Source organism: Ovis aries, chromosome 3 (genome assembly GCF_016772045.2).
Source record: "Ovis aries strain OAR_USU_Benz2616 breed Rambouillet chromosome 3, ARS-UI_Ramb_v3.0, whole genome shotgun sequence".
NCBI classification, from domain to species: domain Eukaryota; kingdom Metazoa; phylum Chordata; class Mammalia; order Artiodactyla; family Bovidae; genus Ovis; species Ovis aries.
The window spans coordinates 185,301,531-185,779,805 of record NC_056056.1 but is presented as its reverse complement, the minus strand read 5'-3'; the positions used below and the strand labels follow the sequence as shown (position 1 = coordinate 185,779,805).

General features: G+C 39.4%; 2 protein-coding genes and 1 long non-coding RNA gene across 7 annotated transcripts; 1 reads left to right on the top strand and 2 right to left on the bottom strand.

Moving 5' to 3' along the window:
• Window positions 1-18,499: 18,499 nt before the first annotated feature.
• Window positions 18,500-108,324, bottom strand: OVCH1 (ovochymase 1). The gene is made up of 27 exons (XM_042247329.2): window positions 108,139-108,324; window positions 107,210-107,328; window positions 106,825-106,922; window positions 105,912-106,084; window positions 103,141-103,236; window positions 102,386-102,537; window positions 100,697-100,883; window positions 89,404-89,478; window positions 87,807-87,987; window positions 81,734-81,806; window positions 80,893-81,088; window positions 73,873-74,027; window positions 67,206-67,362; window positions 66,805-66,906; window positions 61,218-61,442; window positions 55,688-55,813; window positions 53,938-54,073; window positions 53,049-53,188; window positions 42,499-42,624; window positions 38,500-38,547; window positions 37,277-37,501; window positions 28,928-29,101; window positions 26,471-26,738; window positions 24,979-25,139; window positions 21,298-21,396; window positions 19,502-19,635; window positions 18,500-18,851 (listed from the first exon to the last, which is right to left on the bottom strand). The coding sequence occupies exons 1-27, from the start codon at window positions 108,236-108,238 to the stop codon at window positions 18,630-18,632; spliced, it is 3,948 nt and encodes a 1,315-aa protein (XP_042103263.1). The 5' UTR covers window positions 108,239-108,324; the 3' UTR covers window positions 18,500-18,629.
• Window positions 108,325-111,328: 3,004 nt separating this feature from the next.
• Window positions 111,329-449,360, bottom strand: TMTC1 (transmembrane O-mannosyltransferase targeting cadherins 1). 4 transcript variants are annotated; one of them, XM_004006752.5, is made up of 20 exons: window positions 448,905-449,360; window positions 423,056-423,233; window positions 412,942-413,015; window positions 409,044-409,220; window positions 402,819-403,010; window positions 309,400-309,481; window positions 305,267-305,370; window positions 278,751-278,940; window positions 242,890-243,011; window positions 224,885-225,052; window positions 214,544-214,657; window positions 198,882-199,025; window positions 168,106-168,214; window positions 139,946-140,048; window positions 137,505-137,640; window positions 136,757-136,901; window positions 128,111-128,248; window positions 126,683-126,805; window positions 124,251-124,328; window positions 111,329-117,588 (listed from the first exon to the last, which is right to left on the bottom strand). In XM_004006752.5, the coding sequence occupies exons 1-20, from the start codon at window positions 449,204-449,206 to the stop codon at window positions 117,448-117,450; spliced, it is 2,820 nt and encodes a 939-aa protein (XP_004006801.1). In that variant the 5' UTR covers window positions 449,207-449,360; the 3' UTR covers window positions 111,329-117,447. The 4 variants fall into 4 exon arrangements, with proteins under 4 accessions (XP_004006801.1, XP_027823595.1, XP_042103261.1 ...); XM_027967794.2 differs by lacking the exon at window positions 214,544-214,657; XM_042247327.1 differs by lacking the exon at window positions 409,044-409,220.
• Window positions 449,361-450,733: 1,373 nt separating this feature from the next.
• On the top strand, window positions 450,734-466,004 carry LOC105614817 (uncharacterized). Of its 2 annotated transcripts, XR_009599980.1 has the most exons (3): window positions 450,734-453,389; window positions 454,679-458,348; window positions 463,382-466,004. It is a non-coding gene; the product is annotated as an uncharacterized LOC105614817 (long non-coding RNA). The 2 variants fall into 2 exon arrangements; XR_009599979.1 differs by having other exon boundaries at window positions 454,679-466,004.
• The last annotated feature ends 12,271 nt before the right edge of the window (window positions 466,005-478,275 follow it).

Here is a 478,275-nt window from a genome sequence, read left to right as displayed (position 1 = left end):
GTAGAAAGTGTCAACTCACTCCAGTATTCTTCGCTGGAAAATTCCACGGATAGAGCAGCCTGGCAGGCTATATAGTCCATAGGGTCGCAAAGAGTAGGACTCCACTGAACGAGGGAGCGGGGCATGCACACCCGCATAGGCACGCATACAAAAAGTTGGAGACCACAAAACGAATCTCACGCAGGAATTAACATTTACAGCCCTAAATGTATCACTCCTCCAAAAATCTCGTCACGTTTTGTGCAGTCTTTCTTTACCTCTTTTATTTTCTTCTGTCAAGAACGTTTAAACTTTCCTTTTAAGACCAGGTAACAATTATTTATTAAATGTTTGTCTGTGGGTTGGCCAAAAAGTTCGTTCTGATATTTCCGTAATATCTTATGGGAAAATGCAAACGAACTTTTTGGCCAACAATTAGTAAACTCCATAAGAAAGTACATCCGGTCTACAAAGATTCTGATGTACCTATCTATAGGGCAGCAAAGGAGATGCAGACATAGAGAACAGACTTTTGAACACAGTAGGGGAGAAAGAGGGTTGGATGATTTGAGAGAGTGGCATTGAAACAGGTGTATTACCATATGTAAAGCGGGAATTTACTGTATGACACAGGGAACCCAAAGCTGGTGCTGTGACATCCTAGGAGGTGGGATGCGGAGGAAGGTGAGAGGGAGAGTTAAGAGGCAAGGGAACATATGTATACCCATGGTTGATTCATGTTGATGTGTGGCAGAAGCCATCACAATATTGTAATTATCCTCCAATTAAAAATTAAATTTAAAAAAGGACATCTGTCTCTGTCAATCTTATATCACCAGTACATTTCTATGCACTCAAATATTTATTGAGAAAGAAAATTAATGCTTCATTCAGCTTTTCCAAACACTTCCTATCATAACAGGCAACAGAAGGGACTTTGAAAAGAAAGGGTTCAAGAGCAAGCCCATGTGTTACCGGATTTTCCAAACACTGAGATTTCAATTTTAAGATTTATTGACCAAAAATTCTCACAAAAAGATAATAATGACTAATTCTTAGGGGGTATACAGCACTTTTTCCCCCCTGTAAGCAATATTTATATGTTTTACTGTCTGTATCTCATTTAACCCTCACAATATTATTCACTTACTAGATATGGAAATAGAGATAAGTGGCAGTGAAGTAATTTACCCAAAGTCAGATAGCTAGGAGATGCAGAAAAATCTTGACCACAGAACTAAACTGCCTTTCAAAGGAGAAATCATTCTATTTAATTAACACTTACTGAAATATAAAATTTTACTAAATTTAAAATATCCTAGCAAATAAGGGCAAAGAATTTCCACTGATGGAATTTCACTTCCAGACTTTCATCTCAGGATTATCCCCAAAACTTTAAACCACCCCTAAATTGATTTAAAGCTTAAATTGATATTTAAGAAGAAACACAGTGGGGTGGTTAAGATCACAGACACTGAGCCAGGATTTCTTGGGCTAAAATTCCAGTTAAATCACTTACTAGGCTGTGACCTTAGGCATATTATTTTATCTCTTTGGTCCTCTTTTGTTTATCTATAAAACGGCACAATAATGTATCAAAGATTGTTACAAGGACTAAGTTTAGTTCAGTTCAGTCGCTCAGTCAGGTCCGACTCTTTGTGACCCCATGAATCGCAGCAGGCCAGGCCTCCCTGTCCATCACCAACTCCCAGAGTTCACTCAGACTCGCGTCCATTGAGTCAGTAATGCCATCCAGCCATCTCATCCTTGGTCATCCCATTCTTCTGCCCCCAATCCCTCCCAGCATCAAAGTCTTTTCCAATGAGTCAACTCTTCGCATGAGGTGGTCAAAGTACTGGAATTTCAGCTTTAGCATCATTCCTTCCAAAGAAATCCCAGGGTTGATCTTCAGAATGGACTGGTTGGATCTCCTTGCAGTCCAAGGGACTCTCAAGAGTCTTCTCCAACACCACACTTCAAAAGCATCAATTCTTCGGTGTTCAGCCTTCTTCACAGTCCAACTCTCACATCCATACATGACCACTGGAAAAACCATAGCCTTGACTAGACGAAACTTAGTCAGCAAAGTAATATCTCTGCTTTTGAATATGCTATCTAGGTTGGTCATAACTTTTCTTCCAAGGAGTAAGCATCTTTTTATTTCATGGCTGCAATCACCATCTGCAGTGATTTTGGAGCCCCCAAAAATAAAGTCTGGCACTGTTTCCACTGTTTCTCCATCTATTTCCCATGGAATGATGGGACCGGATGCCATGATGTTCGTTTTCTGAATGTTGAGCTTTAAGCCAAGTTTTTCACTCTCCTCTTTCACTTTCATCAAGAGGCTTTTTAGTTCCTCTTCACTTTCTGCCATAAGGGTGGTGTCATCTGCATATCTGAGGTTATTGATACTTCTCCTAGCAATCTTGATTCCAGCTTGTGTTTCTTCCAGCCCAGCATTTCTCATGATGTACTATGCATATAAATTAAATAAGCAGGGTGACAATATACAGCCTTGACATACTCCTTTTCCTATTTGGAACCAGTCTGTTGTTCCATGTCCAGTTCTAACTGTTGCTTCCTGGCCTGCATACAGATTTCTCAAGAGGCAGGTCAGGTGGTCTAGTATTCCCATCACTTTCAGAATTTTCCACAGTTTCTTGTGATCCTCACAGTCAAAGGCTTTGGCATAGTCAATAAAGCAGAAATAGATGTTTTTCTGGAACTCTCTTGCTTTTTCCATGATCCAGCGGATGTTGGCAATTTGATCTCTGGTTCCTCTGCCTTTTCTCAAACCAGCTTGAACATCAGGAAGTTCACAGTTCAAGTATTGCTGAAGCCTAGCTTCGAGAATTTTGAGCATTACTTTACTAGTGTGAGAGATGAGTGCAATTGTGTGGTAGTTTGAGCATTCTTTGGCATTGCCTTTCTTTGAGATTGGAATGAAATCTGACCTTTTCCAGTCCTGTGGCCATTGCTGAGTTTTCCAAATTTGCTGGCATATTGAGTGCAGCACTTTCACAGCATCATCTTTCAGGATCTGAAATAGCTCTACTGCAATTCCATCACCTCCACTAGCTTTGTTTGTAGTGATGCTTTCTAAGGCCCACTTGACTTCACATTCCACGATGACTGGTTCTAGATGAGTGATTACACCATCATGATTATCCGGGTCGTGAAGATCCTTTTGTACAATTCTTCTGTGTATTCTTGCCATCTCTTCTTAATATCTTCTGCTTCTGTTAGGTCCATACCATTTCTGTCCTTTATCGAGCCCATCTTTGCATGGAATGTTCCCTTGGTATCTCTAATTTTCTTGAAGAGATCTCTAGTCTTTCCCGTTCTGTTGTTTTCCTCTATTTCTTTGCATTCATCGCTGAAGAAGGCTTTCTTATCTCTTCTTGCTATTCTTTGGAACTCTGCATTCAGATGCTTGTATCTTTCCTTTTTTCCTTTGCTTTTCGCTTCTCTTCTTTTCACAGCTATTTGTAAGGCCTCCCCAGACAGCCATTTTGCTTTTTTGCATTTCTTTTCCATGGGGATGGTCTTGATCCCTGTCTCCTGTACAATGTCACGAACCTCATTCCATTGTTCATCAGGCACTCTATCTATCAGATCTAGGCTCTGAAATCTATTTCTCACTTCCACTGTATAATCATAAGGGATTTGACTTAGGTCATACCTGAATGGTCTAGCGGTTTCCCTGCTTTCTTCAATTTAAGCCTGAATTTGGTAATAAGGAGTTCATGATCTGAGCCACAGTCAGCTCCTGGTCTTGTTTTTGTTGACTGTATGGAGCTTCTCCATCTTTGGCTGCAGAGAATTTAATCAATCTGATTTCGGTGTTGACCATCTGGTGATGTCCATGTGTAGTCTTCTCTTGTGTTGTTGGAAGAGGGTGTTTGCTATGACCAGTGCATTTTCTTGGCAAAATCTATTAGTCTTTGCCCTGCTTCATTCCGTATTCCAAGGCCCAATTTGCCTGTTTACTCCAGGTGTCTCTTGACTTCCTACTTTTTCATTCCAGTCCCCTATAATGAAAAGGACATCGTTTTGGGGTGTTAGTTCTAAAAGGTCTTGTAGGTCTTCATAGAACCTTTCAACTTCAGCTTCTTCAGCATTACTGGTTGGGGCATAGACTTGGATTACTGTGATATTGAATGGTTTGCCTTGGAAATGAACAGAGATCATTCTGTCATTTTTCAGATTGCATCCCAGTACTGCATTTCAGACTCTTCTGTTGACCATGATGGCTACTCCACTTCTTCTGAGGGATTCCTGCCCTCAGTAGTAGATATAATGGTCATCTGAGTTAAATTCACCCATTCCAGTCCATTTTAGTTTGCTGATTCCTAGAATGTCAAGGTTCACTCTTGCCATCTCTGTTTGACCACTTCCAATTTGCCTTGATTCACGGACCTGACATTCCAGGTTCCGATGCAATATTGCTCTTTATGGCATTGGACCTTGCTTCTATCACCAGTCACATCCACAGCTGGGTATTGTTTTCACTTTGGCTCCATCCCTTCATTCTTTCTGGAATTATTTCTCCAGTGACCTCCAGTAGCATATTGGGCACCTACTGACCTGGGGAGTTCCTCTTTCAGTATCCCATCATTTTGCCTTATCATACTGTTCAATGAGTTAATATATATCTAAAGTGTTTCTTTTTAAATTTTATTTATTTTAATTGGAGGCTAATTACTTTATAATATTGTGGTGGTTTTTGCCATACATTGACGTGAGTCAGCCATGGGTATACATGCGTCCCTCATCCTGAAATCCCTCCCACCACCCTTCCCCTCCCATCCCTCTGGGTTGTCCCAGTGCACTGGCTTTGAATGCCCTGTTTCATGCATTGAACTTGGACTGGTCATCTATTTCACATATGATAATATGCATGATTCAGTGCTATTCTTGCAAATCATCCCACCCTCTTTCTCCCACAGAGTCCTGAAGTCTGTTCTTTATATCTGTGTCTCTGTTACTGTTACCCTCGTGTAGAGGGTCATTGTTACCATCTTTCTAAATGCCATATATATGTGTTAATATACTGTATTGGTGTTTTTCTTTCTGACTTACTTCACTCTGTATAATAGATTCCAGTTTCATTCACCTCATTAGAACTGATTTAAATGTGTTCTTTTCAATAACTGAGTAGTTTGTGACATTGTAGAAGAGGTAGTGATCAAGACCATCCCCAAGAAAAAGAGATGAAAAAATGCAAAATGATTGACTGACGAGGCCTTACAAATAGCTGTGAAAAGAAGAAAAGCTAAAGGCAAAGGAGAAAAGGAAAGATATACCTATTTGAATGCAGAGTTCAAAGAATAGCCAGGAGAGATAAGAAAGCCTTCCTCAGTGATCAATGCAAAGACATAAAGGAAAACAATGAAAAAGAGAATGAGAAAGACTAGAGATCTCCTCAAGAAAATTAGAGATACCAAGGGAACATTTCATGCAAAGATGATCACAATAAAGGATAGAAACCTAACAGAAACAGAAGATATTAAGAGGTGGCAAGAATACACAGAAAAACTATACAAAAATAATCATGACCCAGATAACCATGATGGTGTGATCACTCACCTAGAGCCAGACATCCTGAAATGCAAAGTCAAGTAGGCCTTAGGAAGCATCACTATGAACAAAGTCAGTGTAGGTAATGGAATTCCAGCTGAGCTATTTCAAATCCTAAAAGATGATGCTGTGAAAGTGCTGTACTCAATATACCCACAAATCTGGAAAACTCAGCAGTGGCCACAGGACTGGAAAAGGTCAGTTTTCATTCCAATCCCAAAGAAAGGCAATGCCAAAGAACGTTCACACTACTGCACAATTGCACTCATCTCACAGGCTAGCAAAGTAATGCTCAAAATTCTCCAAGACAGGCAGGCTTCAACAGTACATGAACGATGAACTTCCAGATGTTCAAGCTGGATTTAGAAAGGGCAGAGGAACCAGAGATCAAATTGCCAACATCTACTGGATCATCAAAAAAGCAAGGGAGTTCCAGAAAAACATCTATTTCTGCTTTATTGACCACACCAAAGCCTTTGACTGTGTAGATCACAACAAACTGTGGAAAATTCTGAAAGAGATGGGAATACAGACCACCTGACCTGCCTCCTGAGAAATATGTATGCAGGTCAAGAAGTGACATTTAGAACTGGACATGGAACAACAGATTGGTTCCAAATAGGAAAAGGAGTACGTCAAGGCTGTACATTGTCACCCTGCTTATTTAACTTATATGCAGAGTACATCATGAGAAATGCAGGCTGGAAGAAGCACAAGCTGGAATCAAGATTGCCAGGAGAAATACCAATAACCTCAGATACGCAGATGACACGACCCTTATGGCAGAAAGTGAAGAAGGACTAAAGAGCCTCTTGATGAAAGTGAAAGAGGAGAGTGAAAACATTGGCTTAAAACTCAACATTCAGAAAACTAAGATCATAGCATCTGGTCCCATCATTTCATGGGAAATAGATGGGGAACCAGTGGAAACAGTGAAAGCACTGCAAATGGTGACTGCAGCCATGAAATTAAAAGAAGCTTGCTCCTTGTAAGAAAAGCTGTGACCACCCTAGACAGCATATTAGAAAGCAGAGACATTACTTTGTCAACAAAGGTCCATCTAGTCAACGCTATGGTTTTTCCAGTAGTCATTATGGATGTGAGATTTGGACTATAAAGAAAGCTGACTGCTGAAGAATTGATGCTTTTGAACTGTGGTTTTAGAGAAGACTCTTAAGAGTCCCATGGACTGCAAGGAGTCAAACCAGTAAATCCTAAAGGACATAATCCCTGAATATTCATTGGAAGGACTGATGCTGAAGCTGAAACTCCAATACTTTGGCCACCTGATGCGATGAACTGACTTATTTGAAAAGACCCTGATGCAGGGAAAGATTGAAGGCGTGAGGGGAAGGGGATGACAGAGGATGAGAAGGTTGGATGGCATCACTGACTTGATGGAGATTAGTTTGAGTAAGCTCCAGGAGTTGGTGATGGACAGGGAAGCCTGTTGTGCTGCAGTCCACGGGGTTGCTAAAGTCGGACATTACTGAGAAACTGTACTGAACTGAATACTCCATTGTGTATATGCACCACAACTTTCTTATCCATTCATCTGCCGATGGACATCTTGGTTGCTTCCATGTCCTGGCTATTGTAAACAGTGCTGCAGTGAACATTGGGGTACACGTGTCTCTTTCAATTCTGGTTTCCTCGGTTTCCTTGTGTGTGCCCAGCAGTGGGATTGCTGGGTCATATGACACTTCTATTTCCAGGTTTTAAAGGAATCTCCATACTGTTCTCCATAGTGGCTGTACTAGTTGCATTCCCACCAACAGTGTAAGACGGTTCCTGTTTCTCCACACCCTCTCCAGCATATATTGTTTGTAGATTTTTTGATAGTAGCCATTCTGACCAGCATGAGATGGTACCTCAGTTTGGTTTTGATTTGCATTTCTCTGATAATAAGTGATGTTGAGCAGCTTTTCATGTGTTTGTTAGCCATCTGTATGTTTTCTTTGGAGAAATGTCTGTTTAGTTCTTTGGCCCATTTTTTAACTGGGTTGTTTATTTTTCTGGTATTGAGCTGCATGAGCTGCTTGTATATTTTTGAGATTAATTCTTGGTCAGTTTCTTCATTTGCTATTATTTTCTCCCATTCTGAAGGCTGTCTTTTTACCTTGCTTAAAGTATTTCTTTATCTAGCTGCAAAGATACCATCAGCCCTTCCTTCTTTGTGGGTCTGATTGTTTGAGCTTTGTGTGGCTGGAAACTGGTTGTTGTTCATTTGGTTACACCTGATCCTTGGTCTCTAGAATAGTCTACTTTCGAGGTAACAACTACTCCATAAGAATCAGATGTCACAATAAAACAAAACTGACTAATTTGATCTTGCTTATTTAAAAAAAGCTCATGATCTTCCAAGCTTCTCAGTGAAGACTAAATTTCCTTCTGAAGATTGAAACCTTACTTAACTTGGAAGGGGCGAGTACTTAATGCTATGGTGGTGTTATATCTGGAAAACAATTTGCTTCCAAAAATAAAAATGTCCATTGGGTAATGATTAATCAAATCCATTTCACCTGCTTTCGAGATCATTTTTTAGACTTGCTTGTCCTCCAAGCAGTACATAGCCTAAACATTGTCTACCTGTTATTTTTAAGAAGTTGAGGTCCTCTGTGTCTAGTTCAAGCCCAGTTGTTAAGTCTGGATGGGACTACCAACTGAGCATGTGAGAGTGTCTGTCTGGTGACCTTTTCAAGGCACAGTGGTCTATAGCTTAGTTATGCCTTCACAGAATGACCTCACATTTATCCACCCTCTGCCACTCAGATATTTTTCCATTTTCTGATATCATTATATAATATTGGTGGTGAGATAAAATGGCCAAATAATTTCCATCCCATATACAAGATATGTCCCTGCTTTTTTATTCCATAAATACCCAAAGCCCCTTGCCTTCAGGAAGCCAGATTTGAGATTTGTCTTCTAATTCCCTTGCTTGGGTGAAAAAAACCCTGCCTTTGCAGCAAACTTCAGCATCTCAGCCTTTGGGCTTGCTGTACATTAGGTTAAAGGAACCTGGTTTGGTAATGTTGCCTGCAGAAGAGAACCAGGAGATAGGTATTAAACTGGGGATTAACAGCCAGTGCTAACCAATCTGTATTTTGTACAAATGATCTAAAGGTGTTTTCATGCTGTTTTTTGTTGTTGTTGTTGTTTGTTTGTTTTAGTTCTCTATAGTTTGCATAAAAGTTTTTAGCAAGTGAGTAACAAAATTAAGGTAATTTAATACTTTTTGCTATATGAGTGCCCTAGAAACACCTCAGATTCAATATATCCCAAGTGGATTTTATAATTTACCCCCAAATCTATTTCTTCTCCACTGTACCTAGGAAAGTCAATGACACCACTAACCTCAGATTTAGTCTCTAGCAACCAATCCCAATGATCAATTTCTTTCATTAAAGCTACTTTCAGTTACATGCTACACACAAGACTGTGATTTTTATGTATGTGTCAAACTATCATAATTACAGAGGAAAAAAATGGGATAACATGACAGAAAAAAAATCAACTTTCAACAGCACAGCAGAATATATTTTTCCACTTTCTGATATTATATAATATTGGTGTTGATCTAAAATGGTCAAATAATTTCCATCCCATACACAAGATTCGTCCCTAGAGGTGATTTTCATATCATGTAAACAGAAGCAGCCAAATATATAAAAAAATATATGGTCAGAATTCAGATGCTTTGACTAAAAATTATGAATACATATTGTATATCTTACTATTCAACAGGACTAACATGCCAAATACTCTTATGTATTAAATTTGTTTTTGTAAGTAAAGGATAGTTGAGCCAAAAATAGTGAGGTCCCTTTCCTCCCTGTCTGGATCGTAGAAGAAGCCAGTCAGACCTGTTCCCACCTGCCCTCCACTTTCTCATGAACCAGGTTTTGAATGAGTAAACTTGATCAGAAGTTGATTTTTCCTCTAATGGAGGAAGCAGTTAGGTTGGGGGAAACTCACTGAAGAGTTGAATCCTGGACACAGATTGAGGCTGCTACTTTGGTATCACATCCATCTAACCCATCTATAAAGGCGGTGATCTATAACTTATTGGTCTCTTTTGGCACTTTCATCATAATACAGATGGGGATTGCTAAACCTGAGGTAGGAGAAGCTATTAACATCATGTCTATTTTAATCCAAGTCCAAGCTGAAGGAACACGTAGGGAACCCATTAGAGTATTCCATTTGGAGGCAAAAGATAGGAAAAACAAGGTTGGGAAATTAGTACTATCTTTTTTTTTTTTTTTTTTGGTCTGTACACCAAGTCTAGGTTCGGTGGCTCAGACGGTAAAGCTTCTGCCTACAATGCAGGAGACCTGGGTTCAATCCCTGGGCTGGAAAGATCTCTTGGAGAAGGAAATGGCAACCCACTCCAGTATTCTTGCCTGGAAAATCCCATGGGTGGAGGAACCTGGTAGGCTACAGTACATGGGGTTGCAAAGGGTCGGACAACAACTGAGCGACTTCACTCACTCACTCATACACCAAGCAAAAAGGCTTGATTCAGTTAAACTATGATTTGCCAAGGATGAATTTTTTTAAATCATTTTAAAGTTTTAAAGGTGCTAGCAACAGCCATAAAGAACAGTGAAGCTTCCCCTTTGCTTCCCCCTCCCCCCGACCTTGCATCATCTGTTGGGGAAACGCAGCTATTTTGTCATCAGCAGAGTCACAAAGCCCAGTGGGAAGGCCCACATGGCAAAGCACTTTCGTACTTTAAATATTTCTGATGAGTCTCAAGTCATTCAAATTCTTGACCAAAGTACGAGACCTCTTTTTATCTGGAATCTTGTATCATTTTCTTATCTCCAGTGCTCTTAAGCCTCACAAAGACATCTGTGATCTTGGTCCATCCTCACACTGCTGCTGGGCATCCAATGCCTTCTTTCCACCTGGCAACACATACTCTTAAGTCTAGGAAGTTTTCTTGACTTGTTGTCTTGATTAATTTCTCCCTTCCATTTTCTCTATTTTCTCATTCTGAAACTCCTATTTATTGTTATGATACGCCCTGGACTATTAAAAATGATAACTAAAGGAAATAGGAAATCAAAAGCAGTGGAATAAAGAATTACAGCTTTTTCTTTATACAACCACAGTATCATTTTTAATTGACACTATTTCTTCTGTAGTTATTCCTAGAAAAGGTGATAAAAGTGAAATTAAAAGCAATGTATAATAATTAGGGATGTGGGAGAGATTTCTGGTTGCATGTAAATACTCATCTCTCCTTCTTCAGTACCAGAATCCTGGACAATTAAACCCAAGTGAAGAATGAAATTCTCATGGCAGGTAGACATGTAAGTAAAGTCACTGAGTAGGGCTTTTATGAAAGCCATTTGTTCCCTTTTCTCCTTGCCCTTCCTCATTTCCCTTTTTGGAATGTGAGTGTGATGACCTGAGTCCAGCTATTTTATGGCTTGACAATTGAATTGGTACACTGAGGATGGTGGAGGAGGAAGACAGGAAAAGTTTCAGGCCTTCTAATCCTTTGGACAGACTATCAGCTGTCTGACTTCATTTAGGTAAGAGAATAAAAATACTAATTCCTAAAACTACTATAGTAAAGTCTTTTTAACAAGCAGCTGTAAAGTAATTCCTGGTGGAGTCAAGGAAATTTATACTATTTTTAAGCTCTCTGAAAACTGAACCACCCTTATTACATGTAAGTCTTCTTATCTCTATCCATTTGATTTTCCTTCTCATGTTCAAGTGTGTGATTGAAGCCAGCCCAATTCCAATATCTGCACGCTCCTAATCTTATCTCCCCAGTCCAAACTCCACACCTTTGCCTGCATTATCTTCTGAAAACACCCATCAGTCACGTGATATAGTAATTAAGGTCTGTAATCAGAAAAACCTATATATTCATCTTTCTCTGAAACCAGGTGTCTGATATAAAACAAGTCAGTCTCCCTAGCTTCAATGTCTTCATTGATAAAATGGGAAAGAGAATGCCTTTTTGATACAATTGTGCTCAGAATTAAATTAATATATATAAAATATACAGAACAAGGAAATTTACTAAGATAGCCTCATGGGATTGTCATTCCCAAATTAAATCCTTAAGGAATTTATGAAGAGAATTATTGAAAAAAAGGGGGACATAAGAAAGAACTGAATAATTATATACATTGTTGAACAGCAAGGCTTAATTAAATCAATCTTTTTCCAAATAACATATAACATAGTCTTTTTCTCCTACATGTAATGGTTTATTGCTGAATTTCGATTACAGTCAAACATGAGAATTTAATTAGATTTTACCCCTCCTGATTAAAGTGTCATTGAAGTAAAAATTCTGAAACTATTCCCAAAAGAAAGCTTTGCTGCTGCTGCTAAGTCGCTTCAGTCATGTCCGACTCTGTGCGACCCCGTAGAGGCTCCCCCGTCCCTGGGATTCTCCAGGCAAGAACACTGGAGTGGGTTGCCATTTCCTTCTCCAATGCATGAAAGTGGAAAGTGAAAGTGAAGTCGTTCAGTCGTGTCCGACTCTTAGCGACCCCATGGACTGCGGCCCACCAGGCTCTGTCTATAGGATTTTCCAGGCAAGAGTGCTGGAGCTTTATAAGTGTACAATTTACTGATTTTATTAAATGTATGGGGTTGTGCAGTCATCACCATAATCTAATTTTAGAACATTTCCATCACCCTGATTTTATTTCTTGCATTTACCCAAAATTTTGAAAAGTGAAAGTGCAAGTTGCTCAGTTGTGTCCAACTCTTTGCGACCCCACGGTCTTTACAGTCCATGGAATTCTCCAGGCCAGAATACTGGAGTGGGTAGCCTTTCCCTTCTCCAGGGATTTTCCCAACTCAGGGATCCAACCCAGGTCTCCCGCATTGCAGGTGGATTCTTTACCAGCTGAGACACAAGGGAAACCCAAGAATACTGGAGTGGGTAGCCTATCCCTTCTTCGGGGGATCTTCCCAACCCAGGAATCTAACTGGGGTCTCCTACATTGCAGGCAGATTCTTTACCAACTGAGCTATTATGGAACCCCATCCATAATGTTAGGGAACTACTGTTCTGCTTTCCATCTATAAATTTGTCTACATTCCATGTAAGTGTAACTGTAACATGTAGTCTGTTGCAACTGGCTTTTTTGTTTGTTTAGCATAAAGATTCTGAGGTTCATTCATTTTTGGACAACTTTTTAACTGTTCTCTTATGTTCAAATATTTTTTAAAAGACCCAAGGTCAGATTGTTGGGGAAGGGAATCCTCTTTAAAAGCTTTATTTTTAAAAAATGCACAAAACAGTAACTAATATAAATTGAAAGTTTACTAGCTGACTGACACTCTTTTAAGTAGATACATTTATAAATTCCTTTAACTACAAGATATCTCTATGAATAGTTTTTTATTGCCTTCATTCTGTAGGTGAGAAAGTAAAAGTATAATGAATAAAAAGTAAAAGTCATAATGCTAGTTAATGATGAAGATGGGATTTGAACCCAAGAAGTCTGGTTTCAGAACCAACACTTGTCCCTTTCCCCAGAGGTTCAGTTCAGTCGCTCAGTCATGTTCAACTCTTTGCAACCCCATATATCTCAGCACGCCAGGCCTCCTTGTCCATCACCAACTCCTGGAGTTCACTCAAACTCACGTCCATTGAGTCAGTGATGCTATCCAGCCATCTCATCCTCTGTCGTCTCCTTCTCCTCCTGCCCCCAGTCCCTCCCAGCATCAGAGTCTTTTCCAATGAGTCAACTCTTCACATGCGGTGGCCAAAGTACTGGAGCTTCAGCTTTAGCATCATTCCCTCCAAAGAACACCCAGGGCTGATCTTCTTTAGAATGGACTGGTTGGATCTCCTTGCAGTCCAAGGGACTCTCAAGAGTCTTCTCCAACACCACAGTTCAAAAGCATCAATTCTTCATTGCTCAGCTTTCTTCACCGTCCAACTCTCACATCCATACATGACTACTGGAAAAACCATAGCCTTGACTAGATGGACCTTTCTTGGCAAAGTAATGTCTCTGCTTTTGAATATGCTATCTAGGTTGGTTATAACTTTTCTTCCAAGGAGTAAGCGTCTTTTAATTTCATGGCTGCAGTCACCATCTGCAGTGATTTTGGAGCCCCAAAAATAAAGTCTGACACTGTTTCCACTGTTTCTCCATCTATTTCCCATGAAGTGATGGGACCGGATGCCATGATCTTCGTTTTCTGAATGTTGAGCTTTAAGCCAACTTTTTCACTCTCCTTTCACTTTCATCAAAAGGCTTTTTAGTTCCTCTTCACTTTCTGCCATAAGGGTGGTGTCATCTGCAATATCTGAGGTTATTGATATTTCTCCTGGCAATCTTGATTCCAGCTTGTGCTTCTTCCAGTCCAGCATTTCTCATGATGTACTCTGCATAGAAGTTAAATAAGCAGAGTGACAATATGCAGCCTTGACGTACTCCTTTTCCTGTTTGGATCCAGTCTGTTGTTCTATGTCCAGTTCTAACTGTTGCTTCCTGACCTGCATATAGGTTTCTCAAGAGGCAGGTCAGGTGGTCTGGTATTCCATATGATATTCAAATATTTTCATGAGAATAGCTTTAATGGTTAAATGATCTAAATGGAAAACTCAGGTAATATCTAACACAGAAGATAATACAAATTTTAAACCCTTTTCCACTGGAAGAGAATGGATGGCAGAAAGTGTAACTGCCAGTGTTACCCAAGCAAAGTTAACAAACAGTGACATCAAGTGATATCAGGGAACACAAGACACAGTGACAATCTGTGCTTTCCAGGTAAAGGGCATTGCCGGAAATGCAAGACTTTAGTGCTCTGCATGTGTGGAACTCTAATTACCCAGAGAGAAGAACAGGTTCTCTGTTGAACAGCAACTGTTATTTGAAAGCCTTTTAAGTATATGTATATTCTGTAGTATTTAATATACACAGAAATATATGTAAGTTATGGAGCAAGATCATAAACATCTGTAAAACCACCAGCCAACTTAACTAGAAAATTATTAAAACCACTTATGTGTGGTTCCTCTGTCTTATCCCACCATCCTCCCACTGCTCTGAATGGTGGATTCTTTTCCCTGGCATTTTTTTTCAACCATATATGAAGCTAAACAGTTTAATTTTGCCTGTTACTGACCCTTCTATGGCTCCTACTCTTCTGAAATTTGCTTTTTAAACTCATCATTGCTTTTAATATTCATCCAAAGAGCCTCTGGACTGTCCTATGTTTTTTACTGCTATGTGAGGATACTACCTTTTGATTATCCCTGCTTCTGTATTGCGTATGTGGAGTGCCAGCTTTTGCTGATGTTCATGTTTCCATAAAGTTCCCTGTTCATGCTCAGTTGTCATGACTGCATCACTTTCCCAGGACACTGTTAAACCTAACTGCATGTTAGAGTCAATGTAAGAAACTAAAAAAAAAAAAAAAAAAAAAAAAATTACACCACCCCCACCCATATCCCAGATGTTTTCATTTAATTGCCACCATGCAACCATCTAGGGCATTTCCTTGGGGGTAGAACTGCTAACTCAGAGGACGTTGGCATTTTTAATATTACCCATGTTATCTGAGTTGCACCCCACCCCTGACCAGTGAGGAGAGTTCCCTTCACTCCACTTTCTCATCTGTTTTAATCATCACACCATGCATTTTGCCAGTTTAGAGAATGTAAGATGGCACTTTTTCTTGCTTTTGCTTTCTGTTCTATTGATTGATTTCATCTCTGTAGCAATATCACCCTGTTGGCTCAGCTGGTAAAGAATCCGCCTGTAGTGTGGGAGACCTGGGTTCAATCCCTGGGTTGGGAAGATACCCTGGAGAAGGGAAAGGCTACTGACGCCAATATTCTGGCCTGGAGAATTCTGTTTTAAATACTATAGCTTTAACTGCCTCTGTTGTAATTTTCCACTTTATTCTGCCTCTTTAAGAACATATCAGATATTTTGGCCCTGACAGTGGTTTGTGTTGCCACTAACTGAAACTTTGGTTAAAATTTACTCTTATTTTATAAATATCTATAAGGAATAGAAGAATGAAACTGGTTATGCTTCTGATAATAAAGTTGAGACCAAGATGAAATCAGGTAAGTGCCCAAAGCCTTTTACATCACATTAATTCCTCAGTTAATCTTTGATAAGAATTAGACACTTACTGGGTCTAAGTTGTTGACTGTTAAATTGACAAAGAATATGTATGAATAACTGGGACTATGTTATTGAACTATGTTATTACTACTTCCCTGGTAGCTCAGATGGCAAAGTATCTGCCTGCAATGCGGGAGACCTGGGTCTGATCCCTGGGTCGGGAAGATCCCCTGGAGAAGGAAATGGCAACCCACTTCAGTACCCTTGCCTGGAAAATTCCATGGACAGGGGACCTGGTGGACTATAGTGTGTGGGATCACAAAAGAGTTAGACACAACTGAGCAACTTCACTTCAATTACTGAAAATTTTGTGAAAAAGATAAGGTGGTGAGTTAGAGGAAATTAAGTAATGCAGTTTATGGCTGAAGGATTAACAACAACAACAACAAAAATGTTCCAAGAGTCCATATGATAGGAGAGACTCAGAGTATGTGGAGTTGTTCATAGGAAAATAGCTTGACTCAGATTTAACATCAGATACCAGTGTATAAAACTTTAAGACATGAAGCAAAAATCAAGTCAACTAATATTAGAGCTTTAAAACTCAGTTCATATATTACTCTTCCTGCAAAACCTCCATCCATCTTTGCAGAAAGTGTTGATTATTTCCTCCTAGGATGGCAGCTCCATGGCATACAGAATCATAATTAACTTTGTATATCATTCTTCTCCCCTAGAATGAGATTCTAAAGATAAGGGAAATTTCCTCTTTCAAGGTGCCCCTCTTTGCCATACAGCAGGTGTTCATGGAGGACATTTTTAAATAAACACATGAGCAAAAACTTAGGTTATTAGGTCTCTATTTTTTAAAATTTGGCTACATAACTTTTACAGACTATATTAATGTACACAGTTGATTGCAGTTTAATACACATAGAGCTTGACCTTGAAATTAAAGAATAAAAAAGAGTTTGGGGGAAGAAGAAACAGTTGAAGTAAGAAGTAAAGCTTATATCCCTCCTGAGTGAAATTGGCTTTCAACTTGGAACAGGGAAAGTAAAACAGTCTAACAGTGAAATAGTCTAATACCTTTCTATTCAACAGGGAAAAGATTAAATACAGAACAATTTAAAAATTACTGCCAACTGAAGCTGAAAAGAGATCACCAAATAGTCTCTGACCCTTGCAGAAAAGTCAGGCAGCTTCCCCAAGCAGTACATGGAATGCTAACCCGACATCTTTTGCTGCCAGAGCCCTCAAGCATCACCAACAGATCACCGTCCCAGGAGATCAGAGATTGTCCAAGCATCCAAATTAACCACCTGCAGATCACACTGTGAAGAAAAATGCTTTAGACAGGCCTGATGTTTTAATACAGTCCATCTTTAACTCCCCTTAATGTCATCTAACTGAAAAGATGAGAGCAATTTAATGAGACAAAGTAAAAATAGTACAAAACAAATTAACATAAGAATGAGAGAATCTTCATTATAAATCTCGTCTTTCAATTTACTGAGTTCCTATAGAACAGTATAATTTAAATCAATGAATGCAATTTAGGCCAAAATTCATAAAAGATGTTTTTAGTAAATACTAGGAAATTTAAAAAGACTTTCCCTTTGTAGCATTTGCAAAAGAGCGGAGAGACAGAAAGAGACCTAGAGAGGGAATGGGAAGAATAGGGTAAGAGAAAGGGAGATCAGAAAAAGAAAAAAAAAAATTATCTTTTGGTTATTTCTTTATGGATTGTTCTTTGATTTGTTTATATCGTGCTTACTTAAAAAGTTAAACTATCCCCCCTTTTTGAATGCTGTAATTTTGGAAACAAAGTGATAAATATTGGTGGGAAATAAGAAAAAAAAGTTGCTTCAAGCTCTTTCTCATTCTACATTATCTATCTTTGTGATGGGCTCTGGCATTAAGTCTCTGGTCTCAAGGGCCTTCCTTAATTTTTGGCTAAGCTTTGAAAGATGAGGGTAATGGTACTGGTCAGCTGAAATTCAGATCAGTGTTTTGAAAACAATGGAAATATCTTAATTTGTACCTAAAAAGTTAAAACTCAAGCGATAAGCCTGATAAATCATTTCTTAAATGTCAATTGCTCATTGAAATTGTGAAACTTACTGGGACCATTCCTATATTTGTACTTATCTGTGCGAATAAAATTAAGAATTACAAGGAAGGATTAGCGTTTCTCTTCATATCTTTCAATGTTAACCAAGTTAGAAAAAATAGTAAAAGTATACATGTACGCTCAGTCATGTCCGACTCTCTGTGGCCTCATGGACTGTAGCATGTGAGGCTCCTCTGCCCATTGAATTTTCCAGACAAGAATACTGGTGTGGGTTGCCATTCCATTCTCCAGGGGATCCTCCAGACTCAAATCAAACCCACGACTCTTGAGTCTCCTGCATTGGCAGGCAGATTGTTTACCATTAGCACCACCTGCTGTTCTGTGCTGAATAGCTTCAGTCATGTCCTGCTCTTTGCAACCCTATGGACCCTAGCCCATAGTTAGGACCATATGGACCTGCAGTCAGCTCCTTTGGACCATATGAACTGTAGTCAACCATATGGACCGTTGTAAGGCTCCTGTGTTCATGGGATTCTTCAGGCAAGAATACTGGAGTAGGTTGCCATGTCCTCTTCCGGGGATCTTCCAGACCCAGGGATTGAACCCACATCTCTTTGTCTCCTCTTTATATCTCCTGCATTGGCAAGCAGGTTCTTAACCATTAGCACCACCTGGGAAACCCCAAAAGTATATATGGTGGTATTCAAATGTGACATATACATAGTGCATAGATATGAATTTACTGGCATTTAAGATTATAAGTTCCCAGGAGGCACAAACCAACATTAACTATCTGTGACCAATGTTTAATATTGAATGTATTTATACACCAAATCCAAGCTCCTCCATGACAAAAGTTGGGAGAAGTGACATTGAGTTTTTTTTAGCAATGACAAGAGACATATTTTCCAGATATGTGGTTATGTATTTCCTTTCCCACTTGTGATCACAGTCCCATCAGGTCGCCCTTCCAATGATCCTGCTTCTCCTCCAGTGATGGATGTGATCCAGTCTGTGTAGGCAGAAATTCTGGTGAAGACTGTTGGTGCGGCAGGATGGCAGTTACTGCTGCCCCAGCTCACAATACCAATGAGCTTGTACTGTCCACCCTCGCCACACTGCAGTGGTCCTCCAGAATCTCCCTGCAACCAGCAAAAAGAGAAGTTCATTCTCCTGACTGCATGATTCACGGGGGACGCTAACCCCCAACTGCAGGGGATGATCAGACAAGAGTGTAAGACTCTCCCATCACAACAGCTTAAGGAACCAGGGCCATTGAGCTCGTTGGCTGATGTTACAGATCTCTGATTCAGATTGGAATTTATATTTTTAAAGCACTGCTGAAAGAAACATAAATTCATTTTATGCTGGCCATAGACTGCCATGCAGGAATGTGTCTAATAAATATACATGAGCAAATGATGGCTTTGAGTTATACAAAAGCATTTTTATATTTTCAGTGCTACTGGAAACAGGTAGTTTGAGCTACCTAATTCAGCTATGACATCAAACCATAAGAAATCATCATTTTTTTGCAGGTCAAAAATAGCTGAAAATGATCAGTTTCACATAGTTCAACCTAGCAATGGAACAAGTAATTCCTTTTGAAAACGGAATCTATGCAAATATCAAATTAGCAATCGCAGTACATCAACTTAGCAATGGACTTATTCCTCTCATTTTTCCCTTTAAAACTGCCATACGTTTGTACCTCTTTCTGGTCAGCAAACAAACATTCAGGAGACAATACTGAAATGAACCTCCTGCCCTCGTGAATACAGGCCTTAATTACCATACAGGACGATGATCCGGAAGCCCCTCCACATATATTAGTGTTTTTAATTTCCAGTCCCCAGTAGCTTCGACAAGATATACTACTGATCAGAGGTACCTTTGCCTGCTGCACTGTTTTAGGAAATTCATCTTCTAGTAGAAAAGAAATAAAAATACATAAGCAAATGCTATTAAAGGATAAAACAAAATTAGCCTTACATATACACAGACTCGAAGGGGTAAATCCTACTCATTCTCCCCTCTCAGCACTTCAATGATGCCATTAGGTAACTTGTAAAAAACTAATTATTCCACAGTGGTTTATATAACAGAAACAACAAAAAACATTTTATGTGCATCCTTTTGTCATTAGTATAGTCCTCAAAAGATATAAAACTGATACCACCTTATGAAAACAAAGACAAAATTTACACCCAAATCAGTTTTTGATAAAGCAAACAACATAATTCATTTTTGACATATGAAGTCTATACTTTATTTCATTGGTTTGCCATCTTTTCATTCTTTTGATTCGACTTCTGCTGAGCAGGACATTCTGTTTAAGTGCTGACACTGACTGGAAGCTGAAAACTAACATTACATTCTAACTAACTCTTTACTTTGTTGGATATTTGTAACTAGTTAATTCATTTGGAAAATAGAGTGTAGGTGAGACCAGAGACATGGGTTTGATTTTTTTAAGGACTAGAATATTTTTACATAATCTTTCCACCGATTTACCTTTAAAATAAAATTGAAGTAGAGTTGATTTACAACATTATGATAGCTTCTGGTGTACAGGAAAGTGATTCAGACATATACATACATTATATATATAATTATATTATATATTATATATAATTCTTATATATAATACATATAATTCTTATATAATATATATTCTTATATATATGAATATATATAATACATATAATATATAATTATTATATAATATATAATTATATAATATAATATATAATTCTTATGTAATATATATAATATATAATATATAATTCTTATGTAATATATAATATATAATTCTTATATATATAAGAATATGAAAAAGAACATATATAATGTATGTATATAATGTATATATATATGTTCTTTTTCATATTCTTTTCTGTTATGATTTATTACAGGATGTTGAATTTGGTTCCCTGTGCTACACAATAAGACCTTGTTGTTTATCCATCTTATATATAATAGCTCGCATCTTCTAGTCTCAAACTCCCAATCCAACGCTCCCCTGCCCCTCCTCTTCCTTGGCAACCAAAAGTCTGTTCTCTATGTCTGAGTCTGTTTTTGTCTCATAGTAAGTTCATTTGTGTTACATTTTAGATTCTACATATAAGTAATATCATATCCACACACTTACCTATTATATCACACTATCATTTCAGAAAAATGCCTGACAGCTTTAAGAACAGGCACAGACATCTTGAAGTATGGGTTTTTACAATAGCAATATCTACACTATTGTGAAAACAAACTGTGTGTGTGTATGTCTGTGTGTGCACTCACGGCGCAACTGGGGAGTAAATACACACAAATATTTACGGGTAATAACATCACTAGATAGTTACCAGCACAGGTTTTTACAAGCATCAATGAACTAGAATCAATGAACTTGTGTTAATGAATATGATGGACTAAAACTCAAGCAGTCACCTTTAGATCTATTATGAAAAAAAGTTTTTCTACGATCATTCCTATGAAAAATACAGAAACATTGAAAATGAATAAACAGTATACTCAGACTTCACATATAATTGTTTGGATTCTAATGTTAGAAGAGGTAATAAATATACTTACGATGAGGTTCCGTTATTCCCCATCCAGCAGTCAAACATTTGGAAAGTAAATTTATTTTATCATCTTTCCCTGGCAAACAGATTGTAGATACAAACTCTCCTAATAAAAAGGATGAGAAAGAAAAAGACAAATATAAATTAGTCTATAAGATTCATATTAACATTGTCTATATTGTTTGCTCTTCAGTGATAGCTCTAGAAATGTCTACTTTGACCTGACACTATCCTCTGTAACCCTATAGTTTAATACATAAAGTCTTCCAGGAGCTTTCATCTATTAGTTACTCAGAGGGGAGCATCCCAATCAATGTACATGATGCCATTTTGCTCCAAGTATTTCCATATCCTCCTAGGAAAACAGAAACACACATCCTGCACTGAGATGTGGGGCTTCTCATCCATAACCATTTTTAAAAATGCATTTGTTGTTTTAATCTGTGTGCCTTGAGCACATCACCATGCTGAATCTGAGATGACAATGCAGAAGGATAAAACTGTCTTCCTTTTTCAACTATATTACATGAAGAATGGGGAAGAATACATTTGTAGCAATTTAAACTCTTGAAGTATTTTTACAGCAAATATCTATCTTCACAGTTGCATTATAAAATATATTGATATGTTACACATTCACTTTTTTTTCTTATCACCAAAATTTGTATATATATAAATACTGTGGATTTCTGTCTCTGTGTGTATATATGCTACACACACACACACACACACACACACACACACACACACACACACACTGAATGCAGTGCTCTTGTGTTTGTTTTCCCTTTCCCCAGGCTGTTTCACTTCATTTTTGTCTGGGCTTTTACATACTTCAGTGCTTCAGCATACCTGCTATCATAGGCCATTAATTTCAATGATATGTTCTTTATTTTTACTGCTATCTCTTAACAAAATTACATAAAACTCTTTGTAACTTGTCCATTCTTTTCCTACTCGTCTCTACACATGTAGAAAATCTTATGTTATACTGCCTTCATAGATGATTATTGCTCTATCACAATCTCCTTCCAAATTTCCTTGAGCTAAAACATTTTCCCTCTACCAACATATTTTTCCCATCAATAGTTTTTTTCTTATTCTGATACTCTTCATTGACTAAATTATGATTATATTATTTATATCATTGCATACAGATCTACTACATCATTCTTTTAACAGCACACCATATTCAGATAATGAATGTACTGCAATTTATTAAATCCCATTGGCAATTTATTTAGACTCTAATTTTTTCCTTTATAAACTGCATCAAGTTTTCCAGATCACATATCTGTGCATCGGTGCCAGCATTCCTGGATAGTGAGTTACTAGCCACAAGGCCTGCACTTCAAAAATTGTCAGATATTGCCAAATTGCAGGATGGGGGTGGAGAGATGTATTGACTTGTACTCTACATAAAGCTGTGTTTATAATGGAAAAATATGTCAAGAATCTGGAAAACAGTTATGCCCCAAATCCAGCATTTCTACATCTAAAAAATTTATTTTAAGGCAATAGACCTAGAAAAATGTACATATAAAGACAGTCAATCCAGCATTATTTAAGTAAAAAAAGGAAACAACCTTTATATGAATGTTCATGGAAGCTTTATTTGTAACACCTAAAAGCTAGAAATCATCAAGATGTTCTTCAACAAATGAATGGTTAAATAGGTATGAGTGGTTAAACATTCATACCATGAACACTGAAGTGAAGTGAAGTGGCTCAGTCGTGTCCGACTCTTTGCGACCCCATGGACTGTAGCCTATCAGGCTCCTCCGTCCATGGGATTTTCCAGGCAAGAGTGCTGGAGTGGATTGCCATTTCCTTCTCCAGGGGATCTTCCCGACCCAGGAATCGAACCCGGGTCTCTCGCATTGCAGGCAGACGCTTTACCGTCTGAGCCAGAACATTACTCAGCTATTAAAAGCAATGCACTGTTGATACACGCAACAACATGAATGAAGTTCCAGGGTGTTAATGCTAAGTGAAAAAAATCAATCACAAAAGTTTACATACTATACGATTCCATTTATATAATGTCCTTGAACTGACAAAATTATAGAAACAGAGAGAACAGATCCATGACTGACAGAAATCTGGGTGGGGAGGGTAGGGTAGGGAGGAAGGAGATGAGTGTAGCTATAAAGAGGCAATAGTATCGATCTTCATGGAGATAGAAATGTTTTGTATCTCAATTGTATAAATGTCAAATGCTGCAAGTTGTTACCACTGGTGAAAACCAAGGTTAAAAAGTACTTTGGTGTCTCTGTATTATTTCTTATAATTGCATGTGAATCTACAATTCTCTCAGCATTGACAGTTTAACTAAAAATAAATTTTAAAAGCAGGGTAGAGAGAAAAAATAAGTCATAGTCAAGGTTAAGAAGCACTGCTCTGAATGCTGTCACTGACTCAGTTATAAAAGCATAAAAAGCAAATAATTTGGGGTTTGTAAAATGGATGCACTGAAATGAGGAGAGAGTTGGAGCAGAGCAGGAAAAGTGTCCAGAGCCCTGTGATTTCATGAAAAAGCTTGGATGTGTGGGTGGGGACTATCCATGGATCTTAGTTACATTTCCCCCAATACATCTTCCACCTAAGAAGGTAGGTGGGTTAACTGCCATTCCCTGTCTACAAATGATAAAGCTGAGGTTCACAGAAGTTACATAAACTGCCCAAGACCGCATGACTACTTCGTGACCATGTGAGGATTAACAATTTCACATTTTTGCTTAGCTTCAGCTTAAGTAAAAATTTTTAAAAAGCAATATCTTACTAAGTTATAAGTGAAGTGAAGTGAAGTCGCTCAGTCGTGTCCGACTCTTTGCGACCCCATGGACTGTAGCCTACCAGGCTCCTCAGTCCATGGGATTTTCCAGGCAAGAAACCTGGAGCGGGTTGCCATTTCCTTCTCCAGGGGATCTTCCTGACCCAGGGATCGAACCCAGCTCTCTCGCATTGTAGGCAGATGCTTTACCGTCTGAGCTACAGACCTGGGTTCACTAAGTTCTATAGGAACAGAAAATTGAACATCTCATAGTTCAAACTGACGTTCTCTTAGTGTTTGAATTAACCTCTGAGAACATAGTCTCAAAATATATATATATAGGACAAAGGTAAAAACGTACTTCTTTCTTTTTTTTTTTTTTTTTAGGTCACACTGTGTAGCATGTAGGATCTTTGTTCCCCAGCTAGGGATCAACCTGTGCTCAAACACTGAGAACATAGTCTTAATCACCGGACTGCTAGGAAAGTCCCTAAAACATATTTCTTTGAAATATTCTCTAGACCCCCATCAATTGAATACACATTAAAGTAAAATGTTTACACAGATACTTCAGCTTTTAGAGAAAGGAAGTTAAGTTAGTATAAAAGAACATTTAAAAATAATTATTTAACTTCGTGACTCAGGGAACTCAAACCAGGGCTTTGTTACAAAACAGAGGAGTGGGAAGGGGTGGAGGTGAGAGGGGAGGTTAAAGAGGGAGGGAACACATGTGTACCTATGGCTGACTCATGTTGATGTATGGTAGAGGCCAACGCAATATTGTGAAGCAATTTTCCTTCAATTAAAAACAAATAAGTTTGGGGGAAGAAAAGTACATATAGCACTTCTAAGCAAGATAGAAGATAAAAACTATATGGCAAAGGTTCAAAATGGAAAAAAGTTATTTATACTGACCTAGTTCAACAGGTTTTTCCAGATGCAGCAAAGACAGATCATCGTTGGGAGGAAACTGTGTGAAGCTGGGGTGAATGTACACAGCTTTCACAGGAATCAAATCGCTATTTCTTATATTCCCCAGGTAACTTCTTCCTATTACCAGGTAGTCTGTGACAGTACTTGTCACAAGAAAAGGGAGTGAGGAAATAGATTCCACTTTTAATTAGGCCATCATTTCTCAGAATTACTAAAAATATATTTTTTAACATTTCTAATCCCCATTAAAATCCTGATTATCTTGAATTCTTAGGAAACAGAGGTTTCGTATTAATTCAGCCCTTGAGAAAAATTTTAAAGTGTCTACTTCCTTGTCTTCATAATGTCAGATAAAACAATTCAGTATTTATTACAATTAACATTCATGCTGCCTCAAGATAATAATCATATGTATTATAATCATAATATTATGCATTATATGATATACTTATGTAATGGTCACTGAAACTATTCTGAAAATTATATTTACTCCCTAATACAGTGCTTCTCAAAGAAATGTCTAGTGACCACATGCATTAAGTCTAGCACAGGTATTAAAAGTGCAGAATTCCAAACATAACTTATCAACTCAAAATTCAGAATTAATACTCTAAGATTCCATTTACAGCAAACTCCCCAGGTAATTTTAAGCACATGAAAGTCTGAAACTGTGTTAATAAGTAAGTCTTCTTATGATTTATCTGTATCAAAAGGAAGAGTTGGGGGATAGTACAGAAATTGAGTTTTTAGTTCACTGAAGGCTCATGATAACCACATTATTTGATTAGATGCTTTTATTGTAAAGCCAGTTTCAGAGATGTTGAAAATGTTGCATCTACTTGTTCAGCTATGGGACACTGTGCAACAGTATCAGCTGTCATGCTAATTCTGGGAGATGATAATAAAAACGTCAAGCTAAGACTCCTCTGAGGGAGTTTTCAGATATCTCTGTATCATATTAAGATCAAAAGTAAGATAAAATCAAAGAAAACAAATGTTCCTTTTTTAAAGGACATTCCTTGAAATTCTTTTAAACTTTACAGATTTATTTTGGGACTGGGTATGGTCATCAGACAATCCATAGGCGAGTAAGGAGGAAAGGAAGCCGTGTATAAGCAACCCCTGGGCTCTAGGCTACATGCTGAGAAACTGATGCAAAAATGTGAGATCTTCATTTTCATGGTTGGAAGGGAGGGTATTGTTAGTTTCTTACTAATTAAATTATACCTAGAAGCAGAAAGCTGCTCTTAGAATTAAAAGCTATTAGTAGTAATTTTATTAGTGAAGCACAGAAAGTTTCATCAACCTAATACATTCATTCATTTGCAAGTCGGGGACTGTATCAGTGGGAGCTGGTGCTTAATGTTTCTCATGATGTGGGGAGAGAAGGAGTGCACCCATCATGGGCCCTCAAATAGCTCCTTATCAGCACCCACCCCATCCCAGAACCCCACTCCCCGACCCAGGCACACACCTGAAGTTACAGTGTGCCGCTGTCAGCACCCACTGCCTCCCAATCAGAGCACCTCCACAGTAGTGACGTCCTTGGTGCTGCAGACTGACCAGCCAGGGCCATGACGTCACTGCGGCTGCATGGCCACCAACCACCCTGGGCTCCCCAACCTCTGCAGGCAAGGTATCTGTATTCCTCTCAAACCCTTCAGTGAGAAATGGGTCAACAAATGGAACGCCACATGTGTCTTGAGCTGGCTGTCTTCTGGTATTGTTTTCTACTGTAAGCCCTCCGAAAAAAACAACAGCAAAACATTAGATAGCAATACTTATGAATATCTATTTAAATCTCAGAAGGCATTTACTCCTTTTGCCAGTCCAAAGCTAGCATTATTTGCAAGCGATGAGACTGATCTTTTCTTCCAATGCTTTTAAATGAGCAAAAATCGACAGTTTACTAAGGTATTAATATACACACCATGTTAATATACTCATATTAATACACATATCTTTAGATGAATTGGAACATAAATACATTTTTTTAAAAAAGAAATAAAGATGTTGCATTTAATCATGAAATTATTGGAGATTGTTCTTTCTGTAGCATCATTTGTGTTATCCCAGTACATATATTTAGACACATCAAAATATTTTATGCTCTGTGTATTCAAAATAAGTTGTATATATAAAGGAAAACCATAAGGAAAATTTATAGCAATATGTTTACTCCATTCTCAGATTTAAAAAGAAACTTACCAGAAAGTAACAAGAGACAGTTAAGCATTTCCTTAAATATGAAGAAAACTAAATTTTTCCATAACCATATAATTTTGGAGTGATAGGATATATTCCTAACCCAGGGATCAAACCCAGGTCTCCTAAGACATACTCACTTGTTAATTCTTTACTTGAGATTATTTTTTAGACCAGAAAGCTATTTAAAAAGTTTATAGCATAGTGGATTTGCACTTGTTTATTCAATACTTAAGTAAAATCATTTCTACTTTCTTTTCAGATATGTATAAAACATGGATTCCCTCTTCCTTTACAAATATGCAAACTCTTCAAAATTAAGACTATCCTGGACTTTAGGGGGAAAAAACCCACAAAAGGTATTTACTAAAGCATATTTTTTAATGCATTAAGTTCACTGCATTACTATATGTTTTTATTGCATTGGTAATCCACATTTTATGTGGTAACTCAGATTTTGGGGCTGTTTGTATACATGTATAATAGCAATATTTTATTAGTATTCAACTTTACAAAACTTTAAAAAAGAAATGAGGCTAAATATTTTTACTGTGAGAATAAAGGGTCAGTTTAAAGATAAAGCAATGGAAAAACAAAAGCAATGGACACAGAAGAAGGGTCAATTAGGTGAGCAGGGCTTTAACAATTAAAAATCACATCTATAGGGGACTTTCTTAGTGGTCCCGTGGTTAAGATTCTGTGCTTCATTTGCAGGGTGCATGGGTTTGGTCCCTTCCTGGGTAGGGAACTAAGATGCCACGTGCCTTGTGGCACAGCCGAAAAAAGAAAAAAATCACACCTATAGGACAATGTGCTTTACTAGTCTAGGGCTCAAATTCAGGACTCTTGGGAGAGCCTGTTCATTTCACTATCCTAAGAAAGATTGTTGTTGCTTAGTTGCTAAGTTGTGTCCAACTCTTTGTGATCCCATGGACTGTAGCCTACCAGACCCCTCTGTCCATGGGATCTCCAGGCAAGAAATACTGGAGTGGGTTGACATTTCCCTCTCCAGGGGATCTTTCCAACCCAGGGATCAAACCCATGTCTCTTGAGTCTCTGGCATTGGAAGTGGATTCTTTACCACTAGAGCCACCTGGAATCTTAAGATAGAGTGTCATTAAAAAAAAAAACAAACCAACTTTGCATTAATGTGGATTATTTGAATTTTCCTGCTATTACACTCTAATCAAGAAAATCTCCTAATAACAGATTCATTAGGTTTAGTCTTAAGCACAACTAATGAAACTCTAGCTTAAAATTAGATAGACTTAAGTAGGAAAAAATCAGTACATTTGTTTCTCTTTTATGCAGAAAAGTTAATATATCTGAAATATTTTGAGGGCTTTTCGTTGCGGCGAGGAGATAGTTACTTAATAGAAGAGATATGTAAACAAAGACATGGAAACACATTGAACTCTCCTCTTGTTTCAGCTTGAAAGGCCCCACAGGATCTTTTAAATAGCAACTCACTGTCTCTCATGTTTATTATGCCTTAATTAAAAACAACATACACACATAGAGACATGTACACACCCCAATTAACTTTATTACCTCACATGATCTATGTGAACTGCCAAAGTCTCAGTCCTTAAGGAATGGTTTAAAATGAGCTTATCCTGTTTTTAGTATTAGAGTAAAGTGATTGCCATTGATCCCTAAACCAGTGGGCTCCAGGTTCTGTTTTAAGGCATATATGGTACCTGCTTTAGTAGATATAATTACTTACCATTAATAGGCAGTTGGGTCCCAATATTGCTTTTCTGTGATGGCTTCTCAGTCATATCTTCCAAAATCAGTTTGAAACCTCTTTCTCCCACAGACTCATCAGTTTTCAAATTCACAGTTAGGTAAGCACCACTGGATATCCAGACAAATTCTTTCTTGGAGCCACATAAATGAGCTGCAATGTGAAGTATACTCAATAATTAAAATACTTCGTGTAATTACATGGGTAAAAGACGGAGGAGAGAGGGGACATTAAATTCCAAATAAATCTTGATAAGAATGACTATCAATAATGCAAAATCAAGATTCTGAGGGTGAAATTCATGATTTAATTGAGACAATAAAAGGGTATAGATTTTAAAAGATCAAAGGGAAAAGACTGGGCTAGCAATTGATATGGAAGCAATATACAATTTGTGTGGCAATCTTTGATTATTTGGTTAAAGAAGCATTTCAATGAAGATAAATGGACAGAGAAATGGAAGTAATGGGATACCATTATGGACCAAATGTTGGTGTGCCCCCAAAATTCATATGTGAAAATCCTAATCCCCAGTGTGATGCTATTAGGAGGTGTGGCCTTTGGGGGTGACCTGGTCATGAGGGTGGAGCCTTATAAACCCTTATAAAAGAGAACCCAGGGAGCTCTCTAGACCCTGTATTTGTCTTATGGGAAAATAGCAAGAAGACAGCTATGAACCAGGAGGCAAACCCTCACCAAACAGCAAATCTTGAACTTCTTGTCTTCATAACTGTGAGAAATACATACTTGTTATTTAAGCTACCCAAACTATGGTATTTTTATTATAGTAGCTAAAACTAAGACATGTAGTCTGCCCAAATACAGACTAATGATGATCCTTTCCTAATATAGAAACGCAAAAGTTGTCACAAACATTGTCCTGATAAGTGACAAGATATCTGCTGTAATTTATCTGTACAAGCTGTAACTGAGATTCTCTCAAACTAAATGATACACTGTTGATTTGTCTTAAAGATAATGTTTTTTGAGGAATCTGGGAAAGAGATGGGGAATAGGAGAAAGTTAATCTCTGCATCATTCTTATCCTTGAAGAATCTGGTGAACTGGATGTCGTGGGTAGCTTTGGAGAGGCACCATGTCAAATGAAGGCAATCTGTGTAAAGTCAACTAACACTCTGGAAGTTTTAACATAATGGAAATGGGAAAATGTTATTCTGCTTTTCAAAAAGGAGATTGAGGGTTGGCAGAGGGGGAAGGGTAGGAGACAGAGAAAAACAAAGAGGCCAAAGGATTTGCAAAATCTTATATCAGTGAAGTAGTGTAGCTTAGTCCTTACAGGCTCAGATTCCAAAGTCAAACTGCTAGTCTGGACTAGTTCTATTAGCTATGTGGCCCTAGGCAAGTTATTTAACCTCTCTGCCACAATTTTCTCATCTGTATAATTTAGATTTAAAAAATACAGGATTATATAAAGTTGTATTTATGAAACATTATAAACATTTACTAAGTAAAAAAACCTCAGCAAAATTTTATAGCAAATTATTAGGCGGTTTTTGAACACTTTAGGTAGGAATTAGTGGTCATGAGCAACTAGCATGGGATCCTCAACAGGCCATATTAAATTAACCTAATTTAATTTTTGGAAAGAGCTAATTAGATGGTGGCTAGGGGGAATGAGATAAACTTAATGAATTTTGATTTCAGTGGAGCACTTAATAAAGTACCTTAGGATGTCCCTGTGAACAGATATAAACTGTAAGTGGATAATTATATGACTAGGGAGCTTCACAGCTGATTAAATAACCATACAATGTTAACCTGAAGGGAAGATCTGATGGGTATGAAAATAGTTCTACCCTTGGTTCTGCCAAGTACAATATTGCTGTTAATGGCTTAGGTAGAAACACAGGTAATACATTTACAAAACGTGTAGGTTTGAGATGGGTAGCTGAATGAGAAGTAAAGAACTAGGTTAAACATAGAATCTTAGTGATAATTTAGTTTAATCTTTCATCTAGCACTGAGTTTCTTCTAAAACAACGTTGGACATATGTTAGCTGCATCTGAAGATATTATGTGGAACTTATGAGCATTTATTTTCTCTTTTTAAGCAGTTCTAATTGCTTGACAGTTCTTCCTTATGTTGAATCAAAAGGCATCAGTGTAATCATATGGTTAACGGAGTGGCCAAGGATAGAAATGTTTGAATCAGAGTGCTTGGGCTTTAAACCAGCTTTCTCTACTTATTGATTATGTTACCAGAGGCAAGTTACTCAACATTTTTGTGTTTCCTTATATTTAAAATGAGGATAACACAACCTACCTCCATAGGGCTGCTAAGAAGATTGAGTTATAAGTTCTCAGGACTATGCATGAATAATGGTAAACATTCAATAACTATTAGATATTATTGGGCAGAACAAGTTTTATGCATGGCTGAGAATCTATGGAAATTCCATAAATACTTGAAGAGAAGAAATTGTGATCCTTCTGTTTTCTCTCTCCTCTAAAATAAACATTCCCAGGTGTCCACACCCTTCAGCATCCTGGTCATTATGTTCTATGGATGTGTTCCAAACTGTTAATGTTCCTTAAAATTGTTGCTTGACCAAAGATGATATTTCATAACCAGTATGTCAGGGGCAACAACCAGACAGACTGGATATTTACAATGAAGACTCGTGAGGCCAAGTTAGTGAATGCCAGCTCAGTGCCAACACTAAATTTAACCATACAAAGGACCTTATCTCTTTTGTCATAATGCTTTACTAACAACACTGCATTGAAATTTTGGAATCATTTGAGACTTTTGAAATTTGATTTCAATCATTCTACGTCCCAAATTACCACTTTTATGCATCCTAATCTATTAGTATTCCCTTGCTATAATTGATCTCTCCGTGACTTCTTGCCCATAATCCCATAAACTATGTATATCCATCAACCTCTAAGAAAGTGAGAGATTTTACTGTAAAGGGAAGCAGAGAAATGGGGCAACAGCTAACTTTCTTGTTCTATTTTTATTTTAATTATGGGTAATAATAGAATATGTTTGAAACTGATGAGAATGATAGAGGATATTGATGACATCAGAGAAAGAACAACTAAAGGAAATTTATGAGAAGCTGATAACTCTCAAATCTGTATCTTAAGTCCAAACTTCAGGAGTTCTACTTCTAGCTCCCTACTGCCAACTCAACCTTAGATGTATCATGGCATTAAAAATATAACATGACCCAAATAGATCTTTCACCACAAATCCCTTTCTCCCTCTAGTATTTCCCATCTCTGTAAATGCCACCACCTCTGAAAACTTTCCACTATAGACTTAGGAGCCATCCTTGATCTGCAGATCTAATTTCACATTTATTCCATCAAGAAAGCCTATCAGTTCTCCAATCTGTCCATTTTACCTGCATTCCCTTGTTACCATCCTCTTGCAAGGCAACATTAGTACCTAAACAGTACTGAAAGAACATTCTGCAATGATGGGAAGTTCAATATGAGTGCTGTCCAGTATAGTAATCATTCACTACATGTAGCAGCTGAGCACTTGACGTGTGGCTAATACTACATTCCATTTCATTCTAAAATTTGAATTTAAATAAGAACATGGACTAGACAGCATAGGTATAGATTATCATAACTGCCTCATAACTGCAGGTGCAATTCACCCTGACAAGGGGGGAAGGGATAGCGAGAGAGTTTGGGATGGACATGTACACACTGCTATATTTAAAATGGATAACCAACAAGGACCTACTATATAGCACATGGAACTCTGCTCAATGTTATGCAGCCTGGATGGTAAGGGTGTTTGGGGGAGAATGGATACATGTATATATATGGTTGGACTTCCCTTGTAGCTCAGTTGGTAAAGCATCTGCCTGCAATGCAGAAGACCTGGGTTCGATTCCTTGGTCGGGAAGATCTCCTGGAGTACAAAATGGCAACCCATTCCAGTATTCTTGCCTGGAAAATCCCATGGACACAGGAACCTGGCAGGTTACAGTCTACGGGGTCGCAAGAGTCGGACATGACTGAGCGACTAAGCACATATATATATATGGCTGAGTCCCTTCACTGTTCACTTGAAACTATCACAACATCATTAATATATATTTTTTAAAATAATTCACTTGTCACTCTAAAATCCATTCCCAACGTGGTAGCCACAGCAGCTCTCAAATTAGTTCCTTGTCCAAAACCTTTAATGACCTCCCACTGGATGGGAATAAAGCCCACTCATTACCATAACCTGAGCTGCATAACCGGAGGGCAAAACCTTCATCTTGTACAACCTCACCTCATTCCAGTCTGTCCTCACTCAATCTCTAGCCACTCTGATCTTTGATAGTTCCCCAAGTAACCAAACTATTCCCATATTCGAGGCCTTTTTCTTTATTTATTTATTTATTTATTTATTTTTTTTAATTTTAGTTTTTTATTTTTTAAATTTTAAAATCTTTAATTCTTACATGCATTCCCAAACATGACCCCCCCTCCCACCTCCCTCCCCATAACAACTTTCTGGGTCATCCCCATGCACCAGCCCCAAGCATGCTGCATCCTGCGTCAGACATAGACTGGCGATTCAATTCACATGATAGTATACATGTTAGAATGTCATTCTCCCAAATCATCCCACCCTCTCCCTCTCCCTCTGAGTCCAAAAAGTCCGTTATACACATCTGTGTCTCTTTCCCTGTCTTGCATACAGGGTCGTCATTGCCATCTTCTTAAATTCCATATATATGTGTTAGTATACTGTATTGGTGTTTTTCTTTCTGGCTTACTTCACTCTGTATAATCGGCTCCAGTTTCATCCATCTCATCAGAACTGATTCAAATGAATTCTTTTTAACTGCTGAGTAATACTCCATTGTGTATATGTACCACAGCTTTCTTATCCATTCATCTGCTGATGGACATCTAGGTTGTTTCCATGTCCTGGCTATTATAAACAGTGCTGCGATGAACATTGGGGTACATGTGTCTCTTTCAATTCTGGTTTCCTCGGTGTGTATGCCCAGCAGTGGGATTGCTGGGTCATAAGGTAGTTCTATTTGCAATTTTTTAAGGAATCTCCACGAGGCCTTTTTCTAATGTATTTTTTCATCAAATATTTATTTTCAGGTAGTACTTTAGACATTGGAGATAAAGCAGTGAACAGGAGACTAAGCTCTGTTATCAGGATATTTTCATTCGGGTGGAGGGAAACAGATTCTAAACAAATAAATATACATGCTGCCAGGTCATGATTAATGCCAAGAAGGAAAAGTGTAAGAGGATTATTTAGATGATGTGATACAAGAGGCCTTAGATTATATAATATCTGGACAGATACCTGAACAAACTAAGGAAGTGAATCTTGAAGTCACGTTTGGGCCAATCAAGATTATGCTCAGTTAACCCAAGGAAGAATAAAGGAGAAGGAAAATGGTAGGAGGTACGGTCAGACCTGAGATACTAGACACCTTCGCACATGCTTTCTTGGTCTCGCCTGACTGTTTCCTTGTCATTCTTTGGATCTCAAATGCGCCCCTTCAATGAGGCCTTCCATGACCATCTTAACTAAAGCAACTGTGTACCCACTATTATTCCATACGCTGCTGCAACTAATTTCCTTCAAACTATGGTGACATAGGGTTTCCCTGGTAGCTCAGCTGGTAAAGAATCCACCTGCAATGCAGGAGACCTCAGTATGATTCCTGGGTTGGGAAGATTCCCTGGAGAAGGGATAGGCTACCCAATCCAGTATTCCTGGGCTTCCCTGGTGGCTCAGATGGTAAAGAATCCACCTGCAATGCAGGAGACCTGGGTTCAATCCCTGGGATGGAAAGATCCCTTGGAGGAGGGCATGGCAACCCAATCCAGTATTCTTGCCTAAAGAATCCCCATGGACAGAGGAGCCTGGCAGGCTACAGTCCATGGGGTCACAAAGAGTCAGACATGACTGAGCAACTAAGCACAGCACACATGTTGACAATCAGTAATTATTTATTATTTATTGTTAAATACTATTATTAGTTTTTTTTATTATGTCTTTTCAAAAGAAGGTGGCAATGATCACTTCTGAACTGTTCACCATTGTGTCTTCAAGATGTCTAACACATTAGAAAATGCTCAGTCATGAATTAATCTGACATGTATATTTAATATGGTGTTAACTAGTTACTGATGTCTTACCTTTATGGGGTAAATGAAAGAATGAAGAGCAGATGAACCTTAATTTTGCTAATTATTTTCATTAATATATTGTAAAACCATTGCAATGAAACCAATCTGGAGGCTGTGTACCATTCCATCTACATTTGCAGAAATAATTAAAAAGTAGCTAAAAACTAATGAATTCTCTTTAGGTGAGAAAATATTTAGTAAGAAAAGATAACTGAGACAAAATAGACAATGTGGATCCATATTTGGGCTAGCTCTTCTCACCAGATTGGGAGAATAGCAATAGGGTTCAATGTTCAACAGTTTAACAATGCTTATAAAATTGCATATTTCACTGAACTAAAATGATTGTAAGTATATAAAATTATATGAAATAAAACTGTGTAAACTAGCAAACTAATGGTAGTGACCTCACCTTTATATAGAATTGTATAAGCTAATTATAGAAATACGAGTTATCACATTTTTAATGTTTTGACCCATGAATTTTTTATTAATCGGAACTTTTAAAGACAAATAATGTTGTCAGGTTGAAAAATAGTAGACTGAGAAATAGGAAAGCAGCCTTGACATCCAGAAACTGGTCCAGCACTCACAACTGAACCAAGGTCTCCTGTTAGATACAAACAATCTCACAGGATACCAACATCAGACTGTCTCTGAATCTGTGATGAGACAAAAACAAGGCCATCTGTAACCAATAAAATACCAAACATTGACCTCTGGCTAAAATGAAGACTTGCTACTTCATTATCGATTACAATTTTACCCGTACTCCAGTCATGCCTAGATACCCAATCATAAACTTGCCCCACTTTCTCACCCACTTCCTGCAAGCAATCTAGAGCAAATTTCACTTCCTTAGTGTGTGGGTGCTCAGTCATGTCTGACTCTTTGCAACCCCATGGATTGTAGCCCATCACGCTCCTCTGTCCATGGAATTTCTCAGGCAAGAAAACTGGAGTGAGTGAGTTTCCTTCTCCAGGGGATCTTCCTGGCCTTCCCAATTGAACCTGCATCTCCTGCATTGGCAGGCAGATTCTTTACCACTGCACCACCTGGTAAGCCGTTCCACTTCCCTAGAACTTAGGATTTGGGCTTAGAATGGGTAATTTTGAAGCAAGTCCACTTACCTAGACCTTCTCCAAAATTACTCATTCAAAATCCAAATCCTATGAGAGGTTCTTTCTACCATTCTGTTAACACTCCATGGTTTTCAAGGATATGTGTTTTCCTTTTCCACAATGAGTAATAAATCCAACTTGTTCAATTCCAGGTGTGTTCCAAGGGTCTTAGGTTGAAAGGCATTCTGGAGAATTATACCAGATAATTCTGGATCTGATACCACAGATGATTCATATTAATCTTATGGAGAACTAATAGCTTGATATTTTGTGTCTCCACCACCTCTATTCTATCGCTCTAGAATTCTTGGCAGGAACCAAACTCACTGATAAGAAAAAATTTAATTAGCTTTGGAATTTCAAAGTACATTGCTAAGCCTACTGGTGTTATAAATCCTAGAATATCACAAGAGTGGTTAAGGTCTTTGTAAAAAGATAGCTTCAAACCTCTTCTCCTGTCCTTTGTGATAGGTGGATTGTAATGGCATCCTGGTTGGAAATTAGAGAATGGGATACAATATTGAATTACAAAATCTTTGGAAAAGTTCCCTCTATGAGTCAGTCTCAGGACATTGTCTGACATTCAAACACAGTAGACATCATGTGGTCAATAAATCTCTAAAGATTATTTAAGTTAATTGGCCTTTTTTTTTTTTTTGTAATTTACCTTGGATCGAAAGAGAGCTACCTTTATTGTGAGGATGAAATCTGAGTAAACAAAATTTCAAAAAGCTGCCTAAAAATGCAGTTCAGGCAACAGAAACTCCTCAAATATATGACTTCCTGAGAAAAACAAAATTAGTGTGCTCTCTGATGATAAAATGAGATAGGAATCACTGAAATCAAGAAAAGCTGGAATTAAAGGCAAAGAGCCATTGAGTGTGGTCTTATGCTCATCCCATTGTGTTTAATAGTATTCAGGATTCTGATGAAAGATTTGATGGAAAGTCTCAGTAAATGATTTTGCTCCCAAGGCAAATGTAGATCATGTTTGCCACATATATAATTATATAAATTTTCTTATGAATGCTACTCAACATAGGACATTTAAGAAGGTTCAGTTTACCAAGTAATCTTGATTGTTGATCTGGTCCATCATAAATATTGAAATAATCCCATTCACAGTTCCAAGATTCTTCCATTATAAAATCTTTAATCAATGCCTTCATTTTATTTCCAGACATAGAATAAAAAGTCCAAGTGCAGTTCAGCATATTAGGATAAATGTTAGGATAATTGGGAGATGTGATCTCAAAAGAACTAACTGCAATCAGATCCAATATTGGACACGCTTGAGGCAAAAAGAAAAAAATATTGTATGTAATAGTCAAGGAGCTGAGTTACTATTTTTTGGATCTGGTTTTAATGTCTACAACAGGTCATTAAAACCTTAAACTGCAGTGTACTTCTATTAAGTTATATTATTCTTTCTTTACTTCCATAGCTCCTTATATATGGTGACACAGGGTATAAATGACTTTTGTTTTGAGAAACTGACCCTTCCCAAAAGAAGACAAAGTTCTTTGACTTTAACTCACAAACTATGAACCACTAAGTCGCCCACATATACATTGTGATGTAGCTTTGTTGCTTATCTTTAGCACACAGTCTTCTAAATCCCTGAGTAAATCACATACTCCTAAAATTCAGCCTATACTAAAAATTATAATCATTTTATTTGGTAAGGAAATTTGGGTCACTCTCAGATAGTTGAAATCAGGATATTATGGTTCACAAGGGCCAAGAAGCTACTACACCAAGAAGAGAACTGAAGAATTTAATGACATTTTGGATTTACTCCAAATGCTCTAGGCATTATTCAATATAAAATTAATGCCACCCCCAAATTGATTTACTTCATCAATAATCTTGTCATTTTAGTTAACTGTGCAATGGCCCAGCAAAAAGAGAGGGTGAGGGGTACCCAAGCACAATCCAGAGGACATAACATATATGGAAAGAATGTTGATGAATAACAGAGTTAAAATAGGGGGATCTCATAAACAAAACATGTATTTCTTACACAGTAATCAGATAAGGTGCTACCTTCTTACTCTCTACTCTCTGATCTGCCCTAGGTCTCCACTACTTCCAAAGTTTGACACTCAGAAAATTAATATAAGTTCATATCTCATTATAAAGCAAATAGAATAAGGACAAACACTTAGAAGTCTTTGACAGCAGCCAAAATATACTTATTCCTAAACAGTGTTTAGCAGAAGGAAATTCCTCACTCTGTCTCTATAATATCAGGTAACCAAAGGCAGATCAACAAAGCCAATTCCTTACCTCCTTTATCCTCCTTACCATTAACTTTAATGTTTCCTCTCATGGAACCTAGAATAAGAGAATTCTCAAGGTCAATATATCCTAATTAATGCTTTATATTTTTTATTCTTTTGTTTAAGTGATACACTTACATTGGAGAAAATTTCCAAAAGACAGATTTCAAAAAAGGAAGTCTCCTGTAATCCCATCCTATAAGTAACCAATACTCATATTTTAATGTAAATCCTGCTTTTCCCTAAGCTATAGTATACATTTTTTAAAAGCTGTATTTCACTTTACATCATTGTAACTTCCCCGAATTGTGAATATTTTTCCATGTGACTACATATTACACATACATTTTAACGGCTTTATATTTCTTACTCACATAGATATTACTATTACAGTTTCCACTGATATATTTTGATTTGTAATCTCATGAGTATGAATGATGAGTTAGACCTTTTAAAAAATATTTATTTATGTATTTGTCTTTGGCTCTGCTGGGTCTTTGTTGCTGCATGGGCTTTGGTCTAGTTGCAGTTCATGGGCTTCTCATTGTGGTGGCTTCTCTTGTTGCAGAGCATGGGCTCTAGGGCTCAGGTTTCAGTGGCTGTGGCCTGTGGGCTCAGGTTGTGGCTCCCAGGCTCTAGAGCACAGGCTCAATAGTCGTGGTGTACGGGCTTAGCTGTTCCACGCTATGTGGGATCTTCCCAGATCAGGGATCAAACTTGCATCTCCTGCATTGGCAGGCAAATTCTTTATCACTGAGCCACCAGGGAAGGCCAAATGAGTCAGATTTTTAACAAACTTCACATACAGGGTGAACCTATAACATTTCTGCTGTTGTTGGAAAAATGTCTGTGCTAAAGATTGTTTATGTTTATCTGAAAACAGAAATTGAATACACGTATGAAGTCTGCTTCACTGACTCCTACTCATTCTTTAGCTCTCAGCCAAAGGGATTTTCATAAGCAAGACAGATGTATTTCTTACTCATTTATTAGGTAAGGAGCTACTATCTTACTGTCTACTCACTAATCTACCCCAGCTAGGATGTCATTTCCTTTATTTAAGCAATTATTGAGCACCATCTATTTGTAGGCATGGTTGTATGATTTGGAGATAACAGCAGGGGGGCATGCTTGGTATGGCTGAGCAACAGCAGAAAGGCTGGTGTGGCTGGGGTAAATGATCAGAGAGGTAGTCAAGGAGGTAGCCAAGAGCCAGATCATACAGAATCTCATAGGTCACTGTAAGGCCAACTAAGAGTGAGCTGGGAAAACATTGAAAGGTTTTAAGCAGAGGAATAACATGATGCGAATTATTCAGTTTAATATGATTACTTTGGAGCCTCCCTGGTGGCTTAGTGGTAAAGGATCCGGCTGCCAATGCAGGAGACAGGTCCCTGGTCTGGGAAGATCCCACATGCTGAGGAGCAGCTAAGCCTGTGTGCCACAACTACTGTGACCTAGAGCCCCAGAGCTTCAATTACTTAGCCCAGATACCGCAACTCCTGAAGACCCCTTGCCTAGAGCCTGTGCTCTGCAAAAATGGAAGCCACCGCAGTGAGAAGCCCACACACTACAGACAGAGAGTAGCCCCTACTTGTCACAACCAGAGAAAAGTCCACGCAGCAAAGAAGACCCAGCACAGTCAAAAAATTAAACAAAATTTTTAAATATTTAAAAAATGATCATTCTGGCTGTTAAGGGTAAAACAGACTAAGCAAAGGCTTGTATCAGAATGTTATGATGGAATTGTTGAGAGGTAGTTGGATTCTAGATTAATTTTGCTGCAGGTCCACAGATGAACTCTAAATCTGATGACAGATGTGAGAAGGAAAGTCAAGGATGAACAATATAACAGCTTGAACACTTAATTAGTAAACTGCAGTAGCCATCTACTGAGGTGGGGAAGACCGGTGGGGGAAGAATTTGGAAACAGAGGTAGGAAATCAAGAGTTGCATTTTGGTCATGTTAAATTTGAGATGCTTATTAGATACCCAAATGAAGAGGGAGGCAGCTGGATATACAGTCCTAGAGTTCAAATTAGAAGCTGGAGATATACTTTGAGCGTTGCCTGTGCAAAGATGGTATTTAAATTAGGGATTGGGTGAGATTACTTAAGAGTGAGTATAGGTAAAGAAGAAAACAAAGTCAAGGACCGGGTCCCGGCACACCTCAACTTTTAATGGTAGGAAATATGAGGAGTGACCAGCCAAAAGACTCTAAGGAGACCAGTGAAGAAAGAAGAGAGTCAAGTAACAGTGGTTTCCTGGAGGCCATGACAAATGAAATTCTAGAAGGAAGAAGAGGTCATCCATGCCAAATGCAGCTGTTATGACCGAGAAGTAACTGTCAGATCTGAACTTGTGGGGGTCACTGGTATCTTTGGCAAGAACACCATCTGGGGAAGGGTAAGAAAGAAAGCTTTATAGGAATGGATTCAAGAAAAAGCGAAAGGGTAAAAGGGGAGAGAGTGACTAGAAATACATTTGAAGGTGTTTTGCTATAACAGAACAAAGATTTCCCAGAATTCCATGCCCATCCTTTACCAAACTAAATAAGACCCCCTGTCAAATCTTAATATAGTCGTTTTTTCACTCTATATTTTTCTGAGATTATTTGATTGGTTGACTGAAACAAAAATGCAAAACATGAGAGCTATGAGTTTTGTTTCACTTAGGGTCTTATGGAGGCTATATCCATGAGACAACTGCTCAGTAGCTCTGAACAAGCTGTTCCATAGAGGTAGAGGGGAGAAGCCGGTCTAAGTGTCATTTTGGCTAGGGAGTATGGACAGTCAAGCACATGTCTTGAAAGAAGATTACTGCTAGTCACAAGGAACAGAGATCTCAAGCTAATGATTTTAGTGCTTTTACATGAAAATATGAAATTTGGGTTCACTAAAATTTTTCCTGAAATACACATCTAGCTATGTAAGGGGCCTGCTTGTTCAAAGCACAGAGCATCCTGTTATCACTTTAATTTCCTCTCTCTGAAGCACAGAGTGCACTGTCCATCAGCTACGGCAGTGGCTTAACCCTGGTAGAACTGGGTGATAAGCAACACTCTCTGTCCTTCTCTGTTTACAGAGACTGTCTCCCAACTAGACTGTCAACTCTTCTAGGGCAGGGACAGTCTTGCTCATCACTGAATCCTCAGTGCTTTAAACACAGCCTAGCATAAGTTTAAAACCATTTGGTGATAATCTGAATAATTAAATGCCTAAATGGGAAACTTGATTCTGTTTACATTAGCCCCTTATGATACAACTTTCACTTATATAATTTGAACTTGATGCAAATCTTCGTTTTCTCCATCCAACATTTCTCACATTACCAGACTAAGTAAAAATTTTTTATAGAAATAACTCTCTAATTATATTCCAATTAACATTTTTAATGAGTATGAATTGATAAATCTTAAGGACTGGGGCAACTCTAATGCTTAATTCAGAATTAAGCATAATTGCAAATGTTTTCTCCATAACACCCAATTTCCATAATTTGCAATAGTTCTCAATTTTCATAATGCTATCAGTGCTTTCACCAAAACTATAGGAATGCTGGGCAAAGCATATTTGTCAATAATCTGGTTACATCTAATTATATGAACTATCCACCAAACAAGTTTTAAAAAAAGAATCAATTACTCTTGATATTAGTATATTAAGGAAACCAATTTCAATATAGAAAAATTACTTGAAACTTTTAGGCTAGGGATGAAAAATTCCTACTGTATTGTTATAATATTTCAAGTATACAGAAAACTAGACAGAATTATTAGGTACTGTAATAAAAACTGAAAAATTTGATAAATCTTATGCTTTATGAAGGTTTACTTTGATGCCTCCACAGATTATGGAAGTTATAACCTTAAATAACTATCTTTTTCTTCTCTTCTAAAGCTTACAAATGAAATGAAGAACAAATTATTTTATGACACATATTTTCTAATAAAGCACAATAAAGCAAAAACATACAGATATAAGTATGAACAAAGTAACAGACTTACCAGACATATGAAAAGAATATCTCAAAGATAATTCTTCAGTGGCCAAACTTGTATTGTATGTGAAAATCAACATCATAAGAGGACCATGAGACTTTAATGAAGGTGAATCTCCTTCACATAGATTTCCTAGCCAAAAAACAACAAAACAATCCCACCCCCCCCCAAACAACATTCTTAGCATTCATCAAGGTAAAAGTTATTGAGCAAAGTAAAAGGAAAAAATCCTATTTTTATACAAATTTATAGTTTATCTACTACCAACAATAACGGGAAATTAAACAAAACAAAACCCAATTAGAATAGATACGTTCTAGATTTGTGACTGTAAGCAGTCCTAAGAAAGTGGTTCCAAACCAAGTAGGACATTGTACCCCGTTCTCATAATGTCTGAAATACTTAAGTAGATCTTTTAAAGCTATATAATATAAAAGAAGGTAACATGGTCTGGCTAGGTCATCAGGGAACTAAAAGATATTTTGTCACAAGATTGAAATAACCATACATAAAAGAGTATATTTCAGCTTTTGCTACATACAACTTTCATATATCCACAGCACAGCCAAATGAATAAGAGGCAAGGTACAGTAATTGGCATAAAAGTCAAAACTGCTAGCTGGTCTAAATGAGATTTTTTAGGCAACAGTTCTTAGAGGTCTCCTGTGAGTCAGAATCCTAGGGCTAATTAGTAATGGTTTCACTCAACCTCCCATTGCCCTTGGATTTCTAAAAGCATCCTTCAGAAGATGATGGAGACTGATCTTTACCCGTGGTTCTCTCTCTTGTGAGCCAGACTGCTGTTATAAAGTTCTCTGTAACTGTTACCCTATGAATCTAGTTCAGCTTCTAGAATATAATGTTTTTCTTTCATCTTCTGATTTTTATAGTTTTCTTTAAGATCAGAATGTTTAATCCTTCACTAGAGAAAACCTGGACAATTTGAAAAATAATTACTTATAACCTTGCAGTCCAGAAATATCCACTTGAACATATTGGTGTATTTCTCCCTATGATAGGGACAGAATGGGATGATCAAATAGTGAGTACAATAGTGAGTTCCCCATTAGGGAACTGTAGATAGAGTGGGAATTATAGGGGGCTTTGGGAGACCACAATAAGACTAATGATCACTCAAGAAAGTAATAGGAAAATTCTGAAACAATGTCGGCTTGCTTGACTCATAAAGCAAAACAAGTCACTTAACATCAAAGTCAGATTGGCTTACTTAATGATAAAATCAAGCTAACTTCAGTTCAGTTCAGTTGCTCAGTCATGTCTGACTCTTTATGACTCCATGGACTGACTGCAGCCCACCAGGCTTCCCTGTCCATCACCAATTCCCAGGGCTCGCTCAAACTCATGGCCATCGAGTCGGTGATCCCATCCAACCATCTCATCCTCTTATCCCCTTCTCTTCCTGCCTTCAATCTTTCCCAGCATCAGGGTCTTTTCAAATGAATCAGTTCTTCACATCAGGTGGCCAAAGTATTGGCGTTTCAGCTTCAACATCAGTCCTTCCAATGAATATTCAGGAATGATTTCCTTTAGGATGGACTGGTTGGATCTCCTTGCAGTCCAAGGGACTCACAAGAGTCTTCTCCAACACCACAGTTCAAAAGCATCAATTCTTTGGTGCTCAGCTTTTTATATAGCCCAACTCTAACATCCATACCTGTCGACTGGAAAAACCACAGCTTTGACTAGACTGACCTTTGTTGCCAAAGTAATGTCTCTGCTTTTTAATATGTTGTCTAAATGGGTCACGGCTAACTTACTAAGCAACAAAAACAAAACGATGCAACAGAAACAGAGGACATGCCCACAAACAACAAAACAATGGATGCATGAAACCTACATCCTGCTCAGTAAGGCCAGTGAGTTAGTAACCCCCAAACATGTTCTTTGGCCTCGACATGTTCTTTGCACAATGCCCCCCAAACAAAAGAACAGCAGTAGAAAATAAGCCCTACAAACTGCCCAGTGATGTCATTAAATTAGTGACCACCAAAACAGGCTCTGCGCACACAAAAAAATAATCATTTATGGAAAGATGACTTTTCACAATGAAAGGCCCTCATTGTACTGAGACTTGAAAATATTTTTCCAAGTGCTCTGACAGTCGAAGTAAACTTGCCTGCCCTACCTGGGGCAGGAAGCTGATGATGGAAGTTCTACTTTCTTTCAACTCAAGAAATACAAAGAAGATCTCCCTCCCCTCACTCTTTCTCTGATTACAAAAATGTAACCCATTGAGTACTCGAGCAGCGCAATGCTTGTCTTCCCACTTGTGAACCTTACAAATGTCCTATTCTAATAAATCACTTCCTATCAACCACTTTGCCTCTTACTGAACTAATTTCTGGGCCAAGACATAAAGGACTGTGGTGCCGGAGCTCTTCAGAGCCCTGGAAACAACACCCAGTGATTTCAGCTGGTGACCAGAGCAGGACTGTAGTAAGATAAGAAGGTCTGGGGTCGGGTCCTAGTCGGGCCATGGGATGCCACGGGTCAGAAGTTCTGGGGAGGACACTCCACTGATGACAACCCATTTCAGTCAGGCCAATCAACCCCGAGAGCTTTACGGCTCTGACTGGATTCTGAGATACAAGCCGGGGAACAATGACATGGGTGTTTAAAGAACTGGAGAAATGATGGCAATCAGTATGGGTTGCCATGGAAAGGTAGTATGGAAATACAGAAAGAATCTTATTGCTGGTACAGGAGACAAGGGCAATGGTATGTGAAAAAGGAATTTCACTGTCTGGGTTGCTTTGACCAGGTCTGAGTCCTGGCTACATAGATACATACCATGGCAGTGGAATGGCTGTGCTTGTACACATCCAGTCGCTATATGATGTTGCAGGATTTAGCAATCTCTTCTCTTTCACCCTGAGGTTTTCCTTCTATGCTATCTGTTCCATATCTTTTAACTCCAAAAGACCTGTATGATCACCAAGGTGTAACAATTCACTCTTCTCTCTCAATCTGGCAGGGAACCAGCTTACAAGATTCAAAGTACTTTTCCTTAATTACTAGGAGTGCCCAGTTGAGGACCTACCAGGCCCTGATGTCAGTCTTGTCCTCCCTCCAGGCCCTTGCAAATGTTAACCCTTTTATTTCTGACTTGCAGCCAGACAAGTTCCAAATCGTCATCAGCACCATTGGGGACATCTTCTGTACTATTCCTTTGTGGCAATTTCTTGGGCACTAACATCTGGCCAGGAGACTGCTTTGGAAGGGATACCATCTAAAATCATAACTGAAAATCTTGATCAAATTGCACAAGAACAAAACTTTTGGATAGCCCAGGAAGCAGAGACCTCTCCTCAGGTTTGGGTCTAAGATGGGTCAAATTGAATGAATCCCAGTTGATACCCCTATGGGTATCAACTGGATATCCCCTTTGGCTATGTATTTCAAAGCCCAGTCTACCCCAGACATCCTCTGGGACATGTACTCCAGGACTGGAAAAAACTTGAACAAGATTTGAAAAGAAAAAACTTCTCAGGCTATGTAACCAGGTTTGGCTGCAATATAATTTAGAGAGCCAAGAAAAGTGAACACTGAACAGGTCTCTAAATTATAATACTATACTGCAACTAGATTTACACTGTAGAAGGGAATCAAAATGCAGTAAAATACTACATATTCAAGTTTTTATGACCTTGTATTTGGGAACTATAACTGGAAGGGATCCATGTAACCCAGAAAGCTAATTTAAGGAAGCAATCAGAAGACAGTTTAGCTGATCCAGTGTACAGGGCCATGCGAAGATCAGACCCCCCATAGAAAGAACCTGTTGCTCCTGCAGTAGCTGACAGCCCAGTGGGAATTGTTCCACACCCTCCTGGAGGAGCTATTGTGCCAACAGAGTCTTTCAGATCTGAGAGAGGCTAAAATCCCAGAGGAAAGTGTATGCAAAGGTGAGGAAAGGCCACCACCATATTCCAGAACTCCTTCTCTGTTCCTTAAGCTACCCAAGGAACACAATCTCAGCCCAGCTAGCACCCATAGTGGCCTAAATTACCAGCCACCTGCCCCTACAATCTTGCCTCTGAGCAAAGTTCCTGATGAGAGTCAAGGAACAGTAACAGTCCATGGGCCCTTTTCAAAATGTTTGATCTAAGCCTGGTCGGGGATAAATTGGGAAGTTTTTCTGAGGACCCTGAAATTTTCACTAAGGAGTTTACCAGGTTAATGAGAACTTTTGATCTTACCTGGGGAGATTTGCAGATTTTTCACTATCCCATTGCTGTATCCCAGGGGAAAAACAGCATGTAATACTAGCAGCCAGGGACAGTGCTGACCAAATGGCAACTAGGGCCCAACCAGGACATGCAGTTTTTCAAGTGGGGAATGACACTGTCCCTCATGCTGATCCACAGTAGAATCACCAGATGAATTCTACTGACAGGGACAGACAGGACAGTATGATTAACTGTTTGATAGAAGACATGAATGGTAAAGTCTGTTCATTATGAGAAAGTAAAAGAAGTCCAACAGGGACCAAATGAAAACCCTGCAGTTTTTCAAGAGAGATTAGAGGAAACTTTTAGAAACTATGCAAATGAGGATCCCCTTCGCCCGAGGGACAGTCCTTTTGGCTGTGTATTTCAAAGCCCAGTCTACCCCAGACATCAGGCACAAAATTCAAAAGATAACTGCTGGTCCTCAAACCCCTATAAATGATTTACTCCAATTGGCTTATTCAGTTTTCATTATAGGGATGTGGCCCAAAAGGCTGAATGCCTGCGGAGAGACAAACAAAAGGCTCAAATGATTACAAAGGATTTGTCCACTCAGGGACCACCAAAGGAGAGGCCAGGTTTTTTGGGCCAATCTGACCATGGTGGACCATAAGGCCCATGGGTACCCAAACAAATTCACTGTGCCCTGTGTGGTCAGAAGAGACACTGGAGGAAAGACTGTGATCAATGTACCCTTTGCCAACAGTCAGTGCATGGGCAGAGGGGATACCTCAGTTGCCAGCAAGTGATGGGGGCTATTAGGCTTCACAATCAGAAGATAGAGGGGCCTGAGGCCAGAAGTGGCTCTGCCTAGAGATATCATCTATATAATTAATGCTGAGCCTGGGGTAGTCACTGAAGTAGCAGGCAACTTGATAGAATTTCTTATAATAGACACTGGTACAACCTTCTCAGTCTTAACCTAAAGGATTGGAAATCTTAACAATCATAAAGAATATGTAATGGGAATATCAGGAAAAAGACAAGGGAACACTTTCCTAGAACAATTTATGTGTAACATTAACAGTCAACTACTTTTACCTTCCTTTTTGTTTGTGCCTGATTGTCCCTTTAATGGGAAGAGATTTATTAAACTAGTTAGAGGCCACTCTGTTCCTAAAGGAACAACGAAACCTTGTGTCACCTTGTGCTTAGTTGCTCAGTCGTGTCTGACTCTTTGCAACCCTTTGGATTGTAGCCCACCAGGCTACTCTGTCCACGGGAATTTTCGGGCACTGGAGTGGGTTGCCATTTCCTCCTCCAGGGGATCTTCCTGACCCAGGAATGGAAACTGCATGTCCTGTGTATCCTGCGCTGCAGGCAGATTCTTTACCTGCTGAGTCATCAGGGAAGCCCTTAAGGAAAACTTATTCATCACCAAATGATTTTAACAGAGAATGAAAATGAACAGACTGAATCTACGACTGAGATAGAAGCCCTGGTAAACCCTGAAGTTTGGAACATTGAGCTTTCGGGCTTAGACAAAGACATTTGACCAGTAGTTACCAGGCTAAGACCTGGATGAGAATATGCCTGTGAAAAACAATATCCCCTAAAGCTAGAAGCCTAGAGAGGAATTTCTCCTACAGTGAAGAAGTATGATTCATATGGTTTATTACTGGTACCTTGTCAGTCACCATATTATACTCTGGTATTACCTATTCTTAAACCTGTTGGAGACTATCAATTTGTACAGGACCTAAGGGCTATTAACGAAACTATTGGACCCATTTATCCTATTGTGCCTAATCCTTAATACTATCCTAACTCAAATCCCAGGGGAAGCCAATTGGTTTACTGTGTTAGATTTAAGTGAAAGTGAAAGTCACTCAGTCAAGTTCTACTCTTTGCAACCTCATAAACTACACAGTCCATGGAATTCTCCGGGCCAGAATACTGGAGTGGGTAGCCTTTCCCTTCTCCAGGGGATCTTCCCAACCCAGGAATCGAACTGGGGTCTCCTGCATTGCAGGTGGATTCTTTACCAACTGAGCTATCAGGGAAGCCCAAAGGGTGTTTTTTTCTGCATGCCCTTGGCCCAGGAACCTCAATTCCTTTTTGTCCTTGAGTGCACAGGCCCAGAAACAAAAGAAACCTGATAAAACACCTGGACTGACTTCCTCAAGGACTTAGGGACAGCCTTGAAAATGACACCTAATGGTTTCTATTAGACCTTTAGTCATACTTTAAAAAAATATATATATATATATATATATATATATATATACTATGTAATTTTTTTTCATTCCAATCTTCTCTCTTAATATCACAGTAGGATTTTCCTGTATTCTAAAAAAAGTTAGATGAAAATATTTCATTTAGTGGTGGTATAACATTTTATCCTGTGGATTTGCTATGCTTTTCTTAACCAATTTCCTATTTTGATCCCTTTTTTTGATCCTAAATAACACTAGCTAAATGAATATCTTGTACATAAATGTAAAGTATATTTCTTAAAAGTATGGATAAAAATAGAAACACTGAATGAAAGTTATAGATTTATCGCTTTTGAAAAACATTTCTCTATCTTGCTCCAGAAAAAAACTATGTATTATACCTAAACAACAACATGAAAATGTCTGTTACACTGCATTTTATTTACTAAGTATAATCATTCTTCAAATATTTTTGTCAGTTAAGTAGGTAAATTTTTTTCATCTATGCTTTAAAGAGGCTAAGTATTTTTTCTCACATGTATTTGTCTATTAATTGCTCATTCAGATCACTTGCCCATTTTTGTATTATTGTGCTGCTGCTGCTGCTTAGTCACTCAGTCATGTCCGATTCTTTGTGACCCCGTGGACTGTAGCCCACCAGGCTCCTCTGTCCATGGGATTTCCCAGGCAAGAACACTGGAGTGAGTTGCCATTTCCTTCTTCAGGGGATCTTCCTGACCCCAGGGATCGAATCCACGTCTCCTGCTTGGCAGGTTGGATTCTTTACCATGGAACCACCCTAGGAAAAGAGTAATTCTGAATCGTATTTTAAAATCAGTTGGTTAAAGTATTATTTATTGTACTATTTTTAAATTGTTTTATGTTAGGGATCCTCTTGATTCGAAAAGAATGCATCTGTGCTTTATAATTGTTGAGTCACTGTTAATTATTATAGGGCTGATGATTCAAGTGTGCTTCCTGTGACAAACCATTTCTAAGTTTCACTGACCATACGTAGTATTCTGTGAAACAAACATTCTAACAAAGGTAGTTTGCTATGCACACATAGTTTCAAGTCAACAATTCTAGGACTATTAAGCTTCTCACTATTATAAGAAAACTGCCCTTCTTAGTAAACAGATGGCCAGAGGATTAACTTCATTGTGACAGAAATGGAAAATAAAGAGAGATTTAATTTAGATTGTATAGTAACTGATATATAAGTATTTATTAACTTTCCTTATCAATCAAAAGAGGTTGAGGGTTAATCCAGTGCTTTTGCCTTTTCAAAATCACTTGGGTCAATAGTTCACAATTCTTTAGGAAAATGAACAAGACTCAAAAGCTTTGGGAACTCTGGTTTTAACCTGACATTTTTTCAATGCTAAATCATACATATTTGGGCTGTTATTAATTTTTTTACATATTTGGGCTTTTCTAATACTGATTTATATACATCCCCTATATTAATTACCTTAAACCTTTCTCAGAGTTGTTGAAAATCCTCGGTTTGTTACTTGTTTTTTATTTTGCTTCTGTTGAAGGAAGTTTTTAGTTATATAGGAATTTATTGATAATTTCCTGTTGTCTTCAATTGCTTTTACATTAGAATCCTTCTCCATCCACAACTAAGATAATTGCTTATTTTATAAACTTTTAATGCCTTAAGAAAAATGCTTAGCTCTTTACTCAACTGTTCTTTGAGGTGATGGAGAATATAATTTATATTTCCCTCCCTGATCTGCAATGCAAAATTTATCACATTTAAATGCCTTATAGTTTCTTGGGCCCCTTCTGGTCTACTCATGTGTGTCTCTTTTGTACCAGTACTACTCTGTTTTAATTACGGTTACTTTGGGGTGGATTAATGTTAATTTCATCTTCCAGTTTTAGAACGTGGTACTTTTCTCTATTCAGATATGTGTGTGTGTGCACATGTGCGCGCATGTGTAAATTTCATATTTGTGCCATAAAACTCACATTTCAATGTTATTCCTAGCTACATGGTTTTTGTGACTAATTATAACCAAAGTGATTTTTACATTATAACTTTTAACTAATTTTTACTTAGATGGTTTTATGGATATGACATTTTATCATTGATTTATATTTATTTTTCCTAATTTGACCTAGCTTTTAGATAATACATTTTCAATATTAAACTATTTGTGCATTCTGAGGATATAGCATTGTTGACTATGTTTAAAATATTCATTCAATAACCTATTGACCTCAAAAATTGAGTTAACCACTAGAGGCTGTCTTATTTGTAAAAACTGAAATAGAGTTAAAAAACTTTTTGTGGAAGAAGATAGGAAATAATACATATATTTTATGAACGAATTCTAAGTGAAGAACAAGTTATAAGAACAACAGAGATACAGTTCATCAATATTATAAATTATAACTGACATTGCTAATGTACTCTTTTTCCTTTTTCTGTATTTCTTTGTTCTTTCAAACCTTGTGTTCTCCAACACTCCATTGAGGAACAATAGGGAAAAAATAGCCTAATCTTTTCTTCTAAGCAGCACAATTTTAAAATACAAATTTAGAGGTGCAATTCTAATTCAAACACTGCAGGGGTCTGGTTTCTTTTATATTGATTAACATGCACTCTGTCATTTAGTTATCAAACTAACCTCATGAAGCAGTACAAGTTACAGGTATTCTGTAAGGCAAGAAAGCAAGAAGTGGAGATAATTTCCAAAGATACTAGCCTAGATGCTGCATTCTCCCCACAGAGAGCTATGCCCTTCTGATGTTATGTAAAAGCTCCATGTTTACTAATATTCCCTTAAGTAGAAACACAAAGATTGCCAATGCACCTATTTCTGGGATGTTAATGTAAGCCTAAAGAATAAAAGAACAGTGGTTTAGCAATTGGCTGTTTGATCGACTCTGGCAGTAGTTGATCAACGTGGAGAGGGACACTGACATCTGGGACCTTCCTAGAGAGACAGAGGCCAGCAAAATGCTATACATCCTCTCTCTGGGAGTCACCTTGTTACATTAGGCATCTATATCTCTGACTTAGGCACATTGGGAGTTTGTAATACTCATGTACATATGTGCTAGTGATGCTGTGTCTTTTCACTTAAATCACATGAAAAGTTACAGGTAGTTTTCATCACGTTACCAATGAGGACAGTGACTAATTGAGAAAGCTTTGGGAACATTCCCAAAGTCACTGAATTACCAGGTGGTAGAACTGCAGTCTACTGGACCCAGGATCATCAGATTTCAGAACTCTAGGCTGCTATATCCTAACTAACTGAGCAACTTTGGTCAGCCAGCCCAAACTATGCTTCCATTTCCCTTTTCTCTAGTCTTCTCGCTCTCAGTTAGGTGTGGCCATGTGAAAAATCTGGCCAAAGTGACTTAAATATGCTACAGGATTCCTGGAGACATATTTGCTTTCTCCATGGTGATAACCCTTCCCTGGGCACTTTCTTCTTTTCTCTCCATTGTAATGGCCACAAGTGAAATAGCCACTATGGAACCAGTAGGAAAAGGCCAAGAGAACTGCAATAATTCCAGTCCTCACAGGGTTGAACTGTTGAGTTGGTGGTGCATCTGCATGCCTCCGCATTTCTCATTCTTTCACAATAATAAATTTAAGCCACTGTGATCAGGTTTTTGACTACTATCTAATTAATAAGGCCATTTATCACGGACTCGATGGACGTGAGTCTGAGTGAACTCCGGGAATTGGTGATGGACAGGGAGGCGTGGCGTGCTGCGATTCATGGGGTCGCAAAGAGTCGGACACGACTGAGCGACTGAACTGAATGACTGACTGACTATGAACATTATTTTGCCTGATTAATATTATACTCTCAGTTTTCTTGTGCTGAATTTGTCTGAGACTGTTTATTCATCTTTTATTTTTAGTATTTCTGGCCAAGTTTCATCTATGTATAACTCAAGTAAACAGCACACAGTTGGGTTTTGTTTTTAACTTAATCAGAGTATTAGGTTAATTTCAATTACAAATATAAAAATAGCAACAGCAACAGGCTATTTCAATATCACATCTAAGAAGAGACTAATTTATGTCATCTGTAATTCACACACTGAATATAAAATGATCTAAGAATATTTTACAATATAAAATCAATAGCATAGTTCTTCATGGGAAATTGGTTACCTATTAATTTTTTGCCTGATCCAAATCCTTCATAAACCCACAGGTGACCCTGACAGGCCAAGGGCATTGGTTGCTTCTGGAAGTTGATAATATCAAGGCGAATGATATGATTTATAGGGGCTAGTAATCTCCAGTGGCAGCTATAGCACAACAAAAGAAAGTTAGAAATTATTTCTCAGTAGTATATGTTGTTATTTACTTTGTTCAGAATTTAATGCATCACTCGGTGAGTCACTGTTATTGACTATACCTGCTTCTTTTGTGCTTAAGTGAAAGAAAATTTTAAATTATAACAGTAAAAATATTCTCTAATACTTTTGATTTTGTCAAAAGTTTTAACCAAGTACACCCATTTTGTGAATGGCTGGTCAAGCACATGTATTATTCTAAACTCTAATTGGCAATCAATATGAGTTACTGAAATATTCTTGTGTCAATTTGCCCTAAACTTCCCCAAATAATACACATTTACTTAGGATTGAGACTATATGAATCTCCACTTTTTGTTTCTCACGTTAAGTTTATTCTAATGTTTAATTTAGGGAAAGTTCTCTTTTTACCGTGGCATATTATATGAACCACTTACTGAGTACTACTATGTGCCAGAAGGTTTTACATACATTATTTCAATCTCCAAAGCTCCTTGATAGAGATTCAGCTTTTCACTTTACCTAACAAATGATCTCTTTTGTTGGAAAAGTACAGCTTATCAGCAGGGGTAATCTCACATTCAGGTTCTGTATACTTAAGACTTCAAATCAGTTATTGTCTCAAAGTCCATTCTTTCAGGAAAGCAGGTGGAAAATAATTCCTTAAACAGATAACAAATGTTGCTGCTTGTCAAGTGATCATTCAAAAACTTTCATTGTAATAAAAATTCCTTCCTCACCTCTTAATGGTTCTGTGAAAATATCTCGGGAATTGAATGATCCCTGCTGGTTTGGTCAGAATACCATCCTCACAAGTGGCCACATGCTCTTGGTTTGAACTCTGAAGAGACTGGGTGCTTTTACTGCCTTTTGGACCTAGAAATAAAGAAGGAAAAAAAATGAGGTAAAACTAATTTTTAAGAGGCTTGTTATATGCCTTTTCAGATCAGAGCTGTCAGTTTACCTTCCTGTTTTAGAAAAAGTTAACAGGAGGTGGTTAGTTTCACTAAAAATTTTTCTATCTGAAATATTCAAAGGTTACAGAAGATCAGTACCTCTCTCAAATTATATTTGGCACAGCCTAAGGTCTATGGAAGATAAAGAGGAATAACTGTAGATGATGTAGGTTCCCTACATAAGTCCCTTTAAAAGCAATATTCTTTTTAAAAAATTTTAATTCAACTGTAGTTGATTTACAATGCTGTGTTAGTGGCTGGTATACAGAAAGTGATTCAGTTATACATATATATATATATATATATATATATACATATATATATACACACACATTTTTTTCCCATTATGGTTTATCACAGGATACTGAATACAGTTCCCTGTGTAATACAGTAGGGTCTTGCTATTTACATATAATAGTTTGTATCTGCTAATCCCAAACTCCTAACTTTCCCCTCCCTCACCCCATCTCCCCTTTGGTAACCATAAGTTTGTTTTTTCATGTCTGTCAGTCTGTTTCTGTTTTATAAGTTAATTTGTTTCATATTTTAGATTCCACATACAAATGATATATGATATTTGTTAAAGCAATATTTATACTATAGTTCTTCAGGAAAACAAATTTCATATGATATACATGCTTTTCTTTTTATTTCTCACTTAACTTTTTTCCAGGTATATCTCTGCAATGCTTTTCAGTGCCAAGGAGAGAAACCAGTTTTTGGTTACCTATGCTCATTAAGAGTCAAAAATCTCATTAATTACATGTCTGAAAATGTAATAACTCTGAATTGCATACAGTTTACATTTATAATATCAGCCTCTACTATTTATTTAGTTTGTCCTCAAAACTCATTCTAACCTTTCATTTTTACAATATCACTATAAAGGAAACTCCTATAGAGATGAAGAGTTGTCTGGAGCTAATCAGCCAGCTAAGATTTAGAACCCAAATCTTCAACCACAAGGATAATGGTTGTAGGAAAGGCTAACTGTGGTATAAAATCACAATCATGATTAAAATATTATTACTTTGCAGTTAATATATTGTATTGCCATGTCCATGAGTCACAATTCTGAATGATGTACAAGTCAGTCAAGTTATTCACTAAGTAGTTTTTCTCTTGGATCAGACCAAAATCAGATCATTTAAAAAGATTTTCCCTTCAAACATAAACTCATTCCCCACAGAAGCATAACTTTTCTTACAAAACAGTGCATAAGTTTTAAAATATCCCTAAAAAGAAAAACACTGAGTTTTTAAAAATTTTATTTATTTTAATTGGATGCTAATTACTTCCCAATATTGTGGGGATTTCTGCCATACATTGACATGAATCAGCCATGGGTGTACATGTGTTCCCCTGTCCTGAAACCCACCTCCTACCTCCCTCCCCATCCCATCCCTCTGGGTTGTCTTAGAGCACTGGCTTTGGGTGCCTTGCTTCATGCATCAAACTTGCACTGGTTATCTATTTCACATATGGTAATATATATGTTTCAATGCTAGTTTGAACTTTATAAGTTAGAACATACCTTGGACTCTAAAGACAATATAATTTATGCCAAAAGCACCTTGCACACTGGAATGAAATGTCACCCTCACCAGTGGTCCAGAGCTCATGAAAACCATTGGATAAAGCCTTCGTCCACATAATTTACCTAGGTTTAAAAAATCAAATTTGATAAAAAAGAAGAACATTTTTAAAAGTTTCTAGCTTAGGCATGGCAACTAAATTCCACTCTGCAAATTGAGGAACAGCATTCTAGAATTCAAATGACTCACCCAGAGTCACGGACTAGGGGGTGGGGAGTCAGGAGCAGAACCTAGATCCCAAAATTGAATACTTGTTACAGTCTGTTATGTCCCATTGTTCCCATGAAAGACAGTAGGTAGCGCATTATTTTATCTTTAATATGAGGCTGATATGCCATTTCTCTCCTAGGAAAGTAACCTATTTATTAAAAATACATCACTATGAAATCCATGATGGAAACTTGTTTTAAATTTTACTTTATTTTACTTTACAATACTGTATTGGTTTTGCCATACATCAACATAAATCCGCCACAAGTATACATGAGTTCCCAATCCTGAACCCCCCTCCCACCTCCCTCCCTATACCATCTCTCCCTACAGCCACTCGTTTTTTTTTTTTTAATTTTTATTTTTACTTTATTTTACTTTACAATACTGGCCAATCTCCTTTTGATTGCTTTACTTTGAGAACCTAAGTCAAAGAGAATGTAAAATTATAACCATAATTCTAAAATGATTCAGAGGGCTGATTAAGAAGGTATAGAAAGATCCCATGAATTTCTTAGAATCAAACTCGCCTACTATTAAGAATAATTCAGTGTCTTTCTGTAATAATTATTTAAATGTCATCTGCTCAGAAAGCTGGTTATTTTGCACCCAATTCTATGGCATCTGCAATCCCATATGCTTTTTCTCTCTCTTCTCACCTCATTTTCCCTTAGTCCTTCTGCCTAATATATATTTTATCATATTATGTGTCCTCTCCCCCCTAGAATACATGGTGGTAAGGGCAGGGATTTTTTTGCCCATTTTGTTCACTATCGGATGCTCACAACCAAGAAAAGTCAATCCTTGACCCATAGTAGGTGTCCTGCATATATTTGTAGGGAGTAAGGAAGGGAAAAGATTATTTACAAGAAGAAAAAATCATTAGTTGGCATAATATATTAGAGTAAATGATGCTGAAATACTTTTGTAGCAAATAGAAATGAATCCAGCTCTTGAACGGTTGCTGGCTCCCACAGGGAAAAACATAGCATTTGCAGTGTACAAGGATACTATCCAACTTGAGTAAGAGGTAATATCTCTATCATAGCCTTACAGTTCTGCTAGCTATCATCTGAAGGACAGAACAATTTTACAGGTTTCAAGCTGACAATTTCAAATCAAAGAAATGCTAGGTTGAAAAATTATAGGGTTTCCACAGTTAATCTACAACAAAGTCAAGCATGGTTTTCAGTACATAACAATGAAAAAGGCAAGTGTTAGTCACTCAGTCATGTCCTACTGTTTGCAACCCCATGGACTACAGCCCACCAAGCTCCTCTGTCCACGGAATTTTCCAGGCAAGAATACTCCAGTGGGTTGCCATTCCCTTCTCCAGGGGATCTTCCCCAATCCAGGGATCGAACCCAAGGCTCCTGCACTGTAGGCAGATTCTTTACTATTTGAGCCACCAGGGAAGCCTGGTTTTTCCAGAAATCATTTATTTCTATTTGAGAGCCTGGTATATGATAAAGTGAAGTGAAGTGAAAGTCACTCAGTCATGTCCAACTCTTTGCGACCCCATGGACTGAATAGTCCATGGAATTCTCCAGGCCAGAATACTGGAGTGGGTAGCCTTTCCCTTCTCCAGGGGATCTTCCTAACCTAGGGAATGGAACCCCGGTCTCCCTCATTGCAGGCAGATTCTTTACCAGCTGAGCCACAAGGGAAGCCCAAGAATACAAGAGTGGGTAACCTATTCCTTCTCCAGTGGATCTTCCCAACCCAGGAATCTAACTGGGGTCTCCTGCATCACAGGCAGATTCTTTACCAACTGAGCTATGAGAGAAGCCCCAGTATATGATAAAGATAGCTATAAATTAAAGAGGAAATAATTTTTTCTAAAAAAGGAATCAGTCATAAGATCATTTTACCATATGAGAGGGGTTCCCTGGTCTCTCAGCAGTAAAGAATTTGCCTGCAATGCAGGGGACCTGGGTTTGATCCCTGGGTCAGAAAGATACCCTGGAAAAAGGAATGGGTACTCACTCCAGTATTCTTGCCTAGAGAAGTGCATGGGCAGAAGAGCCTGGTGGGCTACAGTCCATGGGGTCTCAAAGAGTCAGACACGACTGAGCGACTAACATTAACACAACACTAACACCATGTGAGAAAATGTATTTCAGCAGGATTAAGCTTTTTTTTTTAATTAAAAATTTCTGACCTTAGTTGGGAAATTTTTAAAAATAAAAGCAATGAGATAAATCAAAGATGAAAATACATAGAAATATATTTAAATCAATAAATTTAAAAATATTTATATCAACATACAAATACACAAAATTTAAAGGCAAATGACAACCTTATAAATAAGTACTTCTAATTTATGACAAAGGAAAAATTGTTTTATATAATTATATACACACCCACACACATATATATATATAGCCCCTATAAACCAATAATAAGATCAATACTCAAATTTAAAAATAATGGTAGCAACAAGGAATTTGAAAATGTAGATAGCTAACTAATAAATGGAAAAAAGTATCCCCATTAATGATTAAACAAAGTAAAAGTGCTTATTAAATTGATAATATCAGATTAAAGGCATGGTGAAAGAGGCTCAAATTTAGTAGTATGCATTCATGCAAAACAAATGTCTGAGACTCTGTTATTTCAATTTGGGAAAATATAGGAGGGGAAGAAAATAGCCAGATCCCTGCTCTCATGGCACTTTCATTTTGGTCAGGCAAATGAAGATTTCAAATAGAGACCACTGCTACACATGAAATGACATGTGCAGAACACGTGCAGAATATAATAGAAAAAGACCATGACGGGGAAAGGGTGGTGGTCCTTTAGACTTAGAAGGTCTATTTGAGGAGGTGACCGTTCAGTCAGTCAGTCCTTTACTGAATGCCTTCTGTGTATCCAGGACTAGTCTAAACACGGGATTCCTGACACGAAGAGACAAGTTTCAGTCCTCGAGAAGCTCATGTTAATAGGGAAGACACAGGTATGAACACATGAAACAACATCATAGGTTAGAAGACAATAATGCCAAGAGAAGGGCCGTTAAGAATTCCGGAGGGGGGAGGTGATGCAATTCTCATCAATCAGGTGGGCCTCATTAGGAAAGCGTGTTCTCTGAGGAGAAAAGGGAACTCTTGTACACTGTCGGTGGGAATGTAAATTGGTACAGCCACTGTGGAAAATAGTATCAGGTTTCTCAAAAAGCTAAAGATGAAACTACCATATGATCCAACAATTCCACTCCTGGGGTATATATCCAAAAAAAATTAAAAAACACCAGTTCAAAAGATACACGCACCCCAATGTACATAGCACGTTATTTACCCTCGCCAAAATATAGAAGCACCTAAGCATCTGTTAACAGATGAATGGATAAAGAAAATGTGATACACACACACACAAAGGAATACTACTCAGTCATTTAAAAATAACAAAATTTTGCCATTTGCAGCAACATTGATAGACTTGAAGGGCATTATGCTAAGTGAAATAAGTCAGACAGAGAAAGACAAATACTTGTATGATATCACTTATATGTGGAATTTAAAAAACTCCACAACTAGTTAATATAACAAAAAGAAGCAGACTCACAGATACGAGAACAAACTAGTGGTTACCAGTGGGGAAGGGGGAGGGGCAATAGAGGGATGGGGGAGGGGGGGTACCAACAGTTCGGGTGTAAGGCTCAAGGATGTGTTGTTTTGTAATAACTGTAAATTGAAAGTAATCTTTAAAATTGTATTTAAAATGTCAAATAAAAAAATCAAAGAACATTCTAGTCAAGACTTGAATGGATGGAGAAGAGCTCTTTGGAGAGCTGGGAGAGGTAGATGGACAAGGGCCCTGAGAGCAGAGTGTGATGAGCTAAGGGAGTGGGAGGTGAATGTCATGCTGTGCATTCTGGATCTCATTGCAGTTTCAAGGAGACCTCAAGCCATTTCAATCAGGGTGGATGGGGAGGTGATCTGATCATAGGGGGAAAATGTGCAGTGGACAGGCCAGTTAATGGTTTCCTCTGCAGTCTAAATGAGACAGTATTTCTAAAGAAAGAATCTTTAAATAAATGGTTGTGCCTTTTAAGTCAATAATTCAATCTCAGAATTTTTGCAAAGAAAACAATCTCAACCTCGAAGCAATTCCCTGGCTTCCATATACTCCTGAATCAAGCAGGCACATTTGTGTGTCAACCACATACACTCACAGTAACATACATAAACTTCTCTTTCCAGGTGTCCCCATCAACCAAATTATTTCCAGCACCTTCCCACCTCCTGCTTTGTGCATGCTGTCACTTCAGTCATGTCTGACTCTTTGCGACCCCAAGAACTATAGCCCACCTGGCTCCTCTGTCCATGGGATTCTTCAGGCAAGAATACTGGAGGGGATTGCCATGTCCTCCTCCCAGGGATCTTCTTGACCCAGGGATCTTCTTACGTCTCCTGCATTGGCAGGCGGATTCTTTACCACTAGCGCCATTCCCCTTTACTGAGAGCCAAAAACCCTGTATTATACCTACACAAACAAGAGTTGGGAATTTTGTTTTGCTAAACACAATAGGTTTGCCCATACATGAAATGAAATAACAGTTGGTATGTTATTAGCAAACTTTTCAATTCCACAATTTTAAAAACCTAATGTGTCTTGCCAGAGAAGGCAACAGCAACCCACTCCAGTACTCTTGCCTGGAAACTCCCATGGATGGAGGAGCCTGGTAGGCTGCAGTCTATGGGGTCGCGAAGTCGAACACGACTGAGCGACTTCACTTTCACTTTTCACTTTCATGCATTGGAGAAGGAAATGGCAACCCACTCCAGTGTTCTTGCCTGGAGAATCCAGGGACGGGGGAGCCTGGCAGGCTGCCATCTATGTGGTCCCACAGAGTCAGACATGACTGAAGCTACGTAGCAGTAGCAGCAGTAGCAATGTGTCTTGCTGTATTTTAAAATTCAACACTCTAGGTCCTACATGATTTTTAATTATCTTAATCCCTCCTTGGTCATATACACACTTCTGGCATTCCAGTATGGTTCTGCTACATTTGAAGATGGGCTCTCTTGCCTTTTTTTTTTCTGAATACACATACATACAAACACACTCACTCAACCTTTAGTATACCTGTTTTGTAAATTCAAATTTGAAAATATTAAACATGTCTAAAAATAAACACATAAAAATATGCCTATATTAATCAACATTTCAGAGGTATTATTGCCAAGTTTAACTCTCCCTTTGATCTTAAGCTGCTTACCCAGGAAAAGCACACATATAAATGCCCCTAAGGCTTACCTGACATCCTTCTCTCACTGTGGTTTTCTTCATAAATAATCAGAGCTGAGTCTTGACACATACGAGACCCAGGGAGTAACAGATACTCAACTGTAAATTTTGCCATACTCCTTGGTGAAACTCGGAGCACCCAAGAACATTCCAGTTTTCCTCTATAATCCAGTGGATATCTTGGAGATGAAAAAAAGCCTCTGGGCTCTTCTAACTCCACTTCAGGGTAACAGCCTATGATTTAGAACACACAGACACCAGGGACCAACTCAAAAAGACAAAGAAAAGTGAGATTCTATCATAAATTTGAATAATTTAGGCTTGCAAGAAGAAAAATAAAACTTAATTACCATCACTTATAAGGTCTTGGATAAAATGATCACCCCATTTAATGTGTCCTAGTTTTGTGAAATGAGACTGTAAAAGTAGAATTTAAATAATAATTATTCAAAATGACTTTTAACTGAATTTTTAAAATTTCTTAGAAAATGCAAAGTGGACTGCACTGCATTCTCTAATGGCAGCCTGTTTTCATTTCTTTCCTTCTTTGACATACAACTGAAGATCTGTTCCTAAAAGCTAGTTTGGTTTCCATAAGCACTTATCTTGCTGGGACAAATTAAGTCTGCAATTGAGGTCAGGAAAAGAGAATTTGCTGAATACACTTTGAATGTCATCTTCAATTTGTTCTTAAGTCTAAGGGCACTGCTGTACCTGCACGGGTACCTGCAGAGCTTCAGATGCTAGGAGCGCTCTGTCCCACTGACCCTGACATTGGCTTCTCCTTCGGGTGACATCCTTGGCTTTTCCTTCTTTCCCTATGTCTATTCCCTTGATAACAATTTTTTTTAACAATTACAACTGAAATACTCGTATTCAAATGAACACATTTTAAAAATATTTATTTTTAATTGGTTGATGATTGGTTTACAATATTGGTTTGATTTCACATTTTGATTGATGAATATGATAGCTTATGGTGAACGGTGTTGAATTTGTGATCCCTGAAGATTTAACTTCAGGACTAGGGACCAGGCTTGATCACTCAAGAGTTTTGCAGAGCAGAGTTTTATTAAAGTATAAAAAGGGATAGAGAAAGTTTCTGACATAGACTTGTGAACAAGAAAATCCATTTGTTTTTGGCATATGAGTAAAAGGAACCACAGCCTCATTTGTTATTTGTAAATCTTGAACTAGTCTCCATTTATCATTTAACTTTTCCACACCCAAAATAGGAGTGTTGTACGGACTGTTACAGGGAATTAATAGCCCCTGCTCCTTTAAATTCTCAGTGATGGCTATTAACCCTTCCTTAACCTCAGGCTTTAGGGGATACTGCTTTTGATGTGGAAATAGGTGAGGGTCTTTGAGCTTTATAAGGACAGGAACAGCATTTTGACCTCACCCACAGTTTTTTTCATCAGCCCACACTTGAGGATTTACAGATTGTTCCATTAAAAAGAGCTGACTCCATATTCATGAAAACAGAGACCTGGACCTTGTTCAATATATCCCTCCCCAGAAGGGGTGAGGGAGACGCTGGCATGATTAGAAACTCGTGAGGAAATAGCACAGAGAAAGTTGCCACTTAAAGGATGACTGACATAATAATGTTTGGCTCATCCAGACAGTCCAATTACAGTAGTGGATCAGGAGGAAAGCGGACCAGGGGCTTCAGTGAGCACAGAGAAAGTTGCCCTGGTGTCCAAAAGAAGTCAACTGACTGGCCCTCCCCAGTTATTAATACCTGGGGTTCCTCAGGTGTAATTAGGATGGGAGCTTGTGGGGAGATCCCTGGGCACCTTCAGATTGTCTATGTCAGAAGCTTTCTCTGTCTCTTTTAACACTTTAATGAAACTCTGCTCTACAAAAGCTCTTGAGTGATGAAGGCTGGTCCCTGGTCCCGAAGTTAATTCTTCTTCTTCGGAGATCAGGAATCTGACACCATTCACCGTAAGCTATCATCTCGGGGGCTTGTCCAGGATCTGAACCTGGGACCTCTCGCCCCAGAGGCGAGAATTGTAACCTGTAGACCAACCAATCCGCCGCCCCTTCAGTCCAGATTGTCTTAAGAGTCCAACCCTTGGGGCCTATACCTCAGAGGGTAGTCTCTTCTCCAGTGTGGTCCTTTGCAGACCGGACCTGGAGCAATACATACATCATTATACATGCTCTGCCAGAGAGAAATAACATTCTAACTGAGGAGACCCATACGTTAATACACTTTACTGAACAAGAGAGATGAAGAGTGGCAGAGGTGAAAGGAAATGTTCCAAGAATTCAGGATTCTATTCAATTGCTTGGTTTTCTGTTACTTCTGTGAATTTTTCTCTTTTTCATTTACATGGCTATTATGGTCTAACTTAGGTATTTCTTAGGTCTACTTGGATGTTATAGCAACCTAACTGATTTTGCAGTCTCGAATCTTCCCCCATCATGTCCTTCAATCAGAGAATGATGAAACAGAAGAATTAAGCTCTTTTCTCGCTTGCTCAAAGCCAACTACAGTGGCTTGCAAGGTCTTTCCGAGTCTAGTCCCAACGTGTCTTTGCAATCTTTTTTCCTCTCTACATGAATCCTCCACTATAAATCTACCTGGAAAAGGAACTGAATCATATAAAGTCATGAATTCCCAAGCAGTTACTATTTTTTATAATTAGGGTAACAATTTCAAAAAACCATTGCTAAGATTCATTTATTCCCTTGTGTGAAAAGCAAGTGGTGGGAGTGGGTGGGTGTTAAAGATGGCAGAGTCCTAATACGTATTCTCACAGAATATTCAGAGTAGAACAAAACAATACCCTTTTATATGTAAAGCTTTCAAAGTTCTTTGGTATGCATAATTATTTCTGAACACACGCAAATGTGCAATATCTTCTTTACATTTTCACAATGTTCATTTTCTAATAGCCTGTTTTGTTCTGTTTGGACACGCCCCATGGCATGTGGCATCTTAGCTCCTCAACCAAGGGTTGAACCCCCACCTTCTGCATTGGAAGCACAGAGTCTTAATCACTGGACCACCAGGGAAGTCCCCACTTTCTAACAGTCTGAATGAGACAGAACAAAGAATACATTTGATGGGCACTATCACCACTCCCTGGATAGACTTCCCTGGTGGCGCAGATGGTAAAGCGTCTGTCTACAATGCAGGAGACCCGGGTTCAGTCCCTGGGTTGGGAAGATCCCCTGCAGAAGGGAATGGCAATCCACTCCAGGACTATTGCCTGGAAAATCCCATGGACAGAGGAGCCTGGTAGGCTACAGTCCATGGGTCACAAAGAGTCGGACACGACTGAGTGACTTCACCATATTCACTATCACTACTCCCACACTTATTGACTCTTTCCATAGGTCATACCATCCCTATTCTGAGGGCTTCAAATAGATTAGTTCTTTCAGCACTCATTAAAATTGTTAACTCAAATCATCAAAATCATTAGGTTTTACGATCTTAAGGTCTGCTCTCCATCTCAGTCCCAATTCCAGATTTAATCTTAATCTAAATTTGACTCTTTGACTCTAGTTTTGACTCCTGACTCTTGTGTTGTCAGAACATACCACCCGTAAGGTAACAGGTCCCTGAGTTACTCCACTTCATTCCTAGAAGATTTCAGCAGTCATTTTCTCCAACATTATTCTTATTTTATATCTTGCTGATTTCAACAGGCACATAGACGATGACTCCAGCACTGAAGCTTCTCAATTCTCAACTTCCCTCCAATAATCCTGTCCTTCACTTGACCTCATTCACTCATCCCAGTGATCAGCCCCTACACACCTGGTCATTAGCCACAACCTTCTATTTTTCAGCTTACACCAACATATCTTTTGAGACTTGTAATTCATCTATCCCACCACCTTTTCTTATTTTTTAACTTATCATTCATCCTTGTTTTACTCTTTCCCCCAGCTTAAATTCCAACCATGTATCATTTTAATCCCTTCCTCACACACACACACTCCCAATTCCCTTATACTCTTGTATACTTGGAAAAACCCACTGTGATTGAACCTTCTCTGCACCTGTGCTGCATCTATGTGGTACACCTCAGTGTCTCCAGAGGGAAACAACCAGACCAACAGATTGCTGCCACTGCTGCTAACACTTCAGTCGTGTCCAACTCTGTGCGACCCCATAGATGGATTGGTCTCCCTCTAAACTTATGATCATTAATCTCAGAGGCTTTTATGCTGCCAAAAAATTCTACTACATTTTCCTAGTCCATAGGGCTCCCCTGATAGCTATTCGAAAGCTATTTAATACTTTCTTTTTTCTCTCTCAAAACTCTCAAACTCTCTTCTACAATCCTCTCACCTGCTGAGGAGATAAGCAATTAGAGGACAATTGCCAGCAGCTCTCATTCCCACAGGTACCCATAAAGAGCACCCGTGCCTAAATATTCTGCTTTCCATTTGGCAAAACAATGGATAAACTGCACTTTGCTCCTGCCCAAGATCAGTCCTTCCACCTGGACACTAGATCTCATCTGCTTTCTTCTACTGAAAGTTATCCCTCTAGCAAGTCTTGTTCTCTCTGGACTCCTCTTCAGTTTTTCTCCAACTCTTCCTAGTTGTCTCCTGGACTTGAGTGTATGTGGGAGTGGATGAAGCAGAGATGGGTGAAAAGGGAAAGACCCTGACCATTTGGAAACCAAGAATGATGGTTATCATGGAATTTTTATCTTCTTGTAAATCTTTCACAGACTTCTAAATCTCCAGGTGCTTTTCAGTTTCATCCAGTTGAGTCACTTAGGTGTGTCTGACTCTTTGTGACCCCATGGACTGCAGCACACCAGGTTTCCCTGTCCATCACCAACTCCTGGAGTTTACTCAACTCATGTCCATTGAGTAGGTGCTGCCATCCAACCATCTCATCCTCTGTTGTCCCCTTCTCCTCCTACCTTCAATCTTTCCAAGCATCAGAGTCTTTTCAAAAGACCAGGTGCTTTTAGCTTTTAACTAAAAATATAATCCTATTAGCAAACAGACACTGACAGTGTGGAAGAACTAAGAGAGACACTAACACCAATGCTAGTCTTAGTCATCTCATATCCAGAATCTTTGTCTAGCAAGATATCTGAAAGTCTAAGGACCTTTGTTCATGCAGGAATAAACAGTTCAGAGATCAGAATAATTCTGTGACTTTTTCCAAAATTCAAGCACTGTTTATAACCATTAAGACATTTTTTTTAAACCTGTAATAGCTGTGTCTATGAACTAGATAAGATCCCTTTTCTAGTTCTTTGTGACCCCATGGACTATAGCCTACTAAGCTCCTCTGTCCATGGGATTTTCTAGGCAATAGTACTGGAGTGGATTGCCATTTCCTTCTCGAGGGGATCTTCCCGACTCAGGGATCGAACCCAGGTCTCCCACATTGTAGACAGACCCTTAACCGTCTGAGCCACAGGAAGTCCCAGAAAAGATCCGTAGACAGTAACAATAAATAGCTCACCTGCCCTTCAGCTTAAACTACCAACCAGAATGAAAACAGTTTATGGTACTCCAAAGAAAATTAGTGAATCCAGATAAGCAATGCTTTTTGCTAAATTCTTATTAGCTCTATTAATAGGATAATGTGAACATCTACTACCTGGCCCAGATGCACTGTCTCTTGAGGGTGTGGGTGGTGGCAATTGTTGTCTTGTTAAGATTTTGCTTTCATTTTTTATGTGGAGTAAAACAGGACCTGCATCTGGGAAGACATGTTAAAAGTAAATAAAGATGAAAGCCTAAGGACAAAATGTCTGTTCCAGAGCACAGATTTTCAAAAAAGAATGCAAATCTAGGATTAAAGCAGCCTCAGGAAAAGTCAATTTTACCATAACATTGCCTAAGGAAGAAGTTATTCTTATAGAATTTTATATTTAGAAACTAAAATAAAATACTATGTTATTGTCTTTTCTTTTATAATGCTGTTCCTATCACTCTCACCTCTCCCAAGCCCACTCTAAAAACAGATGAAACTTTTTATAATATGTGAAAAATATTTACCTTTGATTTTGGATTGAATCCAGTCCAGGAAGACACTCACTCTGGCAAATACACCAGGCTTCCTTGGTTGGGCACAGCCAGCTCCCCAGCTGACAATGCCATAGAGGACAAAGGGACCTTTTTCATGTTTACACACTAATGGTCCACCAGAATCTCCCTGAAACACCAAGAAAACATGTTCTAAAATCGCTTTAATCAGAACTCCTGCTTTCAATTTTGGAACATGAATAATTAATTTATTCAAAACATATTTCTTTAATTTTTTAAAAGATTTATTCCTTGTCACTTGGTATACCTTAGAACACTTAGACATAAATAAATGAAATGGCAAAAGAAAGGAAAGAGGAGACAGTACAGCTGGTATTCTGGAAATACAAAGGATTATAAGAGACCATTATGAACACTTAAAACCAAAAAATTGGGTAATTTATAAGAAATAAATTCCCAGAAACATGCAACCTACTAACACCAAATTAAGAGGAAAAAGAAAATCACAATAGACTAATATGAGAAAGGAGAATGAATCACTAATGAAGAATATCATAAAAGAAAAGTCCAGGACCAGAAGGCTTTACTAGTGAATTTCATTAAACATTTAAATAAAGAATCCTTCTCAAATTCCTCCCAAAACTGAAGAGGGGGGAGTACTCCAAAAATCATTTTATGAAGTCAGCATTATCCTCACACCAATTTTATCTAATAAAATTGGCACCTAGCCCCTATTTTGTTGGCTATGAGATAGTTTATGTTAATTTTAAGGGTTTGATAGAATAGTTCATGTGTATTACAGTGATATTCATATGCAGTGTCTCCAAACGTTATTTTCAAAAGCTCAAATACAAACTTCTTTGAAATAGAAAAAAGAAATCAATTGTGTCTCTATATACCAACAAAAAACATATTTTAAAAATTTCATATATGATAGCATCAGAATAATAAAATATTTCAGAACACATTTAACCAAGGAGGCAAAAGATCTCTATACAAAAAACTTCACTTTGATGAAAAAAACTGAAAATTATTTACACAAAGAAATGAAAAGATATCCTATGTTCATGGATTGGAAGAATTAATATTGTTAAAATGTCCATACTACTCAAAACCACCTATAGATTCAAAGCAGTCCATATCAAAATTTTAATGGTGTTTTTCACAGAAATGAAGGAAAAAATTCTAAAACTCACATGGAACAACAAAGACCCCCGCATAGTCAAAGCAATCCTGAGAAAGAATAAAGTTGGAGGCATCATATTTCCTAATCTTAAAATACATTACAAATTTATAGTAATCAACACAGTATGGTACTGGTGTTAAAACAGGTATGTAGACCTAAGGGACAGAATTGTGAGCCCAGAAAAATAAAACCTTAATTTATATAGGTAACTAATATTTGACAAGGCAACAAAGAGTATTTAGTGAGGAAAGATTAATTTCTTCAGTAAATGGAATTGGAGAAATTAGATATCCAGAAGCAGAGGAATAAAACTAAATCCCTGTTTACACCATAAAAAATTAAAGACTTAAACAAACATAAGGCCCCAAAAGGCAGAACTCCTAGAGGAAAACAAGGGAAAAGCTCCTTTGCTTGTGGCATCAGTTTTTTGGATCTGAAACCAAAAGCACAAGCAAGAGGGTCAAAAATCAGTCAGTGGGATTACATCAAGCTAAAATGCTTCTGCACATTACAAGAAATAATCAAGATCAAAATGCAACATGTGGAATGAGAGAAAATATTTGCAAACCATATATCTGATATGGGGTTATTATTCAAAATTATAAAATTTATACAAATCAATAACAAAAATCACACAGTTTAAAAATGAGCAGAGGATCTGAATAGACATATTTCCAAAGAAGATGTGCAGATGACCAATAGGTATATGTAAATATGCCCAACATCACAAGCATCAGGAAATGAAAGTAAAAATCACAATGAGATAGCATCTCGTACTTGTTTAATCATCTATCATCAAAAAGACAAGAAATAAAGTGTTTGCAAGGATGTGGACAAAAGAGAATCCTATTGCAACACTGGTAGGAATATAAATTGATATATCACTGTGGAAAATAGAACTACTATATTACACAGCAATCCTAGTTTTGGGTATACAGCCAAAGGAAATAAAATTAGGATACGGAAGAGATAACTGCAATTCCATGTTTATTGCAGCTTTATTCACATTAGCCAAGACATGGAAGCAATCCATTTTTCTGTGAAAGGATGAATGGATAAAAAAGATGTAGTGTGTGTGTGTGTGTGTGTGTGTGTGTGTGTGTGTTATGGATACTTTAAGAGTGCTCAGTTGCTAGGTCATGTCTGACACTCTGTGACCCCGTGGACTATAGCTGCCAGGTTCCTCTGTCTATGTGATTTTCCAGGCAAGAATACTGGACTGAGTTGCCATTTCCTCCAGGGGATCTTCTTAATCCAGGGATCAAACCCACATCTGCATTGGAAGGCAAATTCTTTATCACTGAGCTATCTGGGAAGCAATATATACATATACACACACACATATATATATATTAGATATATGTTAGTTATTTATCTATAAGAATACTAAATATTAAGATGGAATATTATTCAACTATGAGAACAAAGGAAATCCTGCCCATTGTGAGAATATGGGTGACCCTTGAGAACATGATGTTAAGTGAAAAGTCAGATAGGGAAAGACAATGACTATGTTATATCACATATATGTGAAATCTAAAAAAATTAAACTCACAGAAATGGGCTTCCCTGATGACTCAGTGGTAAAGAATCTGCCTGCCAATTCTTAGAGGCATTAGAGGCATGGGTTTGATCCCTGGGTTGGAAAGATCCCCTGGAGAAGGACATGGCAACTTGATCAAGTATTCTTGTCTGGGAAATCCCATTGGCAGAGGAACCTGGCAGGCCATGGGGCTTCAAAGAGTTGGACATGACTTAGCGACTAGGATCTTATATACGGTTGCTAAGAGAGTAGATCATAAGTGTTCTCAACATAAGAAGAAATGGTAATTGTGTGAGGTGTGCTCAGTTGATCAATTTTGTCCGACTTTTTGTGACTCTATGGACTGTAGCCTGCTAGGCTCCTCTGCCCATGGAGCTCCTCAGGCTAGAATACTGAACTGGGTTGCCATTTCCTCCTCCAGAGGATCTTCCCAACACTTGTCTCATGCATCTTCTGAATTGGCAGGTGGAATCTTTACCACTGATCCATCTGGGAAGCCCCTTCACAACACATGTGTATAAAAATCAGCACACTGTACATTTTAAATTTATACAATGTTATATGTCAATTAATCTCAATAAAGCTAAAAATAATCAGACCTTAAAATATAGGATTTGCATTTTTTTAAAAGACAGCTTTTCTGATTTTTAATTGGTGCTTTTTTTTATATATATACAAGTGTATTTAGACCCTAACTAAAATTTTAATTATCTTCTAAAATAAACTGAGCTGATAACACATTTGATATAGTTGTTTATTTTATATGAAGAATTTTACAGTAGATATCCTGAATTGGGACTAGGAGACAGATTCCCTAATTTGTATTATAGAACAATTAACATTTTCTTTGGGCCCAGTTTTTTTCCCCACAGAAGATTATTAAGAGTCCCTTCCAGTTTGAAAATGGTCTGATATGTCTTTTATTCACTCATTAATTCAGTACCAACATACACCCAATATAGAATTTTTCAGGCAATTACAAACATTTCATGATACAGAAAAAGTCTAATTTATCTTGTTTAGTCAATTCTTACCACAGAGTTTAGTACATAGTAAACCTTTAATAAACAAATGGTGCCTATTAGTTCCTAAAAAAAAATTATTCAGTGCCTACTGTGGGCTAGCCATTATAGAAAAGAGTATAAACAAATTAGATTGCAATGATACCCATAAAAGGAATACTTAGAGTGAATGTTGAGAAAAAAGGTAGCTGTGTGTATGTTTGCACACACATATATATACATACACATACACATATATATATATATGCATACACACATATATAAATAAATTACACATTAACTTACATAATGAATATATTACATAAATAAATTACATAAAATAAACTATATATTAACACTCAGATGTGACTGTTAAGGGCTTCCCTGGCAGTGCTAGTGGTAAAGAACCTGCCTGCCAATGCAGGAGATATAAGAGATACAGGTTCCATCCCTTGTTTGGAAAGATCCCCTGGAGGAGGGCATGGCAACCCACTCCAATATTCTTGCCTGGAGAATCCCATGGACAGAGGAGCCTAGTGGGCTACAGTCTATAGGGTCACACAAAGTTGGACATCACTGAAGCGACTTAGCATGCCCATATGTATTATATGTGTGTGTGTGTGTGTGTGTGTATAAGCATTTGAGTTCATACATGAAAAATAAGGAGGAGCCATATTTTTAAAATCTGGAGAAACAGCATTATATGTAGAACTGATATCAGGGCTAAGGGCCCAATTTAGGCATGGATGTGGCAAGTTTGAAGGTCAGAAGGCAATCAGTGTGGCTGGACTATAGTAAGCAAGGGGAGAGAAATAAGAAATACATTGGAAAAGTCAGCAAGAACCAGACAAGTATCTACTCTGTGAAGTCAGAAATCACTTGATAGGTCGAAGAACTTGAAATTTTTAAAACAATCTGAAATTTGTGGTGAGCAAAGAATCACAGGATTCCACACCGTGTGTCTGAGACTCCCATGTCTCTGCATTTCAGCCTTCTGATGTTCACCTTCCTGGATGAGAAATTACATTAGCAGGTCCATTACGTCCAAGTATACACAGGAGGGTGAAAACCAATTACCTGACAGAAATATTAGAGTCCATTCTGTCAAAGCAAGTTTCTGAAGCTACCCTTTCAGTAAATCAGTATTCTTTGTAAGAGAAAGCTAGCCACACGTGGTCAGAATCTCAACTCCTATTTTCCTTTTCTCGTATTGGCTATAAATTTGGTCACACTGCAGCCAAAGTGACAGCTGGATGTAGCTGAAGTAATAATAGGTGCCAAGTGAGATCATGGTATTTGGCTCACCTCTACATAGATCTATTTCCCTCTCTAGTTCTTTTTATGATCTCTTCATAGATTAAGGTCTTTCCTTAAAGTTAGATGCTGTTAAACATGACAGAGACAGCAGAGCTATTTGTTAATTTTCTTGATTCAAAATAGAAAAACCATCCCTCAAAAAAGGGAGAAAGAACACATTAATTCAGAATCAGAACACTTTTCTATTTGATTTCTGTAACAGTAATATCCTCTAGCAGAGGGTGTGAAACCCTTCTCATACTCCTCAGACCTGCCAGTCAGTATCTGGCTCTGTGCCACAGGGATCCTGCCCTCTTCACCCCACCCATGAATGAGGTAAGCCAGAATATGAGAGGTGCCCCCCTGCAGCCCTCCAGCCATCACTTTGGGGAAGCTGCCTCACTCCTCCAAGGGAGTAAGTGTACTACATGTGTTTATCACTGCAGGATTCAGTTCAGCCCCCCACTGTGGTAGCTGGCTTAACTGCACATCCTAGACTGGCTGCCTCCCCTTCCCTGTACCACCTCCTCACATTCCTACAGCTGATATCTGCACTTCTAAGCAGACCACTACAACTGAATCCTCCTCTTAGGGTTGCCTTCTGGAGAATGCAAATTAGGATAATATACAACATAAAACAGAATTTGTATAGAACTTGACATCACAAAAGGCTTAACTACAATAAATTTATACTCAAAGTTAAGAGGGGACCTCCTTCCTTTTGTTCTCATGTTTTACATGGAAAGACTTCTACCCAGATTATAGCCCAGTTTTCTCTCTTTAGAGCTGATATCTACTGCTCCATGTTTCCTCATGGTGGGGGCTGGGGTGTACCATCAAAGAGCTACAACTATTCAAGACTCATTCTTTCTTCCCTCTCTAGCCCAGCATGAAAGGAAATACCAATCTGGAGGTATGTGTCTGCCTTCCTTCAGGCAGCTTCCCTCAAATCCAGCCTAGGAGCTAAAGGTAGGGCTACTTCCTGTTGGAAATGCTTCTCGGTTGCATACCTAAGCCACATTTTTCAGTTGGCTATGTGGATATTAAAGCTGATATTTTGCAATCCTTTTGCACACATCCTGTCTTTTGCTTACTTAATGCTAAACTCGCCAATAGCATGCTTGCTCAACTTACTTGTAAGTCCATCTGTGTAGCTTTGTACCACTGTGGTATCACTGAAATTAAACTACTGCTTTGTGACTTGTTTTCCATTGCATATGAAAACCATTTTTTCAAAGGTTCTCATTTTCCTCATGATTGTTTTATTTTATTCTGTGGTAGAAAATTGTGTGAGTACACAGGAATTTAGTAATAATTTGAAACAATAAAATTATTATATCACAAGTGGGATACATTAACTGAGAATCCTTATTTGCTCCTTGCCCCTTTACCAAAGCCCTAAGCATATCTAAACACATCTCACCAGCAGGTCAGTTGAGTGGTGTTGCCCTCTCCTACCTTCTCACGGGCTCCTCTACGTACCCACTTGCCCTCTGACTGATGCCTGCTTCTGTCTGGCTTTTGAATAGGGGTGTGGTGTGATGCTGTGGGCACGCTCGTCTATGACTTTGCGGGTGGATTCTTCTTGTCTGTGGAGAATCTCCAGCAGATAACAACTTCCTGTCTTCCTTGGCAAAATCGGGATCCTCTCACCTGGCCCACATCTTTCCCTCCAGATGCTGCAAAGCCAGCACAGATCATCTTCTCTGAGATTCCTCCTGGATGGGCTGAATAGTAAGTGTGTTCGCAGACCTCTCTTTCTAACACAGGCACTTGAATCTGCTGTAAGCGACTTGCTAGACCACCATCTAAAAAGTAGATTGAGAAAGAGCTTGATTGTGAAGTAAACAACAGGTGATGTTGAAGAAATATATTTAAGTTTAAGCTTTCTCTACACCATCATTCGGTTTTGCCTAAGTTGATGCAGAATTTTGAATCCAAACACAGTGTTTTGTGCAGAATATCTATTTCCAGATGCAGCATCTTGGGGAAGAAAATCCATCGGCAAGAGAACAAGACCAAAAGCACTTTTTTTACTAGTTTAATTCTGATTTAAATCTTGGTGTTTCAAAGATTTCTACATGTAAGAATTCAGAAAGAGAAATTCAGGAATATATGACTTGGTGTTAGATAGTCCATATTATAAATATATATGACTATATACTTATACATGTACAGTTGACCCTTGAACAACACCGGTTTGAGCTGTACAGGTCCACTTATACTTGGATATGTTTTCAATAGCAGATACAGAAGTACTACATAGCTTGTGGTTGGATGAACCCATGGATGCAGGATTGCAGATATGGAAGGCTGACTATAAATGATACTTGAATTAACCTCCACATTGTACAAAGGTCAACTGTAAATATTTTATGTAAATATAACTATACAATATATAGTTATATATATATATATATATATAGTAAATATAACTATACAATAATACATTTATAGGACTTCCTAATATAAACCAAAATCATGTTTCTCTTTTTCCTTTATTATCACTGGGGCCTAATTCCAACTCCAATTTAAGATGACTTTGATGATGAATACTGAAGAATTTCTTCCCTGGCCTGACCCTCAGGCAGGCCTATGTTAACATGTGTTCTGCATGACTTATTCTATCACTTTAGATTTATGACTCATTTAAAAAAGCTAAGTTTGGTATTTGATAGTTCTGTAACTTTCTGGAAACACTTTTTTTTAAAAGGGGTTCATGTATACATATGGGGCTTCCTTGGTGGCTCAGCGGTGAAAAATCCTCTTGCTGGCGACCCACTCCAGTATTCTCGCCTGGGAAATCTCACGGACAGAGGACTCTGGAGGGCTACAGTTATGGGATCACAAAGAGTAGGATAAAACTTAGTGATTAAACAACAACAAATATGTATACATATAGCTGATTCACTTCCCAGTACAGCAGAAACTAAAAAAACATTGTAAGGCAACTATACTCCAATAAACATTTTTAAAAATTATATTAACATTAATTAAAAATTAATTCACATTTAGTGGTTTAGATGGTAAAGAATCTGCCTGCAAGGCAGGATTCCTGGTTTCAATCCTTGGGTCTGGAAAATCCCCTGGAGAACGGAATGGCTACCTACTCCAGTATTACTACCTGGAGAATTTCATGGACAGCATGGACAGAGGAGCCTGGTGGGCCATTTAGTCCATGGGGTTGCAAAGAGTTGGACATGACTGCATAACTAACACAAGATGTACAATATTTATGCTTTTTACTCCAAGCTATTAATACTCACAACATTGTGAGGTGGACTGTCACACTGATTTCACACCTGAAAAAGCCAGAACTCTGAAGATTTGATCTTTCAGCAACTATGGGACAGAACTAAGAATTAGCCCGGGTCTGACTCTTATATCTTACTTTTCTAATGCAATAACCTAATACAAAAATTAATTAATATATTTAAAATCCTCTTTTCAGAGATGACCCCTAAAAGTGCTGTTTATTATCACGTCTCAAATTGGAGAACTTGTTATCTCTCTGAGACTGAAAGACTGAAGTCACCTTTTGTAAAACTTTAACTATCTCTGTCACCTGGTGGTCACAGAGTTGGTGAAGGCTGAAGGAATTAGAGGACAGGCGCATTTACTCAAGGGCATTGAAGCCAGCCAGTCCATAAAAAGTTAGTTTCCTCTATGCGAGGTAGATATTGACCCCGGGGGAGAGAGCAGTAAATTAGGCAGAGATCTGCCTCCCAGAGGCTCCCGCTATAAGGGGTGAGATATAGAAAACGAGTCTGTAAAATAATGTCAAGTCCCTTTATGTGCAAGGAGATGATAAAATCAGGCAATGAAGTGAGTGGAGAAGGACAGTCCTGCTGCAAGAAAGCGGTCTGAGAAGATTTGAGTTAGGATGGAGTGACGAGAAGAGGCTGTGAGAAGACTGAAATAGGAGTGCTCTGAGGCCCAGGAAACAAAGTACAGAGCTTGAGAGAGAAAGAAGACACAGTGCCTGAAGGTCAGCCAGCAACGGGACAAAGGAGGGACGGATGCTGGAGAGGTTTGGGAGGCCCCATGCAGATTCTTCAGTGCTGCGCTAGAAGATCAGATTCATTCTTTTTTTTCTCAATGAAAAAGTGTTATTATTATTACCCAAAAGTAAATATTTCGGCAACATTCTTAACATTCAGTTTGGGATGGAAATTGTTTCTAAATGTAACAAAAAGCCATTCAAGGTTTATCAGCTGAGCCACACTGATTTAAATTCCCTTTTGATATTTATTAGCCATGGAATCTTGGCAAATGACTTAACTTTCAGGTCCATAACCCCCTCATTTGCAAAACAGGAGGATAAAATCTCCTCATATGGCAGTTGTAAAGATTTTAGAAAAATGCAGTTTGGCTTCAGGTACCACAGTAAACTGAGAAGATGAATGCTATACAGGGTCAAAGATTAATTCCCCTCTCTGTCAAGCTCACAGACTTTGCCACTGTTTTGTTTAAAGTATATTTGACTTCCTTTTCATGAATCACAACTTTGTTGAGCTTGGGCAAATGGCAACCCACTCCACTACTGTTGCCTAGAGAACCCCATGGACAGTATGAAAAGGCAAAAAGATATGACACTGGAAGATAAGCCCCCCAGGTTGGAAGGTGTCCAATATGCTACCGGGGAAGAGCCGAGAACAATTACTATTAGCTCCAGAAAGAACAAAGCGCCTGGGCTAAAGCGGAAACAACTCTCAGTTGTGGATGTGTCTGGTGGTGAAAGTAAAGTCCGATGCTGTAAAGAATATTGCACAGGAATCTGAAATGTTAGGTTAATGAATCAAGGTATGCTGAATGTGGTCTAGCAGGAGATGGCAAGATTGAACATTAATATCCTAGGAATTAGTAAAGTAAAATGGAAGGGAATGGGAAAATTTAATTCAGATGACCATTATATCTAGTAGTGTGGACAAGAATCCCTTAGAAGAAATGAAGTAGCCTTCACAATCCACAGAAGCATCACAAATGTAGGGTTTGGGTACAATCCCCAAATGATAGAATGCTCTTGGTTAATTTCCAAAGCAAACCATTTAACATCACAGTAATCTAAGACTATGCCCAACCACTGATGCTGAAGAAATTGAAGTTGACCTATGAAGTTCTGTGAAGACCTACAAGACCTTCTAGAACCAACACCAAAAAAAAAAATGTCCTTTTCATCGTAGGGGATTAGAAGTAGGAAGACAAGAGATACCTGGAATGACAGGCAAGTGTGGCCTTGGAGTACAAAATGAAAAAGGACAAAGGCTAACAGAATTTTGTCAAGGGAACATGCTGGTCATAGAAACACCCTTTTCCAACAGCCCAAGAGACAACTCTACACATGGATATCACCAGACGGTCAATACTGAAATCAGATTGATTATATTCTTTGCAGCTGAAGATAGAGAAGCTCTACAGTCCGCAAAAGACTTGGAGCTGACTGTGGCTCAGATTATCAGCTCCTTATTGCAAAATTCAGGCTCTAGCTGAAAAAAGTAGGGTAAACCCCTAGGCCATTCAGGTATGACCTAAATAAAATCTCTTCTGATTATACTGTGGAGGGGATAAATAGATTCAAGGGACTAGATCTGGTAGGCAGAGAGCATAAAAAATTATGGATGGAGGTTCATAGCATTGTACAGGAGGCAGTGATCAAAACCATCCCCTCAAAAAAGAAATACAAAAAGGCAAAGTGGTTGTCTCAGGAGGCTTTACAAATTTTTAAGGAAAGAAGATAAGTGAAGGGCAAGAGAGAAAGGGAAAAATATATCCTGAAATGAAAGCAGAGTTCTAGAGAATAGTAATGAGGGATAAAAAGGCCTTCTTAAATGAACAATGCAAAGAATTAGAGGAAAACAACAGAATGGGAAAGACTAGAGATTTCTTCAAGAAAAGTGGAGATATTGAGGCAACACTTTATGCAACGATGGGCATAATAAAGGTCAGAAACAGTAAGGACCTAACAGAAGCAGAAGAGATCAAGAAGATGTGCAAGAATCCATAGAAGAACTATGCAAAAAAAGGTCTTAATGACCCAGATAACTATGATGGTGTGGTCACTCACTACATACTCACCACACATGGACATACTGAAGTGTGAAGTCAAGTGGGCCTTAGAAGCATTTCTACAAAAAAAAAAATAAATAAATAAAACCAAACCAAAACAAAAAAATCTAGTGGAGGTGACAGAATTCCAGCTAAGCTATTTCAAATCCTAAAAGATGATGCTGTTAAAGTGTTGTACTCAATATGTTAGCAAATTTGGAAAACTCAGGAGTGGCCACAAGACTGGAAAATGTCAGTTTTTATTTCAACTCCAATGAAGGGCAATGCCAAAGAATGTTTAAACTATTGTGCAGTTGAGCTCATTTCACATGCTAGCAAGGTTATGCTCAAGATCCTTCTATAGCTAGGCTTCAGCAGCATGTGAACTGAGAACTTCCAGGTGTACAAGCTGGGTTTCAAAGAGGCAGAGGAACCAGAGATCAAATTGCCAGCATTCGTTGGATCATAAAGAAAGCAAGGGAATTCCAGGAAAACATCTACTTCTGCTTCACTGACTATGCTAAAGGGCCTTTGACTGTGCGGATCACAGCAAACTGTGCATATCTTAAAGAGATGGGAATACCAAACCACCTTACCTATCACCTGAGAGACCTGTATGCAGGACGAGAAGCAATAGTTAGAACCAGACATGGAACAACTGCTGCTGCTGCTGCTGCTGAGTCGCTTCAGTCGTGTCCGACTCCGTGCGACCCCATAGACGGCAGCCCGCTGTTTTGAAATTGTGTAAGGAGTATGACAAGACCATATATTGTTACCTTGCTTATTTAACTTCTATGCAGAGTACATCATGGGAGATGCCAGGCTGGCTGAATCACAAGCTGGAATCAAGACTGCTGGGAGAAATATCAACAATCTCTGATATACAGATGACACCACTTTAATGGCAGAAAGTGATAAGGAACTAAAGAGCCTCTTGATGAGGGTGAAAGAGAAGAGTGAAAAAGCTGGCTTAAAAATCAACATTCAAGAAAACTAAGATCATGGCATCTGGTCCCATCACTTCATGGTAAATAGATGGGAAAAACTGGAAACAGTGGGAGATTTTATTTTCCTGGGCTCCAAAATCACTGCAGACAGTGACTGCAGCCATGAAATGAAAAGACATCTATTCCTTGGAAGAAAAGTTATAACAAATCTAGACAGCATAATAAAAAGTGGAGACATGACTTTGCTGACAACGTTCCATCTAGTCAAAGCTATGGTTTTTCCAGTAGTCATGTATGGATGTGAGAGTTGGAACATAAAGAAGGCTGAACAGAGAAGAACTGATGCTTTCAAACTGTGATGCTGGAGAAGACTTTTGAGAGTCCCTTGGACTGCAAAGAGATCAAACTAGTCAATCCTAAAGGAAATCAGCCTTGAGTATTCTTTGGAAGGACTGGTGCTGAAGCTTAAGCTCCGATACTTTGGCCACCTGATACGAAGAGCTGGCTCATTGGAAAAGATCCTGATGCTGGGAGAGATTGAAAGCAAAAGGAGAAGGAGGATGCAGAAGATGAGATGGTTAGAGAGCATTACTGACTCAGTGGATATGAATTTGAGCAAAGTCCAAGAGATAGTGGAGGACAGAGGAGCCTGGTGTGCCGCATTCCATGTGGGTGCAAAGAGTCAGAAATAACTTAGCAACTGAACGATAGCAACAATATTTAATTTACATAGTTGTGTTAGCTTCTGCTATATAGCAAAGTGATTCAGTTTTACGTATACACACACTCATATATACTTTTTTTCAGATTCTTTTCCATTACAGATTATTATAAGATATTGAATATAGTTCCCTATGCTATACAGTAGGACATTGTTGCTTATCTATTTTATATATAGTAGTATGTACATGTTAATCCCAAACTCCTAATTTATCCCTCTCTTCCCCTTACCTCTTTGGTAACCATAAATTTGTCTTCTGCATCTACAAGCTTACAGAGTTTAAATGACATATAGACAGAAGGAAAATATAAGAGAAAATAACTTTATACAGTGCAAAGAAGCAGGACAACATCAACTCATTCAGGTCTTTTGATATTTCATTATGGCTTTAAGAACTATAGAATCTAGCCCAGGCCTCATCAGATTTCAGTCCGCAGGCCAATTCCATGTCAGCCCCTACTACCAGCTCCCAATACCAACTCTGAGTCTATTTATTACAATCCATGAATTAATTATGGTTTGTACATTTTTAAATGGTTGAAAAGATAATCCAAAAAAAGAATAACATTTTGTGATAAGATTATTGCATAAAATTTCAATTTCATGGAGAAATTCCATTGGAACCCAGCCACATCCATTCTGTAACATATTGTTTAAGGCTGCTTTGTGGTACAACAGCAGATTTGAATAGCTGTGACAGAGACCATATGGCCTACAAGGGAGAAGATACTTCTATTTGTCCTTTCACAGATCTAGCCTACCTATGATTAAGGCATCCTGATGGAAAAATTATAAAATAGCTCATTCTCTACTCTGATGAACTATTACAGTTAAATAAACCATGGTTCCTATCTTTCAGAAGGAAGAAGGGGTAAGCAGATACCGTTTGATATCGTTTCCATGACATATTCTCAAAACTGTCAATCAGTAGTGACGTTTATGCAAAAGTAAAAGGTTTACCTTTACTAACACTTCCCCAGCCAGTCACAACACAAATCTCAGAAGAAAACAGAGGCTCCAAGCTGTGTGGAAGACATATTGGCCTCACCACTGAGTTGAATTCTAGGGCAGAGCTCAGTTGTATCAGGGCGATGTCAGAGTCATAGCTCAGTGTGTCGAAGTCCTCATGCATCACGATGTGCTTTGCCCTTCTCACCTGCATCATGAGCACGCAAGAAATTACAAGGCAGAGTCAATGATTCAAACAACTTCCTTGTATACTGGTCCAAAATAATCCTAAATCTCTGCATTTCCACATGTCGCCCAATGAAGGTGACTTTGTACTAAATTTAAAAGGGAATCTTTGTTAATAATTTGCAGGAATCCATGAAGCACTTTCTGAGGAATGGTGGTCCTGGAAAAATTAGACACTGTGGACCTGTGTACATGGACCTCAGTTTGGACTTCCTGACTCACTTCCCCTAATTCTTAGGTTAAATGTGATCTCAAATTCTATCTTTAAATGTTGGTATAAATGATAAGTGTAAGAGGGCATTAGGAGATTAATAACTAATCTCATGTTTTAGATAAATGTATTCCCTGAAAGTGAAAGTCGCTCAGTCATGTCTGACTCTTTGCGACCTCATGGACTATACAGTCCATGGAATTCTCCAGGCCTGAATACAGCAGTGGGTAGCCTTTCCCATCTCCAGGCCATCTTCCCAATCCAGGGATTGAACCCAGGTCTCCTGAATTGCAGGCGGATTCCTTACCAGCTGAGCCACAAGGGGAAGCCCAAATGTATTCCCTGGCATGTGACAATTTAGAGAATAGGCAGAATGACCTTTAAAACATTTCTCACCTGCTCAGTTGATTCCTTCAAGGTTCTATCATGGTCTCCAGCAACAATGGTCCAGAAGAGTGGATTATTTTTCCTGAAGGAAGAACAACAAAAGTTTGATATGAAAACACATTTTTCACCATTTGGTCTAACACTATCTGGTCCTACCAACATCCACTGTTCAGTCCAGCCAGGATCCACCCACTACCTTGTCTGGAATCTTCGTGTAATTAGGGAACCTGAACCATGCCTTCTGATCTATCTGAGGACAAGTTCCTAGTTGTCTATCTTGCCCTCTTCTTTTGTCCATAAAATGTTTTTGGAGCATTTATCAAATATCACCAGTTTATTTTTAAGTTGAGGAGGAAAAAAACCTAGAGCTTATTTTAAGTTCATAGTGACATTAGGAATACATGAAGAAAATTACATTTCTAATGAGGTCTATGCTTTACTGTTAAAAATATTCAAATACTATGTTATAAGAGTATATCTTTAAAATTATCTTTTATAAAATAATCAGAATTTATGAAATGAAGGCTTATTTATCAATTCCTTAATAGGTAAAATTCACATCTGATATCAGAGATTAGGACACTGACTACTTTGAAAGGGGAGAAGGCATAAGGGGACCCCTAGGTATTGGCACCATTTCCTTTCTTGGTCTGGGTGCTAGTTACATGGTTGTTTGCTTTGTATAAATTCCTCTAACCATGCTAATGTTTTGTACACATTTAATAAACTTCAAAAAAAGTTTAAGAATTTGATCCATTAATTTGCCACATCAAGATCTCCAGCTGAAAAAATATCCAAGGAAAGAGTCCCTCGATTGCCACAAATATACTGGCAGTGATTCTTCATTTTTCAAAACTGTTTCTTCAGTAAAAATAAAGTTATGGAAGTAGTTTTTCAATACACTTAGTCAAAGAAGTTTCTTCATACAGGTAGGCATCTTCTCTCTAATCATAACCATGCTCATTTCAGTTCCTTGCATGATGAGTCTGACTCACTGATGTGTTTCAGTGTGCCTTTATTAAGGGAGCCGACTCAAGTAAAGTGCCTGGCAAGTATACGGGAGATAGTAATGAGTCCATAGTGGTAGCCATTATCACTGTTATTATCTGTCATGTACTCTAATGGAAGGATCAACTTTATTTTCAAAGTCATTCTCTAAATCATTACTCGGTAGTAAAGAAACTTATTTATTAAAGCTGTTACCAAGGCTGCTGCCCTAGAATCATACTCCTGCCCCTCCCTTGGATGGAAACCAACTGTTCTTATCTATGTTTTGGAAGGAAGCTGCAAACAGAAAAACAAGAACTGGTTAACCCTAGAAAGGGCTTCTCTGGTGGCTCAGTGGTAAATGATCCACCTGTTGGTAGATGGAACTTGGTTTCCATCCATAGTCCAAGAAGATCTCACATGCTGTGGAGCAACTAAGCCCAAGTGCCCCAACTATGGAGCCTGCGCTCTAGAGCCTGGGAGCCACAGCTCCTGAAGCCTGAGAGCCCTATAGCCTGAGCTTGGCAACAAGAGAAGCCTCTGCAATGAGGAGTCCACATACTGCAATGAAAAGTAACTCCTGCTTGCCACAACTAGAGAAAAGCCCACATAGCAAAGAAGATACAGCACAACCAAAAACACATGGATAAAGAAATAAATGCATGCAGGTGGGCTAAGTTGCTTCAGTGATATCCGGCTCTTGTGACCCCATGGACCATACCCTGCCAGACTCTTCTGTCCATGGGATTCTCCAGGCAAGAATACTGGAGTGGGTAACTATGCCTTCCTTCAGGGGATCTTCCCAACCCAAGGATGGAACCCACACATCTCACATCTCTTACATCTCCTGCATTGGTAAGTGGGTTCTTTAACACTAGCACCACCTGAGAACCCCAAATAAATAAATATTTTAAAAGACAGCTTCTAAGAAAATAAAGAAGGTGGCTGAAACTGGAAAAAAACCACTGATTTAGGTTTGAGACAGATTCCAATGTACAGCTGCAAAGTGAGTTTATTCCCCTAAATTAAGTTTATTTTTTAAACTTTTTATTTTATATCGGAGTATAGTCGATAAACAGTGTTGCGAGAGTTTCAGGTGGACAGCAAAGTGACTCAAATACACATGCATCCAGTCATTCTCCTCCAAACTCTCCTCCTATCCAGGCTGCCACATAACATTGAGAAGAGTTCCCTGTGCTATACATTAGGACCTAAAATCCCACATGAGCGTGAAGAAGAGTGTGGAGTCAACAAAAGGAGAACATGCCAGGTTTTCCCTAAAAATAGAACAACAGTACTCAGCAACTTGTTAGAAATACAGATTCTCTGGCTCCACACCAGACTTTAAGTCAGAAACCTTCCAGAAAATTTTGGTATTTGCTAGGCTAATACTAAGGGTAACCAGTGCTAGAGATGGTAGCATATGGGATGTAGTACAATGTTGCTGTCAGCTGTCCTTATCACCTTTTGTAGCAATGTTAGCCAGCCTGGCACATGGTGACCTTTAGCAAAAATGATGTCTATCTCAGCTCCCAGATTTTGTACATTTCCCCAACTGGCTCATTCCATGCAGTAAACTTGCCTTCCCAATGGATTTGGGTACTCCCTTTCAATGGAGGCTGGAGCCCTGGATGTCCATAAGATTGATAAGGATGAGACAAGGAGAAGCAAGTTCTTGAAGGAATCAGCTGAAGGATACCCAATGGCAAGGCATGAGTGAACATACTAATTCTTTACACTAGCATCCCAAAGCTTCTGGGTAAAGATATACACAGTTCCAACTTCAAAAAAAGATATTTCTCTGGTCAAGTAAATGAGACAACTATAAAAGTTAAAGAAAAAATGAGGTAACCTTTTCCACATCAATATAAGTATAAGGCACGTTTTGTGTAAAAATTATAAAACACAACATAAAATATTTATGTATAAACATTAATGTAAAATCAGATAATTAAAACATTCTGAATGTTGATTACTTCTAGAGAGGAGGAATGGATTAGAGAAATGGAGGGGGTAGTTTAGATTTTACTTGATAACTTTATTTGAACTGCCTTTTTAAAAACAAGCAATACTACTACTTTAGCAAAATTTTACAAAGAAAACAAGAAGGGTCACTAAAATTACATACAAATCTTTTTGTGGTTAACTTAAATGGCTCACAAACATTTATAGCTGACTGTGTTTATTAATCTCAGTTGACTCATCAAGTTGAATATCTCACCTTGTAAAGAATGGTTTGGTGCGGTCTATATCTTGCGGCAAGGAATCATAGTCTATGACATAAATTCGAGAATAAACTATTTGACAAGGGAGTCTGACAAAGCTTCTTCTGCGCCTCTGGCATCAGTACTAATAGCTGGTTTCTCCAATACTTTAATTTTCATTAATTAGTCAGCTGTGATTGAGGCTTTTCCATGGTACATAAAAATGCACTTTGATAGAATTCTTATAAAATGAATTTCTCCAACAGCCACGGGGTGCTAGAATGACCCATGTGGTTGAGCTGGAAATATCTGTGTGATCTCATGTTTACCTTAATATAGGTACATTAAGTCAGAAAAATAGGTTTATGTAAGTGAGTTAGTATGCCTACTTACATTTTCTAGCTCTGTTAGCTAAGAGGGGCTATAAGCAATAACACCACCCTGGTAGCAACTGAGATGCTCAGCACCAGATTTTAACTTCTCATGCGGCTTATGGGAGAAATGGCTGCTTCTAAGACTGAGAGGGGTACATAGGATGAATTTGGAGCATCTTTGTCCCAAAAGGATGGTGGCATATCAAAAAAACAAGAACTCACAGTGGTCAAAACTGGAATACTCACCCTGAAAGAACACATAGGGATCAAAGCTGGAGCAATTCAAGCAACAAAATAAATATGTAGTATTTACAAAAAAATAAATGTCCTCCAGCCCATATTGGTTTAATATACAATTTAATATGTAAAAGGAAAGTGAAAGTTGCTCAGTAGTGTCTGACTCTTTGCAACCCCATAGACTATCTATTCCATGGAATTCTCCAGGCCAGAATACTGGAGTGGGTAGCCTTTCCCTTCTCCAGGGGAACTTCCCAACCCAGGGATCACACCTAGGTCCCCCAACTGCAGGTGGATTCTTTACCAGCTGAGCCACCAGGGAAGCCCAAGAATACTGGAGTGGGTAGCCTATCCCTTCTCCAGCAGATCTTCCCGACCCAGAAATTGAACTGGGGTCTCCTGCAATTCAGGCGGATTTTTTTTTTTACCAACTGAGCTACCAGGGAAGCCCCAACAAAAGTAAGAGAAGAGGCAAATCTCCCCTATGGAATAACTTTAATTTATGCAGAAAACTCTGCACTCAAGATGATAGAGCTTAATGCCCAACTGCTTGAGTGTGGGCTACCCTTAGCCACTTGCTTGCAAAGAATAGGTAAGAATGGGAGGAAGATGGGACTTAACAGTGGAGACACCTGGCAAATACCAGGTTAACATCATCAGTGAGAAATCATGCTGGTAGCATGTACCCTTCAAATGATGTGATGAAATGGACATGTCATGGACATGTTACCTTTATGGATTTCCTGTGGAGTCCCAGAAAAACCATGAGAAAAATATCTGATGAACTCAAACTGAGGTACCTTCTACAAAATACCAGATGAGTAACTCCTAAATACCGTCAAGACCGTTAAAAACAAGGTCTGTGAGACTCAGAGCCAAGAGGAGCCTAAGGAAACAGGACAACTAAATGTACCTTGGTGTTCCAAATGACAGAGGGAATGACTACACAGACCTCGAGACAGGAACAAGCACAGCATGTTTGAGAAGAGGGGTGGGCTCATTGGGGACAAGCAAGAAAGGGTCAAGATGGACTCATGGACAGGGTGTGGTTCTGGACTTTGACTGTACATTGGAATCATTTGGGGAGTATATGTTTATTTTGGGCTTCCCTGATGGCTCAGAGGGTAAAGCGTCTGCCTGCAAAGCAGGAGACCTGGGTTGATCCCTGGGTCAGGAAGATCCCCTGGAGAAGGAAATGGCAACCCACTCTGGTACTCTTGCTTGGAAAATCCCATGGACAGAGAAGCCTAGTAGCCTACAGCCCATGGAATCGCAAAGAGTCGGACACAACTGAGCAACAATTTACTACTTACTATAGTTGATTTACAGTGTTAATTTCTGATGTACAGCAAGTTGATTCAGTTATACATATACATGTATTTTAAAAAATATTCCTTTCCACTATGATTTATCATAGGATACTGATATATATATATATATAGGCATTCGGCCTAAAGATTAAGTTAAGGGCAATGGGAGAGGGATCTTCAAGTCTAGGAAGGATGATTACATGCAGGTAGAAAGAGATTGAGTTCCTGTTTTCTGGAACTGCAGTAAACTTTGATTAATAAATTATTGCTATAGAGAAGCAGACTTGAGCTCAACATAACAATCAAAGATGCCTTAAATGGGATGAACAATTTCAAGATTTGATTTGCTTTTCTTCACTGACCTTGTTTTAAAAGAGGCTAGATGGACATGGGTCAGAAACACTGAAGGGAAGATTCATGCTTTAGAATCAGTCTGCATGGTTTTAGGAGTTACACAATTATATTTATGTCCTAAGTATGCTACAAAAAAAGGTTTCCCTGGTAACTCAGTGGTAAAGAAGCCACCTGCCAATGCAGGTTTGAGGCCTGGGCCTGGAAGATACCCTGGAGAAGGAAATGTCAACCCACTCTAGTATTTTTGTCTGGGAAATCCCTTGGACAGAGGAACCTGGCAGGCTATAGTCCATGAGGTCTCAAAAGAGTCAGACATGACTTAGTGACTAAAACAACAAACAACATGATTATTGTTGTTCAGTTAACAAGTCAGGCTCCTAGGTCCTTCACTATCTCCCAGAGTTTGCTCAAATTCATGTCTATTGAGTTGGTGATGCTACCTCACCATTTCATTCCCTGCTGCCCCCTTCTCCATTTGCCTTCAGTCTTTCCCAGCATCAAGGTCTTTTCCAGTGAGTTGGCTTTTCATATCAGCTGGCCAAGGAATTGGAGTTTCAGCTTTAACAAGCAACATGGTACATAAATACATTAATAAAATACCATCAGCCTCACTCACGAGTGCACACAATGCGCTGCAGTCAGAATCCAAATCGAGTTGATGATGGCACCTCCACAATGGTGATTGCCGAGAAACCTCAAACCCACCTGCCATGGCCAACAGTGGGGGCAGGCTTCTACTCCTCCTGCAATTCTTCTAGAAAGCCACTGGGGACTAAACGGAGGGATGCCACAGACACCTACAGCAAAGGAAATCAAACCAATGACCCATTCAACTGAAATAACTAAGAACACACCCCTCCCCAGTATGTCTTGCCATAGTCAACAGTGGAAATTGGAGAAGGAAATGGCAGCCCACTCCAGTACTCTTGCCTACAAAATTCCATGGATGGAGGAGCCTGGTAGGCTACAGTCCATGGGGTCACAAAGAGCCGGACACAACTGAGTGACTTCACAACAACTTTACAACTAGTCAACAGTAGCAATTCCCAAACACAGATGAGTTTCAAGAAGATGCAGATTCCTAAGACCCATCTCTGAAGAATCTGATTTTAAAAGCTTGCCTAGGTGACTCTGCTAACCAGTCAGGTTTCATAGGTACTGGCCTACAGAATTATCAGCCTAGTGGTTCAGTGGTAAAGAATCCACCTGCTAATGCAGGAAGATCCCCTGGAGAAGGAAATGGAAACCCATTCCAGTATTCCATGGAAAACCCATGGAGAGAGGAGCCTGGTGGGCTACAGTCCATGGGGTTGCAAAGAGTCAGATATGACTTAGTAACAGAACAACAATAACTACAGAATTGTATTTATTCATTCATTTAACAAATACTTAATTAGTACTTGGTGTTATCAGGCACTGCTCTAGACATTGGTGATGTATCAGAGAATGGAACAGACAAAAATCCTGGCCCTCGTGGAACTTACATTCTAGTAGGAAAATTCTGTTTGTTAGCAAAGGGTATGCAGTTCTTTATTATATGTTCTTATTTTATGTCTCTTTCTCATTGTTTGAAACCATTTACCAATCCCCAGACATGCCAAATTTGCCTAGACATCCAAATGCCATTCTCTTGTCTAGAATACTGCTGTGACTCAGATCAAATACTGTCTTCCCCATGAAGCCTTCTCTGACTCCCCTTCAAGAAGTAGACATCTTTCCTTCTTTACAGCTCCCTATGAAACTTTCTATTACAAATCATCAACTATAATATATATAATACATGCATACAGAGCAATGAAAGATCATAATATTTAACATAACACTTAAGGTTATAATGAAATTAAAAATTAAAAGTGTGTTAAAAAACAAACCCAAAAAACTTTGCTTTCTCCCTTTGCCCCTAAATGCAAAATCATATTACAGAATCTGGAAAGATATTTTAAATATAAAATTTGCATATGAATAGATGAAGAAAAAAGATTGCTCTCTGTACCTCTTTCTTCCTATTTTAAAGCTTAATTCTTCTTCCCTCTGTTTATGGGGTCCATGCAAAAACCCAAACAGAATTCTAAAAATTTCATGAGCCTAAATATAAAACCCATTCTTCCTCACTGCAAAGTATTATCAATGTAAGATGAGACTTTTGAAAATAGATAGCTAGTTACAGAAGAAAGAAGATTAAATAGATCATAATCACATGGCTATCAACTCACCATATGGAATAACTTTTGCAGAAGATATAGGATTGGTTTTGGGAAATGATGTTGATCCAATTTTGTTTAAAGAGTCTGTAGAGAAAAAAGATAATTGAAAGTATTTACAGTAGCCTAAACTAGCTGAGTCACTTGCTTATGCTGGTCAATCATAAAACCACTCTTAAGTTGATCTTTCAAATGCTAAATGCCAGATGCCATACATGTAATTTGGTGGTATACCTTTTAATATTCCTATTGTCTTCTAAGCATTACCTCCTTCTTTGGCCTCATGACATTACTCTTTTTTAAAAACTATATATATCTATGGTCATCTCTTCCCAATCTCAGTCTTTTTTTCAGGGTCTATTATTTAGTCTGAAAAACATTCCATGAAAGTACTGTACATAGCTTTATTTGTATTCATTTACATATATATGACTTCCAAATGTCTCTCTTCAATCTAAATCTCCTTCCTGGATTCTAGATCTAGACTAGATCTAGAACTACAAATTCTAGGACTGCTGGATATGTCCATCTTGATCTCTCACAATCTCATAAAAGTCTGGGTATCTCAAACAGAATCCATTGATTTTAACAGTCAAGATGGTCTTGCAATGCTTCCCTGTATCATTTAATGACTCTACCAGCCATCCAGCCACTCAAGCTAGAATCTTGAAAATCATGCTGGAAATTTTCTTCATATACCTCCTCCCATAAAACATAACTAATCAAGCAAGGTCAGAATAAATTCTTACAATAACTTGCTCACACTCTCCTTGAAAGTGAGTTTACCCCTAACCTCGATTGCCATTTCTATGTTACTGCTAAGGTTTGAACTTTGGCTCTACCTCTTGCCAGCTATGCATCTTTGGGAAAGTTACTTAACTCCTCTAAGCCTCTATTCCCTCATCTGTGAAAAGCAGAACAGTATACAAACCTTTTCAGTTTGTACTGAGGAATAAAGTAATACTACATGTGAAGTGATTAGTTCATACCTGGTACAGGGTAAATAATCAATAAATATTAACTAGACATCCTATGTGACTGGTGATGGAAGTAAACTCCAATGCTGTAAAGAACAAGATTACATAGGAACCTGGAATGTAAGGTCCATGAATCAGGGTAAATTGGAAGTGGTCAAACAGGAGATGGCAAGAGTGAACACAGACATTTTGGGAATCTGTGAACTAAAATGGACTGGAATGGGTGAATTTAACTCAGATGGCCATTATATCTACTACTGTGGGCAAGAATCCCTTAGAAGAAATGGAGCAGCCCTCATAGTCAACAAAAGAGTCCAAAATGCAGTTCTTGGGTGCAATCTCAAAAACGACAGAATAATCTCTGCTTGTTTCCAAGGAAAATCATTCAAATCACAGTAATCCAACTCTATGCCCCAACCAGTAATAAAAAGGTGACGTTGAATGGTTCTATGAAAACCTACAAGACTTTCTAGAACTAACTCAAAAAAGATGTCCTTTTCATCATAGAGGACTGGAATGCAAAAGTAGGAAGTCAAGAGACATCTGGAGTAACAGCAAGTTTGGCCTTGGAGTACAAAATGAAGCAGGATAAAGGCTAACAGAGTTTTGCCAAAAGAACACACTGGTTATAGCAAACACCCTCTTCCAACAACACAAGAGGTGACTCTACACATGGACATCACCAGATGGTCAATACTGATATCAGATTGATTATATTCTTTGCAGCCGAAGATGGAGGAGCTCTATACAGTCAGCAAAAATAAGACCAGGAGCTGACTGTGGCTCGTGAACTCATTATTGAAAAATTCAGATTAAATTGAAGAAAGTAGGGAAAACCACAAGACCATTCAGGTATGACCTAAATCAAATCCCTTATGATTATACAGTGGAAGTGACAAATAGATTCAAGGGATTAGATCTGATAGACAGAGTGCCTGAAGACCTATGGACAGAGGTTCGTGACATTCTACAGGAGGCAGTGATCAAGACTATCTCCAAGAAAAAGAAATGCAAAAAGACAAAATGTTTGTCTGAGAAGGCCTCACAAATAGCTGAGGATAAAAGAGAAGCTAAAGGCAAAGGGGAAAAGGAAATATATACCCATTTGAATGCAGAGTTCCAAAGAATAGTGAGGAGAGATAAGAAAGTCTTCCTCAGCAATGAATGAAAAGAAATATAGGGAAAACAATAGAGTGGCAAAGACTAGAGATCTCTTCAAAAAAGTTGGAGATACCAAGGGAACATTTCATGCAAAGATGGGCACAATAAAGGACAGAAATGGTATGGACCTAACAGAAGCAGAAGATATTAAAAACAGGGGGCAAAAAACAACACAGCAGAACTATCAAAAATATATCTTCATGACCCAGATAACCATGATGGTGTGATCACTCACTTAAAGCCAGACATTCTGGGATGTGAAGTCAAGTGGGCCTAAGGAAGCATCACCACAAAGCTAATGCAGGTGATGGAATTCCAGCTAAAATGTTTCAAATTCTAAAAGATGATGCTGTGAGAGTGCTGCACTCAATATGTCAGCAATAATGGAAAACCCAGGAGTGGCCACAGGACTGGAAAAGGTCAATATTCATTCCAATCCAACAGAAAGGCAATGCCAAAGAATGCTCAAACTACTACACAATTGCACTCATCTCACACATTAGCAAAGTAATGCTCAAAATTCTCCAAGCTAGGCTTCAACAGTACGTGAACTGTGAAATTTCAGATGTTCAAGGTGGATTTAGAAAAGGCAGAGGAATGAGAGATCAAATTGCTAACATCTGCTGGATCATAAAAAAAGCAAGAGTTCCAGAAAAATATCTACTTCTGCTTTATTGACTATGCCAAACCCTTTCATTGTGTAGATCACAACAAACTGTGGAAAAGTCTTAAAGAGATGGGAATACCATACCACCTAACCTGCCTCCTGATAAATCTGTATGCAGGTCAAGAAGCAACAGTTAGAACTGAACATGGAACAGACTGGTTCCAAATAGGAAAAGGAGCACATCAAGGCTGTATATTGTCACCCTGCTTATTTAACTTATATGCAGAGTACATCACGCAAAATTCTGGGCTGGATGAAGCACAAGCTGGAATCAAGATTGCTGGGAGAAATATCAATAACCTCAGATATGCAGATGACACCACCCTTATGGCAGAAAGTGAAGAGGAACTAAAAAGCCTCTTAATGAAGGTGAAAGAAGAGAGTGAATAACCTGGCTTAAAACTCAACATTCAGAAAACAAAGATCATGGCATATGGTCCCACCACTTCATTTTTGAATTGAGGCGACTTTATTTTGGAGGGCTTCAAAATCACTGCAGACAGTGATTGCAGCCATGAAATTAAGACAGTTGCTCCTTGGAAGAAGAGCTATGACCAGCCTAGACAGCACGTTAAAAAACAGAGGTCCATCTAGTCAAAGCTATGGTGTTTCCAGTAGTCCTGTTTGGATGTGAGATTTGGACTATAAAGAAAGCTGAATGCTCAAGAATTGATGCTTTTGAACTGTAGCGTTGGAGAAGACTCTTGAGAGTCTCTTGAACTGAGATCCAACCAGTCCATCCTAAAGGAAATCAGCCTGAATATTCATTGGAAGGACTAATGCTGAAGCTGAAACTCCAATACTTTGGCCACCTGATGTGAAGACTGACTCCTTTGAAAAGACCCTGATGCTGGGAAAGATTGAAGGAGAGAGGAGGAGAAGGGGACAACAGAGGATGAGATGGTTGGATGGCATCACTGACTCAATGGACATGAATTTGAGTAAGCTCCAGGATTTGGTGATGGACAGGGAAGCCTGGCATGCTGCAGTCCATGGGGTGGCAAAGAGTCAGACACAACTGAGTGACTGAACTGAACTTACTGAGGAGAACAGGCAACTAGGGAATGAGGAGATTAGAAGGATGATATCAAGCAGGTGCTGTTTAACTAAGTTACTTGTCACATTCTGATATTCATTTGACTATGGAATTGATGGTTATTGCCTGATTTCATTGCCATTTTAAAATGTTGGTATCATTAACATTTGTTCAGGGCTTGCTAACCTTTTAACTTTCTCTTCTAGGTGATGAAAACCAAATAGAATTGCTACCAGGAGACAAGTTCTCCCTGTGGTCATGGCAACAAACAGAACACATTTACTCTGAAGACCAAATGAAAGTGAACTGAGAGGTGGGCTCTTGCATTCAGCTGGACCAGAGCAGAGTTGCTTTTCAAATTATCAGCTAGGTGGCTGATCTTGGGCTAGAATGGGACAGGGAGGAAGGGATGGAAGGAGGGAGAGACAGAAGGATGGAGGCGGGAAAGAATGGAGGGAGGAAAGGATGGATGGAAGGAGGGAAGGATAGAGTAGGGGATGGATGGAGGGAGGGAAGGATGAAGAGGGGGAGGATGGAGGGAGGGGAGGATGGAAGGAGGGGAGGATGGAGTGGGGGAAGGATGGAGGGAGGGAAGGATGGAGGGAGGGAGGGAACACTGCAGCTCTGGGTCCTGGCCTTTAACAAATTTGGTTCTTCTACTAAACTATTTCCTGGTAGTTCAGGCAGTAAAGCATCTGCCTACAATGTGGGAGATCTGGGTTCGATCCCTGGGTCAGGAAGATCCCCTTGAGAAGGAAATGGCAACCCACTCCAGTACTCTTGCCTGGAAAATCCCATGGAATGAGGAGTCTGGTATGCTACAGTCCATGGGGTCGCAAAGAGTTGGACATGACTGAGCAACTTCACTTTCACTAAACTTCTTATTCTTGTAAGTTGTGTTTCCTTATGCCTCTTTATTCTTCAGAGGCTAACCACTGTGCCATTTTCTTAAGCAGATGCTGCCCCCTTTTATGACAAACCTTCTGGATCCCTTAGAACTGAGATCCTTAGACCCCTCCTCAGTGAGAACACAGCCCTTTGACCTTACGTGAACTTCACCTTTTAAAAAATTTTATTTAATTGGAGGATAATTGCTTTACAATATTGTGATGGTTTTTGCATATATCAGCATGAATCAGTCATAGGCACACATGTGTCCCCTCCCTACTGAACCCCCCTCCCAGCTCCCTTCTACCCCATCCCTCCAGGTTAAGCCTGTTATACAGTGAAGTAGGTCAGAAAAAGACAAATTTTGCATATTAATACATGTATATGGAATCTAGAAAGATGGTACCTGTGATCCTATGTGCAAGGCAGTAAAGGAGATAGATTTTTGGACTCAGTGGGAGGAGGAGAGGATGGGATGACTTGAGAGAACAGCACTGAAACATATATACTACCATAAGTAAAATAGCCAGTAGAGTTAGAACTTCACCTTTTATCACAACTGTTCATTTACTTCTTTGTCTTCCCAAATATTTGAAGACAGTTTGGCATCTCCAGACCCATATTTATTTTCCTAATCTAGATTTTAGTGCCACAGAGCAAAAACAACTCTTCAAAGCCTGCCTTATGTTTCCACTCTTGTGAAGTAAAATTAACAAGGGTGAATGGGAGAAGCAGAAGAGGAGTGATTTGTTTTTAGTGCTCTTCACTAGTTTAGAAAAAAAATGTTAACTGGATAAATTAAAAAAGAATCTTGTTCTTAACCAGTAGACATAATTTTTGGTTTTCTTTGTTCACCGGGTCAATCTATTGTACTTTGTTTTTATTGGACTGTTTTGATTTCACTTATAGGTGTATATGTATATGTGTATATTCCATTATTTTAATTATTATTTGCCTGATTTTGTAACTGCCATTTTCTGAGGTTCATCTTTGGTTTCTCATTTTTGGGTATCTGTTTTAATCTCACTTAATGCCATAACAAACCACTTGTGGAATCTTTGTTCCTGACCAAAGATCAAGCCCTGAGCCTTTGGAGTGGGAGCGCTGCCTCCAAGACCCTAGACTACCAGAGAGCTAACCCTGAGGACTATCAAATAGTGAGAACTCCCACAAAGGAAACCATTTGAATACAAGACCCAGCATCACCCAACCAACAGTAGCACCCTGTGCTAAACAACAAACAAAACAAAAATACAAACCCAACCATCAACAGACAGGATTACCACCTCAGTCAGCCTTGCCCATCAGAGGAAAAACAAACTTACTCAGCACAAATCTCACCCTATCAAAAACCTTGAAAACAGATTGGAGAAAATGCAAAAATCAGTTAACAAAGACCTAGAAGAATTAAAGAATAAACATACAGAGACAAACAATACAATTACTGAGATTAAAAATACACTAGAAGGAATCAATAGAATATCTGAAGCTGTAGCATACCTCTGGGAGGATATCAAACACACCAATATTTGAATTATAGAGGTCCCATAAGAAGAAGAGAAAAAGAAAAGGTATGAGAAAATTTTTGAAGAGATTATAGTTGAAAATTTCCCCAACATGGAACAAGAAATAATCAAGTTCAAGAGGTGCAAAGAGTCCCATACAGGATAAACTTGAGGAGAAACACACCAAGACACATATTAATTAAACTAACAAAGACTAAACACAAAGAAAGAATATTAAAAGCAGCAAGGGAAAAGCAACAAGTAACATACAAGGGAAACCCCATACGTTTAACAGCTGCTATTTCAGCAGAAATTCTGCAGGCCAGAGGGGAATGGCAGGATATATTTAAAGAAGAAAGGGAAAAATCTAAAATCAAGATTACTGTACCCAGCAAGGATCTCATTCAAAATTGATGGAGAAATCAAAAGCTTTTTGGTCAAGCAGAAGTTAAGAGAATTCAGTACCACCAAACCAGCTTTACAACAAATCTTAAAGGGACTTATATAGTCAAGAAATACAAAAGAAGAAAAAGATCTACAAAATCAATCCCAAACAATTAAGAAAATGGCAATAGAAATTGCAAGAAATGGCAATGAATATCAATAATTACTTTAAATGTGAACAGATTAAATGCTCCAACCAAAAGACAGACTGGCTAAATGGATACAAAAATAAGACCCATCTATATGCTGTCTACAAGAAACCCACTTCAGACTCCAAGACACATATAGACTGAAAGTGAGAGAATGGAAAAATATATCCCATGCAAATGGGAAGCAAAAGAAAGCTAGAGTAACAACCCCCATATCAGACAAAATAGACCTTAAAATAAAGAAGATTATAAGAGATAAGGAAGGACACTACATAGTGATCAATGGATCAATCCAAGAGGAAGACATAACAATTGCAAGTATCTATTCACCCAACATAGGAGAACCTCAATACATAAGACAAACACTAACAGACATAAAAGGAGAAATTGACAGTAACACAGTACTAGCAGGAGACTTTAACACCCTACTCACACCAATGGACATCATCAAAACAAAAATTGATAAGGAGACACAAATCTTAAATGATGCATTAGATGAGGTGGATCTCATTGATGTCTTCAGGACATTCCATCCAAATGTAGAAGAACACAGCATCTTCTTAAGTGCACATAGGACATTCTCCAGGATAGACCAGATCTTGGATCACAAATCAAACCTCAGTAAAATTAAGAAAACAGAAATCATATCAGGCATCTTCTTTGACCACAGTGCTATGAGGCTATATATCAATTACAAGATAAAAACTGTAATAAACACAAACATATGAAGATTAAACAATATGTTTCTAAATAACCAACAGATTACTGAAGAAATCAAAAAAGAAATAAAAAAAATCTAGAAACAAATGACAATGAAAACACAACAACTCAAAACCTATGGGATGAAGCAAAAGCAGTTCTAAGAGGGAAGCTGATTGCAATACAATCCTACCTCAAGAAACAAAAACATCGAATAGACAACCTAACTTCATATCTAAAACAACTGGAAAAAGAAGAACAAAAAAACCCCAAAGTTTGTAGAAAGAAAGAAAGAAATCATAAAGATCCACAGAAATAAATGAAAAAGAAATGAAAGAAATAATAGTAAAGATTAACAAAACTAAAAGCTGGTTCTTTGAGAAGATAAAATTAACACACCTTTAGCCAGATTTATCAAGAAAAAAAGAAGAATCAAATAAAAAAAATTAAAAGAAAATTTAAAAAAATAGAAGTGAAAAAGGAGAGGTTACAACAGACAATGCATAAATACAAAAGATTATGAGACTATTATGAACAACTATATGGCAATAAAATGGATAACCTGGAAGAAATGGACAGATTCTTAGAAAAGTTCAATCTTCCAAGACTGAATCAGGAAGAAATAGAAACTATGAACAAACCAATTACAAGCACTGAAACTGAAGCCGTGATCAAAAATCTCCCAAAAAACAAAGGCTCAGGACCAAATGGCTTCACAGGAGAATTCTATCAAACATTTCGAGCAGAGCTAATGCCTACCTTTCTAAAACTCTTTCAAAAAATTTCAGAGGAAGGAACATTTCCAAACTCATTCTATGAGGCCCCCATCACTCTGATACCAAAACCAGACAAAGGCAACACAAAAAAAGAAAACTATAGGCCAATATCACCGATGAACATAGATACAAAAATCCTCAACAAAATTTTAGCAAACAGAATTCAGCAACACATCCAAAAGTTCATACATCATGATCAAGTTGGGTTTATTCCAGGGATGCAAGGATTCTTCAATATATGCAAATCAATCAATGTGATACACCATATTAACAAATTGAAAGATAAAAACCATATGATAATCTCAATAGATGCAGAAGAAGCCTTTGACAAAATTCAGCACCCATTTATGACTAAAACTCTTCAAAAAATGGGCATAGAAGGAACCAACTTTTAACATAGTAAAGGCCATATATGATAAGCCCACAGCAAACATTATTTATTCTTAATGGTGAAAAAGTGAAAGCATTCCCTCTGAGATTAGGAACAAGACAAGGGTGTTCACTTTCACCACTATTATTCAACATAGTTCTGAAAGTCCTAGCTACAGCAATCAGAGAAGAAAAAGAAAGAAAAGAATCCAGATTGAAAAAGAAGATGTAAAGCTCTCACCATTTGAAGATGACATTATACCGTACATAGAAAACCCTAAGCATAGTATCAGAAAATTGCTAGAGTTAATCAGTGAATTTAGCAAAGCTACAGGATACAAAATCAATAGACAGAAATCACTTGCATTTCTATATACTAACTGAAAAATCAGAAAGAGAAATTAAGGAATCAATCCCATTCCCCTTTGCAACAAAAAGAATTAAATATCTAGGAATAAACTATGTAAGGAGACAAAAGAACTGTATACAGAAAATTATAAGACACTAATGAAAGAAATCAAAGAACAACATAAACAGATAGAGAGATATTCCACATTCCTGGGTGGGAAGAATCAATATTGTGAAAATGACTATACTACCAAAAGCAATCTACAGATGCAATCCCTATCAAATTATCAATGGCATTTTTCACAGAACTAGAACAAAAATTTCACAATTCATATGGAAATACAAAAGACCCCAAATAATCAAACCAGTCTTGAGAAAGACTGGAGCTGGAGGAATGGAGCTGGAGGAATCGATCTCCTGACTTCAGAGTATACTACAAAGATACAGTCATCAAGACAGGATGGTACTGGCACAAAAACAGAAATATAGGGCAATGGAACAAGATAGAAACCCCAGGAAAAAACTCATACACTTATGGGCATCTTATTTTTGACAAAGGAGCCAAGAATATACAATGGGGAAAAGACAGCCTGTTCAATAAATGGTTCTGGGAAAACTGGACAGCTACATGTAAAAGAATGAAAATAGAGCACTTCCTAACACCATACACAAACTCAAAATGGATTAAAGACCTAAATGTAAGACCAGAAACTATAAAACTCTTGGAGGAAAACATAGGCAAAACACTTGATGACATAAATCAAAGCAAGATCCTCTATGACCCATCTCCTAGAAGTAATGGAAATAAAAGCAAAAGTAAACAAGTGGAACCTGATTAAACTTAAAAGCTTTTGCAGAGCAAAGGAAACTATAAGCAAGGTGAAAAGACAACCCTCAGAATTGGAGAAAATAATAGCAAATGAAACAACTGACAAAGGGGGGATTAATTTCCAAAATATACAAGCAGCTCATACAACTCAATATCAGAAAAATGAACAACCCAATAAAATAGAGGGGAAAAGACCTAAACAGACATTTCTCCAAAGATTTACAGATGGCTAACAAACACATGAAAAGGTGCTCAACATCACTCATTATTAGAGAAATGGAAATCAAAACTACACTGAGAAATTGCCTCACACCAGTCAGAACATTCATCATCAAAAAGTCTACAAACCATAAATGCTGGAAAGGGTGTGGAGAAAAGAGAATGCTCTGGCACTGTTGGTGGGAATGTAAATTGATACTGCCACTATGGAAGACTTTATGGAGATTCCTTAAAAAAAACTAGGAATAAAACCACCATATGACCCAGCAATCCCAATCCTAGGCATATACCCTGAGGAAACAAAATTGAAAACCACACATGTATCCCATTATTCACTGCAGCACTATTTACAATAGCTAGAACATGGAAGCAACCTAGATGTCCATCGACAGATGAATGGATAAAGAAGCTGTGGTACATAAACACAATGGACTATTACTCAGCCATAAAAACGAATGCATTTGAGTCAGTTCTAATGAGGTGGATGAACCTTGAACCTATTATACAGAGTGAAGTAAGTCAGAAAGAGAAAGCTAAATACTGTATTCTAATGCATATATACAGAATCTAGAAAAATGGTGTTGAAGAATTTATTTACAAGGCAGCAAAGGAGAAACAGACATAGAGAATAGGCCTATGGATTTGGGGAGAGGAGAGGAGAGGAGATGTATGGAAAAAATGACATGGAAACTTATTACCATATGTAAAATAGATAGCCAATGGGAATTTGCTGTATGGCTCAGGAAATTCAAACAGGGGCTCTGTATCAACCTAGAGGGGTGGGATGGGGAGGGAAGTTCAAAAGGGAGGGGGTATATGTATACCTATGGCTGATTCATGTTGAGGTTTGACAGAAAACAGAAAATTCTGTAAAGCAATTATCCTTCAATTAAAAAATAAATAAATTTATAAAAAAGAATCTTCTAATGACACTATTCTCAAAAACTATTTTAAAATCTCATAAGTACAAAAAACATATCTCATGAAAATCTACATGACCATAAACTTGACGATCTAGTTGATGTTCAAGTTAAATTGACAGGTATCAGTGTTCGTGAAATCAGAGTTAAAAATTTACATACACTAGATTAGGAACAAAACCCAGCCATATTCTTCTTATTTTAAAGCTTATTTCTGATTATATCTGCAGCATAGAGTAACTATCCTTGAAATAGGCATGATCATTTTTTTGAGTTGCAGTAGATGAGGAAGGAAGAATCCACAGAAATTACACTCACCTGTCATGGTCTGTGTGATAAAATCCATCAACACAAATACCTTGGAGAAAATGCCAGGTGTTGCCTTTCTCTGCTTATTTCTGAAAGGATTCCAAACTTTAGTACAACGAGCTGCCCAGGAAGTTATCCCAGCAAGAACCCAGGCTCCATCATCTCTTCTACAAACAAGTGGGCCTCCAGTGTCCCTCTTTTATGGTAGAGAAAGAGGAAATTTTAAAACAGTTACAAGTTAAAATATTTTATCAGGTGCAAAAAGATTAGCCCTCATCTCAGAGAGAGAAGTAGTAGAAGCATAAGAACTCAGTGGTCGTTATTCATCAACATTCTGTGTTCATCATTTTGTTTCTTCATCATTGGTTTCAAAGGACTATCTTATTCAGAGGTAAACTCCTTCCACTCCATGCAATCTTGTCAAGCTAACCCTTAATTTCTCTCTTCCTCTTAGTCTTCTGGGAACAATTCAAAATCAATGGAAGGAGGAGGGGAGTTCACAGATAAATGCTTAGATAGTTCACAGGTAATGCTTCCACTACAGCATTCTAGGAAAGACTGGATCACATTCCAAGCCCACAATACCAGTGAATAGAGCCCCCAAGTTCACGCAATGGATCAAGGCTTTTAAAACAGAATGCCTGGGAAACTTATTTTGTCCCAGGGGCTATATATAAAGCATCCATTGGCTCTCAAACTAGTGGATAAAGGAGCCACACTTTCAGGATCTTTTAATAATTCTTCATAACAATGTGTTGCTTTGAAAACACATGCCAATTGGTATCAGATTGAATCCCCTCTAAAGGAACAGAATTGTTTGACAACTTTATCCAGAAAATACTTACCTGTGAAGGATGAGGCAGTAAGTCTACCTATATTCCAATTTAGAAAGCAGAATAATTATAAACGTCTATCTCCTTCCTACCACACTCCCTGGCCCTTATTCTGTCACCCCCTAGAAGAAAAATTAAACATTTTCCCAACAGAAAATTTTAGAGAGCTCCCCATGGCAGTTTCAAGCTGCTTGTTGGCAAAGAATAAAGACTCTCTGCCCCTCCATTTTAAGAAAAACAACTATAATTAAAACTTAAAATTCACATCTATCACAAACTGGCCTCCCTTTCCTTTCTTGTCAGAGTTGGTCCTCTTTGTGAAGTTGTTGTGTTGGCCTTGGAATGTTGTCATAGACAACATCTTTTACCCCGCAGTTACTGTAGCTATGCTATCTTGGGTCACACTCTGTGTAAATATTGCATTCCTCACTAAAGCTTGAGAAAAGTTAAAATGTTTAACAAAAGGTAGAATGAAAAATAATCACAGCTAGCCTAATTCATTTGCCAAAGTGGTCATCTTGTTTGATTTCGTTAGATTGGAAATGTTGAAATCATCTTCCTTGCCTGACCTCTTCACTCCCCCACAAAGAGGTACAGGGGTAAGGATGCACATGGGACAGAAAAGAATTCTCTCAGCTCTGGTCAAGGAAAGTTTTTCAGTAGAAATCAGATGGAAAGATGAGGGAAAAGCGAAATCTTAAAGAAGTAATCCCTCAAAAGCAACCCAGAAGCCACTCTCATCCACAAGATAGTGGGTGAATAACTGGACTGGTTTATGTTAGGAGGACTAGTGTGCTGCAGTCCATAGGGTCACAAAGAGTTGGACATGACTGGGCAACTGAACAACAACAACAATGCTTATTACCTGGCAGGCATCCTTTTCCCCATGAGGAAAACTGGCACACAACATGTCCCTTCCCAGGGGAGGAAGGTTCATGCCCCTGAGCATTGCACCACATGTTCTGTCATCCATAATGGGAACTACGGCTTCTTGTAGGATATTTGAATATTCTGATGCTGTGGAGAACGGACTGGTAAGTTGGTCAACAATTGTCCCCACTTAAAGAAACCAATAAGAAGCTTACAAGTTTAGAATTGGTAGATGTTTAACCAAAATGTAGAAGTAATTTTTTTTTATAGCTCTGAATAATATTTTTCCCTAAAATCTCACACTAGTGACAAAGGGCTTTTTTAAATCAGATTTTTAATGTAACATAGGCAATTGTAGCTTCTCTGAATATATGTTTAAATGTTACCTCAAGAGGAAAACTTTAGTTAGTAAAAGCAATATTTTGTAATGTTCTTTGCTTTTTAAAAATCACAATACCAAAGATAAGGAAGCGGAACTATTGTTACTTTACTGTATTCTTCTTCGTCTATTATATTTACTTCCTGTTCCTGACCCTAATACACCTAACCAAAATGGCAGCAGGAGGAATTTTATGTAAAGCCTTAAGTATAGCCTTTTTTTGGTGAAGACAACCAGAAGTCTTCCCTGAGTTAGAACTCAGACAGGATAAAAAAAGGATAAATGTATTATTTAAGACCAAAAAATTTCTGATTCCAATGGGCATGTAAAGGAGCCCAGAAGAAATATTACATTCTTTTGATGTCTCTTACTCTCTGAAATCTTGCCCCATCCACTGGCCATGCAAAGAATCCCTTCTTCAAATTTATCACCTCTATGGGGAATACAGATTGGCTGAACAGTAGTTCCTGAAAACAACAACAATAATAAAAAATCATAAGAGTCACAGACAAGTGATCCTAAATATATTTGGAAACTGACATCTGGTTGATGTCATAGCTTCCACACTTTCTTCCTAAATGTAATTAATGATATTTTAAAGATTTTTTCTCTCTCAAAAGAACTATCCCATATTCATAGAAATTTAGAAAGTGCTAAGGAAAACAACTCATTGTTAAAAGTACCAAAATGACCTTCCCCAACTACCAACATTTTAGGATGCACCCTTGTTCTTAAGGGGCTTCCCTCATAGCTCAGTTGGTAAAGGACCCACTTTCAATGAGGGAAACCCCAATTCGATTCTTAGGTCAGGAAGATCCTCTGGAGAAGAGATAGGCTACTCACTCCAGTATTCTTGAGCTTCCTAGTGGCTCAGCTGGCAAAGAATCCACCTGCAATGTGGGAGACCTGGGTTCGATCCCTGGGTTGGGAAGATCCCCTGGAGAAGGGAAAGGCTACCCACTCCAATATTCTGGCCTGGAGAATTTCATGGACTGTATAGTCCATGGGGTTGCAAAGAGTCAGACACAACTGAGCAACTTTCACTTCACTTCACTTGCTCTTAAGGGATAGCTTTTCACTCAAGTAATTGAGCACTGTTATGTGGCAAGAGGTCTTCTAGCCCTCAGTAAATGACCAGGAAAAATCCCTGCCCTTACAGAATGTAGATCTGAGCATGAATGAGTGTGAGTGTTAGTGAGAGAGAAAGAGAGGGTGAGTTTGGGGTGAAATAGAAGCAATAAATCTAATAATTTAGCTATTATGTAATATGTGCTCTGATTTTTCAAAAAAAAATCAGGAAAGCATAAGAAAGATGAGAAGTCTGGGGATTAGGGAATATGGCAAGGGTGATGTAATTTGTAAAATGGCAGTCATGCCAAGTTCCATTGAGCAGAGCCTTGAAGGAGCTGAGGGAAGAAATCAGGCAGTCATCTCTGTGGAAAGTATCTGAAGAAGAAAAAAACAAAATGGAAATTTCCTGCAGTGGAATCATGTCATATATGTCTTAGGAACAGTGAGGATTCCAGGATGTCTGGAGCAGACTAAACAAAAGAAATTCTAGTAAAAAATGAACAAAAAAAGAGGTTGGCTACAGGGTTAGGATGATGGGTGATGTCAGCTAAGAAGCTAAGAACACTGATTTGCATCTGAGTGTAATGGAGAACCACTGAAGTGTTTTGAGCAGAGTAATATAATCTGATTTACATTTCAAAAGTATTATTCTGGCTGCTAGATTAATTATAAAAACTAGGGATGCAAGAGAGGAAGTTAGAGATGATTCAAGAGACCATCCAAATTAACCCAGGCAAGAAATGATGCGAGCCTGGAGCAGGATGTAGGAGAGGAGAGGGTGAGACAAGCAATATAATTTTTCCGATGGATTCGATATAGAGTGTGAGAGAAAGAAGAATGAGTATGGTCAATGTCTCTATTTAATTCAACTATTGTTACCAATTCCAACTATGTTCATATATTTAAGTTTTATTGACTCCATTTCAAGTCTTCCTTTTCAGTTAATAGTTTCTTGTTCATTGGTCATTTTTGATAGACTTTTACTTATTTAAACTTAAAACTTACTTTGTAGCATGTATATCATTTTAACATCTGTAATCTTGGAATGTCTGATTCTGGTTGTTACTTTGGACTCTGGTGGCAACTTCCTCTGCCTGCTTTTAATTGTGTGTGCTCTCAATCATTAAAGCTCTATGGGAGTACATTCAAGCTGAGATTTAAGGTTCATGTCTTCAAAGAGAATTTACTACCTTTGCTTCTGCCAGAAACCCAATTACTCACCTGGAACAACTTCAAAATCTTGGCTTAGAGTTTTGGGGACGGGTAATGTGAATGCCAGCTTCAAACCTGAATGAAGGCTAGCTCAGGAAAATAGATATTTCTGAGAGCCCTCCATTCAGGGCCAAGGTTCAAGCAGGTGAATTTTCCTTATTCCCTCACTTTAGGTGGCATATTTTCCTGTCTCTTTCCCTCTATCTTGTAAAGCATCACCTTTCAAGAAGTCCCAGGTTATATACATGGAAGGTTCCAATCAGACTCTCTGCTCCCACATCCTACTCCCACGCAGGCTCCTTGCATGGAAAGTTAAGGTTATAGGCTCTTAAAGATCATTTAAATGCTTCAACAGCAGTCACTTGACTTCAGTGTCTGGCTAACTCCTTTGAATTTGTTCTCTTTCATTGTTTTTGGTCACTGAACACTTCCCTTTCCTGTATTTTTTTAAGTAGGCTTTTAATATTTTGTCTAGAATGCTTAGATTGTCTGTACTCAGAATGGAGTCAAATATCTTGTCCATGATAATGACAGAAAGGAGAAATCTGAGGACATTTTCAAATGTGCCATACTCCTTAGTTAGAGATGAGTACAGGTAGATGGTCTAGAATATTGCCCAGCCAAGACACTGGAGTACTTAAAATGCTGATTAAGCATACATAAGTTGTGGCTGGTACTTATAGCCTGTGCAGTACTTTTTATATGTTATAGATTAAACAAAATTATTTTTAAGGAATACAATTTAGCTATTCTAATATTACTAGATATATATACACACAGAAATTAAACTTAACTGGTAAAAATCAATAAATATAGCTTTTTCCATTACATCTTTTGTATTCTAACTCTCCCTACTTACCAAACTTGACTTTGAGTTTTAGATATAGCAGTGCAATATTAAAACTCATATATCCAAGTCTGTTGTATTCAGGATGGATAATAATTTTTGAGACAGGACTATTCTGTTCCTCCTTATCCTTCTGAAAGAGGTTGTACTCCCCAGCAGTCACTGTCAGACTCTTAATTTGCTTCCTAAAACCAAACAGAAATCTTTCAGTAAGTATAATCCTTTCCTCCAGGAAAGGCTGTCTTGATTTCATGTAATTAACATGATTAATGTATCTTTCGAGATTTCCAAATCATAAAAGAAGATGTACTTTTATTAGTGATTATTACTATTGTTATAATTTCTATAAATTATAGCTATCTACAAAAAGTCATGGTTTTCAATCATGGAGTGTTTACATTCTGTGAACTCTTTCTCCTATTGTCACTCATCTTTCTGCATAAAATATTCAGGTATCTTTTGTACATAAACCAGTCTCTCTCTATATATATATGCTCTACCATTTTAAACAAGATATAAAAGCCCTACTGTCCTTCTTTTTCTCTTATTAGCACACTCTTTTAATAGTATTTTTCCCTCCTGATTACTGAAAAGTAGATTATTAAAACATTGGCTCATCCATTTAACATTTGATGCTAATACTTTATTAGAATCAGTAACCATCAACCCACCCTCCACTAACTCTACAAATCACAGATTATATGTGGAATCTTTGAGGTATTTGATTAGTAGAGTAGAAAGCACAAGAAATCTTGGGCTACACACAAGCGTCTGGGAATCAGGAAAGTCAGTCAGTAGGTGGACCAGATGGAAAAAATGAAGAAAGGGACTAAGGTTGAACCTTGTACAGCATTTAGGGCATCGACTCTCCCAGTCCAATTGCCATGGATCAAGGTCTGATAAGTAATGGAAATCCAAAACTTACTCATTGAGGCTAATCAGGCAATGTACTGCTGTAACAACCAGATCATCTTGAATCAAACTTCCTCCACAGAAGTGGTGTCCACCTAATTTCAGGGAGACCTGCCCAAGAAAAAAGTCAGGAACACAACTAATATACATCTCCACATAGATGTCACCTCCTTCAAAAACATTTGAAATCAACTCTTCTAATATGATGTCACATTAAGATACTGATACATTCAATAAATTGGTTAGTAAGAGATTTCTTACGAAGCAAACTTTTTGACAGTGAGGTCAAGTGGGGGTCCATAGTAAAATTACCTGTTAAGCTGGAGTTATGGTATCTAAAAATAGAGAACTAATTCACCATTACCTCATTAAGAAATCAATGTCTTTATCACACTCACCTGCCATGGGTGTCCACCAACTGTTGCATTTCTCCAACTACTAATTCTAGAGAAGAACCCAGATTCCAAGACAGTTTCTATACTTTTCAAACCAACTGCACGAATTCCGTACTTCAGTCCTGTGTGGGAGAGCAACTGTGTGACACACACACACACACACACACCCGTGCAGATGTTCACTCAGCTGGAGGCTACCCCCTTTTCTCAAAATATCCCCGACCTGAGACTGTCCCACTCAAACCTCATTGACTAGCACTTGCCTGGTGACTCTCCCTGCCCTTTGCAGCCTGAGCTGCCTCAACAAAACTAGACCTGGTCACTGAGTGAGGCCCCTCTCCCTCTAGTGAGGGATTCGGGGCTTTCCCTGGGAGGATTGCTGCTGCTGCTGCTAAGTCGCCTCAGTTGTGTCCGACTCTGTGCGACCCCACAGAGGGCAGCCCACCAGGCTCCCCCATCCCTGGGATTCTCCAGGTAAGAACACTGGAGTAGGTTGCCATTTCCTTCTCCAATGCATGAAAGTGAAAAGTGAAAGTGAAGTCGCTCAGTCGTGTCCGAATCTTCGAGACCCCAGGGACTGCAGGCCACCAGGCTCCTCTGTCCATGGGATTTTCCAGGCAAGAGTACTGGAGTGGGGAGCCATTGCCTTCTCCGGGAGGGTTAACATGGCATAATTTAGGTGGAATGAAAGATACTGGAGAACATACACTGCTCTGAAACAGAGTCACTGGATTTTAAGTTACTTCCACTTAGTTATCTTTCCTTGGAGGAGAATCTTTAGCACCAGCAAGGTTAACAGATGTGCCTAAAAACTTGAACTCCAGAATCTAAAAGATTTCAGAAGAATATTCGGCCCAGGCACTTCGTGGGCACACCTGGCCGATGTCTTTGTTGGCCTAGGGAAGAATGAAGGCACCCGGGACCTGGCTCACCTTGGCTGGGCGGGGAGTGGACCACCAGCAACATCAGCAGCAGGAGTGAAACAGCCCCGGGCAATGCCCGTATGGCTCCCGCGCGTGATGACCGGTCCATCTTCACCAGACGCAGGCGCTGCAAATCAGCGAAGAGAAGCGCTCCAGCCTCAAGGCTCTGCGCTCCCAGAAGCCCCTGCCTACATCACTCCGTCTTTCCGAGCTGGGGGGTGGGTGGCGCTTCTGCCTCGCAGCCGGGCGCACAGGTGTCCCTCCTCAGGACCAGCCTGGCCGCAGCTGCTCTTTGGCTGCCCAGGTGTCATCGCGTCCCCGCCATTCACTCCAGCAAACAGGAGCGAGGTAACCTTGCAGGCGAGCCAGAGTCAGATGCAGGAAATGCTAGGACAGATGCAGGACCAAGGGGATCAATGGCCTAGAATGCTCGGCGCAGGTGAATCTGTTGAATGTGGCCCAAGTCCCAGGGTAAAGGAAGCCGGGCACCCAAGCAGGACACAGGCAGGCTGAACCCGAAAGGAGGAAGACTCTTGAAAGTTTGAGTATTAAAGATCCCACCTAGCTTCTAAAAAGCTTGTTGAAGACCTTGACACTCCTGAGTTTTCAAAAGGACTGGATATGAACGATCAGATTTCTGCCCTACTCCTTTTCTGGGTGTCAGTGTTACCATCAGCTTCAGTGGAATAGACCAAAGCTGTAGGATCCAGCATTTAAGATTATTAAAATGAATTCACTGCATGTTACCATTTTTTCAATCAATATTATTTTCTAGTAAGTAATTTGTGACAAATTAGCTTGAGGTTGGGAGAGGAATAAAGCTAGAATTTGTAACTGATTTATAATTTGTCAAAAAATGAGGACAAAGTTAAGTGAACACTACATATATATATTAACTAACCTAGACACCCAGGCCCAATTGTCTCACTTCTGTATAAAATATAAATAAAAGCTCCTTGAGGTAGACGGGTAAACAAATTAGGGAGACAGGTGGTAGACAGAAGGACAGGAAAACAGAGATGGTCGAAGCGGAGGGAATGCAGGCACAGTGACAGGCAGGTGACAGCTGAGGGAAGACGGGGCAGAAGGTGAGCTGGGAACCTTGGGCAAAACGCTCAAAGAATGGGATTGACACCCGAACTTGAGACATACCATCTCAAACCTTTTTTATTCATGAACCTAAACGGAGTTTCTGTGATCTTTATATCTCAAGTCTTAGATCACTGAAAAGCTCTAGAGCTGCACTATTCAACAGAGTAGACATTAGCCATATGGGGTTATTCAAATTAATATTAGCTAAAATAAAAATTGAGTTCCTCAGTCACACTAGCTACACTTTAAGTGCTCACCAGCCACCTGTAGCTACTGGCTACCATATTGGACAGCACAGATACAAAACACTGTCATCATCATATAGTTCTGTTGGACTGAATTGTTTTTGAGAGTAGCATCGTTTTAAGCAAATATACCTTGGATGACAGTTTGCGTAGATGACTCCTGGGTTTTGAGCTTGAGTATTGAGGGAACACCAGGAGGGCTTGGTAAGGTAAACAGCTCTTTCCTGAAGGTATACAACTACATCTGAGTTCTCCAGGTTATCTGCAGGTAGTAGCCCTCAACACGCTTATCTCTGAGTTTTGCTTTTACTGTAGCAATCCCACAAGTGTGACCATAACATTTGTGGCCTCAAGGACTCATTACTCTCCAAAAAAGCTCAGATCATCCAAATGGATCCAAACTCCTCTCTTTTTTCTTAGCAAGAATGGGTCATACTAAAGCTACTACAAAGCTCTTACAAAATGAGAGAGAAGGAAGGAAAAAATGCAAGTTGGACCCACAATGTTCAAGTTAATGGCTAACTCTCTCATGAAGCTCAGAAACCGTGACCCCTTGCAGTCTTGTACATGTGGTACACACACAGCTTTGTAGGATCATGTGTTTTGTTTCAGACCCGAAGTCTCCATGGGATTGGACATCATTTCCTGTTACAGCATAGCTCCCTTTGTTTGCAGAGTTCAAACTCCCAGCCTTAAATGAGACCTTGTCCTTCTAATACAGAGGATTGTTCCCTTACAGCCCTAAAAAATAATGCCTTTCCATTAAATAGAAAAAGAGTCTTTCATTGTAAATTGCATACATATCAAAAGCCACGTCATTAGTTTCAGATATAAATTTGCTAGTAAGATGATGGTTTAAATATAAATTGAGTTTGTGGTGATGCTGAAATGGAAGCATTCTCTTATTTAAGGAAAACCCACAAAACTATAGAAAAGGAAAGGATGTCAAGCAGAGTGAGCTGGACTATCCCAAACTGGATTGAGAAACCTGCATTGAATTTGAACATAATTTCATTAGGGCAGCATAATAGTGATCTGCTATTGGAGGCCTTCCAGGATGTTTGATGGATGCTCCAGTTCTAAGGATAGTTGAAAAATTAGGAGTGGTTAGGAGACTAACCCAGGAGCAATAAGTAAACCATGGGTACATAATGTTTTGTTTAAAAAATAAGTTTTTCCATGCCCACTAAAACACTGGTCCAAACTCTGGAACCCTCTCCCAAATCCCACAGGCCTAGGAATGGGCAGTAAAGTGATCATTGGTGACATTAGAAACAGCAATTTCCTTTGAATTTGTTGCAGGGACAGATTTCACTAGGATGTAGACAGAATGTGAAGGACAGAGATAGAATGAGTGGAGACAGTTTATTCTGATAGAGTGGCTGTGAAGGACATAGAGATGAGGTAGTAGCTACCACATGAAAAGGAATAAAGGAAAGGTTTTTTCTTAAGTGATCTTCATGGTGGCTATCAGTATCTGTGTTTTAAAATAGAACTGAACTGACAAGAGCCAGCAAAAGGAAGAAGTTAAAGAAGAAAAAAGAGGTTAAAAATGAGGTTAAAAAAGAGGTTAAAGAATGAAGTTCTACAAGAAGTGCTATCCAGGGCCCAGGATCCTCTTTTTCCATTGTAGCAACAGGAGAATTAGATGCAGGGAAGTTTGCAGACAGAGTGCAGAATACTGAGGAAGTACCTGTTTTCTACTTTGTATTTACACCATCAAGAAAGAGGTGAAGGCATCTATCTCCTCAGAAAGATGAGTATCTGGAATAGGTAAATACTGAAATGGTCATTGTGTGGCATGAAAAGGACAGCAGGCATCATGCACACAGAACGATACAATGAAGGAAGGAACAATGGGGGAAAGGAAGAAAGAAGGTATTTTTTTATTTTAAAAGTGGGCACCTAATTGTGACATAAATTTCAGCGGGTACTAACCACAGACCACTTGAGAGACTGAAACAAGACTTAATTCTTTTCATCATATTTTATATAAAATATACATTTACATAAATTTTATTTTGGAAAGACCTAGGCAAAGTGTACATAATCAGACTTAAATGGGAGAAATCCTTTATGGGAGATATATTTCTAACTGGCACAGCAAAAGTAACAAAAATGTACATTTATATATAACTGATCAAAGCAGTCTGAAAAACATGATACAAGTATTTCCATCTAACAAAAGGAAGGATGGGTGAGTCACAGCAAGTCAGCCGATTTCCACATTATAAAAGCAGGCCATGGTTTCTACAGATACTTTAATGTCTTTGGAGGAAATTAAAAAAATTTTTTTTCCCCAGAAACACAACAAAATCACTAATTTTTACGTGTGAAAGTGTTAGTTACTCAGTCGTGTCCAACTCTTTGTGATCCCATGGACTGTAGCCCACCAGGCTCCTCTGTGCATGGAATTCTTCAGGCAAGAATACTGGAGTGGGTTGCCATTTCCTTCTCCAGGGGATCCTCCTGACCCAGGGATGATCCCCTGGAGAAGGGAATGGAGACTGCAAAATAGGAGTATTTACCTCTGTCACATTAAAGTATATGGGCAGTTCAGTCACTTTTAGGGTTCTGTGTTTTGCTGCAGTAATTATCTTAAGAATTTCTAAAACTAAGAGCCACACTCAACAGTTACCTGTGCGGAGGCAGTGGGCTTTGCATTTGGATTCGGGGGACTCACAGAGCTTGATAGGCCCATAGAATTAACCACTCCTTTAATGTACGAGAAACGTGACTGAGACAATTGGTAACTTGTCCTGCGTGAGGCAGCTCCTTTGTGGCAGAGCAGGACTAGATTCCAAATCTCCAGATTCTTGGATTGGGTCTCCCCTCCTATGGAGCACCAAGACAGCCCCAAAAGGACATTATGCACATTTGAATTACTTCTATCCACACTGATACAGATACACACCATGTGCGCCACTGAGAATGGGGAAAAATGTCCTGGATTTCTGGACATGGAGAGCTCTTTTTAGTTTGTGGCAAATGTTGATCTAAACTTACAAACTAATAATGACCCCATATTGTGATGATGCTAATTTTATCAGTTATGTGCCCTAAAGGTTTGTATGGAAAGGATCCTTGGTGATAAAATTAGAACATTTTTATATGAGCCAGTTGATAGATACTGACTCTGTTGTGACATTATATTTTACTGATAATAAACCATAGCTTGACTGAAGTTATTTCATTTCTTTTAAGTTATGTAGCTACTAAAAGACAAAAATAAGGAAGTGCTATTTTTGTAAGGATTGCTCAACATTTTTCATGTCAGAAACTTCAAAAATAATCATAAAAAGTTACATTTCCCTACATTTTTGGCATTGTAAGTTTTTATCTTATTCAATTGTAGCCCAAACATAAGATTTGACAGGGTTTTTTTTTTTCTTTTTACGCTTTTAAAAATGTCAAAAGATGCTATTTAGATAGTTGTTTTTGTTGTTATTAATGGGAAATACCAACATATGCTTTTATCAAAGTAAATGTGATTTGGAAATTAGGAAAATATTAAAATAAACAATGCCTATAACTGCATTTTCTTTGAGTGCTGTTACTATAACCTATAGATTTATTGATCTAAGGTACAAATCTATCACAAACCAGAGAATAATATTTTTTAAACTTATTGTAATGAGTACAATTAAGAAATAATTAACAAAAGTTGACATGTATAACTTACAAAAAAGAGATACAGGTGTAGGCCTAAACTTAAGTCATGGATCCTTCTATGAGTCATAACAAAACATGAGTTTTATATACTGGGCTCCTCATCTGGTAGATGAAAATAGCAGGGCCATTCTCCATCTGAGGACAAAGAGTTCTGTAAATATAAGATCAAATTATAGTCCCGTTGCCACAAATGCAAAACCACCTCAGCCAACCCACCTGTTTGTCAATCTTGGCATGGCAGCTTCAACTAACCAAGTGTGCTGTTAAGTCATTCTTTGAAATTCCTTGGCTCACTTTAGTCTAAATTTAGAAGTGGAAACTGTAAAAGACTGTAAACATCTCCTGGTAAAAGTCATTAGCTCTTATTGAAGGTTTTAGCCTGCAGTGGTTCTCCAGCCTGGCTGCATATTAGAATCTTAACCTGAGTGGCTGAGGTCCAGTGATTCCCAAAGTACGCACCCAGGTTATTTTCAAGTCCACTAGGGCCTAGGTAGAGCACCTGTGTGTGAGGGGCGAGATCTCAGCTGTCAGCTGAATGTGGCGTTTCAATTTGAGAGGCTTGGAAGGTTTGAAAGAAACAGTATGAAACCCACATTTGCTTTTTACTCCTCCTCAAATTAGTTTTTTCAGTCTCCTTGTGTGGAACGCTCTGGATTTTTCTCATTTAGCCTTGTTGAAAAGCAGCTGCACCACCAGTGCAAACCCCTGCACCGAATGAGGTCCTATGTGTTAGGCACGTCAGACTCCTACACTGGGGAATGTGAAGTATTGTGGGGAGCTGGAATCCAAGTGCTGACAATCCTCTTTGTTTTGTGATGGGCTTTAAAATAAACAGACCTAAAAGAATATATCTTAAGAGTCCCTAAAATAAATTTTCCTTTCCTTCAAGGTATTTGAATCTTTGGTTTAGTTCACTACAATTAATGAGCCATATTTCATGAATACCATTTACAGGTTGAAAACATCTGAGTCAGCTTTGAAATCCTGAATAATTCTTAAGGTTAACATAAGCTTGTAAAGCCATTCTCGTGGCTTCTATGTCAAAGGGCATGTGAAAGGACTGCCACTTATTGGAGAATCTGAAGGCAAGGAGAACTGCTTCTATGCAGGGCAGAAGGACAGGTTAGATAGACTGAACGAACTCCAGCCTTGTTATCAGTTACATTCCTTCCTGTCCTGGGCAAAATAGAATTGTAGGACCCTTTGTTCAAAAATTACTAAGAATTTCAAGCAGAGCATCCAACCAAGCACAAGGTGCACCTGAGTGGAAGACCCTGAGGCCTGCAGAGACTGCATGTCCACGAAGCTAGCTCTACAATTCCATCTCGGGCAGAGGTTATGAACTCACAGCCAAGCCTGCTTTTGTTAAGGGAATCTGGATGAACTCCATGACTAGCCAGGGCACCCCATTCTTATTTTGATAAGGATGAGTTCCACATAATATTTCATGTTACAAGAGCAAATAAAAATAGTTATAAAATACACTTAATATCTTTGAAAAATAATATGTGATTTATTTTCTTATAGGTACCATGCAACTATGAAAGCTATTTCATTGGCTACATCTAAGTGAAAGTATTAACTCAGGACAGAAATACCTGATCCAACAAAAAGTGCTTACTTCTAATGTTCAAAGAGATGCCAGTGTGCACAGATAGAATGAGACAGAACGACAGAGTGAGAAAGACAAAGAGAGGGGGAGAGAGAGATGGAAGGGGTTGGTGGGGGGAGAGGGGAAGGGAAAGGGGAGAGAGAGAGACAAGAGACAGAAAACAGAGACAGATGGGGAGAGAGAAAAACATCCAAAAGAAGGCAGAAAAAGTCTCCTGAAGGCCACATGACCCTTTTCTCTCAGAAACTTTTAGGCTGTAGTAGCCATTGCAATTATTCCAACAAATGTACTCTCGTATCTTTAGCAGCCCTTCAGATAAGGCATAATTGCATTTCAAAATTTGGGGCTTGATCTTTTCCATTAACTTTCTAAGTATAAATTTTTGTTACTGATTATTCTAAAAAGTTTGTAATTAAAAGTACTAGATATTGTTTTTAGCTAGGGTTCCATGTTTTTCATTTTGGGGGTAGAGTAGTTATTTTATAATAAATATTATAGTACATTTCTTGACCTTAGGACTATAGAAGCATAATTTGGGGGACTAAAAATATTTGAAATGAAATTTTAGATACATTTATGATCTATACCATTAAAGACTATTAGAAACAGAAGATCATAGTTGTAATATATACATTATTGGATTACTGATACACACAAACATGTATGCTAATTTAAATTCCATAATCCTTTGTATTTAAAATATTCCTGGCATCATCCCTTTCCAAAGAAATTTTTTTTCCTTTTATCTAGATTTACCTTGACAAAAAGTAATAATAACAACACAGAGGCAGTGCTTTCCACTACTGGGGCTAAAAAGAAGCAGAAGACTTCTTGCTCTGGCTGGAGCATGTCACATATGTGTGCCTCAAGCTACTAAATGTGTATGACACCTGGCTTAGCACCAGGAACAGCACTATCCAGAGTAGGTTTTTTTTTTTTAAGTTTATGATGAATACTAAATTAGAATGACATATTCCAATTTCTTCAACTCCAAAATATATTACCACCCAAACACTGATGGCTGATTCCTAATTTCTTTAACTTTAGCAAGGGAATAATCAATACAAAAGTTTTGAGGGACTGTTGAAACTTAATTACTTTGTAGTTTAGATTAATAATTTTTGTATGATCAGTTGTAAAAGCTGCTACTAAAATGACTATGTACAGAGAAAAATGTGTTCATATATTAAATATTTTATGATATGAAATAAATAACACTAAAAGACAAATGTCAAATTGTAAGTTCAACTTTGCCACCCATACCTTTTAAATATAAATATATATATATATTTTAAAATTATGAATTTAGATTTTTTTCCTAGATTTTTTTGAGCATTTTCCATGAAATCTCCAAAATTCCAAATATAGAACCAAGAACTGCAGGTTCTATCATTCATGTTTTAAGCACAGAATTCTCATTAAGCCTCAGTTGTGTCCGACTCTTTGCGACCCCATAGACTGTACCAGGCTCCTCTGTCCATGGGATTTTCCAGGCAATAGTACTGGAGTGGGTTGCCATTTCCTTCTCCAGGGGATCTTCCCAACTCTGGGCTTGAACCCGGATCTCCCGCATTGTAGACAGATGCTTTACTGTCTGTGCCACCAGGGAAGTCTCATTAAGCCTAGGAAGATCAATCAATAGAGCTTCCTTACATCCATTTAGAGTCTATGAAGATTTCTGTAATATACTGTAAATATTCCTCAATGATTAAATATATTTTCAAAAAATAATCTCTGAAAGTTAAGATAATAAAGTAGAACATTTCTCTCAATTAATATCTTTAATAATTCTCATGTAGAATATACTATTTTTTCTCCACCAAAATAACAATATATTTGGAGGTGGAAACATTTATGATTTTTAAAAGCACTTATGAAATCTTAGAGCAGAACCACTACTCCAATAATACTTGTAATAAAATTAAAATAATTTAAAACATTTCCATAAACAATCAGGGGTACTGACATCCTTGATTTTCCCATAGGAATATGAATACCCATACACAATTCCAGAAACTTCCTTATTGATACATTAGGCAATGGGAAGACAGCTTGTATCAGAGTGGAATTTAATTTACTTCTCAATAAGGCTCTAGCAATATCCTCAAAAGGATATAAGATAAAGCTGACTTAATAACAGCCTCTTTCCCCATATATTCCAGAAGATTTTTACAAAAACTGTGAGATACTCATTTCTTGTTCCAGAGAATTAAATGAGCTACCTCTTGGAAGAATTTCCCAAATGGTTTATCCCAGAAGATTTATCCTCTCTGAAATATCTCTTCTCATAAAGAAGAGACGCCATGCCTTCGTAGCATTTCAAACCTCTATTTCTGCGAGGCTACACCAAGAAATGTCTACACTAAGAAAGGGAATTAGATCCCCAGGTTGAAAAAGCAGACACATATATGAAAGGAAATCTAGAATTAAAGCAAGAAAAAAGTCTGTAAAATGTGCGGCTGCTGTTTTCCTTCCATCTCAGGTCTCCTAGCCCCTGTTTGCTCTTTTTGTCTTCTTTCATGGAAATGCAAGTCTCCAGCACAGCATTACCAGTAGGTGTCCCAAAATGTGTCACCCTGAACTCGGAGTGAGAGGAAAATGCCATTGATTGTGCCCCAACTGATGTGAAAACAAAGCTTCCATCACTTCCTCTTCCAAAGACACCAGCACTGTCCCTTGAGACCGGGTCAAATGCTGCTATGTTTGGTTCTTTTCTCGAACTTCCTGTAATCTTTTCTCAAGGCGATCCAATTTGGCGAGATTTTCCTGCAGTAGTTTGCTGTCTGGAACCAGCTGTAAGGCTCTTTCATAATAAGTTCTTGCAGACACGTAGTTTCCCTGCAGAGAAAAAGAAAAGGGATAATTATATTCTGATCCATCAGAATGCTTGCTTAAAGAATGGGGAGACTAAGAAACAGATCTTCTGGTCCATTTTAACATTAATGTCCTCATAAGGAGACCCTGTCTGCTTGTGTAATTTCATCTTTATCTGTTGGTGCTCTTGGAGAATCCATTTGTTTAAGTACCAGACCAGATGGAGAATGTGAAAGATAAGGGTTATGCCATAAGTTTAAATGGCAGGAAAACAGATTTTCAATTCTATTAATACAGTGTATGAAGCTATCATCTCATAGTGTTCTCATAGGGTTAACACTATTCCTTTGTAATCAAATGGAACCAAAGCACTGGAAATTCATAATTAGAGCGAAGGGAAGAGAGAGAAGGTTGAGTCAGGGGAGAGGAGGGGTGTGTGTGTGAGAGAGAGAGAAAGAGAGAGAGAGAGAGAGAGAGAGAGAGAGAGAGAGAGAGAGAGAGAGAGAGAGAAGTATTTTTGAAATTGCAAGAGTAATGATTAAAATGTAGACAGTTTAGGAATCTATTATACCTACTTAGTGACAGGAAATACTTTAATCTTCACCTTAAAACATAAAAGCCACTTTTGCCTAATACAGGCTTTAGTGGAAATATGCTTTTATAAAATGAAAAGAACTGATAATAAATAATATGGAGTCAAATTTATCCCATACTCAAGGTGTGTGACCATATATATATCTGCTGGATACTCTAAAGGCAGGAGGGAAGGCATGTTGCTCCAGATCTGTAAAAGACCCCTGTCTCCGCCCTCTATTGGTCCCCATCTGTTTCGTTTTTGAATAAATTAAATATTTCAGTTTAACTGGCAACCACATGTGCCTGGTCCCAGAAGGTCCCTGACAACAAGTCAGAATTATTAACTTTGTTCCCAGATTCTTTTCTGCCACTAAATGTATTCCTTCTGTATGGTTGACTCAGTAAGATCAGTAGAGATCTCTTCATTCTAAAAAACCATGAATTTGTTCCATTTTATTCTCAGTTATAGCTCCATGTGGATAAAGACCAGTTACTCTCTAAATTTTCATTACAACTTAAAATAGTACCTCTTAGAATAAAAGTAACCCACTCCAGTGTTCTTGCCTGGAGAATCCCAGGGACGGTGGAGCCTGGAGGGCTGCCATCTATGGGGTCGCGCAGAGCTGGACACAACTGAAGCGACTTGGCAGCAGCAGCAGGCAGCAGAATAAAAGTACTATGTAGCAATATCAGTATTTATTGAATGCTTAAATGAACTACCTCCCGAGTGTCAGGACCTTAGACACCTGCCTGCCATATAATGAGCACTCAATCTGATGCCATCATTACTGTTATTATTAAATGACTGTGTGTATTTGTGTTAAGTTGCTTTAGTCGTGTCTGACTCTTTGCATCTCTAGGGACTGTAGCTTGCCAGTCTCCTATGTCCATGGGATTTTCCAGGTAAGAATACTGGAGTGGGTTGCCATGCCCTCCTCCAAGGGATCTTCCCATCCCAGGGATCAAAGCTGCATCTCTTAAGTCTCCTGCATTGGCAGTCAGGTTCTTCACCACTAGTGCTACCTGGGAAGCCCATTAAATGACTATTTGTATGTAAATGAGTAAACACTATTTCTTATGATATTCACTTGTCATATTGGTGAAAAGGAGAGTAAAAATCATAGAACAGGTAATTCTACATTGGGAATCTAGGCACTGGCATGTGCATAAATGAAAGTATTTCAGATTATTAACACTGATTCTGATAAGAGGCTAAACAGAATTCTGAACAAATAACCTGGATTTAGCTACATGACTATTTTTTAAAATTCAAGTATTTAATCTTTAGATTGTCTCTTGACATTTCTTAAGCGTAGCACATATATGCAGACAGCTGAACATCTGTGGCTCTCAAATTGCTCTCAGACTGTGTTCTTATTGTGGTTGATTTTGAAATTGTTTACCCAAGAGGCTTCTCTGAATTTAGGCCTCAGCCTGGTACCAGGCATCACCATCTCAGATCATCAGCTTTCTCTGTCTTTTCAACAAAATCTAGTCATAGAGTTATTTTCTCTCGCTCGAATTGCTCTTTTCTTAATGAAACTGGAAGCCCCTTTTTAAGTAAGTTATATCCCTTAACTCAACGTCCCCAATTTCTAGGTGCTAGGTGGGGAATTTGAATTATCCAATTTCTAGAACTGTACTAGCTACTATGAAGGCCACTAGTCCTCTGTGTCTATTTAAATTTAAGTTAATGATAATTAAGAATTGAGTTGCTCAACTGCACCAACCACATTTTAAGTGCTCGACAGCCACAATGGGCTAGTGGCTACTGCCTTGGACATGGAACATGACATGGACATGGAACATTTTCTTCACTGAAGAAAGTTCTATTAGCCAGTTCCATCCTAGAATATGCATTAACGTCATAAGACAGAATTGAAAATAGTACTTGGTGACATGGCCCATCTGGTACAACTCTGATTCAGTTCAGTTCAGTTCATTTCATTTCAGTGGTTCAGTCATGTCCGACTCTTTGCGACCCCATGGACTTCAGCAAGCCAGGGCTCCCTGTCCATTGCCAATTCCCAGAGCTTGTTCAAACTCATGGCCTTCGAGTTGGTGATGCCATCCAACTATCTCGTCCTCTGTCTCCCCTTCTCCTCTTGCCTTCAATCTTTCCCAGCATCAGGGTCTTTTCCAGTGAGTCAGTTCTTTGCATCAGGTGGCCAAAGTATTGGAGCTTCAGCTTCAGCATCAGTCCTTCCTATGAATATTCAGGACTAATTTCCTTTAGGATTGACTGGTTTGATCTCCTTGCAGTCCAAGGCACTCACAAGAGTCTTCTCCAATACCACAGTTCAAAAGCATCAATTCTTCAGTGCTCAGCTTTCTTTATAGCCCAGCTCACACATCCACACATGACTACTGGAAAAACCATAGCTTTGACTAGACGGACTTCTGTCAGTGAAGTAATGTCTCTGCTTTTTAACATGCTGTCTAGGCTGGTCATAACTTTCCAATAAAAGAGTAAGTGTCTTTTAATTTCATGGCTGCAGTCACCATTTGCAGTGATTTTGGAGCTCAAGAAAATAAAGTCTCTCACTGTTTCCATTATTTCCCCATCTATTTTCCCATGAAGTGATGAGACCGGATGCCATGATCTTAGTTTTCTGAATGTTGAGTTGTAAGTCAACTTTTTCACTCTCCTCTTTCACTTTCATCAAGAAGATCTTTAGTTCTTCTTCACTTTCTGCCAAAAGGGTGGTGTCATCTGCATATCTGAGGTTAATGATATTTCTTCCGGCAATCTTGATTTCAGCTTGTGCTTCCTCCAGTCCAGCATTTCTCATGATGTACTCTGCATATAAGTTGCAGAGTGACAATATACAGCCTTGACTTACTCTTTCCCTATTTGGAACCAGTCTGTTGTTCCATGTCCAGCTCTAACTGTTGTTTCTTGACCCGCATACAGATATCTCAGAAGGTAGGTGAGGTGGTCTCTTTCAGAATTTTCCACAGTTTGTTGTGATCCGCACAGTCAAAGGCTTTGGTGTAGTCAATAAAACAAAAGTAGATGTTTTTCTGGAACTCTCTTGCTTTTTTATAATCCAATGGATGCTGGCAATTTGATCTCTGGTTCCTCTGCCTTTTCTAAATCCAGCTTGAATATCTGGAGTTTCACAGTTCACATACACTAGAAGCCTGGCTTGGAGAATTTTGAGCATTCCTTTGCTAGCGTGTGAGATGAGTGCGATTGTGTGGTAGTTTGAACATTCTTTTGACATTGCCTTTCTTTGGGACTGGAATGAAAACTGACCTTTTCCAGTCCTGTGGCCACTGCTGAGTTTTCCAAATTTGCTGGCATATTGAGCACAGCACTTTTACAGCATCATCTTTCAGGATTTGAATTAGCTCAACTGGAACTCTATCAGCTCCACCATCTTTGTTCATAGAGATGCTTCCTAAGGCCCACTTGACTTTGCATTCCAGGATGTCTGGCTCTAGTTGAGTGATCATACCATTGTGGTTATCTGGGTCATGAAGATCTTTTTTGTATAGTTCTTCTGTGTATTCTTGCCACCTCTTCTTAATATCTTCTGCTTTTGTTAGGTTGATACTGTTTCTGTCCTTTTTGTGCCCATCTTTGCATGAAATGTTCCCTTGGCATCTCTAATTTTCTTGAAGAGATCTCTAATCTTTCCCATTCTATTACTTTCCTTTGTTTCTTTGCACTGATCACTTAGGAAGTCTTTCCTATCTCTCCTTACTATTCTTCGGAGCTCTGATTATGAAAGTGAAAGTGTTAGTCACTCAGTAGCGTCCAACTCTTTTCAACCCCATGGACTGCAGCCCGCCAGGCTCCTCTATCCATGGAATTCTCCAGGCAAGAATGTTGGAGTGCTTTGCCATTCCCTTCTCCGGGGTATCTTCCAAACCCAGGAATCGAACCCAGGTCTCCTGCATTACAGGTAGTTTCTTTACCATATGAACCACAAGGGAAACTCCAGTAATAAAAAATGTATTATAGTTTTTCTGCTTCATCCATTTCATTTTACATAGAACTTTATGAAAAATATAATCTTTTATTGCCAATAGTATGAGCAAGTCTCTCCTTCCCTCTGTTTGTCATCTCCTTGCAAAGTTTGATTCCAACTATCAACCTTGCCACAGCCCTCAGTATTTCCTAAGCTTCACCCAGACTCAGGCAAGGAGTAGGGCCCAGGAATGGGATAATACTGCTTGAGGCACATATTTCCTGGCAAGGCAAAGGTTAATGGTTAATGGTTAATGGTTGTTCTTGAAGGCCTCATGATGATAATCCTGCATCCTGACGGTGACATCAAAATGACCACATCCAAGCCATGTGCCTGATCTATATATCTGTGTTGGACTGAGTGAAAGTGTTAGTTGCTTAGTCGTGCCCAACTCTTTGCGACCCCATGGATGGTAGCCATCCAGGCTCCTCTTTCCATGGGATTTCCCAGGCAAGAACACTGGAATGGGTTGCCATTTTCTCCTCCAAGTGATATTCCCAACACAGAAATAAAATCTGTGTCCCTTGCATCTCCTGCCTTGGCAGGTGGATTCTTTACCACTAATGCCACCTGAAAAGCCCTGTGCTCCTCTGTTAGATCAAGGCTTATAGCTACAGAGTAACTATCCTATTATTCCCTTCCATCTGTATAGTTATGGATCACATTTTTGTTTTGTTGTGTTTCTGGGAGTGATCAGTTCCCACTTAATCATAAATCCTATTTATCCTTTGTTTAAATTATAATTACCATCTTGCTATTTTCTCAGGATAAAGTTTGAGAGAAGCCTGAAAATAAGCTCGCTAAATAAGAGTGATCCTTTAAAATCATGTAAGACCATTGCATTTCTCTGCTCGAAGTCCTCCAAGGATCGCAACTTGTTTGGCATAAGAGCTGAAGACATTACAGTCCCCTTCCTTCAGTGCCCTGTATCATCTGTCCTTGTGGCCTCTCCACCCTGGCTTCTATCATTTCTATCATTGCCTCCCGCCTGCTCTTAAGATACACTGACACACTCACACCTCAGGACCTCTGCGCGTGCGCTGTCCTGCTTTTGCCATGTGGCTTGCTCCTTTCAGATCTTTGTTGAAACACCACTTTTTAGCTAAGGCCATCCCTAACCACCTCAATTTAAAATTGCAGCTTTTATCCCCAGCACTTCCTATCTTCTTTCATTCTTTTATTCTCTATAGCACTTATCATTATCTGATACATTTCATGTGTATATGTATATATGTGGGTTTCCCAGGTGGCACAGTGGTAAAGAATCTGGCTGCCAATGCTGGAGATGTGGGTTTGATTCCTGGGTTGGAAAAATCCCCTGGAGCAGGAAACGGCAATCTACTCTGTAGTCTTGCCTGGAGAATCCCATGAACAGAAGAGCCTGGCAGGCTACAGTCCCTGTGGTTGCAGAGACAGACATGACTGAGCATGCACACACACACACACAATACACACATATACACACATACTAGTTATTGTCTGTTTTCTCCTCCTAGAATGTTAGCTCCACAAGAACAGGTATTTTTGCCTTGTGTTCACTGCTGTGTTCCCAATACCTAGACATGTACCTGGTACATAGGATGTTCTCTAGCAATGCTTATCAAATGAATGGATGGATGAAGGAGTGTCTGTGAATCTTTGATTTCCTGCCAAGGGCAGCTTCCAGTTGTTAACTCAAAGGTAGCTTCTTCCTTTGAAAACAAATGTTTTTCAATATGTCAGGTAATAAAAGATATACTAAGTATAAGAAATAATAACCTTATATCTTGACAGTGAGTTAAGCTACAGAAAAATAAGCTGTATTAGTGCAGCTCCAACAAAACTTTAGTTTAGTTCACACAGCAGACTTTATCTACTATATGATGATACCTAAGTAGGTATTATTTTCTTTATGATAAAATTATGACATCTAATTTATATAGATTTGTTTTTTAAAATGGCTTCATGATATTCAATGTCTAGATAATACAAAGTGAACATAAATCCTGCTAATAACACTTTTAAGCACCTATGTTTTCAGTATTCAAATAATTCAAAGAGGAAATTAACAATAGTTTTTCAAACTTTTAAAGGGAAGAAAGAGAAAACACAAAGGGAAAACATGGTTCACATGAACAGGAATTATTTTCTTACCTTGATGTGCTGAATTCCACCCATATTCATCCAAGCCTGTGCTTGATCTGGATTTAACTCCACGGCCGCTTTATAGCTCTAAATACATAAGAAATATCTTCAAGTTGGGAAATGAGAACCCATCTTTAACACTGTAGGATTGTGGAAAGCATTTTCTATATATGTGGAAATTTAAATGGTTGATAAAATGAACAGTCATGTCTAGGTCTCAGGTGTTCCCTTTATTTCTATTTTTTTTCAAAGCTGATGATTCTAAAGTGGAGGAAACTGAAATGTGTAATTTCCTTGGAGAGCTAACCTCTGGACTTAAAAAGGCTGAAGATGCCTGCCAGGCATGCAGGTGATTTCTATTACATGCATCATTTCCCACTGGCCTTGATCTGCGAGAAAATGGTGCTCTTAGACCTTTTCACTGTAAATGGACTTTGCAAGAAAAAACTATAGAATCTTCATTTCCTAAACAGCTTAACTCTCTCACAAAATCTGATCTGATTATTCAGCCCATGCTTAAATTCTTGCAGGGACTGGTATTCTGTATTTCTTTAATGATATCTAATAATTTTTTACCAGAGGATAGTTTTAATCATTAGAAAGCCTTTGTTTTTCTTCTGCCTTGTGAAAGATCTTAAAGTGTTTAAAGAGAGTTACTTGTTTCTCAAATATTGTTTGTCTGAATAACATGTATCACAATGTCCTATCAGTGAAATACATTTTTAACATTTGCACATTGTTTTGCATCAAAGGGTATATTCACCATTGAGCTTTGATTTTAAGAGTTGTCACTTTAAATAAAACTAAAGGCTAAGAGTACTATCTTCGATTACAAAGCTAAGTATCCATGTGTATATATTAATGTTCCTTGCTATTTTCCTGAATAAGAATCTATCTGAACAGATCCATAAATAACTAGAAACTGTCCATCACTTCTCTACTTCAGTTTGAGGAGAAAGAAGCAAATGTTAAGAAACTGTATTGCTAAAAATTTGCTAAAGTAAACTGAAGAGTATGTTTTGTGTTAATTTTTCTCAGCAGAATAAAATGTTTATTTCTTATTCTCTGTATGACCTTGAAAAAGTTAGAAAAGCTCTGAGTCTCATTCAGTCATAAAATGAAGACAATGAGCATGTCTTATATGATTGTTGTGAAGATTATAATAAATGTGAATTATACATTAAAAAACTAACATTGTAGCTGCTATTATTGGCCAATGGCTTTACCCCTACTCTTCACAAATCAAGCCATAATGACTATTTAATCAATTAGTCAAGTAACTAGAAAATACTTTTGTTTTTAATACAATATATAAAATACAGACAGATATATATACCATATAAGTACTCCTACAAATGATCATGTAAGTTATAAGTAATTAAAGAAAGACAGCATTGAAAGTTTCATAAGGCAGAGAAGAATTCAGTTTCTGCTCAAACAGGCCACCATTTCTGTTTTAACATTCACATTCAAATTAGTTTCTCCAAATATCTTTACGTGCTTTTCCAATAATATTTTAAAAGCCTCTTACATTTATTTTAAAAAACAATCTTATCATTTGAAATTTTACTTTTTTGCATAATTTTATGACTTCATTAATTATAACCTGTGTCTTTATTGTGGAAAATATATGGCATTTCTGTAACATTTCATTATGCTTGTAAATGTCTTTTTATTTCAAAGTGGGTTATCAATTTCATTCCAAAGATACACACATTGAACATCCTTAAGATGAAACATAGTATGTTTTAGAACACAGAAGGAAGCAGTCCTTTCCACAAGGAAAATGCAGTCGAAATAGGGAGCTAACCAGCGCTCATGCATGTGCACAGAGGGAAGAGGAAGGAGAGGATGGGGAGATGGAGGAGAGAGAGAGACACCTAACAACACAATATATGATGCTTTCAAATGACTGGTAGAGACAGGAAGTGTTTTAGGAGTTCATAGGAAACAAGTCACTGGATGAAAGGATGGTAGGGAGGGCTCCCTGAGGGAGACACAGGCCTGTGTTGGTAGATGAGTGGGATTCCGCAGGGACTGGTGGATGGGGTGGACAGTGTTTAGGACATGTGGAATGCCAAAGCTCCTTGGGGCACCAGTCTAGCTGAAACAGAGGGTCGCTGAAGGCAGACAGAGAGCGAAAGAGTGAGAGAGACAGAGAGAGGGGAAAGCTTACTGGAGGGCAAAATGTGGAATGCTTTAAACATCAAGCTAAAGGTGATAATTCAGAAAACAAGGAGGAGGTATTGTAGAACTCCTAATGGTCAAAAACCAGAGGCTCAATTATTTAAAAAAATAAACTTACAATATCAATTAATCAGAAAATTCACTCTATCAACATGCCATTGATCTTAGCTTTCAAGGTATATGTTTCATTAAAGATTGAGAGAATATTAATTTTAATCCATGAATTTAATAACAATTTTATTAAGTGTTTATACCTCAAAAGCTTTGTCCAGGAGGTTCTGCTCTCTCAGTTGGTTTCCTTTTGTGAAAAAAAGTTCAGATATAACTTTTGGATCCTTTGGTTTCAGCTTGAGAGCCTTGTCTATAGCATCAAGTGCCTGTATAGGTTGAAAATTAAGACACAATAAGTGTAGATTAGATAAAGAAGAACTAACTTAAATGATATCTTCCATTCTTTTTGTTTTTAAGTATTGGCTAGTGTGGTGAGTGATGATCAAAGCACATTCTTCATTTTATCTGATGTTCTCATTGAGGAATAATGCAGCTCTGACCAAATAATTTCCCTATAATCCAGGTTTCCTATTTATGTTAGTGACAATGAAATATCCCTGATCACTTTACAGGAACATTGTGTGATCCTATTGAAACAACATCTGGGGTTGGATGTTTTGCCCTGGCCACATGTCCATCTGGACCACTCCAGCAGCCTCATCTTGGGGCCTGGTGCTCACTCTGCCCCCAGCACCCACTACCCCAAACCCTGCAGCCAGAGATCCCTTCAAAACACAAATCTGACAAGCCTCTCTTCTCCTTAAAGCCTCAAAGCTTCTTGCAGTATCCCTTGTCCTGGTCCCAAGCCTTAGGATAGAGTGCCCAGCAACCTCTGTGGTTACATCTCACACGCCCCCTACTTCCTCAAGCCCATCCCTCAGATGGGCCATTCGTTGTTGACTTGGGGCCTTTACATGTGCCTCTTCTTGCTTGGAATGCTATTCACTGCCCTTTTTTGTTTAATAACTCCTATCCGTCATTCAACCTTCAACTTCACGTCACTCTATAGAGAACCCTACCACCCAGACTATTCTGGTTCCCTGGATATGCGCGTTAGGGACTATGCTGCTCTTCACGACATCAGTGGGCACAACTATAATTCTGCACTAGTTTTGTGATTACTTGTTCAACCTTTGTCTCCTCTTTGACTGTAAACTCCAGGAAGACAAGGGAAATAATTTTTGTGTTTTTTTTTTCCCCAACACCACTTTATTCCCATTTGATAAATATTTTGTCGAATCAGTTCATGAATCTACTGGTTATGTGACTTAAAAATGAAGATAAACAGTACAGTTGCAACACAGGGCCATTGACGTGCCTTAAAGGGTTGTTATAAGGATTCTATAAGATATATTTGAGGGAACATGCAAAGTTATAAAACATACCAATGTTAGCCTTTATTGAGTTAGCTGAAAACAAACTGAGATGACCCCACATGAAACCTTCAGACCCAGAACAAACCAAAAAAACATTTCAAGGGGTTGTCTAAGCAGTCAAGGAGGTATCTATGAAAAGTGCCAAGGAATAATGATCAAGACTGCTCGCCCTTGTGAGAGTGCAGGCTGGAGGGTCATCAGCTACACCTGATTTGTACCCTGAACACAGACAATTCCAAACAGCGTGCTCTCTACCTTGTCATGCTGCTCCTGCTTGCTGTGAATGGCAGACAACAAGCGATAGCATTCAAGGCACCCGGTCTCCTCTGACACAATGTGACTGGTCATCTTTTCAGCTTCTTTGGTCTGTCCCATCACAGCCAAAACCTGAGCCTGCAAAACCACACGGACCTTGGCTTAGATAGCACTTGGTTGTCATCTTATCAAAGAAATCATTCAGGGAACATTTCCCACAAAAGTGCTCAGCATCTATTTGTGACACACAGAGAGGGCTGACTTACCACAGTTATTAATAACAGGCTTTAGTCTCCTGCTGTTTGTTTCTATATGCCTGCATTTGTGCATGCATGGCTGGAACATCAAAGTCATTCAGTGAAATGACTTGTGCCTTTTTAAAAAAAGTTGACTATGTGAAAGAGAAATTTTTCCCTATGGTTTCAACAGAACACTGTGTTTAAAACAAGAAAACAGGAGTTTGGCTAAGATGGTGGAGGAATAGGATGGGAAGACCACTTTCTCCCTCACAAATTCCTCAAAAGAACATTTCAACGCTGAGCAAAGTCCACAAAACAACTTCTGAATGCTGGCAGAGGGCATCAGGCAACCAGAAAAGCAGACCATTGTCTTCAAAAACAGTGAACCTCTCTGGGTGTCCCTCAATGTGGAGAAACTTTTCATCTTTAACCTAGATGTTTTATCATTGGTGCTGTATAGATGGAGAAGTCTAGAGGCTACTGTAAAAATAAAACTGAAAACCAGAAGCAGGAGGTTTAAGTCCAAAGCCTGAGAACATCAGAGAACTCCTGAATTCAGGGAACATTAAGCAATAGGAGCTCATCAAATGCCTCCATATCTACACTGAAACCAAGCTCCACCCAAGGGCCAACAAGTTCCAGAGCAAGACATACCACGCAAATTCTCCAGCAACACAGGAACACACCCCTGAGCTTCAATATACAGGCAGCTCAAAGCTATTCCAAAACCTTTGACGTCTCATAACCCATTACTGGTCACTCCACTGCACTCCAGAGAGAAGAAACCCAGCTCCACCCACCAGAACTCCAACACAAGCCTCCCTAACCAGGAAACCTTGACAAGCCACTGATACAACCCCACCTACAGTGAGGAAGCTCCATAATAAAGAGAACTCCACAAATTATTACCAGAATTTAAAAAGGCCACCCCAAACGCAGCAATATAACCAAGATGAAGAGACAGAGGAATACTCAGCAGGTAAAGGAACAGGAGAAATGCCCACCAAACAAAACAAAAGAGGAAGAGATAGGGAATCTACCTGAGAAAGAATTCCAAATATTGATAGTGAAAATGATCCAAAATCTTGAAATCAAAATGGAATCACAGATAAATAGCCTAGAGACAAGGATTGAGAAGATGCAAGAAAGGTTTAACAAGGACCTAGAAGAAATAAAAAAGAGTCAATATATAATGAATAATGCAATAAATGAGATCAGAAACACTCTGGAGGCAACAAATAGTAGAATAAAGGAGGCAGAAAATAGGATTAGTGAAATAGAAGATAGAACGGTAGAAATAAATGAATCAGAGAGGAAAAAAGAAAAACAAATTAAAAGAAATGAGGACAATCTCAGAGACCTCCAGGACAACATGAAATGCTCCAACATTCGAATTATAGGAGTCCCAGAAGAAGAAGACAAAAAGAAAGACCGTGAGAAAATCCTTGAGGAGATAATAGTTGAAAACTTCCCAAAATGGGGAAGGAAATAATCACCCAAGTCCAAGAAACACAGAGAGTTCCAAATAGGATAAACCCAGGCAAAACACCCCAGGACACATATTAATCAAATTAACAAAGATCAAACACAAAGAACAAATATTAAAAACAGCAAGGGAAAAACAACAAATAACACATAAGGGGATTCCCATAAGGATAAGAGCTGATCTTTCAATAGAAACTCTTCAGGCCAGGAGAGAATGGCAAGACATACTTAAAGTGACGAAAGAAAATAACCTACAGCCCAGATTACTGTACCCAGCAAGGATCTCATTCAAACACGAAGGAGAAATCAAAAGCTTTACTGACAAGCAAAAGCTGAGAGAATTCAGCACCACCAAACCAGCTCTCCAACAAATTCTAAAGGATATTCTCTAGACAGGAAACACAAAAAGGGTGTATAAACTTGAACCCAAAATAATAAAGTAAATGGTAACAGGTTCATACTTATCAATAATTACCTTAAACGTAAATGGGTTGAATGCCCCAACCAAAAGGCAAAAATTGGCCGAATGGATACAAAAACAAGACCCCTCTATATGCTGCTTACAAGAGACCCACCTCAAAACAAGGGACACATACAGACTGAAAGTGAAGGGCTGGAAAAAGATATTCCATGCAAATAGAGACCAAAAGAAAGCAGGAGTGGCAATACTCATATCTGATAAAATACTTTAAAACAAAGGCTGTGAAAAGAGACAAAGAAGGCCACTACATAATGATCAAATGATCAATCCAAGAAGAAGATATAACAATTATAAATATATATGCACCCAATATAGGAGCACTGCAATATGTAAGACAAATGCTAACAAGTATGAAAGGGGAAATTAACAATAACACAATAATAGCGGGAGACTTTAATACCCCACTCACACCTATGGACAGATCAACTAAACAGAAAATTAACAAAGAAATGCAAACTTTAAATGATACATTAGACCAGTTAGACCTAATTGATATCTATAGGACATTTCACCCCAAAACAATGAATTTCACCTTTTTCTCAAGTGCTCATGGGACCTTCTCCAGGATAGATCACATCCTGGGCCATAAATCTAAACTTGATAAATTGAAAAAAATTGAAATCATTCCAAGCATCTTTTCTGACCATAATGCATTAAGATTAGATCTCAATTACAGGAGAAAAATTATTAAAAATTCCAACATATGGAGGTTGAACAACACACTTCTGAATAACCAACAAATCACAGAAGAAATCAAAAGAGAAATCAAAATATGCATAGAAACTAATGAAAATGAAAACACAACAACCCAAAACCTGTGGGACACTATAAAAGCAGTGCTAAGAGGAAAGTTCATAGCAATACAGGCATACCTCAAGAAACAAGAAAAAAGTCAAGTAAATAACCTAACTCTACACCTAAAGCAACTAGAAAAGGAAGAGTTGGAGAACCCCAGAGTTAGTAGAAGGAAAGAAATCTTAAAAATTAGGGCAGAAATAAACGCAAAAGAAACAAAAGAGACCATAGCAAAAATCAACAAAGCCAAAAGCTGGTTCTTTGAAAGGATAAATAAAATTGACAAACCATTAGCCAGACTCATCAAGAAGCAAAGAGAGAAAAATCAAATCAATAAAATTAGAAATGAAAATGGAGAGATCACAACAGACAACACAGAAATACAAAGGATCATAAGAGACTACTATCAGCAATTATATGCCAATAAAATGGACAACATGGAAGAAATGGACAAATTCTTAGAAAAGTACAATTTTCCAAAACTGAACCAGGAAGAAATAGAAAATCTTAACAGACCCATCACAAGCACGGAAATGGAAACTGTAATCAGAAACCTTCCAGCAAACAAAAGCCCAGGTCCAGACAGCTTCACAGCTGAATTCTACCAAAAATTTCGAGAAGAGCTAACACCTATCCTCCTCAAACTCTTCCAGAAAATTGCAGAGGAAGGTAAACTTCCAAACTCATTCTATGAGGCCACCATCACCCTAATACCAAAACCTGACAAAGATGTCACAAAAAAAGAAAACTACAGGCCAATATCACTGATGAACATAGATGCAAAAATCCTTAACAAAATTCTAACAATCAGAATCCAACAACACCTTAAAAAGATCATACATCATGACCAAGTGGGCTTTATCTCAGGGATGCAAGGATTCTTCAATATTCGCAAACCAATCAGTGTAATTCACCACATTAACAAATTGAAAAATAAAAGCCATATGATCATCTCAAAAGATGCAGAGAAGGCCTTTGACAAAATTCAACATCCATTTATGATAAAACTCTCCAGAAAGCAGGAATAGAAGGAACAAACCTCAACATAATAAAAGCTATCTATGACAAACCCACAGCAAACATTATCCTCAATGGTGAAAAATTGAAAGCATTTCCCCTAAAGTCAGGAACAAGACAAGGGTGGCCACTTTCACTGCTACTATTCAACATAGTTCTGGAAGTTTTGGCCACAGCAATCAGAGCAGAAAAAGAAATAAAAGGAATCCAAATTGGAAAAGAAGAAGTAAAACTCTCACTGTTTGCAGATGACATGATCCTCTACATGGAAAACCCTAAAGACTCCACCAGAAAATTACTAGAGCTAATCAATGAATATAGTAAAGTTGCAGGATATAAAATCAACACACAGAAATCCCTTGCATTCCTATACACGAATAATGAGAAAGTAGAAAAGAAATTAAGGAAACAATTCCATTCACCATTGCAATGAAAAGAATAAAATACTTAGGAATATATCTACCTAAAGAAACTAAAGACCTATATATAGAAAACTATAAAACACTGATGAAAGAAATCAAAGAGGACACTAATAGATGGAGAAATATACCATGTTCATGGATCGGAAGAATCAATATAGTGAAAATGAGTATACTATTCAAAGCAATTTACAAATTCAATGCAATCCCTATCAAGCTACCAGCCACATTTTTTCACAGAACTAGAACAAATAATTTCAAGATTTGTATGGAAATACAAAAACCTTGAATAGCCAAAGCAATCTTGAGAAAGAAGAATGGAACTGGAGGAATCAACTTGCCTGACTTCAGGCTCTACTACAAAGCCACAGTCATCAAGACAGTATGGTACTGGCACAAAGACAGAAATATAGATCAATGGAACAAAATAGAAAGCCCAGAGATAAATCAACACACCTATGGACACCCTATCTTTGACAAAGGAGGCAAGAATATACAATGGAGTAAAGACAATCTCTTTAACAAGTGGTGCTGGGAAAACTGGTCAACCACTTGTAAAAGAATGAAACTAGATCACTTCCTAACCCCACACACAAAAATAAACTCAAAATGGATTAAAGATCTAAATGTAAGACCAGAAACTATAAAACTCCTAGAGGAGAACATAGGCAAAACACTCTCAGACACAAATCACAGCAGGATCCTCTATGATCCACCTCCCAGAATTCTGGAAATAAAAGCAAAAATAAACAAATGGGATCTAATTAAAATTAAAAGCTTCTGCACAACAAAGGAAAATATAAGCAAGGTGAAAAGACAGCCTTCTGAATGGGAGAAAATAATAGCAAATGAAGCAACTGACAAACAACTAATCTCAAAAATATACAAGCAACTTATGCAGCTCAACTCCAGAAAAATAAACGACCCAGTCAAAAAATGGGCCAAAGAACTAAATAGGCATTTCTCCAAAGAAGACATATGGATGGCTAACAAACACATGAAAAGATGCTCAACATCACTTATTATTAGAGAAATGCAAATCAAAACCACAATGAGGTACCACTTCACACCAGTCAGAGTGTCTGCAATCCAAAAATCTGCAAGCAATAAATGCTGGAGAGGGTGTGGAGAAAAGGGAACCCTCCTACACTGTTGGTGGGAATGCAAACTAGTACAGCCACTTTGGAGAACAGTGTGGAGATTCCTTTAAAATTGCAAATAGAACTGCCTTATGACCCAGCAATCCCACTGCTGGGCATACACACCAAGGAAACCAGAATGGAAAGAGACACATGTACCCCAATGTTCATCGCAGCACTATTTATAATAGCCAGGACATGGAAACAACCTAGATGTCCATCAGCAGATGAATGGATAAAAAAGCTGTGGTGCATATACACAATGGAGTATTACTCAGCCATTAAAAAGAATACATTTGAATCAGTTCTGATGAGATGGATGAAACTGGAGCCGATTATACAGAGTGAAGTAAGCCAGAAAGAAAAACACCAATACAGTATACTAACACATATATATGGAATTTAGAAAGATGGCAATGATGACCCTGTATGCGAGACAGCAAAAAGACACAGATGTGTATAGCAGAATTTTGGACTCAGAGGGAGAGGGAGAGGGTGAGATGATTTGGGAGAATGGCATTGAAACATGTACACTATCATGTAAGAATTGAATCACCAGTCTATGTCTGACATAGGATACAGCATGCTTGGGGCTGGTGCACGGGGATGACCCAGAGGGATGTTATGGGGAGGGAGGTGGGAGGGGGTTCATGTTTGGGAACGCATGTACACCCATGGTGGATTCATGTCAATGTATGGCAAAACCAGTACAGTATTGTAAAGTAAAATAAAGTAAAAATAAAAATTTAAAAAAATAAATTTAAAAAAAAAACAAAGATGGACAAAGGACATGAACAGACATCTTGTAAGAAGATACACAAATTGCCAATGGGTATATGAAAAGGTGTTCAACATCGCTAATTATCAGAGAAATGCAAATCAAAACCACAGGGAGATGTCACTTAACACCTGGTAAGATGTCTATTATCAAAAAAAAAAAAAAAAGAAAGAAATAAATGCTGGTGAGGTTGCACAGAAAAGAGAATCCTTGTACACTGTTGGCAAGAATGTAATCTGGTGTAGCCACTACGAAAAAACAGTATGAAGATTTCAAAATAATTTGAAAATAGAAATACCATGATGCTACTTCAGTCATGTCCAGCTCCGTGCGACTCCGTTGGACGGCAGCCCGCCAGGCTCCCGCCTCCCTGGGATTCTCTAGGCGATGATGCTGGAGTGGGTTGCCATTTCCTTCTCCAATGCATGAAAGTGGGGAGTGAGGGTGGGGTTGCTCAGTCGTGTCGGACTCTTTGTGACCCCGTGGACAGCAGCCTACCGGGCTCCTCCGTCCATGGGATTCTCCAGGTGGGAGTGCTGGAGTGGGGTGCCACTGCCTTCTCCGATAGTGTGATACAAAATAACTATCTTGAAGAGATAGCTGTTGGAGGGGGCAGTGCACCCCACTTCAGTGCTCTTGCCTGGAGGGTCCCATGGACGGGGGAGCCTGGTGGGCGTCCATGGGGTTGCTGGGGATCGGACACGACTGAGCGACTTTGCTTTCTTTTCACTTTCTTGCACTGGACAGGCAGATGGCATCCCACTCCTGTGTTCTTGCCTGGGAGAGTCCCGGGGACGGGGGAGCCTGGCGGGCTGCTGTCTGTGGTGTGGCATGGAGTTGGACATGACTGAAGTGACTTAGCAGCAGCAGCAGCAGAGATAGCTGTACTGCTGTATATTCATTGTAGTGTTATTCACAACAGCCAAGGTATGAAAACAACCTAAGTATCCACTGACAGATGAATGGATAAGAATAATGTGTTATATACACACAAAGGAATATATTTAGCCCTTAAAAGGAAGGAAATACAGCTATTTGCAACAACATGTATGAACCCGGAGAATATTATACTAAATAAAGTAAACCAACAGAAGAAAACAAATACAGCATGGTATCACTTATATTTGGAACTTTAAAGAGTTAAACTCATAGAAATAGAGTACAGAATGGTGTTGGCCAGAACTGGGGTGTAGGGGAAATAGAATAATAAGGTACAAACCTTCAGTATAAGATGAATAAGATCTGAGGATCTAATGTATAACATGGTAACTATAGTAGATCCCCTGGAGAAGGGAAATGCTACCCACTCCAGTATTCTAGCATAGAGAATTCCATGACTGTATAGTCCATGGAGTTGCAAAGAGATGGACATGACTGAGCGACTTTCTCACAGACACACACACACACACACACACACACACACACACACACTTGAAAATTTGTATTGGATAATGGACGTTTGCCAAGAGAATAGAACTTAAGTGTTCTCACCAAAAAAACAAACAAACAAACAAACAAAAAAACAACAAAAGGTAAATATGTGAGTGATGTGTTAATTAACTTGATGACAGTAATCCTTTCACAATGTATATGTACAACAAATCATCACATTGTGCCCTTTAAATATATTACAATTTTAATTTGTTAACTATTAATATATCCCCAATAAAGTTGAGAAAAAAAAACAAACAAGAAAACAAGTTTGTTTTACTGTAAATTTAAGGAAAAAGAAGAGTAATGATCCCAAAATTGAAATAAAAAATATTGTCAATATTAATTTTCCTAAATCTGATACCTAACTGTTCTGTGGTTATGTTAGAGAATGTCCTTGTTCTTAGAAACTGTATGCTGAAGTATTTAGAAGTAAAGATTAAGAGATCGATAACCTCACATCGCTCAGGAAAAAATAACATGTATTAATAATATGTATATGCACATAATATATAAATATGCACATATATACATGTACACACACATACATACATACTTGAAAGGTGATAAATGCATCAAAGTGCTAAAAATTTATCAGTCTGGGTGAAAGAATGTACAGGAGGCTATATAGAATTTTTGCAAAATTTTGTAGGTTTGAAATTATTTAAAAAAACATAAAAGTGTATTTAGGGTCCATGTGTTTGGTGAATGGGTCTAACACTGGTTAAATATGAATATTCATTAAATGGATAGAGTATAGCATTCTAGTTCCCATTCTGAGGCTTACTAACTACAGCTCCCTATATTGCATGCCATGCATTTCTTCTCTTATCCATCTTCTTTCTTTCCTCTGTCTACTCACCAGTGCCAGGCGGAGTTCCCTTTGGGAAGGCTGAAGGGCCACAGCTTCCCGGTAAGTCTGCAAAGCCTCTTCGTATCTGCCAGTGTTGTAATACAGAGCTCCCAGAGGTGACAGTATCTCAGTTTTGCGTGCTACCTGCAGGGCACTGAATTTGAGGAAACAAATGGACATTTTTCTTCTAATAGGCACATTTCCAAAGGTTGAAATTTAGATTCAGGGACCACTGTCTATGGTTTGAGGCTGTTCCCACCTGGTCTTTGTTTTTATATCAAGAGGAATGTTTAAAAAAAAAAAAAAAGATCATGCTGCCATCCTCTGACTATAAGAATGTTTTTTAGTGACCTAGCAATATGCAAATTGGGCCCCAAGGATCTTTTCCATCCACCGAGATAGGCTTGTTTTTATGTATGCAAGTTTTTCATTTAGACTCATTTTTAAAATTGCTATTTGTAGTTTGGGTTGTTAAGTCCATAGCTTCAGAAAACAATGGACTAACTAAAATGAGAATTAAACTCCAAACTTGGTTTAGCACCATATTTTAACCAGCAGGCAAAAATGTCATTTATCAGGATATCATTTATCCTCATAGTACCATTTATGGTACTGTTCTCTGGAGAGGAGAATCTGTTTTGCCTGCATTGGTAAAATTTGCTAGTATTTTGAAAGAATCTGTTCCAAATTACTAAGACTCTGATGGCCAACTGCAGGGACTTTGGGTGACTTACAAAGTGAAAAATAGGACCTTTACCGTTTGTACCACTCTTCAGCCACATTGTTGTCTCCCAGTGACCTGTAGAGCCTCCCCAGGTTCACCATGGCCACATGATGGCTTGGGCTAAGTTTGATGGCCTGTTGGTAATGGGCCACTGCCTTTTCTGGAAAGCCTGCAACCAGTGGTAGGTTGGTAAGAGCAAAGCATGACTTTGTTATAAAACAGACCAACTCTTTTTCTTTCTTTTTAACATATGAACTCTTTTAATTTCTCTTCTGGTTATGACAATTTTTCTTGCAGCCATACCATCAAATTATTCAGTTTGTAAATTAGCACACATTTTGGCTTCTTGCCACCACCTAACTTTGGACCATTTCACTATTCATTTTCACTTAAAACCTATTTCTTTTATTAAGTATATTATTTTCATCAAAGTGTTTTCTGGCTATTGCCCTAGCTGATAGGATGTTTTGAAATTATCAGTGATTGTTATTTACACAAGATTGTTATTTACTGTTGCTTCTCACTATATTCAAAGGAGAATGTGCTATGATAGAAAGAAAACTGTCCTGAAGCAACTTCTGAGGGTCTATTACAATTATTCTACTGCAACCTATTTAAGACACTCCTTTAAATAAGGCAGTTGCTGTATTTTGAAAATATCTTTTTAAATAGTATGTTTCTATTTAGATGGTATTTATTGAATGGGACTTTAATAATAATAATAATACCAACTTGCATTTGTCCAATGCATTATATATTTTAGAACCTTCTGGTTAAACAACCTCATATGATTTTTGCAGATGTTTTGATCCTATTTAGCTGTCTTTTGAAAGCACTTAGTTCCCTCTTGGGATTTGCTGCTACTGCTGCTAAGTCACTTCAGTCGTGTCCGACTCTGTGCGACCCCATAGACGGCAGCCCACCAGGCTCCCCCGTCCCTGGGATTCTCCAGGCAAGAACACTGGAGTGGGCTGCCATTTCCTTCTCCAGTGCACGAAAGTTAAAAGTCAAAGTGAAGTCGCTCAGTCGTGTCCGACCCTCAGCGACCCCACGGACTGCAGCCTACCAGGCTTCTCCATCCATGGGATTTTCCAGGCAAGAGTACTGGAGAGGAGTGCCATTGCCTTCTCTGTCTTGGGATTTAAGTGATATTAAAAAATATTATCACCTTTATAGATATAGATGCAGACGTACAAAGAAATTAAGAAACTCAACAAAAATCCCAGGGCAAGTGAGGATAAAGGCCAGAACTAGAATCAATCCCTCTGGTATGATGAGATTCCCCAAAGAACCTTCCTCGTGAAATTATATGTAAGTGAATGAATTGTGGAAGGGTCTAAAGTTCTACATAGTGTGTTTACTTGCACAGACATCTTCCCAAGTCTATCTTCTTTGAATGCAAGTTTGACCAGGAGGTGCCAAAAAAAAACCTCTGCATGTGTAAGGGTCTATGTATAGGTCACAGGTGAGAAGGAGAATAATACCAGTAAAAAAGCATGAATATAGTGGGAGTGTGGAAAGGTATACAGTAGTTAGTGAGATTTGGGGGTTGGGAGTTGGGGTGGGATATTTTTTTGTTGAAGGAAGAGGGCTAGATCAGGCCAACAGTCTAGATGTCTTCTTCCTTTTCTAAGGAACCAGCAGGTGGCACCATGAAACAATTTTGTTTTACATGCAAAAATAAGGGATGTTTCCTAGGTATATCAGAATGTAAATTTATGTCCTATGGAACAGAAGAGCTTCAAATATCCTAGAAAATAAAAACCCTCTTGAGCATTTCATATCGACAAAATAATTAAAATTAAATTTGATTGCAGGGAAGGTAGTCTAATAGTTAATGAGAACAAAGTGGTGTTTTTGTATTAAATTCAAGTATCTTTTCATCCTTCCTAAGTATTCAACACACGCCAACAGTATGTGGGAGCGCAAATCATAAAGAAAACAGAATCCTTGCCCAGTAAAGTTTTACATTAAATGAGACAAAGCAAGTATATTTTACATAGCACCTGTTCTATAAGAGTATATCAATTATAATGGAACAGTTCCTTAGTATCACATAAGGAATGATGAAATAATTCTAGAGACTTTTAAATCAGCTGTAGAAAAGTATTTACCATTTGCCAGTAAATTGATTCAGAGGCACTTGCTGCATCATTGTAGAGAACAGTTCATCATTATAGATTTTATAAACTTGTATAAATGCTATTCAAAGGAGACAGCTACTCATTAAACCATCAAGGCCACTTTCTGGCCACCTGGGAAGTTTTCCTGAACGATCTGATTATAAGAATGGGGCAGATTTTACCAAACTGAGACTGAAGATTTAGAAAGCTGACAGCAAATACAACAGGACTGTCAATGAGAGATTCCTGCCAAGCCCAGTGAGTTCTACTTTTGAAGCATTATTTGGGTGGATTGCCACTTAGCTTGTTAGATAGTAATATCTCATCTCAACAGGTTCTCTTTAATCTCACCAGTATCAACTAGGAAAACTCCATAGTTGTTGTGTAAGTCTGAGCTGTCTGGGCATTTCTTTATTCCAGCCAGGTATATTTCCTCAGCTTCTTTAAATCTCTCCTTAAAAAAAGAACAAAGAAAAATACATGAGAGAATTTTTTTAAATCAGCAATAAACTGAATAACAGAAATAGGAAAAGCAGAAAATAACTTACTGAACATCTGCTATGCAATAGGCACCGAGATCAAATACTATTTACTTTGAGTTAAAGTCAGTATCAACTGCATGGATATCAATGATATCATACTTGTGTTTAGTTCCTTAGCACAAACCAGCTGATGTTTACTAAGAAGCAACATCTTGGATGTAAGAGGTGGACTATAAAGAAGGCTGAGCACAGAAGAATTGATGCTTTTGAACTGTGGTGTTGGAGAAAACTCTTGAGAGTCCTTTGAACTGCAAGGAGATCCACCCAGTCCATCCTAAAGGAGATCAGTCCTGGGTGTTCATTGGAGGGACTGATTTTCAAGCTGAAACTCCAATATTTTGGCCACCTGATGTGGAGAGCTGATTCATTTGAAAAGACCCTGATGTTGGGAAAGATTGAGGGCAGGAGGAGAAGGGGACAATAGAGGAGGAGATGGCTGGATGGCATCACCGACACAATGGACACGGGTTTTGGTGGACTCCAGGAGTTGGTGATGGACAGGGAGGCCTGGCATACTGCAGTTCATGGGGTCGTAAAGAGTCAGACATGACTTAGCGACTGAACTGAACTGAACATCTGAAAGGATCTGCCCTACAGAAAAAGCCTCAAAGTAGATGTTTGAATGGGATGCCTTCCATCCCAGCAACCCTCTGGATGAAAACAGGTGATCCATTCATATAGGAATGTCTTCTGAGGTGGGTGATCTCACTGGGAGACAGGGTTATGGTGGTTGTTCAGTGGCTAAGTTGTGTCTGACTCTTTGGACCCCATGGGCTGCAGCACACCAGGCTTTCCTGCCCTCCACTATCTTCTGGAGTTTGCTCAAACTCATGGGAGGCCTAGCTATTTGTCTAACAGCTGCATTTGCATGGATAGCTCTCCTACCTTATACTGTATGATTTTGAGGGGAGAATTTTTTGAAGGAAGTGGGTGTGGAGGTTGATGCTGATTATGAGAGGGCTTTGTGAGAGTTGGACTGTGAAGAAGGCTGAGCGCCAAAGAACTGGTGCTTTTGAACTGTGGTTTGGAGAAGACTCTTGAGAGTCCCTTGGACTGCAAGGAGATCCAACCAGTCCATTCTGAAGATCAGCCCTGGGATTTCTTTGGAAGGAATGATGCTAAAGCTGAAACTCCAGTACTTTGGCCACCTCATGAGAAGAGTTGACTCATTGGAAAAGACTTTGATGCTGGGAGGGATTGAGGGCAGGAGAAGAAGGGGACGATCGAGGATGAGATGGCTGGATGGCATCACTGACTCGATGGACGCGAGTCTGAGTGAACTCTGGGAGTTGGTGATGGACAGGGAGGCCTGGCATGCTGTGATTCATGGGGTCGCAAAGAGTTGGACATAACTGAGTGACTGAACTGAACTGAACTTGCCTATCTTTTTTTAAAAAAATATTTCTATAGCTTACCAAACCATTTGTTACTTCCCTATCACCCTCCACTATCCATCTCTGAGCTGCATCCTTCCAATAGGAATACAGGGTCCCTCAAAGGCACACCTTCAACTCCTCCCTTTGTGGCAAGGCCCACATCAATTGCCACAGCTTCAGCAGATCTTCTTCCAGTTGCTTTGGTTTTCTGCTCTAATGATCCACTTTAACACACTTCAATAATTCTGAATTAGCTTTTAGGCACATTTTCCATGACCATCTGAGATTGTCATGTCACACTTTTTTTTATAATATAGAAGGTAATGGCTAATTAATGACTCAAAGTCACTCAGGTTCTAACAATAACTCACGAGTAAACCACTCCCTAGTACTGCTATGAATGTCAGGTGAAAGGCAATGGTTTGGCATAAAACACAGAGCAACTTTTCCTTTTGTGTGCTCTGATCATGGACACTGTCCATAATTTTATCAGAAGTTACTACTACTAAGCATTCAAACAGACACAGGAAAAGGGAATGACAGCACCATTTTTCTCAGACATGACACCTTAAGCTTGTGAGTCAAAATGCCCTGAGTACTGAACAAGAAGTCAAGATGTCTAAATCTGATTTGACACAGAAAAGCAAAGACACTTAACTCTTGGTAGAATGACCAATGCCATCTCTCTTAATCTACATACTTAAGTACAATTGAGGGAACAAGGTGTGGTTTAAATTTGGCAAATTTCTCTTATTTGAACTGCGAATCCATAGTCCAGCAAAAATGGATTTCCATGTTTCTAATGGCTAAACTCAAAAGAATTGTCAAACTAAAACAAAAAAAACTCAAAGATGAATGAAAAATCTCAAGCTTTTTCTTTTCAATCTATTGAAGAAAAAAAAAACTTGATGAAGATATCACCCACTGTGTGTGTGCACATTAAGTCGCTTCAGTCGTGTCTGACTCTTTGCCACCCTATGGACTTAGCCTGCCAGGCTCCTCCAGAATCCATGGAATTCTCCAGGCAAGAATACTGGAGTGGATGCCATGCCCTTCTCCAGGGGACCTTGCTGACCCAGGGGTCAAACATTCATCTCTTAAATCTCCTGCATTGGCAGGTGGGTTCTTTAGCACTAGTGCCACCTGGGAAGCCCCATCACCCACTGAAGGTCTCACAAATTGGTGAGTGTACATGTGTGTGTGTTAAATGGAGACAGGCAAGTCACAAATTACATAAGATCCCAATTGAATTAATAGAGAATAGTATTGGATATTTACTCACTTGCCCATTCATTCAGCACAAGTTTTCAGTAATTACTATAGAAAGCACAGCATAGTGATTAAGAACTGGGCTGCCATATGGAGGCGCCTCAAAAAAGCTAAAAATAGAGTTGCCGTATGATACAGCAATCCCACTCCTGTGCATATACCCAAACAAAGTATAATTCAAAAAGATACATGTACCCCTATGTTCATAGCAGCACTATTTACAATAGTCAAGACATGGAAACAACCTAATGTCCATTGACAGATGAATGATAGAGAAGATGTGGTGTATTTATACAGTGGAATATTACTCAGCTATCAAAAAGAATGAAATAACACCATAATACCATTTGCAGCAATGTGGATGGACCTGGAGATTATCATACCAAGCAAAGTAAGTGAGAAAGAGAAAGACAAATACCATATGACATCACTATAGTATGTGGAATATAAAATACAAATGGGCATAACTACAGAAGAGATACAGACTCACAGACATTGAGAACAGACTTGGTTGCCAAGGCAGGGGGAGCTGGGTAGGGGAGGAGAGGAGGAAAGGAATGGGAGTTTGGGATTAGCAGAAGCAAACTATTATATATAGGATGGATAAACAACAAGGTCCTACTATATAGCACAAAGAACTATATTCAATATCCCATGATAAACTAGAATGGAAAAGAATATAAAAAGGGAAATGTTTTATATATATATATATATATATGTATATATATATATATATATATATAGAGAGAGAGAGAGAGAGAGAGAGGCTTCCCAGGTGGCACTAGTGGTAAAGAACCCACCTGCCAATGCAGGATACATAAGAAACATGGGTTTGATTCCTGGGTCAGGAATATCCCCTGGGCAACCCACTTCAGTATTCTTGCCTGGAGAACCCCATGGACAGAGGAGCCTGGTGGGCTACAGTCCATAGGGTCACAAAGTATTGGAGATGACTGAAATGACCTAGCACACGCGTGCGCGTGCGCACACACACACACACACGACTGAATCACTGTGCTATACAGCAGAAATTAACACAACATTGTAAATGAACTGTACATCAATAAAATTAGAAAAAAGAATTGGGCTGCCAGTTCTTGGCACATGGATTGGAATCCCAACCCCACCATTTACTGTCTCTATGACTTTACTTCCCCTCTATGTTGCCAAATGTAAAGGAATAACCTATTTCAGAAGGTTGTTCTGAAGATTAAGTGGATTAAAACAGTTGAAGCCCTCAGGACAATGCCTAGCAAGTAGCACTTTGTCATGTTAGCCTCTACCCTTATTACTACTACTAGTAGTATTTGTTGAGCACATTTAAATTCAGAGATGGCATTAGTATCAAACACTAGCACTGGTCATAACAGAAGAAAATCTTGATTTTAAAGAAATGGTGGAGTCTTTTGAGCATGAGCTGCGCTTACTGCTTGCCGGGCCTTGTACTAAACGCTACACCTTCCTTCACCACAGCCTTCAATAAATTGGCTTCACTGCGTGCCACCCGTCCTCCAGTGTCCTGTGCCCCTGTCCTCACCCAGCCCACGCATTTGAGGTCTCCTTCAACCACCAAAGGCAAAGTGAGAGCTGGGAAATGAGGATTTGCTTGTAGAACAGACCACTTTTAATCAGTTCGAAATCATCCAAGAATAAAGAACTGAGATGGAGAAGTCTAGAGGCTACTGTGAAAATAAAACTGAAAACCAGAAGCAGGAAGCTTAAACCCAAAGCCTGAAAACATTAGAGAACTCTTGAATTCAGGGAACATTAAGCAATAGGAGCTCATCAAAAGCCTTCATACCTACACTGAAACCAAGCTCCACCCAAGGGCCAACAAGTTCCAAAACAAGACATACCACGCAAATTCTCCAGCAACACAGGAACACTCCCCTGAGCCTCAATATACAGGCAGCTCAAAATTATCCCAAAACCTTTGATGTCTCATAACCCATTGCTGGTCACTCCACTGCACTCCAGAGAGAAGAAACCCAGCTCCACCCACCAAAACTCCAACACAAGCCTCCCTAACCAGGAAACCTTGACAAGCCACTGATAGAACCCCACCCAAAGTGAGGAAGCTCCATAATAAAGAGAACTCTACAAATTATCAGAATATAAAAAGGCCACCCCAAACGCAGCAATATAACCAAGATGAAGAGACAGAGGAATACTCAGCAGGTAAAGGAACAGGAGAGTTGCCCACCAAACCAAACAAAAGAGGAAGAAGTAGGGAATCTACCGGAGAAGGAATTCCGAATATTGATAGTGAAAATGATCCAAAATCTTGAAATCAAAATGGAAACACAGATAAACAGCCTAGAGACAAGGATTGAGAAGATGCAAGAAAGGTTTAACAAGGACCTAGAAGAAATAAAAAGAGTCAAAATATAACGAATAACACAATAAATGAGATCAGAAACACTCTGGAGGCAACAAATAGTAGAATAACGGAGGCAGAAGATAGGATTAGTGAAATAGAAGATAGAATGGTAGAAATAAATGAATCAGAGAGGAAACAAGAAAACGAATTAAAAGAAACGAGGACAATCTCAGAGACCTCCAGGACAATATGAAACGCTCCAACATTCGAATTATAGGAGTCCCAGAAGAAGAAGACAGAAAGAAAGATCATGAGAAAATCCTTGAGGAGATAATAGTTGAAAACTTCCCTAAAATGGGGAAGGAAATAATCACCCAAGTCCAAGAAACACAGAGAGTCCCAAATAGGATAAACCCAAGGCGAAACACCCCAAGACACATATTAATCAAATTAACAAAGATCAAACACAAAGAACAAATATTAAAAGCAGCAAGGGAAAAACAACAAATAACACACAAGGGGATTCCCATAAGGATAACAGCTGATCTGTCAATAGAAACTCTTCAGGCCAGGAGGGAATGGCAAGACATACTTAAAGTGATGAAAGACAATAACCTACAGCCCAGATTACTGTACCCAGCAAGGATCTCATTCAAATACGAAGGAGAAATCAAAAGCTTTACAGACAAGCAAAAGCTGAGAGAATTCAGCACCACAAAACCAGCCCTCCAACAAATTCTAAAGGATATCCTCTAGACAGGAAACACGAAAAGGGTGTATAAACCCGAACCCAAAACAATAAAGTAAATGGCAACGGGATCATACTTATCAATAGTTACCTTAAACGTAAATGGGTTGAACGCCCCAACCAAAAGACAAAGACTGGCCGAATGGATACAAAAACAAGACCCCTCTATATGCTGCTTACAAGAGACCCACCTCAAAACAGGGGACACATACAGACTGAAAGTGAAGGGCTGGAAAAGATATACCACGCGAATAGAGACCAAAAGAAAGCAGGAGTGGCAATACTCATATCCGATAAAATAGACTTTAAAACAAAGGCTGTGAAAAGAGACAAAGAAGGCCACTACATAATGATCAAAGGAACAATCCAAGAAGAAGATATAACAATTATAAATATATATGCACCCAATATAGGAGCACCACAATATGTAAGACAAATGCTAACAAGTATGAAAGGGGAAATCAACAATAACACAATAATAGTGGGAGACTTTAATACCCCACTCACACCTATGGACAGATCAACTAAACAGAAAATTAACAAAGAAACGCAAACTTTAAATGATACATTAGATCAGTTAGACCTAATTGATATCTATAGGACATTTCACCCCAAAACAACGAATTTCACCTTTTTTCAAGTGCTCATGGAACCTTCTCCAGGATAGATCACATCCTGGGCCATAAATCTAAACTTGATAAATTCAAAAAATCGAAATCATTCCAAGCATCTTTTCTGACCATAATGCATTAAGATTAGATCTCAATTACAGGAGAAAAACTATTAAAAATTCCAACATATGGAGGTTGAACAACACACTTCTGAATAACCAACAAATCACAGAAGAAATCAAAAAGAAATCAAAATATGCATAGAAACTAATGAAAATGAAAACACAACAACCCAAAACCTGTGGGACACTATAAAAGCAGTGCTAAGAGGAAAGTTCATAGCAATACAGGCATACCTCAAGAAACAAGAAAAAGTCAAATAAATATCCTAACTCTACAACTAAAGCAACTAGAAAAGGAAGAGTTGGAGAACCCCAGAGTTAGTAGAAGGAAAGAAATCTTAAAAATTAGGGCAGAAATAAATGCAAAACAAACAAAAGAGACCATAGCAAAAATCAACAAAGCCAAAAGCTGGTTCTTTGAAAGGATAAATAAAATTGACAAACCATTAGCCAGACTCATCAAGAAGCAAAGAGAGAAAAATCAAATCAATAAAATTAGAAATGAAAATGGAGAGATCACAACAGACAACACAGAAATACAAAGGATCATAAGAGACTACTATCAGCAGTTGTATGCCAATAAAATGGACAACGTGGAAGAAATGGACAAATTCTTAGAAAAGTACAATTTTCCAAAACTGAACCAGGAAGAAATAGAAAATCTTAACAGACCCATCACAAGCACGGAAATTGATACTGTAATCAGAAATCTTCCAGCAAACAAAAGCCCAGGTCCAGATGGCTTCACAGTTGAATTCTACCAAAAATTTCGAGAAGAGCTAACACCTATCCTACTCAAACTCTTCCAGAAAATTGCAGAGGAAGGTAAACTTCCAAACTCATTCTATGAGGCCACCATCACCCTAATACCAAAACCTGACAAAGATGTCACAAAAAAGAAAACTACAGGCCAATATCTCTGATGAACATAGATGCAAAAATCCTCAACAAAATTCTAGCAATCAGAATCCAACAACACATTAAAAAGATCATACACCATGACCAAGTGGGCTTTATCCCAGGGATGCAAGGATTCTTCAATATCCGCAAATCAATCAATGTAATTCACCACATTAACAAATTGAAAAATAAAAACCATATGATTATCTCAATAGATGCAGAGAAGGCCTTTGACAAAATTCAACATCCATTTATGATAAAAACTCTCCAGAAAGCAGGAATAGAAGGAACATATCTCAACATAATAAAAGCTATCTATGACAAACCCACAGCAAACATTATCCTCAATGGTGAAAAATTGAAAGCATTTCCCTAAAGTCAGGAACAAGACAAGGGTGTCCACTTTCACCGCTACTATTCAACATAGTTCTGGAAGTTTTGGCCACAGCAATCAGAGCAGAAAAAGAAATAAAAGGAATCCAAATTGGAAAAGAAGAAGTAAAACTCTCACTGTTTGCAGATGACATGATCCTCTACATGGAAAACCCTAAAGACTCCACCAGAAAATTACTAGAGCTAATCAATGAATATAGTAAAGTTGCAGGATATAAAATCAACACACAGAAATCCCTTGCATTCCTATACACGAATAATGAGAAAGTAGAAAAAGAAATTAAGGAAACAATTCCATTCACCATTGCAACGAAAAGAATAAAATACTTAGGAATATATCTACCTAAAGAAACTAAAGACCTATATATAGAAAACTATAAAACACTGATGAAAGAAATCAAAGAGGACACTAATAGATGGAGAAATATACCATGTTCATGGATTGGAAGAATCAATATAGTGAAAATGAGTATACTACCCAAAGCAATTTACAAATTCAATGCAATCCCTATCAAGCTACCAGCCACATTTTTCACAGAACTAGAACAAATAATTTCAAGATTTGTATGGAAATACAAAAACCTCGAATAGCCAAAGCAATCTTGAGAAAGAAGAATGGAACGGGAGGAATCAACTTGCCTGACTTCAGGCTCTACTACAAAGCCACAGTCATCAAGACAGTATGGTACTGGCACAAAGACAGACATATAGATCAATGGAACAAAATAGAAAGCCCAGAGATAAATCCACACACATATGGACACCTTATCTTTGACAAAGGAGGCAAGAATATACAATGGAGTAAAGACAATCTCTTTAACAAGTGGTGCTGGGAAAACTGGTCAACCACTTGTAAAAGAATGAAACTAGATCACTTTCTAACACCGCACACAAAAATAAACTCAAAATGGATTAAAGATCTAAATGTAAGATCAGAAACTATAAAACTCCTAGAGGAGAACATAGGCAAAACACTCTCAGACATAAATCACAGCAGGATCCTCTATGATCCACCTCCCAGAATTCTGGAAATAAAAGCAAAACTAAACAAATGGGATCTAATTAAAATTAAAAGCTTCTGCACAACAAAGGAAAATATAAGCAAGGTGAAAAGACAGCCTTCTGAATGGGAGAAAATAATAGCAAATGAAGCAACTGACAAACAACTAATCTCAAAAATATACAAGCAACTTCTGCAGCTCAACTCCAGAAAAATAAACGACCCAATCAAAAAATGGGCCAAAGAACTAAATCGACATTTCTCCAAAGAAGACATACGGATGGCTAACAAACACATGAAAAGATGCTCAACATCACTCATTATTAGAGAAATGCAAATCAAAACCACAACGAGGTACCACTTCACACCAGTCAGAATGGCTGCGATCCAAAAATCTGCAAGCGATAAATGCTGGAGAGGGTGTGGAGAAAAGGGAACCCTCCTACACTGTTGGTGGGAATGCAAACTAGTACAGCCACTATGGAGAACAGTGTGGAGATTCCTTAAAAAATTGCAAATAGAACTACCTTATGACCCAGCAATCCCACTTCTGGGCATACACACCGAGGAAACCAGAATTGACAGAGACACATGTACCCCAATGTTCATTGCAGCACTGTTTATAATAGCCAGGACATGGAAACAACCTAGATGTCCATCAGCAGATGAATGGATAAGAAAGCTTTGGTACATATACACAATGGAGTATTACTCAGCAGTTAAAAAGAATTCATTTGAATCAGTTCTGATGAGATGGATGAAACTGGAGCCGATTATACAGAGTGAAGTAAGCCAGAAAGAAAAACACCAATACAGTATACTAACACATATATATGGAATTTAGGAAGATGGCAATGACGACCCTGTATGCAAGACAGGGAAAGAGACACAGATGTGTATAACGGACTTTTGGACTCAGAGGGAGAGGGAGAGGGTGGGATGATTTGGGAGAATGACATTCTAACATGTATACTATCATGTGAATTGAATCGCCAGTCTATGTCTGACGCAGGATGCAGCATGCTTGGGGCTGGTGCATGGGGATGACCCAGAAAGATGTTATGGGGAGGGAGGTGGGAGGGGGGTTCATGTTTGGGAATGCATGTAAGTAAAAAAAAAATAAATAAATAAAAAAAAAATAAAGAAATGGTTACGCAGTTTCAGATTAGCCAGGGCATTATTTCTCTGGTTGCCTCTAAGAAATTGTTTACTGACCTCTGTATCAGAGATGATTAAAAAGATTAAAAGGAAGAACATTCAAGTTACTTACTTTTTCTCATATAGGGTTAACTAAAGAGCTTTGATGGGAAATGCCACGGGGACCGGGTTGCAACACCTGATAAGGCCACAGTAACAATACCAGGGAACCTGGACTCAAGATCACGTGCACTTACCTCTTTACTACCCTGCTCACATTAAATTGTATTCCGTAGTTTAGCTGTCTTTGAGCTCCTTAAATAGAAGCATTTTGTTTCATTCCTCCCCAGGTCTTGGGCATCTGTCTCCCAGGGGTATAAGTAGTAGCACCACCCACGTGTCAAGTTTATAGCAGAGATAGAAGAGTGGGTAACAGACAATCCTACCCTCACAGACAAGACAGTGAGATTTGGGCAAGAGGGAGACACTGTGATGGCTGGGAAGAGTGTCACAAAAGCACGGTGCTTGGGAAGCGAACAGGAGTGACACCCAGACTGGTGTTTAATAGATTCTCCAAATGCCAGGAAATGCAGGTTACCATTAACTCCAGCAACTGTTAACTACCATTAACTCCAGCAACATATGAAAATGTGCTCAAAAAAAATCTGTGCTATTTGAGATCTTAAAAATATCTTTATAACTAAACTGTGAGAGAGTTGAAAGATATTTTTCCTGAAAGGAATAAAACTGATGTCCTCATATTCTAAGTTGCTAAAGTCAAAAACAAGAGCTTTCAAGTGCAATTATGGTTGTGCCTGATTTAATTTTACTTTTCCCTCACATTCGTGGCTGCTCCAAAAAGGCAAAGAGATCACTTTTTTCATCTAAAATCCATTTTTGGATTTATGAGCTGGGTCTCCACTAGAAATGCAATTTTCAAAGTCCAAAGAAGTAATGCGATTTAAAAGACCATCCATGTCTAGAGAAAGTAATCACATTCCTGTGCCTTTGGTATCCCCAAGGGCAGCCTCCAGACTCGGGTTCTATGAAAAATGTTTTCAATATCTGTCTTTCTTGTCCTTTCACTTGACTGTAAATTTCAAAGAATGATTAACTCCACTTATTAAAAAACGTAAAGGAACCACCAGTGCAGGAGAAAAATGCTTTCTAGGTATTTATTTAAAACAAATTTCACCTTCTCTGGAAGGGCAGTGCATTTATCTTCAAAAGCAGTATACTTAATCCCTCAAGTTCAATTTCATTTACCTCATCTGGCTAGATGTCCTGACCTAAGCTGATCACTCCCAGTCTCCACTAACTTGTGAGAGCCAGAGGAAATGAATATAAGCTATTTATAGGACAACTTTAATTAAAAATGTTTGTGACCTGGAGAATAGTTCTGACAAATAATATGGCCACCAGAGTCCCCAAACAACCACTGCCTCAGCATGAAATCAGCCTTCGAGGACAGTGGTTAAAAATGGGCAGCGTGCAGCCATGGGCCCCACTCCAAGGCTCAAAAGAATTTTCAGTGGGGTGGAAACCAAAGAGCCCGGGGGGAGAGATAAAATACTGTCAACATCTCCACGTTGTATGTGCTGTAATTACCGACATGGCATGCTTTTCACCTCAACGAAGGGAAAGTGAGAAGTAGATCTGAAAATGGGCCTTTTGTCATTTACTCTTGACCCAACTGATATGTCTGGAAAAGATTTCTTATAGTTCAAACTGCAGCAACCGGGAGAGCAAATGGACATGGGCTCAATGCAGCTATCTTCCAACTTCTGGTTTGCACTCTAAAACTTACTGAGGACCCCGAAGAGCTTGGTTTATATGATGTACATTTATGAACATTTACCACAACAGAAATGAAGCAGACATTTTTCTTTAATAAACTGATAATAAACTATATTTACTTAAAATAATAAACCAATATAACATATTCATAAGAAAATATATTTTCCAAAGCAAAAAAAAATCAGTGAGAAGACTGATATTATTTTCTATTTTTCCAAGTATTTTAAATAACTGGATTGATAGAAGATAGCTGGGTTCTTATATCTACTTTTATACTAATCTATTTCTGTATGTTTTTTAGCTGAAGTATGTGAAGGAATGTGGTCTCACATGGACATTCAGTTAGAAAGGGGAGAATATTTTCATATTCTTTTCATGACTGTGAATACATCACATAGCCTATAAAAACTACTGTATACTTGGGAAAGAATTAGAGTTAAAAAGGCAAATTACTTGTGACTATTATAAAAACTGCACAAACCTTCTTGGACCACAGGAGGCCTAGTCAACCCTTTGTGAACAGCTGCTTAATGAGTGGCCTGTAACATGTTCTAACTGTATGGCAGGTGTAGGGTGTGATGTTCCAAAGCGGTGAAAGACCAACAGGGTTGGAGCAGGAAGGCTGTGTGCTCTGACCTCTCGGCCGTGCGTCTGGTCTGCTTCCCAGTCCTTTGACTCTGACCAACGATGTGCGCACACAGATCTGTCAGGGATGTCCCCATTAGCCAAACGACTATTTACCATTACAAGCCTGGCAAATGTAGGACCACTTGACATTTAAATTCATGTCAGTGACTCCTCCAGGCAGCTCTTTAAGACACAATGGCTCAGAACATAAAGCAGAGGTGCCTCTTTTCTCACCCTCTCCTTTGCTTTTCTTTTCTTTATTGAACAGTTCTTCCCCCATCAGTCACTGACATGGATGTTTATGAGAAAGGTGCTGGCAAAATTTAGACGTCTAATACTCTTTTGCATTTAACTGAAATGAATCAATTAACTTGGCATTCCTCCTCATCAAGGAATTTGGGTATTTCTAATCCTCAATTTTCTCCTCACCCAGCAGACGGTGATCGACATTACCCTGTGAAAATTTAAGAAAGAAATGATGACTTTACAGAGGAAATGCCAAGAATCATAAAAGCTAAAGAGAAAGTATGACAAATGTAACAGTGTGTAACAGTCGACAGACCAGGAAAAGGGTGGTCAAAGAAACCACGCCCCACCCCCAAAAAAGAGAAGGAGAGACCAGGAAGAGTGGAAGAGGAGCTACATGTTCATGGAATTGCAGCTTTCCCATTTCCAAACGGTTCTCCTGTTCTTCTGTCCTCATTCTACGTACTTTCAGGCACACAACTTTGCTCCCCTAAGAGGAAGGAATCACACTGTCCCCACTGCACAGCCCTCACCTGGTCTAATTTCTATAGCCAGAAAACTTTTCCTAATGATTTTTTACCTCATTAATATCTGTATGTTCTTAAGGTACCAAGCTGAATTTCACTCTTTGGACAGTGATCCTCTCCCCAAACACGCATTCTCACATGAGATCAGGTCCCTGTGACACTCTCACTGGTACTCTCTTCGCACATTTGTCACAACTGGGTGAGGTGTTGGGCAGAGGGTGGTGATTATTCCCCTAAGAGTATTCTTCCCTTTTAGACTCTAAGTTCCATGAGTTAAGGCCCATACTTGCAATTTCTTCTAATACTTGGTGATACTTAAGTGCTCAATAAATAAGAATTGAACACTTAAATCGATGAAGTATTATGTTAGGGTTCAGCTCAAGGTGACCTGACCATACATGCAATGGTATATGTGCCTGAATCTACCCCAAAGATGACACTTGTCAAACAAGAGAAATGGAACTTAGTTTTGATCTATACTTCTAATTTATATTTTATTGTTCCAATTTTCTTTCCATTCTTGTATCAGTTAAAGTCACATCCCCAGACACTTAAAGAAACATATTTTAAGTGTTATCAAATTAATTAATTGAGTTTTTCCATAGGCTGGCAATAATTTACAGTGATAATGTTATAATTTACAGGATGATAATGTTAACTTTATTTCCTTTACTGCTGTGTAATGCAAGCTATATAACCTATGGCAAGAGGAGGCTGGTTAAAAATGATGGTGGGCTTGTAAATGTTTACAACCCTATCTGTGAAGCTGGAGTATAGCCAGTTCTGAATGCTAATGAAGAACCAAAAGAGACTAGTAAGCCAGAGACCACCTAAACTTTGAACCTAAGAGTTTATTTTCTATTCTGTTTTCTTGACTTCTGTGCTGCAGTAGACACAGAGTGGCAACTTTCTTCTGCATCCTTTTATGTATTTAACATCTATGACAACCCACCCTGATGGGTTTCGTCTATCATTTTTCCTCTCCTTTTCCACATGGGTACTTGTACACCTAACCTCATTAACTACAGCCTATTACCACAGTCTAATCCTGGGACCCCAGCATCATATGCTGAAAGAGCAGTGGGAGAGGAGTCAAGTTACAGGCCCCATTCTTGGTCCTGACACTAGTTATCTGTATGACCTTGAGCAAACTTAATTCTGTGCACCTCATATTTCTATCTTCAAAATGAGGAGGTTTAACAGTTCTTTAAGGTTCCCCCCACACACTACTCTTCCATTTTCTCCTAAGATAAATTAGCTAACCATAATATAGATGCATTTACTTGAAGTCCTAAATCTATCTTTCCAGTCCTGATCTCTTGCACTGTCACCTGTCCACATGCTATTTCCATTTAAATGTTCCGCTAACATTCAAGACAGAGGTTACAGATTGCTGGTGGTATACTGTATTATATGTTCTTTTAGAAACCATCTTAGTAATGCATCTCAAGAGTCATGAAATATGCAGATACACTTTGATATGGGAATACTTCTGGAAATCTATCATTAGGAAATGATCCAAAATACTGGATCATAAAGAAGAAAAAGTCACACACACGAATCTGAATGACCAATAGTTAAGATATTATTATATAAATCATAATTCATCATTTCATAAACTAGTAAGTAGGTATTAAAATGGTATTTATGAAGATCATTTAACAATATGAAAATGTGTATAATATTATATATAACGTAATAGCAAGTCAAAAGAATAGGATATAAATTACATGTGACTATTAAGCATGAAAACAAAAAATGCTAATTTGAAAAGATATTTCCACCTGTATGTTTACTGCAACATTATTTACAATAGCCAAGCTACAAAAAGTGTCCATTGATGGATAAATGGATAAATAAATGTGACACATACACACACACATATATGCACATACACAGTGTAATATTATTCAGTCAAAAAAAGAACAAAATCTTTCCATTTGCAGCAACATGGATAGAACTTAAGGACATTATGCTAACTGAAATAAGTCAGAGAAAGACAAATATTATATAACCTCACATATAAAAACTCCACAGAAAACAAAAAATATGAATCATATTCCATGACTTCAGAATATACTACATCACCGCAATAATCAAAACAGTATGGTACTGGCACAAAAATAGTCACACAGGTCAATGGAACAGAATAGAGAGCTCATAAATAAACTTATGCACTTATGATCAATTAATCTACAACCAAGTTGGCAAGAATATACAGTGGAGAAAAACAACCTCTTCAATAAGTGTTGCTGGGAAAACTAGACAGCTACATGTAAAAGAATGAAATCAGAACATTCTCTAATATGTACAAAAAAAAAAAAAACTCAAAATGGGTAAGACCTAAATATAAGACCACAAATCATAAAACTCCAGGGGAAATATAGTTAGCACACTCTTTGATATAAATCATAGCACAATTTTTTTGAATCTGTGTCCTATAGCAAAGGAAATAGATGCAACAATAAACAATGGTAACCTAATTAAACTTAAAAGCTTTTGTATGGCAAAAGAAACCATTGACAAAACAAAAAGACAGCCTTCTAAATGGGAGAAAATATTTGCAAATGATATGATTGATAAGGTGTTAATTTCCAAAATATATAAAGAGCTCATACAACTCAGTATCAAAAGAAACCAACAAAAATGTAATTGAAAAATGGGCAGAAGACCTGAATAGATATTCTTCCAAAGAGGAGATGCAGGTGGCTTCCCAGGTGGTGCTAGTGGTAAAGTTCTCAAAAAAAAAAAAGAACTCTCATATGACCCAGCAATTCGATTCCTGATTATATATCCAAAAAAACCCAAAACGCTATTTTGAGAAGATACATGCACTCTAATATCATAGCAGCATTATTTCCAACAGCCAAGATCATCAACCAATAAATGGATAAATAATATATCATATTAATATATCTATATCTCTATCTATCTATCTATCTATAGAAATGGAATACTACACAGCCATACAAAAGAATGAAATTTTGCCATTTGCAACAACATAGAGGGCATTATGTTAAGTGAAATAAATCAGAGAAAGACAAATACTGTATGATATCACTTATATGCGGAATTGGGCTTCCCTAGATGGCATCACCAACTCGATGGACCTGAGTTTGAGTGAACTCCAGGAGTTGGGGATAGACAGGGAGGCCTGGCGTGCTGTGATTCATTGGGTCACAAAGAGTCAAACACGACTGAGCGACTGAACTGAACTGAACTGAGTGGCTCAGATGATAAAGAATCTGCTAGCAATGCAGGAGACTTGTGCTCAATTCCTGGGTAGGGAAGATCTCCTGGAGTGGGAATGGCTACCCACTCCAGTTCTTGCCTTGAGAATTCCATGGACAGAGGAGCCTGATAGGTTACAGTCCATGGGGTTGCAAAGAGTCGGACACGACTGAGTGACTAACACTTTCACTTCACTTTCATGTGTGGAATTTCAAAAATGCAAAAAACTAGTGAATATAACAAAAACGAAACAGACTCATAGATAGAACAAACCAGTGGTTATCAGTAGGGAGAAAGAAGGGGGGATGGGCAATATAGGGGCAGGGGATTAAGACATGCAAACTATTATGTATGAAATAAGTTACAAGGATATATTCTACAACACAGGGAATACAGACAATTTTTATAACTATAAATACAGCATAATCTTTAGAATTGTGAATCAGTATATTGTACACCTGTAACACATAATATTATATATCAACTATATTTCAATTAAAAAATGTAAAAAAAAACCTGGCCCACCAATTTCATAGACACAGAAAATAAATTCCCAGAGGCAGGAGAAAGGAGTCTTTGCAACCCCATGGACTGTAGCCTGCCAGGCTCCTCTGTCCATGGAATTCTCCAGGTACGAATACTGGTGTGGGCAGCTGTTCCCTCCTCCAAGAGATCTTCCCAACCCAGGAATAGAATCCAGGTCTCCTGCATTGCAGGCAGATTCTTTGCCATCTGAGCCACCAGGGAAGCCCAAGAATACTGGAGTGGGTAGCTTATCCCAGGAATCAAACTCTTTACCAGCTGAACTACCAGAAAAGCCCAATAATATCATATATCAACTATATTTCAATTAAATATTAAAAAAAAACAGACCACCAAGATCATAAGCACAAAGAATAGATTTCCAGAGGCAGGGGAGAGAGGTGAATAAAATCTGTGAAGGGGGTCAAAAGACACAAACTTTCACTTATAAGGTGATTAAGTCCTAGGAATGTAATGTATAGTATGGTGACCATACTTAATAACACTGTCTTGCATCGAGAGTAAATCTTAAAAGTTCTTATCACACACAAAAAATTTTGTAACTATGTATGGTGCTGAACTTATTGTGATAATCATTTTGCAAGATATGTGTATCATTCATTATATTGTATATCTGAAACAAATATGTTTACTATGCATGCATGCATGCTAAGTCACTTTAGTTATGTCCAACTCTTTGCAACCCTATGGACTGTAGCCCACTAGACTCCTCTGTCCGTGGATTTCTCCAGGCAAGAATACTGGAGTGGCAAACTGGTGCTACGTAACAACCTAGAGGGGTGGGATACCCAAGAGGGAGGGGACATAGGTGTACCTATGATTGATTTATGTTGATGTTTGGCAGAAACCAACATAATACGGTAAAGCAATTCTTCTTCAATTAAAAATAAATAAATTTGACCAAAAAAGAAAATAACTGCAGTTAAGGTTTAAATAAAAAAGAATATTGGAGTGGGTTGCCATACCCTCCTTTAGGGGATCTTCCCAACCCAGGGACTGAACCCGTGTTTCTTATTCTCCTGCAGGTGGGTTCTTTAGCACTAGTGCCACCTGTGAAGCCCCCAATATCTCAATTATACCTCCACTGGAAAAAGTCAGTATATTAAAAAGAACTGCAGTATATTAAAAGTGGTAATATTTGTTGTTTCCAGATACTAGGGGTGAAAGGTGAATTTTATTTTCTTTGATCTTTCCATGTTTTCCATTAGATTTTTATATTATTAGTGTAATTTTATTTCTTCTGTTTCTGAAATCTTGCTTCTCCTTGGCTTCCCCACAGCTCTCATTGGCCATATATTTTCTAAGTCCCTTAGGTGCTCTGCTCTGGAGTTTTTAATTTTCTAATATTTGTCTCTTTCAGCCTTCAGATGCACACAGTTTGTAAGTACAAAAGGTTCCTTCTTCCACAATAGAGTTTATCCATTCCCACACCATCTTCCTGAAACATGGCTCTCAACTATGCATTTAAAAGCCTTCTCCAAAATACTGCCATATTTCTACAATGTTTAAAACACTTTCTTCAGATACCTAACTTTCTTCCTATTATATATCACTTTCAAATCTGTGCTCCACCATGGGCCTTAATATGCTCCTTCATATAAGGTGTTTTCAAATTATTGGCCTACTTTACAGATTTTCTCTCTCAAATTCTCTATTATGTCCAAATAGATTTACTCGCTACCTTTAAGTTCCAACAGAATAAGGAGTACAGTGTTAGTTTCAGACAAAGTCTGAAACAGTTAATATCATTAATTTTAGGGTTTTATGCAATAGAAACATAGTCTCAAGCCAGGGAAGTATTTCTTATCCTCCTGAAACTACCAAACTATAATTGAAGAAACCAGCTCCATTTGGGAGCCATTTTGTCATAGAGAAAATGGGCCATCCAGAGCCTATGTAAAGCACATGACCAGAAGGAAAGTGTTTAGAAATCAGGGCAAACTAGAAACAAGTTTAGTATAGAAAAGAGTCGTTCAGAGAAATGAGAAAGCGGTTGTGCTCATAAACCATAGAATATTACTCAGCCATGAAAAGGAACGCATCTGAGTCAGTTCTAATGAAGTGGATGGGTCAGTTCTAATGAGGTTCAAGAGGGAGGGGATATATGTGTACCTATCATTGGGTTATGTTGATGTGTGGCAGAAATCAACACAATATTGTAAAGCAATTACCTCCCAATTAAGAACAAATAAATTTAAAAAAACCCAAAATCTAAAAACTGTGTTTAATAAGCTATCCCTTGGGCCCAGCCCAGGCGGAACAAATCATAGGACTATTGATTTCAACTCCATACCAGAAAGGGTTCTCTAACATTGTGGGCCACCACAACCACAGTGAGCATGGGCTAGGCACGTGCACATATGGTGGTCCTGGAAGATGACCAGTAAAGTGACGGAAGAGTTACCAGTGTGTTACAGGTTGACTATGGTTTGCTTTCTGGAATGCCGATGAATAAAGTTGTGCTATCAAGAAATGAATTTATTTGCTAACAAAGGATATGAGCTTGGTGCTTGTGCATCTGAAGCATTCTTTTATTAAATAATTCAAAGCATAAAGATGAGATGCTGAAAGTTAGAGAGCGAAAGCAATCCTGAGTTATGCCCAACAGCTACTCTCTCACGAGCTCTCTCTGATGTTAAAATCAATTGCCCAAAGGAGCAGAAGAACCTTTCAATCTTTCAATTACATTCTTCAAGTTCACAGTATTTTACATTTGAATTGAGAATAAGAAAGGCTGGCAAAAGATGTGATCTTTGTATGTAAGGAAAGGTCGTGGTCATAGTATAATTTGTTTTTTCTTAGAACTTGTTTATAACTTTATGTGGCATGCCATAATGTTATATCAATTTGCCATATGGTTCTCAAAAATTGAATTTACCCCATAATCGATTTTATTTATTATTTTTTTATTTTTTATTTTTTTTTTTAGTTTTTTATTTTTTAAATTTTAAAATCTTTAATTCTTACATGTGTTCCCAAACATGAACCCCCCTCCCACCTCCCTCCCCATAACATCTCTCTGGGTCATCCCCATGCACCAGCCCCAAGCATGCTGTATCCTGCGTCAGACATAGACTGGCGATTCAATTCTTACATGATAGTATACATGTTAGAATGCCATTCTCCCAAATCATCTCACCCTCTCCCTCTCCCTCTGAGTCCAAAAGTCCATTATACACATCTGTGTCTTTTTTCCTGTCTTGCATACAGGGTCGTCATTGCCATCTTCCTAAATTCCATATATATGTGTTAGTATACTGTATTGGTGTTTTTCTTTCTGGCTTACTTCACTCTGTATAATCGGCTCCAGTTTCATCCATCTCATCAGAACTGATTCAAATGTATTCTTTTTAACGGCTGAGTAATACTCCATTGTGTATATATACCACAGCTTTCTTATCCATTCATCTGCTGATGGACATCTAGGTTGTTTCCATGTCCTGGCTATTATAAACAGTGCTGCGATGAACATTGGGGTACATGTGTCTCTTTCCATTCTGGTTTCCTTGGTGTGTATGCCCAGAAGTGGGATTGCTGGGTCATAAGGTAGTTCTATTTGCAATTTTTTAAGGAATCTCCACACTGTTCTCCATAGTGGCTGTACTAGTTTGCATTCCCACCAACAGTGTAGGAGGGTTCCCTTTTCTCCACACCCTCTCCAGCATTTATTGCTTGCAGATTTTTGGATCGCAGACATTCTGACTGGTGTAAAGAGGTACCTCATTGTGGTTTTGATTTGCATTTCTCTAATAATGAGTGATGTTGAGCATCTTTCCATGTGTTTGTTAGACATTCGTATGTCTTCTTTGGAGAAATGTCTATTTAGTTCTTTGGCTCATTTTTTGATTGGGTCGTTCACAAGCAAGGAAATTGAAACTGTAATCAGAAATCTTCCAGCAAACAAAAGCCCAGGTCCAGACAGCTTCACAGCTGAATTCTATCAAAAATTTCGAGAAGAGCTAACACCTATCCTCCTCAAACTCTTCCAGAAATTGCAGAGGAAGGTAAACTTCCAAACTCATTCTATGAGGCCACCATTACCCTAATACCAAAACCTGACAAAGATGCCACAAAAAAAGAAAACTACAGGCCAATATCTCTGATGAACATAGATGCAAAAATCCTCAACAAAATTCTAGCAATCAGAATCCAACAACACATTAAAAAGATCATACACCATGACCAAGTGGGCTTTATCCCAGGGATGCAAGGATTCTTCAATATCCGCAAATCAATCAATGTAATTCACCACATTAACAAATTGAAAAATAAAAACCATATGATTATCTCAATAGATGCAGAGAAGGCCTTTGACAAAATTCAACATCCATTTATGATAAAAACTCTCCAGAAAGCAGGAATAGAAGGAACATACCTCAACATAATAAAAGCTATATATGACAAACCCACAGCAAACATTATCCTCAATGGTGAAAAATTGAAAGCATTTCCCCTAAAGTCAGGAACAAGACAAGGGTGGCCACTTTCACCGCTACTGTTCAACATAGTTCTGGAAGTTTTGGCCACAGCAATCAGAGCAGAAAAAGAAAGAAAAGGAATCCAAATTGGAAAAGAAGAAGTAAAACTCTCACTGTTTGCAGATGACATGATCCTCTACATGGAAAACCCTAAAGACTCCACCAGAAAATTACTAGAGCTCATCAATGAATATAGTAAAGTTGCAGGATATAAAATCAACACCCAGAAATCCCTTGCATTCCTATACACGAATAACGAGAAAGTAGAAAAAGAAATTAAGGAAACAATTCCATTCACCGTTGCAACGAAAAGAATAAAATACTTAGGAATATATCTACCTAAAGAAACTAAAGACCTATATATAGAAAACTATAAAACACTGGTGAAAGAAATCAAAGAGGACACTAATAGATGGAGAAATATACCATGTTCATGGATCGGAAGAATCAATATAGTGAAAATGAGTATACTACCCAAAGCAATTTACAAATTCAATGCAATCCCTATCAAGCTACCAGCCACATTTTTCACAGAACTAGAACAAATAATTTCAAGATTTGTATGGAAATACAAAAAACCTCGAATAGCCAAAGCAATCTTGAGAAAGAAGAATGGAACTGGAGGAATCAACTTGCCTGACTTCAGGCTCTACTACAAAGCCACAGTCATCAAGACAGTATGGTACTGGCACAAAGACAGACATATAGATCAATGGAACAAAATAGAAAGCCCAGAGATAAATCCACACACATATGGACACCTTATCTTTGACAAAGGAGGCAAGAATATACAATGGAGTAAAGACAATCTCTTTAACAAGTGGTGCTGGGAAAACTGGTCAACCACTTGTAAAAGAATGAAACTAGATCACTTTCTAACCCCCCACACAAAAATAAACTCAAAATGGATTAAAGATCTAAATGTAAGAACAGAAACTATAAAACTCCTAGAGGAGAACATAGGCAAAACACTCTCAGACATAAATCACAGCAGGATGCTCTATGATCCACCTCCCAGAATTCTGGAAATAAAAGCAAAACTAAACAAATGGGATCTAATTAAAATTAAAAGCTTCTGCACAACAAAGGAAAATATAAGCAAGGTGAAAAGACAGCCTTCTGAATGGGAGAAAATAATAGCAAATGAAGCAACTGACAAACAACTAATCTCAAAAATAATCGATTTTAAATAAGGCATCTGACACTTTTAAAACATAACTGAGAAAGTGTATATATGTTGCCCTTTTTAAACATATATATATATATATATATAAATGCTATGTTTTACAGATATATATGTCTATGCTGCTAAGTCTGCTGCTAAGTCACTTCAGTCGTATCCGACTCTGTGTGACCCCAGAGATGGCAGCCCACCAGGCTCCCCTGTCCCTGGGATTCTCCAGGCAAGAACACTGGAGTGGGTTGCCATTTCCTTCTCCAATGCAGGAAAGTGAAAAGTGAAAGTGAAGTCACTCAGTCATGTCCGACTCTTTGTGACCCCATGGTCTACAGCCTCCCAGGCTCCTCCGTCCATGGGATTTTCCAGGCAAAAGTACTGGAGTGGGGTGCCGTTGCCTTCTCTGATATATGTCTATAAAATTTGTTAATAGTAAGATATTGATGAATGGACTAAAATTTCAGTGTCACCAAACATCATCATCATTTTTAATAAAGTAACTTTTCATGAACTTGGAGTTCATCAATTTACAAAAGGAATACAACTTGAAACTTGGATATTTATTAAGGCAAATCGCTTTTCACAATATTAACATGTTAATACTTTATTTGTATAGAAACAATAGCACTAATTGAAGTGAAACCTTAAGTTATTCATGAAAAAGTGCTAATGAGCACTTAGTTGACTTTAAAGGAGGTACTTTTAGACACTCTTAACATGTTGGAGCTGTAAGAGTTAGGGAAGGTGATTTAGAGTAGTTATCAACTTTAGATTTGGAAAGAGAGGTGGAACACTTCTCACTCAAGTTTGTACAGGTAACTAGGAAGTGGGGTCTAGAATAGGCTACCTGGTTCACTGTCAAATTCTCCTAATTTGGGGAACTGACGCGGAAGTGCATGAAGTCCAGAGATGCTGCATGTATGCTTACCTGGCTTGCATTATACAGTGAAGTATCCTGAGCCCATTCCAGTCCATTTCAGTTTGCTGATTCCCAGAATGTCGACGTTCACTCTTGCCATCTCCTGTTTGACCACTTCCAATTTGCCTTGATTCATGGACCTGACATTCCAGGTTCCTATGCAATATTGCTCTTTACAGCATCGGACCTTGCTTCTATCACCAGTTACATCCACAGCTGGGTATTGTTTTTGCTTTGGCTCCATCCCTTCATTCTTTCTGGAGTTATTTCTCCACTGATCTCCAGTAGCATACTGGGCACCTACCGACCTGGGGAGTTGCCCTTTCCATATCCTATCATTTTGCCTTTTCATACTGCTTTTCAGAAAGTGTGAAATTTGTCTCCTACCAACCTACATTGGTGCACATAAATCAGTTTCAGAAGTGTTAACTCACCTATCATGAGAAACAAATTGATGAACTAAATCACTATGTACGTTCTTTTTGCTTCTAACTTTATCATTTCTGACCAAAATGCCTCAGATATGCAGATGACACCACCCTTATGGCAGAAAGGGAAGAGGAACTAAAAAGCCTCTTGATGAAAGTGAAAGAGGAGAGTGAAAAAGTTGGCTTAAAGCTCAACGTTCATAAAACGAAGATTATGGCATCTGGCCCCATTACTTCATGGGAAATAGATGGGGAAACAGTGGAAACAGTGTCAGACTTTATTTTTGGGGGCTCCAAAATCACTGCAGATGGTGATTGCAGCCATGAAATTAAAAGCCACTTGTTCCTTGGAAGGAAAGTTATAACCAACCTAGATAGCATATTGAAAATCAGAGACATTACTTTGCCAACTAAGGTCCGTCTAGTCAAGGCTATGGTTTTTTCAGTGGTCATGTATAGATGTGAGAGTTGGACTGTGAAGAAGGCTGAGCACTGAAGAATTGATGCTTTTGAACTGTGGTGTTGGAGAAGACTCTTGAGAGTCCCTTGGACTGCAAGGAGATCCAACCAGTCCATTCTAAAGGAGATCAGCCCTGGGTGTTCTTTGGAAGGAATGATGCCAAAGTCGAAACTCTAGTACTTTGGCCACCTCATGCAAAGAGTTGACTCATTGGAAAAGACTCTGATGCTGGGAGGGCTTGGGGGCAGGAGGAGAAGGGGATGACAGAGGATGAGATGTTTGGATGGCATCACCGACTCAATGGATGTGAGTTTGAGAGAACTCCAGGAGTTGGTGATGGACAGGGAGGCCTGCTGGGCTGCGATTCATGGGGTTGCAAAGAGTCGGACACTACTGAGTGACTGAACTGAACTGAACTGAACTGAACCCTGAGCCCTAGAGAAGCAATATGCATACAAAGACATAGCTTTTGTTAAAGAAACTTGCAATCTTGTGAAGAAAAATAAGCCTGATAAACTGTTTGCATTATATAGTTCAGATATTAATTCAAGAAATAAAAATATGTGATTGGTTTGTGAGTTGATGCATGTTCCTGAACATTTCATAAAAGCTCCAAGGAAATCTAACGCCCCATGAGATGGGGAGGTGGGCGAGTGTTGGGGGAGGAAGTGAAAGTTGAATTGAAAAATGAGGATGATTTAGAAAGAGAGAAAGAAAAGATGGCATTACAGGGAGAAGGAACTGGGTCAGTGTCGGTAAGAGCTCCCGCTAAAACAACATACCTTGTTATCACTGGTATTAGTTGAGTGAGTGGCATTGTCTTTTACCTTCAGGGTAATTTTCATCAGGAAGAACAATTAAATGTTTATTGTATGTCCTGGCAAGTTGTGAAGAAAAAAGAGATGTGACTGATCTTGAAAGTGAAAGTTGCTCAGTCGTGTCCAACTCTTTGTGACCTCATGGACTATACAGTCCTTGGAATTTTCCAGGCCAGAATATTGGTGTGGGTAGCCTTTCCCTTCTCCAGGGGATCTTTCCAACCCAGGGATCGAACCCAGGTCTCCTGCATTACAGGCAGATTCTTTACCAGCTGAGCCACAAAGGAAGCCCAAGAATACTGGAGTAGGTAGCCTATCCCTTCTCCATGGGATCTTCCCCACCCAGGAATCGAAACAGGTCTCCTGCATTGCAGGTGGATTCTTTACCAACTGAGCTACTAGGAAAGTCTGATTTTAATGCTGTGCTTTATTCATTTACAGAGAATTGAAGCAGCTTTCAAAAATAGAGAACACAAATTGAATAAAACAAATTGTTAAGGAAAATGATAAACCCAGTAAAAGCAGTACACACAGAAAAGTAGCCTATCCTGTCGAGAAGGCAGTTATTTGGGGTGGGGCCAATGGAGACAAAGCTAGATTTTTCATGTGTTAGATTAAAAAATAAAGCAAAAAACTTGTAGTTCAGGAGAAACCTAATATTGAGCCATGGGAGAAATTTTCCCTTGAGTCCTCATCCAAAAGCCACTGAACAATGTAGCAGGTGCTGGCCTCAACCCAACTCTGGTCTGCGGCTGGAAGGAGTAACTTCACCTGGCTGTTCTCACGCTGTCCCTCATTGCAGCACAAGAGCATGACCCTGAGGCACAGGTTGTTACATGAAACACTGCCCACATGCCCAGCCCTACTTTAAAGATGAGTAAAACCTTGGTCATGTGCTGGACTGGAGGGGTTACATGGTCTTCAGATCATATCCATTCATCTTGTGGCTCAGCTGGTAAAGAATCTGCCTGCAATGCAGGAGACCTGGGTTTGATCCCCGGGTTGGGAAGATCCCCTGGGAGAAGGGAAAGGCTACCCACTCCAGTATTCTGGCCTGAAGAACTCCATGGATTGTATAGTCCATGGGATCACAAAGAGTCAGACACAATGGAGTGACTTTCACTTTTCATTTGCTCAGTATTTACTGACTGCATACAATGTGACAGACAAAGGGGGTAAAGTCATGAATAAAAAAACAGCCTTTCTCATGGAGATTCTAATGGTGGGAGAAAGATCATAGACGTAAATAAATGTATGTTAGATGGTGATGAATGCTTCGGAGAGAAATCAAAGAACGTGTGGGGCAGTGACGGAGTTGTTTCAAAAGGGTAATCATAGATAGCCCTTCCACACAGAAATATTTGGGCAGAAACCAGCACAGATGAGGAAGGAAACTCTAAGATGTCTGGGAGAACAGTGCTGCAGGCAAAGGGCACAGTTAGTGCAAAGGCCACAGCTGCATGCCTTGTCTGAGTAGCTGCAAGCCACCAGCCAGGCAGAGGTAGGCGAAGGTCTTCCTATGAAAATGAAGGAGCTAGGATGAAGTGAGAAAAGGGAATAATGATGGGATCTTTTCTCCAGAAAACTCCTACTGTGTCTGCTTCAATACAAACCAAGGCAGCTGAGGACTGCCATGTCTACCATAAAACATGAGCATCATCATTTTAGCTTAAACTTTGTGTTAAAACATGCATTAAAATCACTCACTACAGACACAGGCCTTTGTCTAAAGCCCACCTACACTATACGGAGACTAGCAGAGCAAGACAACTAGATTTATCACTTCTGACATTTAAATAGCCACTGAATGTCCTAATTTTGTTTCCTGGTGAAATCTCCAAGGTTTTTCAAATGAAAATTGCACCCCTGTGTACCTGACAACATCAAACCATTCATTACATTTAAGTCAAAGCTGGAGGGCATCTTTCAAAGGTGTTGAGTTTGAGTTTAATTTTAAAGACAATCTGGAAATTGTATAATAGCAGAATCTACCTTCTATTGAGGTCACTTATGTGTGTCAACAAAACTCTATCGTCAATTTAGAGAAGACAATTTCTATTTGTTTTCCCACAGCAAGGGGCATGCATCTAGGACACTGAAATGTGGGATCAAATGGTTTATAGCCAGGAGCCTGCATGTACAGTTAGTCGTGTCTGACTCTACAACCCCATGGACTGCAGCCCGCCAGGCTCCTCTGTCCATGGATTTCCCAGGCAAGAATACTGGAGTGGGTTGCCATTTCCTCCTCCAGGGGATCTTCTTAACCCAAGGATTGAACCCACGTCCCTTGCATTGGCAGGTGGATTCTTTCACCACGGAGCCACCTGAAAATTTTAGATACAGTGAAAAGGAGGGAAATCAAAATACTTCTCCGTTTTATGCCATGAAAAATGTTCTCTCTTAGGAGCCTGCCCTATGTGACTCTGATCTTCTGATAGGTATTAAGACATAGAATCTATAAGATTATCGGTAATTGTTTCCATATTGAGTTCAGAGATCTTAGTCCATTAGCAATTCCCCAGAAAAATATAAATGAGTAGTAATTAAACAAGGAAATATCACGTACTGTTCAAGATGGATTTTGTCCCAAAGTGATAGAGAATTTAGTAGTGGTTTATAATGGACCATCTTAATCTAGAGACCCCATACATGTACAAAGAATACTGGACTGAGAAACCTAGATTTGTGATTTCTATCAAGAAGAAAACTGACATACAGGTTAGTTGTCCATTATGAACTTACAAGTTAAATGATATAAGAAATCTGTGATTATAACATTAACTTATACATTCAACAGAAACAGTTAAGAAAATATTATGTAAAACTAAATGGAAACAATTACCTGCTCAGCCAATAATGAAGCTAAGCTTGAATATGCATCTGCAAACTCTGGACCATATTTAATGGAATCCTTCAGTAGGGTGATAGCCTCTTCCTTTTTCTCCTGAGACCTATAGATTATAAGAGGGGAAAAAAGGATATCTTTTAATAAAACTTTAAATCCTCTGATTAGACTTGAAAATCTCATTTCTTTTAACAAAGATTAACGGATTCACTCTGGATTTTACTGCAAATAAATTAAACTAGACTTCCTCCAGGTGCTAACAAGTTTCTGTCTCTGAATTCTCAGTGGAAAGAGATATTAAGATGTAAACGATGCTGAAGATTATTCACTGATTTCTCCACCTTCCATTTCCTGCTATGCGCTTTTTGAGAATTCTATTTAAAATTTTATAAATTGTTTAAATAGAAACTTTAACCTTCAGAGGAGCAATTTTGAGCACATGACCTGGGCAGCATGGGAGCCACTTTATAATGTGGAGAATGGCTCGAGCCCCTCTCATACTAGCTACACCATTGCAGGCTGGGGTCCTAATAGAAGCAAGCCAGACAAACGACCCATGTCCATCTTTGCTTTTCTAAGAGAGAGAGCTCTTATACATAATTTGTGAAATTATGAGATACTGGCTGGCAAAGAATGACAAGCTATTTTATCCTCATATTTTTATTGAAAATTGGTCTGATGGTCTTCTTTATTTTAGTTTTCTCCCAGTGACTACATTTTTCATTCAAAGAGGACTCAAGGCCTGAAAGTTATTATTTTGGGTGAAAGTTCTCTTTCCTGTTAGTGCCATGGGGAAACATTGGGTCATTAGTATGACATCAGTGTCTTAGAAGCCAAAAATGTACACTGGCAGTGATCAACGCTGCCATCAATGCAATGCCACAAACACTGAACACTTGCTAAACTCTAGACACTGTAATTGACAACAGAGGTGGAATAAAGAATAGAACCTGTAGAACGATGAAGGGCACATAGCCTAAGTGTCCCTCAACTTTATCAGTTACCAACACTGAATCGTATGCTTATGTTTATATAGGATCAACAATTATTCAGCAATGAATATATACCAAATGCTCTGGTCAGTTTTCACATAATATTAATTTAATTCTCACAACAATCTCATGCAGTAAGTATTATTACCTTATCATACTCATTTTTCTAATATGAAAATCTGGATTCAGAAAAGTTAAGCAACTCATCATGTTCATATAACTATGACTCTGAGTCAAGCTCCAGTGTTCTTCCCTCATACCGTATCTGCTTACTCTAATTGCTTAAAATCCACCTCTTATGACATTGATGCTCAAAGTGTGATCCATGGATCAGTATCTTCAACATCACCTAACCTTTGGTTAGCAATGCAGAGTCTCAGGCCCCATTTGGAAGTAAAAAATTCAGACCCTTCATTCAAAAAAGATTCTCAGGTAATTCGTACACACATTGAGATTTCAGCAGCACTGCTCCCTGAATTTTCAAAGGCACCTGAGAGTAACTCCTGCCACAAAACCTCTATGTAGGGCTTCAGGCTCTATGGAATGAAGATCTACAGGGGAAACCCAGTACTGACTCCATACATTTGAGTTCCAAGTGCTAAAAGTAGCATGCTGCAAGGCTGTTTTCAATCACAGACTTTGGGAAAAAAGCCATGTTTCCAGCACAGATACTGTGTTTACTACCATTTGGTTTACAAACATTTATCACCATAAATTGTAGCTATTTCCCAGGGGATGTGGCTGTCCATGCTATCCTCTCCTTTTTGGGATCTAGCTAACTCCTACTGGGCTCCTCTTGATATCAAGGTGTAACACCTGCCTCCTTAAGTGGCTCGTCCTTGGGATGGGGCTTTAAAGATGTATAGTTTAACAAATCTGCATTACAGCTCTTAGAGCTCTGAAAGCACTAAATTGCTTTCTTGTTAATCCATTCATTTAGTCGTTAAACATTCAGAGAGTCCATAAGACTCTATGGAAGTTCACTATGTGTACACACACTTGGGTTTCTCTTCTAAAATAAACTTTGAAGTAATTCTTCCATGGGCACATGTTTTTAAATAAAAAACATATTTTTAATCCTGGTAATTTAACTATTGATTTCATGGTTAGAAGAACTCTTCCCCCAAGGATTTTATAAATCTTTATTAACATTACTTTGGAAATTTTCCTGAAATACAAAGGAAGATACAGATTTAGAAAATTAAGGCTGAAATTCAAGCCCCTCAGGACATAATTTGGCTTGGATATTCTTTAAAATCAGCAAGGAAAAAGCCACAACAATTTGACAGCAAAGATTTAATGACTTGCATTTGTTATGACTCACATCAATTAGAATGACAGCTTAACCTTTTGTATATTAACTCAGTGAGATTAATTACCATGTGCAGTCCATGAATCTAAATACTTGAGGTTGTCCATTCACATTCATGTGACATATTGGAAAAGTTAGCATCAAAGTTATTCACAGGGAACTTTGAATTCTTTATGAAAATCTGTACCTCTATTAATCTCTTCAAGGACTGACTGATAAATTTTCAAGAAAACACCTCATCCTGTAATTTCATGTGGTGTATAAATATTACAAGATGCAAAGATTGGGGCAGAGGAGACTCTTCGTCTTGGCTCTGCATTCCTGGAGGACTCTGCATTTCCATGGGAGCCTCTGACAGTCCTTAGTCCCCAGTAGGGGTCAGGCACATGCCAAGTTGACAGATAATTATAAATGTTTTTAAAGAAAGCCCAAGAAAATGATAAGTGGTAGTTCTGTTGTTGTTGTTTAGGTTCCTGAAAGGGAGAGGAATAGTAGGAAAAATATATTTCTCCTGTAGATTTTCCTTGTTCACCCTTTGGTAGGAGTTATGAAGCTGGTGAGCTTTTGAAACATTCAGTTCATTTCAGTTCAGTTGCTCAGTTATGTCTGACTCTTTGCAACCCCATGACCACAGCACGCCAGGCCTCCCTGTCCATCACCAACTCCCGGAGTCCACCCAAACCCATGTCCATTGAGTCTGTGATGCCATCCAAGCATCTCATCCTCTGTCATCCCCTTCTCCTCCTGCCCTCAATCTTTCCCAGCATTAGGGTCTTTTCAAGTGAGTCAGCTCTTCACATCAGGTGGCCAAAGTATTGGAGTTTCAGCTTCAGTGTAAGCCCTTACAACGAATACTCAGGGCTGATCTCCTTAAGGATGGACTGGTTGGATCTCCTTGCAGTCCAAGGGACTCTCAAGAGTCTTCTCCAACACCACAGTTCAAAAGCATCAATTCCTCGGTGCTCAGCTTTCTTTATACTCCAACTCTCCAACTCTCACATCCATACATGACCACTCCAACTCTCACATCCATACATGACCACTGGAAAAACCATAGCCTTGACTAGATGGACCTTTGTTGACAAAGTAATGTTTCTGCTTTTTAATATGCTGTCCAGGTTGGTCATAACTTTCCTTCCAAGGAGCAACTAACTGGCTTTTAATTTCATGGCTGCAATCACTATCTGCAGTGATTTTGGAGCCCCCCAAAATAAAGTCTGACACTGTTCCCACTGTTTCCCCATCTATTTCCCATGAAGTGATGGGACCAGATGCCATGATCTTAGTTTTCTGGATATTGAGCTTTAAGCCAACTTTTTCGCTCTCCTCTTTCACTTTCATCAGAAGCTCTTTAGTTTTTCTTCACTTTCTGCCATAAGGGTGGTGTCATCTGCATATCTGAAGTTATTGATATTTCTCCTGGCAATCTTGATTCCAGCTTATGTTTCTTCCAGTCCAGCATTTCTCATGATGTACTCTGCATAGAAGTTAAATAAGCAGGGTGACAATATACTGCCTTGACGTACTCCTTTTCCTATTTGGAAACAGTCTGTTGTTCCATGTCCAGTTCTAATTGTTGCTTCCTGACCTGCATACAGATTTCTGAAGAGGCAGGTCAGGTGGTCTGTATTCCCATCTCTTTCAGAATTTTCCACAGATTTTGGGATCCACATAGTCAAAGGCTTTGGCGTAGTCAATAAAGCAGAAATAGATGTTTTCCTGGAACTCTTTTGCTTTTTGCATGATCCAGCGGATGTTGGCAATTTGATCTCTGGTTCCTCTGCCTTTTCTAAAACCAGCTTGAACATCTGGAAGTTCACGGTTCACGTATTGCTGAAGCCTGGCTTGGAGAATTTTGAGCATTACTTTACTAGCGTGTGAGATGAGTGCAATTGTGCAGTAGTTTGAGCATTATTTGGCATTGCCTTTCTTTGGGACTGGAATGAAAACTGACCTTTTCCAGTCCTGTGACCACTGCTGAGTTTTCCAAATTTGCTGGCATATTGAGTGCAGCACTTTCACAGCATCATCTTTCAGGATTTGAAACAGCTCAACTGGAATTCCATCACCTCCACTAGCTTTGTTCGTAGTGATGCTTTCTAAGGCCACTTGACTTCACATTCCAGGATGTCTGGCTCTAGGTGAGCGATCACACCATGGTGATTATCTTGGTCATGAAGCTCTTTTTTGTATAGTTCTTCTGTGTATTCTTGACACCTCTTCTTAATATCTTCTGCTTCTTTTAGGTCCCTACCATTTTTTGTCCTTTATCGAGCCCATCTTTGCATGAAATGTTCCCTTGGTATCTCTAATTTTCTTGAAGAGATCTCTAGTCTTTCCCTTTCTATTTTTTCCTCTATTTCTTTGCATTAATTGCTGAGGAAGGCTTTCTTATCTCTCCTTGCTATTCTTTGGAACTCTGCATTCAAATGGTATATCTTTTCTTTTCTCCTTTGCTTTTTGCTTCTCTTACTTTCACAGCTATTTATAAGGCCTCTTCAGACAGCCATTTTGCTTTTTGCATTTCTTTTTCTAGGGGATGGTCTTAATCCCTGTCTCCTGCACAATGTCACGAACCTCCATCCATAGTTCATCAGGCACTCTGTCTATCAGATCTAGTCCCGTAAATCTATTTCTCACTTCCACTGTATAATCATAAGGGATTTGATTTAGGTCATACCTGAATGGTCTAGTGGTTTTCCCTACTTTCTTCAATTTCGGTCTGAATTTGGTAATAAGCAGTTCATGATCTGAGCCACAGTCAGCTCCTGGTCTTGTGTTTGCTGACTGTATAGAGCTTCTCCATCTTTGGCTGCAAAGAATATAATCAATCTGATTTCAGTGTTGACCATCTGGTGATGTCCATGCGTAGAGTCTTCTCTTGTGTTGTTGGAAGAGGGTGTTTGCTATGATCCTGCATTTTCTTGGCAAAACTCTATTAGCCTTTGCCCTGCTTCATTCCACATTAACTTATAGCAAATAATCACCTAAGTAGAACCTTCCTTGTCATATAGTATGTAATTAGTCTGTGAGAATTAAACTTCATTTCAACCTGTTTCTGAATTCAATAACATCCTTTTCATATCTGCATTATATATGGCCCATGTTTCTTTGTTAATTATCCTATATTAAAAAAACAAAGATGATATTCCTATAATTCTATTGGATTATTATTACAGCTTGGAGTACGTCTTATTCAGTTTCACTTGCTAACACTTTAGTTCATACCCCACTTCTAGTTCCCTCTTTGTCCTCCTTCTACTATATAGAGACAACTAAATGATGCATTTTTTTCCCCCTAGAGTATTGCTCTCAACACATGGCCTTATATAAAAAAATCTTCATTAATTCCCTACTACTCACAGACACTTAGTTTAAAACCTTCTATAATATGGTTCTAAGCACTATTACAAACATACCCAGTGGTGTGGACTAGTGGGTATGAGTCTAGCCAGACTGAGTGACCTTTGATATCTATCCTACAGAACCCAAGAGATCACTACTCCAGTACATCTCTGCCCTCACTGTATGTTAAAATCACTTGGTGTACTCATATAGAGACCTTAGTGTTCTGAGATTGTAATGCTCTTACCAGCTCTGATTATCCTCTCACCAGAGCTCTTAACCATGTAACACAATCACAGACCATATATACGCTACCTTTCTTAAATTTTTACTTTATTTTGAGTCTCCACTAAGAAAAAAAGATAGTAGAGGAATAAAAGCCTTGCTCTGGCCTCCAAAGGGGCAACTGCCCCCTTGTTCTTCAGCTCAACATTCTGAAGAGCAACTAGGCTTGAGCCTACTTTGCTTCTGCAAGGTCCTGGCACTGCACCTAAAGGGCACCCCCACTGCCTCCAGCAGGAGGGTGGGAGTCTATCAGTGAGTGCTCCACACAGTCAAGTTTTCAAAGCTTCATGTTTCACAGTAGCTCTTTGCTGAACATTTATTCACTGCTAAAGACAGAGTAAGTGATTCATTTGCATTATTTAATTCGCATTAAGCATTTTGAATTCTGCATAATTATTTCCATTTTAAAGATTTAGAAAACAATATTAGTAACCACCAGTCCAACAAAAATTTTTAAAAACCCTGAGATTTCGAGTGCTCACAGGATTTGCTCTTAGCACACAGGTATTTTAACACTAGGATTCAACTTTGGAACTTCAAATTTAGCATGTTCCATCACTGGGCCATGATTGGCATTTCTGCATCCATTCTGTCACTCTCTGTCTGTGACCATTATTAGGCTGTAAGCTCCTTCATAGGCAGGACCCATGTCTTATTCATTTTAGTTACTTCTTTCATCCCAGAGACTAGTAAGGTAATCTGTACAAACAGAAATCCAATAATTACTAAGTTATTTTTTAAACCATGGTTTTACTATTTTCTACATTCCTAGATCTTTATAAGTCTTCTCAATTAAGCTTTAAAAAAAATAACAGAGGCGAGTGATATAATTATTTATTTTATATCTCTGTTTCTATAGCTCTTTCAGTATTATAGAAGTGATCCTAGGAACGGAGAAGCACCCCAAGCCTTAGACTCATAAGAAAATTACAATATAGCTTCCATTTATTGAGCACTTCTTATTTACCAAGCACAGCTAAGCAGCTTCTCTGCATAGTAGCTAAAAGCACAAACTCAAAAACCAGAATGACTGGGTTCCAATATTACTGCTTTCTTTGGCAATTGTCTGATTTCCCTGTGTCTCTGGCACACAGTAGCTACCAAATGTTTTGGCTTTTATCAGCTTGTTAATGTTTCTAAAATCATCCATTAAACTTATATTCTCTCTTTAAAAATTAGTTTCTGAAACTAAGGAGAATGTAGTGCTTTTGAAATTCCTTCCAAAGTAATATACTTTTGTAGGGAGAGAGTAAAGGGTCAAAGTAGGTGATTAAAAATAGTTAATCCTACTGGGGGATTGTAAAAAATATGAAAAGAAAAAAATATGTGAGACCCCTGTAAATTAATGATTACTCAAGAAAGCAGGTTCGCTTAACAGCAAAACCAAGCAGGCTTGCTTAGCAATAAAACCATGCAACCGAAGCGCGAGACATGCCCCCAAACAACAGAACAATGGCAGCATGAGACCTACATCCTGCCCAGTGAACTCAGCAAGTTAATGATCTCTAGGACACGCTCTCTGCACACATTAAAAAAAATAATAATTTGTAGACCTTTTTTGACCATATAGGGACAAGAAAACTTCCCTGCTCAAGCTGGGAGAGGAGGTGATGATGGAAGCATGATGTCTACTCAGCAAAGTCAAAGAAGGTCTTCTCCACCTCTCCACTTTTTTTTTTTTGATTAAAAAATTGTAGTCCACTAAGTTCTCAGGTGTGGCACTCTCTCACCAGCCTGCTTGTAAGCCTCGCAAGCATTCTATTCTAATAAATTGTTTACCTATTGTTTGCCTCGTGGTGAATTCTTTCTTGGCTGAGACATAAAGGACTACGGTGCCGGAGCTCTTCAGAGCCTCCCCTCTCCCTCCCCTGAAATGCCACCAAACAGCTTTACTGTCACATTTCAGACTACTCGTAAGAAATTTAAGTTAGATGGTAGAGTAATTTTTCCTGTGTCTGGTCTGATATCACAAAGCGTTTTTAGTATAAAGTTGTCACCAAGTACACAAATGAATAGTGCTGCACTGAATGTAAAATAGCCCAGTAACTGAAACAGTCAAACCCCCTGGAAGCCTCATTCTTAGGCAAATGCCAAGCTGAGAAGGCCTAAATGGCAGACTGATAGTTCAGAATCCACTCAGCTGATGTTGGAGCCACACGAAGGAGTGGGTCTTCATTTTGCAGGGGTGATGGCTAAAGGTAACATTTAGGCAAGAAAGAATCGGGAGCAATTTTGAGCCTCTTTTTCAGTCATGCCAGGAAAGCTTCTTAGAAAAGAAAGGCTTAAGCAGTTATTTCCATGTAAAAACGAATAAGAAGAGAGGCAGAAAATTTCAAAATAGATATTACAAAATGCTTAATAAGGGAATTACCTATGTATTCTGACAGTACAGATCACCTCTGGGACAGCATTCGACAGTATTAAAACTCCCTAATGCATTCTTTGGGCTCTATAATAGGCAATTTAGGGAAATCCAAAGCCCATTACCAATGTAAGCCTCCATCTATATAGGAATACTCTGTTAGCCCTTTAGATGGAATTGACAAGTCAATTCAAAAGGTGGAAAATATGAAAGCAACATTTTCACCAAGCATGTGATTCACCAAGGATGTGTATTTCCTCTCAACAACCAAGCAAGTCCACAGGCTGTTTTTCTGAATTTCAGAGAAAAAGCTTTAAGTAAATAGATGGGGAAACAGAGGAAACAGTGTCAGACTTTATTTTGGGGGGGGGGCTCCAAAATCACTGCAGATGGTGATTGCAGCCATGAAATTAAAAGACGCTTACTCCTTGGAAGGAAAGTTATGACCAACGTAGATGGCATATTAAAAACCAGAGACATTACTTTGCCAACTAAGGTCTGTCTAGTCAAGGTTTTTCCAGTAGTTATGTATGGATGTGAGAGTTGGACTATGAAGAAGGCTGAGCGCCGAAGAATTGATGCTTTTGAACTGTGGTGTTGGAGAAGACTCTTGAGAGTCCCTTGGACTGCAAGGAGATCCAACCAGTCCATTCTGAAGGAGATCAGTCCTGGATGTTCTTTGGAAGGAATGATGCTAAAGCTGAAGCTCCAGTACTTTGGCCACCTCATGCAAAGAGTTGACGCATTGGAAAAGACTCTGATGCTGGGAGGGATTGGGGGCAGGAGGAGAAGGGCACAACAGATAAGATGGCTGGATGGCATCACCGACTCAATGGAGGTGAGTTTGAGTGAACTCTGGGAGTTGGTGACAGACAGGGAGGCCTGGCATGCTGCGATTCATGGGGTCACAAAGAGTCGGACAAGACTGAGTGACTGAACTGAACTGAACTGAGCTTTTCATAACAGGTGAATAAACTGACAAAATGAAACCGCAGTATATCCCCCATCTAATTAGGCATGGGCACACTTCTTTATCCTGAGGGCAGGAGAAAGGGGCAACAGAGAATGAGATAGTTGGATGGCATCAACAACTCAATGGACATAAGTTTGAACAAACTCTGGGAGCTAGTGGAGGACAGAGAAGCCTGGTGGCTGCAGTACATGGGGTCGCAAAGAGTTGTACACGACTTAGTGACTGAACAACAACAATTGACGTGGAAATTGATATCACACTGTGAGGCCTGTCAGAGCTTCTGTGAAGGCTTCTACAGGTACTGATGGAACTATCAGAGAACTCCAGAAAAGTGGAAGAACCAGGGAGAAGTAAATCTGCTCCTGGGTTAGGCAATATTATTTCCTCTCTGCATCCTGAATGTCCTCATCTGTCAAACAGTCACCAGGTGAAGACTGATAATCCTCTAGGACCTAAAATATTCGGTCTTCACTTTTCCCTTAGATCAACTGTTCTCAAATTTTAGTGCTTAAGAATGAGTACTGGAAAGGATTTTCCTGGTGGTCTAGTGGTTAAGATTTTGCCTTCTAATGCAGGGGGTGTGGGTTCTAGCGCTGGCCAAGGAGGTAAGATCCCACATGCCTCACAGCACCCCCACCAAAAAAAGAAAAGAAATATATATATAACAAAAAGGCAGTATTATAACAAATTCAATAACATCCTTAAAACAACAACAACAACAACAACAACAATACAGGTTTGGTATAAGGAAGGATCCCAGGCCTTCTAAGATTCAGTAGGTCAGGGGTAGGGTCCAGGAATCTTAATAAGCCCCCTAGGTGATTCTGTTGAAGGTGGTCTTCAGTCTATGATTTAAAAACTCTGTCCTGCTTACTGTGTGGGATCTGCCTGAGCAGTTGATCCTTGATATAAGGCTACATGTATCAGGATGAGGAAAGCTAAATAAAGGAGAGATAAGATTTTCTGGAACAATTGGAGCAAAAAGATTACAGTGGCCAGCTGATTTGCCCAGATGAGCAACATTCCAGATGCCAAGTGATGTAGGGAGGCTACAGATGGGGTACCTGGAGGGTGCCACTGCAACTGGAAGAGCAGCTGTTTTGCTCATAGAAGCTCTGTGGCCAAGTTCTTTTGTGTGTCCAAGTTTTAGTTCCTGTGTTGTCCACATATGTATCGACAGAAGTAAAAGTCTCCTAATATTTTGCAAGCAAAATGCTTCTCTCTTAGGTCTCCCTTAGGAACTTCGAAAAGGCTAAAATCCCTGAGAAGGGGATCCTGGGACCAATAACATCTTCCTCACTGATTTCATAAGAGAAATATTAACTAGAAATTAGATCTTGTTCATAATGTGCAAACTTTGCCATTGAATATTTGTAGTTTCACAGGGAATTTTCCCTTTGGTTATACAGCAGTGGGACTGTTTTTCTCAAGTGTTAAGTGACAACATTCACCTCATCTCACTTTCCTGGCTCTGCCTCCGTGACAGATATTTAGCAAAAGCAAATAAGGCTTCAGCACGTTTTCCTTTGGTAATTAAGGTCCTGTTAAGTTTGTCAATTTAGAAAACTTCTTCAATTCCTGTGTAAAATCTCATGACACATTCATTTAAACTGAAAGCAGATGCTTGCTTTGAAAAAAAATATTGACATTTGGGGAGAATTTAGGAAATGCAATAACAGAAATAAATGGATTTGGCAATCCCCTTGCATGCAGTAAAATTTCCTATTAACCACAGTGTGAACCTGGAGTGCTGGGCAGTCTCTTAACCACCATTCCTTTTCCTTTGCTGGGGTGTTTTGCTGTTGGATCCAGGAACAGTGTCTGTCACAAATGGAAAAGATGGTGACTTTAAGGGAGGGGCAGGGGATGCTGACAGATCTTTACCAGCTCCTCTGAAAAACCGAACTGTGAAAGTCAAATTGTGAATGTCTGACTAAAAGGCTGTCTTTACAGAGTGCATATTTTTCTGTGGCTCTAGTGTCTTTCCTAGCAGAAGGAAAAGAAGAAAACTGGATCCTACCCTGTGTAGCCTCTTTTATTTCTAGTTTACTGGCTGATGCAATGGAAACCTAGTTTACAGGCACTTGCCCTAGTTTTTCTGCTTCATTCTTTATGGAAGCCACATAGAAGAACTGTCTGGAGGACAGATTCATAGGTATTCGTGGTGAAGAATGAATTTTTTTTTTAAATTCAAAGCCATACTCACTATAGTTAGAGTTATGAGAGTAGATCCCCTGTACGTCTCCCTCCTGCTTGCAGTGGGTTTGCAGAACCAGAGTCAGGTGTTTGCAGCCATAGTGTAGAGGGTGACGGGGTGGGGTGGGGGGCCCGCCCTGTGTGATGTGGGTGGTCTTTAGCACTTCTCTCCCCAGCTGAAAGCCAAGGGAGGGAATGATGGACAGGTCTGACATGGTCTGGTCACCAAGCTACAGACATGGAAACAGAGCTCACACAAAGACCTCACACAGGGCTGGCAGGAGTGGGTCCTGAGAAAAGGTTCTTCCCAAGTCCCCTCCTCTTATGCTCCTTTGGCTCTTTATCTGCCTGGTGAGGTCCCTGCCCTGAACCATGGCAGCAGGAAGCTTGTTCCTCATGGCCTTGCTCCTGCATGTGTGGAGCCAGTTCTGCGCCATGAGTGCACAGAGGTGGGCTGAGGGGTGGGGCAAGTCTCAAGTAGCATGTCTTCGAAGCAAACAAAATGCTGATGCTAAGCTCTTTAGCAATTTGAAGGAAAGCAGAGAAATAATGTCCCCAGGTTGGTTCCTAGAAAATAAGACAGCTGAGACTAGCTTGGTTTAGGCAGGATTCATTTACCCCATAGATAAAGGATCATCTGGATGATGCAGTGGAATGCATGTCCCTGGTTTAGGCTCAGGTGGATTGCTGTCTAAATCCCGGCTCTGCTCTCACCAGCTATAGGACTTGGGTTAGATGTTACACCTCCATGAGCCTCAGTGGCCGAATCTGTGAAAGATGCACAGTTATCTCTACCTCTCCGGGTTCCTCTAAAGAGTGGAATTAACACGCAGACACACTGCGCTTACCAGAGCGTGGAGTGCATGGGAGGATGAGGTAACTGCTAGCTCCATGTGCTCCTTCCTTCCCCTCCAGCTGAATTAGCATCTGGAATTTCTACCTGAAGGCTCACTGATCTCTCAACAAAGGGGTGATGCTCCTTCAAGGCAGGATTGCCTCTGAAGGGAATAGGGACTTTCAAATTCCTTTCTGACCTTCCATTTCCATTTCAATATAAGAGATGAGAAACTTGGAGTCATAGTGAAAAGCACTGATTCTTGCAGCAAGAGAGCCTTACAGAATCATCTAGTCTCGTCTCTTATTTTGAAAAGAAGGAAACTGAGTCTCAAGGAGGTTGAATAATGACTAAAGTTCTTCAAAAGCAGGAACAGAAAATGTACCACCTACTTCTGATTTATTATTAATTTTAGCCAAGAATATGAGCTTCAAATTGAAGTGAAAAATTATATCCCTAGGCTAGTAATAATAATAACTAAGGCTTATTTTATCTTTATTGGGGGTTAGGTCCTACATTAAGTATTTACATGCATTCTCTTGTTTAGTACTCATGAAGGACCTGGTTACTAGCGGTATTTTTACTTTGTGTGTTTGTTAGTTGCTCAGTCGTGTCTGACTCTTTCCGACCCCATGGATTATAACCCACCAGGCTACAGCCATGTAATTCTCCAGCAAGAACACTGGAGTGGGTAGCCATTCCATTCTCCAGGGGATCCTCCTGAGCCAGGGATCAAACCCAGGTCTCCTGTATTGCAGGCACATTCTTTACCATCTGAGCCACCAGGGAAGTCCTATTTTTACTTTGTAAATGAGTAACTGGAGCCATTGCAAGACCAAATTGTTTTCCCAGGGTCACACACTACTATGCGGTAAAGCACAGATCCAAACTCACTAAGCTCTACAGCTCCTATTCCTGAGGAGAGTGCAGGGAGAGTGCAGAGTGCAGCCATGTGATGCAAGCAAGTAGCTGGCTCTGGAGGTCTCCCTTCACAGCTCATGGCCTGTGACGTCCCTCACCATCTCCCGGTTGGTAATAAGGGAGTGAAGGCACCTGCCCTCTGGAAACCCTCCGTGGGCAGGCACATGAGATGTGAGGAAGTGCTCTGTAATTTGTCATTCAAGTGTTAGTTACCGTTCTTTTTCCCTGGAAGAAGAGAGGTGGCAGAAAGTTCGAGGGCATACAGCCCTACAACGCTGCCCAGCAGAGAGGTGGCACAGCAGGAAAGCACCAGAGTGGGCCCTGCACGAGGCAGGGAGGTTGGCAGAATTAGTAAGAAGTTAGCAAGAAGGGAGGAAGTCTCAAAGGCCTCCTTCTCCTACTCAAGGTGCTTCCCAGGACTGAACTGCAGGTCACAGGCAAGCATGGGCCAGAGGGGACACAGACAGCATGCATAGTCCCATCCTTGGCATTTCTCTTCAGGCCTACACAGAGCACTTTTAGATTTGAAATTTTTTGAGGATCTCTACCACATTAGATTCTGAATTTAATCTCTATGTGAAGGCAAAGTTGATCTCCAAATGAATTTGAGATAAACAGTTGCTCAATTTTTATTTCCAGTGAATTTCCAGTGAACACCTGCATTTCTAGTATTCTTGTCATTGAACTGTACCTTTTTTAAGCTATGAGTCAAGAGTTGTTCCAAGTCATTTCCCAGTACAGGAGTTAAAGAGCACTAGATCGAAAGTGAGGCCAGGAAAGATTATGAGAATTAAAGGAGTGGGAACATGATTTTCAGGACAGGTAAGACCACTGAAAACTCCTATGCTTGACAAAGCAGTCTGGCCTGTTTAATTATATTCTGTCAGAAATATTTATGCAAGGAAAAAATGATGACCATCCAACACTTTCAAGAGAATATAAACAAAACTGGGGTTCTTGAAAGCTTGCTTTCCTCAACAGTGCTTCCTGAGCACAACTGTTTTCTGGCCTTAGGAGTGTTTATCGCAGCCATCACAGCAAAAGAGAGGACTGAGAAAAGGGACCCTTCCTTCCTCCTTGCAAACCATGCTATAGATTTAAAACAACTCACTCATGCTCTCATCATTAGCAATCACAGGACGACTGAGAAGAGTTTTTGTTGGGGGAAGGTTACTTATGAAAATATTTCAACAATTAACAATCTGTGTGTATATAATATATAATATATATATAAAACACACCCAAATCTTAAGAAAGTAGGTAAACATTCTCATCATTTCTCTGATAATTCAGTTTTGTACAGTCATGGAATATAAGATGATAAAACACAAAGAAATAATATTTTGGATGAACTAGAAGAATTGTCACTTAAAAGTCTTTCTAATAAAGATGTCCATCAGCAGATGAATGGATAAGAAAGCTGTGGTACATATACACAATGGAGTATTACTCAGCCATTAAATAGAATACATTTGAATCAGTTCTAAAGAGATGGATGAAACTGGAGCCGACTATACAGAGTGAAGTAAGCCAGAAAGAAAAACACCAATACAGTATACTAACACATATATATGGAATTTAGAAAGATGGTAATGATGACCCTGTATGTGAGACAGCAAAAGAGACACAGATGTGTAGAGTGGACTTTTGGACTCTGAGGGAGACGGAGATTCATGTCAATGTATGGCAAAACCAATACAGTATTGTAAAGTAAAATAAAGTAAAAATAAAAATTAAAAAAAAATCTTTGTAATAGTCTCTCAAATGTAGTCTGCATGTTTCTATTTCTTGAATGGTGACAAGGAGTTAGCTTGGCTGGGAGTCTGGGTTTATACAGTGTGGGAGAGTTGCAGAAAATAAAGAACAAAGGGGCAGGATTGTGGGAAGTTTTGTATATTCACACTATATGTGTGTATGCGATGGACAATCAATGAAGTTCTCAGTTCTAAATGTAGTGAGAAGGTAGAAGAAGAGAAGATGTAGGAAATAGAAAAGAAAGATAATGTGTTATGAACAACAAAATAGAGAGCTTCAGAGCACCACGAGGTCAACAGGATCATATTGTTTACCTCAGAGAAATCAAGGGGAGTGAGAGCTGAGAGAGTCTTTAGAATTCACAGCTGGTATTGACAGAGAAGCTCCAGAAGCTGAATGAACAGGTAAGCGGGAAAGAAGCAATAAGTGCTAACTATTCTTTTTGCCAATTTGATCAGAGAAAGGAAGGAGTGAAGAGAACCACCTGATGGAGTAGCTGAATGGAGACATTCCCCAGAAGAAGTGGGGCATGTGGAAGTTTGTGGAATGGGAAGAATCTGAAGACCGAAGAGAATGCTCATGATAAAGGGAAGGGAAAGGGAAAGAAAAAGAACGCGTGGATTTTACGCTAAAGCTAATGGCTAAAACAAAAGACTGACAACACCAGATGTTAGGATGCTAAGCAAGTGCATCTCTCACCAATGCAAATGGACCTTTTCACCAATGGAGTGAAAAGTGGTACAATTACTTTGGAGAACTGTTTATCTGGCAGGTTCTTAAAACATTAAATATTTATCTACCCACAATTCTATTTCTAGATATTTACCCAAGAAAAACAAACATACAAAGACTGGGACATAACTAGTCACGGCATGAATATTCATGATGACTCAAGTCTATAAATAAACCAAGTATCTACCTACAGGAAAATGGATAGACAAATTCAGGAATTTATACAATGAGATACTACTATTCATAAATTTTAAAAAATGTACCATGTAATAACATGGATAAGGCTCAAAAAATCATGCTAAATGAAATTATCCAGATGCCCAAAAGTATACATTAAATGTTCACCTTTAAATGAAGTTCTGTAACAGGCTAAAACTAGTTTGTGGTGAAAAATTTTGATTTGAACAATGATTGCCTCAGAGGACGGAGTACCTTACTGGAAAGAGGCATGAGGGGCCTTTCTGGGGTAAATGTTATACACGTTATTTTGGAGGTAAATACAAAAGTATATAAAAAGGTCAAAACTAATTGTACCAAACAAAAAATATTGTGCATTTTTGCATATTAATTATGCCTGAATTAAAAAGCCACACAAACACAGGTGTGACCACTAGGCTTATTAGGGAGGCAACACAATTCTTCGTCCCCTGGAAGAGCAAAAAAAGAGGACATCTATGAACATGTAGGAAATGAGACAGGGGCAAGGGAAGCCAAAAAAATTAACCTTGAATGACTTGAATATTCTTAGTAAAAATAAAGCATTATGTCGTCTTCTGGGTGTGTGTATAGGCACTAAGGAGGGGAACAAAGGATACATATATTAGGAAGACTGAAAATATTTGGGAGATATTACTAGACCATAATGGAGGAATTTCTAACAGCTATAATCTCTGATTGTGTTTTTTTCCACGATGGTGTCTTTAGAGTTTTGTAAGGATCACATTCAATTCAGACGTATGTTTTTACCTTTAACACATGACAGATTGGATGAAGGTCTAGGACATACATACAGAGATGATAACTGTACATACATATACATCCTGGAGTAGGAATGATGCCGTGAAAAATAGTATTTCTGCTGCTGCTGCTAAGTCGCTTCAGTCGTGTCCAACTCTGTGCGACCCCATAGACGGTAGCCCACCAGACTCCCCCGTCCCTGGGATTCTCCAGGCAAGAACACTGGAGTGGGTTGCCATTTACTTCTCCAATGCACGAAAGAGAGAAGTGAAAGTGAAGTCGCTGTCGTGTCCAACTCTTAGCGACCCCATGGTCTACAGCCCACCAGGTTCCTCCATCCATGGGATTTTCTAGGCAAGAGTACTAGAATAGGGTGCCATTGCCTTCTCTGAAAAATAGTATTAGATTACTATAAAAATAAAATTAGATATTACAATGGTTTGTGATCTTTCAAACTACAATATGTAACAAATCTTATAACCAAATATTTAATTTGGGGGGGTTGTTAGAAAAAAATGCTTAAAATGGCTCCTGGGGTGGGGAGGTGAGTGATAATGAGAAAAAAATGGAGAAGTACTGGTCTGAGAAAAAGCAAAATGCATGCAAAGGAGGGTACCCTGCGTTGGGGATACAACTGAGCAAGTAAATGATGTTCAAGCTGTGAGTCTAAGCTGAAGTTACATACATTAATGAAACAGAGCAGATTTTTGCCAAGAAAATGCACTGGTCATAGCAAACACCCTCTTCCAACAACACAAGAGAAGACTCTACACATGGATATCACCAGATGGAACACCAAAATCAGATTGATTATATCCTATGCAGCCAAAGATGGAGAAGCTCTATACAATCAACAAAACCAAGACCAGGAGCTGACTGTGGCTCAGATCATGAACTCCTTATTAACAAATTCAGACTTAAATTGAAGAAAGTAGGGAAAACCGCTAGACCTTTCAGGTATGACCTCAATCAAATCCCTTATGATTATACAGTGGAAGTGAGAAATAGATTTAAGGGCCTAGATCTGATAGATAGAGTGCCTGATGAACTATGGAATGAAGTTCATGACATTGTGCAGGAGACAGGGATCAAGACCATCCCCATGGAAAAGAAATGCAAAAAAGCAAAATGGCTATCTGAAGAGGCCTTACAAATAGCTGTGAAAAGAAGAGAAGTGAAAAGCAAAGGAGAAAAGGAAAGATATAGGCATCTAAATGCAGAGTTCCAAAGAATAGCAAGAAGAGATAAGAAAGCCTTCTTCAGCAATCAGTGCAAAGAAATAGAGGAAAACAACAGATTGGAAAAGACTAGAGATCTCTTCAAGAAAATTAGAGATACCAAGGGAACATTTCATGCAACGATGGGCTCGATAAAGGACAGAAATGGTATGGACCTAACAGAAGCAGAAGACATCAAGAAGAGGTGGCAAGAATACATGGAAGAACTGTACAAAAAGATCTTCACGACCCAGATAGTCATGATGATGTGATCACTAATCTAGAACCAGACATCTTGGAATGTGAAGTCAAGTGGGCCTTAGAAAACATCACTATGAACAAAGCTAGTGGAGATGATGGAATTCCAATTGAGCTGTTTCAAATCCTGAAAGATGATGCTGTGAAAGTGCTGCACTCAATATGCCAGCAAATTTGGAAAACTCAGCAGTGGCCACAGGACTGGAAAAGGGCAGTTTTCATTCCAATCCCAAAGAAAGACAATGCCAAAGAACGCTCAAACTACTGCACAATTGCACTCATCTCACATGCTAGTAAAGTAATGCTCAAAATTCTCCAAGCCAGGCTTCAGCAATACGTGAACCATGAACTCCCTGATGTTCAAGCTGTTTTAGAAAAGGCAGAGGAACCAGAGATCAAATTGCCAACATCCACTGGATCATGGAAAAAGCAAGAGAGTTCCAGAAAAACATCTATTTCTGCTTTATTCACTATGCCAAAGCCTTTGACTGTGTGGATCACAATAAACTGTGGAAAATACTGAAACAGATGGAAATACCAGACCTCCTGACCTGCCTCTTGAAAAATCTGTATGCAGGTCAGGAAGCAACAGTTAGAACTGGACATGGAACAACAGACTGGTTCCAAATAAGAAAAGGAGTACGTCAAGGCTGTATATTGTAACCCTGCTTATTTAACTTAGATGCAGAGTACATCATGAGAAACGCTGGACTGGAAGAAACACAAGCTGGAATCAAGATTGCCAGGAGAAATATCAATAACCTCAGATATGCAGATGACACCACCCTTATGGCAGAAAGTGAAGAGGAGCTAAAAAGCCTCTTGATGAAAGTGAAAGAGGAGAGTGAAAAACTTGGCTTAAAGCTCAACATTCAGAAAACGAAGATCACGGCATCTGGTCCCATCACTTCATGGGAAACAGATGGGGAAACAGTGGAAACAGTGTCAGACTTTATTTTGGGGGGCTCCAGAATCACTGCAGATGGTGACTGCAGCCATGAAATTAAAAGACGCTTACTCCTTGGAAGAAAAGTTATGATCAACCTAGATAGCATATTCAAAAGCAGAGACATTACTTTGTCAACAAAGGTCCATCTAGTCAAGGCTATGGTTTTTCCTATGGTCATGTATGGATGTGAGAGTTGGACTGTGTAGAAGGCTGAGTGCCGACAAATTGATGCTTTTGAACTATGGTGTTGGAGAAGACTCTGGAGAGTCCCTTGGACTGCAAGGAGATTCAACCAGTCCATTCTGAAGGAGATCAGTCCTGGGATTTCTTTGGAAGGAATGATGCTAAAGCTGAAACTCCAGTACTTTGGCCACCTCATGCGAAGAGTTGACTCATTGGAAAAGACTTTGATGCTGGGAGGGATTGGGGGCAGGAGGAAAAGGGGACGACTGAGGATGAGATGACTGGATGGCATCACGGACTCAATGGACATAAGTCTGAGTGAACTCCGGGACATGGTGGTGAACAGGGAGGCCTAACGTGCTGCGATTCATGGGGTCGCAAAGAGCTGGACACGACTGAGCGACTGAACTGAACTGAACTAAAATGAGAGATGGAATTATAAATTCTTATATTTCGTTTCTAATCTCATAATGTTGTGGCCAGAAAAGATGCTTCATATGATTTCAACTTTCTTAAATTTACCAAAGCTAGCTTTGTTGGCCAGCATGCAGTCAATCCAGGAGAATGTTCCATGTACACAGAGAAGAATGTATATTTAGCTGCTTTTGAATGAAATGTTCTGTAAATATCTATTAAGTCCACCTGCTCTAATGTATCATTTAAGGGCTGTGTTTTCTTACTGATTTTCTGTCTAGATGATCTGTTCATTAATGAAAGTGGGTGTTAAAATCCTCCAGTATTATTGTTATGGTTGATTTCTTCCTTTATGGCTGTTAGTATTTGCCTCATATATTAAGGTGCTCCTATGTTGGATGCATATATAATTACAATTGTTATACCTTCTTCTTGGACTGATCCCTTTGTGCGCCTCCTTTGTCTCTTGTAACAGTCTTTATATTTTAAAGTCTATTCTATCTGATATGATGATTGCTACTCTAGCTTTGTTTCTTTGGATTTCCATTTGTATGGAATACCTTTTTCCATCCCTTCACTTTCAGTCTGCATGTGTCCCTAGATCTGAAAGTGGGTTTCCTGTAAACAGCATATGAGTTCAGTTCAGTTCAGTTCAGTCACTCAGTCGTGTCTGACTCTTTGTGACCCCATGAACCACAGCAAGCCAGGCATCCTTGTTCATCACCAACTCCTGGAGTTCACTCAAACTCATGTCCATCGAATTGGTGATGCCATCCAGCCATCTCATCCTCTGTCATCCCCTTCTCCTCCTGCCCTCAATCCCTCCCAGCATCAGGGTCTTTTCCAATGAGTCAACTCTTCGCATGAGGTAGCCAAAGTATTGGAGTTTCAGCTTCAACATCATTCCTTCCAGTGAACACCCAGGACTGATCTCCTTTAGAAAGGACTGGTTGGATCTTCTTGCAGTCCAAGGAACTCTCAAGAGTCTTCTCCAGCACCACAATTCAAAAGCATCAATTCATCGGCGCTCAGCTTTCTTCACAGTCCAACTCTCACATCCATACATGACCACTGGAAAAACCATAGCCTTAACTAGACGGACCTTTGTTGGCAAAGTAATATCTCTGCTTTTTAATATAGATGGCATATAGATGGGTCTTATTTTTGTATCCATTCAGCCAGTCTCTGTCTTTTGGTTGGAGCATTTAATCTGCTTATGTTTAAGGTAATTATTGGTATGTATGTTCTTACATCATTTTGTTAATTGTTTTGGATTTGTTTTTGTAGGTCTTTTTTATTTTTTCTTTCTCATTCGTTCTCTACTCTTGATCTGATGACCAACTTTAGTGCTGTGTTTGGATTTCTTTTCTTTTCTTTTTTTGTGCAGGTATCAACTGTAGATTTTCAGGTTGTGGTTAACATGAGGTTTTGATATAAAAAAATGTATGTATGTCAAGAAGCAACAGGTAGACCTGGACATGGAACAATTAACTGGTTCGAAATTGGGAAAGGAGTATGACAAGGCTGTATATTCCTACTGCCTATTTAACTTCTATGCAGAGTATAGCAATGCAAAATGCTGGGCAGGATATATCACAAGCTGCCATCAAGATTGCTGGGAGAAATATCAACAGCCTCAGATATGCAGATGATACCACTCTAACAGCAGAAAGCAAAGAGGAACTAAAGAGCTTCTTGATGAGGGTGAAAGAGGAGAGTGAAAAAGTCAGCTTAAAACTCAACATTCAAAACACTAAGATCATGGGATCTAGTCCTATCACTTAATGGCAAATAGATGGGGAAAAAGTGGAAACAGTGGCAGATTTTATTTTCCTGGACTCCAGAATCACTGTGGACAGTGACTGCAGCCAGGAAATTAAAAGACGTTTGCTTCTTGGAAGGAAAGCTATGACAAACCTAGATAGCATGTTAAAAAGCAGAGACCTCACTTTGCTGAAAACGGTACATATAGTCAAAGCTATGGCTTTTCCAGTAGTCATGTATGACTGTGAGAGGTGGACCGTAAAGAAGGCTGAGCACTGAAGAATCGATGCTTTGAATTGTGGTGCTGGAAAAGACTCCTGAGAGTCCCTTGGACAACAAGGAGATCAATTCGGTCAATAGTAAACAAAATCAACCTTGAATATTCAGTGGAAGAACTGTTGCTTAACCTGAAGCTTCAATACTTTGGCCACCTGATGCAAAGAGCTGACTCAATAGAAAAAACCCTGATGCTGGGAAAGAGTGAGGGCAGGAAGAGAAGGGGATAAAAGAGGATGAGATGGTTGGATGGCATCACTGACTCAATGGACATGAGTTTCAGCAAATTCCAGGAAACAGTGAAAGACAGGGAAGCCAAGCATGCTGCAGTTCATGGGGTCGCCAAGAGTCAGACATGACTTTAGTGATTGAACAACAAATATAAGAAGACTGTTTTAAGTTGCTGTTCTTTTAATTTCAAATGCATTTCCAATATCCTACATTTGTACTCTCCTTTTTTCACAATCACTGGTTTTGTTATTATGTTTGTGTGTGGATGATTTCCTACCTTTATTGTATGGTCGCCTTTACTGGTGAGCTTTCCCGTTCATAATTTTCTTGTTTCTAGTTGTGACCTTTTCTTTTCTGCTTAGAGAAGTTCCTTTATCATTTGTTGCAAAACTGGTCTAGTGGTGCTGAATTCTCTTAGTTTCTGCTTGTCTGTAATGCTTTTGATTCCTCCCTCGAATCTGAATGAGAGCCTTACTGGGTAGAGTATCCTTAGTTGCAGGTTCTTCCCTATCATCATTTTAAATATATTGTATCACTCCCTTTTGGCCAGCATAATTTATGCTGATATCTATGCTGATATGCTAATTAGTTGATATACTTATGGAAGTTCCCTTGGATGGTATTTGTCGCTTTTCCCTTGTTGCTTTTAATATTTTTTTCTTTGTCTTTAATTTTTTGTCAGCTTGATTGCTATGTGTCTTGGTATATTCCTCCTTGGGTTTATCCTGTCTGGGACTCTCTGCACTTCCTGGACTTGGACGTCTATTTCCTTTCCCTTATTAGGGAATTTTTTAGCTATTGTCTTTCCAGGTATTTCATCAGGTCCCTTTTCTCTCTCTCTTCTCCTTCTGGAGCCCCTATAATGCAAATGTTGGTATGTTTAATGTTGTTTCAGAGGTCTCTTAGACTGTCTCCATTTCTTTTCATTTTTTTTCCCCTCTATTCTGTTCCTTGGCAGTGATTTCCACTATTTTGTCTCTAAGGCATTCTTCTGTCTTAGTTATTCTACTATTGATTCCTTTTAGTTTATTTTTCATTTCAGTTATTTTATTATTCACCTCTGTTTGCTCTTTAGTTCTTCTAGGTCTTTGTTAAACATTTCTTGTATCCTCCTGATCCTTGCTTCCATTCTTTTTCTAAGATTCTGGATCATCTTCACTATCATTATTCTGAATTATTAGTACTTATCTTATTTCTGGTAGGTTGTCTATCTCTCCTTCACTTAGTTGTTTTTCTGGGGTTTCATCTTTTTCCTTCATCTGGGGCATGTTCCTCTGCCATCTCATTTTGTCTAACTTTTTATGATTGCAGTTTCCATCCTGCTGGCTTCAGGATTATAGTTCTTTTTGCTTCCACTGTCTATCCTCTTGAAGCTATCTTGAGACTTGTGCAGGCTTCCTGATGGAAGGGACTGGTTCCTGCCCAGTGGTAGGTGGACCTGGGTCTTGTCTGTCTGGTAGAAGGGCTGTGCTCAGGAAGACTTCAAGCTGCTTGTCTGCTGATTGATGCGGCTGTGTTCCTGTCCTATTGGTTGTCTGGCCTGAGGTGTCCCAGCACTGGAACTATAGGCTGTTGGGTGGGGCTAATGGCAGCCTCTGGGTGGGCTCATGGCAATGAATGAATACTCCCCAGGACTACTGCTGCCAGGCTTTGTTCCTGCAGTGAGCCACAGCCACTCCCCATCTCCACTGGAAACCTTTCAATACTGTAATGTAGATCTGGCCCAGTCTCTTATGGGGTCACTGCTATTTTCCACTGGGAACTGGTGTACATGAGACTTTGTGTGTGCCCTCCAAGAGTGGACTCTCTGTTTCCTCAAGTCCCTTGGAAGTTTTGCAATCAAACCCTGCTGGTCTTAAAAGCCAGATTCTCTAGGGGCTCTTACTCCAGTTGCTAGATGCCCAGGCTGGGAAGCCTGATTGTGGCTTAGAATTTTCACTTCCGTGGAAGAACTTCTATGGTATAATTGTTTTCCAGTTTGTGGGTTGCCCACCTGGTGGATACCGGATTTGCCTTGACAATGATTGTGCCTCTCCTACCAACTCGTTATGGCTTCTTCTTTGTCTTTGGATGTAGGGTATCTTTCTTGCTAGGTTCCAGGGCTTTTTTTGGTTAACTATTATTCAGCAGTCAGTTGTGATTTTGGTGTTATTGTAAGAAAGAGTGAGCTCACATCCTTCCATCTGGCCTTCTCTGAAATGGGTGTATAAATTATAAACATAAAATTCAGAGAGAATAGAGATTCTAACAATGGTAAACAGCAGAGATATCCTGGAATGAGAGACAAGGAGGGGAATGACACTTGTCCTGGAAGGAAGGCATGTCAATCTCAACGTCTTAAAAGACACACATGAGCAAAGAGAAGAGCTTGGAGGTGGCAAGTTGTTATCCCACGATACCTTCCAAAGGTCAGAAGGAGTGACCGAGAGAGGAAGAGAAGGTTGGGGAAGAGGTAATGAGGTCAAAGAGGAACATTTCAGAATTCAGACACTAGAGGATGCAAAGATGTTTGTAATTAGAAAGCCATGGAATGGTCACATCAATGAATGGGGAAGATAGAGCAGAAGTATCAGGACCTGGAGGGAATGTAGCAGAGGAACTGTGTGATGGGTAAAACTGAATTCACTAAAGTAGGCAGTACAGTTTGGATAGCAAGGCAGAGTCATTGACCTGGTGCTCAAATCCCTAAGGATGATGAGAAAATGAATAAGACAGTTACATGGCCTTGATAAGGATGAAGATGGTGTCAATGAGCTGATGGGCTGGGCTTCAAAGGAGCTGGAGAAGGACATGTAGAGAGAGACAGGTGTGAGCTGCATAAAGATAAGGGAGGGAAAATTGCAATGTGGTTAAAATTACAGATAAGGTTGGAAGTAATCTGGATGTTAATAGATCACCATGGGGTGCTAGTAGGGAAGGGGATTCACTCCAAGAGGAGGATGAAGAAGGCTCCCACCCAAAGTTGACATCCTAATAAGGTGAGAAACACCTCAAAATGCTTTTGTTTATCCAGCGGGCTGGCATTTTGGATTCTCTGGGGTTTCAGGTAAGAAGAAGGAAAGGGGAAAACTACTAACTTGAGTGTGTAAATATCCTTTTTATGAAATAAAATGTAGTGTGCCTAGTGCCAAAGCTATAAGGAAATGTATCCCCAATATTTACATTTATATCAAAGCTAACGGTTACCATTCTTTCCACATCCTTATATTCTTTTCAATTCTAATGATCAGACTAAAGAAAATCAAATGTATACTGTTATCAAATTCATCTAAATAGTTCAATTTTGGATACTATATTTCATTTTCTTCTGACTTTTGATTATAAGATTTATTGTAACACCTTTATAACATCCATATCCTATTATGTGAATGAAAGGCAATTTTGGCAAAGGGACAATGTGATTCTTTAATATGAAAATATTCTTTTCTATTAACAAACACCAGATACTATTTTACCCAAGCAGTCAAAGAAGTGTTTCCCCATGCCCTGAATTAAAGAATTCTATTTATGTTCTTTTGTGCCATCAGGAACTTCTGCTCTTTACATCCATAAGAACTTTATGCTAATCTTGCCTAGTTTCTTTTAGCTTTTAGGTTTCAAGCAAAGCCAACAATAATTAATGTAAAATAAGCATGCTGGCATGGAAAACTGCTCCTTATCAATCAGTCACACCACGAATGTGCTGCACAGAATCATAACAGATAAACTTCCAAGTCCAGGGAAATGGTCATGAAAGAGGTCAAATATATTTAGATAAGAGTCAGTGACATGCACTGCTGTGAATAGGTCTAAAACTGTCTGTCATATAACTCCAAGAATTCAGATGAAACTGGTCCTCAGTGCTCTAAGGTTTCTGGGATGCTCTGACAGAACCACATCTTAGTTAGACCTCCTGGCTTGGACAAAGATTCATTTCTCTCAAAGTCAAGGTCATTAATAAAGGTCTGTGGTGTTCAGCATAGCAACCACTGACCACAAGTGGCTGTTGAACACTCGAAATATGACTAGTTTCAGGTAAGCTGTATGTGTAAAAAATACACTGGATTTCAAAGATTAATTTTAATTAATTAATGTATATTCTACTGATTTTAATAGAATGCACATTATCCTATTTATATTTTTACATGTTTAACTTAATCAGTTTTAATATTATTAATTACATGGAGACCGGGGTTCAATCCCTGGGTCAGAAAGATCCTCTGGAGAACAGGATGGCTATTCACTCCAGTATTCTTACCTGGAGAATTCCATGGGCAGAGGAGCCTAGCAGGCTACAGTCCATGGGTTGCAAGAGTCAAACATGACTGAGTGCCTAACACACACACACACACACACACACACACACATTAAAGTGATATATTGAGGATATTTTAGATATCAATATTTTAGATATATTGAGGTTTAAGATATATTATATTTTATGTTTTAAAATACGGCTACCTGAAACATTTAAATTATATATTCTGGCTCTCATATTTCTGTTGGGCAGGGCTGGTCTGGGCTGTATCCCAGTTTTGAGATGAGCCACTAGGAGGCAGTAGAGTGTAGTGATTAAGAGCAAGGGTACTTGGTCAGGAAGTTTGAGGTTTAATTCCCACAAATTCCGTTTCTTCACTAAGGGACCTTGGCACCTAAATTATCTTCTCCAAGTCTCAGTTTTCTCACTTATAAAACAGGAAAATCAATTTTGCTTTCCACTTAGGTATGATGGAGTCTAAACCACTCACATCTAAGGGAACCACTTGGGTTCTTACAATGAGCATGAGTTCCAGATTATAAAGGAGAACACAATTTTTAAGTTATCTGTCTAATGAGAAATAGATAAGGCATGAGTCTTAAATAGTAAAATGCATCAAATAAGAACATTTAAAATATTCTTATCTTCTTGAGCCTCTTGATGAAAGTGAAAGAGGAGAGTGAAAAAGTTGGCTTAAAGCTCAACATTCAGAAAACGAAGATCATGGCATCTGGTCCCATCACTTCATGGAAAATAGATGGGGAAACAGTGGCTGACTTTATTTTTGGGGGCTCCAAAATCACTGCAGATGGTGATTGCAGCCATGAAATTAAAAGACGCTTACTCCTTGGAAGGAAAGTTATGACCAACGTAGACAGCATATTATAAAGCAGACACATCACTTTGTCAACAAAGGTCCATCTAGTCAAGGCTACGGTTTTTCCAATAGTCATGTATGGATGTGAGAGTTGGACTGTGAAGAAAGCTGAGCCCAGAAGAATTGATGCTTTTGAACTGTGGTGTTGGAGAAGACTCTTGAAATTCCCTTGGACTGCAAGGAGATCCAATCAGTCCATTCTAAAGGAGATTAGCCCTGGGTGTTCTTTGGAAGGAATGATGCTAAAGTTGAAACTCCAATATTTTGGCCACCTGATATAAAGAGCTGACTCATTAGAAAAGACCCTGATGTTGGGAAAGATTGAGGGCAGGAAGAGAAGGGGATGACAGAGGATGAGATGGTTAGATGGCATCACCGAATCAATGGACATGGGTTTGGGTGGACTCCGGGAGTTGGTGATGGTCAGGGAGGCCTGGCGTGCTGCGGTTCATGGGGTCGCAAAGAGTCGGACACGGCTGAGTGACTGAACTGAACTGAACTTATGCCTTTGACCTATTGCTACTTAACAGCAGAAATATATAAAGGAAAGCAGAAGTAAAACTCCAAATCTAAATGTGGGTTAGTTCTGCTATTTTCTGGTCACCTTTCTCTGCTACTATAGGACATAATGGAAACAAACTTTACAGTTTCCTGATGAAAAACAGGAAAGTCCTTCTTCCTCCCCAAAGGTAATCAATCACATGCCATTTAATAACTAAACATTAAGTAATATTTGGATTGGAGAGCTATTTGGGCAGTATGGGTAATGGAAAGTGAATAAGACAGGGCATGCACTCAACCCTGGATCAGCTACAGCCTGGACCATTGTCACACGAAGTCTTCAAACCTTGGTTTTTTCATCCATAATGAAAATGGGGATGAGGATGACAATGCCTCTCACAATAGTTTTAAAGATTAAATTAAATAGTGGATATAAAACCCACTTGTCTGTAAACTGTAAAATATTACATGAGTATTAGCTAGTATCATGATTTGATTCTAGTGGATTCTAAGACTCATCTACACAGATGGAGCCACTGTGCTCTCCGGTTAATATAAAGAGCAGAAGGTAAACAAGGGTGACTTTGTACCTGACGGTTAACCTATCAGGACCTTGGTTCATATTCGTCCTAACGTATATTAAAAAATAATTGGGAAGGCATTATTTTATTTTATTTTTTTTAAAAAAGCACTCAAATTCTTATACAGGTGTGAAGCATTATTGGTTTGGATAATCACGGAGTTGATTTTACTGAAAAATACAGAAAAATCTTATATTGAATATCTAGGAGTCCCTCCTACTGTGAAAAGTGGCCATTGCTATGCTCCAAAAAATATTTCCTTGTGCTCTTAACTCACATACACTAACTCAAGATAATAGGGGCAATAATATGCCAATTGAAATAGGAAGGTTGCAGTATGCATGTCTTGTTCAGGTCTGGGTAAGATGAAATTTAAAAGCATCTATGCCATCATTTTCAAGTAGAGCCACATTCAGCACAGTGTGATAATCACAACTGCAGGAGATCATTTCCAACAAGAACTATCCGTTTGTATTCAGGCTGACAAAGTTGGCTTCTTTGTTAAAAAAAAAAAAAGAAAGAAACTCATCTGCAGTATTTTTAAATCAGTACTATTTTTGAAATGCAAGTATTCCAAAAGACATGAGCAGGATTTATCCACCCTTTAATTATTAGGGCTCTAAATTGGACATATATAGATGCAACAATGACTTTTATAAATGAGTCCTTGAAACTTCACATAAATAAAAAAGAACTCATAAAAATGGAAGAGTAAAATAAAAGCATCCTATTGACCTCTAAATAGCTACCTACATAACTGACACACTTTCCCCACATCTTTTGATTTCATGTTATTTATTAAGGAGAACATACTGGTACTAAAAGACTTTTCTGTCAGTGTATACGTCTTCATTCTTAGTTGTTTCTCATCACTTTCAATTTATACAGAATGTTAACAAGCTTTCTAATTTTTGGGGGGCATAGCCTGCAGGACCTTAGTTCCCCAACCAGGGACCAAATCCATGCCCCCTGCAGTAGAAGCATGGAATCCTAACCACTGGACCAACAGGGAATTACCTAAACTATCTAATTTTAAAAATTAAGCTCATTTAGTTTTTGCTGACTTAAACTTTTATTTTTTCATTTTATATGTAGTTTCCTTGCATTTATTAATTTTTCTGTTGTACTCTCTTGATTTACTATCCCAGTGCATGGATAATGCCATTCTTAAACAAAACTTCAGACTTGGGATGTCATGTATTCTTTACACAATGCTTCTGTTCAAATATTAAATAAAAACATGACTTAACAAGTGAGCACACTAAGGAAAAGAACTAGTATCTCTGTGCATATGGAAAATTCAAGGAGTAAAAGGAAAAGTGAGGAAGATGCATCCACTGAGGTACTAAGGCAACTAAGCCAATCTTGGTAAGGAAAAGATTAAATAAGACAGCAAAAAAAAAAAAAAAAAAAGGAAAAAAAAAAAAAGACAGCAAACCAAGGGCCCTAAAAGTACCAAGTGTGCTCTCTAGAAGTTCAGAGACGTAGAAACCAATTCAGGAAGTGTATGGATTGTCAGTAACCTAAGAAGCACAGATAATGCATCACCAACACTGACTCTAATCATTTTTACCCTTTATTTCCATTTCTGGTATTTTAACCTGTTTTTTATACGTAAAAGTTCAATGCCACAGCCACCACCATTCCCACTATGACTACTGCCTTAACTATACCAACACCATCATCAACATGCCTAGACTTTACATTAACAAAAATGCAAGACACAAAAGTACTTCTTTGCCTTCAGGGAGACTAACTGCACTATTAACCTTTTCCAGGGCAGTGAGTGAAAAGTGAACACCAGTGATTACACCTGGAAGGTCTTCCGAGAGCAAGAGTTACACTTACTAATTCCAAGCTAGGCTCACTTTGCTTCTTGCATGATCAGTTGCTTAAGCTGTCTGACTCTTTGCAGTCTCATGGACTGTAGCATGCCACGCTCCTCTGTCCATGGGATTTCCACATAAGAATAGTGGAGTGGGTTGCCATTCCTTTTCCAGGGGATCGTCCCAACCCAGGGATTGAATCTGTGTCTCCTGCACTGGCAGGCAGATTCTTTACCACCGAGTCACCAAGGAAGCCCCACTTTGCTTCTTATCTATATCACACACTCGACACAAACTGTGGTTATGCCTTTTGGCTGCACCTTTAGAGTACACTGCTTATCCTAGACCAGCACTTTCCCGAAGGTATATTCACGAAACACCTGGGTAACGCCTATTTAAAATGATTGACTAAGGAAAGTGCTATATTCCGTATTCCCTTCTTGAATATTCAGAGCATTTAGCATGTTAAAGATGCTTGCAATAAAGGAACTATCTTTGCCTAGCTCAGCATTTCCTGAGTTTATTTGACCATGCAACCATTCTGTATTCATACCCCTTTACAGGCAATCTAGGAACATCTCCCAGAACTAATACTTCCAGAGAGACATTGGGAAACACCCTTTTGACTGATAAGGGACAGAATGAATTCAGATGAATATTACATCCTCCCAAAGCTTGAAAAACCTATTCTGCCCTAGGAAGAGGAGACAACAGCGCAACCAAATGAGTGCCGAAGAGGAAAGGATTTCTTAAAATTACAAGGTCTTCTGAGCAAAGGTACCTGTTCTACTTACTTAAGGAGATTCCCGAGATTGAAAAGAGCCCGGTTATGCTGTGGGTTTAGCTGGAGAGCCTTCTGATAGTACATCTTTGCCTCTGCTGTGTCTCTAGTCAGGGTTCCAAGGTTGTTCAGGGCACTTGCGTGGCGTGGATACAACCTGAAAAATTAGAAATATTAGCCATGATTGTTCAAAGACTTCTACATTGGTCATGATTTACTTGTTCTTCACCCCTCCCCACCTCAGGTATGCCAGAACCAAAATGAAACACTGAATTCTTCCTTTATTTCACAGTATGTCTATGTGAAATCTTTTTTTTTATTTCTTTATGACTACGCTGAGTCTTTGTTGCTCTGCACAGGCTTTCTTTAGTTGCAGCGAGCAGGGGCTACTCTCTACTTGCTGTGTGCAGGCTTCTCACTGAGGTGGCTTCTCTTGTTAAGGAGCATAAGCTCTAGAGCACAGGGCTCAGTAGTTGTGGTGCCTGGGCTTAGTTGTCCCATAGCATGTGGAATCTTCCTGGACCAGGGATTGAACCTGTGTCCCTTCACTAGCATGTGTATTCTTAACCACTGAACCACCAGGGAAGTCCCTTTATGTCAAATCTTAACGATCAACTGTTTGTGCAGCTACCGGAATGTAAAGATGGCAGGAAGGCACATACTTGACACTCAGTGGTATAAGGAAATTACCCCCAAAGAGTGCAAAATAAATAATATGCCAATCAACCCAGGTAAGATACTTAGCTTGGAGCCTACAGTTACTTTCAACTTCCTTTGATAGAAAATCCTCATTGCTTCAGGTGTTGAGTTTCTGGTCTAGGGGACTGCTGACCAGCTGCCTGGATAATGCCCACTATTACACAAGATGCTGGCAATTCCTCAGCTGAGGGATCTTCATGAATATATTTGAATATCTGAAGCATAAGTGACATGACCATTACTGAGAAGGTGATACAAACATCTCCCCACAAAAATGATATTCCTCCTTCAAATGGCTCTCTGTCTTGACTCTTTTACCATTTTACCTCATTTTCCCCTCTACTGCAATTTGGCACCATCTGCCCTGATAGAGTCTGGGAATGAAAATCCTGACAAATATTTAAAAATTTAAAAATGCACAATGAAGTGAAAATAGCAATCCTAATATTCAGAAGCAAATGTAAAGGAGGACTGCATGTACATCAGCAAACCAAATTTATGCTGATTAAGAAAGGAAGAGAATCAATTTACTTCCTTAGCTCAAAACTATACGGAAAGCAAATCAGCACTGCTTCTTTAGCCACTGCTGAATTGTTTCTGCAGTGCTCAGAGTGGGCATATTTAGTCGTCAAAGAGGTCGCCTTGTCTCTGTCACCCAGAGGACTTTGTATAAGCCTGTGGAGCTGCCTTTTAATGTAGGAAAGTCAAGATAAAGCCCAAGTAATAAAAACAGGATCTGTACCTGTGAAGTCTCCTGACGATCAAAAGTCATGCTTCCCCTCTCCCAGCCTGTTCCATACCTTCTAAGAAGATCAATATAATCTGGGGACAGAGAGGTTCCTATTAAAAGGCCAAGGAAGACAAGCTGCATAGCTTTTTTTAAAAAGCCTTTGCATAACCCAGAGTTTATTTGGCATGTAATTGTCCCTTCCCTACTTTCTCATAGCTCAGCTATAAGCATCCCTCAGTACTTTCAGGAAGACACACTGGGTAGTGGTCCTCTTGACTGACAAAAGACAGAATCAATTTAGATGAAGGTTACATCCTCCCAAGGCTTGAAAACACTAATTTTTCACAACGACTTTGGAGGCTGCAGGGAGACATATATTATGAGAGGAAGTTGGGAATAGAAAAAACACATACACACTGTTTGGTTACCTTTAATTAGCAAAGACAATCTGCAGGTACCTGGTACCAACCCCCTAACTCCCAGCCTCACAGTTCCTAGGGGGTCTCCATGGAGATGCAAGCCCTTGGAGGTCTCTGAAGTGCCTCTATAGGACATCAGAACCAAGATAAGATGCTCTAATGCTTGACCACTCACTTCATGCCCTGAACAGCCTCCTTGGGAAGCTATGTCTAAAAATTACTTTGGGAATGGTCATGGAGAGCACATCAGAGCCAGAACTTAAATTCTTCCAATGGAAAAAAATTTTTTTTTGGATGCTGAGCAAAGCTCTCTGACCTCCTAAAGATTTAAGGTGGGGACAGGTCCAGTGAACATGATGAAAACAGTTCTAATTGTTTCTCTGATAACAAACAGCAACAGAAGGTCCTAGGAACCTCTGCCTTCTCAGAAGAGGTCACTTCTTAAAACTTGGACTTTTTCTTATTTCTTTAGGTTTTGGAGGCCTCAGAATAAATGTCTGAGATGAAAACACTAAATTTAGGAAGTTGTTCAATTGCTCAGTCATGTCTGACTCTTTTGCAACCCCATGGATTGGAGCGCACCAGGCTTCTCTGTCCATGGGATTTCCCAGGCAAGAATACTGGAGCAGGTTGCCATTCCCTTTTCCAGGGGATATTCCCAACCCAGGGATAGAACTGGAGTCTCCTATATCTCCTACATTGGCATGTGGATTCTTTACTTCTGAGCCACCAGGAAAGCCCAAATATAGGAAAGGGCAGTCTAAATTCATTAAGAGCTTCTACATGGGTTCCCTGTCACACAACAGCCTCTCCTGCTGGTTCTCAGTCCACCTTTTATGACTTTGTCACTGTCTCACTGCCATTTAAAGCAATAGCATGCACTTTCAAAGATTACTGACTACAAAAATGTTTCTCTCTCTCTGTTTTTTCAAACCAGAAACAGAACATAAGCCTACACTGAACTCTCTAAAACAGAAACAATCACTGAGAAGGAAAGTAAAAGAGAAACAAACATAAATACCATGAGGGGAAAAAAGTCTTCCGCATGTCTTGTGCTCCAAGAGGCTTAGGACAGGGCTTTGTGGTCAGCTACAGGCAGCAAAGCAGCTCTGCTGTAACAAAGTCCTAACCTGTCCAGGAAGGGGATTGCTGGCATTTACAGTGATTTACTGAATCTAATGCAGGAGCCACAGGAGACTCGGGTTTGATCCCTGGGTCAGGAAGATCCCCTGGAGAAGGAAATGGTAACCATTCCAGTATTCTTGCCTGAAGAATCCCAAGGTCAGAGAATCCTGGCAGGTTACAGTCCATGGGGTCGCTAAGAGTCCGACAGGACTAAAACGACTTGGCACATTGATTCTGTTACCACTCACAGAGCTCCACCTCGAAAATGTGTGATATTGTTTATTCCTGGTAGTAGTAAGGGTCTGCTAGCAATAGCTTCTTTCTCTGAGCTGGTTAGGCTTGCCTAATCACAAGCAAGCATTGCATTATTTATGAAACAAAGCTGAATTTCATAAAAATAATTATTCAAGAGGGCCAAGAAAAAAAAGTCACTTTTAATTTTGATGTTTATATAGATGTAGACATTTTCTTAAACCATATATTCTGCTCTTGTTTACAGAAGATCTATGCAAGGACAAAACTTACTTTGTATGTTTACTTTTTATATTAACTGTGTTTAAATGAACTCAGGTCTAATTCAATCCTGAGGTCTCCAGCAGGGGAATTTTCTACTGGAAAGATGAATAATTTAAGAGCTGTCTATATAGCTCCATCAATTGTCAGAATAAATGAAGTGTGCCTTGACTTTGACGACTACAGGTATGCTTTACAAAAGTTCTGGTAGTGATTATTCCCTTCCCCAGCTAAACAATCTCTACAAAAGCTCCACTGAACTGGAGGAGAGTGGTGATTTTCTTTTCAAACACTATTTTAAAAAAACAGTGTGAACAGCCACTAGTATCAGGAAGTGTATTCTTTCTCTTTAAAAAAAGACATCTAGATATAGAAATACAATTACAATTCTATGAGCTGAAGAGAATATCGTTTCAAATATTGGCTGATTTACATTCCTGATAAGCACACATCCATTTGAGCATTGAAGTGCTTCTTATTTTTTATCTGGTAGCCTTTCCTTAAGCAGAATTAATAAAGCAGGTAGTTAAGGACACTATTATTATTCCCTTTCATTCCCAGACACCTTATCTCTGAAGAATGAACATCAACAATATGTTAACAGGAACCACTGAGGTAGCAGTTGCCTAAGTGACAAACAGAAAGCAGAAACAGAAGAAAAAGGGCCCGAAACACTGAGCATGTATTAATGGTACTTTATTAGAGCGCTTTCTCGTACACTATCTAACTTAATTCTAATTCTTCAAGTAGAATTATTGTACTGTTTTACAGTTGTGGAAAGGGAGGGTGGGGAAATTAAAGAAAAAATAAATTACTTTCTTCAAAAACGAAATATCTCAGAAGCAGTTGTGTTAAGTGTTGAAAGTCAGATAATTCCAGTAAATCTATTTATTTTCCCAAATAATCCATGAGTCATTCAACCTTCAGTAAAGAAATATACTGCTACCAATTAGGGCTTCCACTTAGAAGAATTTCCCCTTGTATCCTTGGGCCAATTCATTCAGCTATGATCTTATAGGGACTTCTCAGTGACAGAAGCAAAATAAAGTCAATACTCAGGAAACATGGCTGAGGTTCTCCTTCCCTGGGAAAACTTGTCTCCTGTCATACAAAATACTCATGTTATCTCTGCAAAGCACAGTATTATGGGAAATTATTTGGAACCAACAATATTCAGTAAGTATGCAAGGCAGTGAGGCTTCCCTGGTGGCTCAGATGGTAAAGAATGTGCCTGCAGTGCAGAAGACCCTGGGTCGGGAAGATCCCCTGGGGAAGGGAATGGCAATCCACTCCAGTATTCTTGTCTGGAAAATTCCGTAGACAAAGAAGCCTGGTGGGCTACAGTCCATGGGGTCACCAAGAGTCGGATATGACTGAACGACTAACATTGTGGTTTACTGTGTGATATAAGGCACAGATACATGCTCACAGATCCACTGGTCTCAAGCTGCAATTTCAACTAAAGATCCATGAAGATAAAATGTACATGAGTCTAGTTTCGTTTCATATTTTATTTAGTCATTTACTTCAAATTTTGTACACTCTGTTCAAAAGTTAAGAATGATGTTCTTTTTTTACTGTTTGAGAAACTTCTAAGGCATTTCATTGTTCAAACAAGACTGTAACATGTGCTCCAGTTTGCAATTTCCTTTTGGAGCATACACACCCTGATTTATTTGTCTGATTTTCATTCCACACATTAATTTATTTGAGGCTAAGTATGCTAAGGTCAGATGTTTATTTTCTATTTCCTGTTGGGGGGAAAAAAAGAAAAAAGGACCTGAAAGAAAAACAAGACTAGGAAAAAACTCAATCATGAGACCTCAAGTGCACTGAACTAAAAAGTACCCAAAGTAAGCTTTATTTCAGGAGTCCGCAGCAGCAGCATATTTTTAGTCACGTTAGTTCCTGGCATTTCTCAAGTGCCTGGTTCCTCCATGCTATAAACTATGAATCATCAGGTCATTAAATTGTGCCAGAATGACATTGACCGTCTACCAGTCTGCTTCTTTAATTGTCTGAAATCACCATTGACACCCAGAAGTAAGTCTTGCCACTTTCTTTTGGTTCTGTACTTCTTCCCATTCATTAGATAGCCTTGGGGAAATAAAAACCTCAAATGCAATTTAGGGAAACAGGACACACTCTTCAGTGAGGGGCCAATTAAATGATCTGACCTCTCACAATGGATGACCTCCAGTCAGGATTCAGCAGGACTCCGCCCATCTGACTTTTCTAGACAATTTAAAGAAAAACCATGCCCTCAGGAAATGACTCATTTTAAGTGACTGAATTTTCCTGATTCCCGGGAATTTTCCTCAGGAGGCTGGGAAATACATTGAATTAAATACTTCTCTGCTCTTTTAAACAGAAAGTAGTCAATGTAATTTAACTTTTCTCAAGGGCTTGGGGTGACCATGGTGAACTTTGGTTTTCTGTGGCAGAAGAATAGGAAATCATTTTGGTGGAGTGGAAAAATAATTGCACTTGGGAGTCAGAAGCCTTGGGCAACTTTCTTGCTGGGTGATTTTGAGCTCATATCTGTGCATTAGTTGCTCTCTCTGTAACAATAAGGTCCATAACATATTAACCTGTGTGACCAAAAAGGATGGTGGGTATGAGATGCCTACCATCATCCCTGGTACATTCTACACATCTGATGCTCTGGGGTTGGCTGCAGAACCTCTGGGTGGCTGTGCTTGGCTCCCTGCACAGCCTAATGAACACATGCCAGGCTGAAACTGCCACTCTTCTTTCATGTATATTTCTCATCCTCCAAAAAATCACCCTTCTCACTACTGTCAAAGGCATCTGACTTGCTTCCATCAGTCAAAATAACATCCATTATTTTTTCACTACTAACCCAATGAATACTCAAGTCTTCTCATATCCATCTGTTTCTCCCATGTCATGGGTCTTCAGATGTGAAGGACACTCGGCCCAGTCCATTTTAAGAATGTAGGACTGTTCCTTGTCAAGCACTCACTCCAACAGAGTCTGTTAATCTTTCATCATCTGAAACAAATGATTCCCACAGGCACCAGGGTAATTACCTCCAAACCTTTCTGACACGCTCAACATCAAATGGAATTCCAGACACGCACAATTTAAGAGTTACACCCAAGGTTATAAGGAGATTCAAAGTCCTATATGGCAGATCAGTGTGCTCCTAGTATCCTTCTTGTAATAACACTTCGCAGCATGTGTAGCACTCTGGCTGTTAGACTGCCAGGAAAAAAAAAAAAAAAAGACAGTGATGGGACAGAAGGAGTGTGTCCATGTTTACAGTTAATAGTGCCAGCCTAGGAGGTCGTGAGGAGTGGGGAGGGAAAGCAGTGTATATCCTGAAGATTCACCTCAGGAATTGGGGGTCACCACTGGCATATAATGGGGTTTCCCAAGTGGTGCTAATAGTAAAGAATCTGCCTGGCAATGCAAGAGACACAAGAGATGAAGGTTCGAGCCTTGGGTTGGGAAGATCCCCTGGAGTAGAAAGTGGCAACCCACTCTAGTATTTTTGCCTGAAAATTCCATGGACAGAGGAGCCTGGTGGGCTATAGTTCATGAGGTTGCAAAGAGTCAGACATGACTGAGTGACTGAGCAGACACACACACACACACACACACACACACACACTGGCATATAATGGTCAGCAGCCCAGTTCAGTTCAGTCACTCAGTCGTGTCTGACTCTTCGCAACCCCATGAACCACAGCATGCCAGGCCTCCCTGTCCATCACCAACTCCTGGAGTTCACCAAAGCCCATGTCCATTGATTCAGTGATGTCATCCAATCATCTCATCCTCTGTCATCCCCTTCTTCTCCTGCCCTCAATTTTTCCCAGCATCAGGGTCTTTTCAAATGAGTCAGCTCTTCGCATCAGGTCCCCAAAGTATTGGAGTTTCAGCTTCAACATCAGTCCTTCCAATGAATATTCAGGACTGATTTCCTTTAGGATGGACTGGTTGGATCTCCTTGCAGTCCAAGGGATGCTCACGAGTCTTTCCCAACACCAGAGTTCAAAAGCATCAATTCTTCTGTGCTCAGCTTTCTTCACAGTCCAACTCTCACATCCATACATGACCACTGGAAAAACCATAGCCTTGACTAGACGGACCTTAGTAGGCAAAGTAATGTCTCTGCTTTTCAATATGCTGTCTAGGTTGGTCATAACTCTCCTTTCAAGGAGTAAGCATCTTTTAATTTCATGGAATCACCATCTGCAGTGATTTTGGAGCCCATAAAAATAAAGTCAGCCACTGTTTCTAGTGTTTCCCCATCTATTTTCCATGAAGTGATGGGACCAGATGCCATGATCTTCGTTTTCTGAATGTTGAGCTTTAAGCCAACTTTTTTGCTCTCCTCTTTCACCTTCATCAAGAGGCTCTTTAGTTCTTCTTCACTTTCTGTCATAAGGGTGGTGTCATCTGCATATCTGAGGTTATTGATATTTCTCCCAGCAATCTTGATTCCAGCCTGTGCTTCTTCTAGCCCAGCGTTTCTCATGATGTACTCTGCATATAAGTTAAATATACAGGGTGACAATAGCTAGTGGTGTTAAAAGTGTATAAGTGTATTAGAGCTTGAAACCTGCAGAGGAGAAAAACGAAGTGAAGCAGAAGAATAGGGTATGCTGGGGTTGGCTGGGAGACCAGGGATAGACTCATGGACAAGATGAGATTACCTAAGGCGCCCTGAAGGGAGGGGGGCAGCCATTTACAGAAGGGGGAACGTGTCTTGGGAAGGAGGAAGGACAAATGCAGAGTCCCTGTAATAGATGTGAATGAAAAAATACTGACCACTGTATCAGCAAACAAACAATGTGGCAGCCATTACATCATCACATTACAGCTGCCCAGATGGTGAGCCCTGGGGGACTCTGGATAGAAACCAGATGCCTAGCATCCTGCAGCCAGCAGCTGCAGCCACCTCTGATGGTGCACCCTGGGGAGACTCAGGATGAGACAGCACATGATACTGGCCCCAGATAGCTGAGGTGCACATCAAAGGAATGGTTTTCAGTGAACCCAGACTCTTGCATCTTCCCCTACATTAGAAAAACACTAAGTTTCTTAAGATATCTGATTTTCTTTAATAAACAGTAATCTTTTGTTGCTCCAACTACCTGGTCTTTGTTGCAAAAACTCTTATATATCCTCAACCCCCATTTGCTTCTTCAGAGTAGTCTCTCAGAGTTATCTGAGATGCTGTGTCCTGGGCCATCTGCCAAATAAAACATAATGCTCTACTTTTAGGTCATGCTTTTTTTTTTTTTTTCCCCCAACTGATATAGGAATGTGGCAACTGCTGTCCAGCATTCCTGGAGCTGACAGCGATAGGTGCAATAGGAGGTGAGGTCTGAGTGGTAGAGGTCAGATAGTGCATGACATGGAGACCACTGCAGGGCCCTTGATTCTTGATGGAAGCAAGCAGAATGTTCTGAGCACAGGACTGCTAATGAACTCCCCTGGGCTGCTGGGTTGAGAACAGATGGCAGGAGGGCAGAAGGGAGAAGTGAAAATGGGGAGATCAGAGGACACTGAAGCAATCCAGGTGAGAGTGGACAGTGGAGGCAGGGAGAAGGGATCTGATTTAGGATGCATTAACAGCATTTACTGAGTTTAGCATGGCCAGGTATTTAGACATTGTTTTACACCTTGTTTGTGAATTATCTTCTAATGTTCCAGGGGGCAAATTGGCTCGGATGGTAAAGCGTCTGCCTGTAATGCAGGAGACCCGGGTTCGATCCCTGGGTCGGGAAGACCCCCTGGAGAAGGAAATGGCAATCCACTCCAGCACTCTTGCCTGGAAAATCCCATGGACGGAGGGGCCTGATAGGCTACAGTCCATGGGGTCGCAAAGAGTCGGACACATGACTGAGCGACTTCATTCATTCATTATTCCAGCCCTATGAGGTAGTCTGGAGAAGTAACTGGCAACCCACTCCAGTATTCTTGCCTGGAGAATCCCAAGGACAGAGGAGCCTGGCAGGCTGTAGTCGATGGGGTCGCAAAGAGTCAGACATGACTGAGTGACTAACACTAACACTATGAGTAGGTAACACCACTATTCTCATTTTAACAGAAAATCTAAATGATATTCTGTTCAGTTCAGTTCAGTTCAGTCGCACAGTTGTGTTTGACTCTTTGTGATCTCATGGACTACAGCAGGCCAGGCCTCCCTGTCAATCACCAACTCCCCGAGCCTGCCCAAACTCATGTCCATTGAGTCGGTGATGCCATCCAACCATCTCATCCTCTGTCGTCCCCTTCTCCTCCCACCTTCAATCTTTCCTAGCATCAGGTTCTTCGCATCAGGTGGCCAAAGTATTGGAATTTCAGCTGCAGCATCAGTCCTTCCAATGAGTATTCAGGACTGATTTCCTTTAGGATGGACTGGTTGGATCTCCTTGCAGTCTAAGAGACTCTCAAGAGTCTTCTCCAACACCACAGTTCAAAAGCATCAATTCTTTGGTGCTTGCATCACCGACTTGATGGACATGAATTTGAGTAAACTCCAGGAGTTGGTGATGGACAGGGAGGCCTGGCATGCTGCAATACATGGGGTCGCAAAGAGTCAGACATGACTAAGCGACTGAACTGAATGGAACTGAACTGCCTAGCACCAGTGACTGGTTGATAAGGGGGTATAAATGTTCCATTCCTTTAATGACAACTCTGAGGATGCCCAGCTCCCGAGCACCCTAAGGGCTCCTCTGATCCCCTGGGAGTATACCGCATCTCAGCTTCTCCCTCTGCCCATCTTGTTTCTCTGGCCAGCATTAATGATCTTCCTGTTTGTTAATCTCTGCCTTGGATTCTGTTTCCTGGGGAACTACAGTGAGGTTTTGAAGTGACAGAAAAGAAGAGAGAAAAGAAGAGAGAAAAGAAGGCAGAAAAGAAGAGAACAAATGGTTTTTAATATAAATTATAGAACATTCATGCTGAAATATAGTCCATAAGTATGATCACAATATGACTAAAATTCTAGCTTTCTAAATGAAATGTATAATGTCTTGGATTTAATGAATAAAATTGCTAAACTTAATTAACACAAAATAACATGGTAAGAATATAATTTTAACAAAAAGGAACAAAAATAATTTCAATTGTCCTACTGGAAAGCATATTTAGACTTTTATAAATGAAAATGACACACCAGCAGAAGAATCCATCTCCACTTGTTAAACTAGGTTAACAAATGGCATCGCAATTTTTATTCTTTCCAGAAATACATGGCAGCTGGTAGTTAATGCCACCTGTAGTCATGGGAGTTATTTTAAATGCTCATTCAAAAATAGCCTAGGTAAAGAAGGGCTTTTAAGTAATCATTAAATCCTGATTTTTTTAAAAAATGTTCAAACTCTACCAGTTTTATAGACAACACTTTTCAAAGGAATTATAATAATCTTATTAATAGACTCAGGACATCAATGAACAGTGGGTTAATTAGATATAGACTTCTTTACAGTCTAATGATATGGCTTTCTTCAATAATCACTGTCTTATGATTTCCTTTTTTCCACATACACTTATTACAATCTCATGGAGCCTCTTTGCAGACTTCCAATTATCTTCATACGAGGGGATACAAAGAATGATAGCAGTGGGAACTGTTCTTATGACAAGTCTCTATTTTATGCATTAAAAAAAATCCCAGTCAGAAAAATTTTAGCTTCTCCTTTCCCACGTGTTAGCCAATTATATATCAGTTGAATATTTCTTTTGTACAAGAGTTTTAAAAGCACATTTCTTTCCTTTTAATTATGTCTGGTCAGGGACTTCAACACTGCCCCCACCCCCCACTAACAGTTTCCCTCCTCTTCAGATTTTCTATTTAAAAGATCAACAATAGATATATTAGGAGTGGACAAGTCCTCTCTAAGGGGCCAGGTGACCCAAAGACACTTGAGAGATCCCTCAGGTCAGGGACCTCTGAGTAATGCATCTCCTACTCAATATAACTTACAGGAGGGTGACTTCTTAGACTATGTCTGTGAATTTCATGTGAAACCATAACTGTGAAAAGAAAATAGCTATCTGGGTGGCTGAGGATCACAGCCTTTTTATATGTGGCTGATATCCAACTACCTGGAATGCGTCAGCCAGTCTGGGTGTGGCAGGGGCTTACTGTCAGGGGCTAGAAGGAAGAGGACATCTAAATGAACAAATGTTCAGAGGAACATGGAGTGATTCCTGCTGACATCAGAGAGACTTTTTTGATCTACCTGAATAAAGGTGAACTCTATTCTCATTGCCAGCTTCAGGGTTCTTAATGACTAGCCCATATTAGCCAATCAGTAATTGATTTTTGTAGGGAATCTATACTTAAGATGAAAAATAATTTCCATGAGACTTCTAATGAAGACTCTTTTAAAACAGACATGTAAATGTATCATCAGATTTCCAGATATTCTCTCTTCTCTGTAAAGCATTTTGGGGGATATATACTTCTTAGTAAACCCTCTCTATAAGTCTGGGCCTGTTTGTTCCTGTAAGTTATGCTGCTTGAGTCAGTTGTGTTTATTAACAAATTTATTCCAGTTTATTGCAGTTTCCTGATATAATGAAATATCTTACCAACTGATAAAATGTAAATGTGAAAAAGAGTAGTAATTTCTATGAAAACTAAAAAAAAACTCAAAAAAGGGAACTTGCTCAAAAATTGCTATTGAATTCAATATAAGATTAATTGTAAAAGACTGGAAGAGAAAAATCAGAAGTCTCAGTCTTTACATTTTTAGTCCACTTTAAAGTATCAAAACTCATCACCACAGAAATGAACTATATATGTGTTTTTTGCCAATTCTAATCAGCAGACTCTTACTCAAAGAAAAAGACTTGCTATGACATTAAAAGAACTGGTAAATGGGGGTACCTGTGAAATTTTAGGGTACAATAAGACATTTGAGTATGCATTATTTATTTCATGATTCTTCACTTTAAACTGACTTTTAAAACTAATCAAGAAGCCACTGGCCAACTAGACATACAGTATTAACTGCACTTCATTTGGGAAGTGCCACTCTCACTCCTTTTGGGCTTACCAAATGAATCATTCCATGAGAGGTTTTGTACAGGAAGAGCTTAATGGTTGGGTGGTCTCTGGACTTTCTACTCCCATCATATGAGGTGAAATGGTAGGAACCTTCTCCAGAGTAATTCAATGGTTAGAAACTTTTGAAGGAAAATGGCAGCTTCACCGGCAGTATTCTGATTTTCCAGTGTCCAGAATCCCAACCTTTATAACACCCTAATAAATATAACAGCCATCTCGACAGCAAAGGAAAACTTATACCTGTCTTTGCGGAGGATTTAAGGAAATGGTTCTGACAATTTCCTTTGATGATTCGAGTCTTAATCTGGATCTATGACCTTAGCTGCGGCATTATCCAAGGGCGACCTCCCTTGCAATACAGAAATGTCATAAAATAGGTACACCAAAATGAAGTTAATGGTACTTCTACATTGTTTAAAAAACAAAATGAAGTTTAAAAGAAGCACAGTATTCATGCCATGTATAATTACCAATTTAATATAGTGTTATTTTGAGAACTGTAAGCCAGCCAAAAATATATAGGTACAGATACAAACTTTACGACTAATTTCACCATTGTCTTTGAAATCTATACAGTTATTACAACAGGAATGAATAACTTTGGGGACTGACTTCAGGTAACACCACATTTAATCCTGCATTTCCCTCATTATTCTTTCTTGTTGTGTGCAAATATGGAAAACATCAGAGACAACAAAGGCACAGCAGCAAGAAACAGTTGGGGCAGGGCAGAGCCCCAGGGTCTGCAACCTCCACAGAGAGTTATATCAAAGGAAGGGCAGTCTCCAGTCACCAGGGATAAATAATCACCAAAATGATGAACAGTCATAGTATTTTCCTTTTTTTAACTTAAGAGTGACAATTTACTTAAAAAAAAAAAAAACCACCCACATCCACTGAAAATTCACACAGAGGTATCCACACAAAAATAATAATAATTTAAATCAAAAGTATTTTGAGCCTGGTGGGGATAGGCTGAAGTATTTCACTAATTACTATGCAGTATATTTTTAGCTTTAATGATTTTTATCACATTCCTCAAAGGACATGTTTCTTCCTGAAGCACAGTTGTTGAAGCAAACATTTATCTTTATTGTTTCATAGGAAACAGGCGGAAGTCCCAACCAGCTACTGCGATTCTGTAAAATCAGCTGCAGGAGAATTTTGCTTAACTTATACTTTTGCCCTAAGCTGTGCCTTAGGATCTGCCTTATTTTTTTGTTTGAATTTGACATAAAATAGTGTGTCAGAATGAAAGAAACTTAAAAAGATACGGGTACATTTCCCTTCCACCAATGTTTTCCAGGCAAACTTACTGCTCTTCTCTTCCCTTTAAGAATGCCACCTGAAATCATGACACACTAATTAATTATTGAAGATAAAACATAATTTATTGGCTTGAATGTCCCTTGAAAGAACACGCCTTTTTTAAAAAAATGACACTCCCTCAATTCAAAAATAATGCATGTTCATTGTAAAACATCTGGAACACAGAGGAAAGAATAAAGAAAGAAATTAAACCATAATCTCACTAACCCGAGATAAGCACTGTAAACATTTGGATAAACTGGTTTGCAGTGAAAAAAATATAATTCCTTATTAAATCTTTCAAAATGCTTTCTATTTCTTAATAAAAACTTTTTCACAATAATGAGCTTTGTTGTAATTATTCCTCTGGGGCTCATATTTCTTGAAATCTTTGGGAAAGAGAATTCGATGTGAATAGTTTAAAATTTTTCCCATATTGAATATTAAATAACAAGTCCTAAAGTCTAAAAGACTTTGCTTGATGACAAAATATACTTATGTAGAACACTATTCAAAAGGATAACTTTTAAAAATTAGGTCAGTTACTTTAAGAATGCCAATTTCAAACTAAACCTTGAGACAATCCAAGAAGGGTGCTTCAGTGAAATGTATGCTTTGTTTGGTACACATATTTTAGAGCATGTCCCAAAGTGGAATGGTATCAGAAAATTCAACCAAATATGGGACACACTGTAGAGGCATGGAAACCTCTTGAAAACACTTCTGTGAACTCACATGGGGAGATTCTGAGGCTATGTTTAGTTATCAGGTCTTCACTCCTTCCAGGTTAAACACATTTATTATCTGAGATCTTTTAGGGCAGACCTTCTTTTTTGGGGGGAGGGGAAACACCATCTTGAAAATCAGAGTTGCAGTTTGGGTACCTAAAAGCAATACAGATGGCTGCTGATAACGCAGAACTCAAATTTGAATCTAAAATCATCTCTGGGCTTCCCAGGTGGTGTAGTGGTAAAGAATCTGCCTGCCAACACAGGAGATGCAAGAGACACAGTTTCGATCCCTGGGTTGGGACAATCTCCTGCAGGAGGAAATGGCAATCCACTCCAGTATTCTTGTCTGGAAAATTCCACGGACAGGGGAGCCTGGTGGGCTACAGTCCATGGGGTTGCAAAGAGTCAGACATGACTGAACAGGCACGCAGTAAAATCATCTCTAAAGCCATACATGGTATTTTCTCTTTCACTAGATAAGTACAAAGAGAGTGTCAGGGCTGCTCATGTTTAAACTTTTATTTTTTTTTTTATTTTTTTGTTTTTTTTTGTTTTTTATTTTTTAAATTTTACAATCTATATATACATGTATGTACGACTGAGCGACTGACCTGATGTATATACATACCTTATTAACATATTCCCAACAGAGTAATTAAGTGAATTCTCAGATTTTTTTTTTTTAATTTAAAACAATGATCAGAGTATGTTACTTCTATTCTCAAAAGTTTCTATATAAATCCTTTTAGATAATGGGAAGCCTAGACTGGGAAGTATTCATTGGAGTAAATTTCCTATGAACTTACGAGAATATTTTTATAACCAATTACTATAGGTCTGTATATATGTATTTAACTGTGTCACTTTATTACATGATGTGTAGCAATGGAAATTTTTATAAGAAAACACCGAAAGTTAGAAGCAAAGTAAACTTATAACAGACGAACAAAGAGCCAAAAAATTTGGAGTCCAAGATCTATACCACCTCCAGGGAGATGGTCACTGTCAAGAGAAACAAGGTCTCTGTATACTGGGAGGGGTGAATGAAATAAACAAGGGCCTGAAAAGCATAGACACCCAGCTGCAGCTTACTTGAGGGCCGTTCTGTAGTGGTAGATGGCTTCCCTGTTCCGACCCTGGTCCTTCAGGAAATTGGCATAGTTGTAGTGAACCTTGGCATTGTGGGGCAGAGTTTGAACTCCAGACCTAAAAGTTAATAAATTAAAAAAAAAAAATGAGTAACAAAGAGTACTGCTTAGGAATGTCGCCAGTTTCTTTCATGTTTTAATCACAGATTTATGAACTTGTATTTGAAATGTGCATTGCATCCATCAAAGCCTCTTCCAAAACTTGTGGACCTTATGAATTACTAAACATGCTTCTGTGGAAAACAGTGAAGGTTGTGCACAATTATGCACAAGCAAAATACACTAACTGCCTGTGAAGCAGAGGAGCAGGAAGTAGTGAGAGATGATTCTTTGGGGGGACAACCATGCATGCTCAGGTTAACTCAGCTTTTTCCTTACTTCCTTCACTTACAGCCTTCCTCTTTTTTAAAGAAATTTGAGATTGTCTATAAAAATAAATCATTACAAGAAGGATGACTGTAGACTAGCCTCCCTACTAAGGTTTGTTGGAAATAAACACTTCTCACATACTAGGCCAGGGCTAATTTTATTTAAAGGCAGGTGTAATTATTAATAAATATTCTACAAGTTGGAGGTAAGGAAAGGAGGCTTGGCTCAGAAAAGTTAAAAATTTCTTAAGTCATGAGTGTATTAGTCTGCTCAGACTGGCAAAACAAAATACCTGGGGAGCCCCAGAGGGTAACACTGAAGTTTTGAAGGTAATACAAGTAGCTTTAACTGCACCACAAATTCACCTTGCACAAGATCAGCCTGGTAGTAAGTACCAAGAGTGGGATTCTGGCCCAAGGAATTTGCTTCTAGAGTCTCTGTTCCCTCACCTGCAAGGAGGTGGTGGCAGGGAAGTGACAAAGGTAGATGGGTTTGGGAGCTATCTGGGAAGAAAACTCCAGAACTTCTGAGGGTTAAATGTGGGAGGGGAACAGGCTAAGGGTGAGAGGAAGGAGACATGATGACAACCTAGTTTCTGGGCAACTGTATTTCAAATGCGGTACCTCTTCTAGGTAAGAACACTAGGGAAATTCCATACAAAGTGTTAAAGCTGTTAGGGAAATATGTCAAGGTATTGTGACCTTTGTTGAGCTTTTGTTGAAATAGCCCCTGTTTAATGTTATAAGCCAATAAAAATTGTTTTTAATTTTAAAATAAAGAAAAATGTGCAAAGGCAAACAAATAATTGAAAGAAAGAAAAAAAAAAAAAAACAAACAGCCCCTTAGGACCAGCAAAGACTGTCCCACTTAAAATCCACTTGCTGGCTCCTTGAGAAACTCTCCAGAGGACAGAATGTACAGGGAGTGTGTGAAGCTAGAGACCAAGCCAAGGGCAACATCCTGCGAAAGCACCAGACTCCACCTTCTGTGGAGCTGCTGAGGTGAGGTCAAATGCATGGCCCTAGCTACGTCTCCCTGGCCCTGCACATCCCGGCGACTTATTTCACTATGCTTTCCCTTCCCAGCAAAAGGCAGGAAGTTTACTCTCTAGAGGGCTTCCCAGGTGGCGCTAGTGGTAAAGAGCCTGCTTGCCAATGCAGGAGATGTAAGATACTTGGGTTCGATCCCTGAGTCGGGAAGACCCCTGGAGAAGGGCATGGCTACCCCCTCCAGTATTCTTGCCTGGAGAATCCCATGAACAGAGGAGTCTGGTGGGCTACAGTCCATGGGTTGCAAAGAGTCGGACATTGAAGCGACTTAGCACGCATTCATGTTACTCCCTGGAGAACTGAATCAGAGAGATCCTGCATTCAGAAACAACAGGTACAGCTGAGGGCCAGTAGAGATGCACCTCCAAAGTAGGTTAAGTGACAATATGCATTCTGAACAGTGGATCCTCCTCACCCTGTGGTATCCATGCAAAGCTCTGCACACTGGCAGCCGGGATTGGACTCTCAGGGAGGAGACTGGAGGAATCCTCTCACTGGAAAATGACTAACCCAAAACAAAAGATTTATAGATGCTACCATTTGGGTGCTCCAGTGAAACCATCAGTCTCTTCAATCACCCCCACAGTACAGCTCACTAGCTAACAAACAAAGCTAGAATTTTAATGTAACATTTCAAATGGACATTACCCAAAGTATATTTAGTCACAGGGCAGGACCAAGGTCAGAGTGATAGTGATGGCTTTTTAAAAATTTAATTTTTATACAGGAAAATGTCTGATTTTTCTCTCCAAAACTACACAGTGCATGGTACAGGGAGATTTTAAAGATAACTTTGATTTCAGCATAGATATAACTGTAGTATTTATTGGAATTGATCCTTCCTCTGTGCAATTAGCATAGCCGCTCTATTATGTTTCACCCAAGTTCAGTCTGTGAAAACACATCCTTGTGAAGATGAGGGCATTGTTCAGGGATGGCAGTAGGAAGTAGTAACATTCGTAGCAGGCGAGCGGGTGTGGGTGGACTAACTGAAATCCTGTGACTATACTGCTTTTCCCATTGTTATTTGCCATTGTTGTTTTTGACCTTTACATTCTCTACGTAATCTTTTCCTGCTTCATTTTTCCAGTCTCTCATTTTACAATGAACAGTTTATGAAAAAAGAAAGATAAACTAGTCAAAAGCAAAACTTTCCGTGTCACTTTGAGTGGCCAGGTTTCCCCTCCTTCCCAGGCCAGCCTCCTCAGCTTGTTACCTGGACGCTGTGATTCATTCGTCCCAACAGTCTTAACAGAATGTGCGGCCTTATACATACTTACTCCACAAGGAAATGTAGCATTCGTAAGTTATGGCGCTGGATCTCAGACCCTATTAATGACTGCTGTTGCTGCTATTGTTTAGTTGCTAAGGCGTGTCTGACTCTTTGCGATCCCATGGACTGGAGCCTGCCAGGCTTCTTTCTCCATGGGATTTCCCAGGCAAGAATACTGGAGCAGGTTGCCATTTCCTTCTCCAGGGGATCTTCCCAACCCAGGGACTGAACCTGCATCTCCTGCATCTCTTGCATTGGCAGGCGAATTCTTTATCACTGAGTCACCGGGGAAGCCCTATTAATAACTACACCAAGGATTATGAATAAAAGCTTCCCTCTGAATGCAGGGTCTGTATTCACGCACTTTACATTTCTCCCTCACACCTTTCATTTGCAGAAGACTTGAAAAATGCCAGAGATATCAAGACACTTCTCTCAGGTATCTCTCCAAGTCTGTAGAACATTTGTTTTATTTATATTACTGGAACAATAGGTCAGGAAAACCATCTCCAAATTCCTGATTAGAAAACAAACATTTTTAAAAAACAAGTAGTATTCAGTCAGAGGTTAACAGGAAAGGAAAGTAAGAATTTGTGGTTCTCCTCAATTGTGACCCTATTTAACCTAAGGTTTCCAACACCACACTCAGGATGGCCAGTGCTTATGCAGGCTCATTTTAAATCAAGCGGTGAGCTAGGCATCCACTTCCAAGGGCTATCTCCTTTCCTCCCTTCAACAACCTATCAGATGGGTAGTATACTGTACGTCCCACATTGTAGTTGAGGAAATTGAAGCTCAGAGAGTGAAGACCATTTTCTAAGGTTACAGACTGAGTAAATATTTGAGCAGAGATTTCAGCCAAGGCCAATACAAGGTCAGAATCATTCCTGAAGTTGGTCAATATTGGATAAACCTAAAAGGTACCACAAGATACTAGGTACATTAGAATGTCACTTGTAACTATGTTTATATCATTGATACACAAACTACGGCCTGATGGGCCACAGACTCATCCATGCGTTTACCCTTTTACAAAAATGTCTTCGGCCTCTTTCCCAGGGTAACAGCTGAGTAGCTGCAAAAGAGACTAGAGGGCCCACAAAGCCTCAAATATTTATAGTCTGGCTTTTACAAAGGAATCTGCCAATCTCTGGTTTCTGTTCTCTGCCCTGAGAGATCTGCTTATCTTTCTGGCTCAGCAATTCCAGAGGAAGAAAAAGAAATGTGTTTTCTACAGAAAGGGAGGAAGATCTAGGCCATAAATTCTTAAAGGTGGTCCATGGATCATTTAAACAGTTCATGAATGGGATTCAGAGAGAACCCAAACTGGATGCAAAACAAAGTATGCTGTCTTTGTCATTCTAGGTATTTTGAAGATTTGGGGGATGGGAAGAAAATATTTAATCAAATTGTGTTATTTTGGTACAATTTCCTGCAAACACACATAAGAGTCTGGGGTATCACTCAGTTCAGCTGGATGTATGCAGTTTCTATCTCCTCAGATTAGATAGCAGAACAATTTCCTGTTCTAAGAGATTAAAGAAAATGTACCTTGCAACTATGATTACAAATTCTCTCATTCTGTCTCTGTCTGTCTCTCACTCTGTCTGTCAGTCTCTGTTTACACTGGGCTGAGATTAAGTTAGACAACACAAAGCAAAATATAGGAGTGGTGAAGTATATACATTCTTTGGCTTTTACATTAGATTTGGGTTCAAATCCTGGTTCCTCCTTTTCACAGCTAGTCTGACTTGGACGAACTGCTCTCTCTCTGAGCCCTTGGTGAGACACAAGTATTGGATTCGTACACTTTTGTGTGAGAGGATTTCAAGAATAGACGTACAAAGATGTGAGGTGACTTTGCACTGGTATATCCTAAAAATACATCATTCAGTGCCATCTTTTTTGTGGGAGGAGGCCTTAGCTGGAAACACTGGAACTTGATTGAAATTTGGATTTTCTCTAACACGAAGGTCTGTCCTAAGATGTTCATGGATCGGAAGAATCAATATAGTGAAAATGAGTATACTACCCAAAGCAATTTACAAATTCAATGCAATCCCTATCAAGCTACCAGCCACATTTTCACAGAACTAGAACAAATAATTTCAAGATTTGTATGGAAATACAAAAAACCTCGAATAGCCAAAGCAATCTTGAGAAAGAAGAATGGAACTGGAGGAATCAACTTGCCTGACTTCAGGCTCTACTACAAAGCCACAGTCATCAAGACAGTATGGTACTGGCACAAAGACAGAAATATAGATCAATGGAACAAAATAGAAAGCCCAGAGATAAATCCACACACATATGGACACCTTATCTTTGACAAAGGAGGCAAGAATATACAATGGAGTAAAGACAATCTCTTTAACAAGTGGTGCTGGGAAAACTGGTCAACCACTTGTAAAAGCATGAAACTAGATCACTTTCTAACCCCACACACAAAAATAAACTCAAAATGGATTAAAGATCTAAATGTAAGATCAGAAACTATAAAACTCCTAGAGGAGAACATAGGCAAAACACTCTCAGACATAAATCACAGCAGGATCCTCTATGATCCACCTCCCAGAATTCTGGAAATAAAAGCAAAAATAAACAAATGGGATCTAATTAAAATTAAAAGCTTCTGCACAACAAAGGAAAATATAAGCAAGGTGAAAAGGCAGCCTTCTGAATGGGAGAAAATAATAGCAAATGAAGCAACTGACAAACAGCTAATCTCAAAAATATACAAGCAACTTATGCAGCTCAATTCCAGAAAAATAAATGACCCAATCAAAAAATGGGCCAAAGAACTAAACAGACATTTCTCCAAAGAAGACATACGGATGGCTAACAAACACATGAAAAGATGCTCAACATCACTCATTATCAGAGAAATGCAAATCAAAACCACAATGAGGTACCACTTCACACCAGTCAGAATGGCTGCGATCCAAAAACTGCAAGCAATAAATGCTGGAGAGGGTGTGGAGAAAGGGAACCCTCCTACACTGTTGGTGGGAATGCAAACTAGTACAGCCACTATGGAGAACAGTGTGGAGATTCCTTAAAAAAATTGCAAATAGAACTACCTTATGACCCAGCAATCCCACTTCTGGCATACACACCAAGGAAACCAGAATGGAAAGAGACACATGTACCCCAATGTTCATCGCAGCACTGTTTATAATAGCCAGGACATGGAAACAACCTAGATGTCCATGAGCAGATGAATGGATAAGAAAGCTGTGGTACATATACACAATGGAGTATTACTCAGCCGTTAAAAAGAATTCATTTGAATCAGTTCTGATGAGATGGATGAAACTGGAGCCGATTATACAGAGTGAAGTAAGCCAGAAAGAAAAACACCAATACAGTATACTAACACATATAAATGGAATTTAGGAAGATGGCAATGACGACCCTGTATGCAAGATAGGAAAAAAGACACAGATGTGTATAACGGACTTTTGGACTCAGAGGGAGAGGGAGAGGGTGGGATGATTTGGGAGAATGGGAATTCTAACATGTATACTATCATGTAAGAATTGAATCGCCAGTCTATGTCTGACGCAGGGTGCAGCATGCTTGGGGCTGGTGCATGGGGATGACCCAGAGAGATGTTGTGGGGAGGGAGGTGGGAGGGGGGTTCATCTTTGGGAATGCATGTAAGAATTAAAGATTTTAAAATTTAAAAAATAAAAAACTAAAAAAAAAAAAAAAAGATATTCTGTAAGGTTGCTCATAGTATTGCCAAGCAAAACCACTCCATATAATTAGAGAGCTCTCGAGACCATATGACCTGGGATGGTCAATGAGTTTACAGTTTGGAACAGAGGAGAAAACAGAATTAGGACCTCTGTAAGGATATCAGCTTATCTAGAACTTGTTCTTACTAGAACAAGCTCTAGAACCAGCTCTTGGTTTTGACCATTAGAGCTACTTTAGGTTTTCCTCATCCTACCATACCGAGCTCAGGCCCACAAAAGAACAGTCTTTGAAGGCTTGGGTTGATTACAGTCACCTGCCTATACTTATACAGTGTCCTGCCCTTCCTCTTGTCTACCATCTGCTTTGTTGTTTAGCTGCTAAGTTGTGTCCAACTGTTTGCAACCGCATGAACTGTAGCCCGCCAGGCTCCTCTGTCCATGGGATTGCCCAGCCAGGAATACCGGAGTGGGCTGCCATTTCCTTCTCCAGGGAATCTTCCTGACCCAGGGATTGAACCCATATCTCCTGCACTGGCAGGTGGATTCTTACCAGTGAGCCACCAGGGAAGATCCTACCACCTGCTACATTATATTAAAATGTGTTCATGCGTCTGACTCCCATCCAGACTTCAGGCTCCTCTAGTCTCTCCCCCAACCCACTTCTCGCTCATGTCCTAGAACACAATGCAGAGCAATAACCTTAGTGCTATAAACATAGTGTTTATCACACTGCCCTGGGCATCTTTTAACACACTCTTTTATTCTTATAAATACACCAAAAGATGCACATATGTACTAAGTCACTTCAGTCATGTCTGACTCTTTGTGATCCTATGGATTGTAGCCCACCAGGCTCCTCTGTCCATGGGTTTCTCCAGGCAGGAATACTGGTATGGGTTGCCATGCCCTCCTCCAGGGGATCTTCTCTGGAGGGATCTTCTTAGAGATCTTCCCTAGGGATCAAATCACCCACCTCTCTTATGTCTCCTGCATTGGCAGATGGGTTCTTTATCACTAGTGCCACCTGGGAAGCCCCTACCAGAAGATAAACACTATCATTATTCTAAATTTTAAAAATTTATTAAAAATTTTTCAAATGAAATTTAGATGATTTACAATGTTGGGTTAGTTTTAGGTATACAGCAAAATGATTCAAGCCATTTCCTTTTCCAGAGGATCTTCCGGACCCAAGGATCAAACCCACATCTCCTGTGTCTCCTGCATTGCAGGCTTCAGATTCTTTCCCCACTAAGCCATTAGGGAAACCATATATATATATATATATATATAAAATTATGGTTTATCACAAGATATTGAATAAATATATTGAATAGTTCCTTGTGCTATATAGTAGATCCTTGTTGGTTATCTGTTTCACATAAAGAAGTGTATATATGTTAATCCCAGATTCCTAAATTTTAAAATAAAGAAACCAAGGCATGAAGTGGTTGAGTAACTCACCCACGATCATATAGCTATTAAACAGTGGAACTTGGAGCAAAGCCAAAAAGCCTAATTCCAGACTCCACACCAACTACTAATCCTATTACGACTCAAAGATTCCTGGCAAATGTTCAACTAATTTGAACATTGCTCAGGAAAGATGAATATATACAAACATCTCATCTTGAAGGAAAAAGAAAAAAACTTAAAGTCTCAGATTCTTAAAAGTTTTCTCAGAATATAAATAAGTTACAATAGGTAAAGCTTTCTAAAAACTATTGATAGCTTTGATTTGCATATTACACAAAACTCCATTTGATCACCAAAGGCCTCTCAGATACAAAGTTTCTTTATGTACATATGTGGAATGTTTTAGTAATCAACTGCTCACTTCCTACATACTCCCATCTAAAAAACCAGAAGCCTCTGCATGCAAGGTCAATGAGTATTTTGCTCTTTTGTTTTCCCTTTTTAAAACTGCTGGCATCAGTTGTATAGGGATTGAACACTAACTTGTTATCCTTGAGATAAACCACTATCTGCCAGAATCCATCCCCAGAGTTGCTCTGATTAAGCAGTAAACATCATTATAAAATGGAATCACTCTTAGTACCTTTACTCAAGAAGGTTTAACACAGGGCAGAATCATTTAAACATTTCTCATAAAATCACCAACTACTGAAAGTGAAAGAAAAAATGAATTAAGTCAACAGAAACCAGGAGGAAGTTATATTCCTGAACTTCCACGCCCTTGTGTTTACAAAATGACTTCAGCACTGGGCAGTAAGAGGGAACAAGTTCACTGTCATCTGTAAGCACTGCACTGAAGTCCGGGATATGACAGGAACAAAACAGGCTCTGCAGCCTAAAAATGAAAAACAATTCATAGAAAAGGAAAAAAAAAAAAACAACAAAAAACAAAAATCAGAGTAACAGGTCCCTACAGTACCCACGGAAATAATGATGGTGACACTGATAATGACAATGACAATAAATGACATGTAATAATAAATAAAGACATGCATGCCAAATTACATTTTTTTCTATTAAAAAAGTTAAATTGCCAAGTAGCAAAATCAGATATATTGTTTTAAGTGGACTTCCTCAGCAAAAGTGAATTTGCTTTTGCTGTGTTATCTCAGAGGAAGCCAACTTCCCCCTCATCACCCCCATGGAAGTTAGAGGAGAGTCTTTGACCAGTTCTGTCATCTCAGCGCCCTGATGGAGGACAAAGGGCAGGCACATGACTTAAGTTCAGGCTCAGTTAGAAGACTTTATCTTCCTGGGAACTGTGATGTGTAGAGAGAAAACTGGGGTAAGTTTACCCTCCATTGATTCCTTTGCAAGTATTCATGTCCCCTCAGGACAGACTATTCAGACAACCAGTCTGCTACACACTTTCAGTTATTTGCCTCCAAAGAATAAGTGTAGGGTACCAGGTGATCAGGGAACCAAATAAAAGCACATTGACTGAACTGGCCAACTGGGCCACAAGTGAGGACAGAAGCTGGAGGCAGGCAAAAACTAGGAACTCCTAGAGACTGGGAAATATTCATGGGAAGTCAGGTGTGGCTGAGCCAGGAGCCCAGGAAAGGTTGCCTGGGCTGTGGCATCAATGAGACAAATCAAGTCCAGAAACACAGCATGATGAGTGACCCAAAGGATGTTTAAACTTTAGACATTTAGGACATTGTTGTATTCGTGGCTCAGATGGTAAAGAATCTGTCTGCACTGCAGGAGACCTGGGTTCAGTCCCTGGGTTGGGAAGATCCCCTGGAAAAGGGAATGGCTACCCACTCCAATATTCTTGCCTGGAGAATCTCTTGAACAGAGGAGGTTGGCAGGCTACAGTCAATGGCAACAGTCAATGGTTGTAAAGAGGCAGACACGACTGAGTGACTAACACTTCACTATATTCTGAAACAGCTTCTACATCATATAAAAATCTACCAGGAGATGAGAAACCATTTCCTGTTCACAATTAATGTTCCAAAGTAAAGCAACTAGATTACAGATCATGACTTAATGTCCTGAAACATTTTAAAGAAAATGTACTGCATTTCTCTTCCTTCTTGCTGTGCACTCACCTTTCCCTTTCACTCAGCTGAACAATGGAATTAGACTTATTGTTTCATTTTGTTTATAGCTGATTTTACAGCCCAGCTTATCATTAAGACTTTCCATCTCAATTCACAGACCCCCCCAAAGTTTCCTGTGATCCTTATTTTCATCAATTCACTTAGAATGAGCTCCCATAAAACTTAATATACTATTTGAAAAAACTGAAGTTAAAACCCAAAATAAAAGGACATTTTCCATTTATAACTTCACTGAAAAACACTTCTGGAGTCATAAATATCACCAGATCCATGTCACCTGATTTGTTTGGAAACAAATACATACGCAAAGAAATAACGGGAAGAGATTCACTTTTATCCCTCTAGTCATACCTGAATAGGGACTCTCTCGATAGCCAAATTTCATTCTGTTTCACGGTTTTCCAGGAGAAAAGCAGCAGTAGCAGCACCGTGGACACGCTCAGGGTGGTGGCTCCACAACGATTCAGCCACGCATACAGCTTGCTCAGTCCATGCACGAAAAGAATGCAGTAGCCCATGCTGGAAAAGAAAGTGGAGAGGCAGGTGAGTCTGAGAGTGTGATGGAGGCCTCTGAGCATCCCATCCCATGCAACTAACTTTCAAACAGAGCCTCTGCTGTGATAGAAAAACAGACATAACCTCCCTGTCAGATACAACATTTCCACGTCAATGCTCCAGTGGGCTCCACCAGCACATTTGCTAGTTCTCTGCCCGAGTGTGGAGAACCACAGGTTCATCTTGTAGGCTCCTGCTCCTAGATTTCATCAGCTCATGCATCCAGAAAAGTCCATCCTGTATGCTCTTGGGTCTTGACTGGACCCTCTAATCCAATCTCCCTCATCCTCCTAACATTGTATAACCCTTCTGGCACCATGTTGCAAATTTGGGCCCTGAGGCTTGAGAGAGACAGTCCCTGGGGGACTATCAGATCCTGAGAGGGATTCTGGTCACCAAGGAGTGTTGGGTGTGGTCTCCAGAAACATGCCACTTAGTAAGTCCCCACTCAGGCAAAAGTCCTTACGCCTTTCCTTCCTGTGGGAAGGAAAATCCTTTCACAGGCCAACTCTAGAGCCTGGAAGCTTGCAGCTCATCATGGACAAGCTTCATTGATCTGATTCTCATGCAGACTGTGGCCTGGCTTTCCCAAGAGACAAGAAGAATCCTGGAGTGGGACTCTGGCACATTGTGGTCACATCTCTGAAACCTTTGGCCTGGTGGATGGAACATGATCCCTCCCATCACCTATGCACCCACAGAGAGGCTTCCTGCCTGCTGACTGGCCTCAGAAAAACACAAACATTTAGCTTGTACATTTCAGTCATTTTTTTCCTAAGATGACAATATAAATTATTACAGAATATTTTAACAATGAAGGGAGCTTGTATAAAGAAATCCTACATGAGTCAGACACTAATACTATAAGAAACCCTAAATCAATACATCTCATTTACTTTGCTCAACTATTTATTTGTTCTCTCACTAGTATACGACAGGCAGTATGCTGGGCACTAAAAATACAATTATAGGTAAAACACAGAATATATACCTCCCACTGTTACAGGCACCAAGAACATAACAGTGGATAACACAATCATTCCTCTCCTCCTAGAACTCCCATGGAAGGGAAAACAGCCAACAGACAAGTAGAACACAGAGTGCTGCTGTGCTGCGAAGTCACATCAGTCATGTCCGACTCTGTGCGACCCCACAGACGGCAGCCCACCAGGCTCCCCCATCCCTGGGATTCTCCAGGCAAGAACACTGGAGTGGGCTGCCTTTTCCTTCTCCAATGCATGAAAGTGAAAAGTGAAAGTGAAGTCACTCAGTCGTGGCCAACTCTTTGCGACCCCATGGACTGCAGCCCACCAGGCTCCTCCATCCATGGGATTTTCCAGGCAAGAGTACTGGAGTGGGGTGCCATTGCCTTCTCCAAAAATGCATAGTAGATCACACAGAATACAATACGTTAAGCAGAGAAGAATCAAGTAGGAAAGAAAAGGCGCAGACCAGGCTGAGGCGGGGAAGATGAGCTGTTCATATGGATGGTTAGGGAAGGCCTAACTGAAAAGTTGACATGTGGAGCAGGTACTGAAATGCAGGAGGTGCACTCTGAAGGCACCCATGTCCCCAAGACCAGCTGCCTTCTCTCCCTGCCTTCATAAAGCAGCACCACAGAGGACCAATATTTATGGAGCACATCTGATGTGTTGAGCACATTCTTGTCAGGAAGTCAGCTCATCCTCACATCCCTGGGGTTCACTGTTAGCAGCACTGAATTCCTGATACTGAACAAGAGAGACAAGGATATTTGCTGAATTTGGTCACATGGCTCATGCACAAAACACCAGGAATTCCAGATTCTAGAGTCCACACTCCATCTACTGTCCCGACACTGGGCTTCTGCCTTGACTGGTGGATGCCTGTGTTCCTCACACCTTATCACACAGCTTCGCCTGCTTCCTTCCCAAGCACTCCATTCATGAAATCTCAATGGTCTTTAACTGTTTCCTTGTAGGAAACAGAGCCGCCATCTGGCAGAGCAGTAGGGAAGGGAAACACTGGGATCCCCACAACTCCAGAGAAACGTGGCAGAATACAAGGATGACTAAGATAATAGCAGCCAAATATAATTATTTTATACGTTTGCACACTTGTTGAGTGTTTCCTACGCATCAGTTCAGTTCAGTATGCGTCAGGTGCTGTGCTAAGAGCTTTATGTGGACCTGTCCACTATATCTGTAGGGCTTGGAACAAGGATAGTACTGGCTTTAAATATATTATCTAATTAAAAAACTTAATCTTCAGTATCTTTGACTTCATAAATGAGGAAACTAAAGCTTTTGTTGTTGTTGTTCAGTTGCTAAGTTGTGTCTGACTCTTTACAACTCCATGGACTGCAGCACACCAGGCTTCCCTGTCCTTCACTATCTCCCGAAGTTTGCTCAAGCTTATGTCCGATGAGTTGATGATGCCATCCAACCATCTCGTCCTCTGTTGTCCCCTTCTCCTCCTGCCCTCAATCTTTCCTAGCATCAGGGTCTTTCCCAGTGAGTCAGCTCTTCATATCAGGTGGCCAAAGTACTGGGGCTTCAGCTTCAACATCAGTCCTTCCAATGAAAATTTAGGATTTATTTCTTTTAGGATTGACTGGTTTGATCTCCTTGCTGTCCAAGGGACTCTCAAGAGTCTTAGAGAATTTAAATAACTTGCCCACAGCTCCAAAAGCTAGGAATAGAGTCAGATCAGAAGTCTCATGACCCTAACATTCTGCTGTAATTCAGGAGTTGGCACACTTTTTCTGTAAGGGGCCAGAGAGTAAATACTTCAGGCCATATGGCCTCTGTCCTTCCTACTCAACTCTATCTTTGTAGCAGGAAAGCAGCCATTGACACTTATGTAAACGAATGAGCATGGCTATGTTCCAACAAAATGTATTTATAAAAACAGGCGGTGGGCCAGATTCCACTCACAGGCCTGTCGTTGAGCCCTGCTACGGCCAGCACGAGGGGGAACAGCTCTCCTTCCACTCAGCACAGGCCTTGGGATCAAGTAACACAGTCATTTTCTTTCCAGAAGTCTTTGTGTTGACATATGGTTTAAAGAAATGTGAAGCCATATAAAATAATCTCCATTTAGGTTTGCAAATTTCTCAGAGGATATCACATTCTTAAGAACCTGAACACAATATCAGAGATTAAGATGCTTCTCTATTACATTTCATCTTTCAACATCTGCTTTACTGCAGCTCTCAGCTGCAGGGGGTACGACTGCTCTCTTCATTGCTGGGGCAGCTAAAGCCCTCATTTTGAAACTGGAAAAATCAAGCAAATGAGAAACTGCATACTTTTTTGGCCTCCAGGAAAATGAAACCAGACTCCAGTTTGGTCCGGCTAACCTGTTGAAGGAAAATGTGGACTCTGACTAGAGATGGCCACAGAGAGCCCAAAAGAGTCAGTGCAAACAGCTGACAGCTGACAACATCATAACCTGGAGAACCAAGAACCCAGCTGGCTGTGGAATGGCTTAGCTCAGTCCAGAGAGGCATTTTCAAAGCACACTTGAGAAGCACCACAGCTGTCCGAGAGAAGGAAGCATAGAAATACTCTCTCATTCACAGGCCACAGGTATCTCCAATTTCGAATGGATTTTATTGACAAGCTGCTCAGCATGCAGCACTTGTAGTAACTAAAGAAATTTGCATCTCTCCTTGAAAAGATGCAAATCCAAAGAGAGCTGGATAGGAAATCTGAATCAACAATGTCTGTCCTTTCAAATTAGAATAAAAAAATGTTTACACCTGTTGTTTGAGAACTTTGTGAGCAGTTAATCATCCTGCAAATAGTACAAATGTACTTTCAGGAACCTTAAGTGGAAGAAGTTCTTAAGTGATAAAAGTAACAACATTTTCCCTTCCCATTTACATCAACCTGGAGAGATGACAATTTTCTATGACTGGGCCAAGCATTTAGTGAAATTTACTTTAGTTTCACTTTTTGTTTAATTATAATTATATGCAGCAAAGAGAATCTTTCAGCTGTTAAGGAAGAACTGAAATTCTATCTTTTAACTTAACAAGCTTAAATTACCCACTGAGTGTACCTATAAGTAGCATTAATGATACAAGACAGACACATTCTTTCTCTTTTATTACTCTAAAAAATTCCCAACTTTAGACTGTTGAAGTGAAACACATCCCTGATTAACTTCACATTAATCTATTGAATCACCATCTGGAAATTTATCTGACCTTAAGATCTTATTCTGGTCTCATGAATGCTGACCCCAAATGGTTAAACAATAAAGCCCTGGAACCTTGGCCCCAGAACAAGTGTTTGATGCTCTAGCAAAGGAAACAACAGGAGTCAATGGTGGCTCCTCAAATCAGATTGAACCCAGAAGCTGGCAGTTCCATGAGCCCAGACTCATCAGTGTCCCATCTTATTGCCATTTCATTTATTATCTCAAACATTTGATGGATGGGGAAATATCCCCAAAGATGGAATGTATCTGGATGTGAAAGTTTATTCATAGTCTAGAGAAAGGCATCTATTGTGTATTTCCTTAGCTCCGCATCCCAGGGGTGCTAGGCTTGGAATTGAGAAGCTTTTTAATGTTTATATTCTGTCACCTCCACTGGCTTTGTTCATAGTAATCTCTCCTAAGGCCCACTTGACTTCACATTCCAGAACGTCCAGCTCTAGGTGAGTGACCACACCATTGCAGTTATCTGGGTCATTAAGAGCTTTCTTATATAATTCTGTGTATTCTTGTCACCTCTTCTGAATCTCTTCTGCTTCTTAGGTCCTTACTGTTTCTGTCCTTTATCGTGCCCATCCTTGCGTGAAATGTTCTCTTGATATCTTTAATTTTCTTGACAAATACATCCACAATTGAGTGCTATTTCTGCTTTGGCCCAGCTGCTTCATTCTTTCTGGAGGTATTAGTAATTCCCCTCTGCTTTTCCCCAGTAGCATATTGGACACCTTCTGACCTGGGGGCAGGGGCTAACCTTCAGTGTCACACCTTTTTGCCTTTTCATTGGGTTCTCGTGGCATGAATATTGGAATGGATTGCCATTTCCTTCTCCAGTGGACCATGTTTTGTAAGAACTCTGCACTACGACCTATTTGTCTTGAGTGGGCCTGCACAGCATGGCTCATAGCTTTGCTGAGTTACGCATGCCCCTTTGCCATGACAAGGCTTTGATCAACAAAGCGAAGTTGTTTGTACTACAATCACCTTGAAAGGCTATTGCACAGAGTAAATGAAATAACACATGGATGTGTTCTCTGAACTGAATACAGGTATCAGCATTCTAAAGTTCATGTGTGTATTAGGTACTCTACTACATCAATTAGAGTTAAGAGCTAGGAGAGATAAGAAAGCCTTCCTCAGTGATCAGTGCAAAGAAATAGAGGAAAATAATCGAATGGGAAAGACTAGGGATCTCTTCAAGAAAATTAGATATATCAAGGGAATATTTCATGCAAAGATGGGCTCAATAAAGGACAGAAATGGTATGGACCTAACAGAAGCAGAAGAGATTAAGAAGAGGTGGCAAGAATACACAGAAGAACTGAACAAAAAAGATCTTCACAACCCAGATAATCATGATGGTGTGATCACTCACCTAGAGCCAGACATTCTGGAATGTGAAGTCAAGTGGGCCTTAGAAAGCATCACTACGAACAAAGCTAGTGGAAGTGATGGAATTCCAGTTGAGCTATTTCAAATCTTGAAAGATGATGCTGTGAAAATGTTGCACTCAATATGCCAACAAATTTGGAAAACTCAGCAGTGGCCACAGGACTGGAAAAGGTCACTTTTCATTCCAATCCCAAAGAAAGGCAGTGCCAAAGAATGCTCAAACTACTGCACAATTGCACTCATCTCACACGCTAGTAAAGTAATGCTCAAAATTCTCCAAGCCAGGCTTCAGCAATACGTGAACCGTGAACTTCCAGATGTTCAAGCTGCTTTGGAAAAGGCAGAGGAACCAGAGATCAAATTGCCAACATCAGCTGAATCATCAAAAAAGCAAGAGAATTCCAGAAAAATTTCTATTTCTGCTTTATTGACTATGTCAAAGTCTTTGACTATGTGGACCACAACAAACTGTGGAAAATTCTGAAAGAGATGGGAATACAGACCACCTGACCTGCCTCTTGAGAAGTTTGTATGCAGGTCAGGAAGCAACAGTTAGAACCAGACATGAAACAACAGACTGGTTCCAAATCAGGAAAGGAGTATGTCAAGGCTATATATTGTCACCCTGCTTATTTAACTTATATGCAGAGTACATCATGAGAAATGCTGGGCTGGATGAAGCACAAGCTGGAATCAAGCTTGCCGGGAGAAATATCAATAACCTCAGATATGCAGATGACAGCACCCTTATGGCAGAAAGTGAAGAAGAACTAAAGAGCCTCTTGATGAAAGTGAAAGAGGAGAGCGAAAAAGTTGGCTTAAAGCTCAACATTCAGAAAACGAAGATCATGGCATCTGGTCCCATCACTTCATGGCAAATAGATAGGAAGCAGTGGAAACAGTGGCTAACTTTATTTTTGGGGGCTCCAAAATCACTGCAAATGGTGACTGTAGCCATGAAATTGAAAAATGCTTACTCCTTGGAAGGAAAGTTATGACCAACTTAGACGGCATATTGAAAAGCAGAGACATTACTTTGCCAACAAAGGTTCATCTAGTCAAGACTATGGTTTTTCCAATAGTCATGTATGGATGTGAGAGTTGGACTATAAAGAAAGCTGAGTGCTGAAGAATTGATGCTTTTGAATTTTGGTGTTGGAGAAGACTCTTGAGAGTTCCTTGGACTGCAAGGAGATCCAACCAGTCCATCCTAAAGGAGATCAGTCCTAAGTGTTCATCGGAAGGGCTGATGTTGAAGCTGAAATTCCAATATTTGGCCACCTGCTGTGAAGACCTGACTCATTTGAAAAGACCCCAATGCTGGGAAAGATTGAAGGTGGGAGGAGAAGGGTATGACAGAAGATGAGATGGTTGGATGGCATCACCAACTCAATGGACATGAGTTTGGGTAAACTACAGGAGTTGGTGATGGACAGGGAGGCCTGGCGTGCTGCAGTCCATGGGGTCGCACAGAGTTGGACACGACTGAGCAAGTGAACTGAACTGAACTACATCAATAAAATATGTTGTAGATCTGTAAATACACCTCAAGAAACATAATTTCCAGACTGACCCAAACTGTCTAATTTACAGGCCAGATATAAGTCCTTTAAGAGCATTCAATAAGAACACCTTCAAAACTTCAAAATACTTTATACAACATTGTTTCCTTCTGAAAGGTATGATTCACATAACATTTTTATAGAAAAAATACTGCAGAAAATAAGGTACACTGGTCCTATGTGAAATACATGTGGCCGTATAGTTACAATAATGAACATCCATAGACTTCAAACATAAAAAAGCACTAAGCAAATCTTCCGTTAGACCCATGTCAAACCTTTCTCTATTGTGTCTATCTTTGTGAAAGTGAAGGAAAAGAAAATTGTAAACTCTTTGTTGCACTAATGCATAGTGAGGAAGCTTTTGTATTCAACTCTGATAAGACATAAAGTATTAACTGGAAGTTCGGGTGACTTTTAAGGATAGAGAATTGTTTTATTCCTTTTTTCAGGCTAAGTACTGGACAGATAACAGGAGGTGCTTCATAAGTGTGATTGAACACTGTGGTTGAAGGCATCAGAAACTACAACTGTGTAAAAGCCCCTGTGTCCTTGTCTTTTGAAGTAAAACGTTGACTCGAGCTAATGACTGGGAAATAGGAAGATATAGAAACAAAGAAGAGCTCTCGGGCTAGGGAACTGGTAAAATTTAGACTATGATTCTGCCACACAGCAGAATCACCCAACTCCCAGTTCCCTAAAATATATAGATAAAGTTCTGAAACACATTCTTAACTTGTTTTTACTAGAAGCAGATCTCCTCCAGATGAAAACTGCTGACCACCAGAACACAGACCCTAGACTGGTTGAAACCAGAAGATTGATGATGCTTGAAACTTCACCTTGATGCAAGCCAATTCAAGAACTGTCCATGAGCTGATCACGCTCTGCTTCTTAACCACTGTTAAACTCCTTCCTACCCCTTCTAGGGTGGGTCACATAGCCTTGAGGGCATTAGCCCACTGTGGTCCCCTTTGCCTGGCAAAGCAATAAAAGCTGCTCTTTTCTTTCCTTTTTTTTTTTTTTAATGAGCTGTATTTTCTAAATTTTGTTTTATTTTTTCCTGTTTTCATACAGTATTGAAAACAAAACTCAGCACATTCACATTTTCCCGAGGAACTGTAAAGATGATCTCTACAGGGATAAACGTTGTAAAGCCTGAAGCTCAGTCAACTGATGTTGAAAACTCTCAAAGGGAGCAAAGGCTTGATCTGAATGGTCTAGAACATGTACTGTAATTTAATAGAAGAGATGGTCATCTTAATATTTAATGATTTAAAAGAACTTCCCAGTCCATCCGAAGAGTATGGTCCAATAGTAAATCAAGTTTCTGAACACATTTTGTGCTACATATGTGTATACTTTGCCATTCTCAGGTGTTCTACTACACCCAGAACTCTGTCTCTGTGTTTCTATTCAGCACCAGTGAACAGAGGCCAAATTTTGACAACAAAACTAACACGGAAGCAAAAGTGAACTTAAAAATGCATCAGTTCAAAGTGGAACCCAAAGATGACTATCACCAGGGTGAGATACTTGAGGTGTCGTGTTTCCCTTTGCAGGCGCCTCCACTTGGCTTATTTCCATCTCAGCCTGGTTCAAGTGGCCACATCCAAATTTTCCATCTGAGCTGAAAGCCAAACACCTCGAAAGTAACTGAATCTACATCTAAGATGTCAGAAAAACCACCTTCTCAAACCTCCTACAGCATACTCAGCATTAGGACCTGAATTCTGCCGCTAATTCTTCCACAAACTACCAAATTCTGGAGTCGAGCATCTTCACTTTTGAAGCAAAAGCATAATGGCCAGACAACTCACTAGCTGCTGCTATACCGTGTTTCTTCCCCACGTGCTGTGGCACATGTCGGCTTATGCATGCTGAGTCACGCAGTCAAGTCCGACTCTTTGTGACCCTGTGGTCTGTAACATACCAGGCTCCTCTCTCCATAGGATTTCCCAGGCAAGAATATTAGTGTGATTGCCATTTTCTCCTCCATGGGATCTTCTCAACCAAGGGATGGAATCTCCGTCTCCTGCATTGGCAGGTAGACCCTACCTCTGAGCATCCAATGTTCTTTAATGTTACACAATACTCTCTAATGAAGCATGTATTTTTCTGGGTATTATGAGAAAACACAGATGTACAAAATGGTGGTCCCACCTCTGACAACCTGGGCTTCTAAATGAGTGGGGAGGATATTTTAAGATGACTAAAATGTACAGAAGAAGTCCCTGGTTTGAGATGTATTTCCCAGGACAGAATCCAGGCACCAAGGAAAGAAAGAGATTCACTAATAAAGACGAGGGAGTCTTAATGGAGGGGAGGTTGCAATAGCGATACATAAGTCCACTTACATCCTCCAGGCAAACCATGCAGGACACTGGGAGTGTGACACCTTCATGCTAGTCTCCCTTCCACTCCCAGAAGCACATTCCATAAGCTCCTTCAGTATTATGTTTCAGAAAGCTAGCCTGATAAGCTAGGGTTGCTCACTTTTTTAAAAATTTGAGATACGAGTGATACACTAGTGTCAGGTATCTTTCTATTTATTGTAAAATGATCACCACAGTAAGTCTAATTAACATCCATCAGCTTACATACTTAAACATTTTTTTTCTTGTGATAAGAACTTTTAAGATCTATTTTCTCAGCAATTTTCAGTTATACAACACAGTATTATTAACTACACATTACATGCCCAGGGCTTCTTTAACTTATAACTGGAAGTTCGTGCCTTTTGCCCACCTTCACCTATTTTGCCCACCCCTCACACCCCATCTCTGGGAACCACCAATCTGTTCTCTGTGTCTGGGAGCTCAGTTTTTTTGTTTCCAATGGAGTACAACTACTTTCCACTGTTGTGTGAGTTTCTGCTATACTATGAAGTGAATCAGCTGTGTATAGGCCTTATATCCCCTCCGTCTCAGACCTCCCCCCTGTCACCCCCCTCCCCCAGCCACTGCGCCCATCTAGGTTGTCACAGAGCACTGAGTAGTGCTCCCTGTGCTCTACAGCAGCTTCCCACCCGCTGTCTTACACATGGTCGTGCATATACGTGACTCTCAATCTCCCAGTTCATCCCACCTTCCCTTTCTCTCTCTGTGTCCACTTGTGTGTTTTCTACATCTGAGTTTCTATTCCTGCCCTGGAAATAGATTCATCTGTACCATTTGTCTAGATTCAACATATTATTTTTTTTCTTTTAAGGGTTGTTTATTTTTGAGCACATGAGATGAGAAAAGAGACAGAGTTTTGTAGAGCAAAGCAAGAGGAAGAAAAGCCCTGGAGAATGAGAGGCCTGTACTATGTTGCTTTGATTTCCTTCCACTTTGGTTCCCACAGTCTTCTCATTTGTACAGGATAGACTGAAATAATGGCTTGTAATTACCTAGTATAGCTTACAAACATTTTGCACATGTATTATTCTATTCAGTCTTATCTGAATTCAGATTCTACTCTCCAAATTTTACTTTCAAATCATGGTTTCCAAGACATTTACTGCTCTCCATTTAAAATTCAGAAACAAACATTTATCTTTTATAACTAACAACCTAACAAGGTTCTATAATATTAAGGCTTTGATTCCAGCCTAGCAAATAACTGTTCAAGTTTATCCTCCCTTTATCCAATAGCCGAGGACAATTAATTGAACACAATAGAACGGACTAGCTGATCCTCAGCCCGTGAGCACACTGACCTCCTCTCAGCTCACTCACTCCTTCTCACTACTGTCCTGTTCTATGTGATCCACAGTCTCTAGATTTATAACACAGTCATTTGAGTCCCTTTGCAAAGTCCTACTGCTTCCTTTCTGGTCATGACAGTCACCTAGCCCACTCACTCCCATGATGACTTGGTGACTGACCACTAGTCTGGTGCAGCCCAGGACCCTCCCTACTTGGGCCCTGCTCTGGAGAGTAGCCTTCACAAGACAAGATCCAGCTTCTAGATCTCATCTCTCTTCTTAGTTGAGGTCTCAAGGGGCTGGATGGAACAGTCCATGCTGGCACAGCAAGAGCAGAGAGACAAACACACTGGAGTCAAATCTTCCCATCCCTACCCTGTGGTATTCTGAAGACCAACGTTAATTGCCTTTTGAAACCCCAGTGTAGGGCGGTAGAGGGACTCAACATGTCGGACTTAGTACCATTCACCTTGTGAGCAATCTGACCTGTGCTTTGAGCCTGGGTTTAGATATTAGGCTTCAGCACAATTCCTGAGTCTCTTCTCATGACTTGATATGGATATGCACACATCTGACCTGTTCTCATGGCTGCAGCTTCTCATAAGCTGCAGTTCTCATAAGCTACCTGCACTATCACCACTTGAATGGGAGCATCTGCCATTGCCCCTTGTTGTCTTACTTCAGTGATTAGGGTCCTATTTCCTCCTGGCAGGTACTCCTTATTGCTGCTAAGCAAGGACACCCCATCAGTTCATGAGGAGGCCCCACACCAGGGCTGCCCAGACCAACTTCCAGTGCCCTCTGCTGGACCCTGCAGAGGGCCTATCCACATGGCAGGTGGACTTCCCCTCTTCCTGCCCCACCATCAGGGGATATGTCTCCCTTTCCCTACTTGGGTATCATGCTGAAACTAAGCAGACACAAGTGGTCCCATTCCAATACAGGACAAACATGTGTTTCAGACCTTAAGAGGAAAAATTCATGCTTTACCCAAGGTTATTCCAAGCCACAAAGAGTGGAACTTTGGAGCTGAAAGGAACCTCTGAGACCATGTGGCATCCTGATAACTGGAGTTTAGATTTCCTGAACTGCAAAATGTCCAAGAAGGAGGAGCTGAGTAGGGGAGAAGAAATTAATGGAGGGTTGCACTCTCAATCTCCAGTGTGGCTATAGGCAGGGATAACCGTGGCATGAAGATATAAGCAACATTTGGGGACCACCAGGCAAGGCCAACACTCAGATTTTATACACAGGAAAGTAATCCTCAGGATGGCCAGGCAGCGTGTTGATTCCCAGGTCAGTCTTCCTTTCACTGGATGTGCTAACGTAAGATTTTATTGATAGCAAATTACTTTTCTGTTGATTTGTGTATTCAGCAAAACTTTGATTCACTCTCAATCATCACTCTCTTCCAGGAACTCTGAAGGAGCATACGCATAGAGGGCTTATCAGTAGGGGTCCCCAATGTCAGATAATAGCACTAGTGTTCCTTTAGAGGTAACATGTCTCATTTTGCATCCTGAGAAATAAATAACCTGTGTAAGATTACAAATTCCATTTTAGAATTAGTAGGTATGATTTGAAGGTATTTGTCAAAACTGAAAATGGAAAAGAGTCACCTTTTCCCCATTTTTCCATGTCTGATGTGTCCATTAGCTGAAGAATTACACAACTCAAATCGTATCCTTTTTCCCCTCAAACACATGTTATCTATTTAACTCCTCCTTCCATGGTCCCAGTTTTTCTTGATCAATTCTGTCCACATTCTTGTTTCTGCCTTCACTTACCCCTGTCTGTTCTTCCTTCTCCCCTCATACATGTTTTCTTAAAATAGTTCAGGAATTTGCTCCTTGACACTAAAGTAAATAAATCATCCTTAATCTGGCATCTGAATGGATCTCTGATCATATCCTCTGATTTTATTTGAGAGCTCTCAACAACTATGTCTGCTTCATTGATTCTAAGAAATTTTAGTCCTTTGAAGCATTATAAAGTGGTTTTTATGAAATACAAAAAGTAGCCATTAAATTATATGCTACTCTTGAGATAAGAACAAGAGATCAAAACTTCTGTGAAAGAATGATTTAAGCCCTGAACTCCCCTGCCTGTTCAAAAAAGATATCCATAAAATTGGCATTTATCACCAGAAGAAAAGATTATTCCAATTGCTTTTGGTGGTAAAACATTGACCCTAAAGCCATACAACAGTGTGCTAAATAGATAGCCAATTTCTGTTCCTTTTATCCACAGATTTCAAAGTGCAAGTGAGAGGCAGGTGAGATTTTGGATCTTCGCTAGGTCAGGATGGAGGGAGAACAGAAGCTGAAAGATATAAGTGACTTGTTCATTGTTAGGCAGAGAGGCGGAGGATGAAAGAGAACTGTGAATATGACTCATTCTGGGTGTTTCTTGTAAAATGGCCAAACCAGCCCCCTGGGGCTGCAGGGATCCCCCTGGGGTTCAGTGAAGGTGGACATGACCTCTGTAGTGTTCATGGATGGGATCTTAAAACTCAGAATGGGATCCTTAACTTGAACATTCAGTGAGCAGGAAGTTCATCTATCAATTGAACTTTTAATTTCATCTTCCTTTTGTTGGCTAAAGTTTTGGAGATAACACAGATTTTCTGCATTGATGAATTTCTATATTAAAGATGATGATCTGTATCTTCAAGAAGGCCAGAATACATGGTGCATATTTTCCTCAAAGCAGCTGGGTGTGAATGCAGTGGGGAATGGCTCTTTCTTATTGAGCTCAGTAATGGGAGGAAAGCCATGCAGAGAGGATGCCCGTGTGTTTAAAAAAGCGTGGACACATGCTTCAGTATTGTGGAAGCCAGCGTGCAGGTTTATTAAATGCACTGGCTTCACCTGGTGCTCTGGCACTTTCCAAGGGACACTTGCAGTTGTCTGTAACATTCTTTGCAGCCCTAAAGAAGATTCCAGCAGGTCCTTACCCAACTGTCTACCATCCTCCACTGAGATGGGCCAGCTGGTCTCTGCTGAGTATAATCTTTTTAGGAGAAAGCACCCATTTTCATGAAAACTGTCACCATGGGTAACCAGCTCCAGCAAAGTTACTTAAGTCTCTTAAGTCATAGTACAGAAGTTTCACCACAAAACTTTGATTTCTGACCCAGTTGTACAACTTTAGATAAAAGGAAATCCAGCGTCATAATTAATATGGCTCCCTTGTGGTACTCATTACAACAGCGACCTTGAAGGAAGGCTGGGGTTCATGAGAAGTACAATGTCTCTCTCAAAAACTCCTCAGCTTCCTCTGACCCCAGGCTCCCAGAATCAGAATTAAACTCTCAGGTGTGTGTTCAGAGCTGTGTATCTGGCCTGGTCACCTGCCCTCTTCATCAGCTCCAGGACCACCTCCCTGTCACACGGCCTTGGCATCTGCTGAGACTATAGCTTTGGAGGGGAAAGAGTCCTGGCTGGACACACTGATAATGTGGATCTGAATACAGGAGACGCTGGGCAGTAGAGACAAACCCTCAGAAAATGATGACTTGGCATCAGCACTACAATGCATAGATGCAGGAACTTGGAGAGGAAAGGCCAGCCATCTTTTAATAAAGATCAGTTTCCTGAAACTGATTTTTGGATGACTTTGCATCAAGTTTGCCAAATGCAGCAAAATTCAAATAAGTTCTGAGAGGCAGGCACGTGCTGTTGGTAATATTGATATTTTCTTTATATTTCAAACTTTTAATCCCAATCAGCTTATTCCTAGCGGGAAAAGGGCAGTGGTACAACTTTGACTATTTTGGAGCAAAGGAATGGAATCAGAGAAAGGCCTAGCTATGACATGGCGGCACCGGGAGGGCCAGAGCTGGATGATTCTGTGCGTGGAGGACACACCTGCTGGGGTGATAGAAACCCCTGGCTTTAAATAAGATAGCTTACACACGGTTGATGACAATATTATGGGCTTCCCCGGTGGCTCAAATGGTAAAGAATCTGCCTGCAATACAGGAGACCGAGGCTCAACCCCTGGGTCAGGAAGAGCCGCTGGAGGAGGAATTGGCAATCCACTTCAGTATTCTTGCCTGCAGAAATCCATGGACAGAGAAGCCTGGCAGGCTACAGTTCTTGGGATTGCAAAGAGTTGGACACGACTGAGTAACTAAATTTCACTTTTTCTTTCATAGTGTTTACCTAAGTTTCTCTTCCAGAAGAATGAAATTTAACCTCTTATTTAAAATTCCAGCCTTTCATTTCCTCAAAAAATTTTCTCTTGTATTTGGATTAGAAAAGTTCACTGCCCATGTAGTCAGAACCTCAATGGCTGAGGATTCAGATCTCAGGACTCCTAAAGTATCAAGTGCTGATTCCAAATGGAGTTGAGCTGAGAGTACTTAACTGTGCTCCGATTTTCTTCATCTTTTTCCACTGGGCAGAATACTGAGGTTACTATCAGAGAAGCAATGTAAGCTGGAAGGTGACAGACGGGTCAGTAGACAAGGATCCATAATCCACCATTTTGCCACTTACTAGCTTTATCACTTGGAGAAGGCAATGGCACCCCACTCCAGTACTCTTGCCTGGAAAATCCCGTGGACAGAAGATCCTAGGAGGCTGCAGTTCACAGGGTCACAAAGAGTCAGACACAACTGAGCGACTTCACTTTCACACACTGGGGAAGGAAATGGCAACCCACTCCAGTGTTCTTGGATGGCAGAGCCTGGTGGGCTGCAGTCTATGGGGTCGCACAGAGTTGGACACGACTGAAGCAACTTAGCAGCAGCAGCAGCAGCTTTATCACTTGGACAAGTAACTTAACTTAGAGCCCAGGCATTACTTTTGTAAAATGGGTATAATGGTATCAGCTATCTCAGAAAGCTGATATCAACAATAGTAACAGTTGATATTTACTAGTCATGTACAATACAAAGCATTTTATAGTTTTTTATATGACCATCTCACTTAATGTTTATAATATCTCACTGAGTTCAGTGCCATTATCTTCATTTTACATAGATGAGAAAACAGACCTAGGGATGTCACACTCACATCACACTATGACTGTAGGAACATGTCTTGAACCACCACATACAGCATGCATTAACTGAGAGAACAAATATAACACACTTAGTGTTGTGACTGACATACAATAAAGATTCAACAAAAGTTCTGATACAATTAGACTGTGATATATTTTAAAAAATATCCAGACCCATCAAGTGTTTAGATTGAAAGGTGCCATTTTGTGTTTAATCAGCAGTTAAAATCTTTGGTGGGGGTGGGGGGAAGAAAAACACAAAACCCAGACATTCACTAATTTTTGTAGCCTCAGATCTCGTAGAGCATGCTGGCACAGGTGCTCTGTGAATATCTCTTAAGTGAAGAATGAACAGATTCTACTTGGAATCAGGAGTACTGCAGACAAAACCTGACTGAAGCCACTCTCAGCTGCTCCAAGCAAAAACACATGTAGAGCAGACACTGAAGTCTGCCTTTGCCCACCATATTCCTTAGTACTGGCAAAGCCTCACAAGCTTGTTATCTTAAGGCAACACAGAATGCAAAGAAATTGTGCTGTATTTTTGTCTTATCAAGTAGTTCTTATCAAGGAATAATCTCCTTCCCAAATTGTGCTGTAGACACAAAGAAAATTAAAGGCCACCTTTTCATTAACCAAGTCAAAACAAGAGAGTGTAAAGTCTTAGAAAAGCTGTGAGGTACTTAGTTTGAGGGAAGTTAAAGGTTATGAAATTCATTTCTAATTATATGCATTTAAAAATTCTCAATCAATATCCATAAATGAAATTAAATCTTCTTATTTGTTACTTAAATTAATTTTATTTAAATTAAATTTAAAGTTAACAAATTTCTAACTCAATGTGAATGAATAATTTCCTGATAATATTTTGGTTTATTGTATTTATTTTGTTGCCTTTTAGAAAAGTTCATTCTTACTCATAATTCATAAAATCACTTAATTTTAGGAAGCTTATTAAAATATCTGTTTTAAAAATGAGAGGGAATTTTCTGACAGCCCAGTGATTAGGACTCTGTACTTTCACTGCTAAGGGTCAGATTCAATCCCTGGTCGAGGAACTAAGATCTCATAAGCTGCACAGTGTGGCTTAAATAAAAGTAAATTAAATAAATAAATAAAGCTCTATAAGTTAAAAAAAAATTCAGTTTGTGGACTTCCCTGGTGGTCCAGTGGTTAAGAATGCATCTTTCAATGCAGGGGATGGGGGTTTGATACTTAGTCAGGAAACTAAGATCCCACATGCCACGTGGCAATAAAGCCCATGTGTGGCAGCAAAGACCCAGCACAACCAAAATAAAAATAAAGAAATAATGTTCTAAAGTTTAAAAAAAAAATGAGTGTAAAAAAAATCATGTTCTGCTTAAGGTCACACAATAGATAAATGGCAGAACCATTTCAGGGACATTTTCAGGCTTCTGGAGAGAAACACGGCCTTGGAATGCTGACATTTGAATAAGACAAGAGAACGGACAAGCGTCACACTGTTCAAAAATTCAAAGCTAAGTGGCATTATGTAATCATACATGTCTGAACGCCCTTTATAACTTTTAACCAATGTTTTTCTCAAGGACAAGTTTCTTTGAGATTGTTTCTATTTTTAAATTCAAGAACAAAGAAAGAGGGAGAAAGAAGATAGAAGTCAATTAAAATCATGCTACTTAACTCAGTTAATAACTTAATGCAAATTAACAAATATCTCTAGAAAGTAACTCATTATGTTTAATAAGCACAGATACTTGAACAAAGAAGTTACGGTAAAATGATTGCTGCTAAAATCCTGAATATACTCGGGTCAATATTCTTATCCAGCTTCCTCTGTGGCTGTTTTTAAAGCTGATGTAATAAACACCTGAGCTCCACAAGGATCTAACTGTGATACACACAAACAACAGTCTCTCTGGAGCCATCAGTGTTGGTCTCGTAAAGAGAAAACCAGAAACAGTAATTACCTAGGCATGTATAGGACTCTCTCGGCCACCACGAAACCCACCCTGAAGAAGAGGTTGCTGGCTGGGATGAACGGGAAAACCAGGAACAACAAGCCCACCAAAACTTCCCTGTGCTCCAGTCTCTGAAACACACAACAGTGGAGGACAAATTAATCTGGGTTTAATTCCAGTTCAGTTAGCATTTAACCATCAAGTTCTTACTCAAGGAATGAATAAACTAGACCAATGTGGACCTTTTGATCAGTGTACTGATTCATCAGAGAAAGCCTTCAGGCTAAAACCTCTGGCTCATGGAAATATTCGCATGTTTGCCTGACACAAATTTGCCACCCAGAACATCTGCTATTTGCATAACATAATCAGTGACCATTACTCCTTGTTCTGGGCTGGCCCTACAGCAACACTACTTGGTCTGGTTTCTTTCAGAGTCCTTGTGCCCCCAGGCAACTCATTCCAGGGAGCACAGCAGCTGGGTAGGATAAAGCTCACTAAGGCATCATGGAGAATTATTGTCCTCTCAAAATAGAACACATTAAAAACAAATGAATAAACAAAGAAAAAAACCCACAAAGAGCCCACCAGAGGAGGCAAATCTTAGCATGAAGGAAATGAAATGCAAATGGTGAAATAAGGGGCACCAGAGAGGGAGATCACTTGAGCTGAGGTGTTTTTAGCATCTTTCAAAGTAAGCCACTAAGCATTTACTTGCTTGATTCCATGAAATTACTTGATTCCATGAAATTTTTTGGAGTAAAAATTCATTACAATAATTCATTAAACTGATAGAATACCTTTCTCTTATATCGTATATAAAAAATTTGTAAAGATTTTTGTCACAACTAACAAACATGTGTTATTTATTATCAATAATATGTTGTAATGGGCACTGTAAAAGATAGTGTGTATTTCCAAATGGACACATTTGAAGGAAAATCCATTTAAAACAAATCTATATGTATTGGATGATATTTTAAAAAAAATAATTGAAGAGGAAAACCAAATAGAACTTTCCATGTTACTGTTTTAAACTGTTTCTTATAAACATTTTAAATAGCCTAATACTTTAAATATTTGCAAAACACTAAACAAAACATTTCAAAAACATAAATAAGACTCCCTAACACAAACTACTAATATTTTAAGTAGACAAAGTAAAAGATTTTAAGCATCTTGAGACATTTGATACTGGGACTTTATTAAAATCTTTGTTTTGCTGACTACAATACATTGAATAATAAAATTTCTGAGAGTAATTCCATGTAAGCAAATGTGATTTGGACTATTTCCCTTGAACAATTAATGGTTCTGTAAGTCAATACCTCATTTTTTTTTTTTTTTTTACTTAAAGTAACCATACTCTTTAGAATTAAAAGATGAAAGAAAAAGAAGAAAAAAATTTGCATAACAAGCTTTCAACTCAAATGGATGCAATGTTATATATTCTATGGTGCATTTAAATAGAAGGAAAAACACAGGTAAGAAGTGGCAAGTTCATTATATTTAAAAGCTGAAAACTCTCTTCGTAATTTATGTTATTCTTTCAGTTTACAAAGTATATTTCAGTGCAAGAACTTAAAGTTTATATAAGGAACAAACTCCCTATAATATGAAGGTGAGATATGGAATATTTCCTTCATATTGACATCAGTGATTCTGGCCCTCCAAATGTGAATCCCTGACCCTAAGGTTACTCAGGAAAGAAGAAAATGCCTGTCGATCCGGCAGCCATGAGGCTGCAGCCACTCTACAGTGAGCACTGGGGAACTCAGGATGTGAAAAACACAGAATACTGGACCCAGATAGCTGAGATGCACATGGAAGGAATGATTTCAAAGAGCCCAGACTCTTCCCTTGGATAGAAATGCACTAAATTCCTTAACCTGGGCTATCTGGTTTTCTTTAATTCGTAAAATACTTTTGATACTCAGACTACTTGTCCTTTATTGCACACTTCTATATAACCAACTTCCCCTCACCTCCCTTTCCAACCCACCCCCCCACCCCCCACCGACTCCCCCTGCTTCAACAGAGCAATTCTCTCAGGGTTACATGAGACACTGTCTCCTGTGCTTAAAGTCCTAAAAATTCCCACCAATTAAAACGTAACTCTCAACTTTTAGGTTGTGACTATTTTTTTAAGTTGACAAAGGCAAGTATTTCTTGACAAAGTTGAAAATAAACCCCAGAGAATGAGTGTCTTGCCCTAGTGTTCCTTATGAATGTTGAGTCTATGTGATGTTCTCTCTCTCTCTTTTCTTTTTATGGACTATTCAAAAACTGAAATACTTTTACAAAAGCATTAGTGTGTCTTCCTAAAGAGATTTGTAAAGAGAATGTAAAATCCCCTATTGATTAATCCTAAGAATGAAGACAAGGGGAGGGACTGATGGAATTCTGACCAGGTCATGATATATCCACGTCCCTGGATTGTGTTTTACCCTATGAGATGCCTCCCCACCTCATCACAGTTATTGGTGAGCATCCCTCATAGCTCTGAAAAAGGCATTGCCTTCACACCCCCAGTACCATCCCCCTTGCTGCCTGACCAAAGGCCTTCCTCACTGTGGTGGCACATGCTTATGTCCTTTACTCAGCAGAAGCCCGAGGCTCTGGGAGCCACTAGATGGAGAACAGGCGGGCATCCCGGGCATGCAGAGGCTCCCTTGGCCATCTCCTCCCTCAGTTCTGGCGCCCCTGCAGTGGGTAGTCTGAGTGCCACTGCTGCAAGGCAGTGGTGATGCTGAGTTGGGGACTATAGGCTCCAGGCACCAACTTTCTTTCCTTCCTGGCCCTCATCCAGTTGTAATTACACATTTTTCTGTGTGCTCACCATATTTTTCTAATGTTTCCACCAGACTGTAAGCTCTATGAGGACAGGAGCTGGTGAGCTGTATTCAGAGTTGTGTGGTTTCTGCTCAGCTTAGTGAGTGTTTAGAAACATTTGTTGAATAAATCAATAAATGAATAAATGTTCCAGGTGAGAGGAAACTGGGTGTGAGACAGGGAGAGGATAGAGAGGGCTTCCTGGTGGAGGGGACAATCTGGGGTTGAAGACTGAGTAGTGAATGCTCACAAGGTAAATGTGGTGTCAGGAGAGGAGGGAAGTGGTTACAGTGAGGTGCATTCCAGGCATAAGATACAGAAAGTACAAAGCAGGGAATAACCCTGTACATGTTAGCAGGTGATGAATTATAAGGGTTTGGTATTCCCTGAGTGGAGCTGATTTTTACCTACAGGTAACTAGGAACAAGTTAAGGGTCCCACACACATAGAAGGGAAAGCAAGTCAGTGTCCCAAAGCTGATGTCCAGATTTAAGTTGGGGCCCTGCCATCATTAGTCACCTTGAGCAGGCGAGTAATTATCCCTTCCTCGCCTCAGCTATAAAATGGCATAACTGCAGTTCATGGTTTAGTGGGGTTGGTTGGATCAGCACAAAGATTTCTGGATCAGTTAAGGTCCATGTCATTGGAGTTGTGAGTTTAGAGGCCACCACTCCACAGAATGTGCAACCAGAAGAGCTGTCTTATGTGGTATTTTCTTTATTTTCAAAACATTCAACTTAAGACAGTGGCACAGTGCCCAAACTCAGTGAAGTTCCACTGTTTATCTCAAGAGAAATAATATTTATGAAAAGAGTTCTTGGCTCTCAAATCAAACTGATGATAATCTTCTCTCCTCCCCATTCAGTCAAGAGAGATAGAACATATTCAAGAATATACTAAATATTGATATAAACTATAAGTTGATCGGCCAATCAGAATGTTGTAAAATTAGGGAAAAATATGTCATGGATGTGGCTGAACTTCCTAGAATGAGAAAGACCGGAAGGGAATCCAATTTTGTACCTTGTGGATCACAGACGTGACAGAGTTGGCTAAATAATTTGTGGCTTATCTCAACCTAATAGGTTCAGATGAAATGCAAACAAAATATGAGTGGGGGAAAAATGTGTTTCATTTTCCAAAGTGCACAAAGTGCATTCATTTCTAGGAAAGAGGCCACTGGAAATTTATTCCAAACACACTAGGGAGTAAAATGACAGAAGAATTAAAACAGCTAGTAATATAGCCATTAAAAATACATTACTTGTCTGATTAACTGTGCAACTTTTGACAAATTAATTTACTTCTCTGATCAGTTAAAAGAAAGTTTACCGATACCTACTGTATCTGTAGGAAAAATGTGTGATAGATTCGCTGTGGTGGGTGTTAGGCTTGATTTTCTTCTGGCTCGAGAGGAGACAGAAGAGCATTTCTCTGAGCTGCAAAGAAATGAAAATCTCTTAACACATCTGTCAGGGTGCCCAGAGAATCACTCGGCCACCATTGCACAGCCATGTATCTGCGGGAGTCACTAATGGAAAAGCAGTGATCTCCTCAGACACATAGATTACCTCAGAGAAGCCCCAGCTCCAAAATCTGAGCCTAGCCTAGTGGCTTCTGGTTTATCCCATTCCCTTCCTACTCTGTTTCCTTTTCAAGGAACAAATCACAGATGAGGAAACATACACAAGCACATACACACACACACACACACATACACACACACACACACACACACACACACACACATAGATGCAAATGCACGTGGCCAGCATTGTGCGAACGAGTGGTCATGAGAAGACAGCTCCACTCTCATTCAACCCACACAACCTCCACCATGGTCTGCTCCCTCCCAGAGCAGCAGAGAACAGGCCTCGTTATAGTAATTATCACCGCCATCCCTATTATCATATTTTCTTTCACCTCTAAACAGGTTACAGAGAAATAAAACAGTGCATTCAGCATGTTCTGACAGTTCTACAAAGAGCACAGTTATATTTCAACCCTAAGGATGCATTTGGCAGTTCTAGGCTCTAGCTGTCTGCATCTAATTTATCGGTTTTCAGGGAAGCTGATGACCATAAAGCTCCCTCTTCAGCCCTGGGAGTAAGGTATATCCAAGCTGACAACTGACAGAGCTATATATGAGGCCCTCTTTTCTCATCTGTTCTTGGGTCTACTTCCTCCGTTAGATAATGCCTTCCCTGATGGGAGTCACCATCCCACTTAAATTTATCCAGATACCTGAACAAACATAGTTGGCATTCACCAAATTGTTGCAATAAGAAAAGATTAGTGACAGAAGCTACACATACATCTCTGGTGTTCAATTTAGAGACTTCTCACTATGGAAACCTTGCATTTTTTTGCCATCCTCCGAAACACAGTATTTACAATGCTAATTTGGGTTGAGAAGTCCTCAGTCTTTGAATATCTAAACTGTTTTGTGATTGTCTGCCAGAGTTGACCAACAGCATTTTTAATCAGGTACTTTTAATCAGGATACACGCATGCAGAGGCACCCTTCCACGCCTCTCTCATTCCATTCATTGCTACTACTACCTGCTCTTGAAAGGTCGTGGGACTTTCATGTTCAGGAAAAATGACATCTTTCACATGACTGAAATTTAATTTTAATTTTGTGAGTATTTCAGTGTATTAAAATACTCAATAATCACTATTATATTATTATGGAAGCTCTTTTTAATTGAGGAAGACAAGTTATTTAATCAATTGAAATCTCGATTGCTTTATCTGACTGCACTTTACTGCCTCATCTCTTGTTCTGAATCCCCATCTCTTGTACCAAGCTGGGGGCACTGGGCAGTGAGCTACGCTCATTTTCTTGTTAAGTGACCCTCAAATTTCCCCCCAGTAGCAGGCAACACATTTATGCCAGTTTAAAAAATTCTCTTTAATGTTCACAACAGTTCTGTGGAGATTAGCATTATTATCCCTGTTGTAATCTCAAATGCTGAAACCTTTGAGTCCTTCACAAATAACTGCAACTACAAATCAGCAAAAATGCATTGCATTATTTCTGTGAAAAATTTTCCTCACAGCTGCACAGGACTCCAGGTCTCCTGCAAGAGGAAAGCTGGGCTCTCTCTATGATGCTTGTGTACACTTTAATAATTTTTTGAAAACTCAGCTCCTTATATTACTGTCCAGAGGAAATGCATCAGTGAGTCTCCACTTGAGCAAATCAGAGGCTCTCAGGCTTATTTAAAACATCATGAGCTTCAATCTACAGATGTCCTTTGATGCTTTCAAATGATGATAATACAGACTGCATGAAATGGGTGGAGAGCTGGCCTCAGAAGACTAACTGGGGACCAGCATGGGAAGGGGCAAGTCAGAAGTGGAAGGACAGAAAGAGCTGGATTGTCCGGGGCAACGGGATTCTGTCTGAGCTCCGTACGAATGTATGTTGAACTTCTTCCTCCCCATGGGCTGCTCTCTGGCCTACTTGATCTTCACTCCTGTCTATATTTTCCTTTGAATTGGACAGCCCCTCCCTCCTCCACCTTTCATACTGTTCATGGGGTTCTCAAGGCAAGAATGCTGAAGTGGCTTGCCATTCCCTTTTCCAGGGGACCACATTTTGTCTCTTGAGAGTCCCTTGGGCAGCAAGGAAATCAAACCATTCAATACTAAAGGAAATCAACACTCACTATTCATCAAAAGACCTGATGCTGAAGCTGAAACTCCAATACTTTGGTCACCTAATGTGAAGAACTGACTCACTGGAAAAGACCCTGATGCTGGGGAAGACTGAGGGTAAGGAAAAGCAGGTGACAGAGGGTGAGATGGTTGGATGGTATCACCGACTCAATGGACACAAGTTTGAGCAAACTTTGGGAGACAGTGAAGGACAGGGAAGCCTGGCATGCTGCCGTCCATGGAGTCACAAAGGGTCAGACACGACTTAGCAACTGAACAACAACAACTCCTCCACATCTGTCTGATAGTGGCTCAGTTTGCCTAACTCCAGGCATAGCTCCGGTCTAGGGATCCTCTCCAAGGTCATAGCTCTCACTTAGTGTTGGTGACAGTTCCTTCCTTAGACATTTCAGGCCGTCTGGTATGTGTCCCTTGGCATGTTAGCTCCACTTTGCCCAAGGCACTGCAAAGACCTGCAAAGGTCTCTTCATAAACCCTTCAATCACTCCACTGGCTGTGCACTCTGTCTCCTGCCAGGGCTCTAACTAATAGATCACAGAGAAAGGGTGCAGAGATGGTAGCAGAGGTGTGGGTGCTGAAAAGTAGTCAGAACTCTGGCTTTCATGGGACAACTGGAGCCAGTTCCAGATCACTCCTGACTTGGTCCCATCCTTGTACTATTGTACTTCCAGTATGTTTTAGCCCTTGAGTGAACCACCATTTTTTGAGGCCATTGAGATTATAGAAAAATTCTAATGTATAAAAACAGTGAAGACAAATGGCAATCTGAGAGAGCTTTATCTGGCAAATGATATTTAGACCAGTCTCTCAATAGTGGGAGAAGAGAAAGTTTTGAATTTTTACTGCTATTGTTATATCAAATGCAACAGTCCACTTCTTAAAGATTCAAACAAGATCTAGAATCTGATCAACATATCAGTAATGGAGGAATTGAGAAGAATCTTGGGACAGTCATAAAGACAAAGAGAATAAGAAAATTTGAAAGCTTATTCTCAGAGCTTCAGTTACAGCTGCCGAACTCCTTGGTGATTTTACAGTTAACGGGGACCCTAAGTTAGACATGCTCAAGAGGCTGAAGGACAGTCTGCCCGTGACATGAACACAATTCATATCTCACACATACGTGTGGAAAGGTACCACTTGCAATTTTTTCCTTCACTGGTCTGAAATCAACAGAATAAGCCAAGCTGGGGAAAAAAATAGCTCTGATTCAGGATCTCAATAACATAGCTGCCAACACACATTCTACACTTGGCTCGAGCTGGTGATATCACTTCCTCATTTTTATGTGCTCTAAAATTTACTCATAAATGCTCAGGGAAAAAAATTTTAAAAGGGGAAATGAATGAAGAAATTATATCTCCTTGGAGACAAAAGTAAATTTGTACACTGTCTTCTCTGAGCCAATTTAAACACTGCTTGTCCCATGCCAAGGTTTCTTCACTGAGGAGCTCTGCCAGTCACACTGATGAACGGAGAGTCGAAGGAAGATTAAAATCAGAGCATTCCTAAACCAACACTTCTGATTTCTGGTCTTGGGTTATGGACTTCATTTTTTTTTTTTTTTTTGCAGTTTTTGTTTGATTTGCTTTTAATCAATCATCTGAATCTTCCTGAAAACACTAGTTCCTGGGATTGAAACGTCTTATCTCACAAGAGCACACAATTACGTTGTTTCAGAATCAAATCAGGTGGAAGACTGAAGCACTCAGATTGTTTTACTCAAGTGAGAATAAACTAATTCAAACTTTATTTGGAAATGTGCCTTACATTCTCTGTAAGTGTGTTTTAAATGTTCAAAGGCAAATAATAGCAAACATCTTTTAAAAGGCACTTTAGAAGAAGCGTGATTGGAAAACACCAGTCTAGTGCACGAAAACACCATTCATTTTCATAAACAAGCACTAGTAAGGAGTTAAGGGAATTAAGTAAGTTAGAAAAATATTGTTCAAGAAATTTTTTTCCTGATTCAAATGAAAATATCATAGGAATTCATGGAGACATAGGAGAAGAAAAGAATGAACTTTCTTCATCTCTATCTGTGGTTTTGAACAAAAATGGAAAAGTACTTACTATAAAGCTGTGTATTAAAAAAAAAATTGTGAGGAAGGCTAGAGAGATGAAAGGTAGGAGTAAGACAAGATCTCTTCTAAGATTGTGTTCAACATATAGATTATTATACATGTGCTATGGGAAAAGCTCATGCAGCAAATGGTAGAGGGTAAAGGAAAAGCAAGAAACTCTTAAGCAATACCATATGCCGGACATTTGACTTAGCCTGTCCCATTGATGTTTTGTGATATTATTACAAGATAGGTAATTATCCCCAGTTATATAGATGAGGAAATGGAAGCTCAGAGGGCTTAAAGACACATCTACACTGATCCACTTAGTGAAAATCAAGGGGTTCAAACTGAGGTTTGATTCAGCCCAAAGCCTGTTCTTTCCCCACAATCCCGTGGGCTTTGGGATCCAAAGACAAGGTCAACAGAGTGTACATGGGGGAGATTTCAACATTTTTCTTCTTCCTAGGTTTGTAGCAGAAACATACAGAGAAGACAAGACCTAGCAATTTGGAGGTTACCTAGCAAGGTATTGCTAGGCTGATCCAGAAATCTCACCACTGAGGTCTGTGACAAAGGGCATCATTGAGCCCTGTTGCCACATAAACACTGACACACATTTCCAACTTGCAGGGATGAAGAAGGATGTGTGGTATGAAATGTGTATTCCTTGTCAAGGATTCCATTTCAATCAACACTTTCAGGTGGCCCACCTACTCACCCCTACAACCTGCCTCTGGACGTATCTGTGCTCACAGCCACAATAGGGGAAGATGCCATTCATTTGACTGCTCTTTAGTTACTGAATCATGAGTCAAAATTATATTTAAGCCGGCTTGAGAAAATAATAAGGATTATTTCTGACATAGGAAATCAAATACTACGATGAGATTGCTCTTCTTATTAAGGAGAATAAGAGTGCATTCATATTCTAGTGACCGGAGAGAAACAGTGAATAAGTTGAGTGGAAAAAGACCTTTAAATGTTAAATCTATACATGCTCTGTAGCTTGTTGCTCTAAACTCCTTTTTAAATATTCACCTGTTTATCTATGAAGTTGATGTTGTTCAGTCACTCAATTATGTCCAACTATATGTGACCCTACGGACTGCAAGATGCCAGGCTTCCCTATCCTTCACCATCTCCCAGAGTTTGCTCAAACTCACATCTGCTGAATGGGTGATGCCAGCCAACCATCCTGTTCTCTGTTGTCCCCTTCTCCTCCTGCCTTCAATCTTTCCCAGCCATCAGCCTTTTTTATGGCCCGACTCTCACATCTGTATATGTCTTTGACTGTGATTTTGACTACAGACCTTTGTCAGCAAAGTGATGTCTGCTTTTTAATATGCTGCCTAGGTTTATCATAGCTTTTCTTCCAAAGAGCAAACATCCTTTAATTTCATAGCTGCAGTCACTGTCCACAGTGATTTTGGAGCCCAAGAAAATAAAATCACTCACTGTTTTCATTGTTTCCCCATCTATTTGCCATGAAGTGATGGAATTGGATGCCATGATCCCTGTAAATGCTTTACGAATGTTGAGTTTTAACCCAGCTTTTTCACTCTCCTCTTTCACCTTCATAAAGTGGCTCTTTAGGGTGGTATCATTTGCATATCTGAGGTTATTGATATTTCTCCTGGCAGTCTTGATTCCAGCTTGTGCTTCATCTTGCCTGGCATTTCACATGATGTATTCTGCATATAAGTTAAATAAGCAGGGTGATACTATACAGCCTTGACATACTCCATTTCCAATTTGGAACCAGTCTGTTGCTCCATGTCCAGTTCCAACTGTTGCTTCTTGATCTGCATACAGGTTCCTCAGGAGGCAGGTAAGGTGATTTGGTAACCCCATCTCTCTAAGAATCTTCCACAGTTTGTAGTGATCCATGCAGTCAAAGGTTTTAGCATAGTCGATGAAGCAGAAGTAGATGTTTTTCTGAAATTTTTTTACTTTTTCTATGATTCAGTGGATGTTGGAAATTTGATCTCTGGTTTATCTGCCATTTCTAAATCGAGCTTGAACATCTGGAAGTTCACATATCGTTGAAGCTTAGCTTGAAGGATTTTGAGTATTACTTTGTTAGCATGTGAAATGAGTACAATTGTGAGGTAATTTGAACATCCTTTGGCATCGCCCTTCTTTGGGATTGAAATGAGATCAGACCTACTCCAGTCCTGTGGCCACCGTGGGCTTTCCAATTTGCTAGCATATGAGTGCAGCACTTTCACAGCATCATCATTTAGGATTTGAAATAGTTCAGTTGGAATTCCATCACTTCTACCTGCCTTATTCGTAGTCATGCTTCCTAAGACCCACTTGCCTTCACAATCCAGGATATCTACCTCTAGATGAGTGATCACACCATTGTGGTTATTTGGGTCATTAAGAATATCTTTTTTGAATAGTTCTACATTCTAAATACACTAAAGGTGTATTCTTGCCACCTTTTCTTAATATCTTCTGGTTCTGTTAGGTCCATACTGTTTCTGTCCTCTATTGTGCCCATCTTTGCATGAAATGTTCCCTTGGTATCTCTGATTTTCTTGAAGAGACTAGTCTTTCCCACTCTACTGTCTTCCACTATTTCTTTGCATTGATCACTTAGGAAGGCTTTCTTGTCTCTCCTTGCTATCCTTTGGAACTCTACATTCAGATGGGTGTATCTTTCCTTTCCTCCTTTGCCTTTTGCTTCTCTTCTCTTCTCAGCTATTTGTAAGGCCTCCTCAGGCAACCATTTTGCCTTGTTGCATTCGTTCTTCTTGGGGCTGGTCTTGATCACTGCCTCCTGTACAATATCATGAAATTCTGTCCATAGTTCCTCAGGCACTCTGTATATCAGATCTAATCCCTTGAATCTATTTGTCATTTAGACTATATAATCAAAAGGGATTTGATTTCGGTCATACTTGAATGGCCTAGTGGTTTTTTCCTGTAGGCGTGGCTAAGTTGCTTCCATCATGTCTGATTCTTTTGCTACCCTGTGGACTGTAGCCCACCAGGCTCCTCTGTCCATGGAATTCTCCAGGCAAGCATTTTGGAATGGATTGCTGGGCTCTCCTCCAGGGCATCTTCCAACCCAGGGATCAAACCCACGTCTTTTGGGTCTCCTGCATTGGCAGGTGGGTTCTTTACTGCTAGTGCCACCTAGGTAGACACAATGGTTTTCCCTACTTTCTTCAACTGAGTCTGAATATTGCAGTAAGGAGTTCATGATCTGAGCCACAGTCAGCTCCAGGTCTTGTTTCTATTGACTCTATAGAGCTTCTCCATCTTCGGCTGCAAAGAATATAATCAATCTGGTTCGATATTGACCATCTGGTGATCTCCATGTGTAGAGTCATCTCTTGTGTTGTTGGAGGAGGATGTTTGCTATGACCAATGTGTTCTCTTGAGAAAACTCTGTTGGCCTTGGCCCTGCTTCATTTTGTACTCCAAGGCCAAACTTGCCTGTTACTCCAGGTATCTCTTGATTTCCTACTTTTGCATTCCAGTCCCCTATGATGAAAAGTACATCTCTTTTGGGTGTTAGTTCTAGAAGTTCTTGTAGGTCTTTGTAGAACCATTCAACTTCAGCTTCTTCAGCATTACTGGTTGGGGTGCAGACTTGGATTATTGTGATATTGAATGGTTGGCCTTAGAAACAAACTGGGATCATTTTGTTGTTTTCTGAGATTGCACCCAAGTACTGCATTTCAGAACCTTTTATTGACTATGAGGGCTACCCCATTTCTTCTAAGGGATTCTTGCCCACAGTAGTAGATATAATGGTCATCTGAATTAAATTTGCCCATTCTGGTCCATTGTAGTTCACTGATTCCTAAATGTCAGTGTTCACTCTTGCCATCGCCTGTTTGACCACTTTCAATTTACCTTTTGGACTTAACATTCCAGGTTCCTACGCAATATTGTTCTTTACAGTACTGGACTTTATCTTCACCACCAGACAAATCCACAGCTGGGCATCATTTCCACTTTGGCTCCGTCTGCTTATTTCTTTCTGGAGTTACTTCTCCACTCTTCTCCAGTAGCATAATGGGCACCTACCAACCTGGGGAGTTCATCTTTCTGTGTCATATCTTTTTGCTTTTTCATAGTATTCACGGGGTTCTCAAGGTAAGAATGCTGACATGGTTTGCCATTCCACTTCTCCAGTGGAACTCCAGTGGAATTCTTGTCAGAATTCTCCACCATGAGCCATCTGTGTTGGGTTACCCTGCAAGGCATGGCTCACAGTTTCACTGAGTCAGACAAGGCTGTGATCCATGTGATCAGTTTGGTTAGTATTCTGTGACTGCAGTTTTCATTTTGTCTGCCCTCTGATGGATGAGGCTAAGAGGCTTGTGAAAGCTTCCTGAAGGGAGGGACTGGCTTCACGGAAAACTAGGTCTTGTTGTGGTGAGCAAGACCATGCTCAGTTAATCTTTAATTCAATTTTCTGCTGGTTGATGGGGCTGTGTTGTTTGGCTTGAGTTCAAATCTATGAACTATTTTATGTATAAATCTTGCAAGAATGTAGTACTGTCATAGCCACTTATTTTTTGCATTGTTTAACTTTTAATTTTTTTTAAATTTATTTTTTAACTGAAATATAATTGTTGGTCAATATTATATAAGTTCATGCCAATGCTTGTGCTCAGTCACTAAGTTCTGTCTGTCTTTGGACTGTAGCCCAAGAGGCTCCTCTGTCCGTGGAAGTTACTTTCTGGAGTAATAGTCTCCAGTCAAGAATATTAGAGTGGGTTGCCATTCCTTTCTCTATGGGATCTTCCCAACCCAGGGATCAAGCTCATACTGTTGAGACACCTGGGAAACCCATTACAAAAGTTACAGCTGTATAATATAGTTATTGATAATTTTTACAGTTTATACTCCATTTATAGTTACAAAATATTTATTATATCCCCTGTGTTGTACAGTATAGCCTTGTAGCTTATTTTATACATAATAGTTTGTACATTCTAACTCCCTATCCCAGTGTTGCCCCTCCCTTCTTCTTCTCCCCAGTGGTAAACACTAGTTTGTTGAATTTTTAGATTCCACATAAAGTGGTATCATCTGGTATTTCTCTTTCTCTGATAACCACTTACTCTTGTAACACCTGTGATATTCATATTTATATCAGATATTTGCTCAGGAGGGTATATTTGGAAAATCAAAAGAGTAGTGTTGCCCTAAGAGCTATATGTTCATATGTGTTGAGACTAAAGCTATCTGGGTGGACTCAGAAGCAAGGAGGAGCAGGAAGGAGGCACCAAGAATGCCCAGCACACCTCTGGCTTCAGGGGAGGCCCTGTCCAGAGGAGGGTGAGTGGTGTACTGTACATGGGCCCTGTGGGTCCGAGAAGAGAAAACTGTCAGTAGAGGCTCACTTGTGCCTGCCTCGAGTTTGTCCAGGGTAGAAAGGGGTAAAGGCCACCACTTAGGGGTCTGGGTCTTCCATCATGCTCCCTGCATCCAGCTCTGGCTAGTGAAACAAAAATGTCTCAGGTAATGCTACTGAATTCTCTGTGGAGAACAGGAATAGTAAGTGACTTTAGGTAGGAGGGAGGCAGAAACAATTAACCATTTTTTTTCCCTCTTTAAGAATTCAGTTAAGAACCAGGGTGGATTTAACCTTGCAAATGAAGTCATGCAGGAATTCAGTTTTGATGACAAGGAAACGGAGGCAGAGGATAAATTAGATGCATTTTATAAATAACTTTGTTCCTATGGCAATATACAGGCCTGGCAGAAGTGGTCTTCTACCTATGACTACTGTTTAAACATTTCTAAGATGTCCCTCTGCCAAAACTTTTCAAAGCAGGGTGCTATAGACTTATTTTCTGTTAAGAAACAGACACGATTGTTACTTTTTTCACACTGTGAGTCACACTCACTCAGAGGTATGATTAATCTTCCCACTTTGGATTGTCACACAGAGTACAGTCCCTCCCTTCTGTAATCTAAAATGAACGAGGAGAAGGAACCTCAAAAACCCCACATAGTTCCACACAGCAAAGATGCAAATGTTTTAGAGCAGCATTCCTTAAAGACAATAATAATTCATCATATTTTATCAAACAAATTGCAGTTTGGCTTACTTCAAGGTTACAAATGTGAAAGTAATAAGAAAGTTAGTGGCTTCTCTCAATAGCTAAAAAAATAAAAGTGAATTTTAACTTGTCCAGTTGAGCTTCTGAAGTAACTGCTATTAATAATGGATATGATTCCTACTATCCATCAATGTACTCCTCCAAAATCAAAGAATCTTCTATATTCAAAATATGTTGGATCTCTTTGATAAGACCCACTTTCCTGCTTCTGAAACATACAGTAATAAAAGCGTGATCAATCACTTTGCTTTATCAGAAATTGTTAAAGCTCTCTCTCTCTCTTTTTTTTTTTAACAAGTAACTGACATGATTATATAATGTTCTTCCTTTACCTTGAACTGTGCATCTGAACAGCCCATCTACCACAGCCTAAAAGGGCAAATTTAATGGATTAATGAATGCAACAAAGGATGGAAACAGAGGCCCGAGATTTTAATATAGTATCAAGTACTTGTAATTTTCTAAGTTCAGACATTTCAACACCTATTATCATTGCTTCAATAAGGCCTCCTTTCTGCTAAACCGCAACAGCATGAATCTCTAAAGTGCAGATAAGAGAGAAGCAGCATATGACCTATATGAATCTTGACATAAAAGTAAGAATTCCACCCCCTAATCACTGATTGAGAGTCAGTTTCTCCTTGGGAAATTTTTACAGGATAAAAGAAGAAATCTTTCAGATGGCCAAACAAAGGGTAAAGTGTTTTAACCCCAAGTGAAGACACTGACAGAGCGAGTACCTCTGCAATAGGCAGAAAACTAGAGTTCGCTGGCCCGAGTCACCCACATCAGAAGGAACTGTGGTGCCCTGGAAGGAGAGAATGTTCAATGCAATGCCAGAGAGGCTGACGTTAATAATGTTGTTCCCAGTTAACCACTTTTTAATAGCAAATGCCAGGGGACAGGGCACAAACTGACTAGGCCAATTTGGCCATTGAAAATTGCCAGGCCCTTCTGTAAATACTCTGGCCTCTGGCAATAGGAGCCACACAGGACACAAAAATGAACACAAGTTTTACATGAAATTCTGCCAAAAGTGCAAACATTTATCATCAAACAGTCACACACTGGCTTTTCATGAAGCTCCAGGAAGTCTTTTCTCTGTCCTCCAGTCTTTCTACAAGAACAACAATGAAAGGAGCTTTGTTCTTAGGAAGAACTGCTCCCTTTTCACTCCAGTAAGGTACACAGTCTTCTGTCAAGCACCTTCTTTTAAAAACAACAGCACAGAGTGAAGTAAGAGAAAGAGAAAAATAAACACTGCATCTTAACACATATATACATGGAACCTAGTAAGATGGTACTGATAAACCTATTTGCAGAGCAGCAGTAAAGACCCAGATATACAGAACAAACTTGTACCCACAGGAGGGGAAGAAGAGGGTGGGATGAATGGAGAGAGGAGCATGGAAACATACACTATCATATATAAAATTGGATAGCCAGTGGGAATTTGCTGTATTACTCAAGGAGCTCAAATCCAGTGCTCTGTTGGGATGCGGTGGGAGATGGAAGAGAGGTTCAAGAGGGAGGGGTATATGTATACCTATGGTTGATTCATGTTGACGTATGGCAGAAACTAACTTAGCAATATTGCTAAGCAATTATCCTTCAATTAAATAACTAAAAAAACAAAAACAAAACAACAGTGAAGCAAATAAAGATACATTTCTTAAAACTGCTCCAGTTACAAGGAGCACATGTGCAGAGATACATGCCACATTACTCTGGTCTCTCTTGAGAAACTGTCTGCTTGACGTGATACTCACTTCCCCAAATGGTGGCATCTGATGGATGGCCATGCAGTGTCCACGTCTCATCATGTCCCTTAGAAATGATAGTCACTGCCACAAATCTAACTACAACCTCAATCTGATGAAAATCAAGGCTCCAGGAATCTGTTTGAAGGCCTTACCGCTCCCTTGCTGTTGACTTTTAGAAACTATACCTCTAAAAGGAAGGGTCTCAAAGGAATCCTCTCACAGATGGTATTGCTAAAGGGAATGTAATACGAAAATGGTTTTGTTGATGCTGTGGTGGTGGCTATTGTTTTGACAGTACAAATATGGCAGCAAGAAAGTGTTTAAACACTGCCCAAGAAAGGACTCTCAAAATTCATTTAGCCACCCACCCTGATATCTCCAAGTCAATATTTCCAAAACAGGCCACCAGAGCACTGATCCTGCAGGAAAGCCCTAAAAAAGACTCAAAATTCAAATAAATTTAAGAAATGCCACTTACTACATATATCCCATTTAGAAACTCAAAATGCTGCTTATAACATGGTAAAGGGGTTTATAAAGTCCCTCAGTAGAGAAAAATATGTTCAACTTCTCTAAACTAAGTGTTTCTGAAACGCAGAATCTTTACTTAGAGTAACCTTACTTAATGACCTGTATGATGATAGAACATATTTTGAGAAATGCAAGTAAAAATTGCTCAAGCAGAATGAAGTTAAAAAGAAAAGCTTCCATATTAGGAGTTTCTGTGTGTGTGCGTATGTGTGAGCTTTGAGACCTCATGTACTGTATAGCCTGCCAGGCTCCTCTGGCCATGGGATTTCCCAGGCAAGAGTACTGGAGTGGGTTACCATTTCCTGCGCCAGGGGATCTTCCTGACTCAGGTTTCGAGCTCGCATCTCCTGCATTGCAGGCAGATTCTGTACCACCTGTAACCTGTCCCCCAGATCATCACACCAAGTTTCTGCCAAACAGAAATCTTCCCTACATCTCTTCTAGAGCCTTCACACTACAAGTGAAACATATTTTCTGTTATTTATCTTTTGTAGATGTAGAATACTTGACTGTCACTTTCCATGTAAAAAAAATCACTACACATCTAAAGAACTTTATCGAGTCATCTATCAGCACAGCCTTGGCTTCTGCCAGGATAAATCCTGAGAATAGGAAAGTTTCTTGGCAGTGGAGAAGCACGTCTGTGTTTAGAAGTATAATTCTCTCAGAGGTGGGGTAACGGACTGAAAGTGGAGAAAACAGCTCTTCAAGGTTAAAAATAGAGTTTTCCTCTATTTTCCATACTCAGCATATTGTTTGGAACCACGAATGATCAATAAATTAAAAACTGAATACTTTAACTTATCATTCCTTCTGGTCTTTCCCTCTCTAAACACACCATCCTTCACCTACACATTTATTCTGAAAAAAGTGTTAGTTGCTCAGTCGTGTCTGACTCTTTGCTACCCCACGGACTGTAGCCCACACCAGGTTCCTCTGTCGATGGAATTCTCCAGGCAAGAATACTGGAGAGGGTTGCCATTTCTTTCTCCAGGGGATCTTCCTGACCCAGGGATCAAACCCAGGTCTCCTGCACTACAAGCAGAATTTTTACCATCTGATTTTCTTCTATTTTTATTGTCCATACTTAGCATATTGTTTGAAACCAATGAATGATCAATAAATTAAATACTGAATACTTCAACTTATCATTTCTTCTAGGCTTTTCTTTTCTAAACACATCATCCTGCACCTACGAATTTATTCTGCTTGTCTCTGAAGACGTTGTCAGCTTTTAAGATGAGTTTCCATTTCCAACACACAGCTATATATAGGTAGCTGCTAATTGCGGTTAGTCATGCTGCTCAGACTCCTGGCCTCTGCCATGAGACACACAAAGTGCCTGAACATCAAGGCTACCTCCTGAACATCAAGGATACCTCCTCTAATTAATTTTCTTCCTCAAGGTATTCTTGATAACTTTTCCATCCTCAGCAATGAGTCTCTTGGTATAACACTATCACTGATTACTCATTCATTCAATAAACATATTACTGCCTTCTTTTATAATCCCTTTGGGCAATGTGCTTATAGGCAATCACTTAAAGAATTTAGCAGTCAATCACTTCCATCTTCTCTGTATTTTCCAGGCACTGTTCTAGGCTCTCTGGCATATATCAGTTAGCAAAACCAACCAAACAAACAAATTCTTGCCTTTCCAGAGAGGAAAAAAATAAGAATCTGGTGAGGGATATTTGAAACAGAGGATGAGTGGACAAGAAGGAGGATGCAATTCTAAACATGGTGGACAGAGTACGTCCTGTTGAGAGGGTAGCAATTAAGCAAACCCTTCAAAAGATGAAGTCAGCGGCAGTATTAATTTCATAGGAGGACATGAGTTCAAGACACAAGAAAAACAATGGGGTGGGACAAGAGCATTAGGCCACTATACTGACCACTATGACTTTTACTTTGAGAAAAATATAGAGCCATTGAAAGATTTTAAGTACAAAAAGGCCATGATCTAATTTGCACTTTAATGTATCATGGTGGTCACTGTATTGAGAGTAGTATGGACCACTGGCACTAGGGTGGACGTGGGCCAACTAGTTAGGTTATGGCAACAATATAGGTGAGAGAATGGCTTGGACCAGGGTGATGGCAGTGAGAAATGGTCAGATTCTGGATATACTTTGAAACAAGTGTTGACCAGATTTATTGATGGGTTGGTTGAATGTGATATTAGAGAGCAAGACAGAGAGGAAACAAGAAAACCCCAAGAATTTTGGCTTTGGCAACTAGTAGAACGTACAGAAGTGGAAAATTGTCAGGGAAACAATGAAAGAGTAAGTTCAGGAGTTAAATTTCAGAATGTTGGTTTGAAATACCATGTGGAAATGAATTTATACAGCAATTTCCTTGCTAAATAACCCCAGGTACCCTATATATTATTTCACTTATTACATTTTAAGTGAGAAAAAAAGTTTGAAGACCCTATTGTCAACATTTTAATGTGTAATAATGTAAATATAGAAACACAGAAGCTCATATGACAAACTCATTTTCCTTCTAATACTCTATGCTGCCTCTTTAGGCAAAGCATATGCCAAAGTAAGGCATTTTAGTTTTATTTATTTATTTTTTAATGGGGTGAATGATTCTCCCCAGGGTTGCATTTATCACATTTGCCATCCTTTTATAAGTTCCCTGTGCATAGAACTTGGAGCAAACCACCTACAGAATCTGGCTATCAGTCACTTCAGCCTCCTTTCTATCTTCTAATACAAAAAGCTATTCTCAATGGGTTTTCTGTTTAGAGAAACTTACTTTAGCTGCTTTTATCTCAGGTCATCCTAATTATATATTTCATGGTTTTCTTCAAACAGTATGGAAACAGTGGGCTCCTTTAAATAGAAATGTCATGTTCTCAATGGAAATAATGACAGAATGACTTCAGGGTTACAAAAACATCTTTTGACCTTTTAAAGTGTTTAAAACAATCAGAAGTATTACAAGGATAGGTGGTAATAAGTTGCTTTTATGGCAGTATGAATCATTAAGTTAAAAGAAATAGGATTGTTAAAAATTAAGATTATCACTTAAAAGGTGACAATTATTCTGAGTAAAAGCAAATAATAATATAGACTATAAAATCATGCTGAGAATCATAAAGCATACAATCAAGAAAAGTAAAACTGTTACTGATGTCTGAAATTCCTTTTTCCCATTACATAACTATCTAAATCTTTCTTTAATAATTTCAGTGAGGTTTGCAACTAAGGTATAAACATCAGAGGGGTAAGTAAGTAACTTTCTTATTAAACAGTGTGTGTGACTTGTGAAAATGTGACTGCCCTGTGAAGGCAAAGAATAAAACAAATTACTTAATGATATGAAAAAACTCCTGCCAGGCCAGATCAAAAGCCAAGCAGAGCATTACAACTGAACTGTGTCCTATATGAGAAAGATATGCATGAGGTGCAGATACATCACAAAGAGAAAATGACTTCCCAGGTGAGGTATTAGTAATGGACAGCAAAGAATGCCTTGGGAAGACTTTGCACAAGAATCTCTGATTTTCAGGTAGCCACTGAATAAAATGTTGGTGTTCCAATGGCTATTTTGTTTCAATACCCAGGACTGAGTGGAATGGAGAAATCTAGCAATGCCAGTAACAGGTTTTAAAAACAACAATAAAGAAAATGATTCTTTTCTTATATCTTGCCTATTCTGGTAAACTTTCAAATATCTTTAAAATCTATAACATTTCTATAATTTGGAGGTGTAGGTGATGACTCCAATGTTCATTTGTAAATAATTTAGTGATATTTGTCACTATTTTCTTCCCCTTGATTAACATTCATTTTTTAACTAAATAGTTTTATGTTAGGATTCTGCCTTTTTAGTATATTTGAACATATCTACTTCCAACTTCTAAAATATGCTTAATCATTAAAAATCTTTAAGTATGTTTCTACTCTTAGATCTTAGGCCAAGAATTTAACCTCTGTTACCTAGGATGGGAGAAAGGGGGGAGGTGGGAGGGCAGGATCAATCTGCGGTAGTATAAATATTTTTGATGATCTAAAGTGTAATTGTAAGTTGAAATATATATAATTATACAGAGTGAAGTAAGCCAGAAAGAAAAACACCAATACAGTATACTAACACATATATATGGAATTTAGGAAGATGGCAATGATGACCCTGTATGTAAGACAGGGAAAGAGACACAGATGTGTATAACGGACCTTTGGACTCAGAGGGAGAGGGAGAGGGCGGGATGATTTGGGAGAATGACATTCTAACATGTATACTATCATGTAAGAATTGAATCGCCAGTCTATGTCTGACGCAGGGTGCAGCATGCTTGGGGCTGCTGCATGGGGATGACCCAGAGAGATGTTATGGGGAGGGAGGTGGGAGAGGGGTTCATGTTTGGGAACGCATGTAAGAATTAAAGATATTAAAATTTAAAAATAAAAACTAAAAAAAAAATAAAGGAAAAAAAAAAAAGCAGTCAACTGGGTTACATTTTTGTTCAAGTCTGATTATTCCTACAAATGGAAATGAGAGCCCTGATTGTGCTCCTGACTTTGAACTGTGATGATTTCTAGATGATGGTAATGGTGGTGATGATGACAAGGAATAAAAGAACAGCTGCCAGGTACTCAGTGTTCCCCACATGCCGGCCACTGTGCTGAGTGTGCAGCATGGCTTGCCCTGGTTCACCTTCACAATGACTTGACACTACGGTGTAAGAACAGGGTTAAACAAGGTGAGCTCACAGACCGCAGGGGCATAGCCCGGCCTGACTCAGGTCAGCACTACTCACTCTGCTCTGCAGCCTTCTCTCATCCCAGCCCTGGGACTCTGGGTCTGGAACTTGGGGCAGTACTCCTCCACACCGGGGCTGCCTCCAACCTGGAGGAGACTGGCTCCCACTTGAAGATGGTCGTTACAAATTTAATTTAGACAACCAGATGAAATTATAATGACTGAAAATAAGTCACAATTTGTATCATATAAGGCAAAGCAGTTGATAGAAAGGCAAAAGCATGTGGGAAGAGGCAGCAGCAATGGATCTTTGAATGTGTTTCATTTTAAAATAAGGTGCAAATTCAACTTCTCTACTTTTCAACATCACATCTGAGGAAGCAGTAAGTGCCTCATTTTCCAGCTTTCATCAGAAAAGTGATAGAAGCTGAAATCTGAGCTTCAGAGCATGGCCAAAATTAACGACAGGTACTGACTTGAACACCTTTCGCTAGGTGAGGTGAGTGACGGGGAGGCCTGGCGTGCTGCAGTCCATGGGGTCGTAAAGAGTCAGATGGGACTGGGTGACTGAACAACTAAATTGGAAAACTGTGACCCAAGTAGTAGGATGTTATCACTACAGGTAAAAAGTGGCAAGTTAAGAAGTCAACTGAAAGCAGTAAGAAGAGGCTGGATCAACTAGGCTGCAAAATTTGACAGAGAGACCTCTCAGATAATGACTCTCCCGAAGTCTTGGTGGTCACACACAGATGGACCATGGCCAAGACACTACAGGACCTCTTCTCTCAGTGCTGGCAGGGGTCCCAGAGCAGGACAAACCGGCCAGGCTGTAAATGGGCTGGAAAGATTGGACCTGTAATAGTATGAGGAAGATTCGCATACATTGAGGACAAGTGGAGAATGTGAAGTTTTCAGAGAATGGGAACTGAAAAGAGAAATGTAGGCAAGAAGAAAAGGAAAATACTCATCAATATTGGTACAGAGCCATTCACCATTAACTGCAATCTTCATTCCTCAAGTTCAATGTTATTTTACCATTTGGTATATTAAAACCTGATGCTTATTTTACCAGGCTTCATAATGGCTATTCTGGAATTTAGAAGAGCTATTCTGCAGTGATCTATCTGACACAATAATACCTTAACATACTGTTTGGTTAAGCTAAATGAAAGTAACTTCCAGAAATCTAAAAGCATGTTTTAGTTCAGCCATGTGAATCTATGGTAGTATACCAGGGGTCAGCTAATTTATGTGACAATGGTAGAGGAGAATAGTTCTGACAGACTGTATGACAAGGGCTCAAATATTTATACCTACTTCTTTAGCAAAAAGAGAGAAAAGTTTGCCATCTCCTCTTGCTCTGTGATACTGTATTTATTCTCATAAATTACTCCTGTTCCAAGTACTTTGGGGAATAAGGCAAGATTGTCAATGAGAAAATAATCACTTTCCAGTCTTCCCTCCTTGCTGACATGTGTCAGTTCGGTTCCGTCGCTCAGTCGTGTCCAACTCTTTGTGACCCCATGAACCACAGCGGGACAGGCCTGTCCATTACCAACTCCCAGAGTGCACTCAAACCCATGTCCATTGAGTTGGTGATCCCATCCAACCATCTCATCATCTATAGTCCCCTTCTCCTCCTGCCCTCAATCTTTCCCAGCATCAGTGTCTTTTGAAATGAGTCAGCTCTTCACATCAGGTGGCCAAAGTGTTAGAGATTTAGCTTCAACATCAGTCCTTCATATGAACACCCAGGACTGATTTCCTTTAGGATGGACTGGTTGGATCTCCTTGCAGTCCAAGGGACTCTCAAGTCTTCTCCAACACCAAAGTTCAAAAGCATCAATTCTTCGGCACTCAGCTTTCTTTATAGTCCAAATCTCACATCCATACACGACCACTACAAAAAACCATAGTCTGGACTAGATGGACCTTTGTTGACAAGGTAATGTGTCTGCTTTTTAATATGCTGTCTAGGTTGGTCATAACTTTTCTTCCAAGAAGTAAGCATCTTTTAATTCCATGGCTGCAATCACCATCTGCAGTGATTCTGGAGCCCCCAAAAATAAAGTCCGACACTGTTTCCACTGTTTCCCCATCTATTTTCCATGAAGTGATGGGACTGGATGCCATGATCTTAGTTTTCTAAATGTTGAGCTTTAAGCCAACTTTTTCACTCTCCACTTTCACTTTCATCAAGAGGCTCTTTAGTTCTTCTTCACTTTCTGCCATAAGGGTGGTGTCATCTGCATATCTGAGGTTATTGATATTTCTCCTGGCAAGCTTGATTCCAGCTTTTGTTTCTTCCAGCCTGATGTTTCTCATGCTGTACTCTGCATAGAAGTTAAATAAGCAGGGTGACAATACACAGCCTTGACATACTCCTTTTCCTATTTGGAACCAGTCTGTTGTTCCATATCCAGTTCTAACTGTTGCTTCCTGACCTGCATACAAACTTCTCAAGAGGCAGGTCAGGTGGTCTGTATTCCCATCTCTTTCAGAATTTTCCATAGTTTATTGTGATCCACACAGTCAAAGGCATAGTTAACAAAGCAGAAATAGATGTTTTTCTGGAACTCTCTTGCTTATTCAATGATCCAGCGGATGTTGGCAATTTGATCTTTGGTTCCTCTGCCTTTTCTAAAACCAGCTTGAACATCTGGAAGTTCACGGTTCACGTATTGCTGAAGCCTGGCTTGCAGAATTTTGAGCATCACTTTACTAGCATGCGGATGAGTGCAATTGTGCAGTAGTTTGAGCATTCTTTGGCATTGACTTTCTTTGGGATTGGAATGAAAAGTGACCTTTCCAGTCCTGTGACCACTGCTGAGTTTTCCAAATTTGCTGGCATATTGAATGCAACACTTTCACAGCATCATCTTTTAGAGATTGAAATAGCTCAACTGGAATTCCATCACCTCCACTGGCATTGTTTGTAGTGATGCTTCCTAAGGCCCACTTGACTTCACATTCCAGGATGGCTGGCTCTAGGTGCGTGATCACACCATCGTGATTATCTGGGTTGTGAAGATCTTTTTTGTACAGTTCTTCTGTGTATTCTTGCCACCTCTTGTTAATATCTTCTGCTTCTGTTAGGTCCATACCATTTCTGTCTTTTATTGAGCCCATCTTTGCATGAAATGTTCCCTTGGTATCTCTGATTTCCTTGAAGAGACCTCTAGTCTTTCCCACTCTATTCCTTGCACTGATCACTGAGAAAGGCTTTCTTATCTCTCCTTGCTATTCTTTGGAACTCTTCAATCAAATGGGTATATCTTTCCTTTTCTCCTTTTCTTTTTGCTTCTCTTCTTTTCACATTCTCTTCTCTTCTCTTCTTATCTTTTTATTTGCAATGGCTCCTCAGGAAGCCATATTTCCTTTTGCATTTCTTTTCCATGGGGATGGTCTTGATCCCTGTCTCCTGTGCAATGTCACGAACCTCCATCCATAGTTCATCAGGCACTCTATCTATCAGATCTAGTCCCTTAAATCTATTTCTCACTTCCACTGTATAATCATAAGGGATTTGATTTAGGTCATACCTGAGTGGTCTAGTGGTTTTCTCCACTTTCTTCAATTTCAGTCTGAATTTGGCAATAAGGAGTTCATGATCTGAGCTACAGTCAGCTCCCGGTCTTGTTTTTGCTGACTGTATAGAGCTTCTCCATCTCTGGCTACAAAGAATATAATCAATCTGATTTCAGTGTCAACCATCTGGTGATTTCCATGCGTAAGTCTTCTCTTGCGTTGTTGGAAAAGAGTGCTTTGACCAGTGCGTTCCTTTGGGAGAACTCTATTAGCCTTTGCCCTGCTTCATTCTGTACTCCAAGGCCAAATTTGCCTGTTACTCCAGGTGTTTCTTGACTTCCTACTTTTGCATTCCAGTCCCTTATAATGAAAAGGACATCTTTTTTTAGGTGTTAGTTCTAGAAGGTCTTGTAGGTCTTCATAAAACTGTTCAACTTCAGCTTCTTCAGCGTTACTGGTCGGGGCATAGACTTGGCATAGGCTTGGATTACCATGATATTGACATGTGTGGGGGGGTTTAATGAAGAGAAATCTTCTGTTTGTCCATGTGCTTGCTCTTTCACTGAGTATATTGATGGGGGCTGTGGTAACACTAGCATCGGTTCAGTTCAGTTCAGTTCAGTCACTCAGTCATGTCCAACTCTTTGAAACCCCATGGACTGCACCATGCCAGGCCTCCCTGTCCACATCCAACTCCCAGCGCTTACTCAAACTCATGTCCATTGAGTCAGTGATGCCAATAAACATCTCATCCTCTGTCTTCTCCTTCCACCTTCAATCTTTCCCAGCATAAGGGTCTTTTCAAATAGGTTCTTTTGGAGCTTCAGCTTCAGCATCAGTCCTTCCAATTAATATTCAGGACTGGTTTCCTTTAGGATGGACCGGTTGGATCTCCTAGCCGTCCAAGGGACTCTCAAGGGTCTTCTCCAACACCACAGTTCAAAAGCATCAATTCATTGGTGCTGATCTTTCTTTATATTCCAACTCTCACATCCATACATGACTACTGGAAAAAACATAGCTTTGACTAGATGGACCTTTGTCGGCAAAGTAATATATCTGCTTTTCAATATGCTGTCTAGGTTGGTCATAACTTTTCTTCCAAGGAGCAAGCATCTCTTAATTTCATGGCTGTAGTCACCATCTGCACTGATTTTGGAGCCCCAAAATAAAGTCTGTCACTGTTTCCACTGTTTCCCCATCTATTTGCCATGAAGAATGGGACCCGATGCCTTGATCTTAGTTTTCTGAATGTTGAGTTCTAAGCCTACTTTTTCACTCTCCTCTTCCACTTTCAAGAGGTTTTTTAGTTCCTCTTCACTTTCTGCCATAAAGGTGGTGTCATCTGCATATCTGAGGTTATTGATAATTCTCCTGACAATCTTGATTCCAGTTTGTGCTTCCTCCAGCCCAGCATTTCTCATGATGTACTCTGCATATAAGTTAAATAAGCAGAGTGACAATATACTGTCTTGATGTACCCCTTTCCTGATTTGGAACCAGTCTGTTGTTCCATGTCTGGTTCTAACTGTTGCTTCTTGACCTGCATACCTGTTTCTCAAAAGGCAGGTCTGGTGACCTTGTAGCCCCATCTCTTTCAGAATTTTCCAGTTTGCTGTGATCCACACAGCCAAAGGCTTTGGCATAGTCAATAAAGCAGAAATAGATGTTTTTTTTCTGGAACTCTTTTGCTTTTTTGATGACCCAACAGATGTTGGCAACTGGATCTCTGGTTCCTCTGCCTTTTCTAAACCCAGCTTGAACATCTGGAAGTTCACTGTTCACGTACTACCAAAGCCTGGCTTGGAGAATTTTGAGAATTAATTTGCTAGCATGGAGGCTATTCAAGAGCAAGGTTGGAAATAGGCATGAAGGGAGATTCCAGAAATCCCACAGCTACCTCCCAGAGGATGACCCCCACCCAGCCCTGCCTCTCCATTTCCATCAAGTCATCACTAGTGGTTACCTCCACTGGACAGGCTGCACATTCATTGCCAGGCAAACCTGAGAATCTGACTGGTCTTGCAGGGCCCGGAGATACAGCCAATGATTTGTGCTTGTTTCAAGGGAAAGATGTGGAAGACTGTGAATGGAAAACCTGGGACAAAGCTGTGATCCCTATTGAAAATGAAAACAAATCACCAAACAAAATCAATCCTTAAAACCTCATACCTGAGGGAGCAGACTTCCTTGCTTAATGTATGTTTTCAAAGCACACCTTTTTGTTGAGGTCATTATTAGGAAAGCTGGCTATCATTAACTTCCTTCTTTTTTTCCTCAGGTTTTAAGTTTTACAAGCATCCTCAATATTATAAAAGATATAAAAACTTAACATCTCAAGATTCTTTCTGAAGATGTAATGGAGAATCAATACAGTAAATTACTCTTAAATAAGGATGTGGGAAAGGACAAGCATAAAGTGCAGGACTGATGGTATTAACTCCTTTAAACAATCCAAAATAATCCAAACTTTCCTGATCTATGTCACTATTGCAAGTCAATAGTCTGATGCACAATCTGTAAGAAAAAACCAAGTACATTTTTGGCCTGTTGTTCTCTTGGTATATAGACATACACTATTCACAAGTGAGAATGGAATAACCAGCCTTCATGTCTTAAGTGCTCTTAATCTCTGCTGTACACACCTTCCAACAGAGTGATTATCCTCATCACAACGAGTGAGAGCAAATTAGTTCATTTTAAAAGTAATTGTTAAAAAGAATTCAATCCAATAATGAATTTCTAGATTGTTCTCTACATTATGTATTATGAGCTCATATGCATTCCTCATGAATTAAAGGTGTAAACAGGAAGAGGAGATGGAAAGGCTTAGAATAAGATGAAGTTCATATTTAAACTCTCAGACACAAGTGAGCTCTTTTATGATAAATAATAAATGACTTTCTGAGGTCTTAAATTTCATATGCCATAAAAATGGGACAAATTATAAGCAATCTTTAAACCTTTAAATTTTGAGCCCTAGTTCTCCCAGTTAACCCTGGACAAGAGCTTGTCAAAATTCAAACCTCTGAGATGAATCAATTTGCAAAGTAGAATAGAGACATAGATGTTGAGAATAAACTTATGGACACCAAGGGGGGAAAAGGGGGGATAGGATGAATTGGGAGATTGGGATTGACATATATACACTACTGACACTATGTTTAGATAATGAATGAGAACATACTACATTGCTCGGGGAACTCTACTCAGTGCTCTGCAGTGACCTAAATGGGAAGGAAATCTAAAAACAGAGGATCTATGTACATGTATAACTGATTCACTTTGCGGCACTGCAGAAACATAACACTGTAAAACAATGATACTCCAATAACAAAAAAATTCTAACAAAGGATCTCTGAGTTGCTTTACCTACCGGGACACTCCAACTGGCTGTGGAAGTGGCCTGGAAAGGCCTGCAATTTATAATGATATACAACTTAACTTACTTGTATGAGAGAGAATTTGCTTTTGTTTTCAGTAAGTGCAAAAAATGTGCAAGGACAAATATTCAAAGCAGGCTTGCAGAGAGTGGGACTCGGATTGTGGCTGGGGACTGGGAAATAATGGCTGTTTTATTTCTTAACATGTGGTACTTTGTAGCTTTGTAACATCAATAAGTTTTCCAGAAAAATTCATTAAGTGTAAATACAACTGTAACAGGGTAGAATATGTCCACCTCCTCCAGTGCCCTGGTTGATGATAAGGTAAGATAAAAGAAGTGATGTTGGTAAACTGGAGGAGAAAAAAGAGTGTAAGCATATATATTGCCCTAAAGTTATGCCCTCCCCCCAAAATTGGTTAATAAATATTAGCAAAAGAAATGTGTGTATGTCTTACGTATGCATTGTGGATGCTAAGACTGCCCTTTAACTTCAGCCCTCGCCTCCTGCCTTACACACACACACACACACACACACACACACACACACACTCTATCATCTTCTCGAATCATTTCCTTTGGCTCAACTTTGGCCCACTCTGTACAGTTGTCTGGGCCCCCTTGCTGCTCTGTCTCCTCTCCAGTACTTTCCTGCTTCAGGGCCTTGGCACTTGCTTTCCTACTACTTGAAATAATCCTCCCCAAGCAGCCAAATGGCCCATTCCTTCACTTCCTTTATGTCTCTGCTCAAGTGTCATAACATCTGTGAGGTCGACCCTGACCTCCTCATAGCCCCTACCAGTGGCTGGCACGTAATGATAAATTTCAAGTGATTAAGGGTAAGTTCCATGTAGGCAAGCCCTTCATTCTGTTTACTGCTGTGATCTTGGCAAAAAGTAGATATTTAATCAACATTATGAGGATTAAAGAGGAAAAAGTAGTGAGGCTAAAGAGAACATACTCTCCTCTGAGGAAAAGTCAGGGTGGATTTTGTATGATTGAGAATCAAACAAAGGTGAAAATAAAAGAAATATTTTCCATGATTCCCAGGACTCAATCTCTATGCTTGTTTATCTAAGCATTTTTCCCCTAGTAATGTATCATAGGGACTTATTATCTCAAATTTAAAGAAATCATTTCAGTTCAGTTCAGTTCAGTTGCTCAGTCGTGTCCGAATCTTTGCGACCCCATGAATCGCAGCACGCCAGGCCTCCCTGTCCATCACCATCTCCCGGAGTTCACTCAGACTCACGTCCATCAAGTCAGTGATGCCATCCAGCCATCTCATCCTCTGTCATGCCCTTCTCCTCCTGCCCCCAATCCCTCCCAGCATCAGAGTCTTTTCCAGTCAGTCAACTCTTCACATGAGGTGGCAAAAGTACTGGAGTTTCAGCTTCAGCATCATTCCCTCCAAGGAAATCCCAGGGCTGATCTCCTTCAGAATGGACTGGTTGGATCTCCTTGCAGTCCAAGGGACTCTCAAGAGTCTTCTCCAACACCACAGTTCAAAAGCATCAATTCTTCAGTGCTCAGCCTTCTTCACAGTCCAACTCTCATATCCATACATGACCACAGGAAAAAACATAGCCTTGACTAGACGGACCTTAGTCAGCAAAGTAATGTCTCTGCTTTTGAATATACTATCTAGGTGGGTCATAACTTGTCTTCCAAGGAATAAGCGTCTTTTAATTTCATGGCTGCAATCACCATCTGCAGTGATTTTGGAGTCCAAAAAAATGAAGTCTGACACTGTTTCCACTGTTTCCCATCTATTTCCCATGAAGTGATGGGACTGGATGCCATGATCTTTGTTTTCTGACTGTTGAGCTTTAAGCCAACTTTTTCACTCTCCACTTTCACTTTTATCAAGAGGCTTTTTAGTTCCTCTTCACTTTCTGCCATAACGGTGGTGTCATCTGCATATCTGAGGTTATTGATATTTCTCCCAGCAATCTTGATTCCAGCTTGTGTTTCTTCCAGCCCAGCGTTTCTCATAATGTACTCTGCATATAAGTTAAATAAGCAGGGTGACAATATACAGCCTTGACGTACTCCTTTTCCTATTTGGAACCAGTCTGTTGTTCCATGTCCAGTTCTAACTGTTGCTTCCTGACCTGCATACAGATTTCTCAAGAGGAATAGTCAGGGATTATAAAATAATTTCAATACATTAATACAGTACACACATCATTTGGAAATATTCTAGGTGGAGAGAGTTGGGTTTATTTTGCTGATATTGCTACAAACATTTCATCCACTGTTCCTTTTCAGCACAGAAGAATATCCATAAGTAGTACCTCTATATTCATAAAATCTTGGTTCTACTGCTTATTGTCATGAGTCGAAGCCCTGAGGATCATGTCCTTAGTAATTGATCATCACATAGAATAAATAGGATTATCTGTACTTTAAGAAGTTACTAACTAGCAGGACAATCTGACTTTTAAGACCTTCCAGTGTGTAAGTAGATCAAGAACAGAGAGGCCAGGCCACATAAACACGAGCTAGATGCCAAACCTCGGTCTCCAAGCTCTGAAAGAAGAAAATGTAGATAGTGCAAGTAGCCTCCAAGAATTGCCAGAGGCTTCAGTTAATGTTTGCAAAGAATTTTCAAGATGAAAGCCATCAGAGAAAAGAGAAATTTTACTATCACCACAGCTGGAATGCTTTGCTAATGTTTTTCCTGATGCAAGAAAGTGACTTTGGAACAAATTTCATGAAAGAAAAGGCCTAATAACCTTCCAACGGAGAAGTTTCTACTCATTTATCACGTTATCAAAGACACTCTGGGGACAGCCAAGGCTTGCCTGGGCGTGTAGGGCTCTACTGCCATCATGAAGGCGCGTCTTTAATGTAACGTGACCAAGATGACAGCCTGTGGGGATGCAACACTCCCTTTAATTAGTTGGGAGGGAGCCAAGAAAAACCCTTCCTGACATACCGGTCCAGCACTCTACTATATTTGCTCCTGCAGATCAATACCAATATAGCAGGCATGTCAAACCACAGAGGCCAGACTCTAATAAAACAAATCTTATATTGACCCTCTAACACTTCATACTGGTATTGAGTATGGTCTTTATATAGGCTTTAGATAGAGTTCACCTTAAAAAAAAAAAAGGTTCTGCATACCAAAATATAAATAGAGTTGCTAACTTTTTATGGTTTTATTCATTTAGATAACAACAAAATTTAGATAATAAATTTTGGAGGTAGCAATTCTAGTGTTATAAACACGGCATTAAACCAAATAGAAAATAATTTCTGTCCTCATGGGGCTTACTACTCTAATTGGAGGAAGCACATTATATAAAATCACCAAGTTATATAACTTTTTAGAAATTGGAAGTACAGTGAAGAAAAAGTTTAGTGAAAGGGAGATAAGATGTGGATTAGAGGGTATATGTTTGCATTTTAAACAGAGTAGTTATGGTAGGCTTTACCACGAAGGTGAAATTTGTGCTCATATTAAAAATTAATTCAAAATGGATTAATAACCTAAATATCAGAGCTAAAACTTATGAAACTTTTAGAAGAGAACAAAGTCAGAAATCTTTATGACCTCAAATGTGATAACTGAGTTTTAAATTTAACACCAAAAGTAATGAATGACAATAGAAAGCAATCAGACTTCATTAAATTAAAACAACTTTTGTGCATTAAAGGACATTATTAACAATGTGAAATGAAAACCTAAAGAATGGGAGAAAATATTTCCAAATCATCTATCTGTTGGGAATTTAATATTTTGAATTCTTATAACTCAACATCAAAAATACAACCAAATTTTAAGAAAAAGACCAAAGGAGTTGAATAGACATTTCTCCAAAAAAAGATACGCAGATGGCCAATAAGCAAATGAAAAGATGTTAATCACTGATCATTAAGGAAATGCAAATCAAAACTATTGGGAGATACTTCTTCATGCCCACCATGTTTTAAACAAAATAATACAAAATCCAATATTATTCAGCCATAAAAGGAATAGAGTATTGATACACACTATAACTAGCATGAATTTCAAAAATACTATGCAAAGTGAAAGAAGTCAGACATTAATGGTTACATATTATATTTTTGTAGTTATTGTAGAATTTATTTCATATCCAGAATATGCAAATCCACAGAGACAGAAAGCAGATTAGAGGTTACCAGGGGATGGGGTAGGGAGAGTTGGGAGTTATTACTTAATATGCATGGGTGTTTTTAATGAAGTTATGAAAGAGCTCTAAAATAGAGCAGTGAACTATTCAAGACTGTGAACACACTAAGTACCACAATACTGTATACTTTGGAATGGTTAATTATATGCCATGTAATTTTCACCTCAAATAAAAAAACAAACACTTTTTCATCACACTTTTAGGATCACATAGCATGTTTTATATTTTATTTTCAGTTATGTATTCATTTCAATCTTTAACCTATTTGCAACATTTTAGTATTTTTTTTAACATAGCTTTATTGATACAATTCACATACAATAGAATCCACCCATTTTATACGTATATTCTGGTGAGTTTTGGTAAATGTATGTAGTTCAACAACCACAACAGTCAAATTTTAGAAAGTATTCAACACCCCAAAAAGTTCCTTCAAAAGTTATGGTCAATCCCCAAACCCAGGTTTTTTGTCATTATAATTGTGCTTTTTCTAGACATACAAAACTCTAGGAAAGGTAAAATTATAATGACAGACATTTCATATGAATGGAATTAAACATTATATGATCTTATATGCAAGGTTCCTTTCACTTAGTATTTGAGGTTCATTTATGTTGATTTATGCATCAGTGCATTATTTGTCCCTTTAAAATTTTTCGATAATTTACTGCATTAAGTTTACCCATTTACAAGGTAAAGTCACTAGATTATTTTTATTTTTCAGTTAGTACAAATAAAGCTTCTATGAATACTTACTTGTAAGACATTTGTATAGACAGACGTTTCCATCTCCTTTTAGTAGATACTGAGTAGAACTGTCTGTTTTTAGGTTTAACTTTTTATTAATAACAAACTGCTGAATATTCCCAAAGTGACTGAACCATTTTCACCAGTAATACATGAGGCCTCCACTTGCTCCCCTTTCTTGGCCAACACTTAGTATTGTGAATTTTTTTAATTATAGTTATTCTAGAGGATGTAAAGTAGTTCTGTTTGTGTTTTTAATTTGAATTTCCCTAATGACTAATGATGCCAAGCATTTTTTCATGTGCTTATTAACCTTTGTATATCTTTTCTTGTGAAGTATCCATTTGTATCTCTTGAACATTTTAAATGAGCTGTTTTTCGTATTATTGAATTTTCACAACTCTTTAAATATCCCAGCAAATATTTTCTTCCAATTTGTAGCTTGCCATTCGATTTAATTAACATTATTGTTTGAGGAACAAAGCTTTTAACCCTAATGATGTCTAATTTACTAACTCAAAAAATAATTTACAATTTATGTATCATAAAAATCTTTGTTGAACCGAAATTCACAAAGATCTTCTTCCATTTCCTTTTAGAATCTTTGGTTCTGTTTAACTCTTAAGGAAATGGCAACCCACTCCAGTATCCTTGCCTGGAAAATCTCAAAGACAGAGAAGGCTGGTGGGCTGCAGTCCACAGACTCACAAAGAGTCGGGCACGACTGAGTGACTAACACTAACACTTATGATTCACTTAAAAATACTTTCTAAATGTATAGTATGAGGTTAGGATTAATTTGTTATTTCAGTATCTTCTATTTAAAAGACTACCCTTTCCCCATTGAATTACCTTAAGCGAAATAAGTGAAGCCGCTCAGTCGTGTCCGACTCTTTGCGACCCCGTGGACTGTAGCCTACCAGGCTTCTCCGTCCATGGGATTCTCCAGGCAAGAATACTGGAGTGGGTTACCATTTCCTTCTCCACTGAATTACCTTAGTAACTGTCTGAATTCTATTTCATTTTCTACTGACTGTTTTTTCCTGACTTTGGGTCATACTATCCTATTGCTTTACATGTCCAGTAATCTGATTAAAAACCATATATAGCATGCCATACACTATGCTGTTTTTGCTGTGTGCTCAGTCTCTTAGTAGTGTCTGACTCTTTGCAACCCCATGGATTATAGCCTGCCAGGCTCCTCTGTCCATGAACTCTATTCTATTCTGCTCTTCTGAAATCTGATGGTTTCCTGTTGTAATATGTGATAAACTTGCCTGGACACAAATAGAAAAATCTGCAGACAGCCGAAATTTTTGCTCATTGGGTTTCTTTCTTTCTTTTGTCTGAATCTCTGGGGGAATATCTTTTGTGCCAGCATATCTTTGAGATCAGCCAATGATTTCAACGGAGATCAAACATAGACAACTCAAGCCAGTGAAATTTCTACCCTCTACCACTCAAACTGTATATGGGTTAAAGAATTCATTCAAATTTGCAGCAAATAAGTAAGCCTCCCCAGATTTCAATTTTGCTTGTGCTTTCTAGGGCATCCTACGTGCACTAATTGTTTTTGCAGTCATCCATGAATGTGTGGAGAGTGTATTATCTCAGCCCTTCTATAGCTCTCTTGCCTCCAAAATCTCTCCCTTAAATTTTTAGCTGCACTGCTATTTTCCCAACCAAATCAGTCACCTTCAGCCAGTAAACCTGTGGATTTTTAACATCTGCCCTGGGAGCATGGGAACATCTTCAGACAAGAAGCATATTGCCCAAGGCTGTAGCCATTTTTAATAAGTAAATATTTTCAAGTTCTTTGCCATCTTTGATCATTTTTAAATGTTATAGTTAATAATTTTTCCATATTCCAATATTTTTCCAAGTTTCCAATAATAAAACTATTAATAAAGCCTTTTAGTAGTATTTTTTTTTAGTAGTAGTAGTATTTTTTGAAATGAGAATCACCCAACCAACTCAGGCAGGCATTCATTAATGTAAGTAGCACCTTAACCATATTTTAAGTACTTATGACTATGTTATTAATATCTCACTTATCATTACATGAAATAAAACAATTGCATCAAAAAATAGTCAACTGCTGCAGGAAAAAAAAATTCTCATTTGTGAACATTAAATTTCAGATTCAATTTCTACACAGTCGGTAGAAACAATATGGTATATAATTAAGATAGCCTTGGCCTCCTAACCCCATTAAAGTCTTCAAAATATATATTACCTTTCTGGAAATTTTTTAAATATAAAGTTTTTTTTTAGACAGAGGATAAATTCAATTTAGACCCACATTCTTCTGAGTATAGAGCATCTCTCTTCCAATGCAGTGTTCATTTGAATGTTAAGAAAATTACCTTGAAGGCTGCTAAACAACGAAGACTCAGTAAGGCCATCACAACTGCCAGAAGGATGGTAGCTCCGTTCCGTATGTCCCATATGGTCTCTACCAGAGGAATACTGCCCACCTGCCAGTCATAGCACAGGGTAACAGGTGCAAGCAGAAGCCACACGTTGAAGGCCAAGAGGTAGGAATAAGTAAGGAATCTAAAAGAGAAGAAGAATCACTAAAACACAACTCGAGATCCATGACTTTCTGAAAACATTCATTCACCATGTTTCTACTGAATAGCCTTTCTATGCTAAGAATGTTATAAAAAGACAAGGTAAATGGAAGGCCATTCATTCATTTAGTCATGAAGTTGACCATTCTGGAATATATCTAACAGCTGCTAGTCACTGTGGTATCTGCTGGCCTTTCAATGATGAAGAAGACAGAGTTTCCATGACCTATTTTTTTAAATTATCATATAAATACATATATAACAACTGAGATAAATGGTATAAAAGAAAAGTTTGATGGAAGTTTTTGACATGAAATGCTGCCTCGTTGGGTACAATTCCCTGAGTAAGAGACATTTGAATTGTCTCTTTTTAATAATGCCCCAAATCCTGCACTAGATATGCAAATATTAACCATTTAAAATAGAGTGATCCATTTTGAACCGTCTCAAAAAATCAAAATATCTGTAGTAGGGATACACAGTCTCTCACAAACCAAGAGGCTAACCTTCAAGAGGAGGGACATACAGTTGTCCCTGATAATAAGAATAGCCAGGTGGACCTCAGGAAGGAAAATAATGATTGGAGTTATTACTCCTGTTTCCTGGCTGTGTCTAGGCAGTAAGGTAAAGCAGAAGGCATCCTAACTGGACCCCCTTCCTTTCTGCACAGAGGAAATGGAATTTATTTAAGTTTGTTGTTCAGTCTACACAAATCATTAAGTAGTGTTCAAGAACCTTGAGAACGGCAGAACCCCAGCATACAGCAAACTCCATCCACGTCTTTGCACTAAGGGATGATTGAACCCTCGTATGGCTTCTAGCAGCAGAAGGCCACGTCTCCAGGATGACCCCAGCCCCTCCCTCGCATTAAAATGACAGCCTGAGAAAGACAGATCATCATTGCCTGGAGAATTTACTTCTTTTCTGGCCAAACCATGACAAAAGGCCCCCAACCTTCATTTCCTAGAGCATTTGCTACAAAGCACTTACGACTAGGAATATGTATCTCCTAGAACTCACAAGGTGTTATCCAGGACCTGGGAGTGTTGTTCCTTTAAAATGTCATCACCAGGAGCATGGGGCCTGGCTCCCAGTCTGCTGAAGGACAGAATCCTAACTGTGATAACTGTCAGCCAGTAGACACAGCCTGAATGCACTTTGAGGATCAGTCCGTTGTAATGTTTTACTTCTCTGACTTAGCCAAGCACCAGTTTGCAAACCCTTCCCCCCGACCCCGCCCCCGCCATTCTCTCTTTAAAGTACTTAGTCACCTCTGCACAAATCAGAATGGAGCTCAGCTTCTGTTCTGTCAGGAATTACTGAATAAAGTGTGCTCTTACTACTCTAACTCATGTCCAGCTGGGTTCATCTTTAACATTCTATATGGAACTAAACCAAAGACCTAGAAAAATCCCTTGTCCTTAAGGAAGGTAAAATCCAATAGTGAAACTAAGATACACAGAATTAAAGAGTCATGAGGGCGCAGAATGTGAAGAAGAGACCTCCCGCACCACCATGTCCTTTTAAAGGAAATCTTAGATGGGCCAAATCCAATGCTAAGAGTAAGTTCATCTTAAATTTTCAATTAAGTAGCTCTGGATTAAAATACCCTTCCCAGCCCTTCTCAACGTATCTCCTTTCCTTCCCTCCTCTTGTTCCAAGGTTGGCAGTGGAAAAACCATTAACAACGATCAGGAGAGGCTCGGTGATGGGGGTTATTCACTGCCTTCACTGTTAAACCCCAGCAGAGAAATGCATCAGATGTTTCAGTGGTGTTTCAAAACTCTCCTCTCTGTTTTTATTTTAAAAAAAATATTAATGCACAGACAGTGCAGTATAAGGGACTTCCCTGATGGCTCAATGGTAAAGAACCCACTTGACAATCTGGGAGATGTGAGTTCGATCCCTGGGCTGGGAAGATCCCCTGGAGAAGGAAATGGCAACTCACTACAGTATTCTTGCCTGGGAAATTCCATGGAGAGAGGAGCCTGGTGGGTTACAGTCCATGTGGTTTAACGAAGTCCATGCTTTATTATTTAACAAAAATAAAAAAAAAAAAGTCACCATATCCCTTTTAGGTTTGGGCCTATGAGAAGGCCAACTTCATAGAAAGATGATTGGGTTACTTAAGGCTTCTTTTCATAGAGATTCTAAGCTGATGTTATTTACTTCTTAGCTCAGTAAAGCTTCTTAACGACTTGGCTTTAAAGGAGAATGTTCAGCCACCAAACTTAGCAGGAAAATTATGCAGCTGTGTTACTCAGTTACATTCCGGCTCTTAATAAATTACTTTAAAAAACAGTATCTCCTTCTTGATGTAATAGATCTAGGCAAAGATTGTAAATGGCTGCTGAAATTATTAGATGAAAAGTTGATGGGGTATTTTATAATGGATGATCTGGTTATATCAGGTACCAGGAACTTATTAAATAATTTTAAAATCACAGACAGGGAAACTAACATCTTGATGTGCTCCTGATGGATTATGCATATCACTATCTATAAGATGGTCTTGCCAAATTAAAAAAAAAATTAAACTTAAATCTAATCAAGCCCTGTGTTACTAGTTTATATCAAATACAGAAAACACCAGAACATGTTTAATAATACCACAAGGAAGCAACATACTAAATTCAGAGTGTTACAGAACAAATGATGGCAGTTTCTTCAACAAATACATTGCAATGGCAAAGAAAAAATGGGAGAGGGCACAAATAAATCAAAAGACTTGAGACATATCAAACAAAATGCACTTTTTGTTTAACTGTGAATTCAAACAAACTGCTCTTAAAAATAACTGCTTATGAGACAGACAAAATTGAAATGCTGATTAGACATGCTAACAGGGAATCATTGTTAATTTGTAAGTGTGGTAACAGTACTGTAGTTCTATTCTTTAAAGGTTCTTGTCTTTTAGAAATACACATAAAATATACGCATTTAAAACAACATGATGACTGGGATTTGCTTCAGAATTATAGACTAAAACAAGGGGGAAGAACTGGGTGGGAATATGAGTGAAATAATATTAGACATGAACTATCATTGTTGAAACTGGATAATGGGTACATGCAATGGCACCCCACTCCAGTACTCTTGCCTGGAAAATCTTAAGGATGGAGGAGCCTGGTGGGCTGCTGTCCATGGGGTCGCTAATAGTTGGACACAACTGAGCGACTTCACTTTGACTTTTCACTTTCATGCATTGGAGAAGGAAATGGCAACCCACTCCAGTGTTCTTGCCTGGAAAATCCCAGGGACAGCAGGGCTTGGTGGGCTGCAGTCCATGGGGTTGCACAGGGGTCGTACATAACTGAAGTGACTTAGCAGCAGCAGCAGCAGCAGGTTCTTTACACTATCTTCTCTCCTTTTGTACTTAATATTTTCATAATAAAAATAAATTTTACATGGTGGTAAAGGTAACAGAATTGCCACAGGAATGCTTCTTATCTTATATTTGGTTGCAGCTTGACTATGGAGTAGATGCAAATGCTATGTAGAAACTTTTAATATTCAGGCCACATTTTGACATTGCTCTGCAAGTTGTGTTCAGTCTCTTATATTTTCTAGATTTCCAATACCACTGCAACAGAGGATGAGATGGCTGGATGGCATCACTGACTCAATGGACATGAGTTTGAGTAAACTCTGGGAGTTTCCCATGAAGTGATCGGACTGGCTGCCATGATCTTCGTTTTCTGAATGTTGAGCTTTAAGCCAACTTTTTCACTCTCCTCTTTCACTTTCATCAAGAGGCTTTTAGTTCCTCTTCACTTTCTGCCATAACGGTAGTGTCATCTGCATATCTGAGGTTATTGATATTTCTCCCGGCAATCTTGATTCCAGCTTGTGCTTCTTCCAGTCCAGCATTTCTCATGACGTACTCGGCATATAAGTTAAATAAGCAGGGTGACAATATACAGCCTTGACGTACTCCTTTTCCGATTTGGAACCAGTCTGTTGTTCCATGTCCAGTTCTAACTGTTGCTTCCTGACCTGCATACAAACTTCTCAAGAGGCAGGACAGGTGGTCTGGTATTCCCATCTCTTGAAGAATTTTCCACAGTTTTTTGTGATCCACACAGTCAAAGGCTTTGGCATAGTCAATAAAGCAGAAATAGATGTTTTTCTGGAACATCTCTTGCTTTTTCCATGATCCAGAGGATGTTGGCAATTTGATCTCTGGTTCCTCTGTCTTTTCTAAAACCAGCTTGAACATCTGGAAGTTCACAGTTCACATGTTGCAGAAGCCTGCCTTGCAGAATTTTGAGCATTACTTTACTAGTATGTGAGATGAGTGCAATTGTGCAGTAGTTTGAGCATTCTTTGGCATTGCCTTTCTTTGGGATTGGAATGAAAACTGACCTTTTCCAGTCCTGTGGCCACTGCTGAGTTTTCCAAACGTGCTGGCATATTGAGTGCAGCACTTTCACAGCATCATCTTTCAGGATTTGAAACAGCTCAACTGGAATGCCATCACCTCAACTAGCTTTGTTCGTAGTGATGCTTTCTAAGGCCCACTTGACTTCACATTCCAGGATGGCTGGCTCTAGGTGCGTGATCACATCATCGTGATTATCCAGGTCGTGAAGATCTTTTTTTGTACAGTTCTTCTGTGTATTCTTGCCTGCCATCTCTTCTTAATATCTTCTGCTTCTGTTAGGTCCAGACCATTTCTGCCCTTTATTGTGCCCTTCTTTGCATGAAATGCTCCCTTGGTATCTCTAATTTTCTTCAAGAGATTTCTAGTCTTTCCCATTCTGTTGTTTTCCTCTATTTCTTTGCATTGATCGCTGAAGAAGGCTTTCTTATCTCTTGCTATTCTTTGGAACTCTGCATTCAAATGTTTATATCTTTCCTTTTCGCTTCTCTTCTTTTCACAGCTATTTGTAAGGCCTCCCAGACAGCCATTTTGCTTTTTTGCATTTCTTTTCCATGGAGATGGTCTTGATCACTGTCTCCTGTACAATCTCACGAACCTCCATCCATAGTTCATCAGGCACTCTATCGATCAGATCTAGGCCTTTAGGTCTATTTCTCACTTCCACTGTATAATAATCAAAAGGGATTTGATTTAGGTCATACCTGAATGGTCTAGCGGTTTTCCCTACTTTCTTCAATTTAAGTCTGAATTTGGTAACAAGGAGTTCATGATCTGAGCCACAGTCAGCTCCTGGTCTTGTTTTTGTTGACTGTATAGAGCTTCTCCATCTTTGGCTGCAAAGAATATAATCGATCTGATTTTGGTGTTGACCATTTGGTGATGTCCATGTGTAGAGTCTTCTCTTGTGTTGTTGGAAGAGGGTGTTTGCTATGACCAGTGCATTTTCTTGGCAAAACTCTATTAGTCTTTGCCCTGCTTCATTCTGCATTCCAAGGCCAAATTTGCCTGTTACTCCAGGTGTTTCTTGACTTCCTACTTTTGCATTCCAGTCCCCTATAATGAAAAGGACATCTTTTTTAGGTGTTAGTTCTAAAAGGTATTGTAGGTCTTCATAGAATTGTTCAACTTCAGCTTCTTCAGCGTTACTGGTTGGGGCATAGACTTGGATTACCGTGATATTGAATAGTTTGTCTTGGAGATGAACAGAGATGATTCTGTCATTTTTGAGATTGCATCCAAGTACTGCATTTCGGACTCTTTTGTTGACCACGATGGCTACTCCATTTCTTCTAAGGGATTCCTGCCCTCAGTAGTAGATATAATGGTCATCTGAGTTAAATTCACCCATTCCAGTCCATTTTAGTTCGCTGATTTCTAGAATGTTGATGTTCACTCTTGCCATCTCGTTTGACCACTTCCAATTTGCCTTGATTCATGGACCTGACATTCCAGGTTCCTATGCAATATTGCTCTTTTCAGCATCGGACCTTGCTTCTATCACCAGTCACATCCACAGCTGGGTATTGTTTTTGCTTTGGCTCCATCCCTTCATTCTTTCTGGAGTTATTTCTCCACTGATCTCCAGTAGCATACTGGGTACCTACTGACCTGGGGAGTTCCTCTTTCAGTATCCTATCATTTTGCCTTTTCATACTGTTCATGGGGTTCTCAAGGCAAGAATACTGAAGTGGTTTGCCATTCCCTTTTCAATATAGTTACTTATATAATTTTTAAATGCTCAATTTTGACTTTTTATATAGATTATGAAAAAATAGGTTTAAAAATAAAAGCAAACCATGGAACTAAAAAAAACAAACTTCCCCTTCTTGTAATACTAGGAAGGTCAAAACCATTAACTTGACTCAAGACTATTAACTTAATCCTTCTTAATTTTTGTTAGGTATAGTTGTTAGGTATTTTGTTAGGTATGGTTTATAATAATATATTAGTTTCAAGTGTACATCACAGTGATTCTAAATTTTTGTATATTATACTCCATTTAAAGTTATTATAAAATATTGGCTTTAGTCCCTGTGCTATACAATGTATCATTGCTGCTTATTTATTTTACACATAGTAGTTTGTACCTAATTTTCTACCCTTAAATTGCCCCTCCCCTTCCCTCTCCCTACTGGCAATCATTAGTGTGCTCTCTACGTTTGTGAGTCTGTTTCATTATACTCGATGTCTTACTTTATTTATTAGGTTTCACATATAAGTGATGACATTCAGTATTTGTTTTCCTTTGTCTGACATTTCACTAAGCATAGTACTCTCCAGGCCCATCTAATCTGTTGTGAAATGCAATTTTGTTCTTTTTTATGACTGAGTAATATTACAGTGTAGGTATGTGCATGGGTGTGTGCACGCTAAGTCACTTCAGTCCTGTCCAACGCTTTGTAACCCTATGGACCATAGCCCACCAGGCTCTTCTGTCCATGGGGTTATCCAAGCAAGAATACTGGAGTGGGCAGCCGTGCCCTTTTCCAAGGGATCTTCTGACCCAGGGATAGATTTGAGTCTCTCATGTCTCCTGCTTTGGCAGGTGGGTTCTTACCACTAGTGCCACCTGGGAAGCTCTGTATGTATATACCACAGCTTTTTTTATTTTTGTCTATTCACCTTTTGATGTACACATAGGTAGCATCCATATTTTGGCTATGGAAATAATATTTCTATGAACATAGGGGTGCATGTATCTTTTCAACTTAGTATTTTTTTGTGTGTGTGATATATACACAGGAATGGGATTGACCTTCTTAATACTTAAACATTATCTCAAGAAACTCTGAGGCATAACCTACCTTTTGTGCTATGAATTCAAATCAATGTTGCAAGGAGACTCCTTAAATACTATTTGAAATCCTGGAACAGCACTGGAAAATTTTTGCAAATTTAGGTATAAAGAAGTCACTTGGAATCATGCCAAAAGCTAATTACATTTTTGGAGGCTAGTTGTGCTGGCTGTAATTAGAAACTGATGTATTTCTTTTTAACTCATTGACTGTGAATTACATTTCAAACTAATCATCTTGCTTATTTCTGCTAAAATTTCAGAAATAAAACAGTCTGTTTAGTATCTTTGCCTGCTGGGTTTTCTTTTTTAAAACAGGAACAAAAATAAAATGAATTATTTATCAATTTTCTGCCATGAATTTTACACACAAGAGGAAATTCACTAGAATATCTGGTCAACAAAATACAATATACAGCACAAAAAGCTGGGAATTCAGCTTAAACAATTTAGTCCTTTATTTTAATTGATAAGCCAGGAATGAATGAAGAAGTTTCAGGATGAAATATATGAAAGGGAAGGTGAGGCCAGTGGGGACCTGGCATCAAATAGCACCTAATGGAATTAGTGCTCCTTAAATATAAATCTTCTTTTTTATTAAAAAAAAAAAAAAAGAGTGCTTCACCTGACCTGCCTCTTGAGAAACCTGTATGCAGGTCAGGAAGCAACAGTTAGAACTGGACATGGAACAACACACTGGTTCCAAAAATGGAAAAGGAGTACGTCAAGGCTGTATATTGTCACCCTGCTTATTTAACTTATATGCAGAGTACATCATGAGAAACACTGGGCTGGAAGAACAAGCTGGAATCAAGATTGCCGGGAGAAATATCAATAACCTCAGATATGCAGATGACACCACCCTTATGGCAGAAAGTGAAGAAGAACTAAAGAGCCTCTTGATGAAAGTGAAAGGGGAGAGTGAAAAAGTTGGCTAAAAGCTCAACATTTAGAAACAGTGTCAGACTTTATTGTTCTGGTCTCCAAAATCACTGCAGATGGTGACTGCAGCCGCAAAATTAAAATATGCTTACTCCTTGGAGGGAAAGTTATGACCACCTTAGACAGCATATTGAAAAGCAGAGACATTATTTTGTCAACAAAGGTCCATCTAGTCAAGGCTATGATTTTTCCAGTGGTCATGTATGGATGTGAGAGTTGGACTATAAAGAAAGCTAAGTGCAGAAGAATTGATGCTTTTGAACTGTGGTGTTGGAGAAGACTCTTGAGAATCCCTTGAACTGCAAGGAGATCCAACCAGTCCATCCTAAAGGAAATCAGTCCTCGGTGTTCACTGGAAGGACTGATGCTGAAGCTGAAACTCCAGTACTTTGTCCACCTGATGCAAAGAGCTGACTCATTGGAAAAGACCCTGATGCTGGGAAATATTGAAGGCAAGAGGGGAAGGGGACGACAGAGAATGAGATGGTTGGATGGCATCACCAACTCGATGGACATGGGTTTGGGTGGACTCCGGGAGTTGGTGATGGACAGGGAGGCCTGGCGTGCTGTGGTTCATGGGGTCGCAGAGTCGGACATGACTGAGTGACTGAACTGAACTGAACTGAAGTGCAAAAACTACACATAGAATCTGTTCTTTGTCTTTAAAAAAACCTTTTGGCAAAGAAATATCATGAGCCTAACATATTTCCCTGTTCTAGGAAGATGCCTGTGACAGGTACATTTAAAAAAATCATACACTGCAAGCAGAAATGTACAGCACTTGCTTGTTTTATATAAAATGTTTCTGCTCAAAGGATCCTTTTTGTTTCATTTATGAAATCCCCCATCATTTCATAAATACAGGTCATTGGGTCCACTGTATACACAGTGCATCTTCTCAGTTAAGGCACAGGCTAACACTGTCTAAATAGCTGAGGTGTAAACCACAGTACCTCCACAATGGAGTACCCCATCTTTCTCTGACTCTGCCTCTGCCCTCCAGATTTTGGTGATCTGTCCTACCCCTCCCCAGACTGTCCTGTTCATCTTCATAATTCCTCTGTTCCACTGATGCTTCAAAAGGGTCTCCACAGTTTCACTCTGGAGAAATAACGACAGGCCTTTGTCGGCCAAACCTGCTTATTACCATCATTAGCATCTTTTCCTGCTTATAACCTTCTCCAGAGCCAAAGAAAGCCATTTCCTGAACTAAGTTCTCAATGAATAGGAGATCCTCAAGCGAATTCAATAAATGTTGAATAATTATGCTGGGCATTTTTAGCAGTACTGAAGGGTAATCAGAGCTAGCCCCTGTCCCCCACATGGACAGCATCAGTGGACATGTACACATCACATGGTGGGAAATAGTGAAATACAGATACCAAATTTCAATGGAGCTCTAAGACATGTAATGAAAAACAGAGGATTAAGGAATGCCCTCCTATAATCTATGCAGAACTTAAATAGGTGGACAGACAGCAGACAGAGAATCCATGCAGGACCACAAATAAAAATGGTTTCAAATTGTAAATGAATATGACTTTCTGAGGACAGTTAAAAATATGGGTTAGCTAGAAAGTGTTACAGTACTCTTGCTTGGGAAATCCCATGGGCGGAGGAGCCTGGTAGGCTGCAGTCCATGGGGTCGCGAAGAGTCGGACACAACTGAGTGACTTCACTTTCACTTTTCACTTTCATGCATTGGAGAAGGAAATGGCAACCCACTCCAGTGTTCTTGCCTGGAGAATTCCAGGGACGGGGGAGCCTGGTGGGCTACTGTCTGTGGGGTCGCACAGAGTTGGACACGACTGAAGTGACTTAGCAGCAGCAGCAGAAAGTGTTAGGTGTTCAGTCATGTCCAACTCTTTGGGACCCCATGAACTGTAGCCCATCAGGCTCCTCTGTCTATGGAATTCTCCAGGCAAGAATACTGAAGTGGGTAGCTATTCCCTTCTCCAGGGGATCTTCCCAACCCAGGGATCGAAACCAGGTCTCCTGCATTGCAGGCAGATTCTTTCCCATCTGAGCCATCAAGGAAGCCCATGAGTAAACTCGAGTATAGGATTAAAATGAGTAATATAAAAATGATAAACTGCCTCTGCTAAGATGAAAAATATTATGAAAAATACTTATGTTGAGTGTTGGTGAGGATGTGGGAAAATTGGGACTTTGAAACACTACTGTGAATTGGTTAAACCACGTTGGAGAAGTTCAGGCAGTTTCATGAAAGTAAAATAAATGACTACTTTAGGATCCAGCAATTCTACTCCTAAGTTTATTCCAACAGTGATATACATATATTTTAAGCAAAAGAGTACATTTACAACATTGTTCACAGCAGTACTATTATTATTTTTAAATTTTATTGAAGTATAGTTGATTTACATTTCAGGTGTACATCAAGCTGATTTGATGTATATATATTTACACATACATATATTATGTGTATATATATTCTTTCTCAGATTCTTTCATGATGGTTTATTATAAGTATATAGAATTCTCTGTGCAATACAGTGGGTCTTGGTTGTTTATCTATTTTATATATAGTAGTGTGTATCTGTTAATCCCAAATTCCTAATTTATCCCTTCTTTCCTTTCCCCTTTGGTAACCTAAGTTTGTTTGCTATGTCTGTGCCTCTATTTCTATTTTATAAAAAGTTCATTTGCATCATTTATTTTTTAGATTTTACACATAGTGGTATCATATGATACTTGTCCTCTGTCTGTCTTACTTCACTTTAGTATGATAATCTCTAGGTCCATCATCTTGTTGCAAATGGCATTATTTCATTCTTTTTTATGATTGAGTAATATTCCATGATGTGTGTGCATGTGTATATATTAACAGTTTCAAACTGATGTCCATCCACAATAAAATCAATACCTATATTGCTATAAATTCATTGAATGGAAATCCACCCAGCAATGACAATAAATGCAACAGGGATGAACATTATCATGGGTGATGTGGAGCAAAAACAGATGACACAAAAGAAAAGAAAATCAAGGAAAACCATCTATAGATAAGGATGGGGTGACCAGAAGCATGTCCTAACCCCCAGCACACAGGGCTGGGACAGAAAGTCACAAGGCAAGTCCGGCTGAATGACTGGAGTAGAAGCTTGTCTGTGGCCCTCATCTCCTAGGTCCTTGGTGTCAACAGAGTAGAAAGTGCTAGACAATCCTTGTAAGAATCAAAAGATCTAGGCACCAGGCCTTCTTCATGGCTGCCCTGCTTCTCTCAGTCTCTGCTCCAGCTCCTCCCTCTGCCCCTGGGCTCCTCATTCATGCTTCTCATAACTGAGGCCGGGTGTAGCCATCAGGGTTGCCCAGCCATCGTCCTCTTGCCTTCACGCCTCTGTTACTTCAGTCTTTGTGGCCAATCGCCTTACTCTTAGGTTTCAAAGTCCTGAGACTGGCTCCTGATTGGGTCACCTCATCTCTTGGAATCAACTCTCACAGGTTGGCTGAACTCTAACTCCTGATCCTTCAGGTCCCGGTGAGGATGTCACTTCTCCTGATAAGTGTTCCCTGTCACTGCACCCTCCCAGGGCCAAGCTGGAGTCCCCTAGGTGAATGCCTGCAGCCTCGGGGCATACATGTCTCCTGCAACTTCCTGTTAACATGCCTGACTTTCCACTGAAACAGAAGTTTCTCAGGGACAGAGCTGAGTCTCATTGATAGTTATCTCCCCAGCATCCAGCTCTTTAAAGAAATAGGTCTTAAGAAATTAGTCTGATAGCAAAATAATGCCTAAAAATCTAAAAATATTTAAATTTGATTATTTTATTTTGACCTGAGGCAACCATACCTGCTAGGCTTTTAGATACCCAGGCTTATAGCTAAAGGGCACAGACTGAAGATTCCACCCTCGTGTGGCCCTCTTAGCATCTTGAGCAAAGCTGGATCCTGGGACATCATCCAGGAGTGAGAAGAATCTGAGTAAAGGCACTCACTCCCCTCACATGTCACATAGCATCATCATAAACTAGGCTAGGATTACTTTTTCTATTTCTGCTTTACTGACTATGCCAAAGCCTTTGACTGTGTGGATCACAATAAACTGTGGAAAATTCTGAAAGAGATGGGAATACCAGACCACCTGACCTGCCTCTTGAGAAATCTGTATGCAAGTCAGGAAGCAACAGTTAGAACTGGACATGGAACAACAGACTGGTTCCAAATAGGAAAAGGAGTACATCAAGGCTGTATATTGTCACCCTGCTTATTTAACTTCTATGCAGAGTACATCATGAGAAACGCTGGACTGGAAGAAACACAAGCTGGAATCAAGATTGCTGGGAGAAATATCAAAAACCTCAGATATGCAGATGACACCACCCTTATGGCAGAAAGTGAAGAGGACCTAAAAAGTCGCTTGATGAAAGTGAAAGAGGAGAGTGAAAAAGTTGGGTTAAAGCTTAACATTCAGAAAACAAAGATCATGGCATCTGGTCCCATCACTTCATGGGAAGTAGAAACAGTGTCAGACTTTATTTTTGGGGGCTCCAAAATCACTGCAGATGGTGATTGCAGCCATGAAATTAAAAGACGCTTACTCCTTAGAAGAAAAGTTATGACCAACCTAGATACTATATTCAAAAGCAGAGACAGTACTTCGCCGATTAAGGTCCATCTAGTTAAGGCTATGGTTTTTCCTGTGGTCATGTATGGATGTGAGAGTTGGACTGTGAAGAAAGCTGAGCACCAAAGAATTGATGCTTTTGAACTGTGGTGTTGGAGAAAGACTCTTGAGAGTCCCTTGGACTGCAAGGAGATCCAATCAGTCCATTCTGAAGGAGATCAACCCTGGAATTTCTTTGGAAGGAATGATGCTAAAGCTGAAGCTCCAGTACTTTGGCCACCTCATGCGAAGAGTTGACTCATTGGAAAAGACTTTGATGCTGGGAGGGATTGGGGGCAGGAGGAGAAGGGGACGACAGAGGATGAGATGGCTGGGTGGCATCACGGGACTCGATGGACATGAGTCTGAGTGAACTCTGGGAGTTGGTGATGGACAGGGAGGCCTGGCGTGCTGCGATTCATGGGGTCGCAAAGATTTGGACACGACTGAAGTGAACTGAACTGTGATAAATATAGTTCAGATGAGAACTCCTGTTACATGACAAACTATATAAAGTCAATCTGAAATGTCATTAAGTCTCTTTGATCTTTTTAATACACCATTAATACAATTATCTTATTAACAGAGACAGTCTCCTCAGAGCAGAAAACATCAATTTCAACATCCAAGGCTGTCAGTAACAATTTCTTACTCATTTATCTGCAAAAAATTAAGTAATTCCTTCTGCAAAATAAATACTGGGTTCATTTCTTATCTAGAGTCTGTTTCTCTCTATAAAGCATTTAACATCTTTATTTCAGACCCAACATACTTCTTCTCATTGAGCACAGGCGTAAACAGCAGGTTAAACAGCCTGCACATGAGCTGCTGATCTTACATCAGGTGCAGGTTCCATATTCCACACAGAATCCTGGTGGTCTACTAACGAACTAAATCCAATTACACTGAACATACTTTAAGCATGTACAGCATTTTCTAGTGCTTACATATAAGGATTATCTGATCCCAACTCATTCTCTATGAAGCGAGTGTTACCCTCATTCTTGCAGCAAGGAAAATAGCCAATGTTATACCTATTCAAACAATTGTCCAGTTCACTGCAGGAGACCCTCTGGAGACCATGCATACTAGGCAGGGTTTTCTGGCCTATGTACAATGCAGAAAACTGAATGGAAACATGATTGTCAAATACTGGCATTTCATGGAGAAACACCTGTCTGAGATTCTGACATTCCTTGGACAGTGCCACCTGGAAGAACCTGAGTTTGTATACCAAAAAACCCAAGCCATTAAATTTTAGTCGAAGCAGGGCTGACAAACTTAAACCAGCATGCAGTCTTCTCTATAGCACAGCAAACAGATGCCTGAACTGATGGAAATGTTTGTCAAAGCATCACACAGCAAGAAACAGGATCCATAATTTAAAAGCTCGGCTTTGGCATTTTATTCATTATGAAAAGCAATATTTGCTTTTATGTTCCATTGTTAGCAAAAAACAAAAGATTCATCTCTAATTTTTATCAGCTGCTCATGGATTTAATATTATAATGTAAACACAATAAGTAAATTTAAAGGATTGTGTTTTTTCTTGAAGCAGGAAAGTGTCAACAAGTGATCCAGCATTTTCAACCCCACTCCCTAGTCCACAGGTAGAATTTCCCACTTCCACAGGCTCCCCTTCTGACTCCCTCCTCTTTCCTCTTCTTTGTTTCTCTCCCCTTCATTCCCAGGGTCCAAGACAAATTAGAGGAATTACTACTACACAGTGTCATTTCAGTTGGGGAAACTACACTCAGTGACTTTGATCATCTCTTTCATCTCCAAGCTATTTTTCTAAGAACATAATACAAAATATATGATGGGACAACCCCCAGCTTGTAGAGAGCTCTTTAGTTACAGAGGACACAGTTCATACCTGAAGATTTCAAGAGTAACACCTCACCCCACCACCACCACAAAGGTGCTGATCAAACACAGAATTATCTCACCCAATGTTATACCTATTCAAACAATTTCTGGAACCTGCAGCAGAAAGTCTTATTTTTAGCATACTTCCCAGGGTGATTCTGATCTTCATTCTAGTTCAGCAACTATTGTTTTAAAAGTCAGAATAGATTCAGTTTCATTTCATGTATGGAGACACGGCTAGTTGCTGAAGCAAGAACAGAGCAACGCCTTTTGCCTACCTCTCTTTAAGCACACAGTTGTTTTGTTTTTAAAAATAACTTAAAATTTCACTTGTTCAGAGTTTATTATTAGTCTCCATGTTAGAGACTTAAAGGACTATAAACATTGTAAGGCATACGTACTAAGGCTGTAACTATCAAAACCTAAGGTTTCATGCCTGTTTGAAATTACCAACTAAAAATGGAGACAGAAAAAAAGCTTCTTTTGAAGGATAATATTGACTTCTATCTTAATTTCATTATTTCATATCTTAATGTCTTCCTACAAAATAATGCATGCTTTTTCTTGTGTAGCCAAGCTGCAGAAACAGATCTACCCACCTAAATGGATATATTTCACCTGCTTATCCAGAATCACATCTCATGAAAAAAACATGATGCCAATAGGAGGCCTTAAATTCACTGAAAAACCCAATTTTATCTGTTTCCTGGATTTGAAAGACAACTATTTTCAATATCAGAAAGGCCATAGTTCTTTGGTTAAGGATATATTGCTTTATGTTCTGTCTCCTTTGAATCAAGTAAAATAGAAAACCTGTTACTAGGCAGCAGGCAGGTGCCTTAATAGTGAAAATAACATTATTCTCTTCTACAGGCTGTAGCCCAATGCGGAAGCCTTACTCAATTCAGGCTTTTGTTTTTATTTTTAATCCAAGATTTACAAAAGGGTGTCAAGTCACAAAATTGAAAGTCAAAGCACCACATTTCTAAAGAGACACATATAAACATATGAGTAAATCCTGTGCTAAATGACAATTCTCTGACAGAACAAGCTGCTCAGAGACCTACTCCATCACTCCTCAAATGTGAGTCCACCATAACCACAGAAGCAGAATCTTCGGGTACCAGACCTGAGCACTGATGTTTCAACATGATTCACAAGTGTTTTTGAGACGCATGCGGGTTTGGCAAGCTGTCCGGAGTAAAATCATAAAGCCCAGGACAGTTGTAACCAGGGCATAAATTTGGGTGGTATTATAAGAAGCGACATAAGCATCCATAGTCTTGGTCCCTAAAGGACTTCTTTTTCAGATGGCACTAAGTCAGTCTTGACACCAAAAGGCAGAGTGCAAAATCTCTACCACTCAGAATCAGCTGAGTAAAACAGATGTTGGCAGATTAGAGAAAAACAGTCAAATCAGAGGCAGAGAAAGGCTGCAGAGTAGGCTGTGTCTAACTCCACTCGCCAGCTTACCCATCCTTTTAAGAGCTAGGCCAAGAACCGCAGCGCTTGTTCTAGGCCAGTGCTATCCAATAGAAATATAACAAAGTGTGTGTATTTTCAATGTTTTATTAGCTATGATAAAAAGAAGAAATTAATATGCCAAATTAATTTAATAGTATATTTTGTTTCAAGAATATATTCAAAATATCATTTCAACATGTATATATTTAATGGGATATAGTCAATATAAAACTATTAATGAGATGTTCTGCATCTCATCATTCTTATAGGATTTTGCCTTCAAAATCTTGTGCACATTTGATTTATACTTAAAGCATATCTCAATTCAGACTAGCTGGTAGCCTCACGTGGCTCTAGTAGTAGACACCACAGATCTACGTAATCACTCTGGCCCTCAGTCCCACCCTCCACCTCTCCCCACACACACTTGTTCTTGGTTTAATCTTTAATTTGGGACTTCTACTCTAAACTCACTTGCAATCCTGGGCTTTAGCCCCTTTCTGCGTTCAAATCCAATTTCAAAATTTTTTAATCTCAGGTGTACCAAATCGCTAACCTGTTCCATTGTCGCTGTTCTAGTTCAAGGCTTTTGTCTCCATTCACTTCCTTCTACCTCTGGTGAAAACTTCTAGCTCTTGTTACAACAGAAATTCCACATGGGATGTGAGGCCAAAATTTTCTTAAACTTGCTTGTCAAGAGAAAGTTGGGCAATCAAAATACAATATTCTCCCTGTTCTTCAACTTATAATGATATTTTTCTTCTCAAGTCAAAAGCAGAAACATGTACAATTCAACGTCATGTCATTTAGCTGATCCACACAATCTCAACAGACTGACTGGAAAAGTCATTGATCAGTCACAGAATTCCTGACAGTTAATATGATCCCCAAACAGTCTGAATGCCTGGGATAAAATGAAAAGGAAAAAGATTAAGGGTTTGTTGGCAGCATATGGTAAATAATGATGATGCCTCCATTCTGTATGGATCTATCTTGTTGGCTGGATACACCCAAAAGTCAAAAATATAAAGCCAAATTCTAAATGACCTCTGAACTGCTGTTAACATAAACTGTATCATAAGCAAGGTGAAAAGACAGCCTTCAGAATGGGAGAAAATAATAGCAAATGAAGCAACTGACAAAGAATAATCTCAAAAATATACAAGCAACTCCTGCAACTCAATTCCGGAAAAATAAATGACCCAATCAAAAAATGGGCCAAAGAACTAAACAGACATTTCTTTAAAGAAGACATACAGATGGCTAACAAACATATGAAAAGATGCTCAATATTATTTATTATCAGTTCAGTTCAGTTCAGTTCAGACACTCAGTTGTGTCCGACTCTTTGCGACCCCATGAATCGCAGCATGCCAGGCCTCCCTGTCCATCACCAACTCCTGGAGTTCACCCAGACTCGCGTCCATTGAGTCAGTGATGCCATCCAGCCATCTCATCCTCAGTCATCCCCTTCTTCTCCTGCCCCCAATCCCTCCCAGCATCAAAGTCTTTTCCAATGAGTCAACTCTTTGCATGAGGTGGCCAAAGTACTGGAGTTTCAGCTTTAGCATCATTCCTTCCAAAGAAGAAATGCAAATCAAAACCACAATGAGGTACCATTTCACGCCAGTCAGAATGGCTGCTATCCAAAAGTCTACAAGCAATATATGCTGGAGAGGGTGTGGAGAAAAGGGAACCCTCTTACACTGTTGGTAGGAATGCAAACTAGCACAGCCACTATGGAGAACAGTGTGGAGATTCCTTAAAAAACTGCTAATAGAACTGCCATACAACCCAGCAATCCCATTTCTGGGCATACACACTGAGGAAACTAGAATTGAAAGAGACATGTGTATCCCAATGTTCATCGCAGCACTGTTGTAATAGCCAGGACATGGAAGCAACCTAGATGTCCATCAGCAGATGAATGGATAAGAAAGCTGAGGTACATATACAAAATGGAGTATTACTCAGCCATTAAAAAGAATACATTTGAATCAGTTCTAAGGAGGTAGATGAAACTGGAGCCTATTATACAGAGTGAAGTAAGCCAGAAAGAAAAATACCAATACAGTATACTAATGCACATATATGAAATTTAGAAAGATGGTATGGCAGAGAGTGAAGAGGAACTAAAAAGCCTCTTGATGAAAGTGAAAGAGGAGAGTGAAAAAGTTGGCTTAAAGCTCAACATTCAGAAAACAAAGATCATGGCATCCGATCCCATGACTCCATGGGAAATAGATGGGAAACAGTGGAAACAGTGTCAGACTTTATTTTTTGGGGGGCTCCAAAATCACTGCAGATGGTGATTGCAGCCATGAAATTGAAAGACGCTTACTCCTTGGAAGGAAAGTTATGATCAACCTAGATACTATATTCAAAAGCAGAGCCATTACTTTGCCGACTAAGGCCCATCTAGCCAAGGCTATGGTTTTTCCAGTAGTCATGTATGGCTGTGAGAGTTTGACTATGAAGAAGGCTGAGCGCTGAAGAATTCATGCTTTTGAACTGTGGTGTTGGAGAAGACTCTTGAGAGTCCCTTGGACTGCAAGGAGATCCAACCAGTCCATTCTGAAGGAGATCAATCCTGGGATTTCTTTGGAAGGAATGATGCTAAAGCTGAAACTTCAGTACTTTGGCCACCTTGTGCGAAGAGTTGACTCATTGGAAAAGACTTTGATGCTGGGAGGGATTGGGGGCAGGAGGAGAAGGGGACGGCCAAGGATGAGATGGCTGGATGGCATCACTGACTCGATGGACGCAAGTCTGGGTGAACTCCAGGAGTTGGTGATGGACAGGGAGGCCTGGCGTGCTGCGATTCATGGGGTCGCAAAGAGTTGGACATGACTGAGCGACTGAACTGAACTGAACTGAATGATAAACCTGTATGCAAGACAGCAAAAGATCCACAGATGTATAGAACAGTCTTTTGGACTCTGTGGGAGAAGGAGAGGGTGGGATGATTTGGGAGAATGGCATTGAAACATGTATAATATCATATAAGAAATGAATCGCCAGTCTAGGTTCATTGCAGGAATACAGGATGCTTGGGGCTGGTGCACTGGGATGACCCAGAGGGATGGTATGGGTAGGGAGGTGGGAGGAGTGTTCAGGATGGGGAACACATGTACTCCTGTGGTGGATTCATGTCAATGTATAGCAAAACCAATACAATATTGTAAAGTAATTACCCTCCAATTAAAATAAATTTATATTATAAAAATAAATAAAATATTAAAAATGTAATCCTGTACAAATGCACAGTGAAGACTAAAAATTTACATAATGTATTAATTAGGGAATCAGACACTTAACAAAGCCAATTTAAAAAAGAATTTGAGTTAGGCAAAAACCTTCTTAGACATAACAGCAAAAACATAAGGAACAACAACCAAAAAATGGATAAATTGGATTTCATCAAAGTTAAAAATCTTTCGTGCTTCAAAGCATTTTTTTGGTGTGTGTGTCTGCTTCAAAGTTAAAATCTTTTGTCATCAAGAAAGTGATACAACAACCCACAGAAAGGTAAAAAATGTTTATAAATCATATACATAGACTATATAAATATCACATTTAGAATACATAAAGACTATTATAACTCAATAACAAAAAAACAAATAACCCTATTAAAAACTGGTCAAACGATCTGAATAGACATTTCTCCAAAGAAGACATAGAAATGGCTAACATGCACATATAAAAGCTGTCTACGTCACTCTCACTAGGGAAATGCAAATCAAAACCACAATAAGATGCCATTTCATACCACTTGTAGGGCTAGAATCAAATTAACAACAACAAAAAGAGTGTCAAAAGACAAGTGTTGAAGAGGATGTAGAGAAACCAGAATGCTCATATACTACTGGTAGAGATTGTTTTGGTAAACACTATCACAGTACTTCAGAAAGTAAAATACAGTGTTAACATATATGATCTGGCAATTACATTCCCAGCTACATATGTAAGGGAAATGAAAACTTATATTCAAACAAAAACTTGGGCATGAATGTTCATACCAGCAGCATATGTAACAGCCAAAGAGTAGAAACAACCCCAGTGTCCATCAACAGATGAATGAGCAAATAGAAAGTGATATATCCACGCAACGGCATACTACTGTGGAATTAAAAAAAAAAAAACTTATCTATGTATGCTATAACATGATGAATCTTCAACACATTTTCCTAGGTAAAAGAAGTCTGTCACGTAAGATCACATTTCATATAATTTCACTGGTTCATGTCCAGAATAAGTAACTCTACAGAGATAATTCTATAGAGATAAAAATAGATCAGTGGTTGCCTAGGGTTGGGGACTGGACTGAAATGGGAAGTGGCTGCTAATGGATATGAGGTTTCTTTCTGGGCAGATGCTTTAAATTTGATTGTGGTGATGGTTGCACTAAACTTTGTAAGTATACTGAGAATGACCAAACTGTACATTGGACGTAGGTGAATTGTATGGCATATAAATGATATCTCAATAAAGCTATTATTAAATACAGATATAAATTGAGTTTATATAAGAAATACAGTCCTGAATATTCATTGGAAGGACCTACGGTGAAGCTGAAGCTCCAATACTTTGGCTACCTGATATGAAGAACTGATTCATTGGAAAAGACCCTGATGCTGGGAAAGACTGAAGGCAGGAGGAGAAGGGGACAACAGAGGATGAGATGGTTGGGACATGAGATGGATGGGACATGGTTGGATGAGATTCAATGGACATGTTTTGAGCAAGCTCCAGGAGTTGGTGATGTACATGGAAGCCTAGTCTGCTGCAGTCCATGAGGTCACAGAGTCAGACACGACTGAGCAAGTTGATCTGAACTGAGTCAGACTGAACTGAACTGAACTCCAGAAACATAAATATATATGTATCTATTAAAGTAAATTTCAGAAAGTTTTCACAGTTCATAAAAAAGTAAAAAGTAATGAGACTGACAAATTATATGCAAAGAATAAAACTAATATTTGAAATTTTATTTTCTACTAGAGAGAAAAGAAATAATCATACCTGTCAGATTTCTATACATAAAATTCTAAGTGAACAGGGTTGTAAAATACAGTGAATGTAAGTAGCAAGTCAACCAAAGCTGGATTCCTCTAGGTTTGTTAGCCAATGCTCTGCATCACAGTGAATGCCACAGTCACACTTTGCTTTTCCAAGTCTTAGATACTTTTTCTTAACAAAGGTTTCCCAAGAGTATACCATGATTTTGAATCTCAGTTTTGTTAGACAGAAAATGGCAGGTATTTCCTCTTAGCTAATACATGGAAATAGATCATCTAAAAGAGAAGGAATCTCATAACTTAAGTCACAAGAAGTCATTTGAAAGAAACCAAAAAAACAAAGAGTTGACCAAGCAACCCTTAAAAGCTTTTAGGATACTTTAAAAACTATCTGTAATCATTAACTTCAACAATTATTAAGGGATGAGAAAACTAGTTTGAAAACTCTCAGCTGATAATAAAGTTATTAAAATCCCCTTCTCCAGGGGATCTTCCTGACCCGAGTTCAATCCCTAGGTTGGGAAGATCCTCTGGAGAAGGAAATGGCAACCTATTCTAGTATGCTCACCTGAAAAATCCCATGGACAGAGGAGTCTGGGGAACTACAGTCCATGGGCTCACAAAGAGTTGGACACGACTGAGTGACTTCATTTTCACTTTTCACTTTTCACTTTCATCCTTGCAAGATGGAAGCAAAGATGCTATAAAAGTTATTCAGTTTACAAATCCACTGAAAGAGGTAAAGGATTAATGAGACTTAGCTGACTGACAATCCTCTAATTGGTAAAGACAGACTCACAAAGCCAGCCAAGCCATAGCTAAATTGTACAGCTGATGAGAAGAGGGAGAAAAAAAAAGAGAACTGGAAACAGACTAAGATAACCCAGTTTAAAATCCTTATTGTACTAGAAGTCAAACAGTTATGCAAGCAGCGTACAAACTTTACTCAGCAAAGATATTAAAGACAATTTTCTGGATGTTCAAAAGAACCAGTTATAATACAGCTACCTTAGAGGAATGTGAAAGGCCATTTATAGCAACTATCATTGAAATGTCCTAGAGTATTTTAAGTATGAAACACAAGAACTAAAAGATATGTGTGTGTTTGTTTGTTTTAAGATAAATAATATAAAGGTGTTAGGACATTCTGTTCTATCACTTTATACTGACTGAACCGCCTGAGGAGTCACTCGGCTTCCCCAGTGGTCAATGGGAAAGAACCTGCCTTCAATCCAGGAGACACTGGGAAGATCCTCAGGAGTAGGAAACGGCAACCCACTCCAGTATTCCTGCCTGAAAAATTCTAAGAACAGAGGAGCCTGGCAGGTCTGCGGGGTCACAAGGGGTTGGACACAGCTGAGTGACTGAGATAAACTTAGATAAACTGAGATGGATTCACAGACAGAAAGTCCTGGATGAAAGGTATATCAGCTGCCTCAGAAAACATACGTAAATACCCTGCAAGCGAAAGGCAGAATCTAGTGAATGACGGCCTCCAAGGTCCTAAATCTGCCAGTGGTTCCACCAAAGAATTTTTTTTTTTACCACTGACAGGAATAAAAATGCAACCTGACTACCCTGGCAGCTAAGATGGTATAGACAGGAGGACAAGTGAGGCAGAGACCAAAGGCACCTTGTCCAGACACCAAGGACTGTGGGGCAGGCATGTATTTGCTGACGAGAGAGCTACGAATGAAATGATTGGTTGGTAGTTGAGAGCAGTCTTTTCTAGTTCTCGTCTATCTATCTCCTTTGTGAGGCTTGGCTTTTGGACACTGGTATGCTCAGTCTCCAGATGAATAGGCTACATCGAACTATAAAGAATGACCACTTAAATTCATCAGACAAGAAAGCCTGGAGGGAGACCAATAGAGGGCTAAGGGAAATAAACGGAGCCATAAGCAAGAACAGGATCTGGCAAAGTTGCTTTTTTCTCTTAAAGGCAGTAAATAGCTACTGAAGGAGCTGCAGAATCTGAATCATTTTATCAATGAGCTAAAAATACCCAGACAAGGAACTCTGGAGATGTTGAAAGCCAGTGAGAGAAACTTAAAAAAGGACAAGTAGCTTGCAATATTAATAAAAATCTCGGTTAGAGATGTCAAGCTTAGTAAATGGACTAATTAAATAATTTTTTGAAAAATATAAAACATAAACAACAACTGATAAGCCTCTAGATTACCTCAACGGAGAAGGCAATGGCACCCCACTCCAGTACTCTTGCCTGGAAAATCCCATGGATGGAGGAGCCTGGTAGGCTGTAGTCCATGGGGTTGCTAAGAGTCAGGCACGACTGAGCAACTTCACTTTCACGCACTGGAGAAGGAAATGGCAACCCACTCCAGTATTCTTGCCTGGAGAATCCCAGGGACAGAGAATCCCAGGGACAGGAGCCTAGTGGCTACCATCTATGGGGTCACACAGAGTCGGACACAACTGAAGCGACTTAGCAGCAGCAGCAGCAGATTACCTCAAAGGGTTAAGTCAACACTCAAGTCTGTATACCATATGGTTTCTGAAGCATATTCAAGATTTTTTAATACAAATAGATATTGCAAGTAATGAAAGCAATTGTAACACAATATTTACTATAAAAAAGGATCAATCAAATTGGAAGGTATCTTTTATGAATGGAAAATATCCTTTAAAAAGTAGAAAACACTAAGAACAAAAAAGAAAGATATAAAATGCAAAGATACTGGAAATTTACCAATTAAAACATATGAAGTAAATAAGGGAAGTTAAGTGAAATAAAACAGAAATCACTGCTTGGCTTTATAAAACCAAAATTCAACAATATCCTATACCTATGAGATATAAATAAGCCAAACTGTATATATATACTATCAGTCAAGGTTTAAGATTTAGCTCTTTGCAAACACAAAAAAGAGAAGGTAAGTTACTAATATGAAAATTATTAGATATTAAAAAAGTATATAAAACTATGAAAATTTAAGAACAGTAACCTTCAGAAGCAGAAGATATTAGGAAGAGATGGCAGGAATACACAGAACTGTACAAAAAAGATCTTCACGACCCAGACAATCACGATGGTGTGATCACTCACCTAGAGCCAGACATCCTGGAATGTGAAGTCAAGTGGGCCTTAGAAAGCATCACTATGAACAAAGCTAGTAGAGGTGATGGAATTCCAGTTGAGCTATTTCAAATCCTGAAAGATGATGCTGTGAAAGTGTTGCACTCAATATGCCAGCAAATTGGGAAAACTCAGCAGTGGCCACAGGACTGGAAAAGGTCAGTTTTCATTCCAATCCCAAAGAAAGGCAATGCCAAAGAATGCTCAAACTACTGCACAATTGCACTCATCTCACATGCTAGTAAAGTAATGCTCAAAATTCTCCAAGCCAGGCTTCAGCAATACATGAACTGTGAACTTCCAGATGTTTAAGTTGGTTTCAGAAAAGGCAGAGAAACCAGAGATCAAATTGCCAACATCTGCTGGATCATGGAAAAAGCAAGAGAGTTCCAGAAAAACATCTATTTCTGCTTTATTGACTATGCCAAAGCCTCTGACTGTGTGGATCACAATAAACTGTGGAAAATTCTGAAAGAGATGGGAATACCAGACCACCCGACCTGCCTCTTGAGAAATCTGTATGCACGTCAGGAAGCAACAGTTAGAACTGGATACGGAACAACAGATTGGTTCCAAATAGGAAAACGAGTACGTCAAGGCTTTATATTGTCACCCTGCTTATTTAACTTCTATGCAGAGTACATCATGAGAAACGCTGGACTGGAAGAAGCACAAGCTGGAATCAAGATTGCTGGGAGAAATATCAATAACCGCAAATATGCAGATGACACCACCTTTATGGCAGAAAGTGAAGAGGAATTAAAAGCTTCTTGATGAAAGTGAAAGTAGAGAGTGAAAAATTTGGCTTAAAGCGCAACATTCAGAAAATGAAGATCATGGCATCCAATCCCATCACTTCATGGGAAATAGATGGGGAAACAGTGGAAACAGTGGATGACTTTATTTTTCTGGGCTCCAAAATCACTGCAGATGGTGATTGCAGCCATAAAATTAAAAGACGCTTACTCCTTGGAAGACAAGTTATGACCAACCTAGGTAGCATATTCAAAAGCATGGACATTACTTTTCCAACAAAGGTCCATCTACTCAAGGCTATGGTTTTTCCAGTAGTCATGTATGGATGTGAGAGTTGGACTGTGAAGAACGCTGAGCACCGAAGAATTGATGCTTTTGAACTGTGGCGTTGGAGAAGACTCTTGAGAGTTCCTTGGACTGCAAGGAGATCCAACCAGTCCATTCTGAAGGAGATCAGCCCTGGGATTTCTCTGGAGGGAATGATGCTGAAGTTGAAACTCCAGTACTTTGGCCACCTCATGCGAAGAGTTGACTCATTGGAAAAGACTTTGATGCTGGGAGGGATTGTGGGCAGGAGGAGAAGGGGCTGACAGAGGATGAGATGGCTGGATGGCATCATGGACTCGATGGACATGAGTCTGAGTGAACTCCGGGAGATGGTGATGGACAGGGAGGCCTGGTGTGCTGCGATTCATGGGGTCGCAAACATTCGGACATGACTGAGTGACTGAACTGAACTCAACTGAACCTTAATGTACAAATATTATAGCAATAATACATCCTCAAGAAATGTTATGAAAACTGTCAAATATAATTATATCTGAGAGCCTCAGAAGTATATCACAGCAGGTTGGATAAGGAATTAAAATGAGCAAAATCCACTGGTCATCATCACTTCTTACTCCCCTATCTTAAATCTCGTAAGGACAAATGGTTATATATAACTGACTGTATCTTAGCAAAAATTGTTGCTCATTTCTATTTGTTACTTTCAACTTTCCCACTGATTTCAATCTTACAAATAGTTATGATGTCCAGTTAACCTCTAAACACCTCTCAGTACTTGTTCTATAATGTTTGCCTTATGAGACACTCAATAGATATTTATTATTAAGTGCTCAATAAAATTGATACCAATATGGAACAATAATAATGATAAAATTATAATAATATTGATAAAACAGCACCATTTGTTGAAAAGATTTCCAAATGTCTAAACAGTGGTTTCTTTTTTCCATACATCTTAACTAGAACACAACCTTTCTTTCCTTAAAATGCAAAGCCAATATATCACTTAAGATTACTTAAAACAATCAGAAAAATACCAAGTAAAGTTTAAAGAATTCACTTCTACTGACCTTGTAATAATGTAAGGCGAAAATGAAGCTGGATTATCCTGCTCTGAAAAGAGGGGCATAGATCCTCCCATTATCCACAGACGAAAGTACAGAACAATGATCACCTTTGGAAAAAGGAAGATTTGCTGAGAAAATTGTTGCTTGTTGGAAATAAGCCCTGCTTTTCTGGAAAGTACTTTCAGATGCTTTACAAATATTTTGTCCTACAAACACATTTTTAGTGAGCATTTTTATAAAATTCTATATTGAAGATGAGTAGAAAAGATGGAAATAGGTAGAGGGGAGAGAAAACAGAAGTGGTAGAAGATACCTCATGTCCTGAATAAACAGAGAAGGTGACGAGGGAAAGGCACACAAAACTAAATAACAGCTGTCAGTGTTATCCATTGTTATCCAACAGCAAATGAAGGACAGAGGAGCTTGGTGTGCTGCAGTTCATGGGGTTGCAAGGAGTGGGGTGTGATTTAGTGACTGAACAACAACAAAGTCCCCTACATAAGAACCTTCAAGTTGTGAAATTTCAAGGATGTGAACATGCATTTGCATGTCTAATTGCATGAGTTAGTTCACATGTCTGGTGTACACTGTCATGTGTGTGCATCCTCCACAAGTGGTTGTGCTTTTGTTGTTTTCTAGTTGCTAAGTCATGTCCAATTGTTTGAAACCCCATGGACTGTAGCCTGCCAGGCTCCTCTGTCCATGGGGTTTTCCAGGCAAGAACACTAGATTGGGTTGCTATTTCCTTCTCCAGGGTATCTTTCTGACCCCAGGATCGAACCCATGTCTCCTGCATTGGCAGGTGGAGTCTTTATTACTGAGTCACATGGGAAGCCACTCTTTAGGAATATTAATATATAATCACTAAGATAATCTAAACTTATATTTGGTTCTTATTCTTTTAAAACAAACAACTGTATAGCATTGTATAAAAATTGGTAGTACAATGCCATCTTCCACCTCCTCTCCCTCCTCCAGGCAGTACTCTTCTTGCCTGTTCACTCAATGCCAGCCCCTGTATGCCAGCTGTTGTACGGGACTACTGTACTTTTCAAGGTACTATAAGATTAAAAGTGTTTCCCTTATTTTTTGTGTTTTTTAAAAGTATTATTTGCATGAAAAGTATAAACCTATCACTGTACAGTACTATATAGCCTAGCTGGGTACCTAGGCTAACTTTGTTGGACTTACAAAAAGTGGACTTAAGGAGCATGCTCTTGGAATGGAACTCATTCATATGTAGGGGACTTACTTTAAAGATCCTTCCACCTGAGGCCTACCAGTCCAATAGGAAGATGAGAAATCTGAAGCTTAAAGGTAATCTGCCCAGAATCTAACAGTTAATTAACTATAGGATCTAGGAGTTGGACTCAAGTCACTGGTCTCCAATGCTCTGTGTCTTAACCACTGCTCTCATACAACCCCATGAAACTTAACTTCAGCTGTGGTAGAAGACACCTCATGTCCTGAATAAACACATTTGGAAATGTTCCAATCCTCAAATGCTCTGAAGCAGACTACCCACACAGAGTTATTTCAACAACCCCCCAAAACAACTTTTGTGGTACGTAATGGAATTTTATCACTGAATGGTACTATCCCGTTCCAAAGATGGGTTGAGAAAACCAGAGGCCAAAGACACTTCAGTAGGGACAACATTTGTTTATAGAATTCACCTACACAGACCTTCTAGATATAATTCTTATTTTAGTAGGACCAATTATGTTGTGTCTGTCTGTCAGAGTCAGAGGGAAATCTCTGCTTCACTAAAAGCTAAAAGATTAATATGAGGAGGGAATTAAGGCTGGAGTTTTTCCAAGGAATATCACTGACTTATTTCATGAATGCTTTTTTATATAAGTGACCCCAAATCCAAAAATCTAAAGTGAACATATAGTGTCAGTCAAAAGCATATCAGCAGTAAATAATGCCTAAGAAGAAATTTAAAATCATTTTAATTAACACTCACATAAATTAAATTTAAAATTTTAAAGATATTGCAATGGAAAATGTCAACTATAAAAGTAACAGAAAAAGTATCCTGAAAGAATATGAATTCCCTAAACTGCTGAGAGGTAACAGAATATGTCATCCCAAAATATGCTACTTTGGCATATAGGTAGTTTTGAACTGAAGGCAATTAAGACTCAAGAGACTTATGAAAAGCTTTCTACCTCTCTGTTAACTGCCTAAATGAATTAACTGCCCTATAGCAGGAAATACAGGGCATCACAGCAGTACTGTCAAGTTCTTGCATTCCCAAACAACACGAAGATATAAGTCACTTCTGAAATGAAAGTTGAATTGTGTTTATTCTATGCAAAGATACTGGGGCATTCTTTAGAGAAACTTTCTGCCCCTTTTGCTGAAACTGTCCAATCAAAGTTCTCCATCTCGTTCAGTTTTTGCACACCTTCTTGCTTCAGTTCAGTTGAACTGATCAGTTCACTTGCTCAGTTGTATCCAACTCTTTGCGACCCCATGGATTGCAGCATGCCAAGCTTCCTTGTCCTTCACTAACTTCCAGAGCCTACTCAAACTCATGTCCATTGAGTTGGTGATGCCATCCAACCATCTCATCCTCTATCGTCCCCTTCTCCTCCTGCCTTCAATCTTTCCCAGCATCAGGGTCTTTTCCATTGAGTCAGTTCTTCTCATCAGGTGGCCAAGGTATTGGAGTTTCAGCTTCAGCATAAGTACTTCCAATGAATATTCAGGACTGATTTCCTTTAGGATAGCCTGGTTGGATCTCTTTGCAGTCCAAGGGACTCTCAAGAGTCTTCTCCAACACCACACTTCAAAAGCATCAACTCTTCGGTACTCAGTTTTCTTTATAGCCCAATTCTCACATCCACACATGACTACTGGAAAAACCATCGCTTTGACTAGACAGACCTTTGTTGGCAAAGTAATGTCTCTGCTTTCTAATATGCTGTCTAGGTTGGTTATAGGTTTTCTTTCAAGGAGCAAGTGTCTTTTCATTTCATGGCTGCAGTCACCATCTGCAGTGCTTAAACATGCCTTAATGTTGATTTAAAATATGATTAATTGTTAATATTATAATTCAAAAACATTTTCATAAGTTTCCTATCAAACTTTATTATAAATCTAGACTTACAATTTATGAAAAACAGCAACAGCAAAAGAGACTGATGTCCTAATTTCTTTGAATAGAAGCATTAAACTGTGTAAGAATATCACCAGTGTGATAGTCACTGAAGATCAGGACCAAGAACCTCTGTCTTTTCTGTATGCACCTTCTATTTGCTCTTCCTATCAAGAGTGGAGTCAACTTCCCCTTCCTTTAAATCTGGTCTTGTGACTTGTATTGAACAAAAGAATCTAGTGGAAATTTCACAGGTCTTGGAATATTAGAAGCCTGGTAGGCTGCAGTCTGTGGGGTCACTAAGAGACAGACATGACTGAGCGACTTCACTTTCACTTTTCACTTTCATGCATTGGAGAAGGAAATGGCAACCCACTCCAGTGTTCTTGCCTGGAGAATCCCAGGGATGGCAGAGCCTGGTGAGCTGCTGTCTATGGGGTCGCACAGAGTCAGACACGACTGAAGCGACTGAGCAGCAGCAGAATCCAGTTGTCAGGTTGTAAACAATCCTGTCCATCCAACTAGAGAGAGTAGCCATAGAGAGAGGCCTAAGAGGATGAGTTATCACAGAGAGGTTACCTGCTCTGACTCATAACTGCACAAACTTGCTTGAGTAACCCCAGCCAAAAGTATAGAAGAACCAGCCAGCTGGATGTGACCCAAACTAAAGCATTTAGGGAAGCTAATATGGTGGTTTTGTTTTAAGCCACTACATTTTAGGTGTTTTGTAATACAGGAATGGATAATTGATACAGCCAGGTTTGTGTTGCAGAAACAACTCAGCACCAGCATCCTAAAAAGGACTCACAAAGTACAGTTCATGTTGTTGGTGTCACTGAACTCACATATCCCTAGAACGCTTCCATATTTACATTCCAAGGCTTTGTAACATTTATTGTATGTAAACTGTTTGATCTTAAGATCATATTGTTAGGCTCAATTGCTGATTCTATTAAACAATCTGGATCATATCTCTGAGTCAAAGTAAAATATTTCTTATTAGATATTTCAAAACCATATATATACTTACATAACTTATGACCAAAGTGGCCCTTTTTAAGAAGGGCCTCATGGTAAGCAGGAAATTTCTATTGCTGCTTGCTGTCAGATACCTGAAACAGAAAAGAAAAAGCATATTAAAAAAGTGTCAGAGTCCACTACATGTCACATTTTCTTTTCAGTGTGAATAGGCTCTTTCTCAAAAGAAGGATGGAAAAGATAGCCACTAAGAGCATGGTTTCTGGAACACACCACGCAGGTTTCAATCCCCAGCTCTGCTTCTTTCTGTATGGAAGATTTTGGACAAGTGGAGTAGTTTCTACTTCATAGGAAAGTTGTAAAGAATAATAAGTTGTACAATAATACAGGGAATACAATCTAGTACAGTTAGCTACAGTTATATATTACTATCCTATCTAACCCCAAATAACAGAGGCATTCTGGCAACTATCAATATATGATGACCCTAGTCACAAGGATGATCCTAAACAAAATAAGAGTTCATTTGCCTACTGAATGTAACTTGAGAGGGACAATGTCTTTCACCCACAAAACATCTCACAAATATTTTACCCCTAAAAAAAAAAGATGCTAAGCTTTATGAGATTAAGTAATTTATCCAACGTAACAAAGTTAAAGTTATTGGGCTTCCCCAGAGGCTCAATAGTAAAGAATCCGCCTGGCAATGCAGGAGATGCAGGTTCAATCCCTGGCTCAGGAAGATCTGCTGGAGGAGGGCATGGCAACCCACTCCAGTATTCTTGTCTGGAAATCCCATGGACAGAGGAGCCTGGCAGGCTACAGTCCATGAAGCTGCAAAAGAGTCAGACAAGACCGAGTGACTAAACAACAACAAGACAAAAACAAAGTTATTAAGCATCAGTGGTCAGACCAGAGCTCATGAATATGCAACGGAAAATTACTTCATGTGCCTATGACCCTTGGAACCAAACCAGGTAATGAGAAAGCCACTTCTTTAGGGGCAGCAACTTATGTGGAGCCTGCATCTGCCACTTGTACAAAGTGGAAGCACTATATATCCACACAGAAGACATGTGATTGGTTGGTTTTAATAAAAATGATCAAAAGGAAGGAAGAGGAAGTTGTCAACAAACTTCCCCAGGAAAACTAAAGCAAGTCCTTTCGCCTACAGACAAATTTCTGTATTTTAAAGTATAAACTGTAGGGGAAAAAAAGCAAACCACATAATCCAGCAAATATTTCCCACCTCATCCTTATTTCCCTGGCCCCTTTTCACTTTTTTTTTTTTTTTACTTTTTTTAGTTTAATTTTTCCTCAAAGGTATCCTCCTCAAGAATTCCTTAAAATCTGTATATGAATGTGTTATCTTCACACAATAAGGATGTTCTACAAAAAGAAAGCTTCATTTGTGAGACCTGACTGGGTTAGTATCTCACAAAAAATGTCTAACTTGAACTCCTTACAAAATACATGTGCTTCCCATTTTATAACAGCTAAATGTGTCCAAGTGGCTCTGTAAGGAGGAAACAGTATCACTCCAAGGCAGATCCCTTCCTTCTTGCTTTCCTTTTCTTTTTCCAAAAAGCAATTCACAGTCGCCTTTTAGCAAGCTCTGGACTGGATGCACCGCCAAGCACTTTAGTCTCCTTTAGCCCCCAAGAGAGAGCGGGCGAGGAGGAAGGTCAGGGACACTGTCAGCTTTTATAACACTGGTGATCTCTTCCACCCTAAAATGGGCTTGAGAGAGTCCATCACCTCCTGAAACTGAACACGAGATTTCATGTATGTTTGCATCTGTGCATTTCTCTGAGGCAAAGTCCTTGGCTTTGATCTTCAGTGTCAGCTCGGGTCTGTGATTCCAAAAAGGTTAAAGCACTGTTCTGGGCCTTTCCTTAGTTTTTCCTCTACCATCACTATCATTTTCAGACCAATTCAACAAAGACCAACTGTGGATATTTCTACTATTCCTTGACAGGATGTGGATAATTGGCAGCAGGAAGGCAAAGGAATGGACAGAGTGGGAAGGAAAAGGGCTGAAGTGGCAACACATCTGAATGAAAAAGCCCTTCTTGGATTGGCCTGTTTTGAGAAACTACACTTCTCAGGTTCCCCCTGTTGCTTATTTTAACACAGTGGAAAAATTAGGAGCAGTTTCCTGTCTATAAAACAAATCACAGGGTTTTAGAAGTCAAACTTAGGTAACTGGTATTTTGTTTCACTGAAAGCTCAATAGGATGGCTAGTTCAGTGAGATATATTTAAAAGAACCCCATTGTTTGGAAATTCTTCCTCCATGAAAAATTCTATTTCCAAAAAAAGTACCAAATAATTTAGTCTTAAAATGTAACAAAGCCTAGGATGATACAGAGAACAGTGGTTGAAAAAAAATGACCTTGCAAGATCTCCGTTTCCAGCTGTTCACCAAAATTAAATGAGAAAATGAGCCAAAATGACATGGTCCCCTTTCCTGGTAAACACTAGGTCAGAAGCTGAGAGTCCTAAGTTCATACAGACAGCTGAATTTTCTGCAACTCCTTTCCCTCTCCTTCCTACCATAAAAATTGGATAGTAGAAAATTTCCCCCTTAGTCCACAATACCTGTGAATTAGAACCAAACAACAACAAATATTAACAATAGTAAAAATAGTAAACAATATGTCAGATACAAACATAAGTGTTATAAATGTACTAATCCCTTTATGATTTCTTTGTAATTTCAAGAATTCCTTGAGGAAGAACATTATAACTCCTTTTCAATAGAGGAAGATACTGAAAAATTAGAACTAAGACTTAACCATAATATCAGATTACCTCAGCTACTCATTTCAATCACAGGCTAATATAGCTGAGTGTACCTTACAAGGAACTATGCAAATATCATCACTGATAATTTTCAACTTCAGTTAAATTCTCCACTATTTTCCCTGCAAAGACAGAGAACATGCCAACAAAACTGAACCACTGAGGAAACCACTAGCATAGGAAGCAAGAGTCTAGGAGTCTATCCCTGTGCTTCCAGCTACTCTATCACATTAGTTGGTACAAATCTACAGGGGCTTCATTTCCTTCTTACATCAGTGATAGTTGACTAAATGGTTTCAAGGTTCCTTTCAGATCCAAAATACTATGATCCTTGGATGCTTTCACCAACTGATGACATCAAAGATGACAATGAAAGAAAAACAGGAAAATTACTGAAAAAATTTAAAAGGAACACCAAGTGATAAAGGTGAAACAAATATTAAGGTGAAGCAAAAACATGATTCCTTCACTTTATGTAGACCTTTCATAATTTGCTGTTGCACATTAAAAAAAATACTTTAACATTAGTCTGGGGTTGTAGCATTATCAAGTTCTGCATTTTTAACAATTTCTGATATTAGGAAAATAAAAGCAAAAGATCAAGACTATACAAAATAAATGTTCTAAATTGTGCTTCCCATGCCCTAATTTTTTCTGACTGCAAAATTTCTATCTACTAACATCTACCTCCTTAGTTAATCATGTTCAAATATTCAGAGCTGAATGGGTCTTCTTTCTGAAGTTACCCTCCATAGCTATTCAGTCATCAAATCCCACTGAGAGATCTCAGCTGAGACTAGGACAAGGAGCCATCCAAAGCTGTGAGCTGCTTTATTTTTTCAGGAGGCTCTTTGAGGGAAAGATCTCTCTGCAGGAGGTCTTTTTTGTCTTGTCACTTTAGCAAATTTATATTTTAACTAAACTTTGGCCGAAACACACCTTTAAAATTTTTGATCACAGAATATTTTGCCTGATCTGTTGGTTCTTTACTTAGATCAAAGAAATAGAAATGAATAATATGTAACTAACAGACAAAGCCTTTGACTGTGTGGATCACAAGAAACTGTGGAAAATTCTGAAACAGATGAGAATACCAGACCACCTGACCTGCCTCTTCAGAAATCTGTATGCAGGTTAGGAAGCAACAGTTAGAACTGGACATGGAACAACTGACTGATTCCAAGTAGGAAAAGGAGTACGTCAAGGCTGTATATAGTCACCCTGCTTATTTAACGTATATGCAGAGTACATCATGAGAAACGCTGGGCTGGAAGAAACACAAGCTGGATCAAGATTGCTGGGAGAAATATCAATAACCTCAGATATGCAGATGACACCACCCTGATGGCAGAAAGTGAAGAGGAGCTAAAAAGCCTCTTGATGAAAGTGAAAGAGGAGTGAAAAAGTTGGCTTAAAGCTCAACATTCATAAACTGAAGATCATGGCATCTGGTCCCATCACTTCATGGCAAATAGATGGGGAAACAGTGGAAACAGTGTCAGACTTTATTTTGGGGGGCTCCAAAATCACTGCAGATGGTGATTGCAGCCATAAAATTAAAAGACGCTTACTCCTTGGAAGAAAAGTTATGATCAACCTAGATAGCATATTCAAAAGCAGAGACATTACTTTGCCAAGTAAGGTCCGTCTAGTCAAGGCTATGGTTTTTCCAGTGGTCATGTATGGATGTGAGAGTTGGACTGTGAGGAAGGCTGAGCGCTGAAGAAATGATGCTTTTGAACTGTGGTGTTGGAGAAGACTCTTCAGAGTCCCTTGGACTGCAAGGAGATCCAACCAGTCCATTCTGAAGGAGATCAGCCCTGGGATTTCTCTGGAGGGAATGATGCTGAAGCTGAAACTCCAGTGCTTTGGCCACCTCATGCGAAGAGTTGACTCATTGGAAAAGACTTTGATGCTGGGAGGGATTGGGGGCAGGAGGAGAAGGGGACGACCGAGGATGAGATGGCTGGATGGCATCATGGACTCGATGGACGTGAGTCTGAGTGAACTCCGGGAGATGGTGATGGACAGGGAGCCCTGGTGTGCTGGGATTCATGGGGTCGCAAAGAGTCGGACACGACTGAGCGATTGAACTGAACTGAATTGAACAGATGACCAGATCTCTTCCTCAGCCTCCCCTTCAGGGATCTCACAAATAAACTGTGAGAATAATATAGCATCTAAAAAAGATCACAAGGAGTCGACAAGCCTGCACACAGTGGGGGATGGTGATGACTCTAACCACCTATCTCAATGATCAACTGAGATTACTTCCCCTTTTTCCCTTGAAAGTCTTTCATGGCCACACAGAAACTTCAGAGATGGTTTTGGGTCATGAGTCCACCTTTCCCCCAGATTGCTAGCTTTTTGATTAGAGCAACTATTTCCCATCTAACATCACTCATCCTTGTATCCAGATCTGAGTTTGGTAACAAAGTCACCAACCCATAAACTTGAGGGTAAAATGAATGTTGATTATTTTAAGTCATTGAACTTTGTTAACATAGGATTATTACGTTAAGAGATAGCTGATATATCATAGCAAGATGATCAATAAATGCTTATGGACTCAAATAAAATTTTAAATATACTTAGATGCCTCTTTGTCTGTATTTTCCTTACCCGCCAGTACTAGACTGGATACAAAATAAAAACTCACAGCTTGGGATGTAGACAGCAAGTTGAAGGAGTCCTGGTGGTTTACATGAGACTACTATATTAGATTTTCCAGTTCTTCTCAAAAACCTCCTAATTTTTTGCCTAAACAACAGCTGCAGTGGCAAACATCTCAGCTATAAGTTATTACCATTTAATAATATACTGATAAATTATTTTAAAAACTATAAACAAAATTACTTCAGTAATACCTGTCATACTAACTTAAGCTCTCTTTGCTCCTTCACAGTAATGAAAAAGATTAATAGTCACTTCAGTCAGTCAGTCAGTTCAGTTGCTGAGTTGTGTCCAACTCTTTGTGACCCCACAGACTGCAGTACGCCAGGCTTCCCTGTCCATCATCAACTCCCAGAACTTACTCAAGCTCATGTCCATCAAGTTGGTGATGCCATCCAACCAAACTTTCTTTCCAATCAGTCTTTCCCAGCATCAAGGTCTTTTCCAAAGAGTGAGTTCTTCTTATCAGGTGGCCAAAGTATTGAAGTTTCAATTTCAACATCAGTCCTTCCAGTGAACATTCAGGATAGATTTCCTTTAGGACTGACTGCTTTGATCTCCTTGCAGTCCAAGGAACTCTCAAGAGTCTTCTCCAAAATCACAGTTCAAAAGCATCAACTCTTCAGTGCTCAGCTTTCTTTATAGTCCAACTCTCACATCCATATATGACCATTGGAAAAACCATAGCCTTGACTAGTCGGACCTTTGTCAGCAAAGTAATGTCTCTGCTTTTTTATATGCTGTCTAGGTTGGTCATGGCTTTTCTTCCAAGGAGCAAGTGTCTTTTAATTTCATGGCTGCCATCACCATCTGCAGTGATCTTGGAGCCCCCAAAATAAAGTCCAACACTGTTTCCATTGTTTCCTCATCTATCTGCCATGAAGTGATGGGACTGGATGCCATGATCTTAGTTTTTTGAATGGTGAGTTTTAAGCCAGCTTTTTCACTCTCCTCTTTCACTTTCATTGAGGTTCTTTAGTTCCTCTTCCCCTTTTGCCATAAAGGTGGTGTCATCTGCATATCTGAGGTTATTGGTACTTCTCTTGGCAATCTTGATTCCAGCTTGTGCTTCATCCAGCCCAGCATTTTGCATGATGTATTCTGTATATAATTTAAATAAACAAGGTGACAATATACAGCTTAAAATGCTCCTTTCCCAAGTTGGAACCAGTCCGTTGTTCCATGTCTGGTATTCTAAATATTGTTTCTTGATCTGCATACAGGTTTCTTAGGAGGCAGGTAAGGTGGTCTGGCATTACCATCTCTTTAAGAATTTTCCACAGTCACATAATATGACCAAAAGCAGAAAGAAAGAAAAAGAATTTGAAGCTGGAGATTTTCAGGAGTTAAGAAATCCTGATTCTCTTTGAAACAAAGAAAGAAAAGATCTCACAGTTGACCAAAGTCGCAAAGACTTAGCTCACATTAGAAGAGATGAAAAGATTAACAAAAACAGCAAAAGAAATTTAAGCAGTCTTCAGTTTCTCTCTTTGATGCACTCTCTTTGAACCCATAAATTGCATCCTCTAAGCATCAATAACCAATAGCATTCTATAGAGGAGCAAAATAGAGAGGGAGAGACAGTGGGTAAGTTAAGTGAAAGGGTGTTCAGTCTTGCAAAACATCTCCCAGGGAATGGACAGCCAGCCTTTGGAAGGGGTGTGTTAATCTCTTCTATTCACAGGTGAAGAAAGTGAAATTCACTCAGTCATGTCTGACTCTTTGCTACCCCATGGACTGTAGCCTGACAGGCCCTTCTGTCCATGGAATTCTCCAGGACAGATTACTGGAGTGGGTATGTTGTTCCCTTCTCTAGGGGATCTTCCCTACCCAAGGATCAGACCCAGGTCTCTGGCCTTGCAGGTGGATTCTTTACTGTCTGAGCCACAAGGTAGATGGGGGCAATTTCTCTCTCTATGAGCTGAACAAAGGCACTTTACAGTCAGGCAGAGGAGCAGGGTCCTCCAGACAAGCTGTTAAGCACGATTATAACAACAAAAGCAATGAAAAGTAAGTCAAAGAAACAATGTCCAACATGGTGTCAGAACTGGCTTCCTCCTGCATCAGATGCATATTAGATATTTTTATGGCATTTTCTATGTCAAAAGGTTTTTCAATCCAGTCTAACATTTAATCCTCGAAAGATCCATATGCAGTTGGCAAAACAGACAGCACTGGCCCCCTCTTACAGATTGAGACCTAGTGAATCCAAACCAGAACTGACTTTCCTGATGCCTGATTCTATGCCTTTTAGCTGTGCTTGTGGTCTCCTCTCTAATGAGGCTGAAAGGCAACATTTGCTATAGGTTGTCTCTTATTCCCATCCTCTAAACTTGCTGCACACTGGAGTCTTAAAGAAATCCATGGAAATGAAATCACTGCTAATTGCAATATATGTTTGTACAGATACACAAGTAAACTTATACACTAAGAAACAGATTAAAAACAAACTGTAATAATACTTTCTGGTTTTATCCCCTGTATTGGGATAAATGGGGCTTATCTGGTGGCTCAACAGATGCAACGCAGGAGACCTGGGTTCAATCCCTGGGTTGGGAAGACTCCTTGGAGAAGGAAATGATAATCTACTCCAGTATTCCGGCCTGGAAAATCCCATGGACAGAGGAGCCACAGGCTAGGGCACGTGGTGTTGCCAAGAGTCGGACATGACTCAGAGAGTAAACAACAAATAAGAAAAATGGGCTGATAAATCAAGTATAGTTAAGCTAGTGAAAAGCAGTATTTGCTATTGGACTGTCCTGGTAAACTGAAGAAACACACATTCTGTTAACTATAACAATAATAGTAGTTCAGGTTCACTGTGCATATTTCTTACGTTTATAATCCTTAGCACATTCCTATCAGTTGTAAACTCTCAATATCTTCCTCTCACAGGGAGAAACTAAGGCAGAAATGGTCAAGTAACTTGTCCCAAGGTCCCACATGTAGGAAGCAAGAAGATTCAGGATAGAAAGTTCACCCTGTGACCTTACCACCAACTCTGCTACCTTTTAATCATTGCCAGCTAAACCTGTTTTCACCTTCAAGGGATATGCTTAAATTTCAAAAACTACTCTCAGAAGTACAAACATACCAATTACATGTTTTAAAGGATGTTAAGTCAAGATATCAGAAGATACCAGATTAATTTAGGAAATTAACAAAAAGGCTGCTACAACTATATCACTATGAAAAATGACAAGTTATTCCAACAATATTTGTATTATGTAAGTTTCAGGTGTACTGAATTATAGTTCAACATCTGTATACACTACAGAGTAATCACCACTACAAGTCTAGTTATCATCCATCACCATACAGTTGACCCCCATCACCCATTGCCCCACCCTCCAACTCCTTTCCTCTGGCTGATACAATTAATCTGTTTTCTGTATCTATGCTTGTTTTTATTTTTTGCTTGTTTTTTTTTAAATAATTCCACTAGTGAAATCATACTTGTCTTTTATTTATGTGATTTATTTCACTTAGCAAAATACCCTCAAGAAGGTCCAAATGGCAGGATTTCATTCTTTTTAATGACTGAGTAGTATTTGCTGAATGCTTAGATTGCTTCCATGTTTTGGCTAGTGTAAACAATGCTGCAATGAACAGAGTGAAGTGAAGTCACTCAGTCATGTCCAACTCTTTGCAACCTCATGGACTGTAGCCTATCAGGCTCCTCCATCCGTGGGATTTTCCAGGCAAGAGTGCTGGAGTGGATTGCCATTTCCTTCTCCAGGGTATCTTCCCGACCCCCATGTTGCGGGCAGACGCTTTACCGTCTGAGCCACAAGGGAAGCCCGCAATGAACAGAAGGGTGTATCAATTTTTTTGATTTAATATTTTTGTGATATTCAGATAAATATCCACAAATAGAATAGGTGGGTCATGTAGCAGTTCTATTCTTAATTATTTCAAGGAATCTTCATACTGTTTTGTATAATGGCTGCACCAATTTACAGACCACCAACAATGTACAAGGGCTCCCTTTTCTCCACATTCTTTTCAACATTGTGCTATATCTTGTCATTTTGTATGTCATTCTAATAGGTGGGAGGTGATATTTCATTGTGATTTTGATTTCATTTACCTGATAATTATTGACGTTGAAGATTCTTCCATGAGCCTGTGGTCATCTTGAGTAAAATATCAATTTAGATCCTCTGTCTAATTTTTTAATTGGGTTGCTTGCTTTCCTGTTGAGTTTTACGAGTTCTTAATATATCTTGGATCTTAACCCGTTAGTGCATATATAATTTGCAAATATCTTCTCCTGTTCTGTAGGTTGCCTATTTGATTCTATGATAGTTTCTTTGACTATGCAAAGGCTTTCCGTTTGATTTAGTCCTGTTTACTTTTTGTTTTATTTTGCATTTTGTGTATGTATCTTTTATTTTGTTTATTTTTCATCTTGCTTGTGGAATCATATCCATAAAACATTGTTAAGACCAATATCAATGAAGTTACTGCCTATGTTTTCTTCTGGGAATTTTATAGTTTCAGGTCTCACCTTCAAGTCTTTAATCCACTTTGACTTGATTTCTGTGCATGGTGTAAGATACTGGTCTAATCTGATTTTTTTGCATGTGACTGTTCAGTTTTCCCTACATCACTTATTGAAGAGACTGTCCTTTCTCCACTGTATGTTGTTCTTTGCTCTTTGTTGTAGATTAATTGTCTATGGATGAGTGGGTTTATTCCTTGACTCTCAATTCTGTTCCACTGTTCTATGTCTGTATTTGTGCCAGTATCTTACAGTTTTGATTAATATAGCTTCGTAGTAGAGGTTGAAATCAAGATGTGTGATAACTCCAGGATTGTTCTTCTTGCTCAGCATTATTTTGGCTAATAGGGGTCTTCTGTGTTTCCATACAAATGTTAGAATTATTTTTTCTAGTTCTGTGAAATTTGCCATTGAAATGTTGATAAGGAGTGCATCAAATTTGTAGATTGCTTTGGGTAATACAGATACTTTAATAGTATAAATTCTTGAAGTCTCTGGACATGAAATATCTTTCCATATTTTGTATCTTGCTCAATTTCTTTCATCAGTATCATAGCTTTCAGTGTACAGGTCTTTTATCTCCTTGATTAAATTTATTCCTAATATTTAATTATTTTTGATGCAATTGTAAATAGAATTATTTTCTTAATTTCCCTTTATCACAGTTCATTATTAGTATATGAAAACAACAGATTTCTGTACATTGATTTTGTATCCTGTAACTTTACTGAATTCATTTATTAGTTCCAAAAGTTTTTTGGCACAGTCTAGAATTTTCTTCCCCAGTGGCTCAGCGGTAAAGAATCCACCTGCAGTGCAGAAGACATAGGTTCAATCTCTGAGTCGGGAAGATCCCCTGGAGAAGGAAATAGCAACCCACTCCAGTCTTCTCGCCTGGGAAATCCCATGGACAGAGGAGTCTGGTGGGCTACACAGTCCATGGGGGTGCAAAAAAGTCAGACAATGACTTAGTAACTAACATTATCTGTAATAGTGACAGATTTACTTCTTTCTTTCCAGCTTGGATGCCTTATATAACTGTTGTGACTAGGACGTCCAATACTTTGTTGAATAAAAGCAGTAAGAGTTGGCATCCTTGTTTTGTTTCTAATCTTAGAAGAAGCACTCTCAGCTTCTCACTGTTGAGTATGATGTTAGCTATAGGTTTGTCATATATGGGCTCTATTATGTTGAAGCACATTTCCGCTATACCCACTTTGTTGAAAGATTTTATCATAAATGGATGTTGAATTTTGTCAAATGCTTTTTCCCAACTAATGAGATGATCATATAATTTTATACTTCATTTTGATTGTAGTATAGCATGTTGACTGATCTATATGTTGAATGATCCCTGCTTCCTTAGAATAAATCCCACCTTATCGTGGTGTATGATCCTTTGAATATATTGTTAGATTTGGTTTGTTAATATTTTCTTGAGGACTTTTCTATCTATGTTCATCAAAGATATTGGTCTGTAATTTTCTTTTTTTTTTTATGATGTCATTGTCTGTTTTTGGAATTAGGATAACGTTGGCTCTGTAAAATGCATTTGGAAAGTTTTCTACCATTTCGATTTTTTGGAAGAGTTTGAGAAGAATAAGCATTAAAGTTTCTTTAAATGTATTATAGAATTTTCCAGTGAAGCTGTTTGGTCCTGGGCATATGTTGTTAGGAACTTTTTGATTATTGTTTAAAATTCTTTGTTAGGTAATTGGCCTATTCAGATTTTGTATTTCTTCATGATTCAGTCTTAGAAAACTATATGTTAATAGAAATTTATCCTTTTTTTTTACTTTGTCCTGTTTGTTGGTGTATGATTGCTTGTAGTAGTCTCTTACGATCCTTTGTATTTCTGTGATATCAGTTGTAACTTGTCTTTCATTCCTGATTTTATTTATTTGAGCCCACTCTCTTTTTCTTGGTTAACCCAGGTAATAGCTTATTGATTTGGTTCATTTTTTTCAAAAACAGCTCTTTGATTTATTGGTCTTTTCTATTTTTTAAGACCCTATTTCATTTACTTCCACTCTGATCTTTATTTCCTTCATTTGCTTTTCCTTTTCTAGCTCCTTTACGTGTGAATTTAGATTGTTTGCTTGGAATTTTTCTTGTTTTTTGAAGAAAGTTTTGCTTTGAACCTTCCTCTGAGAACCCCTTTTGCTATATCCCAGAGATTTTGATATGTTGATATGTTTCTTTAGTCTCTAGGTTTCTTATTTTGCCTTTGATTCCTTTGATGATCTCTTGGTTATTCAGTAGCACATTGCTTAATCTCCAGATTTGTGGGGTTTTTTTCCATTTTTTTTCTTGTGATTGATCTCCAATTTCATACCATTGTAGTTGGAGCAGATGCTTGATATTTCAATATTCTTGAATCTATTTAGAATTGTTTTGTTATCTAGCATGTAATCTCTCTTAGAGAATGTTCCATATGTACTTGATAAGCATCTATACTCTGCTGTTTTTAGGAGGAAAATTCTCTATATACCTAGTTAAGTCAATGAGGTTTAATGTGTCATTTAGTTTGATGTTTATTGATTTTCTGTCCAGATGATCTATTCATTAATGTAAATGGAGTGTTATAAAGTCCTCAATTACTATTGTATTGCTTTCAATTTCTCCCTTAACTCTGTTAATATTAACTTTATACATCATGGTATCCTTTGGTTGAGTGCATATATATTTATAAACATTAAATCTTCCCATTCAAGGGATTATTACTATGTGGGTTATATGCCCTTCAGCTGAGGTGGAGCTATGGCTGCTGCTGCGGTATGCTGGTGGCTAGGGCTGGCTCTCCAAATATTTGCAGGGCCTGGTGGACTATCAGACTTGGCTGAGATGCAGGGGTGGGTGGGGTTCTTAGCAAGGCTTGTGCACTGGCGCTAACAAGTTAGATGGTGATTTCCAAAATGGTACCTGCCAATGGAAGTATTAGCAAGGTATCCTGAAGTCAAAAAATGATCCCCACCATTGTCTCAGTTCTCAGGGAGTATTCCTCTCCAGCAGATGCTTCAAGTATAGTAAGTGGGTTCTTTCCACATGTGTGTGTGTGTGTGTGTGTGTGTGTGTGTGTGTGTGTATGTGTGTCATCAGTCACTTCAGCCATGTCAGACCCTGCGACCCTATAACTGTAGCCTGCCAGGCTCCTCCGTCCATGGGATTCTTTAGGTAAGAATACTGGAGTGGGTTACCATAACATTCTTCAGGGGATCTTCCCAACCCAAGGATCAAACCTAGGTCTCCTGTGTCTTCTGAATTGCAGGTGGAGACACAGGGGAAGCCCTTACCTATGTCCCACACATTTTTAAATCTAGTGTTTTTACCCTGGTTTTTTATTAGATGAATCTATATAAAAGCCCTTGGAAAGCAGATTTCCATTTCCTGTAGCTCTATGGCTTTCCTGGTTGTATTCCCAGTTGGTTTTCAAAGCCAGGTGTTTGGGGCCTCATCTTTCCTGTACAGAATCAGAGGGTTGGGGCACCTGATGTGGAGTTTGGATCCCTGGCTCCTCAGGGAATCCAAGTGTCCTTTCACCCTTTATTATTATAGAGACTCTGTTCATCAAGTTTTCTGTTTCCTTTGAGAGGGAATTATTCTACATGTGGTTATAGATTTGTTGTTTCCACAGGAGGAGGTTGAGTTCAGGATCTTTCAATGCTGCCATCATGAGCCCTCTCCCCAGCAATATTCAATTTAATAAGGTAAATATTGAATACTAGAATCAATGTATGAAAGAAATAAATACATATGTTTAACATTTAAATAACAGCTAACAATTATGTGCATAACTAGAACCTGTCATAAGCACATGTATTAATTCTTTAAACACACACAAAAGATAACAACTATGAAGCAGATGCTATAACTATTTTCATTTTATGTTAATAGATGGGGAAACTGTGGCATAAAAAGTAAATGAACTTGTTGAAGATCATAAAGTCAGTAATTAGCAGAACTGGGGCTTGAACCTATGCATCCTGTTTCTCTAGCCCACATCCCATCATTATATCGACCTTTCTGTACTTTCTTCACAGCCTCAATGAGCAGTTCACATGATAAAGGACTAAAGGAGCTCAGAAAATGAAGAAATCAACATGGACCTGGAAAGGAAGGGAGGATGCAGGGAAGAGGTGAACTCGACCTGGATCTAGAGGGACAAAAGATGGGAGAGTAGGGGAAGGCAGCAGGGGCAAAGAGGAGAACTGCCCGTGTTGCTGCACAGGCACTGGAGTGAACACAGCCTGCTCTGGGCATGCGGTCTCCCTGAAAACACAGCAAAGGAGCCCCTACTCCTCTACTTGGTACACTGCTCAGTGTTTCAAAGTCAAGTGTCTGAAATCTGAATAAAGAAAAGTTAAATTGAAACTATAAAACCCTGACGACTTGAACAGCAGAAGAATATATCTATATATGATTGATGTTGATTCCATTTGCCTTTTGCTCAGACACATATGGGCAAAAAGATCTCACCCAGGCAACTCCCTTTCCCCTAAGCTTGCCTACCTGGTGTTACCACCCATCACCAGGGCTCTTTAAGTACCTGGAGCAACACCACCTCCTCCTATAGTCTCAGCTCTGACCTGCTTTCTAGGTACCCAGAACATAAAAGGGCCACCACTGCTAACAGTAGAGGCTACCTTGTAATGCACATCAGTATCCTTTCTTGGTGTCTCCTCTACTGTTCCATCCATGTAGAACATAGGACAGGCTGGCTCAACCAGGTCTTTGTCCCACTTGCAAGCTTGTATAACTGGGGAAGTAATTTAGGCTGGGTACTGTTTTACAGATCCAGGCAGCTTAGATTTAGGGTAGGGAGAGGACCTTAACAAGGCCACTTTCTCCAATCCAGCTTTCCATCTAAGGCCTTGCATAGTTACTCATCACTCCTCCCCGACCCTCATGCACATGCTCTGTAGCAACCTGTAATAACAGCAGTAAATCCAGAAGCCCCCAAGCACACAAGGTTCTATGCACTGAGTTCATGTAGAGGCCAAGGAAGACATTTGGCAGCCTGGGCTTCCTGCAGACCACAGCTTCTCCTGAAATAGATTACCTCCCTGCAGCGTTGCCCTTACTGTGGTCAAAGGCCTGCAGCAGAGTAAGTGGCCTAAGGAAACACAACACCATTCACAGGGACATAAGCAGTGTTGATACAGGAGAAGAGAAACAAACATCCAGAGACAGCCCATTGCTCTGGCTCCAACTCCTCAAGCCTTTAGTATGTAAGGCAGGAGGGTTGACTGTCAGGTTTGCAAGGAGCAAAAAGTGAATGTCAGTCATTCCTGAATGATTTGGGCAAACATCTTCAAAAATTCACTTTTCCTACAAGAATCTCACTTTGGGGGAATCAAGCTTTATTTCCCTTGGAACTCCATTTTTTACACTGAGGTGAACATAACAGGATATTTATTAAAAATTCAACAATTTAATGCTTCACCTCTGGGTAATTTGGTTTTGTTTTTAAATTTCAAAGCTCATGCACACTAAATGTTCCTGAGGAGACAGCTATAATTTCACAGTAAAAATATGAATCACAGTGGTTCTTAGCACTGAGTACACATAACATAGAAACAATCATTATTCAGATAACTGTCAGAGTTTTAATGTTTGCATAAAAAGTCTATTGTTATTGTATAAGTTAGGAATCCATAATAATCAAGCCTATATTTTTTCAAATGAATATTTATTTTGGTTATATAATTTTTTAAATTTTCTCTTAATATCCTTCTGGATCTAACAGTTCCATTTTAAAACATAATATAAAAAAGCCTAAGTAGAAAAGTCATGAAAGAAACTAGAAGCTCCATTCCCAGCCATATAATTCATACATATATTCACATATTTAATTACATTTATTTTTATTTTACTTATACTTTCCAAACTAATCATTTACCATTAAGAAAGCAATGTTATAATAGCAGTTTGCTAGGTTTTCATTATCTCTGTGTATAATGCCTTGATTGCAGAAGGATCTCTCTGAGTCTTTTGCCCTAAGCTCTCAAAGTAATGCACTCTTAATATTAGAGGGGCTACTCAGCATGGTAAACCTAAAAGATAAGGCACCCTAGGCCTGGTGTACCTCAGCCATAAAATACTCATCATAATTTCTGCCTTACAAGGTTGAGGGCAGGATTTCAATGAGGTGAGGTATATAAGATGGTCAACAGAGTGCCCAGCTCATAAAGGCACCCAAAGTCATCAACACTATAAGAGTGACCACAACTCAGCTGAAAATACCAATGACTTATCCTTCAGGGGTACAAAAAGAAATGTGAAGTTCATCTAAGATAAGGATACGAAAGGGTTTCATTTCTCTCAAGTTCTATTATCTCCCTCCTTCCTAGAAGAGAGCAAAATATTTTCCTAGAATACAAAGTTTTAATCTGGCTTTTAGCAGTCTTCTTGTTCATGGGGCTCCTTTAATTCAGCTTGGATACTGAAGGCAAATACTCAAATGCAGGTTGTCCGTGCACAAGGGAGCTAGCTGAGGAGGAACTGAGGGGCTGAGAGGACTGAAATCCAGTTCATGCTCAGTTTGACAACCTGTGTGCTCTAGTACTGACTGCTTCTGCCCTAGAGAAGCTAGCCTTTTCCCAATTGGCCCCAAACAGTAAACAGTGTCCTGACTAAAGCATCATCCACCCACCACATCTCATGCCCGCACAGCTTTCTCTACTTACCATAAATTTCACTATTGACTAGCAGCAGCCCTGATCCAGTTACATATGGCTGTGAGAGTTGGACTATAAAGAAAGCTGAGTGCTAAAGAATTGATGCTTCTGAACTGTGGTGTTGGAGAAGACTCTTGTGAGTCCCTAGGACTGCAAGGAGATCCAACCAGTCAATCCTAAGGGAAATCACTCCTGAATATTCGTTGGAAGGACTAATGCTGAAGCTGAAACTCCAATACTTTGGCCACCTGATGTGAAGAATAGACTCATTGGAAAAGACCCTGATGCTGGGAAAGATTGAAGGCAGAAGGAGAAGGGGATGACAGAAGATGAGATGGTTGGATGGCATAACCGACTCGATGGACATGAGTCTGAGTAAGCTCTAGGAGTTGGTGATGGACAGGGAAGCCTAGTGTGCTGCAGTCCCCATGAGGCTGCAATGAGTTGGACATGACTGAGAGACTGAACAGAACTGAACTGAAACAGCTTCACTGTCCTAATGACTTCCAGAACAACTTGTTAAATATCATGTTTCCATTTTCTTTGCAGCCAATTTCATTTCCTCACTGTCATACTATCACAGCGTTGCTATATTTCTAGTCATCAAACCATGTGCAAAGTAACTTAATGTTCAATTTAAAAAATAGTGTTTTTTCTGTCTCTGCTAAGTTTTCACACAGACCTAGCACAGTTTTGCACAGTAGGCATTCAATTCATCAAAATGAAATATTTAGAATCCTAATTATATAATACTCCCTTTACAAACCATACTGATAGACATCAGGGCCCAATTTGAGATATTATTTTAACAAATACATTTTTTCTCTCCTAAACTAAGTTCAAGCTCAGCTATAAGCCTTCTGAAAATTGTCCAGCCTGACATTTCCCAATCCAAGAGATTTCCATACACGAAACTGGATTGTCATCAAGCGTGACCAACCAGTCCAATCTTCCTAGTACTGAGCAGCTTGCTGGGACATAGGACATTCAAGGTTCAACGTGGAAATGCCCTGGGAAAGCAGAAGTAGAAGATCACCCCATATGCCATTGTCTAGCAGGTTGGTAGAGTACAGTAGAATAAAATGTTAAGGAGTAACCAAACCACAAATTCTGCAAAATTAAAAGGAAAAAAATTAGCTTTTTTTTTTCCTTTGCTCTAGACATACACATGCACACACACACACACACACACACACACACACACACACACAGAATCTTAATTCATGACTTACTATTCCTCATGAGTAAGAGTTTAATAAAAAAGAAGTGTTTCTCTGGTGGAAGATATCTACTAATTGGTTGAACTGTTAATTCTGAAAACATGAGAACTAGAGTTTTCTCACCCACATTTTCTAGCTGTCAGATAAATCTTTTCTGCTTGGATAAGCCAATACAAGTTATTTTTTTATAGTATCATTTTGTTAAAACAACAAAAAGGAGAGGAGGACAGAAAGAAACAAAAGTTTAGCAACCACTAAAACTGTACAGAGCCCCCTATATGTACAGTCAATGGAATTGTAATTACTGTAATTACTGGACTATATAAAGCTGCCAGTGCACAGTATAGAGGTAAGCTGCTCACCAGTCAGCAACAGAGCATCATCTTCTCACAAGCAAAGAGAGATCTAGAGATTCACCTTTTGAAAACAAATCTGAGACACTCTGAGAGATTTACACTAGTGTCTCTGTTTTATAAATGCTAAGTTTTAAAAGAGCAGAATACCATGTTGGCTTGGATACTATGAGACACACAAAATAATGGATTTCTCATGTGAGAGATAATTTATATAACCCTGAGCACTTTTTTTTCTGAATAGCAATTGGCATCATGCATCAAAGCCTAAAACATTTCATCAACCTTTAGTAATCACACTCAAATCAGAGGCACATAGAAAGAATTATTAGTAAAAATCTGGAAACAACCTATATATAAGGGAATGCTTAAATAAATTTTAGCATAACCATGTAAGGGAATAATACCATTAAATTATTTAAAATTACATTTAGAAGAATATTTAAAGAGGTGTGTAAACACTCATTACACTTTCTTAAATAAAAATAAGATAACATGACCAAAAATAAAAGAACAAGCAGCATTATACAATATGAATTCAGTTGTTAAAAGGTCAAAAGATGGGTAAGCTGTTACAGACTGCATGCTTATAATCCCCCAAATTCATATTGAAACCCTAATCTCCAATGTGATGGTATTTGGAAAAGAAGACTTTGGGAGGTATCTAGGTCATGACAGTGCAGCCTTCATAATGGAATTAGTTCCCTTATAAGAAAAGACATGAGAAAGCTTCTCTCTTTGCTTTTTGTCTTGTGAGAATACAATACCAAGATGACCATCTGCAAATGAGTAAGAGCCCTCACCAAGAGCTAAATCTGCCAGCACTTTGATCTTCAATTTCTCAGCCCCCAGAACTGTAAGAAATAAATGTCTATAGCTTAAGCCACCAAGTCTATGACAACTGTTATGGTGGTTGTTTAGTCATGTTGCAAAGTCATGTCAGGCTCTTTTGCGACCCTGTGGACTGTAGCCTGCCAGGCTCCTCTGTCCATAGGATTTCCAGGCAAAAATTCTGAGCAGGTTGCCATTCCCTTCTTCAGGGGATCTTCCTGACTGAGGAATCAAAGCTGCATCTGCTGCACTGGCAGGCAGATTCTTTACCACTGAGCCACCAAGGAAGCCTGATTAAGGCAGCAGCAAAATATTAATAGAGGCTATCCTTGGATATGATATTAAGCATCCTTTAATTTCTTCTCCATAATTTTCTGTAGTTCAAAACTTTTCAACAGTTAATAAAAAATATTTTATAATCAGAGAGAAGTCAATGAATTCTATTATTTAAACAAAGTGTTTTTAAAAGTAAGTTAAAAAATATGAAAAGATAGAATTTTCGAAACAGGAATGAGAATTAAAGGCTAAAGAGCAGACAAAAGTGAAATCATTTCGGCTACATCAGTAATTCTTAAGGAGCTACTACAGCATAATAAATGTTCAATAATCAAAGTTCATAGTGATTACCCTAACCTAGTGCTATGGAGTAATCTCTGGGATATATTATCAGTGAGAAAAAAGTATAAAATAAGCTACCACTTATTTAAGATGGGAAGAAAGATATTTATCTTAAATTAGAGCAAAAGCAAACTGAAAAGAGAAGGAAAAGGAGATGAAGGAAGAAAAGAGAAAAAAGAGTTACTTACAGATGGAGGGAGGCAATGGGGTAGAGAGCATTGGGCAGATCTCCCTGGATAGACACTGCCTTGTAGATTCAGAAGGAGTGTTTACATGATTATAAAACAAAATCAAAGGCAAGAAAAAAAAAAACCCTAAAAATCAAAAGCAGCATGAAACAAATGAGCCATAACTTTACAAAAGGAACTATATCAAGTGAGTCTAAAACAGCACCTTTACTGTATATATCTCATGTATGCACATTCAGTTGCTTCGGTCATGTCTGACTCTTAGCAACCCTCTGAACTGCAGTGCACCAGGCTCCTCGGTCCATGGGATTTTGCAGCCAAGAATACTGAAATGGGTTGCAATGAACTCCTCCAGGAGATCTTTTCAACCTAGGGGTCAAACTCCTGTCTCTTATGTCTCCTGCATTGGCAGTGGATTCTTTACCACGAGTGCCACCTGGGAAGCCCACACATCTCATACATATACTTGAAAAACAAAGAGAATTATTAAAAACTCACTAACTACTTTTAATAATCATGTTGTCCTAGGTAACATTGGTTTTGTTGTTTTGAGACTGCCATGTGAATAATGTGGGGCAAAACAAATATTAATACATAATTATGCTATGTCCTTAGGAACTACAATTTTCAGTGGCAGAGAGGGAGACAGAGATGCACCATGGGTGAGGTGAGGTCAAAATCCTTGTAGTTCTAAATGTGAATCAAAAGTATCAGGATGAACTCATTACCTAGTTTCATATTTGAAAGATAATTGATTTTGACAGAACTTGCCACTGGAAAGTCCTAGAAACACTAATTATTCAGTAGCAATGAGCACTGCAAAAGCCTTAATTTTGGTCCTAAACATCACTCCCATCTTGGAAGAACCAAAAGCACTTGGAGGAATGACTAGTGTAGAAAATGGATAAGATAAACATGGAATGTCTGGAACATCAGGGAAGACAACTGAGGCCACATCAAAAGGACAGAGGAACCAACCTGAAGGAAGCTTCTACTGACCACAAATGGATATTAGAACATCAACAGATGATGCTCAAACAAACTCTAGTAAGTCCACACATCCATACCGTGTAATACTACACAGCAATAGAAAGGAGCACACTATTGATATACACACCAACTTGGATGGATCTCAAAGACATTATGCTAAAAAGAAAAATCGTAAAAGGCCACATGCTACACAATTTCACAGTAGACTGTTCCCCAAATGGCAATGTTATAGAGATGAAAAATACACTAGTGATTGCCAGAGGTTTGGGGTTGGTGGCAGGGTAGAAGGTGAGTACAGCTATAAGAGACAGCATAATAGACATCTTTGTATTGACATGATAATTGGGTACCTTGATTGTGATGGTGCTTATATCAATCTACAGATACAATAAAATGACTTAGAACTATATACATGTTGCATCAATATCAATCCTAGATTTAATATTGTACTTTAGTTATTTACAGGGTAAATCTTTTCCAGTGGTCATGTATGGATGTGAGAGTTGGACTGTGAAGAAAGCTGAGTGCCAAAGAACTGATGCTTTTGAACTGTGGTGTTGGAGAAGACTCTTGAAAGACCCTTGGACTGCAAGGAGATCCAACCAGTCCATTCTAAAGAAGATCAGCCCTGGTGTCCCTTAGAAGGAATGATGCTAACTAAAGCTGAAACTCCAGTACTTTGGCCACCTCATACGAAGAGTTGACTCATTGGAAAAGACTCTGATGCTGGGAGGGATTGGGGGCAGGAGGAAAAGGGGATGACAGAGGATGAGATGGCTGGATGGCATCACTGACTCAATGGACGTGAGTCTGAGTGAACTCCGGGAGTTGGTGATGGACAGCGAGGCCTGGCGTGCTGCGATTCATGGGGTCGCAAAGAGCCGGACACGACTGAGCAACTGAACTGAACTGACTGAACTGGGTGAAGGGTAAAAGGGACCTCTTTGCATTATCTTTGGATCTTCCTGTTATTCTTATATATATTTTAAAACAAAAAAAAATTTTAGAAATATCAAATTAATTCTAAAGTCCATGTCTGTTGCCCTGTGTCATGCTGCCTCACTGAAGAGCATTAAGCTCAAAGTATGACAGGTGCTGTTCTTCCCTGGTGGCTCAGACAAAGGAGCAGAAGGAGTCTGGTGCAATGTGGGAGACACGGGTTCCATCCCTGGGTCGGGAAGATCCCCTCGAAAAAGAAATGGCAGCCTACTCCAGTATTCTGGCCTGGAAAATCCAAAGGACAGAAGAGCCTGGCAGGCTACAGTCCATGGGGTCACAAAGAGTCAGACACAACTGAATGACTTCACTCACTCACGCATGACAGGTGTTACAAAATCATAGATTCAGCATCTGCAGTTAACTTATTTTGAGAAGCTTAGTACAAGTTGGATTTGGTTACTCCTGTCAGCAAATGAATCTTCGGAACTCCTGGCTTCCTTCCCTTAATATACCAGATTTAGCATTCAACTGCCCAGATGGTTTACAACTGAAATCAGTAGAAACTCTGACTTCCAAGAAGCAAAGTCAAAATTATTTATATCACTCTTTCCAAAAGCATTCAGAAACTCAACCTAAGACCCGCAAAAAATAGAAGAGAGAAGATGTGTAAAATTGAGATAAGCATGGTTATTCTAAACCAGAGAGAATTTAAAGAAAACCTTCAAACGTCTGACCCTAAATGATACTCACAAAACTCCACATAAACCTCAACAGCTAAACATGCCCATATATATAATCTCTCACACCAGGATGTTACTGAAAAGTGCCACTGAATGTACTGTACAATCATTTCTTTTACATAATTTAAGTTCATGGAAAGCAGGAAGTCCAACAAAAGATGAGAAATAAAAAGAATTTAACATACCTGGAAAAAGCAAAGCTTGCAAATAATTTCTCCTAACTATTAAAAAACTGCAATGTTTTCACTAACAGAGTAGCTAGTTGGCTATTAAACTGAAAATAATTAATTTCTTTTCACTTTAAATAGAAAAAATACAGTATCGGTGTGATGGAATGGTTAGAAAAAGAAACATCCAGTCAACTTTTCATTTTTATTCTTTTTCCAAGTAAAATATGGGATTTCCAGAGCAGTTTTATTACTATAGATAAGCGGAGAAGGTAATGGCACCCCACTCCAGTACTCTTGCCTGGAAAATCCCATGGACGGAGGAGCCTGGTAGGCTACGGTCCATGGGGTCGCTAAGAGTCGGACATGACTGAGTGACTTCACTTTCACTTTTTACTTTTATGCATTGGAGAAGGAAATGGCAACCCACTCCAGTATTCTTGCCTGGAGAATCCCAGGGACAGGGGAGCCTGGTGGGCTGCTGTCTATGGGGTCGCACAGAGTCGGACACGACGGAAGTGACTTAGCAGCAGCAGTTAGAGGAAAAGAAGGCTAAAAAGAAATTCTGAACGTCAAATGTTTGTAAATTCTTAAAAGTTTGAGCAAAACTAATATTAAAAAATTTCAGCCATATTTTCTTATCTTAGCAGATATATATAGTTTCTCTCATTGGAATGTATACTCAGTACATCACATCCAAATATTACAATTATACCCAAAAAAATGGATGGCCTTGTCTTTCTTTTTAACCCTACATTAGTCCTAAATTGCTCTGAACAAATTCACATCTGTTCCCTTTCTAATGTTAAGATATATCAGACTAGGGTCTTTAAGAAATGTTTCATTTGTTTATTTTTTTACCTTTTTTCTCACTCTGCTAAAGATACACTGCTCATATACACCTTGGCGTGAATGGCATATAAGATTTCTGGTTCTAGAGACATAGACATATATTCAAATACCGACTCTGCTATTTCCTAGCTGTGAGCTGAACTTGTGAGGATTAAGAAAGAAAATACAGTGAGCACACTTAGCATAAGGCATGCCACACACACATACGCACACACACAGGACAAGGGGATCATATCATTTTCTAATACTGTTATTACAAATGACAGGTTATAGTGAACACAGAGAAATTTCCAACTCAATAGTTACATAGAGAATGTATTAACAAGTCCCTTGTTTTGTTCAGATATGCCATGCTATTTTTAATAAAACTCCAGAAATTTTTTTTTCCCTTTCTATTATAAACAGTACTTTCCATTGCCATTTGGAGAAACTACTCTTTAAAAAGAGTAATTGGGCATAGGATGAAAAGATCATCTCTTCACAATATACACTTTTATTTTTAAACTAAAATGTATTCATAGATACTATGAGTGAAACTTAGTTCACCTCAAGGAAAAGATTTTCAGTGATATTTTTGAGAGTATCATTCAACATCAAAATAAATCAACTAGGGCTATTTTGTTGGCACTGAGATTCAGAAAACCAATTCCCAGGCAAGGTACAGAACAGTCTCTATTCTAGAATTTTAAATTGCCTTATTTATTTTTATGTAATTTTTTCTGTGCTTCTTTATTCAAATGCAAAGGGATAGTATTCCTTATTTCCAAATTTACTTTAGAAAGAAAAACTTTCCAGGAAGACACAATATTAAAACAATGCAATGCATGAAGATCTTTATGCTTAAAGACTAATTTTTGCTTTGCCACCTAAATTAAAACTTGTTTTTGTTAAAAAAAAAAAGAACAAAATTTCATTCTATGCACCTATGATTCTCAACAAAACTTTCACAAATCTGACAACTATTTTTAGAAGTGCAAATTACTGTTTTAAGGACCATTTATTTCCTATTGGAAACAAAACTGTCAACAAAAAAAGACAAAGAAGTCTTGTAGGCAATATAGCAAATAATACTACTGAGAAGCTTGGTAAATGAGAATAATTATTGAAAATGGTTTCTAAGGATTATTCTGTATATGCTGACAACATTGATGGGGAATCACAATTTCAAGGTTAAAATCTAGCAAATTCAAACTTTCTAAATCAGTTCCCTCTTTTATAAGCAAAGCCGTACAGCTTCATGGGGTCACAAAGAGTTGGACACAACTGAGCGGCTAACCCTTTCACTTTACAGCACCTACAGAAAGTGAACAAACCATTCTTTTACTTCATGTTTATTATGATCTAAAACTGTAGACTATGTTATATAGTAGGATTGGTTTTTTTTTTTTTAAAAAAAGGTCCACTTTACTCAGCTCCCAAAGCTCCATTATTATCCATTTACCAATCCACAGCTACTGAATTTTACTAAGCACCATCTGCCATCTGCTCAAGTCACTCAGCTAAAACTTCTACTAAAGTCCCTAACAACGCAATAGTCTAACTTAAGGGTCCCCAACCTCCAGGCCATACACCAATACTGTTCTGTGGCCTGTTAGGAAGTGGGCCACACAGCAGGAGGTCAGCAGACAGTAAGCAGGTTTTACAGCTGCTTCCTATTGCTCACATTACACCCCATCCCTCATGCTTTTCCCCACTGATGGAAAACTGTCTTCCATGAAGCAGGTCCCTCACGTCAAAAAGGCTAGAGACTGCTGGGCTAACCCATGTGGGACATCTTGCCTATATATGGCAGTATTCATCAATCTTTCTTAGAAATCTCTACGCCATTGAGTTCCCCCTAAAAATTTCTCCATTTCTCCTGAAACTCTTCTACAGCCTTTCTTCTGCTCGCCCCAATAATGCCACTCCCAGACTTCTTTCACTATACCGTATTTCATTGTCAAATTAATAAACACGATCACTAAATGATTTCACTCAGTTTCACAACTTTAGATTTTACAGACATGCCAATGCCTCCCGATAGTGGTTGATCACTACACTGCTCTGGTGGAGAGGTGGGAAGGTGGACAGAAAGACTTGAGTTGTATCATTTGTTGATTTATGTGGTGTAAACACTGCCTCTATGACTTTAGTTCAAGCCGTCCACATTATGGCATTAAAATGGAGTTGAGAAGAAATGTGCAAAGTGGGCTCGCTGAATTAGCAGGACACTCCCTTCTCTGGTGAGCTTCCCTGATGGCTCAGATAGTTAAGAATCTGGCTGCAATGCAGGAGACCTGGGTTCTATCTCTGGGTGGGGAAGATTCCCTGGAAAGGGAATGGCAATCCACTCCAGTATTCTTGTCTGGAAAATCCTATGGACAGAGGAGATTGGCGGGCTACCGTCCATGGGGTTGCACAAAGTCGGACAGGACTGAGCGACTGGCAATTCCATTCCTTCTCTTCTCTGGCATATATCTGCTCTCCAACCTGTACCTCCTGCCAGGCATTATCCCTGAGCTTCAGTTTCACACATTGAACCATCTCTCCCTGGATGAGGATTTTCACAATATCAACTTGAGAAAACTAGGACCTGGGATCTTTTGCTGTAGCACTTGCACCATGAAAAGCATCTCCTTGAGCAACAAAATACAACAAAACTATACGTGAATGTGCTGTTGGGGCAAATTATGAACAACAAGACACAAAAAGACAAAAAAACCCAACTTCCACTTCTAAGGTGGTTGTTGTTCAGTCGCTCAGTCATGTCCAACTCTTTGAGACCCCAAGGACTGCAGCATGCCAGGCTTCCCTGTCCATCACCAACTCCCAAAGCTTACTCAAACTCATGTTCATCGAGTCGGTGATGCCATCCAACTATCTCATCCTCGATCACCCCCTTCTCCTACTGTCCTCAATTTTCCCCAGCATCAGGATCTTTTCCAATGAGTCGGTTCTTTGCATCCCCTGTCCATGGGTTTTCCAGCTTCGGTGCTGTCAGGTCTCTGTTACCCCTGTCCCCACCCAGCCAGTGTGGCCCCTCATCAGGAGCTCCAAGTTTGGGCCTTTCCTAAGTCAGGTGCCGCCAGTTACAGGATAGAGCAGCTACCTAGTGGTGCTTTGCATGTGCAGTCTCTTTTACTGCTTACTCATAACAACTCGTGGAGGCTAGGACTATCCTCACCTCATAGATGAGAAAACAAAGGCTCAGTAAGTTGACAAAGCTGCTAAGTAAAAAAGCAGGAAAATAATAGCTATATTTTATGATTGATTATACCCTTCCATCTAGTACCCATTCTCCCTATTTTCTTAGTAACAGCAACAAGTTTTATTAGACTCACTGACCAACTAAAAGAAAAACATTTCCCTCCCTTGTGTGTGGTGTGTGACTAATGAGACATAAGCACAAATGTTAGGAGGACCTACTAAGAAATCTTCTTAAGGAGCAGAGAAGAGCCTATGCGCATCTGTCCTGACTCCTTGAACTTGGATGTAATGGCCAGAGAGCTAGCAACTATTTTAGACTATAAGTGAAAGTCGTTCAGTAGTGTCTGACTCTTTGCAACCCCATGGACTATACAATCCATGGAATTCTCTAGGCCAGAATACTGGAGTGGGTAGCCTTTTCCTTCTCCAGGAGATCTTCCCAACCCAGGGATTGAACCCAGGTCTCCCACATTGCAGGTGGATTCTCTACTAGCTGTCATCAGAGAAGCCCTTAGACTACAACGGTGGGTCCCATAACCTAGCAGTCAAAGAACAGAGGCCTTGGGAATTCCCCGGTGGTCCAATGGTGAGGACTCCACACCTCCACCATAGCAGGCAGAGATTCCATCTCTCATCAGGGAACTAAGATCTTGCAAGCCACGCAGTATGACCAAAGAAGAAGAAGAAGAAAAACAGAGAACTTCAAAAAACTTGGCAAAACAAAAAGAATTAGACAACTTTGTGGTACCATAATACCAACCCTACAAGTGCCTACTTCTAGACTTCATTTAAATGTAAGAAAAATAAACTACTATCTTGCTTAATCCACAGCACGTGCGTGTGTTTAATATATGCAGTTGAAGTTCTACCAAAATCACCCTCCCTAGTGAAATATATACAATATGACTGACCCTGGACCCTGAATTTCTTCTCTCTGCTATCTAACTGTGACAACTTTCACAACATACATGATTGAGAAAACTCAGGAACAGAGATTTTTAATACTTCCTGAATACTGGAAACATAAACGAAATGCTAGATGTTTTAAAATTAAGTGATAATTATCTTCCAGGATTGTTATGATGAACAAATGAGTAAATGTACCCCTTTCTGTCTGCTAGCTTGCTCAGTTACCAAGGAAATGGAATGATCTTGCCTGAATCTTCACATCTCTATCTCACAGTAACAACTGTTTTATTGAAAATGTTGCTGACTATGATAGGATCTCAAGGCAAGAATACTGAAGTGGTTTGCCATTCCCTTCTCCAGTGGACCACATTCTGTCAGACCTCTCCACCACAACCTGCCCGTCTTGGGTTGCCCCACCCCATGAACAGTATGAAAAGGCAAAATGATAGGATACTGAAAGAGGAACTCCCCAGGTCAGTACGTGCCCAATGATCAGTGGAGAAATAACTCCAGAAAGAATGAAGGGATGGAGCCAAAGCAAAAATAATACCCCACTTGTGGATGTCACTGGTGATAGAAGCAAGGTCCGATGCTGTAAAGAGCAATATTGCATAGGAACCTGGAATGTCAGGTCCATGAATCAAGGCAAATTGGAAGTGGTCAAACAGGAGATGGCAAGAGTGAATGTCGACATTCTAGGAATCAGCCAACTAAAATGGACTGGAATGGGTGAATTTAACTCAGATGACCATTATATCTACTAATGAGGTCAGGAATCCCTCAGAAGAAAAGGAGTAGTCATCATGGTCAACAAGAGTCCAAAATGCAGTACTTGGATGCAATCTCAAAAACAACAGAATGATTTCTGTTCGTTTCCAAGGCAACCATTCACAGTAATCCAAGTCTATGGCCCAACCAGTAATGCTGAAGAAGCTGAAGTTGAATGGTGCTATGAAGACCTACAGGATGTTTTAGAACTAACACCCAAAAAAGATGTCCCTTTCATTATAGGGGACTGGAATGCAAAAGTAGGAAGTCAAGAAACACCTGGAGTAACAGGCAAATTTGGCCTTGGATGTGGAAAGAAGCAGGGCAAAGACTAATAGAGTTTTGCCAAGAAAATGCACTGGTCATAGCAAACACCCTCTTCTAACAACACAAGAGAAGACTCTACACATGGACATCACCAGATGGTCAACACCAAAATCAGATTGATTATATTCTTTGCAGCCAAAGATGGAGAAGCTCTATACAGTCAACCAAAACAAGACCAGGAGCTGACTGTGCCTCAGATCATGAACTCCTTATTACCAAATTCAGACTTAAATTGAGGAAAGGAGAGAAACCCACTAGGCCATTCAGGTATGACCAAAATCAGATCACTTATGATTATAGAGTGGAAGTGAGAAATAGATTTAAGGGCCTAGATCTGATAGAGTGCCTGATGAACTATGAATGGAGGTTAGTGACACTGTACAGGAGACAGGGATCAAGACCATCCCCATGGAAAAGAAACACAAAAAAGCAAAATGGCTGTCTGAGGAGGCCTTACAAACAGCTATGAAAAGAAGTGAAGTGAAGGCAAAGGAGAAAATGAAAGATATATCCATTTGAATGCAGAGTTCCAAAGAATAGCAAGAAGAGATAAGAAAGCCTTCGTCAGTGATCAATGGAAAGAAACAGAGGAAAACAACAGAATGGGAAAGACTAGAGATACCAAGGGAACATTTCATGCAAAGATGGGCTCGATAAAGGACAGGAATGGTATGGACCTAACAGAAGCAGAAGATATTAAGAAGAGGTGGCAAGAAGACACAGAAGAACTGTACAAAAAGATCTTCACAACCAATATAATCACAATGGTGTGATCACTCACCTAGAGCCAGCCATCCTGGAATGTGAAGTCAAGTGGGCCTTAGAAAGCATCACTATGAACAAAGCTAGTGGAGGTGATGGAATTCCAGTTGAGCTACTTCAAATCCTGAAAGATGATGCTGTGAAAGTGCTGCACTCAATATGCCAGCAAATTTGGAAAACTCAGCAGTGGCCACAGGACTGGAAAAGGTCACTTTTTGTTCCAATCACAACGAAAGGCAATGCCAAAGAATGCTCAAACTACCGCACAATTGCACTCATCTCACATGCTAGTAAAGTAATGCTCAAAATTCTCCAAGCCAGGCTTCAGCAATACGTGAACCGTGAACTTCCAGTTGTTCAAGCTGCTTTTGGAAAAGGCAGAGGAACCAGAGATCAAACTGCCAACATCTGCTGGATCATCAAAAAAGCAAAAGCTTTCCAGAAAAACGTCTATTTCTGCTTTATTGACTATGCCAAAGCCTTTGACTGTGTGGATCACAATAAACTGTGGAAAATTCTGAAAGAGATGGGAACACCAGACCACCTGTCCTGCCTCTTGAGAAACCTGTATGCAGGCCAGGCAGCAACAGTTAGAACTGGGCATGGAACAACAGACTGGTTCCAAATAAGAAAAGGAGTACGTCAAGGCTGTATACTATCACCCTGCTTACTTAACTTATATGCAGATTACATCAGGAGAAACGCTGGACTGGAAGAAGCACAAGCTGGAATCAAGATCGCCGGGAGAAATATCAATAACCTCAGATATGCAGATGACACCACCCTTATGGCAGAAAGTGAAGAGGAACTAAAAGCCTCCTGATGAAAGTGAAAGAGGAGAGTGAAAAATTTGGCTTAAAGCTCAATATTCAGAAAACAAAGATCATGGCATCTGGTCCCATCACTTCATGGCAAATAGATGGGGAAACAGTGTCAGACTTTATTTTCTTGGGCTCCAAAATCACTGCAGATGGTGACTGCAGCCATGAAATTAAAAGACGCTTACTCCTTGGAAGAAAAGTTATGACCAACTTAGATAGCATATTTAAAAGCAGAGACATTACTTTTCCAACAAAGATCCGTTTAGTTAAGGTTATGGTTTTTCCTGTGGTCATGTATGGATGTGAAATTTTAACTGTGAAGAGAGCTGAGCACTGAATAATTGATGCTTTTGAACAGTGGTGTTGGAGAAGACTCTTGAGAGTCCGTTGGACTGCCAGGAGATCCAACCACTCCATCCCGAAGGAGATCAGCCCTGGGATTTCTTTGGACGGAATGATGCTAAAGCTGAAGCTCCAGTACATTGGCCACCTCATGTGAAGAGTTGACTCATTGGAAAAGACTCTGATGCTGGGAGGGATTGGGTGCAGGAGGAGAAGGGGACGACAGAGGATGAGATGGCTGGATGGCATCACGGACTCGATGGACGTGAGTCTGAGTGAACTCCGGAGTTGGTGATGGACAGGGAGGCCTGGCGTGCTGCGATTCATGGGGTTGTAAAGAGTCGGACATGACTGAGCGACTGAACTGAACTGATGATAGGATCAATCAACCCATATTTAACCAAGCCCTTTACCTAAACAAGACTGCATCACCCAACAGCCACTCACATAAATCAAAGCTGGCCCTGCTTGATAACCTAAAAGATAACTTAACAGATAAAACAGATAGAATGAACGCATGTCTTTTGAAACCAATCCCTCCCATAAAGACAATAATAATGTCTATCATCACAATGCATAGTGACTCATCTTATAGCCTCTTACAGAATTTTCCAGTAATTGGGATAAAAGGTCCTGGGACCAAATTCTAAAGACAGTAATAAACTCAGCATGTAACTGCTAGAATCAGTACATATGTCATTTGAATTATATTGCTCTTCTTATGAGATGAGATGGAAGGAAAACATGTGTTCATATCTCAAAACTGGCTGAACCAAGTACCAGGCAATACATGAGATAAGAATCTCAATTTATTTATAACCTCAATTACTTAAGAAATATTGCTTTCACATTTATATAAGAAGTGTGACAATAATGAGATGATAGGTTTTCCAATTTGGTCCATAAACTGGCACTGATGGAAAGTTCAAAACAAGACAGAGGAATTGCAAAATGGATGAAACAGGTTTAAAGCCAAGATCATTTATTTGAAAATATATGCCACTCATTTATATATGTAAGCTCTGGTCTATTAAAACCGTATATAATGAACTGTGAAGATCAAGTACTGCTAATTTGGTGACAAAATTAAACACTGAAGAATATGTGTGTTTTCCTGTTATTCTTTGAGTTTTTTTAGGAAGTCTTTCAAATGCAAATATATATTTTATTCAACTACATTTTGGAAAAATCTTTATACTACACTTTGAGACCAGGATTAAACAGTTGGCTAAAGTGAAAATGCTAAGTTTTGGATTACTCATTCACCATGACTTTTGAACTGGCCATCACTTGAAGCTAAAACTGAAGAAACTATTCTCAATCAATAAAGTGTTTGTATTCATAGGGGAGTTTGTGTTATGTGTTAACACCTCCTGACCCTAAAAGTAAAAATAAACCCCATGCCCGCCAAATCACGTACTTGGGTCTTTGATGAAGGCAGCAGAGGCAGAGAAAAAAGCAAGAGTAACTGGGCTGCCGAGATGCATTTGTATTAGTGGAAAGAAAGGACACAAAATTCGAGATTATTCAGGCTCGACACTACGAAGCTCAGATGGACACCAATAACCATAGAAAGCCTAACACTGTGTCCAAAAGTGACAGGTTCACTAAAGTGAAAGCTGTAACAGAAGAAGGCCTTAATACATCAAGGAAAGAAGCTATGAATAAATGAGAATGCTCTTTTTGCAAAATAGACAAGTGTAATGGATAATAACTCAAAAGTACTCTTCATTTGTGACCACAGTTTGATCTAAATTAATGGCACTGTCATTACCCTAGACAGAGAATGTTCAAACTGTTACCAATGGTTCTAATGTGCTCATATATTTCTTATCTTCACTGATATCACTATAATATGACTTGGCTTTCCAAACAACAATTTCTTGTTATTTTTAATATACTTTTCCTTCTCTTCTCCGTTTCCATAATCATATATTTATTATCATTTCTTCTCTCACCATCTCTCTTATTTCATTTTTTCTCCTCAATTTCTCTTATACCTTTTCCTATTGTGTGTTCTATGGTATTCTTGGTTTAAAAAAAAATACAAAACTAAAAAAAAATAAATAAAAAAAATAAAAATAAAATAAAATACAAAACTGAGTCTTAAAGACCAATGACAGAGGTTAAGAGCCAAAGTTCACTTGAATAGCCTTAGAGGAAGAGTCAACATCATTAGTCATTAGTCAAAATGAGATACCACTTCACAGCCACTGGGATGGCCACAATCAAAAAGACAGACAATACAAGTATCACTGAGGACATAGAGTAACTGAAATCTTCTTACATTACTAGTGAGAAATGTAAACTGGCACAGTCAGTTTGTAAAACACTTTTGCAAAAATGAAAACATAAAATTACTATATAACCCAGTCCCATTTATCTACTGCTCCAAATAAATAAATGAATAAATAAATAAATAAAAACATATGTCCACATAAATATTTGTACACAAACGTATACAGCAGTATTATTCATAATGACCCAAAAGGAAACCATCCAAATATTCACTGCTTGGTGAATGGATAAACAAGATGTTTATAAGCAAAATGCAACTGAATACTATTCAACAATAAAAACTAATGAAATAACGAAATATGCTATAAAATGGGAAAACCTCAAAAATATTATCTTCGTTAAAGACGTCTGATACAAAGGAAAATTTATTTTATTATTATATTAATGTAAATGTCTAGAAAAGGTAAACTCACAAAGACAGAAAGCAGATGAGTAGTTAGTTGCCTGGGGCTGGAACTGGACTGACTGCAAATAAACACAAGAGGTGTTTCTGGGGAGGTGGGATTGTCCTAAAACTAGACTGTAGTAATGTCTGCACAACTCAACAAATTTATTTAAAAAATTATAACTGTATGCTTAAAATAGGTGAACTTTACAGTGTGTAATTTATGCCTCAATAAAGCTTTAAAAATACTCTATCAATTTTTATATGGTGATAAATACTACAATGACAGGTATCTATTCAGTGAATTCCATTGTGAAGTTAGAGATATATTTGAAAAAAATAAATGAAAAAAACAAAATCTGACAACCTGAGTTCAAAAAGGTGTTAAAATGCCCAGGCAGATTCATAGCACATTGGATGGTGCACTTTAGCTCTCCTAGTATTTATAGAGTAGATCTAAATTTCCCCTTCCTATGGGATATATACCCCAGTTTATAAGTTCATCAAATTAAAAGTGTAGGCTGTTTATGTAATAACATAAACATTTTTCATATTATTAACATATATTAGGAATAGCTTAAAAAGTACTTTCATTTTAAATTCAAGCATTGCTTGCCGCTGACCGAAATTCGGCATTTTTCAGAAAAATGGCAGTATTCTTTCCATGTTCCCCTGTGTATCTTTCTACCTTTGTGATAAACCTTTTCACATCGTGCTGTAATGGTCCATCCCATTGACTCACTAATCTTGTGTAAGTTTCTTACAGGAGAGACAGTTTTCAACGGATTGTATCACAGCTAACAACACATCATTGCTACTCAGTGAATCTTGGTTAACCCTTTATGTATGTTTCCTGTGGCTGTGACAACAAATAACCACAAATCTGCTGGCTTAAAACCACAGAAATTTAGTCTCCCACATTTCTGGGGGCCAGAAGTCTGAATTCAAGGTGTTGGCAAGGCCAGTCTCCCTCTGAAGGTTCTGGGGGAGAATTCTTCATGTGTCTCCAGCTTCCAGGTGCTGTCAACATTCTTTGTGTTCTTTGGCTTTTAACATCACTCCAAGCTCTGCCACTCCAATCTCACAGGACCTTCTCCTCTTCAGTCTCTTACGAGAACGCTTATCATGGGATTTGGGGCCCACCTGGATAATCTGAGGAGAAGGCAATGGCACCGCACTCCAGTACTCTTGCCTGGAAAATCCCATGGATGGAGGAGCCTGGTGGGCTGCAGTCCATGGGGTCGCTAAGAGTCAGACATAACTGAGCAACTTCACTTTCACTTTTCACTTTCATGCATTGGAGAAGGAAATGGCAACCCACTCCAGTGTTCTTGCCTGGAGAATCCCAGGGACGGGGGAGCCTGGTGGGCTGCCGTCTATTGGGGTCACACAGAGTCAGACATGACTGAAGTGACTTAAGCAGCAGCAGTAGTGGATAATCTGGGATGACCTCATCTGAAGATAATTAGATTTGCAAGGACCCATTTCATGAATGGGCTTCCTTGGTGGCTCTTTTTTTTCACCTATGTCTTCAACCTAAATCCTAGTAGTAGATTTTATGATGACATTGACTTTGGCCTAAAGGGAAAATATGAAGCAAGATTTTCCATGACTGAAACAAATATAATTCACCGAAGCATGAGCCAGATATTCTCCCATGCTTTTAGTTCTTTTCAAATTTTCCCTTTTTACTGATAGTAGTTATTTTCTGTGGTTCTAACTTTCCAATGGTGTTTTTCCAAAAAGGCATATTTGAATACAGCTTGGACTGAAATAAAATATTTTAATTAACTGTGGAGCAATATAAAAATAAATTTTGCTCTTTATCTCGACATTTTATCACAGCCTTCAGGATCAGAAGCACTGTTATCTCAGTCTTTTATATATGTATTAGTTTGTGTTTGGGGAAAGGATGGCCCAGTCACATACATCTAGATCTGAGTCATTGCAGTTTACATGAGCACAGAGTTCTACTGCTTTAATGGGGATGAAAGGAGAGAACAAAAGAATAACATTATTAAATGTTTTAAAAATGAGCCAACAGCTTTTTATTAATAAACTTAACTTTTGGATGTGTCTAGAAGTCAAAAACAGTCAACCTTGACTACCCCACATTTAAACAAGGAACTTGCCAATGCTGTAATGCATTTCTACAGTTTTTCATCTACATTTTTATTTCTTAATTTAATTTTATTATTATTTTTTTGATCATGCTGCAAGACTTGCAGGATCTTAGTTCTCAGGATCAGGGTGGAACCTGTTCCCCCTATAGTGGAAACACAGAGTCCTAACTCCTGGACCACCAGCAAATTCCCCATCTAAACTTTTAAAAATCCTGAGAAACTCAAAATAAAATCAAAAGAAATCTTTGGTCTGTAAAGAGGCAACCTCTACCACCAGTGTTATTCTCTTTTCTCCCAATTACACCACCAAATTCACCATTCTTTGCAGATAATCTTGAAGGCTTCCATAATACACATTTCCAAGGAAACTAAAGATAAAGTCATGGATATTAAATTTCTTTTAGAGCTTCTGCCTCACTTTTGTTCCAAAGATAGCAGGTGACTGCATCCTAATTTACATAAGTCAAATACTATAACATACATTAAGATGAAAGATTTAAATAAACATAAAAATTACTATTAAAATTACTATTTTTATTTGTCAATTTTCTTTTTTTATTTAAAAAGATGAAAACTTACTATATTTTATCAATCTATACCTTTAACTTTTAAAGTTCATAAATACAATATTCCCTTAGGATCATTAACCTACTAGATTAGATGCTTAAGTTCTGCTGGGGTTGGGTAGAATGATATACAGAAAGGAAACAAACAAAAAAACCCCCTTAACACATGGAAGGGGTATTTTGTGCAAATTAACATTATTTATTTTTAAATGTTTAAATTTTTAATTTCCTTGTTTCTAATTTGCACTTGAAGAAGTTTATAAAAGAGTTTTATAAATAGCTGATACATAAGAAGTGTTACTCTTATTCAAAGAAAAACAAAATGAAAGGAAGTAAAAGGGTTTCTGAAAACCATAAAGGTCTACAGAGGTACACTGAAAGCTTGTTGAGAAATCACACACACACACTATAAAAACTAGAACTAGAAGTTTCATGCAAGCAGACGTCATAGCTCTGTTTACCGATTTATTCCCTGAACCGTGAGCAATGCCTGACCGGTGCTAGGGTCTCACACTGCACTTGTCAAATGAACAAAGGAAGATATGAAAGAATTCAAGAGCACAGGCGTGGAACATTCAGCCTGAGTACTGACTCCACTGTCTATACAGCACACTAACTGAGTTTCACTTTTTCCCTCATCACTCAGTAAGCCCCTGCCTGAATGGATTCTTTACCTCTTTGTGAGCAGGTATATCCTGCCTCCCTGGATTCTACTGTAAGCCTCTTTGCATTCCCAGTGTCCACCACAGCACCTTCTCACATCTCAGACATATCCAAAGATGATGACAATGTTGGGGAACTGGAAAACTTTATGTTTAAGGGGTGCAGTGTCTATACAACCACCTTTACAGATAAGCTAGCATATGTGTCCCACCATATCTCTGCTAGAGATGCTTACAAATAATGTCCTCTTTCTTCTCATGTTTTTAAATTGTAGAAGAACTTTAGAATATCTGGGAGAGTTGCCATTTCAATGTCTCATCTGACACACTTCCTCATCCAGTAAACACAGTTGTACTTCAGCACCTACACTCTTACCTAAAATATAGGTCTCTGGTATTAATCACCACCATGTTATCAAATTCAAATCAGCACCCCACAGTTGTGCCAAAGTATGGACAGACCCTTACTATCATTAAAATCTGAATGATCTCTGTTACTCATCCTTGGAGCCCTGACCAGTCTCTATAAGATTAAGAGGGAAAGTGGGCAAGAAGGGGTTAAAAAATCTCATTCCCTGGAACCACCCTCTACTCTCCAGCTGTGAACAATCAGGCTTGTCTGCATTCCTTCTAGGAAACTCCTGTGGCTTTATTAGGATGAATGGGAAACAGAATTTTTACTTTTTGATAGGTAGGGTTATAAATCTACCATGAAGACTACCAGGAGTTCAGAGTTTATCTGAACAAGCTGGATCTTTAATTCTGGACCCCACAAGATGCTCTACTTAGGAATGTCATATTGTGCTCCAAAGCAGAAATGGGAGGAGATGGAGAAACTAGGTTTGTGACTAAGGAAATACTTTCTTTAAATGGAATTATATAAAAGGACAGGTAACAGTTGTGCAAAGCAACGTCCCTAAATATTCATGCTGTGTCAATCTGGATGTATTTGTTCATATACAATTCTGCCTTTTTCATGGTTAGTCATGATTTTATCATTTTCTCTAAGTTTTGTATCTAATCTTTAAATAAAAAGTTTATTCTTTGACATGAAAATGTGTCACACAGTTCAAGGAAAATAGTAAAGGTGAAAGCAACTTAATTTGAATTTTTCGAAGGAAGACATACCAAGAACCTGGATTCGACTACGGATTAATCAATAACTTTCCAATCTCTACTCCATGAGGCAGAATGCTTTTATTTTACTAACATAAAGTACAGTTTTTCTAATATAGGAATTGCTTGTGCACCTTCTATTTTTTCTTTTGGCTTTTAAGACTTCATCACACGATGGCAGCAATATCCAGAACATAGCACAATGCATTCAATGAAATCCACAACAACAAAAATACCAAGCAGTGAAAGACTGAGGCCCTTTTTTATATTAAAAAAATAAACCAACAGTATGAACCAATAGCCAGAGATCTGATGTACATGAACCTGTGGGAGGAGAAACAAAATCAGGAAAACTGCCTCTCAAAAGCATGAAAGAGTCACGTGAGGTCCTCAGGGAATCAATGTTTTCTGCAAATGTAGCAAGTAACCTAGAAAATCCTCTTTCAAAAGGGAAGAATTTTCTTTTAATCGATTAAGCCCGGGAGAAGTTTGTCACTATCAGGAGAATATTCTTTTTAAAAAGTAATGATTTCACTGCAAATGTCCATGATGGGTTTAAGAATTCTTATAGCATTTTTTGTTGTTGTTGTTGGCAGCATCCATTTCAGCCTGCAAAATATGGTAAGCTTTTCTCTTTATTGATTTAAAATAATTTGATAAAGAATTTGGTTTGTCAAAAGCATCACTAAGGTGGATTAGAGTTTGCTCGACCCCAAGCTGCATTTTTTTGCCAACAAAACCCACGAGGAAGCAATGAGACCTGTACAATCATCAAAACTTATTCTGCTGAGAAGGACTAGAAATTGCCCAGACCAGCCCCCTTGTTTGATGCTCCTGGATGTCAATTTTAGAGGTTACCTTTAGCAGATCTTCTCTTTAAACTTTCATAGCTCAGTTCTTCATAAACTTATACAATCTCTTTGAAACTCTTTTATATTTCCTGCCACCATTGGGGAACATTAAATCTGTGGTCATGATTACTTTTTTCCAAGACCCCTGGTTACTTAGGTTGAATTGTTATAATAATTGGTACCTGATTATTAGCCAAAAATGATAATTTTATAGATTTCATTGATCTCAGTTAAAACCATTTTATATTGAAAATTAATTTTTGTTTTTCATAACCAATTAATGGTTATATATAACCAAATATAATTCCATGGCAGTTGATGAGAAAATATTTCTATGTTTTATTAAAATATATTAATTATTTTAATTAAAAATATAACAGCAGGGACTTCTCTGGTGATCCAGCGGTTGAGAATCTATCTTGCAATGTATGGGGCATGGGTTCAAACCCTGGTCAGGGAACTAAGATACCATGTGCCTTGGAGCAACTAAGCCCATGTGCCTCAACTACTGAGCCTGCATGCTGCAACTAAGACCCAAAGCAGCTAAAAAAATAGAAATAAATATTTTTCAAAAAATGCAATAGAAAGTAATGCCAAGTACAGGTTTGCAGCATCAGAAACTAAAGTGGCTTAATTTCAAACCATGCAACCAGAAGGACTAATATAAACAAGCGAATAAATGAATTGATGATGAAAAGTCAAAAGGAAAAGGAATGAATCTCAGGGGTGTAGCTGATAAAATCATATCACAAGGAAATTGCCTACCTGGTGACTTCAACACCCCTGTTCTTTTTTTTTTTTTAATTTTTTTTTAACACCCCAGTTCTTAGAGATGCTGCAACTTTGGAGGCTGGGGGAGAGATGGCAGTAATTACCATAATGAAAATCCATAATCAAATCCAAATTAAAAGAGATCTCAAATAGACAAGAATGAGGCTAAATCTAAAATGCTGAAATTTAATAGGGCAATTATTTTAGTATCCAAATTTAAGACTTTGTAATTTTATAGGTAATGAGAAGAAGTGAAGGCAAATGAAGCTTAACAGGAATGGAAGATCTTGAGGTGACAGTGTTGCTGATAGTACATTTACTGTAATCCTCAAATGATCTGTGTGTCTGGCCCCAGGACTTAATAGTAGACCACAAAGAACAGCAGAATATAATACCCCAGAATATGCCATTTGGCATAAGAATTAATTTTGAGCTGAAGGCAACTGAGAAGCAGCAGATGCAAGCAAAGTTCCTTGCTCTCCTTCTATCTGCCTAAAAGTAGGATATAAATCTTCAAAGCCATGCTTCCTCCCCTCTCCAGGACAAAAGTTCATCACTGGAGACAACTTCAGACCTTTACCAACCTGGAGACAGCACTGGAGGAAACTATATAACAAACTTTACTAATTAGCTTTTTTCCACTATTAGTTTTCTCCAGTATATTTACCTTCTTACAGTTTGTTGCCCTTGTAATCCTGAAACTACTTTCCTTCATTCTATCATTTCTGTGAATTTACTGCTCTCTGTTGAAGATGCTATATAAGCCACAATTCTAAGCAACTGCTTTGAATTACTCAGTTTTTCCTGGATATCTTCCATAAATACGTGAGGTATATGTGTTAATAAACTTCCCTTTGCTTTTCTCTTATGAACCTGTCTGGTACTGTAGGGTCTCATTCAAGAACTCAGAAAAGTAGAAGGAACATTATATTTCCTCCAAAATAGCTGCATGAACAGGATCCTAGTCCATAAGGAAGAAAATGCAAGTTCTATTCCTCTTGGAGAAGAATTCCACTCTGGTCATCTCACTTCTTAGAGATGTTCACTAATTACAGCATATCTAAGGAAGAGCTACTAGAATAATAAGAACTGGTATATGAAGAAAACTGGTTTGTGGGATATGGCATATGGAATATGGAAAACTGGTATATGAAGAAATGCTGAAGAATGGGAAAGTGTTTCTCCTTATATTAAAAAAAAAATGATATAGGAGGAGAAAATGTTGCCTGAAAATATGTGCAGAACTATTGGTAGAAGAAGGGTCAAATTTTCCTCACCCCAGAGGAATGGGCAGCCTCAGGAAGTAGTGAGGCCAGGCTTGCTCAGTGTTCAGAGTAGAGGCCAAACACAGATGAAGAGGGTCCTATGGGAGGGGCCGACTCTATGATCAGTCACCAAGGTCTCTTCAAACCCTGAGAATCTACAGTTGGTACACTGACCAAACTCAGGGAACTCTTCTCTGTTATTGGTTGCTAGATCCAGTCTGTCCTAGAGAAACTTCAGCATGTGCAGGTTGGTTCCAAAGAATCATAATCATGTGATCTACTTCTTGCATTACTGAAATTCTAATACCGAAGATGTGTCTGCTTCTGGCCAGAAAAAAAGGCATCATATAAATTATAAAATGCTATAAAAAGGAGCACTGTGATTCTCATTACCATTTATCTCTTTTTTAGTTTTTACAGGTTCCCCTGGGGCCCAGGATATGTTTCCTACAATTCTCCCTAAATGTCCCAGAAATACAAGCAACCTACCAGGGATGTTGACTCAAAGGGAGGCAGAGAATTTTGTCACCCCCACATTAAGTCAGCATGTGGTACCCAAACAATGCCACCAGAATTCACAGAAAGAGCTTCATAGAGAGGGTGGAATCTGACCTGGGACCTGCAGAAAAGAAAAGGTCACGGTGAAGGGAGACATGCATTTCCCAAAGGGAAGCCAGGGACATTAAAGGCAGGGATAAGAACAAAACTAATACACTCCACTTTGTGGTTCCCTAGATGTTGAGATCTAAAGGAACTGAATGTTCCTTCTGCCCAGCTGTTCCACACTCATCTTCTCTCTGCTCTAAAGGAATGAAAAGAAAAGTGTATCTCGGTTCGTGAATGAGCCACAATGCCAGTGAGGCAGTGCTGTTAAGGCCATGATGGAGTTTGAGCTAATTACTTCCACATTTTAGCTTCTTCACTGAAATGTGGGAATGTGAAGGGGGTGATTCTAGAAGTACTTTAACAGGCTTTGGAGCAAATGTTTTCACCTGAAAACACTCACTCCAAGAATCTTATACCACACAGAGACAGACATTCACGAAAATAATTTTCACACTGTATGGCGAAAATCAGTTCACTGACAATTCTGTTAATTCTGTAGATGACATTCCACGTAGGTGCTTTTGGCAAACTTTCATTTCTATATATTTAGTTACATACATAAATAGAAATTTTGTTGATGATGCTGCCTGTGTGTTTATGTCCAAAAAAAAAAAAAAAAAACACTGGGCGGGAGGAAGGGAACAGTGGAGAGAGAGGTTGAAAACAGCTGTTCAGATACCTGTTCAGATGCTTGGCTCACTCAAGTAACACAAAGATGTCTTCATTCAACATACACTGCCCCAGACCTTTCTATGTGCCAGGCAGTGTGCCCAGCACTGTGGGACACACGAAAGCAGAAAGCAGACACAGGCCTTGACCTCTGGGAGCTTTCAGTTTCCTGAAGTAGACGTCACACAAATAGCACAAACAGGAACTGTGTTAAGAGCTGAAATGGAAGGATACAGGATTGCATAATGACTGTATAACAAGGTGACCTGATTTACTTTAAGGAGACATAGCTTTTGTTCTTGTACAGTGCCTGTACATTAAGGATTTAATAAATAAGTGGATGAATGAGTATAGTTAAGGGATGAATAGTTAACGAGAAGAAAGGTAACAACAATTTAATATATTTTATTTGCTAAATATATATATGAAAGACACAGAGCAAATCCAATTAAAATGGACACTGAAAATCATAGGAACAAACAATTTGGTTGGAAGTTACTTCAGAGACCACCTGAAACCACCAAAAGTGGTTACTAGCCACCCGGCCCCTCTGACAATCTGAAAACAAGCCAAAGCTGCATAGAACTGCAGTAGCACACTCCATGCCCTGGGGCCCCGTTAAAGATGCTTAATTTAATGATATTTTACCCACAATCCCACTCAGGACAGGACCACACTGAACATTTCCAAGCAGACTCCAGTGGACCCAGATAGGCAGGTCCTTTGGAAAACTTGGGTCAGTAGAATACATTCTAAAGACAAGATACTTGCCACGTTAGAGCACACACAGACACACCCCACATCAAACCAAACATTTATCTAGAATCTATGTAAAAGATTTAACATTCAATACCCTGTGTGTCAGGAAATTAATTTAGGCAGGAGAGTGAAATAGGAAAAAAAGAAGATAAAATATTTCCACATTAGACACAAGTAAGGAACAAGTCACTTCCATGTTCTACTTTTTAAAATACAAGTACATTCAAAAGTTTAGAAAGATGGCAATGATGACCCTGTATGCAAGACAGCAAAAAAAGACACAGATGTGTATAACGGACTTTTGGACTCAGAGGGAGAGGGAGAGGGTGGGATGATTTGGGAGAATGGCATTCTAACATGTATACTATCATGTAAGAATCGAATTGCCAGTCTATGTCTGACGCAGGATACAGCATGCTTGGGGCTGGTGCATGGGGATGACCCAGAGAGATGTTATGGGGAGGGAGGTGGGAGGGGGGTTCATGTTTGGGAACGCATGTAAGAATTAAAGATTTTAAAATTAAAAAAAAAAGAAAGAAAAAAAGGAAAAAAATAATAAACATTATTTACACACACACACACACACAAAAGAAAAACTGTGAATGAAATATCTCAAGACTTTAAAAAGAGAAAAAAGTGAAAGTGAAACCAGAGAAACTCTGCACCTCCTAGAGCCTGCCTACCTTTCTCTACCCTTCTCTCCTCTGCAGGAATTAAAATGCCAGACAAACGGAGCCAGTCACAACAGGAACACGTTGTGTCAGATACACACATGCCTTCTAAAAAGTGTTTAAAAATTTTACAATACCTTTATAGTCACATGTTTTAAAAAGTGCTTCTACAAATTTAAGTCTTCTTTCCTGCACACTCACCTGTGAGGCAGGCTTCTCAAAGTTTCTGCTACAGTCTAATGACACAGTGGAGACAGCACAAAGCCAGAAGTGCGACCCAGTGACAGAAGAGGAGTTGCCCTTTCATCACGGAGACAATCTATACGTGAGGGCAAAATACCCTGAAAGGAGTATTTTGAAAGGAGTTGCTGAGAGGAGTTGACTGAGGGATAGGATCGGCCAGGGCTCTGCTGCACCCCATCACTGAAACATGTTTCTATCCATCTCTGCTCAAACAGAATTTGTGTCTATTTCTGTTTTCTCACTTGTTTCTCTCATTTCTATTGAACAATATTCCTGAATCAAGCAGCTGCCACACTGCTAGCTGGCTTCCAGACCTAGCTACTCCAAGCGCAGCCGGCACCCCCTGGCTGGGGTCTGCAGAGAATCAGTAGGCCTGTTAGGACACAGCTGATGCCTTGTAAGTCATTTGGCTGCTCGTCCTTCCGCTGCATGCCAATTAGTCTGCAGGCTGCTCTTTCTCTGCAGCCATCGGAACCGTACTCCCATTTCAGGGATGTCTCAGGAACCACATGACTGAGATACCAAATGAAGCTGATGCCCAGTGTTTGTCATCAGCCTAGAACTCAAATGGCCTTAGCACAACACACCTGAACCCTTAAAAGATCATTCTCATGGAAGAAAATGCAAAAGTTAGATATTTTACAAGGTCAGAAGGAGACATATTTTACACAGGAGCTAGTTTTATGTGATGATCTAGAAAGGAACACTACATAGGATTATTAACAGATTTCCATGAGTTCCCATGCATCAGCACTGTGCTTTCCTTTCCTCTGAAATATGTCACTACTATCTACATTATCCTCTATGTTCTTAATACCAGAAGTTATGGACATTGAACTGGAACACTGCTGTCACCAGTTTAACTCAAGCTATTAACTGCACATGGCACCTTATTTTTAACATTACTATAATGAAGTGAGGAGGACTGAGAAGGACTGAAGCAGCAGAGAGTCAGAGATTTGAGGCTTGGGGGAAAGACCTTAAAAAGCTGCTGGCATTCTGCAAGCACTTGGCAAATATTTTTGGACCCGCTTTGCAAAGCAGCCCTGTTTTAGTCTGTGCACTAGTATCTGGGAGGCTTTTCATGAGAGGTCACTACCTTTAGCAGAACATGGACATCTCAAATAAATGTCACCTGGAAGAGAATCCCCCAACTGACCAGCCTGACCATCTCAGAGCAGACTCATCATCTCACATCAGGCGCCGCCATTGCCAACACTACTGTGGGGCATGCAAATCACTCATGTGTAAAGACACTCACTAAACACTCAGGTATTCAGATAGGTGAGCATCTCGAAAAAAGTTTAATCCTCAAATGTGCTGCTATCTTAATTAGAATTATTTTTTTTTCCCAACCTATCACCTCCTTTTTATCAAAGTAGCAATTATCAAATAATTTCTTACCTGAGGACACCTTTTATTCAAAAATTACTGAAGAAACAAAAAACTTTTACATTTTATATCTAAGAAGAAAAAAATTAACTTTTAATCCTCAGCAATAACAATAAGTCCGTTGCCTATTAAGATATTTTAGTTTAAAAATCTAATTTTCTAAACAAAAAAATTAGTGAAAAGAGTAGAATTTTTAAAAATATTTTTTGCAAATCTCTTTAACTGGCTGATTCAATACAAGAGAACAGAAACTAAATTTCTATATTTCCTTCCACATTCAATCTGCTGCTATATGTTGTTTGGGTAGAAGTATGGGAAGACAGTCTGTCCTTCCTTAAGTGTGTCTGGAAAAAAGAGCATTTTCATAGTTTTCTAGGTAATCGTGGGTATCTTTTGATACTACATCAGTCAACAAGGGTTAGTTACTTAGAGCTTAGTTGCAATGTAGAGTTCACTGGTCTATCTTGAACTCTGAATAAATCTTTTTCACTGACTGTGATAGTTAATTTTATGTGCCAATTTGACTAGGCTATGATGTCGAGTTATTTGGTCAAACACCAGTCTAGATTTTGCTGTGAACATTTCTTATAAAATTGATTAATATTTAAATCAGTAGATATTGAATAAAGCAGATTACTCTCCAGGATGTGGGTGGGCCTCATCCATTCAGTTGAAGAACTTAAGAGAAAAAGACTGAGGTCCCCAGAAAAAAAAGAGAATCCTGTTTCCAGACTGCAGCATGAAAACTGTTCCTGAGTTTTGCAACCTTTGTACTCAGAACTACATCAAACTCTTTCTTGAATTTCCAGCCTACCAGCCAGCCTGCAAATTTCAGACCTACCCAGCCCTCACAACTGCATGAGCCAATTCCTTAAAATAAATCTCTCTCTCTAGCTATGTATCAATATATTCAATTTTTCAATTCTCTGGAGAACTCTGACAAATATATGCATGATTTTATAATATCATGCATTGGTCATTTGGAAAATACTAGGTCATTGAATTACACAAACTTTCAAAATGTTTATACACATTTCATTATACAATATTTTGAAAAGCCTATTTGCTAAAGCTATCACAACCAATCTTTGAAAGCTTTTTGATACTGGAAAGTTCGTTAAGCTCACAATGTCAGCTTAAAGTTTTCAAAAATTTTGATTTCTGCTGGAAAACTTGAATTTATGCACTAGTAATAAATATTGTTAGTTGTTTTCTTTGAAGTATGGGTTTCATTGCTCATTTTGGAGAAAGTGCTTATAGAGTCTGAATAACCATGTCAGTAAGTCTTTCTACTAAAAACAAGGTTTCATTTTTAAAAGAGAAGTTGGTATGGCTTTCCACCCAGACAATCACACAACACTTCTCCAGACAGCATTCTCTTGTGCACAGCAGAAGAGCTTTGTGCAGGCTGCCAATTTCTTCACACAGAATATTAAGAAGAAATATACTCCATTGTTGACGTTTAATACAAAATTACTTTATATTGCTTCACAAGAACATTCTTCAGTGAAAAGGGCATTTTTTTTTTAAAACTGCAAGTGTGTAGCAGTATGCACAATGACCGCTGTCACAGTTTGGTCCCTCTGTCTTGATCTGTGATAAAAGGCCAATTGTTCTGCCTATCACAGCCTTTGCATTATCAATGCAAATATCAACAGAGTAGAAAAGGCAAAAAGCTGCTTTTATTATTATCAGAATGGGTGGGACCTCACAGACCCCTAAAAGGGCCTGGATCTTCAGAGCAGTTTAGGAACCACAGAAGTGACCTGCCCTCCCCCAAGTTTACCTACCAACAAGTTCCAGAGGGAAACTCAAGCTGGTACGCAGGTGCTGGGCTGGGTAATTTCCTGGTCATACTGCTCACTAAAAGGGGATGGCCCCAGAAGCCATGATCTATAAACTGGGGTACACAGACCAGGGTTCACAAAGACTCTCTAAGATTAATTCCCTTCAGAAGCACTAAAGGCCAGATGCCACTTCTATTTCTTGGGGTCCACTATTCCTTTCACATTACTTCTGACTCCTTCTTTATAAAAGAAACAGTACCTGTTTCAGAATAGTGTACTGTCCAGATGGTAAGTCCTCCAAGGGCACCCAACACAAGTATAATTAGAAATGCTGGTATTTGTGTTGCAAAAGAAAAGGACTATAAAGACTGGAGAAAACTCATTTTACAAGTGAACTGGTTTCCAACTGAATGCTTTCAACAAATTGAAGCAGGATCTAATGGAGTCATTCACTGAAAGATCATTTAAAATATCTGATAAAAGATCAGTAAGCGATTTTTTGGCGCATAATCCAAAAACAGTTCAAGGAATTGAGAAACTTTGATATATCAAGACTCCTTCATCTCATCTACTCATTCATATGTAGAATTTTCTCATCTAAGCATATAAATGAAAAATTGGTATAACCATGATTCTGAACCCAGATTCTTTCTGGTAACAAATACTTTCATTATTTAACATATGAATTTAATTGTAAAATAATTTCAGAAGATATTTCCATCTCCTTAAGAGATGCATTTCCAATACTTTACTTTTGATTTTTAATAAGTATGAACAGAATAATGTAGCAACACCTTATAATAACCATAATTTGGGGCTAGAAATTATTCTAAGCCCTTTGTTGTCGTTCAGTCACTCAGTCATGTTTGACTCTGTGACTCCACGGACTGCAGCACGCACTGTCCTTCACCATCACCCAGATGCTCAAACTTATGTCCATTGGGTCGCTGATTCCATCCAACCATCTTGTCCTCTCTTGTTACTGTTCTCCCCCCTGCCTTCAATCTTTCCAAGAATCAGGATCTTTTCCAATAAGTCAGTTCTTCACATCAGGTGGCCGAAGTATTGGAGCATCAGCTTCAGCATCAGTTCTTCCAATGAATATTCAGGACTGATTCCCTTTAGGGTGGACTGGTTGGATCTCCTTCCAGTCCAAAGGACTGTCAAGAGTCTTCTCCAACACCACACACTTCAAAAGCATCAATTCTTCGCCACTCAGCCTTCTTCATGGTCCAACTCTCACATCCATACATGACTACTGGAAAAACTATAGCTTTGACTACACAGATCACTGTTGGCAAAGTAATGTCTCTGCTTTTTAATATGCTGTCTAGGTTTGTCATTGCTTTCCTTGCAAGGAGCAAGCATCCTTTAATTTCATGGCTGCAGTCACCATCTGCAGTGATTTTGGAGCCTAAAAAAAAAGTCTGTCACTGTTTCCACTGTTTCCTCATTTACTTGCCATGAAGTGATGGGACCAGATACCATGATCTTAGTTTTCTGAATGTTGAGTTTTAAGGCAGCTTTTTCACTCTCTTTCACTTTCATCAAGAGGCTCTTTATTTCCTCTTCGATTTCTGTCATAAGGGTGGTGTCATCTGCATATCTGAGGTTATTGATATTTCTCCCGGCAATCTTGATTCCAGCTTGTGCTTCATCCAGCCCAGCATTTCACATGATGTACTCTGCATATAAGTTAAATAAGCAAAGTGACAATATACAGCCTTGATGTACTCCAATGGAACCAGTCCATTGTTCCATGTCCGATTCTAACTGTTGCTTCTTGACCTGCATACAGGTTTTACAGGAGGCAGGTGAGATGGTACTCCCATCTCTTGAAGAATTTTCCACAGTTTGTTGTGATCCACACAGTCCAAGGCTTTAGCATAATCAATGAAATAGATGTTTTTCTGGAATTCTCTTGCTTTCCCTACGATTCAATGGATGCTGGCAATTTGATCTCTGGTTCCTCTGCCTTTTCTATATCCAGCTCGAACACCTGGACGTTATCAGTTCACATACTGTTGAAGCCTAGCTTGGAGAATTTTGAGCATTACTTTGCTAACATGGGTTTCCCTTGTGGCTAAGCTGGTAAAGAATCTGCCTGCAATGCAGGAGACCTTGGTTTGATCCCTGGGTTGGGAAGATCCCCTGGAGAAGGGAAAGGCTACTCACTCCAGTATTCTGGCCTGGAGAATTCCATGGACAGTATAGTCCATGGTGTCGCAAAGAGTTGGACACAACTGAGCAACTTTCACTCACTCACTTGCTAACATATGAAATGAGTGCAATTGTGTGGCAATGTGAACATTCTTTGGCATTGCCTTTCTTTGGGATTGGAATAAAAACTGACCTTTTCCAGTCTTGTGGCCACTATCGAGTTTTCCAAATTTGCTATTGAGTGCATCATTTTAACAGCATCATCTTTTAGGCTTTGAAATAGCTCAGCTGGAATTCCATCACCTACACTAAATTTATTTGTTCACTACAAACAAATATTTATATATAAAATTTCTATATTTTGTATATATATATATAAACATATATTTATTCACTTAATCCTTATAACACCTGTATTCTATTAATCCCTGTTTTACAGATAAGGCAACTGAAGGCATAAAGCAACAAGAATTAGAGCTAGGATTTAAACTCAGACTTGAGAGTCTGTGTTTTCTACTACTATTTTATGCTACTTTATACATTATTTAAAATGTTTTGATAAACTGAATATTAATACTAATATACAGTTTTAATACTTAGACATTAAGGACATGGAAAATTTTAAAATCACATTAATATATTTGCACATTTTTATTGCAAAGAAATATGACATAGTGATTAATAAAAACATAAAAGTATATTACATTAAAATGAGATCTTATATGTCAAATGGAATGGAAATATGAATTCAAAGTGAAAAGAATAATGTAAAGTTTCAAGTGATAAAAAGGAAGCTTAATGATGTGTTTTAAAAATATATGACGGTAGATGACAAATCACTTTTAGCATTTATATTCCATTGGACACATTAAAAATAGTGATAATTTTATTTTAAATTGTCAATATATATAATATATGGGATGGCAATCTTATGCGAAGAAATGACTCACTGGAAAAGACCTTGATGCTGGGAAAGATTGAACATATAAGGAAAAGGGGGTGGCAGAGGATGAGATGGTTAGATACCATTACTGACTCAATGGACCTCATTTTGAGCAAACTCTGGGAGACAACAAAGCACCAGGGGAGCCTGGTGTGCTACAGTCCATGGAGTCAAACAAGCCTTAGCAAAGAGTTGGACATGACTTAGTGACTGAACAACAACAACAGGGATTTTACAGCCTTTGTAAGTGGTGCAAAGTTATGCAGAAAAATTTTAGATGCTAATCTAAATGTAGAGAGACTGAATGGATTTTCCAAATTAATTTCAATAGTAAGTGGATCAAAATGTTTATAATACAGTCCTTGATGAGGAATACGTTTCCAGAATCATCTCCTGAAGAGCTTTGGTAGATTGACTTGAAGTCCACATGTCTAAAGTGAATGAGGTCTGTGAAACTCATATGCGATGGCTCAGCTTTACCAACCCCATCACTGTTTATTTACCAAATGTCATTCCACTGGAAATGGGACCAGCTTTATTTATGATCAAAGTTCAATGCCCCTGTATTCCTAAATAAAAATTAAATAAATTTAACAAGGTCTGAGTCTGAAGAGAGTTAGCAATTATAATCTTTACTTTAAATGTTCATATTAGATATGAAGTAGTACTATCCTATAACCTTCACTTTTAATTTGATAGCAGCAAAATCATTGGTAAACACTGGGATTTTAAAACTTTTGTCATATTGGGATTTATAATTCCTTCCATAAATGGAAGCGTGCACACTTCATTACAAATTAATGGTCCAGTAATTACTCTTTAGTTAGGAAACAATGTTGAACTTGCAAATGATTTCTGATTAAGTAGTGACAGGCATGTAACAAAAAGAAATATTCTATAACACAATGTATATCACTTGCAATAAATTAAGCCCACTCAAACACTGTTTTCCTAATTACTATGCATGTTCCAAGTTAAAATGTCAAGTACAAGAAGGTTCTGTTTCTAACAGTCGTGGAGTACTCTGTATTGGTCCAACGCTCCCACAAAACACAACTTTAAATTTTTGCAGTAAATACCAAAAATAACTACTGGAGGCACTAGAGAGTGATCAAAAGCAGGCAGAAATCAGAGCGAAATTTGAAGAAGGGAATAGAACTTTTTTATGCTGTATTATTTTTCCTGTTCTTTTTTTTTTTTTTTTTTATGGTTCTTCATCTGAAGGGAGGGAAAACCAGCTCCACTTGGTAGAGCAGCTGAAATGCTGACAGAAAGCCCCAGACATACTAGCTTGAAGAGCTGAGGACAGAGTCCAAGACAACCAAGCTAGCCATGATGTGAGGGAGAATCCCAAAATACTGTCCCAAATTCTGTATAAAAATTTCTGCCCAAACTTCTGGCTGGCAGCCAGTGTACAAATGCAAAGCAGAACTCCAAACAGGCCTTAAGACTATAAGACTGATACAAAGATTTCAGCTGACATCCAATACCAGAAAAAAGAGTTGAAAAGTCTGTGTAGCCATGCTAACTGCTACTATAAGATGCCTTTACCAATATCAAGAACACTATCCAAAATCACTATGCATATGAAAACCAGGAAAATGTGATTCAAATACAAGACAAAAAGCAATCCATGGCCACCCAGGTGTTATTAGGAGACAAGAATTTGAAAGCAGTTATTATAATTATGCTAGGAAAATATGCTCTTTTTTAGGAAAATATGAATTTCCAGATGTTCAGGCTGGATTTAGAAAAGGCAGGGGAACCAGAGATCAAATTGCCAACATCCAATGGATCATTGAAAAAGCAAGAGAGTTCCAGAAAAATATATACTTCTGCTTTATTGACTATGCCAAAGCCTTTGACTGCGTGGACCAGAACAAACTGTGGAAAATTCTGAAAGAGATGGGAATACCACACCACCTGACCTGCCTCTTGAGAAATCTGTATGCAGGTCAGGAGGCAACAGTTAGAAATGGACATGGAACAACAGACTGGTTCCAAATAGGAAAAGGAGTACGTGAAAGCTATATAATGTCACCCTGCTTATTTAACTTATATGCAGAGTACATCATGAGAAACGCTGGGCTGGAGGGAGCACAAGCTGGAATCAAGATTGCCGGGAGAAATATCAATAACCTCAGATATGCAGATGACACCACTCTTATGGCAGAAAGTGAAGAACTAAAGAGCCTCTTGATGAAAGTGAAAGAGGAAAGTGAAAAAGGTGGCTTAAAACTCAACATTCAGAAAACGAAGATCATGGCATCTGGTCCCATCACTTCATGGCAAATAGATGGGGAAATAGTGGGAATAGTGACAGACTTTATTTTGGGGGGCTCCAAAATCACTGCAGATGGTGATTGCAGCCATGAAATTAAAAGATGCTTGATCCTTGGATGAAAAGTTATGACCAACCTAGATAGCATATTAAAAAGCAGAGACATTACTTTCCCAGCAAAGGTCTGTCTAGTCAAAGCTATGGTTTTTCCAGTAGTCATGTATGGATGTGAGAGTTGGACCATAAAGAAAGCTGAGAGCCAAAGAATTGATGCTTTTGAATTGTGGTTTTGGAGAAGGCTCTTGAGAGTCTGCAAGGACTGCAAGGAGATCCAACCAGTCAATCCTAAAGGAAATCAGTCCTGAATATTCATTGGAAGGACTGATGTTGAAGCTGAAACTCCAATACTTTGGCCACCTGATGCAAAGAACTGACTCACTGGAAAAGACCCTGATGCTGGGAAAGATTGAAGGCGGGAGAAGAAGGGGACAAGAGAAGATGAGATGGTTGGATGGTATCACCAACTCCACAGACATGAGTTTGAGTAAACTCTGGGAGTTGGCGATGGACAGAGGCCTGATGTGCTGCAGTCCATGGGGTTGCAAAGAGGCGGACACAACTGAGCGACTGAACTGAACTGAACTGAGGAAAATATTACCATGATTAATGAACCAATAAGACACCTAAGCAAAACTATATTAAAAAGCACTAAATGTAAGTTCTACGACTAAAATACCTACACACACACACAAAGATATAAAACAAAAATTCTCTGAATGAGCTGAATGATATGTTAAAGAGAGTAAAATTGAAGATATATCCAAAGAATTGATCAAACTGATCTAATCTGAAGGAACAAGAATAAAATAAAAATGAACAGCATCTCAGTGACAGTATGGAACATCTAAGATCAGTATAAATGAAGCTGTGGAGAAAAAGGAGAGAGAATATAATAGTAAAACAGATTTTAAAGAAATAATGGCTAAAATATTCCCAAATTTTGTAAACTGTATAAATTTAAGATTCAGGGAATTCAATACACACAATATAGTATAAGTGCAAAGAAAGCCACACCTAGAAGAAAATAAGTACAAGAGAATAACAATATAATATCTGATGATCTATTACTGAAAAAAAAAAAGACAAGATAATTTGCAAACAGTGACAGTTTTACTTCTTCTTTTCCAATTTGGATTCATTTTTTTTCTTTTTCTGCTCTGATTGCTGTGGCCAAAACTTCCAGAACTATGTTGAATAGTAGCGGTGAAAGTGGGCACCCTTGTCTTGTTCCTGACTTTAGGGGAAATGCTTTCAATTTTTCACCATTGAGGATAATGTTTGCTGTGGGTTTGTCATATATAGCTTTTATTATGTTGAGGTATGTTCCTTCTATTCCTGCTTTCTGGAGAGTTTTTATCATAAATGGATGTTGAGTTTTGTCAAAGGCCTTCTCTGCATCTATTGAGATAATCATATGGCTTTTATTTTTCAATTTGTTAATGTGGTGAAATACATTGATTGATTTGCAGATATTAAAAAATCCTTGCATCCCTGGGATAAAGCCCACTTGATCATGGTGTATGATCTTTTTAATGTGTTGTTGGATTCTGATTGCTAGAATTTTGTTGAGAATTTTTGCATCTATGTTCATCAGTGATATTGGCCTGTAGTTTTCTTTTTTTGTGACATCTTTGTCAGGTTTTGGTATTAGGGTGATGGTGGCCTCATAGAATGAGTTTGAAGTTTACCTTCCTCTGCAATTTTCTGGAAGAGTTTCAGAAAATTACTAGAGCTAATCAATGAATATAGTAAAGTTGCAGGATATAAAATCAACACACAGAAATCCCTTGCATTCCTATACACTAATAATGAGAAAGTAGAAAAAGAAATTAAGGAAACAATTCCATTCACCATTGCAATGAAAAGAATAAAATACTTAGGAATATATCTACCTAAAGAAACTAAAGACCTATATATAGGAAACTATAAAAGACTGATGAAAGAAATCAAACAGGACACTAATAGATGGAGAAATATACCATGTTCATGGATCAGAAGAATCAATATAGTGAAAATGAGTATACTACCCAAAGGAATTTACAGATTCAATGCAATCCCTATCAAGCTACCAGCGATATTTTTCACAGAACTAGAACAAATAATTTCAAGATTTGTATGGAAATACAAAAAAACCTCGAATAGCCAAAGCAATCTTGAGAAAGAAGAATGGAACTGGAGGAATGAACTTGCCTGACTTCAGGCTCTACTACAAAGCCACAGTCATCAAGACAGTATGGCACTGGCACAAAGATAGAAATATAGATCAATGGAACAAAACAGAAAGCCCAGAGATAAATCCACACACATATGGACACCTTATCTTTGACAAAGGAGGCAAGAATATACAATGGAGTAAAGACAATCTCTTTAACACGTGGTGCTGGGAAAACTGGTCAACCACTTGTAAAAGAATGAAACTAGATCACTTTCTAACACCGTACACAAAAATAAACTCAAAATGGATTAAAGATCTAAATGTAAGACCAGAAACTATAAAACTCCTAGAGGAGAACATAGGCAAAACCCTCTCAGACATAAATCACAGCAGGATCCTCTATGATCCACCTCCCAGAATACTGGAAATAAAAGCAAAAATAAACAAATGGGATCTAATTAAAATTAAAAGCTTCTGCACAACAAAGGAAAATATAAGCAAGGTGAAAAGACAGCCTTCTGAATGGGAGAAAATAATAGCAAATGAAGCAACTGACAAACAACTAATCTCAAAAATATACAAGCAACTTACACAGCTCAATTCCAGAAAAATAAAGGACCCAATCAAAAATGGGCCAAAGAACTAAACAGACATTTCTCCAAAGAAGACATACGGATGGATAACAAACACATGAAAAGATGCTCAACATCACCCATTATTAGAGAAATGCAAATCAAAACCACAATGAGGTACCACTTCACACCAGTCAGAATGTCTTCGATCCAAAAATCTGCAAGCAATAACTGCTGTAGAGGGTGTGGAGAAAAGGGAACCCTCCTACACTGTTGGTGGGAATGCAAACTAGTACAGCCACTATGGAGAACAGTGTGGAGATTCCTTAAAAAATTGCAAATAGAACTACCTTATGACCCAGCAATCCCACTGCTGGGCATACACACCGAGGAAACCAGAATTAAAAGAGACACATGTATCCCAATGTTCATTGCAGCACTGTTTATAACAGCCAGGACTTGGAAACAACCTAGATGTCCATGAGCAGATGAATGGATAAGAAAGCTGTGGTACATATACACAATGGAGTATTACTCAGCCGTTAAAAAGAATTCATTTGAATCAGTCCTGATGAGATGGATGAAACTGGAGCCGATTATACAGAGTGAAGTAAGCCAGAAAGAAAAACACCAATACAGTATACTAAAAAGAATACATTTGAATCAGTTCTGATGAGATGGATGAAACTGGAGCTGATTATACAGAGTGAAGTAAGCCAGAAAGAAAAATACCAATACAGTATACTAACACATATATATGGAATTTAGAAAGATGGCAATGATGACCCTGTATGCAAGACAGCAAAAAAGACATGGATGTGTATAGCGGACTTTTGTACTCAGAGGGAGAGGGAGAGGGAGAGGGTGGGATGATTTGGGAGAATGGCATTGAAACATGTATACTATCATGTAAGAATCGAATCACCAGTCTATGTCCAATGCAGGATACAGCATGCTTGGGGCTGGTGCACGGGGATGACCCAGAGAGATGTTATGGGGAGGGAGGTGGGAGGAGGGTTCATGTTTGGGAATGCATGTACACCCGTGGTGGATTCATGTCAATGTATGGCAAAACTAATACAATATTGTAAAGTAAAATAAAGTAAAAATAAAAATTAAAAAAAAAAGACAAGATAAGGCAATGCACTATTTCCATTAAAATGCTAAAACAAAACAAGTAGGGAGCAGTCATCTTAAAGCAAGTCTAAGAAACTGAGAAGGACACAATGATTTCAAGAAGATAAAATCTCTCTCCCACAATATGGTAATAACATAGTAACAGTGGTCAATTCTATCAACGGCAGAACAGACACAACAAGGGGACTCATTTTACACCAAATGCCCCTCTGTATCCTTTCATACAGACTTCTGAATACAATCCAGCTATTCAAAAATGCTAAATATTTTAAAGTCTAAACAATAAAAAATACATCATATATCTGTTATAAAACGTATGTTCCTTTTAATTTGCTACTGCATGCCTAATGATGTGGTCAAGAGTTATTAAAATATACATCCATAAATCTAAAGGAAATGAAAATAAGCACCCAAGGAAGAAGTCAGTGAAGTCCATAAACTGAGGCAAGGGAAAAAACCCACACAAGGAAAAACAAGCCTGAGCTTCAGAATAGGGAGAGAAGCGCTTCTATCTATTAGATCAAAACTATGTTCCTTATGAATTTGCCTTTTCATTTCAAGTCAAATGCTCCCCAATTAAAATATGCCTTAATAAATCTAGAAATAATGAAGATAAGCACCTCACAGATAAGAAAAGTCAACAAGACTGAAGGGGGCATAATACAAGAACAAACATCGAGAAGCTCCGTGATAGTGAGAGGTGGGAGTTTGAGTTCGAAGCTTAATCTGCTTTCAATTTTAACAATAACTTCCGTTTACAAGATGTACAACAGACTCAGAAAAAATATGATTTCATATTTATAAGCCACAATTTAATTCCCTGTACTATTTTACCAGAGAAGCAGCTTAGCAGAATGGTTGACAGCACAGTTTTAAGCTGGCCCAAATTGCTTCAAATCATGGTTCTGTTGCTTATTAGCTGTGCAACCTTGAATAAATGCCTCAGTTTCCTCATTCAGAAAATGGGAATCATACTTCCCTGGTGGTACAGTGGATGGGAAAGTGGGCAATGCAGGGGACACAAGTTTAATCCCTAGTGCAGGAGGATCCCACGTGTCATGGAGCAACCAGGCCTGCAAGCCACAACTCCTGAAACCCACACCTAGAGGCAGTGCTCTGCAATAAGAGAAGCCACCGCAATGAGAAGCCCGTGCACCTGAATGAAGAGTAGCCCCTGCTTGCCACAACTAAAGAAAGCCCCTGTGCAGCCCAAAGACTCAGTGCAACTAAAAATAAATAGATTAACCTTTTTTAAAAAAAAGAGAATAAGGATAATAAGAGTGCCTATCTGATGTAGTTTCTGTAAAGACCAAATGAGGTAGCAGAGTATTAAATTTTTTGAAACAGTATCTGACACATAATAAACTGCAAATGTTTCTATGTTTATAAATGTTACACAGTAATTAAGCACTACAAGTGTAAATATAAACTTTGTTGCTTAAAATCAGTTTGCTTTTCTGTAAAATAGCTTCAATAATCTTTGTATTTGATTAAATTTGATAAAATCTTTGTATTTGATTAAATTTGATAAGTACAAGCTATTGGAATAACGTACAAAAGTTATTTTAGTTTTAGAATGACTACAATTTGTTGCTCTAGAAAAAGGAATCTCCCTTGCCACACAGTGCCATGTATACCCTCCATCAGGGCTTTTCTCAAACATAAATAAACTCAAAGTGTTTAAAGTGTTCCAATTTCAAGATTGCAGATGGGATTTCCAAGATTCAAATATTCCTTCAAACAGGAAACTGTGATTCAAAGCCATGAAGCTCCCACATAAAACAGTACAGGGCTCTGTCCACGCTGTCTCCATAGTTTGGAACAGATAGAGACGAATTTCTCATTCTGGTAGTGTGGAAGTTAGATCCTCTCATGTAAAAGCAAAATGTCAGATAAAATGTTTTAAAAACCCAGTTTGTAAATATATTGATGAGCTGAGTAAGAACTTCTCAGAGACCAAATATCAGGTGTGAATGGAACATCAAAAGGGTAAGGGGACTAGGAAAGCATTTGCAAGCAAAATTATAGTAGAGCTTTCTAGTCCTTAGCCTTATAGCTACTATAAGAATAAAAGAAAATAAACCCAGTGACCACCCAAGATGGGGAATCAGTAAAGGACTCTGTGCATACGTGCTCAGTCACGTCTGATCCTTTGTGACCCCAGGGACTGCAGCCTGCCAGGCGTCTCTGTCCAGGGGATTCTGCAGGCAAGAATACTGGAGTGTGGTGCCATGTCCTCCAGGGGATCTTCCCAATGTAAAGACTGAACCCGTGGCTCCTGCAGCTCCTACACTGGCAGGGAGATTCTTTACCTGGGAAGCCCCAAAGGACTCTTCCCCTGCATAAAGCTGGGGTTCTAAAGGATTGCACTCTCAGGGTAAGGGCACTACAAGGAAACTTAATTGATACAAACAATGGCAGTGAATAGGGGAAGAAAATCTCCTTTGAGAATTCATAATCACAAATGGACGAGCATAACGTTTCACGGCTTGAATTCATATCACCATATTCTCCAAAAAACTACAAGTTGAAATTCAAAGTACTCCTGGGTTTTGTACTGTCCTCCAAGCAAATGAAGCAAATACAGATTATGCAACCCAAGCATCTAAGTATTCACACAGAAAATGTTCCAAGAAAGATGGGCTCAGAGTAAATCACCAAAAATTTGCAAGTATCCATGAGAGGTCCTGCAGGGAAAAAAAGCCAAAATTAGACCCACAAAGGCTTCATAAATAAAAATTATCTGAATCAGAATATAAACTTTCATATTTTATCAATCTAAAAAGCCATCCATTTAAAAATGCACCATTATTTTATTTAAAACAAAGAGGAAAACAACACTGACAACTACAACTGTTAGCTGCATTTCAGCTTCAGAGATGCCAGATGTGGGGAGCAAATACTTATCCTAGGACGACTGATACGCACGTAGTATCTCAGTATGTTAGTACTGGGTCTTCCCTGGGAGCTCAGTGGCTAAAGAATCCATCTGCAATGCACGATGCAAAGGTTTGACCCCTAGGTTGGGAAGATCCCCTGGAGGAGGGAATGGCAATTCACTCCAGTATTCTTGCCTGGATAATCCCAGAGGAGCCTGGTGGGCTACAGTCCATAGGGTCACACAGAGTCAGACAGGAGTGAAGTGACTGAACACACACACATCAGTAGTGTGTAGTAAGAATGATCTTATAACTGACTCCCTGAAGGCTGACTTCCTGCAAAGTTTAATCAAATCCTTTTACAACTGACTTCAGGGTCAATCCTGGTACAGTACTGAAGCTACAGATCAACCCAATGGTCTGCTATCAAGCTGGGAACCAGGCTTGGACCTCAGACTCCTTCCTCACCAGCCCAAAGGAGGAACTGGTATTCCCCTGACCCTTGAATCCTGAGGTGGCAGAACAGAGATGAAGGTCAAGGTGTAGTCTTGTCATAAAGCTGTACCCAAAGGTTTGAACTCCATTCACTTATCATATTAGGAGAGGAGTGGTAGTATGCTAATCTTGCAGCCTGGACATTCACAGCTCTAGCTTTATATTCCTTTTCCTATCGTCTTATAACTCTCCATGCTAGATCCCTGAGCATACTGCATAATAATGGGCAAGGGGGGAATGAACATATCTACATGGCTCCTCTCCTGTGAATATCCCCCAATATAAGTGGTACCAGGTAGTCCAAGGTGGGTACTCTCAGGTATTTCACATTTTCTTGCTCTGCAATGTCTAAGGAATCTATAAATAATTGTAAGCAGAAAAAGCAGATTTAAAAGACTAAGAAGATTTGAAGAAAAACTAAAGAGAACTTCTGGAAAAGGATAATAGAATATTGTATACTTAAAATTTGAAAAGAGGGTAGATATTTTGTTTTATGTTCTTACCACATACATAAATTACTAACTATAATAAAGGAGGTGGTGGGTGTTCATGGACTTGACGGCAACAATGGTTCCATAGGTAAATATTTATTCTCAAACCAACTTAGTTATATATTAAATATGTATCACTTTTGATATATGTCATTATATCTCAGTAAAATGTTTTAAGTATGTTTTGAAATATTAAACTCCATGAACAGTTTTACAAACACAACAATCAAAATAACACGATAATTGGTAAAGCAGAATCGAACCTAAGTATCCAGAATATAAAGGGACAAAAAATATATGAAAGCAGGGTTAACCGAAATGGAGGAGTAAGAAAGTTTAACAATAGGAGATGGAAAAGGAAAGATAAGAAAGATGAAGTAGAGATAATAATTAAGCTGATAATGGCTACAAATTCATCTATACACACAAACACACACACATACACATACATATATTATAAATATACAGATAGCTGAAAAGCCTAATCCATGGGTTCAGGACTCCTAACATATCTCAAACAATATAAATAAAAATAAATCCACATTTCAACTATCAAGGTGAAAATGCAGATGACCAAATATAAGGTATTAAAAGCAGGCAAAAGGAAAATACAGATTATACTGCAAAGGAGCGACAGACTGGTGACCTTTTACAATCAACAATGGAAGTTAGACATCAGAACATTATCTTCAATCTGCTGAGAAAAAATAACTCCTAATCCAGAAAGATAGATGTTTAGATAAATGAGATAAAAATATCTTTTAAAAATTAAACTGAAATAAAGAAAATTTACAGAAAACTAAAGGGGTATACTCAGTTGGTAAAGAATCCTCCTGCAATGCAGGAGATCCTGGTTCAATTCCTGGGTCGCGAAAATTCACTGGAGAAGGGATAGGCTACCCACTCCAGTATTCTTGGGCTTCCTTTGTGGCTCAGCTGGTAAAGAATCCTCCTGCAATGCAAGAGACCTAGGTTTGATCCCTGGATTGGGAAGATCCCCTGGAGAAGGGAAAGGTTACCCACTCCACTATTCTAGCCTGGAGAATTCCATGGACTGTATTAGTACATGGGGTTGCAAAGAGTCATACAGGACTGAGCGACTTTCATTACACTTCACTTCAAAGGGGTATGCCAGAGCTCTCCCAGTGACTCAGCAGTAAAGAATCTGCTTGTAATTCAGGAACCACAGGAGATGCAAGTTTTATCCCTGGATCAGAAAGATCACCCCTGGAGGAGGGCAAGGCAGCCCCCTGGAGGAGGGCAAGGCAACCCAACTCTACTAATCTTACCTAGAAAATCAATGGGCTCACAAAGAGTTGAACATGATTGAAGTGACTGACCACGTACGCTCAAAGGGGTATGCTACCATCACTTATTTCAGGAATTCTAAGAAATATTTTTCAGGTGAAAAAGTGATTATAGATAGGAGGATTGAGGTCAATAAGAAATAAAGAACTGACATCAAATACTGAAGGGGTGTGTACATGTGTATGTAGACAGAGGGATTTATAAAAACTATAAAGAATTACAGAGTAGCTATTTTGACAGATAATAGAATTATTTTAGGGCTACAAGAATTAAGAGTAGGTAGTATTAACACTGGGAAGACAAAGGAACACAACAAAGAAACCAGGAACAGACACACATATGTGGAAATTTAATTTGTGACAGTCCCAGTCCTGTTGCCACTGCTAAGTCACTTCAGTCATGTCTGACTCTTTGAGACCCTATGAATCATAGCCCACCAGGTACCCCTGTCCATGGGATTCTCCAGGCAAGAACAGCTGACCTTGTATATCAACGGTAAAAGGCTAGACTTTGCAACAAATCATACTGAAATACTTGATCACTTCCATGAAAAATAAGATTTAGGAGAAAAGATTTAGCTGAAATGAAGACAATATGAAAAGTCAAAATTATATTTTAAAGATGTTTAGAAAATAATATAGAACATATTCATGATGTCAGGACAGAGAAGGATTTCTCTGTTTCTTCAGAGCAGAGATGGTTTTGCATAAAAAGAGAAGGTTGATAAATTCAACTATATTAAAATTAACCACCCTATTAAAAAAATGGCAAAAAACTTGAAAAGGTACTTCACAGAAAAAAAAAAAGTAGCCAATAATAATAATAAAAATACAAGAATAATCCCATTAGCATTTAGGAGAAAATTAAAACAGAGAAAATATTTTACAACACACTAATTTGGCAAAATGCTAAAGTCTGACAACAGCAAGTGCTGACAAAAATATAAAGCATTCTGATTATATACACTCTACTGAATGTAGTACTTATTGTTATAATCAGTTTTGGGGGAAATGGCCTAATTAATGATGATGATACCAATGGCCTACACCCTGCAACCTACTCAAATTCCTGTACATATATATGCATTACATATGCAAAAAATGTTCACAAAAGCATTATTTGCAATAGAAAAAACTGGAAATCTGAATTTCTTTCCATCATATTCTAGATAAATAGTGATAGAATCATTACACAATTTATACAACATTATACAGAATATTACAGAATACAGTCATGTATGGATGTGAGAGTTGGACTAAAAAGAAAGTGAAGTCGCTCAGTTGTATCTGACTCTTTGTGACCCCGTAGACTGTAGCCTACCAGGCTTCTCCATCACTGGGATTCTCCAGGCAAGAATACTGGAGTGGGTTACCACTTCCTTCTCCAGGGGAATCTTCCTGACCCAGGGATCGAACCCGGGTCTCCCTCATTGTAGGCAGACACTTTAACCTCTGAGCCACCAGGGAAGCCCGGACTAAAAAGAAAGCTGAGTGCCAAAGAATTGATGCTTTTGAACTGTGGTGTTGGACAAGACTCTTGGGAGTCCCTTGGACTGCAAGGAGATCCAACCAGTCCATCCTAAAGGAGATCAGTTCTGAGTGTCATTGGAAGGACTGATGTTGAAGCTGAAACTCCAATACTTTGGCCAGCTGATGCAAAGAACTGAATCACTGGAAAAGACCCTGATGCTGGGAAAGATTGAAAGCGGGAGGAGAAGGGGATGACAGAGGATGAGATGGTTGTATGGCATCACCAACTCGATGGACATGGGTTTGGGTGAACTCCGGGAGTTGGTGATAGACAGGGAGATCTGGTGTGCTGCAGTCCATGGGGTCACAAAGAGTTGAACACAACTGAGTGACTGAACTGAACTGATACAGAATATTATACAGTTATGAAAATGAATATAGCTACTGATAATAACAAAGATTAATCATAAAACATAATGTTTAATAAAAAGCCAGCATTGTTTCAAAGAAGATATACAAATGGCCTACAGGCACAGGCATACTCTGGAGATGCTGGGGGCTTCATTCCAGACTACTACAATAAAAGCAAATACCGCACAGTATGCCATACAAATTTATTGGTTCTCAGTGCATATATAAAAGTTAAAATTTCCCTATAGTATAATTAAGTATGCAGTAGCATTATATCTAAAAGAACAATGTAGATACCTTCATTAAAAAATACTTCATTGCTCAAAAATGCTAACCATAAAAAGCGCAAGTGGCCTAGTAATATATATATACATACACAGTATGTTTCAATTTACAAAAATTTGTTGTTTAGGGATATAAACATATGTAGTAAAATCATAAAGAATAGAAAGGGGGAAATAAACACAAAATACAGGATAATGTTACCTCTGAGGAGGCTGGGAGAAGAATGGGTTGAAAGAAGGATGCCCAGTTTACAGGAACCATTGTATTACTAGGTTTCCTTGGTAGCTCAGTTAGTAAAGAATCTGCCTGCAATGCAAGAGACCCCGCTTCAATTCCTGGGTGAGGAAGATCCACTGGAGAAGGGATAGGCTACCCACTCCAGTATTCTTGGGCCTTCCTTGTGGCTCAGCTGGTAAAAAATCCACGTGCAATGTGGGAAACCTGGCTTCGATCCCTGGATTGGGAAGATCCCCTGGAGAAGTAAACGGCTACCTACTTCAGTATTCTGACCTGAAGACTGTGAAGTCCATGGGGTCACAAAGAGTCAGACATGATGGAGTGACTTACACACACAGTTACACTGTATTATTAATTCCTTATTCTTTCAATAAATTTTAATAAAATTCTTTATCTAGTCAAAAGTTAACTTTTAAAGTAAAATAGAAAGATTACATAAAAGTGTACCAACAAACAAAAGCTAAAATGACAGTTCACATTTTTTGTTACAAATGATAACCTACAATTCATTAAAACTTGGCTGTATCTCTGCCAAGTTCTTAATGTAGTAATTTCTCATTTTGAATTATCAGATCATGTAATAAAGGCAGAATTGAAAGACTACCAGTGAATAATTGTCTTTATAAAACAGAAACCAGATAAATGACAAAAGTACCATAAAATATATTATTTATGTGTGGTTCACAATTAATTACATGCCCTAAAGAGACAAGATGCTCCAGTAATAAAGTTTTTTGTCACTTTGGGAAGATATTTATTTGATCTGCCATTTCACAGTAGCCTCCTATTTGCTAAAGCATTTAATCTTCCATAAATAGCAGTTCAAAGTCATCACTGGAGCTAACTTCCAGGGGGAAAACATGATATTTAAGACCCCCAATTGTTAAAATCCAATCTTCAAATTCAAAACTTTAAATTCTGCCAATGACATTTCAAAAGAAGTGTGTCTGACCCCAAAGAATGGGCTGTCAGCTGGAGGCAGAATTCCATGCTAGCCTCTCAACTTCTTTAAGACCTAAGCCTTTATAAACAGACCCACCTAAGCTCAGAATTCCACAGCTAGACTGAGCTGGCTGCCAAGTATTCAGCCTGAGTGGAATTAAAAAGCAGACACCATGTTCTAGTTCCTCTAACACTGCTCTGGAAAACAACAATGCAGTCCCAGGGGACACCACCCACCTCCTAAGCCTGGGGAAGCTGCAGCCTGCACTTTGAGCTACTGAGCCACAGACAGAGGGTTACGGAGGGTGGAGGGGAGCAGCCTGTCTCAGGACAACATCCCAGGTTTCTGTCCTCATCTCTGCCTGCTCATTATCTCAACCAGTTCACCAGCTGTTTTTGATATCTTTACCATAAGTCACAGCAATTAACATGAAAGCTGCTCTTTATAAACACCAGGAACATTTAAACATAGTATTTACTTTCTTAGTAAATACCAGTGATTGGCTAAATAATAGAGATTTTATGCCATCTCCCAACCTTAACATTAACCCAGAAAACCTCTCCTTAGATTTTTAATAAAGCTCTCTTCCACCTAAGTTTGATTCTTTAAGCTCAAGAGGGAATAAGGCAATGGCCAACAAACGCATAAACAGAGGTGCAAGACCAACTGTGCTCCCCCAGGAGGGCAGCCAGCCCTAGACTCTCTGCACTTGTTTTGGAATCCTTCCTGCCTTCACTCTACACTCATCACAAGCTTTGGAAGGATATCTGACACTACTGCACCTCTTGTTCTTCAAGGATCTAAAAATCCCGTAACTGGTAAAGTGTTAGCCATAACAACAAGATGTTCTCCAACCACAACAGGATGATTTACTGGGTGTCAACAACATAACATGGGGCTTCCCTGGTGGCTCAGACTGTAAAGAATCTGCCTGCAATGCAGGAGATCCAGGTTTGATACCTGTTGGAAAGATCCCTAGAGAAGGGAATGGCAATTCACTCTAGCATTCTTGCCTGGAGAATTCGATGGACATAGAAGCCTGGCAAGCTACAGTCCATAGGGTTGCAAAGAGTTGGACACAACTAAGCAATTAACACATACCCACAACAGCATAAAATAAAACCAATCCAAAGAACAGATAAAAAAAAAAAAATAGAAAGCCAAATCCTTAATATAGAGATTATTCTACAGTCATAAAGACTTGTTTATATTGATAAATTAAATGTAGTACACATAATGATTATCCCTCCCAAATATCTACTTGACTTGTAAGTAGCACTAGATGCAGTTAAGAGATAATGAATCACATAAACACGGTAACAGGACAGCAAACATCCTTCTCCCCAACCTTCCAGAAGGCGCTGCTGAGCACAGCAGGAGAATAACACCACTGCTCCAGCCTGATTAGTCTGAGAGCACCATCAAAGGCAATTAAATCACCTCAACTGTCAAAATATGACGGGGAAACCATACACATAATGTTGCAGGAGTTCTGCACCTGGAAAAATTCGATGCATGATTTACCTAAAGTGTGCTATAGCACCACATGATCAAAGTAGAGGAAACGAAAAGAGAAAAGGGCTCAGCATCTGATTTTCTGAAGCATGAAGTCTGCAGTTTTGCATATTGTGTATACAGCTGTGGATTACAGAGAAATGGGAGCCCCAGATCACAGGTAGAAAACTTGGGGACCTAGGTAACCAAAACACTGTTATGAATGCTACACAGTGAGAGGGTTTATCCCTTTCCATCCGCAGGTGCTGGTGCCAGCTGTGGCACACTCCAGTCGTTACAAAAGGAAAAAGAACTGGGAAATCACGAGCTTCAAGCAGAGCACTGCTTCTGCTTAAAATTTAAGCCACACAATGTTAGGCATCTTTTAGGCGTGCCCAATAGTAGAAACGCTTTTAAAAAGAATAAAGGAGCTTTACTCAGATACTAGAGGTGACTTTGCCAGACTATTACAATTTGGGGCTCCAATTACAGGAGCAACAAAAATGACACAATGTGGTACCGTGAGTATCAGGCTCCATTTATAGATCCAGCCCTACTCAGTGTGACAGGAATGAGAACCCATGAGGCAAAAGGGAGCAGTGCCAGACGCTGGGGGAGGCTCGGTTCTGGAAGGAACGGCTAAGAATGGAGCAGCCCCTGTGTGGCCAAAAGCTCCAGTGCTGTCACCTGAACTCAGCCTGTGGAGAGGAGGCTGCCACACCAGCTCCCTTCCAGGGCCTCCTAGACTGTCATGACCAGGAGACCCACACCAGGACAGCTGGAAGGAGCTTCCAGGCTGAAATCAGGCAGCATGGGGTTCACAGGCTTGGCTGGGCCTTGATATCACCCGACCCGCTCATGGGACACATCAGAAAAAGGCAGAGCAGAGAGACCACTGGTTGAGAGTCTTACCCTTAAGACATGGACTCCATGTCTAACTGCAGGTCCTGGATCCCTCGCTGCCAGAAGCAGATCAACAGCAGTTGGCAAAAATGCAGGTTCTCAGGCCCTGTGGCAGGATCTGTTGAACCAGGAGTTACTCTTAAAGAGCCCCCAAAGATTCCCATGTACATCAAGGTTTGGAAAGAAAGTACTGCTCCACACCACACTGCTTAACTCCTGCAATCCAGCAAAGCTCAGACTTTACAGACAAACTTCTTAGGTTCAAATCTCAGCTTACTAGCAGTCTGACCCTCAGGTAAACCCTTAAACCTTCATTTAAACCCTTAATCCCTCAGTTTCCATCATCTGTACAAATCACCACAATACCTATCTCATAGGGATCTTGTTAGGATACACAAGATAATTTAAATATTATTCTAACTACATTAAAATGTCTGCTTTCTCCTCTATCTCCCTGATGGATCGGGAACATCTTAGTGGCTGGGCATTTCATCTGTGTGCTCCAGATCTCTCCCGCTTGTCCTCCAGCCACCTTTCCCAGAAGGCTCGCCTGTACGGTCTATATCAGTCAGCTGCCTGACCCCGCCAGTTCACAGCAGGGAGCCCTGGACTAAGAGGAATGTCTGCCTATTGCCCAGGGTCACTTAGGTGGGTTGGTGCTTGTCTCAAGGTGACCTTTCCTGAAGGACATTCACTTCCCAGATTCAGGGTGATAACTGCCCCTCTGATGTTATTGCCCTCACCTGAGGAAACAGTCCCTTTGTTGATAATCCTCCCCCATCGTCCTATTTTGAATGTGTCATCTCTTTACTGGTATGACTCAGACCAATACACCAAGTCTCATCCAATCACTATTCCTGCATGTCAGCCCAGCCAGACCCATGCTAGTGGCTGAAGATACAGAAGTAAAATTAAAATGGCAGTCCTGGTACTCGTGGAAGTTATATTTTGGATCTCACACTGTGACTGACACAGAGAAGATAATATTTTAAGTGGATAAATATAATTTCCTCTTTTCCTTAATCCTGCATCAGAAGCACTTGCCCCAGAGCACACCAAAAGCCTACTGGTTACAAAAGCGGACATGCCAACAAGACCCCAGCAAGGGCAGGGGATTAGCCAGACAAGGGAATCAGAGTCTCATGGAAGCCACAGTGACAACAAGTGCTCTACAGATTTGAATCCAAATCCGCTATTTTCATTTAATAAAATCAAACGCTGTGAAAATATTTTACCTGAGAAAGTGAGACTTAAACAGAAGAAGGTGAGTTTTGCAGCTTTTCCCTAATATCAAACCATTGCAAGCTACATAATTCCCATGATCTGCCATGGGAAATCCCCTTCACAAAGATCCTGGCTGGTGCCTTATTAAAAAAAAAAAAAAATGTATTTTGTGGAAAACACTTCCTAGGAGGCAGAGATTTCTACCCTTAGAACCATCTCTGAGAAGGATCACCAGAGGTTGACAGCATTGCCACCTGAAGGAGAGGCTGGTGGGGATTAGCTCTAAGACCATGTAAATACTTCCTGATGACAGCAAAGGTTTTTCATCAGCTCCTTCTTTAGCTGTTCCCAAATCTGAATAAAGGCCAATAAACCTGTAAAAATGTTTCTTAGGTTCTAAATTTTTAAAGGTCAACTTAGTACTGACTCACTTGGGATGTAAAAGGGGGAAGAATCATAACGAGGAATTCCATTTAGTATTTGTTCAAAAAAGAGGGAAGGTTCTCACTCTGTTGGTATTTTGTTAGAATTTGTTAGCATTAAACAAGAGTTTTTTACTCCCTACTTTATGCAATGGATTTATGCAATAAGTACAGTAGGCCCTTCTGCAAGGACCATCTCTATTAACACTAAATGAAATAGGAGTGGGTTCTGCATATTCTTGAGGCCGGTCATGAATGAAAATTTGGAGGAAGGAATAATTTGTTAGGAGTAAACTTAAACTAATGAAAATCTATATTTTCTGAAGTTTTCTGTCAGGGAACTCTAATTCCTATTACAGGAGAATTTAATTCAACAGAGGAACAGTCTGAATAATAGTCTAAAAGGAGAAGGGGACGACAGAGGATGAGATGGCTAGATGGCATCACCAACTCGATGCACTGAGTTTGAGTGAACTCCGGGAGTTGGTGATGGATAGGGAGGCCTGGCGTGCTGCGATTCATGGGGTTGCAAAGAGTCGGACACGACCGAGTGACTGAACTGAACTGAACTAGCAAACTGGATTTTTTAACAACATAACAGCAAAGCAATGGAGAGTAAAGCTTATGTCCTTGGAACAAAAAGAAAAATAAAAGAAAAAGCTATTCAGAAACTGATCCTTTATAAAATAAGTACTAAAAGAAAATGTTTTAAAATCTCTGAATCTGATATTAATTTTATTTTCTCCTATCATTTACTTGAAAGAAGATAACCAAATAATATTAATATAAAAAATGTTTATGCTTGGAATCCATTAAAATACAAAAAGGAAAATGCATTGTATAGCTACAAATGTACACAGATTTTTTTCCAGACACTTTCGTTACCACTTTTTATTATACATTTAAAGATTTGGGGCACACAGTTAATAAATTTAATTTTTCCTCTAAACCAGAATATCAATTCCCATGTGATTCCAGCATACTCTTTCTATTTTTATGCAGTTTTTCTTGGCTATTTTTATTTATTTATTTTTGGCCACATCGCATGGCACTACAGAATCTTAGCTCCCTGACCAGGAACTCGGACTCCTGCAGGGCACCTCCAGGAAAATCCCATCTTGGGTATTATTTTCTGTTGCTCATTCTTTTTTCTCTACTACAATATTCAAGCAACTTTTTTTCTAATTTCCATAAAATGAGATATGTACTGTGATTATTTCATTTGCTCAGAATATTCTTTCTTTCAGGCTTCCCAGATGGCTAACTGAAGAACATTTACTCAATATTATCTACGCAGAGAGTATGGTATTAAACACTGCTGCGATTAAAAAAAAAAAAGTTTCACACAAAACTTTGAAATCTTTTCAAAAAGGACACACATAACAAATGTTACAAATACTTGGTTGCCACTGATAACAGCAAAATCAGTAAAGCAGTACCAATGCAATGGGCCTTCGGGTAAGAGACAGCCAGCAGAGCTGTATTACTCAGGAAAGGATATTCAAAGGCAGGAAGAAATTATTGGGTGAGTGGAAAAGGAGAAGGCACAGAGGTGAATGACCAGAGAAGAAAATGATGGCAACAAAGTGTATTTCAGTGGAAATAAGAGAGCCATTTGGCTGAAATAAATCTTTCCAGTAGGAAAGAATTGGGAGATGTAGATAAACAGATGGGCTTGAAGCCAATCAGTCTATGAACACGAAAACAAAGGTATTATGGGAGCTTCTCACAACAAACTGTGGAAAATTCTTAAATAGATGGGCATGCCAGACCACCTGACCTGCCTCTTGAGAAATCTGTATACAGGTCAAGAAGCAATAGCTAGAACTGGACATGGAACAACAGATTGGTTCCAAATCGGGAAAGGAGTATGTCAAGGCTGTATATTGTCACCCTGCTTATTTAACTTATATGCAGAGTATCATGAGAAATCCTGGACTGGATAAAGCACAAGCTGGAATCAAGACTGCCAGGAGAAATACCAGTCACCTCAGATATGCAGATAACACCACACTTTTGGCAGAAAGTGAAGAAGAACTAAAGAACCTCTTAATGATAGAAAAAGGAGAGTGAAAAAGTTGGCTTAAAACTCAACATTCAGAAAACTAAGATCATGGCATCCGGTCCCATCACTTCATGACAAATAGATGAGAAAACAATGGGAACAATGACATACTTTATTTTCTTGGACTTCAAAATCACTGCAGATGGTGACTTCAGCAATGAAATTAAAAGATGCTTGCTCCTTGGAAGAAGTCATGACGAACCTAGACATATTAAAAAACAGACATTACTTTGCCAACAAAGGTCCGTCTAGTCAAAGCTATGATTTATCCAGTATTTATATATGGATGTGAGAGTTGGACTATAAAGAAAGCTGAACACCAAAGAATTGATGCTTTTGAACTGTGGTGTTGGACAAGACTCTTGAGAGTCCCTTGGATAGCAAGGAGATCCAACCAATCTATCCTAAAGGAAATCATTCCTGAATGTTCACTGAAAGGACAGATGCTAAAGCTGAAACTCCAATACTTTGGCCACCTGATGCGAAGAATTGACTCCTTGTAAAAGACCCTGATGCTGGGGAAGATTGAAGGCAGGAGGAGAAGGAGATGACAGAGGATGAGATGGTTGGATGGCATCACCAACTCAATGGACATGAGTTTGAGTAAACTCCAGGAGTTAGTGATGGACAGGGAAGCCTGGCGTGCTGCAGTCCATGGGGTTGTAAAGAGTTGGACATGACTGGGCGACTGAACTGAACTGATGGGAGCTTCAGGAATTGCCTCCGGGGTCAAACAGATCTTGTTCTAAATTTGGTTCAGCTAACTACCACCCGGGTTTCCACATCCATAAGATGCTGATAATAACAGCATCAGTCTCAAAGAGATTCTCTAAGCAATAAATTTTAACACTCTTCTCACAGTGCTTAGCACATATCAAGAGATTTTTTTGTTTACTGTTAAATCTGTTCTTATTGTTAGCCTGGATCACGTGTCACTGTTAAAGAGGTCTTGGTGTAGAGCGATGTGATCCAGCACTCATTTGGTCAGTAATGAGCACTGTCCCGACCAAAGGGAGGGGGCCACTCTTCAGACAGGCACTGTATACAGCTCTCTTAACACAGTGTGAAGTCAATCCAACAGCAGAGATTTGAACCAAATTCTTACCCAGCCACATCACCCCATTATACACAAAGGCCTCCAGTACCAAGCTCTTAACCCCTTACCACTTACTCACAAATGTAGGTTCCCAATATGCTCAATATCTGCTAACCTTCACGCTGCAGTGAACATGGAACATGGGGCAAGAAAGACCTGGATTCAAATGCTGACTACATGTGTTGCTCCTGACAAGCTATTTCATCTGAGATCAATTTTTTTCACATGTAATACATGGAAATAATAAAATTAATCTGGATATATTTTTATGAGGTTTAAATAAGTAAAGCAAAAGCAAACAGCACATCATTTAACACAGAATGCTAGGCATGTACTGTTATCTAGTCAACACTGAAAACAACGCTATGAGGTACATGCTTCTGTTTAGTCACATTATATGAATAAAACTGAGGCTTAAAGAGATTAATCTGCCAAGTCACAGATGATATGCATGGCAGAGCATCAGAATCAAGCTGTCTGACTCCAGTGCTGTCTCACTCCTCCCCAACTTCTCAAAACTCCACAAAGGTAATTACATTTACCAGTGTCAACCTCACCAGGCTCAGGACTGCCCTGACATTCAGTCACTGTGAGAATGTCTTTGGTTGAGAGAAAAGCAATAATCAGAGGGAAATCCTTAACATTCTCTAGGAAGCTGCTTACTTATTATCACATTTTTTAATCCCTTATACAAAAGACTAAGAGCCATTTTAATGGTATCAGTTCAGTTCAGTTCAGTCACTCAGTTGTGTCTGACTCTTTGTGACCCCAGGAATTGCAACAGACCAGGCCTCCCTGTCCATCACCAACTCCCGTAGCGTACCCAAACTCATTTCCATTGAGTCAGTGATGCCATCCAGCCATCTCATCTTCTGTCGTCCCCTTCTCCTCCTGCCCTTAATCTTTCCTAGCATCAGGGTCTTCCCAAATGAGTCAGCTCTTCGTATCAGGTGACCAAAGTATTGGAGTTTCAGCTTCAACATCAGTCCTTTCAATCAACACCCAGGACTGATCTTTAGAATGGACTGGTTGGATCTCCTTGCAGTCCAAGAGACTCTTAAGAGTCTTTTCCAACACCACAGTTCAAAAGCATCAATTCTTCGGTGCTCAGCTTTCTTCACAGTCCAACTCTCACATCCATACATGACCACTGGAAAAACCATAGCCTGGACTAGACAGACCTCTGTTGGCAAAGTAATGTCTCTGCTTTTTAATATGCTCTCTAGGTTGGTCATAACTTTCCTTCCAAGGAGTAAGCGTCTTTTAATTTCATGGCCGTAGTCACCATCTGCAGTGATTTTGGAGCCCAGAAAAAATAAAGTCTGACACTCTTTCCACTATTTTCCCATCTATTTCCCATGAAGTGATGGGACTGGATGCCATGATCTTAGTTTTCTAAATGTTGAGCTTTAAGCCAACTTTTTCATTCTCCTCTTTCGCTTTCATCAAGAGGCTTTTAGTTCCTCTTCACTTTCTGCCATAAGGGTGGTATCATCTGCATATCTGAGGTTATTGATATCTCTCCCAGCAATCTTGATTCCAGCTTGTGTTTCTTCCAGCACAGCGTTTCTCATGATGTACTCTGCATAGAAGTTAAATAAGCAGGGTGACAATATACAACCTTGATGTACTTCTTTTCCTATTTGGAACCAGTCTGTTGTTCCATGTCCATTCCTAACTGTTGCTTCCTGACCTGCATACAGATTTCTCAAGAGGCAGGTCAGGTGGTCTGGTATTCCCATCTCTTTCAGAATCTTCCACAGTTTATTGTGATCCACACAGTCAGAGGCTTTGGCACAGTCAATAAAGCAGAAATAGATGTTTTTCTGGAACTCGCTTTTTCCATGATCCAGCGGATGTTGGCAATTTGATCTCTGGTTCCTCTGCCTTTTCTAAAACAGTTAAGCTAAAGTCCCAACTGTTACCACATTCATGTCTCTTTTTTTCTTTCAGAATTAACATATTTTGATAAAAATTTTCATCTTCTGAACACATTCTGCCTTCTCCTCTCTGAGCTGCAACCTAACAAAACCTGTAATCAGGTTGGCTTTATGCCTCAGTGTGAGCTTGAATTTCCTATGATCTACTCTTCTATTCACTCCTTATCAGTCTCTTCCTCAGTTTCTGTGCCATCAATAATTTTTCTCTACTCACCACATTATGTTCTTTTCTCTACCTGCTTCATTACTGGTCTGATCACTACTGTTTTTCTTGAGAAGCTTCCCATTCCTTTGTTTTGACAGCCCAAGGCCACGTTTTTCAATGTAGTTTCCAGAGAATATAAATCCACATGAAGTTATTTACTTATTTCCCTTTGAGGACATATAACCAACACTTCACTGGGAAAAATAATTTGCTTCTGATATTACTGCTGGAGTCTCTCTACCTTTTCACAGTGCAGAGAGGCTCTGTTCTCTTTCACTTAACTGAGGAACTTAAACGCTCCTTAAAATACATGTTGTTCGGTCTGCTTTCACTGAGCAGACAAAAGGCATCTATTTCAAGTGTGATTCATTCTTTCCTATTCCAGTACTGCCTTTTGTCTTTTCACATTTTCACCTGTCTCTTAAACTTCAGGAAAGAACAATGGTGACATCCACAGGGGCGATTTGTTTGTCCTGAACATCCTGCTGAGTTTGCCTGTCTCTAACAAGGACACATGCCTTTTCTAATTTGAAGAATAACTGGCAAGCTCTGGTATTTTTCATGAGGTTGAACCTCTGACCCCTTCCCACAGTGCTGGGCCCTCCCCTGAGTTTCCTCATATTGGGCACGCCCTTCCTTTGAGCTGGCCCAGCAAGCAGATGAGTGCCTGCACCAAGAAGCCAGAAGACTCTATATTATCTTGACAGCTCTACAATCCAAATGTAGAAAATATATGCATTATGAATCACATGATAGAGAAATCTGAGCAGTTTTTGACTTTAAGAATATACATTTACCATGCCTTTCATGTTAGACTGGCACTAGCAATTTTTCACAAAGCTCATTTTAAAAGGTAACAATTTTAATTTCAATAATTGGTTTTTTGAGATTTTTATCTTCTTCTTTTGCTTTTTACAAGAGAAATTGTTATGACAGCTATTTCTAGGAGGCAGGAATCCCTCTACCTCAAGACATCTATTTGCACTTTAATCTGTAGCGTGATTAAGGGGATTACCTGAAACCTCGGGGGCAGCTCCAAGTTTAAGTAAATAGTCAGAACATAATTGGGTAGATCTGTTTGTGTGGGCTCTGCTTCTCAAAAGTATTTCAGTTTCATCATAAGAATTAGCCTGTTCTATGCTAGTTAAAAGTATCTAATTGTTAAGCAACCAATAAAATACCCACCATATTCTCATTAAAATGCAGAACTAAACTGAGTCTAGATTAAGTAAGCAGAGGAAAGGCCAAGAGAGAAGGAAATACCAAGACCCACACAGAAGGCTGGATCCTCATGATGGCTAACTCAGCTTTCTGCAAGGAGGTACGATCCTTACATTGACAATCTGATCAGTTTTATGAGATTTCTCACCAAAACCAGCTTTCTCTTTGTAAAGGAAAAATACAGAAACTGGTTTTAAGAGCAAAGATTCAGGAGCCAGGCTGCAGAAGTGTGGTTTCCAGGTTCTTCACTAATGATGTAGCATAAGTTATTTATCCTCCCTGTATCTCCACTATCACACTGGAAAATGTGGATAATAATGGTGTCAAATGGCACACAGAGTTGTTACATGATTAGGTGAGTTAGCATACATAAAACTCTTAAAGCAGTGTTTGAATATAATAAATGTTAGCTATTATTACTAATTATACTCAGTATATTCTGGAGGATTAATTATTGGAATTCAGTAGTTTATCCAATAAGAGAACAGTTACCTCACCATTTAGAAGGTGTTCAATAAATACTTGAGAAATTACATTCATTAATGTGATGATATTTCATAAAACACTCTAGTATATAAGTTGATGGGCATGAAAGAAAGTTGAATATACCTGTAACTCAGGTATAAAACCTCAAAACGTGAGATGAGTATTGATAAGAGTCACTCCCTAGGTTATCCAGACTTTTCATATATTCTCCAAGCCTATTATAGACTATGAGTTAAGGAGATCAACCCAAGGTGAAACTGGAGCTTGTTATGGGTAGTACATAGATATTCTAATTCACTTCTGTGTGAAAACTGACTGTACGACCAGATTAAGCAGAGGCTGACATATAATTTAGGTGGAATAGATATGGTAATTAAAAAAAAAAATCCTATATATATATATATATAAAACACAGGACAGGCATGGCCCCTGAGGAAACAGTGAAGGTAATGAGACCAAAGATAGTGTTAAGGTAGACTTCAACTCTACCAATACAGCTTCATTCCTTACGTATGAAGCCAAAACAGGATTGGAAATAAATATGGCCATACATAGCATGGATGTTTGTTATATTACTTTTCATGTCTACCTGTATATTTTAAGTCTCACAGACAAAAAACAGGGAAAAAAGAAAAGCAGCTTTTATTACTTAAAGTGTCTTTCCTAAAAAATAAAAGTAAAAAACTAATGACCTAAAAAGTGATATCATGGTTTATGCAGAAAATCTGAAAGAACTGACAAAAAACTCCTAAAACTAATAAGCAATTATAGCAAGGTTGCAGGGTACAAGATTGATATATAAAAAGTCAAATGCTTTCCTATATTATCATTACCAACAATGAACAAGTAGAATTTTAAATTAGAAACTCAATACCATTTACATAAGTACCAAAAACTGAAATACTTTGGTACAAATATAATGAAATATGTACAAGAGGTATATGAGAAAAGCTGCAAAACACTGATGAATGAATTTAAAGAACTAAATAAATGGAGAGAGAGCCCATGTTAACAAACAGGGAGACTCAATATTAGGAAAATTTTAATTCTTCCGAAATTTACCTATAGATTCAATGCAATCTGATTTAAATTCCAGCAAGTTATACTGAGGATACTGACAAACTGATTCTAAAGTTTATATATGAGTGCAAAGACCCAGAATAGCCAACTCAACACTGAAGGAAAAGAATAAAATTGGAGGACTGACACTATGCAACTTTGGTAATTACAATAAAGCTACAATTGTCAAGACAGTACAGTACTAATTTAAAAAAAAGAATTAGATAAGTAGATCAATGGAATGAAATAGAGAGCTCAGAAATAAAACCACGTAAATACAGTCAACTGATCAACCAAAGAGCCTATGATGGAGCAAAGATAATCTTTGCCAAAAAAAAAAAAAAAAAAGTAATGGAACTCTAAATATCTGCATGCAAAAAATATAAATAAATACCAACATAGATCTCCCATCTTTAACTGAAACTAACTCAAAGGGATCACAAATTTAAGTGTAAAACACAAAACTATGAACCTCTCAGAAGACATCCTAGGAGAAAACCGAGATTATGACAGTTGGTTATAGTGATGACTTTTTAGATAAAATACCAAAAACACAATTCATGTAAGAAATAATTGATAAACTGAATTTCATTAATATTAAAAACTTCTTCCCTGTGAAAAATGTCAAGAAAATAAGAAAACAGGCCACAAACTGGAGGAAAATATTTGTAAAAGACACAGCTAGTAGAAAATTGTTACCTAAAACATACAGTTCTGTTCAGTCCAGTTCAGTCACTCAGTCGTGTCCAACTCTTTGCGACCCCATGAATCGCAGCACGTCAGGCCTCCCTATTCATCACCAACTCCCAGAGTTTACTCAAACTCATGTCCAGAGTCAGTGATACCATCCAGCCATCTCATCCTCTGTCGTCCCCTTCTCCTCCTGCCCCCAATCCCTTCTAGCATCAGAGTCTTTTCCAATGAGTCAACTCTTTGCATGAGGTGGCCAAAGTGCTGGAGTTTCAGCTTTAGCATCAGTCCTTCCAAAGAACACCCAGGACTGATCTCCTTTAGAATGGACTGGTTGGATCTCCTTGCAGTCCAAGGGACTCTCAAGAGTCTTCTCCAACACCACAGTTCAAAAGCATCAATTCTTCGGTGCTCAGCTTTCTTCACAGTCCAACTCTCACATCCATACATGACTACTGGAAAAACCATAGCCTTGACTAGATGGACCTTTGTTGTCAAAGTAATGTCTCTGCTTTTCAATATGCTATCTTGGTTGGTCGTAGCTTTCCTTCCAAGGAGTAAGTGTCTTTCAATTTCATGGCTGCAATAACCATCTGCAGTGATTTTGGAGTCCAAAAAAATAAATTCTGACACTGTTTCCATTGTTCCCCCATCTATTTCCCATGAGGTGATTGAGCCAGATGCCATGATCTTAGTTTTAGAACTCCTAAAACTCAACAATTAAAAAACAACCCAGGAGGGAGGTGGGAGGGGGGTTCATGTTTGGGAATGCATGTAAGAATTAAAGATTTTAAAATTTAAAAAATAAAAAACTAAAAATAAATAAATAAATAAATTTTCAAAAAAAAAATAAATAAATAAAAAACAACCCAATTTAAAAACTGGTCAAAGGTCTTAGCAGAGACCTTGCCAATATACACAAATGGCAAATAAGCATATGAAAAGAAGCTCCACATCATATGTTATCAGGAAAATGAAAATAAAAACAATGAGATAACACCTATTAGAATGGCCAAAACTGAAAATACTGACAACACCAAATGCTGACGGTGATTATGGAGCAACAGGAAATCTCATTAATTACTAGTGGGAATGCAAAATGGTACAGCCACTTTGGAAAACAGTTTGGTGATTTCTTACAAAACTAAATATGATCTTACTATCAACTCAGTTCAGTTGCTGGGTTGTGTCCAACTCTTTGCAACCCCATGGGCTGCAGCACTCCAGGCTTCCCTGTCCATCACCAACTCCAGGAGCTTGGGCAAACTCATGTCCATCAAATTGGTAATGCCATCCAACCATCTCATCCTCTGTTATCCCCTTCTCTTCCTGTCTTCAATCTTTCCCAACATCAGGGTCTTTTCTTATGATCTTATCATGCGTGCATGCTAGGTTGACTCAGTCATATCCAGCTCTGTGCAACCTTGTGGACTGCAACGTGTCAGGCTCATCTGTCCATGGGATTTTCCAGGCAAGAATACTATGGTGGGTTTCTGTGCCCTCCTCCAGGGGATCTTCCCAACCCAGGGACTGAACTCACATTTCCTACATCTATCTGCATTGGCACGTGAGTTCTTTACCACTAGCACCACCTGGGAAGCCCTGATCTTACCATATGATCCACCAATTGCACTCCCTGGTATTCATCCAAAAGAATTAAAAATTTATGTCCACATAAAGACCTACACACAGATACTATAGCAGCCTTATTCATAATCGCCAAAACTTGAAAACAACCAAGATGTTCTTCAGTAGATGAATGGATATAAAATTATGGTATATTTGGACAACACAATATCACTTGAGCGCTAAAAAAAAAAAAAAAAGCATCAAACAATGAAAATGGAACAAATTTAAATGCACATTACTAAGTGAAACAAGCTAATCTAAAAAGGCTACAAACTATATGATTACAACTGTATGACATTCTAGAAGAGGTAAAAGCCAATATGGAGACAATAAGAAAACTGTCTTACCTTATTATGGAGACAATAAAATGAATGATTGTCAAGGTCTGGGGAGGGGATTAATAGATGGAGCACAGAGGATTTTTCAGTCAGTTCAGTTCAGTCGCTCAGTCGTGTCTGACTCTTTGCGACCCCATGAATTGCAGCACGCCAGGCCTCCCTGTCCATCACCAACTCCCAGAGTTCACTCAGATTCACGTCCATCGAGTCAGTGATGCCATCCAGCCATCTCATCCTCTTTCATCCCCTTCTCCTCCTGCCCCCAATCCCTCCCAGCATCAGAGTCTTTTCCAATGAGTCAACTCTTCGCATGAGGTGGCCAAAGTGCTGGAGTTTCAGCTTTAGCATCATTCCTTCCAAAGAAATCCCAGGGCTGATCTCCTTCAGAATGGACTGGTTGGATCTCCTCGCAGTCCAAGGGACTCTCAAGAGTCTTCTCCAACACCACAGTTCAAAAGCATCAATTCTTCAGTGCTCAGCTTTCTTCACAGTCCAACTCTCACATCCATACATGACCAATGGAAAAACCATAGCCTTGACTAGACGGACCTTAGTCGGCAAAGTAATGTCTCTGTTTTTCAATATGCTATCTAGGTTGGTCATAGCTTTCCTTCCAAGGAGTAAGCATCTTTTAATTTCATGGCTGCAGTCACCATCTGCAGTGATTTTGGAGCCCAAAAGAAAAAAGTCTGACACTGTTTCCACTGTTTCCCCATCTATTTCCCATGAAGTGATGGGACCAGATGCCATGATCTTCATTTTCTGAATGTTGAGCTTTAAGCCAACTTTTTCACTCCCTCTTTCACTTTCATCAAGAGGCCTTCTAGTTCCTCTTCAATTTAGGGCAATAAATTCCAAATGCAAATCCACTTTTTGTTACTCTAGGATCCATGCACCTTACCCCTGAGCAAGCCATTGTTCCATCATTAAAGGTAAACAAGGTAAGAACTCTAGAATCACTTTTGGAGAAAACTGCATCAATAGAGGCCTTCAAGTTAGCACACAATTTTCTTTGTGTTAAAACTAAACTGTTTTCTTAAATTCAAGCTCTAAGACTAAGAGTCTAATATATAGATTTGGTCAGAAATTATCTTTGCCAAAGTGAATTCTTGACAAGTAACAGCTGCAGTCTAATGCTAAACTGTGCTTGCTACATCACTTCTGAAAACACAGTCAACATTAGGTTGCAGAGCTACCAATCGATCATGCCAGAAAAAGATACTTATTTGGCATCTGCTCATTTTCTTTGCCAAGTAGAAAAGCAATTATCTGCACCAATACAAAATGCAACCACTAGGGCACAATACACACAAGAAGTCATTATTTTAATCAGAAATTGGAAGTCAAAATTATAAGCTTAGCATACTGAATGCATAAAACAGAAAGAGATTATTACTGTCCTTTGGAGGAAAATCATAAATTGAAAAGTTTTAAATTAATTAAGGTGTGTATAAAAAGCGTTGTTTCTCCCTATCATGGGCAAATGTACTCTTAGGTCACCTGTCAATTTTTCTTAAATATGAGAATTCTTCCAAAATTACAAAAATGTATAAAAAAATTTATATAAGATACTTTCTCAAAAGACAAAGAAAAAATACTGAACTTTCACATATATAGATTCAGGATTCAATTATGGTAAAAATCTCAGCATTATCGTTTTTAATTCTCAAAAGTGTAATAATTAACATTAACTAGTTTGAATTTTTAAATCTTCATACATTCATAGTTGGCTTTACAATCAGTCTTTTCTTACCTATAAATCTAAAAACAAGATGAGCCTGCCCTGCACTGGTTGCCCTCTGTTACAGGGGCCAGTCAGTCCCTTGGCATCTCTCCCAAGCGCCTCCATAACAGGACTCCTGCCTACCTTCCCAGCCTCACCTGCACTCCTTGTGTTCTGAGCTGTCTGTAGTTGCACACTCACACACAAACACTTCATGCACACTTTACAGGTACAGGCCCCTTGCGTCCTCCCTCCTGCTGTGCTTTATGCCTGAAAGACCACCCTCCCTTTCTCTAGCTCATCTTCTCATCTGTTAAAGACTCAGTTTCCACAAAACTTCCCAGGCTGACTAAGGTTTCCTATTCTATGAGTCCCATGATTCGGTTTACACACCTGCCACCCTCAGTAAGTATCTTTTTTTTTATTTTCATGGCTTCCCCACTGGGATGTAAACTTATCCATGCTGGGCCAATGTGAATTTCTGTTTTTGAGAACTTGGAGCCAGAACACATTAATTCCAGTCCATCTTGTACAGAGCATTGAACTGAGATGCTCTATTGAGCCATGACTGAGGTGGCCCTAAGAAAAGTCAATCTTTAAGAACTTAGGAGAAAAGGAAAGCAACATGAATTTAAAAAAGCAAAAGAGAGACCATGAAGCCGCAAAAAAGGTAAAAAAAATAAATGTTTTAAGTTTGCCAGTTCCTATGTCCAGAAATTAGGCTCAATAACCAGACTGGGGTGCCATTAGAGTCCAATGTATCTTTCTAATGAAAACCTCAATTTGTTTAAATAATTCCTCTAAAAATTTTATTCTTTGTAAGCAAATGATCACTATGACATCTGTATACACTTACTGTATACAGTAGGTGTTTAATAAATGTTTATTAATCAAATAAATCAACCAACTGCCTCTGAAGAGTCACCAGTTATCAGTCTGTGAATGCACAGCTTTAATGACCTCTAAGACGGTTGAAGGCAAACATACTTAGTTGTTTATATTGATATTTTTCACCAATACATTTGACTAAAGTTCCAAAGACCTAAGTATTTAAGAATTCAAGATGGAAAAGGAAAAGGAAATAGCAAAATGAACATTAGTGAAATTTCCTGCACAGTCTGCTTGGTCACTTACAAGGGGGTACCATTATGGCATATCAATTCAGAGTCAGCCTCCAACTCCCACACAAGTTCCAAGTACATGCACACCAACGGAGTGGAGCAATTAAAGAGAAAAAGAAAAGGGACAGCATAGCCTCATAAGAGTTTGACCAGAGTACCAAATGACACGAGACTACCTGTCTTCCTTGTGTCATTTCACAGATAAGAAAAACAAACATCCAGGGAAGTAAAACAACTGGTCCAAGGACCACAGCCAAGCAGAATTAGAGCAGAGCTCAGTTTACTTCCAACCAAGCCATGGCTACTTACACTACCATGCATTCCTTTAAATCCAGCACAACCTAGGAAATAGTTCTTCTCTTTTGAAGAATTCAGCAATTACACAATATTCAGATTTTTCACAAACAACAATGAGCACAATGATGTGAGTTTTATTGTTCACTTCATCATGTACTCTTAGTCATTGACTATTTTCACACATGTATTTTCTGTTTAAAAATATCTGGGAATTGGTATCTAACTGCAACTTATCTTAAAGGTTTACCTAACCCATTGTGGCTATAAATTAAGCACTATAAAGAAGAGAGAAACAGGAACCCTCCTACAGGGTTGGTGGGAATGTAAAATGCTATAGCCACTATGGAGAACAGTATGGAGGTTCCTTAAAAACTAAAAATAGAGCTACTATATGATCCTGAAACACTTCCCCTTGGCATGTATCTGGAGAAAACTATAATTCAAAAAGATATATGCTCTCCTAACATTCACTGCTGTACTGTTTACAATAGCCAAGACATGGAAGCAACTTAAGTGTCCATCAAAAGATGAAGGGTTAAGAAGGACATGACATATTTACACAATGAAATGTCAATCAACCATAAAAAAGAATGAAATAATGCCATTTGCAGCAACATGGATGGATGTAGAGATCATACCAAGTGAAGTAAGTCAGACAGAGAAACAACAAATACCACATGATATCACTTATACATGGAATCTAAAAAAAAATGACACAAATTAACTTACATACAAAACAGAAATAGATCCACAGTAAGGGAGTATGGTAAGGGAGGGGAGGGATGAATTAGAAGTTTGGGGTTAACAGATGTACACTACTATATATAAAATAGATAACCAGCAAGGACCTACTGTATAGCACAGGGAACTGTACTTAATACTTTGTAATAGCCTATAATGGAAAAGAATTTGAACAAAATAGACATATATGTATGTATAACTGAATTACTTTGCTGTACACTTGAAACTAACACACTATAAGTCAACTATATTTCAATTTAAAAATATTAATAAAAATTTTTTTAATAGAAGAGAGAAACAAACTGCATTGAGGTTATATGTAAAGTTTCTCCCTGACTCTACATGAAAACCAAAAGTACCATTTTATAATTAAACAACTTTAAAATAAAAAATTTTTATTATAAATGCAGTATGGAATAATTGCTTTCACAAAGTGACATTCCTTACAAAACTCATAATGAGAAAATTACTTAAGGGAACCAAAGATAGAGTACAAAAAGAAATCTATGATAAAGACTTAACTGTCACAAAATAAAAGCTCTACCACTTGAAAACTGAAACACATTGGTTATTCATTAGGAACTGAGGCATGTCTAGCACTTAACATAAGACACAAACATTATTCCTTCCCTCCGTTCAACTCTGGCTGGTTGTTTGCATGTGGTTTTTTTTTTTTTTTTTTCCTAAATTATTATATATGAATTGCCTTCATCCCCTAAAAACCCATACTATGTTCCCTTTAAACATTTTACCGATACTTTTAGAGGTTAAATCATTAAGAGCAAACCTTTAATGCCAGGCTCCTCATGGAGACTGTTGCTTAGAGTGATTTCAAAATCAATATGCATTTTCTAGGTTATATATAAAGTAGTAAAGATCATGGTTTCAGTAATGCAAAGAATATTAAAAATTCATAAATCTACAACATGAAACACATTTTCCTATATGGCTATAAGGTCATCAATCTAAAACCTAGTGAATTGTTTTTATTAAAGTAATGTTTTATTCAATAGTAATTCTAAATACATAAATTTTTTTAATTAAAAAAGTCCACTCTTAGTTCCAGAAACTAATAATAACTCTAAGTACACAACTTATAATGAGGATGGTATGCACCAGTTAAGAATGTGTTAACACAGGCATTCTGTTTTCCCGCTAAATTTTGATGAACTTTTCATCTTTGCTATAAGAATGCTTTTCTCTTTTACAATCATTTTCCTCTAAAGTACTGTAAGCTCATAAAAAGAGAAAAAAATAACTAAATATCATAAACAAATAAAATCAAGACTATACCACTTTCATAAATACAGTAAAGGAAAAGTGATCACTATAAAAAGATTTCTAAACAGTAATTCTTCCACACTGGCTTTGGCATAAAACATGGTGGTCAGGAAAGCTAAGTCCTAGCCCTACCATTTATGAAAAGCCACAACTAAAAGCCATGTTATGCTCTTTTCATGTACTCACTCATCGTTCCTCACAATAACCCAATAGAGCACTTTCTCTGTATTTTTTCCAAGCATTTACATTTTAAAAATTCTGTCACCTTTAATCTAGGGAACATAGTACCAGTTCAAAGCTCATGGCAGACAATTTTCAGAGCAACAAACTGGAAATTCCACCAAATTACCTGAAACCATCATGATATAATGCCTGCTGTAGAATAATGTTCCTATGAAAGAATTATTTATGTACACCCTGTTTACAAAGTTAAGATGAACTGATACTGCTTTTATTGCAGTCATTCTACAACCTCTCAGCAGGCTACATTAAAAAAGATAAATTTAAAAAAATTTAGCTGGATGACAGTTGCATTAACTAAAAGAGCAAAGAAACTGGCAGCAAACTCCCTACAATACCTTAAGAGCACTACCTGTGTTCTGCAAAACAAGGGAGATGTCCTTGAAGTCACCCAGGCTCTAACCCACATAGGACAGAGATCGAGTATCCATATGGTGACTGATGAGCTGATGGAAAACGAGGCCTGGCATCCTTTTCTAAGAGCTTACTGAGGCAGTGAGACAACTGGATGCCAACCAGAAATGCCTACATTCTGAGAGTTTTCTCTTTCAACATATGTCCCCATGCATCCAATTGGAAAGCAGATGCCCAAGCTTGATTGCTCTCCACTGAGAAAGGAAAGAACTTATCATCCACTGACTCAAATTCACAGGGGATAGAAGACTGCCAAGAATTGGTACCCAGTCAAGATTTAGCAGAATGGACCAGGGTCTGTCAGCAGTTAGGAACTCTACCAAGAACTATCCATAAATTAAAAGGAATTTTGCCTCTTTAGCATGTGATTTATTTGGAAGAAGCTTTTAGCGGTAAGTTCTGAATGAAGCCAAGAGACACTTTATTGAAATGATTCATTTTAGTGCTGAGTTCAGTTCAAGAAGCAAAGCAAATTTCAATAAGCTTTGAGACAAACTTATCAAAGTAATTCCTGCTCTCCCATATACTCTGGGTCTGGTTCAGAAGGAATAACATCACCGTCAACTAGTGGTTAGGAAACAAAAAGAGAAAAAACTCTCTTCTAACTCTCTATGCACAGAAATGAACACCTCTCTGGTAAATTCCATATTCAAGAAAACCTACTTTAAAAGAACTTGGGAGCCAAGCTTTGGTAAATTAACCCTCCAAAGAACATTAAAGACATATTAATGACACTGTATCAATAAACAGTTCAAAATTAAGAAGCCTGATAACACTGACAGTTCATTTGAAAAATAACTTTTTTATCTAAGATTTTAAAAATAAATTTCCCACCATTTCCATTATTCCTATATCAAAACAGCACTGTTCACCCTTCCTAGTAAAATCTGTCCTTCTCTGTAGGACAAATGCCTGCAGCCATTACCCACCTTCCTTCTCCAGATCCTTTCTAGCCACTAAGCCTGTCTGTGGTTCAGTCACACTAGGAGCCACTATAGGGTGTCAGTAAAAGCTACAGTCAGCTCAGTACATTAAAAAGAAACTGACAAACTATGAAAAAGTTCGGGGGTGTATGGAACAAAGGTAAGAAGAGGATATCCTTTGGATATTATATACAAAAGATAGAATCATGAGTGTAAAGAGTTATAAAGTTGTTTTAATAAGAAATAACTTTGACATTAGTTAGGCTAGTTAATCTGGTCAGTGTCTTTATAAAATACAGCCTGGGAGTTACTTCTTTCTTGGGTCCACTATCATCACGTGCCAAATAAGTTATAGTGATCTGGCTACAGCCACCTAAGAACTACATCTGAAGACAGAAGTACTTACACCATTGAAGAAGACATAGAATTCCATAGCAAAGCAAAGGAAATGAGGAAAAATGAAGAGCAGTGAAAGATGTCACCTTTAAACTAGGCAAAAGAAATGAGGAAAAATGATCAATAGCAGTGGAAGAATTCGCCAAGTCTCTATAAAGTAGGATCTGAGTTCAAATCTACTTCCTTGAGGTGTCTGCGTTCTTAAGGTGGGTTCCTCACTAGGTTTATACGTGCATTAGAGATTTTAAAGTAGGAAAGGGGGGATTTCTCAATATGAACCTACAAATTTCACTTTTTACTGTTGGAGGTATTTTCCCTATAGATCTATTAGTTAACTCCACCCCTCTTTCATTTGGTTATTTCATTTATGAAAGCAGTAACTGAATGAAACTGAAAATGGCTCACCTGAGATCAGTCACCCAGAAAAGTACGTAAAATGGTTGGGGGGAGAGCCCAGTTATTCACAAGTAATACAGACGGCTTTCGGCTTTCAACATAGATCTGTTGCTGTCACCTGAAAATCTCATTTCATTAGCTTACTAAGTTTCTCTCAAAGCTGACATGAGGCTATTAATAATGATCTGAAACACTTTTGCCCTACTCACAAGATCAATGTGTGGAAAATTCAAAATCCGATTTCAGGAGTTTAATCTACAAAACATTTCTTACTTCAGGGAAGAACAGTACAGTGCAGTGTTTACAGAAGTAGGACTGCAGCCCACCAGGCTCCTCTCTCTGGAATTCTCCTGGCAAGAATGCTGTAGTGGGTTACCATTCCCTTCTCCAAGGGATCTTCCTGATCCAGGGGTTAAATCCAGGTTTCCTGCACTGCAAGCAGGTTTTTTGTCATCTGAGCTACCAGGGAAACCCCAAAGTATTAGCACAACACGTAAAAGGTCAGTAATCCATCCCATCAGTGAAGGGCAAAATATTTATATGCCTTTCTAATTCCCCTGAATTTAATGACTTTACAGTTTCACTTTACTGACAACCTGTTCTCTAGTCCTAAACTTGTCTTTATTTGCAGGCCTCTGTGCAAGGAATACAATAAAGACTTTTAAAACACACTGAAGTGAAAAATCTAACCACTGTCTTACGCACAAAGATCGAAAATGAGCCCATTTTAAGTAAAAACACCATGATCATCATCCAGCTAAGTTCCATAAGGGCAGGGCTTTGTTCACTTCACTATCATATATTTTCAACACCCAAAACAGTGCCTGATCATAGGAGGCATTTGGTAAATACTGACAGAATGAATGATTCATGACAGATGTCTCAGCACAGCAGAATAAAGGAGACAGCTCTTGAGCCAAGAACTCTTTTCAATACCAATCGCAATCACTGTCATTTAAATATCAGGTCTATATAAGAAAAATGACTATGTATAGTCATAGAAACAGGTGTGAGTTATGAGAATAAGATCTCAGGTAGAATTCACTGAGTTTTCTAAGGTGACAGGGAAAGGATATTCATGTGTGAACGAACTGTATGTAATGAAGAGGGTGGGAGAAGGAAGATTTACATTTCTTACTTCACTTGGAGCAACTGAGCAAAAGATGGAATCAGCTGAAATTTCATCTGATTCCAGAGTGTCTACCCTAAGTCCTAGGTTCACTGCACTTGCCACTTGCTACCTATAAGACAATCACTAAGCCATACAGAAAGAGGCAACTAAATAAATGACTTATAGTACGATTTTTCCCTGGGTTGGGATGGTCCCCCTGTATTTGCTAACTTCTGAATACATTTTATCTGATAGTATGTAGACTAATTTCTGACAGCCTAATGCCATCCATGCAATGCAAATATATACTGGCAAGAAAAAAAAATTCCATAAAAACACATTCCTTGCCTGTATACTGCAGGTTCACCAGTTTCATTGTTTAAAAAGTCACATTTCAGTGTTTAGAAAGTCATAAGGAATAATAATATCTATAATTCTGAACTACTACTAATGATGCTGCTGGCTGCCACACCAAATGGCCACTGTGTGCCAGGCACTTATTTACAGACTTATTACCTGCTTATTACTAAAGCTCTGAGTCCTGACAAGCAATCTGAGAGTAAGATGTTACAATTAGTTTCCCTTTTTGGGAGATGAGAAAACTGATGCTTACAGAGATAAAATAACTTATCCAGGACCTGGTAAGTGAAGGATTTATTATTTAAACACTATCCTCAGAGATCTTCAGAACTAAGATAACATTACCTCTTTGAGCTTTTATTTTCTTTACCTGATCACCTTCTGAAAAAAAGGACAAGCATAGTTTTTAAAACTAATTTTGATACTAATCAAATTTATAGTCAAATACATGATACCTTTCCTTTCCAGAGAAGGAAAATATATGACAAGTTTCCTCTCAAAGAAGGATAATGGTCCTTCTTGCTTACAAACATGTTGACTTAATAAGATCCTGACCCAGTTCCAGTCGTATTGTGTACTGCTCTCCAAGCATCAGTCTTTCTAAATAGGCTGGGGCTCAGAGTTAAAAAATAAAAATTTTTAAAAGCATATCACCTAATTCAATGTATAAGCACCAACTATACTATATTAAAGCCAGTCTTTATTAAAGCCAGTTAGGAGAGGCCTCCTTTGTGGATCCACGGATGGCTGCAAGAATCTTCTATCCCTGTGAGCTGAGCAGGGAGGCCAGCAGCACAGAGCATCACACCACTGTCCTGACTCCTCCCCAAAGCCAAGTTCTCACCTGGGATTCTACAGAGCGAAGCAAATAGGCAAAGCACAGGATTAGTGGCTGTGCAGTTGTAATTCCAATCTTGACTTTACCACTTACCAACTATGTAAATGTGTTAAATGACAATTTAAGCTCTCTAAGATCTTCCATTTGCACCTGATAAGCAAACTATAAGATTTACCCTAAACAAATGTTGCGATGGCTGCATGGAATAACATGTGGGAAGGGCTAGCCCACTTCCTGGTACATAGTGATAGATAACAGATGTAAAGCTTTCTTCCCCTCCTGAAGGACCTTCTTCACTGGAGTACTGGAGCTCACATTGTCCTACAGGAAATGACTATTAAATTTTCAGGAATTTTGCAAGCCAGTTATTAAATACAGCCATTATTTAAAATTAAATTATATAACTTGTAATAAGTTATATGCACATGTATTTTATATTTATATCAATTATAATATTATATATCTTTTATAGTAAAATGAATTACATAACCTTAAATAAATCAAGCTAAAAATAAAAGTAATAAGGACACAAATCATATCATTTTCTAGTCAGTTTCCTTCATTTTACTTCTGTCTATGCTCCTGAGATTATTTACATCTACAGTCTATCAGGAAGTAGAAATGCTTCAAGATGGTGGGCTATGGCACACCTCTCCCAACTCTAGTTTCAGCTATGTCACGTTTGTAGATTGAAATCAGCCAGGGTAGGAGTTACGTGGAAATTTGTAAACACAACAAGTGGGGATTGACTTTCCTTGGACAGCCAATGATTAAGCATCACCAGCACACCAGTGGTATGCACACTTCATCTTATTCCTTTTTGTTCCTGCACTTACCTCTATATTCTCTACAAGTTATTTAGATACATACACACATCCATTAAATTTAAAATAAAATGAAAACAAAAACCTCACATGCCTGCAGTTAACAGTCATGTTAACTGCCTGTTAACATTTCTTTATTGCCCCATTTCTTTATTGCCAAATTTACTAAAATGCTCTGCTGCTGCTGCTGCTGCTGCTCAGTCGCTTCAGTCGTGTCTGACTCTGTGAGACCCCACAGACAGCAGCCCACCAGGCTTCCTCGTCCCTGGGATTATCCAGGCAAGAACACTGGAGTGGGTTGCCATTTCCTTCTCCAATGCATGAAAGTGGAAAGCAAAAGTGAAGTCGCCCAGTCATGTCCTACTCTTGGTGACCCCATGGACTATGCCTACCAGGCTCCTCCGTCCATGGGATTTTCCAGGCAAGAGTACTGGAGCGGGGTGCCATTGCCTTCTCTGACTAAAATATTCTATTTTTGCTTAATTTCAATACTTTCTTACCATCTACCCATTAATTTATTCATTTCACAAATACTTGCACAACTACGATTAACCAGACACTATAAGAGGATCTGGGGATACAACTGAGAGCAGAAGCCTATACAGTCGGATCTGTATGGAACTCAGTCACTGTATGTACACAGTCCGACTGGTGGAAGTCAGTCACACTGCAGCCTGCCTTCTGTCCCTTCATTAGAGTCTCCAATGATCTATTTATTCTTTTTTTTCTCCTTTGCTTTCCTTAAAAAAATTTGCAATTTCCCCAAATGTTTTGCCCTCTTTTCTTTCATGCCCTGTACTAAGGAATCAAGGTTTTGACAGCTTACCGCTCTTCTTTCTTCATGCATTTCTGTGACTTTATCTTTTCCCAAACCAACTTTTCCATCTCAGTTCCTGACACTACCACCCACCCAGCTGTTGAAGCTAGAAACCTGAACACCCTTGATTCCTGCCATTCCCTCACCCCATTACCCTAAATCGGCAAGTTCTGTTAGATCCATATCCAAAACGTCTCCAAAATCCACCGTATGCCTACATCTCAGGCTTCATCACCCTCAGCCAAGACCTCTTTTCTCCCCTCAGTCAGTATGAAAATCTCCTTGCTTTACTCTTGCCCCTAAATAATGCACTATAAGAAACAAGACTGGAGATTTGTAATATAACCACATCTTGCCACATTAAACAAGCAAACAACAACAAAACCCTCCAAAGTCTCCCATTTTACTCAGAATAAAATCCAAATTCACTCCAATGGCCAAAACATTCTTCATCATCTAGGCCTGCCCATCCCCTGAACCCCCTTTCCCCATTCCCCTTCCCATCCCCACTTGCTAATTATCCCAAGGCCGGAACCCTCTGTGCAGATCTGAGCAGAGTGAGCTCCTCCTCTCATCCACAAGGATTCAGAGACCTTCCCTGACCAATCAACGGGAATTCGCTACAGCCAGGCTCACCTACCACTCTCCACCACATTGTTCTCTCCTTGTTGGTTATTTAGTGTCTCTTCTCCTGGAAGGAAAGCTATATAGGGGCAAGGATCTTGTCCTCCTTAAACCCCAGTACAGCCCTGGTGCCTGCTTGGAACATGCCGGGCACATGGCAGACATTCAGTAGATCTTTGCTGATGAATGAATAAGTGGAGTATGATCTAAGAGACAGGTAAAGGCAGGACTAATTGGAAACAAAGACACCTGAAAAGAGGGAGTTGTCTGGGACTGTAGAGAAGAATAAGAATAGCAATCTGCTACTTAAGTGCTAATAGTATGAGTCAAATTTCCATCTTTATTGAATTCTTACTTGCCCACGGCTTGAGTTATTTTCAAAGTAAAGTCGCTCAGTCATGTCTGACTCTTTGCGACACCGTGGACTGTAGCCTACCCGGCTCCTCCATCCATGGAATTCTCCAGGCAAGAATACCGGAGTGGGTTGCCATTTCCTTCTTTTAGTAGCAAGCCAATTTAGCCAAGTACCTGTTCTGATAAATCTATGATAATTTTCATGGCTAGGTCAAAAGATTTTTTAAAAAGCGAGAAAATTTTGTACTTTAAAGAAGATCTTCCTGAACCCTCAGAAACATTCCTGAGAGGCAGTGTCCCCTGGGCTACCTCATACCCCTGTGTTGTAATAAATTTCTATTGAGAGGGTAACAGGCAGGAAGGCTAGGGGCCCCCAAACGGAGGAAACAAGCTGGAAGTGTCAGACATTTTTTGGTCTCTCTTAAGTGGCAGGAGGAAACGAACTACAAATGTCAGATTTTTTTTTCATTCTCTATAGAAAATTAAAAGGAGGTTTCTTTCAAAATTCTGTGTTGCCTTGGCAACACCTGGTTCCATCTGAACTTAACTTCTCTCAAACTTTGAGCTAACTAATGCAGGTTTTTTTTTTTTTTTAATGGAAATGTTTTTCTTAAGCTATGTTAATGAAAAATGTATTTACCTTAAACTCTGTCTTTCCTCAAGTTGATTCTGCCTAAGACTCAGATAATGGCTCAAAAGAGCAGTATGTTTTACTCGTACAATTGTTCTCCTGATCTATTTTAATGAGACTATGTATTTGCTTGGAAACCTGCCTTTCTTCAAGATTCATGTCAATCATTTTATGGCCAAGATGACTCACCTTGTGCCAATGCTAACTCAAAATGCATGTTGTGGGTGAGGGGCCTGGTGCCCTTCTCTGAGTTATGAGACATTTCCTTTCTCTAATTAGCAGCCTGTGAGTAGGTATATAACTTCCTGTTAAAGACTAGCAGGGGGACACTCTTTCTGCCCCCTTCTGACATCTATGTCAGAAGCTCTCTCTTTTATACTTTAATAAAACCTTAATAGACAAAAGCTCTGAGTGATCAAGCCTTGTCACTGGCCCTGGATTGAATTCCTCTCCTCCAGAGGCCATTTCTGAATCCAAGGCCAAAAATGAATCCCGGCATTTTTCACAGCTCAACAACAACCTTTCATTATCACACACCAAAAGCAGGGAGTCAGGGCAAGGGAAGGCAGAGCTCTTCTCCCAAAGAAAACTGAGGGGCCTGCGCTCTGATGTGCAGGGCTCTTCCCCCAGGGAAGCAGCAGAAGGCTTGTACTGCTTAACTGAGGCTTCACAGCCTCATCTCTTCTTCCAAATAACAGCAGTCAGTAGGGCTTCTACTTCTTCCAGCTACTCCCTTCTTATCTGATATGACACAGGGAAGGCCAGGGATAGGGAAGAGAAGGAAGGAAGAAGGAGGAAGGGTAATGGGGAAGGGAAAAGAAAGGAGGGTAACAAGAGTGGGGGTGTCACAAAGAAATGACTCCACGCTTCACTTCTCCAGTGATCCCCCTGCAACAGGTGATGCTGGATGGTGCAAACACACAAGGTCAAGGAGCCCAGTCCAGTACCTCATCAAGGACCACACAGCTCCAGGAGACACGGGGAATCCACTGCTCTTGGGTTCAGATGGCATGGCATGGCAGCCACCCCAAGCTCCTTTGTGAGGGAACCGCTGCTGCTTCCCATTCTCCCGGAGAGGGTGTGTTGTCAGGGAGCTTCCAGGCTGCTGTGGGCTGCACTGATGGATGACTCCGTTGCTCCTAATCGTGAGGAGGAAACAATGTCAAAAGGAGCAACAAGACCTGCAACAAGGAACAGCAGTCCCCTGTCCCCTCCCCAGGCCCTGTTCCTTGGAAGCAAATATTCACGAATCTTTTAGCTCTTCTGTTTCTGGTATGTATCACAATATTTTTAAAATAACATTAAATAATAATGTTACTTCCAATTTTAGAACTTGTCATATTGGCTCATTACAAGAGAAGATGTAGATTCAATCCTCTTATGTGGTCACCAGTACACATACAGACACTCTTCACTTCTCATCCTCCTCAAACATTTCTCTCATAATAAACATAAGTTGAATTCTCCTAACTTAGCTGAAGGGATATTTGGGATTTATATTATTATGATCTTGGAAAATTGTGTTCACAGATGATCCATGCAACATATTCTCATGTTCTTCCATGAATCCTCTGAGATATATTCCATAACATTAGCTGGGCAAAAATGTAAAAGTCTGACACTACTCAGGATGGGGAGAATGTGGAACAAGAGGATTCTCATCCACTGCTGCAGTTATTTCAAGAGAATGGCTGCACATCAATACAGTGAATGTACATCTATATGTGGGCCCACACCTCACTTCTGTGGTTATACACTGGAGAAACCTGCAGGTATGTGCACCCAAAACTTGACTGCAGCATGGTATATAATAATCAAAAAAGTGGAAACAACCTAAATTCAGATTCCAAAAGGACAGATGCGTGCATGCTAAGTCACTTCAGTCCTGTCCAACTCTTTGTGACTCTATAGATTGTAGCGCACCAGGTTCCTCTGTCCATGCGATTCTCCAGGCAAGAATACCGAAGTGGGTTGCTGTGCTCTCCTCCAGGGGATCTTTCCAACCCAGGTATCGAATCTGCATCTTCTATGTCTCCTGTATTGGCAGATGGGTTCTTAACACTGCACCACCCAGGAAGTCCTTATTCTAAATTAGCAGATAAGAATTTCTTGGAAAAGGAGACACAATTTTGTGAGATTCTCAATGAGTTAAGACCTCCAGTATAGGCAGATCCTTTGAGCTCATATCCTGCTACTAATGTAAGCCCAGGTTCTGAGCTGCAGATGCCCTGGGAGGTTACTGGCCCCAGTCACATGTGTCCCATGGAGGCAGGTACTCAGGAGTAACCCTGTGACTCTGAAGTTACACAGACAGAGTCTAAATCAGGGGTGGGAGACCCTGGAGAGGTTACTTTCTATGCCTGTACTTTCTGCTCTGTGAAACAATGGTAACAGTTGTTAGCAATAAGTGACTTCATACCTGTAAATGGCATGGTCCCGTTCCTGGATCATAGCCTTCACTCAAGAAATACTGTTAGCGACCAGGTATCCCCAAAAGAAGACTCTACACATGAACATCACCAGATGGCCATACCTAAATCAGACTGATTATATTCTTTGCAGCCAAGATGGAGAAGCTCTATACAGTCAGCAAAAATCAAGACTGGGAGCTGACTAGGGCTCAGATCATGAACTCCTTATTGTCAAACTCAGACTTAAATTGAAGAAAGTGGGGAAAACCACTAGACCATTCAGCTAAGACCTAAATCAAATCCCTTATGATTATACAGTGGAAGTGAGAAATAGATTTAAGGGACTAGATCTGATAGATAGAGTGCCTGATGAACTAAGAATGGAGGTTTGTGACACTGTACAGGTGACAGGGATCAAGACGATTCCCAAGGGGGGAAAAAATGCAAAAAGGCAAAATGGCTGTCTGAGGAGGCCTTACAAATAGCTGTGAGAAGAAGAGAAGCAAAAACAAAAAGAAAAAATATCAGCATCTGAGTGCAGAGTTCCAAAGAATAATAAGGAGAGATAAGAAAGCGTAACTCAGTGATCAATGCAAAGAAATAGAGAAAAACAATAGAAAGGGAAAGACGAGAGATCTCTTCAAGAAAATTAGAGATACCAAGGGAACATTTCATGCAAAGATGGGCTCAATAAAGGACAGAAAAGGTATGGACCTAACAGAAGTATAAGAGATTAAGAAGAGGTGGCAAGAATACACAGAAGAACTGTACAAAAAAGATCTTCATGACTCAGATAATCACAATGGTGTGATCACTCACCTAGAGCCAGACATCCTGGAATGTGAAGTCAAGTGGGCCTTAGGGAGAATCACTACAAACAAAGCTAGTGGAGGTGATGAAATTCCAGTTGAGCTATTTCAAATCCTGAAAGATGATGCTGTGAAATTGCTGAAGTCAATATGTCAACAAATCTGGAAAACTCAGCAGTGGCCACAGGACTGGAAAAGGTCACTTTTCATTCCAGTTCCAAAGAAAGGAATGCCAGTGAATGCTCAAACTACAGCACAATTGCACTCATCTCACATGCTAGTAAAGTAATGCTCAAAATTCTCCAAGCCAGGCTTCAGCAATACATGAGCTGTGAACTTCCAGATGTTCAAGCTGGTTTAGAAAAGGCAGAGGAACCAGAGATCAAATTGCCAACATCTGCTGGATCACAGAAAAAGCAAGAGAGTTCCAGAAAACATCTATTTCTGCTTTATTGACTATGCCAAAGCTTTTGACTGCGTGGATCACAATAAACTGTGGAAAATTCTGAAAGAGATGGAATACCAGACCACCTGACCTGCCTCTTGAGAAATCTGTATGCAGGTCAGGAAGCAACAGTTAGAACTGGACATGGAACAACAGACTGGTTCCAAATAGGAAAAGGAGTACATCAAGGCTGTATATTGTCACCCTGCTTATTTAACTTATATGCAGAGTACAGAGAAACGCTGTGCTGGAAGAAGCACAAGCTGGAATCAAGATTGCCGGGAGAAATATCAATAACCTCAGATATGCAGATGACACCACCCTTATGGCAGAAAGTGAAGAACTAAAAGCCTCTTGATGAAAGTGAAAGAGGGGAGTGAAAAAGTTGGCTTAAAGCTCAACATTCAGAAAACGAAGATCATGGCATCTGGTCCCATCATTTCATGGCAAATAGATGGGGAAACTGTGGAAACAGTGGATGACTTGATTTTGGGGGGCTCCAAAATCACTGCAGATGGTGACTGCAGCCATGAAATTAAAAGACGCTTACTCCTTGAAAGGAAACTTAAGACCAACCTAGATAGAATATTCAAAAGCAGAGACATTACTTTGCCAATAAAGTTTCATCTAGTCAAGGTTATCATTTTTCCAGTAGTCATGTATGAATGTGAGAGTTGGACTATAAAGCTGAGCACTGAAGAATTGATGCTTTTGAACTGTGGTGTTGGAGAAAACTCTTGAGAGTTCCTTGGACTGCAAGGAGATCCAACCAGTCTATCCTAAAGGAGATCAGTCCTGGGTGTTCATTGCAAGGACTGATGTTGAAGTTGAAACTCCAATACTTTGGCCACCTGATGTGAAGAGCTGACTCATTTGAGAAGACCCTGATGCTGGGAAAGTTTGAAGACAGGAGGAGAAGGGGACGACAGAGGATGAGATGATTGGATAGCATCACTGACTCGATGGACGTGAATCTGAGTGAACTCCGAGAGTTGGTGATGGACAGGGAGGCCTGGCGTGCTGCGGTTCATGGGGTTGCAAAGAGTTGGACACGACTGAGAGACTGGACCGAACTGAATCCCTGTTACCTGTTCTCAGTTCCTTGCTACCAAGTTCACAACTGTACTCAGGTCCTCATGTAATTACTTATACAATGTTTGTCTTCCCCTATCACTGCCCTTTGTGGGAAGGAATCTTATCTGTCTTATTTGTGGCCAGGCACAAAATGGGAATGCATTAAACAGGTAGATAAAATGATGCAGGAAAGAATGAACGCCTTCACCTATGCAGAGATGCTGGTTGTTGTGAGAGCTAAAAGTTACTAAAACAAAAAAAACCCCATAAACTATGAACTATGCAACTTCCAAGCTACATATCAGCAGTTATTATTTTTTTCATAGAACTTCCAGCAGTTTGGTATGGTGTAGGTCAAGAAAATCACTAAAAGACTAAAAGAGATAATTATCCTCTTTGAAAAATGCCTAGCTCAATAGTGACCAGATGAAGAAGAAAGGACTATAAGCAACCATGAGTTGGGGAGTCCTAAGCCAAAGGAGATAAGACTTCAAGTATGAGTATAGACAAAAGAATGCTGCCTGCCATCAAGTTATCAGCCAACGAAGCTGTCCCCAGGGTGTACCCTAAGGGAATTCAGAATTCAGAATGGAGAAAAACGGGATACTGACCCTAGACAGCTGACATGCATATCAAAGGAAAAATTTTCATAAGCCCAGACGCTTGCATTTTTCCATATATTGAAAAGCCCTAAATCATTAACTTGAGATGTCTGATTTTTTGTGATTAGCACTGTTTTGAGTTTCAACTATAGGCTTCTTTTTTCCCCCCAGCAGCAAAAACTCATATATTCTAGTTCCTCCCTCACTGCTATGGAACAGTTTCCTTACAGCTACCTGAGGGGCTTTCTCAGATTATAAGTCCTTAGTAATTGTCCCAAATAAAACACAATTCTCAACTTTCAAGTTGTGTGGGTGTTTTTTTTTTTCAGTCGATATGAGGTTAAAATATCTCTGGACAGGCCCAGAGGGCAAGATCTCCAGTCACTTGTCACAGAGCAAAGGAGGTAGACACAAAAAGGGGGCAGAAGCAAGTGGGAAGCCAGAAGAGCCGACAGGAAGGCCAGCAGCGCAATTACTGCGGTGGGTCAGAGGACTCATACTAGCCAAGGGGAGGTCCTCTGGCTTTGCTGGTTTAAGCTTGGGTCAAAATGATAACTAGGATTCTTCCTTTTACATGCCTCTGAGATTCGCAGAGAGCTAACAGAGTAGTAAAATCTATTTAAATTATCTCCAAGTACGCCCAGGCAGGAAAGTGATCAGAATTTAATGACTCATCTCAGCTTGTTGACATGCACTAGCACTGCTTTTATCTTTGTGTCAAGAAGTATAAAGAGGTAGGGAATGGGATAAAAAGGCAGGATTTTTTTTTTTAAAGATAAAATTCTTCCAGACAAGGCCGGAGAATAAATCAGCTGCATTTATTAAAAGTTCAAATGTAAGGACCTTATAATTACTGAAAAATGGGGTTTGCATGTCAAATTGTTAGTAAATCCTGAGGAAGAAAATTACAGTATGTGCTTGAACTTTTAAAACGCCTTGGTAATTCTTATCATCTATAACCCACAGGACAATATGAAAGTGCCTAAATTTGTTAAATGAAAACAGGCTACTTAATAAACTTGTTCTTTAACTTGAATATGATATGCAATTAATTTTTCCTGTATGGTTTAGACTGGTCTGTTGTGGAATTCCAAACCTCCCCCCCACTCTACCACCCCCCACTGCCCCATTCAAAACTTAGGTATATACACCACCTCACAAGCTAGTAAACAGACTCCAATTTAGCAGTGTTCTTTGAAGGATAGCCCTTATGTGAATGCAGAGATTCCAGGCAAGCTGTTAACAAACTGTTACCATTTGTAACCACTCTCCTGTGTGAATCAAGATTTCTCAGTATTATACAAGCAAAACAATCTAGTGATATAAACTTGCAATTAGCATAAGTACTTTTCAATTCCAAATTTGGTGCTCACAAAAACTTTACAATCCTCAATGACACAAGCGTGAAGAGTCTGAACACATACAATGCAACTGTCTTAAGGAAATAAGCCTTACTATATTATGGTCTAAGGTGAGGTTTGTTTTTATTTAGTCGCTCTGTCGTGTCTGCCTCTTTTGTGGCCCCACGGACTGCAATCCACCAGGCTCCTCTGTCCTTGGGATCTCCCAGGCAAGAATACTGGAGCGGGTTGCCATTTCCTTCTCCAGGGGATCTTCCCAACCCAGGGATCGAACCTGCATCTCTTATGTCTCCAGTGTTGGCAGATGGAGTCTTTACTACTGAGCCACCAGGAAAATCCCCAAGATGAGGCTACATTTAACAGAATGTTGTATCTCTATTTGTTTAATGAAAATTTGAAAACTATTGATTTAAGTAATTTTTCTTTGCACATCACACACTCCTTGACAGCAAAACTTTGACATGACTTACGATTTATCATGATTGTGGGATAAAGAAAAGAGATCATAAACCAAGCACACGCCGAACACCGTGATGCCTGTCTCTTTCACCAGCATTGCGCAGGTCCCCAGAAACAGACTAAGCAGCAGGAAGAAGGGAGAAGCCGTGGGAGGGAAACTTTCCCCAACACAACACTGGTCCACACTCCTGAAAAATAAATTTGAGATGGTTTTACTCCAAGAAGAAATACTGGTTGCTAAGAAATGCCACCTTTTAAAGGTAAGATACAACACAGATTTCATTTTATTCTAAATAGATGAGCAAAGGTATCTTTAAGAATAAAATTTGCAAAGGTGGGAAAAAGTAAATGACTGACAATGCTGAATTTGGTACTTAGATAAAAGCATATAAGTTATGGTAAAATATGGCATATAACAGAGGAACACTAAGAAGCATTTAAAATGCTAGTATATAGAGATATACTTGCTGCTGCTAAGTCACTTCAGGCGTGTCCGATTGCGTGTGACTCCATAGACGGCAGCCCACCAGGCTCCCCCATCCCTGGGATTCTCCAGGCAAGAACACTGGAGTGGATTGCCATTTCCTTCTCCAACGCATGAAAGTGAAAAGTGAAAGGGAAGTCGCTCAGTCGTGTCCGACTCTTCGCGACCCCATGGACTGCAGCCTACCAGGCTCCTCTGTCCATAGGATTTTCCAGGCAAGAGTACTGGAGTGGGGTGCCATCGCCTTCTCTGAGAGATATACTTAGTGACATGTAAAGATGTTTAGGTGAATATATATTAAGTGAATAATAATAAGCCATATGCATGAACTCTGAGGCCAGGTTTCCTGGGTTCAGATCACAGCTCTGTTGTTAACTAACAAGGTAACAAGGGGCAGGTCAATGCCTCCCTGTGCCTCATCCTGTGTTAATCATCATCATTATTATTATTATTGTGAAGGTGTCTTATATGTTTCTGTACAAAGAAAACACTGGATAGATACCAAAACACAATCATCATTAATGTGATGAAAATATAGATGTTTTGGTATTTTTCTTTTTTTCTGGATGATCTGTTTGTTTTGTTTTAATTGAAGAATTGCTGATTTCCAATGTTGTATTAGTTTCTAATCTGAAGTTTTAAGTATGTTTTCCGTGAGAATGTTTAGGGAAAACTTTTTTTCTTTCTCAGCATAATTTCTAGCAGGGATTTTCTAAAACCCTCCAGTTGCTGTAAAGTATTTTTTAACCTTACAAAACAGAATCAGCTCCCCAGCAAGAAACCTCACAGCTCCTTCTGCAGGTGACACACCAATTTGTTCCCTATCCTTGGTAGGACAATACATCTGCAGTTGTGACGTCTCACCATTATTGTTATGTCTTGGAACAACTGCCTAAATTATATTCCAAATTTGTAGGAGACAGGCTTTTTCTCCGAAGCTGGTTGACAGCTTAAATTACTCAAAGTGCGAATGACCTGCACAACAGAAAGCTGTAGCAATGTGGCTTATTATCACACAGGTACCGATAGGCTACAGACCCACTCACATTCCTGTTTATCAACACACAGAAAAGGCCTGAGAGGTCAAGTTCACACTCAAAAGTGATTGTTAATTTTATTCTAACACCAGAGCAAACAGGAAACAATTGTTGAATTTGGGTTTACATTTTTAATATTTTCACAACACTCATATATAACTAGCAATGCCATGAGGGACTTCCCAGGTGACACAGTGGTAAAGAATCCTCCTGCCGGTGCTGGAGACCCAAGAGACACGGGTTCGATCCTTGGATCGGGAAGATGCCCTGGAGACGGAAATGGCAACCCACTCCAGTATTCTTGCCTGGAGAATCCCATGGACAGAGGAGCCTGGCAGGCTACAGTCCATGAAGTCACAAAGAACAGGACATGACTGAGCTACTACGCACACACTCGAATGCAGTGGGAGGCTACAAAGCCAGGATAGAAGCTTGGTCCTATATTAAGAAAAGGTTTTGGTCTTAAACCAAAACTTTATAAGGTTTAATTCAGTTCGTCCTTGATCCAAGGTCTAAGCTGGTTTAAGACAAGGATTCTCAGCACAGCTCAGGGAAGATGATTGTTACAAGGGCTGTTGTACAGGCTTCAGAATCCTTGGCCTCCACTCACTTGCCAGGTGAGCAAAAATATCTCCACACATTGCAAATGTCCCTGGGGACAACATGGACAAATTTATCCCATATGGAGAACCACAGGTTTAGAACTGTGTTCCTTGCAGTCACTGTGTTTTGTAAGATTATAGGCCAATGAACTGACCCAAAGATCAAGGTTTATAAATCCTTAACTAGGCATCACTCCATGAAGCAGGGCAATGGTTCACTGTCCCCCTTTATCTGGGCTAGCCACTGAGTCACCGCCGCCATTACATTCTTTTTTTTTTTTTTTTTTAGATTAAAAAAATTTTTTTTTAATTTAAGGATAATTGCTTTACAGAATTTTGCTGTTTTCTGTCAAACCTCAACATGAATCAGCCATAGGTATACATATATCCCCTCCCTTTTGAACCTGCCTCCCACCTCCCTCCCAACCCCACCCCTATAGGTTGATACAGAGTCCCTGTTTGAGTTTCCTGAGCCATACAGCAAATTCCCCTTGGCTATCTATTTTACATATGGGCAAGGAGATCCAACCAGTCCATTCTGAAGGAGATCAACCCTGGGATTTCTTTGGAAGGAATGATGCTAATGCTGAAGCTCCAGTACTTTGGCCACCTCATGTGAAAAGCTGACTCATTGGAAAAGACTCTGATGCTGGGAGGGACTGGGGGCAGGAGGAGAAGGGGACGACCAAGGATAAGATGGCTGGATGGCATCACGGACTTGACGGACGTGAGTCTGAGTGAACTCCGGGAGATGGTGATGGACAGGGAGGCCTGGTGTGCTGCGATTCATGGGGTTGCAAAGAGTCGGACACGACTGAGCGACTAAACTGAACTGAACTGAATGTAAGTTTCCATGTTACTCTTTCTATTCATCTCACCCTTTCCTCCCTTCTTCCCAGGTTCATAAGTCTATTCTCTATGTCTGTTTCTCCATTGTTGCCCTGTAAATAAATTCTTCAGTATCATTTTTCCAGATTCTGTATATATGTGTTAGAATATGATATTTATCTTTCTCTTTCTGACTCACTTCACTGTGTATAATAGGTTCTAGATTCATCCACCTCATCAGAACTGACTCAAATGCATTCCTTTTTATGGCTGAGTAATATTCCATTGTATATTACATCCTATTTTTAACCCACCCCTTTGCCTATGTCACAACTCAGGTGAGAATCTGATCATCTTGCAGGGAAAGGGGCAATATAATGGGAGATTGTTTTATTGCTTTTCAGTCTCACAAAGCAAGAAGCTTCTGTATTTTGATGAAATGATGTACAAATTAGAAAATCACAGTTGAGAAATAGTACTTTCAATTCGGCCTTGTCATTTTAAGCTTTAAGCTCCTTTAATGAGTATAATAAAGAGGGGGGAAAAAACTAAGACCAAAATGAAAAGGACAAATTAAACAAAGCACAGTTAAATAGAAGACAGGACTATAGCCAGTATAATTTGGCTCAGAGCTAATTTCAAATTCCATTCTCAGTAAGAGAAATCAAGAAGCTAGAGCTTATCTTCCCAGCACTGGGAGGGCAGTCCTTTTAAGAGGCTATGACATAGTTCAGAATATAGCTGGAAAACACAACAGCCTAGTCTTTGGCTAAGAGACAGTTTCCTATGCCAAGTCTCCAGGAAGCTCACGGTTATCTCACAGCCAAGAAGCTTCCCTCCTCTCTCAGGAAGGAGCTCAGAAGCTACACACACACACACACACACACACACATAGCAGAAACTCCCAGGGAAGAGCATGACTGTAAACACAGACAAGGGCATTCTTAGCCATACATACCTATTATAAGAGAGAAAGGCCAAAAGAAACAGCAGGCATGCCAACACATCAGCTCTGCCAACAATTCCAGCCACCTACAAATTTTGAAAAAATAAAAACCTTAGAAAACCACTTTCTCAGAGACCCATAACAGCAATGTATTTGTTTTTAGAGGAATGAAAGAAACAGTAAATTAGGAAACACATTATTCTTCAATTTCTGATATATGACTAATCACTTCTGGTTATCCTAAACATTTAACAGTAATTTTAAAGAAGGAGATAGAGAGGAAGAAAGGGGCAAGATTTTCATGCTTAACTTTATTTTTAACCTTTCTTGACTATAATACAAGTCAAAATCTATCATAATATAGTACTACATATAACATATTTTCAATATCATACATATATTATAATTACAGATATACTGTATACATTATAAATTTGTATTTTATATTCAGATGTTCTTATATTATTGTACTTATATATATTTCATAATTTTATTTATATTATAAATTTTAATATAATATGCTATATATGTAAATCATGTTATAAATTATATAATATAAATTTGATTATATATTTGTATTATAATTTATATATTATATTTATGCAACACAGTATACATTATTATAACAAATATCACATTGATAACATACAATAACATTATATACATCATAATATATAATTTTAATTACATCTAAAGATATAAATAATACAATAGACAGTGAAGACTGGTAACTGTTACAAACTTAAGATTGAAAGAAGCTAAAAAGAAACCGTGACTAATGACCATGGTTTTAGAAAATACACCTCACAACTAAATTATTAAGGTATAAAGTAGCATGAATTACACAACCTACTATCAAATGTTTCAGCAAATAAAAAATATTTCTATATATTGAAGGAGAAAGAGAGCAAGGATGATAAAGCAAATGCTGCAAAAGGTTAAAAACTGGTGCCTCTGGATAAAGAGTAATATGGTCATTACACTTCTTAAGTTTAAAATTTTGTTTTCACTGTGTTACTTCAGAAAGGGACTGAAATGGAAGAGGAGTAGGGGATAGATGCCTATTTATAAATATTTGTATTATTACACTATTTAAAACGTGTACATTTCTCTTGATTTTTTTTAATCCAAGAAATAAAATTATGAAGGAAAAACTGGGGTATGGTTCAAAGCAAGTTTCAAAGAAAAGCTCACATGGGGAGGAAGAGTTTGCAAAAGAAATGAACAGATTTGACATTAAGGCACAGAAAACAGCTTCACCCAAATCACAGAGGACCTGAAGCCGATGGTGTGTTGGAGAATCAATCAACAGTTAATAGCAGAAAGTAGATTTCTGGGAAATATACCTATCAGTTCAGTTCAGGTCAGTTCAGTCGCTCAGTCGTGTCCGACTCTTTACGACCCCATGAATCGCAACACACCAGGCCTCCCTGTCCATCACCATCTCCTGGAGTTCACTCAGACTCTCGTCCATCAAGTCAGTGATGCCATCCAGCCATCTCATCCTCTGTCATCCCCTTCTCCTCCTGCCCCCAATCCCTCCCAGCATCAGAGTCTTCCAATGAGTCAACTCTTCACATGAGGTGGCCAAAGTACTAGAGTTTCAGCTTTAGCATCATTCCTTCCAAAGAAATCCCAGGGTTGATCTCCTTCAGAATGGACTGGTTGGATCTCCTTGCAGTCCAAGGGACCCTCAAGAGTCTTCTCCAACACCACAGTTCAAAAGCATCAATTCTTCGGCTCTCAGCCTTCTTCACAGTCCAACTCTCACATCCATACATGACTACTGGAAAAACCATAGCCTTGAAGACCTTAGTCTGCAAAGTAATGTCTCTGCTTTTGAATATGCTATCTAGGTTTGTCATAACTTTTCTTCCAAGGAGTAAGCGTCTTTTAATTTCATGGCTGCAATCACCATCTGCAGTGATTTTGGAGCCCCCCAAAATCAAGTCTGACGCTGTTTCTACTGTTTCTCCATCTATTTCCCATGAAGTGATGGGACCGATGCCATGATCTTCATTTTCTGAATGTTGAGCTTTAAGCCAACTTTTTCACTCTCCTCTTTCACTTTCATCAAGAGGCTTTTAGTTCCTCTTCACTTTCTGCCATAACGGTGGTGTCATTTGCATATCTGAGGATATTGATATTTCTCCCGGCAATCTTGATCCCAGCTTGTGTTTCTTCCAGTCCAACGTTTCTCATGATGTACTCTGCATATAAGTTAAACAAGCAGGGTGACAATATACAGCCTTGATGTACTCCTTTTCCTATTTGGAAACAGTCTGTTGTTCCATGTCCAGTTCTAACTGTTGCTTCCTGACCTGCATACAGTTTTCTCAAGAGGCAGGTCAGGTAGTCTGGTATTCCCTTCTCTTTCAGAATTTTCCACAGTTTATTGTGATCCACACAGTCAAAGGCTTTGGCATAAATATCCTCAAATAATAAGCACACTTTGCAATCATAGAGGAGAGGTGATGACACACACATGGAGCTAGACCACCCAAGGCTTGAATATAGACTCCTCTTGCCATCTGAGTGAGACTCAACTTTGTCATCTCTAAGTTCTGAGATTTGGTTTTGTTATTTTTAAAATGAGTATTACACCCCCTACCTCATGTTACTGCCATAATAAGTAAAATGATATATTGGGTTGGCCAAAAAGTTTTTCAGGTTTTTCCAAATGAACTTTTGGCCAACCCAATATATAAAGTGCCCACTTGGTGTTGATGCCCTTCTGTCTTCCTTTTCTCTGCAGAGCAAGGAAGGGAGATTCTTATCACTGAGGTTTTCCTGTGTGACCTATAGAAATCATCTTTTTACATTAAGGTTTACATGTGTGATATTTTATGTTAACTTTACTAGATAATCCAATATATCTATTAGTTAAAATCTAAATAAAATATAATTCAATTAAATACCTGCATCTGGATGGATAGCGAGTCACATAATTGAGAAAAATTCTAGTCTAATCCACATCAAGAGAAACCTGGACATGGCCAAAGAATTTCACTGGCAGTATAGAACTGAAAGCTCTTACCTAAAGTGGCTGTTCAGGCCACATGCTGTTCATTGATCCCTTAATCTATAAGGAACTTGCGTGCCACGTCAGGAAGAATGCGTGAGGGAAGTAGGCAGTGACGGTGTGGTTTCACTCAGTGTCAAGGCCCGGCTCAGACTCGCAGTCTGTAAAGCTACAACTGCACACAATTCACTTCTGAAGTCTAGTTCTGCTCATTCTACACCACTGCCTCTTAGAGCACTGAGCTCAGCATCACCTGCAAGACCTCTGGAAGGTTAAACAGAGAGCCCAGCTCCCCAGCAACAAAGTCCAGGGATGAGGCCAGGCATCTGGGCCCAGAGGGACAGCTACCACAGCATAGCTGATTGTGGCCAACTCAGACACAGTAAGGCTCACAAGTTGGTAGTGGGGGTACCAAGCTGGAACAAGGCAATCACAAGTTAGGAGAGTGAAACTAATGCTCTGAAGGCACCTGGACCCCTGCTTCTCGAACTGTAGTCAGTTAGCTCTGCTGGCAAACAGCAGCAACAGCAGCATGTGCCAGCTGGATGTGCCCAGATATAAAGAATGTAGTGTCCCTTGGAGCAGAAGCTCAGAAGGGGTGTTGAAAAGTCAGCGCTAACATCGAGACTCTGCTGCCAGCTCCAAACCCCCACACAGTCACTGAACCCCTATTCTACATCCTTGTTAAGCTGAGGTCTCTGGAGGCAAGAAGGCTAGTGTCTTAAAAACAAAGTGACTGTCATCAGCTAATATATGTCCAGACCAGCCAAACACTGCAAGTCAATTTGTCAATGTCATCTTGTTCAGTAACTACATGTATCACTCCCTTCAACAAACATTTTCCAAGCGCCTCCTCTTTGCCAGGTATTACGCCAGCTGGAGGGATAAAGCCTGCCCCAAGCAGTTAGTATCTGCTGGGGAGTCAAAAAAGGGTATTAAGAAGTTACAAGGAAATTGCATGCATTGTAAAGGGGAGAAATCACAGCCATGAGAAGAATGAAGGGATTAATTTGGACTGCAGGATCTGGGAAGGCTGTGTGGAAAGGCTGGCTGTATTCACTGGGACTTAAAGGTCAGGCACGGAGGACTTCAGGAAACTTGAGACAGGGAGATGTCAATTTTGGGCCAGAAAGGGAATGCAGCATTCCAGGGAGAGGAGGTCTGTAAGCATGTGGGTGTTTCTGGCTAGGAAGGCATAAAGTGATGAGTGTGTGTGTGTGTGTGTGTGTGTGTGTGTGTGTGTGTGTGTGTATGTTTAGTTGCTCAATCATGTCTGACTTTTTGTGACCCAATGGACTGTAGCCTGCTAGGCCCCTCTGTCCGTGGGATTTTCCAGGCAAGAATACTGGAGTGGATTGCCATTTCCTTCTCCAGGGCATCTTCCTGACCCATGGATCGAATCCACATCTCCTATGTAGTGGGAGGATTTTTACCCACTAAGCCAAGACAAAGTGATGACAGCATGGATTAGTGAAAAGGGGCAGCAGTGAGCAACAGAAAGCAAAGATGAAATGTTAAGTTGCAGCCCCCTGGGCCTGATTCCACAACAATGGAGGCTGAACCATAGGGTGCTGGGAAGTACAGAAAGACCAGTCAAAGATATGACTACAGAGATGGGCAGCAATTATTTCTGCCCTCAAGCTGCAGGTTTCCATCATCAATTGGGTAGTTGTAACCTGGGAAACGTATTCCTTTAAGAAATATTTAAACATTTGAATAACATCAGTAAACCTAATTGAGTTGAATTCAAATAATGTAACATTCAGATCTCCTAGCAAGCTGTACAGTATCACAAGTGGAAACTGCCAATTAAGGACTTCATTTGCCCCCGGAACTTGTTACTTCTTGGACTATCTCTCATAGGATTTGTATGAAATATGATCGAACCCAAGCCTCTCTCATTGCAGGTGGATTCTTTACTAGCTGAGCTACAGGGGAAGCCCATGTATGAAGTATACTATATGTATAAAGTTATCAATTATGTTATCTGCAAAATGAGTTCTCCTAGTATCAGACTGAGCAGGAACACACACTTAACACAGGGCCACAGCTGAAAGCTAGACGTGCTGATTAGATCACAACCAATTTTTTCCCTGAGTACTCTGTTCCAGCCTTGGAAATGTTCACCCTAACCTTCAACTCTGTGTGTAAGCATTTCCTGTTCTTGTTTTTGATTTGACATATGATCATTCATTTGAACAGTAATGTCTCTGTGATGACTGTTAAGTTTTAATTCTCATAGGAGAATTTCAGTGTTTTCCTAATTTCTCTACTGATTTTTCTCATGATTCAGAGTTAAGAAAAAACCCCATAAATTTACCAAGAAATATACTGTCAGGAAACCCAAGAATCACAAGGTTTTCAATGAGGAAGGTCTATCTTATTCACTGTATAGCCCTGCATTGACTGCCTATATTCCAGTCACTCAAATATTTATTGAGAAATTAAGTAAATAAATGAATTTGTTCATCTCAATTTAAGTTGGAAATAATTTTTCCCTTCACTGGAATTCTAGTTTTATTACAACATATTGCTTTGTCTTGTATGTTTTTATGTATATGCTCTTTGGCTTTCTAGAGGCTTATGAACAAACTGTGGGTAGGGAACCCCACTACCCACTCACATATCCCCTTGGCACCTGGCAAAGGGCCTGTACCAAACAAGTACTCATTAACAATTTGTTGATTATATAATTAAGAAAGCAAATTGTTAATTATATCAACATGCTTAAACTAAACCTTCTTACCCCTCCAATTCAAACCCTCTATCCTTCCTGTCATAATTGATGGTCCCATTTTTATTCTTGTTTAACAGAGAGGGGATATATTCTACTAAATCCCTCTTTCGCCACACTATGGTCTGTTTTTCTTTTTTTAAATCATTTATCACTGTTTTCATAATGCACATTTCTTTTTTACTATCCTTCTGTCCTCCTTTTTAGAAACTCAAACTAATATCTATAATTAAATAATGGTCTCTAGATATTACTTTCCAGTATAGTGTATTATGTAGGTCTAATTTCTTTACTTTCTTATGCCTCCCCTATCTCCTTGTAAATGCAAATAGTTTAATATGTTTCCCTAAATAAATGTCCATCTCTCAGGCTGCTTTGTCCCCATAATTGTGTTACCATGGATTTTTTTTTTTTCCGATTAGTACGAACGTTGGTTGAAACTCTTTTAAAGGTCATTTTGCTAACAAAATTTTCCCTTTTTCTTAGACTTCAACCTCTCTATCAGCTCATGATCACACTGAATTTTATGCTCTCCTTTTCTGCAAGCACCGAATCAGGACTGGTCTTATTCTACTCATTTGTTCTTTCCTACACAAATTTTCCCCAAGACCCTCTAAGCATGAATTTTCAAATCTATCTAAGAAACTGTCAGAAACATAATGAAGTCAATGGGCTTAGATTAAAACATTGCCATTGACCCAGTATCATATGTTCTGTATGGCTAGGAGTAGTGGTCCTTGATTATTTCTCTTCATCCAACAATAATATTGAAAATTTATGTATCACTCTTATCTTTTAAAATTCATATCTAAAGTTTTTCATCATAATTTTAAATACTTCAAAGGATTTAACTTCCTGTGCATTTTAGAAATTGATATTTTAAAATAGGCCATAAAGTTACTGTTTTGAATGTACCAAATGAACCTGAAACATACCACAGCAGGTTGAAGCTCATCATCTTCCATGTACACAAATGTGAACAGGCTCTTTAAATAACAGACATTTCACGTGCCCTTTCCCCTTGAAATCATGTTCCCATTTTATTTCCCCCTCAGCAGTTTTTTCTTAATATGCTATGTAATTACATTTTAAAATATTCTACTTATCATCTGTCTATAATAAAAATATATATAATTAGATTAATTTTTTAAAGTTCCTGCGATCAAAAGCACCTACATTTTCTGAATTTTCAAAATTGTAGAATTTTCAATTTTGTATTATTATTCCAATTATTATTATTTTCAATTGCTAAATACAGTATAAGTTAGAAAAAAATGATAAAAATTATTAAAGAATCAGTTCAGTTCAGTTCAGTTCAGTTGCTCAGTCATGTCCGACTCTTTGTGACCCCATGAATCGCAGCACACCAGGCCTCCCTGTCCTCACCAACTCCCGCAGTTCACTCAGACTCACATCCATTGAGTCAGTGATGCCATCCAGCCATCTCATCCTCTGTCGTCCCCTTCTTCTCCTGCCCCCAATCCCTCCCAGCATCAGAGTCTTTTCCAATGAGTCAACTCTTCGCATGAAGTTGACAAAGTACTGGAGTTTCAGCTTAAGCATCATTCCCTCCAAAGAAATCCCAGGGTTGATCTCCTTCAGAATGGACCGGTTGTATCTACTTATAGTCCAAGGGACTCTCAAGAGTCTTCTCCAACACCACAGTTCAAAAGCATCAATTCTTCGGCGCTCAGCCTTCTTCACAGTCTAACTCTTACATCCATACATGACCACTGGAAAAACCATAGCCTTGACTAGATGGACCTTTGTTGGCAAACTAATGTCTCTGCTTTAGAATATGGTATCTATGTTGGTCATAACTTTCCTTCCAAGGAGTAAGCGTCTTTTAATTTCATGGCTGCAGTTACCATCTGTAGTGATTTTGGACCACCCCCCCAAAAATCTGACACTGTTCCCACTGTTTCCTCATCTATTTCCCATGAAGTGATGGGACCGGATGCCATGATCTTCGTTTTCTGAATGTTGAGCTTTAAGCCAGCTTTTTCACTCTCCTCTTTCACTTTCATCAAGAGGCTTTTTAGTTCCTCTTCACTTTCTGCCATAAGGGTGGTGTCATCTGCATATATGAGGTTATTGATATTTCTCCTGGCAGTCTTGATTCCAGCTTGTGCTTCTTCCAGTCCTCAATAATATAGATGCAGGCTTTTTAAATAAATTCAGTTATCTATGACTGAATATTACTTTTTGTTAGAATAAGGAAGCATGTGGGATCAATTCTATTTGTAGCTTTTGTATTTGAACGCAGCTCACATAAGTGAGGACAGAAGTAACCATGTTACAGCAGTGACAGTTCTTTGAACACCCAAGTTATCTGCAAAATCATAGCAATCTATCACCTTACATAATGTTTAATGATCTATCAGCTGACAGCTCTACCAGGCTCTCCTTTAACCTGGTTGAAAGCAAATAAATGAAGTGTACCAGTCATTAAAGTGACCTGTCATTAGATTCATTTGCTTTCACAGTTTCTCAAAACTAAGGAAAAAGGCTTGACTGAGACTTTGCTAAGATTATTACTTATACTTTACAGCCCTCCACTTACAGGCACCTTGTTCAGTCCAAAATACTCAGAAAGGACTGGGAAAATTACACTTAACAAAGTAATTGTTTGTAAAACAATTTTCTTCCTTATCACTCTAAATATACTTGTGTCAAAACCTTGTGCTTACAGATTTAGAATTTTGTTTGTGGCAAATGTCCATCATATGGCCTAACCAGTCCTCGTTATCAAATCAATTGGCCAAATCAGATGTCTTGCTTTAGATCAAATGACAGTATTATGCATCCCCATGACAAACACCTTGCAGGCCACCTTGCCCTACTTCTAATACCATGCTGCTTTCTTCACAGAAACATGTATAGACAGATAAGGATATAAATCTACTTTGGGTTTATGATGCCTTAATTAGAGGAGACTTGGCTGACACCAATATATCAAATTGTTTCACTGTACAGGGCCATTTGTACCCCTGGGGCATAGTAAGATTCTGATGTATGCAAGACATTCCTTATTTTTTTAATATAAGAAAAAGGCAACTGAAAGGGGAAGAGGGAGAGGAGAATCAACTTGACACTTTTCCCCAGGTTCTCAGGTCTGGATGTTAACTGTAGGATGTGAACTATAGGAAAATGTCCGGATGCAATCTGTGACTCTTGAGACTATACTTATAAAACTGTGGTACCCATGTATTGCTTGGAAAGTCTTCATCCACCCTCAGCAATACATAAAATAAACCAGCTGTGGTTACTGAGACATGAAGCCAGGCTGCTGCTGCTGCGGCTAAGTCACTTCAGTCATGTCCCCATAAATCCCATAGACAGCAGCCCACCAGGCTCCCCAGTCCCTGGGATTCTCCAGGCAAGAGTACTGGAGTGGGTTGCCATTGCCTTCTCCAATGCATGAAAGTGAAAAGTGAAAGTGAAGTTGCTCAGTCGTGTCCAGCTCTTCCCAACACCATGGACTGCAGCCTACCAGGCTGCTCCACCTATGGGATTTTCCAGACAAGAGTACTGGAGTGGGTTGCCATTGCCTTCTCCCGAAGCCAGGCTAGATGACACCATCTCGGTGCATGATTAAGCCCATATTTTAAATAAGACTCCAGATCTATACTTTCTAAACACATTTCTCATCATCCTCCAAATAACTACAGTTCATACTAAATAACCTGGAAAACTATTGGTAAGTCTTGAAAGTGTATTTCATTTGAAGAATGTCAGTTCAACTTTCTATGGTCTTCCCCCAGCTCTTGGGCTTCCTATGTGGCTCAGTGGTAAAGAATCCACCTGCCAAGCAGGAGACATGGGTTTGATCACTGGGTCAGGAAAGTCTCCTGGAGAAGGAAATGGCCACCCACTCCAGTATTCTTGCCTGGGAAATCCCATGGACAAGGAGTCTGGTGGGCTACAGTCCATGGGGTTGCCAGGAGTCCAACACAGCTTAGCAACTAAACAACCCTAGCACGTAAGAGTTCTGTATCATGAATGTTATAAATATTAACCAGAGCAAGAATAGGTTAAAAAATCATAGAGCAGGAACAATAACTCAGCATGCTAAGCATCTCAAAATGCCCCTTGCTGTTTAAAACACATTAGGACTTAAATTTTCCACAAATAAGGAACTGTGGTCATTTATGACTACCTGTAATAATGACAGTGGTTATTTAGAAAAGCAGTTAAGTCCTGGAGGTGCAATAAAGGCCATTAGAACATTTAAAAAGAAAAGTTGTCAAGCAGAATGATTTATATGTACAGATAAACACTTCAGTAGAGCTTTAAATTCACATGGTTTTGAGAGGAGAAAAAGATGACTGTTTTGCTTAATTATTTCACTGAGTCCCAATGACACTCACCGCCTCTGTGTGAACAGGATGCACGGCAAAAAGTAATGCCGTAACAAAAGCAAGTCCACGATTCCTGAAGACAGTTTTGTCACAGGTGTACATCAGCACAAGGGTCACTAGGCAGTGTAAAATGACATTTACTGCGTGGAAGTAGAATGGGTCCATGCCAGTCAAAAAGATGTTTAGCCTGTGACAACAAATAAAAACTGAATTAGCTACAAACAGAAGGTAAGCACAAGGAAAGCAAAGGGAATCCATCACTTTAAAAGGTAAGTTATTTAATTATTTTTAAATGATTCCACTATCAGGTTATTCTATATATCTGGTATAAGTTTTTCCCTATCTAAAAAATTTTCTATCTGCAGAAATCTTTGTAAATGCAATATGATATTACTTCAGAATACTTGGTGGCCTCACTGAAAAGGCAGACAGGTGTGGAATGCTTTTCTTCCCTCACTCGCTTTTTTCCCTCACTCCCTGGCTGATGCAAACACCTCCCAGCACTCTTGCTTCACTAACACCTCTTCCTAAGCAGCTGAGTGTTCACAGGCAAGTCCTCACCAGCGATGAGAAAGAGACCAAGAAACTGGCACCTATGGTCAAAGTTGGGATAAACCAAGTTCGACTGTGTTCTCTCACCCACAGTGACACCAGGAAGCAAATTTCTAGATTATGTACAAGAAATCATTGTTAATTACCACCCCACAAAGCATCTCCAGGGTATCTACCCACCATTACCAGTTGTAGCTGAAATTATTAATATAAGGGTGAGAATGAGCACAGCATTTCAGAATTTGTATTCAATGTTCTCTAACATCAGTTCCTATAGAATCTCATAATCTGAATTCCAGGATTACAACAAAAAGAAAATAAAAAGAGAACCACAATGAGAAGAGAAATTTGTTGTTCAAAATTTTAAACACTTTCACAGAGAGACTTCTGAACATAGCGTTTAAGTTAAGAATAGGACATAATGTCCTCAAATAAGTCTGTGAGGTTATAGAAAAAAATGTAACTGCATAGGGAATGGTTCTCTTGGGGGAATACACACACCCTAAGTGGTACTGTCTATAGCCATCTAGACTCCAGTCCATTTTACCAAAACTGTAATTCCATATCTTTATCCTCACGCTCTTGATCTGCTTCTCTTATACAGCTACCTCTGCCTTGCCAAAAACAGCTGAGAATCTAAAAGTCAACTTTAGCAATGGCATACGCATATTCTAAATACTTGAGTTGATTCAGCTTTAATTTACAGAATTTTAAACATCTCAAGCTTTATTTGGACACACGAATCTAAATGTCATAGTCACTAATCAACTCAATTTTCATTTCCACTGAAGTAATCATGGTCCCAACTAAGCCTAAAAAAAATGAATTGCTGGCCAACTCCAGGCCCAGTGCAAAATTCAAGACAGCTGTGCTGCAAACCTATGCATCTGTGCACACTCTGAGGTGCTTAAGATCGGAACCTGGTGTGAAATACCTCCTTCAGAGGGAAAGAAGAAAGGGCCGTGAACAAGGGGACTGGTGTGTTCGGCTAAAGAAAGGAGAACAGCATCCCTGCTATTCCAGGACAAGAGGACCTACACATGCTGAGAGAGCAGCTGGGAATCAGAAAGCACAGGATGGGGCTTCCCTGCTGGCTCAGTGGTAAAGAACCCACCTGCCAATGCAGGTGACATGAGTTTGATCCCTGATCCAAGAAGATCCCAAATGCTGCAAAGCAACTAAGCTGGTGCACCACAACTGCTGAGCCAGTCCTCTGGAGCCCGGGAGCCTCAACTCCTGAGCCCACTGACTGAAGCCTGTGATCCCTAAAGTCCAAGCTTCCCAGCAAGAGAAGCCACCACAATGAAAAGTGTCTGCACCAAAATTAGAGAGTAGCCCGCTTAGCAATAAAGACCCAGTACAGCCAAAATTAAATAAATAAATACGATTTAAAGAAAGAAAGAAAGAAAGCACAGGATGGAGGAGCTGTGAGAAGGATGAGACGGAGTCCCTGTCCTCGGGGAAGGTGGGGGTGGTCCCCTGACAGCCTATTCCTCTGACGTTGATTTGATACTGTTTCCACTTCACCAGGCTGAGCTTTCCAGACCAGCTAAGTCATTCATTTAAAATTCATTCACATTCATCTCAGTGAGAGAAAACAGGCAATCTCATATGTGATAGGTCTCTAGGTTGTCAATATATATAAAAGGCTTTACAAATTGCACACCCTTTGCCCCAAAATTCTACTTCTAGAAATTTTCTGTAAGGAAAAAATAGAAAAGTATTTAAATACACACACACACACACACACATATGTGATACTGTGATGCAATAAGAATATGTATTTTGATCTTCATCCCAACTCCTGGTTAGAGACCCTAAAAGCTTTGTAATTTCCTAAGCGATAAAGGTGCTAGAAATATCTTTTGTTTTAATATTTGGTCTCTGCCCCCAAGTTCCTGGCACCACTCTCCTAAATTCCTTGCAGTTTCCTAAGTGATAAGAGCACCGGGAGCACCTTTTGTTCTAATACTTGGTGTTTGGCTCTGGTTCCTGACACAGAGCTCCTAAATCTCTTAGAATTCCCTGGGAGATAAGAGTGACTTTTGTCTTAACAAGGTGATTCTTACCAGGCTCCTGGGTGTCTTCAGCATGGGAGCTGGTCATGAGAAAGACCACATGTGATTAGAAGCTTGGAACTTTGAGTCCACCCCCATCCTCAGGAAGAGGAGAGTTGAGGGAGACTGAGCTAATAATTGATCACACCTACATGATGACATTTCCAAAAAAATTCCCAGAACTGTGGGATTTGGAAGGCTTCCAGGTTGGTGAATATGTCAACGTGCCATCAGAGTGACAGAACCCAACTCCACAGGGACAGAAGCTCCTGTATTCAGGACTCTCCAGGCTCTGCCCGATGCATTTCTTCATCTGGCTATTATCTGTACCATTTATCACGCCCTTCTGTATATAATAGACTGGTTTCCCTGAGTTCTGTGAGCCATTATAGCAAATTATCAAGTCTGAAGAGGGAGGTCATGGGAAACCCCAACTTGTAGCCAAAAAGTAAAAGCGTTAGTCTCTCAGTCATGTCCGACTCTTCGAGACCCCCTAGAGACTGTAGCCTGCCAGGTTCCTCTGTCCATGGAATTCTCCAGGTCAAGAATATTGGAGCTAGTAGCCACTCCCTTCTCCAGGGGATCTTCCTGATGCAGGGATCAAACTGGGTCTTCTGCATCACAGAGAGATTCTTTACCATCTGAGTCACCAGAGAAGACCCAGCTTGTGGCTAAGTCAGACATAAATGTGAGTAACCTGAGGACCAGTACTTGTGATTGCCATCTGAAGTGGAGGCACTCTGCAGAACTGAGCTCTTAACCTGGGGGATCTGATGTTAACTCCAGGTAGACAGTGTCCAAATTGAATTGAACTCCAGGACACCCAGCAAGTGTGAGAGAATTCTTAGGTGTGGGAGTAAACCCACATATCTGGTGTTAGAAATCTTGTGAGTATAAGTAGAGAAAGAAAGAGGAATTTTCCTGTCAATGTGCAAAGATTGTGTTAATTATAAAAACAGCAACACAGAGATGGCAAAACATCTAATACATCTTTATGTATTTCTCTATTCCCTGGAGAAGGAAATGACAACACACTCCAGTATTCTTGCCTGGAAATCCCATGGACAGAGGAGCCTGGTGGGCTACAGACCACAGGGTCACAAAGAGTCAGAAATGACTGAATGACTGGGCACATTCCCACCGATGATATACTTCAGATCATAACCCTGGATTACAAATAATAGCACTGTTTGTTTTTTGTTTTTTTTAAGACAAAGGACTTGCTATTTTTCCAGTTTATTTGTTATTCAACCATTTAACAAGTAAAAGCATCATTAAAGATGATGTTTTTACTATGTTATGACATGTTTATGAGATACTTAACATACACTCCTTTCCCCTTCCAAAATGATATAAAATAGTAGGTATGACTCATCCATGTGTCTATATGTATCATATCTAAAAATGTGCAGATGTTATCCATATAGATTATTTCTGGAAATTGATTAGGAGTGAGTGTTTGGTGTTGCAAATGAATTAAATTTGATCCAAAATACAAAAATAAGTTGCTGAATGGGGAACCACTGTAGAGATAAGGTAACAGTGTGAAAGTCCCTCACCTGGTACCTTAATCTAAGCTTTGAGAAGTCACCAAAAATCTAGTTACGAGAATTTCCCAGGTATCTAAAAAGATGGAGCTTGAACTCTCCAAATGATAGATAAGTGAGCTTAAGATGAAATGGTAACAAAAGGTTTGAATATATCCTATGTGTGGGCACTGGAAAAAGAATATCTGATTCTGAGAGTTACTACAGGTTCACAAAAAGGGATTTAACTGATTAACTTCTGGAGAGGGGTGTGATAGACATGTTGCATCTTTAACAATGTCATTAAATAGGACTTCTCAGAATCTCCCGGCATACAAGACAGAATAAAATAGATATGAGCTAACCGAGACTGGTGAATACTAAATCAATGTCTCCTTGGCTGGAGACCTCCAGGGTATGTCACAGTGTTCTGATATCATCTCTGGTCTGTCCAATATTGTTATCAAAGGCTTAAATGAATCCATAGTGTATGCTAACCAAGCCTGCACATGGCCTGTATCAGGGAAGGAGAGAAACTGTACTTAAGACTGAGCTTCACAAAGAGCTTAAATGACTAAAATTGATAGCTAATTCTAACAGAATTAGACAGAATATGGGTAACAGTAAAGACCCATTTTTAGACACAAAATAGAACAAAATCCTTGCAATCCAGATTAAAACTCTACATGTGGTATTGTCCAAGGGTTTTTCAGTTCAGTTCAGTTCAGTTCAGTCGCTCAGTCGTGTCCTACTCTTTACGACCCCATGAATCGCAGCACACCAGGCCTCCCTGTCCATCACCAACTCCTGGAGTTCACTCAGACTCGTGTCCATCAAGTCAGTGATGCCATCCAGCCATCTCATCCTCGGTTGTCCCCTTCTCTTCCTGCCCCCAATCCCTCCCAGCATCAGAGTCTTTTCCAATGAGTCAACTCTTCGCATGAGTGGCCAAAGTACTAGAGTTTCAGCTTTAGCATCATTCCTTCCAAAGTCAGAGTTACTGTGTCCTAGCTATCAAAACAGACCAAAGCACCAACACAGTTAGTCAGGGAACTGCCTAAGTCAGTATTTTTCATTTCAATGCACTCTAACAGATATTTACTGAATACCTGCTAGTTGCTGGGTATAATGTAGGGCCCAGAGGAACAAACAGAAGACATGGCACCTGCCACCAAGGAGTTAATCACATAGTAGGAGAAAGAGAGAAAAGTAATTCATAGTATGAGAATTCCAGCAGTAGGAGAACCTACCAGGTACTGAGATAAGGAAGATAGAGGCGTTCTCCCTGTGGATGGGAGAGGGAAGGGGGTGATATCCAACACGGGGCAGCAGCCCTGCAGGGTGTTACTTAAATGCTAGAGTACCTTCACAGGACAGCTTCAGGATTCTGGGGGAGGGAGTCTCAAAGTGATGTCTCAGGGAGGTAGGTTTGAGGAAGAGGTAATGCTCAGCCTGCAGAAAGATGACAGACAGGTATGAAACCATGTTTTTCAGGGGAAAGGCTCTATGGCATATTTACAGCTTTATCCCCAGTGTCTATCTCTGGTACATGCTAACACACAATAAAACAGGTGATTTCATATAAAAATTTCCAACTTTTCTTCAAATCTTAAAAGACATGGCAACTCTGGGCCTCCATGGCCACATGGAAATACCTGGGTGCCAACTGAGGTGGTTCAAGTGCTCATAATTTGCCACGGGGTCTTCCAACTACTGGGGGGCAGACTTCAGCTCAAAGAAAAATGTAATATCTAAAGCTAAAATCAGTGGTGAGATAAGCAGGAATGTTCACACAGAAGCCTGACAACAGCCTGCCTTAAATACCATCTGCAGAGAACAATCTCAGGTTTCATGCCACCATGAACATCCTTCCGTTACAGCATTTAATCAGTTTTTAAAAACTCATTTACTATATCCCACAAGTGTTATGATAATTTTTCATTCATTGTTAGAAATAAACGTTTTTGTCATTGTATCCATCTCAGTTGGGACACAGTAGATTCTAAATGAAGGTTTCAGTTCAGTTCAGTTGCTCAGTCGTGTCCAATTCTTTGCGACCCCACGAATCGCAGCACACCAGGCCTCCCTGTCCATCACCAACTCCCGGAGTTCCCTCAGACTCACGTCCATCGAGTCGGTGATGCCATCCAGCCATCTCATCCTCGGTCATCCCCTTCTCTTCCTGCCCCCAATCCCTCCCAGCATCAGAGTCTTTTCCAATGAGTCAACTCTTCACATGAGGTGGCCAAAGTACTACAGTTTCAGCTTTAGCATCATTCCTTCCAAAGAAATCCCTGGGCTGATCTCCTTCAGAATGGACTGGTTGGGTCTCCTTGCAGTCCAAGGGACCCTCAAGAGTCTTCTCCAACACCACAGTTCAAAAGCATCAATTCTTCGGCGCTCAGCCCTCCTCACAGTCCAACTCTCACATCCATACATGACCCCTGGAAAAACCATAGCCTTGACTAGATGGACCTTTGTTGGCAAACTAATGTCTCTGCTTTTCAATATGCTATCTAGGTTTGTCATAACTTTTCTTCCAAGGAGTAAGCATCTTTTAATTTCATGGCTGCAGTCACCATCTGCAGTGATTTTGGAGCCCCAAAATATAAAGTCTGACACTGTTTCCACTGTTTCCCCATCTATTTCCTATGAAGTGATGGGACCAGATGCCATGATCTTCGTTTTCTGAATGTTGAGCTTTGAGCCAACTTTTTCACTCTCCACTTTCACTTTCATCAAGAGGCTTTTAGTTCCTCTTCACTTTCTGCCATATGAATGAACAAATAAATTGACATTAAGCTGGAAGTCGGAAAAAAACCATCTTTTCCTTTCTACTCAAATAATCTCTAAGTTTATTTGATAACTTTCATTTCTAATTTAAAACTAGGCCAAGCAGTAGGAAATAAAACTTTTTTCCTAAAAAAATCTTAATAGTCATGTCTGCCTGGCTGAAAGCCTTGCAGACTTTCGCAGATAAAACGCAAACACCCACTTCTCGATCTGAACTCCTCTGCCTCCTTGTAAAACCGCCCAGAAAAGGGAGGGGGGCACATGCAGCACACAGCACCAGTTCCTGGTACCAGTTCCCAGGCAAGACCACAGGGTCAGACAGTGTGGCAGCGGGCAGTCACAGGAGGAGGGGTGAAGAGGGGGAGAAAGACTCATTGGTTTTGCCCCCCAGTAAGGCACACTCTTCTGCTTCTGTTAGGTCCATACCATTTCTGTCCTTTATTGAGCCCATCTTTGCACGAAATGTTCCCTTGGTATCTCTAATTTTCTTGAAGAGCTCTCTAGTCTTTCCCATTCTATTGTTTTCCTCTATTTCTTTGCTTTGATCACTGAGGAAGGCTTTCTTATCTCTCCTGCCGATTCTTTGGAACTCTGCATTCAAATGGGTATATCTTTCCTTTTCTCCTTTACCTTTCACTTCTCTTCTTTTCACAGCTATTTGTAAGGCCTCCTCAGACAGCCATTTTGCTTTTTTGCATTTCTTTTTCTTGGGGATGGTCTTGATCCCTGTCTCCTATACAATGTTACGAACCTCCGTCCATAGTTCATAAGGCACTCTATCAGATACAGTCCCTTAAATCTATTTGTCACTTCCACTGTATAATCATAAGGGATTTGGTTTGAGTCATACCTGAATGACCAAAGAAAGGCAATGCCAAGAATGCTCAAACTACCACACAATTGCACTCATCTCACATGCTAGCAAAGTAATGCTCAATATTCTCAAAGGCAGGCTTCAGAAATATGTGAACTGTGAACTTCCAGATGTTCAAGCTGGTTTTAGAAAAGGCAAAGGAACCAGAGATCAAATTGCCAACATCCGCTGGATCATGGAAAAAGCAAGACAGTTCCACAAAAACATCTATTTCTGCTTTATTGACTATGCCAAAGCCTTTGACTGTGTGGATCACAATAAACTGTGGAAAATTCTGAAAGAGATGGGAATACCAGACCACCTGACCTGCCTCTTGAGAAACCTGTATGCAGGTTAGGAAGCAACAGTTAGAACTGGACATGGACCAACAGACTGGTTCCAAATAGGAAAAGGAGTGCGTCAAGGCTGTATATTGTCACCCTGCTTATTTAACTTATATGCAGAGTACATCATGAGAAATGCTGGGCTGGAAGAAGCACAAACTGGAATCAAGATTCCCTGGAGAAATATCAATAACCTCAGACATGCAGATGATACCACCCTTATGGCAGAAAGTGAAGAACTAAAAAGCCTCTTGATGAAAGTGAAAGAAGAGAGTGAAAAAGGTGGCTTTAAAGCTCAGTATTTAGCAAACTAAGATCATGGCATCTGGTCCCATCACTTCATGGGAAATAGATGGGGAAACAGTGGAAACAGTGGCTTTATTTTTGGGGCTCCAAAATCACTGCAGATGGTGATTGCAACCATGAAATTAGAAGACACTTACTCCTTGGAAGGAAAGTTATGACCAACCTAGACAGCATATTAAAAAGAAGAGACATTACTCTGTCAACAAAGTTCCTTCTAATCAAGGCTATGGTTTTTCTAGTAGTTATGTATGGATGTGAGAGTTGGACTATAAAGAAAGCTGAGTGCCGAAGAATTGATACTTTTGAACTGTGGTGTTGGAGAAGACTCTTAAGAGTCCCTTGGACTGCAAGAAGATCCAGCCAGTCCATCCTAAAGGAGATCAGTCCTGGTTGTTCATTAGAAGGACTGATGTTGAAGCTGAAACTCCAATACTTTGGCCACCTGATGCAAAGAGCTGACTCATTGGATAAGACCCTGATGCTGGGAAAGATTGAGGGCAGGAGGAGAAGGGGATGACAGAGGATGCAATGATGGTTGGATGGCATCACTGACTCAATGGACATGAGTTTGGGTGAACTCTGGGAGTTGGTTATGGACACGGTGGCCTGGCATGCTGTGATTCATGGGGTCACAAAGAGTCGGACATGACTGAGCAACTGAACTGAACTGAATCCACACTCTCACAGACTAGAGCTCCAGATAAAGCCCATTACTTTAATTTTCCTCTTGGAAAACACCTCTGATTTAGAAGAAAATAAAAGCAGGTATATCTCTGAAAGAGACTTCTACTTGAGAATATACTAGGGTCCATCCTCAAGGGGACCCCAACTCTATTTCAGTCAAAGAGCCATACCTTAGTGAACTGGCAGGGCATGGAAACTGCATGAGGTCTTGGCTCTCTTTTGTGGTGACTCAAGTCTAGTTTGGGGCCCTGAACCTGGAATTTTCCTGGTTATACAAATAGGTCAAGTAAGATTTAAGAGGGCTGCCTGCCCACTTCATGTCACCATTCCTGTGGGTCATAACGTCCCAGTTCTCACCACATCCTCACGCCTGCCATGTCAATGCTCCCACCTAGATTTTGGCCGCTAAGCTCTGCCACCCAGCCTCTGGAACTCCAGCATCCCCTCAACCCCACTGGAGTCAGAAAGCCCACTGCAGTGGTAGCATATCCCACATCACACTTGGCCAACAGCAAAGAAGTGCCACAGAGCTTCCCAACCTTGCAGGCACTCTCCTATTTACGTATTTTTCAATGCCTCAGTGCAGAGAGAAGCATTTGGCCCTCTCAGGGGATACAGGATAGGGGGTACCAGGAATGTGTGTGTAGACGATGTGATGAATGGACCTCAACGTTCCCACCTCAACGAGCTTCTGGATTCCTTTCTCTGTCATGCCAGGCAGATTTTGGCATCTCAACCTCATTAAACATAGGCCCCACTGAGTTGCAGTGGTTCCCGGGACTCTGAATCACTAGTGTGCTGGTTACAATTGCTGATTCCCTGATCCCATCCCAAGATATTCTAAGCCAGTAGATCTGAGAGGGGGCCCAGAGATCTGCCCTAAGCAACCCAATAATTCAAGACAGGTGATACTCAGAACTGTAATGCTCAGGTCTTAAAGCTTAAGGGAAAGCTGCATATGGTTGCTATGTTTACCAGAAAAAAATCCAGGTTTCTCAGCAATAACATAATATAACATACATTCTTCTCCAGTAAAAACCATAAACAGGGGAAAGAAAAAACTAAATGTACCCCTCATCTTCTGTTTTTGGTGTCTCGAGTGATGGCTTCTCTCACACTTCCCTGGTGACTTTCCATAGCCCATTCTCCTGTCTTCCTCCCTCAGCACTCATTTTTCTTCTTCTCATCTCCTGCCTTCATTACAGCTCTCAAATGCTTCTAAGTGCTTCCCATAGTCTTCTTAGATCATTCAGCCAATAAACAACAACATCTGGATCTTCTCATTTTTCCTCTAAGGCCTGTCCCTTAGGCCCTTCATCATTTTGGTTGCTTTTCTTCTGCATTCCCTCCAGTACCAGGCATAAATCAACAAATCAGCATCACTTCATGTCTCTAAAGAACCAAAGGATGTGATTCACAGGCACCGGTGCAAACAAGAGTGCAGAGAGGAGATGGTGCCCTGAGGCAAAGGCAAAATAGACCCCCTCCACCCCGCCTCCCACTCCAGCTCTGAGGAAGCTGTAGGGAAGGACCAGGCTGCGTGGAGCTGGTCAGGAGGAGGCCACAGTCACTGTTGTCAAAGAAAGGGTGAGGAAACAGGGCAGGAAGATCAGAGGCCATAGAAGGAAGCAAGTCCCAGAAAATGTGAATCCGCAAAGAAAAAAAATTAACAGATCAACACCAAATATAATATAGGTATAACTATAACTGACCTGTCAATTTTAAGAAAATGGGTTTCTTTCTTTTCAAGGTATGTATGTTTGGCGGAGTTCCTGGATGCAATGCCATCAGACACCAGCTACCTGACACAGCCCTGCCCAAGACTCCCTCACTTCAGACACCAGACCTCCTGCACATCTGACCTCCTGGCCACAAATTCAGGGGTTCCCACGACTCCCTTAGATTCAACAATTTGTAAGAACGACTCATAGAATTCAGGAAAGCATAATACTTATTTTTTTTAATTAATGTCTTTATTTTTAATTAGAGTATAATTGCTTTACAATATAGTATTAGTTTCTGCCATGTAACAACAAGGGTATATGTATGTCCCCTCCCTCTTGAACTTCCCTCCTACCTCCCACTCCAAGCATGATACTCTTTTATGATTACAGTTTTAATATAAAAGATATGAGCCAAAACTGATAGAAAAAAAAAAAAAAAGATTCATGGGGCCAAGTCTGAAAGGGTCCTAAGCACGAGCCTTCCATATCTCCAGGACACATCAGCCCCTGAGCACACTGATGTAGAACTGCCGACCAGGAAATCACAACCAAGCTTAACCAGGGTTTCAATGGCGAAGCTAACTGATTCCATCACTGGCCACTTCAGCACCCCTTTCCCTTCCCAGATGTTGGAAGGTAGGGCCTTCCTAGATATTGTAACTGCAGAACTAACTCATACTGGGCCCATGCTGTTTCTAACAAGACACCAAGATGTTTTTCAGAGACAACAGAATAAAACCACAAGTCATGCAGCTGAGGCATGCTCTGAGGAGAAAATTGTGACCTCAGATAACACCCAGAACCAAAGTTTCTCTGTCCTCAACCCTACACCCCAACTCCCAACAGGGAACTAAAGGACAGGAACATGGCTGCAACCTGAACACCTTTCGGAAGTGAACGATCCATTGTCCAGGAAGATCCAGTATGACACCCCATCATCACAGCTTAGCAATCCAAACCACCCAACAGGGCTTCTGCACACCGACCCTCCTCCACTAACCCTAAAAGCCTGAACCCTGCTTGCTGTCTCCTTGCTGCTTGACCTCACAATAATGTCCTTTTCTCAAAAGCCAGTGCCACAGCATCGTTACCAGCAAGCCTGGCTTAGAAACAAAAATCATTTGGCTCCAAGTCCCAACTCTTTAATCATAAGATTAGTCTTTCCAGCAGGACCAGCTGCATTCTAAAGCTATCTGGAGGCCCACCGTGAGTCAACTCCTCCTTAGCATAAATTCAGGTGTGGTCCCAGGGAGTCCCCATGAACAACAAAGTCACTCCTATCACTCTGGAAACTCGAATGGTTTAGAAGCTCCTTCCCAGAAACCTGGGGAAAGGCCAGACAAGTTCTTGCACAGCTGCGGGGAAGAGGAAGTCTCTCCCACTTAACCATAGCATCCTCGAGAAAGTATTTTCAGGTCCTTATACTCCATGTGGGCTTCTCAGGTGGCCCTAGTGGTGAAGAACCCGCCTGCCAATGCATGAGACATGAGATTTAGGTTCCATCCCTGGGTCGGGAAGATCCCCTGGAGGAGGCTAGGGCATGGCATTTCCCTCCAGTATTCTTGCATGGAGAATCCCATGGACAGAGGAACCTGGTGAGCTACCATAATCTGTGGAGTTGCAAAGAGTTAGACAAGACTAAAGTGACTTAGCACACACACACGCACGCATACTCCATTTAATCCAACCAGAAATGATATTTCATCGTCTAACTCATTAACTGGAAAAAACAAAAAAATGGCCTTTCATTACAGATAGCAGGACACTGGCATGGAGGAATTTGGGTCTCCATGAGCAGGGTATGGAGAGAATCCTGTGTAATTCTGATGTTTGCTAGAATTGTGTTCAGTTTACAGCAAGCACCCCCACAACCATAATGCTGCCACAAAAGCAGCTCATGATTTAAAACTGCTAAAGATGTCATTCCCCACAGAGGGTCACAGTCTTAGCAGGTTACAGCAGAGCCATTGGAGCCCTTTCAGGATCAGAGCTGCCCCTTCACTTCCTAGTAAGTACGACACACTGCAACTCTGTGTGTCCAGCAAATTCCACTTTTGTCTTTGATAGAGGAAGGGAAAATGATACATAAGCCAAGAAATAAGTCCAGCAGATTTTCCCTCTAAGGGTGTTGTTGCCATTGTTTAGTCACTAAGTGATGTCTGACTCTGTGACCACAGGGACTATAGCCCACCAGGCTCTTCTCTCCATTAGATTCTTCAGGCAAGAATTCTGGAGTGGGTTGCCATTCCCTTCTCCAGGGATCTTCGCAACCCAGGGATATCCTGCATTGGTAGGCAGATTCTTTACTGCTGAGCCACATGGGAAGCCCTGTAAGGGTGCTCAGTTCAGTTCAGTCACTCAGGCATGTCCGACTCTTTGCGACCCCATGAATCGCAGCACACCAGGCCTCCCTGTCCGTCACCAACTCCTGGAGTTCACTCAGACTCACGTCCATCGAGTTGGTGATGCCATCCAGCCATCTCATCCTCTGTCATCCCCTTCTCCACCTGCCCCCAATCCCTCCTAGCATCAGAGTCTTTTCCAATGAGTCAACTCTTCGCATGAGGTGGCCAAAGTACTGGAGTTTCAGCTTCAGCATCATTCCTTCCAAAGAACACCCAGGACTGATCTCCTTCATAATGGACTGGTTGGATCTCCTTGCAGTCCAAGGGACTCTCAAGAGTCTTCTGCAACACCACAGTTGAAAAGCATCAATTCTTCAGCGCTCAGCTTTCTTCACAGCCTAACTCTCACATCCATACATGACCACTGGAAAAACCATAGCCTTGACTAGACGGACCATTGTTGGCAAAGTAATGTCTCTGCTTTTGTGTCTGCTGCTGCTAAGTCACTTCAGTCGTGTCCGACTCTGTGCGACCCCATAGATGGCGGCCCACCAGGCTACCCCGTCCCTGGGATTCTCCAGGCAAGAACACTGGAGTGGGTTGCCATTTCCATTTCCAATGCATGAAAGTGAAAAGCGAAAGTGAAGTTGCTCAGTCTTGTCCGACTAGTAGCGACCCCATGGACTGCAGCCTACCAGGCTCCTCTGTCCATGGGATTTTCCAGGCAAGAGTACTGGAGTGGGGTGCCATTGCCTTCTACCTAAATCATTACCTGAATATTTACTTACCTAAACATTTACCTGAAGAAGTCGGGCATTCACAAACATGATTTAAACAATTAATTTACCAAGCTCCTATCTATGTTGCATGTCAGGCACTGTTCCAGGTGCTTAAGATAAACCTCACAGAGTTCACACAGTAGTGAGGAGACACAAAAAGCAGCAATAAATCATTATGCCAGATAACAGTGCGGGCTACCAAGGCAAAGAGGGCAGGAGAGTCTGAGAGTAAGGACAGCACATGGAGGAGTGCCTGCTATTTCAGATCAGGTGGCCAGGGAAGGCCTCTGGGATGAAGTGACGTTTGAGCAGAGACTGAAGGTGGTGAGAAAAGAAGCAATGCAAGGACCTGGGCAAAGAGCATTCCAGGAAGAAGAAGCCAAGTGCAAACTCCCTTGGGAGCCAAAGTTTGGTCTGTACCAGGAATACAGACTCTACAAGGTAACACAGAGAGAATGAGGTAGAGACTGAAGACTATAGGTCTGGGTGTGGCCAGGGTCAGATCAAACAGGAGCCATCTCTTATCATTTGGAAAAGGAACAAAGCCATTACTGATGCAAGATTAGCATTCCTCATCCCCCTTTTAAGTGGGGAGATTACATAATCAAAGTCTGAAAAAGCTGACTGTAGCTCCCAAGGATGATAGAAAATACATTTTTTATTAAAACAGAAATGATTGCTTCAGAAGATGTTTTCCAAACCTTCACCAATTTGAGGAACTTACCTATTAAAAACTCTCATGATTCAGAAATATATTCCTCTCATTTTCCCTCCCTCCTACACCATCAGACTGTAGTCTAAAGTCTATTTTACATCTAAAGCATATTCTAACAGACAAGGATCATAACCTTCTTCTCTTGGGGTTTCTACGATAACCTTCATTTGGAATTAAATTTTCAGAAAACATTTTTTTTTCATTTTTTTCTATAAAAATCTTCATTGCCTCCAATCACATTTTTTCTTAGCTACACCTACATCCATTACCAAACATCCTAGAAAATCTAGTCAAACATCCTAAACAGTCTTCACTTGTCTTAAGATTATCAGTCTTGTAGCAATAGACTATTTCAAAATGAATGCCCAGAGAGGTCAAATCAAAAGGAACAGAACCAAAAGGAACATGCACTATTTCTTTTAGGTTCTGGGCATAGAGGCTAGAGCTGACTTTCATGGTTGGCGTATCATTTGTGCCTTAAAGTTGCAAAGTGTTGCCCCCCCCCCAAAAAAATAAAAAAATAAAAACCTCTCAAGATCTAAATATTAAAGTGTTGAAAATCCTTACAGCTGCACATATTAAGATATTCTATTTTTTAACTCTGACATTTAAACCACCCACTTTCACTCATATGGTTTATATTACCATCAGAAGCATTCAATAAAATAAAACTTTACAGCAAACTAGTAGAACACTATGATCTAATAGCCTGAGCATGGAAAGAGATCAAGGTCTTTTATTTGCCTTCCTTCTCCTTCTATATCATGGAAAAACCAGCGGTTCTTTCTTGTTGAAGGAAGCTTCTCCTTGCTTCTCGATGTGGAATGGCACAGCCAAGAATTCAGCAGGAGCTGCTTCTCCATGAAAGTTAAAAAGCTAAGCACCTTTTAAATCAATTAGGACCATTTTTCAATGCAGGCATTACAGGGTTTGGTTCTGGGTCAGCTCAGCGTCTACAAAGTGACTTCATGTGCTTCTCCTGATTCCAGTGTTAAAAACAGGTCATGGCCAGTGAAGGATGAAGAAAGAAAACAAAAAAGATTACTGCTGCAGATTAAGTTTTCACAGATGTTTTGATTCTGCTCTACAAAAGTCCAAAACTATTCCTGTGTGCCCTTGGAAATGAGATTATGAAAAGACTGAATAGAATATTTGACTAGAGACAGAAATTCATTAGAATTCTACATTCACTCTAAGCAACACAAAGAAATGATCATTTGTATCAGTTAAAGTTTGACCAGAGAAGCAGAACCACCAGGAATGATACAGCTAAAGGAATTTGCTACAGAGACTTGACCTTTCATAATCCAGAGAAACTCATTTAATAGCTTATACAGGACTGCTGCTATTGTGTCTGTAACAAGTGGAAAGCCAGCAGGGCAGGTATTCCAGAAGGAAGGATGGAACCTGAAGTAGGGGAAAGAAGAAGGGGCTGGAATCCACAAAGAAGAACTAGAATACACTTCTCTCTTGCAGCCTCCTAGGCTCCAACTTTAATGATGGGAGTGGCTTGCAAACTGGCCAGCAGTATCCATACAGCTGATCACACATGGAAACCATGATTTCAAGTAGCTACGGGAGATATGGAAAACTCTGGAGGAGCTGCACAATCAGCTTTGCTGCACAGCAGAGTGGGTTAGTCTGCAAGTCTGGGACAACCAGCATGAGCTGTGACACACCAAAACCTACACCCACCTTCTGAGCAAGGACATGGCTGAAACAGAGCAGGGCACTGTGGGATGTTCCCAGGAGAGACCCCCACCTCCAATGTCCTCAGCCTGCCTTCTGTCTGTAGAAAAATTTTAGTTGAAGAATAAATTTAATCAGAGAGATGAGAGAATGTAGAAGCAAAGGAAAGCAGTCAAATAAGACTAAATAGTTTAGCCATTAAACAAGTCAAAGACTTTTAGTTCCTAGGCTTCCCTGGTGGCTCAGAGGGTAAAGTGTCAGCCTGCAATGCAGGAGACCCAGGTTCGATCCCTGGGTCGGGAAGATCCCCTGGAAAAGGAAATGGCAACCCGCTCCAGTATTCTTGCCTGGAGAATCCCATGGATGGAGGAGCCTGATGGGCTACAGTTCAGTTCAGTTGCTCAGTAGTGTCCGACTCTTCGCGACCCCATGAATCGCAGCATGCCAGGCTCTCCTGTCCATTACCAACTCCTGGAGTTCACCCAGACTCACGTCCATCGAGTCAGTGATGCCATCCAGCCATCTCATCCTCGGTCATCCCCTTCTCCACCTGCCCCCAATCCCTCCCAGCATCAGAGTCTTCCAATGAGTCAACTCTTCACATGAGGTGGCCAAAGTACTGGAGATTCAGCTTTAGCATCATTCCTTTCAAAGAAATCCCAGGGCTGATCTCCTTCAGAATGAACTGGTTGGATCTCCTTGCAGTCCAAGGGACTCTCAAGAGTGTTCTGCAACACCACAGTTCAAAAGCATCAATTCTTCAGCACTCAGCCCTCTTCACACTCCAACTCTCACATCCATACATGACCAATGGAAAACCATAGCCTTGACTAGACGGTCCTTAGTCGGCAATGTAACGTCTCCGCTTTTGAATATGCTATCTAGGTTGGTCATGACTTTTCTTCCAAGAAGTAAGCATCTTTTAATTTCGTGGCTGCAGTCACCATCTGCAGTGATTTTGGAGCCCAAAAAAATTAAGTCTGACACTGTTTCCACTGTTTCCCCATCTATTTCCCATGAAGTGATGGGACCAGATGCCATGATCTTAGTTTGCTGAATGTCGAGCTTTAAGCCAACTTTTTCGCTCTCCTCTTTCACTTTCATCAAGAGGCTTTTTAAAAGTTCCTCTTCACTTTCTGCCATAAGGGTGGTGTCATCTGCATATCTGAGGTTATTGATATTTCTCCCGGCAATCTTGATTCCAGCTTGTGTTTCTTCCAGTCCAGAGTTTCTCATGAGGTACTCTGCATATAAGTTAAATAAGCAGGGTGACAATATACAGCCTTGATGTACTCCTTTTCCTATTTGGAACCAGTCTGTTGTTCCATGTCCAGTTCTAACTGTTGCTTCCTGACCTGCATACAGACTTCTCAAGAGGCAGGTTAGGTGGTCTGGTATTCCCATCTCTTTCAGAATTTTCCACAGTTTCTTTACAGTGAAAGGCTTTGGCATAGTCAATAAAGCAGAAATAGATGTTTCTCTGGAACTCTCTTGCTTTTCCATGATCCAGCGGATGTTGGCAATTTGATCTCTGGTTCCTCTGCCTTTTCTAAAACCAGCTTGAACATCTGGAAGGTCATGGTTCACGTATTGCTGAAGCCTGGCTTGGAGAATTTTGAGCATTACTTTACTAGCATGTGAGATGAGTGCAATTGTGCGGTAGTTTGAGCATTCTTTGGATTGCCTTTCTTTGGGATTAGAATGAAAACTGACCTTTTCCAGTCCTGTGGCCGCTGCTGAGTTTTCCAAACTTGCTGGCATATTGACTGCAGCACTTTCACAGCATCATCTTTAAGGATTTGAAACAGCTCAACTTGAATGGCATCACCTCCACTAGCTTTGTTCGTAGTGATGCTTTCTAAGGCCCACTTGACTTCACATTCCAAGATGTCTAGCTCTATATTAGTGATCACATCATCATGATTATCTGGGTCGTGAAGATCTTTTTTGTACAGTTCTTTCGTGTATTCTTGCCACCTCTTCTTAATATCTTCTGCTTCTGTAAGGTCCATACCATTTCTGTCCTTTATGGAGCCCATCTTTGCATGAAATGTTCCCTTGGTATCTCTAATTTTCTTGAAGAGATCTCCAGTCTTTCCCATTCTGTTGTTTTCCTCTATTTCTTTGCATTGATCGCTGAAGAAGGCTTTCTTATCTCTTCTTGCTATTCTTTGGAACTCTGCATTCAAATGCTTATATCTTTCCTTTTCTCCTTTGCTTTTCACCTCTCTTCTTTTCACAGCTATTTATAAGGCCTCCCCAGACAGCCATTTTGCTTTTTGGCATTTCTTTTCCATGGGGTGATCTTGATCCCTGTCTCCTGTACAATGTCAGTCCACAGGGTTGCAAAGAGTCAGGCAGGACTGAGCGATTTCACTTTCACTTTCAAGGGCTATAGATAATACTCTAAGCCATATCCTTTGCAGATACTGAAACCCCCCACCAGGTGGAAGAAGATAACTACATGACGACCAGACGACAGCCATGACATAAGCTGCCGTGATTCCAAGAATGAGCCTCAAGGAAATAGGAACAAACCAGCTTGGAAATGAGGATCAACTGTACTTCAAACGATCACAGTGAAGCTGATCAGATGACTTTCAAGATGACGGACTATCAAAGCTGACTGTGCTATTTCTACAAGTAGCCACCTCCCTCCACCTACACACCCCTGAAATGCCCCTTTAAAAGCTCTTGCCCAATAATTGTCAGTGAAGAGTGAGCCCATGGACATGGGTCCACCCTCTCTTCTACTTCCTGCCTCCAAGATAAAGCAAACTTTTCTTTCCACCAACCTTGTCTCTCAAATATTGGCTTTCTACCAATGAGGAGCAGGACTGCATTTTGGTAACACAGTCATTTCACTTTCACTGTCCAAACCTTGAACAAATTTCTCCTGTCCGCCTCTAACCAAGTACAGCACAGGAAAGAAATTTCTAAGATGAGGTTCCAGCTAGCTAAACTGATACGGTACAAAGTCACCGCATCTTGGGAAGCTGCCTTCATCTTCCATTGTGCTTGGACCCCCAAACTGGTCAAAGTAGACACTCTAATAATCCACTTCCCCACTTCAACTTCTACCCATTTCTTACATAAGAATAACTGTGATTAGTATTAATATATTTCTATACAAGCAAGCACCTTTATGGTAACAAGCGTTGCATTTCTTTATAAATAAATTTATGTAGCATTTACTATAAGGGAATTTCTATCTGTCAGTATGCGTGACATTCATTCACTTATTTGAAGATAAGAAACTACCTGTAATGAAATAAATCAGCTTGAGATTTACACTGGGAAAAAACTTGTGAAGATTAAAGAAAAACAAACTATAGAGTAGAAGGAAATCCTGACAAAGAATTTATATCTAGAATATATTAAGAAATCGTAAAACTCAACATTTAAAAAAATCCATTTAGAAAATTGACAAAAATATGAAGAGAAATTTTAACAAAGAGGATATACAGAAGCCAAATAGACACATGAAAAAATATTTAACACCATCAGTCAGCTATTAGAGCTAATTAAAAGCACAATGACATGCACTACACACCTATCAGAATGGCTACAATAAAAAACAATGACAAAAAACTGGTGAGGAAGTAGAGAAGCTGGATGACACAAACACTGCTGATGGGATGGGATGGAAAACAGCTTGTCAGTTTCGCAAAACACTAAACATGTAACTACCACATGACCCAGCAATTGTACTCCTGACATTTACCCTGCTGCTGCTACTGCTAAGTCACTTCAGTCGTGTCTGACTCTATGCGACTCCTCCATCCCTGGGATTCTCCAGGCAAAAACACTGGAAAGTGAAAGTGAAAGTGAAGTCGTTCAGTCGACTCTTAGTGACCCCACAGACTGCAGCCCACCAGGCTCCTCCCTCCATGGGATTCTCCAGGCAAAAGTACTGGAGTGGGGTGCCATTTCCTTCTCCAGGGGATCTTCCTGACCCAGGGATTGAACCCTGGTCTCCTGCATTCCAGGCAGACACTTTAACCTCTGAGCCACCAGGGAAGTCTTAGGTTACTATTTCCTTCTCCAGTGCATGAAACTGAAAAGTGAAAGTGAAATCGCTCAGTCGTGTCCGACTCTTTGCAACCCTATGGACTGCAGCCCACCAGGCTTCTCCGTCCATGAGATTTTCCAGGCAAGAGTACTGGAGTGGGGTGCCATTGCCTTCTCCGGACATTTACCCTAGAGAAATAAAATCTATCTTCACATAAAACTCTGCAGATGAATGTTTGTAGCAACTTTATTTGCAATACCCCAAAACTGGAAACATTATAGCCAACAGCAAAAAACTGAAAACTTTTCTTCTAAGATTAGGAACAAGGTATAAATGACCACTCCTGTCGTTTCTATTCAGCATAGAACTGGAAGTCCTAGGTAGAGCACTTAGGCAAGGAAAAGAAATAAAGGGGATCTACATCAGGAAGGAAGAATAAAATTATGTCTGTTTACAGATGACACGATCTCATATATAGACAACCCTAAAGATGCTACCAAAAATCTATCAGAACTAATATAATTCAGTAAAGTTACAGAATACAAAAACCAGAATAAAATACCAGCTGTATTTCCATACACTAATAATAAACTCCTGGAGGAGGGCATGGCAACCCACTCCACTACTCTTGCCTGGAGAAGCCCCATGGATACAGGAGCCTGGCAAGCTACAGTACAGACCATGGGGTCACAAAGAGTCAAACATGACTGAACGACTAAGCACACACAATAATAAACTATCCAAAATTAACGGAAAAAAATCCCACTTACTATAGCATCAAAAAGAATGAAATACTGAGGAATAAAATTAACCATAGAGGTTTCCTCAGTGGTAAATAATCTGCCTACAATGCAGGAGCATGGGAGGAAGATCCTCTGGAGGAGGGCATGGTAACTCACTCCAGCATTCTTGGAGGGAAAATTCCATGGACAGAGGAGCCTGGCAGGCTATAATCCATGGGATCACAAACAGCTGGACACGACTGAAGCCACTGAGTAGTAGCAGCAAATTTAACCAAAGAGATGAAAGACTGACACACTTACAACTACAAATCACTGATGAAAGAAATTAAAGAAGACACAAATAAATGGAAAGACATGCCATGTTCATAAATGGGAAGACTTAATATTGTTCATATATTATAGATTCAATGTAATCCCTATCAAAATGCCAAGGCATTTTTTATAGCAAAAGAAAAAAAATCATAAATTTTATATTGAATCAAAAAATCCTGAATATAAAAAGTAATCTTGATCAACAGGAATAAAACTGGAGGCACCACACTTCCTGACTTCAAAATATATTCCAATGCTACAGTAATTAAAACCATGCAGTACTGGCCTAAAAACAGACTTACAGATCAATGGAAAAGAACAGAGCCATTAACCCATGTATATACAGTCAAATGATCTTTGACAAGGGTTCCAAGAATATACAATGGGGAAAGGACAGTCTTCAATAAATTATATTGGGAAAACTGGCTAACCACATACAAATGAATGAAATTAGACTCTTACCACATATACAAAAATCAAACCCCAAAATAGTAAAAATTTAAATATAACACCTGAAACTATAAAACTCTTACAAGAAAAATACAGAGGAAAAACTTCATGATGCTAGGCTCGGCAATGGTTTGTTAGATATGATAACAAAAGTACAAACAATAAAAGCAAAAATTAGACAAGTGGGACTATATCAAACTAAAGAAGCTTTGCAGAATAAAGGAAACAAGAGTGAAGAGACAACCTGCAGAATAGCAGAAAATGTTTGCAAACCAAATATCAGACATGTTATTAATATCTATGTAAGAATTAAAGATATTAAATTTAAAAAATAAAAAACTATATATATATATATATATATAAGGAATTTCTACAACTTAAAAGAAATTAAATAACTTGATTTTAAAAATGGGCAAAGAACAACTTGAATAGACATTTCTCCAAAGAAGACATGCGAATGGCCAATAGGTAGAGGGAAAGATGCTTAACATCACTAATCATGCAAATTGTGCTTTAATCATGCAAATCAAAACCACAATGAGATGCCACTTCATTCCTGTTAGATTCGTTTTTATGAAAACAAACAAACAAAAGGTAAGCATCAGTAAAGATGTGAAGAATTGGGAACATTTCTACACTATTGGTAAGAAAGTAAAATGGTACAGCTCCTATGGAAAACAGGATAGAGGTTCCTCAAAAATTAAAAAAATAATTACTATATGATTCAGCAATCCTTCTTCTGGGTCTATATCCAAAAGAATTGAAATTTTGACTCTGAAAACATATGTGTACTCCTGTGTTCACTATAGCATTATTCACAATAATCAAGATAAAAAACAAATCAAGTGCCCATCATCAGATGAACAGATAAAGGAAAAGTGATATATACACGATGTAATACTCTTCAGCCTTAAAAAGGAGGAAATCCTTCCATGTGCAACAACACAGAAGACCTTGGAGAGTATTATGCTACATGAAATAAGCCAGCCGCAGGAGTCCACTTATGTGAGGTCCCTGAAATAGTCTAACTCATAGAAACAGATACTAAGATGCTGGTTGCCAAGGGCAGGGTGAGGTGGGAGCAGCATCAGGAGTTGCTTTTTGACAGGTACTTAGTTTCAATTATACTAGAGGAATAAGTGCTAGAGAGTTGCCGCACAACATTGGACCTGCAGTTGAAATACTATATTGCGCCCTCAAAAACTTGTTAAGATGGCTTTAAATTTTCAAAATTTTTCCTTAAAAAGTTTAAGATACAGGTAAGACAGCTTGCACGTATCTCAAAGGCCACTTAGTGTTTTCACCAATTGTGCTTGTGTGCTCAATCCTGTCCAACCCTTTGTGATCTCATGTGACTGTAGCCCAGCAGGCTCCTCTGCCCATGGGATTTCCCAGACAAAAATACTGGAGTGGGTTGTTATTTCCTTCTCCAGGGCATCTTCCTGACCCAGGGATCGAACTCGAGTCTCTTGTGCCTCCTGCATTGGCAGGTGGATTCTTTACCACTGAGCCTCCTGGGAAGCCCTATTACCTAAATTAAAAATCATAAAGACATGACCTATGGAAAGTTCCTAGGCCAATGCTTGATTCACACTAAATAGTTAATAGATGTGATTTTTTCTGTCCTTCTGCAAAACAATCTTCAGAGTTGTGTTGGCCTAACATTGTTAACATCATCCTTTACACATGTCCAGCCTCACACTATTGCACTCTTGCACTAGAATATGCAGTTGCACCTCAGGTGATTATGATGACAAAGTCTCCACAACTTCTTCAAATCAATGCCTGTAAGAACAGAAAGATTAGCTGAATTTCTCTTTCTGAAGAGGCACTATTCCTTTCCAGTTAGTGCTCTGTTGCACTCTAGATTTGCAACTCAATTATCTTAAAAAAAAAAAAAAAGTATATCTTACACAGCCAGTAAGATATACTCTACAAAGAGCAATGCATCTTAGCAACCAGACTGCTTTTTCTAACCAGTGAGTATCACAAGTGAAGTTGCTCTCTGCCCCCTCAATTCTTCTCCTTAGCCCCTGTTCTGTTCAATGCCTGTTTTCCTCTTCATCAATGGTCTTCCCTCCTCTGTCTTCTGCCCCTGCCACTTCCTGCGTGAATTTTATTTATTTATTTTTTCCTGCATGAATTTTAAACAAATTTTTTAGAAAGCCAAGAAGTGAAGACACTCGTCTCTCTCCACCAACTGGGTACAGGCATTTGACCCTGACGTTTGTATACGGGCTTCCCTTGTGGCTCAGCTGGTAGAGAATCCACCAGCAATGCGGGAGACCTGGATTCAATCCCTGGGTTGGGAGGATCACCTGGAGAAGGGAAAGGCTACCCACTCCAGTATTCTGGCCTGGATGGGCTTCTCTTATGGCTCAGCTGGTAGAGAATCCGCCAGCAATGCAGGAGACCTGGGTTTAATCCCTGGATTGGGAAGATCCCCTGGAGAAGGAAAGGCTACCCACTCCAGTATTCTGGCCTGGAGAATTCCATGGACTGTACAGTCCATGGGGTCGCAAAGAGTTGGATACAACTGAGTGACTTTCACTTCACTTCACTTTGTATATGAAAAACATTCAAAGGAGGGACCTAGGCAGTCTCTCATGACTAGTATAAGCCTAGCACACCTCCTGCTGTGAGCTTCCACACCTTAAAGTAACCTCTGTAATAAATGAAGAGCAGGTCGGCTTAGAAGTTACACACATTGTGCCACCTGAGAATGTGCCATTTTAAAAAACATTTAGGGAAAAAAGGAATGAGCAACTTAGTATCTGAGGTTATCTTTCAACTAAAAAACAAGACCACTTTCCAATAGGATAAATGTTTATAAAATAATCTTCAGAGTCAAATGTGGAATTTCCTTACTCTCCTGAAAACATTCAACTTTCAGTGGAAGAATTAAGTCCAATGGCTCTGGTTTCCTTTTCTAAGTCATCAGCCACCTGTCAAGAGACCTGGGCCTCACGATCTGAGCAGGCTTTTCAAGCTGCTTACCCTGTCTCCTATGACCAGTATCATGAGGACGGGTTCATATTACACCCGTTGGAGAAGGCTTAAAACGCTGATGATACTGAACCAAAATTATTTCAACAGTTTTGTCCGGCACATTATAAGCTTAAATACTGAGCCAAATCATAATGGGTTGAGTCAAGCTCATGACATAGGAGCCAGCACTCCCTGGAATCAGCCCTTCTCCCCTCCCATCTGAAGCTAGCTCTCTTTTTAAATTCAAGAAAATACTCCATCCTTCAAAAATCCGACTCCCTTTGCACCTCATCACACTTGAAATGCTGAATCATGACTCTGAGGTTGTAAAAGAAAAACTACTTCGACTGGGACTCCGGGATCCCCAGAGGACCCCACGTTTTTCTGCCCTCGTTTGCTTTGCATCTTTTAAAGTCTAAATCTGGAGCTCTTCCCAAAGATCCGAGAGGCTCCAGGAACAGTCAAGGCTGCAGGTAGGGAGAGAGCTTCTGCCCGCGGTCCTTTCCTCCCCAAACCCCCGCGCCCCGGCAGCTCAGGGTTGCTAAGGAGCTGATAACTCCCCATCTGAAAAGCTGCCCCAGCCATCGAGAAATGCTCAACTTGGGAGCTTCACCACTACAGCCACCGCCTCGTCGGGCGCGCTCTGGTCTCACTTGGCCACAGCCCCACCGGAGTGAGGTGTGCGTAGGCGGCTCCACGGCCCCTCCAGCCCTGGCCCCAGAGACCAGCCCGCCCAGAGCGAAGACTCTCCAAAAACTCGATCCCAACTCGCAGCCCGCGCCTACCGAGCCGCCCCGGGAGCCCGGAGAAGCGGGGCCGAGGTCAACAAGCAGAGGGGCGTGGGCAACCTGGAGAGCAGGGAGGCGTGGAAGGCAAGGGGCAGAAAAAAAGAAACGCCCCCCACCCCCAAGCGGATCCCTCAACTTCTCCCAGCCCAGTAGAGGGTGAGGAGAAAGGCGGCTGTGAGCCCAGGGTGAGGGACTCACTTGAAGGTGAGGACGCAGAGCGGCCGGTAAGACTTGTGGCTGGTGTTCTCGGCCATGCCCTTGCCCCAGAAATCGTTGGAGAAGATGCCCCAGCGCAGTGGGGCTCCGGGCCGCACGTCGGGGTTGTTGACGATCGCCCACACGTCGTCGTGCACGAACTCGCCCCTCAGGGAGCGGCCGTAGCACAGGCAGCTCGCCCCGGCCAGCAGCGCCGCGGCTCCGGCCGGCGCGAGTCCGCAGTCCCGCCGCCGGGAGGGCGCGCGGTCCCCGCCGCCGCCTCGGGCAGAGCTGGTCACCACCATCGCGCCGCCGCCGCTGTCCTGGTCTCTCCCGGGTGTCTGGCATCCTCCCCGGCCGGGGCCCGGACGGCGCGCGGCAGCTGCCGGGAGATGGGCTCGGGCATGGCCGGCGGCAGCTGGACCGACCGCTGGCGTCCCGCGCTCCGCCGCCGCCTGCGCCGCCGAGTTGGCCCGGCTGCAGATAAACAGCAGTCCCCCCGCCTCCCCGGGCCATCGCCACCTCCTCCGCCCCACTGCGCATGCCCCGCTCGCCATCGCCTCCACCCCCCAATCCCGGGACCGGCGCCGCTTTCCCCCCTCTCCCCGCACCCTCCGCCCGCGCCCGGCTGGTCTAGCGCTCAGCCTGCCGGCGCGGCGGTAAGAGGCGGCGAGAGTCCGTGTGCAGGTGGAGAGGTCGCTGCGTGGGGCCGCCCGGAGCGGCGGGGAAGGGTACCGGGGTCCTCTCCGCTGTGCCCGCGATGCCCTCTGCCCCTCATCATTTCCCCGTTAAGGGTCTGCTGGTGGGGGGGGGGGGGCGGACCTCACCGGCGAGCACCTCCAGGCCCCGGGCCAGGACGGGCTTAGCAGGTGCGCAGCCGGAACCCCCGCCCGCGCTCCGGGAGAGGGAAGTGGCCGCCGCCGTCCGGGACGTCCCGGCTTTTCAGCACCCCGGACAACAGCAGCGGCCCCCGGGCCATGCTCTTCGTCCGGCTCCGCTCTCCTGTCCGGTCTCCGCCTCCCCGTCTTCTTCCCGGGCTTTCTTTCCCCACTGTCCGCGTCCCGCGGTTGCAGCCTCGGGGCGGGGGTGGAAACCGTAGGGAAATGGAGCTTCCGAAACGTCTCTCTGAAAACCGAGAGAGGGTCTCCCTGAGGTGGGCTTCTTGCCCACCCTGCGCAGGTTTGTTCACCGGCTGTTTTTCTTTACAGCCCATTCCTCTGCTCGCCTTTATAAAAAGTCTCAGGTTCGGGTTTGGGTTTGGGTTTGGGAGCCGAGTTGACTTCTGAAACATTTCTCCTCGTTTGTTTTTTACTGAGGTTCTTAAAACAATCCGGGAGATGCCAAGCAAATTACTTTTTGTCCCCATATGAGTGGATCATTTGGGTCTGATTATTACTTCCTACTCTTCTGCTAAGTCGGTAAGATTCAAAACAAAAACCAAACTGCTTTAAGGCCCCTGGCTTTGGCTCCCCATCTTACAGTTTCTCTGAAAGGTTGTCTTCGTGTTTGTTTTTTTTTTTTTTTTAAATATTGCTAATTTTAATATATACATAAGCTAAGTATACCGTTGTGATGAGGTTCAGTAGAATTTCTCCATGTTTGAAATATTTGTGAACTCTTCAATGGACCTTGTAAATTTTTATTGCTATGTAATATTGGTTACCTGGAATTTGACACATCCAGATAGAGAAGTTGAAATACAAAATTCATCGTATTATTCTCATCCTTCCAAAATCCCTAGGAATTTTGATGATCTAAAGAAAAAGTAGGAAAAAAAAGCAAAAATTCTTCTTTCACTGATTAAAAGCTTATATGACTCTAGGACACCTTTTTTTTTTTTTTTTTTTTTTTAAGTTGAGCTACATCTGAGCAGTTGAAAACTCAATGAATTAAGACGACATATTCCAAGTCAGGATGGTTTTATCCATTTCACTTTGTTTTTTAGTGACTTGGTAATTAGTGACTGAGAAATGTGTTCATCCTTGCATCAAAACATTTTAACCCTTGGGTAGCCTTCATATCCAGACCCCACACACACCTGAGTCTACCATCTCCCCCACATGACACATTACAGTCTTTCTTCTTTGCCTGTCAATTAATTTAATTAAAATGTATGAGTGTTTATGTTGTACTACAATATGCTAAGTACTGCGCTGGATGACCAAAGCTTCTCAAATTGTGTGTGATATATAATATTAACACCATAAAATACAACTTTCTAAGACAGTGAACTTGGGCTTACTGAAATGATAGTAGCTATAATAAACCAATGTATCAGTCATTGTCTACAATTAAGAAAGGCTTTCTTGAGACAATATCTTAGTCCCAAAGAGTGCTTCTCATGGTAGATTTTTATATATCTGCCTTGCACAGGTACGGCCTGTACAGCCTCTCAGGTACAGCCTGCCTACCTCCTTCTCTTCTGAATTATTTTCTCTTTTAGAAGAAAACACTTACCAGAATTCTCCATGACGATGAAGAGAAATGAGGAAAGGCAAAGCTGAACTCTAAAAAGACAATAAAACAGAGAAAAGAAGGAAACCTGTAAGTGGGGTTCCAGGTTTCTGAGCACAGAGAGTTTCATCAAGCTTTGCTCTAGGTTGACTGGCATCTCCATTCTATATAGTTCAAATGATGAATTTGGATTTAATGTACTTTGAAATAATGAGATACCTCAAGTCTTCTCAAGGACAAGTAAGTACGTAAATACATTTTAAAAGTAAACAGTTCCTTTGCAGTCCCATCATTCCCTGATCCAATACTATTCTGTGTTACTGAAAACCTGTGGAAATGTTGATGTCACAGAGAGAAGGTTTACACTGATATGCTGGCTTGCCATCCCTCTGCTTCTGTCTTAAGGTGTAAAGTACTCATCTTGCCTAATGAAGAGGCCCCAAAGCAAATTAATTCTTGTTACTTAGTCTCTGATTATTTTTAAAGAATTTATAATTAGAGCAATACTACCTTCTAAGACACCTTTGTCCACTCAGAGCAATTTAAAACATAAATTATTACAAAGGGTGTCTCTAAGGCTCATACAGATTGTCACTCAGGAAAGTTAAAGTGAACCATAGTTCTGAAAGACTGTGGACACATAGGACACAACTAACACCTGAAAGTAAGTCAAAGACAAGTAGATAATTTAATAAAATAAATTTCAAAGGACTGCCCATTGTGCTGTTTTGCGCATTACACCCTGTTCAGGAACCCAGATAGAAACTGTTGATGGAAGTGAAAACTCACGATGTAAGAGCTATGGGTTTTAGTTTTATCTGGGAACTTACTGAGGACTATAGCCAGAGAGATAGTTCTGAGGAACTGCTCAGATTAGGTGGAGTGGGAGATGGGGGGAGGTGGGGAGGAAGTCCACATACATGTGACTTTTGGCAAAGGAGTATATGCAAAAGAGTAAGTCAGACCTAGAAGACAAATACGGTATCACATATATGGAGTCTAAAGAAATGGTACAAATGAACCTGTTTACAGAAGAGAAGTTGAGTCAGAAATGTAGAAAGCAGACTTGTAATCACCAGAGAGTAAAGTAGGTGGAGGGCTAATTGGGAGATTAGGATGGAGATACACACACCACTATATATAGAGTAGGTAACTAGTAAGAACCTACTGAGTAGTACAGGGAACTCTATTCAATACTCTGTAATGAACTATAAGGGAATAGAATCTTAAAAACAGTGGATATATGTGCATTTTTAACTAATTAACTTTGCTGTGTGGCAGAAACTAACAAAGCATCATAAATCAACTAATTCCAATAAAAAATTAATTACAAAAAGTAAATAAAAATTAAAAGGCATTAATTTAAAAAAGGAGTATATGCAACCAAGCACAGATCTTTGTAGAAGGTTACCGCTAGACACAAGGAACAGATATCTCAGTCGATAATTTTAGTGCTTTTCTAAGTATGGGAAGATGCAAGAATCTTGGTCTATTGAATGTTCTCCTAAAAATATCCAACTTTCTGAGACCGGTTCTGCCAGTTTTCTCAGAACACAGAGTGCCTCATCCTGAGCTTCACCCCGAATTCTTTTCAAGGTGATTTGTAGGTCAGTGACTACTGTGGCTAATAGCTTGATTTTTTTTTTTTTTCTAGAACTGGGTGGTGAGCAACATTCTTTAGTTGGCAGGACAAATGCAAAATAAAAATTTAAGAAAAGAGCTGATAACATAATTTTACATCAAAAAATAAATTTTTGTTGCCTAGTTATTTAACTATTACCTGTAAATTTATTTAACTATTATCTATTAACTGTTCCTTCTGTTCTTGAAGAAAATGCAGGAAAATAGAAAAAAAAAGAAAATGGAAATATATCTACCCACTACCCCTGGGCTACGGCAGCACAGGCAACATGCTCCCTAAGAAGCTGACCCAGCACCTGGCAGGACAAATGGGGGAACAGGGTTGCCAAGTGATCTGAGGAATGCCTGCACCCCCAGACTGGCCCCAGGAGACAGGAGGGCCTCCTCATGGAGGTAAACTGGCTTTCATTTCAATTCCTGCAATACAACTGTGGCATCTGCACAGAATTAAAACTAAAGAATATAAAAAATTATCTGTGATCTTCCAATTTCTGTCTCTCAGGCAATAACTTTTGTCAACAAATTACAAGACAAAATCATACACACGTAGATTACAATAAAGCACAGGAAGTACTCGCTAGATTTCAGAGCCTAGGATCTCTAGTTGAAAACTGCCACACCATTGCAAAGCACATATCCACAGTATTAGAAATGGAAATTAAAATGTAAGATTATTGTACGAAACAGAAAGACAATTTTTCGTATGAATAAAATTTTATTTGCATACATTTGTATTTCACATTTTAATTATTTACAAATCAAAAAGTCACTTTTAATATGCATGGCTGAGTCCCTTTGCTGTCCACCTGAAACTATCACAAAATTGTTGATCAGCCGTGTGTGTGTGTGTGTGTGTGTGTGTGTGTGTGTGTGTGTGTGTATTAGATGTTCAGTCATGTCTGACTCTTCGTGACCCCAAGGGCTAGCCTGCCAGGCTCCTCTGTCCATGGAATTGTCCAGGCAAGAATGCTGGAGTGGGTTGCCATCCCCTTCTCCAGGGGATCTTCCTGACCCAGGGATCAAACCACAGTCTCCTGCATTGTAGGCAGATTCTTTGCCATCTGAGCCATCAGGGAAGCCCCTAATCAGCCATACTCCAATATAAAATAAAATGTGTGGGTTTTTTTAAAGTCATTTCTGGTTTCTTGTATAACCTCCACAATTTATAGGTAATGTCAGAGGAAACATAAAATTAAATTCAGACTTATAACCAACATTTGTATGAAGAGTCAATTTAAAAAAAAATTATTCCATCAGACTCATCAGCTATAGAAATAGTATGTTTTGAAATAATTTATCAGAAATTTATCCCAATGTTGTTATAACCTACAGAATACTTATAACAGCTCTAGTATAGTTGGATCAGCAGAAAGATGCTTCTCAAAATCAAAAAGTATCCAAAAAAGTCTGATTCCTAGCATTTTCTGAATTTCATGGTGTAAATATTTTAACCATGGTTGATTTCATGCTACCAACAGGACACCACTGCACACAGAGATAGTAAGAGATGAATAGTAACATGAGATTCTACAGAAATTTCACCATATAGTTACACTAGACGTAGATAAGATCAAGAGCATATTAATACTATAATATAGTAAAATAATTAGAAAAGGATGAATTTTGAACATTTATTACCTTTGTGTTTAATCTAATTTATATATTTGTTGTTGTTCTTTCAGTCACTAAATTGTGCTTGACTTTTGCGATCCTGTTGGACCGTAACCTACCAGGCTCCTCTGTCCATGGGATTTCCCAGGCAAGTATAATGGAGTGGGTTGCCATTTCCTTCTCCAGGTGTTCTTCCAGATCCAGGGATAAAACCCAAGTCTCCTAAATTGCAGGCATATTTTTTAACCACTGTGCCACCAGGGAAGCCCAATTTATATAGTGGGTTGGCTAAAAAGTTCGTTTGGGTTTAAAAACCTTTTTGGCCAATATACATAATTATAAGTTTATGTAATTAAACTTTGTATAATGACTGTGTTTAACAACTAGCTGACAGAATTCCTAAATATTTAACAGTTTTTGTGAACTAGTATGAGTTTGACTCTGGCACACTTTTAGATGAAATAAGATTGGCCACTGTTGGTATTATCGTTTTGAATTTCACTGATAAGTATGGGCAGAGGCAGGGAGGTCATTATACTCGTGTAGTGAGGAACTAACCTTACCTTGAAAGAAGTCTAGCCTTTGCCCTGGGCTACTAGGAGGTAATTTTAGGTCCCTGAAGTGTCCTACTTGACAGGAGGATTTTTGCTGGGGGCTTCTTTTCTATGAAGACCTACAAGACCTTTTAGAACTAACACCCAAAAAAGATGTCCTTTTCATTATAGGGGACTGGAATGCAAAAGTAGGAAGTCAAGAAACACCTGGAGTAACAGGCAAATTTGGCCTTGGAATGCGGAATGAAGCAGGGCAAAAACTAATAGAGTTTTGCCAAGAAAATGCACTTGTCATAGCAAACACCCTCTTCTAACAACACAAGAGAAGACTCTACACATGGACATCACCAGATGGTCAACACCGAAATCAGATTGATTATATTCTCTGCAACCAAAGATGGAGAAGCTCTATACAGTCAACAAAAACAAGACCAGGAGCTGACTGTGGCTCAGATCATGAACTCCTTATTACCAAATTCAGACTTAAATTGAAGAAAGTAGGGAAAACCGCTAGACCATTCAGGTATGACCTAAATCAAATCCCTTATGATTATACAGTGAAAGTGAGAAATAGATTTAAGGGTCTAGATCTGATAGAGTGCCTGACGAACTATGGTTTGAGGTTCGTGACATTGTACAGAAGACAGGGATCAAGACCATCCCCATGAAAAAGAAATGCAAAAAAGCAAAATGGCTGTCTGGGGAGGCCTTACAAATAGCTGTGAAAAGAAGAGAGATGAAAAGCAAAGGAGAAAAGGAAAGATATAAGCATCTGAATGCAGAGTTCCAAAGAATAGGAAGAAGAGATAAGAAAGCCTTCCTCAGTGATCAATGCAAAGAAATAGAGGAAAAGAACAGAATGGGAAAGACTGGAGATCTCTTCAAGAAAACTAGAGATACCAAGGGAACATTTCACGCAAAGATGTGTTCAATAAAGGACAGAAATGGTATGGACCTAACAGAAGCAGAAGATATTAAGAAGAGATGGCAAGAATACACAGAAGAATTGTACAAAAAAGATCGTCACGACCCAGATAATCACAATGGTGTGATCAGTCAGCCAGCCATCCTGGAATGTGAAGTCAAGTGGGCCTTAGAAAGCATCACTACGAACAAAGCTAGTGGAGGTGATAGAATTCCTGTTGAGCTATTTCAAATCGTGAAAGATGATGCTGTGAAAGTGCTGCACTCGATATGCCAGCAAATTTGGAAAACTCAGCAGTGGCCACAGGACTGGAAAAGGTCAGTTTTCATTCCAATTCCAAAGAAAGGCAATGCCAAAGAATGTTCAAACTACCGCACAATTGCACTCATCTCATTGCTAGTAAAGTAATGCTCAAAATTCTCAAAGGCAGGCTTCAGAAATATGTGAACTGTGAACTTCCAGATGTTCAAGCTGGTTTTAGAAAAGGCAGAGGAACCAGAGATCAAATGGCCAATGTCCACTGGATCATGGAAAAATCAAGAGAGTTCCAGAAAAACATCTATTTCTGCTTTATTGACAATGCCAAAGCTTTTGACTGTGTGGATCACAAGAAACTGTGGAAAATTTTCTGAAAGAGATGGGAATACCAGACCACCTAAACTGCCTCTTGAGAAATCTGTATGCAGGTCAGGAAGCAACAGTTAGAACTCGACATGGAACAACAGACTGGTTCCAGATAGGAAAAGGAGTATGTCAAGGCTGTATATTGTCACCCTGCTTATTTAACTTCTATGCAGAGTACATCACGAGAAATGCTGGACTGGAAGAAACACAAGCTGGAATCAAGATTGCTGGGAGAAATATCAATAACCTCAGATATGCAGATAACACCACCCTTATGGCAGAAAGTGAAGAGGAACTAAAAAGCCTCTTGATGAAAGTGAAAGTAGAGAGTTGGCTTAAAAAAGAGTTGGCTTAAAGCTCAACATTCAGAAAACGAAGATCATGGCATCTGGTCTCATCACTTCATGGGAAATAGATGGGGAAACAGTGGAAACAGTGTCAGACTTTATTTTGGGAGGTTCCAAAATCACTGCAGATGGTGACTGCAGCCATGAAATTAAAAGACGCTTACTCCTTGGAAGGAAAGTTACGACCAACCTAGATAGCATATTCAAAAGCAGAGACATTACTTTGCCAACTAAGTTCCGTCTAGTCAAGGCTATGGTTTTTCCACTGGTCATGTATGGATGTGAGAGTTGGACTGTGAAGATGGCTGAGAGCCGAAGAATTGATGCTTTTGAACTGTGGTGTTGGAGAAGACTCTTCAGAGTCCCTTGGACTGCAAGGAGATCCAACCAGTCCATTATGAAGGAGATCAGCCCTGGGATTTCTTTGGAAGGAATGATGCTAAAGCTGAAACTCCAGTACTTTGGCCACCTCATGCAAAGAGTTGACTCATTGGAAAAGACTCTGATGCTGGGAGGGATTGGGTGCAGGAGGAGAAGGGGACGACAGAGGATGAGATGGCTGGATGGCATCACTGACTTGATGGACGTTTGAGTCTGAGTGAACTCCAGGAGTTGGTGATGGACAGGGAGGCCTGGCGTGCTGCGATTCATGGGGTCTCAAAAGTTGGATACGACTGAGTGACTGAACTGAACTTGGGTGCCAGACAACCTAATAATTCAGTCTGTGATGGGAGCTTTGTGTCACACAAGATCAGTTCTGACTGCTGGGGGAATTGGAAACTAAAGACATTAGCCTGACCTCTGGGAAGGACTGATGCCAAAAGGTCAGCCATGCCGGCAGTATGTGATAAGTCCCAGTAAAAACTCTGGGTGCCAAAGGCTCAAGTGAGCTTCCCTAGTTGGCTATCTCCATGCGTCTTGTCACAGATTAATGCCAGGAGTGTGACATGTCTGACTTCATGGAGGAAGATAACGTGAGCTTCGTTCAGCATTTCTCATGGACTCTGCCTCTTGGACTTCGCTTGCTCATTTCTATCTGCACCCTGTCCCTGTAATAATCCAGAAGAGTTTTCACTGAGTTCTGTAAATCCTTCTAGCAAATTTTGAAATTGAGTGTGGTTTGGGGACTCACCCCTAAACTTGCAATTGTTGTTAAAGTGAGGGCACTCTTGTGAGGACTGTGCCCAAATGCCCCTTAATACTATTTTTCTACTTTTAGTTTTTTCTTTAATACAATTTTTTTTCTTTTAAAAGATGTAATAGCTGTCATCCAAGAAGAATGGAAGAAACGGTAGGCATCCTCAAAGCTGTAATATTAAGTTCTCTCCTTTTTCTCACTAAAAAGCTTCGAAGTCAAAAGTAAAAAGCATCAAAAGTCAAAGTAAAAAGCTTTATGAACAAAACCAAAAGAAGGGAGAAAAAAGGGAGGGATCGAGGAAGGGATGGAGAGAGAGAATGAAAAAGGAAGGAGGGAGGGAGAGGGAGGGAGAGAGGGAAGAAAGGGAGGGACAGAGAAAGGAAGAAAGAAAAGGAAGTGAATTCATAAAACGATATAAACCTGGAGCCACTGCATAAATACTGCTGGGGGGTTAACTTCAGGAACTTCTATGTGATTGTCAGTTTGTAGAGGATGAGGCTCAAGTCTAATGACTATTTTTGAAAAGATGACAGATAATGAGAACAATCTGAGAGCTGGCTGCTCTATATGAACTATTTATTGTTCATCAGTGGTAAGTTGTTTTTCTAACACTTTGCTTATGTGTTACATTTCTTTATGTTTCATTAAATTATAAAGATTATTTTGCTAAGAAATTCCCTACCTCACAGATTTCCTCACCCTTTTTAGAGGGTCTAGGGACCGCCAAAATTAGTAGGTTCACGGTACAAGGGACTTAATAAAATACCTATAAAAGCCAGTGACTCTGCTAGCATCATATATTATTAAAGTAGTTGGAGAACCTACCAAGCCAGTTTTTCTTTGACAAGAAGTGAAGATTATGTGTGGAGATAAACAGTTTCCCTTGAGAAATAACAGTCTCCAGTCTTTCCTCACTGTGCTGCTAAGTCTTATTTCTTGGCCTATTTTTCCACATATGAATTTATCCAGAGGGATAAATGAATCTTTTCAGGCCCCACTGCAGCTTACAAAAAAAAAAAAAAAAAAAGAAAAGTATCCTTTGGATTTTATTGTTGGCCACGTTTCTATGAATAAGATAACCGGCGGTTTTCGTTGTGGTGGTTTTGGAGGTGGTGGTGGTTTTTAAATAATTTTGAGTCTTCTTTGTACATCTTGGATGACTACTAAATATGGTGCCTTTTCCTGTTAGAAGACAAAGTAGAAGATTCTTGCTTCATAGTCTGTTTCACAAACACCGTCACTTTCATTTCTCATTCATTCAGTGATTTCATTCTTTCCCTCTTACGTAGTTGGAAGGATTAGGAAACAGTTATATCCATCTGACAAAGATTTTTAAAGAAAATGAAAATTACACCTACCATCTAAGAATCAGAGCGTCTTGGCAATGCTGAATTGTATTTATGGAAACACCCAAATGCTGTGTTTTCCCTTCATACTTGACCCAGAATTCCCATAACAGCTACTGAGAGGTAGTATCATGAATGACAAACCCAGGAAACTCACCATAAATTCTCCTCCTTTCTATGGTCATGAAAAAACATGACTAATCAATTGTGGTAGTCTTGCACATGAACTCCAGATGCAGTCTTAGAATCCTTAATACAGCCCTCCAGGCTGCCACTCTGTAGATAAGTTGGCCTATGAGTTGAAACTCCTCTGTTATACTGAGCCAGTGGAATATGGCTACCTGGGAGCACGGAAACCAAAACAATAATGCGAACATATAAAAATAAAAGTTTAGCATTAAAAAGTGGTTTCATGTTTATAGACAAATGTGAATTTTTGAATATGTTTTCTATATTAATCTCATAATAAAGTAAATATGTTATACACAACTTTTTTAGCTTTATATGTTATGACTTCTATTTGAATAAATGTATTTCTGATTAATGTTTAAGTAGGTCTAAGAAGATCATACCTCTGTTGTATTTTGGAGTGTTTTTTAGGAGTTTCCCATAACAATTTTCACTATTTTGAAAGTATATTACCAAATAAGTGAAAATTATCACACAAGAACTAAATTGCCATATTAGAGTATTTCTATGACTACAATGCCTAGAATATGTGAAAATTCATGAAAAAAAAGATATTTAGAGCCATTTGTAAAGGAAGTCAATAACTTAGGCACAAGTGAGTGCCCTAATGGTGCATACACTTTTTTAGCTGTAATTTATCACTACGTCTAATCTTGAGTGCCACTGTCTGTCCCCAAACTGAAAATTACTCATTTATGAATAAAGGAGGATTCCACTTAATCTGTGTTCCCTAGAAGTAGCGCAATCTGATGCTCCAACTACTTAACACTGGTTCTTGAATGGATCACTCTTGCTTCAAATGGTTTACAGTCAAGATGTGCACAAATGGGGAGTACCCTGGTGGCCTAGTGCTTAGGATTTTGGGCTTCACTGCCATGGCCTGAGTTCAATCTCTGGTCAGGGAACTATGATCCCCAAGTAGGGTGGGGGGCGGGGGGGAGCAAAAATGTGCATATAAAACTGGGCCTCCAGACTGTACAGGGTTCCAGTTTCCTACTTGGTGAAAGTGCCTCAGAAGGCAATAGAGAAGAGTGAATGAGCTCAATCAAGAGCTTAGTGCCTGATGTAAATGACACAGAATAAGACTGCTCAGTAGAAATTAGCTAAGATGAAAGATTATGATAATGGTAGTGGTGATTTTTCTCTCTCTCTTTTCTCTCAGTAATTTCTTGCTATTTCTATTTTTCTCCATTATGGAAAAATAGAAAACCCACTGTCCAGCAACTGTTAGATATCTGCTCCCCAATAACTGATCGTTTCATTCATTCATTCATTCATTCTGAGAATGTGGCTATTGGACAAACTTGGGTTTACTCTGGACAACCAGTCTGCCTTGCTCACTGTTGCCTCATTGCAGTTGCAGGATCAAGATCATCAACCCTCTCAAATCCTGGTGCCAGAGAATGCCTCTCTCACCAATGAGTCATGCAGCTATTCATTTTTTTTTTTTTAATCTGACTGCCAGTTTCAAATTGCTTCTCAGGGAAACTTTAATCATTTTCTTTCCAAATCTTTAATTTTTAACATCATAGTGCATGCATTTTTAAAAATTACTTCATAAGAAATATTTTAGATTTCCTCATGGTTACAAAGGAATTACTAGCAGTTATTTGGTCATTTTATCAATAATGCTTACCCCTGTCTTCAGCCTGCTTAAAACATTTTTTGAAAATCCTTGTGAAACTTTTAAAGTGAAAATGAACTAGGAAAAAAACTAAGTAGGTATATAGTGAAAATGAACTAGTGAAAAACTAAGAGGGTATAGTGAAAATGAACTAGTGAAAAACTAAGAAGATACTAAAAAGACCTATTTTTCCTAGGATATTCTTTTCCTAGGATTTTCAAAGAAATCCTGGATTTCTTTCTTTAAAGTTACAGGTCTGGAACTTGCGCCTTTGCTCTTATTGATAACTCTGAGGTGGGAGACAGTGAACTGGTATCCTTATTAACCTTGGAGGAAGTAGGAAAGTCCTCGATATTAACCACTAACTTTTCCTCACTGTGGTGGAGGATCGGGTCCAAACAGGCATAGACATTCAGACTAAGCAACAGCACTTGCCTAGTAACAGCAGATCTTAAGGAGTAGAGAAGCACCAGGAGAAGACAAAGGATAAGCCTAGAACTTGGGGTCCTTTTCATCCAAGGATGAGTGAGAGGAAGAGCCAGTGCTCTAGGAACTAGGGAGGAGTTCAGTTTCCACCCTAGCTGTGCATAAGGGTGGGGCCCTGTAGAGGCACCCTAGCAATAAGAGGAACTGGAAGTCGACCACTGCTTCTGACTCCAGCCCAGCTTCCAGGGATCTTGATCTTCTCAGCAAAGATAAAAGAAGAATTTTTACTAACAAAGCCAGGAGACCAGTATGGGTGGTGTTCCAGCAGAATGAAAATGATTTTAGATGAAAGTATAGAGATAGAGGGAGAAAAAGAATGCAATCTAAATGGTAAATGTGCTACTATATGATTAAATCTAGTTGAAAATTGCCTACTTACAAATCTACAGAGACGGAAAGCTGATTACCAGTTGCCAGGGGCTGGGAGCACGATAATGAGGAGTGACTACTAATGAGCCCAGGGTTTCTTTTTAGCGTCATGAAAATGTTCTAAAATTATATTTTGGTGATGCTTGTACAATTCTGAGAGCACACTAAAATCCATCAAGTTTTATGCTTTGAAACAGTGAATTTGATGGTATGTAAATTATCTCCCAATGGAACATTTTTTTAAAAAAGAATACAAAATATATGACATCAATAGCATGCAAATTAAAAGGAGGTCCTTGAAGTGTTCTGAGGTCAATAAATTGTCTGGAAACAGGGTAAGTTAGAATTTGTCTTTAGGCTTTACAATTATGCTCTATGCTCATTCTAGGAGTGTCATATCACACACATGCTTTTTAAAAAGAACGAGAGGCAACTAAGCCAAAGAAGTTAATAATAACAATCAGTCCAATATGCTAGTCAGTTCCTTCTTAAAGAGTCCCTAAGAAAACAGCGATGTGGATTCCAGGCATACAGAGTGGGAAGATAAAATTTTTATGTTTTCTGCCTAAAATAGTATATATGAGTCAACCAGTACAGTAGGAATAAACTTAGTAAACATAGTAGATACAGATTACCGTAAGCAAGGAAAAATCAGTCTTAAATAAGATGACTGACTTACAGGAGGACAGCTAGGTCTTTACAAATATTTAAATAATTTATGAAAGTTTTAATTGATGTAAACCATTTTCAGTGGCTTTAAATTAACAAAAGCAGGACCAACACTGTTTGGTCTGCCCCTGGAGTTTAGCAAATTGCTTGCACACAGTAACAGATCAGATAGTTGTTAATTGATGGAATGGATAAATGCTTGAATGCGTTAATAAGTGGATAGAAGACAGGATATTCTGAAGCTGCATATTCAGGATTTTCTGGAGGCATGAGGGAAATTCACTTTTGTCTTTGTTTTATTATAATGTATATTATAAATATCTTCAAAGTTAAAAAAGTGACACATTTATATAATTTAAAATTTCTAAGTGAAGTTGAATTGATTCATACTCTGCAGATAGGCCACACTAGAAATGCAATTCATTTTCTACATTGTTACTTATTTTGAGTGATGTAAATCCTGACTTCCTATTTAGAACTGTTTATACCTGCTTTTTTTCCAGTGGTCGTGTATGGATGTGAGAGTTGGACTGTGAAGAAGGCTGAGGGCCAAAGAATCGATGCTTTTGAACTGTGGTGTTGGAGAAGACTCTTGAGAGTCCCTTAGACTGCAAGGAGATCCAACCAGTCCATTCTGAAGAAGATCAGTCCTGGGATTTCTTTGGAAGGAATGGTGCTAAAGCTGAAACTCCAGTGCTTTGGCCACCTCATGCGAAGAGTTGACTCATTGGAAAAGACTCTGGTGCTGGGAGGGATTGGGGGCAGGAGGAGAAGGGGACGACCGAGGATGAGATGGCTGGATGGCATCACTGACTCGATGGATGTGAGTCTGAGTGAACTCTGAGAGTTGGTGATGCACAGGGAGACCTGGTGTGCTGCGATTCATGGAGTCGCAAAGAGCTGGACATGACTGAGCGACTGAACTGAACTGAACTGATACATGCTTTTTAGAAGGAATCTCCTAAAATCAGTGCTGTTCTTTCAGACACCTTGAAAATCTTCTAAGAGCTCCAAAGAAGGAACATTCAGAATTTCTTACTTGAAAGAAAACGTTAAAGAGAAGCTTTAACATTAATCAATGTCTCCAGTTTAACACCATTTCTCATTATTCTTCAAGTGTTAAAAGAGAACAATTCCTAATATACATTTTTTGTTGTTTTTTTCCTAGCTATTGTTAAATGGTTCTCTTCTTATATAACAATGTTGCTTGAATGTCAAAATAAACTTGGTCTTTGTAAAATTCAGTTTTGCCAGCTGTCAGACTCGCCTCGACTTGAGGAACTTGAACTCATAGAAGCTTTACCATCTCTAAACTATATCTCAAAAGGAATGAGCTCAAAGAATGCCAGTTCTGCCCCATATGGCTTGGCGAAAGTGGAGTCCAGGCCTGATTGGGTCAGTGGTGGGAGCTGCCGCAAGAAGGGGTCCACAGCAGACAGAGGAGTGGAAGAATTGAGACAGAGGATGGATCCAAAGCCAAGGTTCACAGGAGGAAATGCCAGTGGTTATTTCAGAGCAGGAGCCAGAAAATCAGAGCCCTGGAATGAAGCGGAATCTTGGAAGAGAAGAGGAGCTGGGTGTTTGTGCAGAGAAACAAAGCTGGGTGTTTGTTCAGAGAAACAGAAGCAGAGTGAACTCCAGAACATGCCGCCAGGATCTACCTCGACTCCCCAGGGCTGTGGTGAGACCAGCCTTCAGTGACCTGCCAGCTCTGTGCAGGGACTCTCGTCCTCGGGCATCTCAAAGATACCCAGCAGGTTCTGATAAGCAATAAAACACAGCTCAGAGATACATGGGGAAATCATCCTGAACAGGAAAGTCTACATCACAAATAAAAGTCTTAAAAGTGAGATTTCATTCCACTGAGGAATTTGGAATCAGTGGAATTTGGAATTGTTGTTGTTCAGTCACCAAGCCGAGTCCAACTCTTTGTGACCCACGAACTGCAGCACACCAGGCTTCCCTGTCCTTCAACATCTCCCTGAATTTGTTCAAACTCACGTCCATTGAGTCAGTGATGCCATCCAGCCATCTCGTCTTCTGTCACCCCCTTCTCCTCCTGCCCTCAATCTTTCCCCATGCCAGGGTCTTTTCCAATGAGCTGGCTCTTCATAGCAGATGGCCATGAACATAATGAAAAGGGTTCATTAGAAAAGAGTAATATTATCATATGTTTGCTTTAAATTTTTTCTATATTTTCTATGGCTTTATTTAATGTAGTATGATGTGTGAATTGTTACTTTAAAAATATTTTAAGTAAGCAATACTGATATTTTATCAGCCAAAATCCGAAAGGGTCACACCCAGAGATGATATTTGAAATTCCGTCTTTAATGATATGTGAGACATGGTCAGTGGCCAACACTGTACAACCAAAAGAGGATCCAGCCTTAGTTCTGGATCTGGCTTCCAGAAGCCTCCTCTGTGCCGGTTAAATGAACTCCTTATCGTTAGAGAATTAGGAGAGGAGGTCCCAAGAAGGGTGCTAGGCTAAGGCAGGAGAGGGGTGCAATTTGCAATACCTTACAGAATTATTTAAATATTTTAACAACCTGTTTTACAATGTACCCTGATACCATCAACTCTGGGTACAGCACACTGGGGATTGAACCCCAGACCTGCCATTACTAGCTGTGTGACTCTGGGCAAGTTCCATAATCTGTAAATAGCACTGAGGTGAAAATTACAGGAGTTAATTCCTGTAAAGTGCTTAGAAGAGTGTCTGACACATAGTAAGGGCTTGCTTTAGCCAATATTATCTATTGATAGTACTTATCTGGAAAACTATCCAGACCAAAATGAAAAAAAAAAATGATTGTGATTAATTAACAGTATACTCCGCAGGTAATGAAAGAGTATTGGCAATAATAGGTTCTATGGGTTTGCTAACTCTATTCTAGTCCATCCCTAACCCCACCTGACCACAGTATATATCCAAAGCATGAGTATATCAGTGACAAACAAGAGGGAGGACTCTCTCAAGTCTGGTTAGTTAAGTCTCAACTAGAACTCAGGGATGTGAGCGTTGGTCATTTTTTCCAATACCTGTTGCAATAACTAACAATTTTAAGGCTTGGTCAGGCCAGCATCCCTTAATAAATTTTGTTCTGGGTCACTATCTGGAAACCTTGCAAGCTCTATTTTTCTTTCTGATCCATCTTTGTGTTCCTGTGAGTTGATCTGGGAGGTGAAATTTCCAAAATCTCCACCCACTGGAGGTTGACAGTGGTCAGGGCTAAAGTCAGAGATAGCTGAAGACTGGTGGGGGCCCTGACGCAGGAGTTGAAGAGGCGGCACCTGTTACTCACCTCTTGTCTAATGGGATCCTCTCATGACACATGAACACCTTCCAGGCCAAAGGTCTTCATCTGATATGTCTTCCAGTCATAACCCAAAGTCTTGTGCATGTCTTATAAAATGAGATGATTTCACTAAGGATAATTTAGAACGTAAGTGGTCACTTTGGTGAACTTTTAATATGATTATAATTATTCATCTTTGACATAAGAGCAAACGAGCAAGACAATTTCTAATATTCACTGCATTGCCTTTTGTAAAAAGCTTCTAACCAAAATTCAGACTTCAATATAGGTTCATTAAAGGATATTTTTGGCCAAAGATAACAAAAAAAATGTAGAACAACTTAAGACTTTTTGTTTCTGCTAAACTCTTGTCATTTCCTATTCCCACCCTAACTCTTCTTCCCTTAAATACTGCCCCCAGCTGCTGACTCCTTCTATTTCTCACTTCTTCCAGCAAGCTTTTCCCTTTCGCCAAAGCCCAATATCCTTACACATCCTTCTTCTGTGTTTCCTCCCCGAAGTACAAGTTCTTCTAAAAATGAATCTACCAAAATAGGATGAGTAATAGGTAGATTTTAAGCAAAAGGTTTTCTTCAATTCCAAAAAGAAAAGACAAAAAATTACCAAGATTTTACACTACTAGAAACTAAGAATTCTAGCCTCCTGAACGAAATCAACTGAAATAGATTAGTAGGTTGTTTAAATGTGAATATCTGGTTCTACAGTGTCGAGTGGAAGGCTTAGAAAAGGATCTAGCATCTCCTGGTTTCTTCAGACAGAATAGAAACAATAGAAAACGTAAGATGTGGGACAAGGCTTATTGCATTTCCAGTAAAGACTGAGTTGATACTAACTTACTTCATAAGCAAAGAGAGGGTAAATCCATGGGAAATTTTGAAAATCATCTTTTCATTTTTATCTGACAACATTCTGCATTCATCCACAGGTAGTTGCTTCTGTTGCATTACTCTCCATTGTGTGCATGGCCTCTAGCTAGAAACAGGGAATTGGAATTTCATACATAAGCAAGAGCTAGAATTGCTTCCCTAATACACTCATCAGATTAGGGCAAATATTTTGAGATGTTCTTAGGACAAAAACAAAATGAGGTAATGATAGCTTTATGAACTTAGTAATGTGGAACCTGACTTTCATTTTTTCTTTCAAACTTAGAGAAGACTTATCCTTAAACTATTAAGGACAGTTTTCAATGAGTGCTACACTGCTGATAATAAAACCAACTATTCTGTTCACCCTAAAAATCAGAGACCAAGATAGTAGGCATCTCTTACTGTCCTCAGACTCTCCTGACTCCCATGTTATTAACCTTACACTACAAAAACATACCTACTGGAGGCTGACCGCAAACAGTAAAATACTGAAAAAATAATTATAGCACTGTTTCTGAAGCTCGGGACAACACAGAAGTATGGAATAAATATTGGAACTATTTTTTCTTCACTTGTTATTCTCAGAGCTTTCAACTTTACCAAGAACTCTGCTCTCCTTGAGAGACAGACAATTGGCAAATGTCAATCATCTTAAACAACAGCTATAACCCCAGGAGTACCTATAGCTCTCTAGAATACTGTTCTTATGTGAACACTAAGCCTTTCCTTGTCTACCATACACAAATCTGATTTATGACTATGGGGCAGTTTTTGGAGTGTGTGCTCAGTCATGTCTGACTCTTCACAACTCTTTGGACTATAACCCACCAGGCTCCTCTGTCTGTGGGATTTCCCAGGCAAAACTACTGGAGTGGGTTGCCATTTCCTACTCCAGGGAATCTTCCTGACCCAGAAATCAAAACTGTGTCTCTTGCATCTCCTGCATTGGCAGGTGGGTTCTTTACCTCTGTGCCATCTGGGAAGCCCCAATTTTTGGAGATTCTAACATATTCCAGATCCCTCCATGATATATGGACCATATCTCATTGAAGCGTGTATCCAGTAATTTACAAAGTGAAGAATTAACTGTGTACTCTAGAGATTTGCCAATTTTTAATGCACAATACCATGTGGGAGGGTGATATAACTGGAAAAATTGTCAGAAATAAGTATAACTTAGCCAAAGTTATAAAAGACACTTTGCAGTTAAATACATAGTTTTGGATAATCCAATTGCTTTTGACTTCCTGTTAGCTCATCTAGGCAGTGTCTGTGCCTTTGCTGACAATTTGTGTTGCACTGGTCAGATAGAAAAAGCTACCTCTAAACTAAAGGAGATGTCTGGATCTCCAAGGTGAAACCCAAATAGACACTGGGAGAAGTGTTCTTGGCTTGAGTTTACTAGTTTGGGAGTGTGTTTCCAAAGCATTCTGCAAAGGTTAATCATCCTACCTCTCATATTCTTCACGTTGCATTATTAATACAGCCTAGTATAGAACCTAGAGTTTTAAGTGCTGCCACGCAGTTACTGTCATTTGACAAAAGGATCAACAAGACCAGAACTCTTATTCTAGTGTCAAACTCTTATTCTGAGGTGCAGAATCATCTATAGATTCTGACAATAGAAAAATCTGGAGTGAGACTACTTTTATGGCCAACCTCTGGACTAGTCAGAGATTGGCTAAAAGGGGCTCAAAAACTACAGTACCATCTCTGTTAAGTGTGCAGTTGTCAACTCAGAATGTATTGTGATTCACATAACACTTCCTTCTTCACTCAGAACCTCATCTTGCCTCAGTTAATCTTTGCCATAAGAAGTCACTGAAAAGAAGACTCAGGGAGGGAACACAGCCACAGCCATCAGTGGAAAATTGGATTAAAGATTTACTGAGCATGGCCTTGCCCACCACAGCAAGACCCAGTTTTTCCCACAGCCAGTCCCTCCCATCAGGAAGCTTCCACAAGCCTCTTATCCTCATCCATCAGAGCACAGACAGAATGAAAACCACAACCACAGGAAACTAACCTAACCGATCTCATGAATCACAGCCTTGTCTAACTCAGCAAAACTAGGAGCCATGCCTTGCAGGGCCACCCAGGACGGATGGCTCGTGGTAGAGAGTTCTGACAAGAACTCCACTGGAGTTCCACTGGAGATGTGGAATGGCAAACCACATCAGCATTCTTGCCTTGAGAACCCCATGAACGTTATGAAAAGGCAAAAAGATATAACCTGAAAAGATGAACTCCCCAGGTCGATAGGTGCCCATTATGCTACTGGAGAAGAGAGGAGAAATAGATCCAGAAGGAATGAAGAGATGGAGCCAAAGTGAAAATTATACCCAGATGTGGATTTTTCTGGTGAATATAAAGTCCAATACTGTAAAGAACAATATTGCATAAGAACCTGGAATCTTAAGTCCATGAATCAAGGTAAATTGGAAGTGGTCAAACAGGAGATGACAAGAGTGAACATTGACATTTAGGAATCAGTTAACTACAATGGACCAGAATGGGTGAATTTAATTCAGATGACCATTATATCTACTACTGTGGGCAAGAATTCCTTAGGAAAAATGGAGTAGCCCTTATATCAACAAAAGAGTCCAAAATGCAATACTTGGGTGCAGTCTCAAAAACAACAGAATGATCTTTGTTCATTTCCAAGGTAAACCATTCAATAGCAGAGTACTCCAAGACTATGCTCCAACCACTAATGCCGAAGAAGCTGAAGTTGAATGGCTCTATGAATTCCTACAAGACCGTCTAGAACTAACACCCCCCAAAGATGTACTTTTTATCATAGGAGACTGGAATGTAAAAGTAAGAAGTCAAGAGTTACCTGGAGTAACAGGCAAGTTTGACCTTGGAGTACAAAATGAAGCAGGGCAGAGGCTAACAGAGTCTTGACACGAGAACACACTGGTCATACCAAACATCCTCTTCCAACAACATAAGAGAAGACTCTACACATGGGCATCACCAGATGGTCAACACTGAAATCAGATTGATTATATTTTTTGCAGATAAAGATGGAGAAGCCCTATACAGTCAGCAAAACGAGATTGGGAGCTGACTGTGGCACAGATCATGAGCTCCTTATTCCAAAATTCAGACTTAAATTGAAGAAAGTATGGAAAACCACCAGGCCATTCAGGTATAAATCAAATCCTTTATGATTATACAGCAGAAGTGACAAATAGGTTCAAGAGATTAGGTCTGATAGACAGACTGCCTGAAGTACTATGGGCAGAAGCCTTGTAACATTGTACCAGAACCAAAACCATCCGCAAGAAAAAGAAATGCAAAAAGGCAAAATGATTGTCTGTGGAGGCCTTACAAATAGCTGAGAAAAGAAGAGAAGCAACAGGCAACAGAAAAAAGGAAAGATATACCCATCTGAATACAGAGTTCCAAAGAATAGCAAGGAGAGATAAGAAAGCCTTCCTAAGTCAAAGCAAAGAAATAGAGCAAAATAATAGAATGGGAAACATCTCTTCAAGAAAATTAGAGATACCAAGGGAACATTTCATGCAAAGATGGGCACAATAAAGGAGAGAAACTATATAGAACTAACAGAAGCAGAAGATACCAAGAGGAGGTGGCAAGAATACACAGAAGAATTATACAAAAAAGATGTTAATGACCCAGATAACCACCATGGTGTGATCACTCTCCTAGAGCCAGACATCTTGGAGTGCAAAGTCAACTGGGCCTTAGGAAGCATGACTACGAGCAAAGCCAGTGGAGGTGATGGAATTCCAGTTGAGCTATTTCAAATCCTAAAAGATGATGCTGTTCAAGTGGTGCACTCAATTGGCCAGCAACTTTGGAAAACTCAGCAGTGGCCACAGGATTGGAAAAGGTCAGTTTTCATTCCAGTCCCAAAGAAAGGTAATGCCAAAGAACATTCAAACTACCACATAATTGCACTCATTTCACACTCTAGCAAAGAAATGCTGAAAATTCTCTAAACTAGGCTTCAATGGTACATTAACTGAGAACTTCCAGATGTTCAAGCTGGATTTAGAAAAGGCAGAGGAGCAAGAGATCAAATTGCCAACATCCCTTACTTGATTTCAATGAAAGTAATGAAATGTTTTATATCTTGATTGTAGTGGTAGTTACATAGACATATACATTTGTCTTTGAATTGTTCTCTAAAAATGGGTGCATTTTATATTAGGTAACATGTCTCAACAAAGTAACTTTTAAAAATAATTACTCATTTGGCTGAACCATATGAAAATTCCAGATACTGAGTGAGCCAATTTTGATCTATAAAACAACTTTACAGATAGTACATTCTGGTTTATGAATGAATGAAGATATCATTTACAATTAATTGAAACTGAGTTTTTAAAGATTTTTATCAAAAGTAATATTTGTATCATAATCAGTTCAGTTCAGTTCAGTCACTCAGTTGTGTCCGACTCTTTGAGACCCCATGAATCACAGCACATCGGGCCTCCCTATTCATCACCAACTTCCGGAGTTTACTCAAACTCATGTCCATTGAGTCGGTGATGCCATCCAGCCATCTCATCCTTCGTCGGCCTCTTCTCCTTCTGCCCCCAGTCCCTCCCAGCATCAGAGTCTTTTCCAATGAGTCAACACTTCATATGAGGTGGCCAAAATATTGGAGTTTCAGCTTTAGCATCAGTCCTTCCAATGAACACAGTGGACTGATCTCCTTTAGTATGGACTGGTTGGATCTCCTTACAGTCCAAGGGACTCTCAAGAGTGTTCTGCAACACCACAGTTCAAAAGCATCAATTCTTCAGCACTCAGCTTTCTTCACAGTCCAACTCTCACATCCATACATGACTACTGGAAAACCATAGCCTTGACTAGACGGATCTTTGTTGGCAAGATAATATCTCTGCTTTTTAATATGTTATCTAGGTTGGTCATAACTTTTCTTCCAAAGAGTAAGCGTCTTTTAATTTCATGGCTGCAATCACCATCTGCAGTGATTTTGGTGCCCCCAAAAATAAAGCCTGGCACCGTTTCCACTGTTTCCCCATCTATTTCCCATGAAGTGATGGGACCAGATGCCATGATCTTAGTTTGCTGAATGTCGAGCTTTAAGCCAACTTTTGCTCTCCTCTTTCACTTTCATCAAGAGGCTTTTTAGTTCCTCTTCACTTTCTGCCATGAGGGTGATGTCACCTGCATATCTGAGGTTATTGATATTTCTCCCAGCAATCTTGATTCCAGCTTGTATTTCTTCCAGTCCAGCTTTTCTCATGATGTACTCTGCACATAAGTTAAATAAGCAGAGTGACAATATACAGCCTTGACATACTCCTTTTCCTATTGTATGAAAATCAGTTCAGTTCAGTTCAGTTCAGTCGCTCAGTCATGTCCGACTCTTTGCAACCCCATGATTTGCAGCACACAGGCCTCCCTGTCCATCACCAACTCCAGGAGTTCACTCAGACTTGTGTCCATCGAGTCAGTGATGCCATCCAGCCATCTCATCCTCTGTCATCCCCTTCTTTTCCTGCCTCCAATCCCTCCCAGCATCAAAGTCTTTTCCAATGAGTCAACTCTTCGCATGTGGTGGCCAAAGTAGGAAGATTTTTTTTTAAATGACACATATATTGATCCCTCCTTTAAAAATCACAGCTGGAGGCACACGATTTTTGATGAGTATTTGTAATTGGTAAGAAAAAAATCACTGAAAAATATTGTTAATGTAAATTTTAGGATCACTCATACCTAGTTACTTCTGATCAGCTCTAATCAAGAGTATAGTCCCAGCTACCGCAATTTTGGCAAAAAATGGAATTTTTGAAATTTCAAATACACTGCAGATGGTGACTGCAGCCATGAAATTAAAAGACGCTTACTCCTTGGAAGAAAAGTTATGACCAACCTAGATAGCATGTTGAAAAGCAGAGACATTACTTTGCCAACAAAGGTCTGTCTAGTCAAGGCTATGGTTTTTCCAGCAATCATGTATGGATGTGAGAGCTGAACTGTGAAGAAAGCTGAGCACTGAAGAACTGATGCTTTCGAACTGATGGTGTTGGAGAAGACTCTTGAGAGTCCCTTGGACTTCAAGGGGTTACAACCAGTCCATTCTGAAGATCACGCCTGGGATTTCTTTGGAAGGAATGATGCTGAAGCTGAAACTCCAGTACTTTGGCCACCTCATACGAAGAGTTGACTCATTGGAAAAGATTCTGATGCTGGGAGGGATTGGGGGCAGGAGAAGGGGACGACAGAGGATGAGATGGCTGGATGGCATCACTGACTCGATGGACGTGAGTTTGAGTTAACTCCGGGAGTTGGTGATGGACAGGGAGGCCTGGCGTGCTGCAATTCATGGGATCGCAAAGAGTCGGACACTACTGAGCGACTGAACTGAACTGCAATTTAATTCAACAAACTTAATACCATCAAGGATATATCAGCAGATGGTTTAATATAATTTTACAAGTAAAAATACATTTTTATTTTCTCCTTAGTAAAAAATCTTAAAATACTAATTTCTAGACAGTCTTAAGAAAACCTAATGAGAGTTTCAAAAGGATTGTAAAAGCAAATTCAAAATACCCTTGTTGACAACAAGTGAAACAATTTCATTTGCTTCATTTGAAACCGAATTTTTCAAGTATCAACATGAAATTCTTGTTTTTCTGATTATTGGGTCCTTTACTGTTCATGTCTCTACTTCTTTACTGTGATCAAGAATCCTGAGGAAGATCTATTAAGGCACATTATTATAAAAATTACAAAATTGTTACATAAAGTACAGAAATGGCAAAGACATAAAAGAAGCATAAGAGTTTAAGAAAAGGTGGTAAGAATACACAGAATTATACAAAAAGATCTTAATGACTTGGATAACTACAGTGGTGTTATCATTCACCTAGAGCCAGCCATCTTGGAATATGAAGTCAAGTAGGCCTTAGGAAGCATTACTATGAACAAAGCTAGTGGAGATGATGGAATTCCAGCTGAGCTATTCAAATTCTAAAAGATGATGCTGTTAAAATGGTGCACTCAATATGTCAGCAAATTTGGAAAACTCAGCAGTGGCCACAGGACTGGAAAAGGTCAGTAAGAAAGGCAATGCCAAAGAATGTTCAAACTACCAAACAATTGCACTCTTTTCACATGCTAGCAAGGTCATGCTCAAAATCCTTCAAGCTAGGCTTCAACAGTGTTGAACAAAGAACTTCCAGATGTACAAGCTGGATTTAGAAAAGGCAGAGAAACTAGAGACTGAATTGCCAACAGCCACTGAATCATAGAGAAAGCAAGGAAATTCCAGAAAAACATCTACTTCTGCTCATTGACTATGTTAAAGACTTTGAGTATGTGGATCACAACAAACTGTGGAAAATTCTTAAAGAGGTGAGAATGCCAGATCACCTTAGCTGCCTCCTGTGAAGCCTATATGCAGATCAAGAAGCAACAGTTAGAACCGGATATGGAACAAGGGACCAGTTCAAATTTGGGAAAGGGGTACATCAAGGCTGTATATTGCCATCCTGCTTATTTAACTTTTATACAGAGTGTATCATATGAAATGCTGGGCTAGATGAAGCACAAGCTGGAATCAAGATTGCTGGGAGAAATGCCAACAGCCTCAGACATGCAGTTGATACCACTCCAATGGCAGAAAGTGAAGAGGAACTAAAGAGCCTCTTGATTGAGGGTGAAAGAGTAGAGTGAAAAAGCTGGCTTAAAACTCAACTTTCAAAAAACAAAGATCATGGCATCTGGTCCCATCATTTCATGGGAAATAAAAGGGGAAAATGTGGAAACAGTGTCAGATTTTATTTTCTTAGGCTCCAAAATCACTATAGCTGGTGACTGCAACCATGAAATTAAAAGAAACTTGCTCCTGGGTTGGGAAGATCCCCTGGAGGAGGGCATGGCAACCCACTCCAGTATTCTTGCATGGAGAATCCCTACAGACAGAGGTGCCTGGCAGGTTGCAGTCCATGGGGTCACAAAGAGTCAGACATGACTGGGTGAGAAAGCACACAGCTTCTTAGAAGAAAAGCTGACAAACCTAGACAATGTATTAAAAACAGAGACATTACTTTGACAACAAAGGTCTGTATAGTCAAAGCTATGGTTTTTCCAGTAATCATGTATGGATGTGAGTTGGGCCATAAAGAAAGAAGGCTGAGCACAGAAGAATTGATGCTTTCAAACTGTGGCGCTGGAAAAGATTCTTGAGAGTCTTTTGGACAGCAAGGAGATCAAACCAGTCAATCCTAAAGGAAATCAACCCTAAATATTCATTGGAAGGACTAATGCTGAAGCTGAAGCTTCAATCCTTTGGTGACCTGATGTGCAGAGCCAGAAAGATTGAAGGCAGGAGGAGAAGGGGGTGATAGAAGATGAGACGGTTGGATCTCATCACCATCTCAATGGACATGAATTTGAGCAAATTCTAGGACATAGTGAAGGAAAGAAAAGCCTTCATACCTGCAGTCCTTGGGGTCACAAAGAATGGGACTTAGCGAATAAAAAGCAACAATGATAAAAAAGAATAAACAATTAAGAGCTGTAAATTGACCCTGATAATCTGGAAAACAATGACTACATAGCCAGCCTCTAATCTTTTTCAATTCATTCTTAAAAATTTTTTTGTTAACATCCAAGTGGCTAGCTTAATTGTCAAGGATTAGTTACTTTCTAAAGGACAAGCCAGAGTATTTGAAACACTAAAAGCCTTTCTGATAAAACTGGTTTCTTCTCGGTTTACTAGGTAAAATACAGTATGGCCAGTTAAGTTTGTATTTCAGAACATTTTTTTACTGTAAGTATATCACATGTAATATCAGTATATTATAAAAACATCTTTGTTATTCATTTGAAAATCAAAATTATCTGGGTGCTCTGTATTTTCATTGCTTTATCTATCAATTCTGTCTCTTGCTCTTGTAATGATAAATCTAATTCAATGAAATAATAGTTCATAATCCATCAGGGATTTTGTAAAATATATTTATGTATTCCTAAATTAAAAGGGGTTGAACAAGCCAGCAGAATTCTTTTCTTATTTTTCAGCTATTTTGTTGATGTATTCTGGATAACAAATGTTACTCAGTTGTAGTATGGATACAAAGTAATTAAGTAATAAAACATTTGTTTGTGAAGAAATATCCAATACCCCGTTACTTCAGTAAAGACTGTAATGATTTGGATTGCATATGGTCCAACTTCCAGGAAGAAAGAATGGCTTCTCTGAGAAAGGTTGACAGGAACTGCATTTTACTTTCCTTTGGAAAAATTTCCAAAGCATTTTACTCTGACACTATCCTGTTTTTTTCTGTTACAGTAGAGTTCTATGTTATTTTTATCTGAAAGAAGAAATTGGAAGGTAACATCCAGGCATGAAGACTTGGTGTTTACTTGGACTATGTCATTAACATTTCCAACTAGTTGAGTGCTTTCCATGTTTCTCAAAGGTCTTCACCCTGTAAAAGCTGATGGATGACCTGACAGGTATTTCCAGGCTTCGGTTGGTGTAATGTGAGCTCAGGGCCTGGAAACAATAAAATGGCAATTTTCTGAGAGATTTACCTGCAAACGATCCAGGAACATAGAAGCCTGTTTCAGCTTCCCACCCAAAGCCTCTTCTTTTCTCTCAGTCCTGGAGGGGTTAGGGAAGCCTGGATCCTGTCAGGTTAATTGAGGGTGACATTAAGTGTAATCTCAGCAGCAGTCGCTGTGAGGGCTCCAAGGGAGAGACACTGAAGCAGGGATCAGAGAGCTGGGCCACAGTCTGACCAGAGTGGAGGCTTCCCGCCGTGAGCAACAGAAGCAAAGGCTGCAGGCACTGGGGTATGTCAGGTCTTTTTTCTTAGAAGCTGGATAGGATGATTTAGTCATGATTTGACAAGTAATGGCTTTGGCTTCAGTAGCAGCCACAAAACAATAGAAGGGCCTTCTCCATAGTTAAGTCAGTCACAGCTGAGCCAGACTGTGTGAGGTTCGCAATAAGGGTCATCCACACCATTGCATTCTTAGAGGGCTGTACCTCGAAACTGGGTCTCTGTGTTACCAGAAGGGATGGACTCAGCACCCTAAAGAGAGATTCACACTAAGGAAATCTAGACCAAAGTGATGTGAGAGGTTACTAGTGAGATTTTGGTCTCCCAACTCAGTTTTGTAATAATAATCAATTAACTTTAACCCTGAAGAACCTAGATTCTGGGTCCCCCATCTAAATCCACAGCCCATAGGATACTGTCTGACTTTACATCAAATGATAATTCTGCCTACCATTGTTATTTCTTCTTGGGTAATCTTACAACCATGTAACAGTTTGCTTTCAAGTTTCAGCCTGTAATCCATAACTATTCTGGATGTTAAATAATTATTAACATAAACTTAAGTTCTCTGAATGGCCCAAAAAATAATGCTGGAAAAGTCTCTTTTAATTATTTTTTTGTTCTCATGAGAAAAGAAGCTATATTTTGATTTAAAAACTTAATATGAGATTAATTTATACAATGCTATAATGTGATAGGGAAATTTGCAGTGCCATATTACCCTACAGACAATGGAGACATTATTAAAGATGGAAAGGGGACTATTAATCCCTGAAGCCTGAGCTCCGTTTACCTTAGGGCAAGGTCAGGAGTCTGTGTTAAGTCCACACTCAAGACAGCAAAGGAGTGAGGGAACGAGAGGGAGCGCTGCAGCCAACCTGAGGATATAAACTAGGTTCTTATGAGACTGAAGGAAACAGATGATTGAAACTAGGACTTTCAAAAACCATAGGTTTTCACTGAAAGACACTTACTTTCTTTAGTCCCACATGTTGTCTCAGAAGTTCACAGGACAGTGAAGGGGTGCACGTGGATTCAGGGAAATGAATTCCAAGTGCCCCAACCTTGGGAGCCTGAAAGCAGCAGACACCATGAGCAGAGGACTGTGAATAGACAGCCGTCTTAGAACAGAGGATGAGCCAGAGATGAAGACCACAATTCCCACCATAACACTAGCCAGGCTCCCATTTTGATGCCGGACCTACACCTCTAGCCTTGGCCCAGTCATTATCCTCAGAGGAACAAGACATTGCACATTGTCAACTTTGTCCTGTTGAAAACAATGCTAGGAAGCCCATGTGGAGCTATCTTTCCAGGCAGAACTAGAAGGCAGAGGACAGGCTGGACAGGCAGCAGCAGAGTGGACTTCAGAGGCTGTGGCTCAGTGTCAGGAGCTGTG

Coding starts and splice junctions, on each gene's coding strand:
- OVCH1 (XM_042247329.2), bottom strand. CDS start 108,238: ATGGACCGGTCATCACGCGCGGGAGCCATACGGGCATTGCCCGGGGCT. Junction 106,923..107,209: donor TTGGTGGACACCCATGGCAG/GTGAGTGTGATA, acceptor TTTCTTGGGCAG/GTCTCCCTGAAATTAGGTGG. Junction 102,538..103,140: donor ATGGGGCAAGATTTCAGAGA/GTAAGAGACATC, acceptor CGTTCTCCACAG/CATCAGAATATTCAAATATC.
- TMTC1 (XM_004006752.5), bottom strand. CDS start 449,206: ATGGTGGTGACCAGCTCTGCCCGAGGCGGCGGCGGGGACCGCGCGCCC. Junction 305,371..309,399: donor CCACTTTGGTCATAAGTTAT/GTAAGTATATAT, acceptor CTTTTTCCAAAG/GTGATCATTGTTCTGTACTT. Junction 117,589..124,250: donor GTGGAATTCAGCACATCAAG/GTAAGAAAATAA, acceptor TTTTCTCTGCAG/GGAAACTACGTGTCTGCAAG.